This window comes from Channa argus, chromosome 1 (genome assembly GCF_033026475.1).
Source record: "Channa argus isolate prfri chromosome 1, Channa argus male v1.0, whole genome shotgun sequence".
Taxonomy (NCBI): Eukaryota; Metazoa; Chordata; class Actinopteri; order Anabantiformes; family Channidae; genus Channa; species Channa argus.
The window spans coordinates 43,173,776-43,690,070 of record NC_090197.1 but is presented as its reverse complement, the minus strand read 5'-3'; the positions used below and the strand labels follow the sequence as shown (position 1 = coordinate 43,690,070).

Below are 516,295 nucleotides of genomic sequence, written 5' to 3'. Positions count from 1 at the left end.
GGTCCAAACAGACAAAATTATTTCACACTCATTTCAAATTAATGTCTGTGGGTAATGGAGTCATGTTTCAGCTTTATGCTGTCCAATTTGCTGGCACTGATTAACAGCAATATAGAGGGAGCGAAGGAACGCATCAAGCTGGGTTTTAAAAAACTTAAATATTGAACTTTCCTCGGCTAGACATAAAAAGTAAAGGCCGATCTTTTGTTGGGCTGAAATTGAAAATTTCTGATGGTGTCAACATAGAAGTAAATGGTTTAGATAAAGTCAAATATTCCCCCTGCGCCTGCTGACACCTGCATGGCTTGATCTCTTTTCAGATAAAATCACACATACAGCAAGAGAAAAAGAAACATGTGTCTGATCCATAAATGCTGCCTGTCTGTTTCAGAATACATTTTGCTATTGTTGTCACGCACACACAGACACACACGCATACACACACACGCATCTGTATACACATACAACGTACTGCTTCATCCTCTTCTAAATATCATCAAGATTGTCATCTGATCAGTCAATATAAATGAGTTTAATAGTTTACCATTTCCGTCTTTAAGTATTTAGTATGCCGAGTAAGTTAGAACAAACATTACCTGAAATCACTTGACTCAGGTCAGCATTTCAGGCTGTTACTAGCAGATCATTATACCATCACAGCCAAAATGACTAATTTCCTGAAAAGGCACCACCTGACCACACCTGTGTGATGTCAGTTCTGACACGTAAACATCTGAACATTTCCACATCAACATCTATTGTAGGTGTGACAAGATATGGAAAGGAGCCTTGATGCCTTGTATCATCCTCACATGTTTGCTACTCACTTTATGGGCAACAGGCTCCTTTTCCGTGTTTTCCACGTGACTCCATATTCCTTCACATTAGTGCAGCCCGCCGCAAAGTAGCTGCAGGAATCAGCACGCGGTCAACTGTGGCAGGGAAAAAAGAGGGGAAGAAAGAGAAAATATTTAAGGCCTTGCTCCCTCTGTCAGCTTTCACCTCCTTTCCCTCCTTGTTCTTGTTTTCACAGCCCTTAATCCTGGGGGCTCCAATGTGGAGCGGTCACAGATTTTGACAGCAGACTGTAATGACCTACAGTAAGCTGTTCTCTGTGGGGGGTGAGGGGGGAAGTTTGGGTAGGTGGTTGGTGAGGGGATTTAGGACTGTTAGATGAGAGTTTAGCTGGCATTTATTTTAGGTGTAATGCAGTTTCATGTTGTGGACACTAGAGGTTGACCAGATGTGCAGAACTGCACTGAAATGTCCTGAAACTAGACAGTGGCGTACAACTTGTCAGTAATGACAATCTAATGTTCCTGTGCAAAACTTTTTTTTTCTGTGACTTTTATGTTCTGTGAAAAAAAATCCTATCATCTCTACAGGATTTCAGTAGCTTAAAAGTTTGGGGCCCTTGTTTCATACAGAATGTGTTTTGTCTTCACTGAAAGACACTGCAATCTGGACTGCAGTGTATTTTGCCTGTATAAATCATTAAAATTTATGTCACCCAACCTTAGATGTGCAGGTTTGTCATCGTGTACAAATCACCACACCATCACAGATGCTGACTCAAACAATACACTGATAACAAGTGAAGTTTAAAGACAGCGTTGGCTCAGAGAAGCATTTCTGGATCTTGTTTATATATAGTTCTTTCAGGGCAAAATAAAGTTTTACCTGGCATTTGTGGATGCAGCATCAAAATGTGTTTACTGACAGCATTTTTCAGATGCGTTTCTAAGAATAAACAATGTTTTCTACGAGATAACTGATAATGTTTGTTTTTAATGCAGTGCATGCATATTGTTTTTTGGCCTTTTCCCTTGTGTACAATGCTCCCTCAGAGCCTATTGGCACAAAGCCTTTCTCAACCTTCACCTGTTGCACAGGTGGTCCTCATAAATTTGTAGTGCTGTGCAGAGGGCACCTGTCATTTGCCCAGGCTTTTGTATGCATATGGCCCATAAGGATCTATACTTCTGCTTCTCTAGCGAAAGGGTGAGGGTGTTAGGGACTCTGACAGCTGGATGGGGACAAGAGCACTTGGCTGCAATGCTAATGTTAAAGTAAGAATAAGGATAAAAATAACAAATTCAAGATCAACAGCATCTAAAGCAAAAAAGTTCCTTATTCACCATGTAAGAACAAACACTGTAATTACATAACTTATTGTGCAGTTTGAAAGCTATTGCTGTAATAGTATGGTTTTGAAAAATGTTGCACTTCTGGCCACAATTCAATCAGTAATGTGGCAGTGGGTGTTTTCCATCATCTGTAATTGACAGAACACCTGCTGCAGGTGTGGCCAGTAAAGCAGCATGTTTCTACCTACAGACAGCAGTGTAACTGGTTCTGCCCTTTAAGATTTAATGTTGTTGTAACCTTTAAAGTGGAGCCTCTAAATTACTCACCAATAAAAAGAATCTCTCTCACTATGATGCAGCTATTTTATTCTCCATGTGACACTAATGTACTGTTACAATGTGTTCAAATTGGGGGCTGCAGTAAAGTGGTCAGTGATGCCACAGGACTTGTTTTGTACGTGGCTGTTCTGCTGAGCCATACGGAGCTTTTTAACACTTTTCAGCTCACTCTTTGTCCTCATGGTACCATTTCCAGGCGCACAGGGCAACTAAAAAGCTCTGATAATCTCAGTGCACACTACTTTGCATAAGCAAACAAAAAACAGTGGAGCTAAAGAGCCAGAAATTTCCCCTAGGAATCCATAGAAACTGAAACCAAGCTAAAATCAGACCTAAATTTGTCACGATCTTTGAAACATGACTCCATAATAATGTTGCTCAGTGACTGCTGGATTTGTAAATAGGCAAAGGTGTTTATTAACAATATTAGCCAGTGCTGTTTGTTACATTTCCTGTAAGTTGTGATGAAGCAAATTTATGCTGCGTTAAAGTTAAATATGTCTTTCTTTCATTTAGTATTGTTCAATTATGGAAAGTTTATTTATTGTAACTTCCTTTGAATTCTATTTTTGGATTTTCTAGAACATTTACATTTTCCTCGAAGGTGTGAGACAAGTTGTAACCCAACATTGACTGCAAAGCGTGATGGTCAAGATAAAACAAATTGGGGTGAAAATTGGCAAACAGCAGAGCAGCAATGTGAGCAATACAGTGACAGTCTGCATAATGTGAACAATCCCGACAACAAATACTGCTGAGAACGTAACTGGTGACGTTCAGTGCTTGTTTCGTAGAAGTGCTAGAAGTTCTAAATGAAAAAAAAAAACCCATCACGCCACAAACTCCCAAGTGCTGAACAAATATTACAATATTGAAATTCAGACTTGTTCACCTTGAGAAGATTTGTTCTTCACTGCTGTTAGTGTAATTGCTTTCTGCCCCCCAGCCACTGAAATAAAATGTCCAAGGTAATAAGGCTCTCTTTTCTTCCATAGCATTCTAGTGTGCAACTACTGTGATTCAGCCTCAGACAGATGCATTTTTGCATTATTTCATCCAATAGGTAAAAATATGAGAATCTTTATCAGCTCTGAATTGCTCTGTTTTGTTTATCATTTTCATTCCACCTTCTGTTCCTCAGTGCTATCTTCACTCCTGCCTCTGTTTCACAAACCTCATCTCATTAGTTTCTATCCCTCCACAGGGTGACTTGCTGTCTCACCTCCTTTTTATTAAGCCCCTATCTTACACGCCTATGCAAACTATAGCACTCATTGGGCCTGATGTTCAGATTATAAAGACCTATTCCCCTGGGGCTGAAACCAGTCAAGTCCCAATATGAGATAGAGGTTCGTGCCCTGTCTCTTCCTATATACCAATCAAGTAGATAAATAAAGGTTTAATTAAGAAATGTTCCTCACTGGAATTATGGGGCTTGGGGGTTGGTGACTCATGGGGGAAGGGGATACGAAAGGCACTTTGGACACAAGAGGCATTGCTTTAGTGTCATCTATAGAATAAAGCACAATAAAAGGATATTTATGATATATCTGAGAGCCCACAGGCTACAGAACATCACAAACAATATATGCCATTCATAATGAAAAAAAGTTTAATGAAAAAGAAAGCATTACAGCTTAGCCATTACCAAAAACACATAAAATAATCAATTCAATTATTTTGCATTTTATCACGGCTTGCAAAGTGCAGAATGCATGTACGTAGGTGAGGCACAAAGATTAATTGCTGTGAAAAATAATTTGAAGAGTAATTCTCATCATAAACAAAATTACATTTTGCTTTATCAGGATGAGTCAGAGCAGCAGCGTTTTGTTGTGTGGTTGTCCCTTCTCCACTGCTGATACTACCCTGTCTGCACAAAGACTCTCAGTCAGAATCCAATCTTTAATAAGCTTGCTATTAATTTGGATGTTTTGAAATGCTTGGATGAAAAATTCATCCAGTCAGTCAGTCATGCACATTTAATAAAAATAGTAGAAAAGCAAAGAAAAAGCAACAACAAAAAAGCTTATGTTTACAAGGGGAAACACAAGAACGTAGGAAACTGACAGTGACATGCTATAGATCAACCATATCTGGCTTTAATATTACCACAAATATAGGGAAATTAAATTGTTTGCATGGTTACATTAACTGTTGCTGACATAGATCAGACATACATGACATGTTTTTTCTCTACATTACCAAAAATATGAGACTATGTGTCGCTTTTTTCCCCATCTCCACATGGCAGCCATCTTATTGAAACTTAATGGTAGACTTCACCAACCTCTCTGCCATTATACAGTACTTTCCATAAGTAGAGGCTTTCTACTCTATTGTGCTCAGTGATTACAGTGCCTGTGCGATGATGTGCAATTGGAAAGGTGTAGTTCTTTTCTACTGATTTAACTATTGACTATAGCTCCACACTGCAATTGAAAAAAGCAGTTTTCTAAGTGCTGTGTTTTTCTCTTCGGATACAGTTTTCTAACCTGAGATCTGAACATGTATGTCAGACATCTGGCATGTTGTGGATCTCTCTACTGTATAAATCAAAGATGAGAATGAATTCTTGCATCACTGCATATCCTAACATTCTCACCTGCTGCCAATCTGGTAGATAGATAAAAAATGTACGATTTGTGAACACGGAGGCTACAACACAAAGATAGTAAACTGGTAGAGCCACAGTTGAAGATGCACTCACATGTTATAAACTGCCCATCTGTCTCTGTCTTTTTATTTCCTCAAAAATGCACACTCACACACACACACACACACACACGCACACACACACACACACCATGATGCATTCAGTCACTCAAATAAATATTGTGTGGTCAGATCCAACTACTGTGTGTCACGCAGTTTATGAGCCTGCTAGCTTTTAAGTGGCCTTTTAAGATGTTCTGCTGAGCCATTAGTAGCACTTTACCATAAAACTACATCATTTAGGGAGCTGACTGGCTGAATTGTGCAAATGCCCTTTGAAATTGAGGTTACCAGTTGGACTAAAAGTAGGTCTGTCCTTTGTGAAGTGAATTTGTGCCTTTTTCTGCACACTTGTTTTTGCATTTATGTATATACAGCATGTACTGTGTCTATGCCTGTGGGTGTGCAAATGTGTAACAGAGACGGTGGGATATATTTTATTTATATAAAGAGAAGAGGAAGTGAACAAATGGCCTGGCTGGCCTTTGCCTGGGGTAACTATGGACCTCCATATGTAGCATGTCCATCTTCTGGCCCTCATTCCCTGCATCATCTCCACAAGGGGCCCCTGGGGTCCAACTGACCCACCTCCATTCTGCATCCTCTGGCCCTCCATCTCCGACCACAGCCACGCTACATGTAGCACACTCATGCCTTAGGCCACAGCTGACTTTCTCTACAGTTTGCCGTGATGTAGCGTGCAGTGCAGACAAGCCCTCTTTTTCTTTCTTTTGTCCCCTCAGAGAGGGGGTGTGCTAAGGTTGACCGATTTAACAGCTGCTGGGTAATACACGGAAAGTCATTTGTTAAAATTTAATTGATCGCTCCATTCCCACCTCTACACTTGGTGGATGTTCTATCCGCCGTATGAGCATGGTGGAACAACAGATGCTATCTATTCTATAAAGTCAGAAAAAAACAACAAAAAGATGGTAAGGAGGCTGGATAAAATGAGATGAAACATCGTACATTTCAAAACTTTAGAACATTTAGCCTGTTTTTAACCTTCCATCCATTTTTCTGCAGCTTGTTTGGTACATACTGGTTAATCGAAAGACTTGCCTTCTGTCAAAGCTTCTCTTCCCCACAGCAGTCCAGTAAGAGTTTGCTGAAACCACACCAATGTACCGGTCAGTCACACAAACTGTGGCCTCAGGGTTTGAGGAGCAGACTCCTAATCCAAGCTCGTTCAAAAAATTGCTCCTGTGCTCCTGAGAGTCAACACAACCATATTGTCTGTGAAACCCTAAACCTAAACCTAACCATAACCATAACTCTAGTCAATGTTAAAAACACTAAAAACAACATAAGAAAAACTGCAATCCCACACTCTGTGTTATACTAATCCAGTGTATCCAAATCGTGTAATCTACAGTTTTTCTTTTACTCCTTTCAGCCACTGAAGGGACATTTTTTGAGTAGTGTTTAAATTCACTTGATGGATAACTTTATTAAAGCTGCTGCCCCTAAAAGTGGGCACGGTAACTGTAGAGGTAGTGCTATATTTGCTATCACTATCTCTATCTTAGAGATTTGGGGAAACGAGCGCACATTTTATATATACATTTCAAAACAGAATAAATATGGGTAAAGTAGAAATCAGACTATTCCTCTGCTGTGTATATACACAATTTTACACTGACCTGGTTATTTACAATAAGTGCATGTGATCATTCCCTGATTAGACATGGTACCTGTTTTCTCCTGTTCTACCTGTGCAACTAGAATGAACACATTACCAAGAGATGAATTTAGTAGCGACGTTCTAACTCACCATAATACATACATCACGACCTGGTGGTTATGAAATTGTGGTGTACAGAGGTCAGCATGGTAAAAATGTATTGCTGGCCATGATGGTTGTGTAGCCACAGACCAGTCAGAGTGCCCATGCTGACCTCTGTTCACTGATTGCTCTATGTTATGCTTGTATCTACTGTAACTGACCACTACATCTGCCCCCAGCCTTTTCAACCCCCTGGGAGCCCGTGGGTTCAGCGCTGGCTAACCAGAGGCTGACTATGTGCCAACACCAGCGCCGTGCCTGTGGTCTGCGCACTTCAGAACCACTTAAAATGCAATCATTTCACATGAAAGCAATCAGCCACTAGCCCCAAGCAAAATTCTCACCCACTGAGCAGTGAGACTGTGACTTCTATCTACACACAATCCAACACTGCCCATCGCCCTCTCTCACCTCTCCTCCTGAATACAACTTTAGTCAACATATACCACCACAGGCCTACAGTACATATTATCATCAGTGGTGGCTTGCACATGTCGAGAGCCTGCCAACCAAATGCACTCAAAAGGAGACTCTTGTTCTCTGTACATTAGTGGCAGAGAGCAAGCAGCTAATTATAAAACCACTCTTGGTGCCTGGTTGTTCCTAGGCATAGCTGCTGTGCTGCTCCATGCAGAGTGGGGAAAATGAGCCTGTCAACCCAGTCCCAAGATGGTGTGATGAGTGCAAATGAGGTAAGGCCCTAGAAGCCTCTTGGAGAGCTCTGCAAGGGGAGGTGGTGCTGTAGGGTGTGTAAACACACACACACACACACACACACACACACACACACACACACACACACACCTACACACACACACACACACACACACACACACATACACACCTACACACATACACACACGCACACAGACAGCACATAGACTGATGGCACTGATTTGTGAGCTGTCAGGCAAAGTGGGTCAATATGTGACAAACAAGAGGGACTTTCAGATCCTCATGCCAGCCAGCACAGTGTGACAGACCAACAGGTCTGTGGCACATTGGGGCTGAGTTCAGAACCCAAATAGCCACAGAACATTAAGTGGTTTGGGCCTGTGATGAGATATTGTCCTCTCGTCATATGGAATGTGTGATATTAACACCCCTGCTGAATAGGTCTGTTGTGCTACTGTTGTAAAAAAGAAAGATAAAAAAGAACAGCCATTTGTTCCTGTGTACAGAGATGTGTAATGATGCCCAGGTCCAGCTTGTCATTATGGAAACACACAAGAAGTTGCAGTAGTGTCAAGAGAAGACATGTGGCAGGAGACAACAACGTGCCTCTGATGATCAGTAGTGTCCCGGCACCTCAGCTCTTTCTGTCATTAACGTCCATCAGCATCTGAGCTCGTTTCAGACAGACTGCCTGAATACCTGCCATGATCACAGCATCACATGTGCACAGGCCAGCATGCTTTGATACCACACTGCTTTCATTTATCCTTTCTGTACTTCTCTTTTCCCTTTCTCTCTTCATCTGCATTCCTTCACTCCCTCCTTCTGGTAAGTTATTATTAGCGGCCATACAGATGCGTTTTATTTAGTTTTCTTGATTGACAGTCTTGGTGATACGTTCCTTTCATTAGCATATTATGCCGTTTACGCTCTATACCTGCCACTAATGATGGTGATTCCCAGACTACCATTCCTGAATTAGTATGCTCCAGCCTGGGAGTCAGGGCTGCTAATCAGAGGCTGTGGTGAGAGGAGAAGGACGGCTTCAAATTACATCCTTCACAGTCAACAGGAGGTGCACATGAAAGTGCGACATCCTGCCGTTTTTCTCCGAGCTGAGGAAGTTTGCAGATCAACAGTGACAGCACCCCGCTTACCTCTGAGACACCCACTAGAGCATCTCCAATTAAAGGCCTCCTATGATTTCCTCTATTAATAATAAATGCCCCAGAGCTCAGAAATGCTGTGATTGCTACGTGTCTGTGTGGCTTTTTAGTACATGTACAGATTTGTGCGTGCAGTATGTTTGCTCAGCACCATAGTTGCAAGTCTGTGTGTGTGTAGGTGTGTGTGTGTGTGTGTGTGTGTGTGTGTGTGTGTGTGTGTGTGTGTTGCTGTGTGCCATTTTTCCAGGAGACTGTCCACATGCTGTGTATCTACATTCACTTTGGTGTTTTGTTTCATGTGGTCTCCACCTCCTGCCTGTGGTGGTGGTGGCCTCATAATCACGACTGAAAAGCCATAACGTGGCTCATTGGAAACTGAAGATGCCACATTGGATTTCAGCAGGAAATCCGAAGAGGTGCGTCTATCTTCACTGCTGAGGTAGATGCCGAGAAGTCAGAGACAGTGTTCCTGGAAAAATGTTTTGCTGCAAACAGTCTGTCCCCGTGACTTCTGCACAAACATTGATCAGGTTCCTAAACACCTGGCATGCTGCAGCTCTTTATCAAAGAAGCAAGACTGCACTATTGTTACAATGATTACAGATTATGGGCTTCATAACCACCTCAGACTCAGATACAAAGGGCATCATACAGTAGGTGGAATTAGCAGCACACCAGCACACTACACCTCATCATAATAACAATAATTGAAGAGACACTGACATCTAGGTGGAGGGCAAGCCTTTTTTCAGGGTAATTTGCAGAAATAAAGTGAGCTGATGTGAAGTGGATAGGAACTCTCCCATAAATAAGGCTGGAGAATGTTTTCACAGAGGACAATGAGGCTGCCTGGTGCAGACATGATTTCAAAATGATTCATCCACCAGGTTTCACCGTTTCTCATTTACCAAACACAGTCCATCACAGTGGCATATCGTAGCTACTCGGGCTGAAGCTAATGCATCCTGATTGCTGGTTTATTGACATCTCCTATCACAGCACAACAGCCCTTTGTATTTAAATGTCTTTTAACGTCTTTCGCCCAGTGTTGTGGCCGCATTCCCTCCACCGTTCCATTTTGCAGATTCAACTGATTTTGCTAATGTCTCCAGGACTCAATCAATATGCATGACTTGAGGTGCCGGTTATCAACACATGCAAGTCTTTTTTCAGGAAACATTATCATTCTCTGCCTCTTGATTTTTGCCTGAGTAACATTGACTATGGATCAATGTGTAGTACATCTAGTGGATAATTAACACAAATTCACTATGGTATGTTATGCTAACAAAGAAATTCCAAGAATCCATAGGCACAGGGTTTTAAAGGCCATTGACCATGGGATGCTATTGGACTCAGGGACATTGGGGAAGAACTTTTCTTTCTTTGCCTTTTTCCATAATAATAATAATTTTCTTTCTAACATTTCACGTAATGGCTAGTAGAAAAATGTCTTCACTGATATGCTATCGTGCCATTTACCAAAATTGAAATTAATACCATATCTCCATAGTTAATACATGAGAAAGAAACAGTCACAGCTCAGTGCAGTAGACAAACCTTTTTTTTTTATCAATATCACCAACAAATCTCTAAACCAGAAAAATTGAACCCAGATTTTTCCAACATTTACACAGTGTTATTAGAGATGATAAAACTTACCTCCCAGACCTCAATTACAGGTGGATATTTTCAGAGGAGGTATGTATAAGCAGAGAAATGAAGAAATTGCACATCCGACTTTTGTTTATTACCAGACTGTGTATATATAGAGTGCAAACAGATTTAATCTTGAATGTCACAGTTGGTCTGTGTTAACAGGAAAATGCTCTTAGCAGTGTGATACCACAGTCATGTGGGAGTTTTGTCTGTATTGGAGTAGACCTTGCTGGTCAAACTGCCATGTGTGGACATTAAAAACAGTTGCAATGTTGATTGCACAGAGGATACTGAAGCAACTGCAGATAAGCATGATAAGCATGATTTACCATAGCAATTCAATTCTGCAGTTCTGAAATAAAACTGTCTTTACATGATACTTTAAATACATATGAAAATGGTTATTCTTATGGCCATGTCTCTCTTTGATTAAGCAAATATTATTCATTAATGTCATGACAAATATCCTGCTGAAGCTGTCAACAACTTACTAATTATGTTGTACTCAAATCATTAGAAACTAAAGGGAGCTGAAAGGAACATAATGCTGGGTTGCTGTGGTTTCCGATATGGCAGGTACAGTACGGTGATGCAAATACACAAATGCACAGGCACACATACCTGCAGTAGTTGAAGAAAGAGGGAGCGAGCACTATTTTCTTAATGCATATTAACAAACTGTGGTACTTTTTAAAAAAATTATAAAAAACATTTTCATTTAGCATTTATACTCGTTTGCTGGTGTCTGTCTTTGCTGCACTGCTCACCAGTGTTGTTTCTTTACCACTGAGGTGTGTGTGTGTGCGTGTGTGTGTGTCTGGGTGTGTGCGTGTGTGTATGTGTGTGTGTGTGTGTGTGTGTGTGTTCTACTAACAATGGTGACTGAAACTGAGTGAAGGATGTTGAGGTAGAACTAACAGATGCTGCACAGCAGTTACTTTAACTGAAGGCTGTGGTCTGCGCTGCTGTTACACAGTTCCATTTCTGAGGAGGTGCACATCAGGCTATGGTGTAGGGGTCTGTGTAGGGTCTCTGGCTACAAACCTAAGCAGGCTTATGGCATAGATTCAGTGCACAGGTCAAGTGTAAAACTTTCCTAAAATTGTCACAGAAATAAAAGACATAATTAAAATAACAGAGCTTTTTTTTCTTCCAATAATAAGAAAGAAAGAGAAAAAACAACACTTGCATTCAAAAACCAGGGGTCAGTTTGACAGTGTTTTCAGTGTTAAACCGTAGAAATGCAGTAAATTGTCGTATAGGCTTTATTTGGTTGACTGAACATATACAATGCTGCTCATTTCTACAGGTCACAACAGATTCATCAAATTCATTTTATAATTAGCTCGATTTTTCTCCCTGCTCCATTACAGTAGATGCAAATGTCAAAACTAAGAGCATTCAGATGAATCTTAAGCTGTTCTGCATCACTCACTAAAATGCTTCGGACAAACGTACTTTAATTAACATTGTGTCAATTTGTCAACTTTACATGTGGAAATGCTGAAACTACATTTACTGTATTTTATCAACTTTTAAAGTATTTGATTAAAAATCTTTGGGAATTAAAATTTATAGCATGTTATACATAATAATATGAATGTTTTATTATTGACTGTTGCAAAGGATTTTATCAAATACATGTGTAGCAAACTAATTTGAATGGATCTTCAATGCACAAACACAAAATCTCCAGTCTGTGTTTTCAGTTTTAGAGTGATACTGCAAAACCCAAGAAAAAAATCAAACAGGTGCTGTAATAGCTGACATAAAAAATTTAACATATTTGCCATTTAGAAGCAACTACAAGACCAGCAAAATAACAATTTAACAAAGCTTTGTTTAGCTTCTCACCTGGAAACTTACATGTAGAATCAGCAACCCTTTGTACAGAGTTGTTTGATGTGGAAAATGGATGCAATGATAAATATTTGCAAATTCTGTTTCATTATTTCTTTTTATTCTTGGTCTTATATATTTTTTAAACTACAAGGGCATATCACCACAGCTACAATATTAAAATAGCCCATGTTGTGCTGAAAAATCTGATATCAATTACTTAACTAAATACAAATACTAAGAGAGCTGAGGTGTTAGTGTAGGAAAAATGAGTAAAACTGCAGAGGGTTAATCAATATTTTTCCCCATTAAGTATTGATATGGAAAACTCAAATATGTGCTATAAAAGTTGTTTCCTGTTCTCTTAAAACCTTTGTCACTTTCAACTTCTTGTCCGGCAAAATAAATGAACTTAGATCAGAAGATATATATTATGTGTCTGACCTTCTTTGTATTGTACCTCACAGGTATTCAAAAATATAATCATTTACTTTCATATAATTGATGTCATTTATTTTCTATAAAAATACTGGTAGGATTTAAAGACCCTGCCTTTCTGTAGATACATCTCAAGGTATCTTTATTTATTTCAGTGTCTGTCGGAAAAACCTTCATATCTGCAGACATCACTGTTGAGAGAGCTTGCTGTGAATTTGGTACGACAGCATGTAGTATAATAGAAGTGTCTGGTCTTGTGGTCCTTGTTAGATGAAGAATGGACCTCCCCACACCGAGCCCTTTGCCATCTTTTTGTCTGCAGGAGAGTGGTACGATATGACCTTTAATGGCTGGCAGGCCAGAAGAGAGCGCAGGACTTATAAGAAATGGCAGATCTGCAGCTGACCTTTGAAAAACCCTCATATTGCATTAAGACCCTTTGATCACTTGGATTATCCACTGCTGCAGGGACCTCACTGGATCATTTTGACCAGTCAGCCTGTGTCAAGGTTGTGGGAAAACTTTTGTCTAAAAGTACAATTTATAATTTATATTAAGTTTGATAGAGCTGCTTCTGAGATCATATAAAAATAATTTCAAACATACCTAATAATAAATTATAAATATAATCACCTATTGTACACGGAGTGCATTAGACGCATCAGAAATATATAGCATGGCAATTAGAAAACCTTTATCATTTTTGATTAAACAAACTGTTCTCAGGATAAAGGCTGGCTATTTTAGATGTTTTTATTTATTTATTTGTTTATTTTTGCATCTCCATCCTTATTTAAAAAGTTAAGGCTACAGTGGTTGGACAGATGATCCAGTCTGATCACACTGTCAGAGCATGTCAAAAAGATGATAGACTGTTATGTGAAAACGAAGTTAAATGTCATAACGTAATAACTTACAGTACATACACTCCAAAATACCAGTATATGATTTCCAATGGCCACCTTGGTGCCGGTCCTGAGCCCGGATAAAGTTGGAGGGTTGCGGCAGGAAGGGCATCTGGCATTAAATCCCATGCCAAATGAACATTCAATTCAATTCAATTCAACGTTGTTTATATAGCGCCAATTTACAAGAAGTTCATCTCAAGGCACTTTAAAGAATAAAGTCAAGACTACAAAGATATATAGAGAGAGCCAACAATTCCCCCTTGAGCAAGCCCTAGGCAACAGTGGAGAGGAAAAACTCTCTTTAACGGAAGAAACCTCCAGCAGAACCAGGCTCATGGTGGGCGGCCATCTGCCTTGACCGGTTGGGGTGAGTGGAAAGTGAAGAGAGAAAAGAAAAGAGCAACGAAATCAACAACAAAACATTAGGCAGGTTGGTAGGACCAGTAGCTGCACACTGGAAAACACACAGCTTCAAAGCTTCAGTTTGGATTAATTGCAGGCTTTTTAGGGAGTTACTGGGGCATCCTGAAAGTAGGGAATTACAGTAGTCCAACCTAGAAGTAACAAATGCATGGACTAGTTTTTCGACATCACTTTGAGATAGGATGCTCCTAATTTTGGCAATATTCCGTAGGTGCAGCACTAAGATCTAACAGAACAAGTATAGATACGAGCCCATTATCTGATGCCATGAGAAGATCGTTGGTGACTTTTACCAGTGCTGTTTCTGTACTATGATCTTCATACACAGGGTCCAGCAGACAGGCTGTTGGTTTAGATGAGATAATAATTGAAGTTAGCTTGGCGAGATCTATAGCTAAAAAGCAATCTAAGAGGTCTTATTGATGATTCTAGCACTGTTGTACGTGAAGATCTATCTGTAATATTTGGGGGGAGGATCTGGTGAATTCTTTCTCTATTAGCTACAATTTTATTCATAAAGAAAGTCATGAAGTCACTGCTTTTTAGAGTTAAAAGAATACTAGGCTCAACAGAACTATGGCTCAGTCAGCCTGGCTCAGCCTGGCTCTTAGTCAGCCTGCCTACAAAACATGCGGAACACGTTCCGCTGTGGCGACCCCTGAAGAGACAGGTTGAAAGCCGTTGATTTTGACTGTGTGTTTCACATTCACAGTTGTCAATATGACCATAGGCTTTTTCTGAAATTGTTCCACAATTTTTAGACACAGTTTGTCACAGATTGTTGAACCACTGTCCATCTTTACATTGGAGAGGCTCAGCCTCTCTGAAATGCTCCATTTATACACAGCCATGTTACTGACCTGTTGCCAATTAACCTAATTAGTTGTCAAATGCTCCTCCATTTGTTTTTACAGCAATTATTTTTCCAGCCTTATTTTCCCTCTGCTCCAACTTTTTTGAAATGTGTTGCTGCCACCAAATTCAAAATAAGCTAATATTTTCCATGAAATGGTAAAATGTCTCAGTTTCGGCATCTGATATGTTGTTTATGTTCTATTATGAATAAAATATGGCTTGATGAGATTTGCAAATCATTGCATTCTGTTTTCATTTACATTTTACACATCTTCCCTACTTTTGTGGCATTTGGGTTGTTAATACAAAAAGCACTTTTGCTAAAATTTCCTTTGCATTCCATCTTGGGCTTTGGGCAAGATACTTTCATTTCAGCAGTGTTAATTGTTGTTGTAAATAGAACCTTGAATAATTTAAAATTATATAATTAATAATGTGATATGTCTACAGTACCAATATTATAATAGTCCGCTATTACTTGCTTGTACAATACAGAACTGAAATTAAAAATATATATACTAAAAGAGTTCATCAAGAGGCATCAGTACTTTGAGGAATCGGTAAAACTGTGGATTGTTAATTAATACAGTAATACTTCTCTGTTATTTTCCTTACTACAAGTGGAAATAATACGAAGGCTTCTGTTATCCAGAGATAATTGAAGTTATTCCTGCTTGATTTGTAAATTTGCAAAACACAAGAAAACCCGAAGCACTGGGCAGAATGGTGTGGAGCATAGCAGGTGGAGGGAAGAGGGAGGACTGGGCGGAGGAGGGCAGATTGATTTTTAATCCCTTGGTTGCACTAACTTAATGTAAGTTACTTATTGTAGATTGTCTTGTGAGAGACACCCTTGAATCATTTAAAAAAGGGCATGGCATGCATATTATCACCTGTCAGGTTGATGTGGCAGAATTGTTAGCACTGGTTATTTGCGCATGCAGCTAATATGGAGCAACATGATCATTCATTTTAAGTCATATTTCTGCTGAAAAGCTGATTCAGTTGATATCTATTCTCCTTTTAGCTCATCAGTAAATCTCCACCAAATAAGAGCTTAATATTCTATTCACTGTTTAGTCTCTATCTTGTCTGTCTTCTGTTTTTTTTGTTTGTTTGTTTGTTTGCTGGGAGAAAAATGAACGCCTGCTACTGCCAAAAATTTCACTATAGTACTTTTGATAGTGAAGTAAAACAACAAATTTGCATTCAAAAACAAGTCAGTTAGGGAATAAAAGCCACAATGCTGACTAGAGCTGGTGTCAGGTGATAATTGTCTTTAGGTTAAATACAGTATAATAACATTAAATAAATCCATCTCTTTTATTTGTTGAAGGACTAAATGGTGAAAACCACATCACAGATTAGTTATTTTTCTGTTATGTCATAACATTAACACTTATATCAGGATTTTTATCCCCTGAGCCTTATTCAGAATCCATGAAAATTAAATGTGCAAACACAATTGTATTGTGTCTTAATTAGAAAGATGTGGTAAGGTCCCTCATGAGCAGAATGTTTCTGCAGTATCTGAAAATAAATGTTAAAACTCTAAACTTAGGTTGTATTGTTCAGCCAGGCATGATGGTGTTTTCAGGGGTGCTCTGATCTGACGCTAATTATGAGAATCCCTGGAGATGTTAGCAGTCCTTCTTGCACCAGGTGCTCCATCTTCCATCCCATCTCAACCTGCTACCGCTGCCAAAGCTATCACAACCAGCACAGCCCACAGTCAGAATAAGTCAGGTGTTCATAACTATAGCCTTAAGGGACACAGGAGGGCTTGGGGAGACTCTTTGATACACCCCCTTCACACTGAACTCCACCTGTCTCTAATATCCAAATCACCACTGTCCCATATGGACAAGGTAATTGACTCAGTGACTTAAAGCCAACCTGACCGCCTCCATTCTGTGCATGTGTCTCATAGATAAAACATAAAAGAATGTTCTGTTAATCTGTTCACAGCCCTTTTCCCTCTCAGCGTAGAAATCCAGCGACCCGTCAGCAATTCTAGATTACCGTAACGTGAAAATCTGAGATAATTACCATGTCACAAAGGGCTGTCTTGAATTACACCAGGAATAATGGATGTGTGCAGTGGGAGTCTATAGCTCGAGTCTATAGTCGTTATACAGACTGTATGTACTGAGACACCTACAGCAGTGAAAGCTCCCAATTAGTTTAAGATGTCTGAGTTTATTTTTCAGTGTTTGAAATAGGTCTGAGAGAGTTAATTATTAGTTTGTTGTATTCATTACTTTTTTCACGGACATTTTTATAGAAAGAAAGGTAAGAAAGGTGAAAATGCATTGGCACAAATAAGCAATTACCAGTCTCACTGAAATAACCACAATAAATTGCTGAAGCACAGCTGATAGGAGTGTAATTTCTGTCCTTTGTAAGTCTCATGGACAGCAATGACATGTTGAGCATCATGTGCAGACACAAAAGCAGCCCTTCATAAGCACCAGGTCATTAATTAGGATCGACAGACATTTAGAATGATGGATAGATAATGGGTTTTGTTCACAATTGTCCTTTTTTTTTTTTGGAGTGACGGTATGGTTTGCTTAATATAGTATGAATCCAGACATTTTCCAACTCAAGAAGTTAAACAAATCCTACTTCTCTTTCATAATTATGCCTGTGTGATCTGCCACTAAATTTTATTAAAAATAAATTCTACAGCTGGATGCTTATGATTAGTCCCAGCCCGTTTGTGCTCCTCCAATGATTTATGTTCTTCCTGTTTAATTGCAGGTTTGGGAAATGCCCAGTGCTCGTAGCGATTGTCATATTCTGACCTGGACAGAAATTACAGCCATTCATAAGTAATGAATTTAAATCACCTTTCTTGTCCGCTATGAAGATTGGCTCTGGGTCAAGCTGTCATTAAGCTCATGCAAACATTTCACAAAATGTGGGTGGTGGCATCATTCATGTGGACCCAATTAATCAATCATTTATTAAGGTGAAATAGCAGCACAGATACAAACACGGACATGATTTCCTGGGGATACACACACACACACACACACACACACACACACACACACACACACACACACACACACACACACAATATGCTTTAATTTAGTTTTTGTGCCTACTTAGATGGTAATAAAGTGCATTTATGTAATAGATTATACTTTAAAAGGTGTGCATATATAGAAAGCGTGTATTTTTATAGCCACTTTATTTTGTAATTAATAAGAAAGTATGAATGGTAGTAAAGTAAAAATGACTAAAATGTAAGAGTTAAGGTAGTTTCTCAAGTTTTGTTGTTTTATTTTTCCACAACCTACTCAATTGGTGGTCTAATGAAAACAAATTCAATTATCCAAAACAATCAAATGTGGCTTGTTTTTACTGACTTATAATTATGTACCATTGTTCAAGAATCATAAAAAGAGGAATCTGCCATTAAAGAAATGGATTTTAGAATCTGGAATGGATAGTATTAAACAGTCACAGTACCATCCAGCCTCGGAACATGCTGTGTTTTGATTTAGGGGTAGTTATTTTAACTTGGCTCACTGTTTTTGCCCTTACTGTGCTACTTTTATCATTCTGGCTATCATTCTTTCAGCATAAACCCACGGCAACTTAATGTTGGAACACCTAGAAATGCCTAACTTTAAGGACCATTTTGTTTTATCCTTCCTAAAAGAGAGAGGAATATCTTGAATTCTAACATCAAATAAAATGTTCTTGCTTATTAAGATGTTACAGAATGTAAAGAGCTGTATTGTCTTGTTTTTATGTGACAGCACTGTTAAGAATCCATCAGAGGTCCAAATCGGTGTCCACTTTGCATCCACTCAACTGGGTGTCAAGCTACAGGAAGAAAAAGACTGGACTATTGTGTGTTGTTTATGCTGACCCCCCATGTGTGAAAGTCTGCCAAACATGACAGAATAAAGCTGTCTCTAAGCTCTTAATATATGTCCCTCCTGTTCATAGATCTGTCTAGGAAGAATGACCCTCCATGCGCAGTGGGCAACATAGCAAGTAAGAAGTCTCTGCCTTGACTGTTAATGACACCGTTTTAGATCAATCCCCTATGGAGCCCTATTTTTTCTCATTCACATTCTCGATTTCTGTTCATGTCTTTCTGTTTCTCTTTTCCATCTCTCACCTGATTCCTTGTCTAAGTGCAATAAAGTACAAAAATGTGTTCCAGCTGAAGATGTCCTGTTGACCTGTGCTGTCCATTCTGTTCTGTCACCGGAAAAATCAAGTAGGCCAGCTTGTCTCTCTGACTGTGTGCTGCGCTGACCAATCAATGGACATCAGACTTAATGCCCTCACGTGTTTTTGCCGAGTTGTGGAATGTTTAATGCTGATGGAAACGCTCAGCAGCTCCTCGACACAACTAGGCTTTGCTCTGCTGGCGGACAGCTTGTCGATCCCAGGCTGTTCAAAGTGATCGGAGTCACTGTCTGCAAATCAATAGGCTTCTCCTACTCTTCCCTCCTCCCTAGTTTACTATCTCCTTACAAGAGTGGACAGCTTTCCCTGTACATCTTGTTTAGGTCAATAAATCAAATGATCATTGGGCTCAGGGGGAGGACACAGGATAGAATCCCAGGGAGGAAAAACCCTAATGGGAGTCATGAGTTGGGTTCAGTATCCGGTAAAGCCTCAGGGCTGTGACACACCAACTAACAGTAGGCTCTCAGCCAATTTTTGGTTGTATAGGTGAGCATCTGTCTCTCTTGTTGTTGTAGTGTGTGCCTCGCATCGTTGGCTCTATTTAGACCCCTGTCTGTGACTGTTGAAGTTCAGGTTAGAGAATCAGTGCACAAATAGTGAAACGAAAGTAGTGAAAGTGGGCAAACGGCAAAGACAAAAGGGCAAACATGGAAGGATTTTTTTCCTCATCTCATAAGATACAGGGCAGCAATGGCCTAAATCTTAGTGAAGTAGGCTTGTGAGAGGAAACTTGCTGGTACTACCCCTGGACTGACAGGATAAAAAAAATGGGAAAAGCAATATTTGTCTCCTTGCTCAGTAGCTACAGGTCAGCTTACAGGTCTAAATGGGAAACCGAAAAAGAGAGGTGAGAGAGGTGCTTCTATCACAGCTAGTTCCTCAATGTTGGCTTGGTAAAATTTAAATATAAAAATAATCCAATTATTGTTATATCCAATTATTTAAATGTCTTTTAAAAAAATAAATAAAAACTACAACTACATATCAAAACTTTAAATTACACTCAAAGGAAAAGACATTTATATTTTCTTGTAGAGCTGGACTGCCACTCTTTATATAAATATATGACAAATTAATGTTAAAGAATTTTAATTAAATTGTAAACAATCCATCAACTCGCATTGATGTCGACAGTATTGGGAAATACAACATCATGAAAAAGCTGAACCATAAAATTATTTGCTAAGGATTGGACGAAAGAGTCTGTGAGTCAGGGAGAAATGTTATGGTCAGTGTTGACTTTCTATGTGCAGATGTAGTGTTACCCCTTCGCTTAGGAGATCTGCAAGTAGCCTTTACTACAGAGGTGTGAGTTTGTTCAAACACTGTAAGCCAATTGTGCTGCACATAATCTCATTTTGTCCAAAGCATGGACTGCCTGCAGAGCTTCACCGAGTTGATTACATTATTTGGTATGTAAACTACTGCAAAGAGCTTTTTTTCTGTTTTTAATTTACTTCAAATATGGAACACACAACATGCCTTGGACAATGTATGTGTTGCCTGGTGAGCTGAAGAGATTTGTTGTGTTAAGTATTGAATACTGTAGAGTGCACACTGATGATTAAAAAAAAACTTACAGAAGAATATGTATTTGGGATTGGAATGAGGCACTTGCAGAAAAAAACAATTAATGTAACAACTATATGTGTGTTTGTAACACAAATGATTAACTAGGTATCCCTTCCAGTGTAACTACCTTTAATAAAGAGCCCCATTAGTAACTGAAAGCTTCCTAATCAATACAGCCACACATTTAGGTCTTCGGTGAAACACTCAGCAGTCATCACGGGGGCCAGTGACAGCTCAGCAGAGAAAAGGAAAGCTATTTTTATTCAGAGGAAAGAAAGCATTGTCTTACAGACTGCCAACAAACTTAAAGTACCTTTGAACACTGCAGCATAGACTATTAAAGGAAATTGGGGTGAACCCTACAAAGGTCTTTCAGACCTACAAAACTGACCCTACTAAGACAGTGTTTCCCTGTAACTTTGCAATCGTGATGTTGTTGTAATGATGATGGTGCAATTTTGCTAAAATGCGACAATTTACATTTGTTAAAAATCTAAAATGTTCCTGCTGTATTGTAATTTTCAATATTTTGAATAGTTGTTATTTGTGATTTTCTCCACCTGAAAAATATTGGATGTGGTTATTTCATTATCCAGTTAGCACAAGCAAATGCCAGTGTAGGTAATCTATGTGTTAAGCAGCTGTAGCTAATTTGTCTGTAGTCTGTAGTGTTACAGATATGACATATCTTTGATTTAAGAAAAGTTAACCAGAGGATCGCTGTAGAAATGAATTTTAAAGGCACCACCTCATTCGTGAAATAATGCATATATAATAATCATCCATCCTTTTTTGGGGTTTAAATTATCATTATTATGTTTTTATTACAGGTTAATCATTGTGTGTCATTTCTCCTACCAAAATAGTGGTGTTTTCCTTTGGCTGATGAATTGTGGGATAGTGTGTCACCTCCCAGAGCTTTATGGAATCTATTGTGACATGAACTGAAGTGAGTAATGCGAGGCATTGTGTAATTTAAGGACATAGACACAAAGGAATAAAAGCAGATGTTATAAAGGTTTTGTAATTATGCAACTTTAAGTTACAGTTTGCAAAATTTTCTACATAGTTTTAAAACAGAAATATGCTCCAACACTTAGACTAAAGTGGAGAGATGTGATTGAAGCTTTGGTGACATAGACTCACTGAACAGCACTGGCAGCAGTGCGGAGAGCCTTACATTAGCACCATCTTATGTCGCATTATTAGATTAATAAAATCATAAAAAATATTTAGGACAAAGAAACATATTTGCCAAGTATCACATTCAGTCCACTTTCAGTAGGTCAGTTCAACCTGGCTACACAATTACCAGATCACCAGATTAGATTTAGATACTTTTGAAACCTGCAGTTAAAATGTTTCTTTGATATGATTTATATTTATTTTGAATCACACATACTGCAATTCCGCTGTCCTAATATTTTATGATATTAGCCCAAATAGTTTTTCCTCATATCTGTTAATATCTAAAAAGATATATATAGAAATATAACTGTGGATGCTCCTTAGATAAAACCCATATCATAACTAACTATATCAAATCCGGAGATTTTGATACATTCTAGTATCCAGCAGGATGCGAAGCTATAGTGTTCATTATATCAAAGTTTTTATTTATGCATGATGGCTATAAAAAAAGATCATTCAATCATCAAAATCAAAAAAGCTTCCTCTGGGACCCATGAACATTCTAAGAAATTTTCATGCCAATTTAATAGTAGTCCATGTAATAGTCCATGTAATGCCACATACATTCATTAATTTATGACTCTTCAGAGTAATTTCCTAAAAAGGTAGATTTACAGTTGCTGACACAATAGATGGGCAGGCTAAAAAAGTTTTAATTTTTACAGAAGTTTCTCCTTTAGGCCCCACTGCAACAGGGGCAAAAACATGTATATAAAACAATGAACAATCATAAAACAAAATACACAGGATGTTGTCTGCTGCAAGAGCCTCATTAAAGTAATCAATATCTAGGCCATTTCCATAGGCCATAAAACAGAAAGTCTTTAAAATTTCTGAGTTCACTTATTGTGATGACCCTCTGTCTACAGACTGCTCTTTGTTTCTGGCTGTGCCACTTGTTACGGTGCATTAAGGGCGTGAAAAACCATCAATTAGTGTGGAGGTTGCCTGAGACTGTATGATGTACAGTTCAAGGCAAATGATGGTTGGTAGAAATACTGTAAGATTTCAATGGCTTTCCCCTTCAGGGGTCGCCACAGTGGAACATGTTCCGAACTTTGATTTGGCATGAGTTTTTACGCCAGATGCCCTTCCTGCCCCAAAAGAAACCAAATGTATTGTTTACTAGTGCAGCATCTGGATAAATGGCCCTGAAGTGTATGGCCTTCCGTTTGCCTTTGTGTTATATATCTGAGTCACTCAGGTGAGGGGAAAGAGAAGCCAAGGAGGAGCAAACAGGATCCTGCAAAACGAACATACGATGGGAGGACTTCTGTTACATGTAGGGTGTCTATGCCTACCACCTCTAAATTACTTCACTACAAACAATATGAAAGAAATAAAATTGACTTAACTTGACAAATTTTTCTTCCGCATTCCTTGACCTGCATGCCTTCTTTATTTTTCACTGTCTTTTTCTGTTGCACCATTTTTCTTTTCATGCAACTTTTACATCCAGGCTACTAGAACGTTTGGCACATGCTAGTTTACCTTCATTAAATTATTAATGTTTACAGATTATTGTTCACACATCATTTATGCAACTTGGGTATAAAGGTTACTCTTTCATGTGGTAGCACAGACATTGTGAGCAACCAAACTAGCGAAACAGAGTCAGACTTTTAGAAGATTTTAGAAGAACCACAATTTTATGGGTCTATGTCAAGATTAAGAATAGAAGAAATTGGTTGTTAATTAGAAACGATAAATGTGCATGTTTAAATTTTATTTGACTGTCGAAAGTATTTGTCAAAAGCTTTGTTAAAATAAAATTATGAGTGAACATCTAAAGGTTGCTCAGCTAACACACACCAATTAGCTGAGAAGAACTTAAGAAATGAAAGGAGCGACGATGATAACAATGCTCATCAACTAAGTAAAACTTATTTAAAGTAAGTTCTACAGATTACAAATGTGTAAATTAGATCCTACAGTACATTACATTGTTTTCTGTAGCTTCCTGGATCGCACAAAATAATTGTCAGTGATAACTAACACCCACTTTTGACAAAGTTCTTCCTTTCTCACATTTTACAGACTCCTAATGTTAATTGTACCAACATGGAAAATGATATGTCACCAAATGAATGAGGTAATTATTTATTAGTACTCATGTAGTCTACTGCAATGCAGTATGTACTTCTTCTGAGTGTGTAAACCACTTCTTACTTGTTTTGTACTGTGTGTGTGTGTAAACCACTTATCTGCTTACTTGTTTTGCACTGTGTATTGCAGATTACATTAAGTGAATAGAAGTGCTGTGATGTATAAGGCCAGTGTTGAAAGTCTGAGAGCTTGAGAGAGTTGACAACAACGCCAAGACCTCTGTGTCCTTATTAGAATGAAGTAGGGATCGCTAATGTATCAGATTAAAGAAACCGGTGGAGCCTGCAAATGCTCAGGGATTTGGGGCACACATTGAATTCTCCTTGCAAAAACACATTACAAGTCTGCAAACAAACAGCAAAACAACGTCACTCACATCAGTCTTTCCCACAGGATTCTCTGTGGGAATTCTTTCATTTCTTTATTGGACTTTTACATCTGAGCAACTTCATTTGTAGTATAAAAAAGATATTTATCTATGGTGTTTTGGATGTTTGAAAAGCAATATGGCTCACATTCATGCAGCTTACCTTTCCGCCAACTTTTTCACAATAAAACATTACTCATGCTGCAAGCAGCTTAGAGAAATTAAATCACCGTGTGTCCTGACAGCTCAATAGATTTGCGTCTCCACTTGGATACACAAGGAGACACGATTAATCCTCTGGTGTTTGGGAGCAGCACAGATCTCTAAATCACAGTAATTACTATCATCTGTGCCAATTTACACCACGACAACAGAAATTTCAAAAAGACCTAAACAAGTCAAGTAATTACGCAACAGTCCCATATTACATGCAAGTCTTCAGTGTCCTTTTATTTCTCATTTACATAGACTTGATTTTGAGCTCCTTTGCAGGTCCCACTGTTCTCTGATGTGTAAGGATCTATGTGGTTATGTTTGCATTTATTTGTTACCTTTGTGTAGTGTCTGCGTATGTGTGTGTGTGTGTGTGGTCATTGTCCCTGAGTTGCATTCTCAGTGTCAATGCTGTAGTCATTCTGGCTACAGGCATCCTGTCGCTGAGGTGGATTTACTGGCAACATGTCCCCCTCCCTGCCCGGTCAGCTCTTTAATTACCCTGGCCTATTGATCTTCCCAGGGACACGACACTGTGGAGCTGAAGCAGGCCTGCACCAGTTAATGACTGATTATTCTTCCATGGGCCCTTGGGAAAAGGCAGGCGGCATGGGGACAGAAGGAGCCTGAGAGCACAGGGCCTTTTCTACTCTGCAGCAGCATTTGCACCTTTCACCAACTCACCTGATTGCAGGAACTGACTCAAAATAGCATTTTGTACTTCTAGCTCTGCCAGGATTTTGCCAAAGGGATGGTAGTTTTAGAAAGTTTCAGACAGTCATAACAATTTATTTGTGAGTTTTGTTAACTCATCACAAAGCTTCCAGTCTGGGAGACACATCTGTTTCTTGAAGCAACTTAAGACAACACAGAATTTCACCTCACATACACTTAATTAACTCTAATGTGTTACGGTTACACAAATAGCTTTATTAGTGTTCATCATAGTGAGGAACATCAGATTTATAGTAACGAATAAGTAAAGAAGAAAACTACTTACGATACTCAGAAGACTTTGTAAAAACATTTGAGAACTTTTGAGAATACTTTTGAGAAGCTCGAACCCACACATTATTGTGTTGAATGAGAGAAGTGTTTCTATGGCTGCAGTCCTACAGGGAAACAAGTGACACAAAAAGAAATGGAAGCTAATGATGACAGGCAAGCATGTGAAAGGAAGGAAAAAGGGTCGTGAGACAGTGAGGTGTGGATGTAAAAGAGTCCTACTAAGCCATAATGTTAATCTATTTTTTCCTGATAATCATCTCACACTGTGTTCACAGCCCAACACCTTTGTCATACTTATCTCCCTCCTCAACATTCAAAGTCACGCAGACTGCATAGGAAACCAGGGAGGTGGTATATTTATTGTTCAACGCTCTTAAAGGGTTTAACTTTATGTTCGCTCCTTTGCCCATTTTATTTTCTCAATGAGTGATATAAGCTTGATGTCTCCAGAAGTGAGAATGAGTTCCAGTTGTAAAATGAAAAGACTTGGAGAATTCCTGATTTTCATTAATGGTGGTTGATGATTAATATTCAATGGCAGCTCTTTGTCACTGTGAAACATACCTTTCCGAGGAGCTGATGCTGTACCTTTGTGGCAATTGGAGAGGAACCAGGGAATGACATTTGACTGACAGAACTGATGATAAATTCACTCAGTTTTCCGCTCTTTCTCATCCCTGTCTCATTTTTCTCTTTTCTCCCTCTGAGGCCAACAACCACCTTCACCATCTTTTTGTTTTTTTGCCTCTGTGAGATCACCTGAGAGGAAATAAGCTGGTGTTCATTGGGAGTGATCTTTACCGTCAATCCTCTGGGACTGACACATGAGTCAAGAAGATCAAGGGATGGATGCAGAGTATTTAAGATGTGAAGACAGAGAAGGTGACATATACCAGAGTTGGAGATGAAGAGGGTGGGATGAGCCTGCATCTTGACCTGCTCACTTTCTTTGTGACCCCAATTATGAAACCAGAAACTTGAATTTTTAATGATAAAATGCTAAAAAACAGGGGCCTTTGCCTATCATATTATCTCCAAAGTATGATTTATCCAACACGTTCTCATCCCACAATATCAGTTATTGGTGCTCCCTAAGGCGTCAAATTGTGCCACTTTTTTACATCCTTTGGCGTATCATGGCCACAGGTACCCTCTGGCGTTACTGTTGGATGTGCCACTATTTGGCAGCGTGTCTCATATTGATGCTACAGGTACATTTTGGGTTAGACCCAAAAACTTCAGGGTAAGGTTAAGATAAATTACATAAATAAGTTAAGATAAATTACATAAAAACTAAATGCTACATGCAGTGACAATGGCACACACATACTTCCTTATTATGAAACAAAATGCGCCACACTGTGTTACGATCATCATTAAAACGCAAATTCTCTCTCATTAGAGTTGAACCCTGGTGTCCAGTCCTATGTCTTGTTGTACCATCCGCCACCCTGTCCGACTTCCTAATTGGACTTTGTTCTACTTTTATATACTACATCATTGCTTTAGACACCAAATATTGAAGACTCAGGGTTTCCATTATACTACACTTTAGGCTCTGACCGTCGACCACTGAGGACAGTGTGACAGTTACAGATTTTCTATCCGTCTGGTAGTAATGTTGAGTCCAAGTCATGTGACTTGAATCCCCACTTCTGACTTCTTCTAAGAGATTGTAAGTTACAATCTGTACTAAATTGTACCGAATAGGCTAAAAGCCCCCGACTAGGTGCTGACAGTGTGGGACACAACACAAAAGCTAGGCTCACAGACTCTCACCGACAGCCTGATTGTCCCTTAGTGTGTCATGGCCCACACATTATTAGTGGGACGTTCTGGTACAAAATGTCACCGTCAGGAGTAAGTGTTTTGATTGCTGGTCTCCTGAGAGTCCTTCTACAATTTCTTTGGTGTCTTCACCCTCTATTAGTATCACAAATATATAGGACTCAAGCAGCCACAGTTTTTGTATTTGTAAACGTTGAATATCATTAATATGTGAAAGTTAACCGCTGTCAACAGTGGCAGGGAGCCAAAGCCACATCTGTCTGCAAAGTTGACTTATGCATATCCTTTTTAATGTGATCATAAGACAGTAGAGTGAGGTGTTTTTACTTTATTGTGGTGATAGCTGTGCTCATTTCATGCCAGGAAATGCACTAAGTCAGTTGCTGACTTTGTATGTCACTGCCCTTGTTTCTTTGCACCTCTACTTGTCTGTGACTAAGAAGCAAAAGGAAAGCAGGCACAGCAGCCGGCGGCACAAGCAAAAGGAGAACATTTTGCAAACACATGCATATGATTAATGTTCCTACAGATATCATCCATCCATGCCGCATGCTGCTGTTTGCAATATTACCAAAATCCGAGGCCTCACAAGATGGAGCATTCTGTAGATGAAATATATCTTTTAGTTGTACACTTATAGAATATTATTAGAGTAAAAAATTAACAAACAATCCTTACTAAAATAATAAAAGATTCACAACTTTTTCGTTCTGTTATTATGCATAAGGCTATGAAGTGCATGTTCTCTTCATTAGCCATCTCAGTTTGTAACCAGCTACCATAGGGTACCAACGTGAATTATGTGATAAGCAAACAGTGCTTTGCTGTGCTGTTAATTGTTGATTACAAGATAATGCAGTTTGTTTGCTCCCATGTCTATGAATTTGTAATTATTGTGCACTATTCCTAATCATCATTAGTCACAAACAACAATAGAGATTTAATAATTGGCTGTCTAATCTTGCTTTGCTTCCCTATCTCCTGCTTTTTCCCCTTCAATCCCTCTCACTCACTTCTCTTTGCCTCCTTGTATAAAATATTCATCAAAACAATTTATCTACTATCAGTTCAGCCAACTAATTTAGATGTTTATTCTTACAAGCCCTTTAATATGGCAACTGCTTCATTTAGCTGTGAGAGCAAAGTGAATAAAACTGTTGCTGAATTAAACAATCTGCAACTCGTCAAGACATGTTAGGCTAAGTGACTCATAAAACCTATTTGCAACCATATGATGTTTCATTTCTGGACCATTTGACAAACCTGCAATCCATTTGACAGTTGTATAAACAAAAGAGATAACACTCTGAGAATTTGGCAAACGTAAGTTAGGTGTAATGCTCACATTCTGCACACATTCAACATAATACATTTCACTTGAATGTACAAATTAATGTGAAAAGCAAACTTAGTGCCAACAGCATGATTAAAAATGAGATTTAAACAAACATATAAGATGATAAATAAATGTCAAAACATGAATGACTTAACTTAATTGAGTAAATTAAAGCATTTAGGTAAATAATAAAAAAAACTCTAATAATGTAAAAAAGTTAAAAAGAGATTAACTTGTGCTGCAACATTTTGCTTTCACAAGAAAACCAAGCATTATGTTAAATTTTTACAGCGTACTTATCTGTGACTGCCTCTCTCCTTGCTCAGTGATTCACAATGACCCGTGGGGGAAGTGACAGAGACAGCCAGTGTAGATGGATGGACTTTTAACGATGCGGTGTGTCTGCTGCCTGAAGAGTGATGTGCAGCCTGACAGTAGGTACAGACCACTTTACTACAGCTAACTGGACTGTTCTAGGACTGCAATGGGTGTCAATGCACACTGACATTTGTAGCAATGTACACGTAAAGAACAAAAAACACAAACTTAAGTAGTTTGTTGTTGCGCTTCCTAAATAAAGATTTAGCTGTGCTAATTTTCACTTAACTGTCCTAATAAGAAAACACTTTGTCAAGCTCTTGACACCTTTCCTTTCAGTTATTGACATGACAGTATACTCTGTCCTGCCCATGCATATTCAGTTCCTTGCTGATCTAATCAACTCTGCATCTGTGAACTCTGCACAGGAACATTGTCTTTCATAAATGTACCATCCATCCATTATCTGTAAAGGCTTATCCCGTGTAGGGGACCGGTTGGGGCAGTAGCTGTTACTGGGCGAGAGCCATGGTACACCCGGGACTGGCCGCCAGTCTATTTCAGCCCCAACAGAGAGACATACACAGACCGACAACCATTAACACTCACATTGACACCTACATGCAATTTAGAAAGGCTGCAGCTGGCCTGGGATGCAAACTCAGAACTTTCAACAGTAGCTATGAGGTGGCGGTGCTAACCACACCACCACCACACTCCTCAAATGTACCATTAAATGCCAACATTTTAGCCCTAATACAGGCTTTAATTTAATATCCCCTTTTCACTCCAGTAGGGAACAGTACGTTTACTTAGTTGTGTTACTGTTAATACCACTAAAAGTGTCCCATTAGGCCACACCAATGTGAAGGAGAACCGACTTGCACAGTTCCAGGATCCTGAAACTAAGAGCCATTGTACAGACTGATGGCTTCTGTATGTTTCTTTTGTCACAGCACAGCTGAAAAAGTCTGTTGCTGAAGATGCTCTGCTGTTCAGCCAGCAGGTGGTGGAGAGGATGTGAGCTGTTCAGCAGTTTGTGCAGCATCCCCCTTCTTCAAAACCAATTCCAAGGTTTATAGAAAAGCCCCCAGGACAGAGCTAACCTTCATGATCAGCTCATTAGTTTGTTGGTGGCACTGGCTCAAACAAAAAGAAAAGTATAGACTAAAATTATAATTTAAACTTTTTTTTTATATATATACTTTCAGCTTATCCTGTGAGTTCAGGGTCACCACAGCGGATCATTGTCCGCATGTTGATTTGGCAGTTGGCTATATAGACTTATATAAAACTAAAATTGATGTACACTATTTCAAAATGTGCTAAAAATAGAAATGGCAAATCAATTTTAAAAAGGTTTTAGATTATACAAAAACAAATGCTTAAATAGGGTAAAAATGGGTTCAAGCACAGTCATCATTCCATATTTATGCCAAGTTAGTCCCTCTGGCCACTGACTTGGTGTGTGCTCCTGTTTGATGAGCATTTTGATGAATATTTTTAGTGTGTGAACAGTTATCAACAGGGAACAGAGCCACCACATCAATGGAACAACAAGTTTTCCTCAGAGTCAACAAGAAAATGTTGTTTGAATGAAAGCAAACATGTAGGGGAGACCAGATAGGCTTGTCCATATTGATTTAACCAAACACATAAAAAATCTGTGGTAAACATTCAGTGGCTGTTAGTAAGGGATGGCTAATGGCTAAAACTGTCTCCTTTATTAGTTGAAATAAAAAAAACTAACATGCACGCTTTTGGAGTGTGGGAGGAAACTGGAGAAATCCCACACAGGCAGGGGAGAGCATGCAAACTCCACACAGAATTCCAAGGCCCGAACCCGCAACCTACTAGCTGTGAGGTGGGTGCTAACCACTCCTACACCGTGCTGTCCTTAAAATGGACTACAGTTGAATGAAAGGAAATAATTGCATTTCTCCACCACGTTTCAAAAAAAATGGAGATGTAGTTTGAATTGGATAAAGCAGCTAAATGAAATTCAGCCATAAATCATTGTATTAATTAAAGATGTGGCTCTGAAAAGACTTCGTGAACACTAAGTCAGGGCTCTAGCTTTGCTTCATGAATATTTTCTTACATTTCAATATACAGTATGGGTGTATACAGTAGTAGTACAGCACTATTGCCACACTCTGTGCAAAAAGGTTGTAGATCAAACTTACCCAGTGGCTGCAGCCTTTGTGTATGTATTCTCTCTGGGTTCTCCAGCTTCCCCCCCACAGTCAAACACATGGTTGACTGGCAACTCTAAATTGCCTGTAGGTGTGAATATGAGTGTGAATGGATGTTGTGGATGGATGTCTCTATATGTGTCAGCCCAGTGAGAGACTGATGACCTGTCCAGGGCCTCCAACCCCAACCCTACCACCCCTTTTATAACAACTTTTAATTATTAAATATATAATTATTTTCTTATTATACAGTCCTATAATTACTTTTTGTGCTCAGAGCATAAGGATTCATAAACAGTAGGTAGGAGATTGTAATATGGAGGTGATTACATTACAGATACGTATGTCTTGCCAGTGTACGTTGCCATTGGACTTAATGCAAATATCTGAAACATAGCTGTTGACCTCAGAATGGCTCAAAAGAGTTAAATTAAGTCCAGAGCTGAACTTTTCTGAACTTCACAGGACTTCATACAGTAGGTTTTTTAAAATCTTAAGAGACAGGAGTAAACACATCATTCTGCAATGCACCACCTCATAATGAATCTAGGGTTTTGAATGCCAATAACTCCCAAGCTGCAGTAGCCTCAGATCCAGGGCAGTGCCTTTCCAGGTATGATTGCCAATGTCTGACAGGGTAAAAGTCCTGATGTTAATTTGTTTAGGGAGCTTGTTGTTCTTCTGCTTAGTAGCAAAGATTCTTTAGTATGTTTACCTGAAATAATGTGATGCTCTGAGGTTTTGTCCTTTTTAAAGATCCAAACACAAAAAAAAAATGAAAACCAATGAATTTTTATTGTATTTGAACATCGGATAATGAACAAATTAAATTTGCATGTTGAACTATTACTTTCAGCAATAACTGCCTGCCAAATCAGAGAGCCACAAGTGGTCACTAGAATGCCACAATTTTGTCAGTCAGTTGTTGACGCAAAGAGCAGTTCTCTTTTCTTTAAAAGAAAATAAAGTTTAACTTGCAAGTTGAATTTGACCTTTATTCTGTGCTCCAATAAGCTTTAAATTTTTCTTTATTTTTTTGTGTTTTGTGATCGATTTCCAACCATATGATTGACTAAAGCCAACAAAAGATAGTAAAATACAAAATTGTGCGTAGCTGTTTCCAAAGTTTTTGCTGCCAGCGTTCGTGGCCATTGGATTTGATGCCTTTTTCCCTCTTGATTCAGGCCCACCACCTTATTCCTGGCTGGAGATTGACGGCCATTTAATGTTCACATAACCACCAGAGTGGAGATTCCAGTTTAGAGCAACTCAGATTGGCTGACGACACCCAGCCTACCCACTCGGATACTGTCCAGAGTGTGAGCTAAGCTTCTTTTCTTTTGGCAGGCTAAATGCTGCACAGGCGTGTTGCTGCCTATGATTGGATTTTATATTATTAGTCCTTTCGGACAGTTCTTTATATGTTGTTTGTTCATCCAATATTACGTGGATAGTCCAAGCTTAGCTTCAGTGCATTTTACAGTGAGATGTAGCAACATTACACTTATGTTGGTACTCTCCAACCAAGAAACACGTTACAGGTGAACAAGACTTTTATTTAAATTACACATGAATTATCTTTGTGCAGTCCAGCACTTGGACTTGTGGTTCGTTTGGCTGTTAGCTTGTGCCATTAAAAACTACTGTAAGAAATTTTCACATTGTTGATTTTGGCAACGGCTCTGTTCAAATAAACACAATGATCATTTAAAACGTGTATTTGCATTTGCTCAGGTTGCTTTTGCTTTCCTTTAGGTTTAGCTTCAATATCAGTAACAAATTAGTATGATGCACAAAAAAGAAGAAATGGCATGGATGTAATATTTCTTACAGTACTGTATGTACAGAAGTTTTCAGGGATTTCTTTTATCTTAAGAGACCTGATCTTAGGAGTCCTGATGTTAACTTCTATGTTTACCTAAAATTAATGTTATGCTTCAAAGTTTGGTCTCTAATTATTATTACATTGTTCTATAAATGAACTTAGTTAAACACTCTCAGAAATGTGATTTACTACACTAATGTTAGGATGGCCTGCACACAAAGTACTTGGAAGTTTTTAGAGCACTGAAATTGTTTTTGTAGGGTATTACCATATTTCTAGTGATCAGATAAATAACTTTAATGCTTTTAGAATAGTCAGAGGTTTTTCAAAGATCCAAACACCAAAAGAACATTTGGTGCTTTACATTAATCCTATCAAAAAACGAAAATCAATCAATAAATAAATAAACAGCACTGAATTGATCTGCCCCTTTATGAATAATGTTTTTTAATTGCACTTCATTCACAGACCGTCTGGCTGCATGTCAGAATTGTTAGCATTAGCAAAGATGAAGCAAGGATAAAAAGTTTCATCTGTTTAGCAGCTTACTTATCCTGTACCCCCTTTTCTTCCCTTTGTGTTACGATTGCTAAACATTGTTTATGCTGCTAAGTAGCCTGTTTACTACGGTACAAGGTCTTGACAAAAGCTTTACTGTTGTCAGGAAGTTCATGCACATCACTGTGTCACAAAGGACACCGTGCAATGTAATTGGTTAAACAATTCCCAGCATGCCTTGCTCTTTGGCATTTTTGACAAGAAAGCAAGCAAATTTGGTAACTAATTTTTTAATTACTTAAAGTGGAACAACACAAAAAAATGGTATGGTTTGAAACCATAACTGTAACACTCAATGTCAGAAGGCTGTATAATATGGTTGGGTTTCCTGTTGTGTATTTCGGCAGATGTGCCTGAAGTTTTGAAATATATGGATCTGACACGGGAGGAAGGGATATAAAAGTTGCCTAGCTAGTAACTTTTATATGTCTCTTTCAAGGTACTGGGTTATCCAACCCCAATTCAACAGTTGTGACAATGTGTAAAATGTAAATAAAAACAATTATTTGCAAACCTCATCAACCCATATTTTATTCACAATAGAACATAAACAACATTTCAGATGTTTTGAGATGTTTCGCTGCCATCAAAGTCAAGCTGAGCTAATATTTTCCATGACATGATAATAACATCTGATATGTTGTTTATGTTCTATTCTATTCTAAAATGTGGATTGATGAGATTTGCAAATCATTGCATTCTGTTTTTTTCTACATTTTACACATCATCCCAACTTTTTTGAATTGGGGTTGTTTATTATATTATACGTTTAACTTAAGCTCATCTCATTTATGGTCAGTGCCGAAGACATGAATCTGCAGAGGTAATGACAATCTACTGCTGAAACATCAGTCAACCCTATGGTAACACTGAAGGTAAGTTAGCCAATTAGTCGCTAGCATTGCAATCTACAAAAACTCTGCAGCTATGTGAAACTTGCAGTGTAACCTTTCTGCTTTTAGAAAGATTCCACCTGTGGATGTAGTGCGTTTTCTCACACTGTATTCAACACCATTAAATAAAGGAATACAACCTGCTGTACACTTGGACCCTGAGCAACAGCGAGAAGCAGTAACATTTTAGTCATTTTTCACCCTCTTTAGATTGTGACAAAACCTAAACGATGCTTTAAATGGACAGTGTCTGCTGCCGACTGTTAAACATGGCAACAGAGCTGTAATAGCAGGGGCAGCTATCTTCTGGGGATCATTAGGTCTGGTGATTGCTTTGCATGATTGCATAATAGCAAAGGAATATGAACCTATTTTGCAGAACCAAGTGCACCCTGTGGTGCAAGCGCTGTTCCTCCCTGATGTTTCCATATACAAAGATGATAACACCCCGAAGCATGCTGCTCAATAAATTAAAAAGAACACCAGGAAGAAGTCACACATCTTTTAATTTAAAAGATCTAAAACATTGTTGGACCTTTAGAACTTTTAAAGAGCACTGTGTTAAGTAGATTTTTACCTCTTTCATCTCTCAAACACTGGAGCCTGTTCTTGTGGAAGCATGGCTTAATATTGCAAGATACACAGCAGAGTGAATGATGCAGTATGATACAAATTCAAGCAGGTTTTAAGTTGCTCCAGAGGTTAGCTGCCCCCCTTAACTGCCAATTACAGGTGGGTGTTTCATTTACTCCTTTTCTACTTTCTACATGTGAGAGGAATCTTGTAAGTTTCTGTCTGTTACTGAGTGATGGCAGCTTATTCCACAAACAAGTTCTCCTATGCACCCACACTCTGCCCCCAGAGTCTAGGTATGAATAGCTACCTGCTTGCTATAGGTGCATGATTTATGGTAGGGAAGTCTCGTTTGTTCTCTCTATGCAGAACAGGTGTGCTTTGTTTGTAGCTCTTTACTTTCTTGGACTTGTCACTTGGCTGTTCTATTCTTTCTTTTGTTTTCTATTAAGCCCCCGCTGGGCCTATGGAAAGCTGCAAGTCACTGAACCCTTTCACACTTCTGTGTCTGTCTTTCTCTGGAAAATGGCTGTGATGACCAAGAACTATTATTAACCTATGATTTTGTAAATCTTTTCAGCTCTTTACTTTTGGTAAGCAATTTCTGTGGATAAATAATACAAAGCGCCCAAAATAATTTACCGCAAGGATAAGTACATGTCTCAGAACCAGCAGCAGCTCAGTTTTCCTGCTGTTTCCATTTTAAAGTGAAGTAAGTGAAACAACCCATCCAACCAACGAGGAGCTTGCAACAATCAATTACTCCTAGTCAAATATCATAGTGTGATGAAGCTAAAGAAGAAATAAGAGATGTGCCGTTAATTTGTCTCTGGTCCTTTTCGCCTTCAAATGGCCAACACATCATATAGCATCGTCATCCATATTTATGGCAATTTTTAGATGTGGTAACTGTATCCATTGTTGTAATCTGAACAAAAATCTTTTTTCAATCAAGAACAGATAAAACAATTCAAATCAAATCTTTATAAATGTCATTACCACTCATGTACAGTACTTTACATGCTTGGGTGCCAGTGTAAAAGGGCTTTTGTAAGTGAAACAAAAAGAGCTTTGAATTTAAACATTGCGCATAATAGAGCGGCCATTCTGCATAGAAGGACAATACTGTTGGCCCTCATTATATTTAAGTTTGCTGTCAGAATTATTGTTACTCAGCAGTGCCATCACAGCACTGCTGTCCTGTCAAAAGCTGCTCTAAAATATTGGGCTATACTTTGTGAAGGTCTTTGCGGCTGTACATTGTGGGGGGCATGGGCTCTACTGCGGAATCCCTGGCTCTGAAAAGGAACTTATCATGTTCAGACAAAGTGCGGCTGACAAGCAGTTCAGGGTTTAGCAGCAACCTTGCTGTGCCAGGTCTCCCCTGGGGTATTTCATCAATGCCTCCCATAGAGACGCCCAGAGCCACGCAGCCAATCCTATACTCTAATGATGGCACACACTGCTGTCTGATTGGCTGCAAGGAGGCTGAGGTGAGCTTGCCAAGGTCCAAGATAGAGCAGCGTAGGCGTGGTATGGGGTTTTGTAGAGGAGAGGGGTGATGTTGGGAGTGGGCATAATTAGACTATTGGGAGCCATGGTGATAATGGAAATGCTCAGAGCAAGGGAGCACAGGGGAAGCACTTTAATTGAGATATAAAAGACGTGGTTCCAAGGGCACTTCACAGGAAAAGAGATGCCAGCTACAAATGCTTGTTCGGTGTAAGTACTAAACAATGACGCACAGTTCATTGGTCTGTGTTCACGAGACAGAATGGAACTCATTCCTAATTGATGTTAAAAACAAATGTTAACTTTCTTAATGTTTCAACAGCAAGAAGCAAGTGAACAACACATGATTCATCAAAAATTATTTACATAAGCACATTTGCCTGCCTTCTTAGTCAAAAGGATTGTTGCCAATTGTCTGCTACCAGATTCTCAAAGCATGTTCTGGATTTGACTGAAGAAGTCATAAATGGAATGTGAAGCAAACAAAGGGAATACCACCGTGATGTTTACTGTAGGTGTGTTTTGAGGTGGCAGATGGGCTTAGACGGGGACAGCAGGACAGTGGGTGGGGTGCAGCACAAAGAAAGATGCATGTATATTATATTCCTTCTCCTGCAGACACACAGCTGCAGTCCATGACAATGAGGCATGACATGATAGAGGAAACTAAGCAACCTTAGGCAGGTACATCTGCAGGTTTGTTTAATTTGCAAAAACAATTTAGTAAATACTAATGACAAATATTTGCTTGTTAGTTATAGATTTTTGCATTTGCCTTCCGGCTGAGAGAAGAGAATCATTACTAGGTCCCTATTTAGCATTTTCGGCCAGTGTGGTTTTGTTTTTCTGCATTTGCATACAAATATTGTCTTGTCCTGCCTGGGCACATTTTGTGGTAATCAAAGCCTAATATTACTTAATTCCTGAAATAAATGTGTGTGGTTTAATGTATTCCAGCTGACTTCATTTGGATATCAAACACAGCAGACAAATACAGCTGAATACAGTGTTAGCTAACAGAAATTTCCATAGAGAGCACATGTTGCTTAGATACAACATGGAGGTTTGGTACATTTCCAAGCTAATATTACAACATCAAATCTCATAGGTATTCTCTGGCTCATTCTCTGCTTGTCTTTTTTTTTTTTCTTCCTGTACAAACACACACACACAGACACACACACACACACACAACTAAAAGACATGGCGCTTTAAACATGCATTAACATATGCATCCCAAGTTCTTTCTTCCTCTCCATCTGTCTCTTTCACACACATATGCACACACACTTACCTTCACTTTGCTCTGAGTCGCATTGGTTTAAGACTTTGTTGTTCAATTGATTGAACAAGGCCATCAACAGCTTTCAAGTACAGCTACCTGTCTGAAGAGGATCTATAGAGCCTGAACAGCAGCACCTCAAAAGATTTCCTGCTAATACTCTTCCTCCCTGGGTACCGAAGGCGCCCTGCTATTATTTCCACCCTTTTGCCTTTGGCGATTTCTCTCTGTTCTGAGGTGAGAGGGCTTTGTCGCCACACGAAAGTGGAGCCACCAAGACGCCTTACAGTGTTAAGGTAAGAATGTTTCCATGGTACCCAGCTCAAGGTCATCTGGGCCACAATATAAAATTAGCCCCCTTGGGACTGAACCTCCTCCAGCACCTCCACTTACAAGTCCCGTTTTGCCACTAGTGATCTTTCACATTTTCTGTCCCGCTCACCATCCTACACGGCACGCGCGCACACACACACACACACACACCTACACACACACACACACACACACACACACACACACAGTGGACTGAATGGATTTTTTCAATGTGTTCCTATGAGATCTAGCTGAGCAAAAAACCTGGCACCTGCAGGGGAAAGAGAGAAAGGGGTGATGCTGGTGATGCTGCTTGAGGTGGGCAGAGCTTGAAGGAGAGTGGAGCAGCTTGGCAGTGGTGACTGCATGGGTCTCTCAGGTTTGGTCTAATGGCCCCACTTGGCCCAACCTACTGCTGGTGGTCAGATGGCCTGCTCCACTACGAGTTGACAAGGCCAGGGGCACACTTTCACATTCACTTCAGCTTGTCTTTGTCAAAGACTCTCAATGACTTTCCAAAAATAGGCAAGTGGGAATTCAACCAAGGGGGGCAGAGTATGCAAGAGGGGGGAAAAGGGTGAAATAAAAGCCAGTCTTAAGTGAGGAGCTGCCCAAAAGCAGCATATGTTATTTTAATGCTCTTGTTACAGACCCCCTTTTCTCTCCCCAATGCCCTCCGAAGGGTCCTTCAATTTACAACAAGCTCTAAAATGACAAATGGCTCTGCTTTTCTGTGCGCAGAAAAGAAAGAGCATTTACCTCAAATTGTTTCAACAGTAGTGTCAGTAAGCGACGTTGTGGCTAAGGATGCAGAAAGAAACAAAAGGAGATAAGCAGCAGGGTATTCTTAAGCCAGTCTTATAAAAACAAAATAGTTGATCCCATGTCTCAAACTGCGCTTTTTAACACAGCATTTGAGACATCTGATGTTTTCTAATACCTTTGCCTGGCAGGCACTGTTTATCTCAGTGTGGCAGGCCGGTGTTCACGATGGAGACATTACCCCTGCGACAACCAATGCCTGGCCCGCCTCAGGACCCCTGTACCCCATCAGTTCCACATCCCTGGAGTATGAGGCTAATAATTGTTGGAACTCCCAGCATGCAGGGGTGGTTTAATCTAGTGCGGGTGTAATCCTTGTGCCCTATCTGCTACTGAAATGCCCTCACCGCACCTGGAGCCCCCCAGAGCTTTTGGAAAGAACCACAGGAGGGAGAAGTCTTTTGAGTTAAAAGGGAGTGTGAATTCACTTTGTGTGCACATGTGTGTTTGAGTGAGAGAACAAGAGAAAGAAGGGAAGTAGGGTGATAAATGTAGTCATAACAAAAAAGGGGTGTAGAGGGGCACAGGTAATATGTGAGACTGCTGAAAATGAGGATACAAATATTGCCTAAGGACATGAGAGATGGGATGTGACCTGTGTTAGCTCCTCATTCCAGCCAGCTTGGAGCCAAGCTTCTTCGGGCTCTGCCCTAAAGGCTGGATAAATGTTGGCTTTTGTGGGCTCAGTAGATAAAATTATCTTGGGTATCACTAGATAATGAATGACTTGTTAGAATAGCTGCAGTTTTTCCTAATCTATGCCAAATATTCTGCACTTTTTGTGTTGATGTTAAAGTGCAGGGCCTCTTAAGGTGTAGATAAATTGCCTGCTGGCATGGAAATCACACAGGCTTCGCTTGGAAACACATGCATACACAGTCACCTCAATCAGCATCTCCGTTTTCTTCTGCAGTCAAATTCAGTTAACGTTAACAAGCATGAGGGAACACATCTCCTCTCCCCTTAAGCTCATTCTACAACAGCACCAGATATTCTATTTAAATGGCTGGGTTTTCACAAACCACAATTTGCTATCTGTTACAACCTGTTTCTCTTGTTGACCTTCAAATCTCCTGTGGAGACCCTGCACCATCATTGTGTTGGTGTGTAAGCATTAGTTGGATTCTTTCCTGGATCCTGCTTTTCTAATGAGGGATATCAGCACTTTGGCACAGCTTACTGGCAGCGTGCATAAAAATGGATGGGGTGCAGCTTGACAGAACAGTCCCACAGACTTGGTCCAAGAAAATAGTGCCCAGAAGGATTGGGTTGCGTTATCAAATTTTAAAATATGCCCATTATTTTTGCAGTTATATTTAATCCAAAAGCACCTTCGGGATTCTGGTTATTTGTAGATAATAGGGGCCACATTGTTTGTAGAGAGATATTTCTTCCAATGTCATGGTATGCTGTAGGTATCATTTTCTGCTCATTCGTACAGCATGTCCACAAACAGCCTCTCTTGATTTTGGACACCATCATATCTACAGTAAAATAAAATAAAGGTGCCTTTGACTGGACATTTGGTGCAACATGGTGTATTTTAAAAATAATACAGTAACACTCCTCCACTGAGAAGATACACAGAGATAATGCACCCATGGAGGTTATTTTCAGGGGTGCTATAGACTCATTATCTTGTCACGTATCATAAAAAAGACAGCAAAGGCCAGCGTTAGGGGACTGCTGGGAGTACGTGTCCATACTCCCCTGGCTCTTCCTCAGCCAGACTCGGCAGCGGTCTCCCTCACCACAAATAACGAGAGCGGGCTGTAGCCGCGCACCTTGGTGAGCAGTATTGATTGTCTCCCCAGCACCTTCCGCTGAGAGGTCTCATTCTGTCTGTCACACTCCCACACAGGCCGGGTGCACCTCGACACACAAACACGCAAACAAACCTGCACATACATAGGCACACACACTCAAACACGCACTTGCACACGTGTAACTTAGACAACATGTGCCACCCTGGAAGGCTCTGGGGTTTGACATCTCGCTCACCGAGTGCTCAATTAAAGTGTGAAAGTGTGGCGTTAATGCCTTAAACCATTAACAACACTAGAATCTGTCAGTGTCACTCTGAAAACCCCCACTCTCTGTCCTGCATGACTTTGTGACTTTCTAGCAGGCCTCTCTGGTGCCCAATCTTTGTCAACACTGAACTAGGAGGCCATAAAACACCCTGGCTTTACTGGTCTCTGCCACTCACAAAATGTCTCCCCGTTAAATAGGGAAAGAATGCAGATGATGGAAAGTTTACCTCCCATTTTCTCTCACTCTCATTTCATTGGTCATGGGTCTGTGCATAATCTTGGGGGGCTCTCAACTAATGACAACTAAATCACTGAGAATACTTTTTATTAAATACTCATTTCACCATTGGTCTTGCTTATAACTTTACGTCTGCAACACTATAGTCTCTCAAATTATGCTTTACTGCTTTTGTGGCCTCATCATTCCAAATACGTCATCTTGAATAAGTATGAAATGCACCCTGCTCCCCTCATCGACTTTGCTAATATTTTGCCATGCAATTTTCATTCTGTTAATGTGTGCTGAATAAATCATGCAACAGAAATAAATTAACACCTTTCTTAACCACATTATAAAGGTAAATATTAAACATGTGCATGCAGATCCTAACATATGTGGGGGAAATGTGTTAATTGACCGACCTGCCAGACAATTATTGTCGGTTGACCTCATAACCAAAATGTGTTTGAGATTATCATGCTTCAGAGGGTCTCTTGTCAAGGAAGCCATGTTTTAAACTGTTTAGACAGCACCTTCCACGGGCCACAAGGGACTGTTCTCAATCAGGCGAAAATGTAATCTAAGCTGCAAACGAAGGAAAATCAAAAATGAATATTTTTCATGCTTTTTTATTATTTGAATTTGATTACTGAATTCTAATTATACTAAGTTTGGGGAATGAAAATATGATTTGCATGTTACCAGTAAATTCATCTTTTGGATCACAGACCTCTCCAGGATCCAAAGATGTCATATCCAGATACTATGTAGAACATTTTCCCTGTGAAGTGATTATTGAATTTTTCACAAGTCTGTGTAAATGTCTAAACAACAACATAATAAAAACGAATGACATATGACTCAATCAAGAAATGAAGCTGATGGCTCAGTTTTTATATATTCAGAGGTAAATTATTCTCAAAGGGAATTTGGGGAGTGGCTCTGCAGCATGAACAGAAATGTTGGTGGCCAGACAGGCAGGGGCTGAGCTTTGTGAGATGAAGATTGCTACAACAGAGTAGGGGGTGAGGTTGCACTGTGTTTGTCCAGGAGATTATTATTCACACACACACGCACACATGCGTGCACAGACACACACACACACACACACACACACACACACACACACACACACACACACACACACACACACACACACACACACACACACACAGGCACACACCCACACACACACATACACTCCCCAGGGATAAACACAGCCATGACAGGGTTCTAATAATGTTTCACTTTTATCAGGACACACAAATGTGCACTTTGTGTCCGTTTGTTTTCCGAAGCACAAGTCATACCACAAACGAAGACAAACATCAAGTGGTGCAGCAAATTGGAAATTCTTTTTTCCTCATATCTAAATCCTTTGAATTCTCCAGGTCCCCAAAGTAATTAGAGTCTCAGGCGAGTGGTGCTCATAGGGGTGCCCAGAGTCCCTCTACTCAAATAGAGGGAATGCCCTATGCCTGGCCATGAGAAAATGATGTCCCAGGCCGTCTCCAACAATTACCCCCTCACAAGTCAAATTTACATTAGGTGCTATCGGCTTTGCAATTTTCAGCGTGGTGCTTATCTTCGGGCATTTAATAAACTCAACAAAATGCATGGTTGAATATTTAAAAAATAAAACTCACTTTGCAAAGAGTTTACATTATATCACCATCTTGTGTGTACATGCTGGTGATAAGCCTCATACAGCTGGAGTCTCAGTGTGAAGGATCTGTCCAGACTGGGGAGACAGCAGCCAAAATTAGAATGCCTACAGGGTGAGTGTTTATCTGCTGGGCAGATAGCAGGTAGTTTACAGGACCCCAGTTGCCTGTCCTCAACTGGCCCGAGGAGCAGTATCAAACTACTTGTCAAAGAAAGCTGAGCCTGGGTTAATAAGTACTAAAAGCAAGGGTCAGGACTTCTATTATGGACTAGTGCCTTATCAAAGTTTAACCTGTCACCTGTCAGTTACCTGACTTACCTGATATCTATCTGACCGAGTCTTCAATTAAGAATGATGTGTATTTACAAGGGTACGCTGTATCTTCAAAATACAGCTGGTAATCCCCCCCAAAAAAGATACATACATACATACAGATTCAGAGAGATGCTTGGCCAACCTTGTCTAGGCAATTAAATATAAATGATAAAAGTAACAATAAAACAGAAAACAAAAGAGTTTTCTCTTTTTAGCTCTATTTTATTTTTCTTCTGTGTTATCCTCTCAGGCCTCAGCCACTTCACCCCTTTCTACAGCCTATTGTTTCTCCATAGATCACCCTGTTAATAACTCATTGTTAAACCCTTGTGCCTCTTATTAGCCCCAGCTGCTTTTCTTTCCATAAGAAATAGCTCAATATACATTCAAGTGGACCATGAGCATATTTTCTTTCTTCCACCTCTTTCATCCTTTCTCCAATCTCTGTACCCACCCCTCACTACTTTGCCTCTTTGTTCCTGCTTTCAATTCTTCCCTGGCCTCATCCCTCTTTTCCTATTTTTCCTGTCAATAGACTGATTTCGTTTCATCCAGGAGCAGAGCAGATTAAAAGATATTGTATCATGGCCAGGACAGGCAAAGCCCCTCTCTGTCCCTGACATCTAATTAATGGTAATCCTTTAATCTGCTGCTTGTAGTGCAGACCCCTTGGTCGCTGTCCCATTTGCAGCAACAGAAGCAAATGTGAAAGCAGGAACAGAGACAGAGTGAAGAGAAAGTGGGTTTGCTCACTCAGCAGGTCGAAACTACTGGGCTGCTTTGGACAAAGACACATAAACACAAAGAGAGATAATGTCTTTTTCATTCCTAGGGATTACACGTATTTCATTTGCACTGTATAACTCAGTAGCTGTACCAGCTGCTGTTGTGTGAGACTTTGCACTATTTACTTAGCATTGGTGACAATAATATTTAAACCTGTGTTTGTACGTACACATGAATGCAAACATGCACATGCAAACACATGCTGAGCTTAATCTCAAACACTGGCTGTGCAGGGATGACATCTGTATTTACTGCATCAACCTTGCCCTCTACTCATAGATGTAATTAACAACAGGGGTGAGGGAAGCAAATCCCCCCATCTTAATTAACTTAATTAATAGATATAAATAATCACCTTCAGTCTGTCTTCATTTGTTAAGCAATAAAACTGGGTATTAAAACCTCATCTTGGTTCTGTCATAAACAATATGCAGCTTCTCTCTCTGTTGGTGACACCACAGATGGTGACTGGATGTCATCTAACAAATTTGTGGCATAGCCTTAATGCGGCAGCGCTGTCTTGGACTTGCAAAAAAGATGCCGCAGCTCCTAACAGCCACATTTATGTGACAAACATATGTATATCCAGACTGCAACGAGCAATCAGCGGCAGAAAAGTCTCTTGTACCATCTGCATCTGCATTATATAACTCATTTACACAGACAGGGTGAGCCCTTTGGAGATAAAACACAGCTTTTAGTTTTTAGTTCAGTCTTTATCAGTCAGGTTTGATTAAGCAATTAACACCAAAAGTTAGTAATCAGTGAGAGAACAGCTTCTTTTATCGATGCCAAGGCTGTGTGCTTCACTAACACAGCTACGTAGGTGTTGTACCCTGACCAAGGGCAAACACAGAAAGGACAGTAGCTCCTTCTATATACATCCCGCAGCTATTTCCCTAACAAATACAACAGTCTGTAGGCTTGTCTCTGTGCACGACAGGCAGGCTTGCACGGATACACACTGCAACAGCGAGGATTCAGATACAGGGAGACAGTGACTGTGATTAATTCATCAGGCATGGGGCCCCGCTGTAGTAGGTGTCTGTGTCTTAATCACTCTCTCAGTGTGTTTCATTAGCTCCGGATGGTCTCTGATGAATGGACTTGCCCGGGGTGTCTCTGTGTGTCTGGTAGGGCTGTCACCCAACAGACTCCACCTCAGAGTTGCAGATCAATACCAACCCCTGTTTAACCAACCACTCCTTACACCGCCACCCCCAACACACCACTGGGAGCCCCATCACAGATTGGCAGGTGTGTCTGTCAGGTTGTTAAAGATATGATGCTCATGAGCACAGCCTGCTCCTGAATTCATTAACCTACATTTGGAGGATAATTCAGGCACCAGTCACCAGCCATATGTGCTTTGATTGCTGGATTCTTTCCCACTGTTGGGATTTAGTGCAAGGCGATGGGCAGTTTAATACCACATGCAGATAGCCTCTGGTGTTCCTTCATTCTTACTACTAGTCTCTTATCCTCAGCTCATATGGGAATGCTAAAATTCAGTTGCACTCTTTAGTTGCTGCACTCTAAATATACAGTAAATCCTCACAAATATGTCATCATTTATTTTAATGAAAGCTTGCATCCAATTATACAGAACAACTTAGATTTCTCTAAAATCTTGCCCATTATGTTGTTATGTAATAGAAGTAAAACATAATTGCTAATCTGCAGGATGTGCATAACGCGTAAAGATAATAGTGTTGAGGGATAGGATGTACGTATTTTGTCACATTTCATTGCTCCTAAGAAGACTGCGTAAAATTTCTTTCTTTTTCTACTTGACTGTAAACATGGCACCTGAGGAATGTTGAGGCTGTGTCAGCTAAAACAACAAAGGGGCCTGAGGGCAACAGGAGCAAAGATCTGCTGGATTTTTAGTCACTGAACTTACTTACTTACTGTAGGGCATTTTAAAATCTGGGAAAAGACAGAAGAGATGTTGCATTCAAATGTGCCTACATTATGTGAATAAATGCAGCGTCAGGGTATGTTGTGGGCTATTACCTTCTGTTCTAAATGCTATTGCAGAGATTGTTGCTGAGGCAGGCAGTGCAGTGCTGGGGCTTGGTGTTGGCAAATGGGCAGAAGACTTTGCCAACTCTTTCTCTCTTACTGCTCTGTCAGTGCATCACGGGGTTGTGAGCTGCCAGAGCAAGGATGGAGGAGAGGGGGATCTGCCAGCTGGTGCTAGAGGACGCTGTCTGGACTCTTGACGCTTTTAACGTGTTATGAATTAACCCTGGGCTGCACCCTGCTCCACCATGATTCCCTCCACCCAGAGTAGAGCATGGCCATACGTGCGACCATCTTTTGTCAATGTACCGTAGGCTTGAACAGAATTCAGATAAATAGTAAACACATTGCAGTCGTGCTGTTTGTGCTCCCAATTACATCAGTCTATGTCAGTGTTTCTATTTTTGGATTGACTTCACAGATCAATTGCTTATAATGAGTGACTGTGAACACTCCGTGAACACTGTTGTGATTTATCTGTAAGTTTAAAAAGCCACAGTAAATGTATGGCCTTGCTGTTTTAAGGATCTTCATGGTCATTATGGAGCCTTGTGTTGTCCTAGTCAGGTCATTACACACCTGCTCATCTTCTGTTCTGTGCCTTTAGCCTGATCTGGGCCATCCTGATCATTATTAAATATATATATTTCATATGTTTATCAGCGTTTATCAGCAGAGTAAGTCAAAGAAGTTGATTTTCCATTTTGCAAATTTCAACTAGGTAATGTGGGATGTTCACTTGATATCCAATGGGCACCTCACATTACCCGATCATACTTTTTCATATTAATGCTAGCCACTGTGCCCTTTAAGACAAGTCAAGACATCAGCAGTCCAGCAGCCCTGGGAATTACATTCATATTGCATGATTCCACTCCTCACAATTGATGTGAAATGCCAAAATTCTGGGCCAATGTAGGTGGGAGTAAGGGTTTTGAGGTTAGTGGTGTGTATTAGATGAGTGTCTAGTCTGTCCAGTCACAGACCTTTAACTAAGAGCTTTTCTAAAGATAACCACAACCTTTTTTAAAGGCGAAGAAGTCACTTGATGTGAATTATCACACAATTCTGAACAGCTTTTTTTATTGCCTTTTAGCTCATTGTTTCTGTAATCTGGTCAGCAACTTTACTGTTTGAATTCACTGTCAACAGTATTGTTTCCAGACGAAGTAAGCAGCTGCTTTCAGCTCTAAGAAACTCTGATAAACTCACTGTACACAGTTAGGTGAATACAATGCATTTGACAGCTCTAAAGAGCAAGATAATTGTCTCAGGACAAGATAGATGCTCTCGTTGTGTAGTATCTGCTATGGTTTTAAGTAGGTATTTATCTGGGTTGCATTTACATTTTTGCCTCTTTTGTTTTATTTATTTAGTTACTTATTTGTTGCCACAATGTAGACACCATAATAAGAGGAAATTAAAGGTGCTGTGCAGAATTCTTAACCATAGGAGATGCTATGGAGCAAATTTTAATCTTTCTTTTTAATCAGTAGCATTTAATCAGTTTTGTTTTTAGATAATAATGATGATCAGTCCAGCCAGTGTTTTACATTACTCTATCGATTTACAGGTGGACCTTATGTGTATAAAGATAGACAGGGAAATGCCAACAAATCCAGTAAAAATAATTCCCTTAGGATACCTTTCATCATACAGGCACAAAATAAAATGACTTAACTTATATAGCAATTTAATATTTTGTCTACCTTATCATCTTCATTGTGGTGTTTTGCCAATTTTCTGAGAGGTATTGTAGTTTTGTTTTAGTTCACATATTTCAATAATAGCAGGTTTCACATTTCTATAATCAAGTATGAAAAAAGTAAGAAAATCTTTTTATTCCTCTCGCTGCCTCTGGTTTTTTATTCAGGTCACTGTCCAGTATCATCCTATCATCCATGTTATAACACCTGACAGCATATCATCACCTACTGTTGGCTGTATTTTTCTCTATTCTAATATCTTTTCTATATCTCTATATCCCTTTCACTGCCTTGCATTAGTCATGGACCGCTTTGCTCTAGATGGATGTTTTTTAGTGTCGAACTTCAGCCTGAACTGTTCTGTGACAACACAATGCTGCTCTGATGACTCGTCACTGACAAATGTACGATTAACATTTTCAAATTTTTTCAGCTCCTATGATACCACCAATGACTTTTTATTTTATTCTCTTTATTGTCTTTATTTGGTGGCTCCTGACAGCTCCACATTGGAATATCCATTTTTTTAAACACTGGCATGACATTTGTCTGAATGAAAGTTTCCCATGAACAAAACAGAACCCTATAGTTACCCTATATGGCTATTTTTAGGGTAAGCATTATTAGTCTAAAATTGAATTTCTCAAACATGCACCTGCTCATGAACAAGTGGTAATTATCAGCCTGAAATTAGCAAAATATTTTGCACTTAAGAGAGTGGTAAATATGACTTGAAACACTTATAGGAACAAACCTCAGATTTAACATGACGAGAGAGACTTATCAGTTATGTGGCATGCACAGTATGCATTCAGCTACCAGGGCACTCCATATTTGTTTCTTGCATGAAATATGACTATATTTAAAAAACAAATCTATGTATAGATGTAACGACAGAAATATGTATAATGATGCAGTATGAACAATGCTGACCCAGTGACTATGTCAAAATGCAACGTTATGTCTTGAAACTGAGAGGTTTAGGTACATTTATACTAAGTAGTAACACAAAGAGAGTAGGTGACAGAAGTATTGTATCTTAGCATCCAGCTGTATATGTAGAGGGAGGGTAGGCTGATTAAACTGTAAACTGCACCCCCTCACCACTTCCACGTGTCTCCTCCATCTTCTTGCAGCCCCCAATGCATTTCATGTTCTCCCCTGCTATCTCAGTTCTATCACTCGTTCGCTCTGTTCATTTGCTTTCTCTCTGTCTTCCTCCCCTCCCCTCCTCTTCTGTGCTCTCTCTGCGTCTGGGAGTCTCACCAATCCCCAGTGTTGTTTCACACCAGACTGTGTGGAAAAGACTAAAAATATATGTGTTTGATCCTGACCATTCCAAAAGGCAACTTTATAAAGAACAAAGGACAGCAGGATGGCTCAAATAACTCATAAGGTGGGAGAGGATACTGCTTGTGGGGCTCTGTTGCCCCACTGAAGAACATTATTACTGGATTATTGATTTACAGCACAAAATGGATGCAACATAAGCAGGGTTAAGCTCATTAATCCCTCTCTTGCCTCTTTTATGAAAATTGACTTGTTATCAGTGATTATTCTAATGGATTGTTATGATCGAAGACTTACTGTACCCTACGCCTGGCTGTTTCACAGAGAGCACAGGGGCAGCGGTGGGGAAGTTTGGGGACGTGCAGATAGGATGAAAGAGACAGGGCTGAGGCAAAGCACAGAGATATCTGCTAAAACGAATGTGCCAAAGTAAAAGCTCAAAACACAGACAGTGGAATTGCTGACATTCTGGTGACATTTGGGGCGTCAGTGGCATTTCACATGACATACGAGCAGGTAGCACAGTCCGCATCACTCCTAGCATTAGCTGCACACCCTTTGAAATATTCAAGCAGCCACATAGATGTGCTCATTACCATATCAAAAATTACTTTTTTCAATTCATGCTTACTGTTTGTATGACCAAATGATCTTTATTGTTTTCATACCCTTTCTCTTATGAATCATAATGAGTACTTTACTTCACAAAAAATGAAAACTGTAAGACTCTCCACCCTCAGTCTTTGTCTTTCTCTCTGCCTCTGTCTTCCTCTCTCACTTACCTCTCCCACTCATCCATCAGGGAGTGCTCCAGTGGAGCGCGGCGGGCCCAACGATTGTCCTCATAAATTGTGTGTGTGTCGGGGTGCAGAGGGGCTAAGTGAGCAGTAAATAACAAAGGGTCCTGCCGCCATCCGCTCACCATCGACACGTTTCCGGCCACGCAAGATTACCCAGGATGCCCCTGGAGGAGTGTCTTCTTCCTCTGTGTGATGAATGGACAAGAGGAAGGAGGCACACGCCTTCACCTCCCAGCATCTGACACAGAAAGGTGATGTCCAGGAGCCCTGCTGATTTAAATGGATGACTGTCTTTATTTCACTGGAGAAAAAAAGAAAGAAGCTGTTTGTCTCTCTCTTTCTGTAATAACAGATCGCTTGGTAGATATATTTAACTGCCTCCATTTTTCACTGTCAGTTCGTTTTCTCTCTATCCCACTCACTTTCTCTTGCTCCCTTGTGCCCTTTTCGATTTTTCCTCTCCTGCCTGTTCTCTGTCTCTCTATTGACTGTGCATTCATAACTGCCTCTGGTCACTTATTTCTACTCTGTGCCCTGTACTTTCCTGCATCCCCTCTATTTTCCATTCCTGCTCCCTCCTGTGATGTTCCCCTTAACTTCTCCTGCTATAATGGTCCAGCAGGCTATCAAAAACGCCATCATACCAGAGAGTGCCACTCATGGTTTTCTTATTCCCCACTCATGGTCCTATATATGAAGTTTTTTCACCTTTGATTGATGTACTATTTCTCAAGTTCCAATTTTGTATATTTTTGTTCTCACCTATTATCATAAATGCATATTTTATCCCATGTAATAGCATTTTATTCTGGTACATCTATAACCGCCAGCTGATGTTTTTTGGCACCTAATTCGTGACTTTTTGCCTTGCATTGCATTTTCCTTTCTGTGTCTGCATGCTGTACCATTCACCTTGATACTCCGGAACATTCCACCATCTATCTTGGTCACACTTTCCTCTCTCACTTTCCTTTCTTTCCCATTTGCCAGATTTACACCTGGCAAACTAAAATCTTTATCCTCAACAACACCTGCTTTTGTTTTTTTAATTTGCCATTTCCCTATACTAATGCAGATTGTGACAGGTTTATTGTACATTCTGTGATTTTGGTGCAGCTGCTCCATTTAGTTGAATGACATGCGGCTGGCGTGTGAAAAAGAAGTTAATGTTAGGTTTTGAGATAGTTGGGTTTGATGAGAGAGATGCTGTTTGACTGCCTCAGCCTCTGAGCTAGAGGAGTTTTTCTCTCCAAATGTTGACAGCTGTAAAAAAGGAGATGAATAGGTTTAAAATGTGACGTTCAGCCTGTTTTCTGAGATATTCTCAACATAGCTTATGTAAGGGCTGAGTTATAGGTAGACCCGTTGAATTTTGCTTGCCATCTTTCTGTTTTTGTATGGGAGAGAACATCATGTCAAACTGCATTCTGGAAACGTTAAACTATCAAATTTTGGCATTGAGTTTGACAGGATGTTCTCAAAAGAGAAAGGGCGGCAGTTATCAAGGCATGTGGCCAACTGAATGAGAATTATTTGCCTCTCACCCACACCTACTTTGCCATGCAATACTGTAGGAAATCAAAATAATGAGAGACTGGAGTCTGGTATTTCCAATTTCTCTGCCATAGGACAGAGAAAACATAGCAATGGATTTTTATATAAGCACCACATATCGCATATGGATCAATAAAGTATTTAACAGTTTGACGTGTAACCTTTTTAAGAATATTGATTTGTGCAGTGTTCTGCATGAGGACTCAATTTGGACTCTATTGACTGTGGTGTTGTTGTGATATGGTGAGGGAGGGCCTCAGGCTCCAGGCAGATGCTCTGAACGCAACAGTTATTGACCTTCTTGACCTTCTCCATACAAAGATAATATAGACATGTCTATAGTAGTCCCACTATATTGTATCAAATATCAGAATAAACAATCAAAATAAGTCAGTCTACATTTATTAGAATCTTGAAAACGAAAAAAATGTTTCTACTCATAACATCTCACAAGTGTTCCCAATAGAGCTACTCTATACCCTATCAATACTTTTTAAATGATGATGGAACGTACTATTGCTAGATCTGAATTATTTTGTGTATCAGTGCATTATTGTAGACCTATTACAACCTACAAACTATAGATTATATTGTATTATTTAACATTTTTAAATTTGTATGTTTTCTTGTTATTGGGTTCTTTTGCTGCAGAGATTCTAATTTTTCACTTTTTCTGCTAAGTGCTCAGGGACTACAAATGAAAATCTGCCTTTTGGCTAACTGTGTCAAATTTTCAGAAATTGCTGTGCATTATCCCTGTCAAATAAAAGAATAAACAAACAGAGCCGCTGCTCTTAGCTAAAAGGGGACTGACTTTTTGCATGTACCTGTTTCTCTTATGGTAAGAGTTTTCCAGGTTGAATTATCTTCTTCACTTACCTTCCTATACTGTACTTTGCAAGCAGGCAAGCTGTAGCAGGATACATCTGCAAGGTGAAAGTCATATCTGCTAATCACATGACCCTCACTTTGCAAATCATCGCAATCAGGGTTTCCCCTGCTCCTCTGCTGTCTTTATGTTAAGCTTATTGATGATGGGTGCAGGTTAACGTTTCATATTTATAACATAGGTGTTACATGATACAACTCTCTCTCTAATGAAGACAAGAAAACAATATTTCGAGCACTTGCATCCAAATCATTTGCCTTATGCTATTAATTAAACATGTTTAGACTGTTTGGTAGTTTTTAACATAGTTTTTTAAAGTATTGGAGTACAAGTCCCTGTTCCCAAGATTTACCTTTAATTTCCCCTTAAGAGGGTTGGAGCTAGATTTAAAAGGAATCCACACTGTCTGACAACATCACTTATTGTGTTTCTGCTTGTTCCAGCACTTCATTGGGGCTATATTACACTACCAAAGATGACATTTTTATGACTGCGCTATTATATGAAATGGAAAATTGGAGATGTCTTGTACATTATTTTAGACACATTTCCTTGTAATTCAGCCTGACATTTTTGATATCTTTCGAGGCCTCAGCTTCTTCCCTGCAATTTCATTTAAATTTTTCGGGTTTCAATTGTGCATGTCTATACAACATAAGGCTGTAATAATGAACCTATAGTTCTGTGTGACTGAACAGGCACATTTCTACTTTTATTTTACCAGTAAACTGTACAACTGTGAAACTGCAGAACAGTTACTTTTAAGACATGACCAACTGCTCTAGGTGGGATGGGTGAGCAATATGATATCTCTTCAATACTGCCATCCACTCTCCACCTATATCTCTCTGTCTGTCAGCCTTCAGGTTCTCCCTCTACCGTGCTACTGCTGACTTGGGCATCAGTACAGAGGTAAGCAGCCTCCCCTTGTCTAGAGGTGACCCCCTGGACCCTATTAACATCACACATACTCTGAGTGGCCAAAAAACACTCCCTAAATGAACTCTCCTCTCCCCCTCAGCCACCGTCGTTGCCAGAGCCCACCGCTGGGTGAATTAGATTGCAGGCTTTTTAATACGCCTCTTAATGGTTTATAAATTGCACGTAATGATTCCTCCTTTCCTCTCTCTTGCTGTGCTTTTTATGGCCCCTTGGCTTTCCAAGGGAGTGGGCGGGATTTAATATATGGTGGAGGAGGCAGAATGAGGAGGTGAAACTAGACCTGCACAGCTTTCTGCCTGCCTTAACGCTTCCCCTGGCTATGGAGAAGGGAGTCTCAGAAATAATGCTGGACACTGATACTCTCTGGCTGTAGCATATAACGGGTGGGACATGACAATACCGCATGACGAAATGGTCACCAGAGAAGTGCAAATAATCAGGAGTTGTGTTTGGTGGAAGGCAGAGAGTGTGATGAGAAATGCAATTTGTGAGAGAGGCCACACCTTAGGGAAAGACAAAAATCTGCACATCCCAACCAGGTGCAAAACCAAAGTATAAAAATGGGAGGAGTATTACTCTCAGAATATCACCCCAGTGAAAATGCTCATGTATTTTTTTACACCTTGCTAGTGCCGTCCACAAACCTTAAACCTGAATTAAATCATTCAGTAATACTAAATCCTCTTTCTCCATTTGTCCCCTAAGTCCCCAACAAACCTAAACTTCCTCTTGTTTGGAGATGACACAGTCATCATGGTCCACCTTAACCTTTTTCTACTTTGTGGTTCAATATTTTTCTATTGCAATATTTCAAAGGTCACTGTATTTGTACTGCTGTGACTCCATCAGAATTACAGCAACTGTAATAAACAGAGACCACGCACACTATGCAAACTGTTGTGAAACATTTTAATTAATTGAATATTTATCACAAGTATTAAAATAGATAGCTTCTTCTAATTGTTACGTTCATCCAAAAGCTACTTTCCTTTGCTGGCCAACACTGGGCCTCCCGAACTGTCTAGAGACTGGTAATTAGAGCAGTGTGGGAGGTTTTCAATTCCTAATGCGGCACAATGTGAATAGCGGCCAGCATGGACCCAGGGCCTACTTGATGGTTCGTTGGCACTAAGTGAAATTCCAATTAACTGACCCAAATGTCTGCGGGGAGTGTTTGTATAAGTGTGGTGAGAATGCAATTATGTTTTCCATCTTGTTTTTGAACATCATCTGTTTAGTGATGAGCAACAGCAGCAACTTATAGTGGACAGACATGTTGTGAAGGCAGGTTTGTAAAGTTTTACTTTTTGGTTTTGCACTCCACTGCAACTGTGGATGATAAAATGCAGCTCATTGTGCCTTTCCAGTGGTCCACTGGAAAGGCATAGAAAGCAGAGAGGAAACATTTGCATTGTGTGCATTGAAGCTTGTCACGTTTGTGTTAATAGAGGACTCAAATGCAACACAGAGGCTGGAGTGTGGTGAGACAAAGGGTTTTATTGCTAGGGCCAGAAGAAGTCGACACTAAATCTTTCTACAGGAGGATGACGTGGAATCAAACACTAAATCTCAACACAGCGGAACACGTTCCGTACATTGATTTGGCATGTGTTTTACACCGGATGCCCTTCCTGTCGCAACCCCTTGTGAACGGCACCAGGGTTGGGCTTGGTGGCTGCATCCTAACCCAATGCTCTACCATTGAGCCACTAGGCCCCTTTCTTTTAATCATTAATAATATCTTGTTTTTAAATTAAATAATACTTTAAATAACTACTTTAACACTTCACGTTAAATTGCACCTCTCTATCATGAAACATAGTGAAACTTCTCCCTCATCCACCACAACAAGAGTGTAATATAGCCCCAGTTTGAATAGACTGATGCTATTTCTCCTTTTGTTTTATATGCATAAGAATATATAGTTCCACATTCAATCATTTTTTTGGACTTCATCAGTTATGCACTTTTCTTCAGATGCAGTAGATAGAGCTCTGTGCATAGTTTTTGTGTGTGTGTTTTTATATTCTCTACTGACACTAAGGACCACTTTTTATGTTCTGTGTGTCAGTATTCATGATGTAAACTTAGTTTACATCCATGGTGTGGGTACAGACCCATTGGAGGGCATCCGGCTAGTAAGAACCAAGCTTATGGGTCTCTAAGGTAACAAGGCACCACGGGTAGTGATACCTGCTATATGGGGCTGCTCTATCCAACTGAGAACAGGTGGGGAAGCAATGCGCAGTAACTGTAACTGCCCCATGCTGTGCTTTAAAGAACCATTCAAACAATTTAGTGTGTCAAAGAGGGACTCCTGCCCTACTTTCCCTAGCTTTCTTTGAATCTTCAGCTATTCCCTGTGCTGCCTTGGCTGTTGTTGGGATGAGAACAGCTCTAGAGACAGAAATTTGTCTATATAAATAAATACCTCTGTGTTTAAATTTCCTGTTGGTTTGTTGATTAGGTTAAGACAATAAATAGAATGTAAGCTTACTTGTCCCAGTTGATTTTGAAAAATCTAAATAAGGGAGACAAAGACAAAGAGGAATGGCAAAAGGTGACATGGTTTCCTAAGGGCAGACAGTGTGGAGAAAGGTTGAGGAAAGAAAAAAAAAACAAACACAAAGGTGCACACGCATAGAATCACAAAGAGATAAGGACTAGTGAAAGAAAATGCTGATCCATGATCTCTGTCTTTGAGGGCAAAAACAGAACATTGATTCTGCACGATCCACAAATGAAAAATCCATGGGGGTAAGGAGCTCTTCAGCCCTGTGGCAGAGACAGGGCACCAGCGGTCAGGTTCTCGTATTGCAGCTGACACCAAGCCAGGACTTCTCACTGCTTGGCAGTGGTGAATCAGCTGGACAAGGGCCAAAACCAACCTGCCCAGCAAAAAACTCATTCAGCCTAAGATTAAAAAGAAGAAGATTTAGGTTTTGCTTTTGAAATAAGAAATAATGAAAGAGCGTGTATTATGGATGGAATGAAATCAAAGTTATCAAATTATGTATATTAAATACAATCAAATCCATTAAAAAAAAGTTACATTTCAAGTGCTTTGGAGGCAAACTGGCAGATGATTGTATAATAATTGCTAACTGTGCATCTAAACATTGCACCTAACATGAAGCAACCGTGTTCACTCCCTTTACTAGATAAAGAGATCCTGCATCTCTGTCTGCGGTTCCATTTGAAGCCCCTCTGTTAAATCAGGTGATAGGAGTTGTGCTGGGCGAGGGAAGCCTGTTTTTCATATTACCAGCCTCTGTCAGTACATATACACACCACAGAAGCACTAATCTGTACCCTTGATATGCTAATTTATCTGCCCCCCTCCTACTCTTTTTAAATAGCTGCCACACCTAAACTCAGAGAGGGGAAGGCGAGAGGAAGTCATTAAAGCAGTCCCTGCAGGAGCCTGCCTGGGCCTGGGCTGGGTGAGATGGGACAGCAGCAGCACTTTAGGTGTCTATGCACTGGGGGAAGACAAAAAATGTCTCTAGGGAGTAAGAGATCAGTTTAGTCACTTTGGTTCCCCCTGGGGTTCTCCCAGCTTCCACAGAACACAGGATAGCAATCACAAATGTAGAGTGTGGAGCAGAAAAATATTGTAGTCCCAGTTATATTTGTGTGTGTGTGTGTGTGTGTGTGCGTGTGTGTAGGTGTGTGTGTGTGTGTGTGCGTGTGTCTGCATACATATGGATTTGGGAGATTAAAGGTGACAGTCGTCACTTTGCTTGTACGACCTGCTCACCTGCCACCGTCTGTCAGTAAACAAAGCTGCTCAGAGAAGTGTACTGCACCTGTCATCAGTTGGTGTGTGTCATGGTGGGCACATGTACGCATACATTGTGTATGCGTGCCTCAATATTTACTATTTTTGTATAACTTATATGTCTATAACCTATAGTGTTTCTGATTTTATGCATTACTACTGCAAAAGTGATCATGTTAATCATTCATCGTCTTGTTGAATTCCAGTATTATAATTTCAGGAATAGTGTGAATGTTGTTTTACTGTGGCCTACACATACTTTTAAAAATCATGTACTAATTGGCTTTGTGTGTGAGTGTGTTGTGCCATGCCCGCACAAGGACATTTGTATTCAGATTTAAGTGGAAGAGAGAACAACTGAATATATTGTTTGCAATTTTCTTCCCCCTAACTTCACAAACTGCAGATTAACATATTTCAAAATATATAAATAGATCAATCTTCAATGTGAGAGTGAGAGACTGAGAGAAGAAAAGGAACAGAAAGTAGACAGACAAGCAGACAACATTTCTCCGCCTGAAGCACTTTAACTGATCATATATGTCTCCTATGAAATGCTATGAACTGTTTAATAGCTTGAGTATAACCTCTTCATTTGTTGCAGGCAATAATCACATTGTAACTCAACTTTAATGGTGATGTGCAAAACTATAATATGAATTCATACTGATTACTGTGTGTGCAAGTGTTCTTGCATGCGTGGGTGGGTGGATTTGCGTGAGACAAGGATCTCTGCACATCCCTTATTAAAGTTGAATATTATGACAACTCAGTTTTTGACACATATTAAAGACTCTATCTCATCTTTAAAGGCCCTCTGTGTTTTTGGCTGTTGCCTTGGAACAAAGCTTCTGTTTCTGACAAAAATCCAAGAGAAGATTCTGGGGAGGTTCAAAAGTGAACAAAGGAAAGAATGTTCAGATGAAAACTGTGCAATACATTCTAATGAGCTAACAGAAAATGAGCATTGCATTTATATGCCCACTGCATTCACGTCTGTACTTCATAACTGCATTTGTTGTAAATAAAAATGAGCAATCAGCTAAGAACGGCAATAGAGGGCCCATAAAGAGCTGCAAACAGTGAGATGGGAGGAAATTGCATTTCTGCACAGAGAGACAGACAGACGGGCACAGAGAGCCGAGTGTGGAAAAAACTACAAGGGAAGAGCTGCAATCTTTTTCTTTCACCTCCCTTTCTAAGAACAGGGCGGAAGGTCAGGAAAAAATAAAAATGTCATGCTATTTAGACCATTTCACCACAACCAGGTAACAAAGAACTAACAACAGGCCGCAGAAGTGGTCCTGGACACCGAGAGAAACGGAGTCAGAGAGAGGTTAAAAAGAAGTGTTGTATCCTCAGCTCCGTCAGCCCTGCGGCATGGGGTCACCTCAGAGACTCGAGACTGAATTACCCAGCAGCCTGTGCTGCTCACAGGATCAGGCGGACAAGGGGAGAGGACAAGAGGAGTTAATGAAGGGAAGAGACAGTTCAGGTCCCCTGAGGCCCTCTAGGCACCTGCCTGGCAAGCTCCCACCAGCCCAGCGCACTGTGATTGGCTAATTATCAACATGAATTTAGCCTTGAGTCAAATTACTGATTGATTTGAGTGTTTTAAATCTGTCTTTGGTCTCTTGCTGTCTCTCCTTTTCCTGCTCTCTCTCTCTCTCTCTCTATCTCTCTCTCTCTCTCTCTCTCTCTCTCTCTCTCTCTCTCTGTCTCTCTCCCTCAGTGGAAACTCTTGGTTACTGGAGTCCTGCTGTTGGGACTCACACAGCGCAGTAGCAGTACAGCACATGCAGGTGACAGCCCTTCTACAGAAAGTTCGCACATGCCCTCCACTGTGGTGATTTTGTCTCTCAGTGGACATATAATTGATGTGTTAAGTGCTCAAAAAGAAATAATTTGAATCTACAGATAATTACTAATTACAGACTAATAAAAGACAGAACATTTTTCAGATGGGAACAAGAGAAGAAAGGCGACAGTCTTTCTCATTTTGGGTCAACATAATTCCAGTAATAGATGTTATTTGCTATTACCATGGAGGCTGTGGAGGTGTGATTAAATAAGTGTTGTTATGTTTGGTTATAGTCATTCATCAGCAATTAAGTAGCTCCTAGTCCAGTAGGAATCTCTTGCCTGGTTCATTAGACTTTACACGAAAAGCCAAAGGGAATTAATGCTGTGCAGCATATGACGGTTACCATTAGTCATGACTGTTAATGCGACTTTTGTATTTCTATTAAATACAAAAGTCACTGCCCCTTCCTCTGGAGCCAAGTGTACTTGTTGGATCCAGCTTACTCACAGTAAAGTTCATTTGGCTTCCAGCATTTTCTCTTGGAATTGTGTTGGAATTAAAAATCATTGCAACAACATAACAAGAAAAGCACAAAACAAGAAATTCAAAATGGTTTTCAAATAACCATTATTTCAGTATTCAGATACATAACTATGTGTGAGTGTAAAAGAAAAGCTTCTCTTTTGTTTTCATATCTTTCTACAGTTCAAACTGAGTGCATGAGATGTGGTACTCTAACTACAGAACAAGAATCAGCAGAAACAGACTGAGCTCTATTGCTTGTAAGACTATGCAAGTAGGTACATCCCTCTATTTTTCCATGCATCAGATCAGTCAGCATCCATTCTCTATGCTCCGGGAGGAAACACAAGGGATTCAGGTGCTGGATGTGTCTCATCGTGGGATGGAAACGCTTTGCCTGTACGCAATCCCTGCTGGGAGCTTTACTGAAAAGTTAGAATCCTGAATCCCAAAAATGAAGAGATGTCTCCTAAGAGAGTCGATTTAGCTCAGTGTTTTCAGTTTGCACAACTACTCAGGGTGTCTCCATCTATTTTGCTGCATTGCATCTTGGGACAGGACATCTATATAGCAGTCCTGGGAAGCCCCAGGGAAGGCTGGAGGATTAGCTCTGGCCTATCTCTTTAGAGTTGGGAATTAATTAAGTAATTATGAAAGCCAGGCAGAGGGGATGAAATATGCATAAACGCTGATTGGGACATTTGTGGCTGTGTAATCTAATTTAAGCCAGCGCACCGTCCCTGTCAACCAGGTGGGACACACACCACAGGGTCATACACACATTTATGGACACACACAACAGTTATGCTCTCACAGTACACATAACACAAGCAAGGATCACGCTTACTGTTGGCAGAACGCGTATTGTATCTCATTATGTTAATTAAAATGAGGTAATCAGCGTGGATTAATCACCATAGTAATTGGGATTGAACAGCAGATTATGTCTTCTTACCTAATCCATATAATTGTATTTGTAGAAGCATGCAATTAATATGCTAGCATCCAATTAATAATGAAATGATTGATTAAGCACGTGTTTCACTTCGGAATTTTTTCAAAGTGTCAAAAGAGTATTTTTTTTTAAGGCTTTTCTTGTCTCCAACATTGCTTTTGTGGTGTTTGTGGATTCCATTGGGGTTTCCTGCTTCACTGTTGTTTCTCTACTGGTCTCTTGTTCTCTTTATTGATAGACTTTAAGGTCTGTTTGCAGCAAAGAGCTCTCTCCGTACTCCTGAAAAAGACTTCCTGTAGAAGACTCAGAGTCAATAGCAAATGAGAGATTAGTAGCCACAACACATACCACAAGAAAGACTATCACACTCTCAGTACATGTGTGCAGTACATCAGTGCAATATCTAGCATAACCACAAATGTGTGCACAATGTAAACGCACACACTCACACTCAAGGCACGACAAGGCTCCTGTTTCCTCTCAATCACCTGCAAGTCTATCGACCCAGGTGCATCCTCTTTCCTTACATTTATAAGGCTTTTTTCTTGTATTGATTTGTACATTTGTGTATTTGGAAAGCAGCTCTACATACTGCTAGAATATCGTGTTCTGGATTTCATTATTTGTGTCTTTTTGCATCCACCCCAACCTCTCCTTGTGTGTGAAAGGCACATCTTAAAGCTTAACATTCAGTGTAACAACACTGCCCTTAAAATGCTTTATTTAAAAAAGGTGAGACTATTACTATTATACTAACCTAAAAAATCAAGGGGAAATGAGCAAAAGCCTGAGTTTTTTATGTTTTACTATATGCTCTAGTTCACTGGAGCACTGCATTGGGAACATCCAGTATTTAAACTGGTCCCCAGTGTTTGAACTCTGCTCAAAAAGCAGCACATAAAGCAGCGAGATGAGAGGATAGATACAGAGAGGGAAGCAGAGATGAAAGGCTGTGGTGTGCCCTCCAAAGGGAGTGTGGGAGCCCGGGAGCATGCTTACTCATGGTGTTAGTTGCATGATTGTTCCTTCGTCTCTTTTAGTTGAAGAGGGAGCTGCTTTAAAGCCCGAGCAAAGGAAATGTGACAGATGTTTGCAGGTCTTATGGTTCACGTTAACATCTTTGCAGCGCGTCACATTGTGGAATTGCTTTCTATAGGCGTCATTGAACTTAGATTACACTACAAAGAAGCAGGTCAGAATACCTAGAGATGGAGTTTATGTCCTTCTAACACCTTGTGATTCTTCAGAAAACACATAGAAGATGAGGAAAGCAGATGTGTCTGCGGCATCAGATGTCCACCTTTTCCACCCGTGTGTTCCCTATAAACAGGGGAGATTCTCATTAATTCCAGCTCAGGTTATGAACTACCTTACAGCGCATTGATGCCCTATTTGTTCTTGTGTCTGTCACCTACACTGTTTTATTAGATGGTTTTTCTACTTAAGACAAAAGAAAAACAAAGTTAACATTCTAAGATCAACTTTCCTGTCGCTTTAGTAAGACAGTGTATTATATTTTTCTTTGTATTTCGCTATTTATGGCAGGAGAAGTGACTCATATGTCAGGCTATTATTTTGATGTTTGTCAATAAAACTCTGCAATATCTGCCTTAGAGTTTAACTCTACCTACTTTGTTCCTCCTACTTCTGTAAGTGAAAATCTTAAACACTGCAATGAATGCAATACAACTTTACTTATTTAAGGGCTTAAAATGTTTATCATTATCACCATTTTCATCACAACAACATTACAATATGATCTATTACATGCTGCGCAATCTCTGCTTCCTGATCTGAGGCTTCTATCAGCCTCAACTGACTCTTTTACATGTATTTGACTGGAAACCACCGAAACATTTGCATCCCTTGGAAAGAAGAAGCACTGGAGCACCTCAACTGCTGGAGCACAAAGGTCAAAGCAGAAAACATTTACACACAAGGTGAACTCATAATCGTCCTTCTAGCCTCTGGTTACTCTGACAATCTGTCAATGCATTCATTATTCCTATTTACAGATTTGTGGAAAGGGCACTGTGTTAACAGAATCTCATGGGGATGATCTATTAAAAGCTATAAAATCCATATCTAATTTCTTATAATAACAAACATTATGTGTGTTGTCATTATCAAGTACAATCATATTCATCTGGGATGTTGCACATAATAATTCGGTGATGGAAAGTGCTATTTCTCCTCATCCTATTTTTCATTCATTTCCCTCCTCCTCACTTCCCCTCTCCCCCCACCTCTCTCCCCCTGCCACTTCGGTGTCCCACCTCCAGAAATGAGGTGATATGGGTACGATGGGAGACCATGTCCAGGCAAACAAAGCACGCCCACACCTGAGCTTTTTATAGGCTAATAAGGTAAGCGCTGGCTGGCTGTACTGTGGGGTCAGCTCCTGTGTTATCCATCCTCTGTCTGCAGAAATCCTGAACCTATCATTATCAGCTTGATTGGCTGTCTAGTCAGATACCTAATAATAGTGTCCATTCAGTTTTCATGAGGAATGTGGAAAAATTGTTACTCTGCTCTATTGACTTTTCTCTGGTTCTGTGCTTGGAATGGACAATCATAATATTAAATCCTTTTGACTGGCTTATATTGATGATGCTACCCTGCTGTGCTGTGTTGCATGATGGGATGCCACTGAGTCCTGTCCAGGCTAGCCACACATGTGAAACAAACAACTCATCGTTCATTTGGTAGAAAAATCTTAGCAATTCTCTGCTATGATATTTAAGAAAAAGTGGCATTTCTTGTTTGTGTCACCCCATCATGCTGTTTTTTCAAAAGTGTGAAACACTGTTTTCTTCTCCTTTGCTGAAAACCATTCAAATGTGTCAGGCAAAACTAATTTGTTCAATTTCAAATTCACAAAGGTAGCTTTATGATTCAGAATATTATTGTGACTGACAGACTGACAGACCTTACTCCTTTCTAGTCTTGCACCTCTAAATGTTAAGCAGTTCTTAAGTAAAGTGCATAGTATGTTCTGCTTGTACAATTAAATGAATCACAAGTGACACAGATATTATTGCCATGACTTTGTTTGTTTGTTTGTTTGTCTGTTTGTCTGTTTGTGTGTTTGTTTGCAGAAGATGTTTCACCTCAGCCACCACCCATACTCTGTGGCACGCAGAAGTGCAGTAGTAGTATTTCCATCTCGAGCTGTCAGCGTTACCCACCAGATCAAGGCTGTGATTAATAAAATGGTCCTCCTGGTCCCCTCCAGCCCATTCTCACCTTCTCTCTTTACACTACCTTTGCAGCACATGCTTGTCTCCCAGTGTCTGCACCTCTGTCAACTTCTCTCCTTATTCTCATTCTCTCCTTCTGGACATCACCATTGCTCCTTTTGAGCCTTCCCAACTGCATGAATCTTTCTTTTCCTCCCCTTTCTCTCTTTACTCCTCTCTCTTGCTTCCTCTCTGGAGCTGCTGGTAAATGATGCATGGTAGACTCACAGCCACTGAGCAATCATTAGTGTGGTAGCACAGGTGAACAGCAGCAATGGATGATTAAGAGAGGGAGGGATGAAGGGAGTAACAGAGGACAGCAAAAGTCATGTTTCCACCCCGAGGCGTTTCCCTATATCGTCACAAAACTAGAACTTGTTTGTGTAAAACGCTAGTCGGTGGCATTTCCTGTGCCAGTACTCATTAATCTAGCCACATAAACACACATGCATTCTCACTTATTCAGACGCACACACAAGTACATACCACAATGAAGCTATAATGTTGCTCTCACAGATGAAACCCTGACTTACACTGTCCTAAAGCCCTGTGCAACCATAAAAAAACAAGTCTGCACTCAACTAGCATGGTGAATGTGCTGAGCAGCCAATATTATGAAGTGTACATAATGTTTCCCTGAAGAAATATCATCACTCAACAATGCCCTGACGCCCCTCATCGTAAACAAAATTTGGGTTTACAGGGCTAATAAACTGAGACATTATCTGACGAAGGCCCACAGTGGGTAGGAATCTCCCACATGTGAGATTTACTGGAGGCAAAATTCTGCTTGCTCGATGTGTTTATTTCCTGCGATGAACCAAGTATTTGTATTTTGTTTGATATAAAATGACAGTAACATTGTGATTCCTAATAGCGAATGATTCGAACGTCGGCTCTGTCCCTGCCAGTGTCTCTACTTCCAGCAGATGTTATGTTTAATTAGTGTTCACACCCACCCTTCACTGCAGCTTCAAGTCTCACCACCTCACAATGACACTTCCATTTACACGCACCTTTCTCTCTATTCGTTTCTAACAACTCATACTGTATAAACACGTATGGCAGTTCAGACACTCAACAAGTGCTTTCTCCCTCTGTTGTGTGTGTGAATAAGACAGTTATAATGTGAAAAACAACACACACATCATCTGCACCTTGTGAGATACCGTTGAGTTTTGTGTTCCAATGATCCTCCTCCATGTGCATTACTCACTTTACAGTTAGCGCATGTCCCTTATCTTAACAAAGTGGAGTTATGAGACAGTTGTAATCTCCCAGGGGACTAGTGTTTCTTTCTAAGCTCTTATCCAAGCATTTAGCACAACTTTACTTATGATGCCTGTGTTTGGCTGGGAGGAGAGCGCAATCTGATCATGGCCATTAGACAATAAGATGAAGACTGTTAGTACATGGAGTCTAATGCAGCAACCTGATGGCAGTATGATATATGTGGCTGAATCTTTATTTGGATATATGGTCTTTTATGAAGTCTACATTTAAATAAGTTCTTCTAAGTTTTAATAAACTTAGGTAAAAAGTTTTGAATTCATTAAGCAGCTACAGAACTGACCTTTCTGTATATGAAAATCATTTTGATTTGTTTGTCGTGGTGGTGTTTCTGTACAGTGTGGCAGAACATCATGTACTGTATATTAAAAGCAGCTTGCGGACAGATTTTTTTCATTTTCCACATTGTTCTGTCACCTTTCATTTTATTAACATTTTCCCTGCAGAAGCAGAGGGAGAGCAGACTTTCTAGGGCAACAATCAGTGTAATTGTCCTAAGTCGAACACGTGCAATCTGCTAAAAGCCCTGAAGCCCAATGGCTGAGGTGTACCCAGGGATTACAGCGGTGGAGGACAGGTGAAGTCAATGCACACTGACAGGGACACACACACCTACATGAAAATATAGTATGCACACATATACAGAAAAAATAGCAATCACAAGCATTTCTAAACTATCGGCACAGTTTAAGTGTTTACAGAGCAAAGCTGTAAATGTGTTTATTACAACCTTAAAGTGTGAGAATATTGAACATTCAACATTTTATAGTGAACTTTTTACTCACAGAAAGTGGTTCCAATGAGAACTGATCACACTGAGGTGTGTGGATTATATAGAGCAGTAGGAGAAGATATATGCAGATCATATGCTTCAGTAAAAGCAGCAATAGCACAGCTGGTCAAAAATATATACTGTTCAGTAGTCTATGGAGTAATGTTAATATTATTAATGATTTAACATGTAAACAGCATTTTAATATTTAATGTCTCTATCTAAAACAGTGAAGAACAAGAAATTTAAGTAGAAGTAACTTAAAATTGTACAGAAAAAATCAGAACAGTACTTCAGTTAATCTCCACAGTGACTTTCCACTAAAGATCCAGTTCAACAAAGACATTGCTTCTTAGCACAACATGTTGCAATTGAGTTTTGTCTGGAAATTTCAGTCACGTCTATTACATTGTGCTAGAGGGAGATTTCACAGAACCTTGGCACATAAAACAGTACCTTACTGCATGCTGGCTTATGAAAAAAAAAACCTAAGAAAATATGGGGATTTTCTGTGCGGTTTGGATGACCTGAAACTCTAAACACATTCCAAAGAAAGTGACAGGGGACACCAGGCTGAAAATACTGCAAGATACTATAATTCTGTGATGCTCCCCCAAGCCAGCCTCTAATGATGGGTATTATTCATTTTTCCATGGATGATGTTTTCTTGGTCAGCAGGAACCCTACAGATTGGTTGCTTTATTTTGCCTTATTCACTGCTACCAAAATCTATTAAACAAGTTCTCCTCTGGCCTGCAAGAAATAATTAGTCTACTGGATAGGTCAACTTAATCATTCCTGAAAATAATATTCAATTATCTCCACAGCAACTTCTAGAGCATGTCTCCTATTTTTAGACACCCTGTGTTTTACAGAGATAGGCAGTTTGGTCTACAACACAAAGCAACAGTGAGGTAGCAGGGCTAAACAGTCCTCGGCAAATAACCTATTATGCCTTAATAATAGCCTTAGCTTTCTCTTTGTCGCTTCCTCTGTATGGTGCACTGCATATAAGTTCCATTCCACTCGATAATGCTCTCGTTTGCCCCAGGTTTCCTTTCCAGGTTTCCATCGAGTGCCCTTGACTTACAGTATAATGTCAATTAGTCTTAGCAAAGGGCAGAACAAAATAATAACTTTTGGCAAGTTCAACATTGTCATCATCTCGGTAATAATTGAGTATACATGCTGGAGAGGGAGGAGAGGGCATATTGTCTAATTAAAGCTTGTAACGTGTTAACGTCCTGCATGACCTCACCAAGGTTGATGTGTTTCCAAATTCAGTCTTATAATAAATGAAGAACAAGTTCATCACCTCAAGCTCCTCCAGATCATTGCTAAGTGATGAGATTAGAAAATAAATGGTAATAATGTTGTGATTATTTTATCAATGTACTATAATGTTGAGCAGAGGGCTATCATATGTAGGAGCAGGCCAGTAAACCTGGTACAGAAACACAATCAGAAACCACAGCATGCACAGACATGTAAACAGAGAACACATTTGCAGCTCCACGAGGCAAATCTGTCTCAAGCACAACCTGTGAACTCCATTTCACGCATAACCTCTCTTGCTCTCGCCGTCTCTGTCACTCTCCTCCTACCTCTCTCGCCGTCGCTCTCTCACCAGTTACAATAAAGACTTAAGAATAAATAAATAATCCAGAGTGTATTCTGTGCTCCAGGAGACACTGTAATTGTCAGCGGAGGGCAGAAGTACTGGGAGTCATCACTTGTCCAGACGGATTATGACCTTTGAAATTGGATTTGAGCGAAGTATACAAATGCAGTTCTGTTGCCAGATACTCTCACATCTTAGTGAAGGGCTTCGCTTTATGCTCAGCAGCATGCGTGCATACACGTTCTCTTGTTTACAACTCCAGACTTCACTCTGTTTTACTCTTACTTAGTGATGAACATTTAAATGTTATTCCAATATTAGGGTGTAAGTCATGCAAGACTGAACCTTTCCCCTCACTGACAATTAATGTAACTCAGCAACAGAAGGAATTAAAGGTGGACTCAGTATAAAAGTGATATTGCCCACTGAGAGTAGTGTTGGACAAACAAACAAAGTAACAATCTGTCACATTTTCATAAAAATAAATGCCTGTTTTATCACCAGATTATAGATTACAAATTTTCAGATTTCCAGAATATTATCAATACTCCTTGGCATTTATTTGCTGAGTCTGTTGAGCTCTACCAGAGGGGCAAATGCCATTCATCCAAAACCCAGTCCACCTCTTTACATGTCGGTCAAAAACTTAGCATGTGTTGATTCATATAATATGATCATCCTCAACAAACCTATAGAGACATCTGCACTTGATATCATGATTGGTTTTTACTTTTTGTTTTCTACCCAACTGTAAGAAATATGTCCGTTTAGTGAAATCATTTAAATAGATATGTCTTTCTTAAAATCAAGTCCAATGCAGCTTTCTCGCAGGAGCATAGGTAAATGGAAGTGGTGTGTTCCCAGTTTACAGGGGTGTTCATAAGAAGCAAATAGTGGTTAGACTAATGGGTGAAATGTTGGTGTTGGAAAGGAGGGTCACCTAAAAAAACACAAATGTCCTCAACTTAAAATGATATTAAGTTTGATGTCTTTGCTATTATTTCAAATTAAATAAATCTTTACATGGCAAATGGAAGCCTAAGGTCTTACTTACCTGCTCAATCAATGCTTTGAAAAAAAAAAAAAACACATTTATTCATCCGACTTCCAAAACCATGTTCACCTCCTCATCAAGGCCCCTGTGCTATGCACTCACCAATAAGACAGTACCGTCCAGTCATACAGGAAACATCTATCATACGAAGGAACGTTGCTGGAGATCCATTCAGCTCCCGGCCTCTTTGAACAGAGACTCATTTATGAAAGGCTGCTCTCTTGTGGCCATCAGGAGTAAAATATCATCCAGGGATGCGGGAAGGACGGATTGACAGAGAAATAATATGCTCTCATAAACCACAATTGGTGCTGCTGGACTTCTTTTAAAATCTCAAGACAGCTATCTACAGACTGTTCATGTTAGATAGGGCAAAGTAAAAATCGATTTTGTTAGTTATTGTATTTTAAGTCACTAGATTTGAGAATAATAAACGTAGTTAGAGGAAGCATGATTGACAGATAAATAGATAATTTTGCTGTACAACATCGGTGCCCACTGAATCCAGAGCTGTGCCGTGCGCTCTAGGGTCCGGGTTTTATATCTCTCCCCTCCCATCTCTTTCCTCCTCACTCGCTCCCAGTTTACCTCCACTTGTTCTTGTTCAGTCTTCACTCTGAGAGGAGGAGGAGGGTGGTATATGATTGGCCAGGCGGGGACTGGTAGTCCGGAGGCTGGCATTGTGCTCTGCGTTGATCCCCGTGTTCTTGTTTACACATTGCGCACGGGGACGAGGCAAGACACCCAATGGCCCAGAACAGACACGGGAGTCCAGTTTGCAGCGTATCTGGCAGCGGCACTTTGTTGTACTTATTTTGTACGATCGCAACCCAAGTTTCTCTTTGCTGGGATTCGGACTCCTGTCTAGTTTGACCTCTCCATTCTGAGGAGCGATGCGTCAAACTTTTTAGTGACTTTTGTGGCACCTCTGCGCCGATTATTTCCCGTCAAGTCGGTACAAGTGGAGCTGAAAATGAAATTTACCAGGAATTGTTACGATTATTTGTTTCTTTATACTCACAGGGTGTGATATCTACGGACATCTTCAAACTTTGATTACGGACGAATATTACACCCTTTCAGACTTTGTCAGACATTTACAAACTGCTTGGCGATGGATGTGTTGTGAGCGTCGCAGCTTGTTTGCGGCAACAGTCAAGAGTAAGAATTTACCAAAACAACGACATCCACTATCAATTACGAGACTCGTTGGTATTTCAGTCTTTCCTGAGAAATCTTTCAGGATTAAAGACTTTGGTGGACAAGAACGACTCGGTGTGGAGACAGCACCGCAGGTTACGCTGTGTGGAAAACCCGGGACGTTTCGCAGTGGCGTAGCCGGAAAAGATGCTCTCTGTTCGCATGCAGCGTGACCAAGGTCTCGGTCCCCTGGTTCTTCTCATCCTGTTCGGCGGATATGTCCTGCCAAGCTCTGGTAAGTTTTGAAATTGAAGACCAGTTTGGAAAAACACTGTTCATATGACACATTATTTGCAAAGCACGTGTGCGCAAAGACACGCTTGAGCTGGTGTTGTTTTGTTGTTTTTATTTATGTATTAATTAATTTATTTGTAATACACTAAATAACGAGAAAGTAATCCGAATTTTTCTGGTACTGTCCCAACTTTTACTAAACGTATCCAAATTAAAAGTTGCATACAGACCCTTACTTTTGCTCCATTTTATCAAGTTACGTTTTATTATAGTGCACCTAACAGTACAGGGGGTCTGGGGTCGCCTGCTGACAAGCACTTTTTTTACCCACAGCAAAGTCTTCAAGCTTACAGGAGACCCGAGCTCAGAGCTCCTTTTTCTACTTGGAGCGGAAAAATCAAACTCCCCCGACGCACAGGGAGTAATTAAGGTTTTGCTCCATGCCTTTTTGGCCTTTCCAAAAAGAAAAGGCAAAGCCTTGTGAAAAGTAAGACAGCATTTGAAGTGCTTCGGGAAAAGAGATTTGTTTCGTTTTTTTCCCTCTCTCATATTGAGATACAGCACCTAAATTTAGTGGCACACGTTTTAAGCGTGGGTGTACAAGTTGTTTTTGAAATTCTGAACTCACTCAGATCGTAAATCATTTATAGCTTTTTAATCATTATTTTATTAGACACAGAACTCCAGTCTGAACAGAGATGGCTTTGATCATGGAGGAGCAGACTTTTATCACTGAATTGCCCAGTGTTAATGCCATCAAAGATTGCAGACAGGCTCTCATGGAGATGAAATCACTTCCCTCTTCACAGAGCAGATCGCTGCTGTTGAGCTGATGGGACAGGACCTGGACACCAAGGTGACACTGTTCATCTCCAGTGCTAAATTAATGATAGCTTGGTGGTTGGCGAGTCTGGACATTTCCTCACCTCCCTTTGCCAGATCAGATTGAAATCCAAGGCAGAATTCTGAGGGTTTTGAGGATTGTGGATTAAGCTCAGTTTACTGTAGAAAACAACAATGCACAAAGCATTGAGTGCACATGCTTTGCTGGAAGACCACACAATGAAATAAATCTTGACTCTGGCAAGAAGAAGTATATTTTTTACTTGATGGCAACACTAATCTTTGGGACAATACAATGACTGTCTGTGCAGCTCTTTGCCAATTTCTTGAATGCCAATAAGAACCCCCTCCATACCTCCCAAGGTCCTCGTGTGTGTATTATTCCCTGAACAGGCGGAGCAGAAAAGCAGCTTACGTTTATTAAAATTGTTCTAAAATCCTTGCATGAGAAATGAGAAACGTTGATATGAACAGTTGAGGATTGCAGTGAGGTCCTGTTAGGGGAACAGCATGGGGAGGAGGGGGACACTAGGGTACAATAGCTCAGTGTGCCCCAGTAAAGTTTCTGTCTGACAGATAGGAGATATATTTAGGGAATTCATGATAAGGCAGACAGATTGCATTTATCTTTACTCTGATTGTGCGTCTACTTTCCTCTGTCACCCCTCCCAAATCCCTCCCATCTCAGTCTGTGCCTGTATTGTTGATGTGCTGAGCTCACACTTCTGCTGTTGTGCTTCTCTTTTTGTGTTGACATACACATTAATTACCCATGCTGCCAGGAACACTTGTCTGGAGTAACTACCCTGCTGTCCATCGCCTCTCTGTGCATGTGTCATTATAAATGACTTCATCAGAATTAGAAAACCGACATACGGCCTATGTGTGTTTTCGCACTGTTTGTGACACATCAAGATTAAATAGAGATGACCAGGTGCCCAGTACGCACTTAGGGGCCACTGGCCAGACAGGGAGTTCAAGGCAGGATGAGAGTGCGGGTGAGAATAGTGAACGGGCAGTTGAATGTTCAGAGGCAGGGAGCGTGGCATGTCAGACACTCCCACAGAGGGCTGGATGAATAGTGACACTTTTCCAGGATGTGCTGTCTCATTTGTGTTAAGTGTGGGGCCCCTCTTGCTCTTGAATATCAGTGCAGCAACTACAAGGAGACTCATGTTCTTTAATATTATATGTGAGAAACTAAAAGGCTACTAAAATATTTGTTGCCCTGCTCTACGGATTGGTTCGAAGAATTCTGTGACTTTCTACCAGTTTAGATATGAACTTTTAATGCAAAAAAAAAAGGAACGTGACAATAAAGCTAACCTAAACCAAACACAGAAGTAGATTAGGCTTCAAAGATGCTCAACAGATTGAGATGTCAGATTAGATTAAAGGGTCTGTGTAACATGTAGTCATAACAAAAATGCCGCCCGGCTGTTGCATCTGCAGAGGCTTGGACAGGTGTTTGGGCACCGTGATAAATTAGGAGACACAAAGCTCTTTTTGGACCAGGCCACCGGCAAGACTACTTCCTCAGGCAAGTCCTGCTGGCAGACCAGGCCAGGCCACATTCTGTCCCAGAGCAGTGCATTAGTTTTATGACCATCAGGCGGCAGGGGATGGGATCACTGGCCAGCCACTGCCCTCTCTCTTGTATAATTCATATGTGCAAAGTGGTCTTTGTTAATATTTAAAATGTGCTTATGATGCTCAAATTCTTAACATTAGAGACAGCAAAGGAGAAACAAGTGGGAGGGGAGCAGCTGCTCAGCTCTCATTGGTGTAACTGACCCCAAAGGCTACAGGGGGTAGTGAAGGATTTTAGGGTACCAATAGGCATTTATAGACTAGATAAAAAAGAGGCAGTTCGAGCAAGTGTGCCAGTTCCAGCCGGGGGCTGTTGCAAAGGATGTGTGTGAACTAAACAAGTAGAGGGGTTACACAGGGTAATGCTATCCATCTGAAATTGAAGAGGAAAAAACAGAAAGAGGAGATGGAAGAGAAATGAATCCGTGAGAGACACATTGAGATAGATTGATCTCAGGGCATGGCTTTTAAATATCCTTTATGAGAAAAGAGCGAAGAAGAAAACTCCATAGCAGTGGCATTCAAGCGTCATTAAACCTCTGGCACAGGGCAGAGAAAGAGGCAGTGACTAGGGGGAGAAGTAGGTGGAAAAGAATGAGAGGAAGACAAGTGATGTGCAGCAGGACCACGTTAACGCTAGCAAAGCAGCAAAAGAAACAGTGGTTACAGGAGAAGGATATTGTACAGAGGGAGGTGGAAGGCGGAAAGTGAAAAAGAGACACACAAATCCACTAGGGGGATGTTTTTATTAGGGCTCTTATCGATGGAGAGAGCTCACAGTATTAAGAGTAGACATATTTAATGCTTTACCAATACTGTGCATGTTAGCCTGGGCCATAAATCTGCAGCGAAGGGCCCTGTAGGAGGGCAGAACAGCATGGAAAATGGAGGAGGGAGCTAACTATAGAGAATGGAAGGAGGAATTAGTACCCGAAGAGAAGAGATTGGCGGTCTTGAGATGAATTAACTTTTAAGCACAGGCAATTTTCTTCTACAAAGACAATATGTTCTCAAAGCATTTAGAATCAGAGGTAATAATGATTTAATCAATAATGTGCAAACGTTTTCAAACTGTTATTTAAAAAACGTATGAAAATATTGTACGTAATTATGATCAGGTGAAGCTTTAGCATTATTCATGTAATGTATTCTTGAATTTTTGTTAAAATGCCTTGTTTATATCACACCAGATGCTTTCTCCCACCTGTGCACCTTCAATTAAAGCAGCGATTAAATGCAAGAATGTTTCAATTAATTTCAAACATTTAAAGCCATTGACGTTTGGAATATTAAAATGTTTTGGCTGAGCTGTTTATCCCAAGGTGAGACTAGTTTTTAATAGTAATCGGAAAAATAATTTAATTCTGTCCAAGACTGTTAAAGGTGATGCTTCTAAATAAATCTAAAGAGTAAAGCAAAGGTCTTCAAGAAGTGAACTAGTGAAATTTAAAAAAAAATTGGAGTGAGAGAAAAAGACGAATGGATGATGGAATGAGAGTGGAGGGAGGAGAGAGTTTCGGTGGCAGATGGGAGCTGAAGTGGCTGCCGGGCCAGTATGACAGGGTTCCCCCCTACCCCTTCATCCTGCCCTGTGGGGGGAGATGGGTGGGACAGACAGAGGAACAGGAAGAAAACCTCTGTGGGGTTCCATTGTGCCTGAGATGAATAGGAGACTCCACGGAGCTGTTTCTGCCTCTTTGTGTGGGGTAAAGGGGGGCAGCAGCAGAACACACACATACACACTCATTTGCAACTTACAATTGTGTGTCTGTGTGTCTGTGCATGTGACTTTAGAGGTGTGGTGCTGTTGCGTAGCTGGTCATGCACAGGAAAAGACCACACCTGCTTGTTATAGTTCAAAAATCTCTTGTTCGCCTAACGATTGATATGCTAAGACATGCTCAGTGACATCTGCCATCAAAAGAACAGCGACCCCCCCAATACAACCACCCACACTTATGCATACACCCACATATGCAAAATGGAGCCACATCATGTGATGAGGAGGTAGCATTTATGTGTATAGTAGTGGAAGGCATGCTAGTTCAATTGGAAGGAGTGACTGAGTGAGTGTAGGAATTTTCATTTAAGATCTCAGCAGCACTCTGAGAATCATGACCAATAGGATCAGGATTCACTACAGGGGGTCAAGCAAGATTCTGAATAACCCCCTTACCCCAAGATAGACACACACTCACACACACACACACTTGGTAAACGTGGTTACACTGAGGTCCATAGATCGGAGCAGCACTTGATTGGCTGTGCTTTGGACCACTGCTCTGCTCGTGTCCTTATGTAAAAAGGACAGATTTTTTTCAGGCCATGTAAATTCTCCTCATCTTCTTAACAGAGACTGTTTTGTCTTGAAAAGGCGGTTGAGCCAAGTCCTCTCAGAGCTCAGACTAAGCCAATCTGTTAAAGCTTGTGTTTGTGTCTGTTTGTATCTGAGTGTGTCATGTCAGCTTGGCTAACTAGAGGGAATTTCTGCTTAAAGTGTGTTAATAATACACTTTCCATATCAGGCAAGGAAATGTGCTGCGTTAGAGAAACCAATGGCAGTTTGTGTTATTCTGACTTCTTTTTATGAATTTGGCTTGCAGAGCTACATTTCCCCAACATTCACATTAATAAACTGCCTTTGCTTGTCCCCATTTCCCTTCCTCTTCTTTCAATCTGATAGTCTCATCAGGCATATTTATAGCTTTATAGTTGCACATATACCAACCTCTGTCATCCATATCTCATTCACTCCATCATATTTTCTCGAGCCAGCTCTCTGACAGAGTTGGGAATTATTCTTCAGAAGGTACTGTGAGGAATCCCTTTTTCTCTGAGTGTAATGCTTATTAGGGTCCCATTTGCCCTCAGGGTACTTATGAATGTGTGTGTGTGTGCGTTTGTGTGGTGAGCGGGGGGTGTTGGATTGTCATGATTAGGTAAAGGAGAGGAGAGATGCGAGCTTTGTCGCGCCTGCACCTAAGTGGATGTGGGTGCCACTGTGGGGCTTGAGCAAAGTGGGAAGGGGGCTCTTAACACTGGTGAGCACACGCCGAGCAGCTGGCGTGTCTAAAGTAGGGGAATGACAGATAGACCTCCCTGGAGAGACGGGTGTATTGAGCTTACGTGCACATATCTGTGGCTGAGAGGGAACGGAAATGATCTTGCATCCTTCTGTCTGCATGGCAGGCAGTTAGGCAACAGCATGACTTTTTTCCACCCTGGTGTTTTAAATGAAGGCGAATGATTTTTAATCAGTGTATTTTTGTGAGTGTGTGCTAAGGCAGAAGAGGGAGGGTTAGCATGTTTTGTATGATTGGCTGCACGTCAATGTGCTGCTGTGTTGTTAAATGTAGTGACTGTACTGAAGTTAAAGCACCGTGTTTGTCTCTTAAGCTCATTGCCCATGTCCTGCCCATGTCCTCACCTTTCCTTGTCTCTGTTTTTTTTCCTCTCCTCTCTTCATTTCGAGCTTTAAAGATGGTACTATGCAGTGCTATATTTATCCCGAACATATGCAGACATATACAAACACACACAGCAGGGGCTATAATCCCTGTTTCTACTCAGACACTCTTGGATCACAACCATAGCAAAGGGAAGAGTGAAAGAATGAGATCTGCCCTCATCCACACTTAATTCCTCCACCCGTCTTCAGCCACACAACTTACTTCTCCACCAGAGGCTTTAACTGGGAGCCTCCAAACACACAGTAAAGATTCAGTTCTTGCTTCAGATGCAGGTCTTAATCAAGGGCTGACAGGCTCCTCTTGGCTTGGTTTGTGTGTTCAGTGTGAGTGTGTGTAATGGGCGCACACTGATGGGAAGCCAGCCGTATTACTTAGGGTATTACTCCCTTTTCTGCATGGGTCACAGTAGGGTCACGCTCCCAGTCTTAATCAGCACACAGCTCTCGTACACACCCATCTTCCTCACTCTGGCAGTACTTCTGATTGCACAGGAGGAAACCTGGTTTATCCTCCTGGTACATTCACCATGCCAGGTGTATGCAGTGTATGTTACAAAATGCCACCAGGCATGAGTCGCTGAAGAGTTAGGATTCGTTTTAAATGAGCGCCGTGTGTGAAGTAGCAGGATGGGGTCTGGGCTAATGTGGCAGATGTAACTACTTGTAATTAAGGTAAGATTTAATTGTATGAGCTTACACACGCATCAAGTGAGTCAGCGGGTGTGTGTTACAAGCCTCTTACCTGCTACTGACCAGATGGACTCAACTGCCGACCTCATGCTCACCTCTCTTCACAACTCCACTTAGATTAGCCGGTGAGCTGAGCTAAGGCAAGCAAGCTTTATAATAGACACATCAGTATCCCCCCAAACACACACACACACACACTCCCCCTCTAACACCTAAACTTGCACTCACTAATACATGTACAGACGTCATTCTCTACATAGTATATTTAGGATGACTACTGTGTGTGTGTGTGTGTTTGTGTGTGTGTGTGTGTGTGTGTGTGTGTGTGTGTGTGTGTGTGTCTGTGTGTGTGTATAGCTGGTTGGACTGCACCGTAGCCTGCTGTTTATGGGGATTATGAAAGCAGATGGACAGCCATGCTGACTGGTGAGGGTTCATTAAGTCTGGGTGTCTCTGCTCTGACTCGCCATTGCTGCTGCTCAGCTTCACTTGTCTCCAATTCTCTGAGCAACAACTGTGTGCACTGTGTGTTGGTGTGTTTGTGTGTGTGCGCGTGTGTATAGGTGCAGGTAGAGAAATCATGTCATGTGTATTGATTGGTGAAAGTTTAAAGTTTCTTTCTAATTTGTTTATGTGGAAGCAGATCAGTATAGCTGCCTTTTTTTCTCTCTGACGTCATTATGTTAAGCTGATTCCAATGTAATTTGTATTGAAGCATTTCTTGTATTGTTTGAAGGAAAGGAATGTTTTTACACACGAAAAACAGCAGGAAAAACATGCTCCATGTAATCACACTAGTGCCGGCTGAAGAGTTATGATTTAACATGATGCAATATCTGCAGCAGAGGACCATTTCCATGGCATTTCACAGCTCTGCCGGGGGAGATGAATAGGTATAGTTATAGTGGGTCATTAAACACTGAGCAGTGTCTCTCTGTCTATAGCTTCAACCTTCACGCTGCAGCCAGTCCCTGCCCTCCCCTTGCACGGCTTAATAAAAGAAACATGGATCATGCAGGGACAGACAGTCATACCTGTGGAGAGCCAGACAGACAGACGGATTGGCAGATTCCTGGGCAGATGGGTGGCTTGGAGGTCCTCAGAGGCCTTGGTGCAATCACAGAGGCAGACACAGGAGTAGTTAGTCACCCAGTGTCGTGCTCATTTGGCAGAGATGTGACCAGGAGTAAGAAAACAGTAACAATTTAGTTATTCATTATCAGTTTCTTTATTATTATAGTTATTATAGTTCTTTATAATTATAAAATTGTATAATAAATGTCAGAACAAGGCTCATTGTACTTTCTACCCAAAGGAATTCAGAATTAAAGATATCTAATGTTTAATGGCATAAAAACGAAAAGTAGCAACTAAAAACTAAGAGGCTAAAAAGGAAATAGGTGTCAGTTTGGCTCAGTAAATGACTAAAATGAATACTTGAGAGATTTGGGGAAATATACGTATTTGCTTTCTTGGGGGACTGAAGACATTCTGTCTGTATGGTAAATATGAGCTACTGCCAGCAGCTGCTTACTCCAGCACAAACCCACAACATGTCATTTGTGTGCTTTGATTTTTATTCTCAATAAAAACAATATAATTTGTTGATTAAGAAGTTTAAAACCGCTGGGTTTTGTCAACACGTAATGTTTTGCAGACAGGAAGGGAAACAGTATTGATCCGCTTATCCGACTCTCGCCAACAAATTTCCCAAAATATTAAACTCATGCTTTAAGTGATTCATTATTTATCTGAGTCAGATTCTCATTCGTTTTAATCAACTACTCCCCCCCCCCCCCCCCCCCCCCCCCCGCCCCCCCTCTCCTTTGGAAAAAAATGGAAGGACACAATATTATTAAAAACTATACAAAGATCCCCCAGATTACAAACTCTCAATAACTTCGGAAGCAAAACCACATCATTTGGTGCTTTTCCGGTGTTTTGCCTCCTGCGCCCTTGAGAGTAAATAAAACTTGTAATGGAAAAAAAATTGGAGTTTTACAGTGGAGCAGTGACAGATTGTAACTTTGCCACTGCTCTTAAGCCCTTTGTGATGAGGTGAGGGAGTCTTTTATTTAGATTAAGGCTATGAGTCTATGAATGGCAGGAAATAGTTTTCGTGTACATGTCATTGTCCACCCACGCATCTGTCAGTATCAGAGTGTGTGTATGTGCATATGCATCCCTGCATATGGGTGCGTGGTCTGCTGAGTGTGTGTGCTAAGATGCTGTCGCTCATGGCATCGCTCTTTATGCTCCTGTGAGCGGGAGTTTGTGAGTGACAGTTATACAGTGTTGTGGAGTGTGTAAATCTCCTTTCCTCTAAAGCACTCAGCAGCGGGCCTTACATTAGCAAAACAATTTACACATCTGTCCTGAGGCGAAGAACAGGCAACTCGGAGAATAATGAAAGCCTCAGTCAAAGAGAGGCTGCGTCGTGTGTGTGTGTGTGTGTGTGTGTGTGAGGGAGAGAAGTAGGAGCAACTCTGTAAACAAGAGACAGAGGAGGTTTATTAAAAACCCACCACCACTCACCATCCCTTTGTCCTTCTACTCTCTGTCTCCCTCACCTCCTCTCTCCCTCTTTCAGTCAGAGGAGCGATTACATGCCTCTGTCTCTCTTGTCTTTCATCTCTCGCTGTAAAGAGGACAGGAATGAAGGTCTTCTGTGGCGTGTAATTACACAGAGACATCCTGGATGAGGGCGTCTGTTTCCACAAACAAAAAAGCAACCCCCTATCCCCAGTAATACCTCTTGATAGGGGGAGATCTAAAAAGAGACATTTAACTGCCTTTGATGCACCACAGGGCCCTTGTCTTTACCTGCCACTTGTGGAGGCCTAATAAGTACTATCACAAGTCTATTTATTTCATTAGAAGGACTGACACTAACATATGCGTGGCTGAGCGCCAGCACTGTGGGAATGAAATACACAGCTCCTCCATTCATTTAAAGCGCAGAGTCATAATCATGACACATTTACAGGCCGGTGTTCCAATCTTACCCATGAGTCATATTGCTGAATGATTATGGAAGGGCAGATTTTTATGGGCTTACATTGGTATTGGCTCAACCTCTAATTGGCCCAAAGCACATTTGCATTCTGGGAAGGTAATAATGGGGCTCTTTGGAGGCACTTTAAACATGAAAGTCATTGCACTCTGACTTAATTCTGCTCATAGAAGTGCTGATGCCTCCAGATGGCTTTTTTACTGAGTGTGATATGGCCATTTTGTGTCCACGATCATACACTTACCAAATATGGTGAATAGCTTGCTTGCTGGCAGTTCCACTGGTCTATTGTTATTCAATTTTGCATTATGGTGTTTTATTGCATGTTATTTCAGATTCCTCACAACAGAAGAGAAATAGCACAAACTTATAAGATGTGCTTTTAGAAAACCAAATCGGTGTTGATACTAATTTAGGAAAATACAGAAATTATAATGATGAGATTAAGTGCCTCTCTGCTGTTTGTTTCCAAATAGGTGAGTAAAGCAAACAGAGGTCATACAGTTTGATTTGGTATTTTGGTCAATGAGGTCACACAGCTCTCTGTTTAAGATCTGGAGTCAGCCTGAATGTGTTTAACGTGTCTTTTTACTTGTGTAAATCCGCCCCTATTCATTGAGATTTCCCTGTTTCTCTAAAGTCACTGGGAGATGAAGTGAGCATTCTGGTGCAGCTCAAACAGACTTGGTGTCAGACAATAGACTAGGGTCTTCTGTTGCATTTAGCTGAAGCTGCTCAATAGACTCTGAATAGACCTGGAGTGGTGCAGTCACGCAGCTGCTCGACAATAGCCTGCTCAGCAAAAAGGCACCCGGTGACCTCGAGGTCTGCCCAGGTCCTGTCCACTCTGATCCCTGAACCCTTTCCTCAGAGAGTCAGCATCAGGGAAGCCACAGCAGAGACTCTGCAGTAAACAGTGCAAATGATGAAAAAGTTCGGTTGGAGGTTTAAACATGAGCTATAATGCATGGCTTTTAGCTTTTGGCATCAAATTAATTGGAAAAACAATCTCTTGTGGAGAGTTAACTCTCTCAAATCTGTAAACTAAATATGAAGTAAGAGGCAGCAAATGGTTTGCTTTGCTTAACACAAATGCTGCTAGTAAGGGGAAACAGCTAGTCTGCCTCGGTCCATAGTTTAAAAAAATACAAACCTACAAACATCTCTAAATATAATAGGGAAATTTTGAGGTTTATGGGAAGTCCCATGCTGGAACTAGTGTTTGTTGGCCAAAAGCATTGACTTTCTGGACTCATGTCATATTAGGGAGGTTGCCAGGCACCGACAAACTTTCCCAAACTCAAAGTTACATAAACTGGATTTTTTAAAAACACAGTTCTTGGTCATTGTCTTGGGGCACAAAATTAGTATGACACTGCTATATGTGCTAAAACCTGAAACACTGAAATCAGTGGTGTTAGAGGTGGCTGTAGTTTAGTAGAAAAGGAAAGTGTCCATTTGACAGGGTTCGTGTCAAATTGTTCATGGACAAGAGACCGAAGTCCCCATATGTGCAACAACAATCTCCTTCTGGTAGTAGTAGTTAAAAGTAGTTAAAAAGTGAAGGTACTTTTTGTTGCATTTAGCTGTCAGAGTGCGATAAGAAAATGTTTTCTTTCTCCTAGTAAAAACAGATGAACTGATATCACCCATTACATGCCCTTATTCACACCTTCCTTCCATATTTCCCTATCTTGTTTTTTTTTTTTTTTGTTTTTTTCTAAAAGACTCCAATGTGTTTATACAATGTGTTTGGACCCAAATGGATAATGGGTTTAAGGTCTTTGTGTAACTGGTTGTTTATATGCTTTAATAAATCCGGCTTCCATTTGAAAATGAATTTACTCAGTTAGAGTTTGTGACTGAAAAATGTCAGCGAATCCATCACACAGAGGGAATCACTCTTTGTTTGAGCAGGCAATAGGAAACATTTTATTCTACTTTAATAATAGCAACTGTCTGAGCCTCAGACATACTTCAATCTCCCAAAATAAACACCGTCATCACTCTTACACCCAAAATCAAACACAACTTTACACAAGCCCCACCATCAGGAATAAAAACATCCACACATGGCAATGCATCTCTCCTCCCTGCATTTGATCAAAAGCGGCCTCCCCTCCTCCCAATTTGTGTTTATTCTGGGGATTATTCTGTCCTAATCTCTTTAGAGCATAATTCAGATTAGATTTTGTGTTATTATTATTGCTATGTTCGTTCCCGACTGTTGCGCTGGGATTTCCTGACGGCCGTAGTGCTCCTGTGTTTGGAAAATTGATTAAAACTGCTGACCACTGCCCTAGATAGTGCAGGCTCTGGAAAGCGGATGGAAAAAATAGAAGCAAACACAAATGAGACGTTACTGCATCTTCTATAAAACATGTACCCTCTAATAGAGCTGTGGAGGTACATGCTCAGCACAATGGGAACCATCCTCCTTTGATGCATTTATTCTGCATCGATCTGAGGGTAGAACAGCGAACATATTCCTATTCAAAACAGTGTGACAGTAAACTGACCAGGCAATTAAGTTTACATTTAATTTCTAAAAGAGAACTAAAAAAAGAATGTAATTCTTTGCTAATTACCTGAAGAATAAGCCTGTATGCATGCAGTGAAAGCTGGGGCTCCATCTGTATTTGAGCTGCCATATTGGCTTGAAAGTCATTAAACATTTTGATACTCAGAAGTCGTGTTTAGTCTGCATTTTCAAGATAGTGTTTAAACACCATCTGCCTTTTCCCTCAATCTCTAAGCCTGGGAGTCTGAACCATGAGAACCCTTGAATAGATTAGAGTATATCCACAAAAATCACAGAGACCAAAAATTGAAATATATTCCCTAACCTTTATTAGCTAATGATCTAATTTCCGTGTTTTTGCTAAAATTTGTTTGTAAATATTCTGCATGAGCAAAAAATTGCCTCAAATGTCAATAATTACATTTCAATAATGGAGCCAGACAACAGAGAATCATTACATACAGTCTGCTCCTATGCATGAGTTGTTCTTTATGATTTATTAGTTTCTCATTAGTGACAAATAGCTTAAATTTGCACCAAAATCAGGAGAAAGGTGGATGTTTCCATGGATAAGTACCTACATTCACCTTTCACAGACACAAAATATACACTAAGTCCCTTAGTCCCAGAAATACACGACCTCCACATTATTTCCATGCAGTTCTTTCCTTTGCTTGCTTTTTTTCTCAATTAAGATGAATTATAGAATTGCATTTGGGAGCATGGACAAGTAGCGCTTTTTGTGATGTTACCCTGAGGCGCTCAGTCAATGAGTTGGAGAGAGAGACAGAGTGCTGTGGATATTTTGGTCTCTGAGGCTCACACCCCTCAGATTCCTAATGGACCACACAATATGCAACTTTAGCCAAGCATCCAGCATGAGAGCCTGGGCATGTGCATAAGTAGGACAGAGGGAAGGAAGCTTGGTTTTATTGCTAATATAGTGATGGGAGAGATGAAGGAAGTGAAACAGGGAGGCATGGGGGCTGTGTTTGTGTTAGCTGTTGGGAACTTGAAGATAGACAGTGCTGCAGTGTACATTTCATTACTCTGTCCTCCTCCAGAGGCCCACATGCGTGTCACAGCTCCTGCGTGCAGCAGAGCACCGGGTGATAGGATGTGCTGAACCTCAGTAAATGGATGCTATTGATCTCCCCAACTTGTTATATGGTACACCCCAGAACATGATGAGTCTAAGACAAGATGGCACGCTGTTCAAAATTGCCTCTTCTGCTCAGCTAACTTTCTCTCTTTTTCATCTTCACACTCTTTAAGTACACAGGTGAACGTCACTTCATCCTGTCCACTTTGCTTCCCTGTCTTTCAGTCCCTCATTCCGTCTTTTTTATTTGCTCCACTGATTGCTTTCAGTGTCCCACCAGCCATTAAAATGATTGGAGACTGTGTAATGTATATTAATGTGCTTGTACTTTTGGAGCGGTTTCACTGTGCGTGCTATAATATTTCATGGGAGAAAACACAGTAGTGAGCCTCCCTGTCAAGTAATTAAATTGAGATTGTAATTTTTTTGCAGTTTCATGTAGATTGCCTATGTAGAAAACATGCTCTCGTGTGCTGTCTCTGAATAAGAGTGGGACCACCTGTGAGGAGCCTTTTACAGATGGAGTTGAGAGATGAAAGCTCACAGGAAGGTGAGGCCATGCTACAGACTGATAGACCTTTTACAGACACTTTCCTCAATTTCTTTGCAGGTTTTATCAGTGAAGCAGGATGCAGCAGAACCGTGGACACATTATAATATTGATTAGTGAAACGTTGGATGTGGAATTCACAAATGGCTATGACCTCTGGCCTGCTTATTTGCACTTGATAATTTCCAGTGGTATCCCTTGATATAAGGGCACTGGTGTGAGCTATAATAACAGAAGCCTCAACATGATTCCAAATGTTATTAACTTGCTCCAGCATGCTGTCAGGTTGATAAAGCAGTAGTGTCTGGCATAAATTTTCCTTCGTGCACATTTACAGATAAGCTGCACACAAAGTGTCTTGTTTCACTTACATCAATCACTGGCTGGTGGCTTTTTGGTCTGGTGCTATAGTGTGTTAACTATTCAAACAGCTCCAGTCTTATTGTGTTGCATTTGATGTACTTCATAATACTAAGAGAACACTTTTGTCTCATACAACATACATCTGGTCAGCCAAACACCACTCACCCATACAGTGTGTTCTCTAACAGATCCAGTCGTTGCACATGCACGCATGTGCACAAGCACACACACAGGCATGCAAGGACGCCCACACACACACACACACACACACACACACACACGCACACACACATACCTACACACTTGAAAGCTGGTTCTTTGTTGTTGTGGAAAATGGAAGTTGTGAAGTCAGTCATGCTGAATAGATTGTAAATTGTGGGAAAGATATAAACACCTTTATGTTTGCAGCCTGCCATTGTGCTTCACAAATGACCCAGCTGACTGCAGCCATATGAGGGTCAAGCAGTTCTATTCTTACGGTCTCCAGCGCTGTCTGGCTATTCAAGTACTGCACAGTTGTTGCTCCGTTGGGTCATCAGTATTAGGAAACCAAAAACCAAAAGATAAAAACATAAGTTTACAAATGGCATATTCACAACAACTGCATAGAATATAATGATCTCTATGTACTATATATTGAACTGCACGATGGACTTTGACACATCTCAGTCATGGCCAGCATAACATTTCTCCCATGTTGACCAGTTTCAACAACGGTACCACCACCAAATGTCTATGACCATTTGTGTCTTTCAGCTCTATTTTAATGTCATAGTTCAAACTCTGTGTTTTTGTCAGTGCTGTTTTCAGCCACTGCAGGAGACATTCTTTATGCACTGTAGAGGGCTCTGATAAACCATCTGCATACTACCGTCGCAGCACTAAATGGCAGCAAGACAAAGGTAACTACTAGCTGGTGAGCCAATTCCCAATTGAAAACTTAATTGCTGATACTTTAAATATTATCAAATTCAACAAGCCCACAAGATAAAAATAACATAATGCTTATATGTTTGAACAATATAGAGTTCTGTTTGGAGTTTTACCAGTGTTTCGTTTCACTGTACTCATGAGTCTTTGATGACATGTCTCTGGGTGTCGTAAGTGCTTTAAGCTCAGAATTCTCAAAGTGATTATACAAAGTTAATCTATGAATCCAAATAATCCAGCCTATTGAGGAGAAGATGGCCCTCTGCATTGTAGATAAATGTATATATGTGTGGCTTTAAACCTCTATGCAGCATCTATATGCATTCCAAAGCCTGCACTATAAATCGCACAAGGAAGAAAATGAGATCATCTTGTCTCCCATATGTTGCATGTGTGCTTTATCCATCAGCCATTGTACAGTACCAGTGCATTGAGCAGACAGGCTTCCTCCTTATCAGTTTTAAGTAAAAGCAACGTTTTTTTTGTGTGTAAATTGACTTATCAAGCCACTGAGCAGAGCTATTTTATTTTCATCCCTAAATAATCAATAGTGGTCCTATGAATTCAGGTCATCTTGGCTCCTGTGGCTTCTCTATCTCTCGTTCACTCTCTATCAATCTCTGTCTCTCTCACTCTCTCTTTTGCTCTCTCACGTTCGCTCTCATTTTCCTTCTCGCCATATTTTTCTTCTTCTTCTCTATTCCTCTGTCTTTTTTTTTTCCTGCTCCCCCCTCTCTTGAAAAATGACTTTGCCCATCTGGACAGAGCTCAGCATGGTTGTTACACTATTAGTCCTCATGCAGCAATGATTAAAAATAGATCAGAGTACCGAGTCAGAATTAGCCAAGACTTTTTCTTCCTTACTAACCTCTTCTTGCCTCCCCACCTTATATACTAAACTGCATTTGATAATGTTGAAAGACTAATAACAAAAAGTTAGTATCAAAACATCCCAGTCTTTCCTTTTTTCTCGGCTCAGAGTCCGTGTGTGCATTTGTGTATATGTGAGCAGTAGTTAGTGTTTGTCAGTGAGAATGTGTACTGCCTGCGGACGTCTTTGCTGGGTGCTGTCTCATGTCGAGCGGTGTGTTTGAGAGGCTTGTCAAGGTAAAGCTCCTGTCAGCGCCTGGCCGGAGGGAGTGTACTGATGAAAGGCCTCTTCATCATCCTAATGGGATGCACAAACCTCTTAACCAGCACTGCTGCCATGGCTTCGGCTGGGTGAAAAGAGGGAGAGAGGAGAGAAAAAAAGAGCACTGAATGACTAGTCGGGCACCCACAACAAGCACCACACAAAAACATACACACAAGCACACAAGTCAGAAAAATGTACAGTCTAAACAAAACAATGCTGTTTGGAGTGTGTGCCAAGGAGGAGTTATGACTCTGGATGGCCTCGGTTTGTGAGAGGTTCAGTGGGCCAGGGGTATTAGCATCTAGGACAGAGAGTTAATGCCCTGCTGTCCACTGGAGACACAGGCATCTGCCCCTTCTCTCCACTGGTATAAAGCCAAACCATTGAGACAAGAATCAGGAATATTTTAAATGACAATTTTTCTCAGGTCTCTTCATCGATTAATTATGTTATAAATTAACACATAACAAAATATTAATCAGAACACTGGAAACAGAAAACATAGGACGCGTACTCACTGGTGTTTTTCACATGCAGTTTCAAAAAGACTCTATTTCCAGATAGACCCTTCTCACATCTGTACTCATGCACGCAAGTAACAGCGCAATAAAACCACACTGATCTGTAGTCCAGATATTGAAGCTCATTTTTTCTGACTTATACATCAGCGCTGTCCAAATCACCTTCAAGGGATTTTTTTTTTTGCCCATTTGCTCATCTAAAATATCTCACAGACTGTTGTACAGGCGTTCATGTTTTCCACATGATGAATTCTACACACATTGTTGATACTTAGATGTGTCCTCAAGACATACACATTTACATTTCTAAGGAAAATGTCTCAGCAGCATTTGGATCTGGTGCCATACATTTTGGAACACACATTCATGACATATAATAACTTGTAAATCAGTAGCTCACATTTCTAACTTGTCCACTGCTTTGGTTTATGACCAAATACCTGCAAACTAATGATGCCTTCAATTTCCCTTAGCTGTAATTTGTTTTCACTTTAGTGTAGTTTTAGTTTTTACCACCTTCCACATCACATGGACCTTGTAACTTGCACAAGCTAAAAAAGGTGTCTTCAGTGTTTAAATTACAGTAGATAATTTAAAAAAAACTAATGTATCTCTTTTTATGAACCAGGATAGAAAAAGAGAGTAGAGATATTTTTTCTCTGGGAGTGGGGTTCACATAAGACTTTGCTTGGTATCTGACCAAAGCCAAACAGGGACACAAAGTCAGGGTGTGGCTCAGAACAGTCTGCTGCGGGGGTTTGCAGAAGGAAGAATGAGGGAAAGGAGAAGTTGAAGCCAGAGAGATCAGGAAAGAGTCGCTCATCATTATTGTCACAGTGTCACACACTCTGGCCACTCAGTGTCACCATCAGTCTGTGGTGGCCCTGGGCATCTGGTGGGTGACACTCTGCCTTTCCTTCCATCCATTCATCTTTCCCTCTTTCAGCTTATATGTACATACACAAGCTGTGTATGGCTATTTTATTTAAATATGCCAAAGAGATTTTGTCACTGTATTCATCACTGCTATCCATCTCAGTCATTCCTGCTAGTCCAGTCATACTGGTCGCAGCCTCAGGGTCTGGGATGTCCTCTTTAAATTCCAGCACATTCCCCACCCTGTCCCTGGGTCAAGGACTCACTTGTGTATCTGCAGTGAACAGCAACAAAAAACTTTGACATCAGACAAGAAACATAGCCTCATGAATGATTGATGCGCAAATGCTGACTCATCACACACGGGGGAAAAACAATATTTTGACCTGAAACATAACAAGATTTACATTCATTGAGCAGAGCAGAGATGCACACAGGCCATCCAGATTGCAGATACCATTGCAGGGGTCCTATCAGCCCCTGTGTACAATGTACAGCAGTTCTCAGTGTTGTGCAATCTGTTAGAAGCTAAGATTGACAGATATGGAAAAGCTGGCCTGGCTTAAAGTGATAGTCAGTGCTTGTGCTTTAGTTATTACTTTTCATGCTTTGGTGCTGCACTGCACTCAGATTACCTGACAGTCAAACAGTGTGGTGTGTTTTTAACTTCCTATCGTGAACTGCACATGTTTTTCTGAAGTTTGACTTCCTCCGACTTGCTTTGATTTTTTTTCCCCGTTTGCTTTTTGCTGAATAGAAAAAACAAAAAGTACCACAATAACTACGTATAATAAAAAATTACAAAATTGACTTTTATGTAAAGAAAAATAGCTACAATACAAATGGGATAACAATCTTGCTGAGCAGACCCAGATTTTTGATTTGAGCAAGATTCTTCAGTGGGGGGGTCTGGGAGTTTGGAAGTAAATTCCTTCTTTCTCCTAGTCGAGTGTATCGAAGTTGAGACAGAGATGGACATTTATTTTGAGAGAATGATGAAGCAAGGTATAAAAGGGGTGAAGGAAAAAGATCAAAGGATATAACAGCCATTAGCTTCTACACAGGACTACTTCTGCTTACAAGACCCCCACATTTTGCAGGGTGACGAGAATCTCATCTCTATCTTCTGACTCTTCATTTGTTCTCCCCTGCTATCACAGATCACCTCTTGTCATCTATCTCCTCCAATATGGATTTTCTGCCTATTAGTGCCCTAATCTTTTCTGTTCCTTTTCTACCTCTGTCCTGCCTTGCTGTCTATTTCATTTCTTTTTTCATAAAAAAAATCTGTTAAAAATATCATGCAAGCCTTGTTTATTCATCGAACCAAATATTTAACATTATTCTCCATTTATTTTTTGCCAACCCTCATTTTTGTGTTTCTTTTTTTGTTTGTTTGTTTTTTTTCTGGTTAGCTGTTTATAGAATGATAGTGCACTTCCATCATTGTACATGTCTCAATTTTTGCCCAAATTTTCAAAGCTTACAAGTCTTATCTCCCTTTCACACACACGCACATACACATGCACAGACACACACATAAGCTAGCCTACAGCATATTGCTTGTTGTCTACTACATATCTAGGGATTTCTCTGATGCAAGGGGACGCAATGAAGGAACAGAGTGACGCCAACCCCTTTGTGTTTGTGTGGGGTGTGATCGTGCTTTTGCGCATGCACATGTTTGTGTGTTTGGTTTTTTTTTTTTGTTGTTGTTTTTTGTTTTTTCCATTTCACTTTGTTTTTCAATGTGTAGTCACCTCTGTCGCACTGACTTGGTAACTACTTATTTGTGAGTGGGGGTGTGTAAGTGTGAGAGAAGTCATGTGCGTGGTCCGTTGATCCGCTGTCAATCCGGCTCATCTCCTCATCTGTTCATTAGCATGACAGAGCAGCCCTCCTGCCAAAGCAGTTAGTCACAAGAATCAGCCCCTGTCACAACACATTACAGCAGCAGGCATCTCTAATAGCACTGGCAATCGCAGCAACCATAGCCAATGCCCAAAGTACATGCACACACTCACACACGTTCACACCAATCAAGAGTTGCACTTGATCTGCACCCAGGGAGTGTTTCTGTGTCTCTCTCCATCTCTTCTTCCTTGCTCTTTCCATCCACATATCCTCTCTCCTTCCTCCCGTTCCCCCTAACATGGCTATCCACTTATAGCAAAGCTTACAGCCTTGTCATTAATCTCCTTCTTCCCCCACCCCTCCTCCTCCCAGTCTCCCTCCATCATTGCCTTACATTAGCTAGGTTACCTGACTGACCCCTCCATCTCTCCCATTTTCTTGTCCTTTCCCTCCCTGAGTAGCTCTATTTCTGTCTCGCTTCCTCCTGCTCTCTGTCTTCATGATGCTCAAAGAGATTGGGACTTTTCATTTTTAATCCATCTGTCTCAGCCAGTGATGTTTTAGTTCTCTCTCTTTAGCTCTTTTAGCCCCCTTCAATACTCTTTCTTCATTATCACCTGCTCATGGTGCCTGATCTAATTTGTACAGGAAGTTTGATTCTGCCGGCTTCCTGTCTCCAGAGTCCCGAGTTGTCATACTAGATAATAAAAAACACATATGTTGTGATACGTTTTACTGACTTTTCTCACACAAGACATTACTCTTGACTTAACACACTGTCGCACTGTAGAGACAATATTTCAGATGAGCACTGACATTTTCAAACAATAAAGTGTCTTGAAATTCTGAGAGCTTTAATGGAGAAACTGTAAATTAGTTCCACACCCAATATGTGATGGAACACAAATGAGAGGGTAGCACAGACTCACGGTGTTGTTTGGTGCAACAATTGGCAGTGTTTTGGACAAGGACATGTAATTTGACTGTCTGTGTGTCTCTAGCCTTACCGGAATGCCTGACTGGGGTGGACTTACTGGTTTTGTTGACGTTTCTGTATGCTGTATGTGTGAGGTAATGTGCACAACCACACCCTTACTCAGTGTGTGTGTTTGTGTGTGTGCGTGTGTGTGTGTTTTTGAGGGACACGAGAAAGTGGGGTGATAGAGAGCAGGGATTTACCTGTAAGGCAGGGGCTGTCAAGCCTTGTTACAGAGAGGCCATCAGGTTTAACTGGTATTTAACAGCAAACCCCCTTCCTGGACACAGAAACATGCCTATAGTGGGGGTAGAACTTGTAGCAGAACTCATTAAGAACTTAACAAAACAGGAGCCTGTCTCAATTTTGAGAAAGTCAAGAAGAAGGTAACACCTTTAAAGTATCTTAACAAAAGTTTAGGCCAATATCAAGCACTGAGGCAACATCTACTATTTGTCCACTGAGTGGTCCTTAAGTGTGTGTATGCTTCAGTGTGTTCGTTGTAATCAGTTTGAGAAGCAATGAGAGAGGACAGAAGAGTAACCTGGTTGGGGGAAGGAGAGTCACAGTGTTGCAGAAGTTGGGAGAGAGGTGGACCAAAAGACAGGAGGAGTGGTGTGAATTTGCCTGTAGCTCTTAGAGAGAGAGACAGAGCAAAGCTGATACAGTGGGATGGAGGGTGAGGCACAAGGGTGAGGAGGGGTGCAGGGTAGAGTGGGTAATTACAGGGGCCCAGAGACGAGAGGCCTGTAATCAGCTTGCCCTCAGGAAGGAATGCAGCTCATCTTCTCATGTAATTACTGCCATTTAAACGGCCCCAGCTTCCAAACACTCATCCCACTGTACTGCTCACCTATTCACTATACGAATATGCATGCATACACACATGCGCACGCACACACACACACACGCACACACACACACACACACTGTCACAGTGAGAACATCAGTGACAGAAGACAGATTTTCAAGAGATCCAAGAGCACTGGAAAGAAAGAGACAGACATTAGACAATGTGTGTGTTTGTGTGTATGTGTAGCCACAGTGTGTGCACCATAGTTAATGGCTGTGTAGACTGTTAGCCTCTAGAGGAGCCAGCTCCATGTGAATACCCACCATGGCAACCAGCCACTCTGGGTAGATTTGCGCAATTCTCATCAGGCAGCTGCGCAATGATGGAGCAGACAAGCAGTGGCGCCTCATACTCAACATGCACACTTATGTCTAGTCACACACACAGGAAAGGGATAAGTCGCATTCTACCATACGAGTTTGACCTCCAAGTAATAGTTATGACATTGGTCTGTAATTTCGAGAGTATAATAGGAAAACAACATTGTCTCACCCACTCTGTCTCCTCTCCTTCCCTGCCTGCCTCTCTCTAGCTGGCTCCTCACCCCTCTCTCTCTCCACCCCTGCTAGTGATTGATAGTGCTGCTTGTGTACGCTTGTGTTCCCATGCAGTAGGTGGTCATTGGGGCACACACAAACAGCACAGGGCCACTTTTTGATGGGCTATGATTAATGAGCTGGGGGTTGGGTGGCGCCCCCTAGCTGTGACAGAGTCCACTTTCAGCCACCTCCCCTCTGTCTATTCAAATTCAGCAGTGGGATCACAGCTACACAACACAAGCGCAAATCCTCTTAGCGCTCCCACTCTCACAGTCACACTCACCCACACATTCAAAAACACAGTCACAGAATCTCACTTAGAGTAGGCTGTCCCTTGCATAAACAGTGGGTAAATATAATCCATAGTCTGTTACAAATACACCCGCCCTGACACTTTTACACAAACTGTTTGAATATAGTGTGGGTCCTTGTGAAACAGCTTCAGAAATCACCAGTATTCACCCAGTTATCAGTAGAAAAACATTTCTGTCACTCTGTCATTGGGCCTTTCTTACTGTTGGGAACCATGTAGTTAGATGACATGTTTGTGTGGGTGTGGGTGTGTAAGTGTTTCCCCTCTGGCGTACCCTGCAAAAGGGCTGATTAAGTGTCATTATGAAACCAAAGACTTATGGGAAGAAGACAAAAAAGGTGAATCCTTTCAAAGAGGTGCAGGTCACACTTCATTTGCAATTAGAAGGTTATAGGGCAAAACACCTTGCAGCTAAAAGTGTGGGATAACACTCTGTTAACAAGCAGATCTGTAAATGAGGTCTTGCAAGCCTCTGCAGTTGTTGTGTGTGAACATATATGTGTGTTTCTGTGTGTGTACATGTGTGTACTATGTCCTCAGGCTTGCTTTCTCTCCACCTGCCACCCAGACATGCTGGATGGACAAGCGAAGCATTTCTGTCACACTGCATCTCCATCACCTGCTCAGCCTTCCCCCTCTGCCAATCTGCTTTCCAGCATCCTGTAACCTCCCTCTCACAAAGATTCCATCTTTCTTACTCACTAACTTTCACGATCAATTACATGCTCGGGCTCGTGTCTTGACGAAACGGGGAGACTTCACACTTTGCAGAAATAGCCACTCGGCGGGAATTCTCATTAACATGTTGGAACCAATCAAAGGTGTGACATTTCCACTGCTATGATGAACTTCCAACAAGTTGCAGCACACAAGTCCACCCAATATATGTCATTATGCATCTTATGTGACTCTTAGTTGGCAATATTTGGTTTGTATCCATTTTTTTAAAATTATGAAATTATTAATTCTCATAATAATTTAATCATATTTAATTCTTTACACTTCAACATTACTACATTTCAGAGGTAAATATCGTACATTTCCTCTACTAAATTTTTTTACACTAAAGTTACTAGTACCTTTTCTGAATTGTATTGGTTATACTAAATCTAATGTAATATAAGTCAACTTTATTGACATCGCATTAACTATCTCACAAGCTGGGTAGCTTGTGAGATACTTAATGCAATGTCAATAAAGTACTTCTTATGTACTGCTGGGTAGCAGTACATAAAGTAAATGACTAATTCATTATTATATTTAAAATATATGATTCTCAAAACTGCGTAATATGTTTTTAAAATAAGCTCCGTCATTACCAGCTGCAACATATAAGTGATGAACTCATTTATCCATGAATTACTATAATTCAGTAATATGATATTGGGCCATTCATGATAAACAGTACTTGAAGTATTTTGTGCTAATACTTTTGTACTTTTACTTAAGTAACATGGGAGAATGCAGGACTCTTACTTGTAACAATATTTCCATGGTAATGGTATTTTTGTGCCCTTATTATTGGAAGCTGTGTTAGCTCCCTACGCTTCTTGTGTTTGCATTAAGCTACACCAACCCATCATGCACCTGTTGCTGCACTGGACACACAAATATAAACTGATTTACTCTGGGTTTTTTCTAACTCTATCTGTCTGTGTTCAGCCTATTTCTATCATTCTCATCAGTCTGCATACGGGATGTTATATTAAAAAAAACTAGTACATTTTGTTCATTAGGAGACAGAAATGTAAAAAATTTCAAACAAAAGGAGGTAAAACAATCAAAGAAAACCTTAAAGGAATGCGTGTGCCTGCCTGTGTAAGGCATGAAGTCTGTTTGTTAGAGAGGCACCATAGTGAGTACAAAGAAACAGACTGTAGAGTCATGTGAAGGAACCACAGGTGCACATCTTTGGTGGTAGTTTCAAAATATCCAAATGTGAGCTTTCAAGGCAACACGCTGGAGGCTTTATGAGAAAGCACGCAGAGCTGGATTTCAGTCCCTTATTTCAGGGATATAAAATCTGCTTCCTGCCTCATAGTTGGCATAATGAAATGTGTGTCTGTTAGTGATTTAACAACATTTCCTTTTTAAATATGACCAATTTTCCTCCTGTCAGCACTCAGAGGGGTTGCTTATACTGGAAGTGTTTGCAGCACTATGCGTGTGTGTTCTCTCAGATGGTTGAACTGCATGACGCCTCACACTCCGTCTGCCATTGTTGATGTGAGAAGTGATGCTGTGTCGCTCCAACGTGTACTCATGTTGCCTCATGCCTCAATACACAGACACTGTCCCACTCACACATTCCGTGATTTTTTTCCATCAAATATCTAAATTTATACACTTGCTTTTTCTGGTTCTCACGTCTCTGCACTTTTCCCTCCTCACTGCTTTTTTCTCTCTCCTCCTGTAGCAAGCTGTTTTCAGGTTGATGTGAATGAGGTCAGTGTGAATATCAGTCACTCAATGTAATTGTCCTAGGAGAGACCATCTCTCTCCATCCATCTCTGTCTCTTTCAACCTGCCTCTGTGTGTGTGTGAAGAAAAGAATGATGATAATGAGGTAGACTGGATGAGGTTGATGGATATATGGTAAGCCAGTCAATGTTACATAATGGCTTCTGATCACTCTCTTCATTGGCCCTATTTCCTCTGTTACTAACAGTGTTTGGCGGTCTGTCTGTCTGTCCTCACAGCTGTTTGTCCTTGCTGGGCTCGGTAAGACAGTTATGCTTTATGGCTGTGGGCTTTAGTTCTTTCTCTACACATGTGTGTTTGTGTTTAAGACTGTAGGATGTCATTTTAAGTCAACAGGGGCTGCACAAAGTGCTTTGAGTCTAGCAGGCAGGAGGGAAGGGCTGGAGTCCATGGAGGGCAAGAAGAAAAGCACTCCCATGTCAAACACCAAACAGAAAAGCGGAAGGGAGGAGGTGGGACACTGTGCTGTTGTTTGTTTGTTTTTGACCTCATAGGACACCTAAGATGGAAAAAAGTTTCCTGATCTAGCCAAACACAAGCTGACCCTGTGTTTCTCTGTAGTTTGTCTGCTTCAAAGTGCTCTCTTCTTCCCATGCTTTATTCTCTCCTGCTCTCTTTCCCCCCACTTCTGAGTCCAATAGTTGGGATAGTGAGGGCACTGGAGGGGACAGTAATGACTAACTCTGTAAAGGTAATGATAAAGTACAGATGCTTTCGACTGCTCTGGCTAGAGGCGCTGGGGCTGAGAAAATTACAGTCATTCATGTGTGTGTGTGAGAGAAAGAGAATGAGAGGCAAGAGACAAGAGGAAGACAGAGGGCAGAAGAACAACAGAGACAGTTTCAGAGAGACAGGCCGAGATAAAGACAGATATTGCTGTGATTCATTTTCCTTGCATATGGTAACAGTCCAGTATTATGTGTGTGTGGGTGTGTGTCTGTGTGCACTTGTATTCCATCGTCCCCTTTATGAGTGTCTCTTTACCTGTCTTTGGCCAGCCCTCCTGTCTTCCCCCTTTTGTCACTTCTGTCCAGATTCCGTCTATCTCTCCCACACAGTCCGGTCTCCTAGTGTGGCCTCGCTCCACCACTATCACTCCACCACTTGGTTACACTAAACTGAAGCTCTGCACTCTGCCACATAGTCGCCAAGGGAGGGGACTCCTTCAGTTACACTATTTGAGTTTGGCATACATGAATAAGTGTGGGTGAGAATGTACTGTCTAAGCACAGGTTGTCATCTGGTGTCTGGGTCTACATGTGATTGTGTGCTCTAGTAAAGAATACCCAGAAGTCTGTGTTTGCTTTCTAGCTGTCTGCTGTCTGTCATTAGAGTAATAAAAGACTTGCTGTGCTGCACGGCGAGGAGTTCTTCTCTTTAAGTTTCCTCCATTCCGCACAAATTGCCGGCTGCTGAGCTCTGATGGATGTTTGTATGCTGGGCCAAAAACACAGGTTCCACTTTAAACTCCCAGCTCCATTATCCCAGGGAGAGACAGGGGGAGAGAAAGAAGCTGTCTGTCTGTCTCCTACCTCTGTCATCCAGAAGTGTTTTAATTAAGCTGTGCAGGCCCCAGAACACACATGCACACACTGTACAGAGAGAGATTTATCCAAACACGCAGGGCTCTCCTCCCCTTCTTTCTCTCTATGAACCATCATCTCTCTCTGTTTGTCTGTCTCTTTGCTGCCATTCTTCTGCCGTCCTCTTTCTCTCTCCGTGCCCCCTCTCTCATCGCTCCTAAAGAGTGACAGGCTGTGTTTTTCCGCCCATGTTTGAACACTAAGCGATCAATGCCGGACAAAGGGAAAGAGCGGGGGCGAGCGGTGGGGAGGGACAGCACAATTGGTTATTGACAGAGAAAGAAAAGTCTGAAAGACTGGAGGCGACAGCTTAGTAAGAGGACAGCAAGGGGATGCAAGGAGAGGAAAAAGACAGAGAGGAGGGGATTGTGAGAGAGGTGGAATGATGAATGCGATGCATCTTTATGGTTAAGCGTTTGAGATGTGTTAGCTTTCCTTTTTTTGTATTTGTTTGTGTTTACCTGCATGTGTACCCACTTACAGCGCTCTATGTGCTTAATTGAGGGTGTAAAAGTGACTTTAAGTGTGCATCTTTGCAGGAGCCTAACCTCTGGGAAATAAGTATGTGTGTCTGTATGTGTGCACCTTGTGTGAGTGTGTATGCATGTGCAAAGCAAATGTAATCATACAGATCACAGGGCTGGAATTATATCTATTATACAGTATTTAAGATTCTTCTAAAAAAAAATCCCCATGCAGCATATTAAATGCCTCCAGCTTGACCAACTTGTCAATTCTCTGTGTAAAACACCTGCAGAGATGAAGAAGTAATAAACTGGTGGTTCCATTACATCCATTATAAACAAAGGATTAAAATGCAGCTATTTAAAAGGCAGCTAGAAAGAGCTATGATTTCTTTATTTGAATCCCAGTGTGTTGTTCTGATCTCTGATGAGATTATTAGTTTATTTTTACTGTCATGTCTTGGTGGCAACGTTTTTTAAATGCTTGGCTGAATAATGAAAAACGTGAAACAAAAACTTCTGGCACAACCTCACCTTCTGACAGTGTACGGACGTGGGGAAGAAAACTGAAAAACACAATAGCACTTAGAACGTTGTTTGACAATGTGACAAACGTTTTTTGGCAGTTTGTGCATTTTAGTTTTCCAAATGAAAAAAGTGAGGACATTTCAGTGCTAGAAAACTTGGTATGATTGTAAAGATTTTTTTTATATTAGTGATCACAGTAGCGGTTCTGCTTTAACTGTGCAGCCCAGGTGGGGAGAAGTGTGAAGCGTGCAGTGGTTAGGGTTCAATTTAAGGTCGTGGGTTAGTGAATAAATATAGCCAGTGGCAGGTGGTTGTAGAATAAGCGAGCGGAGAAGAACAAGGTTGTGTTCGTGGGAGTGACAGACTGCATAAGTGGCAGAGACAGACAGAGGATGACAGGTCTGTCCTGGATGGCTTTTGGGCCTGAAGCAGATTTTGCCCTTTCTGCCTTTCCTGTGGCCACAACACTGCCAGGCTCCGAGCTTTGGGCAGCTTCAGCTGCTGTGGCCTGGCTGGCCCTTTATTGTGGATGAGATTTGGGTCAAGGTTATACCCTCCTTCTACTTGAAGATGGTAAAGCCTTTGAATGCAATTAATTGTCGTTGGACTTAAATTCTTGGCATCTTCAAACTAGGACCGAGCTTGTCAATCCTGTGCATTCGGCTCCACTCCTCCTTTTATTGCTTATTGAATTCAGAACATTTTTGTAAGGAGAGAAGAAGATCACATCCATTAAAATGTATAATAGTTCAAAGGGAAAGTCACGTTAAGTGATGTTAAAAGTTTGACAGTACATTATTTGAAGACATTGCTTTAAATACAAAAAAAATTTTGCCATTGTTTGGTCTCATGTGCTATGTATATATTTTGTAAACATGTCAGACTGTGATAGCTATCCTGTGGTCAGGCTATTTCGTATGGCAGTCTACTGCAGTCCTCCTGTTTGCAAGTATTATGTCACAAACTCCAGTTTGCCTGTGCATCAGTGTCCTACTCATGTACACAAGCAAACCATACAGTTGATGGGCAGACAGGAGCTGTGGCAAGACTTGAGCTTACAGAAAAAGATTAATGATAAGTGATGTGATGTGTTTGACAGTTTATGTCACGATATCATCATACATCAATATAATACTCTGCCATGTCAAGTCAGTTTTATTTAACGAGACAAAGACACTGTGGCTTGAAAGGGCTTTTACTTTCTCTATAGCAAATGTGTGTGAAATATGGAATCAAGTATCACATTGCAAACTGCCAGTACAACCTGTTAATTCTACACTTGTAGAATTTCATCCAATAACATCGCAGCACTGATATGATATATGGGATCTACCTATCAGTATTAGATTAAACAGTCAGGGTTCTTCCTGCCAGGAGAAGCTCTTGGCAGCATTGCCATAAGGGATATGTCACATCAAAAATGTCCGAGGAGACTGTGCGATCAACAGGAGCTGTCCGTGGAAGGTCAGCAGCTCTCCTCCCTAGCTGAGATGCATGGACTTTTTCCGGGAGACCAGAGCAGGATGCCTGCATTGACCAGATTTCTGTCAGTACAGGGAGGCAGAAAATGTCACTGTGCCCCTCCATTTACAGTGCAAACTGTCAGCACCTTAAATGTATTCTTGAAATCCACTAACAGGGTGGCCTTAATGTATACAGTGAGACCCCGCAGAAAGGTTCGTTCACATGCCCTGAAGCTGGATTGAGACACACAAGACAAGCTGTCACACACTTACATATAGTCCCTCCGGGTATGTGATAGCTTATTGATCCCCAAGCAACAAATTTGTCATTTTGATTATTTCTTACTTCCTCAGCAGGCAGGCCAGAGTGCAGGATCAGCCACAGAGCGGCCATCCCAGCGCTGATGGAGACTTTTCCATTAAAGGGCAGTCATCCTGATCACCTCTTTGTTCTGTGTTTTCAGAGAGCAGTGACTACAGCGAGGCCGAGGTCCTCCCTGACTCCTTCCCATCAGCCCCAGCTGAACCTCTCCCAGAATTCCTACTGGAACCGGAGGACGCTTTTATTGTAAAGAACCGTCCCGTTCAGCTACGGTGCCGGGCATCACCAGCAACCCAAATCTACTTCAAATGTAACGGAGAATGGGTCAATCAGAATGATCATGTCACCAGAGAGAGCCTAGACCAGATCACAGGTAATACACACACACACACACACAGAAGTATAGTGTAAACACACACACATACTAATGTCACCTTGTATTTCACAGACATAAACATCATAGTCAATTACAAACATAATTTTCAACTACATAATCCATTAGCTCCTATAGAGTTTTATGTGCACATTAACTGCTTTGGCCTGCAGCCATTGCATTATTTATATGCACTGTGAAAAATCTGCCTCACTAATCTCTCTCTCCCTCCTTGTCCCTCTCTCTTTCTCTCTCTGCACAGGTCTGGTGGTGAGAGAAGTGGACATCTCAGTGTCGAGGACCCAGGTGGAGGAGCTGTTTGGCCTGGAGGACTACTGGTGCCAGTGCGTCGCCTGGAGCTCGGCTGGCACCACCAAGAGCAACCGTGCCTATGTTCGCATTGCATGTCAGTATAAAGACTCTGTATATGTGTGTGCATGTGTGCTTGAGACTTTATGCAAGAGAAAAAGACTAAACTAAATATTTTATTGTAAAGAGAGAATCGAGGCATTCAAATTTGAATATTGAGGGAAAGAAGGTAGGAAAGTGGCAGAGGGGCAAATGTTTCCCACTTTTTGCTTGTCACAAGTGTCAGCTTAAGTATATATGCAAATAAATGCACTTTAGTGCTCCATCTTAGTCCCTGGGGTAGTGCGTGGCGTAGTGTGATTGACAATGTGCAAGTTTACGAGGGTAGGAAAAATAAAAAAACTGTGACAGAAGCTTTTTGGGGCTTTGCCTCACACACGTGTGAGATTAACAGGGCGTCACTTTCCTGTCATGGGGCAGCCTTCACTAACTGCTGACTACATCTGTGTCGCCTTCTGCAGACCTGAGGAAGAACTTTGAGCAGGAGCCACTTGGGCGGGAGGTGCGACTTGAGCAGGAGGTGCTGCTGCAGTGTCGTCCCCCAGAGGGCATGCCGGTCGCTGAGGTAGATCTGTCCCTCCACATCCCCATTTTCATCACCTAGCCATTTTTATTTGCCTGTCTGCCATCACATTTGCACTTCTGGTATACTCATTACTAAATACAGTACTTCAAATACATTCATATTTTGGTATCTGTTGCGATGACACAGCAAGGCATAACTCTAAGTAATCGATAGCTAGTCACACAAATTTATGCACTGCAGTCTGCAACAATCTAAAGCCTAAAGGGAGCTAAGTAAAGAGTGAGTCACTGAAGTTTGAAAGATTTATGTCTATCCGGATCTGTGGCACAACCAAGAAAAAAGTCCTTAAACATGAAATGATCTGAAATTATACGGCCACTTATTTAAGCAACAAAGCAGAAAAGGCTGTGCTTTGATCCATTTTGTGTCACGTTTGCACATTAAACTGTGTAGCAATGCATGATGTGGTTTATTTGTCTCATAAAATAACAATACAATAATACATTAAAAAGGAAACATTACTCAGAAAAGCAGATTTTTTTATTACTCATGTAAATATTCATGTTCTGTTAGGCCTTTATGTACTTTTAGTGTTTTATTATCATGGTTATTATATGATATAAGAGACATATAGTATAAAAGTACAAAAGCACATTTAAAGTAATCACAAAGAGCATTTAACAGAAAATTTACTATGTGGTTCACAGTAAATATTTGTTTCCTTTTAGTATGGTGGATGTGACTGGGTTTTTCCAAAAGAAGCTACAGTTGATATTTTTCCTTAGAAAACCATAAATGATCTTGTATTGACAACGTCTGATCAATACCACATGTAGCATTGTAACGTGTTGCGACAGCTTAATATTCTGCGGTTTTGTAGTGTTTGCAGAATGAACCTGTGCATGGTGTGCTGATTCATGTTTATGCATAGAAACCTGCTGATTTGGACAATGATTTATGTGAAGAAATACCTGCCAAAAGAATTAAAGGAAATCTATGATTCAAAACTGGACAAACATAGAAGGATGAGAGTGTGAGCATTTTGGAGAGAAAATTCAACAAACAAAGTTCTTAATTTTAATTTCAAGTGGCGTGTACTTGTGTATTCCTGCTGCTCTCCAGGTGGACTGGCTGAAGAATGAGGATGTAATAGATCCGTCGCAGGACTCCAATTTCCTGATCACTATTGATCATGATCTGATAATCAAACAGGCCCGACTCTCAGACACAGCAAACTACACCTGTGTGGCTCGTAACGTGGTCGCCAAAAGACGCAGCAGCACCGCTACTCTCATTGTTTACGGTAATGCACATGTTTTCTGTTCTTTTGTTCTCACGTCAAGAATGAGGATAAATACTCCTGTCGTTCATGGTAGATGTTAGGTATGATCCACAGCTTATGCTGATTTTTCAGAGACTCGGGGAGACTGGTCCGTGAGTGATGAAAGCATAGTCAAAATTCATCAAAATCGTCCATGTGGTCTTTTTATAACTAAAGAAAATCTTCCTTCCTAAAGTGAATTGTTCTTTTTGCTTACTCTCACCTAACAGTGTGTATGCTAAATTGATAGCAGAGCTGCATGGATGTGTTTGGGTGTCTATATTCTCATTACTGTTGACCTGAGTGTCAAATACCAGACTCACTCACATTGCTCGTCTGTGTCTGTCTCTCTGTCAGTGAGTGGAGGTTGGTCTTCTTGGACTGAGTGGTCAGAGTGTAATGCTCAGTGTGGGCGGGGTTGGCAGCGACGAACGCGAAGCTGCACCAATCCTGCCCCACTGAACGGAGGAGCCTTCTGTGAGGGCCCACCCTTCCAGAGAGTGACCTGCACCACACTGTGCCCAGGTGAAGATGACAATACTTAACTGCATTATTTACAACAGTTTCAGAGGAATTAGTCGCGCTCTGAATTTTTCACAAACGGGCCAATTTTGCAGGAAGCACCAGAGTAACGTTTTGAAAACCCTTTCAAACCTTTACATCATAAACTGGTTTTCAGCTGTGTTCTTTCACAGAAGGTTCAACATTAGAGGACACAGACCCATTAAAAAAAAACACCTTCAGCCTTACTTTTATGATTAAAAACTCATCTAAATCCAGAACACAGTGGTATAATTTAAAGTGACAGGCCATGCTTTTTGTCCATGTGTCAGACCACCTTGACTCAAGAGTCATGGTAAACAAGCCACAGAATGTGTTTTTCATCATCCCATATTTTCATACATGAAGCAGAATTTCCCTCTGCCTGCAGCAATCGAAGCAGTTTTTGTTGAGATGCAAAATTACAAAAATTTGGGCTGTCTCATTCCAGTGGATGGAGGCTGGACAGAGTGGGCAAAGTGGTCTGCCTGTGGGACAGAGTGCACCCACTGGCGCAGTCGTGAATGCCAAGCTCCACCACCCAGGAATGGAGGAAAGCACTGCAGCGGCAGCATGATGGAGAGCAAAAACTGCACTGAGGGGCTGTGTGCACGAAGTAAGTCTCCAGATCAGTATATATGAACTGGGCTGGTTGTTAAATGTTAAGAGAGAGTAACCGCATACTTTTCAATTCTTCTAATTCTTCAGTTGCATGCTGAATTAAGTCGCTGGTGGTTTAATATTCAAAAGAATGTGGTCATTGAATCGGTAGGCAGTCTAGCATGTAGTTCCGTTTTATATGGCATATTTTATTTAAAGCTATATTGTACAGTACTGCATTCCCAAGGTGTTTAGCTATTGCAGCTTGGCAAGAATGCACAGAGATAGTGTGGAGAGAGATGAAAGAAAAAACTGCTAAATCCCAGACAGATGTTTTGTGGGGCAAAATTTTGGTTTACAAAGAGTGAAGGCAAGTGATCCACAACTGAATGCACAGATGGAGAGAGTAAGAAGGAGAGATAGAGCAAGTGCAAGCTAAGGGAGTGCGTGGAGTGGGACGTGAGCATGACACGGGCAAGTTGAAAAATTAGCACAGGGAGAAGCATATGAGAGTGAGTCAGAGTCACACTGACACTCAATGTGCAGCCCGGGATGAGCTGGGAGGAATCCAGCTGACAGCGCATTAGAATCTTAGAGACGTACATCCACAGAGGCAGTGAGAAACATTCAAGTGCACACTTAAAAAAACAGGCACACACAAGAAACAAACCAACACACTCAAGCATGCAGACCGACCTTATAAATGCACATGCAACGGGAGGGATCATGTGCGCACTCACAGCAACACTGTGCTTCAACTCTGTCGGATATACACGCGAGACCTGACATACACAGGCCTTCCTGCAGCAGCTAGATTAGACACATACACTGTCTGATTTGGCTGCACAGAGCCAAGTGTTCTCAGCAGGCCGCCAGGGAGACATTCTCTCTAGTGGCTCTGACAGAGGGCAAGATGGGAAGCACTTTGCTGTTGAAGTAATGTATATGTGTGTTACTTGGCAAAATACAGATTACTGACTGACTTATTTATTGTGCCACTACATTCATTGAATTATTCAACTGTCACAGTGTCCTACTGACATTATGGCTTCTTGCTTTCCTCCCATGCTTCATACAAACAATAGAAGGTCACTCCACTGTCCCACTCATTGTTAATCTCACCAAGGGTGAGCTAAATATCCTAGTCATGAATGTAAAATGCTTTGAGACACCACAAACCACAAAAGTGGACATTCCTCTTGCTGTTGAATGGATGGGAAAGTCGAGGAGACCATTTGCTGTTTCGATGATGCTTGGGAGAGAAGGGTTAATTTATGTTGAAAAAGGGTCTCGGGATCCGTCAACCCCTCTCAGCGATGATTCACGTTGGTGCTATCTTTGAAAAAGATTGTACCCTCCAAGAGAGAGATGTTTTTTTAGGAGGATGAAAGTGATAACTTACCTTGTTGGGTGTATAAAAGACATTCTTTCAGTCTACATTGTCACCTTCATCTTGCACACAACACCAGATTCCTTGTTAGTTTCCAAAAGTGTCTTTGTCACACTTCATCCAAAAGATTCTAATCTCATTCACAGCCATTTCTAATAGACTTCTGTTCAAAATGTTCTTGTGTATTATATAAACAATTATGCTGAACTTCATTCCACAATGCTGGACATTTCTTATTGTTTTTCAGATATAGAGAATCTTTTCTTGCTTGCAATATGCCTTTTATGTTTACATTTCTATTTTCATATTGATGAAATATTGTTTATTTTCTCGTTTCTGCTTTGTATTGTGTTATTGTATCTTTCATTTGCTTAATGAATAGTCCATCCATTTTTAAGTTGTTTTTTTCTTTTCTCCTTCTCCTGTTTTTCTCCTGTTCAAACAGATAAAAAGATTTATATTGAACATGCAGGTCATTGTAAGTTCATCTTTCCATCACTTCAATCTTTCCCTGCATCCTCCTGTTTGTACTCTGTGTGTGTGCGTGTGTTTGTGGGTGCGTGCGTGCGTGTTTGTGTGTGTGTGGTGTCTGTGTGTGCTCATACAGTTAAGGAGTCCTAACATCTGTGTTAGCACATGGTGCTGAATGCATGCAGTGTTTTGGGTTGAGTCTGTCTGTCCACACCTTGTCCTCTCAGATCATGTTCAGTAAAGACTCACCTCACCTTCTTGTCCACCTTGCTTATAAGTGTTGTTATCTCATCCAGTCTAGTACGCTGACTCAGCGTGGCATAGGTTTCTAAGCTGGCTGCCTCCTTTCACACTGCATTGTTTATATAACAGCTTGCTTTGCTTTAGATTGCAAACATTAAATTCATTTTTGTGAAACCTATTAATAAATGTTAGTCTAATTAAACAAATAGCCCAAAAGCAGTTCAACTGGCTCTAACCTAACATGACAGAGTTGTGGAGGATGAAAAATGACATGCCTCTAAGCTGAGATTCTTTGATCCTTAGGCTAAAAAAGCATAGACCTTGCTTTAAAAAAGCAGTTGATTTCTGTCTGATTTTCAGTAAATCTATGATATAGTTAACGTTTGAAGTGATGGTAATTCGCTTTAGCTCAATGCGACGTAAGCTCTGAGGGGAGCAGCCACGGTAATGCACCTAATTCGCTATTGTTCCGTTTCTGGTAATAAGTGCGGACGGCTGTCGGATTTGGTTCCATTGCGCCACGTGAGCTTGGGAGCTCTCCTCTGCCAGCCTGGCTGCCTAAGGCTTTCCTCTCCTCCACCCTTTCCTTTACTCTCTGTAGTGTCTGTGTCTTTCTTCAGCTTCTTTCCCACTCTCCACTCTTTTAAAACGGGCCTTTTCCTCAAGCACTGCTATCCTTATCTCCTCTCTTTTCCTCACCATACTTATAATCACTCTGTCCTTTCAACAAATCACAACCTTATCGGACTCCTTCCTATCGTTTTGCCAAATTGCCTCTCCTCTGCTGCTCCCCTCCTCTATTTATCCAGCCTGTCTACTTCTTTTTCCTTTTTGCTCTCCTTTGCCTCTCGTCAGTCTCTCTCCTTGTCTTCTCCTCTTCTTTGCCGTGGTGTGACTGGCTCACGTGTCTGGGTTAGGTTTGGCTCCACAAGTGTTGGGGAGTCTGTGGTGGGCCTGCTGACCAGACACAACCAATCACCCAGCAGGATATAAGATAGAAGAGCCCCAAACTCAGTCTTTTTAGTACTTACAGTAATTATCCCAGACAATGTTTCCTGAGCCCTAATAATACAAATGTAACTCCAAGGGCTCACCAAAAGGCCTGACATTGGCATCGCATTTGTGTCAGCAACATTTTGGGATCAATTTTTACACAGAACAAGGATTGTGCATATATACGTACAGCAGGCAAAACAATTCGCCACAAATTCATAGAGCCCATAGTGATCCAATCAATACTCCAAATGCAGAAGATCTGGAATTTACAGTGGAATGAATGAGTGGAATCTATATATCTTTAGAATTGTGTCTTAAAAAAACTTTAAAGATTAATTATTTTGAAAATTGATGTTAGATGATTTGTATAATCAACTAAATTATTATTACTCTAACCATTTAAGGCTAACTTTCACTGCAATAATAATTCATGCTGCTCTCTGCTACAGTGAATGTCTAGTAAACAGATTATATTTCTTCCCTCCTTTGATTTCCTTGCATTTTGTCTATACTTTTCTAAATGTGTCTCTTCAAGATGTCTTGACTGTCTGTCTTTTTCCTCTTTCAGCAGTGGCCCCAGGTATGGGTGTAGCAGTCTATGCTGGTCTGGTGGGTGCTCTGCTGTTGTGTGTGATACTGGTGCTCTGTGTGGGAGTGCTTGCATATCGTCGCAGATGCCGCCATCTCCACGGAGACATCACAGATTCTTCGTCTGCTCTCACTGCTGCCTTCCACCCTGGCAACTACAAGCCTCCCAGACAGGGTGAGTTCACACAGACCCAGTCTCTCACACACACACACACACACACATACACACACACACTCATTCTTTCATTCACATGCACACACAGTTTGCTCTTTTGTGTACATTTTCACAACTTTTCTGTTTTTTACTAACTCTCATTGAAGCACTCCTTCACATTTCATTTCTTTATCACACAGCTATTTATAACAACCCACAAATTAATTCTCTTTATACCATTATCTCCTCTCACTTAGCCAATTCTCCATTCTTTACTGCTTTACATTTTTTACATTTTTAAGCATTTGTCATGGTATCCCTTCCCTTGTTCTTGATTATTAATTAGCAACAATAATCCATTTCACTCACGTCCCTTTGAGCACTCTCTGTCCTGCCTGTCATTTTTCTAGATAAGAGAACAGCTCCTCTCTTCTTCTCCTATGTCCACAGATAACCCTCACCCTCTGCATCCTTCAGCTCCTCCAGATTTAACAGCCACTGCAGGGGCTTTCCGCGGACCACTCTTTTCCCTGCAGCAGGGGGTCAATGACAGCCCACACAAAATCCCTATGACTACCTCTCCCCTGTTGGACCCACTGCCCAGTCTCAAAATCAAGGTGTATAACTCCTCCACTTTTTCCTCCCTGGAGCTCCCAGCTGACATTTGCTCGGGTGATGGGGAGATTCTCAGCCTCAAGTCAGTGGGTACTGTAGGTAGAGAGCGAGAGTACCACAGCCACACCCTGTCCAGAGAGCCTGGCCTTAGCACTAGTGCCACGCTGGGTAACCTGGGAGGACGACTTACAATCCCCAACACAGGTAATAGAAAACGTATTCCCCCAGCTACGCTTTTATGTGACATCTCAGGCTCTGAATTACAAGTCGTTCATATGTCAAAGTGTCCCTCTTGGGGAAGACACTAAACTTTAGCAGCTGCTGCTGTCCATGTGTGAGTGTGTATATGTGAATGGGTGAATTAGAAACCAGTTGTTAAGCACTTTGGGCACTGAGGAGTTAGAAAAGAGCTGTATAAGTGCAGACTATTTACCATGTGAGAAGATTTATTTGCTCCCATTTGCTAATGATGTGCTGAGTTAATCAAACATGAGACAAATTCAGACATAATACCATCTTTTTTAGGTGTCAGTCTGTTGGTACCCCCTGGCACAATCCCACAGGGGAAGTTCTATGAGATGTACCTCATCATCAACAAGTGGGACAAAACCACGTGAGTACATCATCCTTCTTTATCTTTGTCTTTGCCCCTTTCCTTTGTTACCACAAAGCACAAAAGACACTATTCTCACATCAGTCACTCACACTGGAAACCACTGAAAGTATTTTGAATGTTCTGTCACTATTCCCTTAAATTAAAAACATAAACTTTACATTATCAACACGTCAAAATCTCATTGTCAACTATCTGAATTTACTGAATTTGGAGTGGTTTCATTTATTTCCGGTTTTCTAAACATTTGCTGTTTGCCTCAAATAGGTCAACACCGGCATGTTTCCGAACCATGTCGGGGCCATGATGTTCTTCTATAAATTAGGTTTGATATTTTGGCAGTGTAGCAAACGGCCAGTGTTCTCTCTGTGTGTGACATTTACAGGCTCCCCTCGGAGGGCAGTCAGACTGTACTAAGTCCTGTGGTGAGTTGTGGCCCAACTGGTATGCTGCTGAATCGTCCTGTGGTCCTTACTTTGCCCCACTGTGCCCAACTAGACACACCCACTCCTGACTGGACCCTCACACTCAAATCACAGACACACCAGGGGGCCTGGGAGGTCAGACACCTTAAAAGTGGTATTAGATACAGGATATCGCGTTAGCTGATCTGGCATCACTGAACCCTGCATCTTTTTTTTCAGGAGGTTCTGACGGTAGGCGAAGAGACCTTGTCGTCCCCGTGCTACCTGCAGCTGGAGGAGGAGTGTTGTCATGTTCTAATGGAGCAGCTGGGAACATACGGCCTGGTGGGACAGTCCTCCCCTCCACAGCCTGCCTGCAAACGCCTGCAGCTGGCTCTGTTCGCCCCCAGAGCCCCCTGCCTCTCCCTGGACTACAGCCTCCGGATCTACTGCATCCATGACACCCCGCATGCACTGAAGGTGCTGACTGTGTGTTTATGCATCTCTTTATGTATGTGTGTGTGTGTGTTCATGTGTGTGTCAACATACCTGAATATTGCTTAGTTCTATTCCTTCTCTTTGTCGCTACTCCTCTACGCTACTCTTTCTAACATTATTCTCTTAACATCCAGTACTGTGCAATCTGCAAATACTATACACATAGTTTAAATATTATATAAATACACCATTTAGCTTAGTGCTCTAAGCAATGTTGTCTTCTTTTCTTCTTTTGATGCCATCTTCTTTCTGTCCAACCCTGGTGCTCACATTGCCCACAATGTAATACGCCGACTGGAATTGCAGTTGGAGATTCAGGTGCTTTAGAATAGTAGCTAATGTCGTTCGGAACGGCTGTCCTCGAGCGAAGAAGAGAAGAGGGCCATAGAGGCACAAATCCCCTGATTTTCCGCAGCTCCCTCTGGAGCTTTTTCACAAGTGCATTAGTGCTTCTAAAGAAATGCAAACAGGTTTGATGCCTAAATTAGTTTCCCTTTAATAAGTGTAGGGACAGTAAATTTGCTTTGCAAGTACAAACATGTATATTGTAGTTGTCAAGTATCAGTTTAACAGACCTCAGCTATGTTTTATTCACAAAGTGTCCACAGTATCCTTAAAACTAGTCAGTAGTCCTTACATCCTGCATAAGACCATCATATAAAATTTAAAGCACAAAATGAAATAAAGTAAAATCATATAAATAGTATAACGCAAACATGGTGTTGTTAGATCTTAGTGTCCCACAGTATAATAACCCTAAAAGTTAATATAACATATTTCCACAGAGCTTTTTGACAACAGACCGTCCCCTCTACTCTTTGTTTTTAAATTAAATTCTATCACATATTGAATCTTCCTGTCCCACTAGAAGCAACACCTCGAAATAGTACAGTACAGTACAAACATTCTCTGCAACAGCAAGTGAGCACTCCATCCAGAGTTGGACTCACTCGCAATATTTTCCGTCACTCAATCCCTTTTGTATAAAGTGTTCACAGACGAGCCGAGGGAGTAAACATGAGCGTGCTGTGTGCAGTTGCTGGCATCACATTACATGATTTCTGGCTGCTGAAGTCCAAACAGCTTACTAACTGTCAGCTCTCGCACATTTCCATTTGGAGACCTCACATTTGACAATGCACGACACATTTTAATGAATCACTTATATTTTCATAAATTAGCCGTAATTATAAACTCATACTAAAACTGATAAAATAAGTATGTTCCTAAGCCAAATGTGTCTCTGCCTCTGGTTAGGAGGTGCTAGACTTGGAGAGGAGCCTTGGTGGAGTTTTGCTGGAGGATCCCAAACCTCTTCTCTTCAAGGACAGCTACCACAACCTGCGTCTATCCATCCACGACATTCCTCACACTCACTGGAGAAGTAAACTACTGGCCAAGTATCAGGTGACGCAGAAGATAGTTTTAGCCTTTTGATGAAGTTGTTTGTTTAAGTCTAATCTTATAAGAACTGAAGTGGAATAAAGCACAGTTCATCAGAAGCTTAAAAGATGCTTTTAATAATTCACTGATTGTCAGTACTACCTAAAAAATAATTAGCAATACCTTTTAAGGAAAAGCTATTGACTGATTCTTGACTCTTGACTTTTGATTTCACATGAGTAGAATAGTTATTTTCTCTGACAATACAGCCAGTGGACTTTATACTATTGACTGCTGTTGTAAACATCCAAACTCTCTGCTGCAGTCTCTTGACAGCAGCACTAAGATTGCAGTCTGAACCCTCTCTGAATAAACAAACAGAACATCTAATAGTTCTCCTAATTTATGGACAGTGCACTTAAATTGTGCTCTGACACACAAAGACCCCAGCTGGTGGAAACACAGAGTATCAAAATTAAGCATACTGCTTTCTCCTCGAATGGAAACTGAGTTTCAGATCTTTCCTCATGCGTCTCAGGACAAAGACACATTAATTGTAGTGTAGAAATCATTTTCCAGCTTCCTTTTCACCATTTTTCTTTTTGTGGCAGGAGATCCCATTCTATCACATTTGGAGTGGCAGTCAGAGACCACTGCACTGCACCTTCAGCCTGGAGAGAGCCAGCCTGGCTGTGTCGCAGCTCACCTGTAAGATCTGTGTACGACAGGTGGAAGGTGAGGGGCAGATATTCCAGCTGCACACGGACATTCAGGAGGTAAATGTGACAGCTAAAATAGGCGTGTGCAGACACACAGCCAATCATATTATGGCTGTGTGGCTGATTGTTTCACATTTAAGCTATAAATGTGAAACAATCATCAACAAAAAAACAAAAGGTCTTTGATATTTTCTCTGCCTCTCTCGATCCAGACACTACCACCACACTCACCCCTCCCTTCAGGAGGCACCTGCCTGCCTTCCTCTCAAGTGGGACCCTATGCCTTTCGCTTGCCTGACTCCATCCGCCAGAAAATCTGTGCCAGTTTGGACGCGCCAAGCGCTCGAGGGTGTGACTGGAGACTATTGGCACGCAGTCTCGGGTTTGACAGGTCAGATCTGCCTCACATGTTTCTGTGTGAAAGGCAGCTTGGTCATGCTTGTAGATTCAAATGCCGATGCTCCGGCTGTTAGTTCCTACTTCATTCTCCCCTTTTCACTGGCCCGTGATCAGCCACTGTAGCTCTGGCTGTTCATTCCTATTGACAAGATAATGGTAAACATTTTGGCATGTAGATATTCACTGCATGAGGTTAGATGCATAGAATTATGAGGACTCAAACTTACAGTTCAACAATATGCAAAAAACTAGACCAACAACTGAATACTTTTGTTACATGCTGGCCATGCTAATTAGAATCTTTAAAATATCATTTGAATATTAAATTCAGAAACAATATCAGCTGTGTGCTATACTTAAAATTTCAGATGTCTACCAGCTATTCCATTGTGATATATTCTAGTTAGTCGAGCATCAGTATTGCTCTGTTAAGTGTTACCAGCAATATTTGCAACATCTAGTTTTAATGGCTAAACAGGTTTGTACATTCCTTGTCCTTTTTTTCTCAAAACTTACTTCGTCTTTCTCCCTGTCAGGTACTTGAACTACTTTGCAACAAAGCCCAGCCCAACAGGTGTCCTACTGGACTTATGGGAAGCTTGTCACCAAGGTGACGCAGACCTAGTCTCTCTGGCGACCGCGCTGGAAGAGATGGGCAAAAGTGAGGTGCTAGTTGTCATGACAACTGATGGGGATTGTTGATTGGTCAAGGAACAAGAGAGCAAGCAAAACAGTTTTGTTTTTTATTTTGGCTCCAACGTGATGAATAAACCTGCCTGAATATGCACACCCTGACACACATAACAAGCCCACAGAGCATTTTGATTCCTTCACATGTACTGTGTTACTGCTGCCTCATCTCCCCTTTTCACTGGCCCATGATCAGCCACTGTAGCTACATATTCACCACAACCCATTCACATCCACGCTCCTGATTCTGCTTGAATTCTGAAGTAATGAGGGATCTGCAAGATGAGAAACCAGTATGAAGGCACGGGGTGTAACATAGGACTAAAGTCATCTGTCATGTGTGGTGTTAACTGACTTATTCAAAGATTGAATATGAAACTATTGTTGTATATAAATAACAAAGCTTTGGGACGAACAGAAAATCGCTACAACATAAAATAAAATGCGCACAATAAGACAAAGTCACAACAGCTATTATGGGATTACCCATGTTTGAGTAGCAGCATGAAAGTGCATGATTTAACACCGTCTCACCTCATGGCAGGGGCTTTTGTTTTCTGTATTGTCATTCTGTGTGCACAGTGAATGACAGGCAGCACCGACCTGTCTGCAACCTCCTCAGGCTATAGACACACTCCAGCACTCACACAGAAAAACTCGTCATTAATCGGCCCTGATTCAGACAGGTTTGGTTTTCTCGCGTAACTGTTTCGACTGTTGGAAAACTGGATGAGCCTTCAAACCTTGAGTTTGTTGCTTTAGGTTGAAAATAAGCTGCCTGTTCTTTATGGTAGGATGTTAAATTGGGAAGTTTGTTCAAGAGCAACTCTTGATATTCTACCAACAAATGCCTCAAAGCCCTGGCATATCATACCAACTCACAGGGGTGTTTTTACTTCATCTCTCCTTGCATTCCTCTATTGCTCTGCCACTGTTGAGAAGAAACTGCAGGAGAGCTTTGTGGTCATCCCATAAAAGTTTCCTTTGGGGAACGCTCTTTACATTATTATCCATATTTGTGGATTTTTCGTTTGTTTTTTTGTTTTGCTCTTGCGATCATATAGAACCTCTTTTATCATTTGTGCTTGTTTAGTATACTGTGCTGCTGTGTATTAATTTTCATTCTAGTGGAACAGGCCAAAAGAGAGCATTAGGTGCACAGTGGATGTCTCCATTGTGAATGACAAAGCTATTTGTTATTTTTAATGTTGTGTATCTATTCAAAATTTAAAATACACTGTAAAACATGATTAGAGATCCTCATACATCCAGGTGAAAATATTTTACACTGTATTTTGTAGGCATTTTTGGTTTCATGTAACTGAAGCAGTTCCCACCGTTCAGACATAAATATTGCAGAATAGATTAGCCTTGCCTTGAATCAGCTAGACAGCAAGGGACCATAAAAGTTTCCTCAACACTAACTGCATAATGTCCAATCTATTCTCTGCCCATTCATTCATCGCGCTAGAAAATCATTGTCTCCCTTTCCTCAAATATGTTGTCAACCTTTTTACCAAGCGCCTGCTTTGTGGTCAGGGTCCTCAAGTTATTTGCATTATCAATATTGTTTGTCGTTTATTTTAGACAGGAGTTGAAATGCTGTCATCTGTTACTTTTTCATTACTTAAGTTCTGTGTGTCATTGAGACATTTTCTTTTCCTCAAAGCAAAAAAAAAAGTGTTAATTTTTAAAACCACAAAAACCAAAACACAGGCAGTATTCCTCCTCTTCAGCAGTGAGTCGTGTCACTGTTTTGTATGAATGAACTCAAAACATAAGTGTGCGTGCATCCGTGTGTTTGTGTGTGTGTGTGTGTGTCTGTGTATGTGAGTGGGTATGTGTGGGCAGGTGGGTGTGCACATACAAGTGCACACACTTACAATCTGTCATTTCTCTTTGTAAGTGCTATGCAAGTACAAAAGAACAGCAAAGCGTTTTGACTTCTTTTGTTTTCTGGAAGAGTAATTCTATTTTTTCAGATCAGGGCATTGACAGGGTTTTGATTTTATATACAACTTTGGTGGTGGTAACCTGGGTGGGAATTCTCCATCTGGATCAGAAAAATTGGATCACTGACCAAGGAAGTGACTACAGGTAAAGCACATGTAGGAGAAACAAAACAAAGTATGGTGGTAAGAATACAAGTTGTCATGAACTCGTGCCCTGCAGGTTTTTCCCCATGAGGAAATATCTGAACATGACCTTGGATCCCTAAACACTGTAGGACTATTTTCTTTACTCAAATCTTGTTACAGAGACTCTAGCTGTAGGCTATAGTGTTTATTTGTCCACATTTCTTGAGTATTTGTTGGATCTTTCGCCATAGCTCTGGATAATTTATGCTGGAACTGGACTTGACTCTACCTTGCCTCCCATCAAAGAGAAAAAAGTTAGCCTTTGTTCAAGAAGTCAGACATTTTTACAAAAAAGATAAATGGATTCAGTGACATTTTATCTCTGTAAAGTACCAATTGTAAATAAACATCTAGCCTTCTTACCTGTAACTAAATATAATTTTTATGCAATAAATTATATTTCTTAGTTTAACAACGGTGTTTGTGTGTTTTGTTTTATTGATTTATAATGTATTTATTCAAAACCAGGTTTAGTGTGACCACATTTCTTTATGGACAAAATCACTGGTAAATGGCATCTGTGTTTTTATCAGTTACACCTAATTTTCACTGAAAATTCAGAACTACTAAACCTGTCCCTCTTTTTCTCACACCTCAATGGAAAATTCCCTCAAGGCCCATTTAGCTTTGAAAGCTTTTAACCGCCAGTCTGTCCAGCCTTCAAATTAACAAGGTTGTGGAGACACTTACAGTGGCCTTTAAAGATTCACTCTGAGCATTTAGATTGAGCATTTTATACTCCATTTTTTTATTGGCACAGGATGTGTGGGGATTCTTCACATTAGGCTCTTATGTTGAGAACAAATATCCCTGTGAGTCATCTGAAGTGAGTGTGCATTGCAGTATAGTCTTAATGGCAGGCAACACTTTGCACCTCTTTCATTAGATGCATTGCTACTTGAGAACAGATATGCCACCCTTCAGTGACTGAGTTAATTTAACTATTTTGCATAAAGTTGATGTGTAAAAAAAGATCTGCAGTTTCAACTCAATGCTTACCACTTTCAAGGAAGTTTTTGTTACTTATCAGTGAATAAACTAGTGATAATACTTGAATGCATTTAAGAACTATTTAAAAATATATTGCATATGATACCAGAACTAGATACCAGATTTATGTCACATAATTAACAAGACATGTATTTCTGTATTATGAGATGATAATATGTTTTGTTAACTTTAGCATGAAAACAATATTTTCTGTATTATTTGTCCAGATTTATACTGCACAATTAGATCTGCAATTGCCAAGAGGAAGAGCAACTCATAGCTGTGAGTCTGGTAGGTTCCACATTTGGCCAGTGATTCATTTGATAATGATTATTGTTGTCCACTCAAGCGCTGCAATAAGCCAGGGGTCTGTATGTTTGCACGAACAAACAACATCACTTGGTTTCATATTTGACTGTAAACAGCTCTTCTCATCTGTACTGTAATTTTACTTATACCTTTATTAATAACAATGTGATAAACAAAAAGATCGACATCCATGAAACTTAATTACATAATTTGTTCATGTATACATATCTATAGACAAACTTATATTTCAATAAACAAAACAAAAACATTTTGAAGTTTCAAAGCAATGTACAAAGGGGAAAATAACATAAATTAAACATACAGTGACTAAATCAGCCGTGTTGTAGAGATATCAAGTTTACATTTTTCTAAATATCTCTTTAAAGAAATCAATTGTTTGATGAGATGTTTTAATTTGCAGTTTAATGGATTTATATTGTGATCAATTTTAATAATAAATGATTCAAAGGATGGGAGGGCTTTTGAAAACTTGGATTTGTGAATGTGAAATTTACCCATCAGGACAAATAAGTTAACCATTTGTTGTAATTTATAATTATTCTTGTTATAATATAAGATAGTGTCTTTAATTTCTAGCTTAATTGTGTGAATAGTGTGTTTAGCATAATACAGTTCCATTTTCCTCCAGAATGATTTGGAGGAATTTTTTTTTTTTACAAAAATCACTTTCTGAGTTAATAGTTACAAATCTTCACATATAAGAGTTATCTGTACTGTAATTGGTTTTATATCCTGGACAGGTGCACGCTACTAAATACGCTGTCCTCTGACGCCCTCTCCAGGTAAACGCCATGGATGACACAGTTTTCAGTCTGGTCGTACAGCTAGTTGTTAATAATAGAAAAAAAAATAATAGAAGGGGAGATGAGCCAGCAGTTGATTCCCTCTGGGAATTTGTTGTTTAAGTCTTAAATCTTGATTGTTTCTGCTTAATATTTGAAGTTTTTATTTTTATATATTGATTTAATAAGTGCTTTTTTTTTCTTTTCAGGATGTCATTCACTGATTTCAACATTACTGAGAAATATTTGTATTGTTTCCCTAGATATTTCATGGAATTCATGCTCACCACTTTTACTTTTTAAATGGGATTTTAGCCCACATATTTCACAAACCAGCCTTTGGAATCACAGATAGAAATCCAGTGAAACGTTAATATTGAACACGCAAGACTTGGGTTAATAACATATTTTAGGGAGACACTTACAGAGGCACTTACAGAAACTGAGATCAGAAATGATTTGGGGTCCAGGTCTATACTTCCTCATGGTACATCTAAATTCCAAAAATGTTCAGAAAGACCCTTCAGTGTGACTTTAACTGAAGAGTTTTTATCAATTAAATATTTATCAATTAATCTGAGTGATAAGTATGCAATTACCTACATTTTTCTATATTTCTATATCAGCTTTCTACATTGCATTTTATTAATTTCAAAGGGGCTTTTTAACTTTTCGAGCTCATAGCTGTAGAAACGTCTAAAATTCAGCATTATTTAGGATAGTAGTATGTCCAATCTCATATTTTTATAGAATGTTCTACTTAATTTCTCCATGCTTTTTTTAAAAGACTGTAAGAGAAAAGAAGGAGACTGTCATACTTCCGGAATTTGGTCTTTCTGCTAGAAGTATACAATGGATTACTATATTTCTAATTTGATTTAGATTGTCAAAATGTTTTATTTAGATTATCGATTTTTTTTATACTGATTCCGCAACTTAAATGTTTCTGGAGCAAAATGATCATCGCTTTCATGCAATTTACCTTTAAATTCGAAAGTATTCACGTCTATATCCGTGTGGGGGCTTTTATTGTGAAGGAATCGTGCCGGTGATTTGTTGCTCCGCAGACTGGCGAGCGTCGTCCGTCAGCTGAACGGAAAAGCGACTATCTGGTTGTTTGAGTGTGAGCAGGAGACAGAAGCAAAAACCAGAGAGCCTCCAACAGTGAGTTATGTTTATTCTTTATTTATTAGGAGCACAACACCCAACACCCGGCCCGAGTATGTTAGCGACATTTGTCAATAGTTTGTCAAAGACTGGCTTCGCGTTAGCAAACGTTAGCTTAGCCTCTAAAACCAGTTCTTCATATTTGTGGATTCTGCAGAAAACAAAAGTAAACATGTTTGTTTATGACAACGAAGACCCTGAAAGAATGAACTGAATAAGGTTGCTAGTGAAACCTCTGATGAACTCAGCTGACCAAGGACGTATTTCCGTGAATAGAAGCAATTGCACAGTGTCTGTGTAATTTCTTAAACTTGAATCATTATCATGTGAATAGTAGTTCCTCAATATTTGCTAACATGATGGTTTCATGTGCATTGTCAGCTTTGTGCTTTGTCTCATCTTTAGCCTCCTTAAATAGTTAACGTTTCTTTTTTGTCTCTGTTTTTGTCTTTTCTCACTGATATGGTTATTACCACATGCACGCATGAGTAAGTGCCTTTTTTTTTTACACATGAAGTTGTACTTTGAAGAAACCATGGAGGTGTGAGACGAAACCACTGGTTGCAGAAAGTCTGCATAATAACAATGACAACAATGTCATGTGGAGAATTGCTAAGCCATGACTCGTGAGGATAGACGTGTAAATATGGTAATTAAAAATTGTCCAAGTTAAATGTTTCTTCTGGCACTATAGGTCAGAACGGTCTGTACCTGTTGTAGCACAGACATAGGTCCAGGCTATGGCTTCACAGCAAACGCAGTCCATTTCTTCTTTTCTGGACAAGAACAAGTAAATCTAAGCCTCATCCAAAATTCACTTATTGCAATAACATTATAGTGTGACTTTTTTGTTTAACTTGTGATTATTTTTCTTCTCTTTTCCAGCGCTTGTCTTTAACTGCAACAGTTGTACTCTTTTCTTACTTTGTGAGTCACTTTAATTCTGTCCTTGAAAATGGACAGCATAGAAGATGCTCAGCCCAATCTCAACTCCTCCTATGTTCCAAATGTTCTTGGCAACCATCATATATCTGAGGATGAAGAGAGCGACGATACGAGTCCTTCTGCATCACTTCTGCCCAAACATTCCTCAGTGCCTCTAGCTGTTCGCTACAGTCCAGAGGACTCCTACTGTTTGGTGTACATCATCTTCTTTCTGATGGGCATCGGCTCCTTGCTGCCCTGGAATTTCTTCATAACAGCCAAACAGTACTGGCTTTACAAACTTAGTAACAACACTCATGGCAGCGGCAATGAGGAGCAACGTTCAGACCTCATGGTGAGTGAGATTGGTACTAAATACAAAGACATTTGTGTATTTAGCTGAAAGATTTACTTATATTTACATTTAGTCATTTGGCAGAGTTTATTTACCAAAGCAAGTTACAAGTGGGGAAAAAAGGCAAGCAAAAATCTAAGTCGAGGATGAAACATCACAGCAAAGTGCTACAAAAATAAATGTTTTCGTTTCATTGTGAGATTTTTTTTTTTTTAAACTTGTACTTTCGGCTTATCCCGTGAGTTCAGGGTCGCCACAGCGGATCATCGTCTGCATGTTGATTTGGCACAGTTTTTACGCCGGATGCCCTTCCTGATGTAACCGGCACTGTACAGCTGGGGTTGGGAATGGGATGTTGGGGTTTCAGTGTCTTGCCCGGAGACACTTTGACTATGAGATACAAGTGCTAAATAGAACAGATAGGACTTTTGTTCTTTTTGGATTTAAGTACATAGGAAGTTGAGAAAGAGTTCATTGGAAGAGTGCTGGGGGATTTTAGACCTGAATTAGAGATTTGAGTTAGACAGGTGCTGTTGAGTTGACCACTCTCTAGATAAGGGTCAGAGCTTTAAACCTGATGCAGGCAGCTACAGGAAGCCAGTGCAGAGGTATAAAGAGTGATGTGATGCGTTTCCTTTTAACTGATTAAAAATGTGAGTAAATCTGATTAAATTTGTGCAACTGGATTTTGGGATAACCTGGAGGTTTGATTGTGAATGTTGTTACATTTTCACACCTCATGAAAGATGTTAATCTTCTGTATATTTAAAAAATATATATTTTAATGATAATGATATATTTTTTTGCTATATCGAAACCGTACATTTAGGTAGGATAGGATGTCTGTAAATATATATATGATAACATGTACTTTTGATAACAAACTTTTGTATTTCTGTTGTCTTTGTTGCTTTTACTAAAATGGTTTTAAAAGGCTCACAACACACACAAAATTAACAGCTCATTTTGAAGAATATCTGAACCCAGAATAATGCTCAATTAAAATTTGCCTGTTCTGTTTACCTTGCCGCAATAACTGGCTGACAAATCTGTTGCATTCCACTGATCAGTTTTCCAGAAATTCAAGTGCAGTTGCTCTTAAATTGATCATGTAGTTGCGTCCTTGGGGTAAAATATCTTACAATAAATTCATGTCTAGTAAATGAATAATATGAGTTTATATTTGGTTTTCCTCGTAGTGAGAGTGACCTTTCAGTTTCGATGTAAATTACAACTACAAATGTTCAAATAAAAATAACTTTCCTTAGAAATCTTTTAGTCTATACTTGTCTTGAAAAAATCTCTATGGATCCAGTTTTTTAGACTCATGAGTCAAAGTATGAGGTGTTTTGGACAAAAGAACATATGTCAGACCCAGAGCTCATAAAAAGATAATAAATGTCTGCTAATCACCATCAGTGAAGCATGGTGGTAGGACCATGATGATCTGTGGATGCTTTGGCAATGGGAGACTGGGTGATCTGCATCATGTGCAAGGCATCCTCTATTAGCATGTGAAGAGGTTTACCATTTCCTTTAGGCATTGACTGATTTTACTTTATTTTGCTGCCCTACAATGACCCTAAGCATTCTTTCGGTTTAGTAAGAATTATCAGACAAAGAAATTAGCTGCTGGAATACTGTCTGTGACGACTTGGCAAGCTCAAACAGGATCTGAACCCCATCAAACTGGTGTGCAAGAAACTGAACCTTAAAGGTTGGGAACACTGCCTAATCAGCGCCTTGCAGGAAATCAAACCTGACTATCTGCAGAAACCAATCAGTAGAATGCCACATATTTATTTGGCAGTTGTTGCTGCAAAGGGCAGGTTTTAGATGACAATTTTTCGGAGCTCAAAATGTGCTTAGAAATTAATTGTTTTTCATTTTTGTGTGTTTTGTGATCCATTTACAACGATTTTGATTTGAATAAAATTATCAAAAGATTGCAAAAGTGTGTAGGTGTTTTGCCATTTGAAATAGTTGAGCCTTCTTTAGAGAACGTCTTTCCCCACAATTGTACTCAAGATTTGCCTTTATTTGTTAAAACAATAGATCTAATAGACAATACAATCAGCAGCTTAATCAATCTGCATTAGTTTTTAGAGATGCTTTCTTGCTTTGATTAAATTTAAAAAACGTATTAAAAAGAAGGGCTTGTTTTATATTTTATATTTTGTTGCCTCATTTCACTTGCTCCTTAAGTAAAATAATGTGTGACTGCATGACTGTGCACGCAAATTTAAATTTTATAACTACTTACAGGACTACTTTGAAAGTTATCTGGCCATCGCCTCTACTGTGCCTTCTGTGCTGTGTCTGATACTCAACTACGTCCTGGTTAACAGGTTGAGTCCCCATTCACACAAACACACACAGTAAACTCATTGTGGCTTTAGTCTTTGTGTTGACTCTCTTACTCTCTTGACTTTATCTCCAATTTAAATTATATTTTGGACAATTTCACATTTATTGTGTTGTTAATCTCTGGTTGTTTTAGTGTTTCCGTGACACATTTGTTCTATCTAGGACTTTATACATTTATTACAGTAAAATAATTTACTTTAAAAATGTCACCTTAAAAACTGTGTTCCTCTTTATTTTCTGTCAGTATAGGTCTGAAATGACAGTGAGCAAAGACATTTTTGCCATTTTTGATTAAAGGGCAACACATTTTCAACTTGCTCCCCATGACTTTAGTTTAGGGTTTAATTATACAATAAAGCTTTTAAAATTCTATCAGCTTCCCTGAATTAAAATATCTCTTTTCTTCTGGCTGGAAAATGCCTCCAGATGACATCACTTGGAGGAACCTTTGGTTCAGATTATGTCATCTCGTTGCTTAAACTATGGAGGTTGTGATCCTGGTCAACTTGCTTTTCCAGAGCTCCCCAAATGATACTATTTGAACTCCTACTCCTATTATTTCAACTCCATGATGTGAAACTCCTCTGGGTGATGTCGTCTGGAGGCATTTTTCAGCCAGAAGAATATTTTAAAATTGGGAAGTCAGAGAGCAGTTGAAAAACATCATTGTACATTTACACCCTAAACTAAAACCATGGGGAGCAAGTTAAAAATTGGCTGAAAGCAAGTTGAAAGTTGCCCTTTAAAAAGCAAAAAACTTTTTGAACCATTGTTAACTTTTTGTCTCGCATTTGAGTGGAAATAGTCAACATTGGATACACATCTACTGTATGTTGTACAAAGAGTGTAGATTGTCTGTGATAACATCCTGAGTAATCCTTTGTGTGTGTGGTGTCGATAGGTTGTCCCCGAAAGTGCGGATTATTTTATCTCTCCTTGTGATCCTGTTGGTTTTTGTGGTGACCACAGTGCTGGTGAAGGTAGACACGTCAGATCACAATGTGGAGTTCTTCGCTGGTACGCTGGCTAGTGTTGCTATCGTCTCTGGAGCCTCTAATATTTTCTCTGGCAGTGTTTTCGGGATCAGTGGGCGATTTCCAATGAGGATCTCTCAGGCCCTAATATCAGGTACTGTTGTTGTTTAGGCCACTATTTTCTTTATGTACATGTTCATACAGTACTAGTCTACATTTACATACAAATCCACAAAGTACAATGTCTATAGAAAATATTCTCCCCCCTTGGAAGATTTCCCCCTTTTTATTTGTTTTTACCATTGAATCATGGTTACAAAACATTTTATCTCATGTTTAAGTGAAAATAGATTTCTACAAAGTCCTGTCAATGAATAAAAATATATAAACTTAAAAAAAAGTGATTGCATGAGTATTTAACCCCTTCAGTTCAGTAGTTAGTAGACACACGTGTGGCCGTAACTACTGCATTGAGAATAACGTCGACTGGTCTCATTTATCTTTGAACATCTGGACACTGGAGTTTTTTTCCTCATTGTTCATTGCAAAACTGCTGAAGCTCTGTCAGGTTGCATGGTTATCGTCACCAGATGACCAAAAGCTTAGTTTTGGCCTCATCACACCAAAGAACCTTCTATCAGTTGAGTCATCCAGTGTCCTTGTATATTCAGTGTTTAGGAGGACAGTCTGCCTTAGGCAAATATATATATGCAAGTACCGTATTCCTTCAGTTTCTTAATGATAGACTCCAACGGTACTCCAAGGGATATTTAAGGATTTGGACATTTTCTTTTATCAAATACCTTTTGGGCATTATTGCCTTTATGTGATAACAGACAAGAAAACATGGAAGAAAAGAGGGATATGATATGAAGCTGAAGTTGAAACTTGGATGCTGCAAAGTATCCTTTTCAACAACCTTTTCACAGCGCTTGTTTTCCTTTGTCTAATATGGTAGTTATGGGCAGGATACTGATTAACCAGTGATTAGACTTTCCAGATAAAGGGGAATTTATACTACAGTCATCGGTGTTACACAGTTACACTCACTGAACTTAGATGATTTCCATATTATGAATCGTGTGACTTCTTAAACCATTAGTAAGTTACTTTAGGTGTGTGAGGATGTATGGAATAGCTTATTTCATGTTTTATATTTTAATTAATTGACATTGACATTGTATAAATTGATTGTTGATTTATATATATTTTTAATCACTGTCTTTCTATGTGTGGGGGACAACAAGGGAACAATGAAATAGACTATTAACATGTTACAGTGTCCCCGAAATAACAGGTGATCATCCTTTTTGAGCACTGCAGTGCATATACTTGCATATTTATTAAATAAGCACTAATGGTACTAAAAATACTTCTCGCTCATCCATTTTGTATTATAATTGTAGTACACAAGACCCGTACAGTGACAGTTACATTGTTCAATTAATTAATGGATTTAATTATGGATCTTATTAATGTATCTGGTAATATACTCTACGTGGAATGCCTTTTCAGTGCAAACCTGCGATCAGCATTGTAGTTGTCTGTCATAGTATCTCAGTACTGTTAGATCTCTGTTGTACTCTCTAATACAGGCAAAGAAATTGTTGATTTATAGATACATTTTAAAGAGGGATTAACAGTGTTAACAAAAAAGCACGATACATTGACATCATCTTTATTTGTCTCAGGTCAGGCAATGGGAGGCACAGTAACCGCAGTTGCATCAATAGTGGACCTGGCCGTAGCTAAGGATGTGACTGAGAGTGCTCTAGCCTATTTCCTCACAGCTGACGTCTTCATCCTGCTCTGTATCATCACATATTTGCTGCTGCCCAAGCTGGAATATGCACAGTCAGTATTAGATAAAGATATTCTGCTTTTTATATAGATGCATACAGTGCCAATTAACACAGTTTTATTATTAGTAAAGAACACATGGGGTGCTCTCGGACCAGACTGTTACAGGGACTTGGTTCTAAATACTACTACTCCCCGGGAACATTTGACCTGAACTACTTCCTGTTTGGGCCTTATATTTTCAGTTTGCCTTCACACCGCCAGTTGGAACTCTAAATTGACACAGGCTGGTGAACAGTCGGTTTATATTTATGTATAATTATGATGATTCGTGGTGAGTATGCAAACTTTCATAATATCTAAAACATATTTTTTCAACTTTCCTCTCGGCGCAAATGGGAGTAACTCTTGACACCAGCTTTTTATCCTCCAAAATTATAACATTTTAAAATGCGAGGAACACAAACATGCTGTAAATTAACACACGGTTTGCTGAAATAAGGCTGTTCGCCACCTCAGGAATGATGGTGAAACCAGTCGCTTGTCTCAGGACCTGGACTGCAGAGGTCAACGTGCTCTCAGGGAGCTTGTTCTCAACCCAGGAGACGGACACAGATAGGCGGGGCTGTTAAAATGCAGCCTCAAAAGTGTTTTGAGGAACCTTTTGTAGTTCCTTTTCGGTTAAAGTTCCTATGGTCTGAAAGTGCTGATTGCATTTTCCCAAAATAATTATAACTGTAAGAAAGGGTACTATGAATTGCAATTTGACAAGTTGTGCTCGCTGTCATCCTCTATTTGTCATTGTACCACTTGGTAGTACCGATGAAAATCGAATGATAAAACTGCCGTTTAATGGACACGTTCAATACATGAAGCCAAAATGGAACTATATTACATAAATGACGTAGACAGAAAAGCTAATTTCCTGATTTGGTTTATACTTAACTTTATTTTAAGGCTATGTGTCAAGTATTTGACAGTTTTAGTTGCACCACATATTTTTTTTAACATTCTGAGTTCTGCTTCTCTTCTCTCTAGACACTACATGCTGACAGCGACATCCAGCAGTTCAGGAATGATGAGTGAGGGTGGAGGTACAGTGAGCAGAGCCTCTGTGCCTCCACTGCAGCCCATCCTCAGGAAGACATGGGTGCTCGGCTTGAGCGTTTTCTATGTCTTTTCCATCTCTATCATGGTGTTCCCTGCAGTATCCTCAGGGATCCAGTCTGTCCACAAAGACAGTGGCAGCCTGTGGACAACCACATACTTTGTGCCCTTCACCAGTTTCCTCCTGTACAATGTAGCCGACTTCTGTGGCAGGCAGGCCACAGCCTGGCTGCAGTTTCCAGGCCCCACAAGTCGAGTCTTGCCTGCACTGGTGCTATGTCGCACCATCATGGTTCCACTTTTCATTTTTTGTAACTACCAACCAAGGGACCACCTTCACACAGTCCTATTTACCCATGATGTGTATCCTGTGGTCTTTACCTGCCTGTTAGGTCTCTCTAATGGCTACTTAGGCACTCTACCAATGATCTATGGCCCAAAGGTGGTACCTCGGGAGCTGGCAGAGGCCACAGGAGTGGTTATGACCTTCTTTCTTACTCTGGGATTGTCCATTGGATCTGCATTCTCTGTGCTGATTGTACACTGTATATGATCAGGCTATAAAACTCAAACCATGGACATTTGGTATTGTGAAGTTGGACAACAGGCTGCATTTCTTGTGGATAAATACCTGAACCTCATCAAACTGTCATACCAAGTGAACTTGTAAAGGAATGTGCTTATAAGCTTCTAAGAAAGTTTAACTCCATACCTCACATTGTTTTGTTTACACTGCTGTGGCATATGGTGTGCACCTTGGGACTTTGTCCAATGATTGAAATAAGGAAATTCTTTGAGCAATCAGTCACTGTAATCAATAAGGGACAGCTAAATGTTTTGTACTTCTCATCTTACAAAATGCAGTTTATGGTGTGCAAAGTAAAAATCTTGGTATGCAAGGTACGGCCCAGGTATTACTTTGAGCCTTATGAAATAAGCAGATGCATTATCTGCAAGAATCACATCATACTGAGGGGAAAAAAAGAGAACCTTGCAAAACTCACACATAACTGTGGTTAACAAGTTGATTTTGACTTTATAAAGTGAAAATCTCTAGTAACTGCTTGGATGTCTTATTTGTCATTCTGGTTAATCCATTTGAATTCGTGCAAGCACTGACTAACCTTTTTAAATGTTTAACTATCTAATCAATTTTATCTGCATATTAAATATTCAGCTTACTTAAAGCTTTGTACATAAAGCAGCTTGTGTTCAATGTGTTACATTAACCAGTTAAAAAATTCCCTGATATGCTATAGTAGCAATATTTTTTTTATATATCTATATCAATCTTTATATCCATCTCTCATTAATCAGATAGGCCTTCATTAAATGACCCAGACAACTGCTCATGGGTTGTACAAATAGGTACCCTAAAACAAGCAAGATTCCACATTTAAATGACAAGATTCATTCAGTTCACAGAAAGTTGGCACTGCACCAACAATAAACTACAACTATGGATTGGAATCACTTTAATTGTTAAAACTTTAGAGATCATCTGACAGTTGGTTCAGGATCTAAAGCAGACAATCAAATGTAAGATGCATTCTGTTAATTAGAACCAGTGTTTAACAAATCATATCACTTTAATTGTTAAAACTTTAGAAATCATCTGACAGTTGGTTCAGGATCTAAAGCAGAAAATCAAATGTAAGATGTGTTCTGTTAATTAAGAAACAGTGTTTAACAAATCATTAGGCAGAGTGCAAAAAAAATCAATGTGGGTGGAACAGCAAATAAGCTCCTAAAACAAGAAAAAAAAAAATCTGTCTACAAAATACAGGTTTGACATTATGCTAAAACCAATGCCCATCATTATGTACACACAGGTCTCTTCTGACTGCAACCAATGAATAGGAATCAAATACAGGATGGAGACCCATTAGAACCTCAATCTGATGCTCTGCAACTTTTACAACAATTGAAACTTTTGTTACATACACCATACCCAGTAAGAAATATAGGTAGTTAACAGGTCATGTTATACCAATCTTTAAAGTGTGACAGTGAAGCTTTGACTGCTGCTCAGTGAAGAAGTGACTGCAGGCCACCCTACATGTAATTACCTCCTTATGGAAAGAAAGCTCTGCCCTTTTCAATAAGGTAATTGTTCAAAATAAAAAAGGTAATTTAAGCGGATTGCAGTCATTAAAGTCTATAAAATAAAAAAAGGGAGAAAAATTAAAAAGTATGAAGCAGCCCTACTATCCCCCCCCCCTTACAGGTCAGTTTGTATCTTCCTCTATACCCAGACATGGCGCCTGCAGTGAGCCACAGCCTGAAAGTGAAAAAGAAATTGTTACACAGGCCTCTCACAGCAAAGTTGAAAAAGTTTCTTATACGTTTGTTAATGATTTGTCATTCTAAAATTTGAACGGGCTCAAGAATATCACATAGAAGATGACACTTAGTACGGACACTAAGTGTCCATACTATGCAAGACTACTTACATTGCACCGAGTTGCTGTCTCCATGTTCTTGCACCAAAATGCAGGTCCCCAGCTGCACTGCTCTGTTCCAAGCAGCCTGTGCCGAACTTCAGGGCAGGCTCCCAATTTCTGTCACGCACACACGTTTATAAAAATAAAGTCAAATAACATTAGCTGACTAAAATTCTTCAAAGATCACCTGGATTAGAAGTGTAATTTTGTTTTAAAGAATAATCTACTTAAACTTCATGAAGACCTGTTTACATTTCTTGTTTTTCATTATAAATTGTTTATAAAATACTTATTCTTTACCAAGCACACAAAGTCTGGGTCAAGCATCTGGAGCAGTAGCTGGACAAGCATCGGCTCATACTGTTGGACCATCTGGTCACACTGTTGATACAGACAGAGGTTAATTGCAAGGCAGTCACAGGAGAACAGGTCAATATTGCACAACCCGAAAAGCCGCTACTACTCACCTCAGACTGGAAAGAGTCAGGCAGGAAGCTGCACACTTTCCTGACAGCCTCCTCAATCTGAGCCTCTGTAGCATTCTTCTCCAGAATGCTGTCGATGTAAGTGACAGCCATCTTGCACACTTTACAGAAGCCACCAGCCTTAAAGCGGGTCTCGTCAAGTGCAGCTGGAAAGATCACAACCGACTTTAGCCCTCAGAGCATTCTCTCACTAATACTCACTTAAATATTTGTTTAATTTTAGAGTTACATATACAGCAGCACAATTTACACAGCACAACACAGGCTGGGGACACACTACAGGGTAATGTGACCAGTTTTGGGCCCAATCTGCATCAGCTAAATTTCAGCATACAGTATTTGCTTTGAAAAATAGAAACTTACAGACATATGCACGTCTGGCACCATTGCAGAGACTCAACACTTGGCAGACAGTCTTGGGGTCAGCCTCCTGAACCAGCAGTTCAATAATGGCCTCGCCATAAGTGTCAATTAGGTCCTTACACTGGGCAGACAGGCTGGAGGGTAGAAGTAAGCACACCTTCTCTACAGCTTGCTTCACCTCCTCCTGAGAGACAAAAATGGGTCAGCATAACACCAGAGCTGATTCTAATTGTATAAAGAGTACACTGATCATAGGTTTGTACAATTTATTTTATGGTGGCATCAGAGAAATGTAGCAGGACGCATCTCACCTCTGTCTCATGATCCTCCAACATAGTCTCAAGCTGTTTCATCACAAACTCACAGATGGCACACGTTGGGGAATCGCGGACCCGCACCATAGGCTAGAACACAAAGACATAATGTCTCATGTAACATGTATAATAAAGCAGGTTTTCAGTATTACTACCCACCACAACTTACTTTGGCAGACTTGTCTGTAGCCTGACTCAGCTTGGTGGCAGGGAAAAGCTTCAGAGCTGGTACAGCTTTGGCAGCAGGACTCACTTTAGCAGACTGCAGCTTCTGCATGGGAACGGACTTCTTCACAGTACCATCACAGAAGGCAGCACCTACACAAATATCCTTGGGTTGCTGAGGAGAGAAACAAATAGTTAGACACTCAGATAATGATTACAAAACTTGCCACATGCTCTTAATTGTAACCGTGCAATTCCAATCTGCATACTATTCCAAAGTGGTAGCACCCATGCAGAATGCAGAAGATTCTTGGATTAATTAAAAAATAAAAAACTAACAGCTTTATCTTACCAGTACCAAACACACCACAACACACACCTGGCACACAATATCTAACACACTAAAATGAGTGTTAAGGAAAGTAAGTTTACATGCTGTACAATAAATGTGGTGCTTTTCAACATTAAATCTGTGCATCTCCAAGTTGGCTTGTTTGTATACAGCAAGTCCCAAATCCGAGCACATATTTTACAATCTAAGCATTCGTGAAATATGACCATAATATGACTCATTTGAGGTGAAGAAACCGGAGAAGAGTATAATATGGCCCTTTGGTGCAGTGTCCCAGCAGGCATTTAAATGGTAAGTTGTGTGCCCATCAAGCCAAGGGTTCATATGAAGTGGTATTGCTCATAATAAGATCTACTGTATCAGGTGAGTAGTGCTAGTGGAGTAGACAGCAAGAGAAGCAGTATCTAAAGGTTAAGAGGTTACAGGCTGAACACAGAGAGACCTACCTGTTCCTGGGAAGCAGCACACAAAACCCAGAGCATGAGAAAAACAAAGCAAGACAACATAAATGGAGTAGAGAAAAGTAAAAGATGAAATTTAGGTGAAAGTCAAAAAAATTGAAGTCAGAAGGTCAGGTGGTGTACTACCAAGATGCACCAATTAGTCATTATTTTGATGACTAATTATTAAAATATAATATTTGTCCTCATTTATTTTGTTAAATCAGTGAAGTGCAAAGTTAGAAGACTCACCATTGACATGATCTGCTGGATAATAAGACCACCATATTGGCTTACATACTGCTTGCACTGCAAGGAGCAAAAACTGTTAGTATATATGCAGCATTTTGGGAGAGAAATACTCATTTGGTATTAAAAACTCTCATGGGACTCACCATTTCAGCCATGCCTTGCCCAAGTAGCTCACACTTTTTCTCATAACTCTCAATTAGATAATCAATATATGAAGTGTTGGCTTTAGCTTGTGCTTGAAGGGAGGTTATAAATGTGATGCAGTCCTGGCACACGTCATTCGCCTACAGGATGATACAGGGACAGATGGAGAAAACATTCAACCTTAAAATGTGCAGAAGGTACTGCTGTTCGTGGGTGCTAAAGGGTACCTGCTTGGGAGTTTCTTGTTTTGGGGCCTCCTGCACAGGACTCTCCTGAGGATAGAGAAGCTCGGGCACATTGAGAAGGAAAGGAACCACTTGCTGGGAAAGGTCAACCTGAGGGATTTCATTAGACACAATCTGTTGCTGAGCCTGAATCTTAGCTAGGGCAGCCTCCTGAGTCTTACACAGCCCAATGGCTGCACAAGCTACATTAGGATCCTCCTAAGGGAGAGAGGAAAAAAAACAAGTTTTGTAAAAGGCTCAGTCTCTCACACAGTCTTATGAGTTTAGGCACCTTACTGTAGGTGGTACTATAACAAATGAGAAATGAAACAAAGAAAACTACATTAAAATGCTCTCACAGTCATGGGGCTTAGTATTGCACAATGACTACTCTGTTCCCATTTAGACTTTGACTTACTTCCCCCATCAATAGCCCTTTTTCAGCTCGCAGCACTTTGCACAAAGCCACTTTGGTTCTTTTTTGTTTTGACACCAAATGCCAGCTGGACCATTTACTAAAGTGTGTTAGATGAAGCCAATTCATTAACTGAAAATCAATTAAAACCTTAAGATATTTGGCACAACTTGTGGCTTATTTGAAAGCATGTAATATGCTTTTGTTTTTTAAAGCATTTAGTTGCCTCGAAAATGTACATAAAAAACCCTTTGGGGGCCTAAACTAATGTTATTTTAGCTAGTCCTAAAGTCCCCTAACTTTCCATGTCTGGTTTTTAAAATATATTTAAATTGAAAACAGTTTTAGACTGTAGGGTTGATGATGCTCACCAGTTCTCCAGTAATGATTCCTATTATAATGGGGTAGTAGTTATCCACCATGTCCTTGCACTCGTCAGTCATACTTTGATCAGGAATGAGCTGGCAAGCCTTCTCTAGGTATCCAAGAACCTCAGCCTGCAATCACAGAAATAACCAGATATTCCTTTTTCCAAAAAATGACATTTGTTGAAAGATCTCAATTGCTAATTTAAGATATTTCACTGGATAGGGTCTTGTTTTCAAACTTACCTCAGTGGCATTATCCTTCAGTATCTGCTCCACCACCATCAACACCTCCCTACACAAGTCACATGGCACAGTTTTCTGAAACCAGAAAATTATACCATATTTTTATTTCTCTCAAGTACAGAGTACAAATAAGTACATGATACTTTGGTTAAAATAAGAAAAAGGAAAATATATCAATGTGAATTTAATAGAAAATAAAAGCAGACTCCCACCATCTGGGGTTGGTTCCACACATTCTGCTGGCAATGAGTCACAGCTCCACACAGAGATGCAGTCTTTACATTCTGGCACCAGTAGAGAGGACCATGAGCACACTGCTCTGTGCCCAGCAGAGGAGATGCTACAACTGTAAGGTAAACAGTCAATCTTTATGCTTTTTTGGAACCAAATACAAACTCCCTGTACATGGTATTGCTGCTCAAAAAGGAAATTATGGCAACAACAGAAATGGTCAATAAATTTCCAGTTTAAAAATTATGTGCTTCTTTTAAGTACCCATTATATGTACCTATTTGTTTACAGCTGTACCCATTGTGAGTCCATCTTAAATAGACATTTGAACAGCTAATCTAGATAGTACATTGCCCAAACACACAAGCCATATTTCCTCAGAATGCATTTCCAAAGTCTAGTTAACCAATCTATGATGGCCAATAATGTCAAGGCTGAAATACTTTGAACAAGTATACAAGAATAGATTTTTAACAATTACACTGTGTAAAAGGCTTTAAGGTCAACCCAAACCTTGTCAGTAATTTTAAGATTTGTTTGCACATGACCCTGAGCAGTGTTTTTTTTTTTTTACTCAAAACAGCACCACCATCTTTCCAGTTCAAAAATTATTCTGATATTAATACATAATTGCAGTCATCCACTTGTCAAGACAAGAATTATCTTCTGCCAGGTTCTTTCAGACTCCCTAAAACTAAATGCTATTAAGTTGTGCTGTTGGGGAAGCCACAAAAAAAAAAAGAGCAATTGCACTGTGAAGCTAGAATTTTCAAATACTAGGGACATGGGTAAATATCCAGAGTAACTGTATTATAACTACCTAAATGTGGTATACCTTCCCCTCAACTACCACAATGCAGCATGTCATGCCAACCAGAACAAGAGACTACTAAGGGGATTGGATTATTTGAATACACATCACAGTTGTAAACTTGAATAATTAGTGGTTACTAATACTCTGAGTATATTTTGGGCCAATGCAAAAAAGTCTTTACTCAGTTCTCCATTTTACTGAAGTGGAAAAAGTGATGTTGGAAAGCACCCGATAATGGCTTATAGTGCTGTTTCCTGTTTTTTTCCCTATTACTTTTAGGCTGTTAAAAGCTTTTAAGATGAACATGTCTTTAGCAGGCATTAAAAGGCAAATTTAAACAGTTTGTTCAGAATATATACAGATCAATATCCAAGGGTGTGAGTGAGTGGCCTTTGGTGATAACAGCCAGGAATTGGCTCTGTAGGTCAGGGATCACTTACAAGCCTTGAAAAATCACTCACCACAGTGAAACCTGTTCTGCTCAGCGTTCATACCAGCAGAGTTACAGTGAAGGCAGGGCCCCTCCACTCAAGTGTCAAATGAGTCGAACAACAACAAGTTTTCCACAGACTATACCAATGAGGACATCTCTACACGCAGTTTTAGGATGGCAGTAAATTGATAACTGCCAAAAAGACAGAGAAGCCTACATCAGATTGTACATTTGTATTAGTTTTATGTAATGATCCAAAGTGGAAAAACTGGTCACTGGTTTTACAAGAAGTCAGCCGGAGGCATTTAGGGGTGTATTTTAAACTACCTTTTTTAAAATTCAGAAACTGAAAACCTCATCATTTTTTTGTGAATCAACATCACATGACACACTGAAGTGCAAACTGCTTTATGTAGGATTCAGATTTCATTGTTTAAATGTATTTAAAACTTGTTAAGCAAATTTAACTTCTGACATGCAGTATTGAGGAATCTCTGCAGCAAACACATGCAAACATTGAAGAATGTGAAACCATTTTTTTTAAACAGAAACTAAACTGAAGATAAGCACTAAATACACAAGGCACAAATGTCATGAATTGAAGAAATCAATATTACCAGTGGACCCAAGAAACCACGTCCCCAACTGTCACAAGACCAAGCCAATAGTGTGTAATGTATAAATAACTTAGCTGTAGGTAAGTAAACATTGCTTCAGTGCAACAGCAACTTGTCTGTTGATCACTCGGACACAGTTTTGTTTGAACATAAAGATAAGGAAAGTTATGCCTTTAATGGCGACAGTACAAAAGACGGCGACGTTAATTACTACAAAACACATCCAGAGAAAAAACAACCCGAAAACTAAACTTAAATGTCACCGACATGAAAAACAGAAATGAAAGTTGCTGGTTGAGTGAGCTAACTCAACGTCCTCATAAAAAAAAAAAAAAAAAAAAAAAAAAAAATCATACCACAGGTCAAAGGACCAGATACAGTAGCTGGTCAACACAGGCGACGTTAACGCAGATCAAAACTTTTTGTCTTAATAAATAACGATCAATAAAACAGAAAACGCAATGAAAATTAGAACAGAAATTTTGTTGGTTAAATAACGCTCAGATCAAAAAGTCGTGATCCCATACATGTACAAAATCAAGCAAACAATGATCTGAGTCTGTTCAACATTTTATTAACATTATCGCTAAATGGTCATTAACCATTCAACGTTAGCCTCCTTTAGCTAGCTGATTAACGTTAGCCGAGCCGTGGCTAACTAGCGCAACGTTAAGCTAAGGCTGACGAAAAGCCTTTGAACCTAAAAAAAAGATTAATTAAACTTATATTAAGGACGCAATCTGACCTCTGTCTAAAAATAATAGAACAAGCCGGCGTCTGGTGTTAAAATTAACATTAGCCGATGTGTTAATTTGCATTAACGCTACTTCAAACATTTCCGTGTTGTTACCACGCACTTAGCTTGTTACACAGCAAAGAACCTTCATTTTGAATGCATTTATATCACAATGTACAATATACAGACCATCATAATGTTATGTTGTGTTGTGTTGTGTTGCCCTTACCCGAAGACACAAAAAGCAGAGTTAGGACCAGCATGACTGCGTTATTTTTCCGGCTCGCCTGTGTGTTTCTACAGTAGATGAAGGAGGCCAAGGGCGAATACTGCAATGCAGACGGTGGAGCTTGTTGATTAGTTTGAGATGGATCACTGTCAGCTGACTGCTCAGGACACGTGACTATGACTCAGCCATCACGTGTCTGATGATTTCAAAGTTGCTCAAAATGTGTGTTAAAGCACTTTTCCCAGTCCACTGGGTCGATGATACAAACTAGATGGATCTATGTGATAAAGTCATGTTTTGAGGAAACCTATGGGTTAGTAATTTAAACAGTTATGTTTCTAAATTGATCATAAGTCAAGCTGTGCTTTTTTTACTTCTGTAAAGCACTAGTATTAGTTCTATTTTCACTTCTAATATAAATGTTTTTTAATTAAGTAGCCACATGCAAGGCAAAATCTGACCGAAGTCATTCAGTCCTTCCAAGAACTTGCGGTCCTCTTTTAAAAGCGGCCTAAAGTGACACATTTTAAACAAAAACATGTAAGGCATGTTGCAATGTAGGGTCACACACAAATCGGGGGGGGTCAGTTAATTAACTGTTGCAATGGCCATTTCCTGGAGGTACTGAAACATGCAAATTGATGTGGAAAAAGGGTTTAAGATTGGATTAAGCATGATCAAACTGGGAAAGTGCCTATAAACAGTGGAAAACTTGTCTGGATCCTCCTTCCCTTCTACCTCCCTTCTAAATCACTTTGGATAAAAAGTGTCTGGTAAATGACTAAATGTAAATGTAAATCTTGGTAAAGAACCAACCACTTACATAAAATCGGAAGGTGGTGTGCAGTCATTTGTAAGACGCCCCAAAACCGCCATATCCTCTGTGCTTTGTGTGTGACATTAAGCTTGGTTTTCCAATGGTTGTGTCTTACAAATTTTGCTCAGATGGCAGCAACAATTCTTTATAGTGTGATGGAAAATCAAGTATTATCAAATGATGATTACATTTAATTCTTAGCATTTTACCTAGTTATAATAGCAACTTATACTCAGTGTACTTTTAAAGAATGTTTAAAAGATTGTGTGTTGTTCAAACTTTGTCTCATATACATGTTTTGTCATGACGAACTGCTCCAAGGTCAGTTATTGTCTAACAGCAGACCATCCCACACTGTAGTGAGCCAGAGTCACTCCATGCTCACAGATGCTTATCAAAGTGCTGGAAAGGGAAAAGGTTTCCATAAAAGAAGAAAAGAGCTGGGAGCAGTAGCCTGAGGGTGGAGAATCTTCTGCCCAGCAACAGAAAGTTATAGAACTAATGTGTAATGTCTGAAGTTTAGAAATGCATAGGATGGAGAATTGAACATCCTGGATGTTGAAACTTATTAATTACACTTGAGGTGTCTAAGAACAGATATGGTCATTTCTGCCATGACAATTGACACAATAGAAAAGTGAATTTTATCTAAGAATGTAATAATTCATTTTAGTAACACATATATATGCGACACATATGACTTTAAAGTGACTAAGCCTAATGAGAATTTCACGTTCTCTCAGAATTTTAAATCCTGAATAAAAAAAATATAGTTTTCAAAAATGAATACCTCTGTGCAATAAATGTACTGGTATTCAAATTTTAAATGAAAATAAGGACTGAATTTGTGATCATATTTCACAATAGGTGGAGCACAATGTCATAAATGTATTTTCAAGAAAAACTTCGTACTAAGATTTTAAAAAAAAAAAGGTGTTTATTATGACATAACATCGAAGGGCAAGCCAACAACTAATGAAACAATCAAAGAGAGAAGCATCACGCTGTACATCTTCAGGGCATAAGCAGTGAAAACCTGTAAAGCAAAAGGAAAAACCATTACGTAGGGTTATTTTACAGCACGGTCAGCACAGCTTCCATAAACATAAGGTAAAGCAAAGTGACAGCATAAACACATTTAGTGAAGTAATAAATCACATGAGAGAGCCTGACTTGATACTGAATTATTGATGACAATGCCAATATCAATATTTAAGAGATATGTACTGAGCATGACATTTAAAAACTGAAAAGTAGACCTATCAGTGCTCTCTGGTGGAGGAATATGTAAAGGCACATCAAACACTAAAAAGTTAATTTGTTACATCAAAGTCTTGTTAATCAGCCTAAAGATATATCAAAATTTTAATTTATACATGATTCAGCATACTAGCCTTGACACAGAAAAAATACTTCTGGCACTGATGGGTGCAGTTATTATGAAACTGCCTACATACATCAGCTTTTGGGTTCCAAAATTTTAAACAAAGATTCTCAGTTTTATTTCAAGTCAACAACACTTTTAACAACATTCCAAGACCATTTCAATACGAGCTCAAAAATCAACTCAGAGACTCAAAACTAGCTAATGAATTTGGTTCCATAAAAACCCCAAAGGAGTCCGAACAGTCTGCAGGTGGCGCTGTCGCTGTGACAGTGCAGGCCACAACAGCATGTTTTTGGACTCCTGGATGTCATTTACAATTTTGCAAGGAGCCCTAAATGTCCATTTAAAGAGGAGTTTGTCCAATCAGAAATATTCGTAGACACAGCATCTGTCTTACCAACCAATTTACCACAGAACTACACATAGCATAAACATTTTTATCTCCTATCACATATTTTTACTGTTTCCCTGAAAACTGTGGTTACTGTAAGATTTTAAACACTATAGCTGCATATTTGGGGTACTGACTGACTATTTTGGTTAATAATGTAAAATTACTGGTATTAGGTAAATTTAGGTTTATTTAATTTATTATTTGCAACCTGGAAAATGCTTTTGGACTTTTGGGAATCGTTCATTTTGGTTACAATATTTTAATCAATTGATTGATCAAACACCCTAATGAATTTTTGCAGACATAAAACTATATCAACTTATGCAAACGTGTCGGTGAAAAAAGCTCTCATTCTCATACACCAATCGTGGGTTTCATTGATCAGATGCACTTTACATCAGTCACGTCTTACATTAGGTCACTGTTGCGGGCCACAGCAGTTACTACTGGAAACCTGGGAGTCCTTCTTCAGCACAGTGGGTCTCACCACGTCCACGTCACGGTGCAGGTGGTCCAGTAAGCCTGTAAGGATGCTGGGGGCAGAGTAGAAATCCACCAGAAAGTAAGTCCCTCGACTGTGTCTCTGATTGTGTTTGGTTATCTTGTAGGGCAGGAGTCTCTCTCCAAGGTTCTCCAGGTCCCTCACCACCGCGCCCCGCTCCATCAAAGTCTCTACTGTCCGCCGGAGTGCAGCCGCCGTCTCGGGCCGCTGCATCGCCTTCAGGATCAGGGCCAGTTCGTAGCGAGGCATGGTATCACAGAAAAAATCTCAGTTACCAATTTTGATTTAGATGACAATAGGTGGATGTCATTGGCAGAAATTTAGTTCAAAGACGGCCATGTTATGACACGAGGGACAAGAATGGTCTTGGGTAATGACGTATAATGCATGCGCCCTTGTTGACGACTAATATTTAAAATATATTTAAAAAATAAACACAAACCATAAAATAATTTAAAATAACAAAGACGCCTAACGTATTTATTACAAACAGTGTTTATTTAATATAATAAACTCATTACAGAACGTTTTCGTTCTAGGGTATACGCATGCGTATATGGCTATAGGTGACAGTTCCGAGGGTTTCCGTCTCTTTCAGAAGCGTGGTAAAGATGGCTGCGCAAAAGTCGGTGCCGAGTGATCTTTACAAATGCGTGTATACATTTCTGCTAGAGAACAAGTTCACCAAGGCGGCTCAGCAGTTTTTGAAACAGACTAAAGTGGTAAGCGGCTTTTCATATGTAGTTGGCAGTCTGTTTTACGTGCTGTTCGCGGGTGCTATGAGATAGGCGGACTGCACGAGGAGCTACCTATAGTTAGCTTAGTACGTGGGTTATCTAGCCACCGGTAAGGTTAGCACGTGTCGGGCCACACGCGCAAGTTGTGCATCTATACGCTTCAATGAAATGTAGCTGGATAGTAAATTGTGCGGGTCTTAAAACCGATGGGGCTGTTTTGACTAACTGATTCACGTGTTTCTTTACAGAACCCACAAGATCAAAATGAAGAGAGCCTCGTCAACATCTACAACTTCTGGGTTAAGTGAGTCGCTTTGTGTGTGTGTTGTCCTCTTTTAACTGTGTTTTTTTAACAGGACATATTTGAAATAAACTAAGAAAAGATGGAGCAACCATATCAGGTTGTCATGTTATACTATATCATTTCTGTCACTTTCAACAGTTAGTTGAAAGTTAGTTACATTATATACTCTCATAAATTCTTAAAGGTAAGAATCTAACCTAGACTTAACCCTGTGTTTAGACTGTAAATCTGATGCATGCGAACATAGGCATTGTTTTCCTTAGTAGCAGATAATTTCATCAGATGATACTTGGTTTGCAAACCATCAAATTTCTGTCAGTCTAACACCTGAGAAATAGAAAATGCTAATAATTGCTTATTTAGATAACTTGTCCATGAGTGTACGTTGCGTTTAGGCCTCTGAACGCTTAAAAGACTGTCTTCATTTAAGAAGAAGAATATTTGTCGTCATGGAGCACATATACATATGTACATGTTACATTGAAATTCTTTCTCTGCATTTAACCCGTCCCCCAGGGGGTAGCGACTTGATCATCTGTTAAAATGTGTCATTTTGCTAACACCATTAGATGTAAACTGGTGTCGTCAAGACACATTTTCTCAGTAAACATTTTTAAATCACATCAGCTGGTCTTACCTAACCTAAAAACCTAAAATGCACTATTTTTGGGTAGCTTATCCTTATTAATATAACCATGGGTCTTTCCAGGTCTCCTGAAGCCAAAAAGCGAAAAGCACCAGCTAATACGGCTGGAGCTGCCAGTGGTCCATTAGCGAAGAAGGCAAAAGCCTGTACAAAAAGCTCCAGCAGTGAAGAGTCAAGCGAGGATGAAAAACAAACTAAAGCAGCCCCTGCAGGTAATATCAGTATACTTGATGGTCTTAATTTATGTTACAAATGTACCATTATGAATCATTTCAACCAGTTGTATATCATGCTTCTCTAAAATTTCTATAATCTGTGTATTTTAGCAGGCAAGGTGGTGCCTGCTAAAATGGCAGCAGCTGCTGCTAAAGCAGCATCCAGCAGCAGTGAAGACTCCAGTGACTCTGAGGAGGAGAAGGCTCCAGCAAAGGTAGAAGGGGAAAAAAATATATTTCTGTGTCTTTTAATTGTTGCAATGTTATGGTTGTGGGTTTATGCTGTGTTTTTATGCTTGCTTCTTATAGGCATCTGTGAAGGTACTTGCTGCTGCTGCTGTTCCTGCTGCAGGTAGCACGAGGAAGAAAGACAGCAGCTCGAGCAGTGAAGAATCAGACTCTGAGGATGAGAACACCACTAAAACTCCAGCACCAAGTGAGTTTATAGCCAGATGCCCTCAACACTGTCTTTAATTGTGAAGCTCTAATAAGCTTATGAATTTTTATTTATTTATTTATTTTTTTCCAAATTTGTCCATGAATAATAGAACCTAAGGCAGTCACAACACCCAAACCAGCTGTGCCTGCTAAAGGTGTAACTCAGAAAAAGCAGCAGGAGAGCAGCAGTGAAGATAGTTCTTCAGATTCTGATGAAGAACCAGCTAAAGTAAGCCCAAGAACCAGACTGTATCTTAATATTATGTTTTTGATTGGGTTTATTCTAAAGCAGTTGTTCTCAAGCCTGGTCCTCAGAGACCCCTGGTCAGGACCAGGATTGAAAACCACTGTTCTAGAGTTTAAAATAATAGAGCAATAAATGCAGATTGTAAGTAGGTAAATGTTTAGAGCAGACTTGCTTATTTTACATGTCCTAATAGGCTACACACAAACCCGCTCCAGTGAAGGCTTCTGCTGCTGAATCGAGCAGTGAAAGTTCATCTGATGACGAGGGTCCTCCTAGCAAGAAACCCAAAGCAGGTGTGTTTTTATACCATTGCTTCCACAAATTACACAATATCAATCCTGCAATGTCTGGATGATTGCACTTATCTGTTCCCATTCATAACTGTTTTTTCCACCAATATGTCCAATTCTAATCCAAAAAGTAAACTAAAGCTTGCTTGCTTATGTTAACACATCATAGTCCTTCATACCGAACATTTAGCATTCCATTGGCACCAACCGTGCACAATGTGTGTCCTATTTGAAGAGAAAATAATGCAAAGAGCTGATCACCTGGTCCAATGTGGAAAGAGCCTAAAAGGCTTAACATGTTATGTAGGTGTAGTAATGCAGTGTTATTTGTTGTGACGCTAAAAGGTTTTCTTTTTCCAAGTAGGAGCGTACAGTGCAGTCCCACCTCCTGCTTCAATACAGAAGCCTCCAGCTGCACCAGTCAGCAAAGCCAAGGACAGCGACTCCTCAGACAGCAGTGACGAGGAAGAAGAGAATGGTAAGAGGTTCAAATCCACTCTTATCTTGAGCTGACAGTTTTATTGGCATGTCTAACGGCCTTGTAACCCTGGCAGCAAAACCTGCACCTATGAAGACTGCCGCAGCTAAACCTGCTGCAAAGAAACCTGCAGTGAAGGTGACTCCAGCTAAGACTGCACCAGCTAAACCTGGTACAGCGAAAGTCCAACGTGCTAAAAAAGACTCCTCAGAGGAGGATTCCAGTTCAGAGGAGGAGACCCCAGTGAAGCCCACAGCTAAACCTAAGGCTGCCAAGACTACCCTAACTAAAAAGGCTGAATCGTCAAGCTCTGGTAAGAGGTGCCAAAAAAGCTTAGCACTCCAATACATTCAGTACTTCCAGTTTGTAAATCTTTTTTTTTAAATGTGAATTTTAGCTTTTTTACAATGAAAACGCCTAAATCAAAAAATGAAGACTATGACTGCTTTTACACAGACTTGCGTAACCAGGTTACAGCGAGCTTTCTCAGGAAAGCTGATTCCTTAGGTGTCATGTATACGGGAAAGCTGGTTTCCAAAATTGGGGTAGGGGATTACAGAAACGTGGTTTCTCAATGTAGATTTCTGTTGGAGAATGCTGATTACCCTCCTGTGTATATGTGTAACCCGGTTTCTAATCAGCTTTCTCCAACTGTAATTGTGCATAACCAAAGGCTGCGGACAGTAAGCTGCACACAGCTGAGGGAAAGAATGAATGAAAGTAGAGATCGTTTACAAGTAATGTGGCAATGGCATCTCATTTTTAAAACAAAGTCCACGTAAGGTCCAACAGAAAATTTTATTTACACAAGGTGTCTCGTAGAAGTCCCCAGTGGCTTTTTGCAATTCAGACTGTTGTAGATCAGCTGCACGTGTCTTTACCAGGCTGGGATAATGGAAGACAACCAGATCATGCTTTTTCAGCGATTATGGAAATGTCAGACATACAAAATTTTATCCTTTTTAGTTTTTACCTCTCAATTTTATGTTTTGTATAGTAATATAATTTTTGTCAAAATCCATGTTTATTTTATTTATCTTCTATTACGCCTACATTTTCTATTTTGGACTTGTAATTTTGGCAATTAAAACATGTCAGCTACTTGGCCAAAGGGCTGATGCCTTAATGTCAAGCCCTCAGATAAAATATATGGCCATATCACCAAGCCCGCAAATAAACCAAGCTAGATTTCCTCTTCCTCCTGTAATTGTCAATTACAACTTAAATTTCTAGGTATATTTATGTTAATCAACAAAATTTTGAAAATTTTTTGTTTTGTTTTTAATCACAGATTCAGACAGCAGCTCTGAAGACGAGGCTCCAGCAAAACCTGTCACTAAAGCCGCAGCCCCACCAGCTTCAAAGCGTGTCATTTCTGCAACTAAGCCTGCTGCTGCAGCAGAAACCAGTTCAGATTCAGACTCTTCTTCAGAAGATGAAGAGCCAATCAAGGCAAAGCCTGGAGCTGCTAAACCTGCAGCAATTAAACCTGTTACCCCAACTTCAAAGCCTGCTACACCTGCAGCTAAGCCTGCAGCAGCAGAAAGCAGCTCAGACTCGGATTCCTCTTCTGAGGATGAAGAACCAGTCAAGGCAAAACCTACAGCAACTAAATCTGCTACCCCAGCTTCTAAGCCTGTAGCTAAGCCTGCTACACCTGCAGCCAAGCCTGCAGCAGAAAGCAGCTCAGACTCGGATTCCTCTTCTGAGGATGAAGAACCAGTGAAGGCAAAACCTGCAGCAACTAAATCTGCTACCCCAACTTCTAAGCCTGCTAAGCCTGTAGCTAAGCCTGCTACACCTGCAGCTAAGCCTGCAGCAGCAGAAAGCAGCTCAGACTCTGACTCCTCTTCTGAGGATGAAGAACCAGTCAAGGCAAAACCTGCAGCAACTAAATCTGCTACCCCAACTTCTAAGCCTGCTAAGCCTGTAGCTAAGCCTGCTACACCTGCAGCCAAGCCTGCAGAAGAAAGCAGCTCAGACTCGGATTCTTCTTCTGAGGATGAAGAACCAGTCAAGGCAAAACCTGCAGCAACTAAATCTGCTACCCCAACTTCGAAGCCTGCTACGCCAGCTGCTAAGCCTGCAGCTAAGCCTGCTACACCTGCAGCCAAGCCTGCAGCAGAAAGCAGCTCAGACTCGGATTCCTCTTCTGAGGATGAAGTACCAGTCAAGGCAAAACCTGCAGCAACTAAATCTGCTACCCCAGTTTCGAAGCCTGCTACGCCAGTTGCTAAGCCTGCAGGTAAGCTGGCTACACGTGCAGCCAAGCCTGCAGCAGCAGAAAGCAGCTCAGACTCCTCTTCTGAAGATGAGGAAGAACCAGCCAAAGCCAAGCCAGCAGCAGCTAAACCAGCTACCACAGCTTCAAAACCTTCTACTCCTGCAACAAAACCTGCTGTAGCAGCAGAAAGCAGCTCTGACAGTGACAGCTCAGACTCGGAGAATGAGGAAGCCAAACCTGCGGTCAAAAAACAGTCTCCAGCAGTAGCTAAGAAACCCACTGCTACTACTGCTAGTGTCACCAAGGCACCTGCAGATTCAAGTGATGACAGTTCCAGTGATGAGGAACAGGAGTCCACTCCTGCTAAACCTGCAGTGACTAATGGAAAAGTGGCCATGCCCAAGACAGCCGCCAAGCCCGTGGTAAAGCCAGCAGAGTCTTCGTCCAGTGACAGCAGCTCTGATGAAGATGAGGAGGCCAGTAAACTTACTGTAAAACCGGCTACACCTGCTGCAACAGCCAAGAAAATCCCAGCAGCTACATCTAAAAAAGACGGCAGCAGCTCCTCAGACAGTTCATCAGATGAGGAGGAACTTCCAACCAAAGCAGCCACTGCACCCACAACACCTGCAACAAACTGTGAGCCTCACACAAATACTGAACGTAAACATGGTCATTTATAGATAAGTGTTTATGGGTAAACTGCCCTTCGGAAGACTGTGGTGATTATTTTTACCCAGCTGTTACTGGCCTTGTACTTGTGTGCACTAAACTTTCTTTTGTAATAAGCACCTGCATTTGTTTCCTCTAATTCATGTAGGTTCCAATGGAAAAGGTAAAAGAGATGAAGAATCATCAGAAAGTGGAGAGAAAGAAACAAAATTCACAACCCCGAAAAACAACAAAATCACCACCACACCTCAGACTTTCCCTAAAGCCAATAAGAAGGTATGACCTCGGTTACCAGTGATTGTTTAGTTTTATGAAACTTATTCAAAACATAAAACATGTAGTTACTGGAAAAGAGTGACTACATAATTAAAAAATAACAAAAACCTTCTCTTTCAGTCGTCTAATGTACCATTCCGTAGAATTAGAGAGGAAGAAATACCTGTGGATCCCCGTCTTGCAGACAACTCTTTTGATGCGAAGGTGAGTTCTACACTGACCACCCCAACAGCAGGTCTGTACATTAAGATTGCTGGGATGACAGAAAAATATAGAGTGAATGATGTTATGTCTGCACTTTCAGAATGGTGCCATGGGGGACTGGGGGCAAAAAGCAAATGATACGCTGAAGTTCACAAAAGGAAAGTCATTCCGCCATGAAAAAACGAAGAAGAAGAGAGGAAGCTACCGCGGAGGAGCCATCTCCACCACAGTCAACTCTATCAAATTTGACAGTGACTAAGGACCTTCTTACTCTGGTCTCTCCCACCCTGAACTGTACTGTACCTGTGATCAGGACTGCTTTGTCCCCTATATATACAGTCCCTCTGTTGTCTCCTCAGTAGTAGCAGCACACTGACAGAAGAATGTGACCTGCAGCACTGAAATGGCACTTGCTATGAGTTAGCTGCCCTTGGTATGTAATAGAGTGCATTTGTTTGACCTCTGTTCTAAGAGCAACAGTTAGTGGAGCTTTGGCAGCAGGAGAGAGAGAAGTTCCCAACAGTGACTTGACTCAGTACTGGTTGACATCCATGTGACATTATCAATTATAGCCACTAGGTGGCTGCAGGCCACCTCCTAATGGTGAAAGATTTCAAAATGGTTTGTTTTGACTTATTTTCAAATGATAAACGTCTCGTAATTTTTTTTGTAACAATTTTTCGTTTAACCCTTTACAAATGACAGCCTTCCATCACATTCTTTGTCTCAAAAGGTTGATAGTGATAGTTTTATTCAGAAGTTTGTAGTTTGTCTTTTTTTTTTTTTGCTTTGGGTATCAAGTTTCTCTTAACATAAAAGAATTTTACAAATGGAACTGAGTTTTATACTGTGTACTTTATTGCTTTTCAACCTTTAGGACCTTGTATTTTTCTTCCTCGCTATTCTGAAGCCATTTTGCTTTGAAACCATTGTTTTTGATGTCCTGTCAAGGCCCTGCCTCTCTATTCTGGTCAGTGGTACTGAATTTGTTAGTCATAACTAAGAGCCATGCTTGTTTCAATTTTACAGAATGAACGTGTTATTTTATAATTATTTCTGTACTTAAACACCTAAATGAATAAACTACATTATGTAAATGCTTTCTTTAATCTGACATTGACATTTCTAATTGGCCGTCCAGTTTTGTCAAGCAGATATTGAATTATGTTTTATGGTCACCTACAGATTTTGAGCTGCTTTTATACATAGTTTCTCAACAGGGCCTCAGCTATCAAAACTTGCCAGTCATTCCAGCTTTGCTTCAAGGATACTGAACACTTGACCTATCAAATCAAACACTGCAGTAGTAAGTTTGAAAATACGTTAGCAGCTCCTGTCACTCCTTGATCTTACACAGTAGTTTGTTAGGGGAAATCAAACCTGGTGCTTCTTGGCACTGAACTTAAAACTTAAGTATTTCAGATCTCTGGTAAAGAGTGCAGTTCTCCAAATACAGCCTTCTCAAGTCAATCAAGTGTAGCTACACAACAAACAGGGAGTTCTGACAGGGTGCTTGCTTGGGGTTTGAGCAGGAGGGGGTGCTACTGTAGAGCTGCTTATAGCCAATTTGTGAGGCTTTTTTGTGTTATCGTGAGGCTATGATGCTGCAGGGGCCACAAGAGCCTTTGAGTATAGAAGTGTTTTGCATTGTTGATATTGAGGGTAAAAGTTTTAGAGCTGTTAATTTTAGAAAAACATATTTTTTGATAAATGAATAACACATGGTCTATCTTCCCAAAAGAACACATTTGCATCCTTTCTATTTTGTAATAAATGTATCAAAACACCTACAAATTTGTCAGATTGACATTTGAAATTTTCTTTGAGAAATATCACCAATTAAGCTAAATAACCCATTTAAAACCCAGTGGTTTAGCTTTAAATGCTTTTCACATTTACCATTTTCTGATGATGCAACAGCAAGAATGCTGTTAAATTATTTCATATTCCATTTGTTTGAAGTGCCAGACTTAAAAGTTTAAAAAGAATTTGGGTGAGGAATACTGATGACAGGCCTTGCAGCCTAGTTTCCTGTCTTGCAATCACTACTGAGTACCTCTGGCAATTGCAATATAAGCAACAGAGCAGGCCAGCTCATTTCAGGACCAATGCAGCACTGCGTGTGTGTGGATGCTGCAGGACAATCTTTTAATGGGCAGCAGTGACTGGGGTCTGCCCCTTCTGTCTCTTTCAATTAGACAAAACTGCTGACTGCTCTTGCACACACCCACACACACCACAATCTTTCTTGCTCTGGCAAAGACACTGCATACAGTCAGCCATGTATCTTAGTCTAAAAACTCCACATTTCATTAAACGTGACAAATGACTTCCTTGGGGCTTTACAGATCAGTTCTGTTAATCCCTTATCTGTGCTTTTTTTTTCAAAGTCAATCACCATCATTTTACACCTCAGTTTTACATTATTAAAACATCTTCAATAGAACAACCATTTTATATAAAGTATTTCAGTGAGCAGTAATATTTGGAAGTGTACAGAGAGCAAGACAAGCATCACTGTTCTTTTATGGGACAAAACGATACAAGATGCAGCTGGGAATAGCAGAATGAATGATGCAATCAAGGTTAGAGACTTCTGCTCTCTGTCCCTCTAAAACTAATAACAAAAAGTCTGTTGTCTGGGCAGAAGTGACATATTGTAGCATTTATACCAACAAAGGTCAATTTAGAGTGATTCCCGCTGCTCATCTTGCCCTTTGCAGTAAATATGTTAAATACAATTATGAAAGTTACCCACTGACACTGCATTACTTAATATATTGTGGCAAAAATAAACAAACTTTGCCCGTATAATTTCAAACATACAAATAGCCACAATACCTTATACAGGCACACTAAATAAGCTGTTCATGAAATGCTGCCTCAGCATGCTTCAGGTGGTGCCTTGAGAGCGTGAACAGCAACATGCGTTAATAGTTGATAATGCCCCTCAGAGGAACAGTTAATGAGTTCATTGTATTAACTGTCTATTTAGACTGTGGCTGCCGTTGATGTTAATGGTGTAGTTTCTTCTTTACACAATTTCTCTCTTCTTTGTCCATTGTTCATACACTGGCTCCTGTCTCTATTGTGTCTTTGGTGTGGCGAAGTCCCAGGCGGTCTCCTGGGAACACTTCCACATGGCACGCACCAGCCGAGTGAAGCCCATGTCCTTGGGTTTCTCCAACCCACGCATGAGCCGCTGCTTCATAATGGCTATGAACTCTTTATTACTAAGCTCTCCATTACCTAAGGAAGACAGACAGTTGAGGAAAAGAGGGGGGGGTGAAAAGGAGAGAAAAATATGAAATACAGGGGGAAATTACTACTATATAAATGATTATTTCCACATGACAGTGCTTGATTTCAATAACTATTTGCAGAGGAGAGATGCAGTATGATGCGCCTGTCAGCTTCTTACCATCACAGTCGAACAGAGCGAACACCACATCACAGACGTGATCAGACAGCTCCACCTTGGCCACAGTGCGAGCCACCTGCTTCATGGTTACTAGGAGACACACAGAGTGTATATGTGTGAGTGAGAGAGAGAGCGAGCGAGCGAGCGAGATAGAGACCGACTGACCATGAATCAATTAGAGGCAGGGCTCCCATTCACTGGGGAGACTAACTGATAAACATGAGAAATAGAAAGAGGGGGCTGAGGAGGAGGAGGAGCAGACTTCAGGACATCTGCCTGAGAGTGAGACTGGATTAGAGAAATGTGAAAAAGATAGAGGGTGGTAGGGGATGCAAGTATAAAGAATAAGAGATAAAAGAGCCAAAACAAATAGGAGATTTTAATATTTTTTCCATCTACATTTCAACGTAATTATTGATTATGAGGCTTCACAGGCACACAAGTGGAGAACTGAGCATAAAGAAAAACAAAATGAAAATAATGTTCAACAAAAATCTTATTACTCATACTGAGACACACACACACAGCTTTTTACTGAATAGACATGCAGGAAAAACACCCATTAGAAACAAGCATCTCAGGGTAGATTCACTAAATGCTTTTTAACTAATTTACTAAATCTTTTTCAGTAAATCAGAATGAATGGATGCTCTGAGAAAACGCATAAGTCCAACTGTAAGACCAAAAAAAAACAAAAAACAAAACAAGGAAAACTGATTAATTACATTTCTTTTCCTTTCGGCTGTTCCCTTTCAGGGGTCGCCACAACGAATCATCTTCCTCCATCTAACCCTGACCTCTGCATCCTCTTCTCTCACACCATCTAACTTCATGTCCTCTCTCACTACATCCATAAATCTCCTCTTTGGTCACTTTACTAAACCAGGCACAGACAGGCATTCCAGTCAGTTCCTCCTTTCGTTGTCTTTTTTAAAAGACTTATTTGACATATTAGCAGTACTCATAGTCAGCAGTTATGCAATAACTTTACTTTTTGGCGTGTTGGGCTGAGTTTGCCCTGTCTCCTCACATCTGCATTCACAGCGCAGGACCGCAAACAACTAAAGCGCAACCCCAAGGACTAAAAGTAGATTTTGTTAAACATAAAGCTTCTAAATTCATGGTAAAATGTGCCTTAAAGTTAGATCCTTGAATGCAGTGTTGTATTCACTGTGCCATGTCAAATTCGATCAAACAATTTAACGACTGGTGCTACAAATGTTTCATTAGCTTGAGCTTGGTATTGTCTACCTCTCCTCCTCGCTGTGCCACGCGCGCATAAAGGGGGGTCATATAAAGCAGTGCAACGCTTGTGCTTGGTGTTACTGAGCTGAGAACTGTGACAGAGCCATCCCTGCTGATTGATACATTAATACTGATTGATTAAGGGTTTTTTTTTTTGTTCTTTTGATAGAAGGCAGCCACATGCTCTGGTGCACAGTGGTGTTACCTGTGGCCATCCACAGTGTTTACTGAGATTAAATCGTGGACAAATAACAAGAAAAAAAATATGTAAATGTATGTAGGTATTTTTTAAATTAAATATGTTAAGGGGTTTCTGTGGCTCTTCTGTGTGTCCTGACTTTATGTCTAGTCCCCTTACATTTTATCAGTGGTTGTACCAGTTTTATTCTTGAAATAATAGTGCTGTTTATTATTATTAATACTAAATTTTTGTTTGTGATTGTACTTTTACCTAAGTGAACATTTTGAGTACTTTGTCCACCACTGGTTTTGATTTAGATAAAGGAAATAAGTCTTATTTAAGGTAAAAGAAAGAAAAAGTGTGAGAGGAAAAAGGGGAATATAGATAGAGTACCTTTATCTATGGAGGCACCAGCCATATGGTAGAAACTTAGGGCTGTATCCACATCATTCACATTCTTCAGGAACGTAAAGAAATTCTCCACCTCCTCAAATGTGATGCCCTGCTCAAGAAAGAAAAATGTGACAAATCAAGGTGGATCAATCAAAGAAACTAATCAATTTGCAGTCTTATAGCAATCCTGTGGAAAAAATAAAACCTAAATAATCAATCAATAGGCAATCATTGTGATGTCTCTTTGGAAGAGGCTCAGCAGTCTGGTACAAATGCAAGGGAAAGTGGGCAGAAGTGGTAGACACACATGGATGGACAGGGAAACAGACAGTCCACGACACACATGTACACATATAAACAGACAAACAGTCACACAGCTGCCACACCGCTGATGAACTCATTTGGAAAGAAAAGTGAGCAGCTGGTCTTAGGCAGTAACTAACACTTTTCCCATTTATATTACAGGTTATGCCAATGCTGGGAGACAGACAGCAAGATGAAATCAAAAAAAAAAAAAAAAAAAAAAGGAGCGAGAGAGAGTGCTGCTTACTGCAGTTTAATTCCTTAGAGAAACATGACTCTGGCAGCAACCAGTCTCATCTTTCTGTCATGCCTGGGAGGAAAAGCAGCTTCCCTGCTTCTTGGTTTCATTTCTCTGCTAATTGCTGCATTTAAGCATCAAACTTGCTTTATCACAGCTCATGGTGTTTTACTATATGCCAACAAGCTAAACAAACTCACATATCGTTACTATCTGTTAATTTAAAAAAACAAAACACCACAAAACAAAACCATAAAACTAATGGGTTGGATATGGCTAAAGCATCTCTGGGGATATAATATGCATGAGCATAACTTTAGTCAATTGACTGATGAGCTTCATTACAGAAAAGCACAACCAGAATGAAACCAAAGTTCAAATGAAGCACTGAAAATTGGGAGGGAATAAGCAGATGCTGAAGTTGGCTTCAAGTAAACTAAATCTTCAAGTGAACTAAAATTTTGACCCTGTATATATCTGTTCCAATGGAGCCCTATTGCTTAAAGCAGCGTGGCCATTTTGTAGAGGATGTTTGAGTGAAGGAAAAGTTATACACTTTTCGTTAGAAACCCTGAATAGTGAACCTGACTAAAGTAAAAAAGGAGCTGCTGATTGATATAAAACAAAAAGCAAATGACAGAGGATACAACCTGGACCAGAAAGTGTGAGGTTGTAAATACACTGAAGGAAAATTTGCTTTTTATGTTTTGAATTTTTTTTCTTGCTATTCTTTTTTAAAATCACATTTGAAAGTTATTGTGAGAAATCATTAACATGATCCGTGTCTTCACATAAATGAATATCATTTATTTAATTAATTATTAGTAATAACATATAATTAACGGTAAATTGAGCAAATTTGTTATTTTAAAAGTGGGTATTAAACTGGTAGCCCTTCGCATTAATCGGTACCCGAGAAGTAGCTTTCAGTTTGAAAAAGGTTGGTGACCCCAGGTCTAATATATGGCCTTTTGCTTAGCAATGGCTGCTATTGGTGCAGCCAACACCATTGCTATTTGTATTTGGTCACAACAAGAAAACGGAGTGGAACGTAGAGGAGTGGATAGAGACTGTCCGGAAAGTGGATAACATCAGGCTATGAATGTGCTGTCCCATGCTAGTGATGTATTAATTCTCCTTCTGCCTCACACAATCACAATGTCCCAAAACAAACTCCTTTTCACCTCAGGCACACACCGTCTGTCACATATCCTCGAATGTGGGACAGTTAGTTAAAACACCACCACATCCACCAACATATACAACCACAGACCACCAATTACTTATCTGAGTTATTTACAAGAACATAAAGATCAATCTACCTGTGCATCCTTAAACATTTTCTTCAAGCCCTTTTGCATGTGCTTCAGTTTACGTGACTGGACACCACTGTAGGCCAGCAGCATACCGCCAAACTGCCTCTCGGTGATTCTGCCATCCATGGGATCGTACCTCTCAAACTGGAGAGAAGACAGAAACAGATGAAGATTGAATGCTATGCAGAGGGCCAAAAAAAAAAAAGAGGAGGGGTTCTTCAAGTTAAATCATGTGTAGAGCTGGCACGGGTGGGTTCAAATATGTATGACCATTTTGTGGTTCCACTAGAGCATAGGAGGAGCCGTGGCCCTGGCAGTGTTGGGTCAATCCTGTCAATTTATATCTAAGGCTGTTTGACAGTCCCATGGCTCCTTTCCTCCTTTTTTTTTTAAAGTGCCACCCTCTGAAAATGTGAAATTATCACACTTGAGTGGAAGCTAATGGCTAAACCAGAGCAAGCCTGGAATGGAGACTTGTGAAGACTAATGGTGACCTGCACAATCATATATCTGAAGTTTCCAGCTTTTCTGAAGAGTCATCAATATTACATTTCTGTTATCCGTGACATGCAGCTTCACTTGCCTTTGGGCAGAAATAGTGGCTTGAGGCTTTTTCTTGGAGTTGCATATGATGGTGCCTCTTCCAGTTCAGTTAGGCACTACTCATGCTAATTAAAAGAATAATCTTCTGCTTAACTACAATGACCTATTGTTGTAGCTCTAGAGACAGCATAAGAAGTGTAGTGTCAATCTGAGTAAACAGAAGGAGCCTTTTAGAGCCTACTGCCAAAGCTCAATGAGAGGAACACACTTTGATTCCCATTTAAAACTCCTTTCCCTTTGTATAGTGAATCACACTAAACTCCCTGCCTCTTACTCCATTCGGGTCCTAATATTTCTTGGCTTATTTTTCATTCCGGGAGTAAGAAAGGAAAATGTACAACTTTTCAGTTTATTTTTAAATGTATGATTTTTTTTATGTATGAGAGAGGTGCAAAGGGGACTAGGATATGGGAAAAAAACTAGCATTTAATTTAACTGTAATGGGTCCCAGTGCAACACTCTCTTCTTCCACTAATTTACTTCCCATTTACTTCCCCCATTCATTACCTCGAGTTTAAGCACATCATGCTGCAGTTTCCTCTGAAATTCAAGGAAGCTGCCAATGGTAAGTTTTCCTTTCAGGTCTTTTCCAAAGAAATAGGTGGTGAGAGCAGAACTGCAACCTGCTGTCTTCAAGGTGTTCCCTGTGGTGGAGCGGTCTCGGTGTCGCATGCCCATACTGGTCTGGGAACGAATGATACTCTGGACCTGAGGATTTATAGGTGATATATCAGCCAGAACTAGGGTGTGGACGAGAATTTAAGAGGCACCTATGACTATTAGCTTTCTGCATAATATACAAAGTCTCAAGGTCTAAAATTATTGAATCAGATAAGTTGCCACAACAACAAAACCTGCCTTTCTATGTAAAGTTAGCTTGATTTTCTTTGCTTCACATTTCAAACAGTTACTTTTGTTAAAACTTTATTGCCTGCAAGTGTCCATTTTTAGTTACTGTAACACAATAAGAAGCTACTGTATCATCAAAGCACAGTCCCCAATATATTGTGCTGCTCCTCTTTAATATGTTCATTTGTGTGTGTTTGTGTGGACGCTGTTGCAAGCTGTGCTGCCCATCACAGGCTAACCTGTTCAAACTCCTCCAGGTCCACCTCTCCATCACCATTCAGATCAAACATCTTGAAAGCAATTTCAAAGTTCCTCTGCGGAGCTGGACACCACAGGACACAAACATCTTAAATCAATACAACACAATATGAAAACAACAGGCCATAATGCATTGACCCAGACAACAGCTTCACAAGTCAATGTCAACAGCTCATAAACAACAACTCTGTAGCATCTTATACATTTCATCTCACCACCAAAGTGTTGCAAAGTGAGGGGCTTTAAAACCTTTTTTTGGGCCACAGATAAAGTCTTGTAAGCTGACAGCTGAATTTGAAGCTACACTTCTTGCACATTTTCTGAGGATCTATCGAAACAACCCCTTCACCTTAATGACCACATGGCCAGAGTTTGTGATATTTGTTTGTAGTACAGAATAATAAATGATCTTGTTTCAAACTGATAGTACCCGTTGTCGACTAAAGAGGATGGAATAAATAAAATTATGCTACCATTTATGCCACAAACTTTTGTATATTTATTAACATATCTATACCATTACTGATAAAATCTATATAGTTTTAACAGAGAGCTGCTACTTTTGGACAATGTCTCTGTGTACAAGGGTCATAACTTAATTTCTTCCTTGAAGTAAATATCCACAACAATATTAACACAATACATTTCATGTATGTAGCTTCTGCTAATTCATTTCACCAATTCACATTTTTAGCGTACAGGAAATTATTTGCTTTCATTTCTTCAACAACCTAACTCCTCTAAAGATTAATCTTGTCTTATTTGACAAATGATTCCGACTGTACTGCATGCAACTATTAAATATGTAGCACTTTGAGGCTTAAACCAATATGTGCATGTGCTAGGCAATGTGCTCCTTTGTACATTTCTGGCCGTGTTAAATGGTTTGAAACTAACCATGAGGCATCCTGCCTTAAAAATGAGTTGTCCTTGAAAACATCCCCAGAGACTCTCTCTATATGAACGGATTATAATAAATGCTCGAGCTATGCTGGGGATAAACTTTTACTAGCCTTAGGAGAGGAAGAAGTCATCACTCCATTTTAATGATGATCAACTCTGACACATTAAGTAAGGAAGCATTAATGTAGAATTTACTCCCTGTATCCACTAGAAATGACACAACCAAACAGAAAATGATAACATGACATACAATCTCTCCTAGGAAGACACATTATTTAATAGAAAAAAAAGATCACACTTAAGAAGCAATCTGCTACAAAAACCTTATGGAGGCCAGGATGAGTCCTTACAATTAGTAGATCTCTTCAGCAATATACTTACTGGACAGCACAGTGGTGAGGAAGATGTAGTCAGAGAAAGAGATAAGGCCACATTCTCCAAGTGTGTAAAATATGCTGTCTTCATCTGCAAATTTCTCTCTCTCCTGGGCGATCTTCTACTCATCCAGGCCAGAATGAAGAAACCACAAATGGGAAAAAATTATTAAAAACATTTCACCTAATTCAGTACAGTACTTGCACTTGTTATAGCTACCCCAGAAGTGCCTTTGTATGTGTGTGTGTGTGTGTGTGTGTGTGTGTGTGTGTGTGTGTGTGTGTGTGTGTGTGTGTGTGTGTGTGTGTGTGTGTGTGTGTGTGTGTGTGTGTGTGTGTGTGGTGGGAGCACAGATATGAATCAGTGTCTGGCTACACTCCAACACATACACTCACTGACCACTTTATCAGGTACACCTGTTCAACTATTTAACGTAAAAATCCAATCACATGGCAGCAAATCCATACCTTTAAGCACGTAAACCTACTACAAATAATCTGTTGAAATTCAGATTGGTAAAAAAAGATAATTTAAGTGTTTTTGAATATGGCATGGTGGCTGGTGAGAGACGGACTGGTCTGAGTATTCCAGAAACAACTGATCTACTGGGAATTTTCAAATAATATCTCTGTAAATCTTAGAGAAAATATTAAGTAAGTGATGGTTCTTTGGGCAAAAAGGCCTTGTTGATGTCACAGGTCACAGGAGAATGACCAGAATGGTTCAGGCTTACAGAGAGGAAACAGTATCTCAAATAACTATTTGTTACAACCAAGGTATGCAGAAAAGCATCTCTGAACACATGTCAAACAGGTCGAAGACGACCCCACCGGGTCCCATTCCTCTCCGCTATGAACAAAAACCTGAGGCTACAATTTGCAAGGGCTCACCTAAATTGGAAAGTAGAAGATTGGAAATACATTGCCTGTTCTGAGTCTTGATTTCTGCTGCAACATTCAGATGGTAGGGTCAGAATTATGCATACGTAACATGAAAGCATGGGTCCATTCTGCTTTGCACAGTGGTTCAAGCGGCTGGAAGTATAATGTATGGGGGATATTTTCTTGGCATAGTTTGGGCCGATTTGGTAACAACTGAGGTTTGCTTAAATGCCACAGCTTACCAAGTATTGTTGGTGACTATGTCCATCCCTTTGTGAGCACAGTGTAGCCATGTTTTGATGGCTTCTTCCGACTGGATAATGCACCAGGTCACAAAGCTAAAATCACTTCAAACTTGTTTTTGAACATGACAATGAGTTTACTGTACTCGCTTAGCCTCCACAGTCACCAGTTCTGAATACAAAAGAGCAACCGCTATCATGATATGATAGCATAAAGATCTATCATGTCAACTATGTTTTATATCATGTAATTGTTCCCATGAAGTATTAAGGGAGTTCAGAAGGCAAAAGGGAGTCCAACTCAGTACTAACAAGGTCTTCCTAATAAAGTGGCTGGTGAGTGTAAGCATACACACACAGTACTTCCACACACATTCCTTATAGTCCTGGTACAGAGGGATGCAGTCTGTATGATTTTATACAGTTTATCACAATAACAATCATGCAAGTGCTGCATACACATAAAGCGGTACAAGCAGATGAATGAGGTAATGATGATCAATTAGTCTGTAGTTAGTTTTAGTACAAAATACATTACCCACCAGAGGCTGTACTCAATGCGAAATTGATAAAGAGAAAAACACCACAAGAAACTGTAGCACAACTACACAAACTATACATTAACCACATTTGTAAGACAACCCAATGTATTAATCATTAAAAACAAAGCTCTTCCACACGCGCACCAGCTTTTTTCTGTTAGCATGTGTATATTCACAACATTGCATGAAAGTTGACTTAATCACATGCACACTACACACTCAGTCATAGAGACTTGAAAGACAGTGGCCCACTAGTAGGACAATCCACCAAACACAGTGGACAGACGGACAGAGCATGCCTAAAGAGAGGGGGCTGGGCTACACGTAGCCCATGTGGCGTTACCTCCGTCTGCTAGAGTTCCGTTTCAGGGGAGGAGGAAGGAGGACAACAACTGTTAGAGAAAAGCATGGCCTCTGCTGTCTTAAGCAGGGCCTTTAATTACAATGGCACACATGTGCAATTGCACGCACCTCTCTAACACACACACACACACACACGCACACGCACACGCACACAAAACAGAAAACAGAAAACATTAAACATTTGTTTGAAAGATCATTTGGGGATACCACTGAAATTTAGAATTCAATGTTGTCTTCCGATCTCTAATTGTAATTTGTACATATGAACAACAATGTCTATCAAAACTGTAAGAGTCCGGTTTTCGGATAATACTAAATGATGCACCAATAAGGCTTTTACAACATTCATTATCATTTACACCTACTGTGTATGATTTTTACAGCTTTCCCCATTAATGCCAGTGCACATAAAGGAAAGTTAGTTGTAACGTCTTGTTTGAAATAGGCAGTAGTCAACTGGGAAAAACATTTCTGAACACTAAAATTTAGTGGCCTCCCCAAAAAAACACATTTAAATAGTTTTGCCATACCCCTCCTCATGACACAGACTGTATAGTGGCTGCAAAAGGCAACTGGTAATAAAATGCATCACTTAATTGTGCCTAGGGATCAGGGATGTAAATAGAGGAATTGCTGGTTTCTACTGTCACATTAATTGTTGACTGAACAAGACATTTAATACATATAAAAGTTTTTAAAAAATGCAATTAGTTAAGGAAAGAGACAGACCGACAGGCAAAATCTGTGTGTAGGTGTGAAGGGATTGAATAGAAGAGAAAGGAAAGATTATGAACATATACAGAGGAAAGAAAACAAAAATTGAAAGTGAGAATGGATGAGTAAAGAGGTTGGTACTGGCTTTGAAGTTTGGACCCACAGACAACGTACTGTAGACCTGAGGTGAGCGGAATCCTAATGATATTGCAGAAAACCTTCATAAAACCACACAAGTGTGTATTTCAGTTGGCAACCATGTACTCATGCCCACACAGGCACTTACACAATTAGACACACGGGACAAAAACACACTGGGCCTCATAATGATCAGAACAGAGGCGTAGAGCACATTAGGCATAATAACCCACTTTTCTGTGCATCCCAAGTCAAGGACAAAAACACCCTCACAATAGCCAAAATGACATTCAGGGAAAACAAACTCAAATGGAACAGCCAAAATGTGGAGCCAAATGCCATACTCAGCTGTTAAAAGAAGAGCCATCAGAGTGTCTATAACAAATAAATAGGGCTTTTACTCGATGCCGATGTAGCCTGTGTTCCAGTCAGGGGAAAAACTATTCTCTTCTTCAGGATCCTATTATACAATCACAGACATCTCTGCTGAACTGGTTATATAGCTTTCATTCATGCTATTTCTCACAATGTGTTATCCTACTATAAAGCTCTCTAACAAAGATGCCATGTAACACTTTTTGACATTTAGACTTTAAACAGGCCTAAAGATCTTACTTGTCACAGGTTGTGTCCAGATGATGGACTAAACAACCCAAATAGCCTGTGAGGGGAGGCAAAAAAACATAGTGCTGACAGAGCTGCTGGTTGGCATTGGACTACTCAAAAGTAATGCTGCTATATAGAGTATACACACAGGGGGGTCAACAATTTGGTGGGGACTAATCTCTTCAGTGCACCAGACTAAAGAGCAGCCTGGTAGCTGCTCAGGATAAATTTCAACTAGCCCAAGCTTTAAGAAAGAGCCCAATGGATGAGAGTCACACAAGTTAAGCAAAGCCAGAGGCATGCATGAGGCTAAATCCCTTCCTGTTCATTTCACACGAGTGAATAATTTCTAAGCACATCAATGAAAAAAATGACATACTATGATAACATGAAAAAGCTGTGTAACATTTTTTGGTTTAATTTTATAATCTAGAAGAACAAATGCTCCTCAACTTCTACGAGTTACGTATAAAACCTTTTATCAACTTTAGATGATCAACTCAACCACATGGCACTGTTCCTTTAATAGATTCCAAAATATCACAGCTGTGCTGATTCAAGAAACAGATCTTCATGTCAAAGTAAAAGAAAACTGAATTCTGAGCACGTGCATAGTCTACTGTGTGTCCCACAACAACACAAAAAAATGAATAAATGGGTCTAGGCTGACACCTGCAACTGAAAATAAAAAGCTCTGGCTGCAAACAAAGGAGACCTGCTGCCACCTTTTGTCTATGCATTCATGTGTGTAGTGAGTGTGTGCCTGCTTGACTGGTCTAGACCGACCTCTCATCTTTAGTACAGGTGAGTCTCAATAGAGGTTCTTGTGCCGAAGAGTTGCACCTGTGAGGATATACTGATACTGACTTAAAAAAATAAAATAAAATAAAAGACAGATATGTGCAGCATGTCAGATGGAGACCACAGACACAGAAACACATACTTAAGTATCAGAGTGGTCAAGAATAAATATTTTCTCCCACATACACAACATCCTGTTGCTAGGTGGGCAGGTGTGTAGGTGTAAAAACATTTATCTATTAACACTCCATATCTAGTCTCAGGGGTAACTGCAGAGCAGATGTACAGTTAATAGCTCATAATTATTTGTGACGAGCATTCAGAATAATACAGCTCCGGGTGGAATGCTTCATAAACAAATTTCAGTCACTGAGGAATGGCAGCTGCCTCATATGAGGAGCGGGTCAATCAAATTACTTCACCAGGTGTACAGACAACCCATTCTCGAAGAAGAGTAAGGTATGATGTGCAAGTGTGTGCATACATGCATGTGCATGGGAGAGAGCCTCTATATATACCTAAAATGAAAAGGGAAGACAAGAAAAAGGAATAATTAAAGACCATGCAAAATTATAAAGATATAGAGTCACAAACAGCTGCCCCTGGGAGATTCCTGTGAATTCAGAAAGAGAGAACATGACAACAGTTGGTGGAACAAGAGGCTTGTTTCCATTGGAGCAGATCTCTTCACACTCCCTCTGAGTGACAGGTGTCCACTCTCCGTCATAGCTGGTCACATGGCAGATGCTGTGGCTTTACATACAGAAGGGCCACAGCATGTAGAAACAGTTTGGATATATTTTAGATGTACAGACCAAGTCCTGCCTTTAGTGATTTTAAACCATGCTCTACATAAATCATGCAGCACTGACATCCGGACAACCCAAAGGATGGATTTGTGAAGGCTATCAAGCACATCAATACAGCCTCAACATTAACTAACAGAACCATTTCCTGAGTCCAAAACCCCTCTGTGATGCCACCATGCACAGAGAGGGGGCGCCACCACCCTCTTTCTCTTAGAGACACAGGCAATACAGCAGTGCATGCTGGGTAAAAGGCTAGAGCGCCAAAGCATGTGGAAAGCTAGAGCTGTTTTTTTTTTTTTTAGAAGATATGAAAGGATGAGGAAAAAAGAGGTTTCAAAAGCAAGACAGAGCAAGTGCAGGGGAACAGCGCTGCTACCATTAACCCAATACAAGCTCCTTGCAAATTACTAATTTTAGCTGCTCTTTGCATCTCAGCTTTGCAAGACTTTACACTCTTCTTTAAATTTGACCATAAATGTATGTGAAACTTACTTTGCGGGCCTTGCTAGTGTGTAAAATATGTAGCAGTGCTGCAGTGTTTATTACCTGCAGTCAAACTATTAAATTCTTCACTTTAAATAACTCAGCAGGAAAGGCATGGCATGCAGCTGTCGCCAACAGGCTATACAAAGGGCACCAGGAAGGTGTCCAATGTTTTGAGTCTGCCTATTTGATACAGATGCACACATAATTGGGTATACCCCCATTTCAGTTTCTAATACTCCCCGTAATTCTTTGGTCCACAGGTTGAATCCTGGCTTTTTGTGCACTTGGTTTATCTGGATGTGATCTTGACTCACTGAGGCATTCAGCCCCACCTAAAGGCCAAATCATTTGGCAGATAAAGCTTAAAAGCCAATGTGCTCATTATACAATTAATAGCAGGTACGTATACAAAAACATTTACATCCAAATTCTACTTTGTCAAAATGCTCTCTGGTGCATTTAATATTCTAGTGCTGAAACAAGGGTGTAGTTAACTGCAGAAAGGAAAAAAAGACAATACACATTTATGCAAGTGATTTAAGCAACATCTCCTTATGTGAACATAAATTAAACAGCAACAAAACGCAGTGGCATTGCCTTCGAATTAACTTTATATTAACTTGAAACTCAGTGAGTGTATTACTGTTGTTAAACCATAGTCAGTAATCTTAAGCAAAAATTGCATTGACATTGTCAAAAATTCGTACCATTTGTTTAGAAATATCTAAGAACCTACCCTAAACCTTGTTAAGCAAAATAAACACACATTAATGTGCTTCTGCACTTTGGTTGATGATAAATAAATCAAAAACAAGATTTTTACACAACCCTGATGTAAGCTTATGAGGAAATACATTGGTAGTGCTTTATTTTAGTTTCATTCTCATACTGCTCAACTTCCCCCTTCTGGCTGTGTTCAATGACTACAATATGTCTAGCATGTAAAAGAACAGTTAGATTTAAATTCGACATGTAATTACTATGCCACTAATTTCTTCTTAGAAACCACACCTCTTATATTGCAACACTTGCCTACTGTCCTATCCATGGTGGCTAGAAACATAACTCAGGCCATGACTTTTGATTCAGCTGAGAAGACGGTTTATACAAAGAAACTACTTTAAGCTGTTCCCCTGGACTAACAACAGTGAGTAGCTATGCCCTCTACATCAATGCAGAGGAATGAGAAAGTGAGTAATAAAAATAATGGCAAGAATAAAGACATAAGAGGAAGAATAGGAAAGTATAAAGGTGAGGGAAAGAGTAAGTTGTGACTACAAAGTGCAGTTTTTCATTCAGGTGCACACATGCTGCTCGGTACACACCCCATACCTGCCAGAAGTCCTGCAGAGGAGGAGAAGAGGCGGGGAGTTTTTGGATGGAAAGTGGGGATCAGTAGACGGAATGATTGGAGGAGGAGAGAGAAAAAAAGGGATTTTGGGAGAAGGGGAGTTGAGGTTGATGGTTATTCACGAGGAGGGGAAGAGAGAAAAAAATGGAGGGATTACTTGTTATGTGAATGAGAGAGGATGGCTGAGAAGAGCATGAGAGATTAATCAAAAGTTAACGATAGCAACATTAGGTCACATCAACACAAGATTATGGCAGCTGGAAGCATGCCCATGATTTGGATAGGAAAAGGAACCGCAGAGATGGAGCGAGTTAACAGCAGATTAAAAATGCTTTGAAACAACTGGTTGAACAAAAGCAATCCAATTTAAAGACTTCTAAATGAACAGTAAGAACCGTTTTTTAACCGTCATGTTATATAGTTATATATAAACATAGTAAATACAAAACAAATGAATGTAAGCAGAAGAGGGCGAAAAGAGTGCTTTCATACGACTCTCACACTATACTATACTGTATATCTGTCATTAGGCTACGTAGTAGTTTACCATCCAAACGCCGGCTGAAACTCTCCTTTTAAACTTTACAATATATCAGCTTCATGATGTAAACACTTTAGATATTACACTGTCCAATTAAGTGCAGTTTTTAAATTCATATAAACAACAACTGTTTTCAACTAGCCAGAGGTGCCCATCAGGAAATAAGGCGCAGGGACATGTCTCGGGCCTAAAAGGGGGTTGGGCAGAGCCTCTAATCAAGGGGCGCATGCCGGCCCCTCTCACTATAGCAGGAAAAGGGGACAACCTCAGGGGACTACCAAAGTTAAAAAGAGTATGAGAAAACCATGTGTCCAGGGATCTTCCTGGCAATAAAGGAAACAATGCCTGGAGATAGGAATGATATTTACATAAACAGTCTAATGTTCACTTTCCATTTTAAGCTGCCAAAGAATTTGGCATTATTCTTTTGATTAATGTAGTGTCCCAAGCTCTTTAGTTGATACACTTTTTAAATATGAGGCAGTTGGGTCTGCAGAATGTTTGAAAACTTTTGATGACACGTTGATGATAGAAACATCATCAACATGACAATTGTTTAATTTATAATCCTCCAACTGATTTGGCACAGAGCAGTGTGCTGCATGCACAAGCTCACGCACATAATACAAACATTGTACTAGGTGATTTGAAGGGTAAAGCCTGGACAATGTTGGGAGTATCTCACTTGGACATTTGCATTCACACATACACCCTCTCCTGACAAAGTCAGGATAATGTCAGAGTTCCAGTGCATGTCCAGTGCACTTCTTACCTTTCCATCATAGCGCTTCACAATGAACTGATCGAGTCCTAGATCTGAGAAAGAGAGAGAGAAAATATACAGAGATGTGCAGATTAGGAAACATAACAAATTAGATAAGAGGCAAACCACTTACACAGAAGGACATCAAGATTTATGCCTACACGTGAAGCAGAGCAAATGTATTTACTTGATGTCATTGCTGAACCTCTAGTAATCACTGACATGTAAAAGATTAATAATAGTCATTAATAACACATTTCCATGTTGCCATTTAAAAACAAAAAAAAACAATCATCAGGATTCAGCCTCTTCTCATCAGTTATAACAAAGTCCTCTATCAGGTTTATATGATGAATTCAGATCACAAAGACAAGAAATCAATGTTTTTATATTTCACCAACATAACATTTCAATGTAGAGCTGTGCAACTTTTGATTTCAATGATGGCTTTCAATGATTATGAAAAAGTCAAAACAATAATAGTGCCCCTTTCCATTTTGTAATTCTGCTCTTGTTTAGTCTTTTGTTACAAATTCAGCACACCTGTTTCCCCAACAATAATACCCTTTCAAGTCTTACTAGAAGGTCAAACTCTCTCTGCCATCATGTTTAGTTTAGCTAAAGTTAGAAAACAATAAGATGGTTCACTTGCTACCAAAGAAAACACTGAAAACAACAAAATTAACAAAAGTGATTCTTTAGGTCAGTGGTCAATGGTAGGCTTTGGTCTGGATTTAGATCCAAAACAACTTGTATCCTGACCATTGCGTGTTAATATGACAACATGTTTAAAGAGGTGTAGCATGGCCAGCTTGGCAAAAATGAAGCAATCTCTTGTCTCTTGCTGTGTTAGTCAGATAAGAGCAAGTATCAGACGGACGTTTCAGTAAATGTTAGGTCTCTAAACTGGGCAGGGGTAACTGGTTTGGCTAAGCTTGGTTCAGCTTGGTTCAGATTAATGTAAGAGTTAATGTATAGCTATGTGAAAACAGACGACTTCACTTCCGCCAGCATCTGCTCCTGAACATTTGGATCTAAATTCCAAATCAAAGTGGACTCCGAACAAGTTATAGATACACCTCAGCAACGATCAAGAGAAATGGAAGAGAAATGGTCTACTGTTAAAAGCTTAAAACTATTTAGCTTCTAACATCGGAATAATTAACTACAGTACAAGATCCAGTAACGACTTAATCTTAGTCATCCTATATGGACCAAATTCCTGTTGATTGGGATCAACTGCAAACTGCATAAAAACTACAAGCCTTCATAATCCTTGCAGACTTAAAAATGTTTTGTCTTTATTGCATCTTGTTATTGTTTTCATTGGTTGGGTTATTTCAGTGTATTTTTTCTAATTATAAATGTTTTCTTGTTCTTAGGTCTCTCTTGATTATAAGTTATTAGGAGACTTAATAAAAAATGTCATTATCAGCTGAGCCCTTAATATTACTTTTTTAAAATGAAAACTTGAGTTGGGAGCTTTGAGAAGAGAGTAAAATGGCTGCCTACAAAGCACACTGCAGTTTCTCTTGCTGGTTTTAATCTACTTTGGTGAACCTTTTCTCATGCACCACTCCTCCACCTCCAGTCATCCTCTGTCAATACTTTAATTCCAGTTTGGAAGGACAAAAGAGTGTAAAAAAGTTAGACCCAGAGTAATGAAAAGATGTTGGGAGAGGTACATGATGATGACTCATGGAGCACAAGCTAGGTCAGGGCGGTTAACAGGGGAGAGAGCCGGAGTGAGCCGGTAAGGAAACGCATATGGGACATGCTGTGCTCAATCCTTATTACGGTGCTAAATGCAGGTTTGGCTCCACTAACAACAGGTTTGCAGGTGCATAAATTTGTGATAAGAGGTTAATATGCCCTCATAAAATTAAATTTCACTGAAATCTAACTGAATCGTAGTGTCAAACTGCTGGGAAAAACAAGAGTGGTGCTGAAACATCAATGGTATTTTAAGCTTTCTGCCTTTCTAAGCATCTCATGGCTGAAGATCAAATATCTCTCACTGGTCCCATGTGTGACATCGAAGATCTAATTGGACCTGGTTTGGTTTGAACCTGTTAATTGATGCACAAACTGCTGTGTCGCGATTCCCTCAACTCTGTGTGATCGGACAGCTTTGTCGCTTCACCGCCTTCCTTCTTGTGAACACAGTCAGTGGGACCAATATATCACAAACTGGAGATTATGTGGGATGTGCTGGGTAGTGGTGCTGTACTAGTGGAGTGAAATGAGCTCAGCACTGCTAACTGGAAACATCTCATGCTGAATAGTGATGACTGTAAACTACTTGCACACATGTAGTTAATGGTCACCTGGTTGTATTAGCCTGGATGAAATGTACTGTTTTATCAACACAGTTAGAAGGAGAGGAAATGATAAGAAACAATAGGTGCATTGCAGTTAAACCAAATCAGAGATGCAGAGTCACACTAACAAGAGGAAACTCACTCTCAGGCTGTTTCTCATTGGGTGTAATGGAGCGTATGAAGTCTTGGGGCGTCATGTAAACCTCAGCATCTCCATGTTCACCGATGACCTTTAGCGTGGCAAAGTAGCGAAAAATCTTGTCTGGAGTTGAGTAGGCCCTTATCCGGTTCTCATACTCCATCACCTGGCAGCCAAACAGAAAGCACAATTAATGAGATACAATTCCACAGATTAGGCATGAGCACTACTCTAATTTCAAGTACCTAAACATCACCAGGATCAAAGAACCAGCAATTCTTTAAACCTGAGTATAGAGAGGTAAATATTCAGAGACAGAGTTAATAGAGTGCAGAGGTTGCAATTTAGTGTCCAGAATTAAACAGGTGGCAGCAGGAAAAGAAGTTATCGGCGCTGATGGTGAGGTATTTTAACCTCCTGACTCTAATGTTACATAATCAAGACCGGCAATCAAGTTTTTCCAGGATTAGTCCGGCTGACAGGGTAACTGCAAGGAGTTAGACTGCAATGCATTGTGGGGATGACACATAAGGCTAACAGCAAGGAACTGTATTCAATGTATTCTGCTCTGTTATAAACATTACTATAATTTCAATTGTGTCATTTCTGAGCCGTTTCCGTTGTGTTTTGGCTTTTTGCATATTAGGCATTGTTTGGAATGGTGTTCAAAACACCGATCCTGATGTAAAATAACTACAAGACTGACTGTATGGCTAAATGTTTATGCTTTATTGATTACCTTGCGGTCACGGAATCCAGAGCGTGGCTTCTTTTTTTTCCCATCTTCACCTTCATCTTTCACTTCTTCACCTCCACTGCTGGCCTCCACCGATTTCTCTGACTCTGTCTCTGAGTCTGCTTCTCTCACAAAATCGGCTCCCTCTTCACCTGGCTGTTCAGAATGTCGAACGGAAGGCCCTGCATCTGCATATGCCCTATTTAAATAAATTAGAATAAATAAATAAATGAATAATTAAATTATTAATACCAGATAATTTAATTATTTTCATCTGTTAAAAGGGGTAACAATAGCTATACCTATTTGTGTTTTGCTATGGTACCAAATAGAGACAGCTGGGTATGTGCTTTTGGCAACTATAGTTAAAGCAGGGAGATGACAATAATTATGTGTTGTGCAGTGTTTTGCTTGTCTGAGCAATGCGAAGAGGTTGATGGTGGCAAACTCTCACTTGACCATTTTTCTGACTAAACTGAAAATTGTAATAAAATTAATAAATAGCTAAGTCTGATGGGGTAGGCTAAATAATTCAGTTTAATGAGACACAAGGAGAATGAAGCCTCAGGTTAAGACCTGGAACAGTCTCGTCCCATAAGTCTCAAATGCCTTGAGGCACCATCCATCACTCTGCCTGCAGCAGCACAGCCACTTTGTCCCAATAGCACTTCCGTCAAAATCCTCTCTACTGCTTTGCCTTTACAAAGTAACGAAAGCCATAAAAACACTGTGACACCCTTTGGGTGGTGGCTTGCAATGGAACAGAAATCCACATAACATAGGGTGATTTCCCCATCAGTAATGTAGTGGAATCAATCTTGAGCATGTGGTCAAAAGCCAACCTGCTATGAAATACCTCACTTCAAGCAAATTCTAGTTTACTCAGTGTTAATCCAAATGTGTTCAATTCACTGGGACCATATCAGAAAGAGACTTGCAAGTCATTCTAAGACAAAAGATGACATACAGCAAAAAGCGTTGTGTTATTCAGGACAGATATCTTTGATATGGTATGCAGCCCCAAACATTTTGTCTAAAATTCAATTCAAAGTCACCGTGACCTGACACTGTTCCAAGCAACACTGTCAAAGACACTGTTTTTAAAAGCTTAACACAAATCTTTTTAAATGCATGTTTATAAAATAATTTTTTGTGTTTTAACATTTGCAAACCAGTAACAAATTACCCCTTGAAAAACAAATTAAGTTCATCTGAGAAATACTTCTGTGTTAGAATACTTCCATTTTCTTTTCTCGTTATTACACATAAACACCACTTGTAGTAATGGGCCTTGTCCTACCTTTTCCAGAGGAGCCCAGCACTAGCAGAAATACCAGTCACCCCAGCCAGGGCTGCCAACATCAACCTCCTTTGGCCAGACCCTCGAACTCTCCCGCTGTGGTAGCGCTGAGAGAACTGGGCTAGTCCCACTGAAACCGCGGACAATGCCCGCAAGCGGAACATCCTGCTGAGAGAAAAAAGATTTAGTCGTGAAACAGGGCTAGCTAAAACTGTAGGAATAAAACAAGTGTTCTTGAACATCTTCAGAAATCTCTTTTCTAGACATGACACACTTGCTGTTAAGATCAGACTTTGAAAACACAGATTCTTCTTGTTTAAACAAAGCAGCACCTCCTAGACTCACAGATCGTCATCTTTTGATTGAAAGACCTGATTATTTTTCCCCTTCAAATGTATTGATAATCACAGGAGCTCAAGTACTTTTCCTCCATATGTAAAGAGGCAAAGCTTAAGCAGCTGGAAACTGACTTCACCTTGCACCACAGGCAAAAATGTACATTCTGTAGTCATGGATAGAGTTAAATCTCCACACTTCTCTATTAATAAATAGAAGAAATCTAGCATAAACCCAAGTACCACCAGTGCAGCTAAATCCAGATCCTAATAGTCATGTTGTAATAACGATCAATTAACATCCTTATTACAAAAAGATAAATAAATAACTGGTTACTGGTGTGTATCAGTAGCTCCACTATTTCTATTTTTCAAACTAGGGGACAGAGGAGATCCCCCCACTAAGGCCTGAAGCTGCCACCTGTCAATATCCTATTAACAATTCATACACCAATTGCTAAGCAGACTCAGCAAAAAGAAAACAAAGATATAGCATATATTAATTAGGGTGCTTAGCCAACTATGACCATGGGGGCTGAGGAGTACGGTGGCCCCTAGGCAAAAAGCACATACAAACGTAAAAGTGCAAACAAAAGGAAAACATACCACAAACCAGAAAATACATACAAAAGTGAACAAGCTGCAACAGAGAATCCCAGTGAAGGGAATAGCACCTGCAAAGGAGAAAAACACAGAAACCTTGAAAATACAATGTCCTTAACCGGATGTGCTCCATGTAAGTAGGGTCAGTGAAGACTCTGTGCCAACCCATTGTCCAGGCAAGGAGTCTTAGCCAGGCTTAATGCTACTATAACTATCATTCTAGCACTGCTAGAAGCTGGTTTCCGAAAAAGGGATAGGGGATTAGGGAAACCTGGTTTCCCCCAGTAGATTTCTGTCTGAGAATGCATAACCAGCTAAGTGAAATGTTGAATGAAAGGTAAGATCATTAACTGTGCGACGCTGCCTCATTCAAACAAGGTCTGCCTAAAGTCAGAAAGAAAACTTACAAATTAAACATACAAATTGTCTCATAGAAGTCTAAATAAGTATCTTTTCCCATGACCTTTTAAATTCAGATCATTCCCATTGTGGATCAGCTGTGTATGTTTTCTTTTATTTTCCTCTACCCCGTGCTGTCACTTAACTGCGACACAACAACTTGCTGGAATTACTGTAAATTATAAGGGTTTTCTCAATTTGCAGTGACTGTGTGTACATGCACTTACCCTACACACTCCAGCACTCCTCACTGTTCATTCACTGATAACTTTCTCAGAGTTGACAAGGTGCAAATTGTTTTTACAATCTACAATGCAACATTTGGAATTAATACTTGAAGGTTTTTTTTGAACCAAACAAAAGACATTGGACAGAGAACAGCTAATAACACTGGCATTGTGGTGACACACATGATAGATACTTCTGATTGCAAAATGACAATATTAAATTAAAAAGGTAAGCGTTTGGATTATTGGCAGCAACTTGTGTGAAGTTTGCAAGTCCATGCTGTGCCCTGCCTCTCGCCCAATGAAACCTTGGATAGGCTCCAGGATAGGACGTTCAGATTATGGTAGTATGAACAGACCAGACACAATTTCAAAAACTGTGGTCCAGAGTTTTTAGGGATGGTAGGTCAAATGACCGAGATAGATGGAATATGATCACATCTTTCTATTATCCCACTTGTCACTAACCACATAACGTTAACTAACTGCTCAGACGAACACCTCAAACCTCAATTTTCATCTTTTAGAAACCACCTAAGAGTCGGGGTCTTTGACAGGAACACTATCTTAACATGGGGCAATGCATGTCTTTACAAGAAAACCAATGTGTAAATGTATTGTTTAATACGTCAGATCAGATCAGGAACGTGAAACCAACCTTGTTCCCGTGACACACAGGTACCCCAACGCTTAGTTTTTAGCTGTAACGTTATGCTAACGTGTCAACAACATCCCCGTGTTTGCTAACTAGAAGTAAGCTAGCGTTTACTATGTGTTTCCCCCGTCAGCTTTTAGCTTTTTCTCTGTTGTTATGTATAATGTGACAAACTAACCCCCGAGCCAGTCACAAAACTGGTTCGTAGCACCGCTAAAGCTAGTAAACAAGCTAACAGGTAACATAACGACCACATTTCGCTGACACAGCTGCTATGTCATTGCTCACACAGCACTTGGTCAGAGAATCGAAAACAAGCAGCGTGGTTACTCACTTTAAAGACACCAAATGCCAGTCAGTCCAAAACGACAGCGTCTTTGGCGTTACAGAGTACGTCTTCGCCTCTCGAGCTTGCAGACATGGAGCGGAGCAGTTCCGTGTTCACTAACAACCGTGCGGGGTGGGGACAGATTCCCATACCCCGCCCCGTGTAGCTCAGATGGGCCTCTCGCCCTCCCACTCTTCCAACTCCTGAAGAGCAAAGATTCAAACGTCCCAGCATTTGATGTTAACTGCTGGTAACATTATGCTTCCTTGTCCCGTTCAGCACAGCATTTCAGCATTAATCTTCATTCAGAAGCAAAGCAGCTACACACATAAAAACCTACTGTTCAATGTTATAAAATGCCCACCCTAAACTACACAAAGTGATGTATTTTTGTTATAATATTTTTACATATTAAATAGATTACATATAATTAGAAACAAAATTTATAATCACAGCATTATACAAAATACTAAATATGTCATTATGGTTTCAGCTACTTTTAATGCAGCTATGGGAATTCTATTTTGATTAAAAATGCATTCATTTTACCAAAGTAACTGAACTGCACTGGGAACTAGGGAGCCTGTCAGTAATGCATGCCTTCAGAGAGGAGCAGCATGACAGGATATTAGATAATTTGTTTCTTCCTAGTATACCTGTTATAAAATGCATATTTTCAATAAAAAAAAAAAAAGCTTAACCAAATATAGATTAAAAGCTGACTTAGGCAAAATAATCGCATTTTTGTAATGAGTGACACATTTTGCTGAACTGAATGCACATTACAAGTATATTATATATTTTTTATTTAGATATATTTTCTTAAATGTATATTTATATTATACTGTATAAGTGATATTTATACTTGTATTTTGCCATTTAGAAGCAACAAAGCAAAGCCCCTCTGATACATCTCTGCCCTATTGATTGATTTTTTTCATTAAAAGCCACTGACTAAAAACATTTTAAGAACGCTCACTTGCACTGTGCAGCCGGCCTGTCACTGGTCAAACCCAACTTGCTAATATTTATGCCTGAACTCTTAGCTAAATGTAATGACTAAACATGGCTGGATACACAAAGAAAATATAATTCCGTCAACTTATGAATGCCAATAGACAAGTAAATGCACAAGTCTCTAGTCTTATAGGCAAAAGGAGGCATGTTGCTTGTTTGTTTCCAGCCTCCTACATTCTTTGCTCTTGCTTTGTGTGTCTGGGATTCTTCTTCGTCTGTGTGTTGTACGGTTGCACTGCTGCACTGTTTAGCATTCTGTTTAGGCCACTGATCAGGTTTCACACAAAGTGTAATCCCTTTCGCAGTTCAGTTGCATAAGAATATAAATGGTAGGAGATAGGGTTGGTTTATAACACATTGTTTTAGCCATCCCACTTAAGTAGTTTAATTACTTTTAAATTACAGAATGCCAACTGTGCTGTACAGATGATCAAAATATGTCAATGTATTGCTTTATCAAGAGACTGTACTTGCTGTCAAAAGGATCAGGGGGCATTAGCAGGTCTGTTTTTAGTTTGTGTAAGCTTCTATTTGATATTGTGTCATTGCATCATGTAGCTAATATAATGCAATAGAGTAAAAGTAATCATCATCTTGATAAAACTGCACACACTGCAAAATATCTTCAGTTACACTTGATTGTAAATAATTATCTATTCTAATCTCTTTTTTCTCACCAACCCAGGAAGTTTTTATTACCTGCTTCTCCTCTCTCCCCGCTATGTCTTTTTAATAAAGGGGCTACTTAACTGTGCCCACAGCCCTCCATTGCAGGGTTCATTAGTGCAAGCAATACATTACAAGAACCCCACAATATGTGTTAACTACTGAAATTTTATATAATGAATTTCAACAGCTTCACACCAATAATGAAATCAGCATGGCATATGGGTCCACAATGGTAGTGATTTCTCATTTATCTCAGTGACAAACACTGTCAGTGAGTGCATAACACAATGTATCTTTTTTAAAGCCATGTTTGGAGATTTGAACGAGAGCCCACAGAACTAAAATACACACGATTTACGCATTCGTAATCAGATTTATCCAAAATGCATACAGAAATATTACACAGCCTAGTTGGAAAATATCAGGTGGTAAATAGCTCATGGGCAGTTCTGTCATCGTGTCTAAGGTACCTAGACAGGGTCCTGGCCTATTATTTGTAATTACTGAAGTTACTTTTCCCAATAGTCTGACTTAATTCAGGTTGAAGGTTTAGCATGCAATGTAAATGTTTACGTTCCAGCCTTTCTGTTACAGCATTATATGAAATAGCACTTAAACCCCCCTGACGTGTAGCAGTGCAATGGTGGAGAAGGAGATGACATGCAAGAGCCTCCTTATCTTAAATGTTCTTACAACATAACAACGGTGTAGCCACTTCTACGACTTGTGTTAAATTAAAGAGAAGAGGGTGTCTCACACTTGAGTGCTACATTAAGAACACAGTTGTGAATCCATATGGGAGTGTTGGCTTTAGAGCAATAACAGCATTTTTTGAACACCTAACAAAAGCTTCAACTGAGTTGCTTAGTAGAATGAAAATTATGGTGAAACTTGATCCACAAGTTGTACTTCTATATGATTGTGAAAGATAGCTCAGGTGGAGACCTGCAGACAAAAGGTGGCTCTAATTTCAACTGTCTGGTGTCTGTGAGACTTTCTGGACAAGACTAAGCAGGAAAAGAAAGAACAGTATAGATAATCTGCATTTACATTATGTTCTACCTGACTGGTGTGATGAAATACACGTTACACACCCATTGATGCTTTCTCTTTGGGCATAACCTTTCTTTCTACAACCATGGGAGGGGTTCTTTATTATTGCAAGGACACATTTCAGTCATGCACAGACATGAAGGCACATACAGACTCGTGCATCAGCAGACAGGCATGCACACACACCCCTTTTTATACTCTGCTCAGTTCATCTACATAGCTTTGAACTGGAGATAGTAAGAGTGCAGAAAGATTGTAAAATCTGTCAGTCTTGTTTCTCTGAAAGTTTATTTTTTTAACAGTTGGCCAACAACATTAGATATAATTTGCATAAGTTGTAATTTGGTCTGAATTTCTCATGTTCACAATGAATCTATATACTATATCTAAATAGATTTTTTGGATACTCTTGCATAATCCTTTTATTTTAAAGCTCCAATATGCAACTACTAGCCCAAACCTGAGACTTGAAATATTTAACTCTGCTCCACCAATCCCACACTTTCCCTGCTCCACTGTGATCTGCTACACTTTTCTATGTTCTACAAAGCGAGACAATGCTAAACCACATACTGCATCCATCGCAACAGTATGGCTTTGCAGGAGAAGAGTCCGGGTGCTGAACTGGCCTGCCTGCAGTCCAGACTTTTCACCAAAAAAAAAAATTTGGTACATCATAAAACAAAAAATCTGGCAACAAAGGCCCAAGACTGTGGGGCAGCTAGAATCCTGCATCAGACAAGAATGGGACAACATTCCTCTCCTAAAACTCCTGCAACTGGTCTCCTCACTTCCCAGATGATTACAGACAGTTGTTAAAGAAGAGGGGATGGTAAACAATAGTAAACATCAGCCTCTTCCAACTTTGAGATGTGTTTTTTTTTTTGTCACTGGAGGCCTATCCTTATGCAACCCTTCCCAATTTATACCGGGCGTCACTGCGCTGCTGGGAATGGGAATGGACTATTGGGGGTTCAATGTCTTGCCCAGAGACACTTTGACATGTGGTTGGGAGGAGTGGGTCGGGAAACTCCGACCCTGTGGTCGGTAGGCATCCCTACCAACTGAGCCACCGCCACTCAACCTTGAGATGTGTTACTGCAATCAAATTCAAAATGAGCTCATATTTTCCTTTCTACATTGGTAAAATGTCTGTTTTTATTTACACTTTCCGCATTGTCCGAAAGTTTTTTGAATTAAGGTTGTAAGCTGTTTAAAATATTTGCATTCCCCCATTGTGTGGCTTCTGATCGATGAAAACTAATACCTGCAAGCATTTTTCACTTTGCTGTTTACACTGCAGACAATCCATGTACAAATGCATACTGTCATGGTACAGTTGCAGTAGCACTGAAGGTTTATGTGAGCAAGTACTTTGGCATCACACAGAGAGTTGCTTGGTGAATCGATGCAGCCTTAAGGCCTTGAGCAGGTCCTCGTCCATAGTTAGGAATTTGCATTTATATTACATCACCCACACAGGCTGATGCACTGCACCTGAAGAAGTACAGATGGGACAAGGATGATTTCAAGGAACAATTTCATATTACTACTGTATTTCACAAACAACAGAAGATGACACCCTCAATAGCAAAATGACCAAATCTTTGTTATTCATTGATCTATTTCATATTTTCTAAAGTTTGCATCATGATACAAAGCCATTTAATGATAAAAGTGTATAGAAAATACTACAATGAGAGATAAAAATATGTTTACTCTCATAAATTATTTATGCAAGAGATTTTGTATGTTATCTGGTTTCAACCTTGACTAATACAGGTGTGGCAGATGGTATTGTATGACAGGGTTGGCCTAAGATTAAGGAGAGCAGTTCACATTGCAATAAGCAAGTCTCCTTGACATTCATTAACAAACAGGCCCATTACTGCAGCTCCTGAATTAGCAGCAGTAGAGTGATTCTGGAAAAAACAAAACACCTCATACTTTACTGTTTGCCCTCATGTCATGCCATTTAGGAACAGGAGCTCTGAAAGGCATTAAAATGTTGATACGGTATATTAGGAAGTAGCCCATTCAGTGTAAAAGTAATTGAATATCAGGTCAATTTGATTTTATCCTGTAGGTTTCTCTTTTGGGACATAGTCACAAGTAAGACTGAAGGACAAGCTATTATTAGACACAGTTATAAGTTAATAGACGGTGTGTCCAGTGACAGTGAAGTCTGCCAAGATGTAGCCTAACAGAAACATGCAGAGAAATTATATTGTGTCTCGTTCAGGATAGCTACAAATCTTTGTGATTTCAAGTGAAAGTCAGCTAAGTGTCAAGTTTAGCGTTTGCAACTGTATGACAAGTGTATACAACTACAGATGGCTGACTAGATAGAGTGATAAAAATGGGGTGGAATGGGTGTTGGGGGTGGAGGGTCTGGAAGGCTGTATTCCTATCAGCAAGGGCTTTGACACCGTAATCTACAGGACTTATTTCTTCAAATTATTACCCAAAAGTGAGGGAAGAGTTATTTAATCTAGTAATATTACTATAATGTAAGACTACACATACATGTAGTTCACCAAATTGCACATAAAAAGATTTTAAAATTCGTTTTGAAGTATTGCTCAGTTAATTACATTGGATATACATTGGCTGATATTTTGTGTTTTTTGTTTCTGGTAAACTAAAATTGAATTACACCACCTCTGCCACCACGATCATGTTTATACGCTCTTGTGATAAATGTATAATATGATAAACACATCAATAATGGACGTTTGTGTTGGCGTCCTAAGTCAAATGCGGTCTGTGGATACGTTTGTTTTGAATTAATTAGACTTTTTTGTAAATCTTTGCATAGCTTGCTGCTGCAACACTGGGCATGTGTATGAAGCCGTAGTCCAGCCCCGCAACCCGCCCACCACCACCCTCCCTCTCCCCTTCGGTTCGTCTCAGTCCGCCTGCAGCAGTCTCCTTCCCGGCGAGGTTTCACTACAGAGATGGCTGCGAAAGTGTGCAGGTCAGTCCTCCTGTTGTCCCGGAGCAGCGGAGCGGTGGCCGGCAGCCTCCCCGCACTTGTTGTCTCCTCACAGCGACATCATCAGCACATAAGACCGGTAAGTCCCAGGACGTCTGTGAGCACAGAGAGAGGTGTAGGACTGGGCAGGCAGGCTGGACCAGGAGAGAAAGCGGCGTTGGCTTCTGCGCTGGCTAAGGAAGTAAAGCTAACTAGCCTCAAGAATTTACCTTTTATGTCATTTATTGAGCTTGCGCTTCACGAAAAAGGTGATGCCCACAATGAGTCATGATATGTATCGCAACCAGGTGTCGTGCGGTTATTTTAATCCACAGCGGGACGTGGAGCTTTGAAACAGGCAATGCAGTTTTTCGGAGCGCTCGCTGAAGCCCATCAACACCCCAGTGGCGCTGCCCCGCCGTTTACTGTAACGAGCCTTCAGACGCTCTGCCTTCACATGAAGCCCCGCAGCACATGTTTGCTCCCCTGCCCTTAAACTTTGCAGGCATATTTGTCAGTGAGTGCTGCTCTGGTTGCCGTGTGTGAATTTGAATGCGATCCCGTGGACGGTGTTGGACTGTTTCTGCAGTAGATGTTTGGGTTGGCTTCATAACCGACGGCCGCGGAATTGGTGTCTTATTTTAGTGCTGTTGCAGTAAGGATGTCTGGTAAGAGCAAATTAAGGTTTACTTTACAGTCCTCATCTTTGTGCTTGTATTTGGTGGGTGAAACTGCATCATCTGAGTGGTGGTGCAGCGGCAGAAAGTCAGAATAATGAATGTCTGCTCAGTGCTAGAGAGGAAAACTACAGTTGTGCCCGTGTGTGTGTGAGAGAGAGTAATATGGTCACTGTTTATTCGCCCGTACACACACACACAAACACACACGGGACTTCACAGAAACATGGAAGCCCGCACTTGTATGATGTCAGACTCTCCAGCAAGTCCGCTGTTTCTCCCCTCCCTGCGGGTGTTTCCCCATTCAGGCTGGGAGATCCTGGGTTTTCCTGCTAGCTTATTTAGGTCCTTTACAAGGCCACTGTAGCAAACGATGCAGCCTCAAAAAATGCTTACAATAGCAGGAAGGTAATTACAAAACTGTCAATATTTGCACATCATGTTCTTCCTCTGTGACCCACTCCCTCAGTTAAAACTCTGAGGCTGTAGGGCAGCAGCTGGCTGAGGAGGGAGCTGAAGTACAGGATGGACCTGAATACGAAAGAATGAGGAAGTATTCACAACCCTTAGACAGTATGGCCCCTCTTCTCTGTGCTGTAGCTAGGAATACAGCTCTTGTGTTTTAGGTCACTTCGTTTGCCACACAGCTCTCTCTTGCTCACTTTCTTTTTCCTTACTCTGTTTGGTAATTTCCTTTTTTTCTTTGACATGTTTTTCATGCCATACTCCTCCCTTCTACCAATACTCGCTTACTTGCCAAAGGCTTTGTGAAATTAAATCATACTATCCTTCCTGTGAATAGGGCCATTCTGGAGGTTAGGTAGCGGTCAGAAAAGACACACATGGTCCAGATCTCCACACTGGCCCTGGAGCTGTTGCCAACTGTGAACTCTTAAAACGGAACACATTTACCCCTGCGGAGAAGTAATAGTCTGCCCTATTCTAAAATAAGTAGGTCTATTTAAACCCTAAGTGATTTGACAGGGTGAGTTGCGGCTCACTGTGCGTGTCTAGGCAGAGTTGCTCCTAATAAGTTTTCATTTTATTTCAGGTTGTAGTTTTGTTTGACTGTCATATTGTGTCTCCATCTATCGAGGCGTTGCTGCTGCGCCTCCTAACGTGGGCCTGTCACTGTTTGACAGCCAACCCTTTGTGTTCATTTGGGAGTCCTTCACTGCAGCATGGAAACTCTCTGATTTTAGACTTGTATCTAAAAAGCTGCGGTAGAACATACACTTAGACTTGCTGTTAAACATATGTCTGATAGTGTAGTGCTGTTAAACATATAGTGTCTCATAGTGGGATGTGTTCCTCAAAAGACACCAATGTGTTGAGTAGAGCTCAATTTCATGCAATGAGCACATGAATGGCTGTTGCTGTTCCAACTAAACCATGGTCAACTCCCCAGGGATGCAAAGCAGACTGTGGGCTCCTGAGGCTTACATTTAACCTGGACTACATTACTGTTGAGTCAGCTGTCATATAAATGCAGCTGTCCTAGTGCATCCAGTGAGAAGTTGAGTCATTGCGAATAGTCCTTGTAAAAGGACTTTTACTAGAGTTTTATATAATATGAGTATACTCAGCCAGTGTTTCAATATATTGCATCTGAACAGATTTTGTGTTGAACTTAGGTGAGATTACATCATGTTCTGTTTAGTTTATTTATGTTGACATTATAGCTGAGTGGTTGGTAGCTGTAGTCGTAAGGGGCCAGGGGGGGTCACGGCCCACTCCTGGGTTTCAATCCAATCAGTGTAGGAGTAAACTAATTTATCCCTGCTGCCTTCACAGGCCCACTTCAGTTATCTGGCTTACTGTGACGAGCAAGTGACTGCTGTCTACTAAAGGTGACAAGAAGGTTGAATGATTGATCAATCTGTCAGCTCAGGCAGTTTCATAGTAAATTTATTTCTCCCCATTTTAGGTTAACTGGGTTCTGCCTCAATGTATTGTTTCACATTCACAAGTATGAATGAGAAGGACAAAAAGGTGTTTTGAAGGGAGGACAAAATAATTTGACATGAAATCATGAATATAATGTCACATTAGCTGCCATTTATTTGGTCTAGATGATTAACAATTTATTCTTCATTTTAGATTTTGATCATTGATTGACACTCCTTTGGGGAAGATCATTTATGGTGTTTTGGTGCTAAAGGTGAATTATCTGTTTATGACAGTTTTATGGTGAAGACCTGTGTGCTGGTTCTCTGGTTTTATCATAACGTGTCTGATACAGGAGTAGTCATAACCTAGGGTCAGCACAGCTGTCCTATTCCATCTTTTCATTGATATTAGATTACTATCTGTACACAGAGGCAGTTTTAATGGACACGAAGTGCATTTTAGAGGGTTTTCTTTAGTGGGTGAGAAAATTGATCTAAGTTTTCCTTCGGGGTTTCATACACTCTATATGAGACGTAGCTTTACAATAGAATTTCAGACAGCCAAAGGTATAGTTACAAAAATGATTGACTTGTTATTGCATTCAGTCCATATACCGTGCCATGTTCCTGCTGCTGCCCTTTACATGCTTACATTTTCCACATTAGTGTGAAATATCAGCTGGCTTGTGTACAGCAGCCATAGATCAGAGTAGCTAGAAAAGCTTTTTTACATAGAGCTTTTTAGTTTTAGAAAAAAGACACATAACCAATATACATAGTGACTCTGTCAGTTTGGCAGCACAACCATGTAAAATAAGCAATATTACTATCTATTATAATATAGTAAATAGGATATTGCTAATAAAGTAGTTGAATGAAACATTACTAATTTGCACAGCTTTACTAGGTTGTAACAATAATCATTTAAAAAGCTGCTTATATAAGTTTCAGTGTAACTCTGCCCTTAGATAGAGTTATGTCAATTCCCACCACAGAGTTGAACGGCTGAGCAGTTCACCACTGACTGACCACTTCTTTTCTGTTTCACTTCACTGATTAGTTTGTGCTCTGCAGAGCAATAAACAAGAACAGCGACAACCAGCCTTGTATCTCCATGCAGGCACGTTAGTCCACTCGGCTCCAATGGCAACCAATCAAAGGAAGATCAAAGTCTATAGATAGAGACTTAGTGGCAGCCTTATTCCTTTTGGAGGACTTCATTGCCCAGTAAAATTTTGAGTTTATAGCAAGCTTTGACTTTTATGAGTTTGTTTTATTTTTTAAAATGATTATGAGATTTTCCAAAAATTACGCATGTTGCTTGATACAGCATTTTGTTAGTAAAGCAGCATGTGTGTGTTTAACACTGCTGTCGGCTCTCATTTGTTTGTGTGGGGACAGAAGGTGAAAGGTGAACTCAAAGTAAACCTATAGCATATAATCATTGGTCATCAAATGAACATACACAACATAACATCTTGAAATTCATTGTTTTTCAACTGGATAATACTTTAGCAGTGGGATTTTGTTTAACTGAACATTACTGTCTTTTCTAGATAATTAGTTATCTTCACAGCAAATAGGGTGTTTGTCAAATGCAACACCACCACATTTTAATGTCACACACAGGATGTGGCCAATTTATTCAGTACACTTGTATACAGTAATCTGTGGCAGTTCCTTACATCAGCCTGGCTATGAATTCTACAGTTTGTGCTGACATTGTCCAACTCAACTTTATGTTTATTAGTAAAGTCACAGTAAAAGGTGATGGACACCTTTGCATTGATTTATAATTTTTTTTAATCCTCCCAAGTTATATACATAGAACAGAGAAGGAGAATTCACTCCTATTTACCATCACTAACCACAGCATCAATGCTAAAGCATATGGCACCAAAATCATAATATTAAAGACATCACAACAATGGGCTTTGTAGCAGAGCAGTTGAATTAGATTGTATTAGATTGTACAAGTGTACACAAGTGTTGGCTTGCTCAGTGACTTTATCAAAACAAGTTTATCTAGTATAATTAGTGCTTTAGAAACCTTGTTCAGCCTTAGCCGAGTTCTCATTTCAACGTTTAGTTGTTGGGACATCTAACATTTGTAATCTTGACATAAAACTGTGGGCTTACTCAAGGGAGAGGTAATGACGCATTTAGCACTTTATAAGTTGCAGTTTATTTACGGCTTGTTTCTCTAGTTTTCTCACCCCCACTAAAAACAGAAACAGATTTGGCCATATTAGTTTTCTTTTGTGTCTTTGTCTAAAAATGTGGCTTGTACATTAACTACACATTCATATACTAGATGTTGTGTGTTTATCCATGGACTTGATAATATACTATGGTGAGATTTCATTGGCCAGCTCATTTTAATCGTGTTCGGAATAGCCCAAGTAGTATTTTGTATTAAAGAAACAGAGTATCTTATTTACAAGCCACTTTATTTGGACTCATACCTCCTAAAGCTTTAGGGTGAATAGACTTGGTACGTCTCAGTGCCTTACAGTGCTGGTGCTGACTTCTCATGGCAGTGAAGTATAAATGTCTTGGATTGTCTCATCATCAAACAAAATGACAAATGTGTGTTGTCATCTTAACACAGTGATAATATGTTGATGGCTCTAGTGACTGTTTCTGACAGTGATTCTGTCAGCTCAGGTGACAATCCAATGTTTGCTTTGGTTTGGAAAGGGTATGACTTCTGCTGCAGGTATTTCAACAGATGTTCTGTAAACAGCTGTGGCTTGTGAAACTATATTACTTCATACCTTCTCCAAACAATAACTTTTAATGTGATTTATAAGCTTAGTGAAGAATAAATACCATTTTTGTTCCTGTTAGGCCCCTATATTTCTAACTTATGCTTGTGTGTCTCGTTTCTCCCGTGTTTTCCTCATCAAGTTCCCCCATGCTCTTTAAGTCCACCACACAACAGCTCCTGCTTAGTAAGTTAACTGTTCTTGTGTTCACCAGCTGTTTGCCTTGTGGTCAAAAGAACTGTCCAAGAAGGTGAAACAGTTCAGTTGTAGAGACTTACTGAAAAACATCATCCACATTTAGCAAGCATAGCTGCTGCTATACCTCTCCAGCTGTCTCCTTCTTTGTATACAGTTATTATTTTAATGATTTTTATCACTGGAATAAGGGGCCACATGCTTCTGTAATCTGCTGTACATTACAGAGATGCTGTAGAATAGTAATAGATGAGACTATTGTGATGGACAAGTCCTCATTAGTACTCTGGAAGGAATTCACCCTCGAAGTGGTAAATGATTGGGGAATCTCTGCTGTTGGCATAGACTAATTAGCTTCTTTCCATGTTTCTGTGTGGCCCAGCATGTCTCCAGTCAAGTCTGAAAAGGACATTAAACTAGGCCAATATGTGTAATTTAATGATGGATGACGGCAAAGCTTTGTTACCCACTCTCATCTTTGAAACGTTGCCTGGCAGAAGGGCAGGTGAGGCTGCTCTTGGAACCTGAAGGTCATCAGCAGCCCAGACTTTTGTCCCATCAAATATGGGTTTGGACTCACTATTGTGACAGCAAAAAGATAATTTTTGTAATATTTGTGTTTTGGGCTTCTTTGTAATTTCATTGAATTTAATTTTTTTCATTTTTATGCTGCCACGCCAGTGAAAGCACTAGTGGAGGGCATTATTTTTTTTATTTAAGATTGTCGTTATGAGTATTGATTACAATTATGTGATTAAATCACCATCCCATTGTCAACGCAGTATCTCAGAAATGCCTGTGATGTGGTGTTGTTGTACTGGAGTTCATTATATTATATTTAAGAGGTAGTTGAAATCTTTTGGCCACCCTATTTAAAATTAATACAGGGACCAACATAATGCACTCCAGTACGACTCCACCAACCACTATGACCGCAGTAATAATTGCATTGTCGACTCATCACCTTTCTGACAGTTTCAACTTCAAAACTGAGAAATTACAACCTTGTAAAATTAGAATTAATGGCACAGCTGCTGTTTGAATTGCATTAATGCAAATGTTCATCAAGTGAGTGAGGTTATATCTTAGTTAACTCATGAAAGACTGTTTATCTTTCTGTTGATGATGTCCACCTACTGGCTGCTCTCAACAAATTGTATGACTAAAATCTCTCCATTCCAGTAAAATAGAGAAAAATATGGATTTGAGTCAAATCGTGAACTGATCTGACCTTGTTTATTGTATTTTAGTTTGATATAACTTTGAACTGCAAAAGACGGTCTCATATGCAGGTAATTAACAACAGTGGGGGCGAGGTCGACTTCTCTTTCAGAGCGTATTGATTGTTTGTACCCTTGTTCATATAAGTTTATGTTGATATAATACTAGCAGTAGAGTAGGACAGATGCAGCGGAAGTTACAATTAACCATTTGACAATTACATGTACAATTTTTAACTTGTAAATTTGTTACAGTATCCAAGTATATTTTGCTTTGCAAAGAAAATTTCTTTAAGCTACAACTATAGATATGTGGGGACAAGACTTTATTGCTTAATGAAAGTTAAAACTATTATCAAATTAGTATGTGCAGAACTTCTCATACCAGCCCCATGATAGAGCTATATTCTCTGAAGGCATTCTGCCCAATATTTCTGCCATGCTCCCACTTTCCTATATTGCACGGCTTTATTGGATCGAAAACAAAAGGGTAAATTGAATCAGACAGATATGTAATTTACAACTGTGCAGTGAAAATGCAAAATGCAGTCAGATCAGAGACAGGCAGCAAAAGCAGACTCATCACTGTAAAGACAGGCAGCAGCAGAACTAATACTGGCATAGCTGGCAAGAGTGAAGTAGCTCTTAATTGGAATTTGTCCGACTTATGAATGAATGAGGTCTACTATATTTTAATGATGGCACAATGGCTGGAAAATTTTTAGGAGAAATGTTGGAATTGTGTGATTGGAGGATTCCCTCGGCCTCAGGCTCACCTCCTTCACTAGAGGGACTGAGGGAGTGTTGCTGCTTCTCATTACAGCTTTCCCATCTCACTGCTGCACAGCTGAAAGGATTATTGCATACATCAGACTATAGTACACAGTTGGTTTCGAAAAGAAGACTCTTGCTTAGTAGACCACTACCTTATTTCTGGCAAAATGAGTAGATACATTGGTAAAACTGCTGCTAGACTACATTTTTTGCTTGAAGCTGCTGCTGCTGCTGCTGCTGCTGCCAACTTAAGAATTGCTGTGAATACCAGCACCCTCCATAATATAATAAGCGCATCTAAATGGTATCTTCAGTATAGTGTATTTTGGTGAAGCACTTAACATCCCGACTACTGATCTGAGTGTAATTACTCAAACTATATTATTTGTGCATGCATACACATCACTAATGACAACTATTGAAAGTATTGGATTCTTGGATCTTTTGTCTTCATTATGTTATATGTTTTTTCAAAACAGAATGCAACAATTAACAGATTTTGGAGGCTTTGAAAGGCAGATCTGTTACAAATTACCCTTCGCTTTCACAGGGGGCTCCCTTCAAATGCAAATACAGCTAACAACACTCTAATCACTTGGACGCCCCTTCCCCACCACAAAAACAAACTCATAAGTAGTCCCCTTGTTCCTGCTAGATCGATGCACTGGGCTACTGACAAAAGGGCTTGACTTTTCAAATTTGTTACACCTTTTTTGTCCCATTGATTTGAGAGTTGGGGCCAGTGTCTCCTCTGATCACGATGGTTTTATCTCTGAGGTGCGGAGGACAGATTAGACTGCTCTGCTGAAAGAAAGTCTGCATGTCTTTTAGACTTTATCTGCATGGTGAAACATACTGGTGTTGGATTAACAGAGAAATGCAGGCATTGCTGGTCATGGTTAAACAGGATGTAAGGAGAACTATGACACTATCTTTGTGTTGTAATAATTGTGGCAGGTTGGGAGTGTGTGTCGACTTGAGAGGAATTATCTCCATGGCAGCTTAATGAGGCATGATGCCAAGCAGGCTGCTGTTTCTATGTACCATCAGCTCATGTTGCACCTCTTAACCTGGGCTGTTGACACATATTAGCTATCACTATAGAACATTGTTAAATTTGCATATCTAACATATCTAACGACATCATATCTATTGCAATCTAGTACAATCGGATACAGTAGCTCTGCCACGTGTTCTTTTTTTATAAGGTTATAATTTCTCCCTTTTAAGTTAAAAATCTCAGAACGGTGATAATTCTACTATGTGTTTATTATTGAGGTCATAGTGGGCAGTGGAGTTGAACTGGAGTACCTTATATTCACAGGTAGTTTAATGTTTTTGCCCCTGTATTCATTTTAAGCGTGGCCAAAATACTAGAACTAAGGGTCTGAATGCGCATTCGTATTATGTCAGGTTTAGGTATAGGTTTGCAACCCCTTACATTGAAACCTGAAATGATTTCTTATTCTAATTAGGTGCTCTGCAGCAACCCGTTGCCTGGCAGCTGTTCAGACCCAACATGTCTAAAAGGTTATGACAGAAAAACTGTAGAGCAACTTATTTCTGGTGGCTCACAAAATTTCACCATTGCTTTTTGTTTTTTGCTGTCCTAATTCCAGTATCCTCTCTTCCTGAAATTGGCTGTGTTTTCTGAATGATGCTTCTGACAACCTCATTACACAACCAGAAGTCAAGAACTGGGTCTTAACTGAGATTGATCAGACTCTGAGCACATCCAGGGAGTCAATGATCCCCCGTAAGCAGGCTCTCTGTTCAGCCCGCAAGGCTCTCTGTTCGGCCCGGTGCCCAGTTTTTTGCACTGTAATTACCCAGATTGTTGCAGTGCCATGGTAGACTCAAGCACACACAAGGGATTCACCATGACGAAAAAAAACAAAAAACAAAGATCCACACCTCTGTCCAACAATTAACCCTAAGCCCTCAAGTTCTGTTGTTTGTAAAGAATAGCCAAACCAGAGAGACAAGCCAAACGTGTCTCAAGCAGGTCACAACAAGCTTAACCATAACTTATGTTCATATGTTTATGTGTGCCTGTTTTGCTGCTCTTTACTGTTGGATTCTAATATAGTTTTACAGTTTTAAAAAATTACTAATTATCTGCTAAGTTTAAATGAATCAGGGGTATAAGCTGCGAGGCATGTTGCTTTTAATTAACTCTGTGTCCGCGTAAGTGGATCAATGGCTGGAGACACATGTGAAATAAGGATGTCTGTTTTGGACAGCTGAGTTGAGATTGTATGTATGGCATGAGAAGAAGAGTGGAGTGGTTAAATATGTGGTAGGGAGGGGGTGGGGGATTAGACTTATTGTGCTGCCTTAGCGCTGTGGAGCCTGATTCAAACCACCCAACCATTTTAATGGTATTTTATATTTCTGGGTGGACCAGAAGTTTTGACCAGATAATCCTATTAGAAGGACACAGTGCAAAAACTGTTGGCCTGAGAAATATGGCCAAATTATCACATCACAGTTTTGTCTATATACGCAGCAGGACAGTATTAATGATTGAATGTTCTGCAGACTATTTGCTTTTCCATCCACACACCCTGCAAGGCTTGGTCGTGACTGCCTTTTTTTTGTCACAAAACAGATACGTCATGAAATCTTTAGTATACTATTATGTTGATTTGTATACTAGTATAGTGTAAATGTTCTCTAAAGTCAATTGAAATATTTCTTTTTAAAAAATCAAGTTACTTTTCTGTGTTAATCAGTAAGCATGTAAACCTAACATTAGCATAAATCAGTCCAGCCCATTGGTTCGCAAAATTGTCCGCAGTTACTTAATACAACCAGAGATACTGATGAAGGGGATCATCCATCCATCTATTATCTGTAACTGTTTTCCGTGTTCAGGGTCACGGTGGGGCTGGAGGGACTAACCCAACAGTCATTAGGCAAGAGGCAGAGTACACCCTGGACAGCTCTCCAGTGTATCTCAGGGCCAACACAGTGAGACATACTCAGACAGACAATCATTCACACTCATTCCCACCTACAGGCAGAGTCACCAGTTAACCTCGCATGCATGTCTTTGGACTGTGGGAGGAAATCAGAGTATCCACAGAAGCAAGGGGAGAAAATACAAACTCCACACCAAAAGGTGCAGCGGGCCAGGGATTTAAACCCGGGACCTCCTATCTGTGAGGTAGCAGCAATAACCATTATGCTGCCCAAAAGGGATGATCGCTTGATTTTGTGTAAAACGTGTAATTTATAAACTGTACGTTGCCATTTGACCAAATATTGCTATGAGATAATCTCTCAAGACCTTTTTAAGATGGCGTACCCTCCAATGTGGAGTGGTGTTCTGTATTCTTATGTGTGAAAGTCAGTAAGACCTAGAGGTTACAATGTGCGTAAGATATGATCGTGTCTCTGTTCAAAGGCACCTCCGGTAAAGCAGAGCAGTAGGTAAATTACGTATGTAAATAGCTCTGCTACTGTAATCCATTGTTTATGAGGTCTCTGATGTGACAGCCCAGCGTGGACGATTTCAAAAATCTTTTGTTCTCTAGATTAAAAGAGTGCTTAAATCTTGACTCACAGAGTTATCGGGGCATCAATTTCAGAAGGGATGTTTAATAATAATAACAGCAGTCAACAGATATGGTAGTGTTTGATAAAACAGTGGTGACTTGTGTTTCCATTCGCGATCATTGAGAGGAAGTGTGTTAATGAATGGCGACAGCTATATTTGTTGTTCTTGGTCACAGAGTTAAACCTATGCTGTTTGTATGAGCTCATGTTCACAGCACAACTGCAGGGTGGCATTAATAAGCATGGCACTGGTGTAGGCTAATGCTAATTAGCATGATCAGCGTGATTAGGGAGGACGTATCGTTTAAGCTCTGACCGCATATTTAGACTGGGCCAACTACTTTAAAGGCACTGATGTGGGGCTCTTTTTTTGCACTTAATAGACTGAGGCTTTGCTGCAGGTGTTCTGTAGCTGTGCTAGTCCAGCTAATTATTGCTTGATGACCTGTGAGGGAAATGTGAAACCTCTATCTTTCTTTATTCATTTTTCTGCTTGTCCTTGTACATAATTTTGCCTCACACAGTTATATTGATTAAAATTGAAGAAGGAGCTACTGAGCTCAGAAACTCATGTGGCTTTCTCATCTCTGTTTCACGCATTTGTTTTTCTTTTTGTCCTTTCGGCTTCTCCCGTGAGTTCAGTGTCACCACAGCGGATCATTGTCCGCATGTTGATTTGGCAGAGTTTTTACACCGGATGCCCTTCCTGACGCAACCATCTTTAATTTTTACGGGGCTTGGACCAGCACCTCACAGCTGGGGAGGGGAATTGGGCTCTTAGGCTGTTTCGGTGTCTTGCCCAGAGAAATTTCGACATATAGCCGGGACCAGGGATCAAACCACTGACCCTGTAGTCCGTGGACGACTGCCTTACATTCTGAGCTACAGCTGCCCCGCATACAAGGTAAAACAACTGAGTGTACAGTCCCCACAACCTTCTGCCAGTAAAGGTTAGCAATGACCCAGCTGCCTGCTGTATTCACTCTGTCATTTGGCATGTGTGGTGTTTGTGCTCATATCTTGCAGGCCTTGCATCAGCTTGAAACACACACCAGCTTCTCACAACTTCAGACGGATAAAACCTGCTTTGTCTTGTGAGAATTGGTATTGTTAGTCAGCTGTTTGTGTGCAGAGTTGTTCAAAGCCTTTGATTTGAAATGAAGCTGTGAGCGAAAAGAAGGGAACCATGGAGCAGTGGAGACACTAGACATTTCCATTCTTACTGTACTGTTACTCATCTTTTGCCAGCTAGCTAGTGCTCCATCAGGCTATAAATAGGACAGAGAAGATGGTGGAGGGGAGACTTTGTTGTAGAGTGCAGTTCCATGGAGATAGTCTTCGTTGGCCTTTGGCTTGGTGAGGAAAGCGCCATTGTGCAAGACAGTATTCTAGGCTTGTTAAGTATGTGTTTATATTCCATATCTATTTGTCAGGACGGTTTTTCCATAGCAGTCTGGGGAAAGCCAATTTAAAACAAGCATGTTCCTTTTTGCTGGCTGCAGATGTCTGAGTGGACTCTAAACACATCACCGTCCCCATTTTGCAAGGTAAACATGTACACCATTGTGTTTGTAAAGTTTGCATCACTCAGCCTCAGTACCAAGCGCATGCACTCAAAGCATGCACATAAAAATACAGCACTTCTCCTCTTTCCTCTTGTGCATGCAAAATATCATGTGAGGGCAGACCAAATCTTATTCACAGTTTCTGAGAGTAGGACATTCTCTTTTGTATAATATTAAAATCTCATGACCCACTGAAAACCTGTATAAGGCATGTGAATGTGTTTGCCTCAGTATAATTGTATGCCATTATGTTGCTCTTAAGGTATTTAAAAATGGCTACATGTCCAGCTTGTGGTAGCCATTTTAAATTACTTAAATATTTTTGCTTCAGCTGATTTCATGCTCTGCTAATGTGGGTTACAAAGTGTAACTTTTGTCTCTGGGGTATTGTTCTAAAAGTGGGTGGGGCTGCTCAGCATTCATGTGGGCGACTGTGGCGCAGGAAGGTAGAGTGGTTGTCCACCAATCTCACAGTTGTTGGTTCAATCCCCGGCTCCTCCGGTCATATGTCGAAGTGTCCTTGAGCAAGACACTGAACCCCAACTTAGCTGCTCCCGGTGAGTGTTGGCCAGCTGCATAGCAGCTCCCCCATCGGTGTATGAATGTGTGTGTGATTGTGAGTGTGAATGGGTGAATAAGAAGCAGTGTAAAGCGCTTTGAGTGCCAATAGGTAGAAAAGCGCTATATAAGTGCAGACCATTTACCATTTACCATTTAAAGGGACAAAGGTGCCCTGTTTCTGACATGCATGTGGAAAAACTGATACACATTTGTCTGATCTTGTTATTTTTGTATTTTCTGTGGGGGTTTGTTTGCTTTGTATCTTAACTTCAGCTGAGCCCCATAACTCCCATGTTACAGCTGAGTGAAAAAGTTTGCATCCCATGAAATAGCAAAAGCAAATGCTAAGGCTTTTTTTTAACATAATATTGAATCCACATTTAATTTTTTACAAATGTTCAGAAGTAACAACAATGGTCGAGCAATTAAAAAAGGAAAGTTGTTGTAAAACATTAAAGTTGTCACTGCAGAAGTTTGCCAGGCCCCAAATAAACCTTCTGGGTAAGTTACTTTAATATGTAAAAGCAGGTGTCTAATCTTTAAAAAGGCCTGCCAATACCTAATGCTTGATGAGTAGCACCAGGTGTGTGAAATTGGGCTTGCAAGTGAGTAAGGTCTCCGGGGGCAGGCTCAAGTAGCTTACTGAGTACAACAAAAACAAGGGGATCACAAAAAAGATCTCTGGAGCCCATCAAATGATGGTAAACCTTCATAAAGCTGGAGGGCACTGCCAAACTGGAGCTCTGCATAAAGTGGAAGGAAGAATAAATACACTCCAATATCAGAAGATTTTAAGGAAAGCCTCCTACTCTACCATCAGTCAAAATGCTCATAATTAAGTCACAGGGGGTCCTTCAACAAGACAGTGATCCAAACCACAAAGCAAAGTCAACTCAGGAGTGGTTAAAAAGACTAAGGTGAATGTTTTATCATGCTCTTCCTAGTCTCCAGGTTTAAAATATTAAACACCAGTGGATACATTTTAAGAAGATTGTACATGGCAGACAACCAAGCAATCTGGTAGATTTGGAACATTATGCCATGAGGAAGGGACTAACATCACACCTGAATGAATACAACACTGCTCAGAGGGTAGTTAAACAGGTCTGTGCAGGCTATAAAAGCAAAAAGAGGACGTAAAAAGTATTAAAGAGCAGTTCATAAAAGTAGATGCAAACCTTTGCAAGAGAATCATTTTCATTATTTTAGTATGTATTTCTTTATATACACTTGACAATTTTTGCTGCATCTGGTGCTGAAGGAAATTATGTACTAGCTGAATGTGCATTAAATATTATTTAGATGGAAAAACAATGGATGCAAAGTTTTCCATATGCACAAAGAAGACAATTACCTGCTTGTCAGAGAAAGGTTATATACTCATTACTTCATACAGCCACAGCACTGAGATTATCATTCAGTCAGACAATCACCAGGTGTTTAGACTAGCTGTTGTTTTCCCAGGAAAAATGTGGGTAGTGGTGGTAGTAATAGTAGTAGTGGAAGGCAAAAAAAAGCTGAGCTTAGATCGGAGTGCATCAGCAATGGACCTCCAGCTGAGCACTGCCAGAGCCCTTTCTGACCCAGGCCCTGAGGAGAAACCCTAGAGGAAATCCCGACCTGGCCATGAAATGGATGGGAAGTTAAAGTGATTGCAGGAAACAAGAGAGGGAGATGTGGGGGTGGTACTAGAAAGGAAGGTTTGTAGTATCTCCTTGTTCTTGTATGTAATAGAAACACAATTACAGTGCTTTTTTGTATCAAGCCCAAGGCAGCGTTTCTAATGTCGACATGTATTGAGCCGTCTTGTAAATCCATGTATAATACACTGGCATTAGGAGAAAGTGAGGAATTCTCCTTGCCAAAAATGAAGGCCACACAGAGCATGTGACTAATAGAGGCTGATTTTGAGGCGAGAAGAGTAGTCCTGGAGATTTATCAAAAAGTCCTGGTGCTGCTGTTGCCTGGGTAACCCTTTGCACACTGAAAATGTCCTTTTTTTCCAACAGAGAATTGAAGGTTATCCTTCTCATTGTCTCCTGTTCCCTGCTTCCTATGCAAAAATGGCTTCTCCATTCTTGACATCACCTCATCTAGCAGATTACAGCCCAACATTGTTTTGTGCCAACACGCACTCTTTATAAAACGCTTTCTTCACAATTCGGCTACTGGGCTACTGCACTGCCCTCCACTCTTCACTTCCTTCCATTCAGCTGGCTCTTGCAACGCTACGATGCACAGGCAGGACCAGTTTTCATTGCAGTCCTAAATTATTGAATCGCCTATGAGGCTTTCCTTTAAATTTCTACTTCATTAGATGCTAAATTAAATATCAATGAATATTTTGTGTTTTTGAAGACAGTTTTTGCTGCTTAATTTGTGTTTTTCACTTTGCTTAATTTGCCTTTGGCACAAAAAAATCCAAAGGGGAAATGGGCACAAGGCATGAAGCATAGGTTCTGCAGCCCGATTGTACGTCTCCATCATGGATCTTGACTCTTTCCCTACACTGTTTTCAACAAACATCCTCTTACACAACAAAATTATGTTAGCTATGCCCAAGGTGTTTGATTAGGTCAGGTTCAGCAGGATGTTCCTCACATAGCTTTTTACTTTATTTATTGATTATTTGATCATGATAATAGCTGTATCAATAGCTTTATCAAATGCCATCAATTCCAGTAGCTGCTTTACAATAAATGGTTTGCATTGCTCTGATTATGTAAAATCTTTTAAAGTCTCTGAATTTGCATTTACAGTGTCCAAAATACAGACACTCTTAAGCGGTGCCATAATATTGTGGGTTACCATGTTATTAAATGATACAAAGATGCAGTGGCAGTAATATAAAAGCACACCCTATAATGCCAACAGTGTGCTACAACAAGCAGCTTTAAGAGGGACATACTGTAGGTGAGAGGACAAGCCCTTCATTTGAGTGGTGTGGGTGGTAGTGAGGGATAGTCAGGCAGCTGATTAACTCAAAACATTAGTTAATTTTAAAATGTCAACACAGTACTGAATCAGCCGGGAAACATTCTAAGGCTTGATTTAAAAAAAAAATTTCCAGATCGGGAAAGCAGTTTAACATGTGGAATTATCAGTCAGAACATTTACTGAAATGTCAACTTTGTGGCCTCAACAGTGTATTTCTGACACAGGGTTTTGAATTTCACAACCTATAAGTGTAGACCAGTTTAATCTATCTCCCATAAGGTGGATTGAAACCTGCTGCCATCAAGAATATTGATACTACTACAAGAATAAGAATACTACTACTATATTTAAAGTAGTTGTACTTGAGATTTTGAAGTATGTAATTCAGACAGTGCAATAAACCTCCGTATTTGAATGTGGGTGGTTATCTTTCTGTGTGTTTGCATGATGTGTTGCAGGCAGTGATATGACTGATAGAGACTGCTACTTCACATGTACATGCAGTGTACATAATATCTGTCCTTTGGGGAACCAGCTAACCCCATCCTATGTGACTCTCAGTTTCAGCAGGGACATGTTACCATATTCCTAAAGCTTTAATTGATCCACTTAACTAAAGTTGCAATATGTTTTATTTTGATGTCACTTTCCAAACTTTTCTTCAGGAGGCTTGGAAAAAGAACCTGTGTTGAAAGTTGTGCAGCCTGAGTGAGACTCAGCCTGTAAAGACACAGTGCAGACAATGTGCTGTTATCCTATGTCCTCAGCAGCAGCAGACTGTGCTAACCAGCTGCGTCCTATTTTGAGACCCACATTGTTTAAACTAATGCAAATACCTTCATTGCTGTTTCTGGTGGCTGAATACAATTGGGGGCATGTATTTTGGAAACCTGCCAATACTGAGTGTAAGCCATATTTTACCTAATATCTAATATCTAACATTTGGCCTTTTTAAGGCAATTTTGTCTCTAATTGTATAACCAGTTAATGTTTGTACTGACTCCGACAATTTAGGGATTGGAAATGTGCCATTTTCTATTATAGTATTAAACCTTACCACTGCTATTGATATAACATTGCGACAGTAGGTGGTTCTTGCTATTTGTGGATTTCACTGATGCTAAGAATGAGTGCTTTGTAATTATCACACACAAACAAACCAACAAACATGCAGAGGCACACACTCACAGAATTCTTCTCCTGCACGATACTTCCTCTGGTTGCCGATGCTGATTCAATCCGTCTCTCTGTCTCTCTGTGTGTCTCTGTCTCTCTCTCATATGTGCCCATGCATCCTCCCCCTCATGCCCACGCTTCCACTCTCTGTACTACTGAGAATCAGCTTTATCTTTGTGGCGTGTAGGATGAGTATGAGTCTTTTTAATTACTTAAAGAAGGACTCTCATTCCATATAAAATTTTGGGTGTCCTCTCTACCCATTGACCATACCCTTGTCACTGTAGTCTTTCTAAGTTCCCTTTGTTCTTTCTTATCTACTCATTTTCATTTCTTGTTTATAGGGCCTTAAATCCCCCCTCCCACCCCTTCAAAAGCTTGATGCAACAGCAGTGGCTTTAAAAATGCGATAAACTCAACTTTGTTCTGACATTTCCAGGCCATTGGGACTTTTCAACAGTACCAGCAATGTTATGGCACCGCTCTCTCTGCCCATCTAAGCTTTGTTTGGGTAACACCTGGGGCAATAAATCATAAAAATATTTGATAGTAGATGTAAGATTTTTTTTTCTTTCTAGCATGTATCAGCCTTTGTGTTGCCTACACAGGTCTCCCATTTTGTCCTATACTCTCTCCCTGCTTTCCTTTCTTTGCCTGTTCTTGGGCTCTTCTAGTCCCTGGGACACCTGGGGATGAAGCTGCTTTGTTGCCGTGTTCTATTATGAATGAAGGCAGTTTTCAGCACTTCCATTTATCTCTCCTCCAGCAGGAGACGCTAAGCTGTCAAACTCACTCTCTGCCCTCCCCAAGTTCATCACCCTGTTTGCTTGTATGTGTGAACAGTGAATAAATGGCAGAGGGGCGGTAAGTGTTTGAATCACGTGAGTGTGTGTCAGTGCATGTTTCGGTGTCCAATTTTATCGGATGATAAATGCTGAGGGCAGAGACTGACCGTGCAACCATCTCTCTCTTTCTTTTTGGTTTATATTGTACTGTATTGTGGGGACCCTGCACCATCGATCTGGCAACTTCTTTGTCCAGCCTGTCAGCACACAACCCCACAAACAGTCTGCATTTCCTAGAGAGGACGACTGTTGGGTTCATTAGGAATATGTTCATGTTTAATATGTGGTTAGTCTGTGTCCTTCACTTCACATCAGTTTAACTGTACTGGCTTTTTTTCTACCTATCTAAACTCCTACAGTATGTTTACCTGTGTCTGCCTATCATCTGGAAACATCCAGGGATCCCCTCAAAACAGATCTATTCTTATCAGCCATAAAGGACTTTGCCCAGCAGTTTTTCAGCAGCCCTCTTTCCCTCAATACCAAAGGCACTGGGTAACAGGGTGTGCGTAATGCAAAATTTCATTGTCCTCTTCCCTTCTTACTTCTAGCTCTCTTCATCTGTTCTCTTAGAGGCCAATGATTGCTTTTAAGCCCCCCGCCAATCTTCCTGTGACTGCTTTTTTGCTACAGGTAAGGGAAAAGGCACAGAAGGTGAATGAGCAAAGCAGGAAGAATAACCCAGAGAGGAAGATAAGAGAGTGAGCAGTTATAGGCAGAGGTGCACACAATGTTATGTTACAATGTCATTTTAACTGCACAGTAAATGTTGATCACTTTGGGACAGGCTCACTAAAAGGTTCTCATTTCGACAGTGCCTGCTGAAAATTTCATTGTAAGATCACAATATCACTAATTTCACTTAACTGTTCACTCACATCATTGCCGACATTTTATCATTATAACAATTATGACTTAATTTAATTTGCACAACAGTTCCCATCATGTATGGTTTATTCAAACCAAAAAAAAATTGAAAAGTCTCTGGAGCATTTTTACTCTTAGACAGTGACGTTACTCTTAGTTTTGTTTTTGTTTTTAAACTTGATTCAGTGAGTTGAGGAAATTAATTTATACACCTTATCATTTCAGGTTGAAAGACTTCAATTCGTAGTCTCAACGTGAAAACTATACTTTACTGAAACTTAAAATATTACTTATATAATTAAGTTAATGAAAAAAGCATAGTTAAATTTACTAAATTCACCTCCCACCCCACATGTGCTTTACTTTAATTTTTATTATATATAGTTTCAACCTGCAGTGATTTAATCAGAGGAGTTGACAACTTATACCAACTGTTTTAATGTAGGGAATTATTTTCCAAATTAAACCATTAATGCTAATCGACTCTCGGGTAGACATGCTGAGAACACAAATTCTGATGCCTCCCACAGGTCTGTAAGCACAACCTTGCACTTAGCACCGGTGACATCTAACATTAACCATTACCCAATCTGTGCTGAGAGACATCTTGTACAAGGAGACATCTGAGTCTTCTGGTTGCATGCATGATGAGTCAGCAACAAAAGCCGCTGAAGGTCGCTTCAGGGGTGACAAAATGCAGAAGACTGGCCCTGGCTCTGACTTCTTGTGAAAACATGTGGATTAGGAGCGGCTCAGGTGTCAAACAGTAAACTGAAAACCGATGACGCATGACAGGATGGTGTGATTGGAGTTACTTAAGAAGACTGTAAACCATTCACCATGCAAAGTTTAGGTTTGATGTGCTGGTGATTGGTAGAGATAGGTCCCCAAGCAGCAGCAAGCTCCCACCGTCTCATAAGTCAGTGAGTAAATCAATATGTGACAGCGAGTGGTTGCTTATTTTCTCACTCAGACTGGGTTTGAAGCAGTTTTCTGTCCAAGTTCCACCATGTGGCTGAAATATGAAAATGGAAAAGGGCAACTGAGTCCAGGTGTTAATTGTTTCTCCATTTTTGTGTCTACTTTTGCCCAGCTCTGCTTTGAGCTAATTAGAGCTGTATCATGTATATATTTCCCTCTGGTCTGTAGCAAAAGCTTGAAAATGTTTGTTTTTGCGATCTGGGCAACAACACGGTATGTTTCATCTTTGTTGAATTGGAATTCTTCTATTTGATGGCTGTTATTTTTAATTCAGAAGAAAAGGTGTTGTCTTTTAGGAATAAAGCAGCTGGGGCTTTTGTGTATCAGGAAAATAAAGTGGTGTGTATCGAGTGTTTGTGTACATTCAGTATTCTGTATGACTGTTGTAGCTGGTATCTAGAGAGAACAGCTGTTGTCTCTGTGGCAGTCTAATCAACAGAAATACAAGAAGCTTCCCTTTGCAGAGAGCTCACTTTTATTGACAACAGCTCATATAGGTTCTTGCAAACACATGTTAATATGTGTATGGAAGAATGATTAGTCATGTTTCAAATCACATGTATGCACATGGGAGCTAATAAGTTGCATAATATGTTACATCTCTGGTAGTAAACATTTGCAGTACATGTGTCTCAGTTGACATTTCAGTTGAGAATTGAAGCACCTTTTACCTTTTTAGCCTTAAAGTAAAAAAAAAAAGATTTCAAATTTAAGACGTGGCATATAGTATTAACAGATATCACGTGTGATTTTCTTAATAATGTTTACTTTATACATCTTAAGCGTATGGTATTGCACAACAACTTAAACCTAGTAGTACGGTTTGAGTAGGAGTTTATTGAATATTACAGACATATTATTCTTTAACTGTAAGGCTGAAGTTTGAATTCACTGCCAGCCTGAAAATGAGTCAGTGTGGTTGCTTGGCAGAGGCATAGCTTCAGTAAATACTGTTTCCCACATCATCACAGCGTCAACAATTCGACAAATGCTGGTCCTCCTCCACAGTACCAGACTAGAGTATGGAGACTTGGCAGTTCATGGACACTTTTTATAGAATTTAGTCTTGAACACAGGCCCCTCCTATGAGTTGATGCTGTATGCCTGACTTGTCATAGATAAGGAAGAAGCAATAATCCTGCTCCAACATGGTATCTCTGTACCAAGGTCCATTACTTAGCTTAATTTTAAGGAGACTATGTTTTAAAGTCTTACTGTGATATTACACTTCACTAAAGCTTTGATGTATGTTCTGGAGTATAAGTGTGGGGAGTTGTTGAAATTGACCTCCTTAGGGAGCTACGATAGTCAGCTCTACTTTGTGTTAAAAAGATTACGTCATTCATAATTATGAACAGTGGAAAATCTGTTTCATTAAATGTTGTCAACAAACTTTTCAGAACTCCGAGAACCAGAGAGGAAAACAAAGTCATGCATGAGGGTTATGAAGGCAGCTAATGTTTGACCCTGATTGGGCCTGGGCCTCTGCAGGTCTGCATGCTGAGAGCTAAGGATTTTCCACCAATTAAATCACTTTAGTTTTATACAAAATACATTGATCAAAAAGAAGCTATAGGCCTAATTTTGTAATGGTGCTACATGTAAAAGTATATCCTTACAAAAACTACTATTACTTCTGACAAAAACTGAAATGGTCATTCATGCCCCTTTTTTACTCCTTTAAATGTAATTTTCAATGGCTAAAAATTGTTAAAGTGAGGCTAATTGCGTGTGTAATAACACGTAGTGAGAAGATATTAAGCCGACATCCATTCATTGGAGCTGCGATAACAGAGAAGCCATAGTGTATATGTCATCAGAGAATTAGAGCTATACCAAGGCTTCTCATGCCAGCCTTGTTGTTTTGATGAGCATGATCGATTAATTAATAAAGCTGACATTTACTGGCACTAAGGATTTAGTTTTGCCAGGTTACAGCTGAAATCTTTCAGCCACAATGAGCCTTTCTGTTTGGTGTTTGCATGTTCTTGTCATGTCTGTATGGGCTTCCTTTCACAGCCCAAAAATATGGATATACACAAACATACAAAGGTTTGACTTGTTAGCTTTGAAAAGAGCCAAGTTTGTTGTTCCCTACTAATTCCAGTCTGTTTGCTAAGCTAACAGGCTGTAGACTGTAGCTCTATGTTTACCATACATCAGACTTTCAGTGCAGACACTTTTCAGCAAATCATATTTGCATGTTTTATTGTTTGTGCCTGCTCTGTTGTGTGCACACATTTTGAGATCATTTTATTTGGGATCTGAGTAAAGTGATGGTGTTTAAGTTCTGAAATCATAGTTTTAAGGCCTAACCTTTGTGGTTGTTATTGCTATAGAATATACTGCCATACAATGCTTACAGCGGGTTTGGGGTGTGTTAAAGTATTAAGCCGCAGTGTCATGTTTATCCCCAGAGGATAAACAAGCCGTCATAGTACGGTGTCTCTGAATAGGTAATGGGCTGCACTGGTATTGTTCTCAGTGTTTATACTGGTATAATGTTTATACTCCCACCTAATCTCTATGTACTGTAATCTATCCTCAGCACTGGGAGGCAGGAAACATTTGCAAGCATGCACTAACTTTAACGAAGAGAAAATATTTTACGCCTGTCTCCTTTGGCCCTCTGTCGTACACCTTCCTACACATACACAGACACACACAGCAGAAAATGTCTCTCTACCCCCCTCCAAACAAACACCAAAAAATCACATCTACCCACATTACAGCAAACACATTTTTTTCCTCAAATGTGATAACAGCCAGCTTGTAAACAACCAAATTCTCAGAAAATTAAAAAAATAACTCACTGCTAATCATGGTTTTAGGTGTGAAGCAGCTGCAGGCTGGTCATCTCTTTCATCTCAGATTGACAGTCACAGCAGCTGAAGCTGCCTCACACACACTGTGTAGATAGCAACTTTCCTTATTCACTACTGTCCTTCACACAGCTCAGATGACACAATGTGTACGTGCATCATGCTGCACAAAGTAGGTTTCTTCAGCCTGTGATGAGAACAGAAAATAAACAAAAGTACCACTTTCACGCTTCATTATTTTAAGCCCCTTTTACAAACAAGTATTGTACTGTAGATCCTGACGGTTGCTGTTTTGAAATTGACATGAGGTTTGCCATTTTCAATTTATACTACAATAATCTCAAACTCTTTGTTTCCACTTTGAACTGAAAATGATGCTTCCCACCTTGATATTTGAATCTGTTTGTGCCTTTTCTTCAGCAGGAGGTACTGTCTGCTCCCTTCACTCGTCAGACTGTCAGGAGAGCACATGGCCTACGGTCAGAAGCCCACTCCACACTCTTCACCCAGCCTCCCACTGCCCTGTCTCCACAGGTTAGTGCCCGGCATGCATGCATGTGTGTATTAGAAAGGAATTTTGAATATTATTGATTTCTGCGTCAAATGGCTTTTAGAGCATATCCATATTTATTAGAGCAGTTGTGTGTATGTGTGTGTCTCTTTGACAGCAGCTAGCATAATTATTGTCAGCACTTTCTGACACCTTCATTAACCTATTGCAGTTTTAAAGTCATTTGAAAAGGTGAATGAGGAAACTGGTGAATCATTATGAAGCTGAGATTCCAAAATGTTTTCAATATGTGATCAGTGGTGGTAAATTAAATATTGGCCAGTGCAACCCGCACCATCCTACCTTAAGAAGCAGGCAGCTGCCACTAGAAGTCAATTTATTTATTATATTTTTATTTAAATGCTGAAAGACATTTAACACAAAGTATTTTCTACTGACAGCTTCAGTCTTGTTGTTTTTTCCTAGTAAAACTTTTATCCAAAACCTAATAATCCTCCCTGTTTTGACTAAATATATTCTGCTGTTGCTATTATTTTCATTTTAGTTTATTAGCATGGCAGGCACATTTAGTGGAGAATCCTTTGAAGATTGATGAGGTTACTAAGCGGCAGTCTTTTGGTAAAGCCATTTTCTAGAGAAATGTATTCAAATGCATTCGAACATCCCACTGTTCAAAGCAATCTCTCCTCTGGGGTGTTGTTGCCCGATTCACTGTTGTTAACAAAAGGCGAAGCAAACTGTCATTTTCCCATCAAATCTTAATATAAGCTGCAAATCAGCACTTTGACAAGCATGTATTTTGGGTTTTTCAAATTTTATTTTGTATTTTTTCAAATGCAGTTTGCTGTGCAGCACTGGAGACCATGCTGTTTCAGTGACATGTTGTTTTGATGAGATAGCAAACTTGTCAAATTGTGTTCCACTGAGTAAATTTACCACAGTTGTGTATGTGAAGCACAAATATAATGGTTGTGTGCTTGCTAGAAAGTATCTTTTTATTATTATTATTAAGATGTCAGTCTGCATGTCCTCACTTTTGTGTCACTGCAGTCTGTTTCTGCATTGTATCACTTGAGAGATAGGACAACACTCTTGCAGTATTCTAAGCACAAGGGTTTAATGACTACCAGTCATAAGATGTGGCTGGAGGACTGCTACTTTATACTTCCTCTCATCTTCATGTTGGCTTGGTCAGACCACAACTCTTTGCATTTGCAAATTATGTGAGTAAAGTCCAGCTAGGATTCAATAAAGCAGACGCATTATGTTAAAAAGATCAGTTCAAGGTTAAGTGTATATATTTTTTAATTGCAAAATGTGCTTGACCCAACAACAAGCTTGGACAGAATGAAAATTTTATGATGAGAACAGGATATTTCTTCGTTGAGTGCTTGCAATCCGGCTGTGTATAGTAGTGCATTAGCTCATCTCTTCTTTCTGAGTGTTATTGTGTGTGCATGTGCGTGCAATGTTGTGAGCATGTGTGAATAAGCGTGCTTTGTTTGTGTTGGTGTATGCGTATTTATGTGTCATTGGGCTGTATGAAATGGAGAAGGCAGAAATGGGTTTGCATAGGGTGCGGGTGGTTCTACAGTGAAAAATAAGCAAAGGATTTCCTTAGACTGTTTACATTTTACTGCAGCAGGCCACTTGAAAAGTTGGTGAATGAGAACATAGGAAACGTATACATTTCTTATTCTGCTGGGAAATAAAATCATTAGTATGTTGCCATGGCAAAGCCTTGTTCAAAACAGGGTAAAACAACACAGCTGAGAGGGAGCCAGGTGATGGTCCCAGGTGCCCCTATTCATACCACATACAGCAGCCTCCATTGGGAGAGCTGTTTGTTCAGAGGGCAGGAGAGGTAGGATACACAGGAGGGTTAGGATGGAGGGTTTGGTTGCCAACGCTTGTTGTCTCTGCTGGGTAAGTCTAGGGGTGATACTTTCAAAACTGCAGTTGGGAAATCACAACAAAACAGTGACACTGTACAGGAGCTCTAGTAAAAATGACTATGCATCTATGCAATGTCTATGCATCAGGATGCATAGACTTGTTTTTCTTACAACTGACATAACACGGTGCTGTGCCATTTTCATTTGTGTTCTGCATCACTTTCAGTCAACATTTTTTTTTTAAACTTTTTTCTTCATTGACATCTCTTTTCCTGCTCCTGCATTGTTGCAGTACAGGCACTTGTCTGCTACTTGGCCAAGCTAGTGATCGCTCCCTGCCCCGCCTTTCCCTTCTCCCTCTGTCGTCCCTTGGCATCAATCAGTTTAGCTTCAGCTTCCCACAATGCCTCATAGCTTACACACACACACACACACACACACACACACACACACACACACATATCCGTTGCAGCACTATTCATGCACAGACCTTTCGACCCATCTGCTGCTCAGCTCCTACAGATGGGAGCTGTGGCAGTTTGGAGATGTTGCACATGAATTGCGAAGTCTAAATGAAGAGCAAACAAATTGTTGGTCCCTCATTTGACATTTTTTCAATTTATGTAATTCATGCAAGAATATCCTGCACACTACATTGGTGGATGGCTTGAAAATAAAGGAAATGAAACAGCATGGTTCATTTACAAAAGGGTAAAAGTGTGCAGACACAAGTGGATATAGATATAGAAGAGCAGGGAAAAAGATCACGGGCTCTGCAGTCTGCACACGCTGTACAGCCACTCTGAACCTTTTTTCCTTGTATTTCTCTTCACCAGGATTTGTGAAAGTGAGCTCTGCTTTTCTTGAAAAAGTATCTGCCTTTTCTTGTAATATTCCTTCTTATGGCTCAGAAGACAGTAAAAGTTCATGCGTTCATGTGGCCTTTTCTTCTTCTTAGTAGGGTCAGTTTGGTTGTGGCACATTGTCTGATCTGTGGGAGGTGGGTGTAGTTTAAGTGGAGAATCAGCTCCTTTATTAGTGTCTGTTCACAAACTGTGTGGTGATAGGTGGTAGCTCAGTTACTGAACAATGCTTGCTGTCTACTAATATAAGTCAGTGAGTCAGCTTGTAGTGTTATTTAAATGATATTTGAACTGCCCAGAATTAGCATACGCCTTCTTCCTTCAACTGTTTAGAGTTTGCATGGGTATGCATGCGTGCATATGTGTTCATTGCTTCCTCTTCATTTATGGTATTAAGTTGGTCTATGTATTATCAACATTATTCCTACATTCTGAAAACACCTGTGGCACCTAAAGGAGACTTTGAACCAAAGTGGCTGCTACTATAACTGCCATAATACACCTCAACACACCCCCATGAGTCACTGACATCTGTATTTCCAAACATAATTAGTTATACAAGACTAGGTTAAAATTGTGTTTGTATAGTTAACAATTAAGCATTGTACCACTCTCTCTATCAACAACTAGAAGGTATTTACAGACTTATCCAGGTTTCATTTCCTCAGCAGGTAATTAGAAATTGGTAAATGTATTCTGATATACAGTAACTCTGAGTTTTGAGTGGCAAGTCACAGAGTCATCAGCGCTGTTGTCAGATTTCAAGTTTCATTTGTCAGCTGAGATGAGGAAAAACAATTCTGTTTAATGTCAGTGAAGTGATGATTGAGTGAAGTTGGTGCATTGAGAAAGTTCTATTGACAGATGCTGCTCGGCTTAGAATTACTACCTGCCAGATTGAGATAGCGTTCACTGTGTCTAATTACATTATTGATCTTTTAGGGTGTGTCTGTGTGTTGCTGCCTTTACCAGTTATTGCATGAAAAAAAATTGTAGCAATAGGAGAGCTTGGTTTTATAATGTGTTTTATTTATTTATTTTTCCTTTTTATATTTTTAGACAGTGGTCTGCGGGGTGAGGAGAAAAAACTGCCTGCAAATTTTTAAATACTAGTAAACAAACCAGCGCCATTGGGACATACAGCATGGAGGACGAAGAGGAATGTGTGACTAACTGGCTTGTTTGTTTTAAATGTAATGCCACGACTCTCACAGCTAGGCTTCAATACACCTACAGTTGGACTTTTTTTTTTGTTTTTAACACCCCAACATTGTCAAGAAATAATATTCTGCAAATAGATCAGATGGTTAATTTTCCTCCCAGGCTTTTCAGTTAGTTTCTGATAAGTGAAACCAATCTATCTTCATGTTTGTCCAAACTGAAGTTCTGCGATTGATCACAAAATCGTTACGAATCATTTTCGGCAGGAAGCGGGTTTCCCCTCAGGGTGTTAACTGACCTTTTCTGCCAACACTTCGGTTATCTATTTGACTGAACCAATTGATGTTATTGATAGCTTAAGCTTTCATTGATTTCAACCCCCTGAATTCAGGAACTCCTCATTATTGTGTTAAACTTAATGCAAGTCAAAACGAACAAGCAGGTAGTCAATACTCAATCGGCAAAACGAAATGGGGGGAATCAATTCGGTTAAGAAATATACTTTCAGGATAATAATCTACTTTTCAGTATCGAATTCCCATGACCCTATACAGTATTTCAATCAGTGCAAAAGGATGAGCAGAAGTTTGATGACTAAAGCTGTTTGTAAACTTTATCATGCTGAGTCATGTATTGCAGTAAAACAACCAGCATGTGGTTGAATCTTGGATGCAACCTGATGCTGTAACCAAAACCTGATGCTGGAAGCATGCCTCTACGTTCTGTGCTGATAGTGAGAAAATCACACCCTTGCAGACAAAACTGTTTGTCATATAATATCTCATGAAATAGAGTATCAGCGCTGTTAAAATAATCACGGTTTGTTTGTCTGAGGGAAGGTTTTATGCACTCAATTGCTCAAGATTATCAAAAGCTTTAAATATAAACCTCTAGTTTCTTAACTGATGATGATGCTGATAAAAACTTGTTATCATCATCATGATTATGATTATTGTTATCATCATTATCATTCATATCATTAAACTGATTTTATTTTCCCCTTTTCACATGTTTTGGTACCTTTTTAGCCAGTGTAGCATTCAGTGGAAGCTGGGGGTGGGCGTATCTATCCCCGAAGTATCAATACCACCAATAAAACATTTTATGTAGGTTATCAATAATAGCGCAGTGGGATCAATACCGAAGCAGCTCTCAACTCACACAGGGATTACAGTCTCTACACCTATTAATGCAGTAAATCTGGCCCCGTTTTTGGAGCGTAGCAAACCTACTGCAGGATCAGACCTGAAATATGACTTGTCTCTGAAAAGATCATACGGTAACTTGTTACTTACTTGTTACTGAAGTTGTTGAAGTACTACATCATCTTGGTTGCTTTATACTGTAACTTAAGTTGGCTTCACAATACCTCTACGGCTTGTGTAACCTGAATTCCCACCACATTAACGTTTTAATCCATAGCAGATTTTGTGCTGCTTGATTACAGATTTTTATTGTGAAATTTGAGGAAAGGAAGGAAACAAAACAGAATAGAGAAGCACACTCATGATGCAAAATACGTTACTAATGTAAAGAAGGTGCAAATTACTCAAACTACTCAAGGCCCAGCACTTGGAGCACTTTGCTATTCTGGTGTGGAAACAGGTCTCTATTTCAGACTGATATTATTGTTATCTGTGATTCTGGCCTGATCCCATTTAGTATTGAACCAAAAGCATATTTTATGTTATTGCCCATTAGTAGTTTTAATATAAAAGCTTAGAAATTGTAAAAATATGATTTGTCTGGCTGGTGCACCAAATTCCTAAACATGCACTATATCTTCCAGAGCATAGATGTAGTGATAATTCACCATATGTTGTCCATAACATTTTGAACAGAACTTATGTATTAACTCACTATATTGTTATTTTAGTAAGGTTAATATGATACAAAATATTCTTTATGTATCATATACATTTAAACTTCTTGTTCTTAGCTTAGCAAGTGTATTTTTCCATACCTAGACCTTAGTAGTACTGTACTGTGAAAGTTGACATACAACAAATGAATTAATGACTCATGACTTTAATCATGGTCTGAATATAAGTAGAAACAAGTAGTAGTGTCCGATCTTGGGCACAACTGTTATTAACTTTTATAATGTATTTAAATGTTTGGTTAATTAATTAATTTTTGCTGGGGTGATTGTGTCGCAGGAAGGTAGAGCGGTTATCCACCAATCTCACTGTTGTTGGTTCAATACCCGGCTCCTCCGGTCACATGTCGAAGTGTCCTTGAGCAAGACACTGAAACCCCAACTTAGTTGCTCCTGGTTAGTGTTGGCCAGGTGCATAGCAGCTCCCCCATCGGTGTGAGTGTGAATGGGTGAATAAGAAGCAGTGTAAAGTGCTTTGAGGGCCAATAGGTAGAAAAGCGCTATATAAGTGCAGTCCACTTACCATTTATTTACACTATGGGAGCTCCACCTTCCCAGCATTACTACGACGATCTCATTATAAGTCGAGGGTTCATTTTTTGTAAATGTACATACAGAGTTTTTACAGTCCAGTTAACCCTTAGTGGGGTTAGGGTTAGGGTTAAGTTAGGGTTAATCCTAACCCTAACCCGCACTGGTGCAGGCGTCGACTCCTAAGGGTTAACTCGAGTAAACAAGCCAGGGCCTTGTAATGTCCCCTTGCCAGAGGCGGTGCCAAAAGGCGCTGCTCTCAGAAAAGCAGATGAACTAAAATTACCCATTATTAATATGTAAAAATAAAAAGGGAGACCCTGTGCTCAAAGGTACCTGAATAACTTCAGTCCACTGAGGGAGGCAACACGAGGGAGAAAGCTTGGGTGCCCTTGTCTGAACTCATTCCCCAGCATCTGAGAACCGTTAGACTGTACCCTGTAGCGAGGTAGAGGAGAAAATAAGCAGCAACAATAGCAGTGGGGGGTGGAGTGGTGAGGAAGGATGCCTTTGAGAGATGGGGAATCCAACATATTGCAACTTGAAGAAGTTGAGGAGGAAGAGAAGCACAACGAGCAGCATACTGACGATGAGGATTAAGATATTGTAAATGGGAGCATGAGGGCACAGAGATATGGAGACAGCTTTTTGTCAGAGGATTAGAGAGGCTGACTAGCTCAACTCAAGTTTAGGTCATGATGGCATTTAGGGGAGATGAAAGGGCAAAAATGAGTGGAAGAGCTGCCGGCACGATGAGAGAATGGGGACGATCTTTAACAAACTTGTCATCATCTGTCGAGCATCATCCACCATCGAAATATCAGCTGACTTTATAAGAAGCTGTTCAGTATTGTCAGTCTCTTGAGTCAGGATGTTTGTTTTGACTTCCAGAACTTATAGAAAAGAGCTGGTCACATCACATCCAGGCCTTTGTGGTACGAAAGCTGGCTGTCTGCTTATTTGACTCCTGTGATTTTCATTCCCCCAGCCCTGCAGGTGGGACGAGTGATAGGTGGTTCACAGACTCTGACCCACTTCCTGCAAGTCTTCTAAAGTCTGCATGAGCGCAAACTGCTCCCCACACGGCCCCACAGCACAGGACCTGTGAATATTTGATGCTTGTTGTGAAAGGCCTGAAGTGAAGTTTTTGTTTCTATGAACATTCTGACAAATAGGTCCCAACCGAAAATATTCCAGGGATCTCTCTAAAATAATTGTGTCAGCTAATCCTTACCATTGGTCTGCATTTTTTAAAATTATTTAAGACTAACGTGATATCATGTCATCAAAAGCTGTGTTTCTGGTGTGTGACTACAGGTGAATTTCTGTGGAAAAACTGTTTGCATACACGCTAGCCAAGTCAGGGAGAGACTGTTGTTCAGTCAGTAATACAATAGCTTTTCAAACGTGTTTGGTTGTTAAAGGGACAGAGAGTTAACACAATTTATTAAGGATACAAAATTGAACCTTTTGATTTCTGTCTTACAACTGTGTGAAAATTAGGTATAATTTTTAGGGGCATTTCTACTCTAACAGAAGTAAAAGTGGATTGTCAAGATAACTATTAAGCTACACTAGCACCTTTGGAAGGTGTGGTGACCAGAGTAATTTCATTTCTCTGCTGATGTGATGAGGCCTTCAGGGAGGCATCCTGCAGGTATTCTTTAGGATTAAATCGAAATTACAAACTAAATAATATTTTATTTATGGAAGGCTTTGTGTAGCGTTTTGTATCGAGATCTGTTTGTATTTGAAGTTGCAGTCTCAAGTGAATTTACTCGACACTGTAAGACACCATAAATACGTTTTACTACTGCTGTGTGACACAGATCTGTAAATACTGTTTGAAAGTTTCTGTGGAAAAATATTTATACTGCTGCAGTCTTGGCTTCAGGTGTGAAATATTTTCTTTACTTTCCATGCTTTTTACAGAGGAGTGGGCATTGGTTCAGTTATATTTGAATGGGGAACCTTTTCTTTTATCTTTCATGCACAGGACTTGTGGTAGACAAGAAAAAACACTATACGCCACCTCCAAAACCAGCATTTAACTATGAGCAGTGATGCCTCCTGCTCAGCCAGCCAGGCAGATAGTGTAAGAGTCTATGTTTGTTACGCTCTCCCACTGAAACTCCTTTCTGTCAGGATAAAGACGCACCAGGTGAAGGTGTAGAGGAGGTATATGGTGATCTGAACCCTCTCTAGGTCTAGCAGACTGTCGGGTAATGAAACTGTCTGTGGTGCTTACTGGAAATTGTGAACAGCTACTTTGGGGTTACATACAGGTCAGAAAAAATCATTCTAAACAAAATGTAGCTCTACAGTAGAAAGCCCCTCTTACATTTATAAATATAATGAATGTGCATATGTCCACATTAGTGAAGCTGAGTGATACTATGCTGTCAGTGAGTCAGTTGCTGTGCTGCAGCCTCTACTCAGCGCGTTCAGCAGTGTCTGGTTTAGTCTGGGAGCATCTGAGTGGCACTCATTAGCTCAATTCTAACTCTGGTATCTGTGCTTGTCATATGTCCATGTGGACCAAAATGCAGACTTGCTGACACAACCAAGAGGGCAGAGGGTTACAATTCAAGGGATTCAGTTTTCTATTCACCAATGAGGCCAGACGGCTAATTCTGCAGATTGATAGCTGACCACTGAGTTCACTTGGAATAAGCATTGATATCCTGAGCAAGCTGCTTTCATGGACCTTTTTATTTGCAGAAGACGTAGTCAAAGCATAGACGGCCAGAGGAAAGGCACCCCGATGAGAGGGAGCACTGTCAGGTTCCTCAAAAGGAGCATTCCCAAGCTCTGCGCCATAAATAGCAGTTGCTGCTTCAGGAGGGATTCATAGCAGACTGTGAGATACTATATGCTGACCTAAATGTCACCTCACATGCTCTGTGAGAGCAGAGACACAAACATTCCATGTCAGCTCCATATCAAGGGAACATAGATAAAACATGATCTCTACCAGCTGCTTCTATGACCATTTATGGAAGCAGTTCTCATATTGACTAACAATGTGTTATTACTACTACCTCTAATCCTTATTTGGTTCTCAGCATGCAGGGAGAAAACTTTAATATTTCTAATTTGTGAGTAAAAGCATGGCATTATAACAAAGAAGTACCACAGACCCATGATGATCCCAATCACTTTACTGTGTACATCACCACTATTAGTCACAGTGCTTAAAATTACAAGTTCACCTCATTGTTCACCAAAAACCTTAGAAGAATGCCCACCCCCCCAACATTCCCAGTAAAGATTAATAGCCACCTGGCTGCCTTGAAATTCAAATTTGACATTTTCCCTGTTGAGTTTTAGTGCATGTTTTGTCTCGGCTGACATTTAATTAGCCCGTCCCTCAGATGAACAAGCCCAGTAAAAAGCTTTGTTCCTTTCATACCTTTTCAAATACTCAAGATTTTAGATTACCTGGAAGGTGAACACTCTTAATTGCCAATCAATTAACTCTTTAAAACCTATATTAAGAAGTATGGAAAGGATGTACTACAGCAAGCCTAATTTGAGGGTAAATGACCAGCAATCATTTTTATTGTGGAATTATCTGTTTTATTATTGTCTGTAACAGAAGTTTAAATACTCAGAAGCACGCTCTACAGGTGCTTGTGTGTCAATAATCTTACTGCTAGTTAGAATTGAGTTATATATCACTCAATTCTACAGAACCGTATGAACTTAAAACATTTTAGATTCAGCATGACAGTTTCATTTTTCCAGGACATTTCCAGTCTCATTTTTGCATGTGATCTGTGACCCCAACAGAAATGTGTTTGAATAAATATATTAATTTACCATGTTCGGAGGAGCTACAAAGTACAGGGTGTATTTTTGGCTCTTTGCCATAGCATAACTTGGGGGTCAGATTATGAAAGCAAGGAATGAAGCAACAGAGGGGCAAAGTGGAACATCTTGCACCCTTCAGCATCGCAGATGAGAGATAAATTGTGTGTGTCCGTGTGTGTGTGTGTGTGTGCTCTGAACATGATATTTAATTCATTATGGGTTTTGATAAAAGTGACCATAAATCCTAGAGGGACTGTTTTTTGCTAGAAGGATCCTTCTCAAGGTGTCCTGTATCTTTTTAATTCACCAGTTCTCATACTGAGAAATCACTGTGATTTGACCGACTATCCTTTGGCAAAACGTTTATATAGACCTTAGAATATTGCTGCTTCTCTATTGCCCAAAGCAGTTTCAGCAGAAACAAGCATTGTAGTGGACACAGAGGACCACTGTGCTGTGTTGGAGAAAGCGAATGATAGGCAGACATTTCTCAATTCAGACCTTGGCTGGTGCAAAATGTAGCTCTCAGAGGTGTGCTCAGAAAGGCAGGGAAAGACATGTCATGTCAAATCATGAAAAGTGAGAGAAATAGTTACATGTCCTAGTAAACTTTGTGTTGTCTTGAAATAGTTGAAGTTTGAAGTTATTATTTACCTTGCTGAGAGCATAGTAAAAGTATGAAAAGGGCACAATCCCCATTGGAGATACTAACCTTGTGCTGCTAAAATATTCTGAAACTTCCCAGAAAAAATGTCGAGGAGCCCTGAAGGAAGATAACTATATAATAGTGGGAATTGTAGATGTAGGACAGCAAGTTTCTTAATAATGTGCTGGTGCTGGGGGGAAGGAAAAGAGAGGATAATACGAATTGAACAATGCTTATTCAGCAGCATTGATCAGTGTAGGATACATGTGATCTGAAGGCGCTGCAGGTTTCTACCTTTTAACACTTTTGAAGTTTAAACAGGGCTGCTATGATCACCACTAAGATCAGCTTGTACAAGAATAGATTTGCATGCATTCCTCAGATGTATGTTTGTGAATGTCAGCAGGCTACGATGACATGAGAAGTATAAATTGATAAAGCAGTGGGGAAGTAAAAAAGTAAGAAATATGTTTGTGACCTGCAATGAAATTGTCCCTGCTGAATTCTGATTAGCTGCTGAAGAGCCCCTGTCCTCTCACTAGCTGTCTGTCACATATTAGCATCAGTCATTGAAACCAGAGAATTATTTTAAGTTTAGATGAGTAATGGGTTCATCATTAATGGAGTTCGCTTCAGTTCAGTAATATTGTAATCCAAACTTAAACATGTCGAGCCCTAGGGTGGTGTAAGGGTGTGGCTCGCCTAAACAGGCTGAAGTTATCTCCAAACAAACATTGTTTGAACAAAATACACTTGGGGTGTGTTTTGATAGAATTAAGGCCTCATCTTTTATAAATATTAGACAAAAATGACATGCAAAGCATCTTATGAACTTTTCACAGGCTGTTATTTATAGTGCTGTACTGCTGGGCCTGGTACAGGGTCTATGAGGTTTGAGAGGTTAAGACAAATCGCTTACGTTTAAGGACCTTTAAGGAACAATTCATAAATCATATTCAGTGATTAAAGTTTTTGCACAAAGACGAGTGTCAAACAAGGCGCGACTGGTAAAGAGTATAACTTGCTAAACAAAAGAATTGTAAATGAATGTTGGGCGTATACTGTATAACACGAGGCCCCTATATGGCACTTAAAAATTAATGTGTATGAGCAATCAAAGAGGGTCTTACTGTCCCTGCAGACTGACCATATATGTACTAATTATGAATGCAAAAGTCTATTTTTAATTCCCACATTGCTATGATCTCAAAAGTGACTCAAAGATGTTAGAAAGCACACATGCTGTTTCTCAACTGGATTAAATTCTCTGAAAACTAGAGCTGTAAAGCACAATGGCCAAACACTGGCTGTCTTCTTAGTTCAGGCGTGAAAGCCTGCACTGCTGTTTAATAATGCATCAGGTTCCAGTGTTGTTGGTCTCAGGGAGGGGTGGTAGGTGGTGTGGGTATGAGGGTCCACCTGGTCCTTATGTAGTAACCCATGTGTCATGGAAACGGATTACTTCACAGCGGAGATCTTATCCCAAAGATTAAACTGACCATGAGCTGCCATTAATTATCAAAGCATGTCTAGGGTCTGGGAAGCAACTTATTGAAATGGAATGAAAGTGTAAGCTGGATATATTTATATTTTGCTATAAATGCTGTGAGGTTTTTGGAGGTATATGTTCAAATAACCCTAATCAGGGGAAGGTTGATTTCAATATCGACTCTGCATTGCAGGGGAGAGATCATATTGGTGCATGGGCTTTCACTGTGGGCACTGTGCTTTTTGTCCCTCTCAGTGTGTTAGTGAAGATTACTTAATAGTGTGGCGTTCAAGAATGTGACTGCAGATTTCATATCTGTTAATGGCTTTTACCGGGCGAGGAACACGGCCTAGAGAAAAGGCAGCATTTTCTTTTTGCTACATAAGCTTGTTGGCGCTGAGGCGGGAAAAAATGAGTGATTATTGTCACACTGAACTCAAATCCACCTTTTCTATGTTGCAACTGCTGAGTGTCTGTCTTATCTAGGTGTATGTGTGCTTTTCTCTGTACTTCTGAGGGCATGGAGAATGAAGGTGTATGCATGCAGTGGATCGTGAGTGCCTTGGAACGAGTGTAGCTGTGCTTTTCAACTTGTTAACCCCTCAACAGGGAGATGTGGACTGCAAGGAACTGAGTTGACAGGATGTCACCACCAGAGCAGAACAGAGAGAGGAGGTGACATGCAGCACAGCAGTGACATAGAAAACTGGTCACATCAGCTTTGCTGCACAGCCACAATTTGCCCTTTACGCAGCAGCTGTATAACTTAAAACTTGCTGGCTCATGTCTTATTATTCCTGTTAAATACTTTTACATCAGTGCTAGGGAATGTTCATGTAATTATAATATTAATTAATTTTAAAATATAATTAACTTGTTGGCAGTGATGAATTAAGAGTGCACAACTTATTTTTTGTGCATTAAATTCTGATTTGTCATCTTAAAACCGCTGAACCTAATTGTCAAGTCAGGAGAACACTTTTATTTTTGTTGCTTTCTTAGTTAAAAGGTTTTAAAAGTAATAACATAAAAATCTGTCAAATGGTGCCAATTCAGCTAATATCTCAATAATTTGAGAGTAGAAAATAAAAATACTGCACATCATGGGGAAATTAGAGCATGAGAGAGTTTTAAACTACCACAGTCAGCAGTCTCACTATGTGCCATAAAAGAGTAATAAAGCTAAAAACCCAAGAATAGAAAAAAAACTCAATGAGAGCATCATCATCCACACATTCTTTATAGCAGCTGATGAGATGGGAGCCACAGTGTATTTTCAATTTAATAGCCCATAAACCTCATTCTGCTATGCTAACAATCCACATGGAAATCGTCTTTAAAGTTAAAAAGTCAGCAGGTGTCACAGTGATTGTTCATGATTTATGATAAACTCTGCAAATACATTTCTCCCACTGCTACTGCAAGTTTTGACTCATTTTGAGACTTTTGGTACCATCGGGTATTTCAGTACACCTCTTGGATGGTTTCTCATCTGTCGTGTCGACTGTAGACTGATTTCATATCATTTAATCCCATCAAATCATGTAATTCTACAGACATTGACCACCCACTGACCTTGCTTTGACCAAGCACTCCCCTCCTAGCCTTGTCTGTCTTAGCAGCATGATGGAGCACTATACTTCTCCTTGGCTCCAGCCAATATCAAATGACTGAGCCACTGGGAAATTGGACCCAGCTCCTCTTGTAGTTAAATTGCCCATGTTATGACTTCTACTAGTAGGCAACATATAAAAAGATTCTTTAAATGCATGTATGCAGTAATGTCTTGAATTATTTTTTATGATTTTTGAAATGCCCGAGGTGTATATAAACCTCTGTATCTGTGACAGACTTCAGGAATTATGTTTTGTGAATACCAGAAGCACCTGCTCTTTAGCTGTGGCACAAGACAGCACATTACCACATACAGTAGGTGGATACAGTCATCGTATAGATAAGTGACAGAGGTTTTTAACCCCCAGAAGTGCACTGTGAAATTGGAGATGTCAGTAACATTGTTCTCTAGCATTGGTGTAATACACCTTAACTCACACACTTTATGCCATGCTCAGCACCTAGAATTTCTGTGAGATGTGTCTGGAGATAAAAGATTGTGTTCTGAGTAAGGAGATATTTTTACACTGGTGTGTCACTCTGTGTTCACATCCAGCCATAACAACAAAGTTACTAGAAAGGCAGTGGCTGTCCATACATGTACTGCTGTGATTCCCCACCCAGGGGGTACATGTGCCTAAGGGGGTTACATCTATAGTTACTGCAGGTGCAAGGTAGCACGCAAATTAACATGCGGACAGTGATCCGCTGTGGCGACCCTGAACTCGTGGGATAAGCCGAAAGGACAAGGGAAAAAAAAAACACACAATGCTGGCAATTTATTTGCATGATGACGGTTTTGCACACATGTCATAACGTCAACATGTCACATGAGCCAACAAACAGAACAATCATGGTGAAAGGCTGAGCCATAAGACGTGAAGCCAACCCACACTGTTGACCAGGAGGGAAAATATTGACCACAGGTTCAGTGCTGGAATATTTATATTAGCTATCATTGTTTAAATTGTTCAAATAATTGTCTAAAATGGTAATAAAAAATAAACGAGATAAATTGCTGAAAAGTTCATCTCACAGAAAAGGATACATTTTGGAATTAGATTAAAAAGGAAGGGATAAATGGTTGAATATTTTGGCTGACATCAAATTTCTTCCACTCCAGTTAAGGTAACTGTGTGTGTGTGTGTGTGTGTGGGTGTGTGGGTGTGTGTGTGTGAGAACAACATGCATATGTTGAAGTGGGAATGTGGAGAGGTACCACTGACAAATAAGATATAAGATAATAAGATGTCATACATTTTTATTTGGATGGCTGAAAAATACTGTCTGTAGTTTTAATGCACCATTAAAGGTTGTTCTGCTGGCAGTAAACCCTATGAATCTGTGTGACTGTGCTGGAAAAGGAGACTAATAAATCTTGCAAATTTCTCTATGCACATAATCTGGACTGAAACAAGAATGTCATTATGTTGCTAGAATTCTTCCCAGCAAAAAAAGGGAAACAGTTACACATAGGGAAGATAATAATAGCAGGCAGAGTTGCAGTGGTTTCACTCTCAAAGGATGTGTGTCTGCCCACCCCACACCCCCCCACCCCCCCAAAACCAGCACATTTATGTTAATTCGTTTTAGTTGAACTGTCTGAAGATGATAAATTTCTCTTCCAGATCAATATCCCGTTCTCCAGTGGTTCTTAATCCTGGTCGTCAAGGACCCCTGCTCTGCTTGTTTTCCGACTAACTTTGCAATACCCACTGCTAAGTGGCTGAATCAGGTGGCTGATTACCTGGTCAAACAGAGGCAAGGCCCTCAGTCAAGCACCTCGAGGACCAGGATTGAGAACCACTGCTGTACTCTGTCAAGTTGTGAAAGTGCAGTATGTAGCACTATAATTTGTCTTCGTAGATCATATTTATCCCCTAATGATATGATATGATATGATATAATATTGCATCCCCTTACTTTGCACTAATATAATTTTCATTACTTTACTATGACCTTCTTTTTATACACCTTCATTTTTGTTCTTCTGATGATAAAGGGATATTGGTACTTTTGTGCCATGTTAATGTAAGGGGATACAAACGTTTTAACTCAACTGTATACCATGTTATCTCGTGGAACCTGCTTGCTGTGCATTTACTACACCAAATGCAAGATTTTAAATTAAGAAGTGTTTTGGTTTTTTTTAAGTGAAGGAAAATACTCACAGGGTATGATGAAATGCAGCGGAAGTTAAAGCGCACTGCAGTTGAGAACTGAGATCAAAACCGGCAAATCAGGATTCAGTCTGCGTAAGACAGAGATGGAGAAGGGAGGGAGGGAGGGAGAGATGGAGGGAGGGAGGATGAAGTCGAGGGGCAACCCCCCTTTCTAGACAAGGGATTCCTTTACTGCAGTGATCAGCAGTCTCCCTCTCCTCCCTCTGCTTTCCCTCTCACACGTGCTTTCTCTTTTTTTATGCCCCTCTCTCTGTCCCTGCCTTCTTCTGCTTCCATTCCTCCTCTCTCTCCTAGCTCCCATCTCTGCTACACAAACAGACACTGCAGGACTGTCTACTGCAGAGTACAGTATATGCAGCACATGTTTAGAAACACGGGAAGCTTGTGACTCGTATCATTTTACGCCAGCCTTCATTTATCTCTGTTGCTCTCCTGCTGCTCTCCTCATCTCCTCGTCCTTTTCCTCATCCTCCATCTCTCCATACCTTTTCCTCTCACTTAGCTCGTCTTTGCATTTTCGAGCCATCCTCAATGCCAGTTTTTTTATTTTCTCTCCCTCTCGTAGCCATATGACATTGATTCCAAGGTTGCTGTGATATTGACTGCTGCTACACTGTTAAATATTTCAGGCAGCGTTTCAGTGGCTGTGTGCCGAGGGAAGAAAAGATGGAGGGGGGCTTCGCTCAGTCGCCCTGCAACTACCGCTGACAAACAGGCTGGTGAACAGACGGGTGGACACACACACACACACTAGCTCCAAACACGAAGAGGTACATTCACAAGTAGATGTCACTCCACAGATGGATGTACACACACACAAGGGCCATATTTGCATATGGTTGTGGTGGAGCCATGTGTTGGGGAACATGGGTCCGTGCAGGTGATGATGTGGATTTCTCGATGAAATCTTTCCTTCTGGCTTCAAGTGGCTGAAGTTAATGAATGAGCAAAACAGTGCCGGTCCGCTCTCTGCAGACTGTGCAGTTATTCCAGACCAGCCAAAATGCTTTTCTCAGCATGTCATCTGATCAGCAGCCTAATCACTGTTGGGGCTCTTCTTGGTACCATGGGAAAAACGCGCACGCACACACACACACACACACACACACACTTCACCACTGAATTTCTAGTCAATAACATTTAGTCATCTTTGCCTTGGTGGTGTCAACAACAACATTTTTACAGTAAGGAAGCATGGACACACACATGCACACACCCCTGTGGTTCCCTGTGGTGTTCCCAGTTTACGGTAGAGGTAACTTTAGGTGTCCAGCATTTATGCTGCAGTTATAACAGTTACTTTAGGAATGTTTCAGACAGTTTAAACTTAAACTTAAAAAAAAATGGCACATGGTGGGGACAATTATCCTATTAAAAGGGTAGACAGAACGGGTCCTAGCACGTAATTGCTAGTTAATGTCAGTCATCTTCAGCTACTTAAACATTCACAGCATTTTTTCAGGGTTTCAAGTGACAATGGTGCTTAACTGTGGTTATCTAAACATCCTTTCCACATCGCCGCTACTTACATCCATTCTGCCTGAAAGCTGGATTAGACAGCTGTGGAGATGTGAAGTGCCGTTCCCTGATTGACAGCCGTGTCAGGACATGTATTTAACAGCAATTGATTGGCAGCTTTGTTTGTCAGATTGTTGCTGGGATTGCAAGTAGTACTTCTGCTGGCACTGTTCTAGCACAAAAGATATTTTAGTGTTGTTTTAACAGCATGGAGTATGACTGTGATGATTAAGTTTGTGATTATGAAAATGATCAAAAATATCTTGAAAATGTCATCTTTCTTCAACTTTTTTTCATAGTGACTGATTGTAAAACTGTAAAACTATATTACATAATGTCCATAGAAGAAGATCTAAACCAAGGCCTATGAAACACTAGGCACCTGTAAAACTCCCCCTGCTCCCTGCAGTGGCAGGCAATGGGAAAACAAAAAACCTGTGCCACAACAGCTGCATTATTCTGTCTTAGAATTCAGATCTTTGCTTCAGTTCTAGCAGCCTAACCTTGATCTTGCTTTTCTCAAGGCAATCATCTGCTGTCTGTCCAGCATAGAAATGCTGTTTTTGGTAGAGTGCTAACCATTGTTTTTACCTCACTGCTGCAGATTCACCTAGTTGCAGTGACAGAATATACTCTACACACAAATGCATGCATCTATATATATATATATATACACATTTATTACGCTCTTCTGAGATGTCCCAGAAATGTCAGTGTAGAATTATAAAAGAGAAACTGTGAGGGCTGAGTCTTCCCAGTGTTGTGATTTAGCTGAGTAAGGGTCAAAATATTTGCACATCATGGATCTTATAATACAAGAGATGTACACAACTGATGGATGCTAAGTGCCATGCAGTCAAGTCTGTTTGAAAGCAAACAGATGGGTTGATAAGAACGTGTATGATGCAGTTGGGATGGTACTTAAAGGAAATGTACACTATATGTACATTTCCTTTTATATATAAATATTAGGGTCAGGCATGAGAGAAATAGATCTCTTTCCTGTGGTGCAGTAGAGGCATATTTTCTGTGCGTGCGCATACCCAACTAAAACTTTAATCTGAAAAGTTGCTTTTTTGCCCCCTGGCACTCTCTTGATTTCCGATGTCTCATCCTCACCTCATTCGCTCTCTAAGTGTGAGGAGATCTGACAGCCTGCCTTATGCTCTATAAGCCTTGATCCCGGCTCACCAGAAAATACTTAGTAATTCGAAACATGTGTGGCACATATGGACACTACTGCTTTGCTGTGGTAACTGTATACAGTAAAGAACAAAAAAAACAGGGTTTCCCTAAGCTCTGCCTCTGTGTCCTTTTCTTCCCCATTCCAGTCTGTGAAACAAGTGGAGAATTCATACTAAACCGCATTCTTGTTATTCAAGCTGGATTACTGGCTATATTTGGTTTTATTTCTGTCTCCCCCGTTATGTTTTTGTTTTTGTTTTTTTTTTTTTTTGTTTGTTTTTTTGGGGGGGAAAGTGGAGGTTTTAGTTTCTGAATGCTGGTGATGGAAGACTGTGTGTGTGTGTGTGTGTGTGTGTGTGTGTGTGTGTGTGTGTGTGCATGTGTGTCCATTTTAGAATGTTTCCATGACTGGGAAGCTGCAGCACTTCCTGGGTGTGGTATCGCTCTGCATAGTGCAATATTTTAAGAAACTTGATCAGGGTAGGCAATTTTGTAACCTAATACTTGGTTAGTCTCACAAATACGCAGTTTGAGTAAATGGCATAGATTAGGGTATTGTGCTGCTGCTAAGTGGGTAACTGAATGGAAAACTTTATACAAGTGGAATAACCAGGTTGTTTGCCTTTCTCTTCCTGTGTGCAGGTTTGGAGGGGCGCCCCCTCATGGCATGGCCAGAGACTGTTGTGTTCCTCCACTTCTCCAGAAGGTGGGTCTTCATTTTCATTCTTACACAGCAAATCAAGGCCCTGTTCTTCTAGCAGTTTATTTCTAAACATAACAGCTGTGTAAGAATTTCCTTTTAAAAAAACAAAAACAATTTCAAATCCGTCCTTTGCCCCAATCCAAGACAAAAGAGGTCCACATTAGAGAGGAATGCTGCATTGACAAGACAGCAGAGGGTCATTCGGAGGTAACAGCCTGTACTCATTGAATGAATTCTGTCTCGGGTTAGCATCTGCTTGTCTGCATGAAAAGGAGGAGAGATGAACAAAACATAGGCTGAAGAGAAGAGTAGGGGGGCTGAGAAGAGAAGGCTGCAGCATTACAGAATATGCTGATTTGATTTTGAAGTATGTTTAGTGGCTTTAGGATTGACCAGAGATTGGCAAAAAATTCTCCCACCCTTAGCAATGCACCAGTGGGAACAGGATGGTGGAAGAACAAAGGGAAACAGGTGCAGACAGAGAACAGCTCCGAAACTTGTAGCAGCATTTTAAATTGTCACTGTAATGAATGAAGGAGTGGGTGCGGCATAAAATGTCTGAACCTTAGTGTCTTTGAACATGTTCAAGATACTCCTGAAACTAAGTTAAGCTTGTGCTGCCTGTGCAAACCAACGGCTCTTCACTTCTTGGTGCGAGCCCAATAAGAGATCTGCTGATTCACTGCAGTGGTCCTGAGCGTGAGGCAGAGGTTGTTGGATGCAGCAGCAACATGGCAGCTTGGAAAACCCCTCTGTGGGCTTAGAGCCCTCTGCGGGCTTAGAGCCCTCTGCATTGATTCATGACTCCGTTAGTCGAGGCACTCAGCATCATAATGGTGTAAGCTGTACAGGCTCATTATAAGCAGAGTTTGGTTATGAACCAGTGGAGCTGTATGACAGACCGTTATTAGTATGCTAGAAAAACAAAGTGTCACTGAACAGAACAGAGCCTCAGCTGTTGGGTACAAAATGATAATTTTATGATGGTGCTAAAAATCATCACAGATGTAAGCACCCAACACAAAACCACCATGAATTTAAACAGTGTAGGGAGTGCATTTCATTAGAGCTGTGTGCAGTGGTTCAGTTCGTCTTTCTGTTATGCTGCTATGAAAAGCCAGAATTTTCAAGGAAAGAGTAAATTGGGATGTGTACCTCAAGGTCTTTCTGATTGTCAGTGCATCATTTTGAGGTCTTTTTAGTCTTACTGTGGGAATAAGAAATATCAATAGCTGGCACCAACAAATCGACGTAACTGCTCTTTGAGGAAAAAAGGTTAGCAATATTATGCTGTATTGATTTTGAGGACCTGACAGTCTAAAAAAGACAGTTAGGGCAAAGGAGCAGTCAGTGTATTTCTGTGTTTACATGCATTTCTTTTGAAGTGAGCACATGGTTAAATGAGATAAAATCATGTGTTGATAATACTAAGTATATGAACGTGCACTAAATCTGCATTCGTCTCTTCAGTCAGCTGCTTTTTAACTGCTTTGCTGCAGACGCTATATGTGGCATTTGTCAGATGTTTATCTTCTTGCATTACAACCCCCTCACAGAGGTGACAGTGGTGTATCAGAACGGGCTGCCGGTGATCTCAGTCAGTTTGCCATCCAGGCGAGAGCGCTGTCAGTTCACCCTAAAGCCTCTCAGTGACTGTGTGGGAGTATTTCTGCAACAACTCCAGGCAGAGGACAGAGGCATCGACCGGGTAGCCATCTACTCCATAGGTATGCTCACAAATGCCGAGAAAGCACACAGCCCCATCCATCCACTATATCCACAAGATTCATTTAACTTAGCAGATTATACATCTACATATAGGTTATCTTATATGCTTTCAAGTGTTTTTGTATTTTGAGGCTGTTAAGTTTCCACAGCTGTGGCTTTGGATCCAAATTTAATACCACTGCATGCACCATGAAATTATTTTTCAGCCCTCACTCTGCTCAGAGGGCTCATTACACAGGAACAACTGGTACTTGAAATCTTGCTTTTAGTGTGTAAGTGCATTTACTTTTGCCTCATGACAATCAGACAGCAACAAGCTGGATGATCAAGAGAGGTGGAGGGTGTTGGAAGCTCCATTTCTATTAATGCTTTTCCATTTGTCTCTCTGTGCAGACGGAGCAAGGGTTGCCTCCTCCACAGGTATAGACATCCTGCTGCTGGATGATTTTAAGCTTGTCATTAATGACACCACACACCTTGTGCGACCACCAAGGAGAGGTGAGAACCTGCAAAGAAAAGGCAGAGTCTGTACTGTTTGCTCTGAGTCATTCCCTCACAGTTAGTGGAAAAAAGTGGTTTATTGGCAGTAAGTGGATCATATAAAAGTCTGTTTATTTATTTTGCTTTGCTGTGTGTGTGTGTGTGTGTGTGTGTGTGTGTGTGTGTGTGTGTGATTGTCATACATACCTCCCAGAGCTGCTGCCTCATGAGGAGACTGAAAGGCTGAATGATGTCAAGTTTTTGGTGCAGCAGCTCTACACCACACTTCGCATTGAGGAACATCAACTGAGCAAAGAACGTGAGCTGATTGGACGACTGGAGGACCTCAACTCACAACTCCGCCCTCTAGAGAAGGTCCTAATGCAGTTAACAGAAATTGTTTTGTTGTTGCTAATCAAACATATATAGGTACTTTCTACAAATCTCTGCAGAGCTATTAACTAACCAACTGAGTGTTTGACCAATAATTAAGCAACAAAACATGGGATCCATGTCTTTAGATACCTTGCAATGGAAGGCAAGAGAAGTTCTAGTTTTTAAGCCTCTTGTCTGCAAAATAATTGATTGCATAAACATTTCAGACAGATTAAAGAAGGTCTGACCAGTTGAGCCTTTATGTGTGTCAAGTTGGGAACTGTCAGAGTTAATTATTTTGTGTAATTATGTCCTAATCTAGGGGTGAGGATTAAACCATAATGTGATTTTTGTGGAACAATTGCTAATGTTTTTTGTTTTTTGTTTTTTAATCACATTGTCTATAAATACTGAATATGTTGTAGTAAAAGTATTTCTGATTGTGTAGGTGAAGGAGGAGTTGAGTAAGAAGGCAGAGCGACGTACCACCTGGGTGCTGTGGGGTGGCATGGCGTACATGGCCACCCAGTTTGGCATTCTGGCCCGACTCACCTGGTGGGAGTACTCCTGGGATATCATGGAGCCTGTCACCTACTTTATTACTTATGGCACAGCCATGGCCATGTACGCCTATTTCGTGCTGACACGCCAGGTGAGGCTGTTTAATTGTAAAAACCACATTCCAAGCCTGCTGTTAATAACAGCCTTGATAATGCATGAACCTTCTATAGCCTCCACATGCAATCTAAGCTACAACGAAGAGCTAACATGAGACTTAACATCAGTCCACTCTTCTTTGCCCAACCCTCCCTCTCTCTGCTCTGCTCTGCTTTTCTGCCATCAGCTTTGCTCTGCCGCACTCTGCACAGCCCTTCAGGTCAAATTACAATAATAAGAAGCTGCAAAACGTAATACTCATTTATTCATTGCAATTAGTTAAAATTGGTTAGAAGGGTGAGCTTTGCCCCAAAAACCCGAAAGGGAAGGAATAACACCATTAAATGGGCTGTTAATATTGTATTTATGTATTTATGGTTCAGCAGGCAGGCTTCTACGGTTCTTCCTGTTAGGTTAAATAGTTTCTTTTAAGAGGTCGAATCCCTCACAAAATTAGTGGTTCAGTTCATATCATGGTTTCAGGGTGCTGGTTTTCAGTTTGGTATGTTTTTGGTAAAGCAGGAAGGAGGAGGAAACATTGCAAATTTTAAGATACATTTCATTTAATACATAAATGTTAAAAATCTTTTTCCCTAAAATTGCGAATAAGAACATCAGGAGCATAAACACTTCTCCATTGTCAAGCCATTTGAAACCAAATGCACACTGTAACATTACAGTTTCAAAACAACACTGCTCTGTTCATTCTATTTCATTTCTGTGTTACTCATCAGGCAGTGAGAGGAAATATTAGAATGAGGCTCAAGCACTTTAATTATATCCTGAAATACCACATTTTCCACAGCTGCATAGAGCTAAGTATTTTTCACTGTAAACCCTATTACCCTACTTTTATAATGGTTTTGCCCTGTCTGAATCTGCATGTAGAGGCTGTTTAAAGGCTGCGGCGAAGAGTATCTCATTTCTTCCTAACGCTCTCCTCCTCGCGCTGTAAATGGATAAAGGTTCAACTGAACACTGAACCCATCTCAGACAAAATACCTGCCATTTTCAAGACTGATTGACAGCTTGGTTAACACTGGGTTAATAGCACTATGCACATAGCTTTTTTCTCAGACAATGTAGATTATTTTTCCGTGTCTGTTTTATCCTTTGTTTAACGCACCTACACCTTAAGCGTTATGTACAAAATCTATGTGGTTAGGTTTAGGCACATAAACATCAGTGATAGCTTTGGATAATTAAAACACTGAGGCTCAAACATTTACTTTCTGTTCGAAGTGGAGGAACAAATTGCTGTCCACCATCTAATATACCACTGCTTTGATGCCCACCCATCCTCCCTGTCACCCTCCCTCTGCAGACTTTCTCTACATCACCGACAGTCACTTCTGCTTCTGTTCATACTTACAATGGTTGCTAAATGTCACATCATTATCAGATCACCAGACGTTACAAGCTTGCCTACCAGATGTTAATTATGGGCTTCGAAGAACTGATAACACCCCACTGAATGATGTGACAACAAATCAAATCGACTTCAATGTTTAGAAGCAGATATCTCTGCTCTGTTGCCAGCATTCCTCTCTGAGTTCTGTAAGTCTAGGATTTGTTAACAGCACCTCTCCATTACAAGATATGTTTTGAAACATATTTCTAATAAAAATATATTTAAAAAGTAACATCAAGCTCAAAAGATTTTTAAATTCCAACTTCCAAAGTTGGAGCATTTACTTCTTTCCTTTGTATCTGGCCATAGTACTGTAAGTGAATTGATTTTAGTTTTAAACTATTAATCAGAAAAAAATAATCATTTGAAGATGTCAATTTGGACTCCAATGGACATTTTGTCAATGACATTTTGTTAGTTAACTAAATGTTTTTATAAGATGAGGAACTCCAGCCAGATTGTTACAACATATGTTACTTAACCACAACAGGTTTGAGTCCTGCTTTGGACCAATCTTGCATATCATTTCTCTCCACATGTTTCCTGTTTGCCTCTTCCGTGCCATCATCCAAATAAAAACTAAAAAATTTTTTTTCTTTTTGTGACACATCATTGATTCTTTTAGGGAAATTGTCCATCTTTATAACAATATGCAGCAACTCTTTTAGTAACTTGAGTCAAAGCGTTATAATAATCTAATGGTTATCCTTTCTTTGCAACAAGCTGCATTAATTAGAGTAATGGTATAGAAATATTATTAGCTGTTTACTAGTCTGATCTGGTAACACTGTAGCTCTTATAAAATTGAATTGAATTCAGCATTCATAAATTACCACTAGGTTTTAACATCAAGAACATGAAGTCCATTTGATGTTGGATTTCCCACTGTAATGTTTTGGCCCAAGGACTAAAAACGGAATATGGACGACATCAGATAAACTGATCCTCTTAACAAAGTGATCTGTCTGTGTCTCTCTATAACCTGCAGGAGTATATTTACCCCGACGCTAGAGACAGACAGTATCTGCTGTTCCTCCATAAGGGGGTGAAAAGGACACGCTTCGACATTGAGAAGTACAACAAGCTGAAGGATGATATTGCAGAGGTACAGTTGCTTGGTGAAAGCTGGAATGTTTTGTAACGTAAAATGAGCACAGCAGACACACTGGGGACTCTCACATTTTGCACTTCAATACATTGTAATGGTTGCACAAAAAGCTAGTTTTATATCATTCTCACACACTGTCACCCCCCACCCCCTTTTACTATCTCCAGGTGGAGTTAGATCTGAAGCGTCTTCGGGATCCGCTCCAGCTCCAGCTCCCAATTCAGCAGCTCACCGACAGTAAAAATTGATGGGAACAGTAACTCCCTCCTCTCTCTACTCCTACAACCCTCTTCTCACGTGCCCTTCAACACCCTTCCTTCTCTTTGACTCCTAAAAATCCCCCCCCCCCATCCCTCCCACACTTAATAATCCCTTTCTTGGCTGTGGGAGTTAGTTTTTTCTTTTCCTTTATTTTGTTGGGTTTTTTTTTTTTGTTATTTTTGGTTTTTTTCCTTTTTACTTTTCTGACTGAGAACTTCAGTTGGAATTGCAAGTGAGAACTGCTAAGAGATGAAAAGGAAAATACCAGGAACTGAAAAAACTCTCACAGCTAAAGAATGGTGGAGAAGCTAAAAAGGATGATGATATGATAATGATTGAATAAAGCTGGGCACTGTGGATATGCCTCAAGTCTCCAATTGAACAGCCTGCAGGAAAAACAGGAAATATCACATCTCCAGACATACCAGGCCATAGGACATGCAGAGAGACATCTGAGTGTGTGTTTGTATGTTTTCATGTGTGTGTGTGTGTGTGTGTGTATGTGTGTGTGTGTGTGTGTGTGTGTGTTCAGCGCACACTGGGACACCCACACTAGCCACTCTGTGGGTCGACACCTCAGTGTAGTCCTGTTTCCTCTAGCACTCAGACTGTCAACACACACACCTACTCTTGATTTGAGCAGGCTCCAAGGAGACTCTCTATTCTACATGTTAAAGTTTACAAGGAAGTCCTGACTGCAGCCGCACCAAGAGGGAGACCTTCGTCTTCCTGTGAACGAACTCTGCTGCCTCTCCTTCCCTGGGCCACGCCTGCTCTGGGTGATGGACAGCTGTCCTTCCCGGTGTGACCTTTTCCAGCAGCTTGTCTCATCTTGCAGGATGTAGGCATGACAACGCCTTGTTTCCTCTTCCTGTTGATGTCCTGTAGTGGTCCTGTCTGCGCAAGTATGAGAGTACTACCGGCAAAAACATCACTGTGTGTTCTTTTATTCCAAAAAAATATTTTGGCACTTTTTATTTTGAAAGCCATAGTATATTTGTTATGAAAAGAATATAAATATATATGTATACAATCAAATAAACAGATGACCAGAGGCTAGTTTTTTTCTTCAGTGGGGGGAGGATCTCTCTTACAAATGTCATTTCGTGGGACAGTATATTTGACAGTAGGCACATATATGGCTTATGTGCATGGCCACCAAAGAAGGAACATTTCATCCAAAAGACGGTCTAGACTGAGTATCAGTGTGGATAATGCCACGTCTGGAAGCATGAATCATGAATACAAAGATTACTGCGGAAATTATTAAATATGGGTTTATAATGTTTAGTGACCAAAGGCTGGTTTCATATATCTGAGGAACTAAATGGCTTTAAAAAATAGGCTGCAGTACACATGTGAAACAGAATTTATGTTGCCTGCAGTTCATTGTCCCTTTTTCCTGGTATGATTTGTTTTTCCTTTTTCAGTTTCTAGTCTTGTCAGTCTTGGAGCTGTAAAAATACCATTTTCAATGACTCAGACTTTTAGTAATTAAGATTTTGTAATTATTCCCATATGTGCTTACAGACAAAAAAGCTAAAAGATCCATCTAATCAAAAGCATCATGGCATTGATTCTCAGAGGTTTTCTCCTCCCACTGTTGCTGTAATGCCCCCCGCCTCCTTTGATGGCAAGGCAGGGTAGACTGCATGCTGTGGTATGCCCTCAGTAGAAATTTGTGAATGTGTAGGAGCATTATTGCAATTTTGTACTTAATTGGACATTTTAGTTTGCCACATATAAATGAATTCTCATCCCCTCAATTGGTTGAATCAAAGGTTATTGAAGCCATATATTTATGTTGACAGTTTTTGTTATGGGATGGTCACTGAATAAAACCTTTGTCTGCTTCACTTTATTTTCTGTTCAAAGTGATGATTGGAGGCCCTCTCTCTGTTCCCATTTACGTCTCCAGAAATCGTCTCAAAGCCAGTTATTTTCCCTCTGAACTGCTATAGATCACCTCCACAGAGGGGAAGCACAAGGCCATGTCGCCCCTGCATGTACACTCTTCAAGATTAGGATCACCTCCTCTTTGTGATTGAACAGTTGCCTGAATCTTACTGCGTTAACCATCCAGATCTCAACGCAGGATTTTGGCATTTTCTGTTCGTGTGTGTGTGTGTGTGTGTGTGTGTGTTAACTCCATGGGACATGGTGCCTTTTAAATTATTGATGATTTTAACTGTACACAGACAATGTAGCAATTTGGCAAATGAGACTGATGATTGAGAAAGTTAATCTCTTATTTAGAATGACACCATCATATAAAGAAAAGTGTTGCTGTGTGTGTCGCTCCCTGATTGTGTGTTTATAGAATCCTTGTGTAGACCAGTGTGGGCACACATGGGTCAAACTTCAGATCACAATGTTCATGACATCTCTTAGTCTTTGTCTGTTAGAAGCAGTAAAAAAAACAATCCAGCATTCATCCCGTTTCATAGCTGATATTAGCTTTAAATTCGATTTTCCCTTTCTATCACACACACCATGACACTCACAAAGTGACGGCGGTGTTTCCTTGGAGATGTACTGTGGGAGGTGAGAGAGCTGAGGCCTTTGTCTGCAGTCCAATCCTCCCCTCTGCTATTTCTACACACCACTTCTCTCCATCATCACCTCCTCCTTTTTATCACGCCATCCACCATTTATTGCCTTTGTTTGTTTTTTTCTTTCATTTATTTTTTAAACAAAATATATCAAATATAGGGAAACTTTATTATAAAGAGGGTGTTGCATGAATGTATGTTTACATGGGAAATTATGTACAAATAAAAAAGGATTTATCAAAAAAATTGCAAAGATAATTTAAGAACGTTGTTTGTAGAGATTCCTAGTTATAAAGGGCAGTGGCCCGGGCTGCTGCTCTAGAAACTGCCCTGCCAAATTAACGTAATCCCAGCCAACCGACTGCTCGAACCCCCATCCTATTTTATCTTTTTTTACTCACACAAACCCGTTCGTCAACCTGCATTTATGCTCCTCAGTAAATGCAAAAAACACCCTCCATCTTGTTTGCACCTATAAAGAGGCTGCATGACTTCTTGAACTCAGTTACTAACATCCTGGACCTGCGTTCAAGGAAGAGTATCAGGCGTACTCAGTTCCCTTATTGGGTGACCCCCCTTTTTTTAGTCCCCTTCTCTTATTATCATCCACAGACACAGCCTTTTTTCCCCTCCAAAATCACATTACTATTCTGTTTTAAATGTGTGTTATGTTTTGAATATCTTGTTTGTGTGACATGTTTAAAATGTCTAAAGAGTGAAGCAGAATGCAATGATCTTCTGCTCCATTCTGCCCTCTTATTTTATTTAGTTTTTCTTGTCTTTTTATTCTGTTTACATATGATGCTGTAATGTTGGCAAAAAACATAATGTAAAATCCTGTATCATTTATGAAATATGTATAAAAGAGAAATGTAATTCAATTATCAATAAAATCCTTATCCAGTTTTTGGAGCCAGTGGTCCAGTGGAGGTTTTTGTTGTTCTCGCTGGAAGTTAAGACTTGGTGATTAATAGACATGTTACAGATATTTAGAAGGAGCAGATTTTCAAGGTCTTGACCATCACCTCTGGCTCTTCTTGTCCTCCTGTCCAGGACATCCTATGAGATAGACCTGTGAGGATAAACTGCTTGTATGCAATAGGTCACATTCATGCATGGTTGCAATGGTTTGTTGAAACTGCATATAGATATGTCTTGTTGTATTTATTTAATTGAACCTTTATTTAATCAGTGATCCCTTTGAGGTTCAGAGCCTCTTTTCCAAGGGTAACTTGGCCAAGAGGATGGTTACATGAACAAAATAAATATGTAATGGTTACACAGTTTGTTTATCGTTTATCGTTAACAATGGCCTTGAATTGAAACTGGGGGACTAGACTGTTCAGTGTGGTTTCCTTCGGCAAGGTATTCCAGATGGCTGGTTTCCCATCTCTGTCCACTAGCAATGAACAAACAAAAGGTATATCAATCTTAGTTTGAAATATGGTAAATAGGAGCAACATAATACAATAGGCGATAGTGTTTATTATGTCATTCCCATTTTAGTTTAGCATGGTAATATTTGCTACTTTGCAACAAACACAATGTGCCGCTGAGGATGAAGGGAATATCTGTTTGCAGGTATTTTGTCATAAAAGATTTGGACAAATGTAAAATGCTGATTTTCAAAGTTATTATCATCAAAGTTATTATGCTTCATAGTGAAGGTGACATGAATGTCTATACAGTCCCAGCTGTTATGCTTCCTCAAGTCATTGGCAATGTGATTTTCAACTTTTGCTATCATCACTGCAAACTTTGTACAAAATCCCACTATCAGAGTTTTTAAATATTTCAGTTTTTTTCAGACAATTGACCATCAGATCAATGTCTTCATTTGGCACGTTGATAGTATGGCTGCAAAAAAACTAGCACAAGGTTGTTAGTGTAACACATGATGATTGAATGTATCTGTGCTGTAGAGACTTGCAGCCAGGAGGGCTAACCGTGTCTTATTTGCAGGAGTATTCACAAAAAAGCAGTGGCATGTTGCACTTCATTTCTTCTAACAGCCTTGTGTCCTAATGTCTCCACTGATCTAATTACATAGGAGAAACAAGAAATGTTAAGTGTTAGGATAGTCTGGGATGCTTCTAAATGAAGTGGGTCAAGCTTTAGACATTTTCTGGCCTATGTGGTTGGTCAGGTAATGAACTAGATGAGAACATATTCATTCTGCTGGCACAGTGTTTCTTCCGTTGAAGGTTTCTATTTTACTACGGTAAATCCTCACTGCCTCCTTGAAGTGAACGTTGCTTCAGCATGACACTAAGAGGATTAATCCGATTGTTTTAATGCTTTTGAAGATTAGATCATTGCTTGTATTTCCATGGTCTTTAAATCAGGAATGATGACAAAGAAATTATAGACATGTAAATATCATAGTGTCCCAACTGCACTTTTTGCAGCTTGAGACAGTTTTATGGTTGTGTGTGGAAATGGAAGGAGGCTTATGAAGACTGCACAAGCTGAAACAATGGGAGGATGGTCCTGCTTTCTAATTTGGAGAGCAGAAGGTCAGAAGGGTCAGGGTGAGAAGGAGACATACAGATAAGTGGTGCCTATTAAAGACAGCATTTCCACAAGAACCCACCAGAACAGTAAGTTGTGAGCATATATTGTCTTTTATTAAACATTGACAAAATAAATCATGATTTTTTTAGTGATAACCAGTCTGCTGCAGGAGGTTGCATGTGTAGGTGAGTGTAACATTTCTCATGTTTTTAGCAAAAATTAATATTAATTTTAATACTTTTTGTATGCTAATGCTTGTGTTCATTGTAATGAGGGAACATGTCACCCATTGCATTTGTATGGCTTACTGATAATTTAACAGATTTGGACAATAAAGTGAGTCTGTGGTACAGACAACATTTCAGCCTTTAGCTAAACAGGGGGATGTTGTGATTGGAAAATTGCAGAATATCACCAGCTTTATCTTTTAACAAACTGTTGAATAACCAGAAGCTTGGACACAGTTAATTCTGGGTTTTCACCTTTTGTACAGATGCAGGAATCTGACTCAGGTCAAGGGTGGCTCCACGATCCCTTAGTTTTTATTCATTTTTATTCAGGCCCCATCTGGAAGATTTAACGCTCCCATTAGCATACACTTGCATGAGTCAGCTAAGTCCTCTTCCCCTTCTGTGCTGATTGTGCTGGAACACATTTGATCAGTCGTACATCTTCAAAACTGGTCATTTATGCTGTCTGTGGGCCCAGGCCATGAATTGATCCTTCTGGTTTTATTGGTGCAGCACAAAGTGACAAGATAGACTGTCCATTAGTGGATAGAGGGAGAACATTATGTGTATAGCTAGATTATTTGTGGATACTGAATGAGGTGCACTTCATTCAGGTGTTTCTTTATAGATACAACTTTCTTGTATTATCAGATGTGAGGAAAGAAACAATAATCAATAGTGGGAAGCTCTTGTTGAGCCTTGTCTTCTATTCAATGTCACAGAGTTCATGGTATGGGACAGCATATTTTATTTAAAGCAATCTAACTAAATGGAAACCCCAGACCAGTGGCTGTAGCATGCTTGCACTTTCAGTGAAGTGTAATAGTTGTCAGCTGTCATGTTTTCCAGCTCTGGCCTGTCACCAAGGATGCTTTACCGTAGATGGATGGATGGATTCCGTTTCTTCATCCCCACAGATTCTTAGTGATAAACTCTACCCTCCCCTGGTGTCTTCTTCTTTTCCTTTTGTTTTACATGTACCTTTTAATTACACTAGTGAGAACACATGGGGGTATTGATTGGTTGCAGCACTTCTGTTGTTCTCCTGATTCTGCACGACTGCATCCTATAGTGACATGAGTCACAACTGACAGAACCTATTAGTTAAAGAGCCTTTTGTGGATGGTTTGTTGGTTTTTAGTGCAATTAGAACAGAGTCTGTATTACAATTTATAACACAGAGTATTATATGGGATGGAGTAAAAGATTTAGTGCATTTATTCCCTTCCTAAGTAATAAGTCTTGTTCATCTTTGCCATCATCTCACAAACCTCAGCCTTGGACCCGTGTTCTGCCTACGTCAGTCTGAATGAACCCTGGAGGAACACAGATTACCACGTCAATCAGTCGTCTGGCGTCCCCCTGTGTGACAGGCATGTGTCTGGAGAATGGTATCGCTTCACTGGCATGGCTGGAGACGCCATGCCCACTTTTTGCATTTCTGAGAATCACTGTGGCACCCACGCTCCCATCTGGCTCAACGGCAACCACCCTCAGCCCCACGAAGGCATCGTCACCCTTCCTGTATGTGCCAGCTTCAATAACAACTGCTGCCAGTGGAATGCAAGTGTAGATGTGAAGGCCTGTACTGGGGGATACTTTGTCTACCGCCTGCCAAGACCCTCAGTCTGTTTCCATGTTTACTGTGGCCGTGAGTGAGCTTGTCTGATATGTAAAAGTTCCATTAACTTATATAATGTTCTTGTTTAACGTTGTTTATATGTTTGTGTATATGGCACAGATTTCTATGATATCTGTGATGAGGTGGGTTGTGCAGGGCCCAGATGTCCTGAGTCTGACTGTCGCTGTGCACCTGGAACTGTCCTGGGACCAGACAGACAAACCTGCCTGGGTGAGATAAACACAGAGGCAGGAAGCTGAGAGGAGTCAGATAAGTTGTACAACTGACAAGGACGGGCTAAAAAACAGGAAAGATGGATACACTTGAAATGGTTTCTGGAAAACAAACTGGATTTTCAGTATGTTCACCTATTGATTTGACAATAGGTGAAGTAGAATTATATTTCTTTCTAAGCTGTTTTAACACTAAATATCCATGTCTACTTGACTTAATGGTATATTGAAAATATGAGGAAGTAATTAGCAAAGATCAAAAGACAATAGGAGCAAGTGGTTTGCTACTTTCATCATATACATTTTTTTGTAAATGTATATTGTTGACCTGAAACTATTTCAGAAAACTTTTAGTGAAGGTCCAGTTATTGTAACTTTATTGTCATTGCACACGTAGAGCGATGAAAAGCAGTTTAACACCTTACCAGTGCAAATACTATACTACAGTAGCAAATGTGAGTCTAGAAACATGTGTTTACTTGAGGTTAAAGTTACTATAACAAAACAACAATAAACAGGAAGTTACATTCTAGTCGTAGTAAAATCAATGACCTAAAGTGTTGAGTACAGCAATTTTACCTAGTGCTCACTTGCAGTATTACAGTGCATAATCTCCTGTAACAGGATGGATTTAAATATTACAATTCAATATTTACTCTATACAATTTTAATCTGGACAATACGTCTGATAAAAGAAACAAAAAAGTCAAAAGGTTTTCACACGTCCATTCTGACTTTACTCATGGTGGAGGTGTGTGTGTGTGTATGGTACACTGGGGACCTAATGATAGGTGACAGACATGCAGGGGGGACCTAGCCAGCCTGAAAACTGCCATTATCTCATTATTCACCCATCAACCAAATCTGCCTTTGTCAGGCTCGGAAATAACTTCTTTATTTATCCATCCTTACATCTCTTCTTTTCTCAATCTCTTGCACTCTTCTTTTGCCTTCCCTGTTATTTCATCCATCATTACTTCTTAATCAGTCCCCTCAGTATTACAAACTCAGTTTTTAAGTCTTTTTAAGTTGATTCATCATCCTCTTCCCTGAAAGGTAAGTGAAGTGTCTTGAGGTAGTAAACCCCACCTACTCAGCTGATTAAAACAATATGCCGGATGTTCATATATGACCCAGGTGAAGTTTGTGTCTTATTTTCAGATGTGAATGAGTGTGAGAAGAGCAACGGTGGCTGTGCAGAGCTGTGTGTGAACACTAAAGGCTCCAGGCGCTGTGAGTGTGGGCCAGGCCGTGTGCTTGATGATGATGGACACAACTGCCAAGGTACATCCATGTACTGATTCTGTATTAGGACACCAGCCAGTGTTCAACAAAGATAATTAAACCAGGGAACACACACACACACACTGTTCTTTATCTTTTCCTTTTCTCTGTGCTGCCTCATGCAGAGATCGCAGGCTGTCATGTTAACAATGGAGGCTGCAGCCACGGATGCTCCTCGCTGTTGGAGTCATATCAGTGCCACTGTCCCAGGGGGCTGGAGCTGGGAGAGGATAAACGCACATGTCAAGGTGTGTATGTGTATAGGAGAGGTAGATATTGTAGTAAGCTAATCAATAAGACAGCAAGGGAATAGGGGCGTTCAGAGAGACGTGCTTGATTCATCTGAAAAGCTGTTTTACACCTAAATGCTTTTTTTACATTTCACAGCAGTTTTTTTTTAATCTGGGAGGGTCCTCAATCACACTAGCAGTGCATGACCTGAGTGGTAAATTGTTTTCTAAAGAAAAGAGAGAATCCTGCCAACAATATTCAAATTCTGCAATTATTTTCATTATTAACTATCTTAATTAATATTCGATAATCATTTCGCTTAAAAAATAGGTCATCTCATTTCATAGATTTTAAAACAACATGCATAATTATTGATGAATTATTAGGATGTTTTTCATTGAAGTAGCTGATTGGAACTATGATAACATGTCATATGTTTGCCTTTCTTTTTATCCAGTGCCAGTCCAGTGTGATTCCAGCTCTATTACAGTGTCAGTTCCTAAGGACCTGGTAGGGGGACTGGAGCTTTCCCTGTCCAACTCATCTTGTCGAGGTGTCTCCAACGGCACACACATCAACCTCAGCTTTAGCTTGAAGACCTGTGGCACAGTGGTGGAGGTCAGAGACACTGGAGAGATTTGTGCACAGAGTGTAATCTCTCTGGTTAGGGTTTGAAGGGATATTTCATTATTTTCCTGGTATTTAAAAGAGCTGTGCTTAGACAGTGGATTGCTTGAAGTTGACCTAGACTGAGAAAGCTATTAAAGTGAGGTAAATGTTGACCCCCAGGTGACAGATAACAAGATTGTGGGGACCAACCTTGTGACAGGCCTTCCCAGAAGCAACCCAGACAGCAGCAGAGACTTGATAGTCCGCACCAGCAAGTTATTGCTCCCGGTCACCTGTGAGTTCCCGAGGGAATACCAGGTTTCAGACGGCTATCAAGCAAGTCTGCGCAGCTCAGCCATGGAGCTGGCAGGCCACAGTGAAGGAGTTTTCCCCTTTTCCCTGGAGCTCTTCAAGAACGCAGAGTTTTCAGAGCCCTACAGCACCCCACCCCAACTCCGACTACATGACTCACTCTTCTTCGGAGTGGAGCCCAAGGAGCGGGTGGAGGGCCTCTCTGCTCAGGTGGAGAGCTGCTTCGCTACACCGGGGCCTAAAGCTGACCAGGCCCTCAAGTATTACCTCATCAAAGATGGGTGAATACTTTATCATAGCACGCCTGACTCACCCTAGCTGCTCCTTCAAGGACAGGTTGAAATCAGAGGAGCACTCACATAAAGCAAACCATTTCTTTACTGAATGTGTAGAAAGAGTTTCTCTTGTTATTTACACTAATAGAGCAGGACTGTAATCGCATCTTATTTTTACAATTTCTCAGTAAATTGTACCAGTGTTTTAGGGGCTTGGGGGGAAGTGTGCACTAAATGAATCACTGAGTACTGCATTTAGATATCAGTTGCATAAGTATTTTTCCTCTTTGGGTATTTTCTCTGAATTTAGGTGCATCTCTGATGAAACAGTGACACAGTACTCATCAAAGGACCAGCTCTCTAAGCACTACCAGGTCCCTGTCTTCAAGTTCATTGGCAAGGACAACCGGGTGAGTAAAAGAAGCATGCTGAGAGCCAGCTGGCAGCTGGTGTGTTGGCTCATGTCTACGCAGCACTAGCGTGTAGGAGATATATCTGTAAGACTGAATTAGCAGTGCCCTTAAACTGACAGTGTTCGCCTCCATCTCTTAAAGATAAGTGTGTTTCTTTTGTTTTTAGCAAGTGTTCCTCCACTGCCAGGTGTTAGTATGTGGGGCAAACGACTTCCGCTGTGCTCAGAGTTGCCGAGGACGTGTCCGGCGGGAGGTTCACACCCGAGAACGTCAGGAGGGGCACATGCTGAGTGGAGGCCCCATCTTCATCCTGCCTTAGTAATGATGCTCATATACAGTACAACCACCAGAAAAGAGTCCAGCAGCACAAGCAGGGACACAAAAAGTGCATTTGCAGTTAAAGATGAATTGATATCTTATTCGGTATTTAAAACACCAAACAAATGTAGGCAAGGCTTGTGTCGGCACACACAAACAGGGCTCAGAGTTCCACATCTACATATGCAAATACAGTATACACCTCTTTTTTTTACTTGTTCCAGTGTCACTCCCATTTTTTGTAATGTAGATCACTGCCTACTGCATCAAAGTCTGTCTGTCTTTGCTACTTTGCCTGACAGCACAATTTCCTGATGTTACACTGAATTCCATTGCTTTTAGAAATCACTCAGAGAGGCCACAGTTTATTTGTAACAACTACAGCATGAAGGATGTTTTTCTAGGTCAAACTATCAGGCATTTCTCAGGCTTGATTATTAGTGGATTTATAAAAGTGGTTCATATTTTACATTAACAGTGCCTTGAACACTCATGAACTCATTTACCCAAGAAAATCGATGGCTGAGCAGCATATCACACATTCCAGTGTGGTGGAAAAGAGATATTAGTGTGCTGTGACTAGAAATTATGGATATGCTTCATCACTCTGACAATTAGCCTAGAATGAACTGGTTCAGTTAAACTGCATTTATTCATACAAAAAGATCAAATATGTGGCAAATAACTTACATCAAATATTAACCACAGCAGTTGTAAAAGGCATTTACAGGACTTAAGGTTTGAGCAGATGAGCTTGATGAATGTTAAATCCCACCAACAATGTGCCATGGTAATTATCTTTTGTCTATCTACCTATCTAGAGGAAATTAATCCAACTACAACTACTTTCCCATCAGGCACATTGTTTGGAGTCATGAAAGTAATTTATGGAAATGGAGTCATCAGGGCCTGAAAAATGGCCTAAAACTGAAATTCAGTATGTGAGTGCAAAATGCATGAGGAAAAATTAGATTCAGAAAGTTTTATTCAGTTACCTGATATTTGTTATTTCTGCCTATGAATAAAACCTACGAAACTGTTCATTTCCATTCCCCATTTATGTATTTTTTAAATTCCCAAGATCTGTATCTTAATAGAAATCTTGTAAAGCATGTCCTTTCTGTCAAAAAGTCTACAAAAATACAGTATAATGTGTAGAAATACTCTTGACTCTGTTACTCGTTTGTGAAAGTATCTACTTGTCCAAAGTGCTCTGTGTCACAGTTCATCCCTCTCCTCTCCCTTGCAGACACACGCTGCCCTCTGGCTGTTCATGTAAGGCCTACAACCCAAAGACCACACTGTGTTGTAGAGCGCATCTGCCATCGACTCACAGGTTAAAAGGAGAAAACAAAAAAAGAGAAAGAAGGCAGAGTTTATTTTCATAACTTAAGTGTGTAAAATGCTATGCCATTCTTATAATTCTATTTATTTTGCTAAAGCCCACAGCCAACAACAGGAGTAGTAATTAACTCTAAATATTTAAATATATTACCTTGAACTTTTGAAACAAAGCCCAGGCTCTTCTTAAGTTCAGAGCAGATGCTATACAGACACAATCGAAACTTGGAGTCACAGTTGTACTTGCTTGTGCCACATGTGTCATAGCAGATGTCAAGCTCATTACAGCACTTTGTCATAGCAGGGATCCCCAGGTCAGTCTGCCAAGACAAACAACTGTCAGTGCTAAAACAGAACTAAACATTTCCAGCTGTTACTGCTATGGTTGGCTCAACTATGTGGGCTTAAATATGTAGCTGTGGGCTGTTGGTGCTATGATCAGGCCACCTAGAGCAGCATTCACCTGGAATCCCATTAGAGATGAGCTGCAGCCGTTGGGTTCTGGGAGCTGGTAGCCAGGTCGAGGTTCAGGAGGTTCTTCTAACAAAACAGAGAAGTTTAATTCCTGGATCGAAGTGAAGGCACATTAACAAATTGTCATCACAGCTGTTTTTAATGCCATTTACTGGATAAGATTTAAATTCTGTTTGAGATGATCTGTATTGATTGTGTAACTGTAGGTAAACAAGCCAGTTTCTTCTTGTTCTATTCCCATGACCTGATAAATGCAGGGAGTTGTGTTAGGAAGGGCATCCGATGTAAAACACATCCCAAATTAAACATGCGAATCATGACTTACACATCTGACTTCCATATCAGATCGGTCGGAGCCCGGGTTAACAACGACATTCACCGGTGCTGTTGACCTACAGGACACCAGAGGAAAGCCAAGTGTGTAGAATTGACAGTAGGGACTTTGAATATTGGGACGATGACAGGGAAGGCTAGAGAGTTGGTTTACATGATGAAGAGAAGTATGGTGGATATATATGTGTCCAGGAGACCAGGTGGAAAGGTAGTGAGGTTCAAAGCTCAGGAGCAGGGTTCAAGTTGTTATACCATGGTGTGGATGCGAAGAGGAATGGAGTATGAGTTATCCTGAAAGAGGAGACATGTTGATGAGTCTGAAGCTGGAAATTGAAGGCATGAATTTCAATTTTGTTAGTGGTTATGCCCCACAGGTAAGATGTGAGTTAGAAGAAAAGAAGAAACTCTGAAGTGAGTTAGATGAAGTGATGCAGAGCATGACTCTGGTGGTGAGGAAGATGAAGAGGACAAAGTGGTGGAAGTTGAAAAAATAAGAATGTGGCAAAGTTTCCAGGGAGATGAGAGAGACAGGCTCTGGGTTGTCAGGATGTCCTTCCAGATGACTGGACAACTACAACTAATGTGATCAAGGAGACAGGTAGGAGGCTACTCAGTGTGTCATCAAGAAAGAGGAAAGTGGACAAGAAGTGGGACACTGAGAGGACTGAAGAGAGTAGAATGGAGTACAGGGGGATGCAGCGTAAGGTGAAGGTAGAGGTGGCAAAGGCCAAACAAAGAGCATATGAGGACTTGTATGCTAGGTTGGACACTAAGGAGCGAGAGGTGGATTTGTACAGGTTCGTGAGACAAAGAGATAGAAATGGGAAGGATGTGCAGCAGGTTAGTGTGATTAAAGATAAGGATGGAAATGTATTGACAGGTGCCAGGAGTGTGATTGGAAGATAGAATGAATACTTTGAAGAGCTGATGAATGAGGAAAAGGAAAGAGAACGGAAGTAGCAAACATTAGTAAAAGTGAAATGAGGAGGACGTTGAAGAGAATGAAGAGTGGAATGGTAGTTGGTTCTGATGACATACATGTGGAGGTATAAAAGTGTCTATGCCCGAGGAATAGAGGAGAAGTGTACTGCTGTCCATTTTTAAGAGCAAGGGAGATGTGCAGAGTGGTGGCAACTACAGAGCAATAAAGCCCATGAGACATCCAATGAGGTTGTGGGAGAGAGTAGTGGACTAAGGGCAGAGGTGAACATTTGTGAGCAGCAATATGGTTTCATGCCTAGAAAGAGTCCAACATATGCAGTATTTGCTTTGAGGATGCTGATGGAGAAGTACAGAGAAGGTCAGAGGGAGTTTTTTTCTTTGTAGATGTAGAGAAGGCGTATAACAGGGTGCCGAGAGAGGAGCTGTGGTATTGTACGAGGAAGTCTGGAGTGACAGAGAAGTATTTTAGAGTGGTGCAGGACATGTATGAGAGCTGTAAGACTGTGGTGAGGTGTGCTGTAGATGTGGCAGAGGAGTTCAAGGTGGAGGTGGGTCTGCATCAGGGATCGGCTCTGAGCCCCTTCTTGTTTGCTCTGGTGATGGACAGGCTGACAGATGAGGTTCGACAGAAATCTCCGTGGACTATGATGTTTGCAGATGACATTGTGATTTGTAGCAGGAGCAGGACGCAGGTGGAGGAAAATCTAGAGAGGTGGAGGTCTGCTCTGGAAAGCACAGGAATAAAGCTTAGCCGCAGCAAGACAGAATACATGTGTGTGAATGAAGCAGAGGTGAAGAAGGTGCAGGACTTTAATAAGTACTTAAGGTCAACAGTTCAGAGCAACGGAGAGTGTGGCAAAGAGGTGAAGAGGTGAGTGCAAGCAGGTTGGAACGGGTGGAGAAAAGTGTCAGGTGTGTTGTGTGATACAAGAGTATCAGCAAGAATGAAAGGAAAGGTGTTCAAGACAGTGGTGAGACCAGAGATGTTGTTCGGCTTAGAGAGAGTGGCACTGAAGAAAAGACATGAGGCAGAGCTGGAGGTAGCAGAGGGTGTCTGGAGGGATAAGTTGACAAAAGAGGACCTGAATAAATTTGAAAGTGAAAGTGAGCTGAGCACACAATTACACAATGGCAGAAGAAGTGTTCCATGTAAACAGCATATAATCACATGACATTTTCTGAAACAGGCCAGCAATAACAACAATCTCTCTGGGGACACCGAATAATTCCTACATTCCCACAGTTTGTTAATGTAAAAAATGTATTCTTACCATTTTTGCAGCGGTACTCACACACACCATCGAATCCCCCAAACAGCTCCACCAGGGAGTCAAAATATCCAAGCATAGTTTTCAAACAATTTCTAATTGAGTTAAGGCTCCAACTTCTATCATCTTTATGTGCCAAGGGTCTGTCCAGGGACTGGCTGGTCTTGACTGATCCGATTTCATTCCACTCCTCCTCAAAGGAAGTTTCCTCCCGGGTAACAGCTACTTCGGCAAGAGCTTCTGTAGTAGCCCTATCACTCTCTGTCTCTCGATCTTCAGCTGCACCACCATTTGTTATGAGATCATCTCCTTCAGGTTTCTCAGCTGCTGAATCCATAAGCATTTGAGCTGGTAGTTTGTCAGCAGACTGTGCATTAGCTGCCGGTTTGTCAGCTGCAGGTGATTCACCTACTTGGGCATCTGCAGCAGCTACATCTTTTTTAGCTGCATCAACTGAGGAAGCTGCTACAAGAACCTCACTGACAGCAGCTGGGTCTGCAGCAGTGCCCTCCTCCTCATTTGATTGCCTCTGGTAGTTGCCTAAATTTGCACACGGTCCCGTGGAGACACACAGGAGAAGCAGGACCACAGTCTGAAACAGCATGGTGTTGAACTGTCAACAATCCAAGTGGAGAAAGCTCTCCACAAGGCGAGAAGGTTGTTAACAGGGTGTCGCAGCAAAAACCTCTGGTCATAGACACCACGAGTGAAATCAGTAAAGAGGCTGGATCAATGCAAATGTCTTAGTGTATTTTTATTCCTTGCAAATAGGAGCAATACAGAGCACAGAGAAAAGCATTGATTGATTTCGAAACTCATAAGCTCATCTGCTTGCAATGTGTTACAAAAACGTCTATACCACACTTATACTAAGCCTCAAACTTCAATGCTATTGGTTCAACTTTGTATCACCTAGATGTAAGCTTAACCACACACAAGGGGAAGCAGGGGAAACAGGAACTTGCTGACGGTAAATTCAACAGCCTAAAGTTCCTTTAAAGGTCACAGTGTAGTGATCTGTAATTGGAAAACATTTCTTCATATGCAGCAAATTAGCACAAAAAATATTAATAAGTGATCATGTTTTAAATTTTTCATCACACAGGGTATGAAGATACTGTGAATATATATATAAGGCAATAGACAAACACCCTGTGCTTCTACTCCCTCTGACAGCCAGAGAGCAGACTAGGTTCTAGCAGACAGCAAGGTGGGTTTGTGTTTTTAAAGCATGTACACACTAATTAATTTTTTTTCCTAATTTCTTTATCTACAAAGCTATAATGGGCTCTTTTCAAACGTCACACAGAACTTGAGCCAGGAGGAAAAGCTACATTTGTTTTGCTAATATGCAATCAAATAATAGGCATTTGAGAACAAATCTTTAGCAGTGCAATCACAAACGTTTTGAGATTAAAAATGAATAAACTGAGACAAAAATCAACTCTTCTTCAATAACAAAAAAAATTCATATAAAACACTTCCCTTTGTTTGTGGTTTCCCACTTCTGATCTCTCTCCTCCAAGCTTCTCTCTCTCGGTTCACAGTTTTCACCTTTGCGCTTCAAAAACTGTAATGAAAGCTATGACGAGCCAATCTCTTTGGCCAGAGCTGTCCAACCGCTTCCGTTTTCAATTCATCCATGATCCAGGGCTTCAGAATCAGAGCAACACTGACTCCACTACAGTTAACGAATGGACCAACACAGGGCAGGGTGAACATAGTTTTAGGCGAGTTCACACAGAATATGTAACTGATGAGGTCTTCCTCTAGACTTCCTGCCTGGCAGCTCCAACCTCAGCATCCTTCTACCGATATATTCACAGTCTCTCCTCTGAACATGTCCAAACCACCTCAATCAGGCCTCTCTGGACTTTATCTCCAACACATTTAACATGAGCTGTCCCTCTGATGTCCTCATTCCTGATCCTGTCCATCCTCACTCCCAAGGAGAACTTCAACATCTTAAGTTCTGCTACCTCCAGCTTTGCCTCGGTACCACTGTCTTTAAGCCGTTCAACATCGCAGGTCCCAACACCGTCTTGAACCCCTTTCATTCTTGCTGATACTGTTTAATCTCCAACCTGCTTGCACTCGCCTCTTCACCTCTTCTCCACACTCTCCATTCCTCTAAACTGTTGACCCTAAGTACTTAAAGTCCTGCACCTTCTTCACCGCTGCTCCCTATAACCTCACTGTTCCACCTGGGTCCTTGTCACTCATACACATGTATTCTGTCTTACTGCGGCTAAGCTTCATTCTGTTTTCCAGAGGAGACCTCCATCACTAAAGATTTAGACTCCACCTTGAACTCTGTCACACCTACAGCACACCTCACCACGCTCTTACAGCTCTCATACATGTCCTGCACCACTCTAACATACTTCTCTGTCACTCCAGACGTCCTCATACAATACCACAGCTCCTCTCTCTGCACCCTGTTATACGCTTTCTCTACATCATCAAAGAAAAAAACTCCCTCTGACCTTCTCTGTACTTCTCCGTCAGCATCTTCAAAGCAAATACTGCATCTGTTGTACTCTTTCTAGGCATGAAAGCATATTGCTGCTCACAAATGTTCACCTCTGCCCTTAGCCTAGGGTCCACTACTCTTTCCCGCAACCTCATTGTTTGGATCATCAGCTTTATTCCTCTGTAGTCACCACAGCTCTGCCCCTTGCTCTTAAAAATGGACACCAGTACACTTCTCCTCTATTCCTCGGGCATCCTCTCACTCTCCAAGATCTTGTTAAACAAAATAGTCAGAAACTCTACTGCTGCCTTTCCTAGATACTTCCCTACTTCCACAGTTATGTAATCAGGATTAACTGCCTTTCCACTCTTGATCCTCTTCATATTCCTCCTCACTTCACTCTTACTAATCTTTGCTACTTCCTGCTCCACACCAGTCACCTCTTCTAAATTCTGTTCTCTTTCCTTTTCCTCATTCATCAACTTTTCAAAGTATTCATTCCATCTTCCCATAACACTCCTGGGACCTGTTAAAAACATTTCCATCCTTATCTTTAATCACCCTAACCTGCTGCACATCCTTCCCATCTCTATCTCTTTGTCTCACCAACCTGTACAAATCCGCCTCTCCCTCTTTAGTGTCCAACCTTGTCCAACCATGGTAAAACAACTTGAACCCTGCTCCTAAGCTTCTAGCCTTGCTACCTTTCCACCTGGTATCCTGGAAACACAGTATATCCACTGTGTTAATATATATTAATGTTACTCATGCAGGGAAGCTGAGCAAAGGGGAAGTTTTAGAGAATGATGTGTAATGTTTGCGCTGATGGAAGCATCACATTAGCAAACTGAAGTAAAATAATTTTGTTTTTTTGTGTGTTATTTGATGAGTTTTGCATTTATTATAGAATACATTTCACACTCCTTTTAATATTTATGTCAGTAAAGTTTTTACGTTCTTTTGTCTGGTGCAGATCCCACTAAAGGGGAATTACCATAAAAACTATTGGGGCACCAATGCCAGCTTGTAAGTACTGTGCTTTTCGATCATCCCGTGTCTAGTGCCAAATTTGTTCTAGATCAAAACAAAAGATCATGAAAATATGACTTTATAAAATCTCCATAATGATAGAACAAATTAACTTACTATCTAAACCAAAAGAAGCAAAACTCAAATAGAGCCAAAATGTTGGTATTAAATTCTCATTGCACAGGAAATGTATGTACTCTGTATTTATAGTTGCTGCTTCATGCTTTTAATTTACTGTCACACCGTGCGGACAATACAGTGGTTCCTCACGCTTACTGCAGCTGGTGAGGACAAAAGAAAATGGGGGAAAAGGGGAAGAGAAAGCTTATGAATGGGGAAAGAAAATGTGTAGGAAGTGAAAGAAGTTTGTTTAAAACCTTTGCAAACGTATTAAAAATAAAAAACGAAAACGGGGGGTGTCGGGTATCTTTACAGAGAAACTTAGTGTTCAGAACAACAATCTGTACAAGTCTGAATACTTAACCAAAGGGGTTGCTCCAAAACAACAACAACAACAACAACAACAACAACCACCATTACCACGGCTCACAGACTAACCAAAGAGGGCACACATACAGGGACAGATCAGAAACCGTACACATAATAAATCAAACAGAATACAAGAACAGAGGCCGACTGAAAGGGATCAATAAATAACTAAACCAAGTGCTTAAACAAAAACCAGCAGACGGGAATAAACAGACAAACACAGAATAACCAAATAGTTAGGAGACGGACGGATGGGGATAAACAAAGGATTAAACATTAGACCAAAAATGAGAGATCAAAAAGACAGAAGTCAGACAGAACAGAAGTCCGGAGTCCACAGCAGGACAGCACAACGTCCGGGAGTACAGAGAGAACAGGACAGAAGCCCGAGCAGAGTCTGGTAGTAGTGGGTTGCAGAGAGGCAGGCAAAACGATGAGCCAGCTGCAGGCAGGTCAGACAGGTTAGCAAACAGGTTAGCAGATTGACAGTCAGTCAAAATAAAAATCAGGGACAGGATGTGATAGCTGGTGGAAAGACAAACTCAAATCCAGGGCCAGATCTTGACAGAAGTATGAAATGTATTCTATAATAAATGCAAAGCTCATCAAATAAGACTGATGCTTCCATCAGCGCAAACATTACACATCATTCTGTCAAACTTCCCCTTTGCTCAGCTTCCCTGCATGAGTAACATTAATTAGCCAGGTGTTTCTTACATATATAGTAGTTTTCTCTTTTCATGTAGTCATTGCCAATCTGTCAAAAACATGTTTTCTGCACATAAAACAAATATAGCATTTGAGCTGAACTCTTCTGTGTAATGGGGATAAAGACATTGCATGCTTAATATTGTTGATGGGGACTGGGAATAATCTGAGTAAACGTATGACAAGGTCAAACACGATCACGGATATTACCGGGTCCATGTCAATACACTGTATAATTAAAGGTATTTTAATTCACAGTTCTTGCACGGAACTGCAGAGACGCAGCTGCTGCTGACTTACACACCAGCATAGTAAGACACACATCAGATGCCTAAATACACAGCTGACATATACAAAAAAATTGCCTTTCCTCACCAGTTACATTCATAGAAAACTGTGAATCGAGAGAAAGTTCACATGAACACTCGGCACTTCAAGTGCAAAACATCAAAAAAACTCAAATTGTCTTGAGGGTGTTTTGATAAAGGTCACAGACCTTTCTTCCTTAGCACAGAAGTGAAAGTACAGAGACAAACAGAGCATTAATGTACTCATTTAGCATTGAGCTGGGAGATGGAAATAACTGCACTGGAGGCCTCAGTGCTTTCTATACTTATCTAATTTATCTCTGCTGCCCTCATGTGTTTGAAGAATAATGTGCCCTTAATGGTGTGGAAATTAAATGTGTTGCAGTGAGGGTTCAAAGGTTTGCTCAAGCGTGAAACAGTAAAGCTAAACAATACATGGGATTGAGTAAAGAATTTATTGTTTTTGATTTTTGTGGCATTTCTGTTTTCATTGGAACTATACATTGTCCAGCTGCTTCCCTCATCTCATCGTCTGATGCTCGTTATTTTAAAACATATATTTACATATTTTTTCTAAGCATTTATAACTAAGTCTTGTTCATCTTTGCCATCCTTTCACAAACCTCAGCCTTGGACTGAAGCTCTGCCTACATCAGCCTGATTGAAACCTGGAGGAACCCAGATTACCACATCAACCAGTCGTCTGGCCCACTTTCTACATTTCTGAGAATCACTGTGGCACCCACGCTCCCATCTGGCTCAACCGCAACCACCCTCAGTCCCACGAAAGCATTGTCACCCTGCCTGTATGTGCCAGCTTCAATGACAACTACTGCCAGTGGAATGCAAGTGTAGATGTGAAGGCCTGTACTGGGGGATACTTTGTCTACCGCCTGCCAACACTGTTTCCATGTTTACTGTGGCCGTGAGTGAAGGTGTCTGATATGTTAAAAGTCTATTTCCATTAACTTATATAATTTTCTTGTTTAACGTTGTTTATATGTTTGTGTATATGGCACAGATTTCTATGATATCTGTGATGAGGTGGGTTGTGCAGGGCCCAGATGTCCTGAGTCTGACTGTCGGTGTGCACCTGGAACTGTCCTGGGACCAGACAGACAAACCTGCCTGGGTGAGATAAACACAGAGGCAGGAAGCTGAGAGGGGTCAGATAAGTTGTACAACTGACAAAGACGGGTTAAAAAACATGAAAGATGGATACACTTGAAATGGTTTCTGAAAAACAAACTGGATTTTCAGTATGTTCACCTATTGTTTTGACAATAAGTGAAGTAGAATTATATTTCTTTTTAAGCTGTTTTAACACTAAATATCCATGTCTACTTGACTTAATGGTATATTGAAAATATGAGGAAGTAATTAGCAAAGATCAAAAGACAATAGGAGCAAGTGGTTTGCTACTTTCATCATATACATTTTTTGTAAATGTATAATGTTGACCTGAAACTATTTCAGAAAACTTTTAGTGAAGGTCCAGTTATTGTAACTTTATTGTCATTGCACACGTAAAGCAATGAAAAGCAGTTTAACACCTCACCAGTGCAAATACTACAGTAGCAAATGTGAGTCTAGAAACGTGTATTTACTTGAGGTTAAAGTTACTATAACAAAACAACAATAAACAGGAAGTTACATTCTAGTCGTAGTAAAATCAATGACCTAAAGTGTTGAGTACAGCAATTTTACCTAGTGCTCACTTGCAGTATTACAGTGCATAATCTCCTGTAACAGGATGGATTTAAATATTACAATTCAATATTTACTCTATACAATTTTACTGTGGACAATACGTCTGATAAAAGAAACAAAAAAATCAAAAGATTTTCTGTGTGTGTATGGTACACTGGGGACCTAATGATAGGTGACAGACATGCAGGGGGGACCTAGCCAGCCTGAAAACTGCCATTATCTCATTATTCACCCATCAACCAAATCTGCCTTTGTCAGCCTCGGAAATAACTTCTTTATTTATCCATCCTTACATCTCTTCTTTTCTCAATCTCTTGCACTCTTCTTTTGCCTTCCCCGTTATTTCATCCATCATTACTTCTTAATCAGTCCCCTCAGTATTACAAACTCAGTTTTAAAGTCTTTTTAAGTTGATTCATCATCCTCTTCCCTGAAAGGTAAGTGAAGTGTCTTGAGGTAGTAAACCCCACCTACTCAGCTGATTAATCTTTTCCTTTTCTCTGTGCTGCCTCATGCAGAGATCGCAGGCTGTCATGTTAACATTGGAGGCTGCAGCCACGGATGCTCCTTGCTGTTTGAGTCATATCAGTGCCACTGTCCCAGGGGGCTGGAGCTGGGAGAGGATAAATGCACATGTCAAGGTGTGTATGTGTATAGGTGAGGTAGATATTGTAGTAGGCTAATCAATTATACAGCAAGGGAATAGAGGTGTGCAGAGAGACGTGCTTGATTCATCTGAAAAGCTGTTTTACACCTAAATGCTTTTTTTTACATTTCACTGCAGTTTTTTTTAATCTGGGAGGGTCCTCAATCACACTAGCAGTGGATGACCTGAGTGGGAAATTGTTTTCTAAAGAAAAGAGAGAATCCTGCCAACAATATTCAAATTCTGCAATTATTTTCATTATTAACTATCTTAATTAATATTCGATAATCATTTCGCTTAAAAAATAGTTCATCTCATTTCATAGATTTTAAAACAACATGCATAATTATTGATGAATTATTAGGATGTTTTTCATTGAAGTAGCTGATTGGAACTATGATAACATGTCATATGTTTGCCTTTCTTTTTATCCAGTGCCAGTCCAGTGTGATTCCAGCTCTATTACAGTGTCAGTTCCTAAGGACCTGGTAGGGGGACTGGAGCTTTCCCTGTCCAACTCATCTTGTCGAGGTGTCTCCAACGGCACACACATCAACCTCAGCTTTAGCTTGAAGACCTGTGGCACAGTGGTGGAGGTCAGAGACACTGGAGAGATTTGTGCACAGAGTGTAATCTCTCTGGTTAGGGTTTGAAGGGATATTTCATTATTTTCCTGGTATTTAAAAGAGCTGTGCTTAGACAGTGGATTGCTTGAAGTTGACCTAGACTGAGAAAGCTATTAAAGTGAGGTAAATGTTGACCCCCAGGTGACAGATAACAAGATTGTGGGGACCAACCTTGTGACAGGCCTTCCCAGAAGCAACCCAGACAGCAGCAGAGACTTGATAGTCCGCACCAGCAAGTTATTGCTCCCGGTCACCTGTGAGTTCCCGAGGGAATACCAGGTTTCAGACGGCTATCAAGCAAGTCTGCGCAGCTCAGCCATGGAGCTGGCAGGCCACAGTGAAGGAGTTTTCCCCTTTTCCCTGGAGCTCTTCAAGAACGCAGAGTTTTCAGAGCCCTACAGCACCCCACCCCAACTCCGACTACATGACTCACTGTTCTTCGGAGTGGAGCCCAAGGAGCGGGTGGAGGGCCTCTCTGCTCAGGGGGAGAGCTGCTTCGCTACACCGAGGCCTAAAGCTGACCAGGCCCTCAAGTATTACCTCATCAAAGATGGGTGAATACTTTATCATAGCACGCCTGACTCACCCTAGCTCCTCCTTCAAGGACAGGTTGAAATCAGAGGAGCACTCACATAAAGCAAACCATTTCTTTACTGAATGTGTAGAAAGAGTTTCTCTTGTTATTTACACTAATAGAGCAGGACTGTAATCGCATCTTATTTTTACAATTTCTCAGTAAATTGTAGCAGTGTTTTAGGGGCTTGGGGGGAAGTGTGCACTAAATGAATCACTGAGTACTGCATTTAGATATCAGTTGCATAAGTATTTTTCCTCTTTGGGTATTTTCTCTGAATTTAGGTGCATCTCTGATGAAACAGTGACACAGTACTCATCAAAGGACCAGCTCTCTAAGCACTACCAGGTCCCTGTCTTCAAGTTCATTGGCAAGGACAACCGGGTGAGTAAAAGAAGCATGCTGAGAGCCAGCTGGCAGCTGGTGTGTTGGCTCATGTCTACGCAGCACTAGTGTGTAGGAGATATATCTGTAAGACTGAATTAGCAGTGCCCTTACACTGACAGTGTTCACCTCCATCTCTTAAAGATAAGTGTGTTTCTTTTGTTTTTAGCAAGTGTTCCTCCACTGCCAGGTGTTAGTATGTGGGGCAAACGACTTCCGCTGTGCTCAGAGTTGTCGAGGACGTGTCCGGCGGGAGGTTCACACCCAAGAACATCAGGAGGGGCACATGCTGAGTGGAGGCCCCATCTTCATCCTGCCCTAGTGACAATGCTACAGTACAACCACCAGAAAAGAGTCCAGCAGCACAAGCAGGGACACAAAAAGTGCATTTGCAGTTAAAGATGAATTGATATCTTATTCGGTATTTAAAACACCAAACAAATGTAGGCAAGGCTTGTGTCGGCACACACAAACAGGGCTCAGAGTTCCACATCTACATATGCAAATACAGTATACACCTCTTTTTTTTACTTGTTCCAGTGTCACTCCCATTTTTTGTAATGTAGATCACTGCCTACTGCATCAAAGTCTGTCTGTCTTTGCTACTTTGCCTGACAGCACAATTTCCTGATGTTACACTGAATTCCATTGCTTTTAGAAATCACTCAGAGAGGCCACAGTTTATTTGTAACAACTACAGCATGAAGGATGTTTTTCTAGGTCAAACTATCAGGCATTTCTCAGGCTTGATTATTAGTGGATTTATAAAAGTGGTTCATATTTTACATTAACAGTGCCTTGAACACTCATGAACTCATTTACCCAAGAAAATCGATGGCTGAGCAGCATATCACACATTCCAGTGTGGTGGAAAAGAGATATTAGTGTGCTGTGACTAGAAATTATGGATATGCTTCATCACTCTGACAATTAGCCTAGAATGAACTGGTTCAGTTAAACTGCATTTATTCATACAAAAAGATCAAATATGTGGCAAATAACTTACATCAAATATTAACCACAGCAGTTGTAAAAGGCATTTACAGGACTTAAGGTTTGAGCAGATGAGCTTGATGAATGTTAAATCCCACCAACAATGTGCCATGGTAATTATCTTTTGTCTATCTACCTATCTAGAGGAAATTAATCCAACTACAACTACTTTCCCATCAGGCACATTGTTTGGAGTCATGAAGGTAATTTATGGAAATGGAGTCATCAGGGCCTGAAAAATGGCCTAAAACTGAAATTCAGTATGTGAGTGCAAAATGCATGAGGAAAAATTAGATTCAGAAAATTTTATTCAGTTACCTGATATTTGTTATTACTGCCTATGAATAAAATCTACGAAACTGCTCATTTCCATTCCTCATTTATGCATTTTTTAAATTCACAAGATCTGTATCTTAATAGAAATCTTGTAAAGCATGTCCTTTCTGTCAAAAAGTCTACAAAAATATAGTATAATGTGTAGAAATACTCTTGACTCTGTTGCTCGTTTGTGAAAGTATCTACTTGTCCAAAGTGCTCTGTGTCACAGTTCATCCCTCTCCTCTCCCTTGCAGACACACGCTGCCCTCTGGCTGTTCATGTAAGGCCTACAACCCAAAGACCACACTGTGTTGTAGAGAGCATCTGCCATCGACTCACAGGCTAAGAGGAGAAAGCAAAAAAAGAGAAAGAAGGCAGAGTTTATTTTCATAACTTAAGTGTGTAAAATTCCAGTGGTCGTATTCTTATTATTCTATTTATTTTGCTATAGCCCACAGCCAAAAAAAAGGGAGAAGTAATTTCAACCCCAATTCAAAAAACGTTAGGATGATGCGTAAAGTATAATTAAAAACAGAATGCAATGATTTTTAGATCTCATTTATCCATATTTTATTCACAATAAACAACATATCAGATGTTGAGACTGAGACATTCAACCATTTCATGGAAAATATTAGCTTGTTTTTGCATTTAATGTCAGAAATACATCTAAAAAAAGTTAGACCAAGGCGTATTTACCATTGTGTAGCATCCCCTCTCCTCCAGTTGCTGGAGTTTCAGGAGAGGAATGAGGAATTTTTGAAATATTGTAAGTGACATTGCCTGGATGGGATCATATGTTGCTCTAAAACCTCTATGTACTTTCCAGCATTTATGGAACCTTTCCACATGTGTAAGCCGTGACAGCCATGGGCACTAATGCAGCCCCATACCATCAGAGATGCAGGCTTTTGAACTGTCCTCTGATAACAAGCTGGATGGGCCCTCTTCTCTTTAGTCCACAGAAAACGGTCCCCATGGTTTATAAAAATTTCTAATTTTGATTGATCTGACCACAGAACATGTTATGTCTGTGTTCAATGCAGTGCCACCTGAGGGCCTGAAGATCATATTCATCCAGTTTTGACCTTTGGCTTTGTCCCTTGCGCACAAAGATTCCTCCAGATTTTCTGAATCTTCTGATGATATTTTATACTGTAGATGGTGGGATCTTCAAAGTCTTAGCAATTTTATGTTAAGGAACATTTTCTAAAGTGTTTCCACAATTTTTAGACGCAGTTTGTTGCAGATTGGTGAACCTCTGCCCAACTTTATATTTTAGAGGCTCTGCGTCCATGAAATGCTTCTTTTATACCCAGTCAGTTGACCTGCTGCCAATTTACCTAATTAGTTTGTTTTTGATTTGCTACAATTACTTTTCCAGCCTTTTGTTGCGGCTGTTCCAACTATTTGGAGATGTGTTGCTGCCATCAAATTTAAAATGAGCTCATATTTCCCAAGAAATGGTAAAATGTCTGTTTCAACATCTTATGTGTTGTTTATGTTCTATTTTGAATAAAATATGGGTTAATGAGATTTAAAAATCATTGGATTCTGTTTTTATTTTTATATTTTACATGTTGTGCCAGCTTTTTTTGAATAGGGGTTGTAACTTAAATGTTTTAAATATATTACCTTGAACTTTTGAAACAAAGCCCAGGCTCTTCTTAAGTTCAGAGCAGATGCTATACAGACACAATCGAAACTTGGAGTCACAGTTGTACTTGCTTGTGCCACATGTGTCATAGCAGATGTCAAGCTCATTACAGCACTTTGTCATAGCAGGGATCCCCAGGTCAAGCTGCCAAGACAAACAACTGTCAGTGCTAAAACAGAACTAAACATTTCCACCTGTTACTGCTATGGTTGGCTCAACTATGTGGGCTTAAATATGTAGCTGTGGGCTGTTGGTGCTATGATCAGGCCACCTAGAGCAGCATTCACCTGGAATCCCACTAGAGAAGTGCTGCAGCCGTTGGGTTCTGGGAGCTGGTAGCCAGGTCGAGGTTCAGGAGGTTCTTCTAACAAAACAGAGAAATTCAGTTTAATTCTTGGATCGAAGTGAAGGCACATTAACAAATTGTCATCAAAGCTTTTTATTAATGCCATTTAACAGATAAGATTTAAATTCTGTTTTTAGAACATCTGTATTTATTGTGTAACTATAGGTAAACTATGTTTGGCTCCTAAACTCCTCATGGCTGAGGAGGTAAATCTACCTCCTGATAAACAGCTTGTCTTTAGGTTTCAGTATAAGTTGCCTTTGGCTGTATAAGGAAGAAACCGATAATCTGACAGAAAAAGAACTGAATAAATTTGAGGGTCAAAGTGTACTGAGCACACAATTACACAATGGCAGAAGAAGTGTTCCATGTAAACAGCATATAATCACATGACATTTTCTGAAACAGGCCAGAAATAACAACAATCTCTCTGGACACCAAATAATTCCGACAGTCCCACAGTTGTTATTATGTAAAAAATGTATTCTTACCATTTTTGCAGCGGTACTCACACACACCATTGTGTCCCCCCACCAGCTCCACCAGGGAGTCAAAGTATCCGTGCATAGTTTGCAAACTATTTCTAATTGAGTTAAGGCTCCAACTGCTATCATCTTCATGTGCCAAGGGTCTGTCCAGGGACCGATTGGTCTTGACTGATCTGATTTCATTCCACTCCTCCTCAAAGGAAGCTTCCTCCTGGGTAACAGCTACTTCGGCAAGAGCTTCTGTAGCAGCCCTATTACTCTCTGTCCCTCGCTCTTCAGCTGCACCACCATTTGTTCTGAGATCATCTCCTTCAGGTTTCTCAGCTGCTGAATCCATAAGCATTTGAGCTGGTAGTTTGTCAGCAGACTGTGCATTAGCTGGCGGTTTGTCAGCTGCAGGTGAATCACCTACTTGGGCATCTGCAGCAGCTACATCTTTTTTAGCTGCATCTACTGTGGCAGCTGTTACAACACCCTCGGTAACAGCAGCTGAGGGCATAACAGGGCCCTCCTCCTCGGCTGATTGCCTCTGGTAGTTGCCTAAAGTTGCACACGTGCCCATGGAGACACACAGGAGGAGCAGGACCACAGTCTGAAACAGCATGGTGTTGAACTGTCAACAATCCAAGCATTAAAAGCTCTCCACAAGCTGAGAAAGTTGTTAACAGGCTGCAAAGAGCCTGTAGGGTAACAGACAAACACACTGTGCTTCTACTGCCTCTGACGGCCAGAGAGCAGACTTTGACCTCTGATTAGGTTATAGCAGACAGCAAAGCACTCTGTCATGTCAGGGGCAAAGGTTACCCAATAATCAATCCAAAGAAAGCTTCCACGATTTCTGAAATGTAACGAATGTACAATCAGTGATTTAATTTTCTTTCAAGTTCTTAATCCACAGAGCTATAGTTTGATCTTTTCAAAAGTCACACAGAACTTGAGCCAGGAGGAAAACCATCTTTATATTCACATTAACACTTGGCACATCCCATGCTGCCATTTCAGCCTGTGACCTTTATTAAAACATCAAAAGACTCAAATTGTCTTCAGGGTGTTTTGATAAAGGTCACAGACTGATTCTTCAGCACAGAAGTGAGAGTACAGAGACAAACAGAGCATTAACTTATTCACTTAGCATGAGCAGGGAGGTGGAAATAACGTACTCCACTGGAGGCCTCAGAGCTTTCTAGACTTCTCTCATTTGTCTCTGCTGCCCTCTTGTGTTTGAAGAATAATGTGCCCTGAGTGGTGTGGAAATTAGCACCAAATAAGGTGTGTTACTGATAACAGTTATGAATAATATTACAGGGTTTTACGTTTTATCTTCCTCTGCCTCAGACAATCTGTAGAAATGGATTTTATACTTGTCTGCTGAAGCAGGTAATGAGAGAAGAGTTTGATGTCCTCCTATTCTACTGTGGTATCACATTTATATACAGCTCCATATGCAATATGGCTCTGACAGTATGCAGGTCATTTGTTGTACTTTGAAACTGTTGTTCTCCGCTGTAAACACACCACAGCACATTCGATTTATCCCCTAAGGTGGGCCTTCCTATATAAACAAATACTAATTAGCCTACCTTGGGCGACTTGAACAACGTATGTGAGGTGTCAGATTTACTGTTATTGTTTGCTATTAGCTGCTGGGTAACTGAAAACTGTAAAACATGATTTTTTTCTGTTATGAACTTTTATTGATCACTGTGCCATAAGCACATTTATTCATGGTGTTAGAATGCTAATGCTGATGGTTAAGCAGCCTAAGTTAATGTTTCCTGCGAACAGTAGAAGAAACAAGCTAAATGCAAGGACATCAGATTTTATCCAAAGTTCTAAAGTAGCAGAATATTTTATTTTTATATTACTGTGTACCTAATGTTTCAGAGGCAATATGTAAATTAAATATGTAAATTAAAAATAGTTTTAAATATGTGTTAAAGGTATAAAATAATTGTACACTATTATAAAAAATAATAAAATATAGTGCGTTATTATGCTATAACAGTATATAAAGTAGCTTATTTTAGCTTCACCTTAAGCAACATAAAAATACTGCTAATAATGTTGCGACATTGGCAATAATGTAATAGTAAAATAATATAGAAAACCTCTGCTGAAGGGGCCAGTCTGTATAACAGACTTACAGCAACACCGCTTACTGTAAGCTGCTATAAATATGTTATTTTAGTAAAGAAGATCAAACAGTTCTCAAATGATCCTCTATTTTATTGTACATGGCACTTTATCTAGTGTGGTTTGTCTGACAGTCCTCTCAAGAGCAGACTGTGTGGCTATCGACGTCATATTCGCTCTGTCTGCAGATCACACTGTATTTCATCCCACAACCTAGTGGTAAAACAGAGGAGGATAACATTAAGTATAAAGCAGTCACTTGATTCTTGTAAGACATACAAATCAATTCAAACAAGTCCAGTATTCCATGTACCATCTTAATTTCTTGCTTGATTTCTCTCTGTTCAGCATCATGTTGATTTTGTCTTCCAGATCCTTGAGGGAAGAAATTCATAGTAGAATTTAAATTGACCCATCACCTAATATGAGATGCATTTCACATTTGTGATACTTCAATAAAAATATATTATATTGCATGAAAAAGGTCAAACTCCCATGCCTTGTTGACTGCCTTCAGACGGTCATTTGAGGCTATCAATCTGATTATCTCTCTCTGGAAACAGAAACAAAAATTGCTAAAAAACAAAGAATTGCCACAATAAACAACACCAATCAAATGTACTGCTTAAATTTACATCCCCTTACATGCAAATGGCCTCTTATATAGTGCTTTACAATGATGATTCCCGTTTATTCTCACTCTCACACACCGACGGCAGTGTCTGCCATGCACGGTGCTCAGCTGACCCAACGGGAGCAACTTGGGGTTCGTTGTCTTGCCCAAAACTTCGACATGTAGCCGGGACCAGAGATCGAACCACCGAGCTCGTGATCCTTGCACAGCCACCCCATCAACTGAGCTACAGCCACCCCATGGAATTGCAACATAAGGGGATGCAAACTTATCCCTAAACCTAACATAATAATAATGCACATTTAGCTTGTAAAAATGTTCTTTCATCATAAGAAGTAACAAAAATAATGAAAATTAAATAAGTGCAAAAGTTTGCATCGCTTTGAGAAATTAATCAAAAATTAACGCTAACTACTTTCTAAAGAAAGGGATATTTGTACTAGCTAACTGTAAATAAGATATACTGATTAAAAAAGTTTACTCTTTTTTCCATTTTAAAATATGTGGAACTTTTCCTTCCAACTGTACATGGGAAAAAAAAGTAAGCATAAGCAGACAGTTTTTCTCCCAGTACCCGTAGGACTTTAATACATCTTTCAGAAGCAGTGGTTGTAACAGTGGTCAAAAGCTTCTCTTTAATCTCATCTTCCAGCTGTTGGTTCTCCCTCCACATGTTCAACACCTTAACTCTCTTGGACTGGACACAGTAAAGGTTGGCAGTCCCACTGTCCTGCAGCCCTGACAAAGATGTATCTGTCCAAACACAGAAGAGACAAGCATGAAAGGGTGAGTAATGATTTATCAATGCTTACACACTTCTGCAGGCTTTGACTCACTGAAACTCTCTTTATGATTGTTAGCATGCCAATAATTAGTTAAGTCTATCCACTGGATAAGGTACATTAGAATGTAGATTAGCCAATGTGCTGTCGCCCTATGTCGTAATATACAGCTAATGCTTACATGTGGTTAGACAATGATTGTACAGTATATGCTAATGTATTCTTGAGACTTACTCTTCATGTCACTGTCCTCTGGGCCTGTCATAACTGGAACAGTCTGCAACTCATTTTGCATTCTAAGGTTCAAAAGAACAAACAGTCAAACCAAGTACAATATGTACAATGATATACAATACTATACTAGTATACAGTGCATCCACAAAGTATTTAGAGTGCTTTGCTTTTTCCACATTTTGTTATGTTACAGCCTTATGCCAAAATGGATCAAATTCATTATTTTCCTCAAATTTGTACAAACAATACCCCATAATGACAACAGGAAAGAAGTTTGCTTGAAATCTTTACAAATGTCTTTAAAAAAAAATAAAAAATCAGACAAGTATTCATGGCCTTTAACATGACACTCAAAATTGAGCTCCTGTTTCCACTGATCATCCTTGAGATGTTCCTACAACTTGACTGGAGTCCACCTGTGTGAAATTTAGTTGATTAGATCGAAAGAGAAGGGCCTTAGTCAGGGAGGTGACCAAGAACCCGATGTTCACTCTGAAAGAGCTCCAGCATTTCTCTGTGGAGAGAGGAGAACCAGGCCAGTATGGAAGAGTGGCCAGATGGAAACCACTGATCAGTAAAAGACATATGACAGCACACCTGAAGGATTCTCAGACTACGAGAAACAAAATGCTCTGGTCTGATGAAAAAAAGATGGAACTCTTTGGCCTGAATGCCAAGTGTCATGTCTGGAGGAAACCAGGCACCGCTCACCACCTGTCCAATACCATCCTACAGTAAAGCATGGTGGTGGCAGCATCGTGCTGTGGGGATGTTTTTCAGCGGCAGGAACTGGGAGACTAGTCAGGTTCATCTTTCAACCGGACAACAACCCTAAGCACAAAGCCAAGATAACAAAGGAGTGGCTACAGTACAACTCTCTGAATTTCCTTGAGTGGTACAGCCCGAGTCCAGACTTGAACCCGATTGTACATCTCTGGAGAGATCTGAAAATGTCTGTGCACTGATGCTACCCATCCACCCTAACGGTGCTTGAGAGGTACTGCAAAGAAGAATGGGAGAATGGGAAAAACAGCCCAAAAATAAGTGTGCCAAGCTTTTTGGAATAAGGCAATACACATGACAATATCAGGAGAAAGTTAAGCGCTGTGAGTAGTTTCTGGATGCACCGTGTTCTAATAGAGATCCTTACAGTACCGTTTTTTTTCCTCTAGAACTCTTCTGGTCTCCTGGTCTAGCCTGCAAACCTCTTTTTCAGCATCTTCCAGCTCCAGTTCCCTTATTTTGCTATTGCCAGGACCATCATATGTAGTATTCAGTGACTGCAACATAACAACAAAACATATTAATAATTATAAACATGTTATGTCAGTAATACAGGAAGCTTTATTTGAATGTGAAAAGATCCCAGACCATGAGTTAAATTTTTGAGAATATCATTGACAAAAAAAAATAAATGTGTTAGATAAGTGTTTGCTCTAACCCCTTTAACTGTGACTGTACTATGTCCTGTATATAGTTAATACAGTACAGTAAACCTATGTTTAAAAAGTGGCATATAGTTGTCTTCTTAGAACTTACTACTTCATTCTCACCCATTAAAATAATCTCATTTTTATAAACTTTTAAAGCTTCAGACCTTGTAATTGAACACAGTATGCATTAGGTCATCATGTTATGCTTGCTGTCAATCAACTGACACTAACAGAAGAGTATCACTGTCTTTTACAGGAAATGAGGCCAAAAAGTCACAGTCATGTTACGTCACATTTATTATTTATTTTCTTTCATTTATTTATTTTTTACACTATTGACTACTTTATGGGCAGCGGGCTTTACCATATTGTGCACAGGTGACTGGGAGGCCATCATGTGGTTGACATAGAAATCATAATCTGTCTGGAAGAAGAAGAAAAAAAAGATTACTTAACTCTGTGTACTGAATTTTGTAAAAAACTGTGTGTTTGCAGATAAAGTGAAAACTTGGATATACAGTAATCATAATGACAATGTGCTGCTCCTTGGCTTGTCACATTATTTAAAAGAAAAACTCTGCATTTCAACTGATAGTAAGAACTGTAGACATTTTTCACTAACACTACTGTCAGGTGTAAAATACCCATCTATGTGAGCAGCATCCATGTGAGTAGTGATGGAAACATTGCCCTCTGATGACCTGCTCCCTGACGTTTCATGACCAGGTTCCAGTGGTCGCTCTACTTCTGCATACTACACCAGGGACTTACTCTCTCTTGGCTCTACTACGTCTGATGGCACATGCTAAAAATGTGCTACTGGGTACAGAGGAAATGGAAAAACCTTAATTTCCCTCAGGATGCGTCCAAATACTGGCGAGCTTTCACATACATCATCAAAGACGTCACTAAACACCGCAAGGCGGTCTCTGCAGGGCCAGCTCTGCACTGGCAGCTTCTCCAGCTCCTGAATAGGACAAAAACACACACACATATATACACACACACACATAATGCTGTGAGATGTGCATGAGTCTGTGCATGTCTTTACTCTTGCACCTGTAAGAATGTTGAGAGGGCATTTCAAAGTTACGACTGCATAAAAAGCCTGAGATTTAAAAAAAGTGCAGTTTCAAAACTAGTTTTGTTCAATTACTCTCACCTTTTGTAGTTTTCTCTCATGTCTTTCAGTAACATTTTTTCCAGTCCAGCTGTCCTGCTTGGCTATGAATTTCCTGCCAAACTGCTGTTTTGTCTTTAGCTGGTTTTCATTATTCAAGCCTTCCTGGTCAGATCGGATTAAGCAAAGTTGTTTTTTCTGCTTTGAATTAGATGGACAGTTATACTTTTTATGAGAAAAAGCTCTAGACTGGAGCAGCGAAGAGTCTGAAGAGCTTTGAGCTATCTTGGGTAGACTTAAATCCTCTCTGCTGTCTGCATGTGATGAGTGATCAGTAGCCTGATCTTGTCTTGAGCCAGAGACTTCAGACTCTGCTAAAGCAGAGCGAGCAGTGAACTCTGCTTTCTTTTTTACATAGATTTGTGTCCTTTTACATCTCTCCTGGAGTGTTAGAAGACTTGGGTTTTCTTTTTGGCTCAGAGGCAACTTCCAGATGACCTGTTTTGTGTCTCTGTAAGGCAGATTCTGCTCTAGGCTACGGGGCCCCAGATGACCTGAGTAGTAGGTCAAAATATCCGTCTTCTGACCAGCTTCAGCAGCAAGCAGCAGTCTGTGGATGTCGCTACCAAAGCACCAAGGGTTTGGCTTACAGCTGCTGGACATGGCTATGAAGGCACAAAACATATTAGGTTTGTTCAAATACACAAGTAATTGTGTCTAATATACTGACCTCGCATTTTGTATTTTATGGAGCAGAACTGAGGTGCTAAATTAAGTTCAACCAAAAATAAACTGCATAACCTATTGTACTTCTACCAAAAGCAAGGAAAAAATCACTAAACGACATAAAAAATGTCAGTGAACTGGATGATGTTGCTGAATAAAAGTTTTCTGTCCTAAAAACGTTTGTGAAAGACAAAATTAGGTCAATTTACAACTAGTTTTTAGCTAAATCAAAAATGGTTTCCACAATCGTGAGGCCGATGAACTTTCTTCATGTCCACAACAGACTATTTACTGCGTTGCCAAGGAGACGGAAGGCCGTAAACTTGCGCTGCGTTCAGTGTCTGTGTTAATAATCGTACTCATGAGCGTTGAGGTGCCAGCTCCCTGATGAGGCACATTAGTGAATTAAAAGTGTACAGAGGTGATACTACTCACTCAGTAGAACTTTCATGACTAATCAGGTTCAAGTTTATGTCTATAGAGAGCAATCATAATGTCATCTGCTGAAAATTAACATTTTGATTCCCCCTAAAAAGAGAAAAGTTAAAAGGAAAGCGAAACTCATTACCTAGGGAGAAAAACTGAGTATAAGTGAAGACACACTGTAACGTCCAACAAAGCAAAGAGGGCTATACATTTTATTTTATGATGTTAAATGGTTACTTGTCATTTTTGGTTGTTGTGTTCATTACTCTATTGTTCACAAAAAAATATGAAAGCTTATGGTTAATTTTATACAAAGTATATTCCATAGAAAGCTAAAGTTGCAGATTACCTAAAGTTTCTTTCCTTGTTTCAAGCTTATGAATTACAATGTTATTATTGAATGCATTACAAGCTGAAAAGGGGGGAATGTCACATACCATATAATTTTTAAAGATTTTAATCATTTTTTCTGTATAGTTTTGCAATCAAATGATGCTGACTTTTCATGCTCTGTAGTCAGGCTTAGACTCGAACACAGTTGTGAAGATATGGATTTTTAATTCTACTTTGACTTTCAGAAATATATGAATGACATTAACTTATCTCTGAGATGATTAACCCGGTAAAACATGACACACACCCCTGTAGCTCTATTAATAAAAGACTATGCATTAACAGCTAAATAAATACAAATAACTATGTAATTCAAACATGAAATAAAAAATCTGGCACACAGGTATGTTTGTCAGGTATTTAATAAAAGTCATTTGGGCTACTGCTCTTACATTTACAGTTGAGACATTCCTCAGTTATTTTGGGTAACAGTAACATGTCTAGTCTGTTTAGTTTATCTGGATGTTTACTTTGTACAAAACAAAAAGGCCAACATTTCTTTTCTTTGTATAAAAAATATAAGTTAATTTAAATTTAACTCTAATTAAGAAAATAACAATAGTAATAATAGTATTAATTATAATCATCAATAATAGTAATGATGATGAAGATCAAAAGCGAAACATAGTGCAGACAGTGGGATATAACTGGTGCTGAAAATTAGATGGGACAGTGCTATGGACTAAACCATGTACTCGGGAGGGGCTGGAGTGGCAAAAGAGATAAAAGTTTTCTCTCTCACACACACAAACATGCAGACACACTTTCTCAGACACTCACTCACACAGACACACACACACACCCAGTCAAAGTGCACAACTGCCAATCAGTTTAGCACCATCAGAGCATACATCTATGTCTGTACAAACTAATTCCTAGATTGTACACTGTATACACCTATTACTGTATATGCAAAATTATATATAAACTTCAGTTTAGGTGCATGCTAATTGTTGCTCTTGGTTGAAGCTTATTGGAAGCAATTCTGAAACATAAGAGAGAGCACACCATGGAAAGTGATGGCGCACTAAATCACATGCCACCACTGAGGATCTGCAATCAACACAACATTTATCAAAATGTACATTCACACCATTGGAGGGGAGCACAGTACCAATCATAAAAAAATTATTTGAACTATAATTTCAGTCTGGGAGGGACAAGTGGAATGACAGTTTTGGACAAAATTATTTGTCCTCTGGAAGATCTCAGAAAGTACCCCCCCCGCACGACGTGTAGTGTGAGTGTAAGGGAAGATTTCCTTCGGCATGTCATAAATACGAGGGGAACTTCGGTTTTGAACCTGCAAAAAGGCAACCAACATTTGACATTATGAGAAAATACAAAGCTATGTGAGCTTGTTGAGACGCCTGCTGAACGGGTGTACCAGGCATCAACAGCAAAATAACAAAGAATTCAGTGTCACTGATGTTTTACTCTTCGGCTTTGAACATGCATGGACAGTCGTCTAGGAGAAAACATCCCAGATCATATAGTCTATTACTTATTCCACCAATCTCTCTTTTTATAAATCAAATCTTTTAGATTACCTATGCTTAAAGCATGTGTTATTAAAAGGTCTTGTATGGGCAATAAATATGGTAGACAACATCCAAAGAGTTGTGTAACTGCAAACAAACTAATCTTTGTAATCTGCTGGATCCATTGTCTGCTATCCTCATTCGACTTATGCTTAATTTATGGTGGTAGAGGTGATTACTGATTAATGAGAGCAACCAGATTGTTGTGTAAAATAATTCATGATGTAACAGTGAAGTGAACGATTTTCTGTGAGTGAAAATTAGTATTTAGTTTGGTTTACTCTAATTGATTGAAACTAATGCTGTTTGTGCGTCTTGCTCATTTTTGTCTTGTGAAACTCTCTCGCCTAGGCTCAGATCCTGTTAATCAGCTGATAAACTCTGCAGCAGGTTCCTAAATGCCATGGTGGGGACAATGGCAGTGCTGTGGGGTCCACCTCAGGGAGAAACATGACTCTCTTGTGTTCACAGCTATCGATTTTATCTAGTTCCTCTCGTCACAGTTCCTCCATGTTTTGTAGAATATGCTTGTGGGGATTTTCTGCAATCTCCATGTAGAATAGGCTGTATGTTTTTATTCAAGTACTGCAAAGGATTTTTGCTTACAAAGTAATTAAAAAACATTCTAACATCCACCTCACCAATAAGGTGGCATTACACCATAAACCTGCTCTACACATTCCTTCGGTCTCTGGGAACACCTTACTGAAGTAGTGCACGTGTGATAAACCTACCACAGAAGGCAAACAGTACCATTTCAAAAAAAGCCTGAACCAACAACAAGATTTCACATATCCAAGCCTGTGAAAGGTTCAGAGTAAGGCCTCTACAAATACAAGACCATAAAAGTATCAGCTCAAAAAGAAAAAGAAAAAACAAACGTAAAACAGGCAAAGTATAACAACCAAAAACACCACGTTTCCGTTCTACCAAATGAAATCCCAAGCTGAGTGGACGAACGGTGATGGGTTGAAGTCCCTCACCAACGACTGCCTGTCAGTCTCTGGGATCAGTGAAACCGTCAGTGTTGACACCTCCTTCACCAATGAGGTAACCGTGTGTTTTTTGAAAGTCAAGTTGCCGGCTGATCCGTGTCCTGTTAAAACAGGATGTGGGTTCTTCCCCCTAACAATTTCAGATCTGTGGCAGGATTCAGAATGTATTCCTTTGGTGGGCCAGTAGCCCCCTTTGGTAGTCAGTTGTCCACCTTGACAGGGCCTGACTCACAAGGCCGGCTGGGCACTACGTCCTCAATCTCTCCCCTTGCTATCTTCTCCCACTGGCTCAGGTTGCCTCTGCAAATCCAAAGGGCCTCAGTCAGATTCAAGCTTGTAGGTTTACAGTTTACATTTCAATACTTACTGCAAAAAATGTGGCTTAGAATATAAAATAATATTAAATTGACAATCAAGAGCATAAAATCATGTCAATAAAAATAAGGTATTTAGTAGAGTTATTAAAAAAAGGGAAATAATACTGAATGAAATTGTCTTACAGTTTGAGTTTTTGTAAATTCAAATTATGATAAAGGTTAATTATCTTCTTATCTTTTTATTTGATTAAGCTTTAATCATATATTAAACTGTTACTTATGCATTACACTACCAATCATTTATAATTTTCTTGTCTGACAAAAAATAAAATTCACTATTGTAAAAACAGTATGGGGCAAGCGAACTAGCACACAATATTATAACACTTTGCTGCCACAAGGGTGTGCATGACATTCTACTGATAGTATGAACTTAATAACGTCAGAGACAAGATAAATGAAACTAACATAATCAGAATAACATTTAATGGAGTGTCCAGGAAGCTGTGTGGTTAAAACAAGTCACATGACTGCAGTTTCCTGGGTTCAAATCCAGCTCAGGTCATTTGCTGCATATCACACCCCCTCTCTCTCCCTCCTATGTTCTGCCCTCTACTGCTATATCTAATAAAGATAGAAATGACCCTTGTTAAAAGAGAATACTATTTTATATGTTTGAAGAAAATCTGAATATGAAAACCTTACAACAATCACCGAAGAGCTCCAGTAAACCAGCCAAACTGTATTAGGCAACTAAATCTAATACATTAATGGTGGAAGTTTATCTCATGTTAAAATGAACAACGGTCAAACACATCACCACAGCTAGGGACTAACTTGGTAATTCACTAGTCCTCTGTATTAGTGATCCCATCAGTTCTTGTTGTCATGACAGTTCCCTCTCCCCTCTGTGCTATAATCAGTCCTAAAGTATGGGTGCAAAAAGTGCCGCCCTTAACTGCCACTTCATTCATTATCAAGCCTGGTGCAGTTTACACGTCTGTGGCACATCCCACAACAAGCAGCTGGGCTCCGCAAGGTCTGGGCCTGCTGGTGCTGACGTATGGCCGGGGCTTAAATATTACACTGCTTACTTTGTTTGCATTCCCCACAGATCAAGGTCACAATGTTTTAAAACCAGCAGGTTACCCCAGTACGGCAGGCAAAAGTGCAATGTGATCCTGCTCAACAACCATAAATCACACATGTGAGTATGTCTGTACATGCACAAACATGCAAGTTGTTGAAGAAAACTCTTGAGGTTTGATACAGAAGACACACTGAGGGAAGCTCTCAAGGTCTGGTGCCTTACTGAGTGCAACAGTATGTTGTGTATTACTGTTCGAAAGTGTCTGACCTGAGCAAAGTCACATATAAATGGTTAAGTTAAAAGCTAAAAAAATCTCATTCACACAGACAAGTATATAAGCGAGGGCTTGGTTACTGTTTAGCTCAACTGGTTCTAGCTGGTACATACACACAAATGCAGACGCCTGATTTCTACTGATATTCTGTTTCCACCTTGATTCAATTAGGAGAGAACATCTCTGAGCTCAAAGCTAAGATACAGCTGAGCAGCAGTTCTTTACATACTGTATAAGACATATGCAACACTAAAGTTGTATACGTGAAATATATGCCAATAGTGGGTTCTAAGGTCACGTTAAAGGCATCTACATATCATGACATCGACACACAATGCCCCCCCCCCACCAAATAAGGCACAGAATTAATAAATTAGGCCCAGTGTACAGTACATTTTCCTGTACACTGTATTCTGTTTTAATAATATCAAAGTCATTTCCAAAACCTACAGCACAAGTGTGTCTAGTCTGATATCAGTAGCATGTGTGCTGTAGTTGTATTTGGAGTGGAATGCTTGGAATGTGCAATTATACAAACACGCACCTCTAATCTTATTTGTCTGTCCAAATGCTGACACGGCGAGCACACAGATATCACTTGTTATACGTCAAGCTTCACTTCAGAGCCTTTTTGACCATATTAGATTTAAAATTTCTATGACAGTAATGGGACTCTCGATGTTTTGTGTTTTGACCTATTTTCCAAAGTAAGTAAAAAACTAAATCAGATATATTTAATTATACATTTTTTTTTTTTATTCCCAAACACATTTCCTAAATGTATTCTGTCACTTCAAATGTTGCTTGACTTTATACTAAAGCACCCAGTGGTAAAGAGACATTTGTTTTTATTTTGAAAACTGTGCTTTTGAACACATACTTGCAGGCTTTTAGAAGAGGACTCGATGGAGGGAGAAGCTCCGATAGTGTTGTGTAACATGGAATTGCAACAGCATTGTAAAATCCCACCTTAAAAAAACACACACGCACACACAAACACGCACACACACACAAAACCAACAACAACAAGTGGAAATAATTAGGCAGTAAAATCAAGGTTGTGTTTACCGTAGTTTGAATAAACATTTTAGCCAGTCTGATAAATAAAGACAATATCAGAAACAAATGTCCTGATTTTAATTTTCTCTGCTGTCTGTGTTTACAATAGCTTATTTTTGGACACATCACTTACAATGTATGTTATTTAAAAATGTGTATCTTATTATACAGTACAGTGATGCAGATTATCGTACCTTTTCTATATTATTGTCTCTTTTGTTGAACTATTAGTAATCCTACTTGAGCAGGAAATTCAGAACTGAATACTCTTTCCACCTTTGTCGTTCCTCTTTATCTAGCATTTGAATGTGTGTAGTAATAGAGAGTACACAGACACAAAAGCCTCACTTGGCCTTGAGGAATCTCATCCTTCTTGTCTCTGTCCATCATTGGTATCGGCTGTATCCCGATCTTCTTCATCTCATCTCCCTGTGAAAGAGGAAAACAAGGATGGAAATTCCCTTTAATTTATGCTTTAATGGTCTCCTGACTGCTAAAACAACACTATTTTTAATGTCTTATAAACTTTGAGACAACTAGATGTAGTTAGAAACATTTATAAGTAAGAGAAAAGATGTCAATAGAGGCATAGTTTTATCTTCGACAGTATCCTACGGTACCTCCGCCCAAAACTCAGCATAGATGTCATTGGCTGTGAGTCGTGTGATTTGCCATTGCTTGGTAACAGAACACAGGTCACATGCTGTCATCATCAGACCAATCACACGGTCCCTGCAGGGGAGCAAAGCCTTGTTTTAGCCAAGTGGAGATTTCTCTATGAATCCTGGTGTGATCCTGACTTGATCTGTGCACCAGTGCGAGTCATCACCTGACCTGTGTGAGTGATTGTTCAAGTCCAGCACACCCGAGGTCAGCAACTCAGTCAGCTGCTGGTGGTTGTTGAAGTACAGGGCGAGGTCGGTGGCAATGATGGCCTTCCTGATGATCTCCAGCACCTGCTCGTATTCGCTGGAATTCAGGTTGGAGAAAATATTGTGCCCTTCCAGCTATGAGAAACGAAGAGATCAATAAAAAAGCAAAAGCTCCACTTATGAGGCGTTCAGCTCAGCTAGACTACAACAGGTTTTAAACTCAGGTTCACTTTAGGTTCATGGCCTGCCAGCAGATCCAGGACGTTACAGAAGAGGGCACTCAAAACTAAACTGTGTGACCTTTTTAATGGCTCTGTAACTGACAGTGTGTGTGTGTGAATATCTGTTTCTGCTACACAGAAAAAATACATCTGAACACAAATGGTTGATTTTTATCTTTGTGGTTCTGATCTCTAACCTCAGTTGCATGGAAAAGATTTAGAGTTAAGTTCTACATGTAACAACTGCTTCCTGCTTTCTGATAAGGATTGTCTACATATCATCATATTTGACACCTTCCCCTTGATACATTGAATTATTTTGTAATTTCTGTGACTGATGATTTTTTTGTCTATTATTTTGTGATAGTATGTAGAGGCAATATATTTTTTGTCCTTTTGTCCTTACTTTAATATATATCAGTATTTTAATCAATAAATACAAATTCTACAATCAATTCTGCATCGTGGAGCTCTACCTGTAGGATGGAGACGGTCTGAGAGAAGTGATGTTGCTCCATAGTGGAAGTGGAGTATAGTGCAGCCAGCGGGTGGTCAAACTTCTGCAGGTACGTGTTGCTGTATCCTCGATGGTCCAGATCATGGCACAGACAGGCTATCAACAGACCCTTCTTCTGTAAGTGAGAGAGGATAGTTTAAAAAAAAAAATCACTTAGTGACTTCAGTGCTAATCAAGTTCCCAATTTTATTTATTTTTGTCTAGCAGTAATAATGCCCAGACCCAACAAGGCACAAACCTCTAGCTCTGTGAAGATCCCAGATGTTTTCTGTAGGATGGCATACATACAGTGTGCCACGGTCACAGCGTGCTTCCAGTTGTGGTAGGGCACACGCCGGTAGTTCTTCCGTACGGACATGGTAAACCGACATAGCTTCTCCAGCTCAAAGCTGCAAAAAGTGATGACAAGACAAACTGAATGACAATTGCTTCGATGTAGTGCTGACATATTTATGGCTTAGTGACAGTTTACCTGGTCTTTCCACACGAGTTATGAATCATGTAGATAAAGACAGCAGGCCAGATCTCCTCAAAGGGATTAATGTCAAAGTGGAACCTGAAAAGGAAAGAGGAGATGGGAAGTGGAGTCTTAAATTAGCATGTAGAGAACACATGAGAAAAGTAGAGGAGAGACAGATGAGGGGACTTTTTAGGTCTGGGAGAGTGGAAGTGACAGGCTAACATCCACAAATCCCACCCCTTCCTGCACTGTCTATGAGCCCCCCTCCACCTTTATCCAGGTCTGGACTCTTTCACAGACATGTGGCTGTCGACCAGCTATAATCAGAGTTACAAGTTTCATCTATCAGCAGAGATAGCGACCAAAACCTACTCCCGAATCTGAACTTGAAAGGACACTCACATTTCAATCTCTTTATAAATGGGCGCAGGAAGATTGAGCTGAGTAAGCGTCTTCCATTCTTCAGATGTGCAGATGCTGTGATAAGAGAGTTTTTCCATTGTTACTCTGTAAATGCATTCAGAGTGCCGGATCCTGTGGTACATCTATAGGAATCACAGAACAGGAATTAGTCTTTAAAATGTCAGGAGAGAAGCTGAACACTTCAGTGGTATATATCTTTGTTGAATTCTTTGTCACTTGTAATTTCCAAAAGGGTAAGAAAAAGTAAAGATTCAGCAGTCCTGTATCATATTTTATCAGTGTCTCCGCATCTGGGTTGTATCCCTGTCCCCTTCCCAGACAGACAGGAATAGGATGCCAAACATCACACCTTCCACCATAAATCACCATAAATCAGAAGCTGGGCTATGTGAGTTTCCTAGAGGCTTGAGGCATAAATTACAGCTAAACATAAATCCTGTCAGTGGACGGTTCCAGACGGCTTGTCTTAAAATATTAACATGCCTCATCAATTTTACCCAACCAACTTTGTGACGCTGCTCGTACGTAAGTTTGTTGCACAAGCTGATGGTGAGTCAGGCCCCACAGAGAGACTTTGACAGACAGACACAATGCATAATTCCAGACTTAGCATGATTCAGGACATGCCTGGGTGTAGGGGACCACCATCATCTCCAACCGTCACAGAATAAGCTTGTATTTATTTTTTGGGGCCATGCAAACTTTAAATGAACCCCGTTGAGACAATTTTTGTCCAATATAGAGAAAAATGGCATTACTACTCCGATATACGGAAAACACACAGCCTAGTAAGAGCTGAAACAGCTCTTTTAGCCATGACTTATGCCAGATTTCAATATTCGCCTGCATAAAGAATTATTTAATCTTACCATAATCTATCTACGCTACAAAAGATAAGGAGCCGAGCTTGTGCATATGGATACAAAGAGAACTGATTATGATTTTCGTGTACTCACATTTGCACAGTGTAAGGCCAGAGCACAAAAGACAGCAAACATCTTGAAGTTGTTCTCATCTGTTTTAGTGAAGGCACTTCCGCTGAGCTTGTTCACCATCTGCACCACACCTATAACGGTGCCCCTGCTCACAATGGGCATGCACAGGATGTTCCGCGTCGTGTAGCCGGTTTTGAGGTCCACCTCGCTGTCAAGGAGGACACCATCAAATTGACATTCATCCTTATGTTATTAGTTAATATTGTGAGTCATACTGTTGAACTGCTCTTTACCCCTGGTGTACTTTGAAGGCAGGACTTTATGCTAATTGAAATGCTAATGCTAACTAGCGTAATAGTACAGTAAAGCACATTTTTTCAAGGCAGCTCATTTAACAACTTTAAGAAGGTTAGTTAGATTGTTGTTAAGCATACATTAAAATTAAAAATAATAATAATAGAGTAATAGAGTCTGAAATAAGGAGTTTACCGATTGAACCGTGGGTCTGCATAGGCATCTGGGATATTTAAGACTTCCCCTGTCCGCGCCACTTGGCCAGCTATTCCCTTGTCTATAGAAAACCTAAAGGAAAGAGGAAAGAGAGGCGAGCAGAGGAGTCTGATTTGTGGACTGAATGTCAATGCTTTTTATTTTGTCAGGAAATCTGAAAAATCTGCTTTACAAAATCAATAATCTATATTAACTCAATAAAACAGAAATTGATGTGAAAATCTGATTTTAAAAATGTAATTCACAGCACAACTTGTGTAGTATAGTATAACTTTTTGTACTTCGAGATTAAATGATTAAGTCATTTTGTTTTACCTGTCCTGGTCACATCGCATGAGGACATTTACTGTAAACTATAGTGAAACTATAATGTCTTTGCATATCTGAAAACAAAATATATTTTGCAAATTAGCTGAAACTCAAGAGGCTTATGTATATCAAAAAGGAAGACAGACACTTTCAAAATGAAATAAATAGATAAATCGGCACACTGTAAGGGGAAAAGTAAATGGTGCTCACCTAATCTCTTTGGTTTTCCTGAAAACGGGTTTGCCTTCTTTCACTTCCCCAATATCAAACAGGTCAGAGTACAGTTCTTTGTTGTTGTGATCTATCTGGAAGAGTGCGCATCGGTCCGCATTCACCAGGTTTTTTGCATATATCTGCAAAACAGCATCGGGAACAGAGGATTATTAGCAACACAGAGATTTTGAAATAATCATTAAAAAAAAATGGGAAATTAATTCTAACACCTGCAGCTTAATTAAAGCAGATAGAACACTATAGATTTGTTTTCTTTTAGATGGAACAGTTACATGTAGAGAATTAAAAACACATATAGTATAACGACAGGTCATTCCAGTTCACCACAGTGTTTTAACAGGATGACTTGAATGACCTGAGACGAGACCACAGTCACATGCAAAATAATACACTACAATACGAACAGACAGGTGGGTTTCAGTAAAATAAACACGAAAATCATGTTATGCTCATCCAGATCAAATGTGTTTTAGGTAATTAAAATATTGCAAGGCGATAAACCTGCATATTTTGCATAAACCCAGGTCTAAACATATATTTAACATGTCTTTGCATCTATTATATTTATAATAAACTATTAGAATAATTATTACTGAAAAGTAGCATTTGTATCATTATTATTGTGAATATTAGATTGTTAATGAAAACCAGCATGTATTGCCAAAGAATCTTAGCCCCTCAGGGACTGAAATGGCCTCCATGTTACAGCACCATCACTACTCTTTTTAACACACATAACCTAACATACAGTCCCAGGATGCGCAGCCTTGAAGACAATGTGAATGAGCACATACTTGCAGGAATCACACTCACCATAATATGTTCAAGTAGAGAATCTATTGCCACAATGTTATCAAAGTATGTTCTGTGTGAAAAGAAGAAATGGCGCATTGAGATGTTTGACAAATGGGAAGCTCTGATGAAGTTCACATTTAAGACATGAAAGCTACTTTTTTTTTGTTTATGACCAACATTTTTTACATAACCTTGGACCTGACATGAGAAAGGATAAAATATTGACTCATGTTTTTGTTAAACTTAAACTAAAGTAATAATGTGTAAATACACTTTTTAAAGGTTTTCATCTGCAGTATTATAGTGTTGGGTAAACTGTCCCACCAGCACCTCTTACTTTGACACATCGAGTAGGAAGTCATTGAGCTCAGTCTGTTTGGCAAGGCCTCTGCACACCTAGAAACAACGAAAAACAGGTCATGGCACCATATGCAGAAGTATCAATTCCCAAAGAACACATACAGCCTTCTGCATACACTGGAAACACAACTGGCTGTGGGCCACCTACATGAGTTTCAGCAACAACTCAAAGTGTTACAGAGTGTTTTGCACTCAGCAGTCACAGTGCGCTGCTGTGCCACACTGCTCACTGAGAAGAAGTCCACTGTTGCCAGTGCTGCAGAGGGACATGGCTTCTCTGAGGTATTATACTGTCTGTTAACATAAGAACAACAGTGGGACGTAATGACGTCCTCGAGGAGCTGTGCGTTTAATCTATGGCTTAGCTGATTGGATTGGACCCAGTGACAACCCAGTTTCTGTACACAGTGGATTTCCCCACTGAAAAAACACCAGTGCAGAACCAGAACAAACAAAGTCACCCAAGATTATAATAAATGGGATGGGTCACCTTCACCATGGTCCCAGACAAGTCTTTAGTGAGGTGTTACAGTGTATCTGCTACAATGTGAAATGTTAAATCCAGACCCGTTGCTTACCTGTACTTGATGAATGGCAACTGATGCCCACGCTAAATTAGCTGTTGCAACCTGAAAAAACAAGGGAAAAAAAAAAAAAACATGCAGGTTACATAATATATCATAATTAACACAAATTTACAACAGCTTTGCCAGGTTTATTGTATAACTCAACATAATTATCTGTTCTGCCTACAGATTCAGACTCTGGGGACACAAACTTCCACCTGTAACACTGCTGCATCTGTGTCTGTTTGAGTTGTGAGCTATAAAAATTAAGAAATGGAAAACGGCGCACTAAGAGATATTTTTATACAAAATGACAATGGGCACATTGTTTTGATTTTATGGCCTGCAATGTTTTGGTTCACCAATCTCGTCCCCTTTTCCAGCAGTGGTTTTGGGTGAAAAGGCTTTTTAAACACACTGCACTTACTATGCACATTAAATTTAGTACCACCCACTTGAAATTTATCCCAAAGTGTTAAAAATGTTTTAAAGAAAAGTACAAAATCAGCAAATAACTACGTAATTATAAAATGCTAATAAGAGATGTTCTGTTATAAAACAAACATCTCATAAGTGTAAAGTATGTATTGCATTCTATTTTCTAATTTTCTAGCTCATTGCATATTTTTTATAATGAACTTTAAGTGTGTTCAACAATCAACTGATCCCCACAACACTAACAGAGATCTTAATCAGATCCAGATTAAGGTGAATACCAGGCTAACTGTAGTTCTGTGAGCCTTGCCCCAGCCTTCAACTCTTTTGTCTGGGTCAGACTGACCTCCTGGTGGCTGAGGTTGAAGGGCTCCTTGCCCCAGTGCCGATGCAGCTCCAGGATGGCAATGAGGTCCCCGATGGCAGTGACGATGGGGAGGCACAGGACAGAGTGAACATGGATCCCTGAGTCCTGCCCTGTGCCATCTGGGAAGCGCTCATCCTGCAACGCATAGGTGAGAGAAGGTCGTTGTCACCTGTGCACAGGAGTTTTAATAAAGCCAGACTATTTCCGCTTAAGGACTACAGTAGCCATTGTAGTGTAGAGTCCCACATAAATTCACACTGTTTGGTGCTGAGTTTAGCCAGGTGGGGTTAAGTGAGGATAATATTATGAAACATACATATGGGCTCTGTATTTGATTGTCACAGCTATGCGGTGACATCTGTGCTGGTTGCAATAGAATGTCCTTACCCCCATGATGTCCTCTACTAGCAGTGTTTTGCGAGTTTTGGCAACATGAGCGGCAATGGTTGTCCCAAATGCTATGGGGCCGGAGGGGATGAGGCTTGGGGGGCCATCCTTGGCCCCCGTAGGAGTGAACAAACATAGACTCTATTTAGAAGCATAGAGGGGAACAGAGAGGGATACAGAATGGAGAATGAAATCCACACACACAACAAAATAATTGTATAAAATACTTTAAGCAAATATCCTCTTACATTGTTGCATTCTCCCAAGAAGTAAAGTGCAAATCCATCAGCTTTCGTTGCTGTAAAAATAATTGTTAAATATCAGTAACAGTAGCTGTCAGGTTATGTCCGTGTTGTACTCTCTCACACAGAGGTGTGCAACCATAAATGTCAGGTACACCTGACAGGGAAAGTGCGACAAGGAGACAGGAGTCCAGTTAATCTAATAACAATCTATTAACAATGTCCCACATAACAACAAGGGCACTTCGACCGCAGGCGTTGACTTGCATCCAGTTCATCTCATTCCCAGTTCTCCTCTCCAGTCCTATTTCATACTAATATATAGGTCATGCTCATCTCACAATGTGACAACAGAGAGACTTTATGAGCATCAGTGAGTACACCGAATATAAAAGGTAGAGTGGTTTGATTAGATTTGGTTTATTGGCAACATTCTAATATAAGTTCAGTGTTTATTGAAGTATAAAGTTTGGGATTTTTATTACCAGTGTTGTTCCTGGTGTTTCCAGGAACAGTTAAAACAGTTGCAGAGTTGTAACGGATTCTTATTGAATTCTATGTTTGCCTTCATTTTCATGCAGTTGTACTGTGAATCACTGGGTATTATGTGAACTGAAGGTGACAGGATCAGTATGCTGGTTTTTTGCTATCTTTACCTGTTTTGATAATGTTGCACAGCTCATAGAGCAGGAGTTTGTTGTCTCCTCCAGTGTCCAGTCGCTGCTCCATGTAGCTGTTGAGTTCGTACACCACACCCTGCATATTTGTGTCCTGGTACTGCTGGACACAAGACACAGTTGTAGCTCGACAGTCATTCATAAACACTGGGATTGACTTTAGAAAATCATCAAATACAACAAGAAAGTATAAGGCAACAGCAATTCTACACAGCACCCAGACATATGTTACTTGAGCTTATAGCTACCAACTGAAATTGCCAGATAATTCTTTTTGAATGAAAGGGAGATTATCTTTCATTCACAAAGACAGAGTCATTCATCACAACACTAGCCTACATCCCACCCATGCACTTCAATTCACTGCTGCATTGTAACCTGGGGAGCCCCGCAGCTCTGATAGAGCCCTGGCAAGCTCTGCCGCTCAGCTTCAGCTTAAAAGTGTGATTACGTAAGGGGCAGACCTCCTGCCTCGTACAGGGCCAGAGAGCTGTCTATTTCTGCGCCTGCAGAAAGGGTGAGGACAGGACAGCAGGGAGAGTGGTGCACTAGAAAGCCTCCCTCAAGGGATGCCTTCAATCCACCCACATCCTGTTTGCACCAATGTATGGATGACGCACAGAGGGGTCATGTGGCCCTCTTTTTTTCTGTGTGTATGTGCGTGAATCCCTTTTATTTGGCTCAAGGGCCCTGTCGAAGTGCTGAGACCTTGCTTTCTAGGGGCATGCTGATGTCAAACTGACAAAGGTGTGAACATATGGACATGGACCAAAGGGGATTTACTTGTTCTCATAACTTTCCAGTCAGCTGTTTACCACAATGCAGCGAAACATCTATGAAGATTCTTATTCTTATCTGATAGTGATCCATTTGATGCTAACATGGCCTTTTCTGGATAACCACAGTCTTCAAATCACTACACCTAATTAAAGAATGCACAGGAAGAAACATAATACAACTATTTCATGTTTTTCAAATCCATGACACAAAGTCACAATGGTGGTATTTTAAAGTAAGTAACCACAAGGACAAGCAAAACTTTTTGTCAATGGGAGTATTTAATCTCAGCTACATCTTTGCAGATACTGAAGGACACAATTAAGTTCTGTGTTGTCCTTCTGTAAGATCCTACATATTCACCATTCCAGAGTACAAATTGAACAATTCACTAAGGTCAGCTGTGAGATATAAGGTAAACAAATAAAAAAATTAGATCTACATTGTGGGGAACTGTAAAATTAAGCTTCAACTGCCTTGTCATACACTGAAACACTGAATGTGCATACAAATTAAGCAGAACCTACCCTGCTGACTTCTTTAGCTGTTGTTTCATCTGTAAAAAGAAGAGTCGCAATGTTACAAAAACCACTTGAAACAAAGTTAGATTCCATTTCAGGATCTTTTAATTTTGAAAGTTTGCTTATAATGAAGGAAATGCATCATTTAAATGTTAATTATACTCAGGAATTTTGGCCACTGGCTCCTGACCAGTTGCTTATGGTCGTAAACGTCAGCTAGCGTCGGCAAAGTTTTAGATAGATATTGCAGCCTATCTGAAAATACTGATTCCATTTATGGAATGTGAAGATGCTGCTCCCTAGTTACACTGGGTTTGACATGTTCAATGTATTATCACTTCATAATGGTTAGTAAATATGATTTGATATAAGCTTTGTTGTGGCAGTTGAAATGAGATGATGCTCTTACAACCACTGCCAATAATTCACTGAGTAAAATTACGTTTAAAACATAGATTTCAAATCTGTGTAAATCTGCAATTGTAAACCCAGTAATTACTAAAAACAAATGTTAGAAACACACAGTCTCTGTCTGCAAAATGCAACAAAATGAGGAACATAGAAAACTGGCATTGGTTGTTGGAGATGCCGCGTGGGTTTGTGAAGCAATGGATTATGAAGGCACAGCACTACAAGCAGCAAAACCGAATGTTTTCCCCACAACAGGTAAACAGTAAAGCAAATGCAACCAACAACAATAATACACATTATGGATAATTATATATTATCTACTTCTCCAAGGAGACATTTGCTTATATTTTGATCCTTTTAAACAGAATTAAGTGAGGTATTAAATTAACTTGACAAGTGCAACATTTTGTGGCGTCAAGTGCAAATTCCTGGTGTGATTTCAGGCTGTTAGAGAGACAGGAGACATATGACTATTGTCTTTGGATGCAGACACTGAAGTATGTGATAATAATAAACGCCTCAGCCAATCATAACAGTTTCTGGACTTAGTCTGGGAGCTGGTCTGGGAGTGCTACTTTGGTTCAAAGTAAAGCCATTCACACAGCTCAAGTGGTTCTTTGTCGCACACGGGTCAACACCACACAAGAACAGTAACTGCTTAGAGCTCTTTGATCGCTTTCATGCGATTAAGCAATGCAAAAAAAGCTGGGCAGATTTTAGAAACATCTATTGTGAAACATCTAAGTGCTGACTCGAGTTGGCCCTCTTTGGAAACAAAACTCTTTGTACATGTGAAGAGAGGACTTACGGCCAGCTTCAGTGTTTGTTGTTCTAAACATTCCTCTAGTATTCTATGAGTTTCCTAACTTAGCCATGAGAGCTATTTTAGAGTGAACCCCTGGTCGGGCATGACGTCAATCAGAGGACACAGAACTGCACTTGAAAAAGACCTAAAACCCCTTTGAAAGAAATAGAAAAATACTACTTAATAATTGCAAAAGATTATTTACACACTAACCTCTTTAAAGAACAAATTTAGAAGTTTAGTAATGTTCAGTATTATTCATTGTTGTTAGTCATTAATGCGTTTTTGTAAAATTTTGGTTTTAATTATTATACCCACAAACTATACAGCAGAAAACATCATATATAAAGAATAATAATAACAACTTTCACATTTGTTTCACTTTATTAGTAATATTATTTGCCTGTCTTTGAGGATGTAATGTAGTATTTGATATGTATATGTTCTGAACAGGATACTGTATGTGGAGTGGGTACAGTATAATGTAGAATAAGTGAAAGATGTTTCAGACGAGACGGCTGCGTAAATAAATCTGATTTAAATGTGTGCTGAAAAGAGAAAACATGCACAGACATAGCAGCAAATGTAACACACGCCCTATTTAGAATGTTACTGTTTATTTATTATTTTACAGAGCCTTTGTGTCGGTGGGCCTAGATAGAAGAAGCAACATGTGCAGAACTCTCTCAGCTCCCAGACCCAACTCACCTACTTGGCTGTCGGAGGGACAGGCAGCGCTGCCCCACCTCTCATTCTCCTCACCCACGGGAGAAGCACTCACTGGAGAGGAGGGGGGAGGATAGGTCAGGACTAACAGTTCAATACCAAATGCAAGCAGTCAAGAACACAAACACCCGCATCTACAGGTAGTGCAACCACAAAAACTACAAACATACTCTATAACATGCTGATACTTTAGTGTTAATCGGGATGAATATTTTGAAATAGATCCTGGGATCATAGAGTGCAAAGAAGCCATGTCTGGACATGAAGTTGAACCTTGAGCCATTAGCAATGGATGTTTTCACCTCACTCCAACTTGTTGCAGTGAGTTGAATCCATAGTGCAGCTTTTGGTCTTCATTGCTGCTGATGAATTATTGTAGTGTTCAAAATAATTATTCATTCGCACCAGAATTTTTACGATTGCTGCAGCCTAAAATGCTTGATTTTGTGATAGCTTTTCTTAAAAAAAAATAACATGATGAAATTACATAGTCGTTCAAAATGCAGAGGGGACCAGTGTAATTGATTGTTGCTGATAGCAACATCACAAATTCCTGGAGTTACTGATTTTTGTAAGTATTTCTCAAAAGCATATATTGAACAAATTATTGTTAATAATCTAGTAATATTGCTTTCAAGTCACTGCTGGAGGAAGTGGTCACCAGGAAGCTTTTACGGTATTGAACGTCGAATTATAGTGTTGCAAACAATCTCTGTTGGCATGTTATTTGCAGCAGTCCCAGAAGAACCACTGAGTGAGCACTGAGCATTGTCTCCACTCACTGAAAATGTGGAAGGACCCAGAGAACAGTAACAGGAAGCTGGTGTACTACCTCGATTTACACTCTACGCCGAATCACACTCAGGAAGAACAAATCCGGAAAGCCAAATTTTTAAACATTTGACCATGATCTTGATCTCAGTGGAGACTAATGGGTGAGTAAACCTGTGTACAGCTACAATCTTTAGAATAAAATATATACTGACAATTTCATTGTCCTGTTGGTCTGTGCATACACTTTCTGTGCTTTATTGTTTTATTTTATTTGTCAGAAATCTGCACAGAGACCACTAGACTGTTGCCATCACATATTTTCAGGGATTTGCAGTGCTTTTGGTAAAAACAAGAGGAAAGGGCTGATATGTTCTCAGCAAAGAGTGAATATTAAACACAACTGCTTTGCTACTCATGAAACAAAAGAGGCTCATGAAACATTCGCTAGAAACTTCAGCGCTCTATTGAAACTTTTGCTGAACTTGAACGACCTCAGTCAATACATATTTCATGTGTGCAGCAGTGGGATATACAGATTTGAGCTGGCAGGTATCTCTTCTGGATACATGCTCATCTGCCTTGTAAACCAAATGGGCAAGTGGGCAAGACTCTTGTGAACATTTTGTTTATAAGGTCAAAAGTACAGTACTGAGCATCCTAATTCTGTTTATAGCCTACATAAACTGTTAAGAATAACAACTTTTACACAGTTGTTTACAGAACAAGAAGACTGCATGGTTATTGTAGCTAATAATTAATCACAATGTAGTGTTGTTGCTATTACCATATTGTTTAAGATAAGGCTGTTTGTTATCTTTTTATTTTCATAGAAAGTCCTGTTGTTAGATTAGTTGTTTGCATTGCTCAAGACCCGAAATTTAAATGTGAATCTTCCCCCAGTGTAGAAGAAAGAAGCAGCTAAGGTTGGAAAGGGAAACCCTCTCACTGACCACCTTTTTAAAAAAACAGAACAAACAGCAGAGTTAAAATAAATGACTTTGGTTAAACCCTCTCGAGTCTGGAACTAACATTTTATTCTACTTCCATCGCTACAAAAACAGCAAGAAGGTAAAAGCATTTTCACACCACAGGTATGAATATCTTCAGACATTGATTATATGGCTTATAATGAAAACAAAGGGATACTTGTGTAGCCACGAAAAGAAAAATGCTGATTTACATGCTGATTTCTGCATTTATCCATTCAATATAGGTCTATAGTATTTTTCAATATGTAATTGGGTTCAGATACTCACACAACAATTTATGTCATTTTGATTATACTTTGAGCTATAACCATGTAGCCTAATAGTTCACATATGAGAACAAACTTTTTTGGTGATCTGTGTGATGAGACATGGTGCTTAATGGTCCGAAGAAGAACCCAGAAGATATTAGCAACCCCAGGATGTGGCCTTTCACCGAGGAAAAATCTCCCAGTCAGCTGGGCCTAATGTGCACAGTACTTGATGGGTGCTTTATTGATCTGCCGCCATAGATACACAGTCTCCCAAAGGACGGTCAGCTAGCAGTGACTCAGCGGTCAATATGTGTCAGCCTAGTGGTCGTCCTGGATCGACCTACTGCGCAGAGGACGTGCAGCTGCCAAAAGCAGCCGTCTTCCTCTTCCTAGCCCTGCTCCCTGCTCTCTTCACCTACAAACTTACTCCTCCACTTGCATTTTTACTGTTTGTTTATCTGTGTCCAGGCCTCTCTTTAAATAGGCTCAGTGGATCATCGTAAGACTTCCTGTTTAGTGAAAGCATTAACCAACTATCAGGAAGAAGTTGTAAATTTAGGAGCAACTTCGAAAAAAGACATTTTCATTATTTTTGGGTGAACACAGAGATTGCATTGCACTGCAGATTACACAAGCAAACCTAAACGTCTTTTTTCTGCAACTTCATCTATTAAATGTTACGCCTCCTCCTTCTCCACCTCCTCCCTCCTGATAGAAAGCCCTGCAGGTGAGACAGCTCTCTTATCACAGTGGCAGGGTATGAGGTTCTGCTACACAAGCACATCTTTGTCTGCTTGTGACTGCCGGCCAAACACATCTGAGAAACAGTATCAGCTGCTTAACAGCTCACTCTTGCCCTCTGCTTCCAGGCCATAGAGACCTATTCCCTTCCTAATAAGACAGGCAGACCATGATGATGGCATTGAATGGTGTTAAAATTATAGCAAAATAATATAAAACTAATAAAATGAACACTCTGAACTTTATTTGTGAGAGCAGAAATTTCAGAGATAAAAGCCTTGCAAAGTGTGACTGACCACCTAAATTGTGACTTACACACTGTACGCGTGTGTTTGAGTGAGTGTTTGTGTGTGCATTGCAACAGAGAATGCACAGATGAGTAACGAAGGGCCTCTGGATGGGAGCAGCAGAGGGTTGGGGATTTATTAATTACCCCATGACAGTTCGTAGTGAGAAGTAAACATTGCCGGTGGGACAGCAGTCAACAGAGTTTTGATGGTCAAATGACATCAGCAGGGATTCTGGGAAAACTGTGTTCTGCTTTACTGTGTCCGGTAACAACTTGTTATAAGATATGAGACTGATGTGCAACCCACTGTTATGAAGCAACATCATCTGCATTTAAAGCTGAAGTCTCATCTTGATACAAAAATACTGTATGAAGTGAAGCAATAAGGTAAAAAAAAGAGAAGAAAATTTCAAACAACATAAAAAAAATTTAATTCACTTATGATGACAGGGCATTTCTCTAATATTACCAAACATCAAATTCAATGCAATAACAAGTAAAGAAGTGAGCGTTTTTTCTGGAACTACAGGCTGCAACATTATCTTTGCACTAACACCCCCACACACACTTGCAATTGCGTGTACAGTATGTGTACAGACAACTGATTTATTTAATCCAGTGTTGCCCATCACATGATAAGTGAGAACAGGACTGGCTGCAGGGACTGCTTCCAGGAAGCAGTGGCTATCTCAGTGACGATCACATGATGCTAAGGTCTGCTGCTGAATATAAAATGAAGAATATAAAAAACTGTTTGATCTCAAAAAACGCTGGTGCAAAATAAAAATAGAAATACGTCCTTAGAACAAATTAGACACTTTTAATAGTACATATATACACAGGACAGGTCGACCGTCTTTGTGTCAATAAAGTCAGATTTCAGCCATTATCCCAACACAGCGACCATTCAGCTTGTGTGATCAACCAGAAATTAGACTCTGCTTGTTGTTTGGATACAGTCACTGAGAGCGAGAAGCAGAGAGGCTTCAGAGATGTGCCTAAGTGTCTGCTCGCAGTGTTGTGACAGAGGAAGCAGACATGGAAGCACAGTGACATTACAGACGTAATGTAAAGATCAACCCCGATAGAGACATGCAGCATAATGAGAGGGAGCTGTCACACTGATTACTGATGTTTTCATTGTGAGTCTGGCCACTTCTCATGCAGATCAAGGCCCTAACTGCATCAAACAGTGGCTGAATATTGTTCCAATACCTGCATTATGTAACATACAACAAGACATTTTATTATTGTAATCAGCAGACATAATTCTATAATTGTGCATAGCCATTACAGTGGTGCTTCCTGTTTGCAAATAATTGTATTTGTTTGCTGCTAACAGTAAATAAAATAGTTATTGTGATATATAAAAGGAAATTTGTCAGATTTTGTTTCCTCTGAAGCCACAAAAGCCTATCCACAAATCTTTTCACATATGCAGACATGTAAACACTTGCAGTGCAGTTCTCTTTTATTAAGTTTGTCCTAAACACTGCATTTAACCCACAGAACCTAAAGCTGTGCATGGTGTTGCATAGCAGTGTTTAAAGAATAAATAAGAATAAAAGAAATTTCATCAAAGCAGCAAAAGGCAGCATCTGTTTTAAAATAAAAGTAACTAACTACACACATACAGGTGGGTAAATTTGGCACATTTGTATGCACCTAGATATATGAGGGTTGTAGCCATGGATGGATTACTGAAAGGTGCTAGAAGGCAATTTAATGCCTGTGCCTTCATACAGAGTCACTGATCACATTTCTTGTTGGGGATTTTTCAACCTTCAGATGACTAAAACAGACACAAACAAAAAAAATAACACAAAGCAACCAAAGTAACCAACAACAACCAAATTGACTAAAGCAACCTAAGAGACACACAACAGGCTGTAACCAGAGAAAAGAAGCAGTTACCAAAAACAAATGAAAAAAACTAAAAGCAAATGTAAAGCAACCAAAAAAACGATACTAAGAAATTTCAATAAAACAAAATTTAGCAAAAACAAATAAACAAATAAAGAAATTGGCCATAGAAAAGTGAAAAAAAAGGACTTCCTCTGTATGAGGGTGTCAGGGTCTCAGTTTTTTATTATGCTCATCCATGGTTGTAGCTGCTCTATTTCAACAGGGTAAAAGCTTTAGTTTGTCCTTCTGTCATCAGATTAAGAAACTTAAGTTAAAGTTGCGATTTACTTATAAATTTGTAATGTAAATTCACTGTAGGCTGACTGACTTTTGTTCCTAGACCATGTTTCCTGATCCACAAAACAAATTTATGTGTGACACCTGTTAAGGGCTGCACACTACAATTTGCATTACTGTTGGCTACCTTCCTACGCATGTCAGAACAGTTTGGACGGCATTTTCGGACAACATCACAATAAACTTTGAAACTTAAAAATTCCTTCAAACATGTCATAATAATCATCACATCTGCTTTCTTTTTTTGTCATAGTCCCTGTAAACTACACAATGATAACTTTTTGGTTTTCACTCTGATAGACTACGCGATTCAAACAAATTTGTAGTTATTTTTCCAACTTTACTGACATCAGTTGCTGAAACTGTATGGGAGAGAGAAACACACATTTAAAATTTAAACTGAAGCTAAACATTCTTGGAAGAACAGTCAGCGGTCATGTCAAGTATATGTCATCCGTAGTGGCCAAAACACTTGGCCTGGTTCTTAAAATTCTTTGGAAAACATGGGCAAAGAACTTGACGTTGCACTGAAGGAATTTTATTTCAGAACTTATTTGATAATGGAAAACTGATGTAAAACACCAAAATCTAAGACTACAAGTGAAAACCAAAAATGATTAGAACGTCTAATTGAGACCTAAACAAACACGCACACACACACACACACACACACTGTATACAGGAAACTGATTCAAACACAGGCTCAGACTTGAGAAACATCATCTCTGCATTGCAGCAATAAACATCAGTGTCTGCAGACACACACAAAGCAGCTCCAGAATGTGACAAATCCATTCTCGGCCAGTTTCCCACTTCACTCGAACACACCCACACCCCGAGCCAGTACAACCCCCCACCATCACCACTACACCAACCCCACCCCTCCCCTGGGCCCCCCTTCAGCCGGCTGCATGTCTCTAGAGGTCGCCTCTGACGTCAGCAGCTCGACCGGGCAGAGTGCCAACCCTGTGGGCCCTTGATGGATGCGGTTGGTCTGAGAAACAGTCCACTGTGTGTGGAGCGCACGGCACAGACTCAACCCGGCCCGCTCAGAAACATCTAATGACCCGTAAACACCCGACAGGCCCGTTCTCTCTCCCTTTCTTCTGTCTATCACACACACTGACGATTAAAGGAGACATATGTAAAGATGAGTGATTAGTATGGCAAAGATCTGTGAAAAAATATACAACCCAAAGAGGCATTCTCTCCTCCAACTGTGGTTATAATGCAGTCTTTAAGAGAAATGGTTTTCATTTTTCAGCACAAAAACGTCCAACGGCTGACATGAGTGCAGATATTCAGAGCTGCCAGTATTTGTGGTTGACTAGTTGGGAACTCTAATGGGATTAAGTGAGCTAAAACGTACAAATATTTAACCAAAGCAAAATATTACAGAAATTACAACTCTGCGTCAATATACTGAAATATGCTGATTCAATCAATGTGTCAGGGTGATCTTTAGAACCGCAGCATGTGTGTGTTTTCATGTGTGCCCCTGTGTGAGTGTGTGTGTGTTAGGGGGAGTGGGTGTACCTGCAGGCTTGCTGCTAGTCTTCCTCTTCAGCCATCTGTCCAACGTCTCTGCACTCACACTCTCCAAAACAAAGTCGTCCAGCATCTGTGGGTGCAGCGAGAGGTAGGCCTTCACTTTCTCATCTGTCAAGCCTGAAGGGCACAAAAACAAAACGCCTTTTAGTTTACACAATACACAACTTTATTAAAGACTAACCAAGGTGTAAAAGTTTTTTTTTAAAATGTTCGGAGATATTGCTCACAATTATGGACATACAATATTAAAGCTCAGAAGAGAAACATATGATATACAGTGTGAGTAGGGGAAAAATACATGTCACTCTGGCCCAAAGTGTTATTCATCATCACCCAAACAAATGCACAGGCTAGATACAGCTGAAGGTCATTTCACTTTTACTTTAGTGTGAGATGCTACAGCAGTATGTCCCAGCTAAGGCTCTCATAGCTGGGCTAGCTCACTTCTGTTTACAGTTAAGCCATGTCTCCAGGGATGGGAGCCCCCAAACAGAGGCAGCAGGATAAAGGACGACTCCATTGTGCTTAATAGGCAATTAGGTCTTGAGAGCTCGCTAAGTGCTGCTGTTTACCGTCTTTGTTGTCAGGGAGAAAACCCATTTGCCAGACCATCATTGGGGGGAAAGTTGTTCTTAATACACCCGCTGGCGTCTGAGAGGCCGTCATGACCACCGTGTGTAAAGCACTCATGTTAATGGAGTGTGTGTCTAAAGCAAAGACTTGTAAATGTCTAAGTTCACCCGGGACTGTGAATTCAACCTTCTCATGAAATGCAACAAAAAGAAAAAACAAATCCTATACCAGTGCTGACATTACAGTTTAAGGCATGGTACACAGTAATAGTATCTATTATGAGATAACAGTAGAAAGAAGGCTGTTGTACTCCAGCAGTCACGATTGCTTTTATATTGCTTTCTCACGAAATGTCTGATTATCAGCAGCATGTGTGTAGACTCCCTTCAAGTATGAATCACAGGAGGACATGCAGCTGGAAGGCATGTGTTCTTCCATCATACACACACACATGCACACACACACTAAATTACTAAAATATTACTTTAGTGATATTAAATTACTAAAATATTATAAAGTGGTATCTAACACAAGTGGTATCTGTCTAGGGGCAGCTGTAGCTCAGTTGGTAAGGCAGTTGTCCACAACGGTTTTGATCCCCGGTCCCGGCTATATATCGAAGTGTCTCTGAACCCCTAACAGCCCATTCCCCTTCCCAGCTGTGCAGTGCCGGTCCAAGCCCGGTAAAAATTGGGGAAGGTTGCGTCAGGAAAAAATGAGTGGTGTCTGTCTGAAGTCCTGTAAAATATCAGAGGAGTGAATTCCTATAGACAGACTCATGGTCAATAAAACAGAGTGGTGTTAAGGGTACGAACACTTGTTTATTGTGGTAAATTGAATATTATGATAATATATTAGATTATTATTGAATAATATGTAAGATCTAGAAGCATCTGCTTCACCTGTTGATTGTGTTCTAGGAATAACTATTCCTACTTGGCACAGGCATTTCTTTTAATTTTAGAACTGAAGTGCAAAACGTCTAAGCAGCTACAACCTCTAATCTATTCCCCAAAAACACATACATTGATTTTCATTTATGATGGGTCATCTTCTCTCTCTCTCTCTCTCTCTCTCTCTGTGCGTGTGTGTGTGGGTCTATTTAGCTTGTAGTTGCAGGCAAATAAGGCTAACAGAGGTATGGGTAGGTTTGGGGGTGGAGGACACTGCAGTCTGATAATGTCCAGACATGAGACACTGCTCTTCAGGAGCACAGTGCCTCACGAGACTCCTGGCTTGCACTGACGCACATCGGCAGAATACAGCTTAATAAATCAGAGAAAGTTAAAGGGGGGGTGAAGGAAGCTCCAGGGCAGAGAAAAACACAAGGAGAGGAGTAAAATGAGAACACTGCAAAAAAACCTTACAATTCATCCTATTTGAAACACAAAGGCACCAGTGTGATTAGTGCCAGTACAAAAAAAAATACTCTATGAGTTTATGAATACAAGTTTTGTGTCGAGGGGCTCTAAAAATTATTTAGCTATCATATGTGTGCACATGAACAAATTAGTGAAATGTTCTATTTAAACTGGGGCATAAACAAACAGTGGTGATATTTTTTCTTTAAACTGCTGGGTGCTGTAGGTTTTATTTAACATAACATAACATATTTACATAAACAACAGTAAATGGTGCATTAGTTGAAAACACATTTTGTTCTGTAGTGTGGCTCACTGTTGTGAACTGTGAAGCTCTATGGTGCAGAGGAATAGGCTGCACCCTACACAATAGTCACTAGTAAGATCAATTGAGTTGGTTCTATTTTTCATGTCTTTTTGCTGACAATTTTATAAAAACACTATCACCAGGCTTGATGATGCATGAAGTCAAAACTTAAAATAAAGAAATATTAAATAATAAAACAATGTTTTGAAGCATTACTGGAAGGCAGTGCACATGACAGGAAAGCCTTCAAGGGTTGACTTCCTCTAAATGTAAGCGCAAAGAAGTTTGAAAATGTTGAATCCAAATTACATAACATGTGTCTGTAATTATTTAACCCTTCTTTCGGTGAGTGCAAACAGTGACAGTTTTACTTCCAGTAAAAATAAATCAATGCAGCTAATAAGGAAGTGTCTGCATAAGCTCACGTCACTGTTATTCTTTTGACTGGTGACGATCAGACACATTAAATGCATTTATCTGGATCTGTTACGAGAATCACTGGTTAGTGGAAAAGTCAAAAATGTAAAAAATGCCTATTAAAGTTCTCTGGAAAAAGCAGTCAGAGGAATGACTGGTAGGCTGACCTGGCAGCAACTACATCGAAGCATGATGGTAATTTACGACGCTTTTTTAAAAGAACATCCCTGCTACATTCAGCTGACCTTACAGGCTTTCCCTTTCAGATTCCATATGAAGTCTTTCCAGCCGCAGCTCAAACTAATATGACCACAGTGACACTCAGAGCTGTGGGATATGCATTACTGTCCTGGCCCTGCAACTACAGCGGCTAATCAAAGGTGTAGTCAGATCTGTCCCACATGCTGTGGTTCAGAATGTTTAATCCCACTATGAACTGCCTTTACTCCCTCAGTCAGGATAGAAAAACAGATAAGGTAGATGTGCTGGCTTCATTGCTTTGTTTTATTTTGTCAAACTTCTGTAAAAATTTTACTTCCACTGAAACAACAATAGCGTCATCAACACGAGCCCATAAGGTTTTAAACCCAAAACAAAACGTGAATAAAATAAGTCCGAATTCTCATCACATTTAAAAATGTTCAAACTCTTGAGCCATTCAATCGACTTTCTGCCAGAGCAGTTATGTCTCCCCAGGTTAATGACATTTAATGGTCTATATATTGCAGGGTGTATGAAAGCTGTGGCAGGCAATGACTGCTATTTACCGTACTTAACATATTTGTGTTTATACATAAACAGTGGTGGAAGAACATATTCAGATCCTGGACTTAAAGCTACTATATGCAGCATTTGCAAATCAAGTTAACTGTAGCATGAGCTTTAAATCAACCCACCCAGGGCCTCAAACACTGGTGCTGTATCAAAGCTAGGGGAGTATCATAAATACCAGAAATGACCCCTTTGCATCTGCATGTGACACACAGGGTTTGAAAAATTATGGAACTAATTTACACAAAAAGTCCAAAACATTGCATTCTATAGCTTTAGTAAGTCACTAGACCCTGCACTTTACTATAAAATAGTCAGTTAAAAGTACACCTTACATTCAAATCCTTCCAAAGTAGACATACTGTACCCACTATGCTTTGTGATTGACAATAATAATTTAAATACCAATATATGGATCCATACATACAATTTTACTGTTTTTAATAGTGATGGAGTGTCATTTTGTACTTTAAAGATACGAATTGTGGTTTACTAAACTTCTCAACCTAGAGGTCAGGCCCCTAATAAGGAGAAGACAGTGGTGCTGTGAGGAACAATCCTGTCCTGTCTGCCCATCTGATTATTTACCTGTGAGATAAGTGGAGTGGAATAAAATGGTAGCGAAGCATAGCATACAATAAAAAACCTCAAAGAACCTCAAAATGGCACTTAAATGCAGTTTTCGATTAAATATACAGTTACTTCCCACATCTGTGCTTGAATTGAAGTCGCTCATTTAGACAAACATACACCATAGGTGGGAAGCAGTTTGTTGTACAGCATGTTTGTCAATGGCTGAAGCCAAGTTGGCAGATCTTTTGAGGCCTGACTCAGACTTGGGCTTCCTGTGTAAAAACTGAAGCCATGAGTTCATGCAGTAAGGTATTGTTGCATAACACTTATCTTGACTAAGGCACACCACACCCTGGGACTAGGAAGGGAAGACCAAAGTAGTTATAGTCTGTCTGGGTCTCACATATACGAGTCCCAGTATGAACACAGTCTGAGGAATGAGTTTATGGCAGCATGGGCCCCTGGTTTGGGGTATTAATACAGAATTTAAGGCATCAAAACATCCTGAATGAGTTTCAAAACAGTAAACTCAGTTTCAGGTTTATGAGCAAAATCAATTAGACATAGTCTAATTTTATATGAAAAAGTAAATGACTTGTAGAGATGTTGTTCATTATAAGTAATTCACCCCAGTGTAAAAATTAGCTTCAACAAATATTATTTCAAATTTTGTAAATACTGAAACTATAATCAGTATTGAAAGCTGACACTAAGTCTATTTGGTCACATGTCATAATAAGGAACTTTGCAGGTCAACATTTGTTAATGGTACAGAAGAGAAAAACCCCAGAGTGAAGGTACATCTCTTTACAAATGAGAGGACAAAAAAAACCCTGTAAAACAAGGCCTCATCTCTGTCTCTGTATCCACAAGTTTGTCCTTAATTTATCATTTAGACTGTATCTGATTTAAGCCGTCTTTATGTTGCTTTTTCATAGGAAAACAATGTCATCTGTTCAATATTCAACTGAGTGCTGAGGAACACAGATGGTGATTGTGATGGTTTCATGATCCGAACCCTTTAGCTCTACTTCCTGCTTCGGACTTTTATTTTGTATCATTTTCCCCCACTTCCTGTTCCCAGTTCGCTCCTCCAGCTTCACTACTCATCAACGGCCATTTTTGTTTACACCTGTTCCTTTGCCTATTTAGCCTCAGCTGTCCGCTCTGTTCACTGCCAGATCCATGTCTTTTGTCCGTGATGAAACACCCTGTTTTCTGGTTTGTCTGAGTCGTCGTTTCAGTTTAAAGCAGCTCTAAATTGCCCCGTAACGTGCACGATTGATTATACATTTGTCACCTGCTCAATTGATGTCGTTTCAACCAGTCTTGCGTCTGTTCACTTGTCGTTGCCCCGTGTTTTCGGTAGTACTTAGTTTATCGTAGTCACAGAGTGGTGAACTTGCTCCTTTTTTAATACTGATGTGTTGCACATTAATCTAATTAGCCATGAGATGTTCACCAGGTGGTTAAGCATTAAACAACTTTTCCCGTCTTTTGTTGCACATGTCTTATTTAAAAATGTCTTTCAATTAATAAAAAAGAAAAAGCATGATTTTTTTTTGTTGTTTAGTTTTGTTCTTTTTCACACCATTGCATTTTGTTTTCATTTACAAATCCAATGTTTTGAAAATGTGGCTTTAAACCCCTTTCCAGCAAGTGCCATTTATAAAATGGTTAATTAAGATATTAAGTTTATAGTTGGTGGCTAAAGCTGTTTGCTGCAACAAACAGCCTGGAGGTATAGGCTCTTTAACAAGGTTTACGGGCTCAGACAAAACTGATGCAGCATTGACTCAGTTGGAAGAAGGGTAGTTACTGTGGTTGAGGGTGAGGTTTGACTTAATTTGACCTGGGTTGTAGTTTTTAATGTTGCATTGGGTCAATCTTACAATCTTTGGAGACACTCCTAAGAAGAGCACTGCCTTAATTGAAACTAGAAACTCACATACAGTGTGCTTGAAAGATAAATTTGAGGAGCTGCTAAAAACGATGAGAAACACCACCCTATCTACAGCACTCATTTCTATTACCAAAGAGCCAGTTGGCCATCTGTGTGGCACTGCCTGAACAGAAGTGAACGTGTGTTTTCAGTGCTCAAGTGACAAAGTCAGCAGTTGAGGCCAACCCTAGCAGGGCCGATGTTTAGTGAGCACGATGTTCCTCTGCAACGAATAGATGAAAAATGCACATGACAGAAAAAGGGAAAAGACCACTTCTCTTGAAGCACACTCCTTCTGGCAGAGAGTCAAGGGCAAGCTGCCAAGGTACTACTTTTCACTTTCCTGACATGAGGCTGAGGCAGGAAGGGGGGGGGGGGCTGCAGGGTGCGTGCGTCAGCAGGTCCGCCTGGGACTCCCTTGCCAGGAGGTGGGAAGAGCATGTGGTTCTTATCTTATCTCTGGGAGGGCTGGAGCACAGCGTCCAACACTGACATTCAGTGAGCAGCAAAGAGAAGAAGAGCGAACACTAAAGATGAAAACACATTGACTCCTCTCCCACAGCTCACCTCATTTATTCATGGAACCTGTGAAGCTGGTTGTGTATGTGAATATGCAGGTGGACACACAGACACGCGTATACAGGCCCCATGTCCCACAAGAACCAAGCGTGAGGTGACCAGATGAAAAGGTGTCAAATTAAGAAAACACTGTAAACACTTTAACTGCAGTCACATTGCTTCAGCAGACACGCCCTCTCATGGTGAAAACAAACACTGCTGCACAAACATCTAAGATCACACCTCTTTTTGTCTCACACACACACACACACACACACACAGAGGGAGATTTCCATGGAAATGTAATTTGCATTATTTCCACTTCCATGGTCCAGGTCATTAGACGTAAAGGGTAAGGGCTATAAATGACCAACCGAGATGTAGATAAGGCATGTCCCTTGATCCACAGCTTAGCAGTGCGGTCTCAGAAAAGCTGCGACACTAACTGCACTTCAAGACACAAAGCAGGTCAACCCTCATTTTCAACCTAAAACATTTTTGTGCATTTCCTACAGTGGGGGGAGATCACTCAGCACACAAAACCACTTAACAGTGAAGTTGCAGGCGTTGCTTTAAAGTCTGCATCTTTTTCTGAACTGTAGATTTGATGGCGCGCTGCATCTGCCCACCCCCTTCCCCTGAGCCACATCAGTAATCAGGGGTCATGTTCCCCGCTCCACATCTGGACTGAAGCTGATCTCTGCAGCCGCTCTTCAGAGGGGCCAGTAGGGACCTGGTAATGAGAACCACAGATCCTTGCATCTTCTCCAGTGCTGTGTTCTTTTATGAGCCTGGACACAAGGACAAGTTGTAAAGAAATCTACATGCACGTGGCCTTTCCCCATCCGTTCAGATACCAACCTACAACAAGCTGACGTGGGCACAGTGGATGCCTGTCCTGCATGGATCTTGATACAAAAAAGCATGACAAGCTACTTTTCTTTGGCTTGAGACTTTATAAATAAACACTGAAGACAAATCACAACAAGAAACTATTTGGCATCCGCTCAGCTCAGTCTGGAATTATTTAGCCATTCAAATTTCAGTCAGGCTTTAATTTTAATACTGCCGTCATATCGAGTGGTTCATGTATTAAAATGCTCAGTGACAGCACTGAGAGAAGTTTTCACTGTGAGAAAGAAGGCATGTGGTCAGGCAGGAAATGTCCAGCATGAGCACTTCCTGCCTGACAATGCAGCCTTCTTCACTGAGTTAAGCAATTCATCCACAACCAATTGGGTTTGAAAATGCCTGAGAGATCACATTAGGGCTGACCCAGACCTACCTCTGATACTGACCACAACTCTGCAAACAACCCGCACACAAACTCTTGCATGCATGTATACTTTCCTGCAATGTGAGGCTACAGATGCTGTTATCCCACATTAAGGTCACTCCTGACAATTGCATAAACAACCACAGGGAGTAAGTGAGCCAACATGTTATGCCTACAAACTGGAATCTGTCTCTCCAGGAAGCAGTAGATTTGCTGAACAGTCTAGCAACAAGTTAGAGGTGACAATTAACAGGAGATAAACATACAAACACCGAAATTAGCTGTGAGAATAACAAACACTTATCACAAAAAAACCTTCCCTTCTTCCTACCTACCTTCCAAGTCATCTATCACTTGTCTAATATTTGTAGGAGACAGCCAGTGCAAATAGTGCTATATGGTGCATAAATGAATGCATTCAAGTTTAGAAATGTATGTGCTCATGTCAATAAGCTTTGAATGAACTACAATGGAAATATTCCCCGATCCTAAAGTATTCAGAGAGAAAGATGCAGTTTGAAGAAAACCAGTGTGTTTAGTTAATCATATATTTAACCCAGATTAATAGACGGCTGTGGAACAATTGGTAAAAAAAAAAAAACAGCAGCAGATTAAACATGAGCTGTACTACACCTACAAACAAAATTATGAATGAAGAGGAAGTAGACAGTGGATTATGAGCTGTCTGTCAGTGAACACTTTTGTGAATGACCTGTTCATACGGTAGCATTGGGAAAGAGTAAAGGACAGATGGAAATTCCAGCACACACTACGGTACATGTAGTACAAAGTGTGGAGGCTTTGTAAAATCTGAACTTCTAGTCCTTTTTTGGTCAGTATAAAGGCGAGATACCTACTATCCTGTACCTCAATAATACATTCCCTGACTCAAGTTTACTGCTATGTGTGTACTTTGGCATCACTCGATATAACAGGCCCCAAACTGCTAACATATTATTACAGGGTTGCCACTAAAGGTCACTTGAGGTGCCGCTGACATAACTGGAACCACTGACAGAATTATTCATGTGGCACAGTAATTATGATCAGAGCAAAAATAAATGGTTCCTAAAGCTGAAGTTCTCACAAGAAAATTATGCAGATACATAACCAGATAGGATGTCAAAATATGCAACAAACTCTGTGAATGTATTTAATCTAATGGCAATAATTACAAAAGCAGTTACTAAACTATCATTTCTTCATCATTTCTTATTTTAGCAAAAATGTAATCAATATTTTAATTACGTGTTTTATTAAATTTAAACTTTTATAATATCTACTTCTCTATTTTTAGTATCAAGTGTATCCCAAAAAATAAGCAAAGAATGACACAAAAGCCATTTAGGATACGAAATATATATCGCACCCACAGGGAGAAAGTCACCTATGAATATTATGGATAATGAAGTAATGATTAGTTTCAATAGTATTTAAATAAATATGACCACTAATTATATGAATAATACACATTTCTGTAAGAACCTTGAACTCACACTTCTACATAAGATATTTAAATATTACATTTTCTTAAGGATTAAACTGTATTTATGCTGTATTCTCACGCTGGCTCAGGATGTCCACACTTCCCTCGCTTTTTGATGCCATGTTGAGGCAGAACAGCTGAGTGTCCCATCAGTGACACACCAGACCCCCTCAATTTCAGCACAGGACGATCCAACCTGCTCCACGTTTTGTATTAAAAGGACTGTGAAGACCTTTTCCCGAATCTTTGTCCTGCACGGTCCCCTACAATCAAGTCCCCGCCCGTCTACATCTGCTCTAAATCTGTCATTCATAAAGTTGGACGCACAAACATGCAAATAGCGTGCAGACACAGTTGAAATAATACATCCAAAATGTGTTACTGTATTGCAAATTTCTCCTTGGGTATCAAATTTCGCCTGAAATTTATTTTAATTGTTTTTCTTTTACTCTCTGTTAATATTAGTTAAATATACGTACTTGCACCAAGGAAACAGTCCGTTAACCTTCTGAAACAGCTTGTTGAAGACGGACCATCTTCCATGTCGGATTGTGAGCGCTAAAAGGAGAGAGAAGCCACGGAGAAAAGTGCGCCTCTGCAGCTGCAACTTGGTGCGTCTGGACAAAAACCTAAATTATTCCAAGACGAGTTGAAGTGGTGGGGTCTTCAATGCTCGAGATTGTGCACGGTTTAGGTAGAGCAAGACAATCACTGTGCTGCCCCCACCCACCCCCCACCACCAGCACTTTAACCCAGCACCGCTGGCCGAGGTGTAGCTACGGTCAGTCCTCCTCCTCGGCGTGGTGGCTCCGCTGTGGATGTGCAGCAGCAGACTGGGGGAGCGGAGACGACGACGCATAGACACAGAGAAATGGGAGTAAACACACACATACACACACGCACACACCCACACACACGGGGAGAGGAGGAGAGACAGTAGCGCGCCAATGTCAAGCCAGTCAGAACAATCTAGCGCTTTCTCCCAAATTTTCAAAATTAAAGTGTAAAGCCCACTGAATGTAACCATGTTTAGTAGAAAATACATAAATATAACAAGTAGATCAAAATGATAAATTTGGCCTAATGCGTTGTGAGATGATATTCATAAACTTACTCCCCCTCCCCCGCAAAAAATAACAACTAACAACGACAGTGGTCACAAACCTTACCAAATATTCATCCCGAAAAGCTCATTTCAACAAACACATGTATTTTAATTTGAAGGGCCAATGGTCCTTGTTTCCGCTTGTTCCTGGCACACTGCTCCGTCTTGACGCAGCTGAACTGCTGTTCTTGTTCCTGAATTTGGCTGCGTAAAAAGGCCGAGCCATATGCCCAGCGCTTTCCAGAGACACTCTGCTGTTTGCCGATCCTCGATTCAGTGGTCAAGGAGGAGATGGCATTAACCTCCAAATTTACAGCAGGGCAGAACAAAGCAATAACTTGTCTAGTTGCAGACATGTGTTTAAAGAATCATTATACAGAGAATTCAGTTCTCGAGGTACAAGAGCGGACACAGAGCAGACTTAGAGCAGAGAGAATTAAACACAAAGCAATCTGCAGAGTTAGTTTGGGAATTAATAAGCCCAAATTCATAAGTGTTTATTAATAATTCAGTCACTTCTATTGATGCAGGCTTTTCCCAGAAGTTTGGCAAAATTATTAACAGAGATAACCCAGTGGATCTGGTAAAAATAAATGTCCAACATATGAGCAAAAGCTTTTACTGAGGTGCAGCACAAGTAAGCTTTACAGAAAACACAGCAACAATGTGTGAATGTGACAGAGAACCTTAGTCTATTTTCTTTATTGTCTTTAAATTGAGATTTTGGGCTCCTGTGTCTGAAGCAAATACATTTTTTCTTTCTGTATTTTCTTGGATCACTGCTGATATTTCAGCTACTCACTTAAAATATCTGCAGAGTGTTGCATTTATAAAAGGAATGTATTGAATTGATTTATTTCACCAGGCTAACTCAGTTGTACATTTACATAAATTACAATTGTAAATATTGCCTTGAATTGGCACGATAAAGTAAATCAATGTAGTACGTTTCTTCCACATTGGGCCAAACTCTGCAAATCACTGCAAAGACTGCACAGCTGCAGTACAACTGAAATATTTAGACACGTTCACTAGAAACCTGGAGTTTGCTGTAATATTTTAATAATGTTTTACAGTCCCATAGTGCTAACAATCAAAATGATCTGATTAACCTTAAATTTAGGTCAGCAGGTGAACATTTTGCACTCTACAATGACAATCTAGAAAATAAAAACCATGAAGATGAATACATAAATGCATCAAAATGACAAACAACCTTTTCACTTCTGAAGGTTAAAATAAGAAAATGTCACGATTAAGATAATAAACTACAGAATTATCCAAATGCATTGTATCTTTTTCAACCTAAGGGTTCTAATGTTAAGAATTTCCTATTTCAGTTTAAAGTCTTTAAGACCACACTTATTTCTCAACTGTAGTTTTTGCTTCAGAGCAAGCACAGGAATGGATCACTATTGATGCTTATGGTTCCACTAAGAAAAATTATGCACAACAGAGACACATATTTCATATGCTAGACACTGGTAGACCAAAACAGTCCTGGCACGTAATTACTTTTGTTCCATAAATCGAAAAACTACACATAGAGCTAACGTAATGATTGTAGTCCAGATTAAATGTACAAAAAGTTGGTTGTAAATATAAAAATGTTTAAATTATTACTGTAAATCTTCTAAATTAAACAGTAAATCTTTTTTTTCCTTCATCTAAACACTTTAAGGGAGGATCTCACATCAAGCCCCAAATGAAATGAGCTGCCTATCTTCACAACCTTTGTAGCTGTGCGCCCCTGTTATCTGTGCTCACAGGGCACCTAAACAGCCTTGAGTCGGCAACATGATACAGCATAAAGTGTGCCAGACTCCCTCTCTGCTGCAGAGTTACATACTGATCATATCGGGAGAGAGAGACACGGAGAGAGGTGTGGGAGCTGTGGGTTACGTCAGCATGTCATTCCTACACTCTCGAGCAGCTGGTCCATTCAGAGGTCACAAATAACATAATGGATTCTCTCTAACACGCTCTGTCGCTTTTCCTCGCATTTTAGCCTAATGAGAAAATCCCTTACATGTTGAAACAACTTGCATCCTTGCGGTAACATACAAAATAGTTAGTTTCTCATATAAGATGTTGCTTTTTGTTTCTTCCAAGATTAATAGGAGTACAACAAAACATGCATGTGTTCAGTTACATACGAGTATTTTCTGTATACCCACAATTTAAGAGGCTGAATGCAGTTGATGCTGAAGTGAGAGCATCTTTGAATTTTCTTAGTTACTAGGACTTTATAGGTAACTAAGAAAATCTTGAAGATAAATTAAGGCGGTTGTAAAATATTTGTCAAACATGTAAAAAAGTCCTCTAAGTTGATGAAGCTCAGTTCCTTGAGGCCTCACCTCTGGGCTTCCTCCCTGCACTGATGCACAGAAATTTACTTAGAAAACAAATGCTTCCCCTGCAAAGGTTGTGACTGGAAATTTATGAGCTTATGTGAAATGGTTATGGATAAAGAACTTATAGGGGAAATGGATTAAATCATAGCGGATGCCACAGCTCTGTGACCCATCAGTGAACCCTTCTGATCTACGACTCTCTGAAGTAGCAGAGAAACCAAAAAAAAATATATTACATAACTGGCAGTAAGTGACCAGCTCGACCCTTTAAATAAACCAATATCTGTCTTTAAAATTAGTCCACTTGGTTGGAGATGAATCTCAGCAGTGTAACATGACTACAACAATGTCACAAACTGTTAGAACAAACAAATAACAAGCATAAATTGTACTGAAATGTGATGCTCATTTTATCTGCGAAGAGATTGTAGTATTTTTCTGCCCTTGCATAAAATTTAAATGGTTATACCGTATTGCAGGACTTTTGATTTACACTAATGGTTGGAAAAAGACATAAAAGCAACTGAATGATCCTGCAATGATCTTGAGCTCTCATGTGTTTCCCGTACTATTTTAAGAGCACAAAGCAGGCTGCGTTTTGTTCACAAGCTGCTTGAGATCTCAGGTGGGCAAATAAAGAGCTGGTTTATCAAATCACCTCTGATATGTGGAAATTGTGTTAAAGAAGTTATGTAATGCTTATTGAGGTACACTAAAAACTCTGATTACACTATAAGGTATTTTATCTAATGAATAAGTTGCAGCACAGCACCAAAGTTTAAAAGTATCATTATCAAAAACGCTAGGAACAAGTTTTATTACTGCTGATACCTTAATGTGCGATGTGTAATGTAAAACAGCGCTTTACTGTAAGCAGTGCTTCAGGTCCTGTAACTATTATGCAAAGAATGTAACCAATAATAGTTTAAAGAATAGTTTCTTTGCTATTTTGTTGCTATATTTATCTTTTTGTTTGTTCTAGTGGGCCGCCGTAACTAACTATTTTCCTGCAAAGGTTCAATAAAGTATTTTTCTATTCTTCTCTTGTAAAGACTTGTTTGCTAATCATTTAGCTGGAGACACATTTTTTAAGTTGTTTTTTTTAACCTTAATCCAGCAGCAAATTCTTTGACTTACAAAAAAAAAAAAAAAAAAAGCCACAAATTGTCACATCCGAAAAGTGCACTTGATGACTTGATACAGGTTGTTTATTCTTTTCCATTACAATGGGTAATTTCATCTTTTACAGTGGATTATACTTTATTTGCTCGTGTGCTTTGTATGTTAACTTCTAAAGTAATTGTAGCTGTGAAAGAAACATTTTAATCGTAAATGTGTTCGAGCACAATAAGGTGGAATTGGAGATACTCAAGTAGGCACTTCAAATTTGTAGCTAAGTACTTGACTTTGTTACATTCTGCTTCACTGAGAATAATAAGAAATACATATTTACAGAAGAGGCTAGATCATACACTGGCAGACAGGTCAACAGATGGATTTTGTGGCTAAATCTGCGTCACAGAAAACCTCAAAATGTCCACCAGGGCTCTCTCTGGCTTGATCTGTATCAATTTGGACAGGCAGTCCACACTCTTTTCTCTGTCAACATTATCCTGCCACCAAATCCCATACCCATCTGTAAATGGAGAACATGTGTGTTGCTGAAAATCTACGGAAATCCAAAACAAACCAAAAAAAAAAAAAGGTGATGATGAAAGAAGGTGAAATAATAATTTGGGATGTGAGTGTCATATAGAATGGGTCTCATGGCTGCTGGCGAAAGATTTACTATTGTCCACTGGGGGATCAACAGCTGACTGAAGAGTGAAGTGGTCGGCAGCCATGCTTTAACTGTTCTCCCCTCTCGGCTGTTTTTAGCAAACATCTTCCTGATGACTACGGCCTCTGTCTCCCAACGTAAGAGCTGTACATCTTCAGGCGTCTATGCGCTTGTTCACACACAGCCTTACCCCCTACCCCCACATTACAGACCTCATCCACTTAAGCACACTTCTGATTCAAGGCACTGTACAAGCTTTTTGCACACCGCACACACACGCCCCAGATGTAAGTGAAACATTTACAGATCACATGCAAGCACATGCAAACATGAACACACACACACACACACACAACATGCAGCAGACGCACACCACAGAGACTTCCAGTCCCCTCCCCCCAACTGAATAGTCTGTTCTGACAATCCACAGGACAGCCGGAGCATTGACGTCAGAGGCAGGCCCATGAAAATACAGGGTCCCTGGGGGGCTGAGGGAGTTATGCACATCTTCACAGCTTTGCTTGCAACTAGTTCAACAACCAATGAGCATATTACTGCCTCAGTTAACTCCTTTTTGTCGGAAAATGCAACAATACAAAATAAAATAGTAGTTACACATTTACACAAAGCCTGACATGTACAAATTTGTATGCGACTGCAATGCGGATCATTTCAAATGTGACGTCAATGGACGTCATTGGACTGTGATTCATTAGAACAAAAGTGAGATCGGTGCATTATTTAGGTTAATGGAAATACAAATCACAGCACATCATTACCTGCCCTGTGTCGTCTTAGTAACTGACATTTTGAAGAACTGCTTTCAGATTGTACTATATTCAAAATACCCAGAGGAAAGGTTTGTTGCTCTCACAGGTGCCCTCACAGTCCCAGGAGAAACAATGCCATATTTGTTTATCACTCAATGTTCTGAACCTCTTTTCTGTTTTTTTACGTTAGAACATCAGAGCCATTAATCACATTGTTTCGTGTCGTTTTTCTCCTCTCACGTTTTCTGACATTGTCTGTGGCACATTATGCAACATAGTTACTTTTTGTCTTTCTGTGGCCAAACACAGTGTTTGCTTGCTGTGGCCTGAACATTGTTCGAGTGAAAAAGAAAATCCAAGATGAATGAAACAATGTGTCTAATTGATCAGTATAAGTAGAAAGCATCAAAAATGTGAAAACCGCTCTATCATATCAAAAATAAAAGTGCACAAATGAAGTCTTCCACTGCAATATTTGGGACTTGTTTATACTTTTCATTTGACTTTTATTACAAACTAAATGACTCTCTTTTCTTTAATTCCCACTTGTTAGATCTATCTGCTCACTAGAAATGTGGTGACCATGACGTTGTACATGGTTAACCAAATCAATTCTTTGTGATTGAAATGACGAGTGAGACCAAAAGCTAGAATACAAAGCAGTGGTGGGAATGTTTTTCCAGGCTTTACATGTCTCCTGAGAGTATTCTGGTTACATATGAATTAGTGTGATGTCACCACAATGAATCACAATCCGAGCTTTCATGTACAACCATCCACTGGAAGATGATGAGAAAGTTCATCCACACTGGCTGTTGGATTGTCAATCTCATCGTCCTGGTTCAGAGTGAGTGTCCTGAATCGTGTCAAAGGAACCTGGTCTGCTCTATTATAGGTGTGAGAGATTAAGCATTTCACTGCAATGAAGATAAGGTAAGTGGTAAGTGGGGTAAGTCAACAGATTGGTCTTAGCTGAGGTAAACTCTGCTTCCTATGCCCGATTTTCTTTTCAAACAGATGAAAGCTGGGACTTTTTGATCAAACAGAAGCTTTGATGCTTTCCGCCAATAAAGCCTAATCTGGATCGAAGCTCTCAGTGAGAACCAAATTCTGAAAAAGTCTGAAAAAGACCAGCATGACCTGTACTTTAGTTGCTGGTTTATCCAGCTGAAGATTAACCCATGTAAAGTCTGCCCCATGAGGTTTAGCTGCATCTCTATAGCGCCACCTTTGCTACAACAAAGGTAATGTATGAATTTCCTTCATTCCTAAACATTAGCTTACTGCTAATAGCTACTATTGCAAAAAGTGAATATTCAGTTCAGATGCACATTAATTATTGTCTAGTATTTGTTGTCAACTGCAATAAGACTAATATACAACAAGCTGTCAAGTGGCTGTCTTTCTAACTTTTCTGTTAATTTCTTGTAGGTTCATTTTAGGGTAAATCGAACAGCTTCTTAACAGCAGCCATTTTTTTTAACCTACCACAAGTGCTTATGTAAGGTTGTATAGTACAAGGGTGTTTTTCATTCAGCCAGAAATGGGCTAATATCCAATACGGTAAATAAAATCCACACATATGATCCTTTTCTATCAGTTTTCCCATGTGAAGAGATTGGCACATTTTTTACGTAATAAATAATAATAATATAATAATAAAGATAAAATGCTACGCTACGAAGATGTTCATTCAAAAAGAACTGGCCCTACCGGCCATGCAGAGACCGATCATGCTGGGTAAGAGACAGTATACTTATTGTAATAATTTGGTGATACTGTGTTTTATGTGTAGCATTTTGAATATGCATTTTGATGGTGCAATTCGACTTTTTTCAGAGACCACTTTCTCACTTCTACAATGTAGATGGGCAGCATTCAGGGAAAGGCGGAGGTGCTTTGGAGGAGATCTTAAACATAAGCCATTCAATGTTAATCACTAAACAATGGCAAATTGAAAAGATTTGAATATTGTGAATATTATACTGAATTGCGTTGGTATAAAAAGGTTTTATGTTTTTTTGCTTAGAGAGGGTCACTCTCACTGAATATGCTGTCACTGGTGGACAAGAAAGAAATTAGTTTCAGGATGAGAAGTGTTTTTGATATTTATAGATTAGTACAGCACTTTGACTTTGGCTATAACACTACTTTTGTACCCTGAGGAGACAGTAAGTTGTAGACATTTGATGTTGATGTTTCATTCAACTGTGCAGCACCAGACAATGTGGAGTATACAGCATCTTGGATGTTGTTAGTTCTATTATCATGCAATTAATGATTAATGTATTATTCACTTAGTATTGATTTTGTTTTTTTATAATATGACTTTTTCATAACATCTTTTTCGATAATGTAACAAATGTACTTTTCTGAAATGTAACTGATGTTAAAGGCCATTGTGAACAGTGTTTACTATCCATTAAATGAACTGATATGAGTGTTTTACATGTAAGTTCATCCATTGCTTAGTGTTAGTTTACCCTTACATTTTTTTTTATTTATCTATTTTTGTCCTTTCAGCTTATTCTGTGAGTTCAGGGTCGCCGCAGCGGATCATTGTCCACATGTTGATTTGGCACAGTTTTTACACCGGATGCCCTTCCTGATGCAACCCTCCCCAATTTCTACCGGGCTTGGACTGGCACTGGACAGCTGGGGAGGGGAATGGGCTGTTAAGGGGTTGTGTCTTTCCCAGAGACACTTCGACATATAGCCATAGCCAGGGCCGGGGATCAAACCACTCACCCTGTGGTCCGTGGATGACTGCCTTTACCAACTGAGCTACAGCCGCCCCTGTTATTTTACCCTTACATGATTTTTAAAAATTCAATTACATGGAAATTATTTCACATATTTCTGTCAAAACTGGTTTAAATAAGTAATTCATAATGTTGTAAATTAACACTGTTTTGTAATAACTGTGTCTGTTTAGCATGAATAGTAGTGTAAGATAAATAGTGAAAATTGATCACAATAATGTACAGTTAACCTAGCTGTTTAAAGTAAATGTACAATTACTGTAATTCACATTTACAATACAATTACCACTGGCAACAGTGGTACCAGTTAGTTACTGTAAATACCAATTGAAATGTCTAACAGTGCAGGGTGACAGGAAATTAAAAGTCCTTTGCAACGCAGAATTTTTCTCAGCGATGTCGCATCAGTATGGACATACACAGCAGGGATTACATATTGTGTCCCCAAGGGCATGTGTCCACAATTAAAACTTGGCTCTCCAGCCTACATGTCCCTCCAAAAGAGGTGAAGTTCTGACTGTCTTGTCAACAGGAAGCAGGCTGATCCGGTGAAAGCTGCCTTTTACGGACTCACTGACAGTAAGGCTCAAGTAACCTGAGATGGATGATGGTTCAAACTTTCATTTGGGTGGGGCTGATAAAATGAAGTCCTAGTCTTAGTCTTCCCATCATAATGGATTATGTGGTATAGGACTGGACTGTCTGTGGTGCTTCCTCTACAGATATCTTACTAAACAATCTTGCTCCTTTGTGAATTTCTTTGCAGAGGGCCCCTGGTCATCTTGAAGGTACAGAATTTACCGAGCTCATCCTAACAGCACAGGGAGTATAAAAACTAGTTGCCATTGTGTGGACACAATGGCAGAAATGCACTCTCTCCATCTCTACTAAGTGCTCCAGAATGATGAACCATTAATAACCTTGTGTAAGTAGCAAACAGTTTTTATTACCAATTTTACTAAGTAAAAATTAAATGATGAATCTTCATGACCGTTGTGTACAAGCACAGTAACTCGACTAAAATGTAGTATACAGGTGGCTGCTGTATATACTGTAAACAATCCAGTCTAGACACTGCTGTCTTCATTGTACTTCATTGAGACAATTTTAACACTTGGTTACATTCAAGTATTACATTTGTAATTTAAACTAATGGATTCTACAGACAGTAGTAGTTTGGTGTAGCAAACGATTATGTAGTAATTTTATGATCAGATCTCACAAACAGTCAAAGGTTTGGTCCATCAAGCAAAAACAAGCAAGCAAATACTGCACTTCACTTTCAATAATACCACTTATGATATATTTGCTTTTGACACTAAATGTGGTGACTAAGAAAGCAGATGTGGTGCCCACATCTAACTTAGCAAAGTTTAAACTTTAACACATGCTGATAGTTGTCACAACACAAAATAAATTTAATGTCAGTGAATGGTTTATGTTATGTGTTCACTGCTCTAGTCACTTTTACTGCTTGGTCTTGGCATCTGCAGCTATGTAGCTCTCGACCATCAATTCTATCTATAAAAATAATATTGTACTTACCACAGTAATTATCTATGAATATTATTACAGCAAAGTCTGACAAGATAAGAAACAACCATAACCAGACATGATTTCTAGAAAAATTTAATTTAGCCAAATTATGCAATCCATTCGTTGTAAATAGAAGTAAAGTGAGGACATGTAAGGCAGTAAAATGCACTAATAATCCCTCTTTAAAAAGTACATAGTCAAAGTACATGGAATTAGTCTGTATCCTGTGAATGATGCCTAGAGCAAAAACGGAAGTACTTTTACTGCTTTTTGATATAAACCGAGGCTTCAGCTAGCTTGTAGAAATACATTCTTTTCTTTAAGCTATATCTGAGAAGCTTCTTGTGCTCAGGTGAAACAAAAGCTCAACAGTAGCACTTGAAATAGTCTGCAGAGCAATAAAGGAAAAATCTTAAATCTACAATGGGAAAAGATTATATGCATATCATGTATAGATGTAGAAAAGGCAACAACACAGAAGAAAACTGCATTTGCACCATTTATTCTAAAAGATCTTTAAATCTTTGTATGGTCAATATGTCAGAAATGTTGACCTGACTGAGATTTGACTAAAATCATCAGAGTGCAGGGACTTTTTCCCCAACTGCTATGTTTAATAGTATTTTTGTGTTTTGAGAATAATCAGGCTAGAACAAAACATATCTTAAATTAGCTCAGTCAAAAACAGACACAAGGGGGGCAGAAGGAGTGACAAAGAAGAAGAAAACAAGCATATAAAATCAGCCTAAATCTAACATCAGGCAGTTACTACTGTAACACCACAAGTATGACATCTCTAATAAAAGTGGTTCAATTTTTACTAGCTGTTTCAGCGAATCATATTCTGAATGATTATTTATTTCAATCCCTGCAAGGGAAAGTCTCATCTAAATCTATACAATGCAAAGGTCAGAGGGCTGGCAAACCACCAGCTTGTGCATCACTGCGACCTGAAGCAGGTCAATTTTAGGCAGTACAATAAGCATCCAAACATTACCACCATGGCCTTGTAAAGCCGTACTTAGAGCAGCAGAGCGTACTCTGACTGTGAAATGAAACATTTGTAAATTTAGAGCACTGCCAGAATTCCTCTCCCTAAATTCAGAGCATCAGACATGTTGTTAACAGACAATGTGGAGTGGACCTCTCAAATGCTGAGCTACCAGTGTGGCCTCTTGGTATGAGCCTGAAAGGCTTGTGCAGTGTGAACATTCAGTTCTTTTAGACCTAAACTTGGCAACTACCTTTTAAATTACAACTATGGCAATATTAATGAGAGACTGACCATAAATGTGCTACTTCTCCCTTTCCCAAATACAGTTGTAATTGGATTCCATTCTTTAAGTAATTTTTTTTCAAGCTATGACCTCATTTGTTGGCTAAAAAATATAAAAGAACTGTTAAATATTTTGTTCATGTTGTATACTGTGCAGCAGAAAGCAAAGATTTAAACAGTTTCAGTGCAGCAGGTAACAGAAACTATGGAAGCTGTCTTCTACTTTTGCGACACATGTGCAATTACATTTAAAAAGAAAGTGGATTAAGGCAGTTAATACGGTGAGAAATAAATAAAAGAAATGTCGATAAGGTTCCTTTCAATGCATGAGAGAAAACAGAGAAAGCACGCTCAGAGAACACACAATGGACAGGTGGTGTGTTATGGAGCTGTGCAGAGCGCTGCAGTGGAGTGAACTGCAGAAAGCACATGAATAAAAAAAAAAAACATTTAAATGGGTGAAAAAAAGTGATGAAAGGAGTATGCAGGGGTAGGGAGGGTAGGGGTGGGTGGGTGTATGTGCGTCAGAGCTGGAGCCAATGAAGTCAGAGATGGGGCAGGCTGGAGCAGGAGATGCTGTTACTGCCACTCACAGCGCCCGCCTGGGCCTCATGTGCTCTACGTCACAGAGCTGGCACAAATTATGCCTGCACGAACGTCTGTCTCATGCACAAACACACACACACACACAAACGCAAGGTAAAATTTAATTTATGTGCATTACACACACATAGTTCACAATTCAATGACATTTACATTGTCTTACCAGAAGACCTCTGTTTAATTTGATTCAAATTGTAACATTCACATTTCTGATAAAATGCAGTGGTGGAAGCAAAGGAAGATTACTACATATTTTTCATAAAACATTTTCCATCAATATTCTTTGCACCTTGTAACCTCAGACTGTTCCATATCAAATAATCTGAGAGCTGCTGCAAGTGCTACTTTACAGAGCATCCAAATGGCATCAGTATAATAGGATACATTTCTAATAAGCAACTTATATTTATATAATGTGTTCTATTTGTGCTATATTATTATAACCTAAACTGTAGTTGTAGGACTTTAAAAAAAATAATTTACTTAAGAATTTTGGTGATAAATCTTAATAAACAAAATGAAGGCCAGCAATAATAAAATTATATTGTTTCACAAATACAGGAACAAAAAACATTTTTATATACTTTATTTTGTCTTCAGTTTAGTGTTTATACACAGCACATACGTCTCTAACACATATAAATCCTGGTTATTTAGATTAGTGGGCACTGTTTCTGTTGGCATCACTTCTGACCTAGATTATCACATCCATAATTCTAGAGGATGATTATGATGATGAGCATGTGCTTAGAGGTTTGTGGAGGGAGAGGGAAAAAAGAAAAAAAAAAGCAAAAAAAAAACACGGATTCACATTTCTGACGTCACTAAGTCATGTAAAATACTTCAGTGCCAGCTTGTAAAACTGCAGGCAAAACAGGAAGTGTGTGTCTAGCTGTGCATATGAACACAGATAAGTGCCATCATGCATTGATGTGACACATGTTAAACACACACACGCACACAAACACACACGTACACACACACACACACACACACACACACACACACACACACACACACACATATTTACCAACTAAAACTAAAACGTAAAAATTTCATTTCTTCTAATTTTTTCCTTTTTATTTTGGATATTTTCAGCAGGTCTGCAGATGTGGTGATTTTTAGAAATATGTCGGCTGAAAATAAAAATATTCACGTTTGTTAGTGTTTTTTGTATTGACGCTGTTAAAACAATTAACACAGCAGCTGCAGATCTGCTAGTGGAGGTCACACACAGTGTATAGGTGATGACGCAAGCAGGAGACATGAGCCATGACCTCATCAGCTCCCCATCAACCCATCACTCTGCTCTCTATTTCACACAAACACACACATGCATACTGTGTTACAACAGGCTTTACAGACAAACACACTTTGTTGGTACTATATGACGCTACCACTCTGCTTGTTGAGCACACGTGTGCTGATCTGTGAGATGACATGCTAAGTCCAAACACGCATCATTACTTACAGCTGAATGGTGTCACACAAGCTGTCGGTGTGTGTGTATATAGTGAGGTGCTTTCAACCGACTGTTTGACTCTGCTCCTTGTTCAAGCATTACACATGAACACACCAAAAGGAGATTTACTTACATCAACACAGTGCACATACATACAAATTGTAATTTTTAAAAATGTAATTTTATACAAGGACAGAGACAACAATAAACATAATTTCAACAATATGAGTAACACAAAATAGTACACTAAATAGTACAATGGTCTGGAATTGTTATATTAATTTGTAAATGTGTTTCTTGCAATAAGTATCAAATGCTTAAATTGTGTGTTTTAAGTCTTTTATTTAGTTCTGATCAGTCTCAATAGAAGCTGCAGTATGTGGGAAAAAACACAGCGACTTATACAAGAATAAAGCAAAGCCAAAAAAATGTAGCTGACTTCGTCTCAAATTTGTATGCGTAAATATAAATATGTTGAAATGCTTCGCAAAAACGAAGCGAGAGGGCTCTAAATTGAGCTCAAAGAATTCTGGGAGTGGTCGGGAGAACCACTATGAACTATGAATGATTGTACCCACACACTTACAAACTTGTATTCACACATCTATTGCATTTTATAATTCTAATCATTAGAACCCATTACCTCAGAGTACTGTAACAAATATTACTTTTTTTACTTAAGTAAGAAATAGCATTTTTTTTCTGTGATAGTTCACAAAACACATTAATCTATGATTTTGAGGAATCTTCAAGCAGTCATTACCCATCTGAAATTAATATAAAATATATTTTGACTATCTTAACCCAGAGTTACTGGTCGCCTGCACCATGATGACTTTTTGTGAAGTAGCCACCTGCAGTTCATCTTTATACTTTGGCTCCACCTAGTGTCTGTCTGTCTGTCTGTCTGTCTGTTTGCCTGTCTGTCTGAGGATACAAATTGAAGCATTGTCCAATGAAAGACTGGGGATAGTTCAACATTGGTTAGAACACTGTATAAAAACTGCAGACATGTTGGATTTTTTTATGCAGATCTATGTGCACTATGGTAACCTGCAGTACACATTAAGACCTCTAAGTGGTATTCTTATACAACTTGAGCTTGTGTCAAACTCCTCCTCACCAAAGACTGAAGCTTAGTTGCTCTACAACTGTGTCTTTACAGCAGGACATCAGAATCTTTTTGAGGATGTGAGAGTGTTAAACTGTGCAAGACTCCATGTAGTTTACACACTAAGTTCTCTGTGGCGTCACTGCGAGTCCCTGCTGCACTTCTATAGTCTTTAAACTTTGTGAGCACAGAGACAAACTAAATATGCACACACGGTACAGTACACTACTGGAAAAGCCACATTGGTGTGTGTCCATAGTTTAATCTGTGAGGACAAAACTGTTCCACAAGAGCTGAACTACTCACAAAAAAAGAGAAATGCCGGCTGGTCGCAACCACGCTGACCTCCTGTCTCTTACTTTTTCTTTCTGTGAGTTGAGGCCATTTATGTTCTTCTTGACTTATTGTTAATTAGAACTGAGCATCCTCATTGCTACAGTAGAGAGGAGATAGCAACCACCTACTGTAATGCAGGAAAAGTTGGTTAGGAAAAGTTGTTATTCTGAAAACTACCACATAAACTCAGTTTTAAATGTCTGTTTTTTAACAGTCTGTGTAATTGTACAATTTGTTTTCACCAAATGTATAAAACCTACTCTATGGTATATTCTATTCTTTATTATACTGTAATATATAAAAATGTCAAAATACCAAATTCATTGATACCTGCACTTACAATATTTTTGATTTATACTGACAATGCATTACAGCAACAATGCAGTATTTAGCAGGAGGAGAGTGACACCAACTAAATGCAAATGATGCTATGAATAGAATTAATACAGAAATAGGCAAATGTTTGCTAAACATTTCAGAACAGTAAATACAGTACAATCCAGTAATGCTGTCCCAGCTGCGAATCCCAGTAACACAAGGAACAGTTTGGCCTGAGATGTGGCTGAGGAGCAGAATAAGGTGGTAGCCTGGTGTGTTTGTGGTACAGTGTTAGCCACGGATGTTTATACTTTCGGGAGGAAATCACATTTTTAGTTTATGTTTTAACTCTGATGTTGGAAAGCTGTGTGCATTGACAGAGGCAGAGGAGCAAATACATGTTACTGCACCTCATCCGCCTCATAACACAGATATATGTATTCGTTATTACCTTAATGTTTGAAACAATAGGTAAACAATTAAAATGGGCAGTTCAGGCAAGAAAGTACATGTTTGGCTTTGAGCTAACGGGAGAGAGCTGGTCATTTCCATAGCTCAAGGGTGCTGACTGGCTCTGGTGGTGGTTGATGGGTGGAGGTGCTGACAGAGGCACCTTGGCATGGCCCTGTACACGAAAGGTCCAGGCTACACACCAAGAGAAAAAAAAACAAAAAAATGCTTTGTGGGCCTGATATGAATCTCAAAGCCCCCTGTTTCTGCACCTCCTCCCCTGGCCTCGGTGTGGATATCTGACCGAACAAAAATGATCTCCATGAGAAAATAGGTGTTTGAATACTCAGAGGCCTCAGTGAATAGAGGAGTGACACCATAGTGACTGTAGCTAGTTTTCAGTTTCTAATTATAATTGACAAATAAACAGTGAATTCACTGTATTTATCTGTTTTTTCGGTTGGTTGTTTTTGTAGCAAAATAAATTTAATGTAGCTTGCTTAATTTTAATTATAAGACATTTAGTTTGTTTAATTTTTAGTATTTTAAGATGGTAATGTTTGAACCAATAGATGATATATAGATAAGCAAAAGATTATGTACTGCTGTCAGAGAATGTATTTTAATAGGTTGCTATATTATTCCCTGATTCCTTCAGAAATTATGCTCAGTGTGCGCAAAAAGCACTGTGTTTCACTTCGGTTTAAAAACTACATTTGCTTTGACACTGTATCTGCATTTGGGTACCGGAGTGTACCAGACCTACATCAAAGTATCCAGATTGGCAAAATCTTGAGTGGGAGGGGTTCAGTGGGTGTGTACCCCCTGAGTAGTCACAGATGCTAGGCACAGTCAGGGAAGGAAGCGCCCGGCTCTCCTTCCGTATTAGCCAAGGGAAACTCTCATTTAGGCATCGACCCAAAAAGACACAGAGCCAAAGACTGTGATGCAAACAAGTCACATCTTAAGTGCAAACAAGGCCAAAGGAAGACATATCATTCATGTTAAAGTAGGACTCAACACTCCATTTTATACTCTGTGAAGAAACGTATATTTCAGGATGTCTGTCGAGTTCTGCCACTTAATACAGTGGAGGAGTGTTGAGTTGCATATGCACATAGTTGAAAGCGAGGACACTGTGGTGTGCAATGCACAGACGGAAATATCTGCAAATATATGTTGATTCTTGTTTTTACCTTTTTTTGTTTTATGTAGTGTTTTCTGTTATCGGTTTTTATCTGAAAGCGTAACCCCGTACAGGAGCTGCAAATTCGCTTTTGCAATATACACACGGAATCAGTTGCTTACTTGTAACAATGTTTAGTTGTATTGTCCCTATAAAAATAAACGTATTAATAAAAAAGACCTGTTGAAAACATTTCAAGATTCTTTCATCTGTTTTGTAATGAGCTTAAGGCAGACATCTTAGAGATGGATATTTGAAAACAAATAGCTTACATATTTATTACAAGTGGTAAGTGATAAAACAAGTGCAAGTGCAAGTGTTATTTTAAAGAGTTGTATTTTTGAAGGTTCACATGGCACAAAACGAGCATTAATTCAGAGATTTAGAGGTGAGGTGAATGTGAGTTGGTCTTTAAAGATAGAATTACTGTTTAATAAGACTGGTAGAATGATGTATACACGCATAATTAACGATCCATGCCTTGCAGATCTAAACCTGACAAATGCAGCTTTATGTTCACTGATTGATGAATTTAAATTAGAATAATGTGACGCAAAGGAAACACCATGAACATATTTCCATCGCTACAGCACTATTCATGCAGGCACAACTCTCTGCTTGAAGGTGATGCTGTTCTTGGCCTTGAACTCACAGCTCCTGTCATGTGTTTGCCAGCATAATAGCAGCCACACTGCGATTGAGGCATTTCAAAAGCTCCCTCTTGGAAAATAGAAATGCTTGAATTTCAAATTAAAGGCTGAGCTGAACCAGTGTTTTTAACTGATGCAATAGAAACCAGACCCAGCTGTACTCCGTTTGGCCGCGTAAATCATCCATATGCTAATACACTTCAGAGTGAGTGGTATTAGTCTGATGTTAAGTTACGTGAGATCACAGGTACTTTGAGAAAGGTAAAGCACAACACTACTACGAAGAGAACGGAGTTTGTACTTCTGTTTGCCTTCCAATGACCACATATATGTAAACAGATGTAAAAAAAAAAATTTCTGCTAAATGCAGGATCCATTTCAGTCAGTAAGAGCCAATCAGGTGCACATCTAGAGGTGGCGTGGGTGGCATGGGCCCCCTCTGGCACCGGGCAACCTCCCCCTGCTACAGTCAGAAAGTGATGTGCACTTAGCTTGGATGAAACATTTCTATAAACTAAAGGCCTTTCTATGAAGTAGGACAGTCAATCAACTAACAGAGCAACACAAAAAGATGTGAAGTGTCCACAAAGAAACACATAACTACAAAGAGACACAGAATAACCACAAACAGACACAAACAAACAACAGAGGCAAACACAAAATGACAAAGAGAATGAAGTATGCCACATGACGAAAGAGACAGAGACAGACAAGAAAAAGACACCCAAAGCAACCACGGAGACAGAGAAGCATTACAACTTCAAAGAAACACAAAAGAACCAAATGATGCAAAGCAAATACTTGTGGACACAGTAAAATACGCAAAAAATACACAAAATGACGACAATGATACAAAATGGCAAAAGAGGTAATGACAACAGAGAGATGCCAAAACTACCACGAAGACAAAAAATGACCACAAAGAAGTGGAAAATAACAAAGGGACTCAAATTGACTTCAAGTGAACACAAAACTGCAAAAGAGAAAAACTGTTTTGCATTTCTTTGAGTGGGTGTCGTGCTCCTGTGTAGGAGCCACGGGGCAAAATTAACATGTCTGTGTCTATTGTCTTAAAAGTCATCAGAATAGTGGATGCTCTGGAATTACACACAACAGCTAGTTATGGATATGGTTTTGTATTAGAACACTTACATATGCTTGTTGTGTGCTGTCTATCCCTCTGAATGCACTCTGTTCCCTCACAGATTAACTATACTATGACAAGTGAATTAAAACTAGTAACCACCATTCATGTGTGGTGGGGGGCATAGGTGACAATAGAGGAGCAGCAGCCAGAAGAGAGGAAACAAACTGAGCATCCGCCTAACGTGAAGCAGGTGTGTCTAACCTAAGGATATGGGTATTAGTACCCTGAGGTACTGTTTTTAAAACTTTTTAACAGGGCCCGTCATAACTTCACTAGAATAGGAAGCTGAGCAATTTTATTAACTGGTGCAAGGTTGTTCTAAACTATAACTAATATTTATTAGCATCTCAATTTGTAGCTGTGTTTAGTTTGCAGGCAAAGCTGTGACTGACATCTATTTTAGTATTGTTTAATATTAGAATTCTTTGAATGTGTTATACATTTTTTAAAATCATTTTAGTTTTGGGTTGTTTTTAGACTTGATAGAGTTTTACCCTGTTTTTCTTTGTTTTTAGCAGTGCAGCTGGTGGTAGGCTCCACCCACGGGTGGGGATGGTGAACTGAGAGTTCACTCACCTTTACATTCTTGTGGTGCTTTTAATTTACTGTGTTAGGTTTATTTTAATACTTAATGCACATTTCCCAGCATTCTATCAGTGGTGCCCAAGATATACCCTGTCTTCTCCTTTAGCTTCCTTTTACCATTTTATTTATTATTTACTTTGTGTTCTCACTGACTGATGGCCTCTTCATTGGAGCACCTGCTGGGTATTTAAGGATGCACATACAATACCTGTAGATCCAAGCTGAGTTTCTGAATGAACAGCTTTCCTTGTGTGAGTGATGAATAACCTACTATCAAGCTGAGTGCACCTATTTTATTTGACACAATTTGCATTTAGTACACTTCCTCTAGCTGTAAAAGTTTGCTCTGTACTGTCACACAAATATGTCTGTGAGGACTGATGAGAGATTATAAAAACTAATCTGCAGCAACACACAAAACTGTTTCCAATTGATAAGACATTTATTTTGCTGGAGATGTTATTGCACGAAAGCACAGTATAGCTGCATTGAGTTAAAACCAGTGGAGTCACTGAAATAGCATTAAACGCTCAGATCAGAAGATAAAGGAATTCATTAAATATGCCCTGGGGATTTGACAGACCCGCACTCTGGCAGCAGTTCAGTGTTTCAGACCATAATGTTTGATTCCTACCTGTGTCGCTGCATCCTGCAAGCGAAGATTCCTCAAAGTCCTGGTCGTCAGGACTTTTGCGTTTCTTCGACATTTGCTGCGTCCTATTCAAGTGATGGATCTCTCCACCGCTGAATCGATATCTGCTGATAACGTGAGACACCTTCAACCAGCAGGATACACAACGCACACGACCGTCTGGGGGAGGCGAGAAGAGAAATGCGAATAAATCTCAGTCCCATTCATTCAGATCCTTTCCCTGTATGTCCTCTTTCCAGCGTGATGTGTGCGCAAAGTTACCATGTGGTGGCCAGCCGAGCATCTGGAGACGCAGCAAGGCATGGAGCTGGAGCTGGTCAGCCACTCATAACAGAAGAAATTGTGTCTCCACGGACAGTCCGGGGCTTATTTTTTTAAATGAAAAATATTTGTAGCTGAAGTGATTTGTAGATCACGTGTGTCGCGGATTATGCTTGAACTCCGCTCAGATGGAAATTATAAACTGCAGGGGCAACTTGTTGATCCATGCATTTATAAAAAAACAAAAAAAAGTGGATTTTCGTCACTCCGCTTGGTTTTTTGAAAAGAAAAATCAGTTAATATTTTCAACGCTGTATAAGGTGCGTTTTGCTTGAATGGTGCTCGGCGACGTCAGACTACAAGTCTAATCAGGCACGGATGACGCACAACCGACACAACTGGAACTCTTGGGTATCTTGGGGAGTATAGTCCAATGTAAACGGAGATTATCTGGACGTGGTCTGCCCGCTGAACTACACCAAAGCATGTGCCCGTTTGGCAGCATTTGAGCTGCAGGCTAAGTTGTGGGTAGAAAATGCTCTCCGGCAACATCTGTGAGGGAGAGAATTACTCCCAAGCGTAAGATCGGAGACAGTGCACTACAGAAGTGGTTGGGAGGGAATGCGTGATACTATCCCCTCTCTTTTACAACACCTCCGCTCCAGCGACGAGCATAAAAAACTCTGCCTGTGACACTTCTTGCGCAAATCCTCCTAATCCAAGTGCCAGAGTGAAATAAATCGAACAAACGCGCATTGTGTTATGATGAACGGTCTCGGACAACTTGAAACTTGAGAATAAGCTCTGAATAAATGCAGCCGGAGAATCGTGGTGCTGCGCGCACTATAGACGAGGCAATGACGCCACCGGTCTGGCTTTTACAAATTGCTAGATGGTAGTTTTCCCCTCCAGTGGACTCAGCTCTGAATAACAGACTAAAAAAATTAGCCCTCCTCTTTCACTAAAGCAACACAGGACTGTGCGTGCTTGGCGAGTTTTAAGATGAAACTGCACAGACCTTCTCAGATTATCAGTGACTGCTACTTTCACACATTCATTTTCCTTTCAGAGGAGTCACAGATGGATGCCTGACACCAGTTGAACCCGCACCCTCATTTTCTCATATGCTGATTTATTTATGAAGACTCCCGGGCCAGAGGATCAGATTGCATTTTACTACATCTGGTTTAGACTTCCAGTGCAGCATCTATAGTGTTCGTCCAAAACGTGTCTCTGTTATGTTTTGTTATTCAAAAAGGGGTTTTGCGCATTTATGTGCGCATGCAGAGAGCTACAGTTTCATTCATGTCAGTGACGCTGGTATTTTGTGGTATTTTCTGAAGACAAATATGCTTCTTTCTCGCTCTCTAACCTCTCTCTCTCCGGTTCCCCCCTCCCATCCCTCATTCACTGCAGCTACTGACGTCAAGACATGCTTGCGTCAATGCTCCCTGCTTTGACAGAGAGCTTTTTTTCATTGGGATCATAATGGGATTATTAGGCTTAGAAAAATACCCTGCCTTCATGGCTTTTTAGATTTTTTTTCATATATGTCCCATTATCTTTTCGTGCTTTAAATATTATTCCCCATAATAAAAAAGGGCACGAGTCATTTAATTGGCTCTCACAGTACAAGGGCTCAATGATCTTATTGTACAATGTGACGATGATACCGTTCACTATAACATTTCTATTACACGTGCCATATGGACATGTGCTTATTTATAAAGAGAATACAAAGATCCTGAATCTATTTATAATACAAATAAGGTGTTTAAGGAAATGCATCTGAACAAAATAACACAGAAATAAACACAATTTTAAAAAGTGTAGTCACTTCTTTGGTATTATCAGTTTATATATCTCTGTACCCGGACACACAGCCTGCATGGACACACAATAGTATACATACAAGGTGACACCATATACACACAGAGTCAGATTGACAGTGAGATGCTCAGAGACCTCAGTGAATCAGTGACTTGTGGATTTGATTTAGGCGATTAGATGTCTGCTCCTTCCGGTAAGTCTGTGGATGCCTCTTGTATAAGGGAGAGGATGTCATGATGGTTTTATACGCTGACCTTGATCTTCTGGGCTGAATGGGCTCTAGTGCGGTTGACTGGCCTCACTTCACCTTTTTGCACTTTTGTTACATCAGCTGTTCTGTGCTTTGTGTCATTCTGTGTCTTTATATGCACACCATGCAATCAGTCACAACCTTAAGACCAACTGCTGGTTTTAACAAACACTAATTACACCACACGATGGTAAGGTGATGGCTGATCTACACAGATTCATTTAGTTTTCTTAAATAAAAACTGCTCTTATAGAAAGTTTACCAAGAAAAGCCTTTACTTCTGTGCAGATAACATATTTGCAGATGACAAATACAAACCAACTTATTTACAAAATGAGACTAATGTCCTGTTTTACACATTTTGTTTACTTTGCAAGAAAATCTTAAGAGAAACAGGTTTGCATTTAATATTGTGGCTTACAAAAACACTCTTACAATAACAAGATTGGACATTGTAAAGAAAGTTCCGCTCTGCTATGTTAGTGTTTAAGTCATCAGATCTTGTTTGTTGAATCTATATAAAAACTGAAGTGTAAGAAACAACAGTTTGGGGTTTCGCACAGGACTAATTCATAGTCAGACTAATCTGATCTGCTGTTGCTTTCCTCGTTGCTTGACTGGCAACTTAGTGGTTCACCAGTTTTTGTTGTTGATAGTTTAAAAATGTATTTCACCTTTAATAGCTTAATGGTTTGCTTCTTTTTAGCTTCAGTACTGGTTAACATATTGATTCATATGTAAGTTTTGGATAAATATTTTATTTGGAAGCTACCTCTTTTGAATTATTTAATACATTTGAAAAGGAATTATATTTAGTTTAATATCTATCTATCTTATGTCTATTTGGATATTTCTCCTGTTGTGAGACAAACCAATCCAAATTATGATTAAAGGAGTGCATTGGAACCATTCAGCCTTTGCTCTTCTGTCTTAATATACAATTAATAGTCCCAAAGCACTTATGTCAACACCCAGAAAGTCAAGTGTTTTTTTTACTGAAAAAAACAAAAACATCCATCCTCCATGAAGTCCTTGCTGTGGCTACTGAGACAATAGTAAATTAGTAGAGTAATTCATAAGTAGTGATTTTGTGTATTTCGCCCTTTTTACTACAAATACATCAATAGTACACTGGACATACACTACAAATAAGATGGACTCAGTGTAAGATGCTCGTGAAAGAGAAGCACTGACTGTTACAAGATACAATACTAAAGAATAATAAAAGTTGTGCTAATTGAGTCTCCTTTGTTGTTGTCACACTGTTACGCACTTCAGATGCAAGTCTCTGAAACATATGTTCAGTCATAGCTCATAGGTGCTTCAGACTGAGGATAGTGCCATGGTTTGGTTTATGGTTTCCCAGTAGTAGTAAAAGCAGCAGAAATTGTACACAGCCTGAGAGGAATTGCCGCCTGTGAGGCTTAGCTCAGGGTAGGAATGTCTCTTTCTGTTGCAGTGGTGGAGAACTAATCCGTAAGTTATGGGCTGCAAAGTCTACACACACTTTGCAGCCCATTCTTACAAATGCACAGATATTGTAGTATTAGGAAGAAAATGATGATGTAAAAGGTAGTTTAAACGTGTCAAAGATTTGATCAAATATTAAACACATACTAAATTACAGTCTGTGTCAAGATGACATGAAATTTTCCCACCTAACTTCATGTCTTGTTTGCAATATAGGATGGTGCTCAAAAGCTCTATGCATAATTAAGCAAGCAAAGAACAATGTGCAGTTCTGTCATTGTAATAAACAGTAACTTGCTTAGCACATAAAAATCATTTTAGCTTTTTTGAATCACTGGAAAGATCAAATAGTACATCTACACTGTGCTCTAGTTGAAAGTTTAAAAGACATGTTTAATCGAGCCTAAAACAAATGTAATTACATAATGACCAGTGATCTTTAGCGGGAAGGTGACCCTATGTCAAGTAAATGTGTTTGGAAACAGGATGAGCGGGCTAAAGTTGAGGGTTGATCTCTGACATTTCTGCACCTGACATCCACATGCAGTCTTTAATGTCCCATCAGTCAAAGCCAGTTCTTTAGATGTTTCTGGAAGTAATTCTTCACATGCGTGTGCAAAGAATCCCTTCTCTACTGCTCTGCTGAGTTACCTGATGGTATCGCTGCAAATTTTCAAGGTAACCTCATTGATTTTAATACTATTCAAATTTTAACACTAAACTGAGACGTTTTCAGAAAATCCATTTACATTTAATATGATGTGCATTTTCTAGATTATATTCTATTTGTTTTGTTTTGTTTTCACCGGCAGCTGCAGAGAAAAGGCAAGTTAGCACAGTTTATCCCAGACAAAACTAATACGAAGGAGAAAGGAAGGACTGGGACAAGTTTTAGGGGACAAGAGTGAGTGTTCAACATGTTTGAGACTGAATGCTTTGGATTCAAAACTGTGAATTATGGCGAAATTAAGGAAATCATAATAAACCAATATACCGCTGGACCTCAAAAATGGGCCTACCCAGTGAAGGTCAGCCTACGGCCAGATATTTAAAGGATAAAATAAATGGACCAGAAATCTGGTTGCCTCCCACGTGTCCATGAATTCAATTACTGTACTGTGACACAAAGAGCAGCGAATGTGCAGTGAGCAACAACAAGCAAAGTATGTGACTTTTTAATGTCAAGTATGAGCATGAAAAAAAAGGCATCTAAGAGACCTCAACATGTTTATTTAATAATGTGGACGTGTGTATTGTCTGCACAGCAGAATATTGACATTAGACCACTTTGTTAAATTTCATTTTTAAAATAATATAAATATAACACCTCCAATGGCATCATTGTGATACAAAATGTTTCATTTATCTATTTACAGTGTAAACTTTAGTTGTTTGCCCATTAATAGCATTAAGAATGTTAAAAACCTTTTTAGGCTCTACATGTTTTGCGAATATCATGAATTTGTGCTTACAATAACCAGGGTAAAACTTTAGACATATACTTTATCCAGCTATGCTGAACACAAACATCTCTACTCAACAATAAAAACCAACCGTATGGATTATTAATTAATTGTTTAATAAAAAAAAATCTTATATACTTTGTATATTTATGAAAACCAACAGAAAAGTGGAAAAACCTCATCCAAACTGATCAATATTAAAAAATAATACTTTGTCAAATTTAACCTGTAAACAAATAATTTAATATTGAGTTCAGACTTCTTTTAAGTCACATCTGATTAAACATCTTGCAGTAATGTCTAATAAATCACAGAGACATGTCCATCAGAGGGACGGAGGTGTAACGGGAGTCCAGGCTGAGGTCAGACGCCCATGTGGAGCGGTGTCGTATTGGACTGCATCATGCATGTCTGTGGTCGGGCTGCTGTCGTACAGGGGGGAGCCAGACGAGGGCACTGTGGCTGAGTGAGACAAGCTGGGGTAGTGGCTGCTGGACCCTCGAAGGAACGGAAAGCTCAGGCTGTTGTTTATGTCCCCATTCTGGGACACGGGAGTCAGTGGCGAGTTACTCACAGACCACAGGCTGGTGTACTGACTGTACAGAGAGGTGGACAGAAAACAGACAGAAGAAGTTGGAGTCTTTTTGTTGTTGTTTCTCTTGTCACCTCATTCTCCTGAAATGAATAAATCTTTTCTGTAAACATATAATGAAACCTTATTTGATCCTTTAGCTCCTGTGTTTGTAATTTTATGTTTCATTTGCTATGATTCTTCAGTTTACTCATGTGTGATTATCTCATGCTGTACACCTTCTTACCATTTGTAAAGTTGCAATGTTCCTGTTTTGCAATTTTAGCAAATTAAAATCAGGAACATTTGTGGAGAGGTGCTACTTGCAGATCAGATCTACACTACTTTAAGATCAGATTAAACACATTTTTCAATAAGTTCTTTTCTTTTTTTATGCTTGAAAAAACGTAATAAATATTGACAAGTCAGAACTAGACAGACCTAGCGTTGGTACCGGGGCTGGAATTGTGGGCCATGGGCATAGTACTGGAGTGAGTTGGCATCTGTAGACTGGACCAGTTGTCGTGGGTCGAGAGCATTGACAGACAGGTGGAGTTATCAGAGTAACCAGCTACAACACAAAGACAAGCAATAGGGTTAAAGGGGGCACAGAGGTCAATAGTGGGATCTAATTGTGTATCACTAAACCTGTTTTTTCCCAGAATGATTCCAGATGTGTCCCTTTGATTTGAGACAGTTTAAGTGCAAATCTTGTGCCCATACATTCCATGTCTGAAGCCCGACCATTTACAACTCTGTGGCTTCACTCACACAAAAGCCAGAGGAATGCAAAGCATTCTGTGCTGTTTGAGTTCCTTGTTAATGACTTTGGAGGCAGTGGTGTAATTCCTGGATGTAAAGGGAGAAGGAGGACACTCACTGGGCGAGTTGTTCCGATGGGCGTACGAGCTGGTGTAAGGGGCAGAGCGGTGGCTCCTCAGGGTGGAGAAGCGCTCACAGCCGTGGGAGGGGGAGACGGAGATGGGACTTCCAAACTGGCTTTGAGGACTGGCAGAGGGACAGAGGGAGCCTGTGCCAGGAATAAACCAGCCACCTACTGGCTCCACAGAGGAGGAAAGACATGATGAGACAATATGAATACAATCTAAGTTGGCAGATAGAGAAGAAATTTGACAAATTATAAATCCAACTAATGACTTACACTGAGAGTAAGGTGATTGTTGGTTTTCATTGACATCTTCTCTTAAGTCTTTGGTATCACTTCTGCAAGAAAATGCATTCATGTATTTCTACTAGACATACAGTCGGACTAAACTTTTTCGCATCACAAGGACATCATTTGTCCTTGTGAAATAAAACTTCATACGGATTCTTACCTCTCTTTTGCATCTAGGAAGGCCTTGGCAAATGGGTTGTACTTGATCTTAAGAGCAGTTATCTAGAATGCACAGAGAAACTGCAATAAATAAATAATGAAAAAGGTGCTGTTTGAGCATCAGTAATCACACATGATGAACCCAATAAGTCGATCTTAAATCATAAACACATTTTACCTACACACCTAAAACACATTATTGTTACATTAACATTGGTGGCATCAGCTGCTAATCAAGGATTAAAGGAGTTTTGAATTCCAACCTCTTCGTTCTGGTAAGCTGTGACAGCAATAAACTGTGTCTCTGGGAAAGAGTGGCTGGTGATCATCCTCCTCGGGCCTCCAACGCGGACTATATGGATGCGTGGCTCATATTTGTGTAAGGAATTTAACATTATCTGAAAATAAAGCGCCAAGATGATCATTTCATGTACGTGATTCTTAATTTCTCTGTTTTATTTTGTGGGGGAACCCCCCCCCCCCACAAACACACAAATTTCTCATAAGAAAAAGAATAGAAAGACTAATATCCATCATTCTCCTTTCTGTCCTTACCTGACCCCCTCCGTTGAGTTTGTTGGTGAGTTTGACTTTACTAAAGGAGACCGGAGCTTTCATCCAGTGCGCACCGAAGTTTGGGGAGTCCGGATGGATGTAAACACAGCTGGGGGTTTGAGGTTCAGGTTTGCCTCCAGGGACCCACTCCCCGTTCACGTATTTCCACCTGTGATTGTCCGCAGATACGAAGTCCAGCAAAAAAGAATACATAGCGTTCGGGTCCAGTCCCGACACGTTTATTTTCAGCACGGGAAACATGCGCCTTGGTGAAAACAAAAACACATTTATTAGCTTCAAGGTTGCTGTGCCAAATGTCTAGCGCTGTTTGTGCGCAGTTGATCTCACCTGCCATTTTTTGTGACTATCATTTCATTAGTTAGATCCTTAAATTTCTGCCAAAGCTCGCTCTCATCCAGAGAAACTTTCAGCTCTCTCTCCGTGGGGTCGCCCTTCTCGCTGCCGGCCTGCAGCTCACTCTCCACCGCACTGAGGAGGTGATCCACCCGGTGCTGACTGGCCTTTCCGGGGCAATCGCCTGTAGCCATCCCTTCCACTAGAGTCCCAAAGTAAATAATCTGCTCCCAACGATCCCTTCCTCTTCTTAGATCTCGAAGCCAGCTTTCCTGTCTCTGGACGCCGGACGACATGCACGGCTCTCAAATATATAGGCTGAAGACAAGCTGCACCTCAGAAAGGGTGTTTGGAGCCGAGATGGTTGGCTCCTCGGCTCTTTGATCTTCTTGCGGGCTTGCCAGCGATTGGCTGGGAGCGGCCATATCACCGAGGTCCACAGGATGACAGCGTTTTGAATGAAGCAGTTTAGCCCACTTTATTACATGAACCTGTAAATACTGACACTTAGATCAAAGCCACACCTTTAGAAACTAAAGCCCAGTAGGCCGCCCATGGTTGGTCTTCAGTCCCACCAGTCCTGATCACTTCTAAAAAGACTTGTCAAAGTTGCTTCGAATGTTAATACATTGTTCCCGTTTAGAAACCTGGAGGAGCTTCTTTAAATACTATTAATACATAAATATGTGATTGACTACATGAATAAATATTAACAAATAAAACAATCACAAGAACAGACAAAAGATTTTGAATTGATCCCGTTTTGCCTAAGAGTGATAATGGTAAAAAGAAGAATATAGAATATCGACTCCGTACTTAATCATTTTATTAAAAATTAACGGGTATTATTATTACATTTCAGATATAGTGCATGCTCATAAAACATGGTTGTACTTTCACAGATAAGACATTCAGCACAAACAGACAAACAGTATATACAGACAACTGACACTATAATAACTGCACGTTCCCTATAAACCGATTCTATATTGATGACATCTTCAGTGATCTGTGTTGTATGCATAATTTCTCCATAGCTCATAACCACGGTCAATTATCTGAAGAGAGAAAAGAAAAGAAAACAAAAAGCTATATTTATGATAAACAATGTTGAATTAAATATGAGAAAGAAACCTACCACTACATGCTTTTGTTGACACACATCTTCAATGGATAAGGGATCAGGTGTTTTTAGTGAGCATGGTGCCGTGTTCAAAACCAGAGTCTCAAAATGTTGCTGGCTGCCAAGATGACACACACAGACGCACAATGACAAGTGACAATCTGTTGTCTCCAACTAACAAAATGTACCTATAACATTCTACAATTTTGTCTATGTGCACCTTGCTGAGGTCATTCTGCTTAAATGTTGGGGAAAAATAGGTCGGTTCTTTTGGACACCTCTGGGCAGTTTTGGAAAGCTTAAGGGCGGCTGGTTGCTTTGGCTTCTCTTCCCTTGTTTGGAGTCAATGCCTGGAAGCACCTGTGGAAGAGAGTATTAAAAAAAATGTCTCACTACAGTCAATGAAATGTATCAGCTGATTTATATCCAGCAGCAGTGTCATGCTCACAAATAACTACTTAATGGCTGTAATTATATTCTGTGTGACGCTGAACACAGCGTGTGACAGTTTCGTGTTAGCCTCCATAGAGATCTGCGGTGTTGTGCTGTGTTGTGGCTGGTTTGTGTTACTAACCAGATCTTGGATGCCTTGCGCTTCCTGCCCGCACAGTGAGTCTAACTCTTTATCCAGCAGTCTGGACCACAGTTCACAGCAAGCAGAGAAAAACAAACCCCACACAGTCAAAGAGCAGTTAAAAGACTTCTCCACCATACTTCTGACCTCCTCATAGGTTCTGAATGTTATTAAAAGGACAATTTCAACTCAGTTTGCTGAATTACCAACCTCTGGGAGAAAACCATGTTGCTTAAACAGAGATCATGCATCTGTCTCAGTCGTCTCAAATAAATCTCGGCTTTCCTGCTCTTCTTGGGAATCTCAGAGATAATCTGGTTTGAAAAAGTAATAAACATGAGCATTTCGGTCTTTTAGCTGCCACATGCTGTAACTGTATGAGAGGCAACATTAATGGCTGACCTACCAAATCAGGCATTGTGCTCTGAAAGTTCCTTGCAAATTCTGGCTGAAGGGTTGCAAATGTGGGGACTTTCATCTGTGGGTGGCACATACCGCATTTATTTAGAATTTCCATGTCCAATTATCATTTGCCATTTAAAAAGAGACACCCCCAGCCTTGTTTAGGAGCTGAGGTAACTGTAGAGTAAAAGTCAGAGGTGTTATACAGTAGCTATGGTGTCATTTCCTACAGCCCTAGTGTCCCATTTGGTGCCTTTTTCTCCTCCCCCAACAACCCACCCAGTGCTAACTGTCACACTTGTTCACTTCCTGGTGTGGGACTGTAGCGCTGTGAATCATGTTATTGCTCTATATGGTACTGTAGCTCTCCTAGCCCATTTCCTTTACCTTCAAAGGGTAAACTGCAGGTGAAACACATATAAATCTGAAGAGAATGCAGGAATGCAAGCCTGAAAAGAATGATAACTGTGTTTTTGTGCCTTTCTTGCAAAAATGTTGAGCACATTGATAAGGTAACAAAGACAAGAACTGATTTTTGATCAGATTTTTGTCTGTGTTAGGTCATAAATCTGCTTTAATGCATTTCACTAAATTCTATCATGCTTTACTGATGAGCATGATCTAACAAATATACAATGAATGTCACCACAGTGCCCATATGTACCATAGGTGCCCAACAAACACTGCCTAAACTTTGGCTTGACACTCTGAGGATGTCAGTCACTTTGGCCGATCCAGCTGCCTGAGGAGCTGTGGTGAGGTGTGCTCTTGCATACCTGCTGGCTTTGACTAGTCCTGTCTCACCACTGTTTGCCTTCCCCTGCTCTCCCTCAGGCCAGACTCATCCTCTGTTTGCTCAGGCCGAATTTGACGAAGAGGTGAGAAAAAAATGACTTCGCCATGGTTGTCTGTTTATGCTCATCTCAGCCCCTGAGCATAACCTCATCTGCAAATGTCTGAGTTCTGCTTCTGGTCTGTGATGAAATGCTCTTGTCACCTCTTGATCTCAAGAACATCATAATTTAATTAGTGAACCTCAACAAGTTTTCTGGTCAGCCAAACTGCAGTTATATTCCATTATTTCCCACCTCAAATTTCCCGCAATGATTTTACATTGAAGCAGGATACTTAATTGCTTTCTTGCTGCTAGTTAGAGAAGATTTCCATTAAACACTGAATATGTTTGTTAAACAGCAGAGAGGCGCTTATAAGCTGAAATTCTTACCTCAGGTCGGAGTGAGGCTATAGCTGTTTTCATTGATTCCAGTCTAAATAGTCAACAGTAGGAGCTTCATGCTGTACTTACTCCACAGGCATGAGAGTGGTATCAATAGTCTCGTCTTATTCTCAGCAGGAAGCAAATAAGCAGGTTTTCAAAAATGTCAACTTGTCCTAAGTGTACTTACACATAGTGGGAAAAACTAAAGAGCTAAAAAGAGCAAAAATATACTATTCAGTGCAAAGGTTTTATTGCTAAGTGCTTCTTTCAGTTCTTTTGGATCATGTGATCGGATCGGATTCGGATTGTGATCATCATCAGGTGTGTTTATCCCTCACTGACGTTGGTAAGTGGGATTACTGCCCCTGTGGTTTTGACACTAACCTTGGGAAACATGTGCTCAGTTTCTTCAGTCTCCTGGCTGCCATTGAAGTTCAGCTTTGCTGAAATGTCCCCCGAACCCGACACTTGCTCCAACAACCTAGATTTCGAAATGACTGAATGTTACATTTGGAAGAACAAAATATAATCCACAAGAAATTGGATTGATAACAAATGTAGAAAACGTTTTCAACCCTTCACACATGTGTAAAAAACATCTTTATCATCTAGTCAACTTGCTGTGATGTGTGACCAGCAGAGAAAATATCGGGCAGTTAATACTGTATGTTCCTAATGGTGTGCGACTTCTCAAGAGTAGCCATAGTGGTGCAGCTCACACCCGATAACACTGCACACTGGGGTGACAACACACTTTGTCTTCTGGGTGCAAACTAGGTCCAGAGAGGACTCCTAAGAGATGCAGCGTTTATTCACAGGACAGTGCAGCAGCTAACAGATCCATACAAACCCCAGGAGCTGCATGCAGGTGGAGGAACAAGGATGTGGACCTGTACACTTATATGTACAGTATTAGTGATGACAAGTTGATGCTGTAAAAGATCTAAATATTGCTCAGCAGGATCCTACAAAATAAGAGGCAACTAGTCCAACCCTGTCCTACAGTATGTATGCGATCCAGTGACTGAGGTCAATTTATAGTAATAGATATGGTATGTTCTGGTTAATCTAATATTTCAGAACAGTACTGCATACTTGTGAAATTCAACATGTGGAAGAGATCATGACCAGATGGGCACAAAGATAGGCAATTACAGCCTAGCATTATTAGCTGCTCCAATAAATCAGAGCACCTAATAATAAATATATAAATAGCAACAAAGCAGGACAGATTGGATAAATTGGCTCATTACTTTAAAACATAACTAAGGACTCTACTGACTGTGTATTTTGGCTTCAGCTTTAATTGTTTTTATTTTGAGTATTTCTCATGGATGTGGGGAATGTGCCTATGGCGCTGTCTCGCCATGTTTGTCTGTGGAGCGCTGATATTTCACACTGATGGAAGACTTGTCAGAGCAAGCTTTAACTCTCCTTCTTACCAAGGTCCTAATGTCCCCGAGCCAATGTGTTGTTTAATGGCGGCAACCTCGTACTAATATCATACATGCTCCCACTGAACAGAGTTCAGTTCTACTTAACAACAAGTAACAGTGACTGACACTGTTCTGTTATACAGTCACAACATGTAAACATACAGGGGACAAGCGTTATATGAGCATGTGTAAAGATTTAAAGTGATACTGAACAACATTCCTCAATACAATGTGAATTGAAACTTATAAAATTATGTGCTTGGTGCTGCAATTCAGCAGATAGTTGAAATACTGAAACACGTGTTAGGTAGTTTAAGTGGTACTTGAAAGAAAATTCTAAAAAGTTTAAGCATAGTGTATCAAAGTTTAAGTGTCAGTTTAAGTGAAATTACTGAAAGAAGTTTAAACTTTCCATTAAAAAAGAATTTAAAATCTCAGTTAATTGAGTGAAAATGTAAACAGGTAAATCATTTTCAATTTAACCAGTGACATAACTCTGTTGTGTTATGATTCCATTTGTCTAACAGGCACTTGGATTATCTCTGCCTCTTTTGATAAATAGAGCGCTGTTTAAGCTTCACAAGAGAAGAGATTCTCCAAACAGTTCAACAGCTGCTCACAGTGATGGCATGAAGAGACACAACTGGCCCATTCGCTGTATCTCTTTTGTAGTTGAGATAATTATGACATTTTCCCCTGGATGATGTTTGCAAGAGTTAAAGCGTCTGTCTGAGCAGGTGGCTCTTCAGAACAGAGGGGTCAGATTGTGTTTGGCCATCTCACTTCTGCGTGAGTATTCAGCTCTCTCTTCCAGGAGGGTCCACGCTTATCAAACCTCCAGTAACATTGTTGTTTGTTCTTGAAGGCAGTGCAAACAAAGATCCAGAGACTTGCTGTCAGCCCACTAACAATTTGAAACATGACACCCAGACCTATTATAGGTCCTCTGATACAAGGATATAACATATATATACACTGATTGCTTCTTGTGTGATTCTAAAAGCTACTGACTTGCAGATTTTACACGACTAAAACAAATGCAGAATTTATTGAAGCTTATGTAACAACCTGGAATGCCAAATGATATCCTCATGTCCTCTCTCTTCAGCAGGGCAGGGATGTTTTTCTGTTGTCTCGTTTTCCAACACTGGTAACATTACATCAACACAGTTACTGTTTTTCTATAATAGATCTCATAAGAAGGAAACCAATACAAATGTGGATGGATCTAGAACTTAACTCTTTTTCCTGACATCCTGGAGACTTCTCTCTAGCTGTGATGGACTGTCATTATACTTGATGCACCGATAAAAGTCCTCCAAGTCATAATGGGTTTTCAGATGTCCACGCTCAGCCAACTGCTTCTGGAGGTCAAAGATCTCAGAAAAAAAGATACAGATAGTACATTTTGCTTAATGTCATAGTGAGGAATGAAACATTCTCAGATTAAAGTCAGCTGTCACATTATTGGTGTAAACATGCTTTCAGTGTTGGGACAAGACATACCAGATAATAAGAGCTTTTGGGGAGGGACGTCAGGTATGAGTCATCGTGCTGCAACTTGGAGAAGGCCAACTTCTTTTGTTTCTGAGTAAAGGAGGCAGACAAACTGTCAGGGAAGTGCAGAGACAGAGCTGTGGGAATAGAGATTTAAAGTGAGTCTCTCTTGTTTTAGAGGCTGGGAAACAGTGCACACAGAACAAATGAGAAGTAAACATGAAGCCACAGGAAGCCATTAACGGCAGCAGGGACCAATTAGGCCCCAGCAGGTGTTCTTGAATTTGCCTGCTTTGGTCCTGCCTCACCTCCATGTGTGTGACACAGCCTCTCGATCTGAGCTAAGGAAACAACGGGTAGTTTCATTTGCTCAGCAATTTAAAGCAAAGGATTCCTACTAGAGGGCCACTAAAAAGTCCTTTATTGTGCTCTCTTTGCAACCCCTCCCCTCTCCAAGTGAAGTCATTGAGGAGGACAATGACACCCCCCTAAAGTAGCTCAGCTTTTACAGGTGGGGAGGACAAGAGGGGATCTCTCTCATGTCAGACCCCCTCCGTGCAGGTGCTCTCCGAAGCTTATTGCGCTTTTAACAACCAGCCAGTGCAGAGACAAGACGAAATCAAAGTCAATCACAGCAGAAGTAGAATTATACACTGAGAAATTTGTAAAAATGTATGGAAGCAAAGACGGTTGGTCAGTTTACAGTGGTACAATTCAAATCAAGTCAAAAAAGACTGGTAAAATTAAGACTCCAAAATTGATGTTGAATAATCAAACCTAAACATCGGGTTTGCCAAAGACAATTGATCAAGTCTGGACCAGACCTGAGTCTAATCTGATCTGATTAGCTCACATTCTGTTGGTCACATGATTTAGGAAAGACTGTAGCTCAGTCAACAAGGCAGTCATACGCGGACCGTAGGGTCAGTCGTTCGATCCCTAGTCCCGGCTATATGACAAAGTGTCTCTGGGCAAGACTGCAGCTTGTAACTGTGTTAATTATATGCATGTCGCTTTAGGAGTCAAAGAGAAAGTGAAGGTGTCGTAGTCACTACATAAAGAGGCTTTGATTTACAGCATTGTGTATTGAGCTCAGACAAAGTGCTGATCAAGGCCTGAAGGACAAAACCAGCTCTTTAGGAATGTATCTGACACCCAGATGAAAGCTGAAGTTTTCGCCTTTCCCACTCTACATACAAATGTAAATGGAAGGTTTATGTAAATCCTGAATTCCTACAAAAACACTTAATACATTAGATAAGGTCGTGAGGTAAACAACAAATTAATTATGGGTAGTTAAGGTTAACATGGGTGGGTAGATACTTTATTTATTCCAAAATGAAGAAGAAGCAAGAACACAAAAGAAGCAAGGCATACACGGAGCAGCTGGATGGGCTGCCACTCGCAGCGGCACCGGAAGCCAAAAGAAAGAAAAAAAGAAAAAAGAAATCATAGTAGTGGTATCATAATCCTCTACAGACAAACTATAAAAAACTAGAAAAATTTAAATTACTACAAAGATAAAAAAACACAAATCTTTCACTTGAAAGTTAAGGCCTCTGTAAATGATGCAACAAATTTAAGCATTTATATTCAACAAGTTACCTGCTTTGTGTCAGTCGCTGACTTTGCTGTGGATATCTGATGTCTCTGCTGTAGCAGTAACCTCTGTGACTGGACCTTGTTTTTGAGCAGGGCAGCATAGCGGCGATAGAGGGCATCTCGGAGACGGTGCATGTTCCTGTAGGTCTCTAGATGGCGCTGGAGGATATAGAAAGACAACTGAGGCCACCAACTGAAGGGAAAGGGGCCAATAGCATCAGCTGGGTGTGAAGGCAGAGAGCAGTGTTTGAATACAGGCCACAGATAAGCACAAAAAGATGTCACTGCTTACTGTGAGGCATTGATAAAGTATGTTCTGCATTATTGAGCCTTCTCTGCCACCTTAGTGCTTATCAGTGTTATAGCATGGGTACAGTATTTACCAACCTGTTCCAGCTGAGCCTGACGCCGGGCCTTGGCCTCTTGGTCTGGGTCTGGAGCACTGTTTTGCATCCCCTTCCTCCTCCTAGGCTCAGTTTTGACTTCATCCCCAGCCTGTCAACAGTAAAAAGCTTATTTACATGTCATATGAATCAGTATTTGTGGCTGAAGATTAAAAAAAGTAAAGTTTTTTGTAATCCCTCTCTGCCATAGCATCCTCCCACACAACAGCCTGATGATGTTTCCTTGAAGCAAAAATAAAGCTGAAAACATTCTGCAGTGATATGTCCACCTCCTCTCCTACAAATTCCACACTTCATTTCCTAATCTTAAGCATGATTCTAGAAAGCAAATTGTTGAGGCTATGATTGGTCCTGAGCTTATATTGAAATCCAACAGATGTCAAGTTTTATGGCCTGAGTCTGATCAGGACTCGGTTCTGTCTTTTTGTTTTTCACAAAAGCTGCTGGAGATGCAGTTTTTTATCAGCTTAGTTGCCACAGGACTACTGTCGAAGCCGGGTAAAGGGACAGGCAGTTCCTGCTCTCACTGCTGTTTGCAGAGTGTCAGTGACAGACTGAAAACAGCATCCATCTGCTTCCCCTACCACTATAAGTCATTGGAGAATAATGCAGCTGTCCTGCTGCACCATGTCACTCTGCTTGACAGTGAACATAACAGTGGAGTGAGAGGAAGAGAGGCCTGCAGCCAATTTTTATTTTATTTTGTTTTACTCCTGATACAAATGAAGAGAAAGGGGCAGATGGGACAGTGCTGATTAGAGACTGAGACATTGCAGACAGAAACAGAAACAAAAGGCATTAGAAGCTGCAGGTGTGAACAGAAGCAGTTTGTAGCAGAGGAATAAAAGATAGAGGTGATCAGAGAGACCTACAGCTTGGACTGGATTTTACGGTTTTAAATAAAAAAGACCTCCAAGGGAGGTTTGGAGAAAGCATTTCCATTCAACCACTAAACCACTTCTCTCAAGTGTTGCCAACTCCTGCTTCTTTTACTTCTACCTTCCCCATTGAATACAAGTTTCTGAACTACTTCAGACATAAACACACAGTTCTCACCTCCCGGGAAGTAGGAATTGCTTGGCTTCAGGACTAAACCAGACAGCAACAAATACCAGAGACACATAACAAGGGTACAATTGACACGACACAATAGAGGAGGATTACACAACTTTCAGTCACTGAGCCAGTAGATACTATCATCACAGGAGCCATGGTGAACCAAACGGATCTTGGTACAAACAGTTCTGGCTCCGCTGTAATTGTCTGCCCAGTGGGACAATAAAACCACTTTGTGCCACTGAGTTAAAACATCTAGTCAGGACAAGATGACTTTTTTCGTGCAGCCTGTGGCATGAGATGAATGAGAAAATCTGTAAATTCACAAAGCATATTAATGTTTGCCATAAATTCATTGCCCCATGTTGGTTCATTTCTGAATAAAATCTAATTTCACAAGATAATACTGACAAAAAGTGAAACTCTGAGAACAGGTAAGAGTTATGTCAAATACCTTTTTTGACAACAACAATAATGATATTAATAATATATAATAATAATAATATATAATACGACATCTAATGCAAGTTAGCAGAGGGTTTGATTGATTGTACTCATATCTCAAAGCAAATCTGATATTTACTACCTTTCGAGAAAACAAGAATGGATCAATCAAAATTGGTTTACATTCCGAAGTAATTATCACGTAACTAATGCTTACAAATTTGTATAGAGCGGTTACTAGTTACTTACCATTCTTTTCATGTGGGACATTTTCTAAAGTTCTGCAGTCACCTACACGTTACACTCCTCAGTCCAAGATGTATTTGAGCTTTAAAGTCTACAACACTGAGTAAAACTCTGGTTACCAAGTAACAGAGAATACACAAGACTTATTGCAGGGAACTTCTACACTGAACACACATTTAACTATATACATGTTCCAGGATGAAAATTTCAAATGTGTGAAGCTTGAAGGTGATTGTTTCCATTAAAGTTCCCTTTGAACTGTTGTATTTTATCAGCATATTAATATTTTTAAAAATGCAGTTAAATGACAGAAAGATGAAACTGTCTTCATGGCTTCATTTCTTGACGTTTGGTTTCCTGTTTTTGGGTGAAAATAGCCATTTTCTGGTTTGTCTCTAAGCCCTCCATCCCCAAACCGGTTCTTTCTCCCAGAGCAGCACGTGATCATATGCCCACTTAAAGAATATATGTTTGTCTTTCCCTCAGGGCTTTTCACATGAGCATTTGGAAATGTCTGAAAAAACTAATATAGCACGTAGTCCTAAAAAAAAAAAAACTGTTGGTATTTGTTAGCTCCATGCATTTTTTTAACTGGATATGACCAAAGTTAAGCAGAGCTAATTTCCTAAAGGGATCATACACCTGGGCCCTGCAGGACACTAGACAACCCTGCTTAACAGGAAATCTAAGAAGCTTACAACACTAATGCCCAAATGGCCTCAGGTACCTACAGTGGCAACAAAAGGCGTTAAAATACTGTGTGTGTGTGAACTAAGCAAAACTGTCGTCCCCCCCACCTCAAAAAAAAAAAAAGAAAAAAAAAGAAAATCAGCATCATGTAACGTGGTTATTCAAGAAGCGCAACACAAATCAGTTTTCAAAAGACTAAAAGGGAACAGTGAAAAAATAACATTTTACTTCAAATGACATCATGTCAGCGGAGAAAACATTTGACAGTACAAATATTTGGTAAATATTAAATACTGTACGTCACTGACAAATCCCTGCAAAGGATAGAACCCCTCTTTTCAGAGGAAAAATGAACAGGACAGTTTGGTTTCAGCAGATATGAAGCCCTGTTGTCGCAAGCTTATTGTTCTCCACAAAGGATGATTTGCGTCCCTTCACACAAATTCCTCCGCCAATCCACCGGTGAACCACTGAAAACAACAAAACATGTGCAAATAACGAATATTAAGGTAATATAGTCAACTTTCAACAAAACATTGAATAGCCGTTCAACTTGTAAAGCAAACGTCCCTGGGAACCATCAGAAGCGGTGGATGAGCTGGACTGCAAATGCATTTTACTTATATATTTTTTTATTTTCTCAAATAAGTGTCATTAGTAAGGCAGTGACATCTATTTTAGAAAACAATTCCAACACAAATTGACATTCCTTTGGAGACAACTGTGGTCACTCATTTACAAACGTTTAATTTCAAGTTGAAATGCCTTTCCAGGAGGCCTGCATTGGTGCACACGTTTCACATGTCCATCCTCTGAATTTTGAAAATGAAAGATTAACGTCTGGTGTCAGCAGCTTTTAAGGTGCGGAAGAGCAGAAAGTTTGTCCACTTTCCCCAAAGCAGCGGCATTTTCGACCCCTTTCAGCCACTCTTTGCATTTCCGTACAACAGTCTCATCCACGTCTCCATCTTCTTCTTCGTACTCCACATCATCGTACTTGTACTGATCATTCAACAGAGATATTTTAACGATGGCGGTGATGTCCTGCTCGGCGCTCTCCACTGCGCCGACAGGAGAGCAGCCCTTGCTCCCTCCGTGCGCCTTTTTGGATGGAAAAACACGCCTGTGCCTAAAGTCTGCGGAGGCGCAACATTTCTGCTGTTTTGCCATCATCTGCTTTTCTAGATTACGTTTCTGGATGACAAGAATGGCTTCAGGGGTTAGACTGAGAGTAAACTGGATCTCCTTCCTTCCTTCCTCTTTGCCATGAAGCTGCCTGATGGAGTCCATGGAGCTGGATCGTCTGACTGCTTCGGATGATTCCTGAGGTTTGGGAACCGCCAGCCAGGAGCACCTTCCCTGAGTCTCCTGTTCAGCATCCGGCTTCTGAGCTTGGCTTTTACTCTTCTCGTGGTGGGTTTTGCGCCCCAAACTCCTTAAATTCGCCGACGTCCAAGAAGTGGACTGCTTGTCCTTATCCGAACCCCCCTTTTCTCCGCCGGATTTGCTGGTGAGATCAATGTGAGGAGGCACTCCGTTAGCTTTCTTTTTCCCGAATAGCTCCCTGCCAGGAGACGAGATCCGCTGGTGGAGGCTGATGGGTGGAAAAGGCATTTTTTGTGTCTGGAAGTGATCAGGATATAAAAACGTGCAAATGTTCAAAGTGCAGAGGAGGAAGCCCTGCGCAAACAGACGAGCGGTGCTCTGCGGGCATTATCCAGCCGCGAGGGGGGAGGGAGGCTGTAGTGCACCTGTTGTCCACATCGACTGGAGTTCAACTGGTGCACACGCACAGTCTGACTGATTTTATGATCGTGCTGGCAGGAAGGCGTGGTCTGGAGACGCACCAAACAAAGCCACGAAAAACTATGGTGATGTCATTCCATAATTTTCAATAACTTCCTCAAGCGATGAGCCACAATCACCCCATGTTTCCCTCATCTTTTCTCACAGCGCCACTCTGCCGTTTCCCAGTCACAGAACCACTTCATACACACACACTCAAAGATGTTTAACATCCTGAAAATATGAATTATTTTCAAGTAATTGCAGTGACTGAATAGAAATATTTAACTTTCAAGTTGCCACAGGTGTGAATTTCTATGGTTTTCTTACACTTAAGGGACAAATGACTTGAAAATAAAAGAGTTTCTTAAAATTGTCTTAATTTTATAGCCTACGTATATTACATTTGTTTATAAAAATTATTTGTCTGTCCTTCAGAGCACTTTACTGGCACAACATGCAGCATTTCCTCAATTATGTCAATAAAGCCTCAAATGTTGATTAACTGATGGGTGTAGATGTTCCCTTTGTTGTTCTTTCAGCCATGCAGCCTATAAAAGACATCTGGGGACTATACAAATAGTCTGCAATATTGATTTCTCATCTTTTCTGCTGCTATCTGCACTTTCACCCAGACCGTTCAATAATTGATACAATGTGATTTTGTTTCCCTCAGTGTATAACAAGAAATCAATTTTCCTTTAGTTTTTAGACTGTGTCTGAAGATGTTATTTTATGAATGAATACATTTGAGCCATGCAAATAGCATTTCACTTCACTTACAATGACCATATCTAAATATGAGATTCAATGCAATTTTATATAGGTAACAAATAATGTGATATGCACATGAACTGCTTTTAAAATAAGAAATGAGCACATTGCAAATCCTGCACAATTCTTTGTCTGGAATCTTTACATTATTCCATTAATATTAGTATTCCTCCACACAAAACAATTCAGGCCAACTACACCATGAATATTACCAATTACAGCAAAATTATATTTTTATACCTTTGCAAAGTGAACTGGATCATAAAGCTGAGAGGACACACAGAATGTTAAATTTCAGTGGTTACAGAGGCATGAAAGCCGTCTGGTCTCTAATATAATAATGGATTAGAGGTAATGAAAAGGAAACAGTTGGGACACTCTTGACAGATTGCGTACTTCCCCTTCATCCAACTTCGTCATAAGCCAAAAGTACCCGGTAATGAAAACTGGAGACAAAAACAACACTGCCTTCATTCAGCAGAATTATTTTATCCCTAATATTACATTGAGAGGGATTTGCAGGGTCTCTGTGAAGTTAACTGAACGAATACTGGAGGGAGATTTTGTCCATGCTAATCCACCAGCACATTATACAGGCGCCAAATGAAACTACGTGGGGGCTGCACAACAGGAAGAAGAATGCAGTTATTAAATAACACCGAGCACAAAGAAAATGTTGAGGCAAGGAGAGCACATTATGCAGCTGACACAATAGCTGATATGATTCCTAAACACATCACATCATTCTTTATTGCTGTTTTTGTAAGCTGAACTCATGCCTGAAAAGGATTTTAAATGTTTATATTTTTCTAGTAGATGTTCATGACTTTGTCAGTCCAAGGTGTACAATGAAACCAACCTTTTCATCAGGATAAAGTGAACATCTGGAGCACAGACTGGGGGTAGGCAGAGGTTATGAATCATCTAGGGGTGGTTGTCATGACAACCCCATACTCAAAGGCTATGAAGCTGAGGTAATATAGAAAACGCAATGCAAGCTATACTAGGTTATTAGGTCACATAACCCATCAAAATCACAATGCTCAGAAAAGCATAATTAACTGGATTACTGCAACATCTGACAGAAAATCCCCCCTTATTCTCTAAGAAGCAAATTAAACATAATTTGATGAGCTAAAAGCAGACAGACAAGACAGGTTGTTTTTTCATCTCTTGGCAAGAAAAACCTGATAAGAGCTGTAGCTATCATATATACATATATCACAGCAAATCTACAGAGAAGCTTTGAAAATTATATATATGTACACATTAAAAGGCACTTAAGACTTTTAACACATCAGTGTCTCAGACAAACAGAAAGTGAGTGTGTTTTAATAAGGTTTGCTCGTAAGAACTCAGATCGTCATTTAAAAACCCCAAAGAAAACAGAACTTTAAACTGTGTCAAATGTAAATATGTAAGGTTGGTCAATATTACAACAGATGTCTTCTTAAAATGGTAATGCATTTTACATTAACATCAAGTCATTTGCCGGTACTTAAACTGTATTTTTTGAAAATGGAGAACTATATTTTAATATATTAAGCAATAAAGGCACAAATTTCTCTCACATCAAAACCAAAAGACCGGTAAGTATTATAATGCAATCACAATTACAAACCTTCAGAGAATTAGAAGCAAGAGTTCACAGTATGGAAAATCCACAAAAAATTTGGAGATATACGGTATAAACAATGCAGGCATATATTTTACAGAGTCCCTGTTTTTGCAGTTTGCTTATTAGGACCAGTCTTCACACAAGATTGTGAACTCTTAACTCACACAGGTTGTGAAACATTTCATTACCGCATCCCTGTGAAAAAACAGAGGAGATGTCAATATAATAGCAAATTTGTAATAGAATAACGTAAGAATAAATAAATCCAGCTGGGGAAAAATTAAAAGTAAAAAAAAAACCATTTTTGATTTTATAATTGGTTGTAATGATATGGGTGTGGCTCGTCATGAATAAGTGAGTGTGTTTTGGCAGGGAAGCACCACATGTTCACAGAGATGGGGGCTCCCTTTCTCCAGGTACTCCGTGTTGAGGGATGATGCAATACAAGAGATCTCCATGGCAACCACAGACCATTGCCTACTCTATTTCCCTTCACACCGTTTGCTCTCTTACATTCAGTGTGTTGCTATGCAGACTTTGACTGCAACCACACTCAAATTTGAGGGGAGGAGGTGTGAAACCCGTCAAGGTTAAAAGGAGAAGGAGGGTGAGGGGTGGGGGGAATCATAAGCATTCTAAGAGAGAGGAGGGGAGGTTGATGGACAGACAGGAGACTCACTCCTCAAATGCTCTGGCTACTCTCTTCAGTACATTTGGAAAAAAAAAAAAAAACTAATTTTTTTAACAATGACTTGAAGCTTGTTGCTATTTTTTCTTTCCTGAAAGATGCATGAATAAATGATATGTCTTAGAATTTTCTCCGCATTTCTGATTAAATATCAGAGCAACTGTACATGCAGCAGGTTTTAGCACCTCAGTCTGTTGAGTCAGTTGAGAAGTTATAAATAGGAAACACGATAAAATACATTAAAGGATCAAGTCCACTGGCCATGTGGTGTTTTGCTTTGTCAGGTATAGCAATTTGTTTGATCACACACATACACAGGTAAAGATATAGATTACAATCTAATGCTATTTCACATGTCAAACAGACCAGGTCTGAGGTCAAAATATGCAGCTACTCTGTGACCACCTGGCAAACAATAGAAAGCTAAACAATCAAATGAAAAATTGATTAAAGAGAAGAAGATTTAATCAAACAACAATAATGTATCATCTAAGTGTAAGCAAATCAATAACAAAAGGGTAACGAATGAGTAATCACTTGAACTTCAATGGTCAAAAACTAGCAGTTCAGTTTGTATTTCCCCATAGGAATTTGTTTGAATAACAGGAATGGGTCTTTTGTCTCAGCTTTGTATTGTTGTTAGCATTTGTGTTGGGGGAGGGGAGCTTGGGGTGGTCACAGGGCATCTCTCAGCTGTCAGGATGGATTATAAGGTTGTCTAAACACACAAGGCACTTACTGTGTGTGTGTGTGTGTGTGTGTGTGTGTGTGTGTGTGTGTGTGTGTGTGTGTGTGTGTGTATCTAAGGGGAGCATTAGGCTCTGGACCCTCCACCAAATGAGACATGACCCTGCTTACAGCTGGACTGACAAAACAACACTGCACTCATGCTTGGCTTCAGGAAAAACACTGAGGTTGTGCACCAAATGGGACAATTTGACAAGTTAACACCTTACTTTTATTTAAAATACAGTACTGTGAATGGAATGGGAAAAACGGCTTTAAGATTAAGGTCAATAGAATCTATAATAGAATAAAGGAAATTGTAAGAATGACATGTTTATCCATGTCTTTTAAAACAGGACAATCTGTGGGTCTACATCTAATCAAAGCTTTCATTGTACTTTAACCCTACAGAACTTAACATAAGCTCGTCACTAATAATGTAACAGCTATAAGGGAAAATATTTGGCAAATCTGACTGAAAGCGCATTATTCCATGTGATGTTGTTATGTCACTTAGATATTGGGGATGAATCAAATAATGTGACAGGCAGCACTGGGGAGTGTGAAACAACAAGCTGCCATTTGTTTGAGCCTGTACTAGTGGTAGGGGGGATTACAGCCATATGGTGAAGCTAAACTGTGTTTGAAGGTAAATAAAAACATGTTTTTCATGAAAGGTCACTCATAGTATTGTTGTCATTTGTAGGTTGGGAATTATTGAGATATAAATGATAAATGAAAATGAAATTAAATGTCTTTTTCTAGTTTCCCTGAAGGGGCTCAAGATAAAGTTGGGCATTTCTTAATTTAAAAAAAGACGTAAGTCAGTAACCAACACATAAAACTTAATTTGAGATCAACGAAATCTTATGGTTAATGCAGACAAAACATAAATATTATATAATGTTGTCTTACCTGGCAAACGGAATGTAAGAGATGCTATACCTGTCAGGAAGAAAATTCAAAACATCAGAATGAGAGGCAAATAGCTTTTAATGTTCAAGATGAGTTAATTTCAATAAGATACTAATTATATAGAAGAAAGATTTGATGAGCAACCCACTCAAAAGTATAATGTGTTTAAATGCTCCATTAACTAGTAATCAATGGACTAAAAGGATTTCGAAACATTAACCAAACTTGATTGCAAATGTACCAAATACACTGCAGTCTTTGCTCCACTGATTCTTTAAAGATTATAATTTTAAACTCAACGTACAGTGGAGGGATAAAATTAAAAATAAATAAAAACCATACCCTGTACCTGAAATGATTAAGGATGAAGAAGCCCAATATATTTAAAATATGTGAGGAATCTGGCACAGCAGTTGAATGATTAACTACAGCTCAAGCCTTAGCATGAATGGCATCTTATTTAACTGCGGGTTATCAGGAAACCCTCATCTTCGCCGTTAATCATGTTGTTTTTCACATTTTTCCAAGTTAATGTTCTCAATGTTTAAACTGATGAATAAGCTAAGTAAAAAGATTTGCAGGTACCGGTTGCTGATGAGATTCTTATTGACTGTGATGCTCTACATTAAACCAGTGTCATATAGTAATTTTACACATCTCAGTCTGAACACTGGACTTTATTGATCTCTGACTATCCTTGGTGACATCTTATTACAGAACCACCTTCACACAGACATCCAGTGCCTGCGTGGGAGTGCACCATGCCCCAGTCTGTTAGGAATGAACATGGGATGCAACTTGTGGTTGCCATGGTGATGCCGCTGATAACGAAGAAAGAGTAGAAGTGATTGTACTAGATGTCGGTGCACCAGCAGTGTAGTTATGAGGCTGAAACAATCCTGCTTAAATGATCTATTCCACCCCCCCCCCGACCTCCTGGGGTTTGTGTTTCTATGCACTTTCACACGCTGAACATCTCTGTTTCCCCAGTGTTTAAAATAAGGAGCATACATGTTGTGGCATGCCAACATATTATTCAACTCATTAACCTCTTGGTTTCTGCATGAATAATAATAATAATAATAATAATAATAATAATACTTTTCTACTAGTCAATCTTACTTGTACAATACAGAAGGCCAAATTTGTCACGCCCATAGTCTTAAACTCAAACTTCTTTATATAACAATGTTAAGGCCATGACACAGCAAGCTCACGTCAAAAAACCACCAGTAACAAAAACCAACTGCTCTGTTGTCACTCTTTGTTTGGACTGACAAGTGGCACTTGAACAACTTCAAAGGTGACAGCAAAGAAGTATGCAGCATGCAGATTCTGTGATTGAGTGAGAGAAAGGCAAACCAGAATACCTGGGACCATGTATGTATAAAGTGCAGCATTTTGTACATACATGTGCAAAGCAGCACAAGCCTACCATTTTGACACCACACTTGCTAACCACAGACTGGTCAAAATTTCTTCTCATTGTGGATTTGTCTGATAAGAAGTTACACCAACCGCACCAATTCAACCCGCCGAATCAACCAGCGCCAACCTAAAAGCTGCAGCACTGGCTCAACGGTATATCAAACAGAGGTCACTGACTGCTCAGGCAAATCAGGACAAATTCAGCTAAACTCATATTACATTATTATATGTGCTGTTATAGACACTTGTTTGACATGTATTTTTTGATTTGTTGCTATGAAAGAAACTTTCAGGTGTAGTTTGACAATCACTCAAGTTTAGTTGACAACAGCGGCAAATAATCTTGAAAGTTTAGAAGCACAATTAACTCAACACATGGATTTTTAATGCTAGCCAAAAAGCTGAGACTAAGCTCTCTATCACTATCACTAAAGTGCATCATCTGAGTAGGTGCGAGTGATGAGTAAGTGAACTGACAACTTTAACACAGTCAAGAAATGGCTCTGACTCTGAGGTCACACTTACCATGTCATTGCCAAAAACTGCAGAATGCAGAAGATAATAGCCAGTCCCTTTTTATGCCACTGTAAAACAAAACAAATGAAAATAATACACAACTTTATGATATTTATTATTCTAATAAATAACTGCACTGCAAAAAAAATAAAAATAAAAAAAATAAAATAAAAAAGTAAACAGCTTTGAAACTATGTATTATCTACTTACCCAAAACACTGCACAAAGTGTTAAGGCAAGGCAGAGCTGGTGGTAGAACAAAGAAGTGTTAGAGTATGTTTTCAGTTTTTTGCAGAATGGCATGTGCTATCTGAGGAAAAGAAACTGTACAATCCTAACGCAAACTCAAACCTGTTAACTGAAACTCAAACTAGTGAAGTAATAAATAGGATATTAATAAGTTGAAGAGAAAGACACAGACAACCAACAAGATTTTACGATTATGTGAAAGCAGATATACTGGTGCTTGAAAGTTCAACCTTTTAGGTTTCTATTATAGCTTTCTAACTTTGTGACATTTTCAAGCACCAATGTACATTACAAATGAAATGCGGCAAGGGACATTTATTAAGAACACAGATTCTAGTACTTATAATAATAAGGAAAGATTCCACATAATTTGCAATGCAAATGAAAATATGTATAAATATCCAGTAAAAACAGTATTTACCAGCATAACAATGGTGGCTATTAGCCTTGTTGGTTCAAACATGCGCTTCAGCTGTTTTAGTGGTCCCATTAGGAAGCAGGTACTATGAAAGAACAAAAACATAGGCTGACAATTTTTAAACTCCACTAAAAAGATACCTTGAAAGTAATACATTAAATGAGTTTGGATTTTTTTGTCTTCATATTTGGTGCCAATGTATCAGCGTGTGCATGTTTTGGCACAGTTATTTTCTTCTTTGTTTAGATTGTTAGCAATTGTGCAAACTACAATGAAGAGTACAGACATCATCAGCCTGATCAACAGCAGGTATAGTACAAACACTTTATTTGTCCATATTAAAATCCATATGTATTCACTATTCTGGTTCAAAAATGTGTCTTGCCCATAAATTTGACTTTGGTAATGTATATAAACACAATGGTCAGAACACTCTTCACATGTTCTTTTCTGAGCACCAGTATTGTGAGGTAAATGTTGCAGTGATTAAGGGAAGGAGGAGAAACAATTTCACGCCCAACACCAGTATGATACATTTAAATCCACAAATGATGCATGAATGACATCAGTAAATGTAACAAGACAAAGACTTTCCCCTCTGACGAAGCACACAGCTCTGGGCCCAGCAGAGCTACGTGGGTAGAGGGAGTCTGGAGCGTCACATTTGTTAAATGGAACACAAGAGTAGTCTCTGTTGACGTAGGCTCTTTCTACTGGTCTGCTGAGAGGGAAGGATGCTTTTTTTTGCTCAGTGTGACAGAACCACCAATAATGGTATCTACGTACGTACTGCTGATTAGGGAGAGGGGAATCTGTCATCTATAATTAGTGGAGTAGTTAGATTTTTTGATTATTCAATTATTTCAATAATTTGATTATTAGTGTACAATCTTTTTACAGGAATAATAATGCCATTACTGATATGAAATTATTGTTGTAATGTATAATATATAGCAAATCTGCCTACTGAAAACTGTTCTAGTTATTGGGAAAAAAAGAAGGAGAAATAAAAAGGAGAAAAGACGCTTTTTACAAGTCTCCCATGCTATGGTTGATATAGTCATTTCTTTTAAACTGAAGGTCATTTCCAAAGCAAAAACTTCCATATAGCACACTGCTTAAAATAAGTTAAACAACAATACACATTACAGATGTTTTAATATTGTTGTGTCTTTGCAACACTGCGATTTTTAATTCAAACTTTCACTGTGAAATGATAAAACCACTGGTCTTTTTGTACTCTTATTGCAGTCAGTCACATACATTTAAATATCAAGTATGAAAATATCTGACTTTGGACTGGTAACCTGGGCTATGAATGCAGGTAGTGACAAATTTCATTGATGCCTCTAAACATTATTGACATCTGATACCTAAAAATAGAGACCATCAGAAAACAAACGCTTAGAAAACAAACCATTGTTCAATGGTTTATTGTCTGTCAAGGAAGTCAGAAACATCATTATTAGATATAGACACTGGATTATCTAGATTTTAAAAAATCCCTTATGATCTAAAATCCAGAAGACTGCTGATGTCTAGAGAAGAAAAAAAACTTCTAATCCCACTTCACCATTACATTAATATAGCCAGAGTCATATACAGTGAGGGAGCATCTATATATCAATGTAGCAGCATTAGCAAACCATACAGCAAGCCCCCATAAATGCTGGAGGAAGGATTGAACTATAAGGCCAAAAATATCATCAGGTTACATTTTACATAACAATTTATCGATGATTAGTGACACATACATTTATTACCATTAAAGGGGATGGAAACACATTGCGAATGTTAAACCTCGATAGCAGCCTACTTATCGTGTGTTATGGTGAGAACAACTGATAAGAAAAGTCCTTTCCTCTAATATTTATATTGTATTTAAAAATATTTTATGTTTTAATGTTTTTAATTAATCCATTAATTAATAAAAAACTGATTTTGATCCAATACCAATAATTTTTACTAGTTAATGTTAATTAAATCTTTGTCTAACACATTGACATAATAGTAACTGTATTTCACTTAACTTCACACCGTATTCCTGAGAGCGTATTCCTGGATATTGCAGTTGTTTTTTTATAAGCGTAAATTATTGAGATTATTAAAAACATAAACTCTGCATGAAGATTTGTTTGGTGGACTTTCAAACAATTAAAAAAAAGTGTTGTACAACTGTTTTACAGAGTCACAGAATAATTTTCTACATACTGATCAATGATTACAGAGAGAACTTTAACCTTACCAGTGGTCTAATGGTTACTAGCAACAGCTGAAACAACCTGCCAGCAGTTATGTCATTTTAACCAGAAAAATAAATAGGTCAGCACTTAATGAGAAGCTGATAGCTAAATGTTTTCAGCCGTGCCATTTCCTAAAAATAAAAATAATAATAATAATAATAGCTTTGGAGTTTAGGGATTCTATGCATTTTGCCAATGTCCCCCACATTCAAATGGTGTAATTTTTAATTCTCTTATGCTGCACTGTAATACCAGCTGGATTGTGACTTCTCTAGGCCACAATGTCCCCCTTTTTATTTTGCAACTGTCTGAATGTACTCACATTAGGTTTCACCACATTAGGTTTCAACACATTAGGTTTCACCATTTTCCCCTTTACAACAATGTGTGCATTTTCCTTGTTTTGGCCCAACATATGTCAAGTATTTATCCAAGTTGTTATGTTCTAATAGGATAATTGTGCAGCAGAATGGACCCCAGTGCAGAACAGATACAAGTTTGGTTTTGTGTAAATTAGGATAATGTACAGTAAAATAATTACAAAGTGAGGACACAGTGATGAAAGACTTGTAAGCAGTCTACAGAAATGTTAAGAAGAAATTAGAGCAAAGCAAACAGAAATGTCTTCTCTACTTGTAGAGACACATACCAAATCAAAGTGTCATGAGACCCAGACAGTGCTCATGTTTACAGACACCACTGTCTCTTCATCTCTAATCATTACCCACAGTATTGTTCCTAAGGTACTGTTTAATTAGGATGGAGGGCTGCAAAAGTAATCACATATTAATAAAGATCAAAATGAAACAAACTTAATTAAGTTTAATATTAAATCGTAGCAAATAGAATGGCAACTCTATTTTATCAAATTGGTGGAATTCGTGTGCACAGTTAAGCTGCCTAACCATTTTCTGCGACAGATGTTTTGGTTAACGGACAAAGTTGCAGTTGTAGACTGAAGCAATGTCCCTTTAAAGGTAACCTTCTTGTGTAGTGGAAGTGCATTTTATATGTAGACTTAAACAGTCATCATACTGTTTGGCTGCATTGGCACTATTAGTTTGACACCCTTTATTGCCCAATCTTTTAACAAAGCAGATATTCTGGTTTACAAAATGCAATAAATCACAGAATATTTTTTCCTGTCATTAAAATTGTAGTAGACAGATTACTAAGTCATACTGATATAAATCTGATGAAATCCTAGTGATTAACGTTTTACGTATAATCTTAAGTCTTGAGCTGGAGCAGTATTTGCAACTGTTTTTCATAGAGACTAAGAGATATTAGTACATTGTGGGGATGACTGATGGATTTGCCTTCATTATAAAAAGAGCTACCCCCAAAGAAAACAAAACTTCCTGAAAAGCTGTGCCAAAGAGTGTTTTTCAGAGTGCCAGTCCTCTTTTTTGATGTATTCCTATTCATTGCACCATTGTACAGACAACTAGAACTACCACCATGCATTTGTATTCTCTATTACCTGTCTCCGTTCCTAGCATTAGGGGATAATACTTTACCTGCAAAGGCAGAACAGAATAGAGCCTTACCTGGCAATAGCTGCAAGATTTCCTAGTGTGTAGAAGACAGCAAAAAGCTTGATTCCATTTGGAAGGAAGAGCAGAGCTGTACCCTGATTTAAAAAAAAAATAAAAAGTCTCTGTTAGCTGCATAGAATAATATCATCACACTTTACATGAGGCATAAGACAGAAAATAAATAAAGAAATCTTGCCAAGGAGCTAAATGAATCAAACATACAATGTAAGCTTGTGCTAGGATGAGACACAAAAATTCTCCTCTGCTCTACCTAACTATCCCTCTCCCTGCTCTGCTGTCCTCTACTACCCTCTACATGCTCCGTGGGGCAATTCAGGTAGTCAACATTAGAAAATTACAAGAAATGAGGATTCTCTAAAACATGCTTATCAGTTAGAAATAATTACAATTCTCCGACTGGTGAGAAGGGCAAGGCTTGCTCAAGAAATTCTTATAATTGCAGTGCTATAAGACTTTAAGACTTTCCTCCTTAATGGTATAAAACCTGCATAGCCAACATGTTCAATATTTGGATGAATTTCAGAGGCGTCTGAAGACACACTGCAAGTGTGAAAAACATTTTACAACGTGATTGAACACAGTCTCAAAAATACAGCTTTTATTAACTTGCAGCAACACATTTTTTTTTTGAGAATTGTGGTTTACATGGACTACAGACATCTAAATAACCTGTTTGAAAATGTATGAATTTGCATTAAACATTAAGAGGCTATTCAACTAGATAAGCACAGATATCTCAAGCACATAGAGATTATTTCAGTACTGTGACTCTCATTATGCTGTTGCTTCAAATTGTTATCAACATATGCTGCATGTGAAAAGCCTGTCTGTCATTTTAACTTCAAACTAGTGAAGCGCTAATATTTACTTTGCTGACTGGCATTGTCATAGCAGGCAAATGTTGTGATTCCTATTAATTACCTAGACTTTGGCAGCCCACCATAATATTTCACTTTTATCAAAAAAATGTGTTTAAGATGGGGGAATTCTTATTTCATAATTACAGCGGTTAGCCCCACGAATAGAAGGCCCTAGGTCAAATCCCTGGCCGGCTGTGGCCTCTGTGTAAAGTATGCATGTTCTCCTGGTGCTTTTGTGCCTTTTTTCTGGGCTTCCTCCAAGTCCAAAGACATGCATGTTAGACTGAAGAAGCTGTTTGTCTGTGTATGTCTCCCTGTGTTGGCCCCGAGATTGGCCCCCCCAAGCCAGGGTCGCCTTCATGCCCAAACACAGCTAGGATAGGTTCCAGCCCCCCACAATCCTGAACAGGATAAGTGTTAATGGGTAATGAATGATTGAATAATATAGATTCATGCACTCAATGGCCAAATTATTACTTTAAACATCATTATTGAACCAGAATTTCATTAGCGGTGTATCCCTGCTAGAAACTGAAACTTTCAGTCCCATAAAGCAACTTCTGTGTGTTAGATAAGTAACAGGCTAATCATTGCAGTATCTAAACACAACAGAAATTTGTCTTGTTCAACCTGATAACTATTAGAGACTTATAGTGGCTCTAAAGCTAACACAGCACATAAAAGAGTAACTTGGATCTGTCGTACTTTTTTCTTGGCATTCTTGGCATTCCCAATATCAGAGTAAGTCAGAATATGAAAGCGGTCTTTTAATTTTGAAGTCAGAGAGACTCACGAGTATTGAGCAGAGGATGCCTCCAGCAAAGCATATGAAAAACCATTTCACCCTGGTGCTGTAGCTGAGAGTGGAGGCATCGAGGACCTGGTGAGAACAATTGGAGGATATCACATGACAAACATAATGGCATACACAAAGACTCATAAGCCATCAAGTGATGATTTATCCATTTTGGCAATAAAGCCAAACAGGAAACACCAATCTATAATATTATGCTAAAATGAAGACACACACAGCACAGGTCATATATTAAAAAAGGCACAGACAATTACTTAGAATTCTTAAAATTCAAAGCAATAAATTGTAACGCTATATTAAAATCTGCACAGAAATACACAAGTGCAAGCGTTGGAGACTACTGTGCCAGGATGAATGCTGTAACTTCTGTGATAAAAGTGTTCAACTCAGCACCTTACCTCGTTTCCTCCTCATCGCGCATGCGTGTAAAAGTAAAGGTAAACAAAACAAACCCAATTTAATACGGGCTAAAGAGACAATGTGGCAATTTAGCTCATTTATATAAGTAATAATTTATAAGGTAACACATTGTGTTGTGGTCAGATAGTCTTCAGAAACCATTTAAAGCTACGTTAAGTTAGCGTTAGCACATCAAAATCAGCAAAATCATAAATTTTACTTACAGCTACTGACAAACTCTCATGGACATTAATAGAAGATGTTTGGAAAATACCACTGACTCTCAAGGAGGCAATAAAACCAGCACAACTCTTATCATTCAATGTTATACACTGACACGTTAGCATTAACATCGTCGTACACATACTATTTGCTAACGTTAGTCACCTGTGCAGTGAGTCCCAGTTCTTCATTTTCTTCTCGGCCGCTGAGCACACGACGAAGCTTGTCCATCGCTAGATGCTAGCTGGCAAAACAGATGGAAAAAGTTGCTGTGACGTTGCGTAAAAACTGTAATATTTCTTTCTGAACATTTACTAGTTAACTATGTCTGCTAACAAGTTTCGCCGCAGTAGCGTCTTTGACTTCCTGAATGACTCTTCCTTTCAGCGCTGATTCAGCGTCAGTTTATCCTCACCCAGTGTAGGGGTTAATCCTGAGGAGATCAAACACAACCCAGACCTCAGATCAGCGCTTGATGGAAACTTCGCCCCGCCCAATGGAACCGTTGTTGCGTTTCCGTAATGTCGGAAATTATGCCATTACAGATCTGACTATGGACTTAAAAGAATCAGTTGTAAACGTTTACAATAGACTCTCTAGGCTATAGTCTTATAGCGAGTCCTGGTTCATTACACTAATGCTTTACATTTTTACAGGATGATTAGCAATTTTCCAATATCTGGTAATATTAGATTGTATTATTATCATATATTAGTGCACTGTTAGCTCCCTACTGTAGCTTTACTGTTGTTTTGTTGCCACCCAGTGGACATTTAACAACATAGCGAGTCACAGCTGGTACTGTCAGTGTTGTACATTTACATTGAATTTACATTTAGTCAGCTTGTTGGCAGTTTCACAAAAGAAAGTGTAATGTCTTTACCCTAACTTTTTGTCAGACCTGTTGAATGCTTTCATTTTAAGAATGAAATAAAATAGTCCTACTTTCATAAAATGTGTTATAACATCTATTAGGTCAAGGCTGTGTAATCTTCCCTTCTTTTTATCAAATAGCTACAGTGTTACTGGCGCCAAATGAGATAAAACTATGGGAGGCTTTTTTAAATTTTGGGTCACACTGTCCTTCTGAGGGACACAGAAAGACCAGCCTTGTATATAACAGCACAAATCTTTATTTTAATTAACCTTAAATACAAATAATTTACAGACACAAGTGTTACCAAACACAATCAAAAGCAAAGAGAGGAACTAAAAACATACATAATCACAATAAAGTGTTTCCAATAGAGTAAAATACTGATAAAGCCAAAATTCAAGTTATTTTTCCTTGAAGATTTGGTGTGTATTTGCCGATGCTCTTTACTACAGGCATTTAACAAGCAGTCAATATTTAATATAGCTAAGCTGTAAATGATCATGTTCAGCCATTGCAGTGACAATAACACCACATTTCATTCTTAGAGACAACAGTGAGATAACTTAAAATTGAATAATGTAATTTGAGCACAGAAAGTCAATGTATCTGTTATTTTGCTTTGCTGGTTCACAAGGTTACTTTGACACATTCTTCTTAGGTCAGCATTCTTTTATAACTAGCAGGAGAAAGCTGCCATCAAAATATTGTAGGGAGTTCAAGTAATTAAGGCCAAACATTGAAAGTGGAAACTCCAGCACTTTGGAAAATGCAAACATTATGCTCCCAGTCTTGGATGTTGCTGTTTATGCAACATTTATATCTCCATCCATCTACATAGAACAATGTATATTTGTGAGGTGGGACATTTGCAGTTGTGCCATGGTTCTCCTCAATTATGGATTTCACTTTTTATTCACATCATTCGTTTGCACTTTTAACCAAGTTCCACTAAGGATTACAAGCAGATGTGCTCAGTGGAATACCCACTGCCCCTGCACTGTGGACTGGAACTCTACAACGGCATATGTCAGTCATATCCAATTTAAAATGCAATAAAAAAAAACAACAAAGAAAACATTTTACACATTACTTTCCACTGACTGCGTTTCATTTGGTTGTGAAGATGACATAAGTCCCAGCAGACTCTGCTACACCATCCTCTTGATAAAACGTTGAGCATCAGGAGCAGAGATTCTGCTCTGTTCTCAGAAGGATAAGGATCTGTTGCAGAGGAGCCGATATCTGAATGCGCAGCCTTCACCGGACACCCTGTTTCAGATCACAGTAACAAAAATGTGGACAACGCTGTCAGTGCTCTCGTTTCTATCTGTTTTATGCTTCTATGGATGCAGGTGCGCTTCAGGTTTCGTGTGCCCGAGGATCTGCCGCTGTTTCTCCAACACAATCAGATGTAACAATGTGACGGAAGGGTCAGCTGTGATGATGGGCCACAGAGATAGAAGACTGTAAGTTCACATGCATGATATGATCCATACGGGGACTGTAACGATCGTCACTGATAATTGTCCAATCTATCGGTTGAAGCCATAACATTCTCATTTATCCGTGTTTTTGTGCAACTAACTCATCTGACAAAGTCATTAATGAGCACTGTATGTACTCACGGAGTAAAGACCCAACTAAAAAGCATTCGCTTGACTTTAAGGCAAATGGGCTTAAATTTGAGTTTAACGCAATTGGTAACACGACTGTACATATTTAAGAATTTTTTGTGTATATTTCTTGATGGATTTTATTTTATATAAGATGTTGTTGTGATGAGTTGGCAATTGCACACAAACAGTGCAGGTTATTTTAGCAGCTAGAGCAGGCCGCCGTCCACAAGGGACATTTGTAGAGTTTTCTAAGATTTTTTTCCAACTTTAGAAGAATGACTCCCCAAAAGGTAGTTTCCCCCATATAAAACAAATCCTGGTGCCCAAACTAGTCGATGTCTAACGAGCCTAGTCAGAATAAGTACACAATCAGAAAAAATATTTTCTATTTTGTAATAAATCCAGTCTTGATATGTTTGACTCCATTTCATATACACTTGTATTTTCCTCCAACACCAAAGAGAGATGTCTCGCAATTTTCAGGTGGGTTTACTTTTTTGTGTCTTCCCATGCTCTGGTTTAGTTTTTTTTGCAACAGAAGAAGCTTATATAGACATAGACCAGACAATAATTATAATGTTTGGCCTTGTGATTAGTTTTCTGTTGCATGTTGTTTTTGAAATTCATAAGGATTTAAACAAAATTAAAATTAAAAAATTATTTATAAAAATATTTCATGCATTACCACATTTAGCCAAAGTGGCAGGTCCTCTATTATTACAAAACTAAGGGCCCTATGTGTTCAACTTAATTACCTGTGAAGAAAATGTCAAGTTCAACCCACACAGGTCAAGTACACAGTACATCCTCAAAAGTCTGTGAGGATCAGGGCTCAACCTACTGTCACAAGCCTTGAAGGTGGGGGGGCTTGACCTGTCTTCTGGTAAATTATAAAACCTTGAGTATGTCCTGATAAGTTCTGTGAACACCAAGGCTATAGCAGCTTTATACATATATGAAAAGTTTCACACACTCCAGAAACTTTGGAATTGTGTGTCATTATATGTCATTGACTCTCCATATATTTATTCTACAGGTTTCTCCATCGGTTGCCCTTTCAAACAATTTCAAGCCACTCATTTGAGGATTTGAAAAGAGTCCAGAGAATGTATGCATCTATTTTCTTGCACTAACTGAAGGAATCTAGTATTTTGGCATAGAACTGAAATAAAAATTAATCATCTCAAATGTTTCCCTGCTTTGGAATTGTGTTTTTTTTTTTTCACTAAAGCTGATTTGATCAACTTTAGTCACAATTCTTTTAGTGAGCTTTATTTGAACTAACTCAACTCATTTGTTTCTGCTTTTTATTCAGTGGGATTGCTCAGAGTGTAACCCTGGAAACCATTGAGACATTAGCATTTAATAACCTTCTTGACCTCTCTGAAATGTGAGTCTGTTAAAGGATTATTTGCATCAAAATGTATAAGTCACTGTAATGCAACAAAGTTGATGTTTCTTATTCCTTTGCAGCTCAATCCAGAACGCTAGGAGGCTGATTCACATTGGAAAAGGGGCCTTTAATAACCTTCCCAAACTCCGTTACTTGTGAGAGACCTCAAAATATACAATATAAATCTATTTTAGTGTAAGATGCATATTTGACAGAATGCTGTTTTTAAATATCACTTGGGCAATCACAAAATCCCAGTTTAAATCCACCATCAAGCATATAGTTTACATATTGATAATGATACTTAGTAATAAGGGGCGACTGTGGCGCAGGAAGGTAGAGCGGTTGTCCACCAATCTCACAGTTGTTGGTTTAATTCCCGGCTCATCTGGTCACATGTCGAAGTGTCCTTCGACATGTGACCTGCAAGACACTGAACCCCAACTTAGTTGCTCCCGGTGAGTGTTGGCCAGCTGCATAGCAGCTCCCCCATCGGTGTATGATTGTGTGTGTGAATAAGAAGCAGTGTAAAGCGCTTTGAGTGCCAATAGGTAGAAAAGCACTATATAAGTGCAGACCATTTACCATTTGATAACTTTTTCACTGGTTAATACTTTAAAAGCAATTCATATACATTTGGGTTTACATTAGAAGTAAAAATCATTCTTCTTCTTCTTTTTTTTTTGTTTTGTTCTTCTTCGTCTTCACAGGAGCATCTCAAATACTGGAATAACTGTTTTTCCTGACATTACATCAATCAGTTCTCTTGAATCAGAGTTCATCTTGTAAGTCCATCATTTGCTTAAGTCATGACAAATGTGCATCAACATGAAGTGATCCCATTGGTACACTATGCTATAAACTGTCGTGGTACTGCAGGGAGATCTGTGACAACCTGTATCTACTGGAAATACCTCCAAATGCTTTCATTGGAATGACTAAAGAATATGTTACAATGTAAGTGATGCAGTTGCGTTTCAACTGTAGTTGGAAGAAATATGTCAGTGAGATAATGATTCCTTGGCTACAACCCTAATAATCTTGTCACTGAATGCAGGAACCTGTACAACAACGGCATCAGAGAAATACACGACCATGCCTTCAATGGGACAAAGATAGATAAGCTGTATTTTATCATATTTTGCTTTATTTTTCTTTCAAGTGAAACAATTTTAGTTGAGATTCTGCTCTCACAACATTAAAGTTTGTCCCCCTACCATACATTCTGTGATGTTTAGGGTATTAAAGAAAAATCGAAACCTCAGAGTGATCCACAAAGACAGTTTCAAAGGAGCCACAGGCCCTGGAGTCTTGTAAGTGATTTTAATAAACCTCTTGGGAGGAACTTAACACAACAGTTACTTGGGTAGGTTTATTTAAAGGAAGAATCATATACTAGCTTCCAGCTATGGGGGATGGGGTGAATCTTTTGGAAGTGTACAAACAGCCCAATGCTTAAAAAAGAGCTCTTCACTCTCCCAATTCAAGCTTTTTGTTGTACCTGTACTCTGGTGTTTCACAGGGACGTCTCTGCAACAGCACTTACAAAGTTACCATCACAAGGACTAGAGTCAGTTCTGGTGCTGTTAGCTCAGCCAGCATATGCCTTGAAGAGTCTCCCTCCTCTGCAAGGACTATGGAGCTTACGAGAGGCCCATCTCACCTACAACAGTCATTGCTGTGCACTGCTGAGCTGGAACACCCACAGGTGACTTGAATTCTGCACATTAAAGATAGATTTGTCCATGAATTATCACAATATGCTCTGCCTTACGTTTTTACCAGTTGTATTATCTTATTCAAATTAATACAGCATGAGTAATTTTAAAGTATATTTGAGTAATTCTTTAGATGAGTTTTTTCCTTTCTGTAGGGAATTTCCTATAAATCCTGCATGGAATAATGGCTCTGCATATTGTGATGAGAGTGAGCCATCAGCAAGGTAAAAGAAGATGGTTTTAGTTGTGTTTCCCTTTCTTGAACCTGCTACTGGTTAAGCTGAAGTCTGTGCTTGTATAGTGATGTAAAAAAAATATTCAACCCCCTCCTGGTTTCTTGTCCTTTTGTGTGTACCTCATACAAAACAGTTTCAGTGCTTCAAACAATTACAAAATATAAGTTGTAGATAATAGTGGAATAGAAGCAAAAACAAAAAACACGAAGCAATGCTTAAAACACAGACATGAAAAAGTAATGCCCCCATGAACTGAATAGCTAGTTCAGGTGCAGACTTTGACTTTTCCTCCACTATTGCAAAACACAGTGGCCCTGATGCAGTAAACATTACAACCACTATACTTAACCCCGTGGTGTTCAGTCTGTAGAAGATTGTGTTGGGTTCAGTGTTGAGTTCAACTTCTGACTCATAGGACAATAGAATATTCCCTTCAATCCTTTGAGGTGCATGTCGATGTGTTGGGGCAGAACTATAATGTTTTTCTGGGTTAGATGGGGTTTTTACCTGACTGCTCTCCCATAAAAGTCATAAGAGTCAAAACAACTGAGTTTTATTTAGGTGGGAGATGTCTACAGTTCCTTTTGTAGTACATTTTGTGTGCCATTTGTGACTTCCTGGATTAGCCTTTGTGGTGCTCTCGGACTAAAATTGGAAGTTTGGCCAAATGTGGCAGAATTCACTACTTTTCCCGGTCTTTTCCATTTGTAGATATGTATCTGTCACCGTGGATCTGTGAAGTCCCAAGCCCCCAAAATAACTTTATAACCCTTCCTAAACTTAAGTTGTTTTGTTTTTTTGTTTTTTTTTGGAAGTAGTAAATACTTTTTCTGGTGGCTGGTGGCTATATCAATACCAAAATAAGGAGGAGCCAGGGTACTTTTTCACAGCCATTATAGCCATAATAATTAAAGATTTTATTATCTATGTATCATGTTACTTAAGCTACAAAAAACTTCGTGCTAGGAAAACTTTTTACTTTACAAAGACCTATATTTTGTTTGCGATGCACTAACCAAAAGAAATTTCTTGTCATTTCCTTTTTAAAACAGCATCCAACGTGTAATTGGGAGTTCAGCAGACACACCACTATTTATGGACATGCCATTTTTTACAGATGCTAACTTGTTTGAAGATTTGAATTTCTATTATCCAGAACTGGACTTCTGTCAAACTCGGCCAACTTTGATTTGCACTCCTGAAGCAGATGCTTTCAATCCCTGTGAGGACATTGCAGGTTTCAGTTTTCTCAGAGTGGCCATTTGGTTTATCAATATACTGGCCATCACAGGTAACCTGACAGTGCTCCTGGTGTTCTTTACCAGCCGAAATAAGCTGACGGTGCCTCGCTTCCTCATGTGCCACCTGGCTTTTGCCGACCTTTGCATTGGAATCTACCTTCTGATGATAGCCACTGTTGACTTGCGCACACATGGTTACTACAGTCAACATGCTATTGAGTGGCAGACTGGGCCGGGCTGTAGTGCTGCAGGTTTCCTGTCTGTGTTTGGTGGGGAGCTGTCAGTCTACACACTTTCCACCATCACCCTGGAGCGCTGGCACACCATCACCAATGCTCTTCAGCTAGAGCGCCGTCTGGTACTTTTACAGGCAGTAAGTATAATGGCGGCTGGTTGGCTCATCTGTCTGGGGATGGGGATCCTGCCACTCCTTGGCGTGAGCAGTTACACAAAAGTAAGCATGTGCTTACCCATGGACATAGAGACTCCTTTGGCTCAGGCCTTTATCATAATTATCCTGCTCCTCAACGTCGGTGCCTTTATTGTTGTGTGTGTGTGTTATGTGCTGATCTATCTGGCTGTAAAGAACCCTGAGTTCCCTGGAAGAAGTGCTGACACTAAGATTGCCAAGCGCATGGCTGTACTCATCTTCACAGATTTTCTTTGCATGGCACCCATCTCCTTCTTTGCCATCTCCGCTGCATTCAAGGTGCCCCTCATCACAGTTACTAACGCTAAGATTCTACTGGTCCTCTTCTTTCCCATCAATTCCTGTGCCAATCCCTTCCTTTATGCTATCTTTACCAAAGCTTTCAGAAAGGATGCATATCAGCTCATGAGTGCCATGGGCTGCTGTAAAAGCAAGGCCAGAGTTTATCGTATGAAGGCCTACTGCTCAGAAAATGCAGTCAAGAGTAATTTAGAATCAAGTAACAAAAAACTCCACACAAGAGTGAGGCTAGTTGCTCTTTCACAGCAGAGCCGTCACCTGAAAAAGGATGGGAAGCTCCCCCAAAACTCACAGGGATGTGTACATTTTAAAATGTTTTAGAGTGGCAAAAGGACAAACTGACAATACAAACTGAAGAGAAATGATGTGGATGTCAATATAGAAATCAACAGAAGAAAGTGCCAAATGTACCATCCTTACCTTACTAAGTACTCTCACAAAAGACTTTAAATAAATCAGCTTAGACAAGAAAACTGTTAGTGTTTAACAAAAATAATGGATGTTTAACTGCTGCATTTACACCTATTCTTAATTGTTTATCACAAATAAAAACAAAACATATTATATGGGCCTTAGTATCATTTAGTGTGTGTTGGTAGACTAGATGTGTATAATGCTTATTAAATAGATAATATTTTAAAGGTAATGTGTCAAAAAAATAACATATAAGCCGGGTTAACAGTGACCAATGGAAATTGGGCTACTGTTGGTTGAAGAAGGAGAGGAGAAAGCGTGTTTGTACGCAGAGAGAGAGGAGGAAAGAAAGAGTGTAGGACTGACCGTAGGGACTTTGAATGTTGGGACTATGACAGGGAAGGCTAGAGAGTTGGTTGACATGGTGCAGAAAAGGAAGGTGGATATACTGTGCGTCCAGGAGACCAGGTGGAAAGGTAGCAAGGCTAGAAGCTTAGGAGCAGGGTTCAAGTTGTTTTACCATGGGTCAGACAGCAAGAGAAATGGGGTAGGGGTTATCCTGAAAGAGGAGTTTGTGAAGAATGTTCTGGAGGTGAAAAGAGTATCAGACAGGTTAAGGAGACTGAAGCTGGAAATTAAAGGCATGATTTTCAATGTTGTTAGTGATTTATGCCCCACAGGTAGGATGTGAGTTAAAAGGGAAAGAGAAATTCTGGAATGTGTTAGATGAAGTGATGCAGAGCATCCCCAGAGGTGAGAGAGTGGTGATTGGTGCATATTTCAATGGACATGTAAGTGAAGGGAACAGAGGTGATGTGAAATTGATGGGCAGGTTTGGTCTTCAGGACAGGAACACAGAAGGACAGAGGTTGGTAAACTTTGCAAAGAGGATGGAAATGGCTGTAGTGAACACTTTCTTCTGGAAGAGGCAGGAACTTAGGGTGACAAATAAAAGCGGAGGAAGAAGCATTCAGGTGGACTACATCTTGTGTAGTCGTTGTAATCTGAAAGAGATCACTGACTGCAAGGTATTGGTAGGGGAGAGTGTAGCCAGACAACACAGGATGGTGGTGTATAAAATGACCATGGTGATGAGGAAGATGAGGATTAAGGCAGAGCAGAGGACAAGTTCAAAAAGGAAGAATGTTGTGTAGCTTTCATGGAAGAGTTGAGACAAGCTCTGGGTGGACAGGAAGTGCGTCGAGATGACTGGACAAGTACAGCAAATGTAATCAGGGAGACAGGGGTGCTGAGAGAGGAGCTATGGTATTGTATGAGGACGTCTGGAGTGGCAGAGAAGTATGTTAGGGTGGTGCAGGACATGTATGAGAGCTGCAAGACCGTGGTGAGGTGTGCTGTAGGTGTGACAGAGGAGTTCAAGGTGGAGGTGGGTCTGCATCAAGGATCAGCTCTGAGCCACTTCTTGTTTGCTCTGGTGATGTTCAGGCTGACAAATGAGGTTAGACAGGAATCTCCATGGACTATGATGTTTGCAGATGACATTGTGATTTGGAGCAAGAGCAGGAAGCAGGTGGAGGAAAATCTAGAGAGATGGAGGTCTGCTCTGGAAAGCACAGGAATAAAGCTTAGCCACAGCAAGACAGAATACATGTGTGTGAATGAACGGACCCAGGTGGAACGGTGAGGTTACAGGGAGCAGAGGTGAAGAAGGTGCAGGACTTTAAGTACTTAGGTTCAACAGTTCAGAGCAACGGAGAGTGTGGAAAAGAGGTAAAGAGGCGAGTGCAAGCAGGTTGGAGATAAAAGAGTATCAGCAATAATAAAAGGGGTTCAAGAAGGTGTTGAGACCAGCGATGTTGTACGGCTTCGAGACAGTGGCACTGAGGCAGAGCTGGAGGTAACAGAGCTATGATGTTGAGGTTCTCTTTGGGAGTGATGAGGATGGACAGGATCAGGAATGAGGACATCATGAGGAACAGCTCATGTTAAATGTTTTGTAGCTAAAGTGTGGGAGGCCAGATTGAGGTGGTTTGGACATGTCCAGAGGAGAGACGGTGAATATATGACAATAAAATGAATAAAATGACAATAAAAGCCACTTGACTTGACTTGATATCGGTAGAAGGATGCTGAGGTTGGAGCTGTCAGGCAGAAGGTCTAGAGGAAGACCAAAGAGGAGATTTATGGATGTGATGAGAGAGGACATGAAGTTAGTTGGTGTGAGAGAAGAGGATACGGTTAGATGGAGGCAGATCATCTGACATGTTGACCCCTAAAAGGGAAGAAGATTGAAAGCACATTACAATGTTGCTTCTCATTTACCCATTCACCCACTGATGGTGGTGGCTGCCATGCAGGGTGCTCACCTGACCCACTGGGCGCAACTTAGGGTTCGGTGTCTTGCCCAGGGATACTTAGCTACATAACCCGGAGGGACTGGGAATTGAACCACTGACCCTGTTGTCAGTGGTTTTAATTTTAGACAAAAAACATTGCTTCACGAATACTTCAACTCACTATGCAGAACTTAATCATTTAGGGCTATTATTGAAGTTTAGAATTGTTTATTTTAAAATGTACTTCCTGTAATGACAATGTCTTCAAAACTGTGAATGTTTAAAACCAATACAACTTTAACTGAGGTTTGGCAGTTATGGTTTATGGTTTATAATAATATGTATTACTGTAAACATCTCCATTTCCCTTTGCAACAACTCAAATCAATAAAGCCAATCAACTTAAAAACTAAAATCTGATTTAAAGTTCTGTGATACATAAGACTGAGACATTTGACAGATACACGTTTCACAAATTTGCATTACAGAATAGAGACACTTCCACATCAGTCTCTCAGTGGTTTCCTTGACACTTCATTGGAATAAATATTGAGCTGCTACTGGAGGAGACTGTTGAATTAAGCCTCTGGTCTGTGCAGCTTCAGCTAGAGAGTTTTAACCAAAGTCACATCTCAGCACAGAACAAGCTTGTTCAATGGATCTGGCTGTGTTTCACATAATTTGTCTTTGTTTGGTCCCTCCCCAGCTGAGCCATCATTTTGTTGGACACAGAAGCTTACCACCACTGCACCACCACCCTCCACTGATCCTCTGCCTTATTTGCAAAGCTGCTATAGTCTCATATTCACAGCAGATGTGGCAGGAGGATTCATATTTTGGTCTCATGTGTAAGGTTTACAATTGTCTGTTGCGTTCCTCGCTCTGTTCTTCTGGAAGTAATTTTTCCGGTCCGGTTGAAAGTTAAGTTTTCTGCCTGTTCTTCTGTTGTGAAATCAAAAACTTGACATTACGTCTCTGACCACTCGATCAATGACTCTGTTTCAGGAAATCAATTGAGTGTATGCCTGGTCCAATTTGGTGGGATAGGCTTAAGCTGCAGGGGAAGGACTTGTGAACATCATGTGGATCTGTTTGCACATTATTATTAGTCTAACCTGTACCAAAGTGTCTCATGGACCAATAACTGTGAGTAATTAGGGTTTGACAGTATTTTCTACAGTATTACAGTGTACAATGTGTACAACAGCCACTCTTGTAGGTTTTGATGCCCTTACCGTAAACATCTGATCAGTTGCGCATGTGAGTGATATTGGCGGTAGGTTTGACCACGCAAACACAAATGGAGGCTGGCGTGACCACAGCACTTTAACTCAGACCCGCCTCCACGGGATCCCTCCTGTTACGTCTGGAAAAGTAAAGTTTTTCGGCAGCTGCTAACTACAGAAGCTGTGTCGTAGAGGTAGTGGTAATGTCGGTTTTTGTTGGAGCTGCCCGGTGGCGGATCCTCACAATCGGCTGCGAGTAAAATACGTGGAAGGCTTCGGACTGTTGAGGAATTCAACGCAAGGAGCTCAGACTGGCCATGGCCAACAAGTCATCTTCAGGCTGCTTTGGAGCCTTTATCCACGCAGCGACCATAGCTATTCTTATCGGGAGCCCCGTCGGCGGTGAGTTGTTTAAAACCTTTTTTTTCTCGTTGGTATCAGTGTCTCTGAAACAGGGATCCGTGAGGCTTCATGCGAACTAGAGCAAGGTCCGTTCACTTTTTTGCATGATAGACAAATGTAGCCTACGATCCCTTTTAAATAGTCTAACTGGATTTGGGAAAGTACAAGCTGAAGGATTTTCTATAAACCTTCATAAAGCCATTAAACACGCCCTAAAGCTAAAAATGTGAATAACACTGAACTGTTATTGTAGGATAATCGCAGCACTAAAATGTGGCTTATGTGGTTGTAAACACGAAGACAGGGAAACCGTTTAGTTATATAAACAAGTATTAAAGTTCATCAAGGCTTAAAGGAAAGAAACTGTATTTGGTTTCTTACTTTGTGGCTTAATTTCACAATTTTAGCGTTTTTATTTATAAAGTTTAATTATATTTATTTGCTTAAAAAAAGAACATTATTGCAGTTATGGTGATATTCATCAATATTTGTCTTTTTTAAGGAAGTCCAAAAGTTGGTTAGTTCACTTTTTTTTTTAAATGCTAGGACTTACTGCCTTTGTCTTTTTTTAATTATCTTTTGAAGAGAAATGCCTGTTTATTGGCTTTTAGTTGTTTGTCGACTAAAAATATTAAGTTAATAATTTGAACCAGTAATTGTAGTGGCACATTTCATAATTGCCTGATGTTAAAATTACACACTGAATGTGACTTTATGGTGACTTTGTAAAAATTTTGGATATAAAAATAGTTTGGTCACATTGGATGTTACTTTAACAGACCTGAGCTCCTACACTAAACATCATGCTTTAAAGCATTACTTGATGAACGACAATCTTTTGTATAAAGCAAAAAACATATTTTTCATTTAATATGTAGCTGATTTTTCAGTCAGTGTAACATAACCTGTAACATTTGCCTCTGTAAACAGCTCAGTATTCTGGGAACCAGTTTCAAAGACCAACCAGGAACTCAGAGCCTCAAGTAAAAGCAGCCCATGTTTTGAGGACTAATCTGAGCCCAGATCAGGTCAGAGGCCTGCATTTCAAGCCCACTATAGGCTCCATTCAGCTATCAGAGGGCCATGAGGCTAAGTTCAACTGCTCCATCAAGATTCCCAATGCTGGACTCGAGTCCACCATCATATGGGTGAAGAACGGTCAGGACCTTTCTGCAAACATGCAGGTGCTGATCAATGAGCTCCAGACCGTTGATGATCCCAATGACAGGGCCACGACTCTTCTCTCTACTGCCAGGTATGCAACATATGAAGGTAAAATGTGAAAAGAAAATGGCAGGCAGAGTGTATGGAATGATGTGTCTTTCACTATATTTCAGCATTAACGCTGTGCAGAAGGTGGATGCAGGGGAGTACCGCTGCAGACTGAGCATTGGCAAAACATCTGTAGAGTCTCAGCCGATCATCCTTGAGGTGGAAGGTGAGTTTCAACATAATGCCAGGATTGGCGGCTTTTTGGAGCATCCATGTTTTTTCCAACACTTTCGCATGTATTTTACTTTTCATTTTTTGGTCTGTAGGACTACCAACATTTCTCCAGCAACCAGAGGACAGGAACGTAACAAGAGACACTCCTTTTACGTTGTCATGTGAGGCAGTAGGGCCTCCGGACCCTGTTACGATCCGCTGGCTTCGTGATGGATTACTTGTAACAGATCATCGTAACTCTTCCAGCAATTATTCTGTGCCAGGTAGTACACCAACCACACACTCTAGTTTTTCACACACAGAGCTTAACCGATTCATAACAACTACACTCTGTTTCTGTTGTCTTTACTTCTTGAGTTGGTAAAAACCTCTTAAGAGTGTACGTTCAGTAAATAATCAAATTATGACTCTACATAAGTCTAAATGACACCTTAATTCAAATGGAAAGGAGCTGAAGATGTACTCTGTGGTATATCACTCCGATAAGATTCATACTTTTACATACTGGCTGTTTTCGTTCTAAGAAGAACTTTGGGCTTGTATGAAGATGTTGTGAGCATGTACACGAGCTCTGATGACACTTTGGTTGACTCCTTCCTGTGACTGAATACAGACACATTCCTCAGCAGAGATAAAGGAACATTTGGCTCTTTGATTATATCCTAATGCATTGAGCTGATCTTACTTGGTAAGCGTCGCTTTGCTGGTGGTTTCTGTTATTCCTCGCGTCTGCTGCCTCAGCATCTATAAGCTGTGCTTCCTGCAGTGAGATTCAGCACCATGTCAAGGGTCACTGAGTCCTCCTGTTGCATGTTTATTGGTTAACAGCAGTCATTTATACATAGTTAAACATGCCACTGGCGCTTTAATACTGATTAAAGCAATAGCTTGACTTTTATTCACATTCTTAAAAAAAAAGGTAGAAAATTGTTGTCACTCTCACACTGTCCAGAATTGACCACACGGTCAATTACCCAACCCAGAGGCACTACAGAAAGCTACTGGTCACGTTCAAGAAACAGTCTGACATGAAACTGTTTGATCAATGGAGATTTGGGGTTTTTGCAGCTCTGTTTTTGTACGGATTGAGCACAGCCATCACTGAAAACAGATATGTTAGTTATTTCTCTCTGTTTACAGCTAAGCAGCTGCTAACCTGATATTTAATCAGTCAATTTGAGTGTCCTTAATATGTGAGGAACAAAGAAAATAAATGTATTGGCCAGGCCTTGAGATATATCTATGACAAAATATAAAAATGATCACAGTTTCATCAATACCAAGTTCCCACAGTCAAATGGCTTGGTTTCAAAGATCTTTGCAGTCCAAAACCTAAACATGTTTGGTTTAGAAAGTCAGAAAATTATTAAATGAAATGTTTTGAAAATGATTAAATATTTAACAGCTGTCAGCTAAAATTGTTATTGTCTCTTATTGTTTATAGATTGTCTGTTGCTGTAGATTGTTATTATTATCAGGCAGTTAATAGGTCAACTCCATTGTTCACAACAAAGAAACCTAAAAGTGAAGACTACTAGTGGAGAGGTCAGTTCAGGTTTGTGTTTTGTTTTTATGTTTTACTGTTTAATATTTTTATCATTACCTTCTTAAAATTGCTGCCAAAGTGACCATGACCTCAACTTCCCTATTCCTGAAAGCAAACATTTGTCATTAGAAACATAATCTTTCTGCTCTGAATGCTCTAGCCCTTTATTTACAGCCTGCTGCAGGATAAATGCTCCTGCTGTAGTCAGTGAGTGGTGATACAGCCCAAAGCTGAGGGGGTTAAAAGTTCAGAGCTGCATTTTGGCCCAGCATGCACCAGGGCCTGGGCAATAAAGGGGACTGGGGGGCGCACAGCAATGTTGTTTGGGAGTTGGCTCTGGGGACAAAGACCACATTCACAGGACGGCCCACTACCCAGCAGGGAGGGGCTGGACACAGAGGCTGGCAGGCTGCAGGCTACTACAGCTCTGTGCAGGCACAAATATTGGCCCAACAAAACAGTGTAAACCCATTTTTCTGTATGCTCAACTCATGCATAGCGTGAGTCTTGGGTCAATTTTTCACTAAAAGCTGGACTCCATGATAGAATTAGGGTTCGTTTCTTGCACAGTGTGAAAGATTGTTAGTTTTATTTTAGGAATGTGCATCTTGTCATCGTCATTAAGTCAGGGCATTGCATTCCTAAAGAGATGCAAAAGTTAGGTTATGCAGAGCCTTCTTATCCCATTTTCTTTTAATCTGCCTGAAAAATGTTTTGGCAAAATACATAAAAAAACACAGCAGTAAATGTGGGGCACAGCATTAAAAATGAAGTCATAGGTTAAGTTGTAAGCTGACAGAGTAAGTCACTATATTTGCTGCCCAAATTTAAAAATGGAAAAATAACATAAACATCTCAGGCAGCTCCCAGTTGAAATGCTCTCAAACCTGAAAATTATGGGCTGCTGGATCCACACTTCCGCATTATGCATGTGGTTGTTTCAGCCCACTCACTACTCTGCATTTACTGAAGCCCTTCATCATTTCTGATGTTTACGACTGAGAAACCAGCTCAGTTTTTTGACATTGTTGTTTCTTTGTTTATATTTTCTTTAAAAGGCACAGTGAAAGCAGAAATGGTTGGACTTGACCTCCTTTCATTTCCTGTTTATCCAAAAAGTTCAACAAAATGTTTGTCTTTATTGAACTGTGAGCTTGAGAATGTGGTATAATCTTTTTGACCTTACGTTGATACTCCATAACATAGGTGCGCGGTGGAGGATCAATTAAAAAAATTCTCCTGCAGCATAATCCACTTCCATGTTGTAATATTTGTACATATTCAAAATACTGATAAACGCCCACAGACATTGTGGACATTTCCACTGTGAAACAGTAGTTTATGAAGTATGTGCAGCATACATTTTAACAAGTTTAATTTTGCAGGGGCTGAACATACTTTATATTACTTTAAGGTAAAGATGCCAGTGGTGTTACATTTACAAACTTTCCCTGGTCTTTTTTTATTTGGTAAAATGTCCTGATGGATTTTCACATTTCGCTCAGATTTCAAACAAATTTTTTGTGATTTTGTGTTTTCTTCACATGAATAATTCAACCCACTGTATTTTTAAGTAACATTCTTTGTGCAAGCATATAGTGTTTTATGTTTGAGTTAAAAGTGAAGCTCTCTTTTGCCCTGGTCTACTCCCATGCAGTGGAAGCCAAAAAAATTAGGTTGTGATATGTTCTAGAACGTAAACAAAATGTTCTGCAAAAATCAGGTCCAGTCCTCTATCACAGGCTGGCTCCCTGGATAGAGACACAGGAAAACAGAGCACAAAAGGGACATTATTTTGCTGGGCAGATCTGTGTTGTTGAAAGATGACAACTGCACGTCCAGTAAAATATTCACTGCTGACCTTGAAGACTAATTGTGTGCTGCATTGTTGTCTCCTATGTGTTAATCACAGGTGTGGACATGCACACTCAATTTAGCTGTGAAGCTCACAACTTGAAGGGAGTTACCACATCCAGAGAAGCACATATCAACGTCAAAGGTAAAAATGTCATTTTTGAGGCTGTTAGACATTGCAAGAATTTTTCATGCTCTGCAAGTTGATCGTATACAGCCTCCTCATGTTAGAGTTAACAAGAGGTTTTATGGTTTTTGTTTTGTAGTCCCTCCCAGCCCTTTGTCTAATGTTACTGTGATAGAGAGGCAGTCCAATAAGTTTATCTTGAGCTGGATCCCTGGACATGACGGTTTCTCTCCAATTACTAAATGCCTCATCAGGGTAAGCTCCACATCTGCACAAACAATGTTGTCATTTAATATCCTGAGATTGAGCCTCACATGCACTTTGATTTCTCTAAGGTTAAAGAGGTGAGTCGGAGGAAAGGGGAGGTAATGACCACCAGGCACATCAACGCCACAGTGCCACCTTTCCAATGTGAAGTCCCAGGGCTGCAGGCCATGACACGGTACAACATGAGTGTTTCCTGCAGCAATGAGGTGGGAGACTCACCAGTCACTGTGTGGATACAGAGCAACACTACAGAGGGAGGTGTGTGAGTGCTTAAGTACCCATGGGACAATTTGCAGGTTGAATTATATTAGCACTTTCAGCAATGTAGCACTCTATGATTAGCCTACTGTTTTCCCAATCACAATGTACCTAACACAAACTGGTCTGCAGTAAAACCATGTAATAATTTGAAATTATGGAAGTTACAAAGCTAGTTGCTTTGGTTATGGCAAGTCCCCTTCAGTGGAATCCACCAAATTTCAGTTGTTCTCGCAAATAGTTACATAGGAAATTAGGTCTCTCACAAAGTGGGTGGAGTAACTTTCAGTTTCCCTCTGATGCCACCATCGGATATTTTTGAAAGATTTGATAAGCTGTGCCAGGAAGGGACCACTTATCAAACTGTGATCATACCATCTCTGTGGAATTGGCAGTTTTAGATCCCCTTTTCCATTTTTGTTTTTACAGGACGAGTTTTGATTTTTGTTATTGCATGATGATGTTTCCCCTCTGTTTTCATTTTATTTCATTTCTGTCACATTCTCAGTGCCATCAGTTTATCCCAGAAATGTCACTGTACAGCTGAATGAGTCATGGCTGGTAATCAAGTGGAAACCTCCGCCAGATGATAAGATAAATGGCATCCTGCGTGGTTACGATGTTATTATTCGACATAGCACACAAGTAAACAAGGTGAGCAACTTGGATATTAAAAATGAAAGCCTTTTACTATTGTCCTGTTTTGGTCGAAGGACCAAACTGCCATAAAACACTACTCCAAACAACAGTGACAAATACAATTTCTTGTGACTTCTTCACAATAAATGCCACCATGTGTTTCAGCAGTTAAATGATTTTGTGAAGAAGGTTGATCAATGACGTAAAAATGCAGACTGTATCACTGGGTTACATGTTTGCTTGATTTGGGGGGAAATCCTTGTCTGTGTGAAGGGAATGGCTGAGTAACAAAAAAGGCACCATAGAACAGAAACATTTGCTTTTTGTAGGACAGTTCTGCATCAACTCTTATCATACAGTTAAATCAACATTTTGTAGTTACTTAAACGTAGTCACATCTACGTATATTAGATTTGTGTTGTTAAACTGCAGCTGGCACCACATTTTACAGTATGTGGGAAACACATAAACCTGTAAACAAAGTGTGCTTCCACAGAATCAGTGCTTTTTTTCTATCTGAACATTTCTGGTTACAGTGACTAATGTATGACAAATTTGAAAAGAATGTTTTTCATATATTGGGAATATCTGATCCTCCCTGTGTCCTGCCTACTGAACCAGGGGTCAGCTTTTCTATTGTCTGTGAATTTGTGTTTTTTCCACTGCTCTCATGAATCAACGAAGCAGTGAAAAGCAGTGAAAGTGCATTTTGTATTTTATTTCTCTTAGAAATAAATCAAATGTAATGGAATCGTAGCCGCTTTTGTTTATGTCAGATGTCCGGTGCATTATTCCATGATGCTGCTTGTGCGCAGTCATGTTTCTGTGACTGCATTAGTGCTCTCGAGTACAATAGTGTGTTCCTCACCCTTCCTGTCTGTGTCGTAGTCAAAGGAAGCTGCTGTGTATAAAAACTGGCAGCCAGTGTTTTTCTTCATTTAGCATGTGGCCTTGAGTCATCAGAACAAATGGAATGTGAATACAACACATTAGTAGGTCCAAATGTACCGATGTGTTGTCCAGTCCTTAGGTGATGTCATTAAACACAAAGGATTTGTAATACTACCATTGACTGGAAGTGCGCACAAAGGCAATGTGTTTAATCCTCAGACTCACCCACACCTGCTGCAATAAATTAATACTATTACTCATAATGTCGTGTGTTTAATTTTAGAAGTCATGATTCCATAATCTTGTTTTGAATTTGCCGTTGATTTCACCAATATCTTGAGTATTTGCATTTGTGAAAACATTTAACCACAAGCTAGGTCTTGTTTGGTGGTACAGGCACAAAACCCAATTAATCACGAGTTCAGCTTTTTTGCATCAGACTGTCAGCACATTGTTGAAGCAGAGTGACCCCCGATGTCACTGTGGTATGTTGTGAAAAACAGGGTTGTGTCTGTCACATGTTGCCTCCCAATGCTGGACTCCTTCCCTATTTTGCAACAACTTTCTTTATATATAATAACATCCAGTCTAACGTTTATTGGGAGTTTCCAAAGAGGTTTTATACTGTAAGTGATGGCTTTAAAGGGACATTTAAAAACTACATTTTTAGTTTGTTGTTTGAAAGGGAGGAAAAGAGGAAGGACACCTGCTGAGGGATACAAAGGACATAACGTGCAGCAAAGCTGTTGAGCTGGATTTGAGATGTTAAACAAGTGTCCAAGATGTTCATTAGCATGGTGTTCTATCAGAGGGTCCCCCAAATATTATGTCTCTTCCAACAATTGCAAATTTGCTTCTCTTTTAGTTTAATAACTTACTTTACCTCTTCCTATGCTTGTAAAACTTCCTTGTGACCTACGTTCTCTTTAAAGGTTTGAAGCATCTCTCCACAAAGATAATAATAAAAGACACCTTAATTTATGACTTGACAGGTGACACTAACCACATTTACATTATCTTTGTTGTGTGATATTTCAGATCCACAGTTACACCAACATGGCCACTGTAGCTGTTCAGGAATTTAACACAACGTACAGTGTGGAGGTGGCTGCATGCACACAGGCAGGGAGCGGCATGGTCAGCCCCCGAGTCTGGCTGTTTGTGCCACAGGACAGTAAGCTGCTGTATTGTTTAATCTCCTCATCTGGAAACTATTAACTTTGTAAACTGCCCCTGATGTACTACATCAGAATAATAATACAACTGTTCTATGAACAAATACAACACCTATTGGAGCTTTATACATTCATTTTGGCCCAGACTGAAATCTCAACAGCTAGGGTTATTGAATGAATTGCCAGGAAACTGTACTTGTGTATCTATTGTTAGTAGAGGATGAATCAACATGTATTAAGGGGACATGATCTGGGAACTTTCCTATTTTCTATTTTAATTTTAATCAGAGAAATATTCTTGGGTTTTAGATGTTGGATTTCCCATTTGCTGAATGCTGTTTTTCTGCATTTAATCTTCCTCTTTCAGAATCAGTCATGTCCCCAACATTCAGTCCAGAGACTGGTGTCCCAGGCTCGTTCTATGTTGTGCTGGGTGTAGTTTGTGGCATCTGTCTTCTGCTGCTAATCCTCTGGGGGGCTATCTGTGTACGGAACAGGACTTCTGACTCTTGGTTTGGGTATGTTGTTGACAGTCTTTCACTTTTTGTACAAACATAATGTTGATATAATTAGCAATCTTGCTCCCTCTGATCATCACATGTATTTGTGACCTATTTGTTTATGCAGTTTACCTTTTGTTCAGTTGATTTCAAACATAAAAAGACTTACACTCCCAGGTCTGAATGCAGATGGGGACCTTTGATGCATGTCACAGCCCATGATGTTTGGAACACTTCCGAACAGTTAATAAACTGCCTCTGCTTCCTCTTAATCACCATTGTCACCAGTAATAACTGCAGCCAAAAAGATGGACAACAACCAGCTGTTAATTCTTATTAGGATGTCAGTGACTCATTCTTGCCAGTCAGGATATAGATAGGAATGTTTCATGGGCTGCTGTGCAGATAGGAAAACATTATTTGAACCCAAAATCAGGAAAGAAACAACTCAGAAGGTTTCCCCACTATGACCACCGTGTGTTATTATTACTGATCTGCACAGACTTTAGCTTATTTTTCAGCATTCCCTCTTTTTGATTTTTTTCTCCTCCATAGACGGATATTTGGAGGTGAAGAAAAGCTAGCACCTGTCGTACAGTACACACCTCAGAGATCCTACAATCGATCAGCTACAGGATTCACACGTACGTTTATTTTTGGTTGGAATAATATGTTCACCTTGATGTTCTACTGTTAATAGTAATAATAATAATAAAAATTTGCAAAATAATTTATTGCCTTTTATGTGTAGTTGGGAATCTTGGTGTTAGTGATGAACTACAGGCCAAACTTCAGGACGTAATGGTCATGAGGAACTTGCTCTCAATTGGCAAAGTCCTTGGAGAGGGTAAGGGAACATTTAAACATTTATGTGTTGTTATTTATGTAGTTATCTTTCTATGCATTATGGATGTAAGATATACTGTATCATAATAAGTATTACAATTTAGTTTTATTTCTCACTAGGTGAATTTGGCTCAGTGGTGGAAGGACATTTAAGACAACCAGATGGAACAACAGAAAAGGTTGCTGTGAAGACAATGAAATGTAAGTTTTTGCTATTTTATAATTATTTATGAACATCTAGAACCGGATATCACCTCAATTCCAATGTCTTCCTTCAAACAGTGGAAAGCTTCTCTCAGAAGGAGATTGAAGAGTTCCTAAATGAGGCAGCCTGCATGAAAGATTTCAACCATCCTAATGTCATCAAACTGCTTGGTATGAGTAATGTATTACCTCACTTTAGTAAGGACTAATCTCAGTATTGTATATTTTGCACAGTCTTACATTATTTGTGTGCATTAACTTGTCCTCTGTAGGTGTGTGCTTGGAGGTAAGCTCAGAACATTTCCCCAAGCCCATGGTCATCCTGCCATTTATGAAATATGGGGATCTACATAGCTTCCTGCAGCGCTCACGCCTTGGAGAGAGTGCAATGGTACTATTTCAGACAAGCCCAGAAATGCAAACATTATAAAAAACATATCTGTATTAGCTTGTATTAATGTATGACTGTTTCCACACAGTACCTGCCCACTCAGACACTCCTGAAGTTCATGGTTGACATTGCTTTGGGTATGGAGTATCTCAGTGGACGTAACTTTCTGCATCGTGACCTGGCAGCTCGCAACTGCATGTAGGTTGCAAATACAAAAAAAAAACAAAAGTTTCTTTTAGGGTGAAACATCTAGAGCTTTGATTTTTGCTTGCCTCGTACCTCACTTGTAAGTCGCTTTGTATAAAAGCGTCTGCTAAATGACTAAATGTAAATGCTATGTTTGCTACTTTATTGCTGTCTGGTGTTCTGTGTTGTTTTGTAAAATCAAGTTTCTCTTTTTATCTTGCAGGCTGCGTGATGACATGACCGTGTGCGTAGCAGACTTTGGGTTATCCAAGAAGATCTACAGTGGAGATTATTACAGGCAGGGCAGAATAGCTAAAATGCCTGTCAAATGGATTGCAGTAGAGAGTCTTGCAGACAGAGTTTTTACTGTAAAAAGTGATGTGGTAAGCAACTCAATCTTTTACTGTCTTTTTTTGTCACTGGTCATGGCATACAAAAAATAAAAGCATGTCGGACAAGTAGTACACTGCATATTTTTTCAGTAATGATAGCCAATGTAAACATGGACGCTCTCAAAAAGAAAAACTGACCCTCTCACATCGTACATCAGTTCATGGTAATGTTTAGGATGTGTATTATTTCAGGTTAAATTGGGATTGGAATTCCCAATGGGATTAAAATTCATCACTATTTTACAGTATAGATTTCTACTAGTTATACATATACTACAGAATTATTGTTATTGTTATACACACACACACACACACACACACACACACACACACACACACAAATGAAAAAAAAACAACTTCAACATTCTGCATTTATACATAATTAAAGAACTTTCTCTTTTTCTCCTCGCTGTCATATTTAAACAACCAACTCATTTTATTGTGCACCATCCATATTCACAAATTCAACTCCTGTTTTTATATTTTTTCTCAATAAAAAGGCCAATAGAAACCTAGTAAAACCTGCAAATACACATTGTGATTATTTGTTTGAAATAAATTTAAGTACATTTCAAATCAGCACGTTTATGCTAAGGTTACTCTAGATAGCAGATTCACACAATACATACATAATGAAATACCTGAATTGAATTTTCTGTTTCATGCAGTGGGCCTTTGGTGTTACTATGTGGGAGATTGCTACACGAGGCATGACGCCATACCCTGGCATCCTTAACCATGAAATCTATGACCACCTTGTTGAAGGAAACAGACTGAAGCAACCTGCAGACTGTTTGGATGAGCTGTGAGTCTTGCCTCACTTTGATACTTGATTGGTGAATGTAGGATTGGCTATGTTGAAACTGAATTTATCAGAATTAGGATGCTTTGCACTACAATTTACGACTGTGGCGCAGGAAGGTAGAGGGGTCATCCACCAATCTCGCAGTTGTTGGTTCAATCCCCAGCTCCTCCAGTCACGTGTTGCAGTGTCCTTGAGCAAGACACTGAACCTCAACTTAGTTGCTCCGGGTGAGCGTTGACCAGCTGCATAGCAGCTCCCCCATCGGTGTGTGAGTGTGTGCGCGTGGTTGTGAATGCTGCTGGGTGAATAAGAAGCAGTGTAAAGCGCTTCGAGTGCCAATAGGTAGAAAAAGGCTGTATAAGTACAGACCATTTACCATTTAAAATGATGTCCAGCACCTTTTTCAGGTCTCCTTTTTTTGGCCTACATCCATCATTTTCCATCACATCTTGCAAATTAATTTTAAAAAAGCTTTTTCTAAAATATATGCTTCCAACTGTTGTAGCTGCAATTGTAAAAACATGGTTATTTCCTTTGTTTACCTTGTCTAGGTACGAGATCATGTACAGCTGCTGGAGGGCTGATCCACTGGACCGACCCTTCTTTCCCCAACTACGAGAAATGTTGGAAAAGCTCACAGAAAAGCTTCCGGAGTCTTTCAGCAGGGACGAAATCATTTATATTAACACCAGCTTTCCTGAAGAGGAAACTCTACCTGATGAACTTCCTGTGTTCAGCTCATCCCCTTCTTGCAGCCATCAGGCAGCAGAACATTCAGTAGTTACTGTGGATATTCATGGGAGTATGGAAGATGAGGATGAGAATGATGAGGACGATGGCCGTTATGTGGTGGTGATGTCCTCTGATCCTTCCCTGAGATCTCCTGCAGTGGACACTCCTCTTTTGTCAAATGTTGCTTTACGTCAAGAAAATGGAGAAACTGTTACAGACGTGACAGAGATGGATCACAGCTCCAGTGACACTTTATTGCTGCTGTAACTAATGTAGTCCAGCAGATTTAAAAAACTGTATTATTGGTCACCTTCATTCATCAGTGCTAAACATTTTTCCTCGATGCACTGGGAGCACCTTGATATTCCAGGACTCTCCATATTATTTTTATACAAAGCAGTAAGGAGTTTATCCTTGACATGGCCAGCCGACCCTACATTGTTAAGAATGTTTTTTGTGTATAAACATAAAACGTGTTCATGCACATGTTACAATAAGCTTACAATACACTGAACTGTGAAATAATTTACTGTACAGAATTTAAGGTGTTGCAATGTACATACAGAAATGCACAGAACTTTATAAAATGATCTTATTTACTGAAAAAACTAAATAACTGAGACTGAGTGATGAGAATGTTTTTATATTTACAAGATTTTTTTTCTTCCCACATTTACCATGGTGTTAGAATTAGTGATAGAAAAAAGGTCCTGTTCTTCACCTCTTCACATTTCAGGGAAATCCTACATTATGACAAATAAAAACAATAACTACATTGAAAAAAATGTATTTCATAATTATAAAATTAGGCATATAGGTAAAACAAACAAAAAAAGGACTCAATATGTGCAGCTTCTACATGGACACTAAATGTCATCGGAAGAGACCTTCTGGGGGCCTAAACGTGAATTTAAGACTGATCTTTATTTATTTACTTTTTTAATGAAACCTAAACAAACCTGGTAAACGCCCTGCTGGCGGCAAACAAAACAGGTAGTCAGTTCCTGGTTCCTCCCCCCGTGTTACGTTCACGGCGCGTCCTGCACAGAAGTGTATGAGCCCAAAACAAACATGGCTGCTGTAGTCAGGATGAAGACGTGGAGCTGTCCGACCAGAGGAGTTTTCCATCCCTGGGCGCTCCTCTTCATATTTTTATTCAGTAAAGTAAATGCGGTTGTCGGTGCTCCAGAGACTGGGCTTTGGAGAATCACGGTTGTTAATGTGAGTATTTCGCTGGATCCAATGAACCTACTTGAAAACTGCAGCACCGGTTAGCTAGTGTTACAGCCACACTAGTCTTGTTATGCTAATGTTAGCTCGCTAAGAGCTGTGAGGGTGGCGGCGCCCTTTCCTGAATTAGTAATATGCCGTTAACCTCTTTTCACTACAACTTGCTGTTCCTAATAGTTTGTGGTCAAGTGTTCCTACAGAATGAGCGGAGGATGTTGTTGGATACTTATTAGTTTTCCTTTTCAGGGGAAACGACTAAGTACTTAATTGAATTAAGCTTAAGTGAAACAGCTGTTCAATGTTTTGCTAATGAAGTTCCTGGGGGAAACAGCCTGATCTAACTGTATCTTTGACTCTCCTACGACTATCTTTCCATTAGTCAGCATTCCTGTTTGAACTGATTACGCAGGTGTAGTTGGTGAGTTTACTTAGGTTGTTTATCACGCCACACGTCATTGTAATATTTAGTAACGGGTGAAAGCACTGGTGCCTTGACAGTGGAGACCCTTCTCTTGGTTTTCAGTATTAATGCACACATCCCAGACTTGGTCTAAAGAGATCTGAAAAGTCTGGATTAATAATTTAAGTATTTAGACGTTTCAGTTTACTTGTGCTGTTGTGTTTCTATATCTAGTTGCAGTGGTATAGGTGTCTTGAGAGGTCACCAGTCTACCACAGAACTCATGCACACAGAAACAAACATTCACACCTATGGACAAAATTTAGGTTTCTTATCCAATTGATCCACAGATGATTCACGAACATGGATACGGCCCTGAATGGGTTTCATTAATTATCCACTAACAACTGAATGCCCATCTCTCCTACGTGATTAATCAATCCACCAAAAATTATTTTATAATTGTTGAAAAGAAAAATAAACTCTTAACTTTACAACGCTTTACTTTTCCACAGACATCAAGACCATTGCTGTTAAAAAAATCAATGTATAAAGACACTGATATTGAATTGAAAGGTAAGATATAGAAAATGTGAAAATGACCTGTTATGACATTTTATTTCCCCCTTTTAATCCCTTCTGTTTAATACTTACCTCTCCATCTTTTAGTTGTGTCTTTTGCGTGTCCTGAAGAGGTCCTCTTCACTATTCACTGGTATTTGAAGTACTACCCTTGTCACAATGAATTCAACAATATTGAAGTATGTACTTAAGCTTAAAGTCATGCTAATTATCAGACAATTGTCTACATTAGATTGTTAATGAATTCTGCACTATGACTGGCTTTGTCTCTAGGAAATGTATGACAAAACACCTCTGAGTCGTGGAGAGAGCCTGGATCCAAATCCTCTTGGACTAGGCGAGCACATCGAACACAAACACAGTCCCATAACATGTAACAGTGGACTGCGCTCCTTTCCAATGCTCAAAGTAGGTTTGTTACATTACTCTCAACACATTTAACAAAGTGCTGCTTATTTTTATAATATTTACCATCTGTTATGTGAAATATAACATCCAGTACCTTTTTTTTTTTTTTTTTTTTTTTTTTTCCAGAAAGCGAAGGCAGATCCATGTCCAGTCAGGGCACATGTTGAGGGTAAACTGCAAGTAAGGAAAAAATGAATACGAAACCAGATTTAAAGGCCAAGTATGCAATCACATACAAGGAATTTGCTTCATTTATTGGTTACTCTCAAGGACATGTTTAAAGAGTAATAATAAAAGTGTTAGTGTGTCTTGTGTATAGAGTAGCAGGGATAGCAGCAATGTATCAGTATGAGGTCAGATGTTTAAAGAGTATGATGCCCTAAGGAAAGAAACGTGTCTGGTGGTTTTGAAAGAGCTCTGTAGCGGTAGCCAGAGAGGAGAAGCTGGAAGAGGTTGTGTCCAGGATGAGAGGGTCAGTGTGGAATTGTTTTGCCTGCTTCCTCTCTCTCGATACTTACAAGTCCTGGAGAGTGGGCAGGGAAACGCCAATGATTCTTCTTGGAGTCTGTTCTTGTCCTCTTTGGTGGCTGCTCCAAACCAGACTGTGATGGCGGATTACAGGACAGACTCAAGGACAGCAGTGTAGAACTAGATCAGCAGCTCCTGTGGCAGGAAAAACTTCCTCAGCTGTAGGAATTCCATCCGCTGCAGAGCCTTGCAGCCACCTCAAGTCATGCGAGATCATGGACCCCAAAAATGTTAAGGGTCTTTAAATGAAATAGGATAGCGTAAAATTAGTAAAGAAAAAAAATCAAGAAAAGTAACAGAAAACACTGCCAATATTTTGCATCATTAAGAACAATAAGATAAACACTGTTATTTTTTTTGCACTGCAGGGTGATGATAAAGAGATTACGGAGGAGTACGACAGCAGTAGCACCGCAATGAATCACAGTTTGAATATCAGAGACAACGTCATAGCCACCACATGGAAGGATGGTCCTTACCTGCTGGTGGTTAAGTTTGTGTCGACCAAACAGGATGCCAACTGGAATTTAACAGGTGAAATACTGTGTAACTGCCATAGAGGGACCTTATCACACTATATTGTTTTTCATTACACAGAAATGCTGTGGTGCATTCATGTCGAAAAGATTGAAAAGATGGTTCAGAAAGGCAGATATTTTTGCAACTTCTCACTACAACAACAAACATTTTTAATGCATTGGCAAACAATTGAATTTGTGTGTATGTCTGGGTCTCGTGTTTTCCAGTTGATGTGGTGATGAAGGGCAGTCATGGCTACATTTCTGTCACAGAGTGGCCTCTCATGATTGTAAGTACATGACTCAGGGAATACATTTTTGTGTCCAAAACATTTACTACCCATGTGTAAGATGTATGTACATTAATATTAGGTGCAAGTGATTCTTTCCAAGGAGTTATGTGGTTTACGTGTCTTAAAAGCAGTATTTAGGTAATGCAGTTCAAATGCTCCTTCGTGTGTTTATACATTAAACCTCCATTCTGTGTTTGTAGTTCTACATGGTGATGTGCATAGTGTACATCCTGTATGCCCTGCTGTGGTTTGTCTGGTCTGCATGCTATTGGAAAGATCTGCTGAGGATCCAATTCTGGATAGCAGGAGTCATATTCCTTGGGATGGTGGAAAAGGCCGTCTTCTGCGCCGAATACGAAAACACCAACACTGTCGGCTCCGCTTGTGAGTGATTGCAAATCATCAGAATCACCATTTTCATGTGGCATTAAAATGTTTGGTTTTTTATAACTGTATTTTCTTTTTCCCCAACTGTTGCATTTAGCCCAGGGTTTGTTAATCTTCGCAGAGCTGGTCTCGGGTCTCAAGAGGACTTTGGCTCGATTGCTCGTCATCATTGTCAGCCTCGGCTATGGCATTGTAAAGTATGTCAAAATACATCTCTACACAAAGCAAAATGACAAAACAATTCTAAATAATTTTACAAAATCCATGTCCAGGAAAGTTGGCATCATTTCAAACCTATGTTTGATTTAAAAAAAAAAATGCAAAGACTACATCAAATGTTAAAATTGCAATATTTTGTTAAATTGCAACGGGGGAAAAATACCAAAAGGTAAGGTGTGGTATAAGAATGCAAATCCAGGCACCCTAGTGAATGATTTAAAAAAGTAAAAGGCCTTTGCTGACACCCTGAGGAAGCCAAGTGTGCTGATACACATTGGTGTAACTTTAGATGTGTTAGCCCATATTTTAAAAAGCCTTTTACTTTTTCATCAACCACTGGATTTCTTGGAATTTAATTTGTTTTATGCCACACCTGTACTTTAGATGTAGGCATATTTTTTCAATTGTAATACCCCTATAGAAGCACCAGTGGCTGTGTGGAACAACAGCAAGCAAATAATTTTTGTTCTTTGTAAAGAATTAGCTTATCTTGAATATGAGGATTTACAGTTTTTATAGTGTCCTAGCTTTTGTTGAAATGGGATTTGTACATAGAAAGCAATTCAGCTATTTAAATTGTGTTTTAGGCCTCGACTGGGGACAGTGATGCACAGGGTCGTAGGCCTTGGTATCCTCTACTTTGCCTTTGCTAGCATTGAAGGTGTCCTGAGGATTACTGGGGTGAGCTGTTTTTTTCCTCAACATTACGCAAACTCATCAGAAGTTTACTCTCATTTACCTGACCAACTTTCATAAAACCCAGATATTAACAATAAAAATAACAGTAAAGTTGGTTGGCAAATGACAAGAAACTACTTATGTTACACAACTGCTTGATTTAAGAAATATATATTGGCAACTAATTACAGTGTTAAGTTTGAGTTTTTATTTATCATGTTGTGTATTGAATTAAAACTTACAAATTGTATATTTTCTTAATTTGTCGGGGGAACAAAAAAAACCAAGGGTCAAGACAATGGCCTGTCTTTCATAGCAGCAGTTATTATGGCTGTGCTTGAATCCTGTGTCATCTGGTTCATATCCTTCCAGAGCACTTCTCAGCAGCACCAATAATAAATGTTTACTGTACTCTCATCTAATATTAAAAAAAGAACATACATGTTCTGCAAGAGATTTTATGTATTTAAACCTTTTGAGCTGGGTGATTTGTTATTCTCTTCTTTGCACTTCAATGAATGGTCCAATGTTTTGCTTGCTGGGTTTTTCATTCTTTTCTTTAAAAAAAAGTTATTTAAAAACTGAATTATTGTTTTCATTTTCTGCATGTCTCTCCTCTTGTCGTCTGGTACTGCTCTGTCCTCCCCTCTAGGCGAAAGAATCTGACTTAGCCCTGCTGGCCAACATTCTTCTGGCTCTGCTTGACTCCTCTTTGTGCTGGTGGATATCCTTTTGTGCACCTTTAGCCTTTTCCTTGTCTTGTTCCCCTCTGATCCTCACCTCCTTCACATGAGCCCATAAATGTTTTTCCACCACATGGTACTGTCTCAATCTAGCTCAACTTGCTTCTGGGACCAGGCACTTCATTTTCCACTGCAGATATAGTAACCCTCTAACTGTAGTTGGTTGTCATAATGACACCGCATGAAACAGCTGTAATGTTATCTTTTGTGCAACCCACATAAAACCAATGGAGCGATACAGAGAAGATGCTGATCGCAATTCTCTGTATGTGGCTGTTTATCATAGCAAGGTGACAATTTTTCTTTCAGCAAGAAAAAAAAAATTGAGGTCAAATGATAAGACGTCCGTGTTTGCTCAAAGGCAGTGAAATGATAGTAACACTTCCCTTTTACGAGTCAGTAGTCTGCATTTCGGTAGCCTCAGCTTGCTTGGAACCTGTACAGAGGAGATATAAAAAACACCAGGTACTCTCCACGACTTTTGGCCAATGGAAGACCTCCCCCCCCCCAAAAAAAAAGTTTAGTCAGGTTGAGGTGTTGTCCATGTGGTTAAAAAATGCTGCTAATTTCCTAGATAATTTGCAATTAAACACCTACAGTACAAGTGGCCAGAGAAACATACTGCATATCATTCATCTCTAGTAAACATGGTTTTTGATTTAATTGCTCTTAAAATCCTAATTTTTCCATATAAACATTAATGGACAACATCAGGCTAACATGTTTTTATGTAATATCTGCCATCTGTTTTCCTTGACTGCCACTAACATCTTTGTCAGTCTGGCACAAACTATCAAGACTCTGAAGCTGAGAAGAAACCCTGTAAAGTTGTCTCTCTACAGGCACTTTACAAACACGCTAATATTTGCGGTTATTGGTAAGTTGTTACCACTATACTTGTTATTAAAATAGACTATATTGTAGCACTCATGATTTTCAGCTGTTTGTATTTTTTTTTTAAACCCAAAAGCTGTAATAACAGAATCCCCAGTTTGCACACAGTAGAGTCACAGTACTTGTATTTCACACTTTGGTTCCTCAGCTTCCATCATTTTCATGGGCTGGACAGCAAAAAGATTTATACTAGCAAATTGCAAATCTGTGAGTATGGTTTGGCACATTCATTGGAAGTAGTGTAACAAAGATTTAAGTTTTACATTATATTGATATTTGAACCTGTTTTTGTGTAAAGGACTGGATTGAGCTATGGGTGGAAGATGCTTTCTGGAGATTCTTGTTCTCTGTCATTCTGCTTGTCATAATGTTTTTGTGGAGACCATCTATAAACAACCAAAGGTAAGTAGTAATTATCATGATTATCGTCATGAACACAAGAACTCCACAACATGAACTAAATTAAACACTTACTCCACAACATGAACTAAATTAAATACTGTTTCAGTGCTGGTACTATATTATTTAAACTTGATGTCCACAGGTATGCTTTCACACCTCTCATTGATGACTCTGATGATGAGGAAATTGAGGAGTTCAGCGCCTCTACAAACTTTGGTACGGTTAACAGAATAGAAGCATTATCTTTACCCAGAACACTGAAACCATTTTAAGTGTTTATTGCCTATTTTTTTGTTGTTGCTCTGTCTAACGTTTTACCTTTGTTTCATTCATAGCTGAAGGCATGAAGTTGAGAGCAGCTAAAAGTGAGACTAATGGCACAGCGAAGTCTGCAGAAGCAAACCCAGTGTGTAAAGCAGATGCACACACAATAGTTTTTTAATTACTTTCATTTAAGGTGGTTTATTAAATGTCAAAGACATATTATCATTATCTACCTGTCCAGATTTAGCAATTGCAAATGGTCAAGTCTCCTATATTTCAGCAGATGGCAGTATTTCCTTTTCACATTCCCTTTTCTGCTTGACCAGGATGAAGACTTAAAGTGGGTGGAGGATAACATTCCTAGCTCTCTTACTGATGTGTAAGCATCATTCATAATGTGTATTTATTAATCTATATATGTTATTCTATGTGTTTTCATATAGGGCATATCAGATTCTAACAAAGTCTCTTCTGTTTGTCACTGCAGAGCTCTCCCAGTCCTGCTCGACTCAGATGAGGTATGATTTAAACCTACACAACAGGTTTTACACACAAAATCTTATTTCTTTAACTAGAAACATGTTAGTCTCATCTACACAAAGCTATGTTTTTGTTAAAACAGAAAGGAAGAATGACAAAGTGGGGCATTAAATTTAGAATTGATATGTTAGTGATAACTTTAGGACACAGTGAATTTTGTGGCTCCTTGTTATCACAATATAAAATAATATCTGGGTTGGTTGTTGAGTGGGTAGCATGCTCAGCTGTAATGTTGAGAGCAGTCTTATACCTTTTAATCCGTAGAGGCCAGCACAGCTATGTTTATCCACTTTCCAAAATCTAGTATGGAGTTTAGAGGGTGATGTCTTTCACTGCAACACAGTAAAATGCTGGGCAAACAAAAATAAATACAACTTCACTGCAGCTTCCAACAGTTAACTTAACTCTCTGAAACCTCTTTCCTGTCTCATTATTTGATACCAGGGGTGTGCACTAAATGTAATTTATGAGAATATCTTAACCGCTGTTTTAACTTTGTAAGTCGACATTATCAATATAACAAACATACTAACACAGAGACAATCAGTCCCCTGCCATTTCCACACATTCACTGCATCTTGTACCCTACAGGTTGGACTGTACCTTGCTCAGTATAGCTGAAAACATTAGGACTCATTTTAGCCAGTAAAATCAATAGCTAACTGTTGTCTACCTCTGTCTAACAATAGACAAAAAAAAAAAAACATTGTTTAAAATGTTACTAAAGCTTTTGAGTAATAAACCTTTGTGACAATAAAACAACTGATGGCTTATCTAAGTGTCCTCTACAGCCTAAATAATAATAGTCATAGTCAACATTGGTTTTGAGGGGGAATTCTACATGAAAGTGGACAGTGACTAGTCTGGACAAACTTCGTGTTTGTAATTTCACATTATTTCCCAGGAAATCATGACCACCAAGTATGAGATGTCAAAGCTGGAGTGAGGCAAAGGATTTCCACCTTGGAGCTGACTAGGAGGGAGAAAGTAGCAGCAGTCCCAGATTCTGCAGCAGAGTTTTCTTCAGGGTTTCTAGTCACGTGGTGGTGGTGGAGTGCCATTTTATTTTTCAGGTGATCCCTCTGAATGGCTGATAGAGTAGAGTGTAGCTGGCCACACCTTGGGCAACCTCTGTTTTTCTTTTCCTCGACTTCAACACAAAGGACTCTCTTAGAGCTCTCTTTTCACTGACCAAGTGGTTTATTATTTCACTGATATGATCAATTTCCTTCCAAAGAGAATGTTTCATTTTATAATATAAGCTTTATTTATTTCTGTTATGTCCATGTGAATTTATTTGATTAGAAATATGAACAGTGGGCCTAGTGCACAAAAACAACCCTCAAACTAGCTTTGATGGGTTGTAGTAAAGTCAGATGCTTATAGAGTACATGATAGGAAAAAATGATTAAAATGCTTTTTTTGTCTTCAGAATTAAAAAAAAGAAACGAGTTTGACTTTTAAGTATTTCTTAAGTAATTTTAAACATGATATTTCTTTAAATATAAATACATTTTATGTTCACAAAAGTTATGAAATTCAGTAAATGCTTTGTTCTTTTCATGTGGGTGGAAGTTTTCTTTCTTTTGCCAGCATCAAATTCTAAGGACAGAAGATGTTTAAAATTGAAATATTATGACTTTAATAGAATATTTGCCCTTTTGCACTTTGGAGATCAAAGCTGTGCCTGCATGTAGTTTCTGTATGAGCCCTAATCTGTTCCCGTAACTGAGAACAATAAGTGTTGTTCATGTCTTGTTCATGAAAACAGCCCTGCACTCTTAAGTGTTACAGGGCTGAAGCACAAACAGATTATTTGAACTGAAATGTAGTGAACTGACTAGTGTAGTTTGGAGTCAGGGTTTTGACTATTATGTGTGTGCAGGCAGGTGGGTTGTGTCTTCTAACGACTATGCTTTATACATGTTAATACGGAGTTCAGTAATTTTATTATTTATTTTGTTTTCAAGTGTACTTAAGAGTTGTTGAAGTGTGTGTTCACTTGTGTTTACTATGTCTGCGTCCATTTTTATTATGACTTAGACCTTGAACAACCTCACAATATATTCAGCAAAAAGCAAACCTTTCTTATTGCTTTGTATTGTTTGCTTACTTTGCTGATAAAATTCTGTTGGATTTACAATAACGCTAATGTTCTTTCAAATAAGTCTTAATATGTGTATTCTATGATTATTATGGAGAATGGCTAACCTGGTGTTTTTGTCAGTGTACGTTTGCAGTTGAAACACTGTCATTGCCTTTGTGTGTGTTGAGAAATGAAACAGCCGGACTTGTATTCTTCTGTCTTGATAATCCCGTCATAACACTAATTAAGTTATGTGGTAAGCATATGCACAGGCTGATCACCTGAATGACTTTATAATATCACTGTTTAGTATTTTTTTTTTTTTTTTGTAATTTGTTGGAAACAGAATAATTGCAAGCTGTCTCGTTATATAAAACTGCAGACACCTGCAGTTGACCTCAGTTATTTGTAGAGAGGGGTTTTGGCTGGTTCCTGTTATTTCATAATTCCCCAGGTGGAGATGGGTCTGGATAATATGACTCAACTTATTTTTTAATGGGTGTCATGAAGATTTGGGCTTAAACTTTTCATACCAGCCGCTTTGTTCTCTCTGTGTGACACTCAGATTAAATATGAATTGAATACAGGAGAATGTTTGTTTCCTGGTCTATTATTTTCTGTATTCTTTGGCAGTGATAATACATATTTTACTATGATTGTGATTTTTGCAACATCAGTTAAAATGTTGTTTTTAGAGCTGGTCTGCAAATAGCAGTTTCAAGAGGAGGTAGAAGAAACCATTGAATGAATGGGCTTTTGTGAAGTAAATTATAAATCATAATGAAATGCAGAGACTGAAATTCTGAGGGTTTGAATAAAGCTCATTTAGTACAAGTATAAACTCAAGTTTCCCAAAGCCATTAGCCTTTATGAGCTTTGATGGCTGAAATGATGTAAAATCTATAAACATAATGTGTTTGACTTGTTTATAGTTGTTTTTTTGACTTGTTTATAGGTAGACCAAACTGGTTAAATTAAAGCTTTTTCCAAAATTACACATCTGATCAACCTGGACATCAATTTAATACAATGTGTTTTGCTAAAACACGAGTTTCAGAGTTTCCATTAAGACGACAGGATTTCAAACCTGCTGTAGTCATTTGCTACAGTATTTGGGTATAAAATAACAAACATTTGTTTTTTGAGTCCATGTACTGCAGCTACAACTATAACATTTTGAAGTCACCAATAAAAACATCCCAATATCTTTGTGGAGACAACTTGTAAAACTTTTTTTGCCATTTTGAGAAAATCCTTTTTTTGTTTTTTTTTTTTTACATCTGAGCAACCTGACATGCATATTAGAAGCTGTTAAGACAATGAGTGGATGGGGGAAAAATGGTCATTATTATGACTCTGAAGGACAGATTAAAGCATACATCAAATTACAAACTTAATTGTGCTCTGCTTTACTATCAAATGATTCAAAACTTTGTCCAAGCATTTATTCACAGGTGACATCTCTACGCAGAGCAAGATCCATAGAGTTAAAGTGTTAAGAGATGTAAATAAGAGGATACCTTGCAGTGTATATTGTAAGATTGTACTGCCAGTAAAATTTCATAAATTTCTGATGTCAAGATATTTTCTACCTCCTCCCTTGGTAAGGGGGAAAATTAATCTATCCATCTATACACCTATCCATTAGCAAAAGTGCCTATCTTGTCAAGGGTCTTGAGGGTTCTGGAATCAAAAATTGCCAGCAACATTTGAAGCAACATTTCTATAAATAAACACAATATAAGCTTCAATAACTGGTAATAACTGTAGGCTTCTGTGTGACACTCTTTTTACTCTTCTTGTGTTATTTCACTCAGGACTCTAATTGTGTGTCGCAAAAATCCTTCTTTTTCAGAATGGATGAAAAATGTGAACACGAAACAGCCTGAGTTACCGAAGTAAATTTAGACCTGTTATTGAAGCACCCATCCACTTCTTCCTGCAAACATGCAGCTCCACTGGCCCCTTTATTGCAAACCCTTGAATGGAGACGTGAGACAAGTGAAAGAAGTAAAGAGAACATGTGGTGAACATTAGTCTCTTCTCTCTGTAACAAATGGACACATTGAGATATGGATTTAAAGAGTGACGGCCAATGTTCCCTGTGTTGGAGTCACATACTGTGGGGTTGCTTTTACTGGAACTCCAAATGGGAAAAGATACTTTGACTTGTATTGTCTGCGAACTGTTGTCCCAGGAGGGGACAGTTTATAAAACACACGCACACACATTCTTCGCTGACCTTTTATCCATTCATTCAGAAAACCTTTTCTGTCTATCCAGAGTTCATTTATCAACTATGTGTTGGTTTTCATTTTACTCATTAAAGTCCACTCATAATGCACATAGTTTGATAACAAGCACTGCCACAATGACATTTTAGAACACACTTTCAGGAGACTGTTCAGACAAATGCTGAAATGTTAGACTGTCTTTATTTCAGTTATGTAGAGACAATTAGGATTCCAGATAAATTCTGCAGTGCACTAGTGATCTTGCCAAATCATCTTTGCTATAGGATATAATGAAATATTTCTGGGTAACATGCAGAATATGATTAACAGAAAAAAATATGCCTGCATATACTGTTTAAATAAAACTCCCTTAGCATAATGAATAGTGCCCTAAACGAGGCAAGCTAGTAAAAAATAAACACAAATATACAGTATATGTTGTAAGTTAGACAGTATGTTACAATAAAAAAACAGCATGTTTGGCTGTTTTTCTAATGCAAATCCAGCATAATTGGAATAAATTAGAGCCACAGGAGCACTAATGTCTTAAAGGAATCTACCATCAATAAAGTGATGACAGTGCATCACCAGGGCCTGACCCTGAGCTATTTATACATGATCTATAATGGGCATAAACATATAAACACAAAGCAACTGCAACACTTTTACATCTCTTCCAATCTATTAATTATGCTGTTGTTTATCTAGTTTTTAACTATTCACTCATTCAAAAGTGAAAACACAGCTCATACTCACACTGCTTAAAGAAGTAATTATGGTGTACTTTCACAATAATTAATGTTGGCCTTTGACTCTATGATTCTTTTGGTAATTTGGACACTGAACAAATGCTGACGTGTCACTGGCTACTCAGACACATTTATTTCTAAACAAAGACAAAGAAACAACATCAGTAAACTCTGAGCCCATCACACGCGTCTTAGCTCTTTTTCACCTTTCAGTCTCTACCTCCTTTGTAATGTTACCCTCAGAAGCTGTAAGGGGAAACAAGAATATGGACCCTGGCCACATGCTTGGCCTGAAAGGTGCGCTCACTGTACTCAGACATGTCCACATCAACACTGGTCTCCTGCGGCCCGCGCAGCTGTTGAACTAATATCAGTTCCCCAGTTTGCCTGTCCGAACGCTGCATGACAAAGGTGCCTCGGGAGTTTCCGCCCACTATGCCAAAACGCAGGCTGTCTGGCCCAGCACGCCCAGGGGCAGCAGCCGTCGCCATACGGAAAAGTGTAGCAGGGGTCTTCAGGTTTGAGGGCAGAGACAGGTAGTGGAAAGACACGGTCTTTGGAGCAAGGTGACAGGAGCGGCTGTCCATGGGGCAGGGGTTTCTCTCACACTGACTGCAGGGCAGAAATACAGACGTGACATACAGACATACAGTCTATGTAAAGTCAAGTGTCTTGATGATCATAGCAAGCTGAAGATGTCATGTCCTCTGTGCTGTACATGTTAAAACAGTAACAAAGAGAGGGGACAACGTTTTTGCTCCCACTCAAACTTCCATTCTAGTGTACTCCAAAACCTTTCAGGTTCCACCAGTTCGATAATAGAATAGGGAATGTGTAAAGCATTTTGAAGAAACGTTTCAGTACAATTTGGCAGTTACTATAAAAGACATCAGTGTACTTAAAATGTTAAACTAAAATAAATCAAACTTCAAACTGTGTATCCAAAGATATAACATAACACCCATTTTGTTTTCTCAGATCTTCCTTAAGCTGTCTCACCATCATCTGCAATTTCTGTTAATTTCTTGCAGCTGCAAGTAGGTATTTCCTTTAAGCTCCACTTTCTGGGACATACCAAAAATGAGGTGGATTTAGTATGCACACAGACATCTGTAATTATCCTTTATTCTCTCACTCACTTACTTTTTCATTATGAATGAACTACAAAACCGAACTACGAAAACTTGCTTAGTATTAATATATAGTGAAGAATTGGGACATGGCTTCAGTGTTATTCAATTGGCGTTTATTTTGCCAAACATTTATCCATCCCTTTTGCTGGCAGTGGAGCAGTGTTTCACCACATTGATGGTTCAGTAGAAGCAGACAGAGTGTTGTTTCATGCTCTTTAATGCTAAAATACAAGGAGACGGATGTTGTAATGTCTCCAAATAATTGGCCAACACACAGACCTTCAACATGGTTTAAAGAAAAATAAAACATAAAAAAAAAGAAACATAATTCACCAAAGTTTGTCAGGAACGATTTGTGTCACTGTGACGCAACGGTTACCTTACTCTTATTCTAATGAAAATAAGATGTGGCAACATAGGAGCATCGTCACATGGGCGCCACTTTATTCGAAGGTAAAACTGAATGCGAATGAACCCAAAATGTTAGTGCAGCAGGTCAAAGTGTATCGTTACCTTTTACTAATGGTTTCATCGACAGCTTTCCTTTTCGTTCAAAAAAAACAAAAGTTTGGTTAAATGTTGGTTAGCAAGTTTGGTTAACTAATGTTGCTGCATTGCCTAATGTCAGCAGTTTTCAAGTGCGTAAGATGTGATTCAAGTTACAGATTATTATCTACAGCTATTTGCCAGCAATACAAATGAAAAAGAAAACAACATTGATGTGTATCCACTTACAAGGGAGACGTCTTTACGTAGCTGGTGTTGCCATGAGAGCGCGGACACTCTGGGTTGACACATTGAAAGCCTCCCCCCATGTTGATACAAGTTGTTCCTCCACTACAGTTGTGCTGCTGGCTTAAACATTCATCCACATCTGGAAGACAAAACAGCAGAGGTATGTAAGAATGAGAAGTGCGGAGAGAGACTTGCCAGACTGACTCCCTGCTTCCTGGTTACCACAGTCTGAGGGGGGGGGGGGGGCTGTGCTGTGATTGTTTATTTGGCTTTTTTAGTTTAGTCTCCCATAAACGCTTCATGTCCTAAAGATCCCTTTTGCTGGGAAAGGGTGAGGTCATTCATTCCACTGGCATGCACTTTAAGCTCCAGGGGTGCAAATGGCAGTGGTAGCAAGGTTTAGGGTTGACAGTCATTGACAGCTAAACGTGTGCTTATAAAAGGGCTCCTCTTTTTTCTAAATCACAGGTATTCCTCTGTGGAGCTACATCCCCAATCTGCAGCCTGAGCCATGTGAATGAGCCTTTGTTTTCTGTCCACTCTTATCACTCACCCTCACAGCTGCGCCCATCATGGAGCAACTTGTAGCCGCTGGGGCAAGAGCAGTGGTACGAGCCTGGGACATTCACACACTCATGGACACACAGCTTCCCTCCTTGGTCCAGACGGTATACTTCACACTCATTTACGTCTATCAAGAAACAGAAAAAGAGTGCATGTAGATACATTAGCACTGTATATGCTGTATAGAAATAAGTAGAAGGGAGGAGATGATTGGGATGTACAGTAGGAAATTATATACCTCAGACAGTTAAAAACACACTTTAAGGAACCAAGGTTTGTTGTTTCTTTCTCTCCGCTTGTCGTCAGTATTTAGGTCCCTTTGTTTACATCTTTGAGCATCTTGGACATTAACACAGTTGGAGAAACTGCATGAAAACTCTCATTTCAAAATGTTACTCAACCAATTACACCTTAAAAGCAACTGAACTGAAATGAATGCTAATAAGCTTGTGACCTCTTGAGAGGATTATTTTGTTTGTCAGAGACTGGCTCCACAGATTACTCCAATTTGTAAAAACTTTAATCACTAGAAGGAGTGAATGATTCAGGTATTCAGGGATCTTTTCCGCATTACAGTCTCCAAAACATCCGCTAGTTGCCCTGAAGAGATGTAGTTGTGGAGATAACTCGCCTCTAAGGAAGTGCTCTGTTGTTGACCTTGCCCCACACAGGGAGAAAGAACAGGAAAAGGAGAATTTCCCCACAGGGATCAATTAAGTAACACACAATTACAGCTCACCCTGACAGATACTGTTGTCGGAAGTGCCACTCATGTGAAAGCCTGCATCACAGCTGCAATGTTGGGCTTGGTTCACTTGGGCACAGCGAGGCCTCTGGCTGAATGCTGGATCGTTCACAACACTCCACTCAGGTGGAGCTGCATCAGTGGAGAAAATATTAAAGTTAAAGACCCTGCTACAGTTTGACCGAGAGCTGAACACACTGCATACACGAACTGTAGTAGTAGTAGTAAAATTAGCAGTAGATTTCAATTTTCATATATTCATTTTGTTGTACTGACCTGCGTGGGTCTGGTGTTGGCAGTGGGAGCCACTCCAGTTCTGAGCACAGGTGCATTTATACTGGTTAACACCATCCACACAGGTACCTCCATTTTGGCAGGGATTACTTGCACATTCACTTATATCTGTGGGTGTAGGAGAGAATGCTCACTGTAGTTAACATGTTGAGAAAACCGCAGCTTCTTCAACAGTCTCCTTTACAAATCCAGCCCCTTTCTCACACACACACACACACACACACACACACACACACACACACATCAGACTTCTTCATCCTTTCAGACCTTTCCCATCTGCCATGCACATTGATTGGCAAAACATCAACGGCTTTCGGCTTGTCCCTTCAGGGGTTGCCACAGCGGAACATGTTGATTTGACATGAGTTTTAGCTGAGTGGTGTCCTTGTATTTGTAAAGTTTTGAAAAGGAAGCAAGTGTCTTTTTTAACATTATTAAACACAGAAGCATAAAAGCATAAATGCCTGCGTTGAATATTTAATGGCTTTTTAAGTAAAGCATACCTTGCTGTCAGCATCATCTCAGTTGGTTCTCATAAAAATGTCTCTGGATTATAGCACTTATATTAATGTTTCAATGCAAGTTTTATTCATAGGTCTCCACAAAACTTAATACCAAATATAAAAACAACATTGGTATCACTGTTAATGCCTCTTACTGTTAGAAAGAAAACAGTAGTGTCAGGAATGGACAGTAGTGTGATCCAAAAGGGTACATGTACCTGCTGAATACTAACTCATCTCAGTATACATTGTAGGGTAAAAGTACAGATCCATTCATTCCCTCTCCAATGTTAAGGTAATTGACTTATTTGTAGCAGTGTCTATGAAGACGATCAACCCGTATAAAGTATGCTCTCACTGACAATAGCACATGGTATGATGATCCTAATCTGTCATCTCCTGGCTGCTCTAAAACATGTTTAGTTAGTCCTAATTATACTGTAGGAGGATCTTTTTTTATAGAGTCAGACCCTAGAGTTGTGCAGATGTTCAAATTATTAAGCAGCCTCTGCTCTTCAAGCTCCAACACTGAGGCCACAGTATACTGGATGATGACCAATCCCTTTCATGTTTATTTGGCTTCACCAGGGGCCACCACAGGGCCATAACTTGAAAGGGCCTACTTCACTCTGCTATATATTTTTAGACCCTTCCTAACTTCAAAGTTTTCACTCTCTGTCAGTAGAGATTTTTAAGCATGACTAAATTTAGACCTCTTATACTTGGCTGAAAATCATGAACAGGGACAATTTTGTACCTTCTCGTGTTATTTAAACCATGAATATCAATAAACGAATGGACATGTTTAACTGAGTTTGCCACCTGAAATTTTTGAAAGGGAGCCTTCAATGTAGGCTGTAGGTGCTATCAATGGCATACTTAGCATACTTCTTTGCTATCAGACCATAGTGTAGATATATTGTCTGGGCCTAACCTCATTCAATCAGATTGCTGTATAAAAAAAAAAAAAAAATATCAGGGAAACATGAGCACAGGGGATTTATCTTACAGTAGCCCAGCCACTGTTGCTCATGAGGGGCAGCAATCTGGAAAGATAGGTATCCCACAGTGGAATGCACTACAGGTGGTTTTCTGTGTTCAGAGACATTTAATGCCATTTAATGAGAGCTTCATTCAATATGTTGAGGAGCTCCAGCTACTCTAAAGAATAGCTCTTTTCTTTTCCTGTTGTGTGTGTGTGTGTGTCTGTGTGTGTAAGGATCTCAGTTTGGCTTCTGGGCTCTGTCAGCCTGGCTTTCAGAAACTTCTGGTCCAAGATTAGCTTGAGGAAAGATGGGGATTTTTGCTTAACAGTGAATAATGCTTTGTAAATAGAACCCCTGGTCAAAACATTTTGTTACTGACTTATGTGTTTGTATGTGGAGGAAGCAGTGGGTGGATAAATATTTTAATCCTGTGACAATAGCATAGTTAGCTGATGTATGACTGCATTCCTCATTCGATTCATATGTAATATAGGGTCTCACACATTGTCAAAGATGAGAATTTGAGGCAGGTTAATATGCTTGGAATTGCTCTATTTTGCTCACAAAACTATGAGTTACTAATGAGGCTCACCGTCACACATGGCCCTGAGGCCACTCCAGGTGCCATTGTCCAGGCAAACACGTGTAGAGGAACCAACAAGATGATATCCCTGGAAACAAGTGAAATGGACCTCATGTCCAACAATATATTTTGATCCAAACTTGGTTCCATGAGCAGGGGCTTCCAGGGCAGGGCAGGTGGTGGGAGCTGTGGGAGACAGACAAAGAGTATGAGAGGAAGGCTGGTCACATGCGGAATAAGCCTCCCGACATCCTCTGGCATTTTCTGCCTGGGGATATACACGTGTCACTGGGCAGTACAAAGTCTTCATGGGAAAGGACGGTTCAAACGCCTCATTTATAGTCAGCAAGCAGATGTCCGGCCACTTTTGATGAAACACAAGTGCACCAGCAGCTATGTTGCATGCTCTGGAAAGTTTAATGCTTGTATAATACTGTATTTATTGTAATTACATTACATAACATTGTGAATTGATTACATTTTTTACTTTATGAGAGTTTTATGCTGCCCTTATGCTGCTTGGAGGATTGTAAGAAAACGTTTCCTATTTATTCAATCTCGAATGAAAACAGTACTTTTCTGAGAAAAAGTATTGCCAGACCTCAATCATGTTCAACTCATGTTTGTAGTGTAACACCTGCCAATTCTGTCCTATTTGGTCCTTTATGTGAATTTTTATTGTGCCAGATGATTCCAGAACAACATCAGTTTCATAGCAGAGGTCACTTTGTGCAATAAAACGGTGTGTGCAATAAAAAATACATCATTCATACCAATATCAAAATCCTAAAACTGACATTTTTATGTGTACTTTTGGATTTGAAACTTTAAGTCCTTAAAGCAGGTGGTGCAATCGTTTTGCCTTGTCTTTTCATTTTATTGAGCTTTTATTGCTGCAACTGTAAAATATCAGCTTCTTCCTGTCCTGCCAAGTGCTTTCCACAAAGTAATGGGCTACACTGGTCCATCACTAACAAATTGGTCTCCGTGTCTACTGCCAAACATCACAATTCCAGAAATCCACTTCCCCTGTCAAGTACCCAGCTCTGTAACTGAGATGGCCCTGCACTGCTGGATGAATCTATAATTCCATAAAACAAGAAGCCATTTCTGGCTGTAAATACTGTAACAGCATGATGGAAGAACTGTTTGAAGATCAGCTTCAAACATCTTCCTAAAATGTGGTGGATTTGATACTTTGGAATTTTCTGTTTCCTAGAAATCATTTATTAGATTAGTGAACAAAACCTTAGTTATCATATTGTGTGTTTACATGGTCAGCAGAGCAAATTTAGGTATATATTCTGTTTAGTGATTTTAAAGCATACCCTTAAAAAGTGTGCACTAAGATATGATTATAAAATCTTTTTTTTTTTTTACAGTTACTAACCAAGAGATAATACAAGAATTTGACTGTACAAATAAAAATGTCTGCTGCAAAAACAGTGATTATGATGATGATTATAATGATTTACTGTGTGGTGGTACAGATCGTGTTGTTATCAGTCGATCACTCACCGGTCGACTGGTCTGCTTGAGGTAACTTTGAGACAGAGTTCTGAAGTGCTGCCAGCTTTGACTTCATGATCCTGAGGCCCTCTGTAAATCGCATCTCCTGGCCTTTCAGGAACTTCTCCATTTGACGGAGCACCCCAACCACCTGGTGCTTATCCATGCATGTCTGTGAACAAAGCATGGGCACTATGAGCAGAATTGAGAGCTACTTTTAAAAAAGTCTTCAAATGCAATGGGCATAACTGTTTCATCAGTTTAATGGCCATAAAATGTAAAACAGGAGTGGTGAATAAGCATGTGCTGCTGGGGACCATGATGTAATTAAAGCTCTCATAGAGCTCTACATAGAGTTTTCATTGATATTAAAATAAATTGTGTAACACTGGCTATTAGTGAGATGTTTGTAATGTTCTTGCCTACAATCTTACATTTAAAGCTATTTACTTTACACTACCTTCCATCAGACCTTATTGAGATCAGTGGGTGAGATATTCCATCTCTCTTCTTCTGTCCCTCACTCTTTTTCACTCTCACTGGTACCAGTCCAGTGGCAGACACAGCTGGACAAAAGCTGTTTGGCAGATGTCAGTGGAACCCAAATCCAAAAGGCTGTTCCTCTTTATATTTTGCATGGTGGTAGGAAAGCACATGCTCAGTGGATAATGTTGAATGGGCAAACTCAACATAGGTGCCACTAGTAGTTATTTGAGGGGAAACCTTGTCAAGCCATTGCAAAGTTCCACATGAAAAGTGTATCTAATCTTTTGGGGAGAGGTTATTAATCACATGCCAATGGAACAGAGCAGCATACTTTAAATTCCTTCTTAGGTATTTAACAGGCTTTGTACAATAACAACTAGGTCCAAATACATTACAATTCAATGTGCACGTTAGACATATATATATGGACTGATGCAGCAGTTACACATTGCTCTGCTCCTTGTTTCTTGCCCCAGGCAACGAGGAAATGCCACTAGCTGACAAGATATGAGAAAACTCATATCCAGATGGTAAAATTATTAGTAGCAGTATGCAAATAATTATAAGTAATTTCTCAATTTTCTCCAGAGTGACCCCAATCTTTGAAAAAATTAAAGGCGTAATACCGACCCAGCATAAGTCGAGGCTTATAAAAAAGAATATTGTTGGACTGACTCTTTTGGATATTAAACTTAATTTTCTTCAAATGATATGTCTACTTACTAAATATAGTTCAGTCAGATTTTAAAATTATAGATATTCACCAGTGTGACTCAATTCATTGAAGTAGATCATTCTTGGACCAGTGCAATATATAAAGTGCTTACCTGAACGGCGGCATGACCACTTTGCAGAGCTGTCAAACACAGCAAGAGCAAACACCTGTGGGGAAAAGACAGTGTCATCTCCTGAAGTGCAGTAGCAAAGCAGCACTGCTGTCTGTTGCTGTTTTTCAGTATTTAGAAGGTGCCTTTTTATTGTGCTTCGATAAAGTCCAAAAGCAGCCTCTGGTTCAGATATGTCCCTGCGCTTAAAGAGTTAGGAAGATGCTCATCAGGTGCCAGTGATGCGCTCCTGTCTCTGGGTCTGCGCTCTTGGAAAGTTCAGCCTCCGAGCTGCACACGCCACCTAAGTTTCGTGCAACAAGAATCCCTCCCACTTGCATACTCTCAAAGGTTTTTTTTTTTGTTTTCTTCCTCTTTCCATCTTTCTGTTGATGAAAAGAAGAGTTTCACACAACATACAGTCAACTATCGACCAACCTGTACATTATGAGCTTTATGGTAATTAATTGCTATCTACATAGCTACATAGTTACCTGATGGAGCTACATTGTGTGGTAAAATACAATTACATTCACATAATGGTAGTACCGTGGTTCAACACAGACTATGACATATCGTGTTTACTGTGTCGATGTTACAGTTTAAGTAACAAATTGTTAACTCTTTTGACTTTGATTTGTAGACTCGGAGCTACACCTGGTGGACGGCGACAGGAGTGCTCGAGCGCGTCAAATTAGGCCCACCCACTGCTCGTGCGCGGTTGTACGTGCGCCCAAATAAAGAGGAAAAAAATAATGCGCAGATAGAAATGAAGCGATGAAGATGAACGCCTTGGAAACGAGTTCAAAAACTCTAGTCATTATAACGGCTTCGCGCTCCCAGTCGTGAATTTAAATACGGACAAAAGACAAAACCTAGCGTTGTAAACGCTTCAGCGTTGTAGTTTGAAAATATAAGTGACAGTGTTTTAAACCAATGAGAATCTCAATTGTTTTCCCCGTGCGACGCTTGACCAATTGCTGATGACAATGTGTTGTATTCAAGTTAGGTAGATCCAGCTAGGACTATATATATACGTGGAGGAATACATTATTGAGGAATGTGCTGCAGAACTCAGAAGCCATTTTGAGATGATGTCCATGTTGAGAAAGCCTAAGAAGATGCAGAAATCAACGAACATGGTTACATTTCTGTCTGTTGCTCTCTCCGTCTCCTCTATTTCACCTTGGCAGCTGTCAACCGACGGGACATTAGCAAAGCGGGCTATCGAGCTGTGCTCACAGAGTTAAAACGTCATTGATATGAAAGAGGAGAGTGTCTGTTCACTGTCTCTGTCGAGACATGTAACACCGTGAGTTTTTTCCAGTCTGAAATCTTCAGCATCTCTCACAACCCAACGTCTCCTTGAGTGACTGAGTTAATTCACTCTTGTACCGGAGAGAAGGGAGGCAGATCCGTTTTCCAATGGCTTCTGTGAGCCTTGTTTCCAGTCCCCCAGCCCCTGTTCTTGACAAAAACATGACAGACTCTGAGCTTGCAGGGGATGAAAGGTCGAGTAACATTCTTATGCAATTCTTAATACGCTCATCTGTGCGTTTCAGTGCTGTGGGTCTACATGCTTGTGTTACTGTTTTCTTCTTTAAACCATGAATTGCGGTATATATAGAGACATTCCACGGCTTCCCCCTCACAAATATTTGCATGCCTCTTTGGTGCAATAGATTAATGTTGTCCAAATAGCTTAGATTTCCCATCATCGTGTCGACAAGACTCATTCCAGATCATTTCCATGCAAAAAAAAAAAAAAAAAACCAGCAGCCCTCATCGTTTGTGTTGTTATGGTAGTGGGTTGGAGTCATGGCTTCATTGTTGCCATCTGCAGGACACTATGCAAATCACCGTGACGCAGATGGCACGCCCATCCGCGTACCACACTCCCCCTGCCGGGTACCTCCCAAAACTGCAGAGGGTTCATCCAGGGTTGAGATTATGTCCTACTGCTTGGGTTAGGCCATGCTTGTGTCCCTTTGATTGGTCTGTAATCCTAACAGGTCTGTCAGACTATGTGAACAAAGAGTTTGATCAGGTTTTCCATCAAACACAGCACAAGGTGATTTCTGTGGCCTTATACAAAGAAGAACCAACTGGGGAGTGTTTGGTGGGAAAATAAGCACGATGGCTTAGCTTGCTCATTCTCAGTTATTTTGTAGATTTAGACCCCTGGATAAAGTTATCAAAATGGGTCAGAAGTCATGTAGCCTCCCAGTAGGGACTTCAGGAATTATTATATTGCACAATAAAGAGATTTATTATATTGCTCCATTTTACTCTAAATTATTGAGTTGGTGTGCTGGGATGTTTGTATACCAACCTTAAACTGGATTCTCAGTTTAATGCTAGAATCAATTATTTGCCTTCTATCTATTATGCCTTGAATTTAGTTAAGTACAAATGTGGGAATAGAAATAGAAGGTTTTAGTTTGGACCTTGAGCTGCTGTTCTAACTGAACTACGAGTGAACTTTAGGTGCAGGTATTACGGCTGTGGAGGTTCTCTGGTTTTGGGGGTTGGGAGTTCTTTCCCATTTTATTATGTTTTTGTTTAATGTTCTGCACTATATTTAAGCAGCTGATTAGATGTCATGAAAACATCAACACTGAAACTGTGATTTACAACATTTTCATATTTAAAAAAAAATTAAAACATTGGAAGACATTATTTTATAGAAAATACTTGCTTTATATATTACTATGATGCAGTGTGCAAATCCAATTTTAGGTATTTAAATCACAGTAGCTGTGTTAGTGGCTTAAATATTCAGTCATGTCTAAGTAACACCTCAGCAGATACTCAGTCCATGGCCACTAATTATTCCAAGAAGCTCCAAAATTATGGTTTTTCTACTAGTCATAACAATCAAACATGTTAGAGTCATTAAACATTAACTTCGCTATATTCCAGATTCCACTACTGGAAAGCTGTTTCCAGACTTTCGTTTTTTAGATATTGTCAATCTTCCAATCCACAATGATATAAATACCTGAAAAAGCAGGCTTTTAAATTTTATTCAATTTCAGTTTGATTTAAAATTGGTTTACAGAAAAGAAAAATGTAACCTTGAATTATTTATAGGATGTTTTTAGTAAAGGAAAGGCTTGGGGGCATAATGGACACTGTCTGGCTTAATGTTTGGAGCTTTGTTTCAAATGAAGGGGAAAGACATTATGACACTTTATAATTATGTTGTGATACTTTATGTTTTAATTTTTATAATAATTACATTAGATAATTTGGAATTTTCTTCTTATATATTTCTCAATATCTGAAATGTCTAAGTCTGACAAACTACAGAATTTATTCTATTTATTGTGCTGGTCCTTTTGCTCTCTTTAGAGAGGACGGCGAATTGGAAGATGGAGAAATTGATGATGAAGGGATAGGAATTGAAGAGGAAAACAAAGAGACTACGGAGGTACATGAAGACAAAGAAAAGGAAAAAGATAAAGAAAAAGAGAAAACTAAAGAGAAAGAAGAAAAGACTCACAGACACTCCAGGAAAAGATACAAAAAGACCAGAGAGAAAAGGAGGTCTAAAAGGAGGAGACGTGACAGACAGAAAGTAAGGTCTTATGTTGTGGCAACATAATACCTCCTATTGTTTATGCAGTTAAAGGATAAATGTTAACAACTTAGAAAAATTTTAAGTGCATGTTAAAGCTGTGCTAATCCTTTGTTCCCTTTGCCCTCCCCTCAGTACCATTCCCCCTCCAGCAGCTCCAGTTCTGATAGCTACGACTCAGACTACGACCGAGCAGAAAGGCCAAAAAACAGAAAGAGCCTGGGATCTATACGAGAATCTGATGGCCAGGTTTCTCAGGTGAGGTCATCACCTCTGTCATACAGATGGTTAATATTCATATTTGCATTATTGTGTGAAATCTTTGTTTTTGAATTTTTTAGCATGGGCGGGACTTAAAGGGAAGCCACGGCAACTCTCAGAAATCCCCACCACACAAGAGCAGTGATTTTGACAAATATAGCGACTACAGCGAGTGTGATGAAGAAGATGATGATTATGAAGATGACATGTCTGAGTATCAGCAGTCAAAAGACTTAGCTTCCCCGAGTCAGGGAAAGGGACGTCATGTTAAAGACCAGATGAGGAGAGGAGGCATGAGAGGGATGAAACAACAGCAGTGTATGGATGCTTTTTAGATTCACACACATTTTTATATCAGATAAGATTGAATGATAAACATTTGCGTTGTGTGATTTAACACAGATAACAAAAGCAAAAGTTTGTGTGTGTATGCAGAGTTTGATCACTTCTTCAAAAATTTCATTATCAGTTGGGCAGAGAGGAAGAGGTAGAGGGAGTGGACCAGGCAGGGGGCGTGGGATGCTGAACAAAAAGCTGAAAGGCAAACCCTGGGGAGGACGTGGACGTGGTCGAGGAGGTGACCAGGGCATGGACGACACTGCACTGGGAATTGTAATTATGATTCCACATTTATTCATATTAATTTAGTAATTATGGTAAATTGCACATATAAAATAAACATGGACAAAACTAAGTGTTTTGTTTTTGTTTGTTTGTTTGTTTGTTTTTTGTCACAGGAAGGAAAAAATTCTTCCGGCTTTCACAAGAAACGGCCAATTATGAGCAAAGAGTTTATCAGTCAGCACACCGTTGAACACAATGGTAGATACATTTGCAAGTATTTCCTGGAAGGTCGATGCATTAAGGTATAGCAGTTGTAATTTCCTTTTGCTTGTTTCCTCAATGTATTATTATATTTATATATTTGTAAACATTCCTAACTAAAAGATACAATTATGTTTCTCCACATAGGGGGAACAGTGCAAGTTTGAACATGAGCTTGTCGTACCAGATAAGAAAAAGGAACTTTGTAAATTTTACCTCCAAGGATATTGCAGTAAAGGAGATAATTGTATTTACATGCACAATATCCTTCACTAATGACAAGTGGGTTTAATTACATGTGTTAAATTGCATGACTGAAATCTCATTACATCTTTTAATTAGTCCTGTTCCTTAACCTGTGATAGCACATGAATACCCGTGCAAGTTCTTTCATACTGGTGCTAAATGTTATCAAGGGGACAACTGCAAGTTCTCCCATGAAGCTTTGACCGATGTGACCAAAGAACTGCTTGATAAGGTAAGATCCAACGAAAAAAAAGGGGTTTTAATTTTAATTACTTTCTTACAAGAGGTTTGGAATTGTCTTATTTCTTCTTTCCAACTCATTTGTCAGATAATTAACACTGAAGAGGAAAATGCACGTGAAGATGAACTGGAGCTGGAGGACCTGAGGAAGCAGGGAATCGCACCACTTCCAAAGCCTCCTCCTGGTGTTGGGCTGCTGCCCACTCCTGGCCAGAGCAGTCCTACTGATGGAGCCTCTGGCCAAGTGGGGAAGAAGATCCCCTCTCTTTTTGAAATTAAGGTTCAACCTACTGTAGACTTGGCGCAAAAAATTGGTCTGAGGTACACAAAATAACTTGACAATTAAAAATCAAACTTCACAAAGTGTTCACAGAATAGCTTCACCCTAACTATGCGCTGTATTTTTTAGTGGCTCCAACTTCTCTCAGAATCAAGCTGAAGGTACCAGTCAGTTTAGTGGTGGCTCAGAGGAGACGCAGAGTGGAGGTATGATAGCTCCAGGCTGCTCTGCCCCTTCTATTCCTCCCCCTGGATCACCTAGTTCCATGAATCACCCCACTGCAGCAACCATGCAACAAAGCCCACCAGGACAGCATCCACCACATGGGTTTCTAATGCAGCCACCAGTCCCCCCTGGTCAACCCCCACCTTTCCATGGAAACCGATCTAATATCAACCCTCAGATGAATATGCAGAGGCCTCCATTTCCCCCCATACCAGATCTACAGATGTTGCAAAGTCTTTTCCCTTTTCCATCACTGGCTCAGAATCCAGTAGAGTTCTTTAGCAGCTACCTTCAAAACCAGACTTTGGGTCAACAGGGAGGTATGAATTGCATTAATATGGTTATGCACTGGGTTAATCGCCTTCTTACTGTTTGTGACATTTCAAAACACTGTCCTTTTTTTTCTTTTTTTTCTTTTTAATGTAGTAGACCCTGGTGGCGCTTTGACACAGAGCCTCCAGCAGCAGATGTGTGCAGAGTCACAGTTGCAGTCTTTACCACCAACAGTACAGAAAGCCATCTTTTTACACCTGACACAGCAGCAGCAGCAACAACAAGAGCCACAGCCAAAGGGAAGTGAGCTGCACAAAGCAGAGGGCCAGGACGATAACATGAATAGAGGTAAGTGTGAGAAGCAGGTATGCTGACATAATAAGATAAAATAAAACATTGAATTTGTTTTTTTTAAACAGATGAAACTACAAACTGGTACTCAAGTGATGAGGAGGATGGAAGCTGCGTTGCTTCCATCCTTAAATCGCTAAAGCAGCAGAAAGAGTTGCAGCAATCTCAGTCCAACACCTCCCAGGCTGCCACATTGGCTCCCCCACCAGGTGACCCTCGGCTTGTGAAGGAAAGGGGCCCACCCAGTGATCCACGTGTGAAGATGGATCCTCGACACCGACCCCCTGATGTGAAAAAGGAGTCAGATTCAGGTGCAGATCCACGGCTCTCAAGAGACCCTAGGAAAGTGAGACCAATAGAGCCAAGTTCCTCTCGCCAGCAGAGCCACCCTGTTTCTCAGAAGCTTCTTGCAGGAGATGAGGAGGAGGAAGGAGAGAGGGAGCTCAGAGACAGAGCTGTTCTCATCCCACTAGATGCCAGCCCCAGTGTGGTACTACGGGACCCTCGATGCCAGTTAAAGCAGTTTAGCCACATCCGTGTGGACATTCTTCTCCAGCGACCTGCCTTCGCTCAAACAATGGTATGGGCTCCTGAGGACCTCATCCCTTCCCTGGTGCCCAAACAGGAACACTCCATCAATCTGCCCCTCCCACCCCTAATTGCAGATGCTCAGATGAACCGAACAAGCTTGTCTGACCATTCGCCTGTCTCCAGCCCGCCACCATCTGACCCCAGACTGGCAGCTGCACGTTTGAAGGAACGTATAACTCGACTGACTACTACATCTCTAGAGTCTAGATCCTCCATCGAGAGACCTGTAGATCCCCGCCAGCAAAAGACACTGGACCCCAGACTCAAGCGTACAGGAAGTCTGGACTCCAAGTTGCTGGGTCAGAAAGAGCCTTCCTCTGGAGGTGGAGTTGTCGACCCCAGGCTACAGAAGCCCAGCTCTTGTCCTCACGCAGCTCGAGCCAAGCCAGAGTCTGAGAGGCTGCCACCGTATGCTCCTCGTCTGGCATCTTCTGGTGGAGGGCTGGAAAGTCCCACTACTATACTTGGTGGCATCAGTCTATATGACCCTCGCACTCAATCAGAGCAGGCTCAGAAGGAGCAAGGGGAGCCTCCTAAAATAGCAGGCATTCTAAAGCACCCTACTAAGATTGAAAACACTCTGCCACCATCACTCTCACCAACCCACCAAAGTGGCTCTTTTGAAGAAGCAAAAAGCACAGACATCACCTCAGATCAGTCTCCACCACCCGGTTCTCCAACAGTGCCTCCCACCTCACCTGTCAAACCACCTGCAGTTCATAATCTTCCCGTCCAGGCATTGGCCGGGCTAATCCGGCCTCAGTACAGTGATCCAAGGCAGGCCAAACTGGGAGGCCAGGGCACTACAGGAGCACAAGAAGAGGCAGAGGAAAAGAAGGAGCTGGAAGAGACCATGGAGAAGGAACCAAAAACAGAGGATGCAGAGGAGGAGGTGGAAGACAGGACACTTAAAGATGTCTTCAAGACTTTCGATCCCACTGCTTCCCCTTTCTGCCAGTAGATGCTCCAGTGGTAAAATATTGAAAGGTTCCAAGAGAGATTTGTATATTGATAAGACATGTATATTAGTATATTTAGCTTTAAGTGAATCTATTTATTTCTGTATATAAATTATCCTGTATAAAATCACATATTATGAATAATGCACCACATATTTGTCAGTAAAGGGATGAAGAGTTTGAATGGATGATTACATATGCACATATCATAGCAATGCAAAAATTGTTAAGGTTTTCTATCATTGTTTAATTTTTATTCATTGTGAACGATCAGAAAAACTTGTATAGTTTTCAGTAAGAAATGAACTGTATGTTGTTTCTTAAAATCGGGCTTTATTCCAGCCAAGTAATTAACCAAACATCTCTAAGAATATATATGTGAAAACACAATTGAGAATTGTATTTACATAATATTCTGACATGTTTTTTATATTGTAATCTTTGAGTATATTCACTTATATGTCATGGGTTTTTGTCATAATAAGTAAACAGGTGTTTTCTTAAAGATTTACATTTTGTACCACACACACTAATATGACTGTGATTTATAATGTTTAGGTCACATATTCTGTACTAAAACTAAATGCATTCTGGTATATCATACAAAGAGGACACTGTATCTTGGTGAGTTTGCAGGTGTGTGTGTTACTTTCATTGAAGAACTTGTATTAGAAAGGTGGCATAATGCTAACTTATGGTTCTGTATCTTTAAGCTCTTGTTTGAAGTTAAGCTATTTAGTTTTTGTTATTGTTTTTTTTAATTCATTGTAAATGCTTATTTTGTATCACATGTACAGCGTGTTTTTGAGTGTTACTATAGATGATATTTTTTCTCTCTGTATGATGGTTATGGTTGTAATGAAACTATGACATTTTAATAACACATATGCCCGTCACATTTCCGTGATTTTATTATGAATATTTGAAATAAAGACCTAAAACATAAGCAGCTTTACTTCAGAACAATATGTTAGTGTCTTATTTTAGTACAGTAATTACAGTAAGGATGTGAAAAATCAGCTCCAATATCATATGTCCACTACTGTAATGTCTATGCTGCGATTTAGTAATTACTTGTAGCCATCTTGCACATTAAGCAGCGGGGCAAGACTGGGTGCTATGGGGTGTGCTGACGTCTTCCTCAAACCCAGCTCATCAGTCTCAGGGTTGGAGGTCTGCTGGGCTCGATGGATGTCCAGGTTTCTCTTCCACTGGAAACATAAAGCTGTGGCCTCTGCACCATCTGAGTTTGGCTCAGGTTGCCTCAGACCCTGAAAAAAAAAGAGTGGAATTTTACTGCTTTAATGTCTGATAGAAAGAAGAATTGGTGTATGCATGTGATGTGAAATTTACTGTGATGCAAGCTGTCTCTGCAGCATGGACCCCGCGTAGGACCGTATGGAGGAGGTTCTGTGCATTCTTCACGAGGATCTCATTAGATGATTTGCACCCAGGTGTAACAGCATTGACACTTATAGAACAATTAAAAAAATACATATAATATTACTCTGTACATACTAGAATATGTTCATACTCAGCTGGTGTGTAGGCTCTTCTGACCTGGAGATAATGTTGAGCTGGTTTGTAATGGTGAGAATCTGCTCAACGATGAGGGACAATTCAACTGCACAGTGTTTATCCAGGCAGTGGTTAGCAATGACTCTGATAAACTGAGTCACTGACTGGCAGTTTGAGATTATGTCTTTGGCTGCAGTCACAAATGCCTCTTTATTCTGAAAAATAAAGAGAAAGATTGTTCAGAATTTTGCAAGCAAATTTCAAGACTATGGTAAAAAAAAAAAGATCCTTGCTGGTCCTTACCAGTAGTGGGCCTTTCTTTTTCAAGTACTGAGTCATGTAACATATTGTTTCAGCCATCTTCCTGGTCACCTGGACAATTCTGTTGTCTTGAGGATCCCAGCTGTCACTTTTTTGCTTTAGAAAAAGTGAGGTGTAGGTCAGTGAAGATGCTTCTTTGAGTGCCCCAGACCCAGCACCCTCCTATAGAGAGTGAAAAATGTAAATGCATCATTATAACATAGAGAAATCACCTATTTTTAAAAGCTTGTCAGTTGTGAGATACTGACATCTGTTTCCATGTTTCCAGTTCCATATGTTGCCACAGCTGCTACGTTCACATTTGATTCTGCAGTAACTACATTTTCAGTAGCACCTTTCTGCCAAGATGTCATTGTTGCGTCAGAGCGGAATTCCATTTCTTTGGCTTTAAATGGGATTGTAGCCAACACTTTAACGACCTCAGGCGTTCTACCCTGTAGACCAGCTCTGATGTGCTCCTTGGCTTCTTGGTGAATCCCCTCTTGCTTCTGGATCTCCTCCACCACGTAGTGAGCTTTGGCAGACCAACACTGTATCTGCACATCCAGACTGAGTGTGTCACAAATGTAGTGAGTCTCTACCATCAGCCTCGTTCGGCTGATTATATCTGAGATTTGAAAAGACAGGTGGTCGTTAATGGACCTCAGATTAGAACGGGCACGTGGGTCACGGATGTAATTTAAACAGTCCTCAACACTTTTAGTTGCTGATCGTACATTTTCAAAAAGTGTTTGTGCCGCAGTTTCAAATTTTTGCTCTGGATCTTCTGGGTTGTTCTCTTTGAAGTGTTCAGCAGCAAAATAAGCAATACTGACAATACCCTGAAGTGCCACGTTATAATCTTTATTTGCTTTGCTTAAATGACCAGAAAGTATTCTAATTTTAATGAGGAGATGTCTACAGAGGAATTCTGACTTTGCAAGTTGCATCACATTGGGCATTACGTCAAGCTCTTCAGCAGCTTTAAGGTAGGCTTCAGTCAGTGTTCTTAGCTCATCCTGGTACCCTGTCAACTGTTTTGACTTGTAAGCACTTTTGCAATTTAGGCTTGTGAGCCTCGCTGCCTCTTGGAGTCTAAGTGAGTTCTCGGACATCATTAATAGCTGTTTTTGAGGGCTCAAATTAATTGCTGTTGATGTCCCCAAAATCAAATCCAGAGAATTCATCAAAACCTGAAAAGACAGGCCCCAGTGAATGCAGAGAGCCTCAAGCTGATCCACCTGTCCTTCCAGCGAGGTGGAGAACTCGACCAAGTTCTTTGTCTTGTTTTGAGCTTTGTTAAGTTTGCTGTGTAAAACACTTAACGTTTCTTGACCCTCACATCTTGATGGTAAATCGGACAAGGTCAAGAGCTGGACCACGTCAGCACATAAAGTCATCACATCATTTAGTTGCTGTGGAACAGTGGCTGTCACGGTTTGCCAATTTCCTTGCAGCTCGCTGTAAACAGCATGATACCAGGCTCCAGCCAATGGCAGTAAAACTTTTCGGATGTTGTTAATAAGGTCTGAAAACTGCGTGCTGTATTTGTAGATTCTCTCTGTGCTCATCGCCGAGCTCATCGCTGTTTCTTGAGCTGTCAGCACAAGCAGCGGAGTCAGAGACACCAGTTCTGCTCGAAAACCTTGCAGTGTTTGACAATCAATTGCATCAGCAACAGCCAAGGCTTCCTTTGTTGCTTGAGAGTAACAGTTTGACAGTTCAAGAACACCAGTGCAGGCCCGGTTGAGCACTGTCACATTTTTCCCTTTAGTCACAGTCACAACTTCATACAAGAGGGGTAGGAGGTCAAATTCAAAAGGCTTGTGGATCAGGTTGGGCACAGTCGAGACAGCTGGGATCTTTAAATCATTCTTGTCATATTTATGAGTCAGGACCGCTTCTTTGATTTCCTCATCTGAGTGTTCCTCCTCATGTTCAGCATGGGAATCCCTCTGTATAACCTCCAGAACGGGAGAATCAGAGCCTCCTATCATTTGGTCCCAGTTCAGGTCACAGCTGTCCTTGACTGGTAAAAACGATTGTGAGGTTTCGGGCTGTCGTGCCCCCTCTCGCAGAGGGCTTAGGAGATGTGGATGCTGTTTGCCATCCAGTCCCTCTCTGAGTACTTTAAAATGTTTAATGACTGTGGAAACATCGTCTGAAAAGGTAGAATATACCTCTACATTTAGACTGGACCCCAAAAGCATGTCTCTAGCTGACTCAGCCACTTTCGTCTGGGATGACTGAGCCTGTTTGAGCAGGACTAGGAGGCCGTTCCTGTAGATGGGGTTATCACTTCTGTCCACGTTCCTCCTCACTGAGCGGATCACCAGCTTCATGTGACAAATAAGGCTTGTCACATGTTCAAGAAACAGTTTATAGCTCTGCTCTCTGTACGCTGCATCACATCCACGCCGGTCAGTGATGATCTCATCAATACCAATACTGGTGATCTCCCTCACATCCATTACATCACAGATGGCATCATAAAGCTGACTAGTAACTTCCTCCCATTTTTGACACATGTCATGAAGCTTTTGAACAGTTTGGACTGAATTATCCTCCAGCTCCAGTGAAAAAGGTGCGATTTGTTCTCGGAGTCTGGCAAGGCATACTCGTGAGTTCTCCATGCTCTCCAAACTCTTTGCATCAACAGCCACAGCTGAGATAAAATTTGCAACTTGGATTATTGTATCAGTGCACGATATGAAATCCTCCACTAGTGGCTGAATAAATATCAGATCCATCTTTGTAGATGAGTCTGCATCCAAAATCTGTCTCGTTGCACATACAAGATCTTCAGATGTTGCAGATGCTGTAAGAAATGTGTCCAAGAATTGATAAAGAACAGTAGTCATCAAGGCTTTGTCAAGCATTTGTATTTGCTGCATCAACAAAGTGCCGGTCTTCTCAAGGCTCAGCTCAGAATCATCAGCATCCTCTGAGGACTTCAAAATCTTTTTAATGTCTGACCAGAACTGCAGGATGTAACGACAGTGACCAACCACTGTTTTCTGAAATTCTTTACGAGAAGAATTTGCCACGACTATACAATGAAACACAACATCTCTTACCAGGCTATCGAAGCCACTGCCTTGGATCGAGGAGCCAGAGAAACAATTTAGTAGTTGCAACAAATTATTCCTTCTCTCTGTGTAATACCCACAAGGACCCAGTGGTCCACTGTGACATTCACTTTTCAGGGTTGTAATAATGTCGCTCACTGTGCTCTGTACCCTGTCCAGAATGTACGTCTTAGCTGCCTGTGTCTGCTGACTTGTTGGGTGTTTGATGGTGGTGCACATGGCAGTGTGCAGCATGGAGATGCACCTCCTCAGGGTCTCTAAGGAATCAAGAAGCTGTTTTGTTTGTCGGGGATCCTGTAATGAATGAGCTCTCTCCAGAGTCAGGCTGTTGAGGTGAAGCAGAGCCTCAGAAAACACCTGGAAGGATTTGAGCAGAGACTTCATGTCTGAGGAGGAGCTAAGTTCAGAGAGGCACTCCAAAACCTGATCAGCAGCAGACACAATTCTCCTTACAGTAGCATCGTCGTCCACTATCAGAACCTGAGAGCAGAGATACAGCTAAGATTAGTGGCTTCTGCTCCAGAACTGTTATTACTTTGTGTGTGTGTGTGTTTGTGAGTGAAACACGTTAATAACTGTTGGATGGATCATTAACATCACCTGAAGTGCAATCTAGATTATTAGAAATGATATCCAATACTTTGGTTAGCGACTTAACAACTGCAAAACTAATGATGTTCACATCAACTTCAGCTGTACGTAGTGCTACATTAAGGTAAAACAAGATTCACATAGTTGCTATAGCATGACTGGCTCTTAGTGTATCATAGTGCTTGCATGGATATAGTTCATGTCAGAATATTTCAAACTGTTGTCGGTAACAGCACTTGACGTTTAAGCCAAAAGCCATGGCTGAATAGCTGAAATGCTTTAGGTGAAGGTTTTCAAACAAGCAGCATCAGTGTTTTGTTGTATTTCCATTTAAGGTAGCATCAGCTGCAGCTGTTGAATATGAATCTGTTAGAACCTGTCAGTGGATTTAATCAGTCACTGTCTGGTCATTCCTTTCTCCCTGAGTATTTTAAACAGGGTCATATTTTACAGTGAACCATAGACTTGGTAATGCATTTGCAGACATATTGTTACTTTACTTTGACTACACTCAGGAAGACATTTTGTGTGGCACTGATGAGTTCCTCTCTATGTTCAACCATAGTGGGCTGGATGCTGAGTTTCTGGGCTGCCAGCAGCACATGTTGTCCCGACACAGTGAGCGACTCTAACAGAGACGACATCTCCATGTGCGAAATGGCATCCTCTGTCAAGGCTAGTTGCCTGAAAGAAAGGAGCTGGGTATTTATCTGACAATACTGTATATTATATATCAGTCTTTTATGTAACTTTTATGAGCTCACATGCATCTTTGATATACCTGCTGTTTTGTGAATTCAATTTCTATTCTTCTCATTAAACGCCACACATACCTGGAGGCCACTGCTGTCATGTTCTCAGTAGCTTTAGCCACAGCCTGAGCTGCCTTCTCCAGCTGGCTGAAGTGTTCAGGTTCCTCCACGCTGTCACAAAGTAGCACCAAGTGGCATAAATGACTCGCAATAGGTGCAACCACCTGCTCCACCGCAGCAGTCCTGATCAACCCATGACCAAAGAGGGAGGTCATGTTTAGCAGAGTGATTCTCTCTGGTCAAAAGAAAATGTGCAGCATTATTTGTTGTAGTGTTTCTGCCAAATACTGCATGGAAGCTGTATTAATAATTCATTGCACTCAGTGTTTCATAGCAACCCGTATCACCTGGTCAAGCAAACACAGCCTGATCAGGTTTATAGAGTGATTAGATGCAAACCTGAAGTAGCACAGCTCCTATGTGCTGCATTATGTGCTGCACTCAAATTAATATAATTATCAATTATCAGTTTATATATTTTGACTGTTGACTCCTTGAACCAAGTACAAATATTAACACAACAGAACTTGTCACTGAACCGTCAATACATTTACATTCATATTTAGTCATTTGGCTAAATATGCTTAAATATGCTTCCAGCTAAATTAATTTAATAATGAGCCAAAGTGCTTTGAGAAGAATTGTTTCAGTTGTATGAGACATAAGAGCCAGATAGGAAAATATTTTTTTAGGTGCATATAAAGTTGCAGGTGCATCTCAAGGCACCTTACAGAATAAAGTCAAGACTATAAAGATGTATAGAGAAAACCCAACAATTTGCTCTTGTGCAAGCCATAGGCAACAGTGGAGATGAAAAAGTGCTGAAAAAGTGCTGGAAACCTCCAACAGAACCAGGCTTAGGGTGGGCAGCCATCTGCCTTGATTGGGTTCACAAAAGAAAAATATCCTTCACGAATTGTGTTAATGTTCTAGTTCTAACATCTTTTCCAAAAACCTTTTGAAAATCTACCTTCTCTGAAGTGTCAGAAAAAAAATGAAAAATGTCTGTCTCAAAGTGACATATTCAACAGGACAAATTGATCCATCCAAAACTCATTCATAATAAATTCAATTTGGGATGACAGCAAAATTAGAAAATCCTCATATTTAAGAGAGGGAACTATTTGGCATTTTTGTTTAATCAATCACAAATAGATTTTCTGTTTAAAATTTCTGTGTAGGACGCAGATTTGTAAGGTATACAGGCATGTTTAGGGAACCCCTTGATTTGTACACATCCCAAAGACCTTTTTTCTCCACTTTTGAGTTAGTGCCTGCACATTTAGAACAGCAGCCAGCAGAGAGCACCACACACCATCAAAAAATAAGTGCACCTACCAACAGCCACAATAGACAATACAGAGCCATAAAATTTCATTGTAAAATTTTATCAATAGATAAATATACAGCTCAAACATGACTTTCAACATCAAACATACAGCACACTATAATGGAAACTATATTCAGTGGCAGTAGTACAGGCTACTCACAAAAACCCCAGATAACAATGTGATTAACGGTGACAACAAAACTACAATAAAAAATAAAATGTAACCATCACAGTTAGAATTTACCAAAAATCTCAAGTGTTGGTTCCTCTGCATACAGGTATAAGATACACATACAGATGATGTGAATGTGTACAGCATATGCCGTCATGCCAGTGGAATTTAATGGTGAAATAAAGTGTATTAGATCAATAAAATATTCATCCAGCACAAAAGAGAGCCAAGCAATCATAGTGAGCCATAAAGTGTTTTAAAATATAGTTTCTGTTCTTTGGCATTGCACATTTAAATCTGACTCTGGTCGACTGCAAAAGTTCTGAGACTGCAGGGTTTCATACTAATACTATGCTTATCTGTATTTAAATAACATGGTCACTGGTACATTCTTCAAATCAGACATCACAACTTCTTTTTGGAGCAATTTTTTTTGCTACAAAACTTGTGATGAAAAGTGTGTAAAATACTTAATTTTCTCACTTATCTTTTCATTGCGTATTAGTTTTCAATGTGTTCCGCAAACCTTCCTTCACACTTTAGCCCAACATTTAAAAAAAAATCTTGATTAACATGTGGGGTAAAAATATGAGCACTGATGAGCCGTGGACTTTCAGATTTTCAGGTCACTGACATTCCTCCATGTTGACTTGAGCTTTCCTTATGAGTCCCTGAAGAACCTGCTATATGCTTAGTGATTGAGTGCAGCACATTCTTCCCTATTCTTAGGGCTTTACTCATGCTGTGGGGGCCTATAAATTACTGTAGGTGAATAGGTGTAGACTCCTATTATGGAGAGTAATGCATCTCAGTTTTCATTAAAACCAAATGACGAATACATAATAGCAATATTAAATACTGTCTTCTCGGTTTGGAAAGGTTTTGGAAATAAATCACGATGAGGTCTGTGATGTGATGTCTTTTTAAAATGTGATGTCAAGACTTTAAAATCAAACACATTGCATCCACCTACAAACAGCTTGGTTAAAACCAGAGCAGAACAAATGAAGTCCCGATGGAACAAAGGCTTTTATGATATATTTTACAACCCATGCTTTGTACTTCAGGTGTAGAAAACAAAGGAAACATGGTAAATAGTGGTAATGGAGAGCTTTACAGTGCCATTTATTACCACATCTTGAACTAGGTGCTAATCACTCCAGAGAGGGCTTTTTTTTTTTTTGGACCTTCAGAGCTTCGGAGACAACTCTGACAAATAGTAGTGGATGACATAAAATTTTAATCATTTGCATTCAGCATTTTAATCATTGTGTGTGGGGGTGTAAAACAAAGAATTAGCTATTGCCAATTATCTTTGTGAGGGAGGGCAAGTCAGATGTGTAAAACAGATACTCACAAGCTGGAAATAGTAGACAAGATACAATCTTTCACTCGCAGGAGGAACTGAATATACAAACAACTCCAATCATTTACTACACAGAACATATTTTTGGCATAAAAAGTAAAGCTATAGAGCCAAGGCATTCATTCTTTATCAAAGATCAGTGCTTTTAGAAAAACATACTGTAGATACAATATGTTTATAATGGCCTTCATAACCCCAACTGTCGAAGCCCAGTTTGTACAATGTGACTTTAAGTGTAGGTATAAAAATAAATTTGCTATGTAACACAGCCCTGAGGGTTTTGTTGTCCACCAGTATCCATGCCATCTCCACATCGGACGTGGGTCTCCGTCAACAGACCCGCTCTGCTGGCATGGAGTTACCTCCTTTGAGATTAGCTGAATTCCAAAGCAAGTGTCCTCTGGCATACCATGCTTTCACCTCAGAAGCTTGTTTCCTGGACCCCCACCCACAAAAAATATCAAGTCTCCAAAAAATATGGAGAATATTCTACTCTTCCACATATGAAAGACTGAAGGGCCTAGTGCCACTGGGGTGGCTGGGCCTGCAAGACCCCATGCTATTGGATCCTTACTGACCCAATCCCTAATCCCATTGGCTCCTCTGGGACCCACACTGTAAGCCTCAGTGGTTCTTTTCCATCCAGTCCCAGCTTTCATCACTGTCCTTCCTGTTCTTCTCAGCTTCAATAATCTCTCTGTAGCGCCGACGGAAGAAACCCATCTGTTACAAAGCAAGAGAAACATACACACGGATGGTTAGCAATGTGCACATCAATAATGCACAGCCACAGCATAAAGCCCCACGACTAGCTGAAATTATCATTCCATATATCCTTTCACAGACACAGTCACCTACCTCTGGCTGCGCAGCTGGACATTCAGTATAATCTGCATTATTACAACAACTACATATTTTTATTAAGTTATTACTCAACTCGTTTCGTCACAGTGATGGATTACTGTACAGCTTTTACTTTGAAATATACTGTATGAAGGTTGAGATTTCTGCTACAGAGGAATGGGAAACAATGGATGCTGCCAAGGTAGGAAATCAATTTAAAATCATAGCATGGTATGCTTTGAAAAAGACTGGAGGTAATGTAAAGAAGTTAATAGGCTAAGCCACACAAAACTCCCGGCACAGATGGAAGAATTTTGAGGGTTTCCCTGGCAGAAATGTGTTGTTTTAATGGAAATGGAATACTGTATTATAGTTTACATTTAATTGACCTATAACATGCATTCACCAGGTGTGATTTAATGTGATGTGAGACTTTGATGAGAGGAGTGGTGTGTATGTAAACAAAGCAGCAGAACTGGGATGCTGCCTCTCTCACTATGCCTTTATTTATTTACCTTCATTTGCCTACTAAAGTTTATTGATACAAACCTGAACTCTCCTCAGGCATTTCCTGAAAAGAGCAATACAGGACATGTGCTGCTCTTGTAAGTGGTGTTTATTTTGGCCAGATCCGAGGACCTGGGGTATCGGGAGGAAATACATCCCAGGAGCAACATTCCAAGGTTTAGATGTGGTATTCCCAGAGGATAATGAAGCATTGAAAAAGAAAGGGAGCTTTGTGCTTACTGGGCCTCTTTAGATTGGTCTTTCATGTGAGTGGTATGGTGTGAATTATTGTCCAATCTGTGATTTGTCCTTTTCATGGCTGTTAAAGGCTGAAAGCACGCTCTCACCCCCACCAATTCCCCTACCTCCAGCTGTCTCTGTACAAACTTTGCTGATATCTAATCAGAGGGCTTCTAGCTGTGAAACACAAGTTTGTGATAATTATAATAGTAATTGTAATTTAATTTACTATTGTAGTAACAAAGAAAAGTTGTTTAGTACATTTTGTGAAACATGTGAGCTGACGATCTGTGTGCATTGGATTATCTTCCAGAGTAGTCGAGCTAACAGCAAAAAGATGAGGATTACCTTCCAGAGTAGCACAGCTAACAGCAAAAAGATGAGGATTCCCACCAGCAGACTGATGGCGATGATCCAGCCAACTACGTAACCCCTGGGCTCCTGACTGTGGAGAGCCTCAAACACCAGCTAAAAACACAGCAACAATTCAGTTAGTGAGTCACACTCAAGTACAATTAAAACGCATACGCACACATAGACACATACATGCACACACACACACACACACACACATTAGGTCATACAGTGCTGGTGATGCAATGTGGAGCAACAATAAAAACCAAAACCCATCCGTTGTGACTCAGGAGGAGCTAAATGTAAAATAACACATTAAAAACTAGGGAAGCAGTTTTACATTGAACCCCGACATTTTGGGCCTGGGTTTTAAGCATTGTTGGCAAGGTGACCTTTGTTCCAAATGTAACAGTGTTTCTAACATGTAACGTTGCAGTGCAAACTGTTCCTGTGTTGTAAAGTAAAGTTTCATTCACATACTGTAAAGGTGATTCTTCCACAGAAGCATCATCACCCTGTCATGGAAATGTCCTTTAGTCGATCAATCAACCACTTAAACTAGACTGAAATAAAGTGAACTAAGTTTGGTGATCTGGGAGACCTGGCATTTAAAAAATTGCATTTTCTCATGGGATGTTTCCCACCCCATGAGAAAATGCTGACCTGCTGCATAATCTATCACTGACTGCCAACTTAGTTCACTTAAGTAATCACTGTAACATGAAGAACAACAACGATGGAAGTAGTATCTGATTATAAACTGTGTCTTTACTATAATTAAGTAAACATTTATTATTAATTCCCAACTTTTTTACTTGTTTCAAAATAAAATTACTGTTCAGTCTTTGTGCTATGAAGTTCATTTGAGGCTATGTGATACTTCTATATTTGAGTAATATCCAAAACAGTTACTTTGATCATTTAAATTTAATTGGGCTTGTAATAACCAGTGGATTGACTTGACTGAAATATTGCATTACTCTGCACCACAACTAAGCCTGCTTTAATGTCAGGATTCATGGCTTAGATAGAAAACAGCAAAATGACTGGGCTTGTAAAATAGATCTTATTTACTAATAATTCTTTGGATAAAGCCAAACAATGTATATTCTCAATCCTGTATAATTTGTCATGGCAAACAATACTGGGAGAATTTTAAAAGTGACTTAGGAACTTCACTGTAGTGCTGTTTTGGCTTTAAACACAAATGTGGCATGAGACACCGAACGTGAGCCAAAACCAAGTGGACAAGTGAAGATTAATTTCTCTGTTGAAAAGTTTCCCACATTAACAGCTCCCCCTTACTCCAAAGCTCTGGAATCTATCTGTTGTAACGCATGCCAAAGCGCTTGCATGAACAAAAAGGATGAAAGCTCTACTGGTCATTGCTCTCTGAGTCTGTCTTTCCTAATTTAACTTGTGTAATCAGTCATTTCTGAAGATGCGTTCAACATGTTTACAGTGAAAGCATATGGATGTTGGTGGGTTTTTTTACATATCACAGGTGGTAAAATGTGGGCTTATTCTGCTTGCTCGGCTTGTTCGGCTTGCTGTGAGCAATACAACCAGGGACCACAAATTATGCTTTGCAGTGTGAACACTAGGCAGCAGGGATCCCAGAGGACAAGGTAACTGGAATGAGCGCACACACTAAGTGCTGAAAGAGTGGCACTGTATGGACATATTCAGGGCAGGTTGGAATTTTTTTTCTGAGCATGCCTGGAGCTCAGGGTCAGCAGGTCTGCAGCCTGGTCAGCACTGTAATCACTTGAGAGACCCCACTGCAATCATGCTAGGTGCTCAATTTAATCATCACATCTGATCTGGTGGGCCATTCAATCACTCAGCAAACAGCAGTAGGGGGAGGGTCTGTCCTTGAGCACAGCTGAGGACCCTGAAAACAGCCAACAGAAAGGGGCACCACACAGTATCCCTACAAGCCCCAGTTGTTCCTCAGGCTTACATCATTTAGCAATGATCCCCACTGGAGCACGTGAGAGGCTCGAGGAATGACTAAACCAGAATGTGACGGACTTTGAATCTACAAATAAATACAAATATTTATGCTTGTGCCATGTAGTGAGTACCCTCTCCCTCTCAACCAGGGCACCTGGTTAAAGTACCATTAAGCCACACTGTTACACTGCCACAGTGTCTTGGAGCAAGAAACAACATTACCAGATGCAGAGGTTCCTGCTCTTTGACTTAACTTGTGGGGTTGACTTAGACTGAGCTAAAGCAAACAAGATTTAAGGGTTCAGGAGGCCTAAATTAGAAAAAACTGATTAAAAATGTAGCTTGAATACTCACTCTCTCCAGCTATGATTTTGTCTCCACTAATGCCATTAAAAAAATATCTGGCTCTCCAGCTGAGTCACTTACTCGCTTGCAATATAATTGATGCTAGAGGAATAGGGTACAAGTGGTTTATCAGAGCTTCTGCTGAGGCTGGAACTAAGGTTGATGAAAGCTCTGAGAGGTTAAAGGTGCTGAAACACTAAAATGAAAAGGGTTGACTCCATTCATATTACAGTACACGTAGACATCTGACCATTGCTAACATAAAAATATTCATTAGAGCAGCTTTAAGTAGAATTCGTAGAATAAACCATAACCAATGATGTGTTCAGGATTTACTTACAGAAATATCCTCTGGCAGGCCACTGGGCAACTCCAAAGCCTTGGCATTTACTTGTATACTGCCCCTTGTCACAAACTGGATCACTGAGGAGCTATCCTGTGGATTAATTGGGTGGATTATTGTTACCATTAGAGTTAAAGCTATGGTTACCTGCGTAAATTCAACAAGCTCATGACAGGTTTCCTACCTTCTTAAGAATTTCAGTGTTAAGTAGAAGTTTAATATCTATGCTCAAAGCTTCTCCTTTTAGCTGCGGACCCAGGCTGCAGGAGATTGTCATACAAGCTCTTCCAGGCCGGTCACAGTCCTTTAAAAAAGAAACCGAGAGGGAGAAAGAGAGTGTTGAGAGAAGTAGAAGGAGAAAATGATAATCAGATACTAAATTCACTCAGAAAACCCCAAAAGGAATAATTGACAGTAGCCTATGAAATTTCAAAGTAAAATTAAAGTGCTGCATGTTTACCAAGACTTTGCGTCCTGATTTGGTGAAAAAGGCAAATATGGAGTGAAAGATGCTTTCTCTTTCTTGGGGGATGGTGCATGGTGTTGGGTTCCTGTGAGGGGTGCAGTTCCCCCGACCATCAGCCACCTGAAATGGGACAGTGGTGGAGAAAAACATGTTTTCACTACAGTTCACTCATAAAAAATAGTAAAATCATATCTAACGATCATAAATGAGGTCATTTATAGAAAGGACGTGTGATGGGATGTGGATGATAGCAGGAACTTTGACATGTTCATGTTGGATGATGACAGGTTTGAAAAGGTCGACATAAGCACTTTTGTCATCTAAACTGGCCCAATCCCATTATTGTTAAGAGTCTCAAAGGCTCACAGGAAGTTCTCTGCCACACTAGTACTCCTCCCAGAAAGATTTCCCATATGGAGTGATTTAGGGGTGTCTGTTTTACTGCCCACCCCCGAGGGAACACTTCCCTCAGTCCAACCAGAAGCCCTCAAGGTAAATATGTCCACTGGCCTTCCTCATTGTCTGCTTTTATTGCCAAGCTTTCTCGTGACCTGTATTTCTGCTGGGATAGCTCGTGTGAAGATTAATAGTCTGTGCTAACCTGGTGAAATCCCCTACAAGAACAGAATTTTCACTGTAAATAATAAGGATTGAGGGATTTTGCACAGAAAAATTTGAACATATGGAACAACAGTCAGGAACTTATATATCATGTCTGAACACAAGGACATCTGTATATAATGTATTGTAAGAATATCTGACTATAAAATATAAGCGTGTGACTGTCCGCTGAGCCACCAGCTAGACACAATGGTAACAGTGTTTATGATGTGTGCTTCCAAGCTGGGGATGGTAAGGGGCAGTAGCCAGCTCTGCAGGTGTCCCATTCCCATTTTCGTGCAAGCTGTCTGATCCTCTGAAAGTGATTCCAGATGGGCTCTAGGAGGGTGGGATATAGTCATCCCCATCTTCCCATTCACAGTAACTACAATTAACAGCTTGAGCTACAAGCCTATATGCAAGGAGCAACGCACAGGTTAGGAAAACATTTTTACGCTGTGGGAATATTGCCTTTCTTTATCTAAATGAAAAATCTGGTGACACAAAATGATTGGCTAGCTTAAGTAGCAACATCAACACTTTAGATTTTGACTTGCCCATTGATGCCTCACACCAGTGCTATAACAAAAAAGCCAAGCCTGAACATGTCCTCCGAGGTGGGTACAAGCCCCAGTCCCATAAAGAGAAGCACGTCCAACAGACCTGGACTGAATAAGCTAAACATATGGCTGCCTGCAGATGAATAAGCTAAAAAAATAAGGATTAGGGTGAGGTAAATATAGAAGATAAGACTGCTGCTGGCATTCACCTGTGTTTCAAGGATGTGGAACATGTCAGCTCCGCTGCCAACCAGCCGGTTGGGTATTCTGATGTCCACAATTGAGCCAGGCAGCCTGCTGGGCCCCTTGTTTATGGCCTGGAACCACACCACACAATGAGAGGGAAAGACAGCGACTACGTAAACGAGAACTGAATATACTCTATAAGAGTATATGTCAAAAATTCTATGTCTTTTGTGCTTAGAGTACCTGGAACGTGAGATTAAGAGGCTGAAAGTTGCACTCCATGTCCTCCAACTGGACAAAGCGTGAGGCATCGATGGAGTTTCCATACACGAAGGAGCTCGGCGTTACCACACTGTAGACAACAGTGTTCAGGAGAGACACAGGAGAAACATTACCACACAAAAGAATATTGATCTTAATGCCCACGTAAAGAGCATTAAAAACAGTTTTCTAAAACTTTCTGGCTTTAGTCATGTTATTAGCTGGAAAGGAGTGTTTTCTTTAGCAGCTGCAATATGAGTCAGATGTGTCCAGCTTTGCTCGGAAGCCTCCCTTCACATTAAAGACAGCACACAGCAGCCTTATCAGATGTCAGAGTCTGGCAGGTTTTGCACTGTTTTACATCTCTCTCCCTTCTCTGTGAAGCTATGCTCAGGCACTCAGAGATAAGACTTTAAAGTTGATATGCTCCATACTGACAAAGGCACTCCCTCTTCCCCATAGGGGCTGACAGATCAGCAACCAGTTTACCAGGTCTCAATTTGAGGGGCGTAAACTAAGCTTTTTAAAGTTTGTTACCGGTTACTACTACAATTGTTATGAGTGTCCTTACCCAGTAATAACTGTGTCAGTCTCATGAACCAGAGGGATGGACAGATCCAAAAGGTTGTCAGAGAGTCTGTGCTCAGGATTGGCGCTATGATAAACAAGAAAAAATGATGTAATGTAATGAATGTAATTTTGTAAATCATTTGCGATACCACCAATTCAAAAACATATAATTTGTGTTTGTAAGCATGAACTAAAATGTGACTCTTAATACTTACCTTTTAGCTTGAACTAAAAACTGCAATGTATCATTTTCCCCAGAGAGCTGACTTGTATCAAAAATCACTGCAAAATGATACTGAGCAGAAAAAGACAGAATAAAGCAGGGAGTTATTGACTGCATTTAAAAAAAAACAAAAAAACAGTTTCCTCATGTAAGTATGTTTTCTGTAAGATGCCACAGCTTTTTTCATTACCAAACGCACTCAGCAGGAGGCTTTTGCACACCAGTGCATTCTGCTTTATTGAGATTCCAACACCTCTAACGATGTTGTGTATCAACATGTAGTTTTCACACTGAGCATTCAGTTCTGCTTTGCTTTGAGCTACCTTAGTCTGTGCTCTCATGAAGGGAAATCCCACGCTGCATTTGAGAAAGTCTAACTCAACAAGTCCACAGGCGATACCCTTCTCTTCCTGCAAAAAAGCACAGAGTAAGAGGGGGTGATAAAGACAGACAGACTGGAGTCAGAGTGGGTGACACAACTGGAGACAGAGGACACAAAAAGGAAGGCACAGTAGACAAGTTGCAGGCTGTGATAGTGACAAATCATTTTAGGCAAAAGGCATCAGCGTTGATAAACCTAATGCAAATACAATATCCTTCACTGCAGGTTTGATTACAGTATATTCCTATATATAAAAGAATAGGTTCTCAAAGCTCAATGAATTTCCAAGTTAGGTTAAAGGAAGATGTACAAAGCAGTGATGGCACACACACACAGATCTTAGCGGGTGGGTAATTGGACAAACTCCAGGCTGTATGTTTGGAAGCTTGTCTAAACAATATGGAGCTTCACCGGCTGCGCTGTGTAAACATTTAGGCCTTGACCCTATGAGCAGTAAGAATTCTTTTAGCACGAGTTCACTTAGAAGCTGTCCGATGAGCTCCTGTGGTGGGCGCATCAAAGAGGGCAGAGATACTATAATAATAATAATAAAAGAGACAGACTGGTGCCCCTGGAACCCTCAGCAGCAGGCTTTCAACTAGCCATACAAAACGTTTGCATGCATGGACTCTGGCCTTTGCAACATGTTTTCAAGTATGATGAAGGAAAATAGGTGTGAAGCTTGAGTCTGCTGACATGAGGGTAGACATCCATCCACTATCATCCACACTACCATTCCACTTATTCAGCAAATTCCCAGTGTGAGTCCAAGGTTGTGCCCTCCATCTTCATTAAGTCAGCTTAAATAAGCAACACTTCCCTTTGTATGAAGACTAAAGCTAGCCCTGCAGTGGGGGTGGGGACCCTAGCACAACTGGCAATGATGGAATTTCCTCTATTTCCTGTATTCCTCCATGCTGCTGTGCAAACACCGCCTGTCCCATGGGGCTGGGCAGGATTGGGGAAGTCAGCCTGTTTACCCATCACCCACCTGGCAGCCTTTGAGAGAGAGCAGAGCCCACAGACACAAGGCGTGTTGTGCCTCCACAGGGACAAGAGCCACAAAGTCCGTTTGTTCAGCACTTCTTCACTTTCTTTATCTTGCTTACTTTCTCTGGTTTTCTGTGTCAGGAACAAATACACATTGAGATGGGCCTGCCATTTATGAAATAAATATCACCAGGACTGTTTACTCTGCTGTAGCGTCAGCTGAAGCATCTACTGGAGCAGTACATCAGCGTGGATGACAATACACAGGAGACCCATTTTCCAAATGCTCTACAAGTCTCTTAATGTCTCCATCCACCTCGGTATTTGTACATTTGGCTTTATTTTGGAATACCTTTTCCAAACCCATGTCATCACCTATTTAATACTCTCTACATAGGTATGAAGATTAAGATCCACCTTTGGCTTTCTTAGCATGAGCAAAGCTACACTTCACAGCCAAGAAAATCTGTGATTCACATATTCTTAGTTTAGCTATGAAGGACCACTGAAATTCACAACTTCACACATTTTTAAACACACGTTATACCACCAGAAATCAAGTGTGGAAGAAATATTCACATTCTTTAGAAAACCCAAACCACAACACTCCATCCGTCAATCCATTATATGTAACTACTTATTCTGTTAAGGGTCAAGGGGAGCTGGAGCCTATCCCAGCTGTCACAGGGTGAGAGGCGCAGTACAACCTGGACAGGTTGCCAGTCCATCTCAGGGCCAACACAGAGAGACATACGCAGGCAACCATTTACACCATGTCTTTGCATGCAAGCAGACGGAGAATTACACACAGAAAGCCAACAGTCAGCTGGGGACGCAGTCGTTCTAGCTTCTAGCTGTGAGGTGGCAGCGCTCACAACACTCCAGTACAAGTCAAATCATTTTACAAACATTACATTTTTTGATCTACTTCTTCTGCAATCTAACTGTTGCCTAGATTCTTTATTGTGGCATGGACAAAGATCAGAAAATATCATGAAAGAATTTCAAATATCATCCAGCTCAATTGCCACGATAACATTTAAGTAGTATTTCAATATTTTAAGTGGCTGATGTGATGGTAACACTTTATATTGTTGTGTGGTTTAATCTAACAAATCATCATTTAGAGGCAGGTCTGTGTCATGGGCAAAATATTAATCTGCAACTGATAACTAAAGCTTTTGGGAAAATGTAGTGGACTTAAAATTACAATAACTCTAAAGTACAATCTAAATGGCTGCCAAAAATACAGTGGCACAAAACATCTACCACAGCTCTGACCTTTAGGTAAAAAGTGCTATATTCAACTTCTAAAACATTTCAGAGATAACAAAACAAAACAAACAACAACAACAACAAAAAACAAAAAACACAGTAGCCAGTGCAGCTGTATCTGAGTCACATGGGAATGAAGGCAGTGCTCCTGAAACCAATTCACCTCCACAGATTTCTGACAGCTTGTGTTTCAAGAACAACAGAAAGATAACACACCCCAAACTTAAATATGAGGGGAGTACAAGTTCATGCCTCTCTTGTGGGTGAAAAGGCCTCTTGGGGAGGATTAGGGATCTGAACTCACCTTTGCAAAAAGGGGTCACATTGTCACCTTTGGCTTCTCCAATAATAATTAGAAATCTCCCAAAAGAAATTTGGCAGTGAATCTTTTCTGTGGCCTTTCTCTCATCCCTTTGTTCTGTTCACTTCCTGTTCCCTTTGTGCAGCAGGCCACCCTGACTGGTTCCTGAACAAAATGAGGCTCTGTGGCTGCTGGTAACCTGATACTCAATGTCAGCCTGCTTTATTAGATTAGCTATGAAACTCAAACTGAAACTGTGTTTTTCTAATATTTGCCTGCGCATGTATTCTATTTAAATTCAATTTCAGCTGTTGGGGTTATTAAATCATGTCACAGGTGTAGTGCTTTACAGAGATGGTCTTATCCATCACAGGGTTGCAGAACCCTGCTGGAGGGTAAACGTGACGTTTGTTATGTAGGGAAAAGCATTCCTGACGGATGTTGAACCCTTCTAACATCCGATAAGCTGGTGAACACATGCAGGCTTCTGTCGGAGAGTCCTGTCTGACGTGGCGCCTCTCTCAGCTGAGAGTGGATCTGCTGGCCATAAGCAGCGAGCACACAGACATGAGCAGAGGCAGAGATGACCTCTGTGAAATCCATTTGGTCCAGCATGGTCCCAAGGAAAATCCCTGAGGTTTAGTGTGGGACGGCAGTGGGTAGATATTCCTTTAACAGAATGCTAAGTGTGAGGAGCATATCTGATCAATATTTCCTTTAGGGTCAGTCGTCATGCACTTTGCAAACCTTATTTACCCAATTAAATAAGGTACTATGATACATTTTCACATGGATAATGGGATTTGAATGGTACATAAAAGAAGCTTGATGTAATATGAGGTATGTGTGTTGTGATTTGTTCCCATGCACATAGCTCATATAGTTTTGACAAGGTGTGTCTGTCTCGAATGAGTCAGGGATGTGTATGACAGTTTGGCTCAAAGAGCTGCCCTCTGACACGGGACAGCTGTTGCTACTCTCCTGCTCTTCATCCTTTTCTCAGCTGGGCAGCCTACACAGCTTAGACAAAGCTTTGATTTTATCTGTTCTCTTACAGGTCTGTCTTTTTGTATGCTGCACTGTTTAGACTGAGCTCCTGACATGTAATCAGTCTTCTTAAATAAACAGTTTTTGAGAAAATGTAATGATTTGAGAAAATTTATGATATTTAACTTATATGTGTGAGAAATATGGTTTTGTGTATTGTTCGGCTTTACTTGTACTTTACTGCAGCAAAACAGCAATCAATCAGATGTCAGAAATAAATATGTGCGCCAGAGTAAATAAACAGCAGATACTTCAAGAGCCACAACAGACCTTCTGCCAGAAGTTGATGTAAAAAACTTCTCGGGTGAAGTTGAAGTAGATGTTGGTGTCATAGGCATCATCTCCAGCGTTAGAGATGGTCAGGTTCAAAGAGACATTCTTAACTCCACCAAGAGCCAAATGGGGCTTGACATGCAACCTAATAGAAACAATGTAAACAATGTATTTTAGAGCATAAACAAACTTTTTTATAGCATGGCAGAATGTCGTAGAAGAAACAGAAAGCAAACTTTTATATTATGAAGCAATCTAGGTTTTTTATTTTATAAAGTAAAAAAACAGTTTTGCTTTTAAAATATACTACTGGAATAAAACAAAGAATATCATTAAAATATGCTGGTTACCTGGACATATGTAAGTGTCACTACATTGTACACAGAGCAGAAGATACACACGAAAAAGAAAGGGAACTCCCTAAGCATGGGGAAACATATGGATATACTCCAAGCATGCGTCATGGTTCCACTACCCACACCCACATGACCTATGACGTCAGTTTGCTTCTTCAGTACTGCAAGAAATGGCCAAGACAGAGAATACTGTAGATGTAAACTGTGAAGTTAAAGGTTTTTACCCAGAGAGCAGCAGTTTCCCATGAAGCCTCAGGTCTGCAGCACAGTCGTCTGACAGGCAGTTTTTCTCAAACCAAGTCTGAAGAGGAAACAGTAAAATACACAGTTCATAATATGACCTCATGCTGTCCATGCACTGAACACAGCTACTCCATATTCAGCCTAGGGGGCAGTGTTGTGTTGTTGTTGGCACGATCCAATAACTCATGATTCAGGAGGCCCCAAAATATTTACTGTATCTGATGTCTCTTTTAATCATTCAGAGGGTGGTCTTTGGTTTAAATGATAAAAGGAAACTTAAGTCAAGCGGTAAAGCTCAATGTAACACTGATGAGCTTTGGACACACGGATTCTGTAGGTGCTGAAGGACGCAAATCAAGAAGTGCAGACAGTGGGGAAACACATGTGGGGCAGGTTAGAGGTGGTTGCAAAGAAAATAAATGAATCAGTCGTTTTGGACTTCGCTCAAGAAAAGCTAACACAGACAAGAATAAGCTGGTAACCAACACTAAATCATTATAGCCTCCATTGAAACTATTTCCTTCATTCCTTCTCTGGTCCAAGGCTGAGTCTTTATGGCAGACATTCAGTCCAGTATAAAGGTTTTTAATATTTATGCATCTAATAAAGGGTTTAATTTTATCTCAAATGCAACTTGTGATAAAGACATAATGAGTTTAACAAACTTTGTAAAATGTTGCAGATAGTGAAGAATGGTCACAGGAAATTAACTTTTCTTTATTGTTGAAACCTTTAATTTAGTTGGATTAAGGAGGTTTTAACCTCATTAGTTTAAATAATATGAATTACCTCATTCTTCACTGCAATCTTGTTTCCTTTCCTCCATCGCAGCACTGGAGTCAGTGCAGGCAGGTCTCTCTCCTGGTGTCCAGTTAGCACATGCTTCCCCAGGCTGTAGGTTACCTCAAAAGTAATGGCTGTGAACACGTCCTTCACGTCTTTCTGCAGAGAGGATAAACATGGTCCAACACTCGTCCCACCATAGACACAAATCTTTTAAAACTAATTATAACCTCAAAGCAATAATTTTTGTACCCATTCGGTAATTATGATAATTTCCCATCTTTCTCTAATTTATGCCTGGTGCAAAGACTGATTACGCTGCAGATTATTTGATGGATATAATGTTATCACTGTAATTACCGAGCCAAAGATCCACAGAGTTGAATGGAGATGTCAGTATACCGATAACCCACAAAACCATTCTAATTGGTTTTAATGAATGGGTGACAACTCTCTCATTAATTACTGTTTCTTTTTTCCAATTTTTTAAAAGTAATATAATAGGAGGACCACCCCTAAAAGATCTCAGTAAAGTGAACACATTTTGTTTCTGCCTAAGCACTGCCTCTGACAACAAGGACCATCTTTGCATTTTTGGCACTTCCAGCTACAACCACAAAAATTGTGCTTGATTTGGCATCATGTTTGGAAACAATGCAGAGAGAACAAAAACAGAAGTGAAAGTGATCAAATCTCAAATCTTCATTAGGAGAATTGCGTACATGAGAAAAACATCTGATGTTGCTTTTTCATCTCATATCTATTACAGTTAAGCTTGGCTCTTCAAAGGCTGCTTGGTGGGTCTGGCTCTAGTCTTAGTATCTAAAGTAAAAGCTGCAGCAAAAACACACACAAGCTCCATAGGCAACCTGTGTTCCACTGGCCAACTGGTGTCTATTAACATGGAGCCAAACCTACAATGTAAACACAACGGGCTTCCCTGTGTTTTCCGGCGGTCACTTAGGGCACTCGTTTTTTGCACTCTCTCTCATGTGTCGGTTATCAGAGCATTTTCCACTGTCCAACCACCCATCTTGTTTCCTCAGGCCAACCTGGGCTTTGGACAACACCAGTGTAGAACACACCCAACACATCAACAGTGAGAAAGTTACAGCAGGAAAGAGCTAAAGTTAGTGCATTGCATAAATTCATTTAGGAAATGGTGCAGCACGCAGATAAAGCCATAGCCTTACAGATAGCATCAGAGAACCATCAGTCACTTTACATTTACATTTAGCCATTTAGCAGACACTTTTATCCAAAGCAACTTACATGTGACGTACAAGGCAACTCTAAACAACAACTGAATTTAAGCAGCTAACATCAGGATGGTGGTTATTCACAATAACAATGGTAACATGCTGCAGTGTTTAACATATGGTCAATAATAAAAGCAAAAAATACAAATGCAAAAAAGGTGGTGACCTCACATCTAACACTAAACTAGGCATTTTAAGCCTTATTGGACCTACAGAGCTGGTGTTGTTCTAGTAGTTTTAGCTTAGCTGAAGCGTAATATGACACAACACAACAGTCAGTGCTGAATCAATGGTGGTATGAGATCTCGGCCTCAGTAGCCATTAAAGCAGAATGTTTTAAAATGGGCCCTGTCTACTGGCCTCTGAGTCAACTGACCCTCTGGGAGTTTGTTGCTCGGGTCTCCAGCCCCAAATTCCCACTGCTTATCTCACATTTTCACAAGCCACATCAGAATGTGGGGACATAGAGTTGTGCAATGAAATGTGTTTTTGCACATTTCCTTTCATTAAATCTGTGCTCTGTTATGGAATTTACACTTTTCTTTCCACAGAGTTTTTATTGTTATGGACATACAGGATAATTTTCTTAAAATGGACTGTCAACTAACTGGGCAGCTCCCAAGACTCCCAGCAACCCCCCTTTAGATGTGCCGCAGGCTATTCAGTAACACTTGGCCTTATGTTTTACTATCAGTTGATCAATGCTGCCGTCCGCCTCACCCTAAAGCATTTATGTTAATTTACTCCTTCCTTCTTTTATTTATGGAACAGAAAAGTTCCTGAGCTCAAAACGAGAGGGACACCAGCTAGTGTTAACTGCCTTCTACCTACAGTATAATTTCAGGGAAAGAAACCCAACAACTGTTTCCTAAATGATGGTAAGTTCAAACACGATGGCTTGTGACAGGTCATTCTCTGCCCAAAGCCTTCCACTGTGTTAATCCTCATTCAAGGCCAAAGGCCACAGGGTGGGTCCCTGATCTCAGATCAAAGGGAGCAACTTTGGGGATGGAATTCCTTAAATGTAAAAGACAGCCCAATAACAGTAATGGCTATAATAAACAGGAGGTTTATATCAGTTTTTGCTTGATTTAAGGAAAGATTTGTAACTAGACAGTTCTAGTCTGCTGCTAGGCTTGTTCTGGTATGACCAGTAGCTACAGTATTAGCAAGCTTAGGATAAATATTTATGTCTAACTGATTTTTAAAGCCAGTTTGCTGACATTATTACTCAATTACACAAGATTTTACTAGTCCACAGATAATAATGTCATTTTTTAAAAACAAAAATTGATATAAGGTCCACACTGATGGTTTGGTCGAGTAATATTAGACCGGTGCTTTACAGGCTGAATTAGCAGATGTCACCTACTTTTGTGATTAAAAAAAAGACCACAGAAATGATGACATGCATGAATGAGATGTAGGTTGCTGTGGGCTGACATACAGACACGGAACAATTTATATTTATTTGATTGTTTTTAAGCGTTCCTGATGATTAACATGCTGCTTGAAAAGAGAGCAGCAAGATGAACAGATCAACTCATTTAGTCTGACTGAGAAAAAATAACACCAGCCTAACCTTAGGGGAACGACAAAGTGTTAAGTTCAAAACTCAAACAAGGAAGCTTTAAACATAATGACGGATTTTTTACAGTATCCTAACAGTGCAGAATTTTGCCAATGAAGAAGGTAAATTTCCTCATTTAAAAATAGTCTAAACCCCCTCATCATCCCATGGACAGAATTACTTAATGGTTCCAGCTCAGCGGGAGGCAGCTGTTCTCCAGCAGTTCCCACCATACTTCGGAAACTGTAAATTCTCAGCTATAGGACAAATATTCTGCGTGTTACAACAGTTAGGATCTTTTATAACACGCACAATACAAGCTCCTATTCTGTATGCATATGTATATAATTAATTCACAGGATGTAGGGCAGCTTGCCACTGCATGATTTGAGAAAAGACAACAGGGACTCAAACTTTCACCTACATCACACCATCTCTGTGGAACAATGTCTCTTTCAATTTATTATCAACTTTTTACTGTTGTACGGCCGTGTTTAAATCCCCCCATTCTAACCACTCTTTCCCCTTTATTTCCCTCTAGGCTGCCTGCATGACTCTCCCCTTCACAGCCATACTTCATGCTTGCATGTTTTTAGGAACATAAACCAGCTACTGGATAAATTAATCTGACCTAGTTGAGCATATTTTAGAGATTTCCCACTGAACTCTGGAGGAGTGGTACATGAGTTACATTGTCTCGTAGCAGGATCTGATTCTCACATGTTAATTTGATCAACAAGATGGCAAGGTACCAAACTACTCCGTTTCTGCTCACAGAGCAGCTCCACCGGTTTGGGTGCGGGGAAGATGACGTCAGACTGCACAAGGCTCTGATCTTCAGTTTAAATGTCTCATGCTTGGCTGAAATGCACAAGAGCTCCTCTCTCAGCCAAACCATTCCCTCAAAAGTGTACAGCTTAAGCCTCGTCATGGGAAGTCTTTATTAACTTGTGAGGGAAACGTGCACACAGCACTCCTTTTTAGGACAATGGCTGTTTGGATAACTTACAGGTTGAGGCCGTTTCATTCAAGGGCTTAACGCCAGGAAATCTTAGTTTAAATGGAAAAAGCTTTTTAGTTAGACGATGAATGGATTCCGCCTGTCCAAGGTTAGGGTTATGTGTGTGTATTGAGACAAAAGGAGACAACTTGAAATTGAATGTATTTACATTAATGTCTGCAGCATATGGTGGACATGCACTTAAGCAGCTCATCCCAAGGTGTTCCTGAAAAAGTTTTACAAGTGAGACGCCTACTGAATTTTGCGTCTGTTACTCTTATTGATAAGGCTCAAACTACAGCAGCTGCTCAGCTCAGAATAGGTTAGCAGATGTTGGGGAGCCTCGAATGACAAACTGTAGGAGTAGGAAAGAGTGTCCAAACGCTTTACCTGAAAACCTTTTTTGCGGGAGTCAACAACAAATATCTTCATTCTGTCTATCAAAACAACTGTGTGATCCCAATCTTTATGTGTAAGGGCAAAAAGATCAGAGCCTTTACTAACTTTGTCCCTGTTTTCTTTCTTTTTTTTTGTATTGTATTTTAAAACAAGGACAGATAACACATCTGTGCACAACATAAGTTTGGTGGTTTAATCCCCCTCTTGTTAGATTTCATTTCACTACTATTTAAAAAAACACTCTTTATATCCTGCTAAATCCCTCCACAGAAGCACCTCTTCACTTCAAACTACTGTGCCCAGTGGCAGGATGTTGTTTGAAAGTCCAAATGTATTCCTTCAAGGACATTGTTAAAGACTTCTTAATAAGAATGACTACAGCTGCCTGTTAACTCTAATATTCCTTATATGTGTTTCCTCTAGTTGTTTAAATGTGTCTTGATTGTTCGGCACCAGCGCCAACAAATGTGCCCTCCATAACTTTTATATTGAAGCGTTTTTCTATCTCTTTCTATCTCGATTTTTCCTTAAAGTGGTTTATATTATTTGCTTGGCTTTTGTTGTGTTTTTTTATTTTAAAATTATGGACATTGGGAAGAAGGAAAAATAAGTTATAAACCATAGAATGATATTTAATCACTTTACGAATTTGATATATTGAACATATGAGCAAATAGTTGCTTATTAACACATCCAGCACAGAGAAACAGCAACGCTGATTTGGAGTTGTGGTTTTTTGCCATCTGTCAAATATTCACCCACTATAAGCTGTTTTGGTCTCTACCAACACTGAGTGATTGGGTTTACTGTAACGGCTCCTGGGGAAAACACCTGGGTCAGGCACTAAATGCTCAGTTTTGCAATTGTTGCTTAATTTGCTAAAACAGTAATGAGTTGCGGCCAGTAAAATCAAAACTGTGCAGTCATAGTTGTCACCACATACTGTACATATGAAGCTGTGAAAGTAACTATGTTACTTGGCTTATTAGCAAGTCTGGGGGAAAAATCAACAAAAATGCACTTGGGCTTTTATATTTCCAGAAAATCCAAAACCAATCAATTCTGAGTAATATGAAAATGCCATCAGTCATGCCAAATGTATGCAGTTTGCCTTTGAAAACTGCTCCCATTCAACATGAGCCATGTTTACTCCGACCACCGGAAAATATTTCAGTCTGTCTAACGTTAGCTGTGAAGATGTGTGTCCAGCTCCAGGCACCAACCTGATGAATCACACACTTCACTCACTACATAACCTGTTGTGTATTAGAAGACACTAGAGCCAGAAATAAATCCTGCAGACAGAGCATTGCAAAAGCAACAACAGCCGGGTCCAGAGTTCATCAGACACTGTGTCTAGTACAAAAGGCAAACATGTTCTTGTTGCTTAGAGTCACTCCAGGGATATAATTATTAGGCTAATTTAGTTGGAAATGAAAACAAATGTGTGGATATACAGAGTTGTACACTTGGGGTAATTAGGAATAAATAATGCTTTCAGTAAACAGTTGAGTGACCATGAATTCTTGCATAAATGAATCAAAACAAGCATTCACAGATCACTGTGGCCCTTTTATAAGAATCATCAGTCATTGATATTGTCTGATGAGAACAGTCTTTTCTTAATTACTTGCTTCAATTTCTGCCCCCTGCCTCCCAAATGCAGGAGAAAACAACAAAATAAATTTTTACTTTTCCCACTGTAAGTTCACTGTACACAGCTGTTTCTGTAAAACACAAATGAGCCAAATCAGATCTTTAACAAGACTGAGTGTTGCTACATGAAACCTTTTAAACACACATTTTACAGAAGTACCATCACCTAAGAATTAGGAAACGTTTACCATTTGTACTGTCCTACATGAGATACAAACTGCTTGCTGTTCGAAATCCTTGTCTTTTTTTTCTGAAACACACACACAAAACAACAGCAACACACCTCTCTGCTAAGATCTTTAAAATGACTCTCCTCAATAAAGTGTGCAGATATGGACATATACACCTCTTGGCACCTTTTTAAAATGCAAGCGCATTGAATTTATTGCTTTTAAAAACAGTGCTCATGTAAACACAAATTACAGGAAGCTTTTATGGTCTTACATGCATCATGAAGAAGGTATTCAACATTTGACCCTTGGACAGTTAAAACCACAGCTGGGATTTATAAAGGAGAAGGAGAACTGTGCCTCACATCCCCGGTGGAAACTGGCAGATGGAAGAGGCATGCTGCTCAAACATACAAATTCATTAGTTAGTTACTTTCACTACATTCTATCAACAACAACTTGATTTCATGCCAATGCTAACAATAGCTGCATTCGTGCAATATCTGAAATCTGAAAAGCTAAATCCAGCCAGCCACCTATAAATACACAGATGTGTGTTCTCATACCGCAGTTGACCCTGACTCTGCGCCCACATTGTGATACTCTCAACACATTATTTGTTTCTGGTGCTATTTTCAGCTGCACGCCACTATGAAGTTGTTACAGGGCTTCTGACTCGTAAGATGACCCTAAAGCTGTAAAGTTAAGCTCTGGAAATTCAGAAGCAACTAAAGGAGAGGTCTTCATTCTTTAAATTCCTGACCCAGGACCCCTGTCATCATTGTGCCTGTTGTATTTACAATTAACCCCTCTTTCCTCACTTTTCTAACCTGCCTGATGAGTGCGGCGTCTCAGACAAGACCACATAAAAAACTACTGTCGGAAAAAATGGAAGAATCCAGAAGTGGTGATTTTAAGGAAACAGCTTTGGGTCTTGAGAAGTGGGAATCAAATAGAAACAAGGTGGCTTTTATGGCATCACTTAAGTCTGTATTATGTTTTAGGCAATAATGTAAACAATACTAATACTACTAGTAACAATCATTTTGTGATGATTTTAGACATTCAACGAAAATGGGTGGAAGCAATTATTGAGTCATTTCAGATACAAAAAGTGTTTTATTTACTTTTACTGATCCCACTGAACAAAAGCATCAGAATTATATTTATGAATTTTGTTGCTGTTTAGAAAGAACAACAAGCATCTGAAAACTTCCTGTTTTTGATAGAATGACTTCTTTCAAGAGCTGGATAAATCCTCTTTATGCATAAACAGGAAGCTTGTTATTTGCATTCCCATGCAATCAATAAAATAAGCATCAAATGCATCTCAATCCCAGGAGTGGAAAAAACTGTAATAGATGAGGAAACATCAAATACGAGCAGCTTAAAAGGCTGTATAATAACAATGATAATCTCTCACATAAAATTATTGTTTCTCTTGTTTGGACCCAGACAAGGAAGAAACCAATTACATCCTGTTATAATCAAGCTCAAAAAATTTGGTATAAGAAACCACAACAGTATCATCACTCTCATATACTTTTTCATACTACTTACGCTCAATAACCTCACTCCAAATATTCAAACAACTGCTGAAAACAGAACTCTTCCACAACTTTCTATTGACTTCAATCTTACTTGGACTTGCATCTCACTAAATGGAAACACTTCTTCTTACCCTTAATGTCTTCTCCTTGACTTAGTTTTTTGCTTGCCACTTCTAAGTCACTTTGTATAAAAGTATCTGACAAATGACTAAATGTAAATGTAAATGTAAGTTCTGTGTTAGCACAATCGGGCTCCTCATTTAAAGCCATTAATGAGTGGAACAATCTCTCTTTATCTACATGTGCAATGTGTAAAAAATGGATTATAAGAAACCAGCTCTGCAAATATTACTTGGGGAGTCTGTATGGAGAAGGTGAGGAAGTGTGTGCATGTGGTGAGGGGGGTAGGTAAGGTATAGTATTTGAAATGTGGGTATTTTATTTAATATTTAGTATTTTAGTATTTTAATATTGTATTACTCACTGTGTGTTTCTGCCAGGAATTACAAATGAAATTAGCCATTGGATAAATCTGGTGCAAAGAGTCTTCCCGCATTTTATAAGAATAACGATTCTTTGTAGACTTCCCGCAAATACATATACAAATAAACATAAAATTTGCAGTTTTAGAGATGGACTTAAGTGTTTGTAAGTGTGGTTTGAGCGTGTTTCCTCCTGGTGATAGGGGAAGTTTCCAGATGCTTCCTCCAACTGATTTTATCACTTTACACAACATAGGGGGCACTTTCACTTGACTGGTATTGTTGAAGCCTTTGCTTTTACACAAAGTCCTGATAAAACCTGAAGCATGGATATGCAAAGTTTTCAAATCTACCTCACGAGGGCAGGTTACAGTCTCTGACCTAAAGTGATGTCAAGAGTATATATTTGTTCCTCTTCCTTTTTGGCAGATCTTTCGCATTTACACAGGAAACAGAAGCTGATGCTGACGCCACCACTATGGGAATATATATACTAATAATAACAAATGGGTCAAAGCATTGGGAAATGATAACAGGGTCACATCCAGGTTCTTAAGGAAGGATCACGAAGATGCCAAGTGATGACGTAATCACAGCCCTTCTTATCGTGGGGATTGAATGAAGCAATGAAATTATGATGCAAACACCCTGTCACTGGTAGTGCTTCCATGCACCAATTCAACATATACACATGTTTACTCTGCACATCTGCATACATGTATGTTTCTTCTGAAGTGGAAGTGGGAAACATGGAAAGTAATACTCTTTCATTGCGGTCAGACTTGGCCACCCATTACACTGACTTGTGGTGGCATCGGGTGGCAGTCATGCAGCCAAAAGGCTGCGGAAACATTTTGAGTAGCATGCTCAGCTGCCAAAATCAACAAATCATCAAATCTGAGATATGAGTAACAATGCTGGAGTTGCTATGGCAACAGCACAGAGTAGGTGTAATGAGCAGCCATAACAAAAATAAAATTAATCTTCGATGCACATGCATGATAAAATCCTTTGAGAGAAAGAAGAGAAATTCTCCCTGTTTGACTGTAGAAATGTCTGGTGCCTGTGCACTACCAAAACAAGCCTGGAGAAGAACTGAGTAATGCTCACTCTGGCATGACCATGTAGGGAAATCCTGACCAAAATATTACCCCTGAGCTAAAATTAACCTCAATAGCTCTTCTTTAATATCCAGTAAATGCTATTAACACTGAAACTGTACCAGCAGATGAAGCGTGTATATGATGGCGTCTCTGGTCCATGTGATTTATTTATGTTTTTTTATGTATTTTTACACTTTATACATACAGAAGGACCTTGGCTTGATGCTGTAATCTTACTTGTATTACTTTTATTTTATCAAAAGCACCACGGGAATGACACGTTTCTGTTGAACTTTAAACAAGTAGGCAGTGTGGCAGTGGCCTGGCTTTGGGTTTCCACATGTCAGACAGTGTTAAGGCTCTGGGACTTTGTCTTACTAGAGACGCTTTGGGACGCAACAGCAGGAACCCCTGCTTTGCTTTAGTCTCCAGGGTTTCCTGTTTGTCCGGAGAGACTGACTTGGGTCAAATAATGACTGTAAATAATTTTTTTTGCATTGTGTTAGTTTGCTTTGAAGAAACAGATAAGTGGGTTTCGGTGCATAATGCAATTCAATACAATTAGATAAAAAGTAAAAAGGAATAGTAGTACACATTTCCTGGCTAGCACTTTTTAAAATAAAGCATCTACTAAAGTACTTTAAAAAGCTGATTTTATCAAAGTCTAGAAATTAAGTAATCAGTGTCAATGATTGATTTCCAATGAATCAGAATCACCAATGAGAAGAACTACTTTTCACATTTTCCCAATGCCTAAGGTAAAAAATCCTCATTTCTTCATGATCAGTCACTCAAAAAAGCAAAGTTACTTGGTTCAGTCTTGTAGAACAAATGAGAGGTTTTTGGTAAGTTCTAGTAAGTTTTTGGCACATTTTCTTGAAAATAAAGTTCTTTATAAATTCAGCATTTTGCTAGTGCCCAATTTAAGTTATTTGTGAAAACATAGTAAAACTGCATACAAGTACTATAGAACTGTATCTCATCAATGCACGAGAAACACAAACCTTCATAACATATATTCCATATTTCAAAACTGTCATTTGTCTTTCAGGCATCGCTTTCGCTCAACATCAATCATGAATGTGTCTACAAAATTAGGTCAAATAACGGGAATGATGTTTGACGTCAAGAAACATATCCACAGTTAAAACATAAATCACAATTTATCTTCTTTTGCGGAGGAAATGACATTGAATCTCATACACTGTATTGCTCAATCCAAAATGTCTAGCATGGTCTAGCTTTTGCATTCAATCACGAGATTAGGGATGGCCTCAATACATTAGGTTTGACAGATAGATGTCCATCCTGTAGATGCCCCAATAACCACTGTGGCCATCAAGTTTCCTCAAGCTTTAAATACTCTGGTGGTGCCAAGCACATGGGGACATGAGATGTAGGGCACAGGCTTAGTGGAATATAGGCCAAGGGAAAGTGAGCAGGATACTTTACAAGCTAAATTAAACAGACAACTGTTACAGGCAGGACTTTAACTGCCTATTTTAGCTCCTCCTCGGAGACTGCAGTGCATCTACAGTGCTACAGAGTACAACTCATGACCACAAATGGAATAGGTTGTTGGCATGATTTCAAGGCTCACGTGCACGGCAAAGCGATGTGACTGGTGTAGTAAAAACAAACAGTACATGACGAAGGACAAATGGTCAAAGATGTAAACACAAAAAAAGTCCAGAACATCTTACGAATACATAAAACAAGTTGACTAAAATAATCAATAAATCAAAGTCAAGCCAGCAGTTAATGTTTGCCTACAACCAAATTACATCTAATGAAAGAAATAATGAACACTTTTTAGTTTAAATTAAGATGTTGATCACATCACATCTCACCTGTTGCACCTCAATTCTCTAAACACAGTTTAATGTTTAATGCAACTAACTGTGTTCTAATGTTATAAATAAAATTCAATAAAATTGTCACACAAAACCTCAAATAGTTTTTACTGAATACTTTTTAATTAGGATTTACCAGAAATGATTCTTTTGAACAACATAAATGCGTAAAGGCAAAGATAAGACTGTTTCGCTGGAAACACGTTAGAGTGCACATCATGTGCTTAGGTGCCCAGTTGCACATGAATAACACTTGAAAGCTTTGAAACTAATGCTTGCACAACAATTTCCTATCACAGATTGTGGTTTTCTACTTAAATGACTGTGGCCATCTGAACCCTGATCATTTACTAGTCACCACTGCTAGGAAGCAGTATTTGGCTAAAAATATCCAAACAAAAGCCATCTGGAGGGCTGGTATGCTGATAGCTGATGCCAATGAAAACCTGCTTAATATGATCAACATGAAAGACCGGCAAAATTTTAGAAGAAATTATTTCATTAGCTCCTGTACTCAATACTCTCATATGCCCATTGTGTTCTCAACACTCCATACAATTATTCAGTGAGTGCCCAGCCTTTAACTTGATTTCAGATGGTGCAAATTGAGCATGTCTGTTTCAGTCCTGTTTTTGCAGATCCATTATGTAGAACAAATACAACTTTAACAGAGCTTTATTAAGTTTTGCTGTTAACTGAAGCCCTTTAAAAGCGCTTAATTTATAAAGTCAACAAATGGGGTCAACAGATGGTGAGAGTAGTTACAAATGTGAGAGTGGCTTGGAATAGCGCATGGCCCGCTTCCACCAACCCTCATGCATCAGGGCCTGAGCAATCGACCCTGACGTGAGGGTTTTCCATCAGCACCGCCAGAGTGCAGTTCCAGTTGACACAACAGCAGCCCAGCACCCTGCTGTGAGGCTGTAACCCCAGTCCTATGTTTTCACTGTACGTTTTCATTGAGAAAAGGGTGGGGCATGGGTGCACGCCCCCCCTCCCCCTTGAGGATGCAGTTTGGAAACCAGCTGGTTTCCATTAACATAACTCTTTCACGGGAGGGCAGAATGTGGGCAGACACATGAGGAAGATAAATGTTGCGAATGGTCAAGCAGACTAGACCCTCCTTCAGCGCGGAGCCAGATCACAACTGATTATGGTGATTTTTTACCTCTTCTCTCAGTTTTCAAGACTCATTACAGGCAGTTATCATGCTGAGTTGTAATCTATGTCCCCTTAATTTTTCATACATACACTTTCTATGGTCATTCAGCCTGAAAATAAATGGTTTGAGCACCACACCTTCACCATCCTGTGTGGCTTTTCAGCTTTTGGTAACTCTGGGAATCTCTCTTCCACTTTTCGCTGCTGGGCAGGTGCAATTTGTTGCCAGAAACAAAGAGAAATAAAAATTCACACAATAATTCACAGAAAAGTATTCACCCAAATAATCCTAATGTTATCTCTGTAGTCACCAAAGGAAACACTCCATGTGTATACAGAAAAATTTGAGCACTTGAATTATTCAACAGTTTGTGAGATACACTGAGACAAAAACGTTGAAAGTTTTGGTTAAATGCAGCACAAGGTTTCTTTGCTCAGAGTAGCTTTAAGACTGGAAACCGAGGGAAAGAATCTGGCCATGTCTGAAGGTAACAAAATCTAACTACTAACATCAAAAGCATATTAATTTAGACTTTTTATTTTGCTTGTCCGAAACACAAAGTTGCAGAATCCAGGAATTAACTTTGGTTGACTTAAATTGATGTATTTATTCTGTATCCAGGAAATGGACTTTACACGTGAGAAACATCATAGACTGATTAAGTACTCCTTACTCCACCGGCCTCTTACACCACACTGTAATGGTCATGTCGGTTTTTTCTCCTCTTTATAATGAATTCCAGCAAGCACAGTTTACCATAAGGCTATGACTGAGACAATACACTCTCTTCAGATGGACAGTATCAAAGCTTGCAGTGAACCTAATGTTTGGGCCTGAATTAACTGACAGAGCTGCAAATTTTGTCCTTCAAGTTAACATCTGACCAAATCAATGGCACCTAAAGTGTGTTTGTCTTACAGCTAGAGATGCCACAAATGTGTGGCAGCTATGAGCAGCGACTGGGTCATAAAACCCTCGCCCACCCACAAACTTAAAGCTGTTTGGGTTAAGCGTTGAAATGTCTGACTTACTTTGGGCAGAAATACGACTTTACATGACTAACCCTCCTGGTAATGTTGTGGTGAAACTTAGATGTGAAAATTAATTTGAAATGTGCATGTGCAACAGTTTTCAGGTTTAGGGGAGAGCCTAGAAAAACACATGCTAGATTTCACCGAATCAACCTGGCTAAGTGTGATGTCTTACAGCAGTCGCTGCAGTAAGATGTCTTACTGTGCTGTGTGTGTGCTGCACACTCATTACAGTCTGAATGGTTGAAGAAAGAGATGAAGGCGCAATAATGACAGCCCCCCTCACTCGGCAGCTCTGCCTCCCACAGTGAAAGGGCCCAGAGAGCACCATTAAGCGTGCCCGTGAAATTTACAGACCTGCACTGGGCCTCTGTATTAGAGTAAGTGAAACATAGATGCTGCCCTGAGGACGAGGACCCTCCGTGGCTACATGACTAAATCACAGAGGAGCACATTAAAAGGACTATGTGATGACAAAGGAGACTCTGTTTCCTGTCAGTTTCTGCAGACGCACGCTTGAGTAGTATGGTTTTACGAACCATCGAGCGCCTGATTATTACTTTTAACCTAGCCCAGCGGGGTTAGCAGGACACCGATGGTTTCTCGCCAGATGCCTGTGGATCTACATCCAGCAACTACAGCAGTCATTAGAAATATTCCGAGCGCATTTTAAAGAATGACCTTCACCAAATGCTGATCTTTATTAATTTTACTCAACTCTGTTCACATTGGTGCATTGTGTTTTGTCTATAGCTGCAAAGCTTCTCCCGTTTACAACAGCCGCCCTTGGTGGGTGACAACTTCAAGGCTGAAAATAATGGAAGACCCACAGCATCACGCAACACTTAGAATGCTGCAATTTCAGTTGGTGAAAATATGAAAGCTACTTTCAACATGACCAATAAAGTGTCGTAAAGAAAGCTAGAACCAACCCCAAACATCCAATGTTAAAGGACCTGGATAGGGACATCCCAAGTTGCCAGTACTTTCTACCACTATGAGATATGTGATGGCCCTTCTTGACACTGTATTTTGTTCCTTTTCATGAGTCACCCAAACATTTTAGCTAAAAACAAACAGACTTTGATGCTCCAACCAAAAGCAACATACAAAAATAAAAAAGAAAAACAGACCACAAAGCAAATAACTCATATCACAAATCAACACTGCAGAAGGAGAGAGCACAAGGCCATGGGAAAGCAACTGAGGAATCAGTTCAGGACAAAAGCAGGGCCTGGAAAGCCTGACAAAATCACCACCAGCCATGAGACTGGACAATGCAAAGCTAACCTTAACGTAAGCGGTGTGTCGCTGGCACTCCTCCCTTTGGATGGCGAGACTTAGCTGCCGGCTCATCTGGCTGATCTGAGATCCGCTCTGAGTGAAGTAAACCCGGGACGGTTGGCCCTTCTGTCGCTTATCCACGTCAGCTGTCAAGTTATACAGCAGCTCTGAGAAGAGACAGAAACCTTGTTACATTTGAATATCAGCACACAGAGATGGTTCTTTGAGTAAAGATAATTATGAGAAAAGCTTCAAGTATGCAGGGTTTGGTTTTATGGTAAATTTCAAAAAAACATGGGAAAAAATAAATCGTTGCTTATTGCAGTCAAATGAATGTAAGTCAGAGGGAAGATGGGAACATGTTTGACATTTCTTGGTCACATCATCTGATATTACTTTAACTTAACAAGAGCTCTTTGTTTTATGTTGTTTAATGAAAACAGCATTAATTTCAGTAGAGTTTATGTAATATGCCCCCAAGTTTGCTACAGAGAATCACACAGATTTAGAGTAGAATTTGAGCAATCATTATTTTCAGGAGAGTACACAATATTTTTCAGGAGTTAGGCATAATTGTTAACCCAAAAGCCAGAGCAAATGTCCAGAAGAGTACAATCAATGCTATTAATGCTTCTGGAATGATTACTGACACACTGAACTTATATGTCTATATATATGTCTACGTATATGTCTATAGTTTAATGTCAGCAGAAAATCATTAACAAAAAAGAAAACACATTTTCCACCTTACAACTACTAATATTGTGAAAGAAAACAGTTGTGCTGGTTCCACCCCTGCCATTACTGACACTTCAAATGAACCTCGACTTGAAAATTCAAAAACATGAAGTCAAACATGACCGGTGTTACTTAGAAAACCATATATGGACTTCTGGGATCTGAATGAATCGGTCTTAGTTTTCAGTAATTGCTTCAAGAGGGTGTCATGCTGGTAAAACAGTGGGAGTGGTGGTAAACACACCCCAGTCGGACTATAGCCTACTGTTTAGTCCGTCCAACAGAGGGAACGCCATGAGCTCACTCCAGAGGAGGCTAGTACGATTTCCTTATAGGAGTCGCCAAACACATAGTGCTGCACTTTCCATGGTGTTAGCCAGATGACTGCACAGAGAGGCATTTTTCTTGGGAGACGGGATGTAGTCATTATGGAACGACAGGTCTCCTGCCTCCCCGGGGGGCTGCAAATGACAACACCCTAACACTGGAACAACACTGCACCTCAGTACTCACCAGGCACCGCACCCCTAAGCCAGTTAGCACAGGCTGAGAGGTAAACCATCAGCCAAATGCAAACAAACAGTCGGGCACAGGCCTAAATCTATGTCCACTTGCCATCACCATGTATAGAGAAAATTACTGAGCATGATTGTGTTATATTTATTTCCTTTTATTTACTTCCTCCACTTTCTCAAAATAAATGACTATGATACTGCACATAAGTAGGGGTTAAGTTTTAGGGGTGATTATATCTGTTGTTTGCTCCTCAGCCTCTGGTCTATGTTAAGCTCTGACAATTAAGCCTAAGGTTCATCTCTATCTATTGGCAAACTGCTTCTTTACTGTAAGTCACAATGAGCAATGACCAAAGCTGCGGGGTTATTCCTCACCTATCTGTCCAGGCAGCTGTCTTCCTCTGAAGCGCATGCAGACAGTGATGTTGAAACAGTTTAGGTTCTGGTGGCCCTCGTGGCACTGTGGCGTAGTAATGTTGATGGACACGGGCAGAAAGATGGAGACGTCCACTGTAATAACAGGCCTGGACCTACAATCGTATCAACCAACACAGGATAACAGTGTGAGAGAGAATGGACATTAAAACAACAAAATAAATAAATAAATACTGCAGTGTAATGATCCAGTTACGCACCTTAGCAGAACCACACTATCTGAAATAAAAGCTCCGATGGTTACATCTGCAACAGAAAGGCAACGAACAAGATATGATCTTTATAAAACATCTGCTGACAGTCTTTTGCACACCTGCAAATCTAAAACAATGCACAGAGGTCTTCAACTATAATGCTGGCAGAGTCTGACTGTCAGCTGTGGAATGTAGTAAACAAGATGCTTCTATCACGAGTCTGAAAAGCTGCTGTTGCAGAAAAATAAGAACCAAAAGCATGAGAGTGATCACCTTCCTAATAAGCTTCTCATCGTTTATTTGTTAATGTTGTTTTATATTATTTCTGATTTGTTAGAAAAATGTTTTATGTCCACATCTACTCTGCTGTGTCCATACCTGCATATCCATTGCCATCCATATCCACAGTACCAGAGATTGACTGGCCAAACATCTGCAGCCTGGGATTTATACTGCGCCCAGACAGTTTCTGTAACAGATGATACCAGCCTTCAAATAACACATGCAAGCATTGCACTTATTTAACTATTTTAGATATTATTCACATGTGTCATCTTGTTAACTCTAATGTTAAGGCTTTTGCTAACTCTTGCTAAGAGTTAGATGATACAGTACCACTCTTGGGTCTGTGTGTGTTTATTATAGAGCTAGAGCCATCAAGAGGTTTGCTTAACTTAGCATTAAACAAACAAAAAAAGCTTGGCTACGACAACTTTTAAAATACACATGTTTAATAATGAACACATTTTCAATCTTTTTTTATTTGCACAGAAATGGAAACATGAATGAAGTATGCATGGAAAAATGTACAGACAAATGAGTGCAGTAGCTGTTTCTTTAGACCACTTATTGGCCTCAAATCTAAAAGTGCAAGACACAATGTGTAGATTAGTCAGGTTTAAAAAGTTAGGATTATTTATGTATTGCACAGAGAACCATGCTGGATGTTTCAATCTGCTCGCACCAGATGGATGTATATAGTATGTGCCTTATTTTTTCGATAACAGTAGGGATATAAAAAGCACTTTAAGTTTGACATAATATAACAGACGTGAAGATGAACAGATCCATGTGGGGGACAAAATGGTGATTTCCCTGTTTTTTTCAATTTGCGCCCAACAATGTAAGAAAAGAGCTTGATAATTCAGATTCAGATATAGATGTAGTATGTTCTTGGCTAGTAGTATGTGGTGACTTCACCACACATTATTCAGCTATTTCTCTGCAGACCACATGGTTTTCATTAACATTTTGCATGTGTCGGGAATCCGAATTACATCACATTCCTTTGCTTACCAGTAATAAACCAATATCTATATACTGTGTACATAAAAGGTTCTTACCATAGAGTATTTCCTGATGATTCCTGAATCGTCCCCATGGTAGATATAAACAGCTCCTCCGTAGTCGTCTTCTTTAGGTGCTCCTATGGCTACATCTGAAGAGACAAGTAGAGAACAAAAAGTGTTTTGATGTTAAGCTGTCACTGAAATAAATTACAGTTGAAATGAGTATGCGTGTTTGTGAATGCGTACAAAAAGCTTTCATTAACCCTCTGTTTACCTTCAGGTGCCCAGTGTGTGGGAAACAAGTGGTTATAGTAACACTCTTAATAGACAATTAAAAGTTGTTAGTGGCTATAAAAGCATGTGTGACCTCTGAGAGAGTGGAAACAAGACCATAAAGTGTTGGCAAGAGCACTGATGCGTCTCCCATTTCCACACAAATCCATACATAAACTTTCTTTTTATAAACCATAACACTGCTCCATGTGGCGCAGCATTCCAAGGCAGAAATGGTAACTTTATGGAAATATCCCATAATAATTAACTCATGACTTTTCATAACTAAACTTTGTTCTTAGTGAAACCAAACGTGTATTCTACAGTAGCTCTTTTGAACTAAATGGTAGCAGTTATGCTGTAAATAATATTGTCAGTCAGCGTGCAAGTCTGGCTTTCTTTCGACACTCCCAGAGTGACAAGCTACAAGATGAGTTATACTTCCCAGCTGCCATCTTTCTCCACACACACTGTGCCAGGCTGCAAGCCTTGAGGCGTATCTCACACCGAGATGAAACTAGATAGCAGCTTCCTGCCTCAAGTGTCAGATGCACGTCAAATCGAGCCATCAAAACCAAACCAAGGAAGTGCCAGAAAAATAGACAGTGTAATCGTATATGTCTCTGTGTGAGGATAATCTTCTTTGCGTCTGGATGAATCTGTGCACAAAGTGTAAGAGGGGCCAATATTTTCGTAAGCTACCCCTCACCATAGGCGTATTCAAACAAAATGTCTGTGAAAATGACCAGGTTTCATTGCACCTACTGAGAAACTCAACCAGCCAACATTTGCTTGTGGGCTGGTGTGAAGAATATAAACTGTGTGACTTTTATTGCTGAGGAAACAGCTTGTTGCGTGACGACCGGAAAATGTAACATTAATAGCACTGAACAATGTGGTTGGCATTGCCTGAAATATAGATTCACAGAGCACAGGAGGACCATTACAAGATTAATTTAAAACATAATCCCCAGCTTTGCTCTGACCTCTCACTAGTGATAATAAAACTATGTGCAAACTGTGCTGATGAAGATCATGCAAACTAGAACAAGCAAAACGGTCACTAGAAAATATGTTATTACTTTGCACTGACCTTGGTAACCATCGTCATCTATGTCTCCAATTGCTGTAATGCATTCTCCAAAGTGTGCATTGAAAGCATTGTCACCAGTCAAAACTCCAGCCTCCTCCATCACGCCCTGCGAGCAGAGGCATGCAAGAAAACAGTTTATAAACAAAGCTGGCAAAAAAAAGGTCTTACAGTATAGTGCTGCAGCTTTGTTCAAATAAAATTATTTGATAATGACAGAAGTTGGTTATCTTCAATCTAATCAGATTATAAACCAATGAACATACTATAAGTTAATTAATCTAATAACTGGACTAAACATATTCTTGCTCAAACACGATCACAAACTTGGCTCAGAGATAACACAGACATTAGCAAAGCAATAGCCCCAACTGGTGACAATAATAATGGTGTAAAAATGTACATTGGTGCAGCTTAAAGTGAGAGAGTGGGTATGCTGTTGTTAAGTGCATCTGCAGGGTACGGTATCACATAACCACTGACCCACCAAATCCCACTCACATTGCCCTTGCTGAGGTACACGGACACCTGGCCCTCATCCCTGAGCTGGCTGTGCATGGGTGCCCCCACCAGCAGGTCCGACAGGCCGTCCTGGTTCAGATCAACTGCACACAATGAGGAGCCAAAGTAAGAGCCCATCTGGAACCAAGCCGAGCCACAGAGCAATGGGTCAGATCACAGACAATTCATCATTTGACTTACATAGGCTCTGACTGAAATAATTTCTCCTTTCTCCACACATTCGTACCACTATTGAAAAAATAATTACGCTGCTTATGCCTTAAAGCAATCCTGACTTTCTATAATTTAATGTTAATGAAGAGAATAAGTTCCAAGGACATAAAACAGCAGTTCTGACAACATAGCATGTCTGCAACGCACTGCAAGAATCAACTACATGATCCTTGAGGAAGTTTAGGTTGACAAACTGCCTTTGTGCTGGTCCTTATGAGAGAACATTGTATGCTAAGAAATATGTTTGAGAAATACGTGCTGTATAATAATTGAGATGTGGACTATCAGACACTTTTGGATGAATACAAAACCTCATCCGAGCTCATACCATTTTCCCTGAGGCTTGAAAACTCTTCACCAAAGATGCTCCATCAATTTTGAAAATGTAAACCTGTGCAACAGAAAATCAAAATCACTACAGCAAACAACACAAGGATTTCAATTCAGCAGCTGGAAAAGAAGACAAAAGATCGGGTGCCTACTTTTCCGCTGCCACCGTGCTGAGGCGCCCCTGCAGCTATGTCCACTACATCTGGAGAGGAGAAGTGTCCAGCAGTGACCGCATAGCCTGAAAATACAATCACCAATCACAGCTCCTTTGTCCTCACACATGTGACAATTGGAACAATTACCCTCATTAACAGGCTCTTACCAAGGTAGCTGTATCTGTGGGAGTCTACGTCATCTTTGTTAAGGCTGTAGAAGGAGTTAGAAGTCAAGTTGTATACTTTGATCGTCCCAGTCCAGTAGTATGACCCTGGTGCCCCCATCACCACCAGCTCCTGAAAATGAAAACCCCACATTCATTCAGACAAATGTGACATGACTTAATCTTCGGTTTGTACTGCAATAGTCTACAGTAGAGAGGAGAGAGAGGGGGAAAAAAGATACACGCTGCTGGGTCAACGTCTGGTTAACCAAAGGCCACAGACTGGTTTGTGCTATCTGCTCTAGACCACACATCCAGATGGCATGGAGCGGAGGCCGCCTCCTTTGAGGTGAGGAAGAATTTAAAGACCAAGCAAAATTGATGGCTGTAAAATGAGTTATTCACAACTTTTTGTTGTGACGGTCCTTGGCTAATAAAGGAAGTAGAGAATTTCAGATGCGCTGTTTGGACTACACATTCCCAACAAAAAATATGCGGTATCCATACTTTTCCATCGAGTCAGTTACACTGGGGGAAGTGTAGTCAGTCTTTCTACATACAAACAAACTTAACAGCACAGTCAGGAGCTCACTTAGCAGTTTCCAAATCCTGTGTGGTGGTGTTGAACATCTGGCCACCATGAGGTGTATCAACCACGGTTCAGGGAAGGATAAGGTTTAACAGTTGGGCATCTTTTCTTTAAATTCTTCAGATTCTTTGGGGATAGGGGTGGGGTGGAGGTGGAGGGAAGGTGTACAAATGCTGTAACAGATCCAACCCCGTCACAATCAGTCAGTAAAGTAAAAGTGGGTTTGATGATTTTTCACATTGGTTTTTAAACAGTAGTTTCATTGTGGAGTCCAAATGTCTTATCTTGGCGTTGTTCATGGCTTTCACTTGATGATTAAAGCGTCTTACATTTATTAAAATTGGATAAAGATCTTTGTTCAGTCTGAGTTGCACAGTTCATTTTAACTTATATACTGTTTTCTTTCTTTTATTTTGTGTGATAACATTAAAAAACATGAAACATGTCATACACTATTATAAGGTTCATTGTTGAAAAATGCCTTGAACCACAATTCAAGGGCTTTTTGTTGAAATACACACATAGAAGAATTTGTATTACATGTTTAAATTTAGCAGCCAGATCTTGTTAAATGATCCCACTTTAGTATCTATAAAAGAAAAACCATTATAATAGGAAAAATCACAAGTACTGTATAACACGTCTGTGTGAGTGTGATCTTGACTTTGGCCAACATTGAAACATTTTTAGTCTAGTGTATTAAGTGTTAGAAAATAATGGAAAATGTCCTAAAGATACATCATCAAATGTTTCTTTTTTTTGTCTTTCAACACAACTGACCTTAATCAATGTTTAATTTAGCGGTTATTTCAATAACATCAGGCTAACGGGAAAACTAATGTTATCAGAGTTGCATGTTTGCATAAAATTTGAGAATTCAGGTTTCACCCTGCAGGCAAATCTGTCATAAAGTCACTTACAGTTAACTGTACTTTACTGTATGTCCCAGGTTGAGTGTAACTGTAATTTGAAACTTGAAAAGGACCTCTGTAGAACATGCAGCTCATGGGAAACATCAGGAAAAAATTATATAATTAATGTATAGAAAACATAATGTCTAAAGTGATCAAATAGACATTTTTCAATCTTTAACTTAAGCACATTTTCCTGTCAAACTATATTTTTACACAAAACCGCTTTCCGAAGTCAAATCTCATTGACCTTTCTCTCTTCAGGGTCCTACCCCACCTGCTTCCAGACAAATGAGTGTGTGAGACCAAAAGGTACAATGAGGTACTGTGAAACCAAAGATGATGTCATGTGAATGTAAAAACAGTAGTAGCATGGAAGCTAAAGAGAAAAAGAAACTTGTGTTTTCTTAAATGCTTTATCTTGTTGAACCACATCAGAGGGCAAGTGAAGCTGCTGCAGCCTTTCCTACAACAATCTGCCTATGGAAACAGAAGTTAACCGTTATCAGCAGTTAGTCAGCAGAGCGGCTGCTTTGATACAACTTCTCGTGTTTATCTGGCTTTAGAATTTAGATTTTCCACATCATTTAACTTCTTGAACAACTTGTGTAAAATAAATCACCCTCAGCTCCATGTGTACTCTGAAGTCTCTGCTCTCTTAAGAATACCAGAGAGTAAAAGTCAACAAAGAATGGACAAAAAAGGGTCACATTGTTAAAAATCCTCGAGCAATTATCTGTGAAAATGACAAGTGACGGACAAAGCACTGCCTTTGAAGAGTCAACTGCATGGCTCCATGCTCACTTGGCCAAACTGTGAACCGGTTAATGAAACTCCAGACAACAGAGTTTTGATGACCCATAAAACATCAGAAAGAATTACATGAATTAAGAAGATGAACAAGCGCTGTTACTGACCTCTGTAAAAACCCCCGCTATCCCAGCTTGGCACGAACCGTGCTCTTCTCCATACTTCTGCTTATAGTCTGTAAGTAAAAACAAACCACAAATTATTTCACTGTGTGCTTGAGCCAGCATTTACTGGAGTTTTTCCTGCATTCCATATGGAGCTAGTCAAAGTCCCAGTCCCATCCAAGAGGATTCTGGGGGCAGAAAGTAGACTGGGAGAAGGAGTGCAGCTCCACATTTGACAAGAAAACCTATTACTTGGGAGGGGAGGAACACAGTGCTCTCGGGTTACCAAAATATTGAGCTTGGATCTGTGCAAAATGCACTGTAAATATGGTCCCATGCAAAGTCTGTCTGGCTTCTCCACAACTGTTGGCAACAACAGTAACGGAAGGAAGTGAAGCCCTGACGTGGGAACAGAAATACGGTAAAGATAAGTAGCTCTGATTTACATCTGAAAACATATGAAATACCCGTTTGCATGAGTCAGCATCACATGTTATAGAGTACAATATTGATCTAATGGAACATTTCTTACTAACATTTCTCTCTCTAACATTTCTTAACATCTCAGCTGAAGCAAATCAACGTGCAGCACAAACGGATGTAATTTATTACAGTCATAAAAACATTTGTCCACTTTGCACGTCAATCATAGAAGCACCTGATTTCTGGAAAATTAAGTCAAAATCAGTGCTGTAGGAAAGCAGCCATAATCACACATTTTTGAAAATGTTTTTCTTGTACAAAAATGCCTATAGGGAAAAATTCAATTCTCACATATATTTAAAAAAAATGATCTGTCCTTCAACAGTTTGAACTTTCTCAAGCCAAAGTATCTGTGCCGGACTTGGGAGAAGAGATCACACGTGTCTCTGCTGCTTCTGCTCCACAGGGGCAAAAGCTAAAAGCAGATGTGAAGCTTCACACTGAGGGCGTTGAGCTTTCCTAGTGTTATTGTTTGTCTAATGTCGAAGTGTGAAAGGTGAAAATATTTGTGTTGAGCTCATCCATCATGGTGTCTCTACTGTACCTTCATAACAAGGAATGAGTGGTTTTGTCGTGCTCTGAAGCGTTGGAGGAATGATGGAGCAGTATCCGTGCGGAAGGATGTGCTCTGAGTCGTAATAGACGTTTTTCCAGCGGTGAGCACAAGCCTGACAGAAGACATAGGAGAAGAAAGCAAATTCAGACACATGCTCATTCTGTAAACACAAACACTTCAAGCTGCAGACGTCCCTCAACCTTGTTGATTGTTTAAATCCCGTCCACGCTGGGTTTGAGTCAGTGCGTCTCTGTGGCTGTCGAATGATAATCACTGAGAGGAGAAATTAAGCCCATCCATTACCCTGACCATAAACGCCATGGTCTGTGGTGTGAATATCTCAGCTGCAGCACAAGATCTGTGTTTCCCAAGCAGCATTAGGAAAATCTTTAACTTAACACTTGAAAAAAGTGTTGCTCCTCTGCGTTTTACAGGCAAATGGACACTCCAAAAGGTCAGAAAAGGAAAAAGATCAAAAAGAGAGTAACTCTGACACTGGGAGTATGTTTTTATGTGAATAGTTCTCAAAATAATATTTTGATGCTGTGTTTTTCAAAATAAAACATTCCTTTCACTAAGCAAACAAGATGATATAAACTGGATTTCCAATTCTTCACAAGCCAGGCCACCGAATGTGTATATGTTGTAATACATCAGTTCCCTGGGGGGTGGGGGCAGTTTGGAAGCCTCTGTGCAAAGTTCACTTAATTTCCCCTCACAGAGTTTAACTCACCCAGTCATCCTGCTACACACACACACACACACACACACACACACACACACACACACACACGCACAGCAAATCTAAATGAATATAAGAGCTTGGCAAATCATGAGCCCAACAGACAGTAAGTTGACTATCTGGAAGCAAGATACTATGTTAAGGGACACTTGTGTTTCAAAGGACAACTTAGCCAACAGTAGTATACCAGCATGAACTCTGTGTCTTGAGTAGAAGTATATTCCTTGAAAAAAAAAGACTAATTAACTGATGTAAACAGAGCAAAGGGAGCTAGCAGCAGCTTATAAGTTCTATTGAAGCAGCAAAGCAGGAATTTATAGAGTTTGGAGTCTGTGCCGTTGTCATGTTAAAGAGCTCGCTGGTCACAAACAAGGCCTCCCCTGAAATCACAGATGAAGTCACCACTGGACACATCTGCCAAGCAGCCGTCTCCCTCCTGTTCCACAGAAACGTGAGGAAGTTCATTCAGATGAGTTCGAAAAAAACAATCAGTGCTTTGGAGAGGCTTAGTCACATGTGGCTTTGCAAAGCCACCACCTTTCTTTTATCACGACCCAGTCTGGATGGTAATAGGGTGCGAACGACAAGCTTGATGTTATACAACTCTACACCTAAATTCCCAAAACTGACAACTCCAAGAAGTTTCAAAGTTGGACGGACCGATTGACGAGTAAAGCCAAGGGTAATGGTTTGAAATGCATGCCAATACATTCCAGTGAGGTATAAAAAATGGCCCAAAGACAAACATATTGAAAGGAATACAGGTTGAACAAACAGTTCTGTGGATATCTTTGGAAGAAGAAATTCTTGTAATTTTTCAAACTCCCAGAAAAAGAGTTCAATCAACAGGTATTCAAGCACATTCACACCTGTCTCAAGAGTGGCCTTCAAATAGTTGTGGAAGGTCCCTTGTTCCACAGGACACAGGGGTTAACGTTTGATGAAATGTTGCCCCTGAATTCGGGACTGAAGCCCAAAGTATGAAACCTAAACAAACTCTGACAGCTGCCCTATGATCTCTGTGCAAACACTCAACCAAGCACCTCTGGGATTAGTACCACTAGTTATAAGTCTTCTGATTTCTCTAAACCTCACTCTCATTTTTCTTATAAACAACAATCCACTTTTGACAAACCCTGTTCCACTGAGTCTTCCAGCTCCAAACATGTTTTATAGTATTATGTAACTACACAGCAGTTTTCAAATCTGTCCAACTTCAGTTGTTGCTCTAGTTTTAAAATGTGCAAAAAACAAAGCCATTTAAAGTTTGTAAGCATGTTAAAAATAATGGAAGGGAAGAACTAAAGGAGACTTGTAACATTGAGAGCAGCTGTGGTTTAACAGTGTGGTTCATGGTAAAACGTTTTTAACAATAATGTCGGCATAATCAGTTTTTTTTTTTTTATCGGTGTACATGCTTAAACAATTTGCTAAAGTGTCGTGGGTGCAGTGTTGCGTCCATGAACTCACCAATATTCTGCCATCGGCTCTGTCCTGGCGGGCCAGGCTGACCCCCATCCACTCATCATTCCTGTCTTCCTGACATGTCTTCCCACACGACTTTCTAGGCTTGTTTCCTGAAAGACAATAAGAGCAGTTTGCAGATGTTGAGTCATCAGGATGGGGTATGTCTTGGAGCAAGTAACTGGTTAGTTATCAGCCATTGTCAGCTTTTTGAGTTCTGGGATTTATCATTTGTTTCTGCTGAATGTGCAAATGATGTTTACACAGTTTCAAATTCTGTAGATCCAACATCTGTTACCACAACAATGCTCATGTTAACTTTGCCAACAGTTCTTAATAACAACAATATTAATATTTTGTATACTTGTTTAGGTGTCAAACAAGTATGGTAATTAGCTGAAATTCATTTTGCCATGAATCCATAATCTAAAAAATTTAAATACTATTATATGTGAAAACACAAAATAAAACCCAACCGATGTATCTTCATATTCTCACAAAGTTATCAGGTTCAGACACACTGTATATAGTGACAGGAAACAGGTTGCCATCCCAACCCATGTCAACAAACAAACAACAACAGAGCAATGTGAATGTTGGTGATATTGTTACAGTATAAATAGGGCTAAAATCAACATGCAAAATAACTTCCCTATTAGTTTAAGTATTGGTGTGTATTGAAATGATAAAATCATAAATGCAGCTGCTCTGATCCGCAGTTCAGTGAGCACCATGCAGGACATGCTCCCCATGATTGTATAAGTCTATGTTTTTTTTAAATTTTTGGTGACAGATTGAGCCATGCTGCCACCCTGGGTGAAGTTCAACTTTCTGGCTCCCATGCTTGGAAAATATTAGCAGAAGCATAAATCATATTTATCAAAATATTTATAGACCTCTGCACACAGAATTTCCTTGTCTTTTACATGTCTCCATATAGCAGGTTTAAGAACTGAAAGAACAACCGTGGCACTGTTTAAAATAGCATAAGGCCGCATTATTCTGATAAAACAAAACAGATGCTTGGGGGAGTTCATGCAGAGAGTGGGAGAAGAAAAGCTACAGCAAAGCCCTGCTTGTGTGTGTCTGTGACATGAGTTTTAAAGTCTGAAATGCGCAAGGAGTGTGTGTGTGCGCGCGCGCATGTTGCCCTGAGGAGGCAGTTAAGTGTACATGTCATTAAATGCTGCTCCAGTGATGCTGTAGGATGTGGAGACTAACCTCTTCCCAGATCCATCTCTGTGCAGCGGCGCTCTGGGTTGCTGTGAACTCGACACTTATATATAGCTCCAGGAGAGTGCACAGAGCTACTGTAGGTAGAGTTAGCCCTCGGAGCCCCAACTATTATCCTGCAGACATGGAAGGAGATGAAAGGATGGGACACTGTGGAGTTATTACCCGCTTAACACCTCATCGCGTACATCTCAACTAACCCCCCCAAAATACATTGTCAGTCAAATCAGGAAAATGTATGAGGAAGTTTAGCCATTATCGTTGTACATTCATTAGTTTGTTTTGATGCATCACGAGCTCTATTTTTTTTAAAGTAAAAAAATAAAAATAAAAATCAATTGCATCATTATTAAAAAACATAAATTTCCAGAAACATAGGACTCACCAGCGTGTGTTGTCATGATAATGCTCCAGCACAGAATAGCCAAAAAAACTAGAATTTGCCCCGCGGAACACCAAAGGATGTTCTAAGTCTATATTGTAAGAATAAGCCACTGAAATGGAGAGATAGACATAAAAAATAGTTTGTACTCCCGTTTTTCGTCTCCGTAGAGGAGCCATCCTTTTGCGCATCATGCGTAATAACGCGGTTAAAGTGTCCTTAAAGAAGAAAAAAGAAGCAATTGTCCGCTCTTCCGTTTTCAAAGTGTTACAAAACTATTTTCAGATGTTTTGTTCCTGCTCTAGCAGAGTATGTGTGATTTGATGGCATGAGGAAAGGCGTGAGAAGGAAAGTTAACGGTCCGGTAAATAACGGTGCGTCAGCTGCTCTCCATTCCGTGTCAATCTGAGAAAGTTTGTTGCTCGCAGGCTCCCTGTCGTGGAGCTAAATGCCACCAGCTTTGCGAAGTTAACAGTGCGCAGCCAACATAAACCGGGAAAATGTTTTAGTCAAAATAAAAGCAACAAGACTTCAAGGCGCAGCGTGGGCTCCTATTGGACAAGTAAAAGCGGAACCAGTGGTTTCATTTTGGAAAATTGACAATGGTAACGCGGTCATGAGGAGACGTGAATGGTTTTGAGGCGCAAAGAATCACATTTCACTTGTGGGCTTTTGGGGGCTCAACTCACCAAAACTGAGAGATGAGGGCGCACTGCTGCCACCTAACGTTTACCGGTGACACCATTATCATTAAAAAAATGGGCAATTTATGAATTTAGTCTATCAAGATCTGAGATTCCTAACTAAAATGTGGGTAAACAGTGCAATGTGTGTGTCAGTCAGCACAGTGAATGATTAAACAAATGTGCAAAGGTTTCATTTAGCAATATATTTATTTATCCTGAACATTTAGTGAAGGGTTTTTTTAGTGTTTGAGTTGAAGTCATCAATATGTACAACTGTGATCACATATACTGACAGGACTTCCTGCATCTTTCCACCAGGAGGATCTTTAAAAGCCAGATCTGTTGTGATAGCCCCACTTGACAGATAAAGTATGTTAACATCCTGTTGACGGAGACACCGTCAACAGGATGTTATCATACTTTATCTTTCTTTTGACAACCTAAACAATGTAAAACCAAGAGATAAAAAGTGTTAAATTCAACATGTTAGCTGCTGTCTTATAAAAGAGTGACACAAGGTGTTCTGTAAATATGTTTTAATTTGTTAGTTTGAAAATGTATAGCAAGTCATATATTGCCCTATATTACAGTTTTCATTATAGTACAATTTACAATTTTAGGCTTTTGGGTTTTTATGTCCGTGATAAAATAGAAAAGCAGTGTTAAACAGATAAAGTCCAGAGGCCAGAATCTTAACGTGGTGTGACAGCACAGTTAAAGGGTCATTTACAGTTTTACAAAGGAAGTGTTTCAGACAACAAGAAACACAAAACGTAAATCAACTGACCGTCATCAATAGGTAATAATTATATAATTTATTGCACAAGCCAAACTGTATAAACATAATCTAAGATAAGAAATTACTAATTTGTCTTAACCGAAAACATATAAATTAACAAACTTAATTTCAAATTAAAACCGGATTTATGGAAGATTTGTGTTCCTATTAACACACTGCACCACACGCTTATGCCCCAGTGTGCACTTGGTCACTCACTCACTCTCTCTCACACAAACACACACACACACACACATATATAATGACACAAAATGCAAAGGGCTTAATAAAATCCATCGCAGTCTCCCTTTTCAGCAGCAGTACCAGCAGCAGCAGCAGCAGATATTCATCCAAAAACATTCAGACACTCATCGTAACCAGGGCTGCAAAGAGAAAAGAGACGTGAAACTCAATCAAGTGGACTTTTATTAGTGGAGTGAGGTGATGTCAGAGGTGGATGTCATGAACGTAACCCCAGGAGGTAAACAGATGCTTACAATATTTTTTGATTCTTCTTTTTCTAAAACCTTTTGCGCCTGGTCTGGAGGAAACTTGAGCATGGAGGTAATCACTTTGGCCATCGTCTGTGGATAAGGAGCATATGATAAATCAAAGACAAGGCTTAAAAAACAAAATCCAAGAATCCATATTTTTTAATTCAGGTGTCAAAAGCACCAGACATACCCACTCTGCCTTTGACACTATGACCAATCATAAGTTTGCTTTTAGACAATTAAAGTCAACCCCCCCCCCCAAAAAAGAGAAATCATTATCTGCATAATCAATTCCAGGCCTATCTGCCAGGCTGCATGCATTTCCACATAAACACAGGGGATAATCAGAAACAGGGCTGCTGTGTAGGAAACCTAACCGCTCGACCAACACTAAACAAAGCCAGCATGTCTTTAAATGGCAATTCTGCGTCATGCAAGATGTATGTGCCAGCAGGCAGCCTGGGGGACATCCTCCACAAGGAGGAGGTCTGCCAGGTTGCCATAAAGACTAAGAGTTTGCTGAGGACCTGGGAAAATCCCGCTGACTTTAGGACCATGTCAATTACATTGTTAATTGGGGAGATCACTGTTAGTTTTGCCCAAGAAGACTGGACACAACATGAGTTTTATACGACTTCCTCAAGTTGTGTGGCAGAGGTTACTGGGTACCCTGGTAAAAATAAATGTCAATTACTCTCTGATACTGTCACCATCCCATTGAAGTGATTGTCAATGGTTTGATTAATACTCCCTGATGTATTTATAAAACCCATCATATCAGACTTGATCAGGCATGGATCAATGTCCCGGACATTTTTCTTAACATTTATTAAAATGGAGATAGGGTCTGACAGTTGGACATTTTTATGAAATAGGAACTACAAAACTAAAACTATTCACCCATTTGTCACCCATAAGAAAAAAAAAAAAAAGCATACTTTTGTTTCTCGTCCCATCATGTATTCAAACAAGACCTTCCTAAGGTACTCTATCTCAGTTGTTTCTGAGAGAACATCAGTGCTGTTGATTCCAGAATCTGTAAGGACAAGAAAAAAAACAAACTGTTTAAACATCTGAGACCTGGTCAGTCACACTATAATGCAATTCATGATTGCAATAATAACAGAAAAATACAGTTAAAATCTATTTCAGTAGGAATGTAAAAGTCAATCTTTTCCCTCGGTTTAGTCTTCAGGTTTACATCTGGGCTTTATCAGAATGCTTTGAATCTTCTACGCTGCACATGTGGCCGGGTCTCTTTGGTTAATTAATGTAAGCAAATAAAAAGTTAGAAGCTTATTTAAAATGAAAAATGACAATGCACTTCGAAAAAACCCACAATTTTTGGTTAGTAAGTAGAGTATACGGTACAATTGTAATTATATTTGTTTGAGACCAGCAGACAAGACACTACTGTCAATTGAATTCTGGCAACAGAAAACATTCTGTTTATGTTAGCAACCAAATACAGAAACACTTTCGGCAAAGGTATGGGTTCCTATTAAGCACAGGAAAGAACTGCAAGGCCCAGCATGGGCACTTTAATAATGCATGAGTTTAAGAAGGAACATTTTAAATCTGTGCCCAAAGCTACAACACCATTATCTCTAACTATAACTATGAATGTGAAACTCTGTTTTACAGCTTGAACAGAGCTGGTAACACTTAGACAACTGCATCTACAAGTGAAATATCTTCATTGGGTCCTTGATTTGGAGCAACATCAACTTCCTTACTGTGTATCTGGTATTATCATTCAGACAATACCAAATGTCCCCTGCATTTGGTAATAGAGACCATGTCATTAGAGGAAAGGAAAGGGTGAGTGCAAACAACTCTGGTGCCAAAGAAGTGGTCACCAGTAAATCTGCCAGACTTTATTATCTTGACCCCATGTTGATCCAGTTGAGCGTACCGTCACAGTGATCACAGAGCTACAGACACACAGAGCTAGACCTAAAGCAAGATATCTACAGGCTTCTGATCAGCCCACAGGTTAGGCTGAGCAGGCTCCACAGTTTCATAACAAGAAGACGACATCGTCACTAAAAAGTGCTGCAGTCCCAATAATATTCAGGACAGAGAGAGGACATAGAATGTGTGCTAAAAGTGGGGGATTTGAGAGATATGTGCTCCAGGGTCCGGTGTAGGAAACATTAAGACCACAATCTGCAAAACCCATTAAATCCAAGGATGGCTTCTTTTCCATCCCCCTCCTGACAGAAGACTCTCTGTACACTGAGAAGGTATAAGTGGAGGATAGAATATAAAGTAAATACTCACTCACACTCTCTCACGCACTCACACACAGTTCAGTGAATGGTATACCTGGGGATACTGCATTGACTTAAGAGTCAGACCCAAGAGGCCTGGCCTAACCTTAAACACAACTGTTGTATGTCTAACCCTAACCCTTAACCAAATCCTAATTAAAACCACAGCTCTAATCGTAACCAGTAAAGCTAAAAATCACACAGTTGTTCTCATAGCTAAACCAGACCACATATCCTCTCTCACACACACACACACCTTAAGATTACATCATGTGTCCAATCTATAGTGTGAAAAGCAATAAGTACTGTATTTGGCAGATTTGCCAAAGCACTATCTGAAATCTTACAGAGTACTGTGGCTTTTCTCCAGACACAAGAAATCATTTTTTAACACAATATATAATTATGTGTCAAATCTCTACTACAATAAATGCATAGGTGTGCATGTTTTCATGGTACTGTACTGTGGTCAAACAATATACATGGCATAATTGTTGTGCTGATGTGAAGGGAAAGAGAATAATTGACTCAAAACGCTTAACTAAGTGATTCATGGTGTTAACATTACCTTTGAATGTGCTCCCAAGATGAGTTACAACAGTTTTTCGGTGGAAACATTTAATCTTGTCCTCAAGCGAGTGAATCTAGCGTGGAGAAACACACAGGCATGCACCAATTATTGATTAAAAAAGGCACTTGATCCCTACGGCATGGGTTAATTCTACGAGTTAGCTTGTTGGTCATCCTTTTGGGACATTTGTGTGACTGACGATGTGTGTGAGAAAAACTGTGGGAGGCAATGCTCTAAATGTTTATAGGGTTAAACCAAATGTAAACAGATGTGCTATGTAATTAAGTTGATGCAGCAGGAGAGCGGTAGCTGCTCTTGCTGAAGGCCACAAAATCATGAGAATACACTGCATGGGATTTGGTGTTCACTTGTCCCAGCAAAGAGCCCACACAGGGCTCGACACTTACTCTCTCAACAAACTCTTGCTCCTTCAGCCGAGCCTCGCTCAGCAAAGTCGTCTTCTCAGCAAGCTGGGCCTGCGTTAGAGGATGGAAGACGAAGGTTCAGGAGAGTTTAACAGATTAAGAGCAGAACAATGTATGCGCTGCTCAGTGATGTGTGTTTGTGAAAATGATTAAATAAAATGATAATGAACGTACCTGTAGTTCCTCTGTAGTCATTTGTGCCTAAATAAATAAGAAAAAGTAAGATACTACACTGCATCTATATTAGCACAGAATGTTTAAAAGGTTATACATATTACTTGTTGGTTATGACATATGAACAACTAATAAGTGCACTGTAATAGTTACATTTTGCTGACCAATAATGAAGTTATAGTTATAACATGTATTGTTTATGCATACTATCCCCAAAATAGCTTATTTCTCTGTGCTTTACTTTGTCAAGCTACTATCACCTTTAGTCAAATGAAACTAAATATTTCTGACCACTTTGGAAGCCAGACACAGGTGGAAAAAGTACCGAGAGATGCACCGATCATTTACTGTGCACATACATTCTATACCGGACTTGACCTTGTCTCCAAGGATCTACACACTGACCAACCGTCTACATGGAAAATGATCTGTGAGGCCCATTGTAAAAGCAAAGGCCTCCGTGAGCATAAACCAATACAATCCACCCATAGAGGTATTACCTCACCAGGGAAAAATGCAGCAGTTTACTGTAATTCTTGTGTCCGTGTGCATCTGGACATGTGTGTAAAAGGTACAAGAATCAGTGCTGGGGTGTTACTGCATCTCAACACCTGGGTAAAATGTCTCTATGGACTACTCCTCTCTTATCCGGCCTCTTTCCTGTATGCACATCATGAATGTAAGTATTACTGTAGTATAAATCTGAGGAATCACCTCGTTTGATGATAATTGGGAACAGGGATTGTGGCTGGCTGCTGCCTCACAGTCGCTACAGTTTTCTAAGGAGAACATTCCTGAGTGGTTCAAGAGAGCATCCGGCACACTTTGGAGAGCAGCCACACGAGTGGTGTAAGACTGATCAGTGTGTGTTTAAGCCAATTGTCCCTGATCTCTAAGACATAATCCTTCAATTATGGAACAAGACAAAGAAGAAGATAACTAATAATTGCCAAGTTTAATTTCCTGGACGTGAACTTTCAAAACGTTATCTGAAGGGGTCTTGTGGTACCGAGATAGAAATAAGCATCTGGATAAGGTTGTCATTCAGAACTGGTCAATGCTTCCATCAGAGTCCAACCTTTTCCCAGAAAGAGGTTGAAAAAAAGTGATTTCATGGAGACATTGTTATTCCATGCAGCCATTATAAAGTGACTTATGATTTCTGCAGTCTGTATGAATTTAATCTAAACATCTGGTCTCATATATAATGGACTTTAATAGCTGGTGGTATCACTTTCTACATCTGTTTAAATGGAAGAAAATGTCCAATACTTCAACTAGTTGTGACACCAAATGTTTAGTGACCCGGTGAATATGTAGAGCAGGTCTAACCTATCTGTACCTCAGAAGTGCCATGGCTCCTGGCTTGCAATTCCTCCAGTTCCTTCTGAATCTGCCACACTCTCTCTCCCATCTCCTCCTCACGACTCTGAAAAAAATATAACAACAAAGTCTGAGTATTTTCCTATGTGTCATCTCAGTATCATAATTAAACTATGTTGGCCAGTGTGACAAAGTGAATGAGAACATTCTATTTGTCCCTAATTATATTCTCTTCTTAATCATGCTTGTTTGTTGTTTGTGTGGCCAAATTCCAGCTTTAATTGGTAATGTTGTAGGCACATACTATCCTGGGTTTGTTTGTGTTTAGCAATGTACTGTGTTACAATTCTTAGTATTATTTTGGATAAAATAAAACACGGACAAGTATTGTTTAAGTTGATAGTATAGACACGGGTTAAAGGATCAAACTAGGCTTTTTCATAGAACTTACCATGTTTGTACTCATTTTATACTATTTAATGTCACTAGTGATGTAAAAGGGTAAGTTCAAGTAGAAGGGGGATTTAGGTTGAGTGTGTGAGACCAAGTTGTTGCATAGTGAAAGAATTTGATGCAATCTAGTAAAGTAGATGATGCTGTGTTTGTTTAGATATTTGTTGATAAATGCAATGGTTTAATATGACTTTTTGTCTGTTTTAAAATAAAAGGTTTAAACCCTGTGTACAAATGGTTCTCCCTCAGATTAGGCTAGAGCTATATTGAGGGGGGGGGGGTATTTAAGTAGTAATTCAAAGTCAGAGAGCAGAAGGGAATCAAGCTGTGTGCACATTGTTGATTTGAGTTATGAGTTTTTTTTCTCCCTTTAATTAAGCCAAGTTATTTTAGCCATTTGTATATATTTTGGAATACGTGTATCACTGTGGCCTTCTAGTCACCAAAGAGCATTTGTATTTAATAGATGTTCCATGAATTTGCTTCTTACTCAATAATGAGCAACTTTGGCCAACATTACACAACAGCCAGTCATGTCACTGCCTTGTTGGACCCTCCTCTTTTAATTATGTTTAGAGCACAGGGGAAACTTTACACCAGCTACTGTTTGTTACCCATGATTATGTCTATATATCTATATCTATATCTCTCCATCTATATCTGGAACATGACCAGTGGTGTTGATGACAGTTCATCTGATGGGTCTGTGGGGCACGGTGGGAATCACAGCTTTACACTAAGTGAACGTAGCTGCCTAGAAGAGCAATGATAGCTTCCAAATGATGGTTGGAGTTAATACATACATTAAATATAAGACGTCTTAGTGTTATAAGCTTCCTCTTCTTCCATTACCTGTATAACCTGCTCATATTTCTGGACAGTTCTGTGCAAATCGTCCTCCTTCTGGGCAATCACGTTTCTCAGCTGACTGGCTTCTTCACGGTGGCTTGTGATGAGCTCCGCTTCGACGCTCTGGGCCTTTCCTGTGCCGAGGGAAAAGGAAAGACGCCAGAGTTAGCACGTAAAAAAATAACGGAGGTTATGTTCCAGACCGCACACTCCTATCCCATCTGGACTGGGAACCTGACTTAACCATGGAAGGAACAAAGAAACACAGCAATTCAGATACAGTTTTAAATGCAAAGGTCCCTTAATTTGGTTCCACCCAATGTCAAGATTTAAAAAAAATACTTAATGTTTCCATGTACTCATTACATCCAACTATTGTACATGAAAGCCAATCAGATTTACTGTATTTCCCATTTTAAGGCAGTTATCTATTTGCCTAAAATAAACTAGAAGTACATTGTGGTATCTTGATATAATTCTACCACAACAAAGCCTAATGTTTTAATCACAGTGTTCCAATGATTCATGGGACTTCTAAATCTTTTCACTTTGATTTAATGAATATAGAATTATTTTCTGCTGCCTTACCAATTGCTTCCTTCACTGCTGTATCAAGCTCTTTCTCTTTTAATGCCATTTGCGTGTTGAACTCCCTCATTAACTGTTTGATTGAAGAATTGTGCTTCAGTTGTACATCTTCCAACTCGAGTCTATTAGAACAGACAGTAAAGTAAATGTGTTATGTTAGTATGGACGCCATAAGCTTGTGCCAAAAATATTTGCTTTCATTTGAATAAAGTCACTTCTACTAGCTCGAAATCATGAACCTACTTCAGCTTTTGGTCATTCTCCTCTATCAACTGTTTCTTCGCGTATTCTAGGTCCTGTTCATGCTCCTTCCTCAGTAATCGGATGTCTTTCTGTAAACTTGTGAAGTCTTTGTGGATTTTCTCTTTTTCATTCTTCACTTGACTCAGTTTGTTTCTGAGAGACTCCAGGGAATCACCTTCCACTTCTTGCATCAGAGAGTAGTTTTCCATCCCGCTCTTGGTTTGCTGTACACTGCTACATTCCACCTTCATCTCAGCCTCAAGTTTGGATTGATTTTGGACCTGCTTGAGTTGGCCATCTTTCTCTTGAATTTCTCCCTTCAGGTGATCTATTTCTGCAAGAAGTTTCCCCTTCTCCTCTTCTGCTTCTCTAAGTTTTTCCTTGATATTGTGTAGCACTGTTTCCATTTCTTTGAGCTCCCCTTGCTCTGCTGCGTCTCCCTGAACCAAGGACATCTTCTCTTCATACTCATTTTTCAGGTCCTCTAAAGCCTTGTCTTTCTGAAGCCTCTCGTTACTCAGAATCTGTTCAAGCTCTTTGTCTTGCTCTTCTTTGAGCTTGACAAGAGCTTCCTCTAGTGTTTTGATTTTCTCTTTTAATGTTTCTACATGTTGTTTGCCAGATGTTTCATTGCTCTTGGTTTCCTCCAGGCTTTTCTGAAGAGCCTTGATTGTCTGCTCTTTTTCCTCGAGCTGTGAGGTTAACTGTTTTTTTATCTGACTGATTTTCTGCTCAGCTTTCTTCTTCAGCTCAGACACTTTCTGAACACTGTCCGCAGATAACTTTTCTTCAGCTGCCTTCAAACTCTCCTCTTTGCTCTTGATAATCTCATCTTTCATCTTTTCAAATTCCTCCCTTTGACTTTCAAGGCTGCATTTATACTTTTGGTTGTCTTCCTGAAGTGAGCGGATTTTTTCTACCATCTCTTGCTCCAAGATACCATTCTGAGAGCACTGCATCTGAGTCTGCTGAAGCTGCTCAGCCAACTCTCTCTTTTCATTCTCCCTGATGTTGTGCTGCTGTTTGAGGTCAGCTGTAAGCTGTTCACACTCTTTTGTCTTCAAGGCCAACTGCTCCTGAAGGTCACCGAGCTTACTGATGCAGCTCTCTAGCTCGGAGGTAAGTCCGCTTACCTTCTGCTCCTTCTCACTCAACACCTGGTCCATCTCAGACTTGCTGATGGACTGATTGTCAATACTCGCTGTCAGCCTTTGAAGAGCTTCATTCTTTTCAAGGATTTCTCGCTCCAGCTCTTCAAGCTTGGTCTGGAGAGATGTAATAGTGTTGTCATTCTGATTAAACTTGGTCTCATACTCGGACAGGTTGCTCTTGAGTACATCTGCCTGCTCTAATGCAGACTTTCTCTCCTGCTCTAATTTCTTAATGTGCTCGTCCGTTTGAGCAGCAGCCTGTTGTCTCTCTTCTTTATACTGCTGGTTCAGCTGATTTATGGCTTCCTCCTTTCCTTTTATGCTACTTGCAAGCTGATTTTTCAAGTCATTGAGGATGCTTTCCAAGTCACTGATATGCTTCTCATTTGTTTTCATATTTTCTGACATGATTCCGTTTTCTTCACTCAGCTTCTCAATTTTATTAACTTTTTCTTTTATGGACTGAGAAAGATTCTCCTTCTCATGTGTTAAGGCTTTGATCTGCTCCATGTGAGCATTTACCTGAGCTTTCATCTGTTCTACTAAAATGCATAGATTGCTGTCCTCCTCCATCTGCAGGTGGAGATTTTCCTCTAAAGTGCTAATTCTACTTACTTTAGTAAGAATTATATTTTTGAGATGCCCTACCTTTTTCTGACTATGGAGCAGCCTCTCCTTTAACTCTTTCACCCTACATTCAACTCTTTCACAGAGTTCATTAGATTCACACTCCACTTTAGACTGAACCTCCCTACAGTAGTTCTCCATTTGGTTGCTTATCATTATCAATTTCTGATGGAACTCTGATTCCTTGGCTTGTAACTGAATGGCAGTTTCCTCAAATTTACTCTGCATGTCCTCACTTTCCTTACATCTGGAACTTTCCAGTACTTTAAGCCTCTGCTCTGTTTCTTGCAACTTATTTGAGCAAGTCTGAAACTTCTCTCGGTTCTCTTCCTCTTCCATCTTTAGTTTGTCTTGAAGGGTGTTTCTCTCATTCAGAGCCTGGTTAAGGTTCCTCTCTACAGACTCCATTTGCTCTTTGAGTAATGCTTCACCCCGAGATAAACTTTCCAGCTTCACTGCTGCTTCGTTTAGCTCTTCTTGCAGCTTCTGTACAGTGGTTTCTCGAATAGCGAGCTCCTCCTTCAAATTCTTTACTTCAGACAAGACTTGCTCATTCTCCTCTTTCCTTTGGCTAAGTTGCTGAGATATTTCCTCCACTTTCTGAGCCTTCTCCTGTAGGACATGTGACTGTTTCTCCATTAGTTCCTCCTCCTGTTGTCCTAACTTCTCTCTCCAATGATGCTCCAGCTGCTCAATCTCATGTTTATGTGTTTCATGTAACTTCTCCACTTTTTCTTTATGGTTGGCCTGTAGCTCGGACATCGCACTGCTAAGGCCTTGGGAACTATTGTGGGCCATCTCCAGAATTTTTTCTTGAACTTGTTGCTCTTTCTGCTGAAGCTCAGCCTCTTTTTTTGCAAGTTCCCTCTTCATTGTTTCTTCACTTTGCTGAAGCTTTTTCTTAAAATTCTCCTGCATTTCTTTGGCCTTCTGTTTGAACCGTTCCATTTTTGTTTCTTGTGTTTTCAGCTTAGTTTCCATCTCAGTTTTAGTGTTTTTAATCTTCTCATGAGCAGCTTTTTCGTCATCTAGTAGTTTCTTGAGGCTTGTCTCTTCTTCCTGCTTAGTATTCAATTCTGAAGCAAATGACTTCTCTTGCTCTGAGAGCTCCTGTTTGGTTTGATGCAACTGTTGCTGTAGCTCTTGAAGCAACTTTTCTTTTTGATCACAGTCAGTTTTTGATACATCCAACTGATGCTTCAAATCTGCCAAATCCTTCTTACACTGATCGAGCTCCTCAGAGATCTTACTTAACTGTGCAGAAGACTCCTTTAGGCTTCCATTTTCCAGTTGGGATTGTGACAAACACTGCTGCAGCATCTCCAGTTCTTTAACTTTGACATTTAATTCTTGCACAGTGGAATGTGATTCCTCCTGTAACGTTTTTTCTCTGAGAACATGTTCTTTAATTTCCTTTTCCTTTTCCCTCAGAACAATTTTCAATGCATTAAGTTCCTCTTTAAGAGTTTTCTCTATACCTCCAAGTGACTGCTCATGCTCCTGTTTGATATTTGCAAGTTCTACATTGTACTTTGCCACATGATCTTGAACCCTCTTCTCATGTTCCTGTTGAGCTAAACTAAGAGCATTTTCAGCTGCCACAAACTTTTCCTCCAGAACCTGTTTGCTCTTCAAAGCCTCAGAAAGCTCAGAGGAAACTGTCTCTAGCTCTGTTTGCTTTGCATCGAGCTTCTCCAATGTTTTCTGGTTCATGTCTTCAACGTGTGATTGGAACTGCAGCTCTTTATCTTTCAGAAGACTCTCTACTTCAACTCTGTGTTTTTCCTTGAGCTCCTCAACAGCAGTATCATGTTGCTGGGTAAGTGTGATCTTGTGCTTTTCCAGCTCTTCCTGGTGCTTTTGCTCTAATGCAGAGATTTGCTCTTTGTGTTTCTCCCTCAGCTCATTTAACTGACTGGAAAGTTCCTGGGACAGACTTGATCCATCTTGTGAGTTCTTCTCCTGACAGCTCTCCAGTTCCAATATTTTCTGCAATTGCGTACACAGCATGTTTATAAAGCAAAGTGATTTCTGAGTCATAAAAACAAATGGTTAATATCATAGTTTTAATAGACACTTTACCAAATCAGTACAATAATTAATAAACATTCAAAGTTTAAAAAGCAAGGAGGGATAGATATGTGCTATTTCTGAATGGCAATCTACAATTTGTCAATTTACAAAAGAAATTACTATGCAATTTAATCATATGTGATAATTAATGATAAAATGTATGGTTAACAATGCTAAAATTACCACTCTGTATATCCAGTTAACTGTAGATTTTTCAAAGCTTGTCAAATAGAAATCACATTAATAAAAGCCATTTTTATTCATTACTTAACATAGAGATGAAAACAGGTTTGAACTTCAGTTAAAATTTTCCAATTAAAGATACAGTATATAACTTTTCAAACATTCCTAGAAACATGCTCCAGAATGTATCTTGTGGGGAGGTTTTGATGAAGCCTCCTGTGACCCAGTAATCCTGGACAGAGATATTCACTTTTAACAGCTTTTTGAGTGAGGCTCATCCTTTTAACCAAAAAGAAAAAAAAGTTTTTATGATTTAGAGTTTCATGCTAGGACTAGCTTAGACTGCTCATAGAAAATGCGAAGTTGACATCATGCATTGTTTTGCTTGTTTTTGTTTTCATGTACCATGTTGTGAGGATCTCCTGCTTTTCTGCTGGGGAGTTGGAGGCTGTGTTCTGATTTTCTGTCATGAATTTAATAGGTGTCACCATCATAGGTCAATACTGCTGCCATAGTAGATCAGTAGAGGAATGTCGACTTACCTTTGCCCCATCTTCATTAAATCTGAACAATTTAAGCAACTTTTAGCCAAATGAAACATAAAAGATGCAGATAAGCCAGCTGTGTGTACCCCACAATACAGTGTCCCTGTTCCGCAACAGAAAGCCCTGCATGATGTAATTTCACCTTTTCTATTGTGGATTAAGCTACATTTAAAAAAAACAAAACAAAAAAAAAAACTCACAGTCCTTGCAGTTTCCAGCTCCAATTGTATCTCTTTAACCTGGTTGTCAGCTTCTGTCTTCAGAGCTGCCTTTTGTAACTCTGCATCCTCCAGAGCCAGAGCAGCCTGTTGCTCTCGCTCCTTAGCTAAGTGGGAAAACTCCTCTCTGCACTGCTCCTAGAGGATCACAAGCATATCCAGTCAACATTTAAAAAGGTATTTACTTTAAAAGGATCGGCTTGTTTATGTTGCGAAATTGAATGAATGAAAACATTAAGCACCTACCACAGCTTTGTTGATTCTGGCACTTATCTCTGCTTCTTTAGCAGCCAAAGCCTCACTATGCAGTTTCTCCAGGCCAGCTACTGTTTCCTCAGATGATTTCTGATTTAAAATACAAAAAAATACAAAAAACAAATGACGAAAAAACTTTAAAACATAACATGCTTTATCAATATCTGTATCTATAAATTTGCCATTCAGGTTAATTGAAGAAACATACAACTAATCAATAGTTTGCTTCTTAACTACTTAACTCCATTTCCAGAGAAGTCGGGAAATTGTATAAAAAGGAGAATACGATGATTTGCAAATCATTTAAATCCTATATTTAGTTTTAAATAGTACAAAGACAACACAAAATTCTGAAATAGTAAAATGTGTGTTTGTTTTTCTATAATCCATGCTTTTTTTGAATTTGATGGCACCAGCATGTCTCACTAGTTGGTGAAAAAGTTGGTACAGGTGGAATAAATTAGTTGTTCAAAGCTAAAACAAAAGACAACAAAAAACCCATGTAGTGGAACATCTCACAACTAATGAAGTTAACTGCCAGGTGAGGAATGGTATTGAACAAAAAACATCTCAGATGAGCTTAGTCTTTTAGAAGAAAGAATGGCGCAAGGTTCATCACTCTGTAAAAGAAGTGTTTAATGCTTTGAGAAAATATTTCACAACATAAAATAGTAGATTTAGAGTATCCAAAGAATTCAATGCACGCAAAGGACAAGTCCAAAAGCAGTATTGAAAGGCTGTGATCTTCAGGAAATCACGCAGAACTGCAATAAAAACCCAATTATTAAGAGTGTTTAGGCTAATTAATTACAGTTTAGAATAATGTATGCTGCATCCTCTGAACTACAGAGGCAAGAGCCCATCTGACAGACAAGGTGCTAAACTGCCCTGCCTGCAGTTCAGACCTATCACTCACTGAAAACTTTGAAGCAATTTGAAGAGATCAGTAAGACAAAATAGAAGCTTAACAGTTAAGCAGCTAAAATCTTATATTACGCAATTCGTCAAAGTTCCCAAACACAGTGGTAAACATTTCACCCTCCCACGTTTTTGCTATACCAACCGTTGCGAATAATAAAAGCACAGTATTTCAATCAAAAGTATAACTGCATTCTCAGTTTTACTACTGAGTTTCTAGTAAAGTGACCTGTGTGTGTGTGGTGTGTGTCGTGTTCAAAGGATCAACAACCAAATGAGCAAACTCAAAGACAGAATGTGCATAAAAGATGTCGCTTCAGATGTCACTTCCTAACCTTCATAATGGTGACAACCTCCTGTTTGACCCGTGTGAGTTCCTGCTGTAGACTCTTCCTCTCCTCCTCACCAGCCATTTCAACTTCTTTTACTTGCGCCTCCAACTGAACCTGCAGCTGCTTCCGGGCCTCCTCTGCCCTCTGGGCAACACTCAGCGCCCGTTCAAGTTCTTCAAATGCTTTAGAGAGAGAGAAAAAAAAAAAAAACATAAATCATTTATTATTATGGAAATACATTTTTCCAGTAAATGTACAAGAGTAAAATCTACTCACCTGATTTTTCTGCCTTTTCTTTCTGTTCTTGTAATTCTTCTTTCTGGACAGTAATTTGCTGGAGCCTGGAGCGTAGCTGTGCAATCTCTTCTTCCTTCATTTCCAGTGTCTCATGCATCTGGCGCTTTGTCTCAGCAATGACCATTCCCTGAACGCACAAAAGAAAATGTACCTTTTAATTGTGCAATATGAGTAGAGGACTTGTGATGCTGATTTGACATTTCTGTGTTTCACACCCTAACTCAAACCATATTTCTGTAATTGTTTTGGACTTTAAGTTCTTTTAGGATTCCTCATGGAGGTCTCATGAGCTGCTCATCCTACAGAGCTGGGGTCAAAGTTTAAAAGAAACAATATGGGGCTTTAGGTTGACTGATGGTTATACTCAGCAGAAGAGTAAAAAAAAAAAACATGTCTAGTCCCCTAACACAACTGAATCTGCAGGACCTTGAATCAAGATGTGCTTAAAGTCTAATGAACTGTTCACACACCTTGTCCTGCTCCAGCTGCTCAATGAGGTTCTTGGCATCACGCAGCTGAGTGATCAACTTAGTCTTTTCTGTTGTGTGCAGTTCCTATAAAAAATAAAAATAAAAAAACAGACATTATAGATGAAAATGTCACATGTCTAACTGGCTTGTATCATATGTATGCTTTGGTCTTATGACTTCAAAATGAAATGTTTTTTGCACCACCCAGAATGCCGCACCCACAAGCCAAATAACCAGAAAGGGTACACAAGCTTGGCTAAACCAAAAAGTCAACCCAAATTACAACCCAGTTTAGCAGAAGAAGATGTAGTAGGTACAGTGTACATCTATGTGCCACCACAGTTTAACTAGTGGTTACTAAACAGAACATCCTAAGCTCACTGTACTTCTTAGTTGTTGAATCTAAATGTGCGCCATAAGTATCAATCTAATATTCATTAAAACGACAATGTTATAATTCTACCATCAATGTACAAAAGAGCAAATACACTAAATAATATTGTCAACCAGATTTTAAATTAATTCATTCAAACACTCAAGGTCTAAAATTGTAGATAGATGGTGGTGATTTCTCTGAAGCAGAAGATGAGCAAAGTACAGCAGAGCAGCTTTAGGAGCCTTCATGCTACGTAAGAGGGCAAAATGCCCATTAAGCTCTGTCCTTCCTGATACAGGAAGGACAGAGCTTACTCCCATACAAAGTACAGCTTCTACACAAAAAAGTTGACATAAAATGAGAGCAAGGCAATCAACACAGTAAGAGATGCTGTGTTATCATAGTGTCTTTGTAACAACAAGCATTTTTTTAATCAGATTCTGCAGAACATCAGAGCAACTATGGACAAGCTAAACAAGCCAATCATACCACTGAAGCAATAAGTTTTAAAAATCAATAAAACAATGTAACACTCATGTCACACTGACATGACACGAACCCTCATCCTGGAGCATATCCAAAGAATCTGAGTGTTTGGACTCTGATAACCACAGCAATCCACTGTGAGTGATAAGAGTCACATTATCAGAAGACCATAAAGACACTGGCAGATATCTTTTAATACATTAATTATCCTCAACACAATGTTCAATCATGTGCTGCATCGCAGATGTGCATCTTTACTGCCACCTCAATTTCTACTAAGTGACTGTCACCAGAAAATCATTTTGGAATATCTGGATACTTTGTATCCATGTATGTCTGAAAGTCCTTATTCATCAAGCTACGGTATAACATAAATAAGCCGATAAAGAGAGAGAAAGAGAGAGGGTTAAAGAAAGCGATAGAGAGAGAGATAAAGAGAGTAAGAAAGAGATAGAGAGATAGCTTAATTTAACTGAAAAAGGCCCTAATGTAACCAGATGGCCATATACCACCTTCATTTTCTCCAGCTCTTGCAGTCTTTCCTGCAGCTGCTCCTGCAGAGTTTCGTTCTCACTGCTCAGCTGGGCACTCCTCTCCTTGTGTGTACGCATCACTTCGTTGCACTTTTGCAGCAGGTTTTCCTGTCTCTTCACTCTTTTCTGCAGAGCCTCCATGAGTTTAGATGGATCACTGTTGCCCCCTCCTGTCCAGGAAATAAAACACACTGGTTAAAAAGTAAAAGTACATGTTCCAAACAGTAATGTCAGTTGCACACACTCACTGGCCTCTTTTTTAGGTAACCCGCCACTATGATGTCAATAATAAATAATTAGAATGATCATCAAATGAATGCTTACCCTCAGTGACTTCTGGCTTTACTCCTTCCTCATTAGAAGGACTCTGTGTAAGAGAAGCAGAGTCTACAGGATCTTCAGATTGGACCTGACCGTCAGGAGGCAATGCACCATCAGAGACCCCCTTCACTCGCTTCTTCAATAGAGCAACCTGACAGAAAATAAAAAGACAACTCTCAGGTGGTGAAAGAGTAATACAGACACAGATATAGGGTTAAGATATCCATATTCTTTTAAATTCCCTGCATGCTTCCTTTTTGCCATTTTACTTTTTTGTTTACATTGTGGATTTTTTTCTAATGTTAATTGTTTTATCTGTTTGGAGATGTTGCATGTACATAAAGAATACAGAACCAAATTATAAAACACAAGGAATACATTGTATGGAAAAACATCTGACTGATTATTTGATATAAATAAATGTAGTAAACATGAGGTCTCATTTGTCTTGGGAAAATACAGATATGGCTGTTTGTATGAGGCCAAGAACGAAACTAAATGCTGATGAGCAGCAAATAATTCTAGCAAAACTTTACAGTCTTTATTTCAAGCAAATATCTAAAGCATATACTGTACCAACACACTAACCTGTGTTTGAAGGACCGTGATCATTTGGTCTTTCTCCTCCAGTGCAGCATCAAATTCATCCTGTAGGTGTTTCTTGGCCTGCTGGTCCATCTGAAGCTCCTAAAGAGCAGTCAATACAATCAATTTATACTGTATGTATAGAGAGACGCAATATTCGTATCATACAGCCATACCTCCCGCAGCTCCCCTATTCTGCGGAGAGCTTTATCTTGACTCTGACTGAGGATGGCCTGAAAGGATGGAGAACAGGAGTGAACTTCTGAACAGTTCAAAATGATTACTTTACTTTGTTGTTTTTCCATGAGTGCAGTTTATAAAAAACATTCATATAAAAAAAAATAAGAATCATCAATGTGATGGTTACCTGAGTTTTTTCTTTATCCCTTTGTACTGTTCTGTAAGCAATAACCAGCTTCATGATGAACAAATGGAGTAAAAAAGGAAGAAATAAACAGAAATCTTTGTGTTACTATGTGCTACACACAGACTAGACTGACAAACGTAATATATTAGTAATATCATATAATAGTTATTCTATTTTTCTAATCTTCAAGGACCCATTCTCTGTGTGGACCTTACCTCTGAGTACTTCCCTCTATACTTCCCCAGGCTCCTCTCAACTCTAAGCAGTCGGTGCAAAAGCTGCTCTTTGGAAAGGGACTCTGCACTTCCAGGCTGCTCCTCAGCCTCACTCTCAATATCCGAAGGGGGATCATATGTGGGGGCGCCCGGGGACTCGTTCTCTCCCAAAGCTGTCAGGGAGTCGCGGGATGAGCTTCGGACAAGGTTTTCTTTAGAAGGAGAACGGAATAGGCCTTCTGCCCGACTGGCACCGCCACGAATTAACGACTCCATTGAGGGAACTTTTAACTGCAGTTTCTGGGTAAATGACTGTGGCTCCTCTCTCTGCTAAAAAATTCAATGAATGACATAAAAAAAATATTCAAAGAATTTGCAACAACAATATTATTGCCATGTTTAAAATTAGGTAGGAAAAAACTAGGTGTATAAACATACATGAGGAGAAGCACTTCCGTCGCCATTGATGCTACCTCTGGGAGACCTTGCTGCTCCTTTTGATGCACTCTGAAGACAAATAAAAAGAACTTGATGAGAGAAAGGAAAATTGTGCCAATGAACATGTCCTGGGCCAGTTAGTCATCCACACCCAGCATTGCCTTCCCTGATTACTCTGAAGGGAGCAAAATTAGTATTGCTGGGAGCAATGCAGGGGCAATGGGTACCCTCATGCAAACTGGAAAATACGGAGGGGTTACACACATAAAAGAAGGCATCTCTACCATAGAATAAATAAAACAGTGTTAAATCTAGAGTCTATAGAACAGTCATATGGTCAGAACAAACAGAAAGTCAGATCAGAAAGCCAGTAAGTCAATTAAAGGTGTTTGGCAGTGCCGTGTGTATTACAAGAGCACAAGACATAACTTATGTAAGTAAATAGTTTGTTAGAAGCAAGAATAAGCAAAATTTCTCCTCCCTCGACCACCTCCGTGCTTCTTCATCCTCTGGATTACTGTACAAATCATTTACAAAATGTATTTCCTCTTTCTTATAAAGACTCTGCAGAAAGATTTACTGGAATGTATTGCTACCTAGGGTGTTTGATACTGATTAAGTCAGATTCCGGTAAAAGGCACCATGCCACAGTTACTTGATGCAGTTTTATTGAAAGACCAGTGTCAGTCAGAATTCTGATCATCAAATGTATTTTAAAAATGGCTCCAATTTTGTGTGTTTTTATTGACAAGCAAGAGGATGCACATACGTGTCTGAAGGTCACAGTTTCAAAGTTTAAAAAAGCATCTGTTTTGCTAATGTTTCATGATAAATGCATTTATCTGTCTGGTCGACACAGAATATGTTTGGGTTAATAACATAAAAGGCCAGCAACAAGAAAATTCCACTGGGTTCCTATTAAAATCTAAATTTAAAAATGTCTGTTGCATATTTAATTTAACCTAGTTTAAGCATTAATTTAATATAAGGTTCTCGATTCTGGTGCTCAAACCTCCCTGCTCTACTTGTGTTCTACCTAGCCCTGCCCTTTATACTGCAGAATACCCAGATAAGGTGTGTTGAGCCAATCAGAAGCTTAAAGTTATAGATTCATATGAGGATGGAGTGAGGAAAAAAAAAAGCGAATTGATGTCTACCAGCTTCCAAATGACTTAACACACCTGATCCAGCAACACAGCAGTGAGAAGGGCAGTGACAGATGGGGGGAAAAAAATGGCAGGGGTCCTTAAGGACCAGGATTGAGAACACACAATTTAATAGACTCGTTGGACTTTCACAACTTTGTTCCCTGCTTTACCATACCCACATGATCAATTTTGCTTGGGGATTTTCTGGCATTTTAAAAGTTGGACAATGAGACATAAAGATGTGTTCCAGGGTGAACTGAACTACAGCCACTTCAGTGTCCCGATTTCAGCACTGCATGTTCAATCCCTATCCATCTATTTTCACACAGAAACTCAAAATTCAGATAGCAGTATGTCCAAAAATAAATCTACAAAACAATTAAGTATTGAATAAATGAAGAGGTCAGTGGAAACAACATAAATCGTCACTTTAAAGTGTGTATAACAGGAACAAGTCGATAGCTACATTTCCCTTAAATTGAGTAGTAGGCAAAACATTAACTATTTAAACCAAACAAACATGATACATTATGTGCATCTTAAATTAAAACAGGCATACAAAATGAATGTGTGTATTAATAACAAAGATATCTTCCTATCACTACTGTAGTATCAAAACACCTAAATGTCTGTGGTTTTTTTGCATCACAAAAGCTGAACATTATTATTTTCTTCCCATCTTCTTGATGCCTCCACATACAAACACATCTACGTTTTTAGGCTCAAAAAGTGCATGGGTGTTCTGGACTGTGTGTTTACTTGGAAGAGTTACAAACATTTAACTGCTTTAAAAAAAGCTTGCTCATAATTGTTACAATGAAAGTATTAACTCTCCAAATAAACAGACTTTGCAGGGAGAAGGGACAAAGGCCTTCAGGCAACATAACAGGGTGATGAGGATCTCTGAGGCAAGCAAGGATACATAAACACAGGGGGGCAATGTTCCTTTATTCTCTGACTGATCACAATAACTAAAAGTCAATAGACTAACATAGAGCAGAAAGCACGCAAGCTTTTATCCCATAGTGTAAACCCCATTTGATGCAGGGTTAGCCTAGAGATAAGATGCCTTCTTGTTGCTAAATCCAAAGGAAACAGGAGACAGAGAGCAGGGAACAAGCTGTCCCTACTTGGGCCACAGTCCTCTACCGATTCCCCAAAGACACGGAGAGGGGAGGGAGTTACAGGGCAAGAGAAGGAGGAGGAGGAGGAAGATGAGGAGAAAGAGGCAGGAAGTGAGGACAAACTCACCACACTGGCTACCTGGGCCGTTTTGGGTCGTTTTGAATGGTCCAGAGCAAAGATAGTATACTCTGAGAGAAAAGCGGGCTCTGCTATCATCCCGGCCAGCACCTGACCCCGTCAGTGCAGTAACGGGACGAAAGGTGGGGAAAGGAGAGGAACACAGAGAGCAATGAGAAAAACACCATGAGTGTGAAATAGTGCAGAGGGGAGTGTCTAGCCAGGCTGCCTAGAGGAGGCTGGCTGAGAGAAACTGAAATGGATGGAGAGAGAGAGACTGTAATAGAGTATAGATAGATAGAAACTACATGAAGGAGGAAGAAAAATACAAAAGTGGGAAAGTAAAACACTCAATCAACATTTATGTTATGAATAACAGTTTGAGATCTCTGCATGTAGACTCTTCTAGTTCTTAGAAATAAAACTGTCTCCAATAACCAAACCTACATTTTCAGAGATTTCAAAGTATTAAAGATTAGTGAAGTGAAAAGAGATGCTTTGATGGTAAAAAGCCTGTTACAACCACACGTGTTTCCAAACGAGAAAGTCGAGTGCAGAAACCAGAGCAAAAGAGGCACTGTCAATATCCCAATTTGAGGCTCTGTCATGTGGAAAAGTAGAAAACCTGTCATGAAAATTCCACTATTATGTTCCTATGTTAATCCATTATCCAAGATCACACAGCCAGGAAATTAAATAGCCATATCTACAGTTTTAAATAGTCATATTAACTATATGTTGCATCTCCAGTCTTAGAGCCATGCTCTGTACCACACACAACATCCCTCTAATAAATCAAAGAAGTCTTGCATAAATTTACAAATATCCGCTGGGGGAAAACGTTGACAGGAGAACACATCAATTATTCATCCACACACCATTAACCATTAACATGCCCTTCCCAGTGTCTTGAAATTAGACCATGTTTTGGATTTGAAAAATATCACGCTGTGTGATTAAAAGGCATGTTGCATGCACTGTTATATTGTTTATCTTACAAAGCCAAGTGTTTCAAAAAGACAAATGTCAAAATGCACCATATGTATTCATAATTGTAACGAAATTGTCGCTTGTGAAAACACATGCAGGTAAATGAAAGGAAAACTTAACAGAGCATACCTGTATATAACAAGGTTACAGTGCCAAATGCTTAACAATATTATCACAATGTTTTTCCAGTTATTCTAGTGAGAATTTGTGGTGAAACATCTGTTTCCTGAAGTAGTGAACCAACTACAATTAAGGAAATATACTTGGGGAGTAAGTGCAGGGAATATGTCTCTCCTTTAGTACTGGAACTTAGTACTAGACGAGAGTAAAGAATAAGTAGTCGAAATTATGAATGATCGCATTTGAAGAAAAATTTAAGACACTATGTGGTCACTGATTTAACTTTACTTGGCACAGCATAAATGCACAGGTTAATTATTTAGCGAGCATAAAAAGCAACAAAACAAATTACAGGTATTTGAGATCAGACAAAAAGATTATTTTGATCAAAATTAAAATAAAGTCTAAGTAGAGGACTTGATCTCTCAGCAGGCTCAACGATTCAAACGTATCCATCTCAGGGTAATCATCACAGGTGCTCACCTCTCTGTCGCTGGGAATGGGTGTACCATCATGGGTGGTTTGGCTGCTGCGCCGTTCTCCAAAGCCCATCTGTTAAATAAAATAAAATAGAATAGTAATCTAGACAGATTTCTTCAGAAAACATTCTGCACATTTATTAAAAATATAAATATATATTTTGACAGAATTGGGAGATTTAAATTTTGGTTTTCTGATATACAATAATTTGGTGGACCATTGTAAAATTGTTCTTCGTCTGATCCAACTTTCCTTGTCATAATATCTCACTGTTTGCCAATCTTTTTCTTTTGCGCTAGTCAGCTTAACGTGCTGGTTTGCTTTAAGGCAACAGGTGTTAGGAACCATTTTGTGGTTTGTCACACATGAAATGACATAAGGTTGATATGTGACCTTTAATTTTTGAGCAAAACAAAACAACAGCTCTAAAGAGACCAATTTCCCTTCGATCAAAATGCAAGTTAGTAATTCAAACAAATTAAGACAACAAAACACTGGTAACCCTTAAGGTTGAGCCAGACCACCAGAAATCAACATAAAAAAGTCACACCCACATTGTCTAAAAGTCGATATTAAGACTTCTGACTAACATTTTGCAACGTCCCTTACTTGGTTTCTACCTGGGGCAACAAGATTGACCAGTTAACCTACATGTTCTCCAAAGCAGGCAGCCAACCTAGCCTACTGACTTATGATGTCAGTTAGCATGGTGCTGACTTTTACAAAAAAACAAAAGAGGCAGCAGACTTAATGAAGAAAAGTTTACAATTATGTCAATGAGAGATTACTAAATAATCATTTTTGAAGCGTGCAATGTAATTCCAAGGAGAACTATGTTCCTTCGACGGGAGCCCAGCAGTGTAAACAGATGTTAGCTTAGCTTGTTATCTTCCAGTAACACTACAAACCTGGGCCTGTTGGGGTGACTGCGCATTCCTCTGCGGTGATTGCTCCTCGTTTATCTTCTGCTTCAGTTTTTTAAACATCTTGTGACGCCGATGCAGTTATTCCCCGACGAGCAGCTACTATCCGGCAGAGATGTATTTATTTTTTGTTTAGCCTGACATCCAGTCCTCAGTGCCAGACTTCCCTGTTCGTTCCTGATTCCCAGCAGGTGACGGTCCCTTCTGCGCATGTGCGGCCAACGTGGAAGAAAACTGTGGCGTCAGATTTAAAGGGACATTTCATTAGTGAAACATCAAATGATCGAATCCTCGCATTTCTCTACTGCTCATTTTACTGTGTACGTCATAGAATTCTGAAAAAAAAGTTGGCTATTCTTATATTCTTTGCAGAATAAACCTCATATACAAAGAAAAATGTTTATTGAAGATAACATTTACCCTGCATTTATATTACTGTGGAAAAGCTTATTGTTTGGCTTCATTTCTACTAAAATGAATGTCTGCTCTCAAGATTATTAGGTAATCTGGTTCATTGTAACACAAGAACGTTTCACTTTGTTAGAAATTGCTAGGAATAAACTTTTTAGGGTTTTAATGCTGTGGCCAGAGCTTAATTGAATTTTTTTTAAGGGATTTGGTATTTTAAAAGAATTAGTTCAAATTTCTGTTTCTGATGCTACTTTTGATATCAGTGTAATTGTTTTTGTTTCTTGAACAGTAATGCATTTTCTTGGTTGTATCCAATTGTACCCAATCTTCAGGACTTGTCACTTTCTAAAATGCAAACGAATGTACCTCATTACCCATTATTACAGTTCTACTTATTGTCTATATCATTTAGTATAATTGCAACCAATGAATGATTGTTTTCTCTCTTGTGCTGTTTTTTTAACATGATTTTAAAGCCCTGACAAGGACAGTACCTGCCCCTGAGACAGTCCAGCACATAACAGCTGGGTGCAAGATGCTAGCAGGCAGAGTATACTTGGAACACCATTACCAAGTGGCAAGACTCTGAAAAGTGCACTCCTACGAACAGAGAAGATACTGTGCAGAACCCTCAACCCTCAGATGACCCAAGCTTGAAGGAAGGAATAAGACCATCCCAAAGTGAGGGCGAGTTTCTTTTAAACATACATATATACATTTTTACAAATATACCAAAAAAGGCTCAGCAAAGGACTATAATTAGATATGTGTTGGAATATGGATATCTAGTGCTACTGTACTGTCTGGATAAGTAGGCTGTGTTTAATCACATTCTTTGCTTCTGGCCAGTTTAAAGCCTAACTAACAACTACAATGATGTCTCATACTGAATACTATCAAATTTTCATGGCTGGAACTATTTTTCTTCCTCTTTATTCTTTAGCAACAGCTTTAATATCACAGAAAAAAACTTCCTGAAAATGTCCTGGTGCAGCAATATGTTTTATATATGTGGTATAGAGCAAAATGGCAATTTTCTGTTAATAATAGGAATATTAAACCTATAAATAGAAAGTTGCAGAATGCAGCCATATGAGTGAGATATGCATGTTTAATCTGGTTTATCTGGTTTTGTGCTGTACAAAGGAAGAAGACCTAAGCATTATGTAAGTTTAAACACATATCATGTTTGTGAAATATTTGGTTTGCACAAGTCCACAATAACTAATGTGGGTTAAAAACATATTCTCAGGGTAGAAACAAGCTCCATGTGTCAAAGAAGTAAAAGTATTTTTGTGTAAACTGCTGATGTAAAGTAGAGTCCCTACACTTCACTACATATCTCAAAACAGGCAGTCTGCGTGTTTGCTTCATCTAAATATCATCTATAATAATGTCCTGGGGTGCTATAATAAAAGGTATAAGAGACAGACAGATAGCAAGTAAAAAAATCACACTACTGAAAGTGCATAAGTCAAGGTTTCAATATGTGGTGTTTTGCTTCCTTTGGGATCTGGCCATGTGCATATTCAGAGTCAGACATTGCTGTCTACTGCAGAATGAATATGGGACATGCATAAATTTTAAGTCCCAAAGACATTTAAATGAAGCCTGAAATGAAGCTGTGATTTGCATTTTTTTGCCATTCTGGCAATAATGCTCACAATTCAGCAGGGCTCATGATGTATGATGGCAGCCTGGAAAAGTGAGCATGAACAATGGGTGGTTAACGGCAGAGTGATGTGAGCTCCCCTGTACCATGAAGATTATCAAAACACGAAGCTGCTCGGTGTCGGCTTTTGGCTTGGACTTCTTCTAAACAGCAACATAGATATATAATTCACATGCAGTTCTTATCTCTTATATTTATATATCATGATGGCCTTGATGTAGTGTATGACTGTTTGCACTGCAGTACAAAACAAAAAAGACAAAAGTATTTTTATTAATTTCAGTCCAACCATCATCAGGATTTGATTTACAGTGTCTGGCCAAAAAAAAGTCACAAATTTTAATATTTCAGTGGACTGCCTTTAAGCTTTGATTATAGCATGCATTCGCTTTGGCATTGTTTCAATGAACTTACACAATGCCACAACATGTAGTTTGGTCCAGAGCAGCAATTATTTTTAAATAAGATCTTGTAATGATGATGGATGAGTCAGATGACTGCATTAAGTGTTATCCAGCCCATCTCTAACATTCTCAGAGGGGTTAAGGTCTGGACTCTCTGGTGGCCAATCCATGAAAAAGATGTCTCATGGTCCCTGACCCACTCTTTCACAATTTGAGACCAGTGAATCTGGGCATTATCGTCTTGAAATACTGTATTCCCATGACTTTAGGGAAGGAAAAATCTGGTCATTTAGTATATTCTGGTAATGGGCCAGTAAGGACTGAATAACTTGCTGCCAAATGAGACATAATCACTGCAATAATTATTTAATGGAAGGATCTCACCATTTTACTTTGCTAAATCCAGGTTACTTTTTTCAGCCAGGCAGTAAAACATTTTTTATGGCAATGGATAAGAAGAACAGGCCAGAAAATAGTTTTTCATCCTTTCACACTTTTTCAGCAGTTAGTATATCTTCCACAGAACTAACAATTTGCTGCACTGTGCAGATTTTGCATGCTGTGTGTGTATACAGCAACTATTATGGACACTGATTGATGACACCAACCAACTCTTGCCCTTTCCCATCTCCCACAGTGTCATCATCTGTTCGTTTTGTGCCTCCTGTCACTGTGAGGGTGTGCCAGCTCAAAGAGTCGAGCAGAAGCAGTTCTAGACATGGGTTTTCCACTGGTATGGGGGATTAGCTGAGCCATGCATTTGCACATTTGAATTTGCACATTTCCTTTTCACATTAGCCTTATAATCAATATGTGCTTAGACCAAATACCAAAATCAGCACCAAAAATCATGTGTGAAGTTTTTAAATAGCGAAATATGGTTAATGTGTTTTGTAAAATGTTCTGCATTTAAGTGTTTTTATAGGTCCGGGGATCTGACATTTTTAATAGTGAATCTGTGGCTTCTAATTCGATTAATCAATAATCCCTGTTTTAATACAACCCCATTTTTTTGCCACTGCATGTTGTTGCTTTGGTTTAATCTATGGCGTATCCACTAGATGGGGCTGCCCCTGCATCGCAGCACACCCATGTCTCCCAGTAATGTGAATGTTGTTGTGTTAAAGCATATAAAATGACAGGAGAAACAGCGTGCGAAGGAATTCAGCCCTGCTGTCTTATTAGTCTGGCCTTATCTGAAACAGCCCACGATAATTAATTGTCACCCAAAGAGATGGCATTAGCTTTTATTGTATATTGAAGTAATAGTATCAAGCTCTGCTAAGCAGAAGAATTACCTTACTGTCCCAAAGTTGACAGCATGAAGCAGCAATAAAAAGACTAAAAGCAGACTTCAATAGCGCAAGCTAAATTGCCAACTGCCACCCACCTGAGTAACTGCAGTTTTAGAGACTCATAGCCAACATTTTATATATTTTCGATCCGTATTAGCAGTCATAGCTGAAATAGGTATCCTCTACGCTTATGCTATATGGTATGTCCACATGTATTGATTGCATATATTATGCTGCCATGATATTAGCCCCAGTATTGTTTTAAATTTGTATCGTAAGTTGCAACAAAATATATTTTCATCACCTTGCATGTGTTTAAAGATTGTTTCTGCTGATATTTTGACAAGAAAGCAAGGGGTTAACTAATAACATTAACAATGGCTCTGTTCCACATTTGTGAACCAATAAGCCATGACAGTGAGGCAAGGCTGACGATTTTCACCGCAGGCATTTTAGCTCATACTATGAAAAGCACAGGTGTCAGTAATATCATTAATAATGGCTGTGTGCCAGTAAGTCATCACAGTGTGACAGTGAGACATCATGCACACTGTCAGGAAACTGAGAGAGAGAAGCAAGTAAAGGGAATTTTGTTGCAATGAATTAATTATTTACATCAGCCTTTTCCTACTATTACATGACAAAAAGAAAAGGAAAAAAAGACATGTTCAAGTTTTTTGCAGATTAACAAGGGCGGAGAAAACCTAATGGCTCGATAACAACCTGTATAAAGGATTGACAGCTTGTATTTTGCACCATTTGGAAGTTATACTGTAGCTTTTCACACATTTATTTTTTTACTTATACGCTATGTTAATGAAACAATTGAGCACAGAGAATCCGCATCTGTGTAGCAAGACTGTCTTGTGGTCATGATTACCAGTCCCATACATTAAACATTAAGCTTTTAAATTGCAGACTCCCTCAGAAATAGATGGTATTATAAACTATTCCACTCAGCTGGGGATTGACACACATCCCCCACCGAGGACATATTTGTGTGTTTCAGTTTCTTCCTTTTTATTCGTCAGGTAGTGAATATATCACAACTTATAGCTGTTGTGCGAATATAAGAATAGACTGATCCAACATTTTAAAGGTATTGACTCCCATGCCACACTTTTTTGCTTGCACTTCACTGTGATACATAGAACAACATAACAGAACAGAAAACTGAACATTGGCTTGCAAGAGTAAAAGGGGATGCTGCTAGATGTCACCTAGGGGGGTGCTTGCATTTGCGTTTTTTCGATGGAAATGATGGCTGTTAAACGATTCAGCACTTTGAAGGGAGGAGGGTGCACCTGGATAAATGATGGCGGTCCCAGTATTTACATAGTTTGAACAGCTGGATTTTTTGGGGCTCTGGCATGATGTTTGCAGAAATGGGCACTCAGGTGTGTCAGTATATTAATCTAAAACTTATTTTACCCATAAAACCAAAAAAATCAGTTCCTGAAAAGAAAATCAATATGCATAGGTTGTGTTTTTGTGACGCAATGTTTTTAGGGCCTAATGCAACATCTGAGGAAACTTAAATGATGTCCTTTATATTCTTTTAACATGGAGGTTCAAGCAACCAAAATGTTAATGTTCTATATTTAAAATCATTTAACTGATTTCAGAAAATGTACTTAATTAAAAAAAAAACCTTAAAACACCGTAGAGACTTTATTTTCCATTTAAAATATTTATTATTTGGGGTCGTGCGTTGTGAAATGTCTTATTATGCAGGGACGGTGGAAGATTGCCTGGTATGGGTATTAGACAGGAAGATGCAATGTTGCGTAATAACTAATGAGCTGAAACTTGTCATTTATCTCTGTGAATTCCATCAAATGAGTTCCAATTAGCTTTTAAGCTGACATGAATATGTGTCTAATTACATAACTTGTGATTTTTTTGGATTTCTACAAGACGTCTGCCACTACAGATAGCGGCTCATCTGTTGCTCACAATGTGATTAGACAAACAAAATGTCTCCAGTGTGTCCTTACTGTGTTCACTGTAGTCACAGTTAACCTTGAATAGGTTTTGATAAAGCCGACCTGAGAGGGCAGCTGCACAACTGGCCTCACAATGCAGACAGGAAAAGTTTCCTTTCAGCATGAGGGGTTATCTATCCCTCCCCTCATCACCATGCCACTGGTAATAAAATGCTGCTTTGTGGCAGAGGATAAAAGCAACCCTGCTGATAACTATGATTCCTCCCCCCCTTGGAGCTCCTGGAGGTGGGGCTGAGGCAGAGAAGCCATTATAGAAGAAAGGAGCAGTAATCAGATCATGTCCTATAGGGCTGAATGTGGCATCAGTCAACAGTGCCATAATCACAACCATTTGCCCTGCAGCAAACATAAATTTCCTATTTGTTTTGTGTTTACATCAGATGACATCTGTGCATGTCTGGTTGTATTCTAGTGTCTGTGTCATCGCGATAACCTTGCTCACCTGACTGCAGCAAAGCATTTTTGTGTTTTTGTTTTGGCTCTATGACTGGAGGCTCATGAAGTGAATAGCATAATAGATGAGTGCCAGTGGAGAGAAAGTCACTGGGATTAAAACAAGCTATACTTTAGATGATCTAAATCTGTGCTAATATGGCTCTCAAACTCCAGTCCATGTTTGATAACATCATTTATTTTACCACTCTGAGTGGTAAAACTTACTTTAATGGTGGAAAATGATCTTTACAACTCCTCACCACTTTAAGATCAATTCAAGATATACTCAAATAGATAAATGAAGTCAGTCTCTTTGATTAAACTTAATTTGTTTCTGATTAAATGAACAGTGAAGTGTGTGAAGAATATCGTAATTTATTTCCCATTTCAATTAAGTGCATGAGTGGTGACTTTGATAAATGTGAAAAGGGTTTGTGATCTTGAATCTAGGGTTTTCCAAAAGAAGTCAAGATAAACAAACTCATATTATTAGTTTTTTTACAGCAATAATTGGATTATTTCAGGGATTCAAGGACTCTTTTATTAACTTATCCCAACATGAGAACTGGATCTGCATTTCCTGTATTTTAATGATGGTGGTTCATGGTGTTATAATACATTATAGCACCTTTGTCCTGGGGTTTATTTCCTGTTCCACTGGTGTATAAATGTTAAGTAATGCAAAACAGGTTTATTTTGATACAAGACCTATAGGAAGCTGGGTCCATAGCATCTGTATCAGAAAACACAACACATGGTTTATTACAATCATCCTATTGTCTGAAAGAGAGGTTCACAAACCATTTTTATAAACAGCATTGTGGGATTGCTCCAAGCTTCCAGATTATGCTGACTCAGATGGATGCTAAGAATGTAGCAGACCTTATCAAATCGCATTTACTATACTGCGACAACACTTCACCTCATTTTAGTGAGAAGCAAAATATGCTGTTTCGTTCCCTGAACACCTCACAGCACCTGCTGAACATCCAGTTTGTGATGAAATAGTGAACACAGATTTAGACTAAGGAGGAAAACATTTACTGTATCTCAACAGGGGATTTACCATAAACAGATTTCTTTTTTCATTTCTTTTTTGTTTTTACTTAGTTTTTTTTTTTTCAACAATTTCCTTTAAAGTTTAAGGGTTAATTTGTCAATAGGTTGTCGTCAATGATTGAAACTACGATGATTTGATTTCCCATTAATGGTCTTTAACTCTGCTGGAGATTAAATCCTGATTAAAATATTTGAGTTATCACAAGGTGTTGTTTCAAAAACGTGAATTAGTTAATTGTGCATTCCATAGTAAAGGTAGTGTAAAAGAGCGTTCTATCCCTAAGTAAACCCTTTTAGTCGTATTCCAGACATCCGTCTCCCTAACAATCCTCCAGGGAATTTTGGGACAGTTCTTGCAGGATGAAATATATAATGTCTTTAGGTCGTCCTAGCTCCTTAAGGTCTTAAGGTGGAAGTGGTTCTATTTCAAGCCTTCTCTGAATGTCTGACCTCATAACAAATGTATCCAAAAATTTATCAAAGAAAAAAGACATAACAACATTAAATATACACATAAAAACTGCAGCTGAAATCAATCCCAGTGTAGTCTCACTGTATTTTGAAGCAAAAACAACCACATCATCTGCAAAGAGTAGAAAAGCAATTCTGATGTCCCCGAACCAGATTGTCTTTAACCCACCCTTAAATCAGCTCATTAAAATCATAGAAACAGCAACCAAATGCTGTTGATGCATTAATGCTGTAAGTGCTTACTACAGAAAACGTAATGTTTTACTTTCCCTCTCTTTGACTGATATCAATTTTAGCATTTTTACTAAGTCAGGAAAGTAAGACAGCATTTTAGTTATAAAAAAATCGAATTGAAACTATGAGAGTGAGAGAAACAGGGGGTACGGTGATGAGTGCCCCATGTTTCTCTCACTCTCATAGTTTCAATTCGATTTTTTCAAAACTAAAATGCTATGGAGGAAATAAGAATCTATGTTATCCTGGGATTCAAGATTTTTTTTCGTTACTGTTCATTTTCTTATTTTGGAATAGTCTTGTGTTTTAGTGCTAGTAATGCGTAACTTACAATAAATGATAAGAACTGGCATTCAGGGAGACAAACATACAGATGTGGAGTGTGACTTTTCTGGAATACTGGATTTATCACAGAGCTCTGGGTTTAGAGCGAAACTACTAGACCGTGACAATAACTGCATCAGGGCATTCGCAGCATCGAGGGATGCGGCCCCTTGGGATGTAGAGCAATTCAACCAGCCTCTTCCCAGTAATTACCAAAATTTTACTGTCATTTATTTATGTTTGGAAGCTGTTTGGTGGTCTTTAAATAATGAAGGCAATTTTAAAAAGAAAACTGCTGCAGTGTCTTCGTGTGTCCTGTAAAGCATTCACATAATTTAATTAGACTGATTTAATTTGTCAACACATAATACAACGTGACTGATGACAACATGGTTATACATGTGTTGAATATAAAAAGTTGACAGTATTGCAGCACCAGACTGCAGCTGACAGTGGTGACTAAAATGTTGCAGTGAGATAAGCATCCAAGGCAGGCTTATCCACTGTCAGATGCTCCGCATCCATATTATCCATCCATTCTGAAGTGGTGGTTGATAAAACCATTATGACAGTAAAAAACTGGCAATATATTTTCAGAAATACCCCTAAGATGCTCCAAAGTCTGCTTCCCTCCTGCTTGTCCCATTTAGCTTGTCGGGAAGTTATGATACGTTGGTTTGTAATTCCATACCTCTGGCTGCCCTTGAGAGCTGGATGCTGCTAAGAAGGTGAGTGGATTTGAAAGATGCAATATCACAGGAGAACCGCAGCAACCTTCAACCACCTAGAGGTTTTAGTGTGGCCCACCTCCAAGGTTTTGACTAAACTGTTCTCAAGCCCCAATTTAGAGGACATAAAAAATGTTGGTCTAACTAATGCTAAAATAAATGTTGCATTAACTTCTTAATTAGGTTGAAGAATAACACGTATACTGGTAATAGAACCAGGATACAGAAACAGTTACAAAATCACACTAGTATCCAACCACAGAATAGAAACACAAGCAGAATATAAGGAAAGCACTATGTGTTCTGTAGTATTTTAATGTGGCATATTACTATTTAGGATTACAAAGCCTGGATGATTTTTCCGACAAGGTCCCAAAACAGCTTTACCTTTTGAAAAAGACATAGGGGCAACAAAAAAACTGTTGGTTGAAAACTATATTGTTGGACAGGGTTCACCTTGATCCACTGTTGAGAAACTGAGTAGTCAGGCAGAGATACTTCTTTAGTAAATGAAGGTTCCGCAACAAAATGAATCACCTCAAACCTGAATCACTATACCAAATGTATCAAATAATTTACCTTGCAGGATTTTCCAGAGGAACTATTCTTGTTGTACTGTAAATCTAATTGGATTCCTGATAGCAAATCCTTCTTGGCGGGAAAAGTGGGGAAATCATTTTACGCAAATACATACAGACACACACACATATATACAAAAGAAGTGGATTTAAGTTGAGGAGAAGACATTGATTGACTTGAATTTTTGTAAGTGCTTGTGTCAGAGATTATTCATTTATTTAAAAAGAAAACCTCGGATTCTTAATGGGAGAGAAGTGAACGACACAGTCAGCTTAAATTGTGCATGTTCTTAGAATAAAATGAATCCAAATTTCCCATTAAAAGACAAAATTGTAGTTAGGGTTACATGCAAACCAGTGCATTTCAGTACAATAAACAGAGCTAATGGATGAAGATGGGATGCAACCTTATTGGCTTGTTTTATTTCTTTTGTTTACTTCACTTCATACATCAATTGCTTTGAATTATTCCTGTGAAGCAACATGAACTAGGACACAAATCTAACTATACTGGCTGTGGGCACCGTGTGCAGGTGTTGCTCAGGTCAATCACTCTGAAGTCCCCAGGGAATATGAGACTTCTGATGGATTCTTCTCAAATCTCAGATCTAAATCAATACACTCTGAACCCTTTTACACTACTGGGAAAGCTTTTTACTTTTACAGTAAACGTAGATGCCACAACTTGTGGAATGTATCAGATCATATTTATCTATTTAAGGACACGGTGCGGAGTGTTTTGAAAATGACAAAATGATTGATTTCACCATATGTTCTACATCAATGGGACCAGCTCTTGCTCAGTAGGGTGTGACAAAATTCCTCGCTTGCTTCCCTCCCCTTTTAGTATCTCACTGTAAGTGGGTGTGTGTCCCTTGTCTCCTCATCTTTAATCACTGCAGGAGACTTTGTTGCTGCAGTCTGAAGGATTGTCTTCTCACCGTCTGACGCACATGCTCTCAATGGGCCAATTGAGCTGTGCACTGAGCAATAGCTGGGGTGCATTTACCATTTCACACTTAGTTTACACTACTACACCACACTGCAAAAAACAAGTGCACTGAAAGATTTAAAGGGGAATATTAATACAATATTTAACTTTAAGTCTTACTTAATCATGTTTGAGCGTGATAAATGCAGACTTTTTATTAAAGATATTTTGATGTAGCTAATTTAATGTAACTCACAATCAGAAAAAAAACAATGCTCTTAATGATTCTGCTTATGGGTTTGATTCTTTAAATATTCATTTATTGGTGCCTGATCAATTTTCTGTGTGAAAAATAAAGTGGGTGTATGGAATAGTAAAAACATTACATATTACATAGAAAACAACTAAAGTTTTATAAAGGCCTTCAGTACATGAGTAGAGATAAAAATAATAGAGGCAATGATAATAAAATCAGCTGTACCACAGGAGGGGGAGCATAAGCAATAAGTTAAATATTTTATGTCAAAACAAAAAACAAGAATATTTAAAGAGAAGAAACTGTTCAAATATCTTTTCCACAGGCAGATGCCATTTTTAAAAATGCTCCCTCTTTTTCTGTTTGTGAAATCTGGGAATAGGGAAATAGACAGAATGAGTTGGGGTGTATGGCAGAATGATAAGTAAAAGTTAACTTACAGTGTTTTACAGGTCAGTGTTAGCACTTTCAAATACGCTCAAGTGTATTTGGTACTGTACAGGCAGCCATTGAAAAGAGATAAGAACAGGAGTACTGTGGTCAGATTTCTTAATGTTAATCTGATCTTTTAAATGATGATCCATCTTTACGCTTTTATGATTTTTCCCATGTGTGTAATAACATAGTTAAAATTTTATTAAAATCATTTCACTCTTTATTCGGCTCACAGTGAGAACTATAAATGAGTTATGGGCAAATGGCCATATATTTATTTATAACTACATTATAATTTACTGTATAATAATGCTATTATTTATGTTAAAATAAATCTTTTAAAAAGCTGCATATAATGTGTTAGTGGCTAATGTTGTTGCCTGAAAACAAATGAAGCCTGAATTAGTTTCTGCTTCGGCTCTGCCAGTTTCCTCCCACAATCAGGTGAAGTGGAGACTCTAAATGGCCTGGAGGTAAGTATGGAGGTCTGTAATGTATGTCTGACTGACTATAATGACTTCCCTGCCCTCCACCCAGTGCATGCTGGGATAGTCTGCTGCACCCTATGAGCCTGCAAAGAAATGAGTGGGTGGAGAATAAAAATGACAGGGAGAATGGTTGGTGGTTGATGTTGCATTCTGGGTTTTGCAAATTGTGTTGTTTGTGCTCTGTAAATTTTATCAATTCAGATGCAGTGTATGAATCTTTTGAGTCTTTTCTGGGGGCCTGGGGGCTCAATGAGTAGAGCATCAGGTTGGGATGCAGAAGGCTGCGGGCTCGAATCCCACCCCACAGGGCGCGGCCACCAAGGGCCACCCTGGTGCCGGTCCCGAGCCCAGACAGAATGGGAGGGTAGCAGCAGGAAGGACATCCGTTGTAAAAACCTCAATGCAAATCAAGATGCAGAACACGTTCCGCTGTGGTGACCCCTGAAGGGACAAGCCAAAAGCCAGTGTATGAATATCTTTTGTAAGACAAAGAGCATAATTAAGTAAATGGTGGTGCCACAGACACAACTTTTCACTGACATCATCTTTTTTTTGTGTCTCTGCCCTGTGTTTCTTACATTTTGAGGTAATGATTGGAGTTGACAAGGACAGACTGCGCCGAGATAACCGTGTTTGAGCATGTCCTTGTTCTGCAGTCTGCCTTGATATTTGTAAGCCAATTAGGCAGATTAGAAAGCATAATCAATACAGTTGCCTTTTATAATCTGTCTTTTTCTAAAAAACAATACTGCCTGTCACAACAGAGTGGGCTTAATAGGCCTCGGGTTGCTTCTCATCTGAAGGCTCACTATTGTTTAAGCATTTGTGACATAGGCTTTATAGTGTTTATTTTTGTCAACAAAACATCACTTCTGAACTCAAAAGTGATTCATTTGTGACAGAAAATCACTGCTTCCACTTCAGTTGGATAACACGTCTTTTTAAAGCATCAGTCGATTTCACGGCTATTTTTATGGATCAGCAGCTCCAGGTCATCATTGATTTTATTAGACTCTCCACTGCAAAGCCACAAAACCTGAAAGGATATTGCTCATCTATTTCAGAACAGTCATTTCAGCCTTATTGTGTATCTTGTAAAAGTTCCCTTAGCCATTTAATGTTGTTTTGAAGATTGGCATTAGGAATTGTCCTTATGTTGCCAGTGTCTGCTTCCTCTTTGCTACAGGTGAACAACCTCTTCACCCATAAGTATAAGTGAACTGCAAAACCCTTTTTTTTTAATGCATAACAAATTAAACAATCTTTAACCCTTTTTCTGAATTTCATTGGAGTATTGAAGAAGTATTTATATAATAATGATATTATGTAAATGGTACATTTGGTATATTTTCTCTTACTGGGGAACAGTGACACTTGTATATTGTATATTGGGGAAGGGAATGTGTAGTTTCGGGATGTTCAAGACATCACCAAGTTTTTGAGCGGCTGTAGCTCAGCTGGTAAGGCAGTCATCCACGGGGCCAGGACCTCTGACCCCGGGGTCAGATCCCAGGTCCCGGCTACGTGTCGTGCACATTGAACCCCAAGTTGATCACAGTGAGCACTTTGCATAGCAGCCACCTTCATCAGTGTGTGTGTGTGTGTGTGTGTGTGTGAGAGAGAGAGAGAGAGAGAATGGGTGGTTAAGAAATTACATTGTTAAGCCTATGGATAAAAGTGCCCATTTATACTGACTCAATACTGTACGTATGTGCTGCTTTGAGATGCTTTTCAAAACTTTTCTTTTTCTAAATGATTGTAGATGCATTGGTATAAATGTATTAAATTGTTTGAAAATTGTTTAATTACTTCACCCTTTAAACTAATCATCTGTCATGATTAGCCAATATGAATAATGAAACTAGAGTTTTGTGTTTTTACCCCTAATGATTTTATTTGTTTGGAATACTTCTGTAGAATACACAAGCAAAATTAGGTTCTGTTTGTGCATTATTTAGTGTTTAAACATTAGTGGCTCCTTAGTCAAGGCCTATGATCTTTATACTTTTCCAACAAATTTCTCCATTTCTAATAAAAGCATTGTTTGTGTGGTCATAGTGTTGAAGCTTTCAGAAACTTTTAAAGCCGCTTATTTCAAGAGTGCTCCTTTGTTTGTGCCTACAGTGCAGAAAGCGAGGAACCAGTTTACAATATCCTCAGTGCGCATGGCACAAGGTAAGACGACTGCACTCAAGTGAAAATGTAAATCCTGTTATCTCAGGACTACCTCATCTAAGGACGCGCGGGGCACTGCTTTCCCCCTCCATAGTCTCCGCGCTTTATGGCGAAGAGTGATCTCTCCATATGCAGGGATGCAACGTGCCACATGAAGCTTGCAGCTCAGCACTTCTCCAGACCAAGCGAGCCTGAATATAGACGACTTTAACTGAGAAACTCAGTTTCCCGAGAAAAATACCTCGGTAACTTGCAGGATTTTGCGCGTCATCGTGGTCTTTTGTAGAGAAACATTGTGGTGCAGGGGACCCAGAGAATACTACTACTGCTGCTTGCACTGACACAAAGAAGCACGTCCGGTTGGATTTAAGCTGCAGTCCACTTCATACCAACTGCACTGCCACAAGTGTGGGGAGAAATTATGTTATGAAACCATCCACCAGCAGCTTTTCTCATGAACTCTGTGGTGGAGCTGCAGAGTTATATCCACAAGTGGTGTGTTTTGTCCACATTTCCGCGACAATCACTTCTTGGCTACAATGAGACAACGTGGTGGGTTAACTGGAGGAAATGTTACGCACAGAAGTGCAGTGAGAGCGCAGGACAGTGACTTCCAGAGGGCACCTGCGGACGAGTGAATGCCGTCTCCGATGTGGAGCTTGTCGCTGTCCGACGCGCGAGTGGTGCTGAAATTTGGATGATGCCTGGCCAGCGACTGCACGGCTGCCGCTCCCTGCACTTCAACGAGGACAACGGCCGCTTTGTGCTGCTCGCCATCCTTATCATACTGTACCTGCTGTGCGGCGCTGCGGTCTTCTCGGCCATAGAGAGGCCCTCGGAGCTGCGGGCTCACGGCCGCTGGAACGGGACGCTTCTCAACTTCAGTGAGACCTTCAACATCAGCCTGCAGGACCTCAACTCCTTCTTGCGGGAGTACGAGTCTGCCATCGCCGCCGGTATCCGGGCTGATGCTTTGAGGCCAAGATGGGATTTTACAGGGGCTTTTTATTTTGTTGGAACTGTGGTGTCAACTATAGGTGGGTGATGTATGCAGCATTCACACATTTCTCTGACATTTGCGTCCATTTGTTTGCTCTCTTCGTGTCCCTTAAGTACCTTTGATACAAACCCAAATGCAATTACTGCAGTAATTAGCCCATATCAAATAATTTTAGAGGAAATAATGCCATTTGGGACCTCGTGTCTTGATAAATCCACATTTAAGACCAATAAGTTGGAGAAAGACTAGTTTAAACCTAATTCTTTTTTGTGAAATCATCACACGGTCAAACGGAATGTTTGCTCTCTTTCCACTGGCTTACATGCAGCATTTCAAATTAACATTTTTTCCAGTCATGTGTTTCATATTGTCTGCGAGAGATTTTGGCAGTGATGGCAACATCTGACTCGCCTGCCATTTGGAACGGCACACTCATCTCTGGCTATAGGACAGCACCCATGGGTGCAGTCTTTTTTTGCCACATTTCCATTCAAACCAGCAGGAATGTCAATGAGAAGCCCCGTCTGCTCCCCCACATTTAACATTTACTTGTGCAATAGGTCAGAAAAGAGCAAGTGTCCCTCGCAGGGCAGCCCGAGGGCCAGTGGTGTGGTGTACTGCATGCCTGATGGCCCTGAAGCCCACCTTAGCCCCCTGCCCCTCCCTCACTGACAGCATTTCATGAGTGAGCGAGTCAGTGTGAACAGGTGAACAACCAAATGTACACACTGGTAACAATTTGAGCTCATCCCAGCTCTCTGACCTTGCCCTCAATACACAAACACACACACACATACCGGTCTTTGTAACTGAAAAATGAGGTGAGGGGAGTGATTTGGTAAAGCAATGGCTCTGTACGGGTTCACAGAGAGAATTGGATCCACATAAGTGAAAATGTTTCCAGAACTTTATTTACTGTAGAACCGTCAGAAGAGCTCTCCAAGCTCTTTCTGCTGGCTGCTCTCCCGTATACAGTAAATACACAAATGCTGAGCTCTTGAGAAGTCCTTGCACTCGGCTCACTCAGTCACAGGAGGGAACCACCGCAGCTGTGGTTGTGTACATGTGTGCGGCAGGTTAAAAGTGTTTCTGTTGTCGTACAGCAGCATCCGTCTTGCCCTGACAAGCAGATCACATAAACTGACTCAGCTGCTTAGAGAAATAAAAACAAAAATGCAATGTGATTCTCTCTATTTGTCTTTTTGTGTGCTTGCACGGATTTGTGTCTGGATTTCCATGTCGCTTTGATCCCCTCCTCCGTTCAACCCTCTGGCTTGTGTGCTACTTTTTCTGCATGTTTCTCAGCCGGTGATATAAAAGGGATTTAGGGGCCTCCCCACACAATTCAGAGTGGCATCCCCTGTGTGCTCTAGATGCTCCTTCCCAACACTTCCCACCTCTGAGTTTGCTTTGGCACAGGCTTCAAATCAGCAGTGACACTTTGATCTCCTTGATGGGCCTTTATAATATTGCTTTGAATAATGAAAGTGAAGTCCTGACCACTTGATGCAGATGTTTACTCACACTTTTGGCCAGGTTTTCTGGACATTAGTGCTATGTTGTTTTATAATTCCATGAAATACTGCAGGGAGTACAAAAAGAACAGAGCACCGTTTACTAAAACCTAAACATAATCTATAAATGAAAAATCAGCTATTGGATGTTTTGAGGTTAAGCAAGTGTTTAATGAAAACAGTCTATAACAACACCCACTCAGTAGGGGCTCTGGAGCTTCCTTCCTTGGCAGAAGCATTGGCCCAGTTGTCATGAATTTGTAATTTTTTAAACTTTCCATTTTTAGGACTTATATCATCCACATTTTACACTGTTTTGAAATGTTTAATCATAATGCACAATGTTCCTCCACAGGAGCCCAGCTGTTGTGAAAATGTGTTCATTTAGCAAACTCACAGTCTCACTTTTTTAGCCATGCTGGTGGTGTGGTAACAAGAGAAAGGCTGGGAAAACCCAAAAGCATTTTCCCTTTAGATCTCCATTATTAATGAGATTTGCAGGGCAGATCCAAGCACGAACAAGGTCAGTTTTCACTCTTTGTATTATATATTCATAAAGGTCTCATCAATGCAAATCCTATGGAAAAAGCAAGAATGAGTGGGATTTGCTCACAAGTCAATGGCTGCACGTTTGAGTCCGGTATCTGCTTCCTAGTACACATCAATGGATAAACATCAACAAGGAAGTATTGTCTTTGGGAGTGTGTCAGTATGAGGGAGGCTGTGCCTCAAGATGAAATAGATATCTATGGGTCAAACTGTCCTTGAACAAGGCAAGTATAGCTCCTGATGGGTCAGGTCAGAACCTTGCACAGTAGCTGCTGTCATCCGTGCATGTGTTTTTGAATGGTTAGGTCGCAAAGCGCTTTATAAGTGTAGACAGTTTACAGGTACCCCTTATGTGGATGTTAGCATGTAGGCCAAAGAGATGTTTGCACGGCTGCATGATCTTAGTCTTGATTTTTAACTTGTCTCATTGCATTGTAATTTGGATTGTAGAGTTTGTTCTTGTCGTCAAGTGATGTTGTCCTGCCCTATATATTCATGCACGGCTTTACTATGCATGCTCATTAAAGAGGCCACAACAGTCTGCTCTGTAAACAAGATTTCTATTAATATCTGAAGGTATTTATAACCCTCAAAGCTGACTGACAACTGACGACTGCCAATTAGGACAGTTCTCTGCTGCTGTTTGTGTAATTGTCTCATATCAAGTTGCCACAGTGACTTTTGCAGAAATACTTCAGTTGTATGACTATAGTGAAGTTGTCAATGGGGGATATTATATTATTTTATAAAGTGTGTTAAGACACTCTTCACTTGGTCCAAGGCCTTCGGTGCATTTTAAACGAGTGAGTTATGTTGGTTTAAATTAAACTCTATTTATTATTATAACTTTGAAATCACAATATATAATATTAATCCAATTAAACTGTCTTATTTTTATCACTAAAATTTAAATAATTTCATAGTTTCACCAAATAACCACTATGTAATGCAAACAACATCCATAGTTCATTTTTTTGGAGTGTAACATTCAGCTGCAGGTTTGGATTGGGTTGTGTGCTGGTTACTGTTGAGGATAGACTCTGTCCTGTCTATTATTGCCCCTGGCAGCCACTGCAGCATCTTGTTCCATCAGACTCACACCGACCCACTCAGAGAATTCACAAAGACAAATGAGGCAAACAGGACAGTTTAAGAACACAACAAAACTGACCTTAATGCATTTTTTTACCTTTGAACAAGAACAGAGGTAACCTCAGTGCAGTCCATAGCTTGTGAAATGAGGAGAAATGTCAGAGGTGGGCAGAGTTATGAGAAGATAAAATCCTGCTAAATCCTTGCTACAAAGATGTGCTGCAGCAAGATGAGAGAGAGCGCCTTTCTCTCGGGATGCATCAGCGCAGGCATCATCTCTTCCACCACAATCCGGTGGCTGAAATGTTATCCTTAAAACACAGTAGCCTCATGAAGTTAATGTTTTTGACTTATACTGCAAAACATAGTTATGCTGACACTGTAAGAGATGTTAAAGCCTGCATGTTTCAGTTAGAGTTTCTAGAAACACCTCCAGCCCTAATCTATATTAACAGTGGATTAAATGACCGTATGCACACTGAAAGGAGTCACTTATTACATAATTCTGCAGATTAGCCTATTACAGCTCATCGGTTTGATTTTACAGTCATTAACTTAAGTGTTTTGGTTCACTCCTCACCTTTTGGACAGAAACGCTTGAAAACTGCTGTACACTGCCTGCCCAGCACCAAACAGACAAATACAGTTGGTGAGCAGCTGTCAAACATGAAGCATTTAGCTGTGTTATAACAGTATAGTGGCTCTGTCAGGACAGTCACTAAACCTTTAAGAGCCAAGACACCATGCCAATATGCAGAATCCATCCAACTTTGTAGAAATGGACTTTGGGTTTAGCCAAGCTGTATTTGGGATATCAAGTTCATGTACAAAATTTGATTTATTTTATAGCGCCTACATCAGGCAAATTGCCCCTTAGAACATTATGCAATGATGCATCATTCTGCCAAATTTACTGAAACTCAACACCATACAGTGACTGAGAAGCAGATGTTACACGTTTAGCACAGAGACTGCAGATTCCTGGTAATGAGGAATGCATCTGACCTAATTCCAAGACCAGAGAGAGATGCATATAATTATATATCAGGCTTTGTTTTCTTGTTAACACAGAATCATTATCTTGCCATCTCACCATAAAGAGGGTCATTGTGCTGTGATAAACACGTAATTAACTGAGATCAAACAAATGTATCAAAACAATTCTTTTAACAGGCGTATTTAGTGATAAAGAAACTGAATTTTGTTCACTCACCATAATTACAAGCTCATTACATCATGATTGTGGGGAAAGATTTAGAAAAATGATCATTCTGTCCCTTTCCATGTTTTTTATTGTGCAGTTTTAGCAAGCAATCAGACCTAATGATTTAGTGGGTGGTTTCCGTCTGGTTTCCTTGTGCCAATTTAAAAAGTGCTGAGTCTCACTGAGGCACACTTGCGAGGTTTGTGCGACTATTACACGCCTGTCCGACCAGGGCCCCACATATCTGGAAGAGAAGTGCAAACCAAATTTGTTCTCTGTTCTGTACTGCACCTTGTAAATTACAAGACTCTGCAGTTACAAGACAATGGTAACCTCTCAGCAGTAGGGCATGCGTTTGGTATTTAAGCAGTGGGAAATGTCTTATGATAGACTGTGTGGACTCCTGAAGGCAAGCTATGCTTTTGCTTTGCAGTTGTGTTCTTACTGCATTTAGATTAACTGCTCGTGATGCCTCACTGCGACAAAACCATCTGTGTTGTTGTTACTGTTGGTTTATGTTATGAATGTGCTTTTAGGAGGTGGGTGGGAAAGGTTTGCAATCTGTGGAAGTAGATTAATCACTGTACCGTGATATTTCAGACTTGTTCTTGCCTTCTGTCTCTCACTTCAGCACTGTTGCTGGTCTGTCCCAGACGAGTGTCTGTTACTGTCTAATATCAATCTAAAGCAAAACCGATCTACTCCTCTGTTCATGACTACAACAGTACACAGTAAACAGTAATTAATTTGGATGACATCAATCTGACCTCTTGATTGCCTACTTCATAATTTGATTCTGTTAAACAACTAAGTAACAATACAGAAGCTGCTCATATTGTACAAGTGGTTATTATTACATAATGCGATGAAGATCGTTTCACAGGCCCATCCAAAGCCAGTCAGTAGGATTCTCTATTCTCTACCGTCTCTTCACCCCTCTAAGCTCTTTAGATCTCCCGGTCTGCTCTGTGAAATCCCAGACTCAGTGGAAATGTCACCGTTAAAAATGGAAAACAGAGAGCCTTCAGTCACATGAAAGGCTTTGGAGGTCTCTTTTAGAGTGTGTGCGGTCCTGATGATCAGCACAAACATTGCACTACCCAAAGAGGGAATGGAGCCAAATTGCACAACTGCTGCAAAGAAGTTCTATAAGATTGTGTCTAAATTAAATCAGTAGCATTTTTCTGCCTTTAAGCTGCCGTCACATATTGTGAATGTTTTGTCTTTGAACTCATTGATTTGGGTTGATGGTCCACAGCTTTACAATTTGCTTCATTTTCAGCATGACTTGTCTCTAAAACCACTTCAGGTAGCTGATTTACAACTAAAAGCTCTAAATAAGACATTGTACCCTACCGGCTCCACACTAAACAGTTGACAAACATTGTTAGTGACTATAGCTGCTGAACAAAGTGGAGCATTTACTGTAAGTGTGCAAATATAGCCATTTCAGGTGAGGCTCAAAGGAGAGGGTTGTTTGTTGCATACGAAGGGAAGAGAACAACTCCCTTACATTTTTGCAGATGATACACAGCTATTTAGGACATTTTATTCTCCTTTTGCCTCTGCCCCTTTTCTAGATCCATTCCTAATGCCTCTCTCTCTCTCACCCTCTGTATGTGTGTGTGTGTGTGTGTGTGTGTGTGTGTGTGTGTGTGTGTGTGTGTGTGTGTGTGTGTAGGACAAACCTCCCGAGAAGCAAAGACTGCAATAAATCCCCATCTTTGTTAACAGCACAGTACAGGTTACCCTGCTCTGTCACAGCAGGTCATAAATCTGCCCTGGCTTGCTAAGGAGCATACTTTACTACATCCAGTAACTCAAAGATTTAAATCATCATGGCCGTCTGATAAGATCATTTTAGAGGACACAGCAAATTTGCTGGGCTTCCTCCAACTCAGGCTGATTAGCATTTCTTCAATTCTGCTCTTTGCACTGACAAGCCACAGACGGGATAAACCTATGTGTGCTCTTTGCACTCTGCAGTCCCCTGACCTGCTTCCTATCAAGGCAAGTTTAAACAGCCATTTTAAATTTGATCCTGACATTAGTATTTTTACTATCATCAGTTTCGCTGACAATCCAATTTGCTTGGGTGCTGATATCAATGCTGACTTGCAGCTATGAGAGTTTAAACTTTCCCCATAAGCAGAAAAGTCCCTCTCTTGAAGCTGGCAACCTTTCTTGCAATAAACTCCGACCCACGCTTGCAGTAGCAAACTGTCACCAGGTTGCCAACAAGCCTACATAGCAATTCCTTCTTGGCCTCATAAAGGTCATGTATGTTATGACTCATCAGTGTTAATAAAATAACAATAAGTTGTTGAACAGTGTGATTTGACAGCTATCCATCTGGAGAGAGGAGAGACAGGGGGATGTGCTGTGATGGTGCCTCTCTCAAATGGGTAAATGCAAACAACACACTGGAATAGTATCAAACAGACTGAAGATTAGAGTTTAGATAAACTAAAATTATCTCAAACTTGATAATATAACTTTCCATTTCAGCTTTGACCTTGAATAAGTAAGATGCTTGGTCACTATGATTAGATTAGTTAAAGCACAATCAACCCTCAAGCTTGAGATCATGCCCCAGTGGAAGAAATGACCATTGTGTCTCATATATCTGCTTTCAAGAGGAATGGCAGACAAATCAAACGAAAGAGATGACAACATTGTAGGTTACTATAACATATTGTGAGTTACACCATACAGTACTTATCCTGCATCTGTTTGCATGAGAGGAAACATTGCTCTTCCTCCTGTAGAATGATATTCTTACAGGTTTTAATCATTCATGCAACAGACCGACTTTTTTAACATTCAGCCTGTTTCCACTTGGACACATTCATTTGGCTCTGATTTTCATGATGAAAGAATTATTATCCTTGGAAAACTCTGTGATCACACAGAGCTGAATGCGTTGCATACGTTTGGTCCTAATGCCAGCATTCACAAATTATTCAGCTACCTCCGGGCTGGCAGCCTCTGGTGAAGTCAGTCAGTCTCAGACTCATAGTGGGCATTTGGTTAATAGAAAGTAAAAGATCATTTAATTGTGAGCAACAGAGCATTGCCTCATCATTCCTCTGAGGCAGCTTGCTGTGCTTTCTCTATGTATGATCCAAGAACATTTTTGCAGCTGTCAGTAACTTAACAGTCCCTGACATGAAACAAGTTATTTGCACAGCCTTAAATTTCAAGGCTTTGTGCTTCCACATTAGCAGTAATAAAAAAACATTACATCAAAAGAACCTCAAGCAAACATGTCCTGCTGGCATTTGATCCAACTGTTTCCATGCGATGCCTTCAAATCTGTAGCAGCTATGAAAGACACAAAGTACATATATTGTAGCATTACCGTCATGCTGTACTATCCATTAAGCTGAACATGGAGGCTTATCACATTGTTCTGAGTCTGATAGGGTTTCAAAAGCTCCACCTGAACAGGTGTGTTTACTTTGGGAATAATACAAGAGAGCTTTATGTAGCTAACCTTTTATTCAAACACTGACTATGCATACAGTCCAAGATGATAGGAAACACAAGGACATAGCATTGAGATAAACCAGGGAGGCTGCTAATCTGATGACTCCTCAATTACACCAAAGAACAGAATCTCTGTTACTTTTCTTAGTTTTTCTTTAGCTCATTTAGGCCGTGTTTTCTTTGTCTGTGCAACTGCATAACACACTGCACTGTGTTGACTGCATAAGAGTCTGTGAGGACACACAACAGATCGAAAAACTAACAAAAAAAGAAGAAGAAATGTTTGTGTAGATCCAAAGTCAGTGCAGCATATTCCTTGACAATAAATCAATACAGACAACAGCAGAGTCATCACTAATCCTGGCCCACTTTGCCAGTGAATTAAACACATAGGGGGAATTTAAAACGCCACACTTGATTCAGTTATGAAGGAGCCTAATAACTCACCAGCAGAAAAAAAAAAGGTTTTAGATTTTGTTTCATGGACCTTCAATTGTAACAGTGGGTATACTCATGTAATTTGCATTGACCACTCCATCATTTATAATTGACTGATTGGTTATATTGTGCGTGGTTAAGCTGAGTGTGAAAGCCATGTTGCTCTGTTCGAAACCCTAATAGAAATGCACTGTAATGCACTGAACACTGTACACACTGTATTCTGCTAACCCATCCTTCAGGTTTTTAAGCACTTGGTTTCATTTGTGCCTGCAGTGCCCAGATCTTAAACTAATCTTGGCATGTATGTGACCTATTGTAAAACTGGCAGCGTGGTGTGAATGTTGCTATTATTATCTAGTCTGTCGATGATCCTGGCAGCTCCTAAGCAGATGGTGCGGTGATGATGTCTCAGGTCTGGCCTGGTCTGTTGTTGCTTCCTCAGCTCTCTGTCCTTTCTGCATACCTTCGCCACGCCACCTCGTGACTAATGATTTCCTGTTCGTCACAGAAACACAGTCATTACAGGGATGGGCATGTGCTGTGTTTACTTCTGTCAGTCCCATCAGCCCAATTTAAGACAATTCCCACTGGTAAGATGCAGTTGGTTTGACTGGGAGCTTGTTTTTATGCTTATTAATCGGTGACATGGAGAAGCAATAGGAAGCAGAGATTTAGGCCAATTTTCAGGGCAACAGGGAGTTGTATGAGGACAGGTTGTTGACCTTATGACTTATTACCACTTAGAGAGAGAATTGAATGTACACTACATGTCCTTAATTTAACAATTTAGACATGATAGTGCACTTTTAATTACCCTTTTTTCTCATGTACATAGTCATTAGAGGCTCAGGAACAATATAACTGGATATTTTTCTTCTGTATTGTGGATTTCTTCAGCTTTTGCCAATTAATTCAGAGTGCCCTGAGATCCCCTCAATCGTCAGCTGAACTCACACTTACCGTGAGACTGAACTGTTCTGTTTGGCTGTCTGATGGTTGACCTTATGAGGCTATTTTCCAGTAAAATAAATCAATGTGCCTTTTTCTGGAATCTCTGTATTGAAAAAGGCATCAAATGGGTTTTGTCAAAGCATACAACAAATTCTAATGTGAGCTCTTTAGAAACTGCAATAACTGTACTACATATACCAAGGATTAAATAATGTCCTTGACCATGACTCTTAAAAATTGACATTTAAACATAAGATTTTGTTTGCCTCTTGTGCTGTTGCAGATATTTTCTTTTTAAACTGGACTTAAACGAAACTCTCAGTAGACCTGAGTGGATTTGGTTTATCGGAATAAATATTGAATAAATTCCCTTTTCATGCCCTCGGTCATACATTCCATTTTTAATATCAACATTTTCATAAATAGCTACTTTAAATTTTCGCATCCTCAGTAGGAATTAATAGGCTTGGTTTCCCCAGACAGCATAAGGCAGGGTGACCTTACCATACCATAAACTTATGTCTATTTTTATGCAGCATCCCTACATAAAATAGTCTATAGTCTATTTTAATATTAATTGAATAGTAATAATTTTTATTTACTATTAACTGAATATCCTCTGTTTGTTCCTTTGTGCTGCAGACTATCTAGATAATAACATACATGTTCTGTGTCATATATTTTGTATGGATCTTTATATTGACAGTGGTGTAAATGTATTTAAAGGATTACTGTTTAAGATGCATGTGGTTTGTCTACTACTACATGATTATTAGGCTAAGTAAATAAAATGCAGTGCACTAATAAAGTCCATCGATACTTCAATTAGCGAAACTCTCAGTAATCTGTGCTATTTGTTCAGTCCTGACTTGACAGCATGATTTAATTAGGTATTTTAACTGTTACTGGACTGTAATAAGAGTCGCTCAGTATAAACTGTGTCAGCTCTCCAGTTACTTTGTTTTATACTTTTTCATTTTACTATTTCTTTCTTTTTTTTCCCTTATTTTTTCATCCACCCTGGACAGGTCGCCAGTCCATCTAATCTCATTTTTCGTCTTTTTAAATAATTTAATTAGCATTGGTATTAAAACTTAACCTAAACATTAACGTTTCCATAGTAAAGATCTATTTTTGATCTTTTCCTCACATTTTGAAAGCTCTTTTCCTCTTAAAGCTGTCAAATGGTAATTAATAAATACAAATGACATTATTTCCATCACTTCTCTTTTGGTTGATTCTCTAGCATATAATTATGTGTGAAAGCAGCATTAGCTATTAGATCATGACATAATTAGTTTAGGTTGAGTTGAGTTTATTTAATGTTAAAGAACAAATATTTTCCCGTGGCTTTGATTGAATTGAATTATGGCACATATGATTTCCTGCCTTAGCAGTTCCTGCTAAACTACTGTAAATGACTTGTTGGCTTAATGCTCACAAAGGTCAGCAGCATGATCTTTTTTGTTGAATGGTGACTTTTGTTGTAACTTATAATGAATAGTTAAAGAAGTACAAATGAATATGCATGTTGTCACAAAGTGTTTGCATCTTTGGTTTTAGCCTGTCTTTCCTTTGCTTTCCTATTATTGTTCAGTTCTAATGCGTCTTGACACAGTAGTCTGGAGTAATGTCTCTGAAACCCAACACAGAATCGATGCCTGGTGCCTTTTCCACTCATAGGTAATTTACTTGGTAATGAGAGATGGTGCAGAATACTGTCTCTGCATGCGCTGAGGAGATGTAATCAGTTTTTCCTTTGATTTAGTTGGGCTTCTAATTAATTAATTAAAACGCTTCAATAGGATTTCACTGAAGGGCTTAATTTGGGTAATCGCTGCCCCTCACCTTCCTGTCACCTGACCGGTGCCTCGCTGTCTGTTGCTAAACTTTATCACTATCTTTGACAAAACCAGATAATTTAAAGTCTGGTGAAATGTCTCAAACCAGCAAAAGTCTTTCTCAGTAGGTGTAAGACCACAGGATGCGTAAACATGTGGTGGTTTATTCCCTCTTGTCTCTATAAAACAATCTGTATCAATCAGTCTTCGATCTAAATGGCCCGGCATGTCAACAGCAAACCCATACGAGAGTGGTTTTCAGTCTGAGTGATAAGGTCACAACAGCCATTTTGGGTATCATAAAAGAAGTACTGTCTAGATATTGATGTCATTTATTACCTGGCAAGGATGGTTATAGACAGGTTGGTAAAAAGGGTGGGTGGGGCACTGCCCTAATGCTCTGAGAAGGCTGAAAGGAGAATAGCCATGATGGAAAAATCAATTAACCTTGGCCTGAGAGTGAACTGGTTGATCTTTCAGCACGTTTTTGTTTGTTGACAAATATACCATCTGTTTTTCAGGACATTGTGTGGGTGTGTGTTTCAGTGTGTGCTTGCATGGGCACCTGGTATACAAGTGAGTAATGTATAGAAATATGAGTAATGTTTGTGTGCACACTACAAGGTCCAGTAAAAAAAAGCAGAACATTTGCAAATGACAATTAAACATCACAAGTCATCAATAATACAGGTTGGTGAAAGTAACCAAGAAAAACCTTAATGGTCAAATGATTAGGAAATGGATTACAAAAAACAATATTATTTATACTACATAGATTTGTGTCTATTTTTGTGACACTGCCATTTACTTATGCTATCAGAGTGGTTTCAGTAAAAAGAACATCAGCCTGTCAGTCAGTAATTCAGTGAATGAATGAATGAATGAATTGCCATGCTATTTCAAATAGACATTCATGGTCCCCAGAAGAGAATCCTACTGAATGAGGCTTGGACGAGGATGGATGAGAAACTAAGTAGTAAAGGGCTTTTTCCTCAAGTCTTTAAGTCATCATGAGGCTTTCATGTGTGACTATTAGGAGAATATCTAAAAAGTTATTGGATGGATGGCCACAAAATCAGGCACTGAAATTCAACTGAATTTTTTCACCAAGTCTCTGATGCTAGTGGCAGTAAAGTGCTGATAGAATACATCACATTACCAATAATGTAATATATTTAACAGTAGTGTACCCATCAGCAAATGTTACCATCAGAGCTGCACTGCAGCTGCACTTCTGACTCTCCTTGAGATTAAGAAGTGCTACTTCTACATGCAGCGAAATCCATAAACATCCTCTCCTCTTCTATCCTCTCCTCTAATAACTCCTTCCTCGACTTGAACACTCAGTGTAATTGACTTAGAAATCAGAAAATAGCAGGAAGCCAAAATACACAGATGAGAAAAAATAGGGCTTACCTAAGCATATTCATCCTGCAAATATCCTCTTCCCCTCTATATAACACCAATGTCCTTGATTTCTGCCGCCCTACCAACAATAATAAACATTAGAATAAACCCTATTAGTGATGTATCATGTCGCTATACGGTGTAAAGTGTTTAAACTATATACACGCACAAACCTGTTTAATATTTTATTTTGAATTGATGCTAGTATCACTGGATGCACAATTCAGTCAAGTGTTATACTGTCACTGAAGTTTTGCAGTTAGTGGCATTTTTTTCTAAGCACTTTCTAGTTAGGTCTCAGGTTGCTTATATGTCTTTTGCATCTCTGCAGGTTTTGGGATGACAACACCAGTGACAGTTGCAGGCAAAGTTTTTCTGATCTTTTATGGACTCCTGGGCTGTGCTGCCACCATCCTCTTCTTTAACCTCTTCCTGGAGCGTATCATCACACTACTGGCTGTGGTGATGAAAGCTGTGAGAGAGCGGCGAATAAGGAACAGTGGTCTACTCCCACCAGGCATCCGCCATGACTTCTCTGCCTACTCCCTCCCTGGCTGGAAGCCCTCTGTTTACCATGTGATGCTGATTCTCGGCCTGTCAGCCATCACTATATCCTGCTGTGCATCAGCCATGTACACCCCTGTTGAGGGTTGGGCATACTTAGACTCACTGTACTTCTGCTTTGTCACATTCAGCACCATCGGTTTTGGGGACTTTGTCAGTAGCCAGACTGCAACTTACAGATACCAAAGCCTCTACAGGGTGGCCAACTTCCTCTTCATGCTGATGGGTGTGTGCTGCATCTACTCACTCTTCAATGTCATCTCTATTGTTATCAAGCAGGTGCTCAACTGGATGCTGGAGAAAATGAGCTGTTTGTTTTGCCAACGCTGCAATAAAGCGAGCGCCTTCTTGGGTAGACGCAATGCCATTCGCCCGGGCTCCAAGGGGCGGCAGAGTCGGTTTGGGCAATCACTTGACTCAGATGGGCCTTGTGACAGTGACACTGAAGGACGCAGACTATCAGGGGAAATGATCTCTATGAAAGACCTGGCAGCCTCTAACAAGGTGTCGCTGGCCATCATGCAGAAGCAGCTGTCTGAGTCGGCCAACGGATATCCCAGGACAGTCTGTGGCAGCTCGTGCCATAACGGTTTTTCTGGGGGGGTTGGTGCCCTCGGCATCATGAACAACAGGCTGGCAGAGACAAGTAACTCCAGGTAGAGAACACGTTGAAACAGGAAGCAAAGTACTGAAGCTCTTTATTCTCGTAAACGCTGAGGATGATGGCCATACAAAAAACACTGGGCTTCTGAGACGGTCAGCCAATGCAACTTGTTATGCATGAAACATTTGACAATGTCACTTTTCTTTTGGATACATTTATTTGGAACTACAAGCCTGTGGTGATGAGGCAGTCAGTGCTGGTGATGGTTTAAGTGGTGACAAAAAAAACATCTGCAGATCTGGACATGTGGGTACGACAAATCACTCATTTCATTAACCTCAAACCTAACCCATAACTACTCAAAGTCCCTTAAATATCAGTGTTAGTCTGCAGAGGAAGTAGGCTGTTATATACACTCAATAAATCAGGCTTATACCACTGAAATGTTGTGCTGTAAAAGAGCCAAGGGAAGCGCAGCAGTCTTTATTGTTTAGGGATTTTGCCAGTTTATTTGAATGTACATAGTGAATGCTGTAAACAAGAAAAGTGTAGTCACAGAATAATATAGCACATACTGATCTATGCATTATACTAATCATGCATTTTTGCACCATTTCTACACCTTGTATTGATTACAACCCCTATTGTTTGTTGACATGGGTCATGTCTTACCCTCAGGCAATTGATTCCCTTTCTGAGGGCAAATGTAGAAGACATGGCCGTGGTGTAGCTGATTTTGACAGGGCTGTAATGAGGGGCGGTTTTACAGTGCGCCACACTAAGAGGCTACAAATAGCAATTTCCCATTGCTCAAGTTGGAGAATGGACCAGAGCTGAAGAATGAAAATTCATTTCTCGTGAGAGAGGAACTGGCCGTCTTATCAGCACAGAACATGCTTTAGCGGCCAAAGACTTTGACTTGAAGGGTAAAAGAAGGAACCTACCAACTGTTTCTCTCTGCTTTTTTCAAGCTTAAAGCTGTTTTCAAGTGAAACATATGATAAAGGTCTGCAATATATTCATTACTCTTTGAATGCAGACTGAATGTAGACATACTGTATGCACAAAAATGTAAAAAAGAATAAATTACAAGTATATTTATGGTTGATTGAAGTTAAATATAAGGGAGTGGAGAGAGCTGGAGGCACATTGTGTTAAATGGTAAAGAATAGCAAATAGAATAGAAAATAGCCAGGTCCATCTCAGATGCTGGAGTGAAAAGCTAAATCCTAAAGGAGACTCTCACTTGCACTGATTTATCGTTTGTGGGGATTTTCTGTTTTCATCAAGGGAGACATCTTTGAAGATACTGGCTCTCTCTGTGAAAACAAAGCATTATCCAAACAGCCTATAGTGGCTGACTTTTCACTTGATTTCAATGTAAATGTGTAGCCAAAATTTAATATATAGAGGGTGTTTGGAGAGGATATAGTGCCGCCCTGTCAGGTTGAATGATCAATGTCCCTGTTGTTGCCATCTCTTCCAAGGTATTAGTGATTTAAAACCTCACTGTGGTGTGTCTGATGTTTAAGAACAGCAAGGCATAGGAAGACATGCTGATAGTTAAACTGTCCAAGAAACAGTGATGAAGGAGGAGGAGGAAGGCAGAGAGGGGGGCTCATGACAGCATTTTGAGGTAGAAGATGTGTTGTTGGTTCACTCCTTTCATATTCACATTTGAGTCCATGTGAAATAAAATCAACAAATCAGCTCAACAGCTTTTATAAGCCAAGGGCTCAACTTTTCCTGGTGTTCGTCTTCAACACCTAATATCCTCCCTGTCCGCTTGCTTCTTTTTACTCGTCACTTTTGCATTCGATTCACACACACTGCACCATAATCCTCTTGCTTCCTTTTTCTTGCAGATCTCAGCTCTTTACTCAAGCTCATCACTCGTACACTGTGAATATGAGACATGCCATAAATGTATTGTCTGTGTACAGTCCATAAAAAGTGCTTTTACGATTATATTAGAATTTGATCTCAATCTATTCTTTATTGGTCTCCATCATTTGAGTGCATAGATCTGAATATTTTCCTTTACTCCCTAGTCTCTCAAGAGGAATAGAGAAAATGACTCAGGTAGATAAATCTTCAGGCTTGTCTTAGTCTTTCCTGCATGCCATTATGGTAAAGCCATACAACATAGCTGTATATGAAACAGAGGACTATTTAAAGTCTATTTTTCTACATGTAGTTTTCAAATATCCACACATGGATGATGAAGGAAGTCACATTCACATGTCACAGGCAATAGATTGACATGATGCAGCCTTCCAAAATGGATTAGAATTACAAATTGGACACCGGTTGTCAGTTGTTATGTTGATATGTGACAATGTTGATATTTTGGAAAATATGCACACTTGCCTTCTTGCTGAGAGTTGGATGACCCACCACCCCCCAACCCCCCACCCCTCCTCCTCACCTGTGTGGAACTTTAAGAATGAAGCTGTGAAACAAGGACTAAATTTTAAAATAGAACACAAGGCAACATGTGTTACTGAGTATTGTAGGTGTATTTTTGTTATTTTTGGATGGACCATGGTTAGAGATTTATACCATGCTAAGCTAACACCCTGGATGTGTCTCAAGATATTTAAACTTCCCAATATTGATTAACACATTTTACCTTGTTTGTTGATTTATTTTAAAATCAGAGGGAAGATAATTTCACGAGTAGCTGACTGTTATCTCTATTGTCAGTGTAGCCTGACATTAGCAAATATGTGTGTTTCCCCAAAATGTTAATTAATCCCATTAAGAATTCGTAATTTCTAGTGGTGTGGGCGTACGTGGGTGATGTGGCATGAAGAGTGCTGCCTTGGGGGGGTCATATGTTTCCACACTGCCATTAGCGGTGTCAGACCTTTGGTCATTTGAGCAGGTGTGTGGGCATGCTGAGGGAAATGACAGATTGCAGCTTGAATACATTTGTGTTCATTGTTCCTTGATATGTCAAACAGAAGGGATGTTTTGCTGGCACTTCTCTACAATATTGATTCCCGGACAATGTTATATGTGAACCTTCATATTCACTCTGAGACTTAAGGTTACTGTGGCCAAGGTTTACAATTGCTTAGGCCTACTGATTTTTAAAAATGCCCTGTACCTATCGGCCTCATTAGGTTTTTAACATTTATTTTGACAAGGAGCTTGTGTGTATGCATTTGTGTCTCCAGATGAGTGTGTAAAGGCGTGAATATAAGAATAAAAGGACTGTGACATGTTATCTTAAATGCTTCCCTAAACACAAGTCTGACATCAATGTTATCTGACTTAACATAATTAAAATGTATTTTCCTTAAGCCTGAAACACATCTAGTTTTAAAGGCAGTGAAACTAGTATTTAGAGTAAGGTTTGCTCACATTAAAATGCATGCTTGGCTTGAATTCAACTGCCTTACTTTAGTCCTTGCATATTACACAAAGGTTCCGTACTGAACAGATTATAGTGTGTAGAGCTTGTGTGTTGTATTATATAATCTTTTGCATTTTGCAAAATTGATCTCCATTGATTGCAATGGTTTTAACTACCCCACTGACCTCTGTGTCTTAAGAGGAGACAGGCGGTTTTAGGATTTCCTGTATGTTTGTACTTGTTATCAGCAGAAATGCCTCTTAAATGTGATATCACTGACTTTTCTGTTAATTGTAACTAATTAATCTTCTTTTCTCATCAACCATTAAATTAGATTCGAATGATGCAAAATTAAAATCAACAGGATACAGTATTTGACATGGGTGAATGTAGCAGGATTGGATCACAGCACAGCAGTTCAGGTTTTAAAGTTGATTTATTAATAAACCGTTTATTTCAGTTAACACTTTTGAGTAATGTGTTCAAAAACTGCTCTGTAGTCAACAGCACTTCAGCTCTGAAATTGCTCTATTAAAATGTCATGCTCTGTAGCCGTTACCAGCCCCATAATAAAACAGTTTGTTTTAAACAAGCAGAGACTAGAGATGTTGTTAATGTTCATTTTGAAGGCTGATGGTGGCGCTAATGGCATTAACATCAATTCCATTTTTTCTTTGTTATCACACTGTGCCCCCTCTTGTTGCCTCTTTCATTGTTGGCTTTGATCTGTAGCTCGATTTTCAAATCCACAGGAGGTTTGCCTTGTGTGTTTGTTAATATGCTCTATAATGTAGTGTTTTTATACCCCATTTAGATCTCAATTTAAAGCTGCTTCAGGTGTCTGTGATCCACAGTTATGTTGACCTTTGACTCTGCCGACATCAAGAGAAGTGACACCTTGGCGTGTATTTTCATGTTGCTTGCATTGTGATGTAACATCCAGTTAATGTATGCAAATTAATTGTGTTTGCAAGTTGCACATTTATACCAATGATTGTACTTTTATATTTATGTAATTAAAAGTAAAACCTATACAAAACAAGAAGGGGTTCTATTAAACACTCATATTTACTGATGCTGACATTTGAAATATTAATTTTCTAAACACAGTTGTTGCAAAAGTTGGCATCCTCTGGTTTTAAAAAGGCAATAAGAGTAGAATAATTATTTTCGTCCACATAATATTTAATGCACATTGAACTAGTTAATTAGTTAATTTTCATTTATTTTTCCCAAGGGGGATGCCAACTTTTGCAAGGAATAATAATTTTCATAATTTTACTATAACTTATTTTTTTTACATAAACTCCTTGATAATTTTTATTACTTCTGATGATCAAAGAACATTTGTACTATCTAAAGGTGAACTGTTATAATGCCAGGTTTAGGGTTACGTTTGTATCCCGTCAACTTAGAGTGAACCAAAAGAAATTTCAGAAAAGTCTATTTGATTTAGTTAGTTATTTTCCTTTATTTCCAGTCATTGCGTTAAGCTAATCACCTTCTGGCTGTATATTCATATTTAGTATACAAATGTGAAAGTGTTACCAATCTTCAGTATCCTCTTAATCTTGGCAAAACAGTCTTTTCATCAGCCAAAAAGCTTATTGCACAGCCTAGCAGCTGTTCTGATAAATATTTTAGAAACATCTGAAACATCAGAGAATGGTTTATCAACTATTAATAAATGTATTAGTTAAGTCTTATTGAAACATTCAATAGGATTCCTTTCAATCAGAGGTGAAAATGTACAGCTTAATACCTTAAGCAAAGCTGCCAATGCCGGACTGGCAGAATGTTCCAGTAGATGCAGTTTTAACAAATGTTATTTTGAAAAAAGTTCCACATTTAGTTAACAGGTTGTGAACAGTGGTTCTAACTAACAGTATGTAACTCTGATAAATTACCTTTTTCTGTATTTGTTTCAGACATTAATTTTCCAGAACACACACAGCTTGCTGAAAGGACCTTGAGACAGCGAGGCTCTTCAGTAATGGTTCGATCAGGATGTTAGTCATAAAAGGGGGACCTGTAATTGCATTCATTATTGAAATGAGTCTGATCCCAGCAAATTATGCTGAAAAACAACATACATTATCTCACTGCACAGGGGTGAAGAGGAGTCTGTGGAGAGGAAGTCAGTATTGCTGCTGAAGAAATTAACACCCACCTAAAATGACTGCAGTTTTTCTTCTACTTAAGCTGGATGACATTTGTTTTGGTGGGATATCTACATGTTGCCAGCCTTGTGTAAAACAACAGTTTCCCACAAGAAATGAAACGAGAATAAATCTTTACTGCAATGCATCAAATGAATCCCCAGACTTAGACAGTCACAATGGAATATGTTTTTCTTTTTTTTTTTCTCCTTTTGCTAGACATACAAACAAACCTCACACAAACCTCACAGTGTTAACAGTGAGATAATACCAAGAGACAGGGCTGCAGTTAAACCTCCAGCAGCAGGCTGAAGTGCTTCCTTTGGGTTTCAGCCAGTTTCAGAGACATGTGGCTTAATTTCTTCGCTGTGGTGGAAACCTTTCATTCCCTGTCATTTGTCAAAATCTGTTTCTCACACTTCAGGTAACTAAATATGAACAGTCCTACAATCAGATAAATAAAAAATGTAGATACGTTTAAACATACTGGACAGTAGCAGTCCACGATTTCTCTACACCCAGTCATTTATCTTAATTTTAACATTGTCACAAGTGATTTAGGTGAAAAGCTGCTGAGAGTCTTTAAACCTTGTCAAATTTAATACTGAGCCTGATCAGTCTTGAGAGAGCAGAGCACTGATGATAAGGTGGCAGTAAGCTCTGACTCAAAGGATAATTCAAGCTTGTAGAGACTTAGTTCTACCTTAAAGGATTAGTCTGGTGATATGCTACACATCAGTTTAAGTCCCATAAATAGAACAAAACCAACTCTGTATTGATCCTAAGAATTTCTCGCCTGGCATATAACATATTCTCCATTGCCTTCCAAATGCTATTAAGAGGACAGCAATAATCCACACTGTGTCACCGGCTGACATGTGCCCTCATTACGATAAAGGTGGACACTGTTGTTTATTTTGTGTTGATTGCACATGCACCATGGTGACATAAACACTTTCTAGTGTGCCAAATGTGCATTAATTTTAATTTAATCTCTAATTGGGTTGGTACTCAAGTGTTTTCTTCAAATACGCTTCGAGATTCAGATCTTGGGAGATAAAAAGAGATATCAAGCTCTGGCTCCTAGATGTTCTGTAAATTGCTTTGCTCTTCATCTTGAAATAGTTCGAGCTGATCTGAAACATGTCTTGGGAAAATATAAAAATACTTTCCCTAAAATGACTCGACTCTTGACAAGGTAGACTCTTTGAACTAAAGCAGGATACATGAAGGGCTCCTGAAACATTTATAAGAACAGAGCACTATGAGTCCTATGATTCTAAAGGACAAAACTGTTGACTATAAACTTGGACGTTTGGGTAAGCTCTGTAATAATGGAGTTAATTGCTTCATATGCCTTCAATATCCTTCGGGACTTTACTCTTTTATATTCATGCCTCAACCTAAGTAAATAATATGTTTAGTCATATGAAATATCTCTTTCAATTCATCAACCTTTCTCTTACACTTGTGTTTTATGTCCCGTGAAACTGGCCGCTGTGTTATTAATCTATTCATAATGCACACGGGGAGCTCTGTTAAAACAGCAAGCAGCGCTCTAATGGCATCTAAAGAGACCATATCTGAATTAAAGGTAGAGTGTGAAAATCAAAAGTCATTGTAGAAATGAGACATTTACATATAGAGGGTCTGAGCAGCCTGAGTGATGAGGCAGTTACCCTACAACATCTGCTCTTTCAATTACCATGAGAAGAGAGATAGAGGAAGAGCAGTTAAAAGATTAGAGAAACTCACTCGCTCATTGAGCGAGTGAAGTTTAATATGATTGCTTCCTCAGGTTAGAAAACAGTGGTGTTTACTATTGTAAATTGTTTCCCAGTATCAAGCATGACTAAATGTGAACACCTCTGTGACCAGAGAAGCTTATTTCAATAGTTTTTGATTAATTTTAGTGGTACGTTTTCTAAATTTGACAGTTCATCTCTCTCTGTCTGTGCTTTCAAAGCTTGATTTCCCTGCTGTTTTTCACATTTACTAGTCTAATCTAAACATGTTATTAACCTTGGTTATTGGACTAGTCATTTAAATCCCAGGGAAATATTATCAGTTCCTTGGAAAATCATTTACCCTTAATGGTCGAGCTAGAATCAGACAAACAAAGGAAATGAGAGGTTGCTGGTATACAGAATGTTAAAAACGTGTGATATAGATTTTCATTTTGCAATTTTTAGGTTTTATGCTGTTTGATGGACAGTTTATCAGCACAATGCACAGCCCACGTGACTCAGATCTCAAATGCAATTCGTAAAAAAGTTTTCACACAGCTTTAAATAGTTGAGCAGACTTAAAGGTGATATTTCAAGCACAACCACCTTGTCAGTTGTTTAATATGCTGAGGAAATATTAGGTAAAGTATCTCGAATAAATATCAATAAGACAATAATTGCACTATTTACTCTATTACTACTATTTACTATAACTGCAAAATGTTATTGACTTAAAGTAAAAACATAATAAAAATGAAAAGTACTGACCTTACCGACACCCATGGATCATAGAGTACTGTAAGAGTGAGAGGGATGTTTCTCTTCATGTACCGTGCACTTCTTGTGCCTTTGGGAGACAAATAACATTTTCCATCTCTTTGTGATGGGCAGTAAAGTATTTGTAATTCCAAAAGTTGTATTCTCTTGAGTAAAAACAAATACCAGGTTATAAAGATGGGGGTGGTTCAATTGTTTTTGAATTGCAAATCAGTGTGCAAAGTGCACAATTTTGGTGCATCTCAAGAAGAACAGAAATTCAAGCAATGATGGAAAACTAAATAATGCCAGGTGTTTCCTTGGTGGTTGTTTATGATCAGATTTTGCATGTTTTCTTTGTGTGACTACTTGAAGTAACCTTGTTTGCAAAGACTCAGCAACTGATTACTTCTAAATATAGACAAAATTGTTCATACAGCACTGCAGGGAAGACAATAATCTGTACATCTCAATATCTTTTTCTATGTCACTTCACTCTCATTTCCCCATGTTCATTTACAAAAATACTCTTGTCTTCTCTCTTAGAGAAAGAGATACAGCAGTTGGTGGTAAATCTGCTGACTGTCCTATCACTCCACTATCAGTGGCTGCCCCCACTCTGGCTCCCCCAGAGGCAGCTGAGTTAATATGTGACTGAACCTTATACATTTATGCTGTTTCAGGAAAGTTTAGTGGCAGAATAGATTTGTAGAGTCACTGACAGATTGCTATGAGGAGACAAACTGGCAGGAGCCTTCACTCATCTGAAATAGGACTTTTAATTGGTGTCCTGTCTCATGTTGGTGCAAAGTGAGAGCAACAACAAAGAGAGAACCTATGTTTATCTCGTCACCCTATTAAGCAGCGGAGCAGAGGAAGACAAGATGAGAGGAAGAACGGAAGGCAGAGGGGAATGGCTGAGCTGTGGATTTGAGCTGAGCTGATGTTTTCCTTTTCTTATGCACTGCTCACAACACCCAGAAGGAAGGTCTGTTACGTAAAGTATCTGTCATTACATTTGAGTATGTGAGTAAAATATTAATTTGCTTGTTTCAGTTCTTACTAACTTTTCACCCACTGATAGTTTTGGTGTAATAAAACAGTTGCTCACATGATTTGAACACTGTCAACCATGACAGACATCCTTGTCCTTACACCAAATCTGTAACAAAGTACAGCCTGCTGAGCTCAGCCACTCACACACCAGCAGTGTCTTTAATAAGAATATATGAGAACTATTTTATGTTCCCAGTGGTAGTATGGGTAATAAAAGCTGATTGTAACATTTAATGCTATATTAATAACTAACCTTCCTATGGCTTGGTTGACACCATAAAAACAAAACAGCACTTGACAATGAGTCGTTTTAGCCTTAATTGCTTTTTTTAATCCACATGCCAGTATCGCAGTCAGTCTGTCTTAAAAAGTACTTTCTTTCAAGGCTGCGCTACACAACTTTCCAATTTGGTCACCAAAACAGACAGCAGTAGATATTAGATTTGAAAGACAATGAAATTTTGATGCATTTCAGTATCCACACATCATGACTTAAATATTCTCTTCTTGATTGCTAGTAGGAATGGGACTGATGAAATGAAATTACCTCAGTGGCTGGTTTATCTGCCATTGCATAGTCCAGTGTGCCTGCTGCAGTATGGGAGAAAATATTTAGCTCTTTACAAGATTCCATCTTCTATGTACAAACATTTGGCTATTTGACCATTCCCAGAGCATGGTTTTTAATCTGCATTTTTACACAGAAATCTTGGCTGACCAAATGATGGCCACACAAGTGAGGGGACGGCAAGATGTAACAGATTATAATCTTATCTAAGGCTGCACCTTACATTTTATTTCCCACTTGGCACATAAAAACCTCCACACACCTCAAGTATATGGTTGTGAAAATGGCCATTTTGTGATCAGAATATACTGTAAATGCATCATGATACTGATGTACATACTTGTATATACAGTACCCTCATGTTAGATAACTAAAAAGAGTAAGAGGTGAGGAAAGACTTATTGTAACATTATTAAATGCAGTTTAACACTGACTACAGTAACTGCTGGAGTATCAGCCACATCAGTGTGCCTGCTGGGCTAACCATCACTATGGACACTGTGGATGCTAGAGGAAAGAAAAATTGTGTGCAAAGCAGGAAAAGAAAAATACACTATGCAGACACAAAGAGGCAAAGGAGGAAGACGAGGGCTTTAAGAAAGAAATTATTTAGTCAGAAAACTTTGGTTTGGCTTTTTACTTTATGTGCGTCAGCGCAATTCTGTTCAGTCTTTTTCTATTTTGTCAGCAATAACAGAAGAGATTTTGTTGAAAACATTATGAACAGAGTTGAACACACCCACACAACAGAACCTCAGACCACTCTCACTTTACTTCCCCTTGTTTTTTTATAAATGTTCTGTATTCATTTTTTCTTCCAAATGTCAGTAATTAAATGTCACTAATATTATGAAAAAAAAAGTACTTTACTCTTAATGTCAGTATTATTTTATACTGTAATGTTTAGTAGATATTGTTAAGAAAACATGATTCTTGCCTCACAGCTAGAAGGTTTGAACCTGCAGGCCTGCTGTGGCTCTTCTGTGTAAAGTTTGCATGTTCTCCCTTTGCTTGCATGGGTGGAGTTTCTCACAATCCAAAGACATGTCGTTACTGCTGACTTAAGTTACTGCCCATTAAGTGCAATTGTGAGTGTAAGTGATTGCCTCTCTGTCAGCCATGCGATAGACTGTCTGAGGTGAAGACTTTACATATTATCACTACCTTGCAAACATCATATTCCTATTATTCCCCATGTTTGGTGTCATACATGAAGAAACAAGTTCTTAAAAAGCCAGCTAATATCCCACAAACACATACCATGATTATGGCTCTATGACTCACTTCTGGTACTGCTAGTACTAGCGCCAATGTAATGTACTAATGTACTAACAGTACTTCTTACACAACCAACAACCACAATAACACTAAATTATAGTAACACAAGTACAATTTACCTAGTAAAACCCACTATCAACCACATTGGCAATGAATTTACAAATACTTGCTTTTGGATATGTCTTTTTTCCATGGAAGCCATTGGGACTAGTCATGATAGGAAAACCACAAGTGTAAATAATAAAATTATTAAAGGCAGAATTCAATGTTTCTGCTTCGGTGTCAGGACCTTGGCATTGTGCTGCTGGTTCACTATCATTGCTTTTTGGACACTTGAATAGAACCGAACCAACCTTATTGTCACTCATAACACCTGTGCTTTTCCAGTAAGTCCATATATCTGCTGTGTGAGAGGCATTTTCTCTGAAAGTTTGGCCTTCCTAATTAGTTATTTATTTTTCAGCACACTCCTTAGTGACCTAATTTAGGATGCTAAGGAAAGAAGCTCATGATTTTTAATGGATTTTTTTTGCGGAAGTTTTTGGATTTTCTGAACTAATTTGAATACCCAACAATATTAATTACGTTAGAACTTGCCATTAATTTTGGATTAATGGTGTATACCCATTAGATCTTTACGACAGCATAGTAACTTTGTTCATATATGCTCATTGATTTGTGGTGGCAAACTTAGTCTCACCCAATTAAAACAGCTCTGCATAACAACTGCTGTGTAAGGATTTATAATTCTGTCTTAATTAGATGCTTTCTATCACCCACACACAATATGCCAAAATGTAACATGTGGGCGAATGTTTGGTAACTAACAGTAACACAAATATATGCAGTTGGGCTGTTTCAGTCGTCACAATTGGGAAGCTCATCACCAGGTAGAGGGTTGTATTTTAGATTTCTGCTGAAACAAAAACGCTGTGCACATGCAATGCTGACTAAAGCTTTTATACTTGCATTTGGTTGTTTTTGTTCCTTTTCGTTTATTGGTGTAATGGTAGCATGTGCTACACAAAAGAGCAGCAAATCAACATTTATGTTTTATTCTTTTTGTTAATTGTTGACATTTAAATGTCAGGTTAGCAAAATCAAGCACCTCAGTTTTGTGTCCAACACTATCTTAGGCAATGTTGCAAAAAATCTGGAGTATTTCTACTGCTGTCCAAGAGCTGAACTGTAAGCATGGTCTATAAAGTCCATTAATCAAGAAATCCCCCAGTATTCTGCTGCACTCTGCTGGTGGTGAATGAAGAGGACAGATGCCATCTGTCCATGAACATCATGCAAGCCATTAAAATACACTTTTGTTAATCAAAGTAATTGTTTAATCTTTCTAAGATACCTATATTTTTGTACATGTTTCCTCCCTTGTAAACAACTAAGCCAATCAATACAAACACAAAGCTCATAAAGTGGATGATGACAGAATGGATGTTCTTTTCATTTTGATGTAACAGCATATTCTCTGCCAACACTGATGCACATTTGATTACTCATTCCCAACCTTTGCTTTTCCATGTGTACTAAAGTCCATGCCACCTGTGTGTAATGTGCCACTTATACACTGTTTATTCCTTTAATTTATTAAATGTGTTTGTATTCTATTTTATCTATTTGTTTTGGCAATGCATAAATATAGGACACTGATGTTTGCAGTATCAAACAACAAAACACTCACAAAATAATGAATGAAAAGTATCTGTGGTATCACAAGGATTTAACAAAACGGCTGTATTGGAGGGTGTAAAGGACCTCTGATCTCTATTCACAAGTTTTATCTTTTATTTTGTGATACTAAACATTTTCTTATTTTCACTGAGGAATGATTTTGTTTTTAATACTTTCTGTGATTACTCGTGGCTTTTGCACATGCCAGGTCTGGTAGCTTGCCTGTTTTTTGTTTGTCTACTTGAGCAGAACATCAGATAACAGCTGGACAGAAAGAAGAATGGCATCCTCGTCATCATTATTGCTCTCCCCATCGAGAAAATGTATTCAAATCATCCTCTTTTTACTGTTTGCTTTCATTCACCAGAGTCGAGGAACTGGCCAAAAAGGATGAGCAAACACTGCATCTGTGTCATATTTTACCAGCATTTTCCAGGTGAAGCCTGCTGCCATCTGCAATGCAGTAGGTACATTAGAAAACAGACACAAATGTTTTGTGGTAAATAGAATTTAACATAGGTATTTAATTTTAACTTTTATAAAGTTTGAAAATGTTTGGTTGGAGTCAGTTTGATTTTTGTCCAAACAAACCCACAAGTTGCATTTCATTGCACTCAGGTGATCTCAATTTAACCAGTGGTGTGACTTCTGTTTGCACCAATGATGGTTTATTTGAGTGTTTAAATTTGCACTGCATTTGTTGCTTATTTCCAAATAGTTTGGGGATTTTCAGATGCACTTGAAGTTAACTCAGCTGCTTGTATTTCAATTTATACATATTTGTTTGCAATTACAGTTCAATTAAATTGTATTAGGGACCAATTCCTTTCAATTGTGCGATATATGTGGGAAGCAGGACACTTGCAGAAAACTGATATAAAGTCAAAATATATGTCATGTACCTTAACTGACCTATGTCACTTTAAGTACATCACAGGAGTTTTCAGTTCTCAAAGCTATGAAATTGTGATGGACCAGTTGTATGAAATCAGAATACGGAATATAGTAAAGCTTACTTGTTAAAATCCTACAATAGATATAATACTCCCAATAATAGTTGAAAGCTTCTCTGTTATTTAAATTAGACTCATCACATTGTTTCTTAAAATTCTGCTATCACTCTGATTGATCATTATACAGAATTCAGAGTTTAAGTCAATTCAGTTGTATTTATTTGTATATGTTTCTTTTTTAAT

General features: G+C 39.7%; 26 protein-coding genes across 56 annotated transcripts; 11 read left to right on the top strand and 15 right to left on the bottom strand.

Moving 5' to 3' along the window:
- Positions 1-68,849: 68,849 nt before the first annotated feature.
- On the top strand, positions 68,850-114,076 carry unc5b (unc-5 netrin receptor B). 5 transcript variants are annotated; one of them, XM_067524496.1, is made up of 17 exons: positions 68,850-69,678; positions 98,799-99,029; positions 99,292-99,435; positions 99,860-99,963; positions 101,047-101,227; positions 101,603-101,770; positions 102,237-102,401; positions 104,221-104,253; positions 106,057-106,248; positions 106,678-107,046; positions 107,368-107,455; positions 107,841-108,015; positions 108,100-108,339; positions 109,615-109,764; positions 110,352-110,516; positions 110,672-110,850; positions 111,395-114,076. In XM_067524496.1, exons 1-17 carry the CDS (start codon positions 69,591-69,593, stop codon positions 111,558-111,560), a joined length of 2,838 nt encoding a protein of 945 aa, XP_067380597.1. In that variant the 5' UTR covers positions 68,850-69,590; the 3' UTR covers positions 111,561-114,076. The 5 variants fall into 5 exon arrangements, with proteins under 5 accessions (XP_067380597.1, XP_067380588.1, XP_067380616.1 ...); XM_067524487.1 differs by having other exon boundaries at positions 106,054-106,248; XM_067524515.1 differs by lacking the exon at positions 101,603-101,770 and having other exon boundaries at positions 106,054-106,248.
- Positions 114,077-116,804: 2,728 nt separating this feature from the next.
- Positions 116,805-126,328, top strand: slc29a3 (solute carrier family 29 member 3). 3 transcript variants are annotated; one of them, XM_067524449.1, is made up of 7 exons: positions 116,805-116,952; positions 117,650-117,745; positions 117,841-118,234; positions 120,500-120,582; positions 121,503-121,729; positions 123,267-123,429; positions 124,414-126,328. In XM_067524449.1, the coding sequence occupies exons 3-7, from the start codon at positions 117,911-117,913 to the stop codon at positions 125,033-125,035; spliced, it is 1,419 nt and encodes a 472-aa protein (XP_067380550.1). In that variant the 5' UTR covers positions 116,805-116,952; positions 117,650-117,745; positions 117,841-117,910; the 3' UTR covers positions 125,036-126,328. The 3 variants fall into 3 exon arrangements, with proteins under 3 accessions (XP_067380550.1, XP_067380565.1, XP_067380557.1); XM_067524464.1 differs by having other exon boundaries at positions 123,267-124,553; XM_067524456.1 differs by lacking the exon at positions 117,650-117,745 and having other exon boundaries at positions 116,836-116,952.
- On the bottom strand, positions 125,943-133,912 carry psap (prosaposin). The gene is made up of 14 exons (XM_067524402.1): positions 133,752-133,912; positions 130,904-131,037; positions 130,692-130,766; positions 130,452-130,577; positions 129,669-129,884; positions 129,441-129,581; positions 129,298-129,354; positions 128,258-128,428; positions 128,086-128,178; positions 127,775-127,958; positions 127,394-127,557; positions 127,227-127,307; positions 126,936-127,043; positions 125,943-126,763 (listed from the first exon to the last, which is right to left on the bottom strand). The coding sequence occupies exons 1-14, from the start codon at positions 133,783-133,785 to the stop codon at positions 126,728-126,730; spliced, it is 1,620 nt and encodes a 539-aa protein (XP_067380503.1). The 5' UTR covers positions 133,786-133,912; the 3' UTR covers positions 125,943-126,727.
- Positions 133,913-135,485: 1,573 nt separating this feature from the next.
- Positions 135,486-137,229, bottom strand: mrps6 (mitochondrial ribosomal protein S6). The gene is made up of 2 exons (XM_067524473.1): positions 136,762-137,229; positions 135,486-135,604 (listed from the first exon to the last, which is right to left on the bottom strand). The coding sequence occupies exon 1, from the start codon at positions 137,098-137,100 to the stop codon at positions 136,768-136,770; it is 333 nt and encodes a 110-aa protein (XP_067380574.1). The 5' UTR covers positions 137,101-137,229; the 3' UTR covers positions 135,486-135,604; positions 136,762-136,767.
- A 185-nt stretch (positions 137,230-137,414) lies between these two features.
- nolc1 (nucleolar and coiled-body phosphoprotein 1) lies at positions 137,415-144,691 on the top strand. The gene is made up of 13 exons (XM_067524389.1): positions 137,415-137,573; positions 137,837-137,892; positions 138,602-138,750; positions 138,865-138,968; positions 139,063-139,189; positions 139,302-139,420; positions 139,632-139,731; positions 140,093-140,206; positions 140,283-140,519; positions 141,498-143,069; positions 143,251-143,378; positions 143,499-143,582; positions 143,683-144,691. Exons 1-13 carry the CDS (start codon positions 137,463-137,465, stop codon positions 143,839-143,841), a joined length of 3,060 nt encoding a protein of 1,019 aa, XP_067380490.1. The 5' UTR covers positions 137,415-137,462; the 3' UTR covers positions 143,842-144,691.
- Positions 144,692-146,018: 1,327 nt separating this feature from the next.
- On the bottom strand, positions 146,019-169,112 carry micu1 (mitochondrial calcium uptake 1). 4 transcript variants are annotated; one of them, XM_067524412.1, is made up of 13 exons: positions 168,954-169,112; positions 166,401-166,565; positions 165,104-165,299; positions 164,368-164,530; positions 161,914-161,957; positions 160,582-160,593; positions 153,674-153,788; positions 152,371-152,453; positions 151,790-151,990; positions 150,686-150,823; positions 148,823-148,931; positions 147,004-147,093; positions 146,019-146,831 (listed from the first exon to the last, which is right to left on the bottom strand). In XM_067524412.1, exons 2-13 carry the CDS (start codon positions 166,562-166,564, stop codon positions 146,668-146,670), a joined length of 1,479 nt encoding a protein of 492 aa, XP_067380513.1. In that variant the 5' UTR covers position 166,565; positions 168,954-169,112; the 3' UTR covers positions 146,019-146,667. The 4 variants fall into 4 exon arrangements, with proteins under 4 accessions (XP_067380513.1, XP_067380529.1, XP_067380521.1 ...); XM_067524428.1 differs by lacking the exon at positions 160,582-160,593 and adding an exon at positions 155,676-155,684; XM_067524420.1 differs by having other exon boundaries at positions 166,401-166,568; positions 168,954-169,105.
- Positions 169,113-174,582: 5,470 nt separating this feature from the next.
- On the top strand, positions 174,583-226,973 carry mcu (mitochondrial calcium uniporter). Of its 2 annotated transcripts, none has more exons than XM_067524379.1 (9): positions 174,583-174,760; positions 197,922-198,032; positions 217,429-217,492; positions 219,046-219,216; positions 219,611-219,715; positions 219,912-220,072; positions 220,521-220,724; positions 223,129-223,245; positions 223,416-226,973. In XM_067524379.1, exons 1-9 carry the CDS (start codon positions 174,644-174,646, stop codon positions 223,494-223,496), a joined length of 1,131 nt encoding a protein of 376 aa, XP_067380480.1. In that variant the 5' UTR covers positions 174,583-174,643; the 3' UTR covers positions 223,497-226,973. The 2 variants fall into 2 exon arrangements, with proteins under 2 accessions (XP_067380480.1, XP_067380472.1); XM_067524371.1 differs by having other exon boundaries at positions 174,585-174,760; positions 197,919-198,032.
- A 1,670-nt stretch (positions 226,974-228,643) lies between these two features.
- oit3 (oncoprotein induced transcript 3) lies at positions 228,644-235,264 on the top strand. The gene is made up of 9 exons (XM_067524282.1): positions 228,644-228,760; positions 230,082-230,456; positions 230,547-230,657; positions 231,821-231,943; positions 232,069-232,191; positions 232,632-232,792; positions 232,964-233,376; positions 233,681-233,780; positions 233,950-235,264. The coding sequence occupies exons 1-9, from the start codon at positions 228,712-228,714 to the stop codon at positions 234,100-234,102; spliced, it is 1,608 nt and encodes a 535-aa protein (XP_067380383.1). The 5' UTR covers positions 228,644-228,711; the 3' UTR covers positions 234,103-235,264.
- Positions 234,451-241,052, bottom strand: LOC137137715 (group XIIB secretory phospholipase A2-like protein). Its single transcript, XM_067524348.1, has 3 exons — positions 238,463-241,052; positions 235,906-235,982; positions 234,451-235,762 (listed from the first exon to the last, which is right to left on the bottom strand). Exons 1-3 carry the CDS (start codon positions 239,061-239,063, stop codon positions 235,538-235,540), a joined length of 903 nt encoding a protein of 300 aa, XP_067380449.1. The 5' UTR covers positions 239,064-241,052; the 3' UTR covers positions 234,451-235,537.
- A 5,011-nt stretch (positions 241,053-246,063) lies between these two features.
- On the top strand, positions 246,064-248,763 carry LOC137137723 (oncoprotein-induced transcript 3 protein-like). The gene is made up of 4 exons (XM_067524361.1): positions 246,064-246,418; positions 246,590-247,002; positions 247,307-247,406; positions 247,576-248,763. Exons 1-4 carry the CDS (start codon positions 246,188-246,190, stop codon positions 247,726-247,728), a joined length of 897 nt encoding a protein of 298 aa, XP_067380462.1. The 5' UTR covers positions 246,064-246,187; the 3' UTR covers positions 247,729-248,763.
- On the bottom strand, positions 248,690-251,946 carry LOC137137707 (group XIIB secretory phospholipase A2-like protein). 2 transcript variants are annotated; one of them, XM_067524325.1, is made up of 4 exons: positions 251,212-251,946; positions 250,662-250,738; positions 250,353-250,518; positions 248,690-249,059 (listed from the first exon to the last, which is right to left on the bottom strand). In XM_067524325.1, the coding sequence occupies exons 1-4, from the start codon at positions 251,810-251,812 to the stop codon at positions 248,941-248,943; spliced, it is 963 nt and encodes a 320-aa protein (XP_067380426.1). In that variant the 5' UTR covers positions 251,813-251,946; the 3' UTR covers positions 248,690-248,940. The 2 variants fall into 2 exon arrangements, with proteins under 2 accessions (XP_067380426.1, XP_067380433.1); XM_067524332.1 differs by having other exon boundaries at positions 250,662-250,735.
- A 143-nt stretch (positions 251,947-252,089) lies between these two features.
- LOC137137694 (uncharacterized protein C6orf118-like) lies at positions 252,090-258,520 on the bottom strand. Of its 3 annotated transcripts, none has more exons than XM_067524295.1 (9): positions 257,587-258,520; positions 257,269-257,391; positions 256,789-256,848; positions 256,147-256,271; positions 254,992-255,053; positions 254,550-254,728; positions 253,841-253,894; positions 253,655-253,716; positions 252,090-253,554 (listed from the first exon to the last, which is right to left on the bottom strand). In XM_067524295.1, the coding sequence occupies exons 1-9, from the start codon at positions 258,226-258,228 to the stop codon at positions 253,509-253,511; spliced, it is 1,353 nt and encodes a 450-aa protein (XP_067380396.1). In that variant the 5' UTR covers positions 258,229-258,520; the 3' UTR covers positions 252,090-253,508. The 3 variants fall into 3 exon arrangements, with proteins under 3 accessions (XP_067380396.1, XP_067380405.1, XP_067380413.1); XM_067524304.1 differs by having other exon boundaries at positions 257,317-257,391; XM_067524312.1 differs by lacking the exon at positions 257,269-257,391.
- Positions 258,521-259,435: 915 nt separating this feature from the next.
- On the bottom strand, positions 259,436-313,457 carry pde10a (phosphodiesterase 10A). Of its 7 annotated transcripts, none has more exons than XM_067524213.1 (24): positions 312,321-313,449; positions 312,042-312,218; positions 282,698-282,829; positions 275,898-275,969; positions 273,980-274,008; positions 272,655-272,778; positions 272,005-272,054; positions 271,757-271,897; positions 271,349-271,504; positions 270,580-270,630; positions 269,979-270,037; positions 269,660-269,711; positions 268,823-268,965; positions 268,283-268,375; positions 267,815-268,001; positions 266,838-266,980; positions 266,448-266,531; positions 266,214-266,364; positions 265,935-266,090; positions 265,200-265,372; positions 264,986-265,097; positions 264,714-264,794; positions 264,187-264,275; positions 259,436-261,925 (listed from the first exon to the last, which is right to left on the bottom strand). In XM_067524213.1, the coding sequence occupies exons 1-24, from the start codon at positions 312,340-312,342 to the stop codon at positions 261,826-261,828; spliced, it is 2,577 nt and encodes an 858-aa protein (XP_067380314.1). In that variant the 5' UTR covers positions 312,343-313,449; the 3' UTR covers positions 259,436-261,825. The 7 variants fall into 7 exon arrangements, with proteins under 7 accessions (XP_067380314.1, XP_067380321.1, XP_067380330.1 ...); XM_067524220.1 differs by having other exon boundaries at positions 272,655-272,775; positions 312,321-313,448; XM_067524229.1 differs by lacking the exon at positions 275,898-275,969 and having other exon boundaries at positions 312,321-313,448.
- A 3,646-nt stretch (positions 313,458-317,103) lies between these two features.
- On the bottom strand, positions 317,104-320,864 carry tbxtb (T-box transcription factor Tb). Its single transcript, XM_067524152.1, has 8 exons — positions 320,144-320,864; positions 319,796-320,060; positions 319,504-319,638; positions 319,242-319,303; positions 319,067-319,128; positions 318,785-318,961; positions 318,346-318,475; positions 317,104-317,929 (listed from the first exon to the last, which is right to left on the bottom strand). The coding sequence occupies exons 1-8, from the start codon at positions 320,443-320,445 to the stop codon at positions 317,659-317,661; spliced, it is 1,404 nt and encodes a 467-aa protein (XP_067380253.1). The 5' UTR covers positions 320,446-320,864; the 3' UTR covers positions 317,104-317,658.
- An 89-nt stretch (positions 320,865-320,953) lies between these two features.
- Positions 320,954-330,896, bottom strand: si:ch211-130h14.4 (uncharacterized). 2 transcript variants are annotated; one of them, XM_067524165.1, is made up of 13 exons: positions 330,156-330,896; positions 328,390-328,497; positions 328,006-328,161; positions 326,410-326,490; positions 326,144-326,282; positions 325,972-326,050; positions 323,852-323,948; positions 322,253-322,324; positions 322,057-322,160; positions 321,847-321,907; positions 321,493-321,632; positions 321,288-321,390; positions 320,954-321,207 (listed from the first exon to the last, which is right to left on the bottom strand). In XM_067524165.1, the coding sequence occupies exons 1-13, from the start codon at positions 330,174-330,176 to the stop codon at positions 321,151-321,153; spliced, it is 1,218 nt and encodes a 405-aa protein (XP_067380266.1). In that variant the 5' UTR covers positions 330,177-330,896; the 3' UTR covers positions 320,954-321,150. The 2 variants fall into 2 exon arrangements, with proteins under 2 accessions (XP_067380266.1, XP_067380276.1); XM_067524175.1 differs by having other exon boundaries at positions 326,144-326,267.
- A 150-nt stretch (positions 330,897-331,046) lies between these two features.
- prr18 (proline rich 18) lies at positions 331,047-334,571 on the bottom strand. Its single transcript, XM_067524187.1, has one exon. The coding sequence runs from the start codon at positions 332,454-332,456 to the stop codon at positions 331,689-331,691; it is 768 nt and encodes a 255-aa protein (XP_067380288.1). The 5' UTR covers positions 332,457-334,571; the 3' UTR covers positions 331,047-331,688.
- A 146-nt stretch (positions 334,572-334,717) lies between these two features.
- On the bottom strand, positions 334,718-346,446 carry sft2d1 (SFT2 domain containing 1). Its single transcript, XM_067524200.1, has 8 exons — positions 346,222-346,446; positions 345,415-345,501; positions 343,753-343,835; positions 339,963-340,044; positions 339,503-339,538; positions 339,302-339,360; positions 337,349-337,378; positions 334,718-335,214 (listed from the first exon to the last, which is right to left on the bottom strand). Exons 1-8 carry the CDS (start codon positions 346,285-346,287, stop codon positions 335,175-335,177), a joined length of 483 nt encoding a protein of 160 aa, XP_067380301.1. The 5' UTR covers positions 346,288-346,446; the 3' UTR covers positions 334,718-335,174.
- A 1,724-nt stretch (positions 346,447-348,170) lies between these two features.
- On the top strand, positions 348,171-354,296 carry lhcgr (luteinizing hormone/choriogonadotropin receptor). The gene is made up of 11 exons (XM_067524092.1): positions 348,171-348,399; positions 349,586-349,657; positions 349,865-349,939; positions 350,023-350,097; positions 350,653-350,727; positions 350,822-350,899; positions 351,000-351,068; positions 351,181-351,255; positions 351,465-351,650; positions 351,816-351,884; positions 352,949-354,296. The coding sequence occupies exons 1-11, from the start codon at positions 348,227-348,229 to the stop codon at positions 354,186-354,188; spliced, it is 2,187 nt and encodes a 728-aa protein (XP_067380193.1). The 5' UTR covers positions 348,171-348,226; the 3' UTR covers positions 354,189-354,296.
- Positions 354,297-357,667: 3,371 nt separating this feature from the next.
- On the top strand, positions 357,668-371,092 carry mertka (c-mer proto-oncogene tyrosine kinase a). The gene is made up of 19 exons (XM_067524077.1): positions 357,668-358,206; positions 359,137-359,461; positions 359,544-359,644; positions 359,745-359,915; positions 363,111-363,197; positions 363,319-363,434; positions 363,515-363,704; positions 364,213-364,358; positions 366,273-366,408; positions 366,777-366,927; positions 367,465-367,553; positions 367,661-367,756; positions 367,876-367,956; positions 368,038-368,130; positions 368,232-368,350; positions 368,439-368,548; positions 368,760-368,919; positions 369,597-369,733; positions 370,285-371,092. Exons 1-19 carry the CDS (start codon positions 358,122-358,124, stop codon positions 370,730-370,732), a joined length of 2,841 nt encoding a protein of 946 aa, XP_067380178.1. The 5' UTR covers positions 357,668-358,121; the 3' UTR covers positions 370,733-371,092.
- Positions 371,093-371,506: 414 nt separating this feature from the next.
- Positions 371,507-382,029, top strand: tmem87b (transmembrane protein 87B). 3 transcript variants are annotated; one of them, XM_067524116.1, is made up of 19 exons: positions 371,507-371,686; positions 372,611-372,671; positions 372,765-372,856; positions 372,951-373,085; positions 373,212-373,265; positions 373,982-374,147; positions 374,360-374,421; positions 374,625-374,808; positions 374,909-375,008; positions 375,618-375,711; positions 376,361-376,434; positions 377,222-377,328; positions 377,494-377,552; positions 377,644-377,747; positions 377,890-377,963; positions 378,083-378,153; positions 378,338-378,390; positions 378,499-378,529; positions 379,456-382,029. In XM_067524116.1, exons 1-19 carry the CDS (start codon positions 371,537-371,539, stop codon positions 379,495-379,497), a joined length of 1,713 nt encoding a protein of 570 aa, XP_067380217.1. In that variant the 5' UTR covers positions 371,507-371,536; the 3' UTR covers positions 379,498-382,029. The 3 variants fall into 3 exon arrangements, with proteins under 3 accessions (XP_067380217.1, XP_067380208.1, XP_067380226.1); XM_067524107.1 differs by lacking the exon at positions 376,361-376,434 and adding an exon at positions 375,997-376,070; XM_067524125.1 differs by lacking the exons at positions 371,507-371,686; positions 376,361-376,434 and adding an exon at positions 375,997-376,070 and having other exon boundaries at positions 372,765-372,810.
- A 1,021-nt stretch (positions 382,030-383,050) lies between these two features.
- On the bottom strand, positions 383,051-392,908 carry LOC137137624 (fibulin-7). The gene is made up of 9 exons (XM_067524139.1): positions 392,477-392,908; positions 391,986-392,368; positions 390,682-390,844; positions 389,173-389,349; positions 387,074-387,199; positions 386,792-386,929; positions 386,042-386,179; positions 385,489-385,627; positions 383,051-384,232 (listed from the first exon to the last, which is right to left on the bottom strand). Exons 2-9 carry the CDS (start codon positions 392,061-392,063, stop codon positions 383,860-383,862), a joined length of 1,332 nt encoding a protein of 443 aa, XP_067380240.1. The 5' UTR covers positions 392,064-392,368; positions 392,477-392,908; the 3' UTR covers positions 383,051-383,859.
- A 129-nt stretch (positions 392,909-393,037) lies between these two features.
- On the top strand, positions 393,038-400,779 carry LOC137137595 (zinc finger CCCH domain-containing protein 6). 2 transcript variants are annotated; one of them, XM_067524068.1, is made up of 12 exons: positions 393,038-393,294; positions 395,337-395,562; positions 395,698-395,820; positions 395,904-396,141; positions 396,293-396,435; positions 396,561-396,689; positions 396,796-396,912; positions 397,019-397,126; positions 397,223-397,455; positions 397,544-397,959; positions 398,066-398,260; positions 398,332-400,779. In XM_067524068.1, the coding sequence occupies exons 1-12, from the start codon at positions 393,245-393,247 to the stop codon at positions 399,813-399,815; spliced, it is 3,462 nt and encodes a 1,153-aa protein (XP_067380169.1). In that variant the 5' UTR covers positions 393,038-393,244; the 3' UTR covers positions 399,816-400,779. The 2 variants fall into 2 exon arrangements, with proteins under 2 accessions (XP_067380169.1, XP_067380162.1); XM_067524061.1 differs by having other exon boundaries at positions 393,038-393,493.
- Positions 400,759-406,338, bottom strand: LOC137131442 (catenin alpha-2). Its single transcript, XM_067513143.1, has 5 exons — positions 406,145-406,338; positions 405,812-405,995; positions 401,901-405,200; positions 401,635-401,814; positions 400,759-401,546 (listed from the first exon to the last, which is right to left on the bottom strand). The coding sequence occupies exons 1-5, from the start codon at positions 406,336-406,338 to the stop codon at positions 401,331-401,333; spliced, it is 4,074 nt and encodes a 1,357-aa protein (XP_067369244.1). The 3' UTR covers positions 400,759-401,330.
- A 1,163-nt stretch (positions 406,339-407,501) lies between these two features.
- On the bottom strand, positions 407,502-450,286 carry itga9 (integrin, alpha 9). 2 transcript variants are annotated; one of them, XM_067524051.1, is made up of 28 exons: positions 449,810-450,286; positions 449,413-449,540; positions 448,198-448,304; positions 445,974-446,097; positions 444,950-445,017; positions 442,536-442,665; positions 442,366-442,451; positions 442,212-442,274; positions 441,650-441,787; positions 441,152-441,257; positions 439,840-439,934; positions 438,875-438,965; positions 438,503-438,521; positions 438,243-438,397; positions 436,621-436,781; positions 422,102-422,254; positions 421,294-421,370; positions 420,711-420,858; positions 416,769-416,855; positions 416,438-416,517; positions 416,224-416,307; positions 415,635-415,743; positions 415,415-415,522; positions 414,040-414,165; positions 413,764-413,883; positions 413,577-413,672; positions 410,930-411,049; positions 407,502-409,714 (listed from the first exon to the last, which is right to left on the bottom strand). In XM_067524051.1, exons 1-28 carry the CDS (start codon positions 449,998-450,000, stop codon positions 409,616-409,618), a joined length of 3,069 nt encoding a protein of 1,022 aa, XP_067380152.1. In that variant the 5' UTR covers positions 450,001-450,286; the 3' UTR covers positions 407,502-409,615. The 2 variants fall into 2 exon arrangements, with proteins under 2 accessions (XP_067380152.1, XP_067380143.1); XM_067524042.1 differs by having other exon boundaries at positions 438,503-438,548; positions 449,810-450,284.
- Positions 450,287-451,013: 727 nt separating this feature from the next.
- On the bottom strand, positions 451,014-474,176 carry golga4 (golgin A4). 7 transcript variants are annotated; one of them, XM_067524014.1, is made up of 25 exons: positions 473,942-474,176; positions 473,037-473,105; positions 471,453-471,554; positions 469,054-469,122; positions 468,616-468,942; positions 468,401-468,448; positions 468,210-468,266; positions 468,037-468,135; positions 467,452-467,599; positions 467,107-467,297; positions 465,733-465,816; positions 465,242-465,389; positions 464,969-465,147; positions 463,707-463,805; positions 463,443-463,598; positions 458,664-462,430; positions 458,421-458,542; positions 457,836-457,966; positions 456,550-456,636; positions 455,208-455,234; positions 455,016-455,084; positions 454,606-454,681; positions 452,703-452,800; positions 451,768-451,854; positions 451,014-451,653 (listed from the first exon to the last, which is right to left on the bottom strand). In XM_067524014.1, exons 1-25 carry the CDS (start codon positions 474,017-474,019, stop codon positions 451,639-451,641), a joined length of 6,333 nt encoding a protein of 2,110 aa, XP_067380115.1. In that variant the 5' UTR covers positions 474,020-474,176; the 3' UTR covers positions 451,014-451,638. The 7 variants fall into 7 exon arrangements, 4 of the variants coding, with proteins under 4 accessions (XP_067380115.1, XP_067380106.1, XP_067380123.1 ...); XM_067524005.1 differs by having other exon boundaries at positions 468,616-468,945; positions 473,942-474,175; XM_067524022.1 differs by lacking the exon at positions 471,453-471,554 and having other exon boundaries at positions 468,616-468,945; positions 473,942-474,175.
- Positions 474,177-487,849: 13,673 nt separating this feature from the next.
- On the top strand, positions 487,850-507,033 carry kcnk12 (potassium channel, subfamily K, member 12). Its single transcript, XM_067523993.1, has 2 exons — positions 487,850-488,895; positions 501,678-507,033. The coding sequence occupies exons 1-2, from the start codon at positions 488,556-488,558 to the stop codon at positions 502,568-502,570; spliced, it is 1,233 nt and encodes a 410-aa protein (XP_067380094.1). The 5' UTR covers positions 487,850-488,555; the 3' UTR covers positions 502,571-507,033.
- Positions 507,034-516,295: the final 9,262 nt, after the last annotated feature.

Excerpts from the sequence above, each read along its gene's own strand:
- unc5b (XM_067524487.1), top strand. The coding sequence starts at position 69,591 with ATGCTCTCTGTTCGCATGCAGCGTGACCAAGGTCTCGGTCCCCTGGTT. Across the intron at positions 69,679-98,798 it reads ATATGTCCTGCCAAGCTCTG|AGAGCAGTGACTACAGCGAG; the intron begins GTAAGTTTTGAA and ends CTGTGTTTTCAG. Across the intron at positions 99,030-99,291 it reads GAGCCTAGACCAGATCACAG|GTCTGGTGGTGAGAGAAGTG; the intron begins GTAATACACACA and ends CTCTCTGCACAG.
- slc29a3 (XM_067524449.1), top strand. The coding sequence starts at position 117,911 with ATGGACAGCATAGAAGATGCTCAGCCCAATCTCAACTCCTCCTATGTT. Across the intron at positions 120,583-121,502 it reads AACTACGTCCTGGTTAACAG|GTTGTCCCCGAAAGTGCGGA; the intron begins GTTGAGTCCCCA and ends TGGTGTCGATAG. Across the intron at positions 121,730-123,266 it reads CTCTCAGGCCCTAATATCAG|GTCAGGCAATGGGAGGCACA; the intron begins GTACTGTTGTTG and ends TATTTGTCTCAG.
- psap (XM_067524402.1), bottom strand. The coding sequence starts at position 133,785 with ATGCTGGTCCTAACTCTGCTTTTTGTGTCTTCGG. Across the intron at positions 130,578-130,691 it reads TGAAGGATAATGCCACTGAG|GCTGAGGTTCTTGGATACCT; the intron begins GTAAGTTTGAAA and ends CTGTGATTGCAG. Across the intron at positions 127,044-127,226 it reads ACCCAGACTTTGTGTGCTTG|AAATTGGGAGCCTGCCCTGA; the intron begins GTAAAGAATAAG and ends TGTGCGTGACAG.
- mrps6 (XM_067524473.1), bottom strand. The coding sequence starts at position 137,100 with ATGCCTCGCTACGAACTGGCCCTGATCCTGAAGGCGATGCAGCGGCCC.
- nolc1 (XM_067524389.1), top strand. The coding sequence starts at position 137,463 with ATGGCTGCGCAAAAGTCGGTGCCGAGTGATCTTTACAAATGCGTGTAT. Across the intron at positions 138,751-138,864 it reads AACTAAAGCAGCCCCTGCAG|CAGGCAAGGTGGTGCCTGCT; the intron begins GTAATATCAGTA and ends TGTGTATTTTAG. Across the intron at positions 140,207-140,282 it reads TGACGAGGAAGAAGAGAATG|CAAAACCTGCACCTATGAAG; the intron begins GTAAGAGGTTCA and ends TAACCCTGGCAG.
- micu1 (XM_067524412.1), bottom strand. The coding sequence starts at position 166,564 with ATGTTCCGCTTGCGGGCATTGTCCGCGGTTTCAGTGGGACTAGCCCAG. Across the intron at positions 165,300-166,400 it reads GCTGGGCTCCTCTGGAAAAG|GGCATATGCAGATGCAGGGC; the intron begins GTAGGACAAGGC and ends TTATTTAAATAG. Across the intron at positions 147,094-148,822 it reads TGGTGCCTCCATAGATAAAG|TAACCATGAAGCAGGTGGCT; the intron begins GTACTCTATCTA and ends TGTGTCTCCTAG.
- mcu (XM_067524371.1), top strand. The coding sequence starts at position 174,644 with ATGGCTGCGAAAGTGTGCAGGTCAGTCCTCCTGTTGTCCCGGAGCAGC. Across the intron at positions 198,033-217,428 it reads CCACTGCCCTGTCTCCACAG|GTTTGGAGGGGCGCCCCCTC; the intron begins GTTAGTGCCCGG and ends TCCTGTGTGCAG. Across the intron at positions 217,493-219,045 it reads TTCCTCCACTTCTCCAGAAG|AGGTGACAGTGGTGTATCAG; the intron begins GTGGGTCTTCAT and ends ACCCCCTCACAG.
- oit3 (XM_067524282.1), top strand. The coding sequence starts at position 228,712 with ATGATTTTTTTAGTGATAACCAGTCTGCTGCAGGAGGTTGCATGTGTA. Across the intron at positions 230,658-231,820 it reads AGACAGACAAACCTGCCTGG|ATGTGAATGAGTGTGAGAAG; the intron begins GTGAGATAAACA and ends TCTTATTTTCAG. Across the intron at positions 232,793-232,963 it reads CCTGTGGCACAGTGGTGGAG|GTGACAGATAACAAGATTGT; the intron begins GTCAGAGACACT and ends GTTGACCCCCAG.
- LOC137137715 (XM_067524348.1), bottom strand. The coding sequence starts at position 239,063 with ATGCTGTTTCAGACTGTGGTCCTGCTTCTCCTGTGTGTCTCCACGGGA. Across the intron at positions 235,983-238,462 it reads TGAGTACCGCTGCAAAAATG|AAGAACCTCCTGAACCTCGA; the intron begins GTAAGAATACAT and ends CTGTTTTGTTAG. Across the intron at positions 235,763-235,905 it reads CATCTCTAATGGGATTCCAG|ACTGACCTGGGGATCCCTGC; the intron begins GTGAATGCTGCT and ends TTGTCTTGGCAG.
- LOC137137723 (XM_067524361.1), top strand. The coding sequence starts at position 246,188 with ATGTTTTTCATTGAAGTAGCTGATTGGAACTATGATAACATGTCATAT. Across the intron at positions 246,419-246,589 it reads CCTGTGGCACAGTGGTGGAG|GTGACAGATAACAAGATTGT; the intron begins GTCAGAGACACT and ends GTTGACCCCCAG. Across the intron at positions 247,003-247,306 it reads TATTACCTCATCAAAGATGG|GTGCATCTCTGATGAAACAG; the intron begins GTGAATACTTTA and ends CTCTGAATTTAG.
- LOC137137707 (XM_067524325.1), bottom strand. The coding sequence starts at position 251,812 with ATGCTGTTTCAGACTGTGGTCCTGCTCCTCCTGTGTGTCTCCATGGGC. Across the intron at positions 250,739-251,211 it reads TGAGTACCGCTGCAAAAATG|AAGAACCTCCTGAACCTCGA; the intron begins GTAAGAATACAT and ends CTGTTTTGTTAG. Across the intron at positions 249,060-250,352 it reads CTTTGTTTCAAAAGTTCAAG|CCTGTGAGTCGATGGCAGAT; the intron begins GTAATATATTTA and ends TTCTCCTCTTAG.
- LOC137137694 (XM_067524295.1), bottom strand. The coding sequence starts at position 258,228 with ATGTTTTGTGCCTTCATAGCCATGTCCAGCAGCTGTAAGCCAAACCCT. Across the intron at positions 255,054-256,146 it reads GTTCTAGAGGAAAAAAAACG|AATGCAAAATGAGTTGCAGA; the intron begins GTACTGTAAGGA and ends TTTGAACCTTAG. Across the intron at positions 253,895-254,549 it reads GATGTATTAAAGTCCTACGG|AGAGAGATAATCAGATTGAT; the intron begins GTACTGGGAGAA and ends TTCTGTTTCCAG.
- pde10a (XM_067524213.1), bottom strand. The coding sequence starts at position 312,342 with ATGCTCGGCTGGCCACCACATG. Across the intron at positions 274,009-275,897 it reads TCCCTCCGACAGCCAAGTAG|ATGAAACAACAGCTAAAGAA; the intron begins GTGAGTTGGGTC and ends TTCTTTTTACAG. Across the intron at positions 266,981-267,814 it reads TGGCCTTACACTGTGCAAAT|ATGTACCACAGGATCCGGCA; the intron begins GTGAGTACACGA and ends TGATTCCTATAG.
- tbxtb (XM_067524152.1), bottom strand. The coding sequence starts at position 320,445 with ATGTCGTCCGGCGTCCAGAGACAGGAAAGCTGGCTTCGAGATCTAAGA. Across the intron at positions 320,061-320,143 it reads ATAGTCACAAAAAATGGCAG|GCGCATGTTTCCCGTGCTGA; the intron begins GTGAGATCAACT and ends GTTTTCACCAAG. Across the intron at positions 319,304-319,503 it reads CAGCTTACCAGAACGAAGAG|ATAACTGCTCTTAAGATCAA; the intron begins GTTGGAATTCAA and ends TGTGCATTCTAG.
- si:ch211-130h14.4 (XM_067524165.1), bottom strand. The coding sequence starts at position 330,176 with ATGTCCCACATGAAAAGAATG. Across the intron at positions 326,491-328,005 it reads CAGCGACTGACACAAAGCAG|AAACAAAAGAAGTTGGCCTT; the intron begins GTAACTTGTTGA and ends TCCTTTACTCAG. Across the intron at positions 321,391-321,492 it reads AGCAGAATGACCTCAGCAAG|CCAGCAACATTTTGAGACTC; the intron begins GTGCACATAGAC and ends TCATCTTGGCAG.
- prr18 (XM_067524187.1), bottom strand. The coding sequence starts at position 332,456 with ATGCCTTTTCCACCCATCAGCCTCCACCAGCGGATCTCGTCTCCTGGC.
- sft2d1 (XM_067524200.1), bottom strand. The coding sequence starts at position 346,287 with ATGGACAAGCTTCGTCGTGTGCTCAGCGGCCGAGAAGAAAATGAAGAA. Across the intron at positions 345,502-346,221 it reads AACTGGGACTCACTGCACAG|GTCCTCGATGCCTCCACTCT; the intron begins GTGACTAACGTT and ends TGTTCTCACCAG. Across the intron at positions 339,361-339,502 it reads CACTTTGTGCAGTGTTTTGG|TGGCATAAAAAGGGACTGGC; the intron begins GTAAGTAGATAA and ends TTTGTTTTACAG.
- lhcgr (XM_067524092.1), top strand. The coding sequence starts at position 348,227 with ATGTGGACAACGCTGTCAGTGCTCTCGTTTCTATCTGTTTTATGCTTC. Across the intron at positions 351,069-351,180 it reads GGGACAAAGATAGATAAGCT|GGTATTAAAGAAAAATCGAA; the intron begins GTATTTTATCAT and ends TGTGATGTTTAG. Across the intron at positions 351,885-352,948 it reads GAGAGTGAGCCATCAGCAAG|CATCCAACGTGTAATTGGGA; the intron begins GTAAAAGAAGAT and ends TTTTTAAAACAG.
- mertka (XM_067524077.1), top strand. The coding sequence starts at position 358,122 with ATGGCCAACAAGTCATCTTCAGGCTGCTTTGGAGCCTTTATCCACGCA. Across the intron at positions 363,198-363,318 it reads AGCACATATCAACGTCAAAG|TCCCTCCCAGCCCTTTGTCT; the intron begins GTAAAAATGTCA and ends TTTGTTTTGTAG. Across the intron at positions 363,705-364,212 it reads GAGCAACACTACAGAGGGAG|TGCCATCAGTTTATCCCAGA; the intron begins GTGTGTGAGTGC and ends TCACATTCTCAG.
- tmem87b (XM_067524116.1), top strand. The coding sequence starts at position 371,537 with ATGGCTGCTGTAGTCAGGATGAAGACGTGGAGCTGTCCGACCAGAGGA. Across the intron at positions 372,857-372,950 it reads ATGAATTCAACAATATTGAA|GAAATGTATGACAAAACACC; the intron begins GTATGTACTTAA and ends CTTTGTCTCTAG. Across the intron at positions 375,712-376,360 it reads GTGTCCTGAGGATTACTGGG|GCGAAAGAATCTGACTTAGC; the intron begins GTGAGCTGTTTT and ends CCTCCCCTCTAG.
- LOC137137624 (XM_067524139.1), bottom strand. The coding sequence starts at position 392,063 with ATGACACTGTCTTTTCCCCACAGGTGTTTGCTCTTGCTGTGTTTGACA. Across the intron at positions 385,628-386,041 it reads TGATGGGCGCAGCTGTGAGG|ATGTGGATGAATGTTTAAGC; the intron begins GTGAGTGATAAG and ends TTTGTCTTCCAG. Across the intron at positions 384,233-385,488 it reads TACGTAAAGACGTCTCCCTT|TCAGTGTGAGAGAAACCCCT; the intron begins GTAAGTGGATAC and ends TCTGCCCTGCAG.
- LOC137137595 (XM_067524061.1), top strand. The coding sequence starts at position 393,408 with ATGGCTTCTGTGAGCCTTGTTTCCAGTCCCCCAGCCCCTGTTCTTGAC. Across the intron at positions 396,913-397,018 it reads ATTGTATTTACATGCACAAT|GAATACCCGTGCAAGTTCTT; the intron begins ATCCTTCACTAA and ends GTGATAGCACAT. Across the intron at positions 398,261-398,331 it reads GGACGATAACATGAATAGAG|ATGAAACTACAAACTGGTAC; the intron begins GTAAGTGTGAGA and ends TTTTTTAAACAG.
- LOC137131442 (XM_067513143.1), bottom strand. The coding sequence starts at position 406,338 with ATGACCTCCCTCTTTGGTCATGGGTTGATCAGGACTGCTGCGGTGGAG. Across the intron at positions 405,996-406,144 it reads ATGACAGCAGTGGCCTCCAG|GCAACTAGCCTTGACAGAGG; the intron begins GTATGTGTGGCG and ends CCTTTCTTTCAG. Across the intron at positions 401,547-401,634 it reads AAAAGAAAGGCCCACTACTG|AATAAAGAGGCATTTGTGAC; the intron begins GTAAGGACCAGC and ends TTTATTTTTCAG.
- itga9 (XM_067524042.1), bottom strand. The coding sequence starts at position 450,000 with ATGATGCGCAAAAGGATGGCTCCTCTACGGAGACGAAAAACGGGAGTA. Across the intron at positions 448,305-449,412 it reads AGAGATGGATCTGGGAAGAG|GAAACAAGCCTAGAAAGTCG; the intron begins GTTAGTCTCCAC and ends ATTGTCTTTCAG. Across the intron at positions 411,050-413,576 it reads GCCTGCCAGAGGATATTTCT|CTGGTGTTTGAGGCTCTCCA; the intron begins GTAAGTAAATCC and ends CTGTGTTTTTAG.
- golga4 (XM_067524005.1), bottom strand. The coding sequence starts at position 474,019 with ATGTTTAAAAAACTGAAGCAGAAGATAAACGAGGAGCAATCACCGCAG. Across the intron at positions 468,449-468,615 it reads ATAGAGGGAAGTACTCAGAG|CTGGTTATTGCTTACAGAAC; the intron begins GTAAGGTCCACA and ends TTCATCATGAAG. Across the intron at positions 462,431-463,442 it reads AGCTGGAAACTGCAAGGACT|AAAATATTGGAACTGGAGAG; the intron begins GTGAGTTTTTTT and ends ACGCAATTGCAG.
- kcnk12 (XM_067523993.1), top strand. The coding sequence starts at position 488,556 with ATGATGCCTGGCCAGCGACTGCACGGCTGCCGCTCCCTGCACTTCAAC. Across the intron at positions 488,896-501,677 it reads AACTGTGGTGTCAACTATAG|GTTTTGGGATGACAACACCA; the intron begins GTGGGTGATGTA and ends GCATCTCTGCAG.